Genomic DNA, 439,555 nt, shown 5'->3' with positions numbered 1-439,555 from the left:
TGTCTGTCTTTCTATTTCTCAATCTGTTTATCCAATGATCCCCGTTTGGTCGCCAGGTGGACAAACTGTTGAAGTGTCTGGATGTTCCTTTTTGAGTTATTTTAAACACAGTTTCCTGCAAAAAAAAGAAAATCAGATATTACTTTTTATGAATAAAATAGAGATGTTTATAAAAGTATGGTAATGAAATGAAATCTTACCTTTTATCAACGTATAAAAAATGGCTAAAATTCATATGTTTGGCTGTCTGCCGATATGTCTTACTTTTTTTCTGTCAAAATATATTTATCTGTCTATCTTTCTATTTCTCAATCTGTTTATCCAATGATCCCCGTTTGGTTGCCAGGTGGACAAACTGTTGAAGAGTCTGGATGTTCCTCTTTGTTATTTTAAACACAATTTCCTGCAAAAAAAGAAAATCAGATATTACTTTTTATGAATAAAATAGAGATGTTTATAAAAGTATGGTAATGAAATGAAACCTTACCTTTTTTCAACGTTTAAAAAAAGCTAAAATTCATATGTTTGGCTGACTGCCGATATGTCTTAATTTCTTTCTTTGTCCTTATCTGTCAGATCGAAATATCTATTTCTCTGTTTGGCTGACTGTCAATATGTCTTACTATCTTTCTATGTCCTAATCTGTATTTCCATTTATCTATCTGTCTATCTGTCTATCTATCTATCTATCTATCTCGAAATATATTTATCTGTCTATCTTTCTATTTCTCAATCTGTTTATCCAATGATCCCCGTTTGGTCGCCAGGTGGACAAACTGTTGAAGAGTCTGGATGTTCCTTTTTGAGTTATTTTAAACACATATTCCTGCAAAAAAAAGAAAACCAGATATTACTTTTTATTAACAAAATAGAGATTTTTTATAAAAGTATGGTAATGAAATGATATCTTACCTTTTATCAACGTTTAAAAAAAGCTAAAATTCATATGTTTGGCTGACTGCCGATATGTCTTACTTTCTTTCTTTGTCCTTATCTGTCCATCCAAATATCTGTTTCTCTGTTTGGCTGACTATCAATATGTCTTACTATCTTTCTATGTCCTTACCTTTATTTCCATTTATCTATCTATGTATCTATCTATCTCGAAAATATATTTATCTGTCTAACTTTCTATTTCTCAATCAGTTTATCCAATGAACCCCGTTTGGTCGCCAGGTGGACAAACTGTTGAAGAGTCTGGATGTTCCTTTTTGAATTATTTTAAACACAGTTTCCTGCAAAAAAAAGAAAATCAGATATTACTTTTTATGAACAAAATTGAGATGTTTATAAAAGTATGGTAATGAAATGATATCTTACCTTTTGTCAACGTTTAAAAAACGGCTAAACTTCATATGTTTGGCTGACTGCCGATATGTCTTACTATCTTTCTTTGTCCTTATCTGTCCATCCAAATATCTATTTCTCTGTTTGGCTGACTGTCAATATGTCTTAATATCTTTCTATGTCCTTATCTATATTTCCATTTATCTATCTATCTATCTATCTATCTATCTGTGTATCTATCTGTGTATCTATCTATCTATCTATCTATCTATCTATAAAAGTAATGAAATGAAACCTTACCTTTTATCAACGTTTAAAAAAAAGCTAAAATTCATATGTTTGGCTGACTGCCGATATGTCTTACTTTCTTTCTTTGTCCTTATCTGTCCATCCAAATATCTATTTCTCTGTTTGGCTGACTGTCAATATGTCTTACTATCTTTCTATGTCCTTATCTGTATTTCCATTTATCTATCTATCTATCTATCCATCTATCTCGAAATATATTTATCTGTCTATCTTTCTATTTCTCAATCTGTTTATCCAATGATCCCCGTTTGGTCGCCAAGTGGACAAACTGTTGAAGAGTCTGGATGTTCCTTTTTGAGTTATTTTAAACACAGTTTCCTGCAAAAAAAGAAAATCAGATATTACTTTTTATGAATAAAATAGAGATGTTTATAAAAGTATGGTAATGAAATGAAACCTTACCTTTTATCAATGTTTAAAAAACGGCTAAAATTCATATGTTTGGCTGACTGCCGATATGTCTTACTTTCTTTCTTTTTACCTTATCTGTCAATCCAAATATCTATTTCTCTGTTTTGCTGACTGTCAATATGTCTCGAAATATCTCGAAATATATTTATCTGTCTATCTTTCTATTTCTCAATCTGTTTATCCAACGATCCCTGTTGTAGCCAGGTGGACAAACTGTTGAAGAGTCTGGATGTTCCTCTTTGAGTTATTTTAAACACAGTTTCCTGCAAAAAAAGAAAATCAGATATTACTTTTTATGAACAAAATAGAGATTTTTATAAAAGTATGGTAATGAAATGAAACCTTACCTTTTATCAACGTTTAAAAAAAAGCTAAAATTCATATGTTTGGCTGACTGCCGATATGTCTTACTTTCTTTCTTTGTCCTTATCTGTCCATCCAAATATCTATTTCTCTGTTTTGCTGACTGTCAATATGTCTTACTATTTTTCTATGTCCTAATCTATATTTCCATCTATCTATCTATGTATCTAGCTATCTCGAAATATATTTATCTGTCTGTCTTTCTATTTCTCAATCTGTTTATCCAATGATCCCCGTTTGGTCGCCAGGTGGACAAACTGTTGAAGTGTCTGGATGTTCCTTTTTGAGTTATTTTAAACACAGTTTCCTGCAAAAAAAAGAAAATCAGATATTACTTTTTATGAATAAAATAGAGATGTTTATAAAAGTATGGTAATGAAATGAAACCTTACCTTTTATCAACGTATAAAAAATGGCTAAAATTCATATGTTTGGCTGTCTGCCGATATGTCTTACTTTTTTTCTGTCAAAATATATTTATCTGTCTATCTTTCTATTTCTCAATCTGTTTATCCAATGATCCCCGTTTGGTCGCCAGGTGGACAAACTGTTGAAGAGTCTGGATGTTCCTTTTTGAGTTATTTTAAACACATATTCCTGCAAAAAAAAGAAAACCAGATATTACTTTTTATTAACAAAATAGAGATTTTTATAAAAGTATGGTAATGAAATGATATCTTACCTTTTATCAACGTTTAAAAAAAGCTAAAATTCATATGTTTGGCTGACTGCCGATATGTCTTACTTTCTTTCTTTGTCCTTATCTGTCCATCCAAATATCTGTTTCTCTGTTTGGCTGACTATCAATATGTCTTACTATCTTTCTATGTCCTTACCTTTATTTCCATTTATCTATCTATGTATCTATCTATCTCGAAAATATATTTATCTGTCTAACTTTCTATTTCTCAATCAGTTTATCCAATGAACCCCGTTTGGTCGCCAGGTGGACAAACTGTTGAAGAGTCTGGATGTTCCTTTTTGAATTATTTTAAACACAGTTTCCTGCAAAAAAAAGAAAATCAGATATTACTTTTTATGAACAAAATTGAGATGTTTATAAAAGTATGGTAATGAAATGATATCTTACCTTTTGTCAACGTTTAAAAAACGGCTAAACTTCATATGTTTGGCTGACTGCCGATATGTCTTACTATCTTTCTTTGTCCTTATCTGTCCATCCAAATATCTATTTCTCTGTTTGGCTGACTGTCAATATGTCTTAATATCTTTCTATGTCCTTATCTATATTTCCATTTATCTATCTATCTATCTATCTATCTATCTATCTGTGTATCTATCTGTGTATCTATCTATCTATCTATCTATCTATAAAAGTAATGAAATGAAACCTTACCTTTTATCAACGTTTAAAAAAAAGCTAAAATTCATATGTTTGGCTGACTGCCGATATGTCTTACTTTCTTTCTTTGTCCTTATCTGTCCATCCAAATATCTATTTCTCTGTTTGGCTGACTGTCAATATGTCTTACTATCTTTCTATGTCCTTATCTGTATTTCCATTTATCTATCTATCTATCTATCCATCTATCTCGAAATATATTTATCTGTCTATCTTTCTATTTCTCAATCTGTTTATCCAATGATCCCCGTTTGGTCGCCAGGTGGATAAACTGTTGAAGAGTCTGGATGTTCCTTTTTGAGTTATTTTAAACACAGTTTCCTGCAAAAAAAGAAAATCAGATATTACTTTTTATGAATAAAATAGAGATGTTTATAAAAGTATGGTAATGAAATGAAACCTTACCTTTTATCAACATTTAAAAAACGGCTAAAATTCATATGTTTGGCTGACTGCCGATATGTCTTACTTTCTTTCTTTTTACCTTATCTGTCAATCCAAATATCTATTTCTCTGTTTTGCTGACTGTCAATATGTCTTACTATATTTCTATGTCCTAATCTATATTTCCATCTATCTATCTATCTATCTATCTATCTATCTATCTCAAAATATATTTATCTGTCTATCTTTCTATTTCTCAATCTGTTTATCCAATGATCCCCGTTTGGTCGCCAGGTGGACAAACTGTTGAAGAGTTTGGATGTTCCTTTTTGAGTTATTTTAAACACAGTTTCCTGCAAAAAAAGAAAATCAGATATTACTTTTTATGAATAAAATAGAGATGTTTATAAAAGTATGGTAATGAAATGAAACCTTACCTTTTATCAACATTTAAAAAACGGCTAAAATTCATATGTTTGGCTGACTGCCGATATGTCTTACTTTCTTTCTTTGTCCTTATCTGTCAATCCAAATATCTATTTCTCTGTTTTGCTGACTGTCAATATGTCTTACTGTCTTTCTATGTCCTTATCTATATTTCCATTTATCTATCTATCTATCTATCTATCTATCTATCTGTGTATCTATCTGTGTATCTATCTATCTATCTATAAAAGTAATGAAATGAAACCTTACCTTTTATCAACGTTTAAAAAAAAGCTAAAATTCATATGTTTGGCTGACTGCCGATATGTCTTTCTTTCTTTTTCCTTATCTGTCCATCCAAATATCTATTTCTCTGTTTGGCTGACTGTCAATATGTCTTACTATCTTTCTATGTCCTTATCTGTATTTCCATTTATCTATCTGTCTATCTATCTATCTATCTATCTCGAAATATATTTATCTGTCTATCTTTCTATTTCTCAATCTGTTTATCCAATGATCCCCGTTTGGTCGCCAGGTGGACAAACTGTTGAAGAGTCTGGATGTTCCTTTTTGAGTTATTTTAAACACAGTTTCCTGCAAAAAAAGAAAATCAGATATTACTTTTTATGAATAAAATAGAGATGTTTATAAAAGTATGGTAATGAAATGAAACCTTACCTTTCATCAACGTTTAAAAAATGGCTAAAATTCATATGTTTGGCTGGCTGCCGATATGTCTTACTTTCTTTCTTTGTCCTTATCTGTCCATCCAAATATCTATTTCTCTGTTTTGCTGATTGTCAATATGTCTCGAAATATCTCTAAATATATTTATCTGTCTATCTTTCTATTTCTCAATCTGTTTATCCAACGATCCCTGTTGTAGCCAGGTGGACAAACTGTTGAAGAGTCTGGATGTTCCTCTTTGAGTTATTTTAAACACAGTTTCCTGCAAAAAAAAGAAAATCAGATATTTCTAAAGGTGCATGTATTTGTCACTGTACAGTGTACACTGTACAGCGAAATGTGTCCTCCGCATTTAACCCATCTGGTAGTGAACACACACTCACACACACACACACATGTGTTAGGGGCAGTGAGTACACACACACACACCCAGAGCGGTGGGCAGCCAACTCCAGCGCCCGGGGAGCAGAGAGGGTAAAGGGCCTTGCTCAAGGGCCCAACAGTGGCAGCTTGCCGAACCCACAACCCTGTTATCGATATCCCGGCGCTCTAACCGCTGAGCCACCACTGCCCCTTTTTTTTTTTTATGAATAAAATAGAGATGTTTATAAAAGTATGGTAATGAAATGAAATCTTACCTTTTATCAACGTATAAAAAAAAGCTAAAATTCATATGTTTGGCTGACTGCCGATATGTCTTACTTTCTTTCTTTGTCCTTATCTGTCCATCCAAATATCTATTTCTCTGTTTTGCTGACTGTCAATATGTCTTACTATCTTTCTATGTCCTTATCTATATTTCCATCTATCTATCTATCTATCTATCTACAAATATATTTATCTGTCTATCTTTCTATTTCTCAGTCTGTTTATCCAATGATCCGCGTTTGGTCGCCAAACTGTTGAAGAGTCTGGAAATTCCTTTTTGAGTTATTTTTATCTATTCATCGACAAATCTATCTATCTATCTGTCTGTGTATCTCCCTATCTGTCTATCCACCGACTCCTGTTGTAGCCAGGTGGACAAACTGTAGAATAATCTGCATTGGTTTCTCTTTTTTTTGTTTTAAACACAGTTTCCTGCAAAAACAAGGAAACCAGATTTTACTGTTTATGAATAAAATAGAGATGTTTATAAAAGTATGGTAATGAAATGAAATCTTACCTTTTATCATTGTTTAAAAAACGACTAAAATTCATATGTTTGGCTGACTGCCGATATGTCTTACTTTCTTTCTTTGTCCTTATCCGTCAATCCAAATATCTATTTCTGTTTTGCTGACTGTCAATATGCTGACCTCTTACTTTCTTTCTATGTCCTAACCTGTATTTCCATCTATCTATCTATCTATCTATCTATATATCTGTCTATCTATCTATCTATCTATCTATCTCAAAATATATTTATCTGTCTATCTTTCTATTTCTGAATCTGTTTATCCAACGATCCCTGTTGTAGCCAGGTGGACAAACTTTTGTAGAGTCTGGATGTTCCTTTTTGAGTTATTTTAAACACAATTTCCTGCAAAAAAAGAAAATCAGATATTACTTTTTATAAATAAAATAGAGATGTTTATAAAAGTATGGCAATGAAATGAAAACTTACCTTTTATCAACGTTTAAAAAAAAAGCTAAAATTCATATGTTTGGCTGACAGCCGATATGTCTTAATTTCTTTCTTTGTCCTTATCTGTCAATCCAAATATCTATTTCTCTGTTTGGCTGACTGCCGATATGTCTTACTGTCTTTCTATGTCCTAATCTGTATTTCCATTTATCTATCTATCTATCTGTGTATCTATCTGTGTATCTATCTATCTATCTATCTATCTATAAAAGTAATGAAATGAAACCTTACCTTTTATCAACGTTTAAAAAAAAAGCTAAAATTCATATGTTTGGCTGACTGCCGATATGTCTTTCTTTCTTTGTCCTTATCTGTTCATCCAAATATCTATTTCTCTGTTTTGCTGACTGTCAATATGTCTTACTATTTTTCTATGTCCTAATCTATATTTCCATCTATCTATCTATGTATCTAGCTATCTCGAAATATATTTATCTGTCTATCTTTCTATTTCTCAATCTGTTTATCCAATGATCCCCGTTTGGTCGCGAGATACAGAGATATTCATAATGAAATAATTAATATTGTAATAACATAATAAATCATATATTAATATATATTAATAAAGACATTTATGAAATGATGTGAATCAAATGAGTCTCACCTTTTTTACAGATAGCAGAAAACTCATAGAGGTCATCATTCAGGCTGCCATTTTTTGTTCACCAAAATATTATTTTCTGATGAAACCTATTCTAATATATCTTCTTTTGCCTGAGATAGTGTCCAGCAGGTATATCACAGCATTGTCCCATCACCACTGACCAGGCAGTTTACTGTCTTCACAAAGTTTTGCACTTTTTATACTTTTGTGTCTTTATGAAAGTAGGGTTTCCAAAGACAGCAGACCAATTGTCATCAAGTTTACCACCCATAACCCTCTTAAAATAAAATGTCTCCTGATTGGTTTTAGTTTGTCAGCTGTCAGTCTGACAGCTTATCATCTTTATTTCCATCAGGTTTAGCTTTTGATTGTAAACCTTTTCCCACATATCTGTGTCAATCATGCAAAGCAAACCGCTCACTGAAACAATTGTCTTTAGCATAACATGTGTCAAACACACCCAAAGGTTGTCAGCAGTTTTTAAACTCTTACTGTGCCAAAGCAAATAATTGATTTATTTATTTTGTAATGTTAAGTAATTGTCTTTCTATCCATCTGTTTATCAATTTGCTCACCTATCCACAGTTCAGCTATTTCTCTCTATTTAGCTATCTACGCTATATTGACTATACAGTCTATATATCTACTATATATCTACAAAAGACAAGGGGACACTTGCTTGTTCTTTGTTTTTTTCTATAAATCAAGCGTATTCAAAAATAGTTTATTCTGCTTTAGTTGGAGTATCTGTCTCTACTGTCCAGGGAAGGCTTTCTACAAGGTTTTGGAGCATTGCTGTGAGGGTTTGATAACATTCAGCCACAGGAGCATTAGTGAGGTCATTATGTTCACCACCCCACCTCATCCCCAACTTTTCAGCTCATCCCAAAAGTATTGGATGAAGCACCATCATTCCAGAGAACACAGTTCCACTGCTGCACAGCTCACTGATCAATGCTCAACCCTTCTAGTGCATGCCTGACATTAGGCATGGTGCCAATAGGTTCATGTTTATCTGCTCCAGAGAGTGCTATTCAAGCTGCATATGCATTTGTGCAACCCTGAATGTGATCACTAGAAGGGGTGTCCACAAACATTTGAGCAGTTAGTGTATCTATCTATCTATCTATCTATCTATCTATATTTTGGTCTTTCATTTTCCTCTTGGGTCTTTGTAACTTACATGTGTATTTTTCTACCTATCTAATCATAGATAATGATAAAATTGGCTAGAATGATAGATTGATAGTCAAGATTAGTCTTCCCCACTAGCAAACCCGAATAACTGAAAGGAGCATCTAAAACACATGTCCAATAAAGCACATCTCCACATGTACAGCTTTTACCAAGTTAAAAGGAAAAACCACCAGCAGCCAACTTTAAAATCCCAGTCAGTCCAGCATCCCCAAGGCTAGAGCATGGTGCCACGGCGGGCAGGAATAATTAAAAGACCATTTATCCTACGTTTGAAGCCTCGATGAGTGGAGATAGTTCTGGTTAGAAGTCAGCAGCTTGAGGATCAGAGGAGAATCTGAGAGTTTAATAGAACGATTTGTCATAGAACATTTATACATCATAATGCCACAGTTCTGAAGTTACCACAGCAACTGTTCCTTTGAGCTTGGGCCTGTTAGCTGCTCTTTCTCTGCATGCGAATATGATTTACCCTAGAGCTGGGCGATATGGAAACATTTTCTATCACCATATTTAAATATAAGATAAGATATAAGATATTTTACAATATAAGCTATATAAACAAAATTTATCACGATACGATAAAATATTGGCATATTGTCCAGCTCTAATTTACCCCCAGTCAAACTCTCAAAGACTTTACTGTCTTAAAAAGATGCATCTTAAAGAGCATTTTCCAGGTTTAACTGGGTAGATCTGGACTTGATCATGGATACACACTTGCACCAACACATTCAAATCACTCCTATCATCAACACTGTTCTATCTATCAATCTATCTATCTATCTATCTATTGGTATATCTATCAGTATATCTACCAGTATATCTATCTATCTATCTATCTATCTATGGATGTTTCCCCTTTTATTACTTTTATAAATGGAATTATGGTCAATACAAAATTGTAAAGTAGTAATATATGCTAGAGGAAGTGTGTGAGAGATGACTGTCAGTACTTTTGTTATTCATAGCAAAGCACTATCATCTCTTGTTTTTTCCTGTGAGCGGTGGGCACAGTTGTCTAGTAACTGATTTCACCATGCTGGCATTGCCACATCTTATAATCAAGAGCAAAGTACACAACACAGCAAGGCCAGACAAATAGAGCAAACTGTCCTTTGTGCATAATCTCGCCATTCCCTACTCTCTATCATTCCTACATTATGCAAAAGTGTTACTCACTCGTTCTGTATAATTGAGCTGCAGTCCATGTTTATCGATAGAAGTAAGTGTTAGAGAGAAATCCTTAATTAACCTTGTTTACCATATTTTACTTTAAAGAGAATCCAATCAATCTGGCTATAAAAAAAGAAAAAGAAAAAACTGTCCATGAGTTCATTTATTCATCCCAACCACTATCTGCTTATTGATCTGTATGCTCAGGTGTTATGTCTTTATTAAAAATGATCCTACTTTGTAAAGGGATTTTATTCTGATCTGAGCACTTTATTGGAGAAGAGATCGCTTCTTACTGTTTTACAGAAATGCACACGCAAAAAACACCCACCCACCACACGTGCACACACACAGACCTGCTTGCGCTTCTGCATGTGATTCTCTCTACTGTGTGTGGTCAATGAAGAAGGTGAGATGGACGTTATAATACCCCTCAGCTCAAACGCCCTGTCGCTGTGACATCACCAGGAGGGCTCTATTTATACCTTCTACTACTGCAACACTTCATCTAAACCCATCAAACTGACCCAACAACTCTTACTTACCACAGAATAGCCAGCCTGTGATTTGCCCTGGAAGGTAAGCTCCAGGTTTAATATTTGTGAACATTAGTGACGGTTGCATAAGTAATTCCATGTGTTAAATAAAGTTGAAATATTTATTTATGCTTAATTTATGCTTATTAGGCACTGTAGATGCAAATGCAGTGCTGTAGATGATGTATGTAGATTTTAATTAAGGACTGGATACTCATAAAGTAACACTGTGGATCTTCAGTGCTGTAGGTCTTTATTCCACAGTAAAGTAATGCTGTAGATGTTCATTCAGCACTGAATGTATTAATTCCTTAGGAAAGTAACACTGTAGATGTTCTTTGGCACTGTAGGTCTTCACTCCACAGTAAAGTAACACTGTAGGTGTTCATTTAGCCCTGTAGGTCTTGATTCCACAGTAAAGTAACACTGTAGAAGTTTATTCAGGGCTGATGGTTTTCATTCCACAGTAAAGTGTAGATGTTCATGTACATTAGTGACGATTGCGTTAGTAATTCCATGTGTTAAATAAAGTTCAAAAATATTTATTTATGGTGCTCATTAAGCATTGTAGATGCCAATGCAGTGCTGTAGATGATGTATGTAGATTTAGGACTAGATCCTCATAAAGTTACAATGTAGATCTTGTGTACTGTAGGTCTTCATTCCACAGTAAAGTAATACTGTAGATGTTCTTTGGCACTATAGGTCTTCGCTCCATAGTAAAGTAACACTGTAGGTGTTCATTTAGCACCGCAGGTCTTCATTCCCCAGTAACACTGCAGAAGTTTATTCAGGACTGATAGTCTTCATTCCACAGTAAAGTGTAGATGTTCTTGTAGGTCTTCATTCTATAATAGGGTCAAATCAACTGTAGAGTTCTTGAGTTCTAAACCAGTGTTCAGTTTTGTAATTTTCCTGCTCAAGAACTTGCTTTAGAACTGGAACTGAAAAACCTGGCTGCAAATCTTCAACATTAGACTTCTCTTTCTGTTTTTCACTCTCTCTAATGCTATCTTTTTACCTTTTACTCATCATTCAGAGTATTGTCTTCTAGTTCTCTCACTAAGGACGCTGTAGAAAGCAGGAAAACATGACACTGGCAGTCCTACCATTCTTCGGCCCAATCTTTGTCTCTGAGAGTCTGGTGGCTTTGGTGACGATCTGTACAGTGTACCTGCTCCTCCGACTGACTCGAGCAAGGATGCCTGAGGGTCTTCAGCCACTTCCAGGTCCAAAGTCTCTCCCCTTCATTGGGAACGTGATGGAACTTGGATGGGACCCTCACCTCAGCCTGACCGCCATGAGCAAGCAATTTGGCCCTGTCTTTAAGATCTGCATTGGTTCGCGACCTGTGGTGGTGCTAAGTGGCAGTGAGACGGTGCGGCAGGCACTCATCAAGCAGGGAGACGAGTTCGCTGGACGACCAGATCTACACAGGTAAAACTACACACTGGCAAAGCTGGTATTGGCAGTTACACTGAAGAAACTGATGCACTGCATTCGTCTTGAATTATACCCATATACTTCTAGTCTACATAGTAAAATATGTAGTAACAAACTATTACAGCTGTTATTTATTGTGAATTTTATTGCAGTTTCCGCTTCATCAATGATGGTAAAAGCTTGGCCTTCAGCACAGATCAGAGTAGGGTGTGGCGCGCTCGCCGTAAGCTCGCCCACAATGCCCTGCGCTCTTTCGCTACTCTGGAAGGCCAAAACCCTGAGTATTCCTGCACCCTGGAGGAGCACATCAGCAAAGAAGGTCTGTACCTGGTGGACAGACTGCACAGTGTGACAGAGGCCAATGGCTGCTTCGATGCCTATCGCCACATCGTGGTGTCTGTGGCCAATGTCATCTGCGGCATGTGCTTCGGCCGGCGCTATAGCCACGACCATGAGGAGCTGGTGAGCCTGGTGAACCTGAGCGATGAGTTCAGTCAGGTGGTGGGCAGTGGCAACCTGGCAGATTTCATCCCTTTCCTCCGCTTGTTGCCCAGCAAGACCATGGACAAGTTCTTGGACATCAACAGCCGCTTCAGCATATTCGTGCAGGGAATCGTCAAAGAGCATTATGAAACCTATGATAAGGTAAGTGAATTTCAAGCCCTTAAACTGTAAAGTAATGATGCCCAATTCCCAACAGATTAATCATTTTGTGGAATTTAGACCTTTCATTTAGGCCTTTCCAAGACCACATCATATCACATGGCATGTCAGAAACAAATTATTCACTGTTGCTCCTGCCCTGATTCCAAACCTATTGTTATACATCACATTCACTGAAAGACAACCTTTCAGAGCATCTAAAATGTGGAGATGGATGTGTTGGAACTAGACCCTCCACGGCTGTTCTAAGGACACATATGCAGCCCCACCCCTTATTTTCTTTATTTCCACAAAAGTGTTAAGATTAGCCTAATAACTGAATAATAGGTGTTTATAGTCATGTCTGGGCTACTAAGTATACAGTATGTACTTGATTGACGGTTGTACAGTCTCTTGTCTACTCTATTGAGAATGCCAGTTACATCCAGGATGTTGATACTGTCCGTGTTATGAATCACTTTTTCAGAACAACATTCGGGATATCACAGACTCCCTCATTCATCACTGCGAAGACAGGAGGCTGGACAAGAAATCCAATGTGCAGCTATCTGACGACAAGATTGTGGGGATAGTGAATGACCTCTTTGGGGCTGGTGAGTTAGGAAGCAGCTAATATGATCAATAAGTCATCAATTCATTTAGGCTTATCCTACCTGTATTTCTATTGCAAAGCAAAATTATGTTTCTCAGAAAGGTAAACTAATTGTCATTACTATATTTTATGATAATTTTGAACAATTTCCTTTGTTCAGTTCAATTGTATTGTACATTTGGATCATTTTTATTTCTAGTATAGGTCCATGTTATTGTAATTGTGGACCATGTCTATTGGCAAAATTAGTCATTGTTAATTTGAATAATTTCTAATGGTCCATTCATTATGATTTTTGTATTGTAATTTGGGACAGTTTTTATTGGTTCATTCCTCGTAAAATTATAGGAGTGTAATTTAGACAATTTCTATTGGTCCTTTTATCAAAATTATATCATTTCTGTTGGTGCATTCCTTGTGATATGATATTTTTACAATTTGGTACCATTTCTATTGTTCCATTTGGCAAAACTATTTTGGACCATTTCTACTGGTCCATAGTCCAAAATTAGATGTTGTGGCAGTTTTGCTAATCATTTGTCATAGAATGTTCACACCATGGAAATGACATTCAGGATATTTCCAAATATGGTGTAAAACTAGAAATAATGTTAGTTATTAAACAATATGATAAAGATTGCCTGTTTTTTTGTACACAGCGACTTCTTGCGATAGTGCTTCACTGTCCTGTCTTTCCTCTCATGTTTCTTTGCAGGTATCGACACCGTCAGCACTGCTTTGTCATGGTCTATTATGTATTTGGTGACTTACCCCAAGATTCAGGAGAAACTTCACCAGGAGCTGAGTATGCACAGTTTATCTTCCTCTCTGACTGATAGTACAGAAGAGACCTCTGACTTCTAAGAGCTCAGAGTGATCTGCACATATCCTCCAGTTCTGCAAGTGCATGGATTTTCATGGTGTGAAATAAACTAGTGAACTTAAAAATCTGAAAGATTTAGTGGATTTTTAAAGTGGTTAAATTATTTTATTATTATTTCTTTTTGTAAAAAAAAATGTTTATTTGTTTAAAAATACACATTTATGATTGTAGCTTGTGAGTGCTGCTCTTCTCTCTACAGTGGACACGATTGGAATGGATCGTACACCTCACCTGTCAGACAAAACCAACCTGCCGTACCTTGAGTCCTTCATCACAGAGGTTTTCCGACATTCATCCTTCATCCCTTTCACCATCCCACACTGGTGCGTCACATATTGACATGAAAACCATTAGTCTACAGTTTGGTTGATGCCCTCTGTAGTAGTACTATGCAACATGTTAATAACTATGTAGTTATTAACATGTGCTTTCTTTCACAGCACCACAGCAGACACATCGCTCAATGGATACTTTATTCCGAAAGACACGTGTGTGTTTATTAACCAGTGGCAAATGAACCACGACCCGTAAGTTGCTCATTGCTTCATCAGTTCTTTTAGAGGGGATGGTCCAGCATGCTACTGGCAGACTGAAGGCTGTCATTAGTGGTGTCTGGCAGCCAGTGGATTGCGTTATGAATTACATGGTCGGATAATAGGTGATCACTGTGCTTCAGAATAATGCACTCCAGGCTTCTCTAGGGCTGGCTCTGTGACCAGTTAGTATCCTTGGAGTACCTTTGTCATGCATATTGTGGTATTTTCCTAAACACGCCAGCTCCAGCTGATCCGGCAATCCAACATTTTTTTCAACATAGACTGTATCTGCTGTATGTGTGTCTTCAGACAATAATATCAGTGTATTTAGATGAAATATTCTCTAACTTGCTAATTATTTTGTTAACAGTGGAATGCATGATTTCGGATTGTTCTAAGATCTACATTTCTTCTCAGACTCATATGCTTATACAGCCTTCTTTCTGAAGACCTCAGAGAGCTATCTGGATCTCACCATGATGATATCACTCATTTCAACAGTCAAGAGCAAACCAAACTAAATGTCTGAGATTTCAATAAGACTGGCTATTCCAGAATCCTCTCTTACCATGTTCTGCATCTGATTCTAATTTTAGGCATTTTAAATAATAAATGTGGGGGTGTGGGGATCTTTTTCTTACAAGAAAACTGCATTTTTATTAGTTACATTTTACAAATTATTTTAAAAACGCATTTTTCAGTTTTATTCAGTTATATTCAGTTAAATTCAAAACACTTTTTTGTAATTATACTAATACAGGTTTTTACAGTCCACTGGAACACTGTTAGACTAGGTCTCCAGTGCAGAATAGGTAGGACATTCAATAGTGCAAGGACAATAGACAAAACGCTGGACAGGGAGCTTAGACAATAAGTACAAAGATGATAAATGCAATACATACAAAAATATGCAAATACAAATATGTGCATGTGCCAATGTGTGCATGAAGGCTGGGTGATTAAGGTCCAAACTAAGTTACTACAGTAAATGGAACAAATATGTAGAGTAGTGATGTGCTGTGCATGTAAATGGAGAGTAAAACAGGGAGTTCAGGAGCATATGCTGAGGTAGACCAGTCTGGTTTAGGAAGCAGCATCTTGTAGGCAAACACAGAGTATAAGTAATAAGTATAGCAGCTAGTGCTCAGGTAGAGAGAATAGTACACAGCTTATGTCCAGAGAGGAGTTCGGTTAAAGTGCAAAGTGCATGCAGTCCGTGGGTCAGTGGAGCTCAGTATGGATATGGTGAATAAACTGGAAGGATCAGAGTAATCAGTGTGTGTGTGTGTGTGTGTGTGTGTATGTGTATGTATGTATTCAAGTTGAAGTTGGTGTTGCTGTTGTTTGTGTGAAATATTACCTCCATCAATATTATATTACCTTCATCTCTCAATATTGTTTCAATATGTTTGAAAAAGACAACATTTACATGAGGTGCAATACTTGCCTACATGTGAACATGTACATGTACAAAACATGACTACATGTGACTGTATTATGCAAAATAGAGGATTATATACATATACAAGACCATATATATTCATAGTTTTATTTACAGACAGTATTCTACACCAAACCAGTACATTCTACCGTAGATCTGACTACATGGTGTTTAGACCATGAACACAGTGTTATACTGTGTTTCTGGATCCTTGTCAAGCCAGTATCGGATCATAGTGGTGGCTGTGTTCTGTTCACAGCAACATTAAAGCGCAGTTGGTGGTTGAGGTGGGCTTAACCCAGTAGAGCACTGACGGAGGGACCCCTGTGAAGAAGTTGTAATGAAATGGATGATCCCTATTCTATGGAACTGACAGAGCCCTATGTGTAACCCTAAGCATAAGGTCTTTTATGTCAAGCAAGACTTTTCATATAGTATTTCACAAAAACGTCAACTGGCAAGTTCCCAATGGCTTCTTTGAGTCGACAAGTTTTCTGTTCTTTTCTTAAAAAAAAAAAGATTATTATTAGTAAGCAAATAATTCTCCATGCTAATCAGTCATAAGTTTCAGATGTTATTGATAAAGATTATGTTGTAAAGCACTAGAGTATTCTTTAAAAAGGTCTTTCCTAACACTTTCCCAAGGCAGTACTTCAAAATCAAAGAAGCCACAAATGATAAATCCCAATTGAATGACCCAGTGTGTCTCAAACAATCTGCTCATGCATGTTGTAGTAGCTCAGAGGCCTCCTATAATCCTATAATTCTTATAATCTGATATAATCTGATTGTGATTCTGATAAAGTCAGCGGCCAGTGAGTTTACCCTATACTATCTGATTCCTCTCTGCAGAGAACAGTGGAAGGAGCCCTCCTTGTTCAACCCCGACCGCTTCCTAAGCACAGACAGCGGCGAGCATGACAGGACCAAAGCTGAGAAGGTCATGGTGTTCAGCCTGGGCAAGCGGCGTTGTGTTGGTGAAGCCATCGCCCGCGCCGAAATCTTCCTCTTTCTCGCCATCCTAATCCAGAGGCTAAAGTTCAGCAGCCTGCCAGGCAAGCAGCCAGACATGACCCCCGTGTATGGCCTCTTCATGAAGCACAAGCGCTGCCTGTTGCGCACCTCCCCATGGCCGGGCTTTGAAACATCTAGCTCAGAGAGTCTGTAGTGAGCAAGAGGCTGCTGAGTGTAGGGAAGCTAAGTAGAACTGCTTCTATAAAGGTGACCCTGTGGGTTATATGGTGAGGAGGAGTAAGGAGATCTTCTCTCTAGAGTGCAGTGATTGTCATCACTGGGATAACAGACAGTGTATTAATGCTTTTAAACAGATCCAGATGCAGAATGTAGTAATGAAGCTGCCATGAGGGCTGTAACATGCTACCTGTAAAACTCAGATAATTTTGGTATAGACAGGGTCCGTTTCTTAAACTGATCTAAGGAGATTTGGATGGATTTATCACAAATAATTCAGTCATTAAAGTCATTTAGTGGGATTCTGTATTATAGAGGCTTCATTTTCTTTATAATGGTGGTTATAGAACCAGGGCTAATTATGTATATAATGCAAATATAGCCCTATATTGCTATTCATGACCAGTACACATACACAAGGTTTATATCTAAGATTGGCAAAATACTGGGAAATCTGAAAAAAAAAACGTCTTTTTTAGTGACTCTTTTGCCTTACAATGCCCTACATGTACCTATCGGCCATGAATTGATTTTACAAATACTTATTTTAGGCCCAAACGTTCTCAATCTCACAAATCTCACAAAAAGTGTCTCAGGTCTTTATGAGTCATTAAAAGATTTAGATAACTAGTTTTAATCACCGCCACTATGACTAATTCTGGCTTGATACATTTCTAAATGTCTAAGTCTTTCTTTACATCTTACTGAATGAAGTGTCTAGAAATTTAGAAGTATTCCATTTAGCCTAGGCTTAACTGGTTTAGTGTTGATACTTGGAATTTTAGAGATGTTGGCTAAATGTGATTATCACTATACTTGTGTTTGTAACTCAGCTCTTGCTAAAGCTCTCTATAACATGTATAGGTAGCGGGCTTTATGTAGCTTATTGCATTAATGAATAAATTACTGTGCTTATTGCCTTAGTAGTATAAAAATACCTAGGGCCCTATTTTAGCAATATTTTGGCGAGTCATCAACCATGCCTTGCTTGGCTTCAAATGCACAAAAGGCATGTACTAAATCTCTTAATAAATCATGGGTGTGTTTTGGGCATAACGTGCAATAAACCAATCAGCACGTCACTTGCCATTCCCTTTAAGAGTCAGGTGCGGGCTGACTTTGGCGAATTGCTATTTCAATGGCGCAAAGTGGAGGTGTACACGCGTTAGGCACGCACCTGTGTTGACAATTCACTGCCAAGATAGCAATGAACGTCTGACTGTTGACGTCTGCCTGGGTTGTTTTCAGTCAGTGGTGCACCTGTGTTTTTCGCTGCAAATCCGCCAGATATTGACCTGAACACACCACATTTCGAGACCACAGGGTGGCATGCTAAAGTCTTAGAATTTGGGACTTTGTGTTAACAGGCTTACAAAACCAATAATGTAGTGCTTTCTTGACTTACGGCTCAATTACCTGCTTTTCCACATTTCTACTAGGTCCGACAGAATCAACTCAACTCCTCCAGTAATGGTAAAGCCTTTCAGAAGTTTAAACTGGGTTAGAGCAGGGTGCACCAGACCAGGACTGAGAAGCACTTATGAAAGACCTCAATGTTTAATTGATCTTCATTTAAAAATGGAATAGCTGCTTTATGAGCAAAAGTATTGGGACACCTGCTCTTTCATCGTTTCTTCCAATGTCATGGATATTAATAGAGTGCTTTTTTTTTTTTTGTAGTAACTGTCCAGGGAAGGCTTTCTACTAAATTTTGGTACATTGCACATCTGTGTCTGTAGCTGAATACATTAATTAGCAGGACAAGACAAGACAAGACAAGCAAAACCACCATATATTACCATTTGTAACGGACACAGATGGAATTTGGCCGCTTTTATCCCATTCGTGCAGTGAACACACGCATACACACCTGTGAAGCACACACAGTGGACAATGAGCACACGTGCCCAGAGCGGTGGGCAGCCATTGCTGCGGCGGCCGGGTAGCATAGAGGGCGAATGGCCTTGCTCAAGGGCCCAACAGTGGCAGCTTGCCGAGCCTGGGTATCAAACCACAACCCTGTCAGCAATAGCCCGGAGCTGAGCCACCACTGTCCCCAAGTGGGGTGTCCACAAATATAGTGTAGTGTATAGTGTATGTACTCTCTATGAGCATTGCCATTTTTGATGGATGAGACTTACTGAACAACACCTACAAGTATTTAAGGTTAAGCATTTTGTAACCGATCTTTTGAGGAAAGACACAAACTGACATACTGACATGGCGCTGGTATTGAGCCTGCACCAGAAAATCACACTGGCACCAGTGAAGCTGCATTTTTGTTTTTATTATAAACCAGACCAGGGTAGCACAAGATTCTCTTTAATGATGAGTAGCTTCAAGGTACAACTCAAGTGTTTCAACCGGGCACTCTAGTCTAGTCTTTCCCAAGGTCCAAACCACTGGAATGTTACATTTCGCCTACGTCTGTAGAGTAATAAAGCACATCCTTACCACTCTCACAAAAGCGCTTTTGAAACGGCGTATGAATGATCTGTAGTGTATCACAGTTCTGTGTCTGTTAAACATTCATGTTCAATAAAATGGCCACAAACTAACCTTCCGAATATAAAACAGTGGGTCCCATACCAGTCATGACTATTACCAGTACGCTATTTGGGCATCCTATCCCAACTACAGATCATGACATCTGCTGGCACTCTCACATACACTACAGCATTTTTTTAAGAGAAAAGCCTTATGATTGAAACGCATCTTGGCGATCTAAGACAGGTTAATTAAGGTCACAGTGAGGCAAAACGGAAAAACTTGAAGACATCCTCGTTCAGACCAAACAGTCAAAGTGAAGCAGAATTATCTGCACTTATTGATGACTGCAGGAACACTAGGGAACCGAGGTGAGTGGCTGCCTCTTGTGGCCCTGAGCGTTCTACTCCTTCTTTTTGTCCTTCACTTCCTCATCGTCTGTGTACTCCGTTGGCTCCTCACCAGGCTTCAGGAGTTTGCCGATGTAATCGTATTTGTCTGTGGAGCAAATGAAATGCATTATTTACTCTAATGCTGCTTTAGAGCAAGGATCGTTACATAGTGGAGCTGAATAATAAATATGCAATATCATTTAGGGATGCGTAGAACTGTCGGCATCAGAGAGATGTTCCAGTTTGGACTATATGTGAAACCAATATTTATATTGCTTTATTATACTCTGGAACAGCAGAATATGTAGGTGATGCTGAGCTGCTGCACTTAATTCATTCACCCACGTTTCTAACTCTCCTTGCTAATGCTAATCTAGGTACACTCAGTCCCAATAGCTGCAGTAGGAACAACTGGGATTTGACTCACGAGTGAACTGTGTCTCCCACTCGCTCAGGCTCTCCTGCTGCATGGCATTGAGGTCTGAAAGGTCGTCGTGCGCGTCTTTCAAGGCCTCCTTATCCAGACAAAACGTAGCCAATCCCCTGGAAGCATCCCTGCCTGCAAAGACCCCGTAAGGACCCTCTAAAATAAAATAAAAAAAAAGACAGAACAGGAATTAGAACAGCTTGCTCGACACATTTGTTCTCTCCCCAGGCACTCTTTGGAAAACTGCTCCTGGGGAACTCAGGGTTTGGGTTTAATTAATTCAGCATGATTTTACTTGATTTACTTAACATTAGAAATTCCACCTGTTTCTCAAGATTTCTACCTAACTACATTTACATTTATGGCATTTAGCTGATGCTCTTCTCCAGAGCAACTAACGAAGTTACTCGTATTACAGAAGTGGACTAGTGCAGTGTTAGAAGTCCTGCCCAAGGACTCTTGTTGATGTAGTGCAGCACAGCCACCCAGACCAGGAATCAAACCCTGGCCTGCCACATGGTGTACCTGGCAGCTCACTGGCAGGTAGCGGTGTTATCCGTTGTGCCACACCAACCATTCAAAAGCTTGTGACATAAACAAAGTCCTGTTCTAAAGTGAAAGGCTACATTATAGAGACATTTCATTAGTCCAAAGAAACCTGACATTTGAAATGTTTGAAATACCTCTGAAGAAGTTCTCTCAGAAGGTTATGAATACGAATACATCTCCTGCTACTGGAAGAACCGTTTATACTTCCTATAGCTACCATCACTTTGGGAAGGTTGTGGCCTAAAATGTTTAAAACCCATTCATGAAACAGGGATATGTTCAAGGTGTTGGGCAAAATTAACTTGTTTAACCATCCTCATCATTCCATGTGAAACTCAGAAGATGTGTAGGTTCACTGGAGGCTTTGGATGAGAAATAAAATGGCTATATTTATACTGTATACATTGTGACTCCTGGTTCCTACCACCACCGTATAGAAATCCGAGTCGCTAAGTTTCTCTACAATGAGCCACTTCACACTGCGCCAGCCTGTTTACATCTCAACCCCTGGATTATGCAGAAATTCTGAGAAATATGTGGTATGTCAGGTCTGTGGGAAACGCATGCAGGTAGGAGTTGACATTTCCCCTAATTGCGTACAAAGCGAAATATCTAGGCAGACCCTGACCTTTGGCCTTGCCCTGATCTTATTACTCATTCACTATCTACAAACAGCTGCACACTGCCTCCTCACAATGTGTGTGCAAAAGGCACCGGGGGCATATGGAGAACCTTGCTCGAACAGCTTGCTTGACACATTTCTCAAACAAATCTCAATTCTTGACCTCCTTGAACTCCTAAAACCTTAAATATGTGACTCATCAGGCCTCTAGAGGTTAGCCAGACTTAGGCAGACCCTCCCTAAAGCACTAAAGTAAAAGGGGTTAAAGCTGATGAATATTTCAGGAGGTTCCACAGGACAAGGAAGGAAGGAAATAGAGGGGTGTGGCCGAAGTTACATGGAGAACTGTGTGCTGGACATAGAAGATCTATAGAAGATCTGCACGACCAAGAGGAAAAAGTACCAGTGCAGAAGTGCAGAGGAAACCCCCTAAAGCATGGCCCACCCATTCCCTTCTCTCCATGCTAAAGTTGTCCACCCTAAAAGCCCACACTGCTGAACCATTCACAGGGGGTCGGGCAGGAACCGAGGAACCGTTTTACCTGGGCCGTAGAACTTCTTTCCTCTCGTCACATCAAACACTTTCCCGTTGACAGCCATGAGTATTCTGGGATTTGTGGTTCCATCGTACTGCTTCAGCTCGGCCAGGGTGAAATCCCTCTTCTTCAGTTTGGGCAGCTGCTCCTCGATCTCGCCCACATCCGCGGGCTTATCTCCTCGAAAGATCTTATACAAGAGAAACAGACAGAGGCACAGCAAGCTCAGATTCAGGGGCGAGGTGAAGATCTCTTGAAGGATTCCAGGAGAACTTTGCTCGGCCGCCTCTTCAGCCATTTTCGTGTCTGAGTGACTCTGGATGAGGACAAAAAAAAAAAATAACAACAGAGGAACAGCTTATCGAGGAGCGAGTCGCTGCACCAATCACAGCAGCCGAAAACATGCGAATGTCTCACAGCGTCCAATCAGCTTCTGGAGTTAGCTGGGGGGCGTGTACTTCTTAAGATTTGCCTTTTAACTTAAAAGTGTGAAAGTTTAGATCTTACGTAATTTAGGCAAATGACGTCATTTTGCCCATAAAGATCATTTTAAGTGTAAAGTCTAGCAATTCTACACATTTTAATCTTCATAAATACGGCCGAGAACGACTCGCATTAACTTGAGACATTAGTCCTGCCTATTGAAAGCCTTCAGCAGCAGCAGCAAATTTACCTCACCGTCTTGTAAAAACCGCCAACACACGTTTCCCTGAATTCTCTGAATTGTGCTTCTCTGAACATTATGTGCTCCTGGGTTTGTGGGACTGCCGGGTTCTGACACGCTCCAGGCCAGCAGGTGGCGGCCTCTGGACACCATCAGGCCTCGTTTCTTGGAGTCGAAGAAAAGATCAACTAGGAAAAACAAATCGCATCACAGGCGTCGGGACAAGAAGTCCAGTGACGTGGCTCGAGAGGATCGCCTGGCCGTGGACACGAACAGAGATTAACAGGTTTGAGTTAGTGTTTATCGTCTGTTTCTTTTGACCTCCAGTTCGTCTTAATGTATTTGAGTAGTTCTTGCGCCACTAACGCCTTAACAGGCCTAAAAGTGGAGGGACAGCGTGGCTGTAGTCTCTGGTCTCCTCTGTTTTATTACCCCTACGGCTCTGTCGTATCAGAGATCTGAGATCTTCAGTCAGAAACCTCATAGTGTCTCTAAGCAGCTGTCCCCAGATGTTAGCTAGCTACAGGATTTGCAGATGTTGGCCACAGGGTTGCAGGTCCGCTGACCTGAACGATCAGGAATTGGACTGTGTCTCTAAAGTCAAATACTTCTCATTGAAAATAGCGACCTACGTAAAAACCCCACGTCTCATCTGTAGGTAGAAATATCTTACTCATGACTGTCCTCTACTTGTCCCTGTCCCTCAGGAGTAGGACATATAGACATGTCGTTAAGTCAACTTTCGCCTCCATCAGGTGTTAATCTTTCAATTATTTAATATTCAATAGAAATTGTTGCGCCTTTGGATGACTTACAGTGCTTGAGGAACTGACTTGGAGATTGATACATCACTGTTGTGATGCATGGAATAATTGATATATGATTATTGCCATTAACATATATAATTAATAATAATATATTATTATTATAAATAAATAAGCATATTGAGTATATTGTCAGTGCTTGAAGAACACTTACCAGCTGCAGGTGTCATTACCAACACTGTAATTAGACGAAGTGAAGCAGATGTTTAATGAAAATCACTGTACTCAGTACGAGAGAGGATCTGAATAGTAGAATCTGTCGCTACTGATGTATTTAGTCAGTGATCACATATATCGTGATAAATACAGTGTATTGTGAAATTGTCTTCAAATATTGTGATGTAGTATTTTTACTGTATTGTCCAACCTGAAATTAGGACACGATATAAAGAACAACTGCCAAATTTAAATAAGGTCAAAAAGCGACCAATGATAGAAGTGCAGAAATAATGTACAAGCGATGATATGCTATTCTTAGTGTATATCCCGATGTAATGTATCTCTGCTGTCCAATGAAAAACATGCATCTCCATTTTTGTCCCTTTCTAGTTTTCTGTAGCTGCTCTGTACACTGCAAATAATTCTGTATGAATAGGCCAATAGAAATGCTCTAAATGACTTGGAATAAACCCTTATTTTACATTGACTTTCATTCAAAGTCAAGAACATTTTTGCCTTCTCCTGTAAAGTCACCATTTTAGAGACACCAGTAACATAGATTGACGTAGTACATGCTGTACTGTATGTTCTGTGGAAATATTTAGCATATTGTTGCCCTTGTGCAGAATCTGGCAGTTCTTCACATTTTGTCAAAATGTCAGAATAAATTGATGAAAAGAAATTGACATTGACATCACTTTGACATCCATTTGAAGTTCAGTAGTTTTTTTTTTTATCTTCTTCTGTAAAGCTGCTCTCCTGGAGAGACAAGGTTTTTGCATGTAGTAAATTTACTGAAATTTCCCTAATCCACAACACTGTGCTCTCTCTTTCTCCATAACAGGAGCGTTGGTATGTTTTAAGATGTCAGACAACGAAAGCCCAGCAAATGACACAGAGGGAAACGTAGAGGTTACAGCTCCCAAAGAGCGGTCATCACCCACGCAGGATGATTCCTCTGGTGACTCTCAGAGTGATGGCTTCACAGATATAGCCCCTACCCGCAAGACAAGGAGGAGACCAGAGAACAAATCCCCACCTCCAGAGGAAACTCCAGAGACCCCCGGCCCATCGGAAAATGCAGCACAGGTGAACCTCTTTCTTCTGTTGGAATTTTACCCATAGTAAAGAAAAAAAAAGGTCAAAGCATGTTCTTGCACATGTTGATTTGGCTTTGGAACTGGCCAGTAATTTCACACTACTGACTAGTGGGAGACTCATTTATTGCCAAAGAAAAACATGCTGCTTAAGTCAGAACCTGCCAGTTTGAACAGTTATACCTAGGACTGTCACGATTACTCGGTTCTCAACAAGAGGACACCATTACCACTTAAATAGCTGTGTACCCTTGTTTAGACAAGTTCCTTAGCTTTCTACAGTAAAATATCTTTGTAAAATATTGACAGGCATTTGTTATTGTCATGCAAATTTTCGCTGTCTGGCCTTTTTCTGATTTCTCAGTTAGTTGTCAATATAATTGGTATCTTATTCAATCAGTGATGTATTTGACAGGGGCTCTTTGTATATGTATCTAACACAAAACAATGTGCCTCCACTGAAATGCTGTAATTGTTTTCCGCACAGGCCTCCACACAGACAACTGTATCCCAGGGTTCCTGGGGTTACTGGGGAAGCTGGGGAAAGTCTATACTTTCAACTGCCACAGCCACTGTGGCCACAGTAGGCAAGTCTTCTCAAAGCTCTTGATATTTGCACAGTTACCAGCCATTAGGCACTGCAAGAGGGAGTGAACACTGACTGCACACAAAATAAAAACACACATTGACCTGTGTAGAGACACGATGGATCAGACTATGCCGGTTTAAAAGCAAGACAGGGTTTCAGTTTAGAAAGGGAAGAGGGAGACACTGTACTGTTTGTGTCTAATCGTTTGTTTGCATTCTGACCAAGGACAAGGACTTTCTCAGGTCATCGAGAAGGCAGAGACATCACTAGGAATCCCCAGCCCTGAGGAGCTCTCTGCCCAGGAGGAACAGGAAGAGAAAACCGATGGTATTTTACTCTTTCAGTGCTAGGATTAGATTTACTTTTGATTTACATACATTATATATCCACATGTAATATTATTACTGACAGATATGTAATATGTAATATATTATTGACATATTAAATGACACAAATGTACACACACAGCTTGTCTAGCCCCTGTAGAGCAGTATTGATATAGAATAGGACTCTCTGAAGCAGATAAACATTAAACCAATTGACACCATGCCTAATGCCAGGCTTGGGCTAGAGGGGTATAAAGCCCCCCCAACATTGAGCTATGGAGCAGTGGAACTGTGTTTTCTGGAATGATGATATTCAGTTCAGTACCTTTGGTATGAGGTGGGGTGTTGATCATCCAACATTCTGATCTTACCAACACTCTTGTCGCTGAATGCAATCAAATCCTTACAGCAACGCTCTTCCAAAATTTTGTAGAAAGTCTTTGCTGGTGATAGGAGAGACAGTTACTCCCACAAAAACAATTTCTTTTAATACCCATTATTTCAAAAGAAACAGTGAATGAGCAGATGTCCCAATACTTTTGTCCATATAGTCTTCATTATAGGACTTCTGATGTCTTTCCATTTGTTTTGTTGTCAGCAAATGACCGAAATTGTAAACATAATGTTGATATTTTTTCCCCATACATTTTAAATCATAATAAAATCTCCTTTTCTCCTTACAAACACAAACGGACAGAATTTCCACACTTGTTTCTTTGATCTAGTGAAAAATGAGGGCTATAACATTTTCTGCTGTTGTTATTGTGGGTGAGCTTCAGTAAGAAATGCTACTGTTCTAATTCCTTCGTTTCACTGCAGCTGCTTCCAGCAGTGAAGCAGAAAAGTCAGAAGAAGAGGGGATCACGATTGGTGGCACAATGGGAATGCTGTCCTCCAGCAGTATGGGAATGCTCTCCTCCCTCTCCAGTATGGTTCAGACTACGGTAAGAATATACATTTATAAATTGATAGACATATACAGATCCAGTAGCTTGTGCAACTTTCACTGTCTGGACTCTCTGCCTCACTCCTTTTATCCACATTTTGTTGGCCAGAGTAAAACAGTAATAAGTGGAGGTCTGGATGCTTTGGAGTTTATTGGAAAGAAGACCATGGATGTGATAGCTGAGGGAGACCCTGGCTTCAAGAAAACCAAAGGGCTGATGCACAGAACCTCCACACTCTCACAGGTTGGTGGAATATTAATAGATCTGCTGTTATTCAAGTCCAAGAGACCACTTTAAGGCTACCAATACTGAAACCTTAAGTATCAGATGATACTAATGCAACATTAAAGCTTTAATAATGAGCTATTTTGTTTAACGCACTTCACTAAAGATGACCACCTAAATGTGTCACACTGCTCAGATAAATGCTCTGGCACGCCACAGCTTTATTATTTCTTTTGATATCTGATCAGATTTTTCTGCTGGTGATGCTGAGACTGAAGTTATGTTAAGTGAAAATAATATGTATGATATTATGTATATTTATCTTTATATTTTAAAATGTGTGTTTCCTTCTCTTCTTTCAAGGTTTTAAGGGAGGCAAAGGAACGCGAGGAACAGCAGACGACTGAGAATTTCACTTCTGAGATGGACAAGGTGGCTCACTATGGCATGCTGTTTGATGAGTTCCAGGGACTATCCCATCTGGAGGCTTTAGAGCTCCTGTCCAGAGAAAGTGAAGCAAAGGTAGAGACTCTAACTCTAAATGTTTGTATTTTCTATTTTCTACCACTGAAATGAAATCTCCATCAATGTCCTTGCATTGCAGTTTAAACTATGTGTGAACAAAGTGTGAGCAATGCAGCCAAGTGTTCACAAAGCTTTCATTTTTAAAGATTTGGTGATTACACTGTCCTGTAGGTTATACACCGATCAGCCATAACATTAACATCACTTGCCTAATATTGAGTAGGTCCCCCTTGTGGCGCCACAGCAGATCTGAGCATTCAATGCATGCACTCCATGCATGACCTCTGAAGGTGTCCTGTGCTATCTGGCACTAAGAGGTTAGGAGCTGCAAGTCCTGCAAGTTGTGAGGTGGGGCCTTTATGGACCCTGTCACTGGTTCACCAGTTCACATTTTTGAACCACTTTTGGTAGATACTGATCACTGCATAATTAGGAAACCCCTCACATGATGTTCTGGAGATGCTCTGACCGAGTCGTCAGGCCATCACAGTCTCGGCCTTGTTAAAGTGGCTTAGTTCACTTGCTGCCATATATATCCTACCCCTTAACTGATGTCTCTGTAGGTGAAGATAATCAACGTTTTCCCACTTCACCTGGTATTAATGTTATGGCTAATCAGTGTATACTAAGAGCATGAGTATCAGTCTAACATGATTACCATTAGGAGCATTAACCCGTATTTGTTTTACGGTTGCTGTGTGCAGGTGAAGTCTGTGCTGACCACGCTGTCTGGTGATCAGCTGGTCCAGCTGAGAGAGGAACTGGAGCAGATCAAGGAGTCTTTCTCCCTCATGGAGTTTGATGATGAGGAGGTGGACGATACAAAGGGTAAAAGCTAAAATGGGGACTGTGTCTACAAATGACATGTGGAATGTATACCTACTTAATTTCTCACATTCAGCCAGTGATCAACCAGTAACCACATTGATTGATTGTTAAGAATTCAGTTTTTGTTTATTTTGTTCCTCTATTGTATGAATTTAGGGACAGATATGTTCACATTTATAATTTTGCCCCTTTAGAGGATGATGGTGAAAGCTTTGACAAGGAACTGACCGAAGCGCTTGAAAAGCTTCACATATCATCAACATCTGAGAAACTTTGTAAGGTAACAGTATGACTTTTTGTTGAGGAGGGTATAATCTACTTTGAATGGAAAACCTCACTCATACCGAGTGATTCTGTACTTCAGGCCAGGAAGAGTGCATTCAGCCGCGCCACAGACCTGACACTGCCAACTGAAGCCCAGCAGCATGAAGAGGAGGGCGAAGAGCAGGCAGCAGCAGAGACCAAATGCACGGTTGAGGTACGAGATCTTGTGTTAAACCGTTGTAATTAGCACAGAGTTTTTTGTTTTCTGACAGTTTAATTACTGCTATTTCATTCTTTGCAGTCTGGACTGTTAGATTATGTTTTCTGCATGTTAAGATCATTAGTTTAATAAGCTTGTGAAGGTCTGTGCTGGAAAAATCTTTTGAAGCCAGATTGTTCTTATCTTGTTTGAAAGTTCTTACCTTATCTTCTACTCAGTGGAAAGTGCTTGAGTAACTGAACTTTGTTTCTGTGCTTAAAGCAGCATTTATTTAAAGAGAATTGATGGTTCTGGACAAGCTGATCGGTACAGAACCAACATCTGAAGTGAACGAAGCATGTGGACTGAGGTGGTAGAGTACTATACAAATATTACACAGTCCTCATGAGCGTATATTTTTGTTTCTGAGTTCTGAGTGCCAGTGATAGAGATGCCATTCTCCCTATTACAGGTTAATATTTTTACATACTGTTGCTTTAAGTATTATTTTTGGAAGATCTGTACTTCACCCTTGTAAGAAATTAGAAAAACATTTTTACTCATTACAATTTTTACTCATTTACACATACTTTTGCATTTTCATGCAAATCTCAAAAACGGTGAGATCTTTATCTTTGTGCATTTAAATTAATGTAAAACAAGCTTCTATTAGTGTTAAAGTACCCAGCACACATCTATGATAATTTGCATGTGAGGATTAGTACTGTTGTCAGTCACCTCTCGAACTGACACACCACCAGACATATAATACGTTTCTTTTCTTTGTTGTTACTGCTCCTCTGTATACTCCATCTGGCCCAACAAGATGATGACCTCAAGTAATATTGGACTTTCTTAAAGCAACATTATGTAGCATTTTTATCTCAAAATATCAGCTTCAAAATCATATTGATGCTCCACTGACTTGTAAAATGGAGAACAGCGTCGCTGATGTTGCTGCTCTGGCCTCGGCCTGCTGCTAACTGCACTGTGTACTTTACTTTGGTAAAGCGAACCGAGCAACGCTCAGGAGAACTTGGTAATGCTGCCGAGTCATGTTTGTGTACAATCCTGTAATGGTACTCTACTGCCTCAGTCCACATACTTCTTTCACTTTCAGTGACAGTACTGTATCTCTCAGCTCGTCCAGAGAACACGTCCTGTGGACTTCCAGACTGTGTGTGTGTGTGTGGGGGGGGGGGGGTGCAAGAAAAGCCAATTCTCCATAGTATTGCTTTAAGAAGAGGTCAAACAAACATATTGGCACCTATAAAATCACTAAACTCAAAGCCAAAAGGATTCTGTATAGTACTGACTAGACTGACAGTAAGGGGTTCTTTGATGCTTTTTTAGATTTTAGAACCAAGGTTCTTGAAAGAACCATATACAAATTTGTCTTTGTATTTGAAGAACCATTTGACCAGTTTTATTTATTTCCATCTTTGCTTTTACTAAATACTAAAATGAACTAATCCTTGTTTTCTGCCTTAGGCTGCTCACTCTTCTGCCATCACAAGCCTGGCTGAACTCACAGCCAGATCTATCGAGCAGTTCCACAAGGTGGCAGAGATGCTGCTTCACTCTAACCCTGAGGAGGTCACAGCCTTGGAACAAGCCAAAGTCCTTTCACAGTAAGCCCTTTCCAACCAACAGCTGGAAATAGAACATATTATTTAAAAAATAATAATAAATAAATAAACAAATAAATTAATGTCATATGTTTGTATGCTTCTTTTCAGAATCACCATTGTTCTCTGCAAAGAAATATCACTACTATCCAAAAAGTTCACAGCTTGTTTAACAACCATCGGGGTAAGACAGCTAAAGCTCTTTGATATATGCAGGTTCTTTTGATCTATGCAAATCCTTATTAATATACATCCTGTTACACACTACTATAATGCCACCAATATCCATAAATGTCTACTTGATGATGGTTGTTCCTGACTCTACATAAAGCATAAACAAAGACATAATCTTTCCTTTGCAGTCAAACGAGAAGGGAGAGGTCCTTAATCCACTAATCACTGGAGTATTTCTGGAGGTTTGTTTCATCCATCCATTTATTCATTCATTCATTCTTTTCTTTTTTGCTTCTTCCTGGTCAAGTTCACAGTAGGTCTTGAGCCTACCAAGAATCATTGGGCACAAGGCAGGAACTACTTTATAAAGTTTAATGTTCTAAACTGGCTTACCCATGGTGATTTTAAAGGGATAGTTTAACAAGCATGCTAACATGGCTAAAATGAATGGAAGCTGGTAACCACCAGTCAGTAATAAAAGGTAAAAAGGTGTTGTGTAAAGGTGCACATATTTGTCACTGTACTCAGCATGTCCTCAGCATTTAACCCATCTGTGGTAGTGAACACACACACAGTAGTGAACTAGGGGCAGTGAGAACACATACACACCCAGAGCGGTGGGAGCAGAGAGGGTAAAGGGCCTTGCTCAAAGGCCCAACAGTGGCAGCTTGCCAAGCCCGGGAATCGAACCCACAACCCTGTTATTGATAGCCTGGCGCTCTAACTGCTGAGCCACCACTGCCCTAATCTATTGGCTGTTCCTTTAAATTAACGTTTCAGAACAAGAGTACACACAAACCCATGAAAAACACAGTCTATTAAGTTGTTTAAAAGCATTTATCATGAAATCAAATGTGCCACTGCCTGTAAAAACATCTATAATGTTAGAATAAAGGCAATATTAATGCAATAAAATGTTAGAGAATTAATTGATTTTAAAAGAACTACTTGATATCTTGTTTAAATAAGAATATGTGTATTTAATCAATAATATTTGTATTTATTTGTATGTATTGTATACACAGTACAATGGCAAGTTATAGGAATGTATTTAAATCACCAGTTTGGACATCCCTGTTGTGTTTTTTCTATTAGATCTGATAGATCTAAATCTATTTTTACCTGAAAGCATAACTATGCTATATTTCTTGGTTCTATGTAAGTTATAAACTATGACGTTATATATTTTAGTACATGTTATTTCATAGCTTGAATGTCTTCACTGTTGTGTAAAATGCTCTTTGTATAGAAGTGTCTTTAACATTTGACTGGCTGTTAAGGTATTTGGAGCTGCAGCTAATTCCTTTTTTTTGTTTTTTTTTTCTTGTTCAGGCTTCCAACAGTGCATCATATATCCAGGATGCTTTCCAGCTCTTAATGCCAGTACTAGAGGTGTCTCACATCCAGAGGACAGTTGACTCAGGCCACCACTAACCACGCAGCACTCATAATATTACTGGGTGAAGCAGGAATCTGAACAACAGTAAAGGACAAAAAGGGTGAATTGCTGGAGTGTCAGTTTAGTGACATACATCTAAGTACTTCCCAAGTAAACACAGTAAATTCTTTTTTTGATGTATGGAGTAAGTTAAAAGTTCACAATTGGCTTTTTAATGATAATTCTGTCAATAAAATGTTATTGAGGGTTTTATATCGTTTTGAAACCATGAATTATGTAATGCTGTTCTCTGGAACTGACTTTATAAAAGGGCATAGATATTTTGGCTTATGCAGGAATTGACCACTTATAAGCTTTACATAGCATCACCTATTGGCACTTTGGTAACTTTGTAATTTTGGCATTTTACAGACAAAACTGCACAGTATTATTTTGACATGGACATGACTGTATCTAGGTATTGTAGAGATTTTTGAGGAATATTAAGATCTATACATTTTCAGTTTGTGCTGCCTGAATACTAAATAATTGGTGAACTGGTGTGTACTGTAATGTAAGGTTAGGATGTTGGATACTTCTTCTGTTGAGGTTCTGTCCCGTTTGGCTGTAACATCAAAGTGTGCCATTCTCATGGTAATTAAATACATTGGTAATTTTGACCAACTATTATGAATCTGGTTTGATTGGTGTATTTGAATGTAACAAACTCAAAAAAAGTGAGCAGAACTAGCAGTTCTTTCTTTAAGATTCAAGCAACTGGCTCTAATCTAACGCCACACTTGCTATTTCTCACATTTTAACCCCCGTTTCCTCCAACACTTTCTGGTCCTGGAACGATGGCCTTCTGCAGGAGAAAAGGTAGGAGCAAAAATATGTAGCATTTTAACCTTAAAAAGGTTCATGGACTTGTAAAAGGGAGAATAGCATCTCTGTTGTTGCTAGTCCAGGATCAGCACGCTGCTAACTACACTATGTAACATTGATGAAGCAAGCAGGAAAATGCTTGTAAGAACATATTTGTGCAAAATTCTGTAAAGCTACTCTACCACTTAATTCCATGTGATTCTTTCATGTTCATTAACGGTTCTGTATCTTTAAACTTGTTTAGAAATGTACATCCTTTAGAAGTGGCTCAATGTGAGAATTACACCATTGCACCGTGGTGCCAATTTTGATCCTGTCATTGGTTCACTGGTTGTCTTTCTTTGGAGCACTTTTGGCATATACTAGCCACTGCTTACCTGTAACTCCCCACAATACCTGCCTAATGTTTTGGAGATGTTCTGACTGATTTGTCTTGCCATCACAATTTCTCCTTTGGCAAAGTGGCTTAATGACTGACTGCATACTTTCTAACATGTCCCATTGTAACTAGATAATCAAGGTTTTATACTTTCAGTTTTTAAGGGTAGCTGATCAGCAGTAAGCTGTCAGTACTTTGACAATGTGTTCATGCCTTCTAAAGTGTGTTTCAAACCTGATATGGTTACAGGTACCTTTGCCACAAAGCAATCTTCTAAAGCACTGACCTATGGGCAGAGGCACCTCACATGTAGGTTTTCAAAACTTAAACTGCTTGTGTAAATGATTAGACTGGACAAAGCAGCTGAGGATTCATGTATATAGCATAAAATGTCTGCCTGCTTACAGTTCACATAGTCTGGCCAGAAGATGATTTTTATGTCCAGTGCCATTTAATATTAATAACAATAATAGTGTCTATTGTACAAGTCAGAGTATAACCTTGGACACTTTCTGGGTAGGCCAGTGCTACAGTATCACATTGATGTGTAACTCAATAGCCTTCTTTAATGAGCCCATTGTATCACACAAAACGGAATAATGGACATTTAATTTGCAAGACAATTTAACAAGAACATACAAGTGCAGCCATACATGAATACAAAAAGACACAAAACTAGCTGGCAGAAGCTGAGGCAGAATCTGAAGGAGATGCAGAAATGTTCAGCTGTTCTAACTTTTCTGTTAAAGAAGCCTCTGAGTTTTCTGTGGATTCTGTGAGGGGCTCCAGAAAGCACCCTCCGGCAACCTTCTTGCCAGTCAGGGGGTCGACCACTGCCCCGACTTTAAATACTACCTCGGCCAGTTCGTGCTTAACATGTTTAGATCTCCGCTCTGGTAAAGCCTTCAATAATACAATGTCCCCAACGGTGCACTGCTCCAAGGCATCATGGGCAAAGTAGGTCTTCCTTTTGTTGTAGTACTGAGAGAGAAAGAGAAGGTTTTAGATTTTTTTTTTTAGACTACAAACACAAAATACATTATATATAGACAATATTGTCTAAATATTAATCATTTCTAAGTCATATTCAGCACAACACAAGACATGCTATGTTTATAGTCTGCTAATACAAGAATCCATTTCAGTCATATCTTCATCTAAGGTGCCTTTTCCAATAATGTGGTGGCATAAAGATCGTTTCTTTTTTTAATGTCATGTAAATTTTAAAACTAGTAATTCAGGCGAGTAATTCAGGTAAAACTAGTAATACAGATTATACACTATACAGACTATAAAAGTAATGCATAATTCAATCAGATGAGATGTCAGCTATTTAAAATGTGGTTGGATGTGAAATATCCGGTCGTAGAGAGGGACAGGAACCATCCCTCTTTGGCCAAGATAAGTAGTTTAAATTTATCCATGTTCTTGCTATTCAAAACAATCAGCGATCCTACAAGTGTCTTTCGTTTTTTTTTTATACAATCATTTGAATACTATGAACAACAACTATAAAATACTATGAACAACAACTATAAAAACAACAACAACATAAAAACATAACATAAGAATGTCGCCAGCATCAGACACTGCAACCATTTGTTGTAACCGTCCTACATTAGCTACCTGCTTTAGGGCAAATTGACTACAGAACATTTGGATGCAACTGTAAACGATCTTACACTCTGTTCTTACTGTGCAATGTTAATATGTACCTTAAGCAAATATGGATCCAGGACAAGTCTGGTAACCCGAACCTTTGCTGTCTTCCTCATCTTGGTCCCAATCACTTGGCCAATAACCCATTTCGCATGAACTGACACTTGTTTCAAAGACATGTTTAAGACTCCCAGAATCCTGAAAAATCCACAAATCCATGTTTACGTTTTCACATTCACAACAGATATGGACAGTAACTAGATGTTTTCCTCATGTATGACAGTCCAATATTCATGCATTTATACTTTCCCAAGTATTTTTAAATGATATCTGCACTGAAGTATGCCCTGCTGACAAAACCAGCCTGCCAAGCTCAAACTGGTCAAGCTTTTCTGAACTAGTTGACAAGTTTAGCTCTTAACCAGCACAGGGTATGTTTGTGTTTGAGTATGTTTGGCCAAAACTGCTAAACTAAGTAGTTAACAATATGCTGGCCAGGAGCTAAGCAGGCTAACCAGCTGATTTACCAACACTGGGTATGTTTTAACCACCATGAGCAGATTTTCAACCAACGTGGCAATCAAACACCAGCTTGGACCATCTAAAACCAGCTATTCAGTTGTCGAGCTAGATTTTAGACAGGGGTTCTCAATATTCTACGTTTTAATAAAGACTATTTTAGCCATTCACATTAAAATACGGTGAAACACAGGGCCTTACTAACTGTCTTATCTTCCTACTATATTTTCATGTCTATCGAAGTTGCTTCTGGGAGATTGAGCGCTTTGTCATTTCTCAAAGCAGTCAGTATAATCCCGATATAACTGAGGGATGTTATCTTACAAGCAGTGTGTTTGTGTCTGGGTTGCAGGTGCATGACTGTAAGCATTAGCTAGTGCTAGCTAGCGTAAATAACCTCTCTCTGGCTCGCTCGCTGTTAACCTCTAGGAAAAGCTATTGACTGACAAATTCGAGCATTGAAAACCAAGCTATTTTAAAATAAGGGGTTGTTGCTACGTGTTAATATGCATGTAAAATGTCTGTTGAATCTCACCCGTCCGCGTTAATCTCAGTGATAAGAGCAGGACATTCATGAAAACAACCAGCATGGAGCTCCGCTCTGAATGTCAAGGCAAGCGGCGCATGGCGATGACGCCACCTACGGCGTGCCGCGTAGAGCAAACAGGTCTGAGGTGAGGAAAAATAGAGAGGGCGATTTCAGCTGGGCTTATTTATTTATAGCTAGAAGAATATACAAATATGTTAGAAATGTGTAATAATGTTATGTTAAAATTAATTTTAAAAATATCTAATGAGAAATCTCACAGATACAGATACTGACACAACTGTACACCCATGACTCACAGAAACAGACCTCCATCAACACTCCAGTCCTGAGGTCCGCTTCATCTCTACCTCCCTCTTATTAAAAGGGAGGTAAAAGACTATGTAGATTGAAGCTATAGGGACAAAACTATTGGGACACCGGCACATTATTACACCCCATTCCAAATCCATAGACATTGTTATGGAGTTGGTCTTCCTTCTGCAGCTGTCAGCATTTGCAGACCCTACTTTGGAACTTTGCGGTCTCCCACTTTTTGGTTGAGTTGCTGTGGTTCCTAAACGCATACATTTTTCAGTAATGCCACTTATAGTTTGTCATGGAATATCATGGACTGCCTTGCAATGGTGACCTCCTATTACAGTACCACTGGATGTCAGTGAGCTCTTTAGAACCACCCATTCTTTCACTAATATGTGTAAAGGCAGACTGCATGGCTAGGTGCTTGATTTCATACAACTGTGCCAACGGGACTGAACGAATGAAGGATTAAGAGGTGTGCCCAAATATATTTGTCCGTATAGTGAATGTTCTTATCTGATTATTTCTGTTCAGGGTCATTTAGCACGAGGCAGGAATACCCCCTGGGCATCATGCAGGGTAACAAACACCCACACCCCCATTCACTCACACACTCAAATCTAAGTGAAAATTACCATGGCCACGCCACCTACCATGTGTGCTTTTAGGAGGCGTGAGGAAACCCGAAGAACCCAGAGGAAACCAACACACCAAACTCCTCACAGACAGTGACCAAAGTGGAGATCGAACCCATAACCCCAGGTCCCTGAAGCTGTGCCACACACACTTATCCAGTGGCTTTCTGCGGCTAACTCGTCCTCTGGTTTTCGAGATATCAACACTGTCTCAACTTTTCTGTCTGACTGTTCAGTTCTAGCTTGTATACAGCTTTTGGATTAGACATCAACCATCTAGCAAGGACCTAGCACCCTGATATCACAGCAGCCACCCAGCAAAACAGTTTTACCCTGGTCATCATATAGCAATCACCTGGAAGTGGGAACCTAGTTAAGCTGGGCAACCATACTGAAGGAAACACACTTTTCAATTCTCTACAGTCATTCATTTACTTTTTCAACATTAGAGACACAATCAGGTTTGTACAACAGCATTTCTGGCATCCCTCTGCTTGCCTAATAATATTACTAGTTATTATTATTATTATTATTATTATTATTATAACAGTATTATATTAGCATTATGATTTCATGTCAGCCAGATAATACAGGGCTTTTAAATTAGTATGTTCCTGTTATATTGACCCTATCACAATGCTTACTTTGCAAACTTGTGCTATTAGGACAAGACAATGCAACCATACTCACCATTAGTGATGGATACAGGTGGAATTCTGGCTTCCACCTTTAACCCATCCAAGCAGTGAGCACACGTGCCTGGAGTGGTCTAATATGTATTTTTGGTAGGTTATATGTTATAAGTGACCTTAAACAAAACATGTAACTATGAGCTATCATTTTCTTTCATATTTATGAGTGTCTTTCATATTTATGACACCCTGGGTTTGTACTATACTGTTTAAAGAAAGCACATCTGTATTCACGTGAAGATTGATGTTCACAAAGTAACATAAGGATCAGACGTGCTGACGTGCTGATCTGTCCAGCCTTAGCTGGCAAGCCTAGACCTAAACATTTAAGGTCCTCCGGCTAGTGCTGTAATCAGCATCCGCTCAGTAAAGTTCTTATTGAGCACCAGCGTGTTTTACACTCAAAAATGAAGTAACTAATACATGAGATGTGTTTGATGTATTTTATTCAGCTGGATATGATGTGCACATTTGACTCGAGCACATTCGATGCATTACTGTTTCATTGCACAAAAGCAACTGAAATGATGAAATCCTGTGCGACTGTCCGTCCATCTGTCTGACTGTGTTTTATCCCTACATATAATTTCAGATATATTTGAACTATGAGGTAAGATTACCAGTACATAGAAACTAATCAGGAGATTAGACATTTCTTCATTTCTGGTCTCCTACTCTTGTATTACTGATATTTTACACAGAATGATATATTTATACAGAACGTGACCTGAACTAAGACTTGCTCTAGGGACCCACTGCCCTGCACAGTTTCATCTATTCCCATCCTCTCCATAATCCAGCTCATCAACTGATTATCACATCATCCGTGGAGCTGGATCTGGAAATATTTGAAACTCAGTCGGGCAGTGGGTCCCCTGAGACCTTGATTGAGAATAATGGAGTATGACATCAAGTAATGTGGGACAGTATATTATATAAGTGCAGTATTAATCAGTGATAATCAGTTCTATCATTATCATCAATATCTTCTATACCTAGAGAAATTGCTCAGAGACCATTCATGATAACATGGAATGAAAGAAAAATGTGTTATTGGGTTAGATTATTGCAGTTCGCTATTTTATGGCCTCCCATCTAAAACTCTGCTCCCTCTACAGTATATTCAGAACTCTGCGGCTAGAGTCTGAGTACACACTAGGAAATCTGCCCATATCACCCCGTACTTCATCAGCTACACTGTATCCCAATCACAGAACGCAGTTGTTCTTTGAGGCTTTGCCTTATGCTCTTTTGCACAAGCTAAGGTCTCTCCTGGCTGTTCAGGCTTACCTGGTGGCAAGACCTTTAGTGTTGCTGCAACCACTATGAAACTCCTTACCTTCTATTCGCTCTTCTCCCTCTCTTTCCATCGCTAAAGCCCAGCCAAGAAAAAAACTAGGGAATCTTTTCTATGAAAGCGTTCATTCTCTTTCATTTTTATTTATTTTGTTTTGCGTACCAAATTGTAAAGTGTCATTGGGATTGGAAAAGGCGCTATATAATTGTGAATTATTATTATTATTATTATTATTATTATTATTATTATTGTTGTTGTTGTTAAAAAAGTTTAATACTAAAGAACAAAGACATTGTAAAATGTCATTAATGAAATTTAGAGAAACATTTTTAAGATTTTATGGTATGTAAGAAAAAGAGTGAGGAAAGAAAATATATAGCCTATTGTTTTTGGCTGTTATTGTTACTTTACTTGTATATGAATGATATGAATTATACAGATTACATGAACTAGGTCACCTAACCCATCCACAATCCTGATCCTAACCTGTCCTAGTCAGTACTATGAATTATTATGAATATGAGTTTAAATCGATATTACAGAAGGACATGAACAGTTTCTGAACATGAACTTTCACAGCTGCGCATGTTTACCCTTCAGAGTTTATGTTTAGTGTCTTTTATTACACCCTAACGATTACTAATTGGTAACCACATACAAAGCAATGCAAACTGGCTGAGTCATAAATTATATTATATACAGTGGGGAAAAAGCCAGGAACCACCAGTGTTTTAGAGATTTAATGTAAATAATAGGCCTTATGTTAAAGAATATTACTAACTATCTGTTTGGTGTGAATTGGATCCTTTCTTGAAGCTCTTTATGAATCTTGTCTTAAGTTAAACCATAGGACAAAATTCTATATAAGCAAAGCGCTTTCATCTGAGCGCATTCCAGTTCACTCATAGACTCTTTGGCCTGCAGTTCAAACTGGCATAAGTTCAAGGGAGATTTGGCCTTTGTTAAACAGAGAGATGTGTCTAAAATAAGGTAACAGGTCATACCATGCTCGAATGTGTGTTCAACATGGCAAGAATAAGTAATCCCTGGATGGGAATTGGACAGGTGCCAGTGCAACACAATCTGGTATTAATCAGAAGCACACAGAAAACATGGCCTGTTGCTATGTGATTCCCATTTAAGGCAGTGCAGTGGGGATAGTTAGCAGAGGCTTATAGCTCCATCAGTCTTAAACGGTTGTCATACTGGAATGTATCACACACACTATTTGTCCACTATTTAATATACAACCAATAAGTAGTGGACAAATTACATTATTAAGCATTTGTTGGAACAACGTTAGAACAATATATGCTACAAACTACTGTCTTCTGTTGTCTTTGCGTGATTGATCAATCTGGGCCCATGGCTGTACCGCTTCACACAAGGGATGCACATGTAATACATGCGGTTTTTACTGCAGTGGTCTAAGGTACCACTAAGCATACTATTTATGGAAAAGCTGTGGAAGCTCTGGACAGCTCACAGCCAACAAAGACTTCACCGCATTTGTCTTGCTTGTTAATTCAGTTTAGGCAACTGCTTCAAAAATGCAGCACTCCCATGTGTCTGTAAAATCTGACCAGACTGTGGTTCTTTTAGGGCAAAGCAGGGAGGTTAGCATGCGATAAGATGGCACAGGCAGGATAAGGAAAGCTAGAGGTTAGCTAGCACGAAATAGCCCAGCAGTTTAAGGCACCCGCTGTTGTGAAAAGGTCAGTGACATATAGCCTGGTTTGTTTGAACTGCAGGACTATGGCTTACTAATACTTTCCCCAAAGTAATGAAAACCCAGCTTGAACAGGTAACTGCTGCGTTTGCTGTCTTACCCCTTTTTGTATTATGCTGTAGGCACAGCTTTCCAGTCTTATTGAGTAGCCTTGGTGTTAACAAATTTGCATAGTTGGGGAAAAAACAGTGCCAAGTTTACCAGCTCTGACACTGAGTATTATAAGTTGTGTGTGACTTTAGTTGGAAGCCGGAGCTGCAAACCATAGCATAGTGTTAAACACTGTAATTATTGTTTTGTAATTATTCCCTAGTTTTGATGGATACTGTTGCTGTCCTCTTGGTGTCCTCTCGGCACAGTGCTTGGTTAGCGAGCTGGAGAGATTGTAGCTGGGTTAGCTTTTAGCCTAGCACCCATTCATTTCCCTGGGCCTGGCCTTGTTGAGTCCAGCAGATGTTGGAAAGAAGAGAGTGTTAAAGATACTTGTATTTAGCTTCAGCTTGCTTTCCATGCTTGCCAAATTTAAACACCCCTGTCACAGCTTTGGGCATCAAATCGTGAGTGGTTTAACTGTATGTGAATTCTTGATGCGTAATAATAATGAGTATATAGTAACGATTTTCAAATTGGCCAATTTACAGCTCTTTTTTTTGGTTCCTTTTGAAAAAAGACACAACTGTGATAGATGTTCACAACATGCCACCTCCATGTATAATACATTCATTATTCACCTATGCCAAGGTAAATACAGTTTTCCATTCTAGGGTACCTTTAAAACGAGATCTTCTGGAATCACTTAAACAGTTATGGGAAGGCATTCTTGAAGGCTTTAAATTGATACATTCAACTTAAAGAATGATTGAAGACAAGAACCAAACCAGATCATTTCCACATTGTCACTATCAGAATAAAACCCAGTGTCTGCGTTAAAATTCTATGACATAATGCATAGAAATGGTCTAATACTAATGTAGTTATATATTCCAATGAAAGTTACATGTTTTTAGTATTCACTTGTAAAGTTTCTTTTTGGAGATACAAGGTTCTGACAATGCTGATTAATTCATACAGACATTAAAAAATATCCTCCTTACCCCAGATTTAATTAATCTAGAAATGTTTAGTGTCTCAAATGCGCGTCTTTAATTGCAGTTAACGTGCAAGGCTAATGCTAAAATGTAATGGAGGTTCATTAGCATCATGCAAAGGTGCACATATTTGTCACTGTACTATGTACAGCGAAATGTGTCCTCCGCATTTAACCCATCTGTGAACACACACACTAGTGAACTAGGGGCAGTGAGTACACACACCCAGAGCGGTGGGCAGCCAACTCTAGCGCCCAGGTAGCAGAGAGGGTAAAGGGCCTTGCTCAAGGGCCCAACAGTGGCAGCTTGCCGAGCCCAGGAATCGAACCCACAACCCACTCATGCCTCAAAACCACACCAAACTGTTAAAATGTCTTATATAGACTTGTTAAAAAATTGGATTTCAAGACTGCTGCTATTGCTGTTTTTAGATATGTGACATAGCTAGCATTCTAGCCGCTCAGCTCCAGTGCAAAACTGAAAAAGCAAACATCTCAGACAACAGGCATGTTGTTGGGTAATGGGAATAAATGTGTAAATTTGCATTTTGGCTGATCCACTTTTGAGCCGCTCTGGTATTGCCACCTTCTTTACGTGTTTAAGTGTCCAGATTAAAGTGAAAGGCCAGCTTTACAGCTGTTTCTTGTGCTGAATAGCAAAGACTCTTTTAGACAAGCAAAAAAAGCTTGTTTGATGGATTCTCTTTGACCAGTACAAACCATTAAAAGCATTATAACAAATGATCTGTTTACTCATGTGCTGTGTTTATGTCGGTCCCAACAGGTGACTCTACAAAGTGAGGTCATTGTCTCCTGCTAACAACATGAGGTCAGTGTGGAAACACAGGTCACCAGGCTGAGGAGCATAAATCATTTATTAATTACTTGAATAATATTTTGCTCACTTAGATCACCTCGTGGATCGCAGCCTATAAAAGTTTCCTCCTGTGTCACCTTCGCAGCAACAAGGCCTGCTCTATTTCAGGAGAGTGACACAAGTGTATGTACTGTACATACTGGATCGCATTCAGGTACGTGCTTAACATCTGGAATGAACACCCTGCCAAGTCAGGCCTCCATCATGTGATTCATGTTGAACAGGTCTCTCTTACACGTCTGCCAAGATTGAATATCTGAAGTTTTTATATGCACTGATGGGGAACTGGGTGGTAATGAAATCGAAAGAGGCGCGTGTTTACTGTACGTTAGCTATATTACTGGCTATGGGGAAGTGTGGCATGTTGTGAAGAAATGCAGTTTTATTCTGTTAAAAAAATGAAATAAATATAAAATAAATACAAACACATTAGCAATTGTATGCACTACATTTAGGGTCCTATATTACACCCTGCACAAGGAGTGTCGCAATGCTCATTGCTATCTTACACCCCAACAACAGTCTTTTTGCCTTGCTTGCGAATATATCGACGCCGATGGGGCACTGACTGAAAACAACCTAGGCAGATGTCAATAGTCATATGTTAATTGCTATGTGGCAGTGAATTGATTGTTTGAAAAGCCCTGAAAATGATTATTCCTGGCTTAATTGAGGAGATGAAAGGTGACCTCAAGCCTTTAATGGCCAGTGTGTCCTATTTGCAGAGGGCTCCTACTTTTCTGTGGTTGTCCAGTCCACTTCCCATTATTCTGTTTACACAAGTGCAAACTGCTCGCTCTCAGTGCAGCACTGTCTCTGAGCAATGGTGCTTCTCAGCTTGTAAACAGAGGAAGTGCTGTAACCACTACAGTGTGTGTATTCAGTCTAAATGTTGCAGTGCCAATGTGTACAAACAAATAAGCCATCCAAATGTCTGCATTTGCAACAAAAAAAGAAAACTGTGTCTTAAACTATATCATTCATAACATTTTCCCCTGTGTCCATATGTTTGTAGACACCTGCTTTGCAATGTTTTTTTCTAAAATTGAGGACATATTTTTTTTAAATGCACACTAAATGTTAGAACATAGCTGTGAAGATTTGATTGCATTCGGCCCAGCACTCCGTATTGGGGGTGGGCCTATGACCGTCTAATGAATCTAATGAATAATCTAATCAGCTACTGATGCGCAAATGCACACAGACAGCTTGTCTAGTTTCTGTAGAGAAGTACTGCCAATAGAATAGGACTCTCTTTGACAGACAAATATCAAACTATACGTGCACATTGTCTAATGCCAGGTGTGGGCTAGAGGGGTATAAAGCCCCCCAGCATTGAGCTGTGGAGCAGTGGAACTGTGTTTGGAATGATGGTGCTCCTTCCAGTACTTGGTAGGGGGTGATCATCCAACATCCTGACCTCACTGGCATTCTTGTGAAATTCTCTCAGCAATGACCCAAAATCTAGTAGAAAGCCTTCCCGGGACAGTAGAGACAGTTACTCCAACAAAAGCAGGATCAACTCTTTTAATAATGAAAGAGCAGGTGTCCCAATACTTTTGTCCATAAAGTGTATGTAAACAAGAGTTTATTAATATAATTTTTTTTCAGTAGAGTATAAATTAAACATCTCCTTATTTTTAAAAGGTTTGTAGTGATTTCATCCTTGCTGGATTACCATTTATGATTTCTTGAAGTGCTACAGCAGAATACTCCCTCAGAAGATTACATCATGGGCCTGCCTCTGAAATCATAGCCGTTGGGGATGCTTGGCCCCATTGTTATCATACAGGAATCTGCAGCCCTTGCCAACATTTCCCCTCATAAGTTTTTGTTCAAGCCTTCTGAGCTCAGCCATGCTAAAACTTTGGTCAAGGGCTATGGCAGAGGTGTCAAACTGGGTTCCTTCTGGGTTTAGCATACTGCTTCAATAGAGACACCTGAGTCAACTGAATAGCTAATTAGCAAGGCCTTCAAAATACGTGATGTAGGTGATGTTAAAATAAAATAAGATGATTACACATCAGTGTGAAAAAGCGTGAGCCTTGACTGCTGTAGTGTTATCTAGAGCTACAGCAACAAGTTGTAAAGACAAGGCAAATGCTCTGATTTTTTAAATTCCCAGTATATCCACAGCGGCTCCACCTGGGTGTGTGTTAACTGTCAAATGTCCAGAATGTGCTATGGTGAGAGTGGGACGTAGAGCATGAGGTAGACATGAATTACCTGCTTTACTGTTTTTCACATTGTGAACTAAACTTGAAAACCATGATGATGAAGATAATGAACTGTGAACTCTCTGTGTAATGAGCAGTGGAACGGCCTAAGTGATGGAGCACAATCCAATACCTTGGGGATGAATTTTGAGTATCTGTACTTGACCTCATAGATGCACTTGTGGCTGAATGCAAGAGCATTGTTAAGTACAGACATCCCTCTAAAAAAGGACTTTCTCTGCCCCTCATGTTTACTGTCTTTCATGGATCTTTTGTCATGTGACTTCCTGCACCTACCCACTTCGGCCTTGTTATTGCATGCTCTCAACTGTGGGGGATTCTCAATACAAAGTGCGCCATGAGTACAAACTCCCGAGAACGGTAGGGCACTGTGCGCACATTTTGCAATTTAAACAGCAGAGTGGTGGGTAATGCATTCTAGGATACTTGACTGTGCCACGTCCTGATGATCCTCAATAACACAGGTGACACAAAAGCATATCCAGGCTTTTGGACTGTACTTGACTAGATGTAAACTTTTGAATGGAACAGTACTGCTGGGCTGCAACTGATGACGCTACACAAGTTCAAAATAACACAAGCACAGACAAGAATGCAAGAATCTTGACTGTAGCCCCGCCTTCTCCTCATTCCCCCTAGCTGTTTCTTGTCCATGGTCACTGTTTATAAACCTTGTGTTTGGTGTGCATTGTTTGATGTCTCTTTTTTTTTATCGCCTTTTATCTAGTTGAGCACTTTTGTGTTTCTGTCATGCTTCTTGTGTTGTTGCCATGTGTTTTCGGTTTTCTTTGGATTCCACAGCTGCTATTGAGGACTAATAAAACTCTTGCCTCCTAACTTCAAGCCGGCTCTTAGCTGTTACAGCAGCAAAAACAACAGACTGCATTCAAATATCTTTGGAAATATTGGATGAGCAAATATCTGGCCTCTTTTAGACATGTAGTGTATTATCAAATTATTACAAGTTAGGTTCCTTCTTCCAGACTTCAAGTTGTTATGAGCAAACGGTCTCTCCGATGACTCCCTCTTGATGATGACAGCATTAACAAATGCTACTCAACTCAAAACAATGGGAAGAAAACATTTCTGTACTACATGCAAGAATGTTTTCATCACTATCAACATCCCTTGAAATGGGAACCCCTCCTCCTCCCTGGGGCCTCCTTTCTTCTTTTCCTTAGTTTCAAATGGTGACGTTTTTCATAAATGTAGGTCAATGTTGGCTTAGTGCTAACAGGAAGAACAAAGAGTGAGCATATTTCAGCAGCACCTTATCCTCGTGTATGTCATTGTTCTCCATTGGGAGAAAATGATCAGATTTTAGAGTGGAAAAAGGTTAAAGCTTGGAATCTCTGTTCACTCAATATTTTTTATCAGCTAGACAACAATACTGTAATATGCTAACCCTATGCAATTACACACTTTTCTCAGAATCAACAGTATATGTGGTTTTATTTAAGTTAATTATTTGACTACACCTCAAAAATAAAGATACTTCAAATGGTTCTTTGCATGATACCATGAAAAATCCACTTCTGTTTCCACAAAGAACCATGTCTGGTCTGAAGAATCTTCGCTTGATGGAAAAGTTCTTATCCAATTTATTTTACAAACAGTGGGCCTCATTCACCAAAATATTCTCAAGAATTTTCTTAAAGTTGTTCTTGAGAAAGGTTCTAACTAAAAGCCTATGTCAGATTAATTGTTCACAGCTCTGCTCTTATAATGATTGACCACATTGTCCTCATAAATTAAACAAATCCCAGAAGAATGGTCCGTCAATGAGGCTAATTCTCCTTTATTACCCAAAACCTAATCCTCATCCTGGCCCTAACCTTAACCTCAACCCAAAATCTAATCCTAACCCTCATCCTGGCCCTAACCCCAACATTAAAACCATACAATCCATTGTGTACATTCTGTTCGCAGGACACTGGCCTTCTGTCAGTTCCTCGTTTTAGGAGAATCAATGCTGGTGGAATAGCTTTCTCTAATAAAGCTCCCCAACTCTGGAATAAACGTCCCATTGGTGTTCGGGACTCTGACACACTGTCTGTGTTTAAATCTAGATGAAAAACCTACCTTTTTGCTGAAGGATAATTCCTCAGTGCTCTGTACTGTATGCTTGCTGATGTAGCTTGTATGAATACTAACACGTTTGGACTGTACTGCTTTATATTCACAGGTTCCTGATCAGTACTGCAGTCTCTCTAATCTACTTCCTTTACAGGCCGTACAGCAGTCTATTCAAACTCCTAAACGCATCAAAACGTTCTCCTTTCTTTTCTCCCCCCTATGCTGACCTGCCCCCTGCCCCCTGCTGCTGCTGATACCAGTCCATTTATTGGATATTATCATGCTATATTAACCCCCCCCCCCCCCCCATAACATTTTCCTGCGCCCCTCCTAACCCCTTGAGTTTTCCCTCCTTTCTGTCTCTTTCTCATGTATTGAGATGCCCGGTTCCAACTGTTCCACCTGGTTCTGCCTGACCTGACTCTCCTCTACCCTGTGGCCTTGCATTGATTCATCCTCACCTCATTGCATGACTTTGCTTCTGACTGTTTATCTGCATGGACTTTAGCATTCTTTCTCATGTTATGATCTTGTATGGCTTGTTGCCACATTTATAATTTATTCTTAATTGAGTTTTGTTTTATTGTTGTTTTTATTCCTGTTCTGCTTTTTTTATTGTCCTGTGTTGACCTGAGTAGGATGGGATCCCCTTTTGAGTCTGGGTGTTTTCCTTGCCACTATTTCCACTAGCTTGCTCAAAAGAGGCTCAGACCCGGATCTTTGTAAAGCTGCTCTGTGACAACATTTGTTGCAAAAAGCCTATAGAAATAAAATTGAATTGAATTGAATTTAATTGAATTGAATTGAATGGAATTGACCTCAACCCAAAAACTAATTCTAACCTTCATCCTGGCCCTAATCCTAACCTTAACCTCAACCCAAACCCCTTAATCCCAGCCTAATACGGTTAAGATCCAGTTCCAGACTGGTGTCAGCAGCACACATATAACAGCTGGTGGAGGATGTTGATTAGCACCTGTATTAGGACCTGTTACCTGATCAGTGATGTCTCTACAGATCAGTGATGTCTCTACCTCTACAGATCTGAATTTGTGAAGTGAAGAACAGCTGAATTCAGTGGATGTCTTCAGTAAAAGTCTCTGAATTATCTACTGAATGCTCAGGCACTGCTCCATCACTGATCTGTTGTTGAGATGTTACTGAGGGTCTGATGAGTGTTTATTTCCTTTAAAAAGGACCACTCCAAAAAAGTGTCCATTTAGAAAGAACCTGTTACCAGGTTACCTCTGCATACCACACTTCGTGCAGAAACGTAAGCACTAAGTGTGCTGGGGGGGTTTATTTATACATTCTGTGTTTGCGTGTGTGTGACTGTATATGTTAACCTGATTTTGAGTGGTCCTTTTACAGGGGCTTCTCTGTTTGGCTCTTAGTGTTGCATGCCAAATGTGGCAGACATGATCTGTACTGCAGCCACAAAAAAAAACCCAGCGTGTGAAAGTCTATCACAGCGGCAGCGCTGACAGATCCAGTGTGATGTCACAAGTTAAACAATGTTCGTGTTCAAATGCTGTACATGTTTTCACCAAAGCCCAGTGATGTCAGCCCAATGGCCTGGCCCGGAGTGTAGATAACATAGCTGAGGCTAACCCCTATCTCGAATTATCATGGGAAGGCCACGCAGGGACTGGGCTGAAGTACTGTCACTGGGACGAAGTGCATATTTAAGTGACATGCTGAGTAATCGTTACTGCGACAACATTAACTACAAAGTCAGCTGTACTGGATCAAATTTGATCGCACTGGCTCAAAGGTTCTTGTTACATGCTCTGACGTAGAGCTTGTCTGGATAAGCGTGCTCTATTATACACTATGGATGGAGTGGCTTCAGTGAGAGCTTTGGTAGAGACTGAAATTGCAGGTGACCAGTTAACAGTTAACTCATTTGTGTGGTATGTGAGGCTAATAGACATAAACTACACAACTAACACATGTAAACGAGGACATTGTAATTATTTTTCTATTTGTCTTACCAGATAGTGCTGATATCCTTTGAGTGGTGTGCATTTAGCTAGCCAATGAGATGGTAAAGCCAGTCAGCTAGGGTTAGCTTTCAGCCTAGCATTGATACCCACTTGCTTCCCCAGCTTTTATTTAGTAGCATACTGCTTTTGAGCTTCCCTACTTGGGACTTCGGCAGAAGAACAGCCGCGGTCAGAAGGCTTGGTTTGGATAGCAACCTGTTTTCCAATGACTAGCAAAGTCTGACGATTCTGTGCTGTGGTCGGCGAGTACTGAGACACTGTACTGTACTGTATTTAGTGCACAAAAATCTCCAACCCTCTGCTGACTCCATAACTGCTGTTAGAGCTGCAAAGGGGACCAACTCCATATTAATGCCTATGGATTTTGATTAGGATGTTACAAAAGTTCCTGTAGGTGTAATTTGTAGGTGTCCCAATACTTTTGTCCATATAGTTCTATTACAACACCACATTATTCTTGTGTTTGCGGCTTTCTCTGGTTGGCTGGGCGGGATTTTTACAGCTCTGTTTGAGTTTTGTCTTTTGAATGACAGCACAACAGTGTTTGAGGTTCAGCATTTGTCAGTTCCATGTACTGAGCTGTCATTATTCAACTGTATCAAGTTGAATACAGTTTTCTATTCTAGGGCACTTTTAAACAGCTTATCATGAGAAGTAGAGAATGAAAGACTATTTAAGGAACTGCTGATCAAAAACCTCACTTTGAAAAAATGTTAAAAACAATACAGCCTCATCCATTCGATTTATGACAAAGCAAACTGAAAGAGAACATGTGCATTGCTATCTGACGTTGCTGCATTACTTTCTTGGCTTCTTAGCAAGCCAGGCACTCTAAATTCAACATTTACGTCCTCCCACATACTTTGATAAAGACTGATCGGATTTAACATTGGATTTGACAACATTTAGGACTTTGGCTAATTTTCTCTATTTTTTTCTGATTAAACTCCCCAGACACGGTTTGCTCAGTGATTCCGTCTGAAAGCGTAGATGCTGTAAATATGCAGTATGCTCTTAACTGAGCCATGAGATGTATTTACCACACACGTGCAGCACTATAGGAATATGTATGATTAATCTCACAATACTGTCAGTCAGGCACACAGAAGGAGTTCACAATATACAATCTAAGTCTAATAGCTTTCCAAACCTGCTGTTTTATTGTATTTGGCCTACATTGGCCTACCCTGCCAACAGTCTATTTTCACACTTTCCGCCTGTGCCGTATAAATAGCAGCGCTGCTTGCGAATATATCTACAGCGATGGCCGTGGTGGTCTTGAAATGAGGTGTGTTCAGGTAAATTTCTGGCTTATGGCTATCTTGGCAACAGAAAACACAGGTGCACCACTGACTGAAAACAATCTGGGCAGATGCCAACAGTCAGACGTTCATTGCTATCTTGGCAGTGAATTGCGTGGCCTACGCACGTACACCCTAACTTGTTATGCACACATGCACACAGCAGTGCACAAACCCATAGCGTGTGCCAGCAAACTTTTACATCAACAATAAACATTATTCTAGCGGCGAGGCGCTCCAACCCTTCAGCAAGCCTGCCCAGACTATTGAAATAGCGATCCACCAAAGTCAGACCACACCTTGTAAGTGATAAGCAATGGCACGTGATACGCTGATTGGTTTATTCCATGTTTTGCCATTTTGTCCCATGATTAATTAAGAGACGAAGTACATGCCTTTTGCGTGTTTTAAGCCGTGCAAGGTGTACTTTTGTCGTTATTACGAGAGCAAAGACACACTGACACGACGTAAATTAACATGCATGGTTGACGGCTTGCCTAACGACGGCTAAAATAGGGCACAAGGTCTGTGCTAACATGGCTACAAATGTGTGATGTTTGGACAGTGCAAATTGTGAGACTAGTTAGACAAAAATAAGTCAAAAGTTGTTTGTATGCAAGAAAATGTGTGTGGATCTGTTGGATCAGCTAAGCTAGCATTTACACCACAGTCAGCTCTACTTAAGCTGAGGTTATGCTATGCGAGTTTTACTCCCTGATTTTAGCCACGAGTCCATGCTAGTTGGCTTTTGTCTACAGATTTTTTCGCCAGTCAGAGTCAACCGAGTCCTGATCATGTTTTAGACCTGTCAGAGCATATGAAACAGATTTGATTTTTGAGCATAATCTAATATCATATACCGGTCAGCAACTCAGTCTGAACAGGTCCCGTCAACAGGCAATGAAAATTGAGCACAAAAAGTGCAGCTTTAGGCAGTTTCTTATTTTAAGTTCCACCTGAAGTGATGCTGCAGAGACATTCTGGTGTTAGTACATGTCCAATACTGGGGCACCATTGAAAGTGGAATGCTTTGCTACCCACCTCCAACTCCCTCTCCAGTCTGTACAGACCATGCTGACTCACGTCTTTCCATCTACCATCTACAACCTCACCTCAAGTTGTTCTGGGGTATTCAGTTTGGTCCAGCAACAGGTTGAAGTCATGTAATAGGTGATCCCTAGTCGATTAGTGTGTGATGTACAGCTTTTGTAAAAATCTGCAGAACGTAAAATGAAATGTGACGACTGCTACAACTTTAAAAGTCCTGTAATAGAAGATATCAATACAAAAGATAAAATATATCAATATAAAACAGCCATAGCTAAACAGTGCTGACATAATCTAGATTTGCTGCACCTACAATGAAACGTATATGCGTTTTGTAGTTGTTAGTGAGGAACTGAGATGTAGGCCCCGTAACCCATATACCACACTTCCCTTGGAGCTCTGTTTGAGTTATCTGTAACTACATTGTTGGCTACCCGCCAGCTTAAGCAAGACTTTTTTTAAACGTCAATCATACTGATAAAGCTCAGACACCCAAATGAACTTATGTTTAGTATCAGACTGACCAGACACAAAGCTGCACATTGAGTTCCATATTATCAGTGTATCTCACACAGATTAATGGCAAATCATTACTGTCTGGTAACCACTTGTTTGGTAAAACAAACTAAAAAGCTAAAAATATGCACTTAATACTGCAACAACAATGTTACACAACCCTTTTATTAGTATCGTAATCAAATACCAGATATATCTGACTGGGCAGAACTGGCGTAAACCATGGTCCTTATCTCACTGGCAGAACTTCAAACCACAAATCAGTAGGAAAAGGTCATTAGAGGCTTTGGTTTGAGAGTCTTTTATTTGTGTGTAATGATTTTTGCTCTTTAACAGACATGACTTTCATTAGCGAAACGATGGAATGAGTGATCTAAAATTTCTCAACAAGTATAGCAACAGCAATAAGTACATTTGGAGGAAGTGATACATGATGAAAACCATCAGTCCCAAGTCCCATTCCTAAAGACTGCAATGCCAGCAATACAGTGAAGAATAGAAGTTTCTCATCACTGTTTTAGAAGTCTATGTGGACAGGCATGACTTTAAATACAGTTCTCAAAAATTGTCAACCCTCATTACAAATTAGGTTTATTAGCAAAATAAAGAAACTTTCAGCTGTTTGCAATAAATCAATAAAACAAGAGCAATTTAAAAACAAAACACAACTAATAGAACAAGTTCTTTGTAGAGCAGCCCTTAGATGTTATGACCTACTGCAAACAACATCAGCTTCTGGCAGCATTCCTGAGTATTCCTAGCTCATTTCCCATGGATGGTGGTCTCTAGTACACTAATATTGTTGTGTTTGCGTGCTGCAAACACCTTCTTTAAATCACCCCAAAGATTTTCTATAGGATTTAAGTCAGGTTAGGTTAGGTAGGCTGTGACGACCATTCCAGAATCTTCCTGGGCTTCTTCTGAAACTAAGCCTCGGTGGACTTTGAGGTAAGCTTGGGATCATTGTCCTGTTGTAAGGCCCAGTGACACCTTCAGCTTCCTCAGGCAGGGCATTTTCTCCTAAGATTTCCTGATACTTGTTTAACTCCATCTTGCCCTGCACACCCTGGTGGTTTCCAGTGCCAGAGGAAGCAAGGCAGCCCCAGAGCATCACCGAGCCAGGTGATCACAGAGGCAGGGTTTTTTTATGCATATGCTCCATTCTTCCTCCTCCAGACATAATGTTGATCCATAGGCCCTGTTTTATCACTCTACAAAACCGATTCCCAAAGCGTCAGTGGAGCAATTAAACAAAACGGGTCCTCCACGCCTTTGGAGAAGTTTCATTATCTCAAAATCTTAAGAACATTGAACTTAGAAAATGAACTAAATTTCACTTACATTTAACATGAGTGAAATCATGGGTTTTATGGGTTCTGTACAGTGTATAATAAGTGAATGTTTCACTAAATATACCTTTTAAGCTAAGCTAGTTACATCGGTCTTCAAGTGAACACTACCAGGCACAGCATAGTGTCTAAATCTTTATTAGATATTAGTATATTTAAGTATATTTAAGATAAAATGTATTTCTTAAGAAACTTAAAGGGAGTATGGTTCCAGATCCACCCAGGAGAGGTCATGTCACAGTTAGAGGGATATAAAGGTTTATGTTTCCTTATGTTTTATTTTAATGAATGTTTCAGATTTTATTCGTATCATGTTCAATCTGAAATCTATGCCTTGTACAAACCAATTCTTAAAACGAACAAATTGCAGTAAAACAGACTTGGGAGAATGATGTAGTGATGTGCAAATTATACTGCACACAGATGTTCTTCAAGTTTCCTGTATCCATATGAGTGACCTATTACAAAGAACCTGGACGAGCAATCTGATGTAAAGTATCTCCAGCTGCAAGATTTGAAGTAGTCATTGTTGATAGGAACGTTTTCATCCTTCTTGCCATGACAGTTTTGAAGTGGAGATGGGAGAATGACTTCAGATTACATGATAGGGCTAAATTTAGAGTGTGAAATACTGAATCATGCCTTGGTCAAGATAAAGCCACATGCTAGGGAATTTCTGATTGGAGTCCAGACCGGGTTTGTAATAAGAGGGTATTTGATGTTGATTGGAAATTGTCCTCCGGTTTGAGAGGGCGAGGTAAAGTTAGGGTTAGCTTTCCTGACAGTATACGTTCAAACCTATAGAAGAGATACTAAACTTTCCAGTGTTCTTTCAGAATCTCTGTTGTATAGTATTGTTTAAAGAGGAGGTTACCTTGCTTTGAATGTTGAAGACTACTTTGACTTCATACCAGATTCTTTACACATATCTGGATTAGGACTCTTTTTAAAATGATCTAATGTGGATTAAATTTGTCTGTTGGGTGTGCAAATATGAAAACGTCATAGGAGATAACCAAAACTCTCATTCTGACCAATGGTAAAATAAAATGTAGTGTGAAAACACTATTGTTTTCTTACAAAGACCTCAGTATGAGGTCTCTGAGGACAGAATTTGGGGACTAGTGCCAAACTGAACAAATGAAAAACTTGCTGTTCTTTACTTAACCCCATTGAATCTAGGCTTCTAAGTTATTATTCTTATGGCCTGTTATTTACTAACTATTATACAAGCTTGGCACCTGCTATGTACTGGCAAGTGAAACTAGTATGCAAGTAATTAAATGGGGCCTTTTGTACATTTTGTCACTGCTCTTAACTTTCAATGGAAGTCAATGGAAAACGTTTTTATTCAAAGCCATTTTGGTGACACCTCTGACACACTGTAAGGAACAACTGCCAGATTCAAATTATATCAAAAAGGCAAAAACAGCTAAAATGGAGATTAGGTTTTTGCATGACGGCAATATTATTCAACAACCACAGAACTTGTTAAATAGAACAGTACTTACTGTTTGGTATGTATTTATTATTTACTCTGCATTCATATTTAGTCTGCATTGTCATATTTTAATTATAATTAGTAACAGTATGTCTAGGGCCAGTTTCCCAGATGTAAATTAAGGCTAATCTTGGAGTAAAACATATCTCCAGTATTACCATTGGCACTTCAGTTTAGTCCCAGACTGAACTTATGGCATGTCCAAGAGGCCGGCCCCTAGAGCTAAAGAGTGTATTATGGCAGCGTGCTCAATCCTAGCCTTGGGGATCTACCACCCTGGAGAATTCAGATCCAAAACACCTGGCCCTGAAGGTCTTCATTACCTGGATGGTACATCAACAGGACCAGGATTGGGCATTCCTGGGCTGATACTATTTCGAAACATTGTATTAATTTGGTTTTGTTTGTGAAAGACTTGCGATGATCTTGTTTTTGTTGGCCGCGTCATCTCCTGGCACAGTCTGACCTCACTTCATTCCCCTGATTCCCCTTTCTGTTCCCACCTTGCTCCATTTCTGTTCTCCACGAAGCGTCAACTGAGGCAGACCTGACATCATCCCTTGACATCAGTCATCTTCAAAACACAGAATGCAAAACATTTGCATTTGCAACCTCTGAAGTGCAGGAACTTTTCTCCTATTTAATTACAATGGAAATTTGGCAAGAACAAGCCTCTGACTTTGGCAGATTTTTGGTCTCATTTCCTGGTGCTGGAAATCTTATCCGTATACATGCATCGGCGGTCTGTTTCTGGATCGCCCTGGACTAATTGCTCCTAAATTAGTTTGGCACTGGTTCAGAGAACGTGGCCACTCCAAATCATATTTCAAAACATCTCAGCCTGTTTTAAGAATTCAAACAAGATACAAACCTAATGAATTCAGAAGATGAAGTGAGGCAGAAAACAATTTAGAGACATTTTACCACAGAATGTAAGTGAGGCGATTTTTTAAAACCCCTATTTGTGCCACTGACAATCCAGCTCATTATTGTCTGTCATTTTTGAGGTGTTTAAAGTGAAATTTGCTAGTTCAGACCATGTCTTTAGCATATAAGCAGGATTAAATGTATGAACTAGCAGGATTTAGGAGGCAGTAAGAGAGGAGAGACAACTCAGAGAACTTCTGATTGGAGTTTAGGTGGCTTCTGCTTATGGCAGGGAGCCAATCTGCCCTTTCTGACAAGTGGAGCCAGGAATGATAGCTGACAAGGTTAAAAGGGAGAAGATGGGGTGGTGTATGGGGTCATTCATACTTTGTCATATTTGTTTTATTTACATTCGTCACATGTGAACAAGGTAGAGGTGGAATTTATAGGACGGCTTCAGGTATGTTTCTATAACCCAAAATGTTGTTATTCCATGACACCACTATGTTGGTTTGAAACAAACTGCTGAAGCCTTAATGCTGATTAAGCAAAGATTGCAGTATTTCATTTGAGCTAATACAATAATGAAACAGCCATTAAGATAGCATTGGGACCCCCCCCCCCCCCCCTTGGGGACACTTGAGGGGCATGAAAACATGGTATTGTGGTTAATAATGAAGCATGCGTAGTGTAGTTTAGTCACACAGATCTCCTTTACCAAGATAAATGGCCCACATTTGCTTTTGAGCATTGCAACCACTGCTACCATTTTTGGGTGAAGTATTCTTTCAGACTGTTCAGTGAAGACAGGCCTATTACATCATCTTGTATCCACAGCAAGTTCTGATCTAAACAATAAAGTATATTCACGTCTATGTGGATTCATCGAGATGTGGAACAGAGCACACTTATCAATGTCCAATTTAGACTTCTTAGAGGCATGACTTGTGGGCTATGTCGTGGAGAAATCCTTCTAGAAGAATGGACAGAAACAAGGTCGAAATTGATGTTGTAGTTTTGGTAGTTTTCAATTAACTGTATCCCTAGAGACACCAACTTAGGATTCCATGACAATATTGCATGGAATTCAATCCCTTGCCCTTTGTCTTCCTTCCATCCTTCCTTTAGTGATACCCTTTGAGAGCCTTCTCTACAATGTAAAGCTCTCATGGCAGGCAGGTTTTTTCCCCTTTTCCCACATTTCTTTTCCATCTCAATCCTGTTTTTGCTGGACATTTTGATTAATGAAGCTGTGGTTCTGTACTGCACTTGCTTGAGACTTGTTATTGTTGTGTTATTGTGTTAACCCCCCCAGATAGTCCAAGCTAGTGAGTCATGGGAAGAGGTCCTGTAGCAGGCGACAGCACACAGCATAGCTCATGTGAAGTCAGACTCCTAATGTTGTTTTTAAAACTGTGCCACAGTCACTTTGCAGTATTCTAAAGAATATACTCATTACAGTGAGCCAGCTAAATTGGGCATTTAGTATTCTGACCTTCTTCTTTAAAGGCCTTCTAAAATAAGCCTTTGAAATACCAAGCTGTGAGTAACTGACAACTGGACATTAAATTGCAGTTTGATTCTTTCTATATACCAGTTGTCCTAATCCTAATAAATGTGCACAACAACTTACACAACAACTGTATATGAGGGGGACAGTGTTCTGTAACATTCTGGCTCAAAATCAAAATAAAAAAAATAGTTTTTACTGTCAATTCTAAAATGTTTACCTCATAAAACATTTGTTTGTGTAGACATAATCAAGCAAATCAGTTTTTTTCAGTCTTTGATGACATATTGCCCAGCAACACACTTTTTATTCAGCTTGCTATTATTTCTGAACTGATTATCGTAATTCCATTGTAATAAATGTTATAAAATTATAACATTGCTAAGCATCAAAATAAGGCTTTGACAATACAGGTCATATAAGTTTTCCATCATATTTGTAACACAGTATTACATTGAGATGTAATGAATGAATCCTTTTGTTTTCTTGTATGCTTTTGGTATGTAAAAAATGTTGACAGACATGAGGATGTGTCTGATGTGTTCAATTTCAGTTCTGTGTCTATCTAGTATGTGGCCACATGCTGTAGTTGTGAGTCTAGCGACATTGAGTTTGTCTGACGGGCAGAGCAAGACTGAACCAGGCTACTAAATGTGCCTGAAAACAATAAAAAAAAAAAGTAAAGACCATTATCTCGACTTTGCACTTTCAAATATGAGGCTTTATTCTTAAAATGTGTGTGATTTGAGCCTGAGATTCAAGCCTGAGCTAACTTGTCTAAGTCGAGAAGGCCAGCTATGTGTCCAAACACAGCAAAATCATTTCACCTTTCTGGTACTCTCAACACCAGTAGCTCTCTTTAATAAAAATCATCTACAGGAGCTAGTCAACAGCAGCTGCACTGAGCTGTCTGATAGTCGGTTTATCTGTAGCAAGGGCTAGCTTAGCAAGTGACCTACAGACCCAAAACCATGGAGAAAAACCTAATGGGAGTTAATTGGACTTAAAACTTAATTGGAATTAAACTAAATTCAGCTTTCTGTCCTTTCAACAGCAGTCGAGATCATTAGTTATCAGTTGATAAGTCATTCTCATTTAATCAAGCATCACACTTAACTTTTTCTCTACTGGTGGGTTAACCCTAACACTCAAGATGCCTTTAAGAAACAGGGCCAAACCAGTTTCAAATATCCACTGTTCATAATGAAGAACCTCACACCTCACACCAACAGATAACCACAGTGCAGACAAAGGTGGGCCAGTAGGATCATATGATAATATAAATCTTTAACTGGTTGACTATATGATAAACAGGATTTATTGGCTCTGTGGCCTGAGTGGTCAGTGGTCAGACCACTTGACCATTTCTACCTACCCTTGTGAGACTGCACACATCAGAGGTCTTTATTATTAAAATCCATGATGTTAATGCTGTTTTAACATGATCTTGCTTGGCAGACGTAGCCTACTGTTAATAAAACTACATTGTTTGGCACACACCAAAGATGGGTTTTTCTGACACAGTGTTGATTTATTTAAAAAGAGGTCGACCACACGAGGCAAAAGATTATTCACTTGTGTTACTGATTTCCATGAAATGCTCTATGACACTGGCTCTGCTATGAATATAGGATCTCACTAGAGAGCTGAGAAAATTAGCATTTCTTCCAAAATCTAAAGCCGAACTAAGACCCAACTTTAATATTGTGTTCGAAACTAAACCATACCTCCCCCCCCATGCCTTGTTAACTGGTGAGCGAGCCTGTGGGAGTTGACGCAGGCAGCACACAAGACCTTATATAGGCAGCAGACATTAGGTAAACGCAAGGTAGACGTTAGGTAAACTGAAAATGGGCACTTCTCAGTCGACAGTTTTATTCATAACTGTGATATGCCTTTCTGAGCTGGCAAAGAGAGACCAGAATTGGGCACTCAGAGGCAAATGTAGAGCGTAACTGTGTATGTGTGTGTGTCTGGGTGGGTGGGTGTGGATGAGTGAGGATTTGACAGTGTCCAGTAGTCAGACGTATTGTATTTCTATTAAAATGAAGAACAGATCTAAGGGCCTGCAAATTGAAATAGCACCCAGGGACTCTTTATCTATTTTTTCCTTTGGTTTCTTTGATTACATTGCTGTAATTGTTATCCAAATTAATAATAACCCTTTAATTCAGACTTACATGGCATCAACATACACAAAGTGTGAAATAGAGCCATGCAAGGAATGAAAAGTGTCAAGAAATGTCGTGTTAACTGCATTAGATGCATTAAAATGCATTTACATATCAAAAGTACATGCCAGTGTATCCTTTTTTCTGTAATACACTCCACCGCAGCTTATCAGCCCGAGAGAGAAATGTATATCTCTTCTGTTCTGCTCTTTTCTCATGCTGTTTTTGTTCCATGATTATTTCATCACATAACTATGTTGCTCCATCAAACTGTACATGTAGAAATGCTTTGAGCCATGTTTCAAGCAAGGCTATAAAAGCAGCCTGTTGTGTCCAATTATGGGATTATGGTGTTCTACATTAAGGGCTTACAGTGTTCAGCAAAGTCCAGCTCCATTCCATGCCAACTCCACCTTAGACATTGGCTGAGTTAGTCCAGTCAATGGCCTGTGCACAACTGGCTTAACTTATCAGTTTTCAGACAGGCCAGACATATTTCACTGCTTGTTTTAAAGCGTCTGGTTTGGATATCAGTCTGTGATACTATGGAGAGGAATAGCTTTCTTTATTAATGTGTTTAATAAAGAAATAATTAATGCAGTGTCATTTACGTGTCAGACACAAATACTAAATGTTCACTTTGTGACTGTTAAAAAAAAATGCAGTTACCGGACATTTAAAGACATTGATAAACTCTTGTCTTGGCATAGTTGAATAATGAAAAGCTACATAGCCTGAACACTGTTTTGGCCCCATTCAAAAGCAAAACCCACAACAATAAAACTTAACTGTAAAACAGGCCAATTCCAAAACCCCAAAACTGTTACGTCAGTCTTGACTCCTTTTATACTCCCTCAAGTTTGCATATTTCCAGTCCACTACTGAAAGCTTTTTGAGCTACTTCAAGAGATTGTGGAAGCAAGGTTAAAAAGGCTAAAATCTAATAGCAGCCAACCAAGTGAATTTGAGTTTGATTGAAAGCTTATAGGCTAATAGGAGAGCTAGCCAACAGCCAGCTGGGGAGAGTTTGCTTCATGCGATGGCTGGTCAGGGAGACTGAGCCAGGAAAAAGAGCCAGCAAACCCTGCTACAATCTCTTCAGCTTGCTGACCACACACTGATTCAACTGAACACTGAGACTACCTGCTGGTCGGACTGGTAGGTGGCAGCTGGTCTGACGCAGGTAGAGGGGACCTCAGCGGGTCTTCCAGCAGGTCGGGCTGGGTGACCTTTTACTCTGAGAAGGTAAAGAGACAGAGTTAGTTCTGAATGGATTTATGGAGAGCAGAGAATGTTGAGCAGGATCAGAGTGTGTCTGACGACTTATTAAAAGGAGAGAGCCAGAAGGTCACACAGACACTGGAGCACCCTGAAACGCTAGCGTCCATCTGCTCCTCCGTACACAAAAAACAGGGTGTGTTTTTTTATTCTGAGGAATTCTGGGGGTTTTTAATGGACTTGTGTAACAGCATCTGGGAATGCATGCCTTCTTTGGCACCTTGATGGTCCACATTGTTAAAACAGGACTCAGGCATTTACTAGAATTCACAGTGTTGCTTTTTTACATGTTATCTGATGATTTTACAAAATAACAGTGCAAATAAAGCATGATGGGTTTTTTTTTAGCTGAAGAAAAGTCTGAAAACAGATTATCGCTGTCAAACTAAAAATTGTATTTGTGTCCTGTATTTATTTTAAAATGCAGAAAGCAGGACTTGCTGGTTTATTCCTGTTTACTCCTGTTGTATATTAAGGTTGGAATGTGATTAATATAAAGCATAATTCCCCTCTATGATGTAACATTTAGCAAGGTGTTTATGTGAGACACCCTTAATCAGCCAGCCAGCCAGCCACACACAGTCAGACACTTTTGGGCACAATGGATATAGCCTACAAGGTTTACGTTCAATTTCAGAATACGTCTATCAGTACAGCAATGACCTAATCTTTATTCCTGCCAAAAATCTGAAAACACAACTCGTACTCTTGCACAGACTTCTTGGCAGTCGGCTCGCGGCCCAAACAAGGAGAGTGAGACAATCAAAATTTAAAACTTAACGAAAGGAGGGAAGAATGTGATACGTCTCCAAGAAACCCCCTTAGATTCTGTGCAAAGGCACTGCAGTTGGCTGTAATGCCAGAAGAGTGTGAACCCCATACAAAATTACATATACATGTGCAAATGTTTGTGGACATCCCTTCAAATGAATGCATTCAGCTACTTTAAGGTGCACCCATTGCTGACACAGATGTGCAAAAGCACACACACACACAGCTCATGTGTGTGTTAGTCCCTGTAGAGAAGTATTGCCATTAGAATAGGACTCTCTGGAGCAGATAAACATGAACCTACTGGCACGCTGCCTAATGCCAAGTGTGGGCTAGAGGGGCATAAAACCCCCCTGCATTGAGCTGTGGAGCAGTGGGATGATCCAATATTTTTGGAATGAGCTGGGGAGTTGGGAAGGAGGTGGGATGGTGATCATCAAACATCCTGACATCGTGTATGTCCTTGTCAGTGATTGCAATCAAATCCTTACACCAATGCTCCAAAATCTAGCAAAATGCCTTCCCTGGACAGTAGAGACTCTCTTTTTTTTAATGATGAAACAATGAATGTGCAAGTGTCCCAATAATTTTGTATATAATATTATATACAACTAGAGCCATCCACTGAAAGGGTCTTTTGGCAAGCAACAGTGGTTTTCCTGTGTGTAAAGAACCCTCCTAGGCACCTGTAGTCATATGATACAGAAGCAGTCTTCATTCACAAATTACGTAATTTTACATTTACGTACAAAATTACTTAATTTAACATTTTCCTGTCTTTTGTATTTCTACAGATTCTTGCATAGCAGAGAAGTTGCCACAAGGAAAACCAAATACATGACATATCCAGGATAGCTTCAAATCTGTGTGGTCAGTTCTCAGTAATCTATGAGATTGAGTGTTACATGCTCAGTGTTTTTCCTTCACTGATATGACTTCGGGGATTTATCAGAAAATGACACTTTGGAAACAAGTGGAAGATTGCTGGAACCTTGCCAAACTCCCACTGAGTCGATAAAGAGTTTCTAATAGACACAGACTGACTGGTGTGTCCTGCATGTAGTTCTGCTCCAGGTGGGGAACAAATTGAACCCGAGACATAGCCTTATCTGGACTGTAACGCTGGACTGTAGCGATAGAATGAAGAGAAATGGCATGCTCCTGGAATTCATGAGAATATCTGGCAAGCATAACATTTTCTGTTGGTGGGGTTAGATATTGTCTTTCTCTCTCTCTCTCCTACTCACACACATGCTCACACACACTCACAAGCTGCTTTTGGGGCCTAGGTGGAGTTTGGAAAAAAAACAAACCCAAGTGTATACTCAAATACACACTGTGTTAGGTCTTACTGCTCGTTAGTGGTCCATATCCTTCCTAACCTTCATCCAAGCCACCCCCTCCCCAAAACACACTCGCACATACAGATACACACACACACATACCCCCCCCCCCCGCCCCCCATTCCCATTTCCCTCCTTTTTCAAGACATGGGCTGTGAGCTTTTGGGGGGGATAAAACCCCCTGGCCTGGAGAGCAGAGGGGTATTGCAGAGCAGGATGGCAAGAAGGAAGGCTGTGCTGGCTTTGCATGGATTTGTCCTCCTGCTGGCTGTGTGTAAACCCTCACTTCAAGGAGGTAAGATGTTCTGCTGCTCCATCATAAAACTGTACTGTACCCACCTTCCTGGTGGGATAGAATACATCATCCTCCACTAAGTAGGTCTCAGTAACCCAGCTTTTTGTCTAGAGTTTAGAGTTTTCTTTTACTTTTCTTAATTTTATCTAATATTGCAGGTGGACATTTTTACGACAGGAGGTGTATTCTATTGAATTAATGCTGTACAAATGGTACATAAACATTGGCTTAAATAAAATATGCCATTTTCTATAAAGCTGGAGGAAACTGTACTTAATTAACCCGCTATTGGATAGGAGCAACAACCAATAAGCAATAATAATATTACTAATATCTACAACCAGTCTAGATAAAATAAGGAATATATAATTAATCTGCTGTTATATGGATGTAGTTTGCTTTGGTTTGGCATGTATTGCATATGCAATATTGCATAGATTTTTACTCTTTTCTCTTATCTGATGCTACTTTTCCGCATATTATGGTGTGGTTTTGTGCACTTTGACAGTTTTTCTAAAATTGTATTGAAAAAAAATCTCAATTTATCACCTTGCTTACTTTGTTATACTATATCGTAATATATTGAATTGTTACCCCTGTATTGTCATACATATAATATTGCCAATTCTTGCCAATACACAGACCTAGTATTACATGCTGTATAACTGTTTTTTAGCTATGTTTAAAGGGTCAAAGCAGGACTGTACCATTTAAAATCCTGTACCACCCTTGAAATATATACTTAAGCCATTCATCCCTAAGTCATTACTGGCTAGAATGTTTACACTCACACATTTACATAAAAAAAATGGCTAAAGCTATTACAGGTTACTTGACTGTTCTTACAAGCTTATACTGTAACTGAGGAAACATGTGCTTGTTCTAACTTCTTGGTATATAAAATCTGTTAATCATTATTAAGCTTTTTAAAACCATGTGTGGTTTCAGATTTGCAACATTGCAGGGACTCTGCTTTTTGGCTACTACATGCTTCATGTGCTTCAAGTTGTTCTTTTATGTACATTCACCATCATCCTGTCTTATCAAGCTACTCTATTCATTTGAATGTTCATTGTCCTCTGTTGCAGGGGTTTACATACCAGCTGCAGGAGCAGGAGCTGGAGCTGGAGCTGGACTAGGGACTGGCATTGGGCCTGGAATTGGACTTGGTACTGGAACCGGCCCTGCGGGAGGCATAGGAACAGGACTTGGTCCTGGCGGTACAGGGACCGGAATTCGCCCAGGGACTGGTCTGGGTGCTGGGCCTGGAGGTGGACTAGGAACTGGACCAGGAGTTGGCACTGGTCTTGGCACAGGTTGATAGTTTTAAACGTACCATAGTGGTATTTTCCCATTTGTTCTGAATCTATGAAAATACTAAATGGATGGAAATAAAATAATACATTTAAAATTTGTAATGTTGGCTTACTAAATAATTTAGGCATTTACCCTAGTTACAGTTTTACTTTTATGGTAGCTATGGAGTAAACACATTTTTTACCAATTATGCCTTGTTAACATAATGTTTATTAGTTGTACCAGGCAGTATTCTTGGTTACAACAGGTGACTGTTGTATTTAGACATAAATTATTATTGTATTATTTTTAGGTCTTTTTAGGAAAAAAAAAAAAAGTAAGACAAAATGAACCATTAATGGAGGTTGTCTGCTTTAGGTCCTGGTTCTGTAGGGACACCATTTGGAGTGCCATTTGGAGCTGGAACTGGAGCATTTGGCACTGGTCTTGGTCCAGGAGGAGTTGGGCCAGGCGGTTATGGCACAGGCCTTGGAGCAGGTGGACCATTCACTGGAGGGGTTGGAACTGGGGGACAAGGTGTTGGTTTGGGCACTGGAGGTCTTGGAACAGGTACATGGAGATTCTGATAAGCCGTGAGATATTGATTATTATATTTAGGAAACCACTTGAAAAATCTATATTTAGGATTTAGAGATACGGCAAAATTAAATTAAAAGCCATTTAGATTAATTTTTCCTGTAACCCATCTGATGTTTTAATGTTCACAGGACCTGGTGTAAAACCCCCCAAAACAGGTCTGTAACCAACCGTTTTCAACACGCTGATCATGACAACTATAGGATTAAACTGTAGCTATGAAACAACATGATGAGTTACTGAGAGCAATGCTTTGCCATTATATTACAGGATATGGAGGGCGTTTTGGTTTTGGACCTGGTGGTGTGGGTACTGGCATTGGGCCAGGAGGAGTTGGTCCAGGGGGAGTTGGTCCAGGGGGGGTTGGACCAGGCGGAGTTGGACCCGGAGGAGTTGGACTAGGAGGAGTTGGTCCAGGGGGAGTTGGACCAGGAGGAGTTGGTCCAGGGGGAGTTGGTCTTGGAGGAGTCGGTCCAGGGGGAGTTGGACCAGGAGGAGTTGGTCCAGGGGGAGTCGGACCAGGAGGAGTTGGTCCAGGGGTAGTTGGACCGGGAGGACTTGTTCCAGGTGGATTTGGTGCTGGAGGAATTAGCCCTGGAGGAATTCCCAGAGGCACTGGCATTGGTACAGGCGGTATAGGCCTTGGAACAGGTAAGGCTATCCATAAGGTAGATGAGGGACATAAACCCATTATTAACTAAATAATAATACTGATAGCAATTTTCCACATAATATCTTTCTTTTAGACTATGGCCTTTGAAGGACCTTACACACCACACATGCTATATTTCACTGGGTGGAATAGGTTTTGGTGGAATAATTATTGCTCTTCAAGACTTAACCCTCTTAATAATTTTTTTATCATCAGGAACTGCTGTCAAGCCTCCTAAAACAGGTGAGAATCAAAACGTGTATTTTGCAGATACAGATGCAAATACACTGTTTCTATAAAAAAAAAAAAAAAACATTTTTATGTGTGAGACATAAATGGTTGTCTTTTGGGCTAGGATATGGTGGTCAGACTATTGGCACTGGAGGACTTGGCACTGGTGCGCTAGGAGGTGCTGGACTCCGACCAGGGGGAGTTGGCCCTGGAGGCGCAGGACCTGTTGGCCTTGGTGTTACCAGTCCTGGCACTGGCATTGGCGTAGGGGCAGGAGGTAAGAAAAAATTGCCAGTGTTTGTGCTTATTTATCCCAGTTATGTCACTACTCATGTACCTTTTATTTCGCCAGGAATTCGGAAACCTGGAAAGACAGGTAAGACTATGTTTTTTTTAAATGGCAAAGCCAAAGAATTTCTGAATGTTTATGGCCTTACATCTAAAAGGATTAACAATAAACACTAAATAAGGCTATTTTGTTTAACAGGTTATGGAGGGAGGGGTGTGGGCTTAGGCACTGGATTAGGTGTTGGTGGTGGACTGCCTGGCACTCTTGGAGCAGGAGGAATAGGTCCCGGAGGTTTTGGGCCAGGAGGAGTAGGTCCCGGCGGGATTGGTCCAGGTGGAGTAGGTCCCGGAGGTTTTGGGCCAGGAGGAGTAGGTCCTGGTGGGATTGGTCCAGGAGGAGTAGGTCCCGGTGGGATTGGTCCAGGAGGAGTGGGTCCCGGTGGCATTGGTCCAGGTGGAGTGGGAGGAGTGGGTCCTGGTGGGATTGGTCCAGGTGGAGTGGGTGCTGGTGGTCTTGGTCCTGCAGGAGTAGGGCCTGGTGGTTTTGGAGCTGGTGGGGTTGGCCCTGGTGGACTTGGAAGAGGTAAGAGATGTTGACCTAATATCCTGTGTATCAGAATTTAATTCTAAACTGCATGGAATTAAATTAAAGACTGACTTGATAGAATGACCTTTTAACAAGGTCAAAGCCTGTAGTATATTAATTTCTTAGGCTGATTAACTCTTTGTCTTCAAATGTTCTTGTCCTAATATTAAATAAATAATTGTTACTAAAAGCTTTTGCCAAAAAATACTGAATTTGTATGCAAACAGATAAACCATATCATAGAGACTTCATTTGAGATGTAGGAAATGTAGTCCTTGTACTCTGTAACCCAACCCAACTGAATTAGTTTCTTTACAACATATAGCATTTTATATCTCTATTTTTAGGTATTGGTGGGAAACCTCCAAAAACAGGTCAGTAATTGAACATGTGTGTCATATATTACAGTAGAATTATGAAGAAATATTAATAAACATTAATTAACATCAGTGTATGTCTGGACTGTTTTCTACTGTAGGCAGTGGCTTAGAAGTACTTGGTATCATTAAATACGTACACTACATATACAGTTTTTTGCAGAGGTTTGGGCACTCTTGACAAAATTACATGTTTTCAGCAAATTCTAAAACAAAACAAAATATGTCATATGCTCAAGACCATTTATTCCAAAATACAAACAGAATGCCTTATAATATAGTATTATTTTTTGTACTGGTTGGCGGTTTAGGGCAATATGGAATTGGACCAGGTGGAACAGGTATTGGAGTTAGACCTGGAGGGTTTGGTCCAGGTGGAGTTGGTCCAGGAGGAGTTGGTCCAGGAGGAGTTGGTCCAGGAGGAGTTGGCCCAGGTGGAGTTGGCCCAGGTGGAGTTGGCCCAGGTGGAGTTGGTCCAGGAGGAGTTGCCCCAGGAGGAGTTGGCCTAGGTTTTGGTCCTGGTGGAGTGGGAACAGGTACAGTGGTGAAGGTTACTAAATTCAGATTTCAGAGTATTGACCACTCAACACCTTCAGTTTAATTTAGTACTATTACAACATATTGAAACAAAACTCAAGTGGACAATGGAATTAATGCAAGTACAAATGTAATTCTGTGAAAGTTCTAATACAATTCTAATACATGCAACTCCTGGCTGGGTACAAAAAGTATTTCCAGGCTGTGATATCTGTCCATGGGGGCATTGCTTTATTTTTTATTGTTTAAGTTACATTGTGTTTAGAGGTTGTATTTACTTCTTTTCACATCAGAATCAACAAAATATGTAATCTTGCTGGTCATGTTTCCCAGTGCCTAAACTTTGATAAAGTGCTAGCTTTACCAACTTTAACAACTTGCATTCACCCAGTTTGAATTAGCCCTAAACCCCTTACAACAGAAATGGAAATCAATGTACCAATAAGACTGTGTTATCTAAATAACTGATCAGGTTTGTCTGCAAGTGAATTTGATTTACTGCTTATAGGTGGTTATGGAGGATATGGCAGCATTGGGGGTCCTGGAGGTCTATACCCTGGAGCTGGCTTGAAACCACCAAAAACTGGTATGTGATTAAACGTTTTATTTGTTTTATAAGTTTTACTTGACATTTTAGTGCTTGCAGTTCAATCCATATGTGCATTGAGTAGCACAAAATCTGCCTTAGGACTTGGAGGAACTCTTGGAGGAGGTGGATTTGGACCTGGTGGCACAGGAATCACTCCAGGTGGCACAGGTATCCGTCCTGGTGGCACAGGTGTTGGTCCTGGTGGAGCAGGAGTTGGTCCAGGTGGTGTGGGTGTTGGTCCAGGTGGTGTGGGAGTTGGCCCTGGAGGAGCAGGAGTTGGTCCAGGTGGTGTGGGAGTTGGCCCTGGAGGAGCAGGAGTTGGTCCAGGTGGTGTGGGAGTTGGTCCAGGTGGTGTGGGAGTTGGCCCTGGTGGAGCAGGAGTTGGTCCAGGTGGTGTGGGAGTTGGCCCTGGTGGAGCAGGAGTCGGTCCAGGTGGTGTGGGAGTTGGCCCTGGTGGAGCAGGAGTAGGCCCAGGAGGAGCAGGGGTTGGTCCAGCTGGAGGTACTTTTTACATTATGCACTTTTTTCTTATTAAATATATGTGTTGAATGTCTAACTCTGATTTTCTTGTGCCCGTAGCTCCTTTTCTGCCACAGTCTGGACTACCAGGACGCAAAATAGGCAAGCCTGGGAAAGCACCAGTGCCAGGTGGTTAAACAGTACATATGCTTAATTTGGTATAAAACCACAGTTTATAAGTGCAAAACTATGTGTGATGAAAGTCCTAATAATTGTGATAATTATGGACCCAATTGTCCTCATAAATGTAACAAATCCTAAGTAAGAAAAGTGAATGAGGCCCAATCTTCATACTGTTTTATTCAATAGGTATTGGTGTTCCTGGGTTGTACCAGGGTGGTATTGTCCCTGGACAAAGTGAGTACATTGCTGACATGCATAAAGACATATTACAAATATTCTCACTGAAATGCTAGACATTTACATCCAGGTCTTCTCACAGGTTTTGGTGGTCAGGGAGTTCTGCCAGGTGTCGCTACCGGATCTCAAACAAGTGAGTTTCAACAAAGCAATTAAGAATCAATCTGTTCTTTAGACCTATTATCATCTGAATGTCATTTGTTTCTTCTGTAGCTCAGCTTGGTCAAGGAGCACTTGGAGCCAGTGGTGAATATGTTCATAGATATATACAAACAAAAAAAACAAAAAATCGCCTGTATTAAGTATTAAGTATCTGTATTAAGGCAAAAGGTAATGTATATTTTACAACAGGTGGCCGTGGGAGCTTTGCTGGGCAACAGCTACCAGGGGTGTTTCGTGGATACCCACTCATTTCACCAAAGTCTGGAGGTATTATAATGCACAATACGAGGAAGCAGTTCTACACTTCTTCGCACATATTTAAAATATTATTCTTACCATATGAATTATGATATAGAATAGAATAATAAGTCTGAATTAAAGACACATTGTATTTCCTGCATGTGTTTAAACATGTTTATAATAATTTTATATTTTTGCCTTCTTTTGACTCCTCAACTTATCCCACAAGTATCATCCCACAATCATTCCAGAGAACACAGTTCCACTGCTCCACAGCTTAATGCTGGGGGGATTTATACCTCTCTAGCCACTGAGCCGATAGGTTCTTGTTTATCTGCTCCAGAGAGTCTTATATATTAAAGCAGCTGAATGCATTGATTAGAAGGGTGTCCATAAACATCTGGACATTAAGTGTGCATATGCAGGGCACAGGAATGAAAATAATAAACTTTACCAATTCAGCAGTGCATGCCCTTCCCTGGTACTGTTTGAGAACTTGCCACAGCATTCTGTGAATAGATTTCTGCTCTGTTCCCCCTCAGGCCCTGGCTCAGCTAAGTCTCAGGCTAAAGCTGCTAAATATGGCAAGTGAAAAACTTCATGAATATGAATGAATGAGTTTGTTTTGTATGAAAATTATATTAAACTTTTTTTTCATCAGGGGCTAGAGCAGTACCTGGTATTGGTGGTGCACTTGGTGTAGGAGGCACACCTGGAGTAGGTACTGTGCCTGGAGTAGGTGGAATCCCTGGAGTCGGTGCTGTGCCTGGAGTAGGTGGCATCCCTGGAGTCGGTGCTGTGCCTGGTGCAGGTGGAATCCCTGGAGTGGGTGGCATCCCTGGAGTTGGTGCTGTGCCTGGAGCAGGTGGAATTCCTGGTGTTGGTGCTATACCTGGAGCAGGTGGTGTCCCTGGTGTTGGTGCTGTACCTGGAGCCAGTGGAATTCCTGGAATTAGAGGTATTCTTAGTGCTGGAGTTTTTTTTTTATAAGATGTGTTTGATAACTGGTGATCATCAGTTTTATGAAGCATTTGTTTATGAAATACTATCCAAAAAACAATAATCTAATCAGTATTTTCTGTGCTATATTGTTCTCCATTTGTTATCCCTTCAAGGAAAAGCAGACAAAGCACGGAAGTATGGTAAGGAAAATATTAAATAATTTCTTAATGCTTTCTTTATATGTGGTAGATAAGTAAAATTTTCTATAGAAACTTCAAGACCAAATTAGAACATCCAGTTAAAGCTGGAGTCCAGTGTTCCAGTTGAATGTTTTTCAATAGTTGTTAAGAAGGCAACATCTTAATTTGTATTAAATTTATGCTGATGGCCTTGGCATCATGCTTTCAGCCTCAGGCATTGGAACAGGTGGGTTCCCTGGACTTGGAGCTGGTGGACTTCCTGGGTCTGGACTTGGAGTTGGTGGGTTTGGAGCTGGTGGACTTCCTGGGTCTGGACTTGGAGTTGGTGGGCTTGGAGCTGGTAGACTTCCTGGGTCTGGACTTGGAGCTGTTGGGATTGGAGCTGGTGGCCTTCCTGGGTCTGGACTTGGAATTGGTGGCCTTGGAGCTGGTGGACTTCCTGGGTCTGGACTTGGAGTTGGCGGGCTTGGAGCGGGTGGACTTCCTGGGTCTGGACTTGGAGTTGGCGGGCTTGGAGCTGGTGGACTTCCTGGGTCTGGACTTGGAGTTGGACCCGGAGGTAGCTTGTTCATATTGTTTGTGTGAGATTACAAACAAAAGCTAATACTGTTATGTTTGTACAATGACTAATCTTTCCTCTTTAACTTTGCAGGATATGCTGGAGCCAAAGCTCGGAAATATGGTAAAAACACATTCTTAATGCACCTTAATGCATTTTTAGGTGATGATGTCCTTTTCCAAAAATGACATTTTAGACAAGTAAATGTTATAATTTATAAACTAATTATATCTTTATATCTTTATTACATTTAAATGTAATACTTTAATACAATCAATATATTCATTTTATGATTCATCCATACTGTCGTTCTGTGTTGTAGCTCAGCTTGCAAGTGCTGGTGGAGCTTTAGGTGCTGGCGCATTTCCTGGGGGAGTGCCTCGTGGCGGGCTTGGGACTGGTGATGTAGCAGGCAGAGGATTTGGAGGTGCTGTGTCTCCTGGTGGAGTTGGAGGAATTGGTGGGCTACCTGGTGGAGGTGTTGGAGTACTACCTGGTGGAAGAACTGGAGTACAACCTGGTACTGGAGGTAGTAATAAATCTTTGTATTATCAAATGCAATTCGAGTTATTCCACACTAGATCACAAGTCATGTAATTTCCATTATTTTGTATGTGTTTTTTTTCTACATACTTTAACTTTTGAGTTTTAGTTTACCGGATATGCTGAATTAAGTACACGTCTTGAGTTTACATGGAGTTACCCATTGTATTAATTTTCTTTTTAAATCATCACTGCAGTCTCTTGAATCCGATTCATTTGACTGTTGTAATGTTTACCATCTGCTCGGAACAATAGTTCAGATAACCATATGTTCATTCACAGCAGACGGAGTACACTGGCATCTAGACTGGTTTTAACTGTGGTTGTAAATTATCAAAGAGTATTTACTGAACATTTTACTTTAAAATTCCACAGCATATGGATCTGAAGCAAAGGCCCGTAAATATGGTAAGGCAGCGTTAGATCATTACTCTAATATTTTGCACAAACAAAGGATAAAATAGTTTTCTTCCTTTTTTCATTCTTCTAGGTCTGCCAGGAGGCAGTGGTGTGGTTCCAGGTGTCGGAGGAGTTCCGGGCAGGTTGCCTGGTTCAGGTGTTGTACCGGGTGGCACAGTTGGTGGTGGACTTGGTGGGTTAGGAAGTCTTCCAGGAAGTGGACTGGCACCAGGAGGGGCAGCTGGTAGTGTACCAGGCAGTGTGCCTGGTGGTGGCTTTGGTCCTGGAGGTTTACCTGGAGGTGGCTATGGACCTGGCAGTGGCATTGGGCCTGGAGGTAAATGAGCATGCTTTGAAGCATCCATGAAGAATTAATGTCCAGGTCAATTCATGCTGTTCTGAACTCCATAGAAGGTACAAGTTGCACACTACTAAATAGGCAATACCTAATGAATTGACATCTCTACATAGTGAATTGATGCAGTACACAAAATGGCAAATATCCAAAATTCCTCATCATGATGTGTTTGTTTGTTGCAGGATATGCTGGAGCCAAAGCCCGCAAATATGGTAATGTCACATATGACTTTTGCAGAATTCCAGTAAGAATTCATGTTAAGCCTGGCCGTAAATCATCTCTTTTTTTTACAATGACATGTACAGCAGATATTTACTCCAAACAGGCCTTCCAGGTGGAGCAGGTGGAGCGGGACTGCCTGGAGGCTTCGGTGGTGTCCTGGGAGGTGGATTAGGAGTACCAGCTGGTGGCGTTGGTACAGGAGGAGCCCCAGTAGGTGGAGTTGGAACTGGAGGAGCACCAGCTGTTGGCTATGGACAAGGTGGAGTTCCTGGTGGGGTTGCTCCTGGAGGGGTACCAGCCGGTGGTTATGGACCAGGTGCAGTACCTGGTGGTGGAATTGTCCCTGGAGTGGTACCAGCTGGTGGTTATGGACCAGGTGGAGTAACTGGTGGTGGTGGTGGTGGTGTTCCTGGAGTGATATCACCTGGTGGCTATGGCCCTGGTTCTGGAGGTACCAAGCATTTAAGATCTGCATTGTAAGAACAGGTGGCGTTTCTATTCCTGTATTTTAAGCATATGTTGTTTTTCTCACACCTTAAATGTAGCATATCCCAGTGGATCGAAGGCACTTAAATATGGTAAGAAAACTGGTGTAGTGTGTAGTATTACAGTTGTAGTTTCTGCTGTGAATCATGAAGTTTGATTACTTATGTATTATCAATTTTATGTACAGGCCGTGGTGGAGCTCCATTTTCTGGTCTAGGTGGACCATTTGGAACAGGAGCAAGTTCTGCTGGAGGACTAGGAACGGGGGCAGGACCTGCTGGAGGACTAGGAACGGGGGCAGGACCTGCTGGTGGACTAGGAACTGGGGCAGCATATCCTGGAGGACTAGGAACTGGGGCAGGACCTGTTGGTGGATATGGCCAGGGCATTGGATTTGCTCCTGGGGCTGGATATGGACTTGGCCCAAGTGGCTTACCTTCAGGAACAGGAGGCAGAGGAGGACTTCCAATTGCTGGAGGTAAATATCAGTTTAGGCTTTAGTGTGGTTAAATTATTTGATGTATGTACTCGTTTTACTTCTATCATCAAGCTGTTTATTATAATTGTAATTTTTTTTGCATCTAACAGGGTATGGACCAGGATCGAAAGCTGCTAAATATGGTGAGTCTTACAATATACACAACTAGTTTTCTTTACTTTTACTAGATTACTTTTATTAAGTTTGCCTAAAGCATCAAAAACCCTCTGAACCCAACATTGAATTTGAGTTTTAAGATCTGTTCACTAACTGCTTTGAATCTGTACTGTCCCAAGAAGGCTTTCTTCTAGATTTTGGAGCATTGCTGGTATAAGATTTCATTTAGTAGGGTCAGGACCATCATTCCAGAGAACACAGTTCCACTGCTCCACAGCTCAATGCTGGGGAGCGTTATACCCCTCTAGCCCATGCATGGCATTAGGCAAAGTGCCAAAAGGTACCATGTTTATCTGCTCCAGAGAGTCCTGTTCTATTGGTACTCAGTACTCAGCTAGCTTGTTCTCAACAAAAGTTAGTTTAGAGAGAATCTTCATGCAAACCAATTTCAAAGTTAAGACATGTCTTCAGTATTGTTTGTACTGTGTCACTGTACTTCAGGTGTACCTGGAACAGGGGGACTATTAGGAATAGGACGGGTACCTGGTACTGGAACTGGAGGATTAGCAAGCACTGGCGGTGAGCAGTCCACTGGGTTTCAGTGTTGGTAGCACCATTAACTGTCTAACAAATTAAAACTGTTGGCTAAATTATGTATTGCCCCTAATTGTGACTTTTGTCATAGAAGTGATTATAGACTGATTTTGTCCTTTACACTTTTTTGCAGTTTTGCCTGGAGGCTTTGCAGGTGGACTTGGTGCTGGATCTGCTGGCCTTGGCGGAGTCCCAGGCAGTGTGCCAGGTACAGGTTTTGTAAATTAGGGGGACATGATTCTTACTTTAATAAACACTAAAGAAACTTTATAACTCTGAATTTGTCTGAAAATGTCCTTGTCCTCTTCTTCTTTTTCAAAAACATCTGCAGGTTATGGAATTGGGGCGAAACCACCGAAGTATGGTAGGAACCTTTTTGAAAGGACCTCTTTCTGTTTAAAAGCACTGGATGTGTAACAGGCCTTGGAATGATCGGTTCCTATCAGCTGTTAACTACCAACTATTTGATTCAAACAGGTCAACCAGGAGGCGGGTTTGGAAGTGTGTTGGGTGGGGCAGGGTCTGTGCCAGGTGTCGTTGGAGTTGGAACCACAGGAGTAGGGACTGGAATTGCAACTGGTACAGGTAAAAATTTATCATTTTGGGATATTTCATTATTGATAGTTGATGAATTGGATCAGTCTTAAAGAAATAAATACATTAATGCTTTGTGCTTAATGTTTTTTTGTAGGAATTGCAGGTGGGGCTGGGGGTGTTCCAGCCACTGGAAGCAAGGCAGATAAGTACAGTAAGTTTGGTGTCTCTTCCTATTGATAAAAATGTTTTATGCATTATGTGAAGACCTACCAAGAGTACGTTTTCAACTTGATCCCAGAAGTGCCAGGTGTCACTGGAGGAACATTAGGAGGAACAGTCATTCCAGGCAGCACCCCAGCTACATCCACAGATCAGGGAATTAAAACAGGAGCTGATGGAGGTAATGTGTAATGTGTTTAATGGAGTATCAGTTTAAGTGATATTCAATCTGAATGGTATTTCTTTGGTCTTTATAAACAACAATACAACATTTTAGTCAACATCTAAAAACAGAAGGCACAAAATAAGACACTGGCTATCAACTTTGTAATTCAAAGTCTTTTTCTGCTAAGTTGTGGTGTCGGGTGCAGCTGATGGGACAGTCAATGGCACTGGAGCAAGACCAGGTCAGTAAACAAAGCTTAATACATTTAATAGACATATTTAGTTTTTGGTAAAATGCCATTTAATGCACAAATTCAAATTCAACTTCAAATTATAATAGTAACATCTTGGACTTACTGCATAGACTTTGTGGAGTTTTACTGCATTGATCTTGAATCATTTTTGTCAAATACAGGTGGAACCAAAGCTCCAAAGTTAGGTAAGATCACTTTAATTGCTCTTTTAGCCTCTTCTTATAATAACTATTATACAGATGACTTGATGATTTGTCTAAATTCTACAGGAGAACCAGGCGGACCAATAGAAGGATCTGGAAACTCTATTGGAGGTGGTCCAGGTGAAGGTAGAGTCAATTCATCATGCTTGTCTTAATGTTAAGATACGTATAAGACATTAGGCTGTATATGTTTTTAAACATGTCAAACATGTTTTTATGGAATAATGCATTCCATATTTTTAAATGTAGGAGTTAGCGGAGGACCCATTGAAGGAGATGGGTTTGATGGGGTTGCTGGGACAGGAATACCTATCTTAGCTGGTAGAAGACCAGGTATTGCTTTACATAATGCTGTGTGTATATATTTTATTCACATGAAAAAATCTGTCCTGGCTCTGATCTATAGTAATTTTATAGTAGTAAAGCCCCACTAAAGTCACAAGCTTACAAACTCTTCAAACTCACCCTAATTACAGTTCACAATCACTCTTGGCTCAAACTCTAACACTGTACACAAACCACAAACTCAAAGCCCAGAAAGGGCTTCACATTCACATCTGAATGTGTTTTAGCATCACCCTTTCAGCATGGCACTTTGCAATCAAATATTCTGCTTTCCATTTCTGTGCCATCAGTAGATGAAGCAGTTCTTGAAGGAGCTCAGAGCTGCATTAAGCTTCACCTGTCCTCTTTAATCTCTGAGGCAAAGCTGAGGTGATACTATTGTAAGGATACTCTCTATGAGTGACTTCATTTCTGGAATATGTTCCAGTGTGGATATTAACAGGGAGAGGTTCTAAGTCTTCCAGGCCCAAAGTGTATCTTTGAGATATTCTTTAAAAAAGACTTGTGAATATTAGTTTTCTGAGTAATTATCATGTAATTTGTGTGTGTTTAAAATATTAGAATATAAGAATTAATGTGCAGTTATCTTGTTTAAAATATATTTTAAAATTTAACATTGATAGTTTCCATTTTTTTATATTTTAGATGGAACCGGTTCAGTTCCAGGTTTGTAAATTTACTTTTTATTGACTTCACACAAATTTTGGTAAAAGACCCAAATTTCAAAAAAACCTAACAAACCAACCTGTGCCCCTCTCTCCTTTTGCAGGTGGAACAAGAGTGTTGATACCAGAAGGTAAGATTTTCTTTTCTCTAAAGAGAAATGGAAGTTTTGGTGGACTGTGCAGATATTTTATGGTTTCTAGATCTACACGATCACTAAAAGTGTTTTTTTATATTCGTTCTACAGTTGGTGCTGGAGTAGTTCAACCCAGCGGTAAGTGCTTGTTCTGTTGCATCGCTTGTGTGTGTGGTGTATATACAGTATCTGCTATATATTTAAACAGAGTACAGTATACACTATACATCCAAATGTATGTGATGAACACCCTTTCTAATGATTGTGTTCAGCTATTTTAAGTTGCATTCATTGCTGACACAGATGTGCAAATGCACACACACACACACACACACACACACACACACATACACACACACACAGCTTGTCTAGTTCATTGCCAATAAAATAGAACCCTGGACCAGATAGGACAAATAGGACAGTATGATAGGACTCTACGGATAAACATGAACCCATAGGCACCATGTCTAATGTTAGTTGTGGGCTAGCATTGAGCTGTGGAGCAGTGGAACTGTTCAACTGTGTCATTGCAATTAAATCCTCACAGCCATGCTTCCAAATCTAGTAGAAAGCCTTCCCTGGGCAGTAGACAGTAGTAGCAGTAGTAGTGAACAGTTACTATGACAAAAGTAGGATAAACTTGTTTTAATACCCTTGATTTCGGAAGAAACAATGAACTAGCATGTGTCCCAATACTTTTGTCCATAGTGTAGTTGCTGTATATTTAAACAGACTACAGTATATAAGTAAAATGTATGTTTTTAAAACAAATAATTTAGGATTTGTTGCTTAGTGCTGTGTGATATGGTGACTTATTGTCAGTACTGGTCTTAACACAGTTGCAGGCAGTTGCATTTCACATTGACATGAATCTAGTTGAGTGTTTTTTTTTTTTAATACAATCAACCATTTAAAATGTGCAGCAACTGGACTGACTGACAGCGAGACTTTAAAGGTCAAATAAACAGACTGTAGAAATTGTATTTTGTTGTAATTGTTTTTTATTTTTATTCAATTTAACATTCGTAATATTTGATTAAAGTACAGATCTTCCATAATACACAGTACATAGAGCAGTAATAAAATTACTCAAGTATTTGTACACTCCTACACTCAGGCAAAATGAAACTACAGTATGTCATACATACATGGACTGTGCATACATTATCTATACTGATTATAACCCCCCCCCCCCCCCCCTCTGTGTTTTGGTAGCTGGACCAGGTGTTGGTGAGTATTAAGCATTTACTGATTATACTGATTATTAACAAAGTGTTGCACTCCCTCTGGAGGTCTAAGAAATTAAATGCATGCATTTTCCTCAGCTCAGTTCTGTCTTAGTTAGTCCTCTGTGTTCACTCCTTTTTTGACTTTCTTTCATATGATATTCTCTCTAGCTGATCAATTGTTTTCCTTTCCAATTAAAACATCTGCTTCTGATTATAATGTTTTCATTTTAAACGTCTAGCTCATAAACTAATAAACAAATGGCTAATGTTGTAATAATAGTATGAAATTATTGTATCAGTCCTCAAACCATCATATAATATATAATAATAATAATAATAATAATAATAATAGCGCATTTCTCAAACCTAAGAATGCTTTACATGAGCAACAATGTAATATGGCACATTCTCGAAGTACATTTGGTCTAAGTGGTCCATCCATACATGCAAACATTTATGTAGGATTATCCTGTGAGTTACGATAGAGTAATCTGTCGTACCTGTCTTGCTCAGGTGGAGTTGGTGAAGGTCTACCAGGAGCCAAACCTCTGAAACCTCCAGGTATTTCAAGCACTTTACCCTGAGAAACACACACTGACACACAGTATTCAGAACATGCAATGCATTGCTGTTGTGTGCACTGTTGGTACAGGAGGTGGTGTGATAGCTGGACGTGGGGATACTCCAAGCACTATTGGTGGAGGTCCAAGTGGAACTGGAGTTGGACCAGGTGGTGTTGGTGGAGGGCCTGGTGGTACTGGTATCACACCTGGTGGCATTGGAGGTGGACCAGGTGGAGTTGGAGGCAGCACGGGTGGAGTTGGAGGCGGCCCAGGTGGAGTTGGAGGCGGGCCCGGTGGAATTGGAGGTGGTCCCGGTGGAGTTGGAGGCGGCCCAGGTGGAGTTGGAGGTGGGCCAGGTGGAATTGGAGGCGGTCCCGGTGGAGTTGGCGGTGGCCCAGGTGGAGTTGGAGGCGGGCCCGGTGGAATTGGAGGTGGTCCCGGTGGAATTGGAAGTGGTACAGGCGTAGTTGGAGGCGGGCCAGGTGGAATTGGAGGTGGTCTAGGTGGAGTTGGAGGCGGGCCAGGTGGACTTGGAGGAGGGCCAGGTGGACCTGGAACAGTTAAACCACCAAAAGGTTATTTATCACTTCTCCAAACATTCTTTCCATTGTGAACCGAGTATCTTTTTTTATTGTGGGCTTTTTAATATGCTAAAAATGCTTCTCTTCCTTCAGGTTATGGTAGTCCAGGTGGAGGTGGACTCCTTGGTGTTGGGGGCATTGGCGGCACTGGAGGTCCTAGTGGAGTTGGAGGGCCTGGAGTGACAACAGGAACTGGCTTTTTGCCTAGAAGTAGTAGTCTCCTGCCAGGAGGTGTAGGAACAGGCACAGGAGCACTGAAACCTGCCAAAAGTATGCAAACCATTAATCTGAGTCAGTTTTTCAGATATGAATTAAACCTGACTGTAGACTTCACTGCAAGGGTTCTGACCAATCACAAATCATACTTAGTCAAGTCTTAGACTTAATCTGCATATGTACCTCTGTAAATACATGTGATCACGCTCTGGATGGAGGCACCAGCTAAATGGCATAAATGTAAACACATGGTAAACTGGGCCCAGATGTCAAACCAAACCAAAGTAAACATTCTCAAAGTTTGATAACAAATAGCATGACAATAGTGTTTATTAAAGCACTATAATGTAGCATGTTTCCTTAAAATGTTGTTCCTTTTACCTATAATCACTGTTTCAACATTTCAATTCTGTATCTCTAAAAATTCCAGAAAGGCATGTGGAAAGCATGTCCTTTTTGAGGGGTAGCTTAAAGCATGTAGTCCACTTCCTGACAGTAGGGGGAGCTTAGGAGCAGGAAATTCTTCTCAGGAAGTATTCCCAGGGCATATATTGATATGTTAAGCTTGGTCATATTACATGAACACACTTTTTTGATTAGAACTGTTTGGATTCAGATTTTAAAATTCAGATTTTCTGGTCTGCTTTTAGGCTATGGTGGGATTGGAAGTTTAGGAGCTGGTGGGATTTTGCCAGTGAACGGTAGGTTTTCATGACCTTTTCCTTTAAAGGCCTTCTGAATGAACTGTAATGACCGTTCTTTATGTTTCCATTTATCGGTTTAAGTCAAAACCACTATCTAGCTTTCTCACAATTCCTCCTGGGCTTTCATGCTCTGATATTTTCTAGGTCTGCGTTTCCCAAGTGGAGCTGCCGTGGGCGGCAAACAAGGCAAAGGTATCTCTCTGCTTAATATGTGTTTCATTATTCATTTAAATATGAAAATCAGAAGGTTTTGATATATTTTATACTCTCATCTAACCTAGCTTACGGAGCTCTAGGTGGACCTGGAGGCGTTGGTGCTGGGGTGTTTGGTGGTGGTGCTGGAGGCCCCGGCAGTTATGCAGGTGGACCAGGTGGCTATGGAGCAGGAACTGGAGGTTATGGAACAGGACCAGGTGATTATGGGGCTAAACCTGGTGGACTAGGTGGGCTTAGTAGAACTGGAACAAGCAGGGAGTTTATTACAATAAAGCATCACTTAAGACTGTATGGGACGGTTTCCCAGACAAAAACTCAATGGTTCAGTAGAGAATCTCCATTCCAGGATTACTAGGAACATACCCATCTTCAGTCATGGGTTTTTTGTATACATAATTTGCAATCTCGACCCAAAGTTGACCCACCACCTGATGCCACTGGCATATTGATATGTTAAGCTTGATTGGCTACCCTTGATTGGATGCTAACAACTACAACTAGCAGATAATGCTTTTCTGCCATTAACCAATTTCCTTTTGTAGTTCATCATATTTATAAAACCCTTAAATTTTGATGATATCTATGACTACTAAAAATATGATAACACCCTTTTTAACAGGTGTTGGATATGGTGCTGGAACAGGAAAGCCACCCAAAAGTATGTCTTTAGGTAATTTACTTCACATGTGCTAAGTGTAAAGGAGGCCAAAATAAAATGAAAGTTTCATTTTTTGTGATAACAGGCTACATGGGAGTTGGGGCCGGTGGAACCGGTGGAGTAGGAAGTTTAGGAGGCGGACCTGGAGGCATTGGTGGTGGTCAAGGAGGAATTGGCGGAGGTCAAACAGGAATTGGTGGAGGACCTGGTGGAGTTGGAGGTGGACTGGGTGGTCTAGGCGGAGGTATAGTACTTTATTCATTGAAGTACACTGCTGTTCAAAAGTTTAGAATTAATGTTTCAGTCATTTACAACCAATTTGGCTGCATATAAATGTAGATAATTGGGCTAATATTTTAGAACTGTGTTACTCCATCAGATTTCAAGTAGTCAGCTGGTAAGCAAATAATTTTAGATGTGTCCAAAATGAGAAAGCAGAGTTGTAGTGATTCTAAAATGACTAAAAAAGCACTGAGCATGAAGAATGAAGATATACTGAATATATCTAAACAAATAACTTGTATCAGTTAATAACACAGCATTCGTTTGCACTTGATTATATGGGAAACCCCTCAAAGGTGCATGTAACAATGAATACCAAGTTGTATAATCCAGTGGATCTCAGTAAAGACCACTGTAGGCTGGATATTTTTAGATGCTGGATTATTTTGAATTAGTACAATACATTCTTGTAAATCTGTAGATGTGTAGAACTACGGTTGAGAACCACTAGCTATCGGAAACAGAATAACTTAAAGGTTCTGAAATGTGTTTTGTCCTCAGGTTTGGGATACCCAGGAGGAGTAGGACTCAGAGTAGGAGCTGGAAAACCTGGGAAATCAGGTGCCGCCTGTTTGAATACCCACCCAATTGTGATGATTGTTCTCTTTTGTTTGTGGTCAAAAATATATTTATTCTGAAAGAAATCTGTTGTATGAATTTCAATATTTACAAATTAAAGTATAACTTCACAACTCAAGCCACTTGGGTGTTCCTTAAATCTTTGGTGTATGACACCTCTTTGAAAACGCTTTTAAGTGCTATAGCAGACAGATATTGTAAGGACACACACAGCACACGAATAAGAATGCCAGACATCTAATAACCCATTACATGTTACATGAACCATTCCCATGGCTTTCAAGACTCACAACTTTGCAAACTGGACCTTTTCAAACCAGTTACGGACACATGGAAATTCCTACAAAAACCGTGTGACTGTAGTTTAACAGATGTTTCCTAAAATCCTAAATCTAAAGAATTAAAGACTTTTGTTTATTGTTTATTGATTGATTTGTTTATTTACTGCGTTGCACTTTTGTCTCTGAAGAAAACAATGTCACAATTGTTATAAAAGAATGACTATGAAATAAAATTAATCTACCTATATATATATTTAGTGTGAACATGGATCCAAAAGGAAGTCCATATATTTTACTTAGACCCCGCACAAAGAAATGAGTGCGGAAAACTGGCAAGTGAGAATACATCACAGCTCATAGTTGTAATCATGCCTAAACTATCATAGCTTCTTGGTTTGTTGTCCCTTTTTCTAGGATATGGTGGTTTGGGTGGAGCAGGAGGCTTTGGACCTGGAGCTGGCGGTACAGGTGGGGGTGCAGGTGGAGGTCCTGGAGGTGTAGGCGGAGGGATAGGGGGAATAGGAGGAGGGGCTGGTGGCCCAGCAGGAACTGGTGGAGGTATGCTAATAAAGCTCTGATGGGTGTCACTGTCTTTCAGAACTGTTCTGAAATCTAACCTTATATATGCCCTTCTTGATTGTAGCCCTCAGGTATCCAGGTGGTGCGGGCATTGGAACTGGGAAGCCTGGTAAATCAGGTGCTGCTTGCAATATAATCACCATAATCCTCACCAAGTACTCTGAAGAATATCTCAGACTATGATGATACTAAAATGTTTTTCTTCCCTGCTGTGTTACAGGATATGGCACAGGTGCTTTGGGTGGTCAAGGCTACCAGCCAGGTAGGACATGATATTTTGCTTTATTTACATTGTTCTTCTTTATTCTATTAAAATGAAACATTTGAAAAATTGCTGAAAGGATTTCTCAGCACATATGAAGTAGTTTAAACAGACTGAAACTTCCAGAAGGATAATGTGCCTAATACTCCTGCAGGAGGTGGGCAGCCTGGCTATGGTCCAGGTGGTGGTCCAGGTGGCTATCAGCAGCCATTCCCAGGTAATGACATTTACTCTCACAACCCATGTTTCTAAATATGAGGATTCATCCATAACTTATAAATATTACATTCATAGAAATACCTTCAATACCATTATGTTCTTCTACGTATATTAGGCTATGGTGGAGCTGGCATAGGAGGAGCTGGAAGTGCTCCACTTACACCTCAACAATGTAAGACATTCCTCTGTCTCACAGTGTGGATGCATCTGAGAAATGTGCAAAGATCTTGTGTGAATCTATGTATGGATTTAACCATAGGTGTGTTTCAGCCTGTATAACACTATATAATAGAATAAATACAAATACAGAGGTTTGTTTGGATACATGGATTTGTTTAGTTCCACCAGCAGCTCAGCTTTTCACCTTGGAATGGTGAAATGGATAAACTAGGTATTGGATGGTAACTGCAACGGCCTTCCATGAGGAGAGCTTTGAAAATGGTTAGACAGGTATACACTGATCAACCATAACATTGGTGAAGTGAAAATCATTGATTATCTTTATGTATAGTGGCATCTGTCAAACGGTTGGATATATTAGGCAGCCAATAAACAGTTCTTTAAGCCAGTTCTTGAAGGTGATGTGTTGAAAGCTGGAAAAATGGGCAAGCATGAGAATCAGAGCCACTTTGACAAGAACCAAATAGTGATGGCTGGATGACTCGGTTAGAACAGGTCTTTTGTGGTGTTCCCAGTATGCGGTGGTCAGTATGTACCAAAATTTTAAAGTAATATTTAATAATTATGTAAAACATTTTAAAGGCTTTTTGATTTATATCTTTTCTTGAGTTCTCTAAATGTTATATCATAAGACACTAATGTAATTAGATAATAATAAACTTGGACTATTATGTATGTTCATTTCCCCCCTCTTTTAATTTCATTCAACTATCATTTTTCCATCTATTATGTCCCACAGAGACATTTCTATGAACATGCTTTAGTAAATCAGATCTTTTGTCTTGTCTGTGCTTTTTACAGCAAAAGCAGCCAAATATGCAGCTCTCCAGAGCATTCTAGGAGGATATAGAGGTATTTATGAATGAATGGTTGAAAGAATTTTATTTTTTTATTTTATGATGCACATTTATGTGTCCACTTTCACAAATACAAATCAATAACATTGGGAACTCAGCTATTAGGAAGAGCCTAAAGGACGTTTTCATGTGGTTATTGCAGGAGGTGCTGGGTGCCAAGGCAAATACTGCAGGAGGAGAAGGAAGTGAGAGCCTACAAAGAGAATTGACCTCATAAACCAGTGGTGCTACTGCCTAATCTCGAATGTACTTTTGCTTTTTGGTAGTGGGGGAAAAAGTGTACATGACAGAAAAGTGTTCGGTATTCAAATATTACTTTACAATGTGCACGTCCCCATGCACTCATGGCACAGTGTAAGCTCCCCTTATTATATTTACACCCCAGGCCGCTATTGTTTTATATACAAATGTAGTCATTACTTCAGAACACCACAAGAGGGAGTGACTAACCTCATCATTAATATCCAGTAGTTGAATGCTGGTGTTAGAGTTGCAGCTTCATTATGGAGACGGGTTGCAACTAGTGACATTAACTCAGTTCCATGTGCTCAAGTAAAATTTCAAATAACAAACAACATGTTTACTAAGAAAGTAATCCTTTTTCCACTGTTCCACTTCAGGCATTCACTTGAGTTCCTAATCCTCTTTTCGTGTTTCAGTTCATTTAGTTTGGTCTGTTCTGCTTTTCAGTTTCTCACACCTCCCGTTTCTGAGCTTTAGCAATTAATTTTAGACCAAAAAGAGACCTGTTGATGTATTGAGAAGTTCCACCTCAATTCTAGGATATAATTAGTACTCAAGTATTTTTCTAACCTGCTACTTTCTTACTTCTAGGCTGTTTCTAGTCATTTTCACATTTTCACTGTAGTAAGAACACCCACCACTCTGTAAAAGCCTTGGTAGTTTCAGTAAGCTGTTGATTCAATGGTTTTGTCTCTGCAGATCTTAGTCAGCCTAGAACTTGGTTCAACTTTCATTTCCTTAGCTGCATATTCAATTTAGTCAAGGGATGTGTTGCTGCTACTGAGAGCTGGACTGTGATGTGTTGTTAAGCTAAGTGGCCTAAAATTGGCCACCTTCTCTTGTACTCATCATCTGATTGCATTGGGACTGTTTGTCTTTTCTCTTTTGACACCACCTAAAACTCTTTTTCTTTTATTAAGGGGAGCTTAAATGGGCTGTTCATGATTACATGTTGGTGAATTTTTTTAAATATTGATATACTGTGTACGTTCTGGACATGTGCATTAACACCCCCTCAGAGTTTGTGTTTTCTGCTGTATATGTTGTATTTCCAAATTACTGAGGATTACAGGCTTTCATGATACCTCAGGACCTTAAAGTAGCTCTCCACTAGTTGTCTGAAATAAGCAAAGCCCGTTTCCCATTTTTCCTTCACTAGCTCTCATTAAATTAAACGTATTTTTAAAAGGTATCTGCATTTAAACTTAATATGTGATTCCTCTGTGTGTTTTTGCAGTTTGTGATTTGTGTGTCTGTACAAGTGGAAATCTAAATTCAAATGTGACCGGAATTCTTGGTGTTGACGGGGCAGCCAATGAGCAACGGCCCCTACCAGCAGATCTGCTGTGTTTAACTTTTGATTTTCACTTTGGGCTGTTGTTACTTTAAATATCAGATTCTGATCTTGTGAAAATTATGACTTGCATTTTTTTGGTTCATTAAATAAATTGTAAAAGATTTTTGGTCTCCTGATTAATGTGCTCAAGAATGTCATCATAAGATGTCATCATCAGTCTCATTAGTTATGGGCCTGGTCTTTGATTTGTCTGTCTTACCAGCATACTAATTAAAAAAAGACACAGAGAGATCTTCTAGCAACATCAGCATCTAAATTAGAATTATCTTATGCTCAGATATTTTTTTAGATATTTTTGCATGCCACCGGTTGCAATGAGGAACTGTTAGCTGAATTAAATTTCTAAGCTAACACTCGAACATGTGCTTCTCTAAGAAACTGTCTAAAGATCTGAGAAGCCCATGAGGCAGAGGAGGCTAGAATTGTAAGCTTGAGGTTTCTATGGTGCAGAGTTATTAAGAAATGTCTTTAAGAAGAACTGTGGAGGTCAACATGAGACCTGAAAAACTGCTTAGCTGAGTTCCAATATGCAGCTTTGCTCATACTAATATAATAATCTTCATGGAAAAGTCATACTTACATACATACGCCTTTAAATGTTTCCTAGTCAAACTCAACTTATGAAGTTTGCTACATAACATCTAGACAAGTCAGGTGTAAAATCACAAATGGTGTGTTTGATGAAAAAAAGCAACTGCATTTTTATGAAAAGAACACATTGCAAACTGTGAAGCAACCCAAAGCATCTATCATGCTTTGGAGCTGTGTTGGGATCAGTGGCATTGACAACATTGTGTAGGTAGAGGGAAGAATGGCTTCCACAAAACACCAGCCTGGATGCCAATAACAAACTTGTTAAATCTGTTAAGAAGGTGAAGTTGAAAATAGAAAAGCTTCTACATCAGGATAATGAACCAAAACAAACCTCAAAATCCACAGTGGACTACATAAAGAGACTCAAATTGAAGCCCCCTCCCCCTCTGACCTACAAATAAACCGTGTCAGGCGACCCAGAAATATTTCCCAGAACTACAAAACCTCTGCAAGGAAGAGTGGGAAAAAAACAACTACAAAAACTGAAGGTCTTATGGCTGATTACAACAGCAGCAAACTGAACCTTTAATAAGCGGGTCTAAGATGGGGAGATCGAGAATAGGATAAGCAACAAAAGAGGCCATTTTTATGCTCCAATTCACTAAACTGCAGGCCGTTCAGCATTGTCAGAGCGGGCGGGTGCTTTTTGTCAAAGCCCTCCACACTCAGCCTTCAAGGCTTGCACTGCTGGACGCCTGGCTTGTTTTGCTTCATATCAAATTGTTTGCACGTGTTGGAGTTGAAGGACCACTGATAGTTAAACCTGTTCCAGCTGGAGTGGAATTCCTGAGAAATTCCTCCTCCCTGATACAGCAAGAGGCACCTTCTCAATGATTTAGGTGCATGTCTCTCAGCATTCTCCTGCAGCCACCCAATCCTATAGACTATCAGGTGGGAATGTAACCTTAGCCACCACCCCCACCACCACTCCCCCTCCTCACTATGTAATGCTGACCAAAGCAGTCTGGAGGAGGAGGAGGGGGAGGGGCAGGGGGGCAGGCTAAAGTTAGGGTTAGAGAGAGGGGCTGGTCACTGAGTGCACAGCTCACTTCCTAGGGCAAAACAAGAACATTGCAAAGGCAGAAAAACAAGCACACATGCAGCCTTGTCTTGCATTGCACAACCTTGTGGATAAGCAGATTCTTAGGGATATATTCATTCAGATTTGGACACATTTGGAACTGATTTCCGGACAGCTGGGCTCTCCTCACCTCCCTCTTACTCACTTTCCTGTGTGCTGTAGTGAGCGAGAGAGAGCGCAGACTAACAGAGGTGTGCTAAGTGAGATACTCACATGTCTCAGCAGGATCAGCGTTACAAGAGAAGAACAAACGCAAGGTAAGTCGATACCTAAGTGTTAAAGCGAGCTGTCAGCAAACACTTTCAACTTTGTCTGAAACTCTAAAACTCTCCACTGTAAAGTTGTTGTTGTAATGATTGTAAGACATACACTCTTAAAAATAAATGGTTCTTTGAGGGATATCATAGAAGAATAACTTTTGGTTTCATAAGGACAATAGAAGAGTGTTAGATAGAAGAGTGTAGAGAACCTTCTGATTGGTAAAGGACCCTTAAATCAAGTGAAAGTTCTTGTTGTGTGTTGTTTACTCCAAAAAGGGGAAACAGGCTAGGTTACACTTTCAGTTTTAACTGCGGAAAGTACAGTAATATCTGAGGGTACTTTGAGTGGAGGATGGGCTCAGGGCTTAGGGTTAGGTGTGTAAATACAGAGCTTTACTGTCTTTTAGGGTTGCAATCCTGGTTTCCCATTGTTTTACCCCACATGATCATGATCATTTTCCTGCGTTGTTGCTTACAACACTGTAAACCTTTCATGTGTTTGTACAGTCACACATACACACACACACACTGCTTTGATCCAGTTTTTGCTGTTTTATCCCCACCTCTTTTTCCAGCACTCCTACTGTGTGGTTGCAACATGCCACAGGACTAAGATATCATCACATATTTGCTAGGATGTTAAGCTTGAAAGGGGCGTTTTCCTTTCTGTCTTTTTTTTCGGCTTATCACTTTTTTTCAGCAGGAAATCCTTGAAGAGTGTGTATGTCAGGCCGAAGTGGGAGCTGACACACCACATTTGACCTGTAGTCAAAATAAGTAAAGACTGGCAGCAGAGAAGGGTGTGTGAGTGCATGTGATGCCATGTTTGAGATGAGACGAAAGCAAAGCAACATCTGTTGAAGCCACAGAGCACATTTCCTGTTCAGATGTGCAGAAATTGAGATTCCTATCCTGCTATTGTTGGCAGTTCCTTTTATGATAAACTTCAGCATCATGTACGCAAACGCTGCAAATGTACTTATTAGAGCCATTATATCTGCAGTGATTCACTGGTGAGGTTCTGTTTAAATATGCTGCACCTTTCCATTCATTGACGAGGAGCAGATTCAATACACAGTACTGTGCAAAAAATGTAAGACCTCTGTTAAAATTCGAATAGAAGAGCTCTGTATCTGAGCAGTATTTAGGGATGTCCCGACCAGATTACTGTGCGCCCTCAATTCGTCAATTTGAGTCTTTGTGTACCGAGCAGGTCTTTGTGTTTGTAGAAATAGTACAGTCATGCAGTTTAGATAAGATGTGCTGCTGATTAATACTGTGGGATAAAGTGGGATTTAGTCTCAGCACCCAAAACACCGGAGATTACTACATCCACGCCACGTGGCACTTCACACCAGTCCAGCAGTTCTGGCAAAACATTATCACCCTCCTTTCTCATGCCTTAACCAGCCCTATTCAGTCATCACCATCACTTTGCCTGTTAGGACGACCATCAACAACCAAATGTGACAAAAGATAACAACAGAATACTCTATATAGCGCTAATCATCACCAAAAAAACTGAATAATCATCACCAAAAAAACTGAATAATCATCAACCACCAAATGAACTGAAAGTCAAAACATAGCCTTTTCATCATTCACTGGAAAAAAACTACTAAAGGGCTTTATCTCAATGGAAAAACTGTCAGAATCCATGAAAAACAAAAAGACTTCACCAAACCCACGTTGAAGCCCCATAATAGAACTAATCCAAAAAGACATATCAAAACAGTGTGAGCAATATGCATTAAAAAAATGTTTGTTTGTATTTTGCTCCCTTTTTGTTCCCTTGTTTGTTTCCGCATTTTTATTTTATTTTATATTACATAAAAAATAGTTATTTCTGTAAATAAATCATAAAGTACGGCAGTGGTGGGCAAAAAGAAAAAATTATACTAAAGTAAAATCACTTTATTTTTAGTAACAGTTTCTACAGAGAGACATCCTGGACTGATTAGTTTGGTAGAGACTTAGTAGTCACTTTAAAAAAAAAAACATCCCTGACCATTCAGCTCTCAGCTTCTTTAAAACACTGCCGTCAGATCACTTCATGCATGTATGTATGGACTGATATATACTGTTGTTGGTCGACTACTGGTATGAAATAACTGGTATATAGTGGGCGAGTGTGCGATGATTGTGTTTCTACAGCGTGTCTATTAGCATTAGCGTTAGCCTCCACTTGGTTCTGAATGTGCTCTTCAGTGCTTGTTTAAATACAAAGAAATGCATGCGGTTCTCCCGCTGGTAAAACGGAGCTTTTCAGTGATAGTTTTATAAAGGTTCAAATATTATGGTCTGTTTTCATGTTCCACTGTTATATAGCTCCACACTGCAGACTCTTCGATTGCCTTCTGAGAACATCCTTATTGCTGCCGGCTGGGAGTCCGAATGTCCGTTAATGGTGCCTTAAGGCCGAAAGATGGTGCTCTGGACACCGTGGTTAAAACATGTCTCAGAGCTGGATTTAAATAGCCAATATATTAAAACTCACTGGCAGTAAGTCAGCATTACATTAAAATGTCTCCAAAGCTCTCCTCATGGAAGTCTAGTATTGTTAATATACATCATCCATCATTTTTATCACCAGTTTTAAATGATGTGCCCAAAGCTTTTGCTCAGTACTGTATACAGACCTGTTACCTTGCAGCGAATGTACATATTTTGTCCATTATTAATCAAGTATATTTAAAATTGGACACAACAGCTGTTGGAAACTAAATGAAACTATGAATAAATTCTGAACAAGCCTCTGTGGCTTCCGTTTACTGTGGTACAGACCTAAATGAGTGTTGACATTATATTGAGGACATGACTGTGGCTTAGCCTAACCATGGCTTCTCTGTTGACCACTAAAGGTGCTGCGAGTGCAACTGCATGCTCTCTCACTGGTACTATGAGAGAGATGGACAGTTCTTCTGTACAAAAGACTACTGGGCCCGCTTTGGGAAACAGTGTCGGGGCTGCTCAGAAATCATCACTACCGGCGTCATTATGGTAAGAGGACTGTGTAGCCAAGCTCATGCATCATAGCTGTACATCTTTATAGGTTGCCTTTAATCATGTCCCATTGTATATCCAAATGCCAGCAAATTACAAAGGATTTAACTGGCATTTCGTGGCTGTCACGCAAAAACCTTAAAAAATCTCCAAAATGGAAACTTTACAGGAGAAGGAAAAAGTCCTTAGATTTCAGTGAAAGTCAATGTACAAATAATTTATTCAAAGTCATTTTGGAGCATTTGTATTGGCCCATCAAGGTTTTTGCATGACAGCAGCAACATACATTTTTCTGAATGGTGAAGTTTAGTCTCTTCTTGTTCTGAGTGAGACATTATTCAGGTTTCAACAGCTGGACAACATCCACACTGCCCGCTTCGCCACACTGAAATGTAAACAAAACATTTAAAACCAGTGATCTCCTTTCCTGCAACTGTGTATCCACATATTTCAATAAATTTAAATTATGTTGGAAAAGCCATTTCAGTAGATGAGGTAAAAAAGTTACATCTGATATGTCAATGTAAAATTCAACTATTTAGAGGTTTGATTGTAAACAGTGAACATACAGACAGCAGCTGACCCTCTGACCATCTAACCTTCCTTAAAGCATTTGGTTAGGCTGGGAGCACTTTCCCTGAATGGTCCATTATTGATGCCTCGGTGATGCTCACCTGACATTCAACTAACTTTCATCTGAATATGTATTACATTTGACTGAACTTATGAATGTAAATGACTCTCTATTAAATGTAACCCTGCACGTAACCCTAATCCTAATCTTAACTGTACCCTTGAGTCAACCCTAAATCCTAACTGTAACCCTAACTTTAAACTAAACCTTAAATCTAGTTAAATAGTTGTTAGTTGAATGTCAGGTGAGCATTTACGAGGCATCTATAATGGACAATCCAAGGAAAGTGTTACTCATGTTTTTTTGGGACATTTTCAATAACTTTTAATCCACAATTTCATGATATCAGAAATTAAAACATCAACATGTTTATATTCATCAAAATGAAATGAATGTTTTTGCTTTTCCAAATTTATTATAAATACAAATTGTACATTTTTGTAAGATATTTTAGATTGTCAAACATATAAGACATGCTGGAATGATAAAGAATATTTTAAAATATGATCATATATTCAGTTTGAATTCTTATTACTTACATAATCTTACATAAAATACAATGAATTATCACAGCTACATTTTTATTATTTCACATATCCTCTTCGTTTTCCCCAGTAGTACACATTGTTCAAAACAAGCTGTGCATTAGGCTGCTTGGGCCTTATAAATAAAAGCTGTTTGCCTCATGAAGTCAACATAGACATCTGGAGGCAGGACTTGTAAATGTAAATGTTTCTTGCCACAGGCGAACACAGCAGTGTACGGTGCATTTTAATTATTAATGTTTAATTTGTACACAGTTGCAAAAACACATTTAATCAGTTTTTAAAGCAGTTTTTAGTACATACTGGCAGTTATTACACACACATTTACAGCATATTACGCATGCATTGATAAATGGGAGGCCAAGTCTCAATGCTAAAATGAATAGGTTAAATGAATAAAAACACAGGTTGGTGTTAGTCAAGAATACTAAACCTATGCTTTATATAGACAGAAAGTGTTGCAACCATGCCTTGGTTTTCTGTAAATTCTCAACAAACTGCTAAATACTGATGTTATTTAAATGTATTTTATTCAAAATTGCATGATGTGCATGATGTTTGGTAAAGGAGAGGGTATACTTGTGCACACCAATTCATATGGCTTCTTTAGAAACTATACTATGATAGTGAACTATACTATGATTCAGTGCAGTGTTCTGCTTCTTATAGCACATGAACTATCTTAGTTAGGAGACTTCCTATGAATAGTGTCATGTCGATGAGTGTTACACGAGGATTCAATGAAAGTCTTGAGTAACAAGAGAACAAGTCTGTTTAAAGACTAAAAACTCAAAATCCAAATAATTGCTGATATGTTTGTGCTCTTCACCTTAGAAAATAACATTTTATAGTAACCTTGTTATAATGATGCTACTGGTATTATTTCTGTTGTTATTAGCTTATATTAATTCATAGGATACATTCAATTGTTTTATCATCCCCAAAGAGAAACTCAAGGAGTGTCAGGTTTCACAAGATTACATAAGAATGAATAAGACATCCCATGCTAATTAAGTTACAATTAGTTGGGTGGGAGGCTTAATGTTCCTCTTTTTGTGGTGAAAATGTGTGAGTGTCCTCTTACTGAGTGCAGATTACTCCCCCCCCCACACACACACACACACACACACTCTCCTCCTACTCTCATTCAGTCACTTCCTTCTATTCATTGTGCGGTTTGAGCTCATATCTGAAGAGCTGATATCATCGCCGCCCTTCCCCCTCAAACGTTAGACCCCCACATCCTCTGTTTCTGTCTCTTTACTGATAGAATAATGTTTGCAAAAACAATACGTGCATTAAACTGCTTGTTCTTGTCCTCTTCCTTCCTCTCGACAGGTGGCCGGAGAGCACAAGTATCATTCAGAGTGCTTCATCTGTGAAAACTGCGGCATGTTCATTGGAGACGGGGATTCTTACACCTTAGTGGAGCACTCCAAATTGTACTGGTTAGTTTGAAAGCCACTAAGTCATTAGGGGTGCAGTGTGGCTTTATGTTCAGCACTCATGTACACTACTGTTCAGCACTCATGTACACTACTGTTCAGCACTCATGCACACTACTGTTCAGCACTCATGTACACTACTGTTCAGCACTCATGCACACTACTGTTCAGCACTCATGTACAATGTTTACAGATGCTTAACTCTTAGAAATTACAACACAAAAACGAGCTGAGTTTACATTATTTCTCAGTAATGTCTCATTGTAATAAGCAGCAGATGTGTGTGAGGCATTATGTTGATGAGACATTAACCCCTTAAACAGCCTATGAACCGCAGACAAGCTGAAAGTGTACAGTTTGTACAGAAGTCCCTGTAGTTACTGAGTAATACGCCTTAGTGTGTAATAAGCCTTTCGGCCTTAAGGGGTTAAGCAAATAGCATTGTAGTAACACATTTGGTCAGTCATACAAGAAATACCACCGTGTTTTACCATTAGTGTGACATAGCTATTTCTGAGCATTTGCTTGAGCTTTTTTTTTACCACACTGTCACATAACTGTTTTTTATGTAAATTCCCCATCAAATGCTCATGATTCTAAAAACTTAAAGGCATCAAGCGCTTCCGTATAGTTTGTGCTAATCTCTAAATCTGCATGTGAAACCTTGATGCTTTTTCTTTTCTTGTTTGTTCGTTTTGCTGTCACTTTTGACTGTGGTTGGAAGTTGTTGTTTAATTGTACATCCTCTTGATAGTTTATTCCCCAAATATTTGTTTTCACTGTTCATTTTTTGCGTTATTGTACCAAATAGTACTTCTGCTTTATTTATTAGAATAAGTGTCTTCATATAAGTTCATTAACATGGTGACTTTAAATGGCTTGTACTGAGGTCACATGTTTAAAAGTGGTAAAGCTATTGCAGTACACTGAGAACCGTCAGCCTTTCTATAAGAATAGTGACTGCGCCACATATTTTGGTGTGGTGTAGTATGATCACCACCAAGTTTTGGGAAACTGGTCCAACAGTGTGTGTGAAATCAAAAGAAAAGAGGTGCTTCAACCAACTGATTGTAGAGATGCAACCAAAAAAGAGGTGCAGAATCAATACTATAGAAAAGCTTCTTTATTTAATTAGAAACATGATATTTTGGCCCAAGCGCCAAGACCTTCATCAGATAAACAAAACACTACATAGATTTCAGATTTCTATTGGACCAGATTCCTAAAACTTGGTGGTGATCATACTACACCACACCAAAATGTGTGGCGCAGTCACTATTCATTACTCCATCACTGCCATGACTATATTAAGTTATACTACACCATGATTGTTATATTATGATTATGATCAGAGCAGTTCAACAGTTTAGATGGTTTGGTAATTTTCATCATTAATGTTTAAAGAGTTCTGATCAGAGGAGAATGGGTCGGGTCCCCCTTGTAAGTCTTGGTTCCTCCCAAGGTTTCTTCCTCCAGCTCTGAAGGAGTTTTTCCTTGCCACTGTCGCCGTTGGCTTGCTCACTGGGGGTCTTAGATCCTTCTTATGTTATTTCTTTTTTGTCTTTGTCTTTTACTAATTACTGATCATGCAAAGCTGCTTAGTGATGATAACAGTTGTAAAAAGCGCTATTCAAATAAATTTGACCTGACTTGACTATTCATAAAGAAATGGTGATGGTTCTCAGTGTGCCACAATAGCTTTACCACCTTTATAGAGTGCTGCACCTTTTTGCATAAAGACCAGGATAATATGTTTAAAGGTTCAAATATTAATAAAATCTAAAAACAGACTGTTGTCACTGTCGAGACAAACCTTGCATCTGCATTTTTCTAAAAGAAGGATTTTTTTCTCCATTATTCTGCGAGTTTGTATATTTTGTACATTTTGTTGATAAAAGGGTTTTTACTCAGCGATTAAGATATGTTACGTCAGCTCTACCTTTCTATGTTTATATATATATATATATATATATATATATATATATATATATATATATTCGTACAGATTGTGACTGTCTTTGAACTTATACTGCAGTGGGCACTGTTACTATCAGTGTGCATCAGTGAGACATCCAGGGGCAGAATTTTCTGGACTTCCTCATACAGTGGCGCTGGTGTCGTTCCCTCCTTCGGTGGAAAGCAGGAGAGGTCTCTTCCTGAGGGTGGATCAGTGTTCCATCAATGGAAACAGCCCTGTTGTCAGAGTGTCTCAGTGAGTCTGACTGATTTACCCACCACAAACTCCAATACACTCCTGTAAACTCCACCACAGGCTTGTTTTCAGTTGCTCACCATCTGCCTTTCTACAGATTAGATTCATACAGCACCAGTTCTGAGATGAAGGGCCTGATTCATGTTGGAGACACTGTCCTTGAGATCAATGGAATCCCTGCGCAGAACGTTCCACCTAATGAGGTAAGATGTGATGAAATGACGTACAATTCATCTCAGTGATGATTCAGCGCCAACATGTGATATTCCTCTCTAACAGATTGACCTTTTGATCCATGACATTGAGCACGGGCTGAAGCTCACTGTAGAGCACAACCCTAATGGCCCGATGGAAGAACCGTTTGGACCCTTGAAAGAGGAGGCAGACCAACCAGGAAAATTAGCCGTCTTCCCTCCTCAGAGTCAAAGTCCCCGGCAACGCTCCAGACACATTCTGTAAGAAGTATTCTCTCACTACACCGATACACTCAAACCATAATTTGGACAGTGACCATTAGCGGCTACCGAGTAGCCCTACTGTCTAAACCAGGAGTCTGGCCGGGAGTCCAGAGAAGCATAACTGGCCTCACCCCCCTCGGTTGATTACATGACTCTTAATTAGGCTGTTAGCTGACATAGCATGCAGCAGACATAATTGGCAGTTAGCAACACCCCTCTGAGCACATTACGCTGTCCAATGAGGTGACTGGGCAGTAAGCGTTTATTTGCTCACAAAAACACGGATAGTAATAAATACAGTTACATTAATAAAATAAGTAGTGATTTTGTGGATCAGCTTCTCTCATTTATATATATATATTTAATGAAAATGCTGTCACGCTGTCAGCATTTAAAACCTTCTTGGCATCCTGGTGTAGCCTGTCAGAGTAAAGTGGGAAGGGACGTGGAGAGGATTATACTGTGCATGTACTCATGCTCAAAATGACTGATCTTTTTTATTAGTCAATTATAAATTTTAGGGGTTGTGAAATTAGTGGCTTATTTAGTTTGAGTGACAGGTACTAAAATCTATTTTAAGTTCTACTGGAGTCAAAAGTCTGTGTTGTACAGAACCAGAGCTCTGTAGAATTATTTTATCATCAAACAATTTACAAAAATCGAATTAAATCTTGATCTCAGAATTGAAAACTTAAACACACGACAGGCTGCTTAAATTTGCTGTATTGAAAAATGAAAAATTTAGCTTAAAATATTACCTTATCATCTAATGCCTACCTCTGCTGTTCAGTCCCTTATTAAACTATATCAGGGGTGCTGTTGGTGGAATGAAACAAACCTATGCGATACCTGGTAGCTTTGAGGAGAAATCTGGAACCAAACCTTTGTTTATTTAACTAGCTTTAAAAGATTGTTTTTTAACAGGAAATGTATTAATGTTGTTCATTAAATATTTATTTAATGAAGCTTTCTTTCTCGGTTATGTTTTCCAACAAATGAATCTGGATGAAGTTGAATATGGTTTGGCTATTGTTTGTTGTTTAAGTCCATCAAAACAATCAGTATATTTCTTGATTACTTTCGGCTATTTTAAGTTGCACCCATTGCTGACACAGATGTGCAAATGCACACACACTGCTTGTCTAGTCCCTGTAGAGAGGTATTGTCAATAAAATAGAACTCCTTGCAGCAGATAAAGATGAACCTATTGGCACCATGCATGATGCCAGACGTGGGCCATCATCCTGACATCACTAATGCTCTTGTTGCTGAATGTAGGCAAATCCTCACAACATTGCTCGTCCAAACTCTACTAGAAGCCTTCCCTGGACAGTAGAGACAGTTACTCCAACAAAAGCAGGATAAACTCAATTGATTGTGGAACAAACAAAAGAATCTGTGTCCTGAAACCATTGTCCATATATATACACACTGTAAGCAGTGATAGTCCTACTCAGAATAACTGATTAGCCATAATAGTCTTTATTACAATGTTTAAATTTTTAGTAGGAAAACAATGCACATGTTTATGATGCAGATTAAATGAAGAATTATCCACTGACCTTTAGCATCACATAATCATTGACATCTGTTGCTCTACCACTCTCTAACTCTCTGTATTCTTGCTGTGTCCCCCCTGTAGGCGTAGCTGCAGCATTGATAAAAGCCAGTGTTCACACAGCCACTTGCCACTGCTTTCTCATAGAAGAGACATTAACCGCTCAGAGTCTTTACGTGTCGACCCTGTTGACAAGACACAGCGTATCTTCCGCCCCTCTGACCTCATATATGGGGAGGTTTTGGGCAAGGGTTTCTTTGGACAAGCCATTAAGGTAAAGAGGAACCGGTGATCGTTGCAGTGTAGTCCAGTCCAGCACAGTGTTAAGTTAAAAGCATGTGTTATCTTTGGTTGCCAGGTGACGCATCAGGAAACAGGAGAAGTCATGGTGATGAAGGAACTTCTTCGTTTTGATGAGGAAACTCAGCAGACGTTTCTCAAAGAGGTCCGTGGCCTTTTGATCTCCTGATTGAATCACTAATAAGTCATTTCTCAATAGGGCTGAAACTGCAAATTTGCAACAAGGTGGTAACAAACTGAAAACATGTCAGTACTGCAATTACATTTAATGGCAAGAATGTCTCTGTACAGTTCAGTGCAAAGTGTGAAGCTATTTATCTTGGGAGTAACGCGTACTTGTTAACAACAACACTATTTGACGGGGCTCCGGGTGGTCCAGCTGACTACTCACGCTGATCACGCTGTCACTATGATCTGAATTCTGGTCATGCTGCTAGCCATCAGCAGCCAAGGCCCAGAGAGAGCACAATTGGCCTTCATCTGTCCAGGGTGGCTAGATGATCCTCTCCCTCCACATCGCTTTGTTGCAGTGCTGGCCATCACTGGCGTCTGCAGGCTGGTGCGTCGAAGCCAGATATGCGGTGCTTCACTTTAGGCGCATTGGTTGCCCAGCAATGTTGCATCAGCAGCAGTTCAAAAATCAGTGGCTTGACTGCACATGCGTCAGAGGGGGCATATGCTAGTCTGCCCTCACTGGTGTCAGGGGCATTGTGTGTGATGGGGGGGGAGATTACATGCAGGTTGGGTAATTGGCAGTCCAAATTGGGGAGAAAATGGGAGAAAATCCCAAAAATGAATATTAAGAACACTTATGACAATAAATAAAAAATACACATAGTATTTTTCAATACACATAGTAAATAAAAGGTGTTTTTACTTCTTTGTGTTACGTTTGTGTGTATTCTAATGTTCTAACTTTTACATAATATTGCTAGCTCTGTTTGATTAAATGGACAAATGGGGTTTCATACAATTTCATACAAATTTCATACAAACATTTTATGTAAATGTTATTTTACAATACATTTGAAGTTTTTTGTATAAATGAAGCCTAAAATAATCTTTCTCCAGGTAAAAGTGATGCGCTGCCTGGATCACCCAAATGTCCTCAAGTTCATTGGAATCTTATTCAAAGACAAACGACTGAACCTCATCTCTGAATATGTGCCAGGAGGGACACTGAGGGAAACCATACAGAAAATGGTTTGCATATTTCTACTTCTTCCTCTTTGTCTTATTATTCTTATTATTATAATAAAAAACTACTGTTTATGTAGTTTATGTAACTTATATCCTGAATGGTTTTAAATCTAGCATGTGGAATAAAATCACTATTTCTGTTCCATCATTTTATGCAATAGGACAACAATTACCCCTGGAACCTTAGAGTAAGCTATGCAAGAGACATCTCTGCAGGAATGGTGAGTATTAGGACCTCACACATTATAATTTGTCCCGAGTGTATTGGTTTCTTATTTATAATTGTTTTAAACTCAGTGGATGACAGCTACAGCATTTCAACATTGTTATTCAATTCAACTTTTGAATTATTATACTAGTAATCATACAAATACAGGGTTGTACAGTACAATGAAACACTGTTAGGTGCAGAATAGGTAGGACATGATACAATAGTGCAAGGTCTATAACCAAAACACAAGACATGATGCATAGACAATAAGTACAAAGACAAGAAATGCAATAAATACACAAATATTCAAATATGTATGTGTACCTGTGCAAATGTGTGCATGAAGGCTGGGTTGTTAAGGTCCAAACTAAGTTACTACACTAATAGTAAAATGGAATAAATATCCAATGTATTGTAAATGTCTCCAAAAATCTTACTTTTTAACTTAATTTGAAAATCTGATGTTTCTTTCTTCTATAAAATTATTTTGGAATATGTGAATTTTTTAAATGATAGTAACAATATGCAGCTGCAGCTGTGATCAGACAATAACAGGATCATCTGAATTTTTCTTCTCATCCTCTGTTTTCTTCCTACAGGCCTACCTGCATTCCATGAATGTTATACATCGAGATCTAAACTCACATAATTGCCTTGTCAAACAGGTAAAACCCAACAACGACACTGACTGTATTAAAACTGTAATTTTCCCCGTAGTCCTGTTTCATAGCCTTGCTCAAACTTCACAGAATCAGACTGTGGTGGTAGCTGACTTCGGACTGGCCCGACTTGTGATGGAGGATAAACCCCAGAGACGGAATTCTACCCCTGAACAAATCTCCACCCTGAAAAAGCCACAGCGGAAGAAAAGATACACAGTGGTGGGGAACCCATACTGGATGGCACCAGAGATGATCCGAGGTGAGCTAAAAAAAATCTGCAGATTGGAAATGGGCTGTAATTTATAGCCTTTCAACATGTGTAAAGAATCAACAGCACAACAAATCCTTCATGGTCTGTTTTTTTATCTCAAAGGAATAAGCTATGATGAACGAGTTGACATCTTCTCTTTTGGGATCATTCTCTGTGAGGTAAGTTTTACTTAGATAGCAATAGGGACCACTCAGCATGTTAAAGAAAGATGTATAAAGGCTGCAGACTGACTCTCTTTTCTTTGTCTCAGATTATTGGCAGAGTGTACGCTGATCCAGACTACCTACCTCGCACTATGGAATTTGGCCTAGGTGTGAACGAATTCCTAGAGCGCTACTATCCCACTGAATGCCCACCCTCCTTCTTTCCATTTGCAGCTCTTTGCTGTGACACAGAGACAGAAAAACGGTAGGTTTTGTCATCCGCCCCCCCCCCCCCCCCCCCCCCAAGTAAACAGGCCTGTGCAATGTTGTGAGAAGGTACTTGCTTTCTAGCTAATTTTCTTTTACAGTCTCACATTGAATTAGGTTAGATCATATTTGTGTAAGATCCTGTAATATTGCTCTACTGCCTCGGTTCTGTATCTCTCTGCTTGTGGGAAAACGTGTCCTTAAGTAGTGAATCAAAGTGCAAATGACTCTTCCTGACTGTAGGAGGAGCCCAGGAGCGAAGAAATGCCCATTTTCCATTGTGTTGCTATAAACATGTTTCAGCTTCAGCTTATAGACAGAAATACTCAGAGTCTACTTAAGAATTCTCTGATACAGACCATAATTCACAATTCCTTCAATGATAATTCGTCCAGATCCCGAGTGAGCAAATCATCCCCACTACCACCACCACATTTCAATGTTTGGATGATGTTCCTATTGTGAAATGCAGGGTTAATTTTAAGCCACATAAAATATGACAAGAACGCATGTTTCTTTTGACTAGCCGCATTTCTGCATTGCTACTCTGCAATGAATAACATTTTGCCCAGGCCATTTTTACTGTAAGTTATGAATACTGAGCCTAGCTAAGGCACTGTAACAGCACTGAATACCTTCCCACTAAACTCTCTTTTTACCATTGTCATTTCTTTTATCTCCAGTCCCACATTTGCGAAGTTAGAAGAATGGCTGGAGAACTTGCTGATGCATTTGGACATTGGACTTCCTCTAATGTCAGAACTGGAAAAGGTGCGGCAGGCATTTTGGGAAAACCACAGCCAGTCTCAGCCTGCTAATGGGTTTCCAAGAGAACAAAAACAGACACCACTGTGAAGCCAAAATGAACCGTGAATAACATGCTGTGCTTTCAAGGCTCCTCAGTGTGTGAGGTTGAAGCTGAAAGAAGCTCTAGCAAACAAACTTTGAAGGAACTTTCATGAACAAGATTAGCATTTTAGTACAATCTGGATCCATTTACATTTGTGGCATTTAGCAGACGCTCTTATCCAGAGCGACTTACAAGGTTACTCATATTACAGAGGTGGGTCAGTGTAGTGTTAGGAGTCTTGCCCAAGGACTCTTATTGGTGTAGCGCAGCATAGTCACCCAGACCAGGAATTGAACCCCAGTCTCCCACATGGTGCGGTAGTTCACTGGCAGGTAGTGGTGTTATCTGTTGCGCCACACCAACCACTCTTACTGCTTAGGTTATAGTATCATAGCATTACACGATATACGCTATAGTGTCATTCAGCAACAGTGAAGCAGCTAATAGCTGCAGTGTTGAGGATAGTGCTAACTCAACAATTTCAGTAGATTATCTAATAAACATTGACTGGGTGGTACAAATATTGGAAGCTATGATCATGTCGTAGGTACACCTATTTTCTATCCAGCCATTGTACTAAAGTATGAAATACTGTGAATCTGTGCATGAAACTGACCGAATAAAACTGGATGTAGTTGTTAGTTTTAAGGTCATTTTTGTAGCCTATAGCTATACATAATTTATTTTATTATTTCTACAGAAGTGGTTAAAACTGAGTTTTCATCCACTACACTTAATGCCATGAAAATCATGGAATAATTCATATTTGTTTTTTTTTTGTTTTTTTTCAGAATTACTAAATAAGGCAGTATTAATATGATTTGGAAAACATGAAATTAAAAATAATGAAAATAAATGTCCTCAGTCTGCCATTGCTCTCCTTGTTTGACTGCTCAGCAAGATTATATACTATTTTTACATGTTTATATTGCTTCTGTTGTCAAATCAATAGGCCGGAATGAAAACAATCCGAAATGAATCATGAGTAACGAGGCTATTTTTCAAATGTAAGGAGTAGAAGTAAAAAGTTGGCTGAAAAAAAACAAAATTTCTACTTAAACAAAGTATTTGTACTTCATTACTTGACACCTAAGTGCTAAAAAGCACTTAAAATATACATTTCGATGGGGATCCTTCATTGCTCTAACTTTAATTGTATAAAATCCTGAACTACCCCAACCCCCATTATCTATACACAGGGCTGCCAGCAGGCAAGGCCGGGCATTACCTCAGTAAAAATATTAGCTAATAATGATCAATTATGAGTCAATTAATCACATTCTGATTTCAAATGGGTGGGGCCAGTTTCTTAAAAAAAAAATAAAAAAATAAACCATCACTCTAGGCCTTTTAAAAATCTTGCTGACATTCCTGACTGTGAATACAAGCATCAACCTAACAAGAGCTGCATTCCATCCCACAGGATCTTGAAGCTATAGTCTTTAGTATAACTATAGTATATTCCATGCAATGTCACCATCAAACACAAAACTACACTTGCGCTGTGTAGGCTGTTGTTCGAAGTTCCCTTCCAACCAACCATTTTGAATTACTTAAAACAGGAAACTAAGACGGTGGTAGAGATGCACCTCAGGAATCAGTCTTTTTTTGTTCATGTTTAACAAGCTTTAACATTTTACTGTGTAATATAAAATGGTGAAAAATGGTTTCAGTTCATTGTTGTTAGTTTATACTAACATGCCACATGAACCCTAGAGGGCAACCAGAATTGCAGGAATCCAATAGAGGGTCTAACAGAAATTATCATTCTTATACAATTGTTTTTTTTTCTCTTTTATTTGATCAAGTTTTAATATTTTTGGCCTGAATGGAAGGCCTTGGTCTCTTAGTCGCGATTTAACCTTAAAATGTCTCTGATGTAAATAATCAATTAATTATCGAGCCCATGATGAGCTGGATCACAGGTGCAACAAGTGGGTAAACAGTTTGAGTAAAGAGTTTGATTTGCTAATGGTTATGGTGTAATACAAATAAATAAGCGTTTGATAATGACCTAAATTAGGTTATACCTTATAACTATTTATTAGGAATTAACAAAACATGGTATTTTAGCAGCACTCCTCCTTCTAAATTAGTTAATTTGGGAAAAAAGTAAGATTGATAAATGATCCAAATGAATCTAACACTTAGTGCTAATCTACATTCAAAATGCTTTATTGCGTCAGGTGTGTACAAGCAAAAATATGCTGCAGCTTTTTTCACAAAAAATGTAGAGGAAAACCTCTTTGCTCATCGCCCAGGTATATTTTAAGGAAATTCTGTACCTCTGGATTGAAGAGGTCTATGTGAAAATCTCTGGCTGTTTCAAGCTCCTCCCTGTTGTGGCTGTCTGTGCACAGATCTTTCAGCCCCCAGCTGACAACTCCAACCTATTAAAGATACATAAACACATTATCATTAAACTCCTCTGTGTTTCAAAGCATGAGCTTGCTGCTATTATTAGATAAGCTTTGTGATATATCTATCATGATTAACCACTTAACCTCATATTTTCAAATTTATCTGTTTGATGAACAAGCAGTGGAAGGTTTTTATAAACAGTGTATTAAGCAATTCAATTAGTTCAGTCTACTACTATTATTCATTGCTGATTTACAGACTTACAGTATAGAGGTATGTTGGATGTTTTTGGAAATGCCATGCAGTTTCTTTTATTGTTCAGGAAATCTTATTATATTTCTTATTTCATTGATGTGTGAAAACCTGGATTACTCAAACATAGAAATACGATGATTTGTACTCTGACCTGGATTGCCCGATACGCTTGCTGCACAAATGTGGCACCACCAGAATCACCTGTTGAAATATGCCAAATATTCAATTATGCACATACGCCAATGTGGATAACATCAAAAATCCATTTAGGGACAATGTTTTTGCCACAGCCTCAACAGAATCTTCTCATTTGTGTCAATGACAAATAGGGCTTATTAAACGATATTTTTTGTTCCTTGTTGCTGTCACACAAAAACCTTGTGTCTGCAAAATAGCAACTTTGCAGGAGAAAAAAGTCTGTTGAACTTTCAGTTCAATAGTTTCAGTAATTTTGAGCATTTCTATTGGTCCTCATCATTAAAATGTACAGTGTAAAGAACAAAATATTACATTTACATTTACATTTACGGCATTTAGCAGACGCTCTTCTCCAGAGCGACTTACAAAATATTGAAATACAGGGGTTTTGTATGACAATGACAATTATATGTAAGACTTTATTACTACGTTTATATTGAGATACATTTGCATACAGGATCAATGATCGATTATATAACCCAGGCAATATCAGCCTATACAAACAAACATAAATAAAGTATTGTACTTTTAAGTTCTTCATAGAAACGTATTGCACTTTAAGGTTATTTAGTTTAGTTTAGTTGTCTGTGACCTACCTATAGGTACCTATGTGACAGAATACAAATCCTTTGTTTTCTTAGTGCCACATGACATTTGAGGGAAAAAGTTATGGACAATTATGTTCTAATTTGAAGCATCCAGTGATTTTAAAGGTTCACTTAAATTTAATTTGACTAAATGAGCCATTTACAGACAGCTGTTGTATATTGTTAGACTTTGGGAGGCCCAAATTCTTTTAAAAATGCCTAAAAATGTTAGAAGAATACAGATTGTAGAATAATCTGGCCATGTATTTTTAAATTACTTCATAGTAAAATAAAGACCACTAACACATTCCAAGGCTACTGTACATTTAATTTAATCTGTGTTCAGGAAGTTGATGATCACTGTTGATGATAACTTACCTTTGCATGAAACCTTATCTACTTGATTATAGCCCTCTCCTCCTGTGCACAGGAAATGGTCTGTAATAAGTAGCCTTGCTTTTTCATTAGATAAATTTAAAGCCTTTTTGGCATCTTCAATGCATGCATCCCTCTAAGGAAAGGGAAAAAGCACAGGGTGTACTTTACATACATGTAGAAGAACATCATGGAGTGATTGTTGTGTAATACTAATTAAATCTATCTATGGATCAGTACCACTGAACATTTCTTAAGAAAATACTTCTTTTGAATGGAAAACCAAAGTGCTGAACATCAGAGATTCACATGGTGCTTGATACAAGTTCCAGTCAAAGTCTTGCATCTTTAAATGTGTGTGTCTTGAGTCTTATGTGAGGAAATTGATTATAGACTTGTTACTAGCTGCAGGAATTGCATTTTATAAATGTAACTCCTCACTAAAACTGGTCAGATCCCACACAGCTTCAAATAACAAGCCCTTCATAAATAGAAATAGTCTGAAGGACCAAAGAGCTAAAGGCCAGTGGAACAACTAGAAACCACTGGTTATTCTGTAGTTTGGATGGTGAGTATGCTAATCCAGCTGAGATGAATTGCCAAAGTAAGCATACTTGATATACACACGACATGACATACAACTGGTTGGCCTTATTTTGGCACCATATTCATAGAATTTAGAGCTTCAGTTCTGTCAACAAGAATGAAGTTTGTAGACATCGAAGCATCTCATTTACTTGGCTTGTATCTCACTCACTAACTCACTCACTCACTTAGATTTAGTGGCTGCACAGTCTCCAGGAGGTACACTGTTAGTACTCACATATTTTTCGGTGCTCTGCAAATGACACTGCGCTTAGAATTGCTTCCTATTACAGTAATAGCGCACTAAATTAATTCACTATCGAACATCCATAATGCATCGCAATACGTGGTAAACAGGCAATGTACACTAGAATTTCTAAAGTATACCACAACGCAATGCAGTGGTATCTTACTGACTGATTAAGAAGTTGTTGCGTTTTGTCAGACTTATCCCAGAGCAACAGATGGCCCAAGATACAAGTTTTTCATTAAAATGTAGGTAGATGTCATTTTAATTTCAATAAATAACAGTGCTAATATTAGTGAATAGACAGTGCCTACTTATTAAGTCCATAAGAAACCTATTAGAACTTGTACTAAGAAAATAAAATTGCACATGATTCATTTTTAATTATTTGGAATAGAAATTAATTACAGTAATGAGTGAATAACTTTATATTATTGCAGATTGTTCAAGTAAAGAAAATATGAGGGTGTCGATAAAATAACATAAAAAGCTTTTGCACTGTAGCAGGGACTACAGTTGCCACATGAATAACAGTAAGGCACTACAATAGCTACTGTAATGCACTTTCCCCTACAACTGCATAAGTAAGCAAACCTGAAAGGCAAACGCACTAAAAGTTGAAAGATAAGAAGTTTTTTATTCTCTGGCTATAATTTTGAGTCTTATGTCTTGAGTTAAGTCGTGAGTTGAGTCAGTTAAGCACAAGCCTGAGTAGTCAGCGACTTGAGTCCCTGTCAGTTCTGTTCAGACTTTTAGTGTTTCAGCTTTTCCAATAATTTGATATAACCTGTGTCTCAAGAAACCTTGAAACCTCTACATAGGGGGTGATCACATAGGGGGGAATTTTACCATATAAAGTTACAATGACAAATGTTCAATTAAAAGAAAAAAAATCCAGGACTTTCTTACAAGATCAGTCTCAAAATCTTCAAAAGATTACAGTAAGATAAGTAACGTTACCTTGTGTCCCAGTTTGATCTTGACATTGTTTTGTGAAAATTCATTATCTTCTATCTCAGCTGACAAGAAGAATGCGTTTATGAGCTCATTACTTAGCAACTCCTCCTCTGTAAGAGAATTTAAGCAATACTATGTTTTTTTATTTGCATCTTATTCTGCATTTTATATATATATATATAGTGTGAGTTTATTGAAATGTTGAAATTGAAATGTATACATTATCTGTTTAAACTGGCATATTTATACTACACTACATTACATTACATTACTACATCTGTACATTCTACAGTGCCCAACATTAAATCAACAGAATCAGGGTTAGGAAGAAGTGGACCCAAAATATGAATTAACAAGTTGTAGATTATGTACAGATGTATGTACAGATTGCAGATTATGTACTTATTATGTGGAAGAGCACAGTTCCCAAGAAATTGGTGTCTTAAGACTACATCTGAGTCCTGTATGTCCTCACACAAAGTTTGAAATCTTCTGTCTGTTGACGTAGCCTTTAGATGAACTTTTTTTAACTTACTGTGGTTTTGACATGTCACACCACCGCCATACAATCTTAATGCCTCACTCGTCTCCCTGGTGCAGGGGATGCAAATGGGTCTAAGATGGAAATAGTCATACAGGGAATCATACAGAGAGTTATGAGAACTGTATAAGAAGAATTCTATCATTTTTGTAAACTCAAGGTCTTGGATTTTTTTTCTTTTTCAAGACATGCTTCTTGTAGAGAAACTAGCTGCCTCTGATTTTTTTACAGTGGTGATAAGAACTGAATGTTGTGAAACTTACAATTCAAATCCAGCTATTTTATTTTATCGGAATCTCACTGAGGTCAAGAGACATCCAGCCTAAGCAGTTGGATTCACGTAGACCACTTACCTGACAGTGTTATCAGTTTCTATTGGTGCTTTCAGTTCAATAAGAGCCACATCATATTCATAGTACTCTGATATTCCCTCAGACACTTTTCCTCTGGGTTTGTATTCAGGATGAAGCATGAAATCTTTTGCTGCTAGGTTTACATCTAAAAAAGGAAATTACTAGAGGTTAACTATTTTAGTTTTATTGTATTCATTTTTCAATGAAAAGGACTGTTTGTGTTCTAAATGCATACAGTACTTTTGGGTATCTCAAAATGGATTTTCTCAGGAACATCTTCAAATCTGAAGCAGTGAGCCGCAGTTAGAATAAATGACGGAGTGACTAGTGATCCTAAGCAGTTTGTAACTTTGCCATCTTCACGCTGTGCAAAGCAGAAAAAAAAGGGAAAGTCTTAAGTTAAGTCGCAAGCCTGAATAGTCAGCGACTTGAGTCCGTATCAGTCCTGTTCAGACAGTGTTTCAGCTTTTCCAATAATTTGATCAAGAAACTGTGTCTCAAGAAACCTTGAGACCTCTACATATAAGTGATCATATAGGGGAAATTCTGCCACATAAAGTTACAATGACAAATGTTCAATTAAAAGAAAAAAAAATCCAGGACTGTTAACTTCCTTTCTCTCAAAATCTTCAAAAGATTACAGTAAGATTACAGTAAGATAAGTTAGAATAAATGATGGAGTGACTAGTGATCCTAAGCCGTTTGTAACTTTGCCACCTTCACGCTGTGCAAAGCAGAAAAAAAGAAAAGGGGAAATTGCTTCTATTAGCATTTGTAGTTATTACTAGTCTATTCCTCACTGTTCAAATATGTTTTATTTAATCCATTTAATGTTTTAATGGAAGAACATGGAAGAAATTCCATGTGATCTTAACTGCACACACAAAATAGACTACATCAACAATGAGGGAATGCTCACAGTTACAGAAAACTTTATCAGCCAGGGGTATCCCTCCCGCTCCATTTGTTCCTTTTTATCTCTGTAGAGTCCACACAGATCCACACTAACGCTTTCATCTATGTGTGGAGGAAACACATGCTATGAAACAGGCCCAGACAGCAGTTACAGCAGTAGACATTTCCTCAACAAAACAATGGATCGTTTGGAAATAATGACAGAAAAGCTTCTGGGCCAATCATAGTTGTTGCTCAGCCCCATCATGTGAAGTAAAAATGAAACTGCAGTTAAAACAGTGGAATTATTTGAATTATGGTATAGAATAAATCCTATGCTTGTCATTTGAAAAGCTATGATGTTTCTGGAACAACATAATTAACACAGAGACTAATTTAAAAAGAAGGAAAAAAGTACAAAAGTACTCATCATTTCATTGAAGTATTCTTTCACACTTTCCAGGTCCTTGAGTAAGAAGAAATGCTTTGTGTTTGGTCTTTTTGTCACCCAGTCATTAATATCCTCCTTCTGCACATCATCACCCATTCCAAACACATACAGATCTGCAAAATGACCATATGCAGATTTGTAACCTACATCCATATAAATTGCAATTGCTTAACAATGGCCTGAAAATAAAAGGACTGTAACAATCTATTAATATTAAGGGACATAGAAGGTAGAGATGGGAATTTATATGACATTAGATTGGGAGAGAAAGAGCTTCAGGCATGTTTTTCTTATCCCAAATATTGGGCACTCTTGGCCAAGTGACACATTTTGTGTTTTTCTTATTGGGAATTATTAAATTATCAGAGAGGGCCTGGCTTCCACAAAGCAACACCCACCCGAACTCCAGCCCAAAACTCCCCTTTCTCTTATAGCCTTCACTCACATCATCATAAGCTGATAATTGTTGATAGACCTTCTTTTAGTAGTATAAAGTGATAGCAGGGCAAAGTATGGCTTTAAATGTAGTGCCAAAAGTCTCAGTCTTTGTTTTTAGCAGTATGCTGAAACATAAGCACATCTACTTCAGTAGAAGGATTGCTGGGTACACGCTAAAATCACAGTTCTTTATACTGTCTTTTATAAATTAATTTAAAATAGATGTTCCTTTCTCTAATAATGACAGACTTTATCATCATATAGCCCATTTTTACGCCCTAAACCTTTTTTAACAGAAACACAAGCATTGAAATTTACTATCATGTATGTATTCTTGTATTTTAATTCTACTTTTCTCACCAAGATGTTCTTCCCGGTTCACTTCATCTTCATCGTACACAGCTTGTTTAATTGCATTAACCTTGGATGCAGGGTTCCCTCCCATGTTGGCAATGCCTGCAGACAGAGACATAGATGCTACTGTAACTAAATATTTCTTTTTTGACAGTAGCTTCAAGCCAAAAAATGTGTTGAGTACAAAGACAGGATCAGTACCGTCTGTGAACATGATTATGACATGATGGATTTCTTTGAAGAGTGTTTCATTCATTGCCTTCTCCAAACTTACACTTTCCAAAATTTCAAGGAAGGCGTTTGCAATATTTGTTCCTGATTTTTTCCCTCTATCTGTCAATTCAAAATAACATCACATTAAAAGGAGAGAGTACACAGTTTTCCAAAAGCTGTCACCCCCAGTTGACTACACCCCCAGTAAACCCCCCAGTTTGTTCAAAAGTCCCTGTAGTTACTGAGTAAAACACCTTTCTGTGTTAATGGATGAACCATGTGTGAATTGTTTGAATAAAAATGTTTAATATGGAGTATAAAAGCGAATGTCAAAATGGCCCTTTGCCCCAAGCATTATGGGGCCACTGTATAATAAGTACTGGACAATGTAATGAAAACAAATGACATGAAGGGTTTACATGAATTAGAAACAGAGATATTCGGTTTAGCTTCAATTCCTTGGCTCAAGGGTATAAACGTCGAGATCAAGAGCTCACCGTCATATTTAAAAGCCTCCAGAAGGCTGACAGTTTCATGCAACTTCACTCTGTCTTCTCTTTTGTAATCAGCAATGCTAACTATCCTTGTGACATCTGTGGCGAAAGCGAGGATCTCGTAATTTGGTGAGACCTCATAGTAGCTGATCTGTTGGTAAAGAACTGCACTTTAAAAACTGTACACATGGGTAGCATTTAGACAATAAGGAACAGTTTAGTTTAAGGCACATTATTTGTGCAGCATCATCAGGGACTCCTCCCATCCCAGGCACACCATACAACCAGGGGTAGGAGGGAGGAGATACAGGGGTATCCGTGCCAGAACCAGTCAGTTCAGGACTGTCATCTACATCAATAAACACTACTGCCCATATACTGCCCATACACTACATACACTGGACTATTTATACCTAGCATTCACTGATACACAACATTCTGTACACTACATACTAAATACACTGTACATATCTATTCTGTAAAATAGCAACAGACTGTTAAGACTGCACCCATATGTATATATATTGTATATAGTTTTACTTTATACTTATACACTTGCACATTACAACAAATATCTGTTCTTTGCATATCCCAGCTCAGGAAGCCAGCGTCTGAGCGGATCAGCCATGCTACATTGTCTCTGGGACTGAGATGGTTAAGTTCCTTGTTCAGGAACCCAACAGTGGTAGCTTAGCAAACCTGGGTATTGAACTCCAAACCCTGTGATCATAGTGCAAAATGAGGACTTTTTAAAGACATACCTTGTCTAAGAGCTTTATTATGGTCTCCTTTGCTTTTTCAAAATCATCTTCATCTATGCTTCCAGATGCATCCAGAGCGATGTAGATGTTGAGCTTTTTGTTCTGGTCCAGGCTGATTTTCTTCCCAGGTTGAACTGATGGGTGGGGGTAATGCATTATTGTGGTTTAAAATGGTCTTTTTCTGTTCCTATACAGTAACATGCTGCTATAATGTAAACGTACATTGTCAAGGCCTGCTGTACCTTGATCCTCGTGTGTGGTTAGAATAGTCTTTAGAGTGCCTCCAAAAGTCTGTGCGACTTCTGCTGGGGTGTCGTATGTGAAATCAGCTAAAGCACAACCATAGCACAGTCAGTCTCAGTAACACCAGTCAGAACCCTGCTACTGTTTGTGTGCTGGAGAACATAATGTTGGACATGCCACCATGAGGGACTCACCGTAGCACTCAGGCTCTTGCCCTGACCACTGTCCATCATCCTGACACACACGCACTTTGGAACCCAGCAGTTTCAGCTTGTTATCACAGCGGTAGGTGACCTTGTCATCAATATTGAAGATGTGGCCTGTTCTGCCGGCCCCAGGAGGAGTGCCGGGATCGGGACAGTGATCAGCTGTGGGTTGGATATTATTCATAATCAAATATGCAGTTTGAGATTTGTTATGAGGGAGCCGTCTTATTATTATGGTTCTACATTCCAAATTGCTATGTTTTCAATTTTCTCCTTATTATTTTCATTTTCCTGCCAGATGTTTGCTGCGTAACCCATCCTGCAGATGCAACCACCAGAGATATCAACGACCTAGCAACAATATAATAACCATATAGCGACACTATATCAACCACCTGAGATACCATAGCACCCAATTAGCAACACCATAGCAAGCAGCTGGAAAACCATAGCGGCCACTTGGGAAACTGTTCCAACCACCTAGCCACCTAGCAACACCACAGGAACCACAGGAACAATTCCGCAGCACCCATCTAGCAACAGCATAGCAACCACCGAGGCCAGCAAGAGCATCCGCCTAGCAACACCATAGCACCACCTGCTATTCAGCAGTGAATAGGGAAACTAAGCTGCAAACAGGGCCTTCTTTGATTCCATTGCTATTTGTGATGTCTAAACTTTGCATACATCTACCTGTTCAATCTCACCTATTCAAACTGAAGTGATGGGGAGTGTTTCAACCTGGACTGATCATGGCGAACAGAGGGCAGCTGATCAGAACAGAGATTTCAGTTCTATTAGTCAGAGAGCTTTAATCCAATAATTAAGTTACATCATGATGCAAAAAAAGAAAGAAAGAAAATAATAAAATAAATGACTTGTGCATGGCATGTACAGTAGGCTTCTTCACAATAATGACAAACAAAGAAAGGCTCTTCACTTACAGTCAATACTACAAATCGGCGTGCTGCCACTCCACTTGCCATTGAGCTGACACACACGTGTGGAGGACCCCCGCAACGTGTAATCAGTGTAACATCTGTAGGTGATCATGTCATTCACATGATAAAGGACCTGATAGGGATTCACGACTCCATTGGTCAGAACATTAGGATTAGGACATGTGATCTCTGAAGAAACAGGAGAAAAAACATTGTTGAGTGAAGAGGACACAATACTAAGTTTTAACATCTGTTTAAAAAAGCAGGACGGTCAGTTGAGGCTTACTCTTGCACTGTGGGTGTTTTCTGGTGGGCGCAGGTTTCCAACTGCCTCTGGAACATTTGCGCATTTTTAGAGGATATGGATAATAACCCACTGGACAATGGTACCTCAGGATACTACCATCATTGTAATTATTAGAGAGAGTGAAGGTGCCTCCGGTGATGTTCAGATACTCAGTGATGTTCAGATGCTCAGTGATGTTCAGATACTCAGTGATGTTCAGATGCTTAGTGATGTTCAGATGCTCAGTAATGATTAGATGCTCAGTGATGTTTAGATGTTCAGTGTCCAAACACTGAAGTTCAGATGGAGCACCTAAACCGAAAGAGATGAAGATGAGTCAGTAAAGAGAGTTTGAAACCAACAGACAAAAATTACATTTTAATTTATAGTCAATCTAAAAATCTAAGTTTAGCTTTTTTCTCTGTTGCTGATGTTCCTTGTCATGTTTAATCAGATTCAGATCATATCAGTTTCATAGATTTACAACAAGTCATTGATATTTAGGGTGGTTTCAATTCTGTGGTGTTGTGGTGCTGTTTTAATTCTTGTAGATCACACGTAAGTCACAAGTAAGTCTTGAGATGAAGTGAATGTAATTTAAGCAATCTGATAACTGTTGAAGTATGTAAATGCATATGCTTAGCCTCACAGCTCCAGTGCAACACTAAAGAGAAGAACATTGTCTAGCCTGTTTCCGCTGATTGAAAACACTGTAAAAGTAGTTTAGTCTTCTGTCTGATCATTGCTTTCTGGAACTGCCCATAAGCAAGTACTATTATATTTTCTGGAGCAACAGGCTATTATTGAACTTTTTTTAACAGATTAAAATGATAACAAGTAACAGGTTAGCATTTATCTACATTACAGGTTTTTCACGTTAAAGGGAAGGATTTGGGTCCATTTTCTCTTCTGTATATTACAGTAGTTAATTTAAATGTAAGTTTAGCAATGATTTCTTTCACAGGCAAATATGTTTTTATTTTAACAACGATGCACAGTCTTCTTTAAAAGTTTCTGAATTACAAAACTAAATTTCTTGTTTTTATTACTCTCAATATTTGAGTTTGAGATAATAAAAAAAATAATTAGGAGACAATAGATCAAACTTTTACTCTTAATTTACTAATATTTAGACCTAGATGTGTTAAATAACTTTCCAAATAAGAAAGTGAGAGAAATGCATCCAGTCTAACCAGGAGGACCATTAAGACGATGCAAAACACACCGGCACCAACATTAAAGAATTCATTGGAGAAAAAAGTGAAAAGTTTTAACAAGCCAAGTCAATCACCACAGGTGGCAGCTAATGAAATGTAAGTAAACCTTTAACTTCTATTTTCATTTTTTTTTTATTTAACTATTTATTTTATCTCTGTGAAACTATTTAATATGATAAACCACTCTGACAGATAACCTGTCCGCTCTCATGTGTCATGTCTTCTTCTTCTGTATCTTTGAATGAATGAGTTCTGTATATGTAACCGTTTTTACTGTATCATGATAACAATACTGCCAAATGTGTTTTTGAGCCTCTACCTATACATAGCCCAGATTACTGTCGTTCTCTGTCCTGTTAAATAAAAGGGTCGGAGGTGTGTATCAGAGGTGTGTATCAGAGGCTGATCGTCTGTTATACTTAGTGTAGTCAATCACACATCTGCCTATAGCAAACTAACAGTGTTTAATATTGATTCATTTTGCTAATCAGTTCCACCAGTTCAATAGAGTTAATAGTGATGTACTGTTGGCTGGGGTTGGACTGCATTGACTGGGGTGAACATTTCACCAGTTTTCTGGATAAACTGTGTTTTTACAACTAGTCTCTTAAAACCAATAACTAAAAACGGCTGCACTTAAGCTTAAAAAGTTGCTCATTCCAGAAGGGTGGCATCATTTTATATTTTGCTGGTTTAAAAAATATTTTGATTTGACATAACTGAAATGCCAAAACAGAATAAAAAAAATAAAGGTCTAAGTGAAAAGACAGAAACAGACTATTATTGTTTATAGAATATCAGAGCTGAGCATGCAATATTTCTACCTCCTTAATCATCCATGCAATTAATAAGAAGTTGACAAATTTTGTATTTTAATTGAAATATTAAAACATTAAAATATAATTTGTATGAAGCAGACAATTTCATAGTTTCAGCATAAACTATTGGAGCTCAGTGGTTGTATGTATCTATCATTTAAAAATGGAACTAGAAAATAGAAATAGAATAAATACTTTTTTTCATTAAGTAGTGTGTACTTTTATACTTTTACTTGATACAAAAAAGTAAGCCATACTTCAGCTTTTAAACTAGGATATTTGCTTGTTAATCTAACCAAGAAAAATAACATGATTTTTATCATCTCAGTATGACCCTATTTATTTAGCCCATCCTAACATTAACCATTATATACATAGTGGTATAGTATAGTATAGTATAGTATAGTAGAGTATAGTATAGTTAAGTATAGTTTAGAATATTGCCTAAGGATTATCTTCTCTCAAACACCAAAGAACTTACCATTCACAAGAGAACAGGTACCAATAATCACAGAAATAATTAAATTCCAACAAAGCACTGATTCCATCCTGTCTTTCCCTCTTTCTCTGAATGAGATGTGAAATTTGTAGACTGTAGGCCCAGTGCTAACGGTTACTTTTTAACAGCAAGTCAAACAGAGAAGATCATTGACCAACAGCTCAGTGGCATACCTCACAGTTTGATTACCATGTGTGTTTTTCTCTCTGTCTTGTCAGGGAATAAAAACTAAAGCTCTGCTTGGGAGTGTATCTTAGTAATTATTCCTGGTGTATCTCAGTAATTTTAGTCTCATCTGACACTACAAACTAAGTCATGTTTACACATCAGTTAGGATTCTGGCACCATTGATATAAACTTCCATTTAAAAAAATCCCAAAAATAATAAAAAATAATTTTCCAATGGTGAATCTCATGTAAATTGGCATATTGGTATTGTGTCTGTGGCAAATGTGGAAAACCCCAAGGGTTGAATGAAGCAATGTTCAAATATTTAAGGTTTTCCAAAGGTCTTCTGAGAGGAGCCATGCTCCTTTTCACTGCTCAATATATAACCAATATTCAATTTAATTTCAATATTCACAGTACCTGTGATAGAGGTCTCTCAGTTCAAAATCTATGGAGGGTCCCCACAACCTGCAACAGTGGTCCTATGCAAGAATGGGAGTCACAAAGCTGGAACACCTGCTCATTAACCTCTGTACATTGTGAGTTCCACTTACGGAGTCATGCTGTCTCTAATAGAATAAATCTTACCAGGTAAAATGCTTTACTGAGGCCATTAGTTCAAAATGCTTCCTTACTAAAACTACAATTTGACCATATCAGCCATATCATCGGCTCCCTGTTAAATTCTGTATTGACTACAACATTCTTCTATTAACATACAAAGCCCTACCTGGCCCCGCTCCTGAGTACCTGCAAGATCTTATTACATATTACGAACCATCAAGAATACTTAGATCTCAGGGTGCTGGCTTCTTATTTGTTCCCTAAATTCAGAAAACCTCAGCAGGGGGAAGAGCCTTTTCTTATAAAGCCCCCCAACTCTGGAATAACCTTCCAGATAATGTTCGGGACTCAGACACAGTCTCAATCTTTAAATCTAGGCTGAAAACTTATCTGTTTAGTTTAGCTTTTGAAAATGAATGTTTCCCCTTAGCAAAAGTTTGCAGGTCCAGGGGTTCACAGACACAAGGAATTGTAGTATACTGAGATGCTGGAGCTGTCGTCTCGCTGCTTACACGCGATCACTCAGGTTTGTGGACGGTGGAGCAGATGGACACTAGCGTTTCTACACCATGATTCATATATTATGATTAATATCAGAGCAGTTCAACAGTTTAGATGGTTTGGTAATTTTCATCAATAATGTTTAAATAGTTCTGATCAGAGGAGAATGGGTCGGGTCCCCCTTGTGAGTCTTGGTTCCTCCCAAGGTTTCTTCCTCCGGCTCTGAGGGAGTTTTTCCTTGCCACTGTCGCCGTTGGCTTGCTCACTGGGGGTCTTAGATCTTTCATGTCTTCTTATGTTATTTCTTAGTTAATTTTTTTCTGTCTTTTAGTAATTACGAATTATGTAAAGCTGCTTTGTGACAACAACAGAAAAAGTGTTATACAAATGTAAAAAGTGTAAAAAGTGCTATACAAATAAATGTCACTTAACTTGACTACTGAATAAAAGTTTCTCAGGTTTAAGTCTTAAGACTTTTCTAAGGTTCAGTAGCATTGACCTGAATTAAAGTGCTAAAGAACAAGAGCACTGCAGTATAAAGTGGTCTTAGTCTGAAATTAAAACAGGCAACTGTTTTTTAAATGGTTATTAAATCTTTATTAAAGCTGTTACATTCATTTTGGCAGTTCTCTTAAAGCAGCATTATGCAAGAATTGGTCTCCCCTTACAGTCCACTCTGTCTGTATGATATGATGATTATCTTCTTACACTGCTGGTTAAGGTGAGACCAGGTAATGGTATTCAGTACAACTCCATTTATGATATACTTCAGTTTGCTCCTATTGCTTCAGTTTTTATATGTGTAAAAAAATACTACTAGACTACTAGAATACTACTCAAAGCTTTATAATTTTACTGTGACTGCGTTGATATTTGCTACTCTAGATGTCGTGGAAAAAACGCCAGTGTTTTACACACAGGCTGTTGTCATAGTGTATACATAAAGACAGACAAGACAAAGACAACCATATTCACCATTATAGTGAGCACACATGCTTGGAGTGGTGGGCAGCCATTGCTGCAGTACCCAGAAAGCAGAGAAGATCTTTCTCACGGGCCCAACAGTGGCCCAGGTATCAAACCCACAACCCCTGTCATTAATAGCCCAGTGCTCTAACCGCTGAGGCACCCCTGCCCATTTGGAAGCAGATTTGGTTCATTCATTTACTTTCATGCTGTGAATCTCCCATTTTACCACATTCTAAACGTGCCCTATTGGATCCAGATCCGTTGACTGGGAAGGTCACACAAGAACACTAAACTCATTGTCATGAGATGACTTGCTTTGTGACATGATGCATTATCATGCTGGAAATGGCAAAGGATCAGGACTACATTAAGAAATGTGCATGGACTGTTTTAGAAAGCTGCTCTCAGATCAGCGTGTTACTTCTGTCAGCATGTCCTGAGCATATGTAGAACCAATAGAAGCAGAAGGAGATGCAAAAAAGAGGAACAGCCTCCTCTGCTGACAAAACTTAATCTTTACATCTGCTGATATTGAATGTAAATGGTTTTGTTGGCAGACTGCTGTGTATTTCTTTGGGAAAAGCAAGGGTGTGACTAGTTATGAGCAATTGGGCTAAAACACAGAATAGCCCCTAATCAATTTGGGGAATAAAAACACACGCTTATTTGTTACACCCTTGCAATGACATTCAATAACTTTAGATTATGGTCAGCAAAATGAAAGTACAGAATACTTGTAGTATAATTATCCTGCTCTCTTTATCCCGCTATAAAGTTGGCAGTCTTATTTAAACTTTCCATTCCTAAACCTGAACCCTTGTTTTTTTAAGGGCCAAAATGGCAAAGAGAGAAAACCTAAACCTCCTAAATTCAGCTTGGAAATGAATGACTTTTCCAAGAGGGGTCTCAACATTACAGAAGGTGAAACATCACCTTTGTTCATGCCTCCATAAAGGCTGTTAACCACAAAGGTTCATAGATGGTCTTTTTGAACCCTTTGGGACAAAAGATGTTTAGTCTTCAGTCTTGTATGAGAATGTAGCTGCACTCTTGAGAATAAGACGACCAACAAATTCAGCCTCAGATTAGGCTTGAGGTGGGTTGGCTTGCCTAGTAAGAGCATATTCTTTATTATAGGCAGTAGTGCTCTTGCTTTTTATTACTATCATTAGACAGGCTGTCAGTAACAATATCTATCCCATAGCATTCTGATCCACTGACAGCACACAAGAGACTGTGCTGTCTCCAGTTGTATTCCTGGGAAAGACGCATGAAGCAAGCTGTTTCACACTGAAAGCCACTCAGGCTTTATGTCCTCGGCAGCAGCTTTTCCGTGGTGTGCTCAGCTGAACGAAGTATACCTGAAAGCAGCCAGCTGTATCCGTTTCTCCCTTATCAGAGCTTTTAGCCGATGAATATAAAAGCAGTGCTTCAGTGACAATGTGTAGACATGGTTAATGGTTCTAATGAATACAGGACATCATGCTAATCAGCATTCAAAAAGCTTTAATTGTGGCACACAGTTAAAAAAATGTTTCAAATACAGTGATACGAAAGTGATGCATTAAGAAAAGGTCCAATAACATGTTTACAGAAGAAAACGCCTGAGTTTTTTTTTCTTTACAAAAAATGAAGTGCAACACCTTTTTCTGGATCACCCAGATATTTTTTAAGAAATTCCCGCACTTTTGGATTGAAGAGGTCTATGTGAAAATCTCTGGCTGTTTCAAGCTCATCATAATTCGCGGGACCTGAGCACAGATCCTTCAGTCCCCAGCTGACAACTCCAACCTATTTAAGATACATTAACACATTATTATTAACTTCGTCAGTGTTTGCGGGGCATGACCTTGCTGCTATTATTCGAATACCCTGAAGAATGTTATTTTATTCAAATGTATCTTCAAATCGAGTCAGATTGACCATTCTGTTATAGTCAAAGTCTTACAGTCACTGCTTATGCTTCTTTACGTCAGTACATTTATATACATTATACATTACATATGTAAGTGCTTTAATAGAATTCTTTAATAAAATAGATTGAAAGGTTTTAAACATATAGGTATATTGGAATTTCTATGTATCTAGGAATATAGGCATATTATTGTATATAGGTGTTAAAAACATGTTTAATATTATCAATGGTGATATATTTACAAAAAAACTGAATCATTCCATTTAAAGAAAAAAGGTGATTTGAATTTACCTGGATCGCCCGATATGTTTGTTGCAAAAATGTGGCTCCGCCGGAATCACCTGTTGAAATATGCCAGACATTAATATATATATATATATATATATATATATATATATATATATATATATATATATATATATAAAATTTAATTTATGACATAAAATTTTTAAATATATTTACAGGTACTGCTCTGATTTTGTAAAAAATTAAGTGATTTTGCCGCAGACGGGACAAAGTAATAAATGTAGGAGATTTTAACATTCACTTTAAATATACAATCCATTAACATCAATCTTAGATACTGTCTGCATTACCAAAACAACTAGACCTACACATTACTGTAATCATATCATTTTTCTCCATGGTTTGAAGTGACTCTCTAAGTGACTTGCATTAATTTCCAGTCAACATTTTTGCCTTCTGTTATAAAGTCACCATTATGGAGATGGACATATTTTTTATTGCACAGCAACAATATTAAATTTTTTTAAATCTGTTTAAAGTATTGTAGATTTGTTTCATAATACTATGAAACATATATTTGAAAGGTTTTAAAATATGTTAGCGACACTAATAACATGCATTAATTAGTCTTTGTCCTTTGCCTTCATAAACAGTTTTCATTGTATACAAGAAAGAAAAGAAAAGCACATCATGCCAAACACACTAACACACTCCAAGGCAACTCATCTGTGCATTTCATCTGTGTTCAGGAAGTTGGCCTTGATGTTAATTTACCTTTGCAAGAAACCTCATCCACGTGGTTTAGTCCCTGTCCTCCGGTGCACAGGAAATTGTCTGTAATGATTTTCTTTGCCACGTCGGCAGAAACATTTAAAGCCTTTTTGGCATCTTCAATGCATGCATTCCTCTAAAGAAATAAGAAAAACAGAGTGTGTGTTTTACATATATGCAGTGAATGATAAGTGCTTGTTTGATGATGAAGGACCTGGTTCTCAAGCAACATTTACACTGTCGGAAGAAAGGTACTGTACATTAACAGTTTTTGTTCACAGTTGTAAAAAAAAGTAACATAAATTATCCTAAAGATCGAATTGAGTACATTTAAAGTACGCTACATTCACACTGACTGTTAGATCAATAGACCAATAAAATGATGACAATGCAACTTAATACGGTACAGCTTTGTTTTGTAAGTAAAGTTACTGATGGTGGAGTGTTAAATGTACCACCACAGGGATAGTTAAGTACTTTGTTTGAGTGTTATATGCCATCACATCAGGAAAGTTCTTCTTTATAAACAAGATGACAGGATGGTAAAATATTAAAATATTAAGGGTAATTAAAGCAGAACTAACTACAGGTCTTTACAGACTTAAATTCCTTGGTGTTGTACTTTTAAAAAAATGTATCTCAAATTAGGAATTAATACAGTCCACTAAATCATATTAATAATACATAGTAGGGTGTAACTTTACCTTATCTTTCTGTTTGATCTGGATAGGATTTTTTTTAAAATCACCTTTGTCATTTTTTTTCGATGACATGAAAAATGCATTTTCGTACTCTTTGCTCAGCAGCTTCTCCTCTGTAACAGAACAAAAGCAATATTTAGATGTACAAGTTTGCATTTGTGTCTACTGTGATTATGTAGATATAGAAATTGAGTTAATTAAGTTGAGTAGATGTAGAAAATTTGTTAAACACTGTCTAAGTCTACAAAGACTACATACATAGTGTTTCCACAGCCTACAGTGCACAGAAGTACCCTTGGAACGTTCTCTGAATATAATGTATGTGTTTATTTATTACTGTCTCAGCTAACAAATTTCATTTGTATTCATCAGAAAAGTTAGAAGAACCAGCAGCAGACAGGTATACCATTGTGATATGTTTTTTTCTAGAGCAGTATCTTTGAATGTTTGAAAATGTTGTGTGGGGAGTGTAGGGGTGTGTAGAACCTGAGAGATTTCTGGTTTAAATATGACATGTGCATTTGGACATATTTCTAGATTTTTCAGTATGTTTTATTTAAAGCTAAATGGGTGAAAATGTGCAAGATTTCTAGATTGCCATGATTCGGTCGAATCAATTTATGAATATTGTTCCATCCATGCTAATAGCAAACCCACACTTCTGCAGATTGAAACGGCGTTGCATAAAAGTATGTTTACTACTACTCAAACTGCACTTTACTGCTGCCAAAGCCACTTAATTACCACAGTGGACACAGTTTGCTGGTGTTTTGCATTTCATATGTTGTATTTTGACTTTGTGACCAAAAGTATTGATTGAGAAGATGAAAATGATAGAAGATAGAAAATTATGTACTTTCCATTTGGTACATTTTCATAATATAATAATAATAATAAAAAAGGTAATAAATAAATTTCCCAAGTCTATGTGTGAGCATTATCCTCTCACTAGTCTATGTTTTCAGTTTTCTGTCTATTGATGTTGTCATGAAAGATCATGAGTTTTGAACTCACTGTGGTTCTTGCATGTCACATCATTGCTGGTCAATCTTAGAGCCCCGCTCGTCTCCTTGGTGCAGGGAATGCAAATAGGTCTAGGATGGAAACAATCATACAAAGAATCCAGAGTTACAGTTACAGTTCACAGTTTTGTTTTGTTTTTTTATCAAGTGTTTCATATTAAATGCTTCATTGTAAAGAATCTTATTAGAAATCTCTGATTTCATTACAGTAGTAATGATAAGAACTGGGGGTTACAATGTCTACATATATATCCACAAATATAACTGTTTTATTTCATTTAATTTAATTTTTATGGAATATTTTCATATGAAATGTTGATAATGATGGTATAAATGGTTGATAATGGTATACATGTGGTACATCAGAAAACAGCACTGTTTTTGATTGCTTTGATTGCTATTTTTCCTTGTAATACTTTGCAGGTACCTTTCTGCCTCGCAAAACATATCTTTCTGTCTCATGTACATTTGTCTCTTGAATGCCATTGATTCTCTGAATTATGATGTTGTTAAGGAGTCAATATATGAATATTGATACATTCATGTTAATAGCAAGCTGACGCTCCTGCCTCCCAAATTGGCTTTGTTTCAATTTTAGTTATCTATGTGTGTAGGCATTAAGACAAATTCCCTTCTTTCCCTGGAGTCTTTCTCCAGGCTTAATTTCATGTCATAACATAAGCTCATAACACTGTATAAGATAAGATAAGATAAGATAAGATAAGATAAGATAGTCCTTTATTAGTCCCGCAGTGGGGAAATTCACAGTGTAACAGCAGAAAGGGATAGCAGAAATCCCTATCACCACCTAGGTGAAGTGTTTTAGTTTTTACCATTCTCTGTGTTTTGAACATCATCAGACATTTCCATGCTGCTGAACAGCTATCAAAAAACAGTAGGATTTGCATAGTCCACTCACCTGATACTGGCATCCACATTTACAGGCTCTTTTAGTTCAATGAGAGCCACATCATTGTCGTAGTACTCTGTTATTCCCTCTGACACTTTTCCTCTGGGTTTGTAATCGGGATGAAGCATAAATTCTTTTGCTGCTAGTTCTACATCTAAAATAAGGAAATTATTAGTGATTAATTATTTTTTATAATTGTTTTGATTAAGTTTTATATTATCCTTTTTTAAAATGAAAAGGACGGTGTTTGTGTTCTAATTGTACTTTGGGGTGCATCAAAATAGATTTTATCAGCAGCATCTTCGAACTTGAAGCAGTGAGCCGCAGTAAGAATAAATGAAGGTGTGACCAGAGATCCTAAGCAGTTTGAAGTTTTGCCCTCATCACGCTGTAAAGAGCAAAAAAATGAAATTGTTTACACAGAAATTTATATAAAACTATAACTTTAAAACTCAAATATTTCTTTGTCTTACTCCCAAAAGTGACCTCAACTAAACAGCAAGAAGGCATTTGTGGTAAATAAAATATCTACTAGGGTAGGCGGCATAATGGGAATATCACAAAAATTTGATTTGATTCTCAAAATTTTAAGATGAGTATGTTTTTCATAATTATCAGCTGCATGATGTGCCAAATTCTTCTAATATAGTAAACTGGTCCCTGTGCATTTTAGGAGGGTGTGGGTTTTATGGGAGCTCTGACTGGTTTGGAAGAGTTGTAGCAATGCTTCTAGGCAATATCTTATACTGTTGGAAAGCCTGTAAAGGCTGAGTATGTGGGTTGAGCTATTTGCTGCTATTGACACTTGTTTTGAGCTTTTGGAGTGAGCCCTAGTACCATCTCCAAATTGACGGACAAGTTCCATATAACGGGGGATGTCAGACACAGGCTGCGAATTGGGCATCCCAAAAAGACGAAGATAATTTCCTCACCCTGTCAGCATGTAGGTACCGTAGGCTGTCTTCTACAGATTTGCAGTCAAGGTTTGGAGGCCAGGTAACAACACAGGCACTAGAATGTTATCAACGATGGGTCCAGATTTGTGGAGAACGTGGAGAATGCTGTGCTGATTGCTGAACCGAAAGAGTACATTTTTTTGGTGGAGGCAGTGTGATGGTGTGGGGTGGCATCTCCCTCACTGGAAAACCGAGGCTTGTTATTATTAGTCAATCTCAATGCAGAGAGATATCGAGATGAAATTCTGCAACCAAGGGCAGTCCCATATCTCCACAGTCTGGGACCAAACTCTATCCTCCAAGATGACAATACTCATACCCACAGAGCAGAGTTTCTGGGAAGAATGGGATGCCATCCCACAGCAGTGTGTGACCAGGCTGGTGGCCAGCAAGAGGAGGAGGTGCCAGGCTGTTGCATGGTTCTTCCACACGCTACTGAGGCTCCAGATTGTTAAATAAATACATTGTTACATTGCCAATATGTTTTGTTTCTTCAAACTTCAATGATCCAGTCCACCAAACGAGTCAATGGCAGAATAAGCTGGCATTGGCAGAGAGGCAAATTGTTCATGGCCGCAACCCACCTACTCACAAATGCATGTTCCTTACAAATGTGGCACCATTTAAAAGGGAAATTAACAGGCTTTTCCAACAATGCTTCTTATTGCCAAGAAGCACTGTTACAACAAACAAATCCCCTACCAAACACAAATTCCATTACTTTTTGTGCTAAGTTTAGTTTGGTTAACTGCCCTCTAAAAATTTTAATGCTGAGTTAATTCTTTTGGGTAATTTTTCTTGGGTAAATTCCAGATTGCCAGGTAATTCTAAGTAACCCATCCCCTGGGTTACTTACTATGCCACAATAGTAACCCACCTAATGAATTAATTATGAACAATAATGAACAATTAACAGTTAATTGTGCTGATAAGAGCATAGTTGGTTAAACAGCTTTGCTTCTGGTAGCAGTAGGAAAGCTCAGTAAGTAATCTTTATGCTAGATTGCATGTGTGATGTCTGTGGTGTGCTGTGTAGCAAAACCGTTGGAGCTGGTCTAGCTGGCAAAGATCCAACATCCTAGACTTAATTTTTTTGTTTAATGCAATTTAGTTTAGGTTTTTTATTTTCTTTCTGTCCTACCGAACACCAGTCGATTTCCAATTAACTTCCAGTTAACATTCTTCAGATTTGAGTCATTATTATTGATTATCATGAAAGTTTAACAAATTCCAACCAGCTTCTCTTTCCTAATTCCCAGCATAATTATTAGTTTAAAATAACAATAGCAGGAAAGCATCATCATTGTGTAGCCAATTAGTGAAATGTTATGGCCCGCTCCTAGTTATACCATATACTGAAGTAATATTTAAGGATGATTTGAAAGTATTATCGGATATCAGAAGTATGATCATAATTGTAGACACAAAAAAGACTAGTTCAGCAATTATGGAGAGAATGCTTACAGTCACAGAGAACTTTATCATCCAGGGGTATCCTTGGCGTCCAATTTCATTGTTTTCATCGTTGTAGTTTTTGTAGAGTCCACATAGACCTACACTAGTGCTTTCATCTATGTATAGAGAAAACACATGCTATAAAACAAGCAGTGGCAGATACAATAACAGTCATATGCACAATGCAACAATTAAAATAAAGAATGATGGAAAGTCACGCTTGGAGTTACATGAAGACAACAGGTCTCAAAAGTACAGAAGTACCGATCATTTCATCGAAGGTTTTTTGCACATTCTCCATGTCCTCTAGTAAGAACAAATGCTTTTCGTTATCTCTTTTTGTCACCCACTCATCGACATTCTCCCTCACGTCCTCCGCATCCTCACCCACTCCAAACACATAGATATCTGGAAAATGACCACATTCAGATAAGTAACTTCTGTTTATAATTGGCAGTTGCTTGATCTCTTATTTTATTAAAAGAAAAATGATGTAGGTAAGAGTAAATATCTATTTGCATTTTCTTTGGCAATTATCAGCCTTTATTTTAAAAGACTGAACCTTACACACAAAACACACAAGGACACACAAAACACATCAAAGTACATCTTAAGTTTGTCAGGAAGGATTGTAGTCAGATAAGAATATATATATATTTTTGTTGGCCTAACACAGATATTGATATAACAACTTTATGAACTGATATTTGGGATGTGGATTAATAGTAGCAGTAGACCTAAAACTCAGTAGCATTGCACCATTAAAATTGCTATTAGTTTTAATTCTCTTTTAAGCATAAGCCTTTAGATCAAAATATTCTTATGAAAATGATATATACTGTATATACGGGTATGTCCAAACTTGTAAAAAAAAAACTTTTGATGGCTCTTTGTACACATTTGAAGTGTTTTATTTAATTCCAAAACACATTTAAAGTCACGTAATTTATTTTTATACATATATTATCTTGATTTTCCTTACCAAGAAATTGTTCTCGATTCGATTCATCTCCATCGTACACAACTTGTTTAATTGCTTTAACCTTGGGTGCAGGGTTTCCCCCCATGTTGGCAATACCTGCAGACACAGAAAAATAGATGATTAACTTTGACAGTAACGTTAAGCCAAAGAAATGTGTTGAGTACAAAGACAGGATCAATACCGTCAGTGAACATGATTATGACATGATGGATTTCTTTGAAGAGTGTTTCATTCATTGCCTTCTCCAAACTTATGCTTTCCAAAATTGCATGAAAGGCTTTGGCAATATTTGTTCCTGATTTTTCTCCTTTAGCTGTCAATGACAAAATACCATCACATTAAAACAGGTTGGTTCAGAAAACAGACTGAAAGTTAAGTTTTAAGTAAGGAAGTCAAGAAAATATATGTGTTCATTGCCTGAAAGGTCAACATGCTACAGATCATTGCATTCAATGAATATATTTTTTACTGGATGGTAAAAGTAAAAACACAAACATTCAGTTCAGCAAAATTCAAGCATGTAAAGGCATTTGTGTTGTATTAATATATAAATTTTACATAATATAATTTAGTGTTGTGTTATATAATATATAAAGGGTATATGTCTAATACACTTAGTCTACCAGTCTCTGCGACATCTGCTTGGGTGCCATATTTATAAAAAAACAAGAACAAGAGCTCACCATCATATTCAAAAGCCTCCAGAAGGTTCATGGTTTCGTGCAGCTTATTTTTGTCTTCCCGTTTGTAATCAGTAATTTTAACTATAGTTGTCACATCTGTGGCGAAAATGTGGATCTCGTAATTCGGAGAGACCTCGTAGTAGCTGATCTGTAGGTGAACAAGATAAAGTTGAATTACAGTAAAGATGACATTGATCTGAATTCAAAATCAACTGAAAATGTAACAGAAACTGAATAACAGTGAAAATAACAACCCAAACCCAGAGTTGATGTGAACAACACAATGGAAAAAGAACATCCTGTACACATGAGTAGCTTTTAGTCCAACATACCTTGTCTAAGAGCTTTATCATGACCTCTTTTGCATTGTCAAAATCCTCTTTATCTATGCTGTCAGATGCATCCAGAGCAATGTAGATGTTGAGATTTCCTTTCTGGTCCAGTCTGATCTTCTTCCCATGCTGACCTAATCATACATGCCAATGCCTTCGTTGTTTAATTTTTTCTTACTACAGTAAATTGGTATCACAATACAAATGCACAATGTGACACCCTGCTATACCTTCTTCCTCATGGGTGGTAAGAGTAGTCTTTAGAGTGCCTCCAAAAGCCTGTGCGACTTCTGCTGGGGTGTCGTATGTGAAATCAGCTACAACACAACCATAGCACAGCACCAGTCAGAACCCTGCTACTGTTTGTGTGCTGGAGAACATAATGTTGGACATGCTACCATGAGGGACTCACCGTAGCACTCAGGCTCTTGCCCTGACCACTGTCCATCATCCTGACACACACGCACTTTGGAACCCAGCAGTCTCAGCTTGTTATCACAGCGGTAGGTGACCTTGTCATCAATATTGAAGATGTGGCCTGTTCTGCTGGCCCCAGGAGGAGTGCCGGGATCGGGGCAGTGATCAGCTGTGGGTTGGATATTATGCTTAGAGGCATATATGCAGAGAGAGAGGTTTATGCAGGGGGTGGGGCACCAAATGTTTTTAATGTCCACACAGAGACACTGATATTGATATGATCAAATACTTTAAGGCATAACCATATTTTTTTAAAACATTTTGAATTAATTGAAATCACCTTTTTAACATGTTTTGAAGTTTGGCAGTTTACTTTTTTTACAAATTTTATGATGAGTTGACCAATAGAAATGCTCCATAAATGCCTTAAAATCAGTTTACATTGAACTCCTTTTATGATGAAACGTTTGGTGTGCTTAGGCCACAGTTGCTAGTTCCCCATTAGGTTTAAGCAGCATAATGGAGAATTGGTATTTCTTGCTCCTGGTCTCCCCCTACAGTTAGAAGGTGTAATTCATGCTTTCACCCACCACTAGTCTTAGATAGACTTCTGGTGGCAGATTATCCAAAGACTGGGTATCTCACACTTCCCCATTACGTTTTGCAGTGGTCATTGTTTGCGCTAAACCCAAAACAAAAGATAAAAATGCCTTTAGCTGAGATCATGGGTGGGAAGAGTAAGCCTGGTCTGTACAGACTGCAGTGGGAGTTGGAGGTGAGTAGCACACAAATATTGGCGGCTACCCAACGTACGAGGCAGGTGTTAGATTCTTATACAAATTTTTGTTCCACCTTAAATGATGCTGCAGTATCAAGACATATACTAGCACCAAATTATAGCTGCCACATCATTTAAGGTGGAACATGAAATCAGAATAAGAAACTAATAAGAAGCCAATTTCAGCTTCGTTCACTTTTATTGGCTATTAAGGGGAATTGTTTAGATCCAGTGTGATCAGTGTACACTACTAGCTTACAGAGTCGGGTTGAAAAAATCAAACATGTTTGATATACTGATCTGATCTGAAACACGACCGAGACTGTGATGAAAACTGCATAGTTTGGCTTACAGGCTTCAATGGCTTAAATTTCTACACGCATTTCTGGATGAGCTAAAAGATATAGTACCGGGACTAAAAGTGAAATAGGCATACGGGCTGAGATGGTACAGTAATATTACAAGATCACTAATAACCTGTTTTCATATTATCACTAATATGACTTCAGTTCTCGCGAGCGTTGTTATGTCCACTTTTCCAGAGTTACATAGTCTAGTTAGTGTTTCTAGCCTGGTGCAGGAATGAGAGAGACACTATTCTTCCTATTTCAAGTCAGCAGAACATCAGTATGATTTTAAAGCTGTTATTTTAAGGTACACATGTTGAATACTGCTGCTTTAAATTCTTAGTTCAGTTAGTTCTTAGTTCAGCTTAGTTAAGTTCAAATTTTCATGCAAGTCATCCAGTTGCACCCATTTATGTATATCAGTAGGAAACCAGTTGGCACACACACATTAACACCGCTACCGGTAATGCTATCACCATGGCAACATGGAATCAAATGAATAGGATGAGTCATCAGAATAAGGCCATTTACTTACAGTCAATACTACAAATCGGCGTGCTGCCACTCCACTTGCCATTGAGCTGGCATACACGTGTGGAGGACCCCCGCAATGTGTAATCAGAGTGACACCTGTAGGAGGTTGTGTCATTCACATGATAAAGGACCTTATAGGGATTCACGACTCCATTGGTCAGAACATTAGGATTAGGACATGTGATCTCTGAAGAAACAGGAGAAAAAACATTGTTGAGTGAAGAGGACACAATACTAAGTTTTAACATCTGTTTAAAAAAGCAGGACGGTCAGTTAAGGCTTACTCTTGCACTCTGGCTGTTTTCTGGTGGGCGCAGGTTTCCAACTGCCTCTGGAACATTTGCGCATTTTTTGAGGATATGGATAATAACCCACTGGACAATGGTACCTCAGGATACTACCATCATTGTAATTATTAGAGAGAGTGAAGGTGCCTCCGGTGATGTTCAGGTCATTTTTTGAGCACTGAAGTTCAGATGGAGCACCTACACAGAAGCAGACCAGTGGGATTTGATACATGGTGCAATCAGGATGATACAACAGCAAAGAGAACTTGAAACCGATGAAGGAAACAAAAATTCAATAATTTAAAGTCTATCTGATCAAAAGTTTAGCTTTAGCATGTTTGCCTGGTTTTGTTAAACATGTAACATCATATGATTTCAAGCAAGGTTTGTGTTTTTTTGTAATCTTCTGTCAACCTGTAATTAACTACTAGAAAGAAACTTCTTCTGTTTTTGGATTATGTAATCATGGCCCAAAAAGTAACTAATACTTCACTTCCGCTTTCCACCATTACCTATCATCAAGAGAAAAATCTCTTCTAGGTCAGAGACCCACCTTTACCACATGTTCCACTCGTGTTCCAATGCAAAATCTAACGCTGTATATGAAAATACACTAGTATATGTCTGAATGTTTGTGGACACCCCTTCTATTGAATGTATTCATCTACTTTAAATAACATCTATTGCTGGCATAGATGTGCAAATGCACAGACAGACAGCTTGTCAAGTCCTTATAGAGAAGACAACCAAGCAAACGCCCTTTCACTCTAACGTTGAATGCAATCAAATCATCGCAGAAGTGCTCCAAGATCTAGTAGAAAGCCTTCCCTACACAGTAGAGAAACTTTTTTTAAATGTCCTTGATTTTCGAAAGAAACAATGAATGAACAGCTGTCCCAATACTTTTATCCATATAGTGTATATACTCTGAATTTCCAAAACACACTGAATCTTCAAACAGTTGCATTTGAATGTATCTAAAAGCACATCAGTAATAATTTTACAGGGTTAAAGAACTCTTCTTGAAATCAATGACATACATTCTTAGGGTGCAAACAGTGTAAAGCTTTACATAGCACCTGAAAAGGTTGTTGACCTATCAGAACTCTTTTGGTAATACTTTAACAATTATTTAAAAAAATAATAGAGACCCATTTAACCAACCAAAGAGTTCAAATGGTGCCTTGAGTTCTGGTGCCATCATAGTTCTCTACATATAGAGATAAAGAACTATTGAAGAATCTCCTTTTTTAAAGGGGTGTAGCCTAAGCATTGTATCTACTTATCTGATCTGAAAGACAAGGCCAAAAGAACTTACCATTCACAAGAGGGCTTACGGCAACTGTCAAAAAAATTAATACATTCCAACACAGTACAGACTCCATACTGTCCATTAAGGCTTCCTGCAAATGAGATGTGAAATAAGGAACAAGCAGAGTGGAGGCACATTTATACAGAGGGGGCAGGCCTGGACAGGACTAAGACCTGATGGTCACTTTTTAACAGCAAATCAAACAGAGAGGATCATTGACCAACAGCTCAGTGACATACTGCCAATATGATTGTCACCACTGTTTTTTCTCCCTTGTCTTGTCAAAGAGTGAAAACTAACCTTTGTGAAGAAGGAGAATGTAAGTTTAAGTGTGGGAGTGCACCGCGAATAACAGCGACCTATTTCATCTTGATATTTAAAACATGTAAAACAATTTACTATTAATATTAAGAAGATTAAAACCTTCTCAAATCATTAAATAATGCAAGTTTCTATTATAAATGCTTCTGTATTTGCATCCTTTATAGTGACATTGTAAACTTGCTTGTCCTTATTAGCTTAGCTTATGAAACTTTTTTGGTTACCTTAAGAACCTTATATTTGGTGGTTCTTTTAAGTACCATTTTTGTAATTGAGATGTGTGAGGAAGATAAGACAAGGCCCCTTTTGTATAAGAACCATTTAGACTGAAATATCAAATATGAAGTATATTTATACCATATTAACATATGTTCTCATTAACATGTCATTAACACATCCTGATTGAAATTAGCAGACCTGTTTATTTTAAAAAATGTATATCCTTAACATTACTTTTAGGCAAATGCTATGTCGATGACCTTTGGGTGGTGTTCACACGGGCTTCCTGTTTGAAAATTCCTCACCAAGCTCAGAACCATTCAGCCTTCAGTGGAAAAGAGGCCTTAGAGAGATACCTTAGAAAAAAAACTGTTTTGGTTACCTTAAGAACCTTATATTTGGTGGTTCTTTTAAGTACCATTTTTGTAATTGAGATGTGTGAGGAAGATAAGACAAGGCCCCTTTTGACTAAGAACCATTTACTACTACTGCGTAACTACAATTAAACTTACAAATAGACAGCACCTGAAAAGATGGGTTTTACTCAAGAAGATTGCATTGATCAGCACCCTCTTCAAACTCTTATCAAGAAAAACTGAAAAGTCACTGTATTTCACTTAAGCACCACAGCTGACTCACATTCACTCAGATATCTGCACTTGAGTAACATCAGTGGGAAAGAAGAAATTATTAAAAGTAGCTGAGCGATGTCATAGTGTGTGTGTGTGTGTGTGTGTGTGTGTGTGTGTGTTTAAGGTTATTTGTGAGGAAAGTACTTATTACACAGTTTTAGCCATTTACATCCATCAATTGACTTTGTGTTTAATATCACTGTTGTATTTGTATATATATCTGTAGTATCCATAAATAAACCTAATGTAGAAATCCATTTTTTTTATATTGCGATATGAAACCAGTACATTAAATCCACACAAAGGACCCCTCTGAAATCCTCAGGGTGTGTCCTAATCAAATAAAAAAATAAAATGTAGAGCTCACACTCATTACAGAAATGGTTGATACATCATTACTCAAAACTTAACAACTTAGTGGCAAGTTGTTTCAGACAGTCTGTGTTTCCTGTTTTGGGGGAGTTCTGTTTGAAATGTGGGACACTGAAAAGTCAATGGTTGATGACCTAAATGACATTAAATCATGTAATAAAACCCTCTCAGAGTCAGTAACACTCTAAATGCTAAATGTGAAATCCCATGTTCAGTAATTTTACTGAATTTTACTTTAATTTTCACTTGCTTTTATAAAACATAGGCCTGTAGGTTTGGAAGTCACATATTTAAATAGACTGTAATAGCTTTGATGCAACTCTTTGCTGTCATTAAGACCTTGTATCTCCATTCTGTTATTTTTTGCTTTTTGACATAATTTGTCAAAATTGTTAGTTGTTCTTTTAAGTTAAGATAGCTTGACGAATGGACCAATAGAAATGTTCCAGAATTACTTGAAAAACTATATATGTTTACATTCATTGTCATTTAAAAATTAAGAGGGTATTTTTCCTTCTATTGTAAAGTTGGAGCTAGTTGTTACATAAGAGCAATGCTTTAGTTGAGAGACATAAGGTAGCCAATTTTATATTTTTCATGCAGAAAAAGCTGTGAATTAGTCAAATCTAATTAAATAAAAGTCATGTGTATTGTGCTTTTTACAACTGATGTCACGAAGCAGCTTTACAGAATCAGTAATCAGTAAAAAGACAAGAAATCAACAACATAAGAAGACATGAATCACAAAAGCATAAAACCATTGTGATTTGTCATTTGTAGTTAGAGAGCATACTTATATTTAATATATTTATAACATTTACATTTGTAAATTTAATAATTTACAAATGTATTATTTAATTTGTCCTTCACCCTAAACATCTAAACCTTAACCCCATTCATACCCCTCCACACATTTTTGCCTGACTGAAGCACTTTTAGAATTGTCCCAGATTAGGCAATCCATCCTGTTCCATTTTTAGATTTCCTGAAATGGGACAAAGGAAACTTTCACTGAAATATCAAATATGAAGTATATTTATACCATATTAACATATGTTCTCATTAACATGTCATTAACACATCCTGATTGAAACTAGCAGACCTGTTTATTTTAAGAAATATATACCCTTAACATTACTTTTAGGCAAATGCTATGTCACTGACTTTTGGGTGGTGTTCACACAGGCTTCCTGTTTGAAAATTCCTTACCCTAATCTAAAACTGGACATCTGAGAAGTCACGTGATTTTGGTCTCATGCCATCACAGCTTGTGTTACCCAATAGTTTTATTGATTTTTATTTATTTGAGGAAGATCTTCACCAAATAGAGCTTAGATGTCCCACATCAGGCAGGGTCCTATATTACAGCAGTTCAAACTATTTAAATAAATAAGTTTTCCAAGGCACCTTTAAATCTATTCAGTCAAAACACACCAGATCTGGCTGTTTCTAATAATCCAGCAATACACATCCTATAAGCATCACCTCAAAGCAATAGTCATCTAGGACTTGGACTGTCACCAAACTCATCTCTGTAAATACCCCCCCCCCCCACACACACACACACACAACCAAAAAAAACCCTCTTAATTCGCTCAAAGTACACATGCAGGTCTTGTTTTGTGCAGCGTAGAAGGTATAAACTTCACAGCAAGTTTAACAGTGAAATATATGTAAGAAACTGTTGTTTTTAGGCAGACAAAAAAAAAGAGAAAAGCAAAGAGCTTCAGAAGCTTTCAAATATAGGAAGTTCTTTGCTGCGGATGGGTGTGGGTGTCGTAACCTCAAAACCTTTTAACACTTACAGACAACATCAAAATACACAAGGTGGTTTTGAAATGCGTGGAAATGCCGTGCAGAATTGCAAAACCTTATTCCTTCCTTTTTTGTAATCTGGACATAACCTTCCTTCATTTTTCTGTGCTACTTTCTGTGTAGTACATAGTTACAGGATGCCAAGCTTTGGGCTGTGGATATACGAAAAAGCTTAAAGGGTTAAAACAGGGTCTTACTTGTTGTGCATCAGCTCTAGTCATACTGCAGCAATCAGACACACAGTGATCTCTCAGGGAAAGAACACTGAAGGTCGGACATGAAGGAGCATCTGTTGCATGGATGTTGTTAAAAACAAATATGCTCAAAATGACTTCTTCTTTTTGTTATTCTTGTACTATTCTAAATTGTTATTCTTGTACTTTAGGAGTGAATTTCAAAGAATTCCTATTCATCCACCTGAGTTTTCCATCAATCAACGAGAGTTGCCTAAAAAAAGTCTGGTATGAAAAAAATGTGTGTATATTGCGTAAAATAAAAGGTAGATGCACACACGCACACACACTCACACGTACCCCTCTGCACTTCCCGTAAATCAAATGATTTCACGTCAATTGTTGATAAAGAGTTCTAGGATTTTGTTTTGCAGATTCCAAAGTCCAAAGTCTCTAAAGCAGGTAACATGCGTATATCCCACTATTTACCCACTACGTGGCTGCTGGGGAAAATGACTGTTATACGGCTATTATAATCTTTCCAAAGCCCCAAAATATGCAGTCCAGTGGATTCAGCCCATTGCGTTTAAAAAACACAACCAAAATCTGAACCTGTTAGTAAAAATAAAGCAGAAAAAAAATCTGCTCTTGTATAATAGGGCCGCTCCACTGAGCAAAGATACTGGCCCATAATTTTCTTCTTCTTTTTTCCTTCATTTCATTCACTGCAGTGAAAATACCATGTGAAAATTCATCGATGGTGGTGAATACAGAAATACATTTCTTCTGTATAATTTTTTAGCGATTTGAGTGTTAAAGGTGCCTTAGAATGTCTGTTTTTCTTAGCATCGTTGAATAATGAAAGTTTGGTCATTCAACAGGAAATCACATACCCTGAACTTTAAACACTGCTTTGTCCTCTTTCAAAGGAAAATACATCATAATCAAAACAGGGCTGGAAAACAGCCAATTTCAAAACCCCCAAACTGTTACATAACAGTCTTGACTCATTACCTTTACGCCCCAAAAAACTGCCCTCTACCCATCACACTAGCAAAAACTGTCGTCAAATGTTAAGGTCACATGGTGTTGTTGATACAGGGCAGCAGCACAGACACCACCAGACTCTGCTAGTTATAGCTTGCTAAGTGGTCAGGCGGTGGGTAGTGCACCGACTGCAGCGGGGACGGGGATCCACATGAGCTAAATGCTAACACTAGGTGACTTTACCATATATTCTCTAACCGAACCACCTCAGCCGACTACTAACTACTAACTAAAGCTAAACACAAATTAGAAAGGAGAACGTAAGACTTGAAAAGCCTTTACGTAAACTGTTATGTTCTTGTTTGACCAGCTTGACCAAACTGAGTGATATAAATAAATTTGACCAGTACATTTTGGCCAGCAGATTAGTCAACCAGTATAACCTGAATGCTGAACTGAAAGCATACGCTTTGCTGGTCAAGAGCTAAGCTGGTTAACCAGCTGGCTTAACAGCCTTGAGTATGGTTTACTTGGATGACCAGTCACTCCGCTGAATAAGGATATTGGCCCAAATTCTTCTTCTTCTTTTTTTTTTTTTGTCTTCTTCCATTTCAGTGCAAACATCATGTCACCAGCATTAAGTCACCAGCAGTGGTAAAACTTTGTTCAGTATCACTTATTAGCAATGGTGTGCCATGTTAAAGGATCAGGTCAAGCTGGGTTTTTTTATATAGTTGAATAATGAGAGTTTGGTACATGTAAGTGACAAACTGTGAACCCCACTGTTGTGTTCTCCGTCAAAAAGTAAAGCCAGCATGACCTAAACAGGGCTGAAAACGGGGCGATTCCAACTCCCCAAACCTGTTTCAAAAGAGTCTCGACTTGTTATATTCTCACATACACTTATCACACTGTCCAAAGCTGGGCTCAAAGCTGGGGAAACAGTAAAGTACCATGGCAACTTCGGGAGAACATGCTGTTGTTGATATTGGAGGCCAGCCCATCACCTCCAGACGCTGCTAGCTCTGGGTTGCTACGTACACCAGGCCTCGTGGTCGTGACTTTGTTTTTCTGCACCAGTGTCTGCAGAAGATGAGCTCAAACTCCACATGCAACAATAACGCTAGGTGACCGGCTGAAACTAACCACAGATCATAAGAGAAAGCACTGGCTTATTCTTTTACCGGTAATATTTGAGAAAGCCAAACCCGGGGAAGTGAGGGAGGGCAAGACTACAATGATAGTAATTTGATAGTAAGTGGTTGACCAAATTAGTCAACCAGTATGACCAGCATCCCGACCAGCTTGTCCATGAAACTCAAATGTAAACATACACTATGCTGGTCAGGGCCTAAGCTATTTTTTAACTTTATAAAGCCACTGTTTTGTGGGTTCATATAAGATTCACCCATTCAAAACGTAATCATTTTATTATTAACCAAAACAAAACAAAATATGCAGATTTAACCAGCTGGAATAAAATGTGTACTGAAGTTCTGCAGAAGTTTGATACCATATGGGAAATAATTGGACATATCATAAAGATTTACTGACACATGACTTTCAGTACATTTTTTTAAAAAATCTAAAATAATTTTCCACTGAAATACATTATTCATTCATTGAACCTTTAATATTAGTTTTTTTTATGTGGTAAAAAGGAATTGAACTAGACGTATTCAGCTCAAATGCACAGCCTGTGTATGTACTATTGTTTCATTCAGAGTACGTATGTGAGTTTAATAAAGCTAGTCCAAAGATGTTGTCACCTTGATCATTTTTTACGAATTTCTCTTTTTAGACTGTAATTATGCAGCGGCCTCTTCCATGTTTAACTGTCCTCTAGAAAGTATGTGTACAGTCACTGTGCCGGGACATTATTGTGCACTGAGTGTACTAATAGAACAGTCCCGCTGTTTCTCAATCGGACACTATTCTGTTCATCAGTATGTACTGCCACACAGCTCTGTCATCTGCACTGCCACTTTAAAACTCTATACTGTAATGATACCCCAGGATGCCTTACATCACTACATTATATTAATGTAGTTACTGCACACATAATTCATTCTGTATATTATATTATATTAATGTAATTATTACTGCACTACAATCACTTTTTATGCTTTTATGCCTCTATCATGCTGCTCTCTTGTTTGATTTTGCTGCTGTAAAAACTGACTTTCCCTGTGGGATAAATAAAGTGATCTATCTATCTATCTATCTATCTATCTATCTTGATATGGCAATGCAGTTTACCAGTCAGACCAGCGAATTTGACCAAAATGTTAAAATGCAAAAAAATCACACTGAAATGTATTATTATTATTATTATTATTATTAATATTAATAATAATTAATATAGCGTTGTTATTTTACTTATTATTATTATTAGTAGTAGTAGTAGTAGTAGTAGTATATAGTAAATATAGTGTTATTATTTTGCTTCTTCTTCTTCTGAATTATTTTTTATTGTAAGAAATAGTGCTGGAAGATTGCCCGCTGAGGTCCCCTCTACCTGCGTCTAACCAGCTGCCACCTCCACAACCAGGTCCCCCCCCAACCCACCACCACCCATGGCTCACCCGCCTGCCGCTGCTGCCTGTTTGGTGGCCGTGCTGAAACCTAGATGGACTCGTGCCTGTCTGACACTATTAATATCACCACTATCAACTTTCTGTTGTATCTGCTTTGGTAATTTTTATCATTAATGTTTAAAATAGTCTGGCCAGAGGAGGATGGGTCGGGTCCCCCTTGTGAGTCTTGGTTCCTCCCAAGGTTTCTTCCTCCAGCTCTGAGGGAGGTTTTCCTTGCCACTGTCGCCGTTGGCTTGCTCACTGGGAGTCTTTGGCGCTTCATGTTATTCCTTCTTTCTTCTCTGTCCTTTATTAAGTACTAATTATGTAAAGCTGCTTTGTGACGACTACAGTTGTAAAAAGCTATACAAATAAATCTGACTTGACTTGACTGGACCAAACAGTTTTACTCAGCGCGCCACCTTGTGGTGCAAGTAAACATCACCGCGTTAAGCACGCCCCCCATCACGTGCTGAATTGAGCGCCAGTTTCAATGTGGTGTTCAGTTTCTCAGCCGCGACAGTGAAGCAGTCTGAGCGCCTCAGTTCAGCTTTTCAGAGGTAATTCATTATTCTCTTCTTCTCACTTCTTTATCCTACATGGCGTACAGCCTGTAAACATCCCTGCATACACGCGGAGGTGTTTTACTGTACAGTAAGCTGTGTGAGATTTTGCACTGTTTATAGGACTGCGTGCTGAAAAAAAACACTGCTCCCAAAAACATATTCATTTACAGCTCGCAGTGGAAACCACACAGTAGTTTTGTAATTAGAATAAATAATAAAGAAATGCGTTCGTTTAGTAATTAATTTGAGGTGATCTTGTGTCGCATGTCAGCTTTATTCCACTTTCAAATAGATTTGGCGGCAAAAAACAGGTTCCCCTTCTGCGCGAGTTTCCCGCGATTCTACAAGACTGTACTTACTGTACATTAGGTTAGGACTGGAGTAGCAGTCCGGTCTGCATTTGTTTCGGTTTGTTGATAACATGGAGAGAATGATCCCGGAATAATGCAAGATTGTTTTTGACTAGATTTCAAATGCTGCGGCTAAACTGAATTACATACAGGGGCTTTTGGAAGGGGGTGGGGTGGGGTGTGTGTGGGGGGGGGTCTCCAGTCCTCCGGATGATTAACTCAGCTCTACGACATTCAGAAAATAATTATTTAGTTTTAATTATATAATTATAACTATAACTGTACGCAAATGTTTCCTCAATTTTTTAATAAAAAAAAAAAGGTTCCTCAAAAAGCTTAAGTCATATTTATCGGACGGGTTAGTGCGTAAATGCACTAATTTTTATTTCAAATATATTTTTTCGCCTACAGTGTTCACAATGCTCACAAGCAAATTGTTGTACACCACATGTCTATTTTCCAGTATGATTTTATTTTATGAGTTTATAACCAGTATTTAGATTTACATATTTTGTGTGTGCGAATATATGTATATACATATAGATACAGAGATAGATAGATGAACCTATGGGCACCGTGCGTAATGCCAGGTGTGGGTTAGAGGGCTATACAGCCCTCCAGCGTTGAGCTGTGGGGCAGTGGAACTGTCCGCTCTGGATTGATGGAGCTCCATCCAGTACTTTTGGGATGCGCTGGGGATGAGGTGGGTGGTGATCATCCACATCCCGGCCTTACTAACGCTCCTGTCACTAAACGCAATCCAATCTAAACAACAATGCTTCAAAGCCTAAAAGAACTCCTAATATAAAGCATCCCGGCCTTTTTAATAGCCTTGGTGAAGGAGCAGGTGTCACATGATTAAACACAGGCTGATAAGGAAGGGAAATCCCGGAAATGTGCGCTGTGAGAGGTTAGTGAGCACATGGTCCCCTTCACCGGCGTGACTGTATGTCCACTCAGGGTCTCTAAACCCACACCTGAACCTCCTCTAAAGGTTAGTCAGTGTTTTTATGTGTGTTTTATTCTAAATGCCTCGTTTTCTCTGAAATGGTAGCTAATGTTCACTGAACAATTTAGCGAGCAGGTTTACTGAGTACAGAACTCTCTGAGACATGAACACAGTGTCTCATAAGGAGGTCTGGAGGTTTTTTAACACTGATTAACAAATGTTTCAGTCATTTTTAAACATAACCGATACGTTTTCTAAAAAAGCTCAGTGAGTGAAGGGCTTCATTCATTCATGTCTTCAGAGTGAAACGAGGAAGTGACAAAGGCGCGACACATGTGCTTTCCCCCCATTGGTCAGGATGTGAGTGTAGGAGGGTACTGACGCCTCTGTACAGGATCAGTGGGATAAAGCTAATACAGCATTTGCTCATGAGGATTTGGGAGAAGACTGTAAGGGAGAGGGATGAGGAGAACTCAGGGGACTTTTTGGGCTGGCATTCGGATGGCTACTAATGTGTGGTAGGAAGCCAATCCCCCCTCTCTAAAAAAAAAAAAAAAAAAAAAGTGAAGCCAGGAGTGACAGATGACAGGGTGAAAAGGGAGCAGACGGGTGGTGGAGGGTTGGGCAGACCTTTTGTAGGCATGTGAACAAGGTAGAGATGGAATTTATATGGCGTTAGATTGGAAGCAGAGGGTTCAGACATGTCCCTCCTTGCAAAATCTAGTTATTTCATAACTCCACAATTTTTTATCCCTTTGACACTTATATGATAATATACAATAATACGCCTTAATACACCACTATGTGTGTATCACTATAAATACAGATTTAGGGTTCGAGACAAGGATCTGATCCTAAATCAGCACTGGAAAGCTTGTTAGGCCAAGACCTCAACTCCATTCACCATGTTTTTGAACGTCTGGTATTTTCTACTCTATGGGTTTCCATAAGCCGGAGCTGGAACGGTAGGGTGTCACTAATCCTGCTGTCAGTAGTAGCACCATACAGAGCTTATTCTCTGCTGAAATCACACTGTAAGCAAACCAAATTGAGACATTTTGATGTTCAGTACCAATCCATATTATGTACAGTTGACTTCTCTCCCTATGATATTTTAAAGACAGTAAGAATTTGATGCTGTTTTACTGCTAATGATCAGCCTTTTGCTTCAACCGGTGTTTTTTTGTTTTGTTTTTTTTTGTACTTTGTTTTTAGACAGAAGAGCAAAATGAAATGTGCATCAGATGACCGGTGAGTAGAAAGCGTATTAGTTGTGGTGGTGAAATGTGTTGAACAATATTAGCCTTTAGGTTTTAGTTAGAACCTCTGATCTTCTTCTCTGACAGAGGCCTAGTGGCCGCCATCCTGTTCATTTTGGGAATGGGAACGCTTCTTCCCTGGAATTTCTTCGCAACTGCCTTTGCTGTAAGTGAGATAGGGCACTTCTCACCTCTATACAGGCAATGTTTGCCCAACTCCAAAATAATTGGCTAAAATAATTCTTTTGTTTTTCGCAGTATTTCAATGAACGGCTAAACACAACAACAGTGGCCAATGTCTCAGGGTCTGACCAGACTGACCCATACATGTTCAACAACATGTGTGTGCTGATTTCTCAGCTACCTTTGTTGCTGTTCACCCTCCTGAACTCCTTTCTCTACCAGCAGTAAGTATCAGGACATGTTTCATATTCATTGATTCATTGAGTTTAGAGGACTGAAATAACTCCTTGTGATTCTGATGCTGCACCGATCTGAGGCGTATTTATTTCTCCATAGTATTGCAGAGAAGATAAGGATAGTTGGCAGCATGGTCTTTATATTACTGCTCTTCGTCCTCACGGCCGCTCTGGTGAAGGTGAAAATGGAACAAGACCTTTTCTATAACATCACCATGACAACCATTTGGTTCATCAACAGTACGTCCGCTAATTATATTTAATAATTATATGACCTGACAATTTTTTTTTTCTTTTCTGGTGTTTATGTAGTGTCATGATGATTTCTTGCTTGTTAATAATTAGAGAATAGGATACAAGTACTAGCATTACTTACTTATTGATAATGTTTATACTTGATCCTTGTACTAGCATTGCTTCTAATATACGCATTCGGGTACTTTTTGAAGTTGCACCCACTGCTGACACAGATATGCAATACACACACACAACTTGTCTAGTCCCTGTAGAGAAGTATTGCCAATACAATAGGACTCTCTGGATGAGATAAACATGAACCTATTGTACCATACCTAATGCCGGGTTAGGGCTAGAGGGGTATAACGCACCCCAGCATTGATCTGCTCCATCCAGTACATTTTGACTTTCTTTAACGCACTTATCGCTGAATGCAATCAAATCCTCACAGCATTGCTCCAAAGTCTGGTAGAAAGTCTTCCCTGGACAGTAAAGACAGTTATTTCAATAAAAGCAGGATAAACTCTTTTTAATACCCTTGATTTAGGAATGCCCATTAAGTGTATGTTAATTGTACTAGACAACTAGCATGGCAAAAATGTTAGAACTTGATAATTGTACCAGCATTATTTACTTTTTATTAATTTTGCGATGTGATAATTGTACCAGCATTGCTTAAGTGCTGCTTATTGTATAGCAGGATCATTTTAGCATGTTATTATTGTTAGACCATGATTAATATGCTAGCGTTATCTTTACATTGTTGTATAGTTACTGTATTGGCAATTCTTGTATATATTGTTAATGTCACAATATTATAATTGTATTAGCATCACTTGGATGTTGTGAATGTAATAACATGCCTATCAATCCCTCTCTTGCTAGTGTTTGGGGCAGTGCTGCAGGGCAGTCTGTTTGGTCTGGTTGGGAAGCTCCCTCAGAAGTACAGCTCCTTTTTTATGAGTGGCCAGGCTGTGGCCGGCATCTTCTCTGCTGTGGCCATGTTAATCTCGCAGATATGTAAGTTCCTTCAGATCTCAGATGCAAAACCCAAACATGCCTCACTAAAAGGCTGTATTCAGTTGTGCTGATTGCGCTGTGATGGTTATGTTTCTTCTAAACCTCTGCTTTGGTTTTCTCTAGCTAAAGCAGACAATGAGAATGCTGCTTTGGGCTACTTTGTGACTCCCTGCGTGGCCACACTCCTTACACTGTGCTGTTACTTACTGCTGCCTCATCTGGTAAATACCCCTTTTAATTTTATATTTACTCATACTTATTTCACTTCAGAAATGAAATGATATAGCACATTATTAACATGGAACAACATGGTAATAATTTGGGAATTATATGAGTCCTTCAAAATTAGATGGTAAATGTTTTATATTAGACTTGCACGCTTTGCCAAATTAGCATTTCTTTATGTTTCAGAAATTTGCTCGTCTTTATTTGGAAGATGGTCCCAGTAACAAAGAGGAGACCAAGAAAGAGCTGTTTCTAAATCAAACAGGTAAGTTGAAGATATTAGTGTTACCTTGTGTTACCTCGTGACCCTGGGCACCTTTAAGCATGTGACACACCAATGGAAGATGATTTGTTGAACTATAAACAATTGGCAAACTAACTTTTTTATAATGTCACCTTGTTTGTGTTTGTTGTAGAGAGTGTGACCTTGGTGAAAGTGAAGCTCAGTGAGCCTGCCTATAGTCCAGACTGCTATGGTCTGAGCATGTTAACTGACCCTAAATCTGAAGCCTACAAAACTGCTGATATAGTAGAGAAGCAGAAAGAGCAGTGTGAAGAGAAGTCACCTGTGCTGGCAGTCTTCAGAAAGGTGTTGTAAAATATGTTTTGTAATTATAATATTCAGGATCTGATGTGAAAAGCATAATTGATGGTTAATTCATTATTATTTTATTCATCTATTTTTTTAGGTTTGGGTGATGGCCTTGTGTGTGACATGTGTCTTCATGGTCACGCTGTCGGTTTTCCCAGCGATCACTGTGCTGGTGAAACCAGATACAATGTTCACAGGGACATGGGGTGAGATTTCCTTGCTCTCCACAACACAACACTCTTCTTCAAACATTACATGAGAACTCTGAGAACAAGAAGAGGCCATGGATTAAATGGCTGCTTTCCTCTCTTCCTCTCTCTTTCAGCGGACATTTTTACTGCCCTCTGTTGTTTTCTGGTCTTCAACGTTATGGACTGGATTGGCCGAAGTGTCACCTCAGTTGTTCAGTGGGTAAGGCTTAATGTGGCGTTTTCTATTGTTGTTGTTCTTTTAAAAAGAAAAGGCACTGCTTATATTTTATTGTAATTAATGAACTGCATGACCTTCCACTATTTTGTACCTTTGAAAATGTGAGAAATCTGATAACACTCTGTATTTGTTCTAGCCTGCAAAGGGCAGCAGCCTGTTCCCAATCCTTGTAGTGGCTCGAGTGATCTTCATCCCTGCACTCATGCTGTGCAACATTCCAACTCACACCTACCTGCCAATACTTTTCAAGCATGAATTGGCCTATGTACTTTTCATGTCATTGTTTGCTATGACAAATGGGTACTTCGCCTGTCTCTGCATGTCCTATGCACCGCAGTAAGTACTATTCAAGCTCAGTGAGATGTCTTACAGTAGTATACTGTTCAGAATCCGTCATTTAATACGTTAGTATATAACAGTGAAGGGTAATTGTGGATTAAAGTCACTGCAGTGATTGCTGCACACACTCATACCTTCATTCATTTTTTGCCCTCTAGGTTGGTGAGGTCTAAAGATGCAGAGACGACTGGGGCTCTGATGACCTTCTTCCTGGCTTTGGGGCTGTCCCTTGGAGCTGCGCTCTCCTTTGTGCTGAAAATGCTTATATAGCGTTCACTGGTGGCACTCCTGAATGCTATTACTATCCCAGCATGAGACATTCATGCACTCACTCTATCACTTTAGTACTCTTTCTTGCACTCTTTCGCCTACTCCCATAGATGAGACCACTAATTCATTCTTATATCTGCTGTACACTTTCACTGTCCCACCACGCAGCTCTTTCTTTCGAGATATTCCTTGCAGGCCTGGCACAGCTGGCAGTGTCTATAGGGAAAAAATGAATACCACAGTGTGCCCAGATTATACTACAAATGACAGATGATGCATTACAGATGCAGAATGTTTCAAAATTATATTTATATGCTACATATAACACCAGTTCTATTTGGCTCCATGGACAAAACCTAATAGTAGGATCAGGTCAAGGTCAGCTGAAACGGATAAGATGATCAGCAGTCTGAATGCACTCCTGACTTGCTCTAATTATGAGGGATTTTTACTTGTTTATAAATTATTGAGCACCTTTTTATACTGCATTTATTATAAACCGCCTTTTTTATTATATTTAAATACTTTTATATGAAGAACTTTTTTTCTTTCTTACTGTTTTAAATGCTTTTGATGACAGATTTCTCTTGTTCCTAAGTGTAGCTGAGTAACTTCTAATAGGTTTGTTAATGTAGTACATCTCACATCAGACCATGATGCAATAAAAATATTTTGAATTTTTTATTATACAGCAATTTAGGACAATTCTCTTTGCGCTTGGTTTTGAATTATGTGGTACATACTGTATTTGGATTGAAGGGCACATTCTTATCGAGCTGTAAATATTGCACTCCATGAAGTTGACAACCTCTTTGAGGTATCTCAACTTGGCACCAGATAACATCAGTGCTCTAACTCGGCTTTTACACCAATCAGCCATAACATTAACACCACCTGCCTAATATTGGCCCTTCTTTCCACTTTGCTGCCTATTATATTCCACCTCCTAACAAATGGCATTGTAGATGGAGATAATCCATGATATTCAGTTCAACTGATATATTACTTTGTTATGGCTGATTGGTGCCATTTTAAGTTAACCTGAATTTGTATTTTTATTTATACAGTGTATATGTGGTCCACATAGTACTGATGTTAGTATGATCCCCTATTTTAGAAAACCGAACACCTGTCGACGTCTCACTGTAATTTCTTATTCACGTCACTCAGCGACAAGGCAGCTACTGTGTTTTGCTCTTTTATTAACTGGACAAAGGGAAAACTTTTGAATTGTGGATATATGTTACAAATAAATGTATTTTATTTGACTCAATTTCAGTGTTTGATCATGCCTTTCATCAAAGCCATATGTTATGAAGTACATGGTTGAGTATGTCATCATGTCTTCACACAACCTACAAAAAGTTTCCCACCAACCCAATGAACGCTTTGGTCATAACATTCAAAAGTTGACACATTTAATGTTTTTCTTTTCAATATTGTTATCTAATATTTCATTTGTATTCATTTATGGATGTGTAATTCATGTGTCATGTAAAAATCACATGTAATTTAGCAAATAAATAGAACTGTCATACTTTCATGGATACACGGAGCACAGTGAACAAATGAATAAAGCGACACCAGGTAAGATTCATAAATATTTATTTTATTAATTTTATTTATTTTTCTCCAAAATGGTGGCAGGATGGGGAGCAGGAGGCTTTAACTAACAATACCTAAATTAAATGTGACTGACATTAACTTCCCTAAAACATAATGGCCTTGGCTGCTTTGTCATTATTAGCAATTTGATGTCAATTCAGAACCAGGTACATCAGCTTAATACTGGTCCTCAAGGCACTGCAGTAAAGCCAATCCAATACACCTCATAGTACTGTTGGAGAACAAAGGTGCCACTATAGGGGTGTGGATGTGTGTGTGTGTGTGTGTATGTATGTATGTTTTTGGAGGGTTAATCTACAAGTCACTCTCTCCATACAGGGCGCTGGAGAAGGAGATGTAGTCCAGGGCATCTACAGGAGCATTGGTTCCAACGAATCGGGTCATACGGGTGATGCAGTACTCAGCCTGCTCGGGAGGCAGCTCCCGTCTCAGCTCCTCCACTGTGATGTATGTCTGAGAAACAGGAAAGATGGGTAGACGCAGTCAAACAGCTGCACATTCAACTATATATGTATATGTGTGTATATTTAAAGCAGCATTATGGAGAATTGCTTTTTCTTGCTCCTGGGCTCCTCCTACAGTAGGGAATTGTTATTCACACTTTGTGTCACTCCTAAAAGACACGCTTTACACATGCTAAGGGATACAGATACCAGCATCCTTAAGAGAAAGAAGCCTGTGGACTGCTGTAGTAGTGTAATATAGTATGCTAGTATATAAGAGCATTGTCCTGCTCGCTTCTCCTTACATACATGCTGCAGGTAGCAGCGAGCCAAGCCCGAAGTAGCAATGATATACATGCTGTTCTCCCTGTTACAGGTCAGTGGAGCATCACCATGATTTTGGAGCTGTTACTTTAAGGTAGAAATGCTACATAATGTTACACAATAAATAATAAATCAATGTTTTTTTATACTTTACCTTATAAAGGTATGGCAGATTATCCAATTATCCAATAAAATATGTGTCTGACCTCTAGTTAGTACTACTGTATGCATTTTAAGGTACAGAAGGCTTACCTTATCAGAGGCCAAGATCTTGAAGGATGCCATGACCTGTTCAGCAGTGTCTGTCTCAGCTGTCTCTCTGGTCATGAAGTCAATGAAGGCCTGGAAGGTGACCACTCCTGTGTTGTTGGCGTCCACCAGGGTCATAATGCGTGCAAATTCAACTTCACCCTGAGGAAAACATTTGAACAGAACAGGTTCATAATTCAGTACGAGCACTGCTTGGCAGCATCCGTCCAAGGAAAATACTTCACAATATCTGAAACAATAAACAAGATGATGGCACATGTTCATAACCTGGCTGTGAATTTCTATTGAAATTTCATTTATTAAATAAACTCTACGTTAAGAGCATGGGGATTGTGTGGAATTATGGCATATTAAAGCTGCATGTTTGGTTCCTAGCCCCACACTCACCAGATCGTAGCCCATGGAGATGAGACAAGCACGGAAATCATCTGGGTCCATCATGCCGTTCCTCTTCTGGAAATTCAAGAGAGCAAAGGATTTCTTGTATCAGTCAAATCAAGAATGTGTAGCTGCAGGACACACCGAATACTGAATGAAATACCATGCAATTGCACATCCTCCCTCCTTACCCTGTCGAAGTGATTGAAGGAGGCCCTGAACTCATTAAGCTGCTCTTGGCTGATGCCCTTGGCGTCACGGGTCAGGATCTGGTTCTCCACCTCGTTGATGGTGCGAGCAATGGTGGTGAGAAGCTGCTCCCAGCCGACACGAACATGCTGCACGCCAGGATGGATATGATTGATGTTGTCACCCACAGAAACATAAAGGATTCGAACTTAAATTGCATCAAGATATCGATTTCATTACGTACCTCCATGGTGTAGTTGGTGTGTTTGTTGTCAAAGATAAGACCCTCCTGACTGAGTTGGTGGTCTCCCTCCAGCTTGTCAATGTTGGATTTGTAGTTGATGATGTTCTGTTCATACTGCTTCAGATTGCTCATCTGTTCCTCTAGCGAGCCAGCAATGTCAATGGACACATGGCTGATCTCCTGGATACACATTTGGAAATGGATATGTGAGGCATAGTCTTATAAGGAAGATAAGGAAAAGCAACACTGCACTGTTAGTCTGCGCCTGTTCTCCGGTACCTCCATCTTGGTCTGAATCCAGGGCCCGATGATGTTGGCCTGGGCGGCGAATTGGCGTCTCAGCCTCTCATTGGACTGCTGCCTGGCAACCTCCTCCTGCAGCATCTGGTCACGCAATGGGACGAGCTGTTTCACCTGTTAGTGGGGGGACAGACAGAGAAGAAGGGCACGCTACTTCATATCTAGCTTTAGCGGTGGAAACTAGTGCTTTTATTTTTGCAGAGAACAGAAATCAGACTCACGGCCTCCCACTTGTTGCTAATGTCCTGTGGGCTGATGACAGTGTAAGGGTTTTCGCCCGTCAGTTTGATCCCATAAGTCTGAGCAATCTTGAGGATTTCATTTTGGATGCCCATAGTGGCCATTCGTTCCTTATCAGCCTCAGGCAGCGTGGCCTTGAACTGGTCATGGGCTGTGATCAAACTCTGTGAGAGTGGAGGAGACAAACACACTCTTAATAATGATTCCTTAATGGTTCTTTGCTTGGATGTACAATGCTTGGACAATTAAATTAATGTAGAACCTTTTTGTGAAGGTTCTCTAAATTTTTAATGGGTAAAACTCATTTGCAGTTTTAACCATTGCCAAGTTTGACCTTGTTATTGACAACATAACAGATATCACTTGCTATGTTAATGCTAATAAAATATTGATGTAGTATTTTTTATAAAAACATACATGCATAGTCTATCAAAATACACCATATGTCAAATGTATGTGGACACCTCTTCTAATGAATGCATTCAGCTACTTTAAGCTGCACCCATTGATAAGACAGATGTGCAAATGCACACAGACAGCTTGTCTAGTCCCTGTAGAGAAGTACTGCTATTAGAGCAAGACTCTCTGGACCAGATAAACATAAACATATTAGCACATGCCTAATGCTAGGTGTGGGCTAGAGGGGTACAAAGCCTCCTGCCCAGCATTGAGCTGTGGAGCAGTGGAACTGTGTTCTTCAGAATGATGGCGCTCCATCCAGTACTTTTTAAATGAGTTGGGGAGCTGGGCATGAGGTGTTGTGTTGATCATCCACAATGCTAAGCTCACTAATGTTCTTCCCATATTTTGTCATTATCACTTAGAAATTGGCTAGTGTGTGTACACTGACACCCTGTTTACACCTGGTCACTTCATCCATCTCAAGTATATGGATTATATCTGGATAAGGCCAAGCCACATAAAAGTGACACAGACACACCTCAGGAGGTGGTCTGAGACGCATTTGAGCTTGTAAACATCCGTTTCTCTAAGACACATTTGACAACCAAAATTCCTTGCAAGTACAACCAAACAAATTTGGATATTCCGTCCCACACAGCCATCGGATTTGGGTCAAACTAACTGGAGACACATTTTACCAAGTGTAAACGCATGTGGCGTATCAGGATAGAATCCAGATACTTTTTACATGAAGTAACCAGGTGTAAACAGGGTTTGAGACAGGATGCAAAGTGGAATTTGGGTCTTTTTCCAAACTGGATTCCATGCTGATACTTTGGCACACCTTAATTAGCCGACACAGGTAGTTAGAAAGCTTGAGGTTCTAAGGTTTACAAAACATCAATTAGAAGATATTTTATGGAACCAAAAGTGGATCTGATCATTTTAGAAACAGAATCTTTTTTAGGAACAGAAAAAAGCAAAAACACTGGGCAGAATACAAATGACATAAAAGTAGGGGGTGGTCACTTTAGACAGTCCTCACAAGGAGAAAAAGCTGAGAGACCACTGCTTGGATGCTTCCGTGTTTCTTTTTTATTCCACACCTGAATCTCCTCAATGCTGTGTACAATGAACATGTCCTGAAGGTCCTCCATGGCTCCATCCATCCAGTTGTTGAAGGGTGCTGCCCTCTTGGCAAACTCCAGGAAAAGCTGGTCAATGGTCTCCCAAAGCTTCTCCACACGCTGAGAGAACACAATTTTAAAATGATAGAAATGTTCATGAAATGTGAAGAGGCCTCATGTTACTTCTTTTCCATTATAACTGCACTATGCTAGCTAGGTGCAGTAGCTCTGGTACCTCCAGTGAGTCTCTCCTCTTCTGGGTCAGAGTGCCCAGATTGTCCCACTCATCACAAATAGCCTGGCAGCGGGCATTGATGGTGGCTGCATCATGATAATCCAGCTCACTATGAAAAAAAAAGGTCGACAGTCATAAGAGTCAGCATTGCTGCTAATGCTGTAGGTCTGATTATTTTTCAGATATATCTACAAGGTCACAATCTGTATGAAAAGCAATCTGATGTGACAAAGCAGTAGCTCCTTCTCACTTAAGCTCCTGTGCAATGGCAGCAATCTGCTCCACTCTGTCCTGGTGGGCAGCCAGGTCACTCTCAAAGGCTTCGTGCTTCCTCATCAGGGCACGGATCTCCATCAGAGAGGCTGATTCGTAGTCTTTCAGGGAAAGCAGCTGCTCCTTGCCTGCAAATAGCACAGTAAAACACAGGAAGAGGAGGATGTTTTGAAATGGAGAGGAGGATCAAGTGAAGTGTTACAAACACTACACTGAAACACCACTGAAACTAGATGACAAAAAGGCTTGTAGGTTCATAGAAAATTACTGAATTTTTGCTTTGACACTCTACAGCAGTTTGCTACCGGGTCGGGCTGTTAGGTGTGTTAGGGTAAAGTTAGGATGATTCTATGAGCCTTTAATTGTTAGAGTTGTGGGTCCCAGTGCCCCTGCCCAGGAGTGCAGCACCTAGAAGAGCGACAGAAACTAGACCCTTTCCAGCCCAGATATGCTGGGATGGGGGGTATAACAACCCAAAAACCTCTGGAAACACTCTCTCTCTGATAAGCTCCCCAGACAAACAAATTGTTACCTTGCATGTTTAAGGTGGGAGTAACTTAAGGCTCCTGCAGATGGCGTTGCACGAGAATGATCAGGCTATAAAAAACAGGAGCTGTGCAATGGGATTTATAGATTTAGAAGTAGTGGTACAGTGCAGTGAATGTCTTATTTAATGTGTGGAAAATTGTTTGCAAAGCAGATGTTATTGATTGGCAGAAAAGTAGCTGCTTTTTGGTGAGTCAAAGGCCATAGTGTGAATCCTCAGAACCACAAAATTTGCCCAAACTGCACAATTATTTGATGCAAGAGTGGCTGAACATTGTCGCCTACATCCAGAAACTTGTCCAGTTCATGCTAAACCGAGTGGCAGCTGTTATTTGTGCTTGTGGAGGTATTACACACAATTAGGTATGTTTCACAGGTGGCAGGTGGCCAGTTTTTTGTATTGAGCCTTTAGTGCCAGCTTCAGACACAGACTGGCATCTTGCGTAAAATGTGTCTGTTTATGTGTAATTTTTACAGTGTAATTGCTACTGTAATGCTGCATTTTCCTTTTGGATAAGTACTTCTACTTATGATCTGAATGGTCAGAATTTCTGGAGACAAATCTGAAAAGGTCTCTTTTTACTTTGATTGGCAGCAGGAGGATTCTGAGTTGTAGAAAAGAGCTTTAAAAGAAATGATGAGATCTGACACTTCTCTGAGATCAGTCTGAGAAAGCTAAGGGTTGTTTCTCAGAACTGAATTTCAGACACAGGAGGAAATTGCTTAAGTCTCAGTAAAGATGCTTTATCATGTAGCTAATGATGTCAAACATGACTTAACTGTGTCTGTTCCAGTGCTCTGGTTATAAGCCAAAATACAAAGTACATGGAAAAATATATGCATTTCAGACAGTATCACACAAAGTGTGATGTAAAAATGGCTGTTGTGCGACTTGTGGCAGCCAGCTTTGCATGGATTTTTCTCTGGCATAATAAGCCTGTTGCTGGGAGACTTTCTTTAATAATGGTGGCAGACCCAGCGGCTAGATGGAGGCAAAGAAAGAATATTTATCAACAGAATAACATTATTCTAGCGCACAGGGTCAGATGAGAAATGTGGCTCAGCTGTCCATGGACCTTTTTTTGGCACTCACCAGGCCCTGAGATGCAATGGCCACAATTCTGACACTCACACCCTTCCCTGAGCACACATCATCAACCCTTCTTCCTACCTCACTACCTCACTGGGACCTGTGCTAACATCCTGTGCCTGTGTGCCGTTTAAATGCTGAGAGCAATCATCTAGTACCTGCAGTCCATGACTCGTGCAGGGTACACTTCTGCTTGAACTTCTCGGCCAGATGGTCCAGTCTCTCCAGACGGCGGATCTCTGTCAGCAGCCACTCCTCATAGCCTTTCTCCACCTGCTCCAAACCTTTCCATGCATTGGCAATGTCCTGTAACAGGAGGGGGGATAGTGATGCAGTGTAAGTAAGGCTTTTTATTTAGTGGGCTAGTATGTGTTCTCATTAGGCCAGAAACCTCAAAATTAGCATTAGCTATACCCTGATTGGTCTTAGGCTGTTGTCATATAGCATGTATATACTGTATCTATTGCTAACTCTGTATTGGAAACAGTATTTAAAAAAAAGATGCTGGGGCATTATGGGAAATGTAGTGTCTAGTGGCTCACTCTTATGGCTATGTAGTGTCATAGCCATGTGAACGAAATATTTTCTGTTTATTAAGCATTGTGCTTTCTGTTCTTCATGCTGCTGTCTAGGTGATTTTATAGCATGTGCATGCAGCATGCCACCGTTAATACAGACACCCATTGTCAGGAGGTGTGGCAGGATCATGGAGACATACCGAGACCATCTTGCCCTCAGAGGGCATGAAGGCGGGCCTGTTGCTGAGCCTCAGTTTGGTCTGCAGGGTGTTAAAGTTGATTTCCAGCTGGCACTTCTCCTGGACCTTGGGTGGCTTGTGCACGCGACGGTAATCCCTGAAGTCCTCCAGTTTCTGCTGCATGGCTTGCATGGTCTGCTCTGCCACGCGGTTCTCCAGCCAGGGGATGGTCCTCCTAATCCACTCCAGCAGCTGTGAATGGTTATATGGTTATATATTACATGGTTTGTCATCATTAGCCTGATTAGTATCTTTAGTTAGAAGAAAATATACTTTAGATGGTTTCTACCTGGACATACCACTCTAGGAAGGGTATAGACTGGTATAGACCTGGGGTTCCCAATCTTATCCGCAATGCCGACTGGCGACAGCAGGTTTTGATTCAAATTAAGCAAGATCATACATGAATCCAGTAGCTTAATCAGTTGGTACTGACTGCTTGACTGGAACCAAATCCTGTAGCCACGACATCCCTTTGTGCTTCAGATAGGGAACCTCTGGTACAGGCCTCTACATTATATAGTTGCCCTTTGTGGGACTTTTATTAAGCATGTAGTCAGTGTTAGAGAATGCACTACTTGAATGAATGTACCTCACTGGCCAGTTTCTCATACTCTTCCATCAGCTTCTCATTCTCTTGGTTCACAGCCAGAACTTTGCAGATCCTGTTAGCTGCTGTTTCAGCCTATAGAAGAACACATAAACAGTCAAACAAACTGTGTTGCATTCAGAAAGGTTGTTTCTCTTTGCAGTTCATGTCTACAGAATATTCCATACCTGCTCTGCACCAGCAAAGGCGTGGTAGAAGCAGGACACATAAGTCATGATAGCTTTCTCATCAGGCTTTGGTGTGTTCACGATGTCTGTGAATGAAAAAAGACACAGTGAGTCATGCCATAACCACAGACTGGATGATGTCTAAAATCAGTCCTAAATGCTGGTTCCTTCTCCTGGATCTAAGGGACCCACCTTCTGCGTCAAGCATCTTGGGGATGTCTAGGAATTTCTCAGCCACTTCAAAAGCAGTGTTAAGGTTGCCAACAGGGTCATCCTGTAAAAACAGGTAGTGGCAGATGAATTAGAATCATACAGTATACGGAAGTGGGGATTAGGAGAGGCGGGAAAGGGGGTGGGATTTCTAAAGCTGGCACTGGAAAAGGAGCAACCAACAAAAACAATGTAGTACTGGATTATTAGCATGAGATTTTTACACATTATTCTTAGAAACGGGGAAACTGATATGGGAACTATGGGTCAAGGCAGGTTTCCAATACTTGATCATGTTCATGTAATAACTGCCATTTCCGTTTACATTGCCATTAACAAATAAATGTCATTTTTAATAGAATTATTGGGAATGAATCCACTTTGATTAACATAGAGGACAACTGCAGCCTTTAGTTGTATATGTTTATTATGTTTATTGCGCATGTAGTAACCTATGCTACTATGAGAGTAAAAACAACCTAATATCAACCAATACTGGTTTGAAATATCAAATCAAACTGTCCATCTGTAGCTGATAATTTCAAATAATAAAATATTACATTTATTTAGAGTTTCAGTTGATATATTGCATCTAATGCAGAGTAACTGTTTGAGACAGTTCAGTATTCAGAAAGTAAACAGGTGAGAAGGGTAGCAAACAGACGGAATAATGGGTGAGCATGCAAGCCAAGGATTAAACAAGCGAGAGACATTTGCAAAACATGAGAGCATGAGAGAGAGAAAGAGAGAGAGAGGGGAGCACCTTGCGCAGTTTGGAGTAGTCAATGAGGTCAGGTCTGTGTCTGTGGATGAGGGCACACAGAGCCAGGCCATCCTTCCAACTGAGACACAGATGGTGAGAAGATGTGAAAAGGAGAAAGAGACAGAGACAGAGAGAGAAGGGAAAAGGGTAAGAGGGTGGAGCAAAAAAGGCAGAGACGGTGACAAAAAGATGATAAGGAAAATCATGTATGAAGCCTCTCAGGATAGAGCAGGTGGAGCGAAGCAGATGGGGTGGGACAGTGGCGTAAATAAAAGAACAACCGCCATGAACCAGAGAACACAATAACATCAACGGAGGAGACTTTCTAGGAAAGGACAGCTCACCTGATGTGGAAATTCTGTACATTCACATTCCTATAGGGGGCAGTCTTCCTCTGACACCACAGCAGCAAGCCCTCCTTGGCAGAGGTCTCTGATAGAAGATTGAAAGACATCATTAGCAACCCATTCATTAAGACATTAAGACCATCATGTGCAGAAATTACTTTAGGTGGCTTCAGGTTGAATGCCAGTCTCTTCACCTTCTACGGAGATGTCCTGGATAGCGAAACGCAGGATGATGGTCCAGATCATTCCAAGGGTCATCTTCACGTTACCATCCACAATTTCTGTATGGAGACATGATGGGGTAAGAGAGAGGAACAGAAGAACCAGAACCAGAGTAGACTGCATCAAGAATTACAAAGAACCATGAAGAATGAAATTTAAACTGCGCTCAAACTTTCAATCTTTGTAAGAACTTCATTTAATTACGTGACATTTATTTTCTTATGCATTATTTTCTTATTTTCTTATCAGCTTATGGAGACCCTACCAGCAGTTTCCACAATACACTGCTGTTCAAAACTTTGGAATTACTTTTAATATTTTATGTTCAATAATATTGTATAGAGTGCATAAATAAAAATAATAAATAATAATTTTAAAAATAATAATTTAAATATATATACTTTTAGGAATATAGTCAATATGATCTGTGCTTACAGAACACTGATCAACTGCACATTTCTTTACCAAGCATGTAATTAGTCAAAAACAAAACTGAAAAAAACAGGGAGAGTATTTGGATAGCAGTTTTTTTTATCTGCAACTACTGATGAATTTTGCCTGTATGTCAAAATATAGCAATAAATATTGTGTATCGTGAAAATGTCTTTGAAGTTCGTGATTTTTAGCATATCATGCAGCCCTAACTTTAATAATTCAGAATCTTTTTTTTTTATTTTTTTTCGAATTCTTAGATTCCTGCTATTATTAGACAGAAGGTGAACAGTACTTGTTACTATGTTGTTTAATTTAAAAATATGAATTCCAATTTTAAACAAAAGCAGCACAAAGCTCACCCTCAGCACCAATAGACACCAGCTTGACTCCCTTGCTGCAGATGAAATCCAGAGCCTTGTTCACGTTGGCGATCTTGTGGAAGCGCATTTTGCCTTTGTCGGGCTTGGGGAGTCTCTCACCTGTAGAGAGTGACGTAAGAATGAAATCTTTTGTGAGGGAAGATTAAGGAAGACAGAGAAAGACGGCTGACTTTTGGTACTTTGTCACTATGCTATAGACACAGCCCAATATGTTATTCATTTTAAACTCCTATGGTAATGTTTCATTAGTAAAATGACAGAATTATGTGGACTAAGCAAGTGTATTATATCAGTATTTATATTGAACCCACCTAAGGGTGGTTCCTACCTGAGATCACCTCCAACAGCAGCATGAGTTTGAGTCCATTCCTGAAGTCCTCCTCAATGTTCTCAATCTGCGTCCCAGCCTTACGTAGATGAGAGTTGCACCAGGCGGTGAAGGTCTGACAATGAGGCAAAGGAGATAGTCAAGACCATGGATCTGCATTCAGCACTTGTAATCAAATGACTTGGAAATATCCTTTCACAAGATAATTAATAAATGCAACTGCATTTATTAATTATCACATTTTGTAATCATATGCATTAACCACATTAATTATGATGACGATTAATAAATGTAGCTGCATATCCACATAATCCTGCACATTCCTACTCATCTTTCTCATTTTTATTGTTGTACACCTTTTGAAAACGTTTGTTTGTGGAAATGGTGCTAAAAGAGCTATTACAACATCAGCATTTCTGGCACCCACCCTGACTTCACAGTATTCCAGAATCAGGGTTATTCATAATATCCATATTCTCTAAGAAGGAGGGCTGACCCATAATCAGATACCTCTCTTTCACAGTGACCTTACTGATAAGAACAGGTCCTAGATCAGCTCTTTTACTCTAAGAATGAATACAGACCCAGGTCTGAAGTGCCCATCTAGCAGGAACCACTAAAGCAAACTTTAAAGACTGTTTTAACCCCTTAAAATCCAAGGCTTATTATTCAGCCTCAACCATTCATAACTACTATGCAAGTTGTGTAGTTATAAGAGTCACTGTACGAGAGTCACTGTAGTGAGGGTCAACATACCGGCCCCTTAGGTCATTCATAGGAAAATGAGTGCAGACCTAAAGCCTGACGCTTCATCAATATGCTGAACACCTATGTGGAGCCGGGGAAGAAGATCTAGAAGAGAGGTGACTAAAGAATGCCCAGGCCCAACGTAATTTGATGTAAGGTTGGAAGAGGAGACCTTCCTGCAGCAGGTGTGCACCCTTCAAATCACCCCCTCCTGCCACACATGACCAAATTTAGCTCATTCACTGAGGGTGGGGGTAGCTGGAGGAGAGGGTTAGAGAGGGCTATATCTGGGAGCCAAAGAGACACCAGCAGACAGCTGAGAGCACAGTATTCTTGGAATTCACACTGGCAGCACTGAAGCACGGCAAAATGCCTCCAATTCCAGAGAGCTAGGCCCTTTAAAAGGAGGCAGCAAATGATAATTATAAAGGCCCCTGTAAATTTAATATACATAGGTAATGGAATCATGTGGATCTCATTGAACAGAAATGAGAAGTCAGTAAAGGAGATAATATACAATTTTCCCAGTCCATTTAACATTACCAGTATTTGTATTAGCTCAGTGAATTTGATAATGATTGCTTCATCAAGATATACATAATCATGTTCTAATAATTTGCAGAAACCCTGTCATTTACCAACCTTATTTTTTTGCAAGTACAATCCCACCTTTGGCATCTGAACATTCAGCTTCAAACAAGGCACAACAATCTGCTTTAACTCTATTGATTAATCAAATCCGTCCACTGATTAGTCTTCCCACAACATACAGCGCATCCCAAAAATGCAAGAATTTTCCGGTCCACATCAACTGATCCCCAGAACTGCAGCAGGGCTTAGGCTAAAGGAACTCTTTTGGTCTGGGCAGACCATTACAGGCAGCCAGATCTTACCTGCAAAACATAATCAAATTCTTGTCTCTTTGACACTTAAAAAGAGATTAGATCTAAGATTAGATGCATATTTACACCTTGTCTCTCACTTGCATATTACACACACCCTGCCAGTCACACAGCCTCAAGGTTAATTAACATTTTGGGGTGTAAGAAAATATCAAAGTATCACAATATTATACTTTGCAATATTGTATCATATGTATCATACATACAAAATACCTTATTAATATTATATTATAATACCTTATGAATACCTTATTAACATTCTTATTAATAATAATTTAGACCAAAAAAAAAACAAAAAATAGCACTAGAATATATAATGACAAGATTCATATTCATGACCTTCGGTTGGCAGATTCTTTAATGTCTTTAAGAAACATTAAGTCTTTCATTAACTGAACCACCTTTCAGTGACAAGCCCTAAATGGTTCTTTTCCTCTGAAATGGTTCTTTCTTTTCTACATTACTGTGATCCATTTAATTCAGTGCTTCTGCACATGGCCATGATCCTACGCTACAAATATTCTTAGGCTACCTTACCTGTAGAAACACATAACATTATTTAAACATCATTGCACAAGCTTCTGTGAACAGACACCAAGCAAGCTGGAGATTTCCTTCAAAACAACTTGAGAATTTTTAAGCCTTAAGGCTTACTGTGGGACCAGCGAACACTCCCTTACTAGCCCATCAATCAACTATGCATTAATCAGCTACAGGGCTAAGCAGTAACTAACTACATTTACTGATTTGCATGTACTTGAAGTATGTGCCAAATCCCAGAAATAGAGGTACAGTTAATCTGCCCTTGCAATATAGAGCCGTTCCTCATCACTGATTCTGCACCAGATACACATTTAGTTTCATACAAAGATAAATATTCTCATTATTAATATGTTGATTAAGTAATGGATGCCAGTACTGCAATAAACTAAAATCTAAATCTGCCCCATGGGAGGGGGGGGGGGGCAGTGAGGAGACAAAGGAAAGGGAAGGAAGAATAAAGGAGAGAAGAGAAGAGCATAGAAGAGCAGAAAAAAGAAGAGAAGAGCAGAAAAGAGAGAAAAAAGAGAAACGAAGGGAAGAGGCAAGAAGAGGCAAGAAGAGGCAAGAAGAGAAGAGGCAAGAAGAGAAGAGAAGAGGCAAGAAGAGAAGAGGCAAGAAGAGGCAAGAAGAGGCGAGAAGAGGCGAGAAGAGAAGAGAAGAGAAGAGTAGAGTAGAGAAAAGGTGAGAGGGTGGAGAGCCGGTGTGGGAGTAAGGCTGTTGGCTGGGGCTGTCTCGGGCCTGGTAGTGGATTAGCACTTATGGCAGGCATGCTGTAGAGGGGCAGGAATGGGTCAGTTGGCTACAGCCCCAAGTGCTCTTCATACTGCTTACACAGAGAGCTACGAAGTCCAGCACACACTGGGAACCACTTCAGAGGAGAAATACAGTAAAATACAGAGATACTGTATGTGTGTGTTTTTGTTAGCAGGTGGAACTTTTAATACAGAACCCTACTAACTGTGTCTTACTAGGATCCCTGCACCAACTAATGTGGACAAACACATACCTCTTTGGAACGCTGCCACTGTCCTTATTACCACTTTGAGATATTATAATTTGATATAGCTTGCATGTAAGAAAAATATATAAATGTGCCATGTGTGCATCTGGAGTTCTTCAGGAGTATAATGAAAGACAAGTGATATCTGACCACCTTCCCCTTGAAAATAGATTGTTTGATCACTCAGAGCATTTGTTTGGCCAGCTGTGTGGCATTACACCAGAGGTTAATGAATGGAGGCTTTGGCAAAAGATCTGGCATCTGCATACAGAGTATATTGCTGTCCTTTCAACAGGAAGGAATATTTGGCAGCCAGGCAGGCCTTCACTACAACGGAATACACTGATTCAAACTAATTCACTTGTCTATACTGATAGGATATGTACCAGTTGCAACTGACCAGCTCACCTGGCTCAACTCCACTGGACACGCATTTGACTTACCAAAGGCAAGACTGAAAGTGAAAAGCCACCAAAATAAGCAGGAATATGAATGGCCCCTAAACGTTTCTTCAAGTAAAAGCAGTGGTTATACACCATATGGACAAACGTAGTGGGATACCTGCATGAGCTTTTATAATATCCCATTCTAAATCCATAGGCATTTATATGGAGTTGGTCCCCCAATTACAGCTAGAACAGCTTGCACTCTTCTGGGAAGGCCTTTTTTTTACAATGTTTGAGTGTGTCTGAGGGAATTGTGGCCTATTTATCCAGAAGAGCATTTGCGAGGTCAGACACTGATGTTGGAGGAGAGGGCCTGGCTCGCAATCGCCAATCTAGTTCATCCCAAAGGTGTTTGATGGGCCAAGGTCAGGGCTCTGTGCGGGCCAGTCAAGTTCTTCCACACCAAACTATCCCAACTATGCCTTCGTGGACTTTAGAGGACTTTAGAGCCTTAAGTTTTTCTTTCACTGGAACTAAGAGGCCTATGCCAACCCCTGGTTTGGACTAAATACACAGCATCATCCCTCCTTCACCAAATTGTACCGTTGGTATAAAACGGTCAGGCAGGTAACGTTCACCTGGCATTCCCCAAACCCAGACTCGTTTACAGGACTGGCAGAAATTTGTCACTCCACAGAACACGCTTCCACTGCTCCAGAGTCCAGTGACGGTGTGCTTTACACCACTCCATCTGACACTTCACTTGCATGCAGCTGCCCAGCCATGGAAACCCATGCCATGAGGCTCCCAGTGCACGTTCTTTGTGCTGATGTTAATGCCAGATGAGGGTTGGAAAGCAGTTATTGAGTCAGCAGGTGCTCTTTCAGGTGTTTAAACATATGCAAAGACAGACTACATGACTATGTGCCTGATTTCATACCTGTTGCAATGGGACTTAATGAAACACCTGAATTTAGGTGTGTCCAAATACATTTGTCCATATAGCAGGGATGGGCAATTTCTGCACAGTGTTGTTTTCCTGCTCAAGCACACCTGATTAAACTCACCTGTTACCTGCCAGGGTTTAGCAGGTCTGTTAGAGTAGGGAAAGCAAACTGTGCTGGTCCCTCTGGCATCCCCCATTGCCCACCCCAGCTATATAGTGTACATACAACCATAAACACTTCATTGGTGTGTGGAGTCCACTGGACTATGTAATGAACCTTGTAAATGAACATGTAAGTATTTGATAACTGCATTTAAAACTTTAAAAAAAAATCTATATTTCAGGAATTGCATTGTTTCAAAATGATACACAAGAGGTTGTGAGATACTGGCACAGATGTGCTGGAGTCATAGGCATGAGGGTTTTTGCTAGGTTAGAAAAATAAGGCATAAAGATTTGCATAGAAACTCTCAGCCAATCAGGCAATATAAGGTCTGAACCAACTGTGCTAAAATCAGATTACAAACAACATACTGTAAATCTCTATTTACATTTTTTAGTTCAAGATACAGTGATTTGATCTCTACTTTTGAAATATGCTAAATTATGTGCATACAGTTTATTATAACCTTATTTTCCATGTTCTACTTATTACTTGCACAAAAGGTGGAAGTTGCACGGGACTAACATATCACAATAAATTAATATACATATATTTTCTGGAACACAGTGGTTTTATATTTTTGAAACACTGATTCCAAACTTTGGTTTGGTAGTTTTTGCAGTCTGTAAATTTTATTCAAAGCTGAAAGATTGTACACTTGAAACATACATTTCCAGGTTTCATCTTCTCAGAAATAAATCCTACTTATACCATAGTTAATAATCAATGAATAAGCTTTCTGTGATCATAGTTAGTGTAAGCTAAAACAGGCTATACACATAGTTATAACCTGGTTATAGTACAAAATGTAGAGTATGCAAATATCCTAAAGTCAAATTTGTTAACACAATGACTCTTGAACTTTATTCATAAAATCATGACAGGCCTAAGTACTGCGTAACTCCATTCGTATTTAAATATAAATTTTAATATAAGCTAATTTTTTTCAATCAGTTTTACCATCTGACTGAAAATGAAGCTACCTGACCTGTCATACTGCACGTAAGTACTTCAACAACCCCTAACAAATTAGATCAGATGTAAACTAACCCAAGCCAGAGAGTGCACCCTGAATCAGCAAGCCTTTTTAAAGAGCAGACGTTGACTCTCAGCTTATCTGACTACAGAACTGAACAGCGGTTGGGCATCTTCATAACCCTGTGACTGATTTGCTTATCTTGTTTGAAGTACAAATGAGTAACACCCGCCCATTCTGACTGGTGTAAATCGGTTCCTGGATGGGTGTAGTGGAGCAGAAATGGTGAAACAAGCAATGAGCATATAGAGCACCTTCTACTGCTTTATTCCAAAGCTGAAGAGCCCAGTTACACGTCATTCATATGGCCCATAGCCCAAATTTTAAAAGGGTAATCTTCTTCATCAGCTGTTAAAATGCCATTTATCTTAGTTTCACAATGTGCAAATAATAAACTGCACACAACTGCTCACAAAAATGCATTAAGATTTTTTTTCTACCGGCTCTTGCTTCTACACAACCAAGCTGCAGAAGAGAAAGTGAGGCTACATGATATACAGTATGGAAAAGGCAAGCTGGTCAGGGGATATTATGTAACATGTAAATCTGCACAAGTAGGCTCCAGCAGTAAGCACCCTGCCATATGTGCAAACAAGTGGCCTCTGTGGAATCAGTGCAGGTCATGTTAAATCAAACTGAAAAGCGGTATTTCTTCTCACGTCTGGAATTATTGCATATTGGTGCTGTCACAAAAAAAATTAATTTTTGTAGTTTTTTACTTTTTGACATAATTAGAATTTGGCTGTTGTTCTTTATTGTGTTAAGATTTCATGATGAATGGACTTATAGAAATGCTCCAAAATGACAAAATGAAATATTTTTCCACTGACTTCCATTAAATGTTAAGAAGATATTTTTCTTCTCCTGTAAAGTTTGCATATGAGAATACAACATCCATATGAAAATATTTAGTGCACTCTAACAAAGAGAGTTCTATACTATACTTAAAAGGGGTTCTTGTAACAAGAAGGGAACTCTTTCAGCTGCTATACAGAACCAATAAAGGGTCTATAAATAACTATTTACAAGAGTGTTTTCCTTAAATATGAAAAACAATTTAACTAGACAAGAAACTATATATACATTATATATTTTTTTTTTCTTACTTCATTTATTTTGTTTTTCAGTTTAGTTCCAGTTAGTTTTAAAAATGCATTTAATAGTTGTTAAATGTTTTCTGTGTTTAGTTTTTTCAAGGTGGTGTTGTTTTAGGTGGTGTATTTCAACAACTTCTACAGTTTTTAGTATTATGCTAAGTATCTTGTCAGAAAGTTCACTTATACAGAACCAAAATTTGCACTATTTATTTTAACTGTGTTCAGTGGTCGTAAAATAATAACATATACAGTATCTATGATTATGCATAAGTGGAAACATATGCATAAATGTTTCCACTTATCTACCATTTGGCCTCCACCCCATTTCAGGGATCCGCATCATCTCCACCACTGTTGGACAATTAATCAGATAAGAATCAGGTGTGTTTGAGAAATCAGAGGAAATCAGCTAATCATGCTGGTCTTCAGCCATTCTGGAGTTTGTGCAGCCATGCCCTAACCTCTTCCCCCCACCCTTACATCTGGCAGTTTATAGTGGCTCCCTTACAAGGACACCTCTTCTGGAATAGCAACTGCCATCTGATCTTGCTCATGGCCATCCCAAACCACCCACAGGAGCCCCCCGGCCTCACACTCATACCGAATAACCTCACCTGGCCTTAAAACTCCACTGTAAATAGAAGAAAAAAGGGTTATCATTCATCCGTTTGCTGTTTGGCCTATAATGTGCTCATTATTATTTATTAATAAATCACTGAATCTGAGTAAACTATGCCATGTCTACATTTGCCATTTTCTATAAGCATGTATTTACCTGCCAATAAAACAAATCGGCACCCGACTATTAATCGAGTATTCATTATTTATATACAGATCAAAGTCTAAACTTCAAAGGGAGTATAACTGCTAATATAGCATCCTTATAGAGCTGGAAATAAAACCTAGATGTTATATTTGACATTTGCAATTTGGCTATTAGCGAGTCTACAATTTACATTTGTTAGTCCTCATCAGCTGATTAGCTGAGCAATATTAGCTGATGCTAAATGTAACAGGATGCATTTCCCCACTCATTTAATCATCCTCAGGTGCATTGAAGTGGCTGCAAACACTGCACAAGCAATTAAGAGACTTTCCAGTACAGGACAACAAAACCAACTCTAACTAAAAGCCTGTCACACACACACACACACACACACACACACACACACACACACTGGCCACACTCCCTCCTTTAACCTTCGTAAAAGATAGTTATTGCATGCTTTATGAACCCACAAGCAGCTCAGCCTGACAGTAGTGGGCACTTTGTCAAATGATGAAATACTGTAGGCAGCCTCGTAGTGAGGTTATAAATGGCACAAGACCAATGCAGCAAATAACGGAGATATGCTAGAGCTCCAGACTCTTTCCTGATGTCACACACTGAGCCACAGGAGCTTACAGGGCCATTAAATATAAGCTCATGAGGAAACCGAGCACGAGAAAAGTATGATACCATCAACCCACACTGCTTTCTTCTTCTTTTGTTAGGCAGAATCTATCAGCTCATGTTTGTAGTGCTACATCAAGCCAATTCCAGCTTTCAGGCAATTTGCCATTTTGGTATTTCCACAAATGTACAATCGCCTCAAGTAAGAAGCATATATGAGAAATCCAAAAGCAACTGGCTTTACATCTTTTAAGGGTGGTGTTCTTAATCCACACGGATGGCGCTTGTCTTTAACTGTACATTTTTGTAGAGTGCTAGATACACCCAATAAATGCAATGGCATTGAAGAACCATGTTTGTAAGAGAGATGTGCGAGTGACCAAACCTTTATCATCAAATGAAGCTTCTTCCGACCTTTACAAGGTTCATTACGCTCCACACATCTCTATTACAAACGTGGTTCTACACAGAACCAAAAGTGGTTCTTCTACGGCATGGCTCAAAGAACCATTTATAGCACCTTTATTTTTAACAGGGAATAACACATGGACCGACATAAGCTTCTAAAGACCATGGCAACCCAGCTTGGAGATGTTCATAATGTTCTACTTGTCTGAGAACGTGCACCGCCAAGTGGGCTAGGTTAAACTTAAGCTTCCGAAAGTGAAAGCATGTAACTTCTGTGACTGTGTCATGCAACAGTGTTGCGCCAGGGTCGATCACTCGCTCAATGACAGTTTATAGATTATGATGAATAAGCTGCTGGGGCAAAGATTAATGAGTGAAGGGAGCAGGATGATGAGGCTGGGAAAGCAGCTTCTGTATTTTTAGTAAAAGGAAGCTATTTGAAGCGCTCTCTAGGTTACTGCTTTACTGCTTCCTTTACACCCCTCCTCCCCCACCCCCTCCCTTCACAAGGCCATCACCTGTTGCAGTCACTTTGGGCTAGTTAGGGCTCGCTGCCATGCACTGCAGGTGTGCTTTCCACAGGACACATAGCAGCTGCAGGAGGGCATGGTGAGCAAATCTGTTCCTCTGTGGAATTTAAATTTGAGACAGCAGAAGCTGCAGGGCTCCTTCTCCGTTCAGTTCTGAGAACCTAGCAGAAACCAGTGCAATTCGAAAAGCACACGGTTGCCTGTTGTGAAAGAACCTGTGTATAGGGCCTGTGCGTTTACTCCAAAGGGAATCTGTGTGAAATGTACTTACCCCAAACCAGATAAGAGCAATGAACAGTTATTAGTATCAGGTCAACTACCAAACATCCTCAGATCTGTGCCATGACACAGGAGGATTTCTTTCCCGGTCAAAGCTTAGACTAGAAGGCTTTAAAAAAAGCTTTACAGCACCAATGACATAAGTTAGGCAATCCTTATATGAGAAATAGGCTCAGGAGAACACAAAACCTGGACAAAATTGTTATATCAGGGACTTTATAATGCAGACAATCCATTCATGGGGATATAGGCTCAAAAGGCCAGTCTTGTTTGTAGTCAAAGCCCAGACTAAGAGGCTTGACATGGTTATTAACCACTGACAACTTAGAGAATACAGTTATGGGTGGAAAATGCTCAAATGCCAGTGATATTACAACTTAGACAGTCTAGATCTGGCCGGTTTAGGACTCGAAGGCTCTCCAAAGATCACAGCCATTATAATGAAAGTGTAAGCAGTGGTCTGTCATCAGGGGAAACCTCTTTAGGCTAGGCTTAAAAGCTTGGTCTGAAAACTGTGCTACAATTCAGGGCAACTCTAATAGGCCTACTCTACCTTACGCTGTTGCTTCTCCCAGGCAGGGTCCAGAAGCAGGTCCCGATCCCAGTTCTCCTCCTGGATCATGTACTCCTCCGTTGAAGTCATCATGTAGGAGCTCTGATACTGCGCTTGCATTTCGACCGCGGTCATTTTGCCGTCTCCTCTGGCTTGAAGAGTATTATCCCTTCAGTGTTTTAAAAAGAAGCCCTGTTCTGCTCCACTTAGTTAAGCATGCAAGGTGCCGTTGACCACACCGCGTGTGCCGTGCCGCTTGTCGGAAAGACAGATGCCCCCAGGTCCAGCCCCCTGCCTCTACTGTAGCTGCTCCCACCGCCCCGCTGAAGTGGCAGCCGCTGCTCTTCGCCCCTCACCGCGGGCTTTTACGGCGTGGCGCCCAAATAAGAAGGAGCGCGCGGCGCGTTAAAGACTTAAAAGGGAAAAGGGGCGGGGCTTGAACTAATTAATGCGCGTCACGAGCCGAAGCGTAAACTCCGAGCATCAGTAGATCTCACGCTGCTGGTGTTTTCAGCGGTGTGCTGAGCGGACCGAAAAACGCCCAAGAGGTAAAAGTCCCGACAAAATAAGCCGAGTAGCTACTGAAGTGTGTTAGGAAGGAAGGACGGACGGACGGACATAAATGAACCCCTTCCTCTCGCGCATGTTTTGAGCGGACCTGTTCCTGCCGCTCTGCCTCGGCACGGGCTCAGCCTGCCTGTCCGCTTCCCTGCTGCCCCTTCAGCGCTGTCCTGCTCCGGATCACCGTGAAGTTCACAGCCTTTGTATGTAACCTCTATCTCCCTATCTAACTCATGTTACTATACCGAGGCCTACACATCTTTTGCATTGCAACGATGCAAAAGGATCGTACAAATTAAAGATAGGGAACAGATCCTTTACAGAGACACACTCCACAAAAAGGCTGCTGTCCGTGTTTCTTTTACATATTAGAGTGGAAGTGTGGCATGTGCACAAGCTACAGCACATCTCACATACACCCTTCAGCAAATAAGTACAAAGGGATGCTTTAAAATGAGCAGAAAAATCAAACCATATTTGCTGCCTTTCTATTTATTTAATATTTCTGGTGCTAAAATAAGTGTGACATCAGGAGCAGACCTGAAGATGGGTGCCAAAATAGAACTATACGAAAAAACACATGAAATCTATATTTTGTAGCACCAAACTAAACACAATCCACCCCACCGATAGCGGTTTATTAATAGAGACACCCAAAAAGAAAACACTGCACAACGTACCAGGGCTGAAATCTGAAAATTGTTTATTTTACAAGATCGGGGTAGGCCTACAACGACAATGGCCTAAAAGCTGAGAAAGAAAGAAAGAACAAAAAAAAACAAAAAACAAAACAAGGATGTCACATTTTTGCTGAGATGGCATCAAAGCAGTTAACAAAGCCTGATGTAAGCGATCCCTGAAAGATTAATTCCTGATCTAAAGTAATAAAGACATTCTACACAGATTCATAGTTCAAACCAAACCCAGAGATGAAGCACTTGGACTCAATGATCAGCAGACAAGAAAGAGGAAGTTCGTTGCGTCCGAAAACATTTAAAAAAAAAAAAGAATAACGAAAAATCCTTAGGTAGAGGGTTTGAGTTGAAATTTCTTTGACGCCCTGTAAACTGTTAACAGATTGGATTTTGTGATCCGAGAGGGTAGGGGTAGGACAGTTCAGCGATTAGGCGCAGAACCATCGCATCCGATCAACTACCGTCGTTAATTACTGCTACAATCCCCTGAAAGTCAGTCAGTTACGGCTAAAGTGAAGCACTGCTTTCTGTAGAGAATGTAAGTGAGCTACTTTTCTCTGGAGAAAGAGCAATGTTATCTAGAAGGTCTTAAAAGTTAGGAGTGATGGGGAGGGGTGGGGGCAGATGTTGTGTTGGGGTCTGAAGAAAGGAGCAGGTTTGAGTGGGCGCACTGGGTTACTCACCTACCAGGCGACAGCCCTACCTCTTGCCTTTCGGATAGCACTGCACCCTTTACAGCTGTGCGGTCTTCTTTACCGTTCAAACGCATAGCCGGGGCACCTCAGTTTTGAGTGCACGTCTCGTCTCGTCTTACTGGAAATGCTTCAAAAAGACCAAATGCCACAGAACAAGCCAAGGCAAGGTTCCCACCAATTTCACAAGACCATGTTTTGTGATTTTATATAAAACTAAAAAAAAAAGGTCAAATATTTGTCTCTGTCTTTATTTGTGTCCTTGACTAGGAACAAATAGCCATGAGCCATTGGGCCCCCATTCTTATGAACCATATAATAAAGCAAAGTAGGACAACAATTACACTAGCAGACAACCAAACCAAGATCACGTGGGGTACTTGTGTGCCTGAACTGAAGGACTTGGTTCCTCTGCTTGTGCAAGCCATCGCTTCAGGTTAAGCCTGAGTAGTGGAACTGCTACAGCTACAACTGTGTTGGCTTAATGTTTATCAGCCTCAGAAGCTGAGCTGAGGATCTTCAACAGTTGTAGTAGGATGACTGAGGGGGAAGTGTATGATCAAGGTGCAGGCGTGATGGGGGGCAGAGGGCGTTACCTTAGTGGGGAGTGCGTCCATGCCACTGTGGGACTCTAATTCTCTTCCCCCCGTCAAGCGCAACCTGGCGTCCTGAGGCCCGGGAGCCATTTTAGCTGTAGTTAGCGAAAAGGGAAAATGTGGCTGGAAGAGCAGTAAGAGTAACAAGAGTCATGCACTATTTGTAAGAACACATTAAAAAGACATGTGTGGAGCCCTGGTGCACTGTGAGGAGCTACACCCCGCCACACTCCCATCTCCACAAAATGTCCTTAAGAACGTTTACCACAACATTAACAGCATATCTGCCTAGTTAGATTTGAGGCCTGGATACACATTTAGGAGACATCACTGGTTTGCTATTAGGGGTCTAGCAAAAAACAGGTAAAATATGAAGTCACTTTACACAATATATGTGGTCATGATTGGCCAGATCTAAAGCATTTTCACTGTACATTCATCTTCAGGTCTGATGCTTTTCATTCAATGACATGCTAAATTCCAAGCCCCCTTACAACTCCCTGGCCATGTGAGCTGCTGCCTGACCAGCAGTGTAATTTGCTTTGAAATTACCACCACTTTCACTTTCCAAAGTGAAAAAAAAGGTTTAGTGTATCCAGGCCTTTAAGAGACACTGCAACTGTATCATGTGTGCATGTGTTTGTGCATGTACCCCACCATCTCTCAGTGTTGGAATGAAAGACTGAAGACTGCCTGAGGTGCACTCTGAAGGGAAAAGGACAGAACAGTTCTTTAAAGAAAATAAAAGATCTCGCTCTCTGTCATACCTTCATTACAATCATTTACTAGTGTATGTTAGGATAATGCAGGAATTCTACACAACCTCCATAACATCTGTGGCACAAAGTCACATATTTTCATCAATAATCTCTTGTTTCTTTGAGGACAACCAGCTGGCTTAAGAATTACATGGTATACATATCAGATGTTATAGAAAACCCATGTAGACTCCTTACACTAGTTTTTAAAACGACACTGGCAGATTTTTAATTGTGAATGAGGGCAGCGTCACTTTTGAACACACCAGATCGTCTAATTTTAGATCAAATTGTGTTTCATTCAAATTTCCTAAAACCTCTGCCAAATGGGAGCATCACACCGAACAAAAATACATCAGATATTCATACTTTGCTATCGTTTATTCTCAAATTCAAATCACCTGGAGGCCTAATGCAATAGACCTTGCCAACTTCAGAATCATATCAACTAAAGCCAAATCACTTTGTACACTAAAATGAACCCATTATGTAAATGTGAAAAGTCAAAAAGAGTAGAGGGAAAACAAGAGTTGATTGCATGGGGCCTGCACTCAAATGGGGGGGGGGTACTTTGCTGTCTGGAACAGGGAGAGAAAATGGTCATTTGAGAAACATCCCTCCACTATCTGTCTGTACACCCACAGTATGTTGTCCATTAGAGAGAAGAATACAGTCTAGGAATGGCAATCGATTCTTCTAAAATCCTGCAAAGCATGCACAGTTGCTCTCTGCAGGCAACCAACTGTTTGCCAATCCATAACAAATGGCATCTCCAAACTCAAGAGTCAATAAAGATATGAAAAAAAAAAAAAAACAGAAAAACACGAGTATGAAGTATGAGTATGCCTATCTATTAAAAAGTGAAAAGTCTGTTGATGTTATTGACGAATGTCAGATAAACTAACATTCACTAGCCATCCATTTTGTGGCATTGCCTCACAACCAATGGGTGACTAAAATGTGAGCTCAGGTTCATGTTCAGAGCAGAAGTCATCTGCCCTGGCAAGGCTGTGCCTAAAGGGCTGAAAAAGACATGGGCTCCTTAAAGCACAACTGTGTTATTTTGCTGATACTGATGGAAGCATGTCTCTGCCCAAGGCCAAATCCCACCCGTTTAGAACTGAAGAAAATAGGTGTGATGTGTGTTGAGTGAGTGTGGTTCTGTCGCAGGGCAAACTGTTTTCCATCAACATTCTTGCATATCTGCGCACACACATTCATACAGGTCCTCTTAAATTCCAAATTTAATTCCACTACGCATTATACATTATACACGTCAACAACAGCAAACAGAACTTGATATCGGCAAGTCAAATTCACCTAGCTGTTGTCTCAAACCTAAATGAATGAAAGAAAATAACAGAGCCCCTAGTCCTTAACAGAAAACATGAACATTTAACTAATGAGTTTTTATACTTTTACAAATTTGTGGACATTTTGTTTACAAAAAACAACGGCACAAGGCACACTCATCTGACTGGGGCGAATGCCAGACGAAGAAAGACAGACAAAAGTGCTTGATCTGTAAGAAAATGGAGTTTAAACTTACATGAGCCTGATGTTCCACCTGCCAATTAATGCAACACCATAAGGTTAAACCAAGAAAGGTGTTAAAACTACCAACTTTGAACATCTTTGAAACTTTTGAGTTGCCTTTAACTAAATGTGAGGGGAAAAATAAACTGAAACTGAGCAACAAGAATAAATTCTGATGCGCATCAATGCGATAAATATCTATTGTATCCCTTACCTTAAAATTTCTCAGCACTGTTATTATGCAGGACCAACACGAACACACGCATTCAACACATCCCATCACACAATCAACAAAAACATTCATACACGTGTGTGTGTGTGTGTGTGTGTGTGTGTGTGAGGTGGTGGGGGCTATCGGTAAGGGGGCTCTGGCGTGTGGAGGTGGGAGTAGTTAGGATGGCGGAGGAGGGGCTCCTTGTGTGTTGGTGGCGGCTCATACGGTCTTGGAGATTCTGTGGTTCCAGGGGCAGCCAAGTGGTGGGCATCCATCGGTCCTGAAGGTGGCATGGGCATAACAGGCATCGGGGGTGGCGGAGGCGGTGGTGGAGGTGGATAGTAGTAGTTGTACTGTTGATACTGCTGGTACTGCTGGTATTGTTGGTACTGCTGGTACTGCTGGTAGTACTCTGCGTAGCATCTAGCACAAAAACAAACACAACACATGATGTTTGAGTCAATATCAGATTCGATTTGTTTAAACTGAAAACATTTTTAGATCGGGCTGAAAATCTTATTAAAAACGGCAGAGCTCTCATGATCCTCATCATTATAAGCATGTGGGACTAAATATCTAGCTATAACAAGCTATTTTAAAGAACAAAGGTATAACATTTAACCAAATGGTGAGTACACCATAAAAGGCTTTATGCAGAGATTTACCTTTCTGTTAAAATATGGAAATCTGTCCCAAGATGTTCTGTAGCATATCCCAGGCTCATACTCTGCACCATGACACCAAACAGAATTGTACGCTCACCTTGAGATGGGGTCTCCATCTTTAGCCGGTAATTCAGGTCCTCCAGGAGGGGTGGGGAGCAGGGCTCTGCGTTTGGGTCTTGCCTGGGACATGGGCTGAGGAACTGGATCAGGCAATAGAGGGGCTGAACGTCTTATTGGGCTACGATCCCGGTCTGATTTGGTAATAGCCTGCTGCTCAGCCAGCACCTGCTGTCCCTGCTCAATAAAACGTGCCCGAGCGGCTTCGAATACAGCCTGGGGATCAGCCTCTGCTCCTCCCATGGTTCCGTAGGCTGGGCTGGAATAGAGAGAGGAGTTCGCACCATAGGCGGGGTTTACTGCGGCAGTACCTGATGGTGCCTCTCCTGCAGCAGGGTCTTCAGCCTGGTTGGTTGATGGGCCAATAACCTGGTCAGCAACAGCGCCATATACTTGACTCGCAAGGGCACCGTAGACCGCAGCGCTTACTGGTTTGCCATCTGACCCGCTGCCTTCAGTCAGGCCCTTTAGGGCTGCGTATGTCGGGTCAGAGCTTGTGGTGTTGAAGAAAGAGTTGTGCACACTCTGTTGTACTTGGATAGGAAGTCCAGCAGCAGCAGCAGCCGCAGCAGCCAAGACTGCCGCCTGACTCTGATGGTGCTCCATGGGCGGCCTGGTGGGGCACTCTCCTGCAAAATGGCCCTGCATCCCACAGCGTGCACACGGGACCTTGGAAACAGCCGAAGGCTTAGTCTGCTGAACCTTTGAGAGTTCCACAGATAGTGGGCGGCCTTTAAACGAAGACCCATGGAGGGCCTCGATGGCTTTCTCTGCATCCTCTTTGCGCTCCATGTGTACAAAAGCGTAGCCTGCTGAGGAAGAGAGCTTGGCTGCAAGAGAGAAAAAAAGAAGAAAGAAAACAAATCGAAACATTAGAACAAAGCGCGATGTACAAATGCAGTCTTAGTCATAGTGACTGTGTGTGTGTGTAACATCAAACAATGACCATTTCTGCTAATCAGAAACAGGACACACAATCTGGGTATAGTTCTCTGACAGACAGCTCGCTGTGAAACGATGCAAATCTCAAATCTCCCCACGATTTGATTCTTTTGGCAGGATTCAGATTTTTAACTACAGTTGCTAAAACTGATGAACATAAAAAAAAGAACCCTACACAGTTGAATCACCACCTTCAGATCAATGCATCACGGTGCCTTTTTTAACACTACTACATGAGAAGCAAAACATTTGAAACAAGAGCAGCGTACTTTTTACTTTGTCACACTCCAAGACGTTGCCGAAACGAGAGAACAGCTCATGCAGGTCGTCAGCAGTGCACAAGGCACTCAGGTTCCCCACAAACACTTTGATAGAGTTGAGGGGTCTCCCTCGGGACTCTTCAACTACGAGGTTGCGACCATGAAACTCTCGACCATTCAGATCACGGATGGCACGATCAGCAGCCCCTTCTCCCTGCAGATGGACAAAGGCAAACTGCCTCAGTACAGTAATGGTCTCCACCTCTCCGTAAGGGGCAAATAGCGCTATTAGGTCATCTTGTGTTGTTTCCAACGCCAGATTCCCAACAAAGAGCTTCACCGCGTTGCTGTTGTCCATCGCACCCGACAAAAACCTAGAAATAGGGAACATGGCTCATTTCTACTTCGTTGCACGATACAACTTAGAGCTAATAGAACAGGTTATCATAAGAGGAAAAAGGCCTGGCATTTCCGCTGAGTTTGCCTAAGGCAGCGGCTGTAAAGAGGGACTGCAGTTGGAGATATACAACCTATACAGAAGGGTCAGATGATTATTAAACGCTTCGGGACTGACTGGCAGTGCAGCAGTGACCACAGGACTACCACAATATTCCTCATACACTCTTCACTGAGGGGGAAATCGTTCAGCTGCGAGTTACAAAAGAAGGAAATGAGACAATGGGGAAACGTTAACGTTACTGTAAAAATAAACGGGAAATGGGTGACTATACAAGGCGATAGTTCGAATAAAAGACCAAATATCCAAACATCTACAGTGGTTTGACACCAGTTTCATCTAGCACTAACGTTAGCTAGCAGTTTGGCGTGTCCGCGGGGAGCCACGAAGCTTCGAGCCAACCACCTAGCCAGTTAGCTAGCTAGCTAAGCTAGCATTATGCTAAATTGTGAAACAGCGCCGCAACACTAGCATTTAAAGTATCGGAGACTGCTGAATTTCTTAGCTACCTGAACACCAGTGCACGCCGTTAAACTCTGGATTGAGATAGGAGTGAATTATGTACAGCGCCAGACCGTCAATTCGAGCTAAACGTGCTATAGCTAGCTAGCTAACAGCAACACTGCACAACAGGGCGGCAGTGCTAACAGACTGTAGCGCTTCAAACACACACGGACAAGCTTTAACCGGAGATCCACTCACTCAGACCGACTCTCAAGCTCTGAACAATGATTACAGAACACCCCGAGGCCAGAATATGACCGGGAATCAGTGCACAAAGCCACATTTGATCAAAAACAAGACAGAAGGACGCTAGTTTTCAGCCTCCATCTTACCTAACGCGGGACAAAATTCTTCATGGCCGATTTCCGGTAGACGGATGTTGCTCCACGCTCGTGTCCGTGTTGGTCCGAGAAAAACTATGAACAAACGTCCGACCTGTGACTCGAAACACACACACACCTGAGACGGGAGAGAGCGCTGATTTCTCTACAGAGTTTAATCTAACAGATCTTAATAGAACAACATTAAATGTGGCGCCCGTCCTAATGCCAGGCAGAGGGGTAGCTACAAGGCTCCCCGGCACTGAGCTGTGGAGCAGTGGAACTGTGTTCTCTGGTATGATGGACGGTGATCCATCCAAGACTTCTGAGATTGCTGGGGATGAGGTGGCTGGTGATCATCCAACACCCTGTCCTTACTACATAATCAAAAATAAAATAAAATAAAAACAAGCAGGTTAGACTGTGTTTAATAGCCAGTGGGGTGGTGATCATCTAACATGCTGACCTCACTAACGCTCTTCTTGATGAATGTAATTAGCTAAATCCTCCAAAATGCTCCAAAATCTAGGAGGATGTCATCCAGATACTCCAACAAAAGCAGGATAATCTCTCTTTTTAAGTACCTTTGTTTTCAGAAGAAACAATGAATGAGCAGGTGTCCCAGTACTTTTGTACACGTGTATGCATGTATATATAGAGAAATGGTCAGGTGTGAAGACCTGAACGACTTTGACAATGGCCAAATTGTTGTGGCCAGAAGACTGAATGCGTGGAGCATCATCGGGGGTTCAGCTTCCAAACCTTCTGGGTTTATACACCAGTCTGAGGAAGTCAAGGAGGATTATTAAGAACTATACCCACCCAAGCCACTGCCACTGCCTGCTGGTCAGCTGTGGTTGGTAACTGTCAACAGTGGTCTCATTAGAGTCTTGGGAACTTTGAATAGAGAGAGTAGAAGATGGAGTTATATGTAGTTTGGGCACTCCAAGGGATCTGAGCTCTTAGATTTTTTTTTTTACCAAGATCTCAGACCTTAATTAGCTGATAGCTTTATAATTTGTTTACCATTAGGGGCGCGGAATAGGGGGAAAAAGTAAGGACGACTTAATGGGTCTGTGACTGACAGGGGCCCTAAACGATGTATTAATTAAATACCTTAGCAGAATTGTTAAGGTTGTGGGGCCCAGTGTAGTATCTTTTCATTGGGGCCCCTGTTTACAATCATCATTGGGAAAGGCCAGGTGATGAACATTTCAAAGCTTTATAAGTACTCCTCAAACCGTGTCCCCAAAACTAGCTGCCATGGGTTACAATATGATGGAAAACATGCATAAATATGTCCTTCATGGAAGATCATTAGAAGAAAACCTTATATGTGTCATCACTACAACCATTTCAAATGACTCATCTGAAGGAGTCTGATGCATGTTGGAAACAAGTTTGATATATTTGGAGAATTTAATGAAAATAAAACCTCTCTAACTGTTGGCACAGGGTGGCTTGTGTTGCAGCCAGTGACATTGGTAGAGGAAAGACTGGATTCAGTGAAATGGTAGATTCTGGAAGCAACATCTGTGGAGCGATAAAACAAAGCTGTAATTTTGCTTTTCGGCCAATGGTTTAGCTGTATGACTAGAGGAGGATAAATGACGCATACGCTGAAAAGAACACCCTGTGTACGGTGAAGCATGGTGGTGGCTTGGTGATGTGATGTGATTCACTCACATATCAGGAAATCCTAGAAGAAAACGTCATGCCTTCTGTAAGTAAGCTGAAGCTTGGGTGTCACTGGACCTTCCAACAGGACAATGATCCCAAGCATACCTTAAAGTCCACCAAGGCTTGACTTCAGAAGAAGTCCTGGAAGATTCTGGAGTGGTTGTCATAGTTGCCTGACTTGAACCCCTGTCTTGAAGTAGTATAGTCTAATATAGTATAGTATAATATACAATATTTTAGTGTAGTGTAATATAGTACAGTATGGTTGAGCAGAGCATAGTATAGAATAGTAGGTAGTAGTGTAGTATAGTAGCCAATATTATAGTATAGTTTGATATAGTATGGTAAACTACAGTAGCCAGTAACATAGTATAATAGCCTATAACATAGTATAGTCTCTAAATACTATATAGTATAGTATAGTACTATATAGTATAGTCCAATATAGCACAGTAGCATTGTATAATAGCCATCATTATAGTATAGCCTTATATAGAACTGCAAAGTATAGTATAGTATAGACTAGTATAGTATAGCAGTAGAGTATAGCTCAGTATTCTAGCATTCTAGCAAGTATTCTAGCCAACTATAGAGAATAGTATAGTACAGTACAGTATAGTACAATGGCCAGTAGCATAGTATAATAGCATATACCATAGTATAGCCTAATAAATATTGTGCAGTACAGTAGCCAGTAATATTGTAGAATAGTCGACATTGTAGTTTAGTCTTAAATAGAATAACAAAGTGTAGTATAGTTTAGCATAGTATAGTATAGGTCAGTAGCCAGTAGTAAAGTACTGTATTATGGCCAATATTATAGAATAGTATAGTACAGTACAGTATAGTACAATGGCCAGTAGCATAGTATAGTAGCCTATACCATAGTATAGCCTAATAAAGTATAGTGCAATACAGTAGCCGGTAATATTGTAGAATAGCCGACATTGTAGTATGGTATGGTTTAGTATAGCATAGATCAGTAGCCAGTAGTAAAGTATTATAGCCAAAAGTATAGAATAGTATAGTACAGTACAGTATAGTATAGTAGCCAGATGGTGTAGTATAGTAGCCTGTAATGCAGTATAGTAAAGTCTGAGAGAGTCTAGTCTAGTAATAGTATGGTGATGGTGATGTGGTGTAGTAGAGCACAGTATCGCAGTTTGGGACCGTGGACTCGTGTGTAGGTTTGAGGCGCATGCGCAGATGCTTTAATAAGACAAACTTGGCCTGTCATTCAGAAACACGCGGGTGGAAAAGGCGCAGAGGAAGACGGCGTGTGAATAATGTCTGAATCACCGTTTCACATACACTCCGGGAGAGGGCTGGACTGCATCTTCTCAGACACGTGGAAGAGGAAATAACTTGCAGAGTTCCCCCATGAACAAAAACACTGCCGTTTAGGGGTTTTTTTTTTGTCTGATCATTCAGCTGTCCAAGACCTTTCATGGACCTGACAGCTCTGTGTGACGGAGAGGTGTGAAGACAGCTGGGATTTAGAGAGATCGCCGAACGGAGTGGAAAGGTAAGCAGCCTCTCCTCTACAAAGCAGGACAGAGCTACTTCTGGGTCTCTGGAGAGCTGGAACAGGTAGGACGGCCTCTGGTAGCTGCCTGTCTGCACGGAGCTGCTTTTCTCTTGGCGTATCTTGTGGCATGCTGGTCAAACATTAGCTCAGGGAAGGAGAACGAGAGAAGGACAGCTGAGATCGAGGAAGTTTGCGCCCCTGTGGGAAAGGTGGTGGAGAGAAAACGAAGTATGACTTTGCTGTTATCTTCTGCAGTTCTTCACAGGACACAGCCTGCTGACCACAGTCCCAGGCTAGGACTTACCAGGTCCTGTTTCTCCATTAAAGTTCTGGACTGAACTGAGAGCTTTCTTTGCTGCGACCACTATCTTAACTTAAAGCAGCATCATGAGAGACAGTAAGATATTGTTGTATAACAGTATATTAATGCTATAGTATTCATAATACTATAGTAATCATTGTATTGGGATTGTATATCCAAGTAAATGGGCCTGAGAAACTGAACATGGTCAGTTAGGACCTGTAGCTGTACTGGCATTTTTAGCCCCAGAAAGAAAGAAGAGATTTCTTTACCTATATAGAAACACTGTAGAAATTCTGGTAGTTATACTTACACTACTACTAATAGTACATCTGCTAATAATATGATTATTAATAACCAGGACACCAACTACAGCAATAATTATGACTATCACCACCACCACCATCATCATCAGGATCATCACCAGCCTTTTAAAATAACGTATTCCTTTATTTCATGACTAGCTGCATGAACAAAACCTTATATATATATATATATATATATATATATATATATATATATATATATATATATATATATCCATTTAGTCCATTTCATTAATTAATATTTGACATTTGTTTACATAATTTGAAATCCTCTGCTGTTGTTTACATTGTGTCAAAAGGGTTTAATAGAAATGTTCCAAAATGAAATCTTGTTATAGTGAGTTGCATTAAAAAACGTTGTGTAAAGTTACTATTTTGGAGATACAAGGTTTTGTTCAGACAGCGATGATGTGCATTTCAGGTGAGAGACTGCTCATGTTACCTCATGAACCATTGAAATTAGGTTGCAAGAGCTGGCCCAAGTAGGATTGGATCAGCATAGATCTTTTAATGCTACATTCGGTGGGATGTTTCTTCATGAACTGCTTTAATAGTCAGCTTGTCAGGACCTGAGGTTTACCTGAGGTTTCAACCATGGAAGCCCTTAATTGTCCCTTGCAACATTTATTCGCCCTTACGTGTTTTGTGGTGCTTATATAACTAAATTGCATCATGGCATTCTTGGTGTAGTTCTGCCTGTGATAGACCTACCGATATTAACCCAACGCAATCAGAACCAAGTACCAGAGCTTGAATGTGCCAGAGCTCATAGGAGTTAACATCACTGGATTTTTCCTACTTCCATAGTGTTCCGTGCAAAGTAGCACTTACAGCCTCATGGCTGTTGTGCAAAAATAATACACCTCCACAGCACATACTTAAAGGCTTCCACCTCACCAAGCCTGGACTTGCTAAGTTCATGTACACCACGCCTTATAAGCAGAGCTGCGGTCTGCCCCTCCAGCCTAAACACCAACTCTGTAATTTACGTCACATAATTTCTTTTTCCTGTCTAACTTCCAAAGACACCATAGATCATGTTCCTTGAAACATCTCCATCTCATTTATGGGTTTTATATGCAGACGTAGAGGTAGAACATTTCTGTGCTGTGAATGTGTAATAACACACTAATCCATGCAAGCGCAGATAAGGCTTAAAAAAACAATAAAAAGCCCCTCGTTTCAAACGTCCCATGAGCCCTCAAAACTACTCATCTTTTCTACATGGATTTTGAAGTGTGTTCGAGAGTTTCAGACCTTTCGTGAAATCCTAAAAAAAGCATAGGGGTGTGTGTGTGTGTGTGTGTGGAGGTGGGAAATGCCCAGTAGGACGTGTGGGACGCTGTTGCTATAGCACCCATCTGCCGAAAACAAAGAGAATTCTTCACCAGCCCACTCAGAGTCAACCTATGCCAGGGGTTCCCAAACTTTTTCACGCTAAAAGCGTCCCACCAATCAGTTCCCCTCTCTGAACCCCCACCCACAGAACACAGAGGCTGTCGTTTTGCTTCCATGCTTCGTGGAATGCATAAAACTCGAGTCAGCCTCGATTCCAAAAAAGTAAAGAAAAGAAAGAACATTTTTAGGAAAACAAAAAGGGGGGGCTCATAAAGGACCTCTCCTATCTCATACTTTTCTTTAGCTCTGAATCTCAGTTAGGTCAACGGTACATTTTGAGTTGAGCTCAAACTGCAGTATCAGTTCGCACAGGTGGTCAGATACTCGTACCACTCTCGAGCTGTAAAACAAGGTTCAACAAAAGGTACATTTCCCTCAGAGGAGAGTGTGTTTTTATATGGTGTAGTTTCACAGCTCTGGAGTGGTACAACTGTCTAACTGCCTGTCTGTCAAGATTGAGGAGGTCATAAATTCAAATCTTAGCAAGGCCTCAGTGCTCATTGGTGAAGAGTCTCCCAGTCTGGAGACTGTATCATGCGATACGAGGGAGTTCTAATCTGCAGATGGGAATCAGCAGTAAACAAAAAGAAGGGCACCTACTGAAGACCCTATGACATTTCAGCAGTTTCAGCTGAAGCACGTCGACTCAAGTAGGCTCGACTGTTCGACTGCACAATATTGGCTTCTGGAACTTGTAAGTCCCTAATCAATATTACTCATCCGATACTGAAATGACAGCTGACTGTCCTATATGACTCTGTAGTGCCCTGTGCCCTGTGCTTTAATGCTAAACTTTTGACTAGGCTATTTTTCCTTTCCTAGCTGTCCTGTTTTTGTCCCCCCAGATAATACCGTATGTAGTGAGTACTGCTACTTGAGAATGTCTTCTTGTTGGTCAGACACTAGAGGGCGTCCCAGAGGGAGACCAAATTTAACTTTTTCAGTACACCTCCAAACTTTCTTTATTTTACTGTCCTAAATCAAAGGAAAACTTGATTGACACATTTGAAACAAAAAAAAAAAATCATAAAAGTATATTCTAATAATTATATTCTTTAGCCCTTTTGCCAATTTGTCCTATTCAGTTAATTAATTAAGTGTCTGTTTTTAATCTTTCTTGTGCTAAAATGAGAACATTATGTACTGACTATATATATAGTATATAGTCTATAGTCACTGGGCAACAATCTGCCCAGTAAGAGTTCTTGGGCAGGGGAATGCCACAATAAGAGGGCAGTAATATTCCCAGTGAATGATTCAGTGCAGAAATCTATATAATATAATATAATCATTAAAAGAATGTAATTAAATCAAAGGCCCACTGTCACTGATATGATGATCTGCTAATAGCCTGCTTAATGTAAATGAATAAGTGGTGAGTGAGTGAGTTACATGGTACCCAATCATCTAGCCAAGCACATGAGATGCTCCACATTTCACAATTAATTCAATTACATTAAAAAATGATCAGTTTTTATTATCACAATAAGGTCTAAATTATGGTTTGTTGTGTCCGCCTAGAACTTTAACACATTCCTAGTGACCCAGTGAATTTGACCATATACTGATTATAACACAATGCTGTTCCTACCCAGAGCAAAACTCTGAACAACTCAGGCGTGATATAATAATAGAAGCAGCTTATATAAAAATATATCTGACAGTGACTTTTGGCTGGAGTGGGCCTGATTCACATCCCACATGCATAACTCAGTCACACAGGGAGTCGACACAAAGCTTCAGTTTCAGATAACTCTGAGCTTCACTTCAAACTCCTGTTGATAATATGAAATATGTAGTGCAATGATATATAAATGCATATGTAATGGAAATTGAAATATGTAATGCAAGCTGTAGTTCTAGCACCTCACAGTGGTCCAAATAAAAGAAGCTGCAGAAGCAGATGAAAGAGAAGACCATTAAGCAGCTAGTCTGACTTTCACTACTGAAATGTCCGGTCCTCTGATTCTATAAATAATGTAAAACGTGTGTGGTGTTTGTTGAATAGACAGGTTTGGCCCAGAGATGTGCGTCACAAAATGAAGTTATAGAATTAGTCAGGTCATGATGCACAGTCCTCACATGATCAGAAGGAGGAACGAGACCCTGAGGGAGTTTCCCACAAGAAGCTAGAACTGAGGTCAAGAGGAGCAACAAGGCACATGCTTGTGTAGAAAATAACCATTCCAGAAAACCGGTGGCATAATGTCCGGGAAAAAGAGGAAGCGAGAATGTAATGTAATTGTAAAGTGGATGCAGTGTATTTCGTGTAAGGGAAGTTCATGGCGATGGTCTGGGTGGGTTTCTTGTTTCTTGTAAACAGTGACAGCATTTATGATAAGCATTGATTCAGGCAACTGAAACAAAAACTGTAAATCAGCCACCCTTTCTGACCCATTTTCCGGTGGATCTGTATCTATAGAGCTGTGCAGCACATACACTAGCAAAGCTGCTGGTTTAGTTGGTTTAGATTGAGAATGTTTTTATTATATATTTTTTCAAGTGATGGCACTGTGGCTCCGCAGGTAGTGTTTGTGTTGCACAGATCCAAGAGCATAGGTTTGTGGGTTAGGTACTCCCTAATTCAAGGATTTTGGGGTTTCCTCGAGCTACTCTGGCTGCCTCCCATCTTCAAAAAGTACAAAGTGGGTGAATTGGTTTGCTAAATTGCCCCTATATATATATATATATGGACAGCCTTGTGTCCAACCATGACCAGTGTGGAAATGTTTTTCACACAGCCAATTCCAGTGTAATTATGTGATTACATGTTAATAACATTGTTATTCTGACACTTGATATTAAGTACAGACTCAGTCTCCCTTTCAGACTCCAACTCCCAGAATCCATCAGTCAGTCACACGACTCCACCAATCTTTAAAATTTGCCCTCTTGTTTTGACTGCTAGTACTTTTGCACTCCGGATTTTGACCCTGGCCTGTCTGCTCACCTTGATTTAGCCTCTACTGTGTTTTGCTCCTGCCTGACCTGTTCATAGAGAGCCCTTACCTAAATAAACCTACCAACTGGTTTTACATCCACAAACGGCTTCTTTCACCCAGTGTTACACTTGACGTTAAGAAACAATGACTTTAGCAAAGATATGACTTGAGCACAGAGAACATCATAGGATCCCTCAGGATCTTCTTCAGCCACAGACATTCATTCGGAATGTCCTGGTACTGATTTGATGTCCAAGTCACCCTACGTGTGCGCAATACTCCTCTAAGTTTGCTCTCCTCCTCAGATGTGTTTTTGTGTCTCAGATGCAGGAAGACCCCGTGTACGACTATCCGGACCCCCAGTCGCTGGGGGAGAGGAGGGCATGTCCTCAGAGAGGCTCTCTGAAAAGCATCAGTGTGCTTGACCGCCTGCTGCTCACGTACCCCGTGTGGCTACAGCTGTCCATCAACTCAGCCACGGCCCTTCACATCCTGCAGCGAGAACCGCCAGGGGTGAGGAAAAGCTACTCGCTAATTCCGAATGTCCGCTCTCACTTTTATATATATAACTGACTGACCAACAGTGACCTCCAGACAGGCTAAGACAACTCTGCGGGTCTGGTGCTTCAACAAGAGGCAGTAACAAGCTTCATAAGCTTGAGGGCAGAACAGGCTTGTTACATAATGTGGAGAGAGACTCACAAAAACAAGAAATTGGGGACAATTAGATTGATCGCAACACATGACCACACTGAGAAGAACAGTGATATTTATAATGATATTTATGTGATATGGAAAGGGTGACATATCCTTAATGTAATTTTGACTAGTTCTGTGTTAACATTGATTTACATGGATTAAACACTGTAATTTCAGATATCTATGCTGTAATTCTTATTATTATTCAAAAATAGAATAATAACAATGATTATTGTTATAGTTATTAGTATTATAACCTGAACTGGAAATCTTAATTTAAAATGACAACTACAAATATCCTGAATGTATGTTACAAAAAGTCAAAGTTTCCTAAATGAGTATTTGCACTAGTCAGGATTCATTTACAGATATGTGGGCCTGGACGTTTTACTAGTCAGAATTATAGTGGAGGTATCTGGAATTGCAGTTTGTACTAGTAACTTCTTTAAGTTTTTACTAGTTGACTTCTGTCCTGGCACTGAAGTGGTGGAAGAATTTCCCCTGGGTGTCCGAACGACATCCACCCATCTCTTCCAAGAGTGTAGTGTCAAGTATTGCGGTCTCAATACTGACTTTTGTATTTAGTAGTGTCTAAGCTTAGAGGTTTCTTTTGAATCCTAGCTGATACAAACTAGCTAAAGATATTTTCTGGGTAAACTGGGCAGCACTTCTGTAAGTCGCTCTGGATAAGAGAGTCTGCTAAATGCCTTTAATGTAAATGTGTAAATATACTATGTGGACAAACGTACTGGGTATTAAACATGCATTAAAAAGAGTTTATCCTGCTTGTTTAGATTTTATTTATTGAAGTTAGGATGTTGGATGATCACCAGCCACCTCATCCCCAACTCAGCCCAAACGTACTGGATGCACTATCCATCATTCCAGAGAACACTTTTCCACTGCTCCACAGCTCAATGCTGAGGGACATTTAACTGGACTTTGTTTTGGTACAACAATGTAATTATAGACAAATGAGACTAAGATTCCATGTCATTCAATGGTAACAATGGTCGGAATTATATATAACAAGATGTCGTCCTGTCAGTAAGACTCATAGTAACATTATAGGGATCTTGAATTTGAGTTTTTACCAGTAAGAATTGAGTTACGACTTGTATCGCTGGTGGCATTTTAAGCTAAAACAGCGTACCATAAATAATAAATGTCTCCACAACATGGATTGTAACGTCTGCTCTTCATTTTTATTTTTGTAGACCTTCCTGGTGCGAAAGTCCAGCACATCCCAGAAGAAAATGCTGTGTGTCAGGCTAGCAGATGATAGCGTGCCGTCTTTTGTTAAGCAGTTTGTTATCCGAGAAAAGGACTCAAGTGAGTAATATTGGAGAACCAACAGACACAATAAGATGCTCATAATAAGTGCTTATATTCCCCTCCTTGTGGAAGTAAGAATTAATTATGGAAATGAATGGATTTCCAAATGGTTCTGCTTTGAGCAAATACATTTCATTCAGTTCAACATTCTCCTGTGTTCTCCCACTTATCCCCAGCCTTCTCTTTGGAGAGCTCAGCTATCAGTTTTCCGGATCTCTGCCGACTCATTGCCTTCTACTGCGTGAGCCGGTACGTCTTAGCTCATTGCTGACAGATATTCCTTTCTCAATTGTTAAAGTGATTCATGAGGTAAAATTTCTTACTTACTGTTATACTTTAGGGATGTTCTTCCCTTCACTCTGGAATTACCAGAGGCCATTGCCAAGGCTTCGTCTCACAAAACGCTTGAGTCCATCTCTCATATGGGTGTCGGTGAGTACGAGTTTTTACAGTATGCATACATGTGGTGTTTAATACGAGAAGCATAAGGTTATGATGAGGAATTTTTAATTAAATGCTGGTTGGAAATTAGTTTAGTACCAAAACTTTACTGTGCAAAAGTCAAAGAGTCTCCTTAGGTCTATTTAATTTCTGATTAAATCAGCCATTAGGTATTTATTCACTCTCCAGCATTAAAAAAGAAGCTAGAAACACATGAACGGAAAACACAGGGTTCTTGAGACCCTTTAAATAGACCCAGTCACTCTAAATAATTGTATGTCTGATTTGTGGTTTTCATCCAACATTTCTTATCTGGAAAAAAGTTGATATCTTGTGAACGAAATATGCTGTGTTTATTAGCAAAACACACATATTACCGAGCTGAACAGTTTTTAGGAAGAACTTACATATGTAATGATCTTTTTGACCAAAAAACAAAAGGCTCTGATTTTTGCACAGTAGTGTAGACCATCCAGTCTTGGTCAATCTTATCTCACATCAAGGCTTATAATAACTTGTGTCTGCAAAATAAATGTTTTGATCTAATCAAAATGACTCCTCTATCCATCTTCTAAAGAATTCTGGAGTTCGCAGTTGAACTTCCGTGGTCCTCGTAATGGTCCTCCACCAGTACCAGATGCCCCTCCAAACCCAGATCTGACCCCACACCCTATTCCAAAAGACTGTGCCTCGTCAGCTAGCACAAGCACAAGCTCGACCCTCTTTCAGGAGTTCTGTCAGATTCACACACGAAGTCCCTCTGAGCTGGATTTAGGGGCAGGGCAGGGGGCTTTGTGCTTCATCAACCCACTCTTTCTGCAAGAGCACCCTGTCCGTGGCGCCATGCACAAGCGGTATCACTTCAAACGCAGCTTTAAGGTCCGTGTCTCCACTGAAAACTCCAGCTCGCTCTCACCCCCCGTCTCCCCACCACCACCTCCACCACTTCTTGCAAAAGCCAAGAGTAAAGGAAAGTCTGTGCAGCAGACTGAAGTGGTTCACACCAGCGAGGAAGCTCAAGAGAAGACAGAAGCTGCCGAGGCGGATTCAGACTATCTGCAGCCTTGTCCTGCTCTGCCAAAGAAGAATTCTGGCAAGGTCATCTCCACTCTCTCTCCTACTGCAGAGGAAGATGACTACCAGTTGCCCAAAGCCCTTGTGCAGGTATAACGTTGTCTGTACCGGACCCATCACACCCACACTTCCATCCTTTCCGTTTTTAAACCAACAAGTTAAAGCTGGGTGCGCCCAACACAATCTGGTAGCATTCGTCGTTGTTGGGGGAGATACTACTCCTCCCTACATAAAGAAGGACTGCCAACCTGGTGCCAAGCATGAGAAAAACCATGATTGTGAAACAGCTAGAACAGTGTGAAAACTGTCACAACAGCGAAACTGCTAGATGTTTGGAAAACAGAGGGAACTTTAATCTGTAGGGTCGCTGTGGCAACTCAGTAGGAGTGACTGCATTTGGGCATGGCAAAGACCATAGTGTAAAAGAAGGAGCTGAATCTGCAGGTGCATGGAAGCATACAGTCATACGGGTCTACTAGCAGTGGCAAAAATCCCAGTCTACAAAACATTTTTGTCAGAATTCTGGCTGTGAGACCAAATTGACGGACATGGACTGCTGACAGGGTTCAAAATTGCTTTGCTTTCAGGTAAGAATTGCTTCTAAAAGTAAAAGCAGACTTAAAGAAGACTCCACAGACACAAGACTTTCTTGTAGACTGGGATTTTAGCCACTGCTAGTAGACCCGTATGACCATACGCTTCGATACACCTGCAAATTCATTTACTTCCTTCATATTATGGTCTTTGGCACGCCCAAAAGCAATCACTCCTTTTTATGAAATACCCCCGAGAGACTATGTCATGCATACTAATTCAAAATGCTACAAAAATGTGATACTCACCAATAAAATTGTTCATTTACATATTTATGTGCAGGGTTGTAGGAAATTGGAGAGAGAGAGTGAGGATGAAGATGAGGAGGTAGGACTGGTATTGGAACGAAGGCCTGCTCCATCTCTCAGTGAGCTGGACAGCAGCAGCTCCCTCAGCAGCCTAGATGAGACAGACGAGACGAGTCCTGAGCGTCCTCCCCTCACACGGGGCACCAGTAACCCTATCATCCCCTCCCCTCATCTTCCCCGGCATTCAGTTTCGGCGCTGCGCAAAATGAGCGCTGCATTCTTGTCCTTTTTTGTCCCGGGGAAGCGGGTTGCGAGGCTGGTGGAGGACCTTTCTCGTGACAGGCGTATGGCTTTTGGAACCCTTGTTCAGGACTTCTTGAGGGACCAGAGGGAGGCGCTGAAGCCACAGTCCCTGACGTCTGCTGTGGAGCTGCTGCAGGGCTTGCGTCTCTTTATCAGCCAGGCTAAAGTTTTCCTACTGGAGTGTGGAGAACTTGAGCCCCCGATTGAGACGCTGGTGCCAGAAGATGAGAAAGGTATAAAAGAAGGACTTTAGTTGACACTAGCCTGTCAGCCTGAATTTGCTTTGTATTTGAATTGTGCCTGTGTGTGAATTTGCAGATCAGACACTGGAAAAGGCCTTATTCCGCTGTGTACTAAAGCCTCTGAAAGCACAGATTTGTGCAGCACTCCACACCTTGCATGAACGTGACGGCAGCCTCAAGAGCATGTCTGAGAGTATGCGGAGAGCCAGAGAGAACTTGCCCCATGACCTCTTTGGGGTGCAAGTGCCAGTTCCAGACACCCAGGGCATCGAGAAGATAAAGCGGAAGCTGTCGCTCATGAAATGTGCTTATTCACCCATTGACAAAGTACACCTGCTCCTGCAGATCTGCAAGCTCATCTATAAAGCCATGAAGAGTAATACTGGTAAGTGTTCTCTAGAACCTCTTTGACCTTTTAAAAAGACAGAAGTTAGTCACATGCATCAGCCACACATACTAATCCTGACAGGTAAGGAATACACCACTCCTTTGAGAACGTTCCTGTCCACTGTAGTGCATTCTTCCTCAAACTAGATGCACAACTAGAGTTGAGGTGCCTGTTTCAGTATTTAGCGGCTGTTCCAGATAGAGAATCGAGAGTGTCAGGTTATTTCGCTGGTCAGTCAGAGTATCCTGGTCTTCTATCAAGTGTGTTGAACTGGTTACTCACATATTTAGATTTGTGCATCCAACAGATGGCATCCTGGAAAGTGGGGGGTTTAGTGTTGGATTCTGCTTTGACATAAAGAACATAGTAAGTAGACGAGTGGACAATTACTGTCTCTGGTGAGAAGGTGGTGTAATCCTTACCTGACAAGATTGGTAGCATCATTAAAGCATCGATATGTAGCATTTTTATCTAAAAATAACAACTGCAGAATCATGCTGATGCTCCACTGACTTGTAAAAGGGACAATGGTGTCTATATCGTTGCTATGCTGGGCTCAGCACCCTGCTTACTGTACTGTGTAACTTTGGAGAAGCACAATACTGCATAACCTCAAGTCAAATTTGTGTAAAATCTTGTGACATTACTCTACTGCCCCATTCTGTATGCTTTTCATTGTCTCTCAGCTTGTCTAGAAAGACATGTGTAAAGCATGTCCTCCCTAAAGGGGGTGGCTCAAAGCTCAAGTTCCACTTCCCGACTGTAGAAGGAGCAACAAATACAAATTCTCAGTAGTGCTGCTTTAAGACAATGAGATGCATTATTAGAGTATAAGAGAATATATACATTTTATTCTTAGAGTTCTGCATGCGGCTGATCTTTTTCCATGTCCAAGAAGCTCAAATATCTGAAAAACTGCAAAATATGTAATACTGTTCTTCACGTAACAGCACAGGAATTTGGAGCAGATGACTTCCTGCCAGCTCTTTCGTATGTGATAGTGCAGTGCAACATGCCTGAGCTTTTACTGGAAGTGGAGTACATGATGGAGCTGTTGGAAACACCTTGGCTCACAGGAGAAGGTACAGATCAACATTTTAGCTTACATTCCTGAGGATAATCCATTCCAAAAATGATCAGTTTTCCAATCATGTGATATTTCCGTGCTCAGTTACATCCTTTGCATCAATTCTGTCTTCAGCTCACCACTAATCTCACCCTTCTGTTTAGGTGGATACTATCTGACGAGCGTTTATGCCAGCCTCAGCCATATCCAGAGTGAGCCAGTGGCTGTGCCCTCCAGTGGACTTACCCAGGAGGTCAGGGAATCGCTGAAGGAGTGGAGCCGGCGCCGTAATAGCGAGGCCAAGAGCCAGAAAGACATCAACTTGCAACAGGTCAGTGAGGTTTACTACATACAGGATTTCTACCAGGTCAGGTTTTGTACTGCATTTTAGAATAACCACATATCCATAATAACAAGAACTATCATTCTGAACTCCAGAGGTTTGTAAAGGTGCTCTTTCAAGATGAAAACTGTAGCTTGGTGAAGACCCTGCAGTGGAAAGCAGGTGTCAGCGGAGAAGCTTTGGCACAACTTTGCGCCGCCAAGTTTGGAGTGGACCAGCCGGAAGACTACGGCCTGTACTGGAGAAGCGATGGTGAACTGATGCCGCTGCCTTCCGAAGCTCAGTTTCAGGACTTGGGTGCCAGCAGCGCTCCCCTCGTTTATCAGCAATCCAGTCAGGATATGAAGTCCCACAAGTTGACAAGAGGGGGCGCTTTGGACCTCTCTGCAGAAGCCTCATAATGTGGCTGTAGTGCAGATGAACACCTGACAATCTTCAGCAGAGTATGAATACTATGAAAAACTTCTTACGTGTCTGGTTTGGTGTACCTTCACTCAGTCTCCTTTTAAAATGTATTACTTTGCAGTTGGATCAATGGAAGCCTGTTGATAACTTCACAGCCTCCATCTTTTATTGTATAATACTTACAATTAGTGCTGATCAGAGTAATATTGGCACATTCATCATCTTATTTGTGTGCTCTTGAGTGAGGACTGACTGTAGATGCTGCTAGTAACGTCATTTTGCTGTAATCAAACTATGGCCTGTAAGAACGTAAGTGTATGATGGGGGTAATGCGATCTTTTCAGTTACTCTGTATGGTGATTTAGCACAGCAATTCCCAGCCCTGTTCCTCATGTAGCCCAACATGGCGCATTTTAATCAGAAGGCGTGTTTATGCTTGATTTGACCCGGTTTAAAACTACAGCTCCTTTACAAACTTCAACGGTTAGAGTTAGAGTAAGAGAACACTAAGAAGTCCAGAGACCCATGGAACCACAACTGCGTAACTCTTATAATATAACTGTACAGTATGATCTAAATTGTGTTATTGTGGTGCAAGTGATGCCTTTCAGATGCCTTCAAAGGGTCTGTAAACCTTGAAGACCAATGTTGTTGCTGAAATTATTCATGTTACATTTTTCTATTTATTTGAACTATTTACATTATAGAGGGCACACCCATTTTAGTGGATTTATGGCAATAAAGTCTGATGACAATAACAGTCTTGCTGTTTTAATACTTTGGAACGGTTATGTTCATTCTGAAATGAACAGTAAAATGAATACTGGAGCTTCAGATGGAAAAATAGGTCATATGGAGACACTTTGGAAAATGACTGACTTTTATTTGGTAGGAAAGGCTCCTGTTTTCTGCAATCACACACAGTACACTTTGACACTACATGCCTTCAGGAAAATCAAAGTCCCGTAAATCAACAACAATGCTAGAAACCATCTTGAGGAGCCTCGCACTAAACTGGTAATTTCCCCCCTAATTTCACGAATAATCAGCTAATGACATGTGATGCAGCAACTATTACTACTACTACTAGTGGATTATGCAGAAAGTGTTAGTTTTAAAATAACTCAGGAAGGTGTGATGGGTTTGGATTACATAAGTGCTTCTCCCACTCCACCCTCACAGTGCACATTCTGTTTCATCCACGCTTTAACACATCTCCATCTGTGTGGGAAGCGTAGGCTGTGGTCTCATCTCAGATACAGAGGAGTGATCGCATACTCAGAATTAATAACTGACATAGATTTGTTCTCGGACACTAGTGAACAGATTGCTGAGGAACAAAAGTCGTGAACAGCGAGTTGTGTTGTGAGCGAACGAGTAAAGCCTTAAGCATTGTGCATGTGTGTCTGAATTTAAGTGTGCCTCCAAGTGACCCTCTCATTTTCTTGGAAAATTTCCTACCATCTCTTCCAGGGCAGCCCGTGCTCCCTCTCGCAATCAGATTTTTAGCATTACGGCGAGGCAGCTTGTACCTGCCGGCTCAATGTGGTCTCACACTAATCTGAGAGGCTGGCCCTCAGGGTGCAGTGTCTCGCCTCAGCACCAGCAGGTAGCGTCCTTGGAGGCCAGTTCCAGCAGTTGAGCCTCCACTTCTTCAGCATCGTCAGTGAAGCGCTCAGTGAACGACTGAATCAGCCCTGCAGCACTGGCCTCATACTCTTCCAGTTCCACTGCCTCACCTGAAGCACAGCGAAGAGTGCGCATGAACAACAATGATATGTATTAAAAGTAAAATTGGAAAATTCTCTGATAAACATGATTTAGAGTACAGAGTACAAAAAAATAAAACAGTGAATGGTATGTACTGGTACTGGTATGTACTGGTACTGGTATCAGGAGCTGAGAAAACCCACCTTTGACCCGAGTGTTGGCCTGAACGAACATCTTGCGGGCTTCCTTGCGGAGCAGCACAGTCTCTCTGAGACGCAAGAAGTCATGTGAACCGTCAGAGGTCACTGCAGAGTACCCCTGATACAAGGCCCGGCCTCCTTCCACATCAGCTGTTGACTTGTGCACCTGGATACACAGTTGCAGTCAGAGTTTACAGCACAGATAATAGCTACTTCTAGGTTCTGTGCTTCAAATTCTCAACCCATAGCCCAAGACAGAAGTAATGCATAAAAAAATAAAATTGCACAATAAATAAAATACAATGCATCATGGATTATAGACATTTTTTTAAATTATAATATCTAATTCAACTGTGTCAGTTTAAACACTAAAGCTTGCAAACAACCAGCACCAATTCACAACCTACTCCAGCATGTTAACGTCAGTCACCACACCCCTCCTGCCTTCCAGATATAGTGTCTTTAGTAGATTAGGCAAACCCTACTGTAATCATTTTTCTTCAGTTACATTTTGGTCAACACATAGAACCATACATATGTATCGTTACGCCACTACAGAATATTCCTAAATTTAAACATGTTATCGTAAAGAAAGTTTACAGGAACTGTGAGGTAGGGGCAGGTCAAAATAGAGTTAAAACAAAGGATCGCAACTGGACTGGGATTAAAATAGCAGATACCGAATCCATTAAAACATGCTTAGGTCGGCCCTGATCCCAAAGAACTGGAGCAGACATCCTTATTTTTTAGGTTAAATGAATGATCAGCTTTTAAATGTGGTCTAACAATTAGGATTCTGTAGAAGCCTGTAAAAGATGTTTTAAAATATATATTATTTTCAGGAGATGGAGACAAACAGATTTTGAAAACCATGAAAGAATGCTAAAAAGTACAAATCAATAAAGAACAAATGTGAGATCCTGTTGTATGACTATACCTGCAGTCTGCAGAGGAACTTCTGAATGGCATTCTTGCCCACCGTGAGGATTTTGCTGCGGTCAAGTGTGATGAGAGCGTCAGGCCGGCCATCCGCGCCTGTGGTCTCGCTCAGGGTCACCAGCCCTTCTCCTGCTTCCAGCAGCACACGTAGAATCACGAAACGAGCTTGCATGTGAGCCTACACCAAATACACACAAAGTGAGACCCAGGGAGTAGGGGGCTCCAAACTATAAAGAAAATCATCCAAAACTAGGAGCAGATCAGGAAAATCCGCTCATCAGAAGTTAGCTGTGAAACAAACCTGTCTCCAGCTCTTGCTCTCTGGCGTGTAAAACTCCAAACCCAGCAAGCCAGCACGGACCATGTTCAACCAGTTGACATACACCACCTCCTCTGCTTCCTCACCTTCATGGCCAAAGATGCTGTGGCCAAGCACACAAACATCTCAACATCTCACACATTACAGTGAAGAGTAGGAAGATTAATGTGTGAATGTGGGTGTGGGTTAGAGTCATGGGCTTGCTCACCTAAGCACCTGCTTGTTGAGACAGAGGTAAAGCCCCACACACTCTGCCCGGCACTCCTCATATGAGGACGCAATAGTGGAGAACTTGCTGTCCCACGTCTCACTGCCTTTATACCAGCTGGAGATCTGACAGAAGATCGTTGGACGTTCGTAAAACGGCGGTTCCATGGACGACTACTCTCAAAAAGAAATGATAGCTAGACTCACCAACTCTCCTGTCTCTGGATTGCGGACCTCAGCCTTATCAAAGTTGAAGTTTCCCTTTTCATCCTATAGATATGACACACACACACACACACAAAATGAAGTGATTTAGCCGTGAACCATATACTGATCTAGACCATACATTAGACCATAGTCTTACCTGGACAAAGAGCTTTCCACTGCCATGGCCTAGAAGCTCATGAAGCCCCACTTGGACCTCAAAAGAAGGGCCCTTCCATTTAATATAGAGATCCTGCAAGCAAAGAAGAACAAGTGAAACTAAATCTGGGTATTTCTTGCTCCTGAGCTCCCCCTACAGTCAGAAAGTGTAACTTATGCTTTGAGCCACCACTAAAGGACGCACATTTCTGGACAAGCTAAGAGGTACAGACTGGTTACAACAGTTCTTATGAACACCGACCAGCCTGCGTATTCAAAGTTGCACAGCACGGTTAGTAGTGTGCAGAGTCTCGAGTGACAAAGACGCTATTTTCCCTGTTACAGGTCAGTGGAGCATCATAACGATTTTAAACGGTTATTTTAAGGTACAAATGCTACCAAGTATTGCTTTAAGTGTCCACTTCTTCCTAGTCAACCCACGTGGACACAAGGAGAACACATGTAACAAACCATCAAGTCCATTTAGTTGATTTAATTTTTGCCATAAAAGCACCGCCGTTTACCTTGTCTTTTTCTTCAAGGAAAGTCAGCTTTTCTTTCTGGGTGGCATATGCAACAGCCAGTACATTCCCAAGTGACACATTCTTAAAGCCCTCAGTTTGTCGAATGTCATCATCTTCCAAAAAAAAAAAAAAAAAAAAAAAAAAGTTGTCAATATGGAAAGAATATGGCAACAGTCAAATGAAGCTAAAGCAACAGCTAAAGGCAGAACTCACAGTTTGGAATGTTGATTCCTGCAGGGATACCACTGCCAGCAAAGGTGAGCACGTCCAATGATGTGAAGTCAGGTTTGAGGAAGCGGTCCTTCTCGAAAGCTGATGGCCAGGGCAGCTCTGGCAGCAAGATCTCTGCTGAGCTCACCAGCTGTGCAAATCTAGCACTCATGGCCTTATTCACCACAGCAACAAACCCTAAAGAAAAAGGTGTAAGAAGACGGATTTTTAAAAATAATAATAACAGTAAAAACAATAATGTAATACTAGCGCATCACAAACACTGAGAATATCATGATAAAGGTCATTTTGTTCCTATTTTTAATATAATATAAAAAATTTAACTCATTTTATATTCCTACATGTAAGGTCCAACCTCTGACAGAGGATGTTCATTTATACACTCAACACTTGTTTGGGGCTGCTGAATATGTGAATTACTGCCTCAGTGCGGCATGGCTTGGAGGCAATCAGTTTGTGGCACTGCTGAGATGTTACTGAAGTCCAGGTTGCTTTGACAGGGTCACGTACGTCACATCAAATGAATATAAATGGCTAGTTTTATAATTGTAACTCCATCTCAATTGAGGACAAGGCTAAGAGGATTTTCCCCACTATTACACAGCAATGGGTGGCAACCTTCTGAATGTTGACAGGTCCACTGGTCACTGACTGTTTTATTTCTACCCTGACTCTGCATACAAACCACCTGACATGCATTTTCACATGTGCTGAGCAGGCGAGACACCCACTGATACAGAGGGTAGATCTGTTCTTTAAAAACTTACCTTCAAACTCTCCTCTTGAACCAAATGGGTCCCTGTAGCTCTCGATAAAGCCAATGTAACTACAAAGCAGAAACATGTGATTGGTATTGGTAAAAACAGCCAATAGAGTAAGACTCCATAACATAGTAAACATATTGGAGCAGATAAACAGATAAACCTATTGGCACAATTTTGAATGCCAGGCGTGGGCTAGAGGGCCATAAAGCCCCCTATTATTGAGCTGTGTAGCAGTGGAACTGTGTTCTCTGGAATGACCGTTGTCCAATACTTTTGGGATAAGGTGTGGGGGGGTGGGGTTTAATACCCTTGATTTCAGAAGAAACAACAAATGAGCAGGTGTCCTAATACATTTGTCCATTTAGTGTATGTGAGGAACCGTAGTCTTTAAGTACCTCTCCACAATAGGTCCCTTGTCTTTGATCCAGAAACGGGAGCCTTCTTTATGAGCGTCCACAGAACCGTAGGTGAAACTGCGGATGTACTCCTCCAACATGCGTGTCTGGTTCTCATTTGCAGCACAAGCCTGTGAAATTAGACAAAAACAAGAAGTTACATCATAGAAAAGACCACTAGTATCCTGCACAGATCCAGCGATTCCAGTGAGAAGATCGACTTTCATTATTCATGCACACACACCTTAGCTTTCTCCAGGTTCTGGCTCACTTTCTCCATGAGAAGTGCATAGTCTCCTCTCTGAACAGTAAATGATGCATCCTCAAAGTCAAATGTGCCACAGCGAGTCTCCGTCTCCCCTTCAACAGCACAGTCTGCAAAAGCCGGGAGAGAAAGCCTGAGCAAGGAACTCTGAGGTAATCGCTAAAACAAGTAGATGTTTCTGATATACATGGGATGAACATGAGATGAGTGGATCTTGAAACATTCAGCCTATCCATTTCCTCACCCTTCTTCACTGCAGAGGCGAGGCGCACCTCATAGCAGCGCTTCCCATCAGACTCCTTTTTAAACAGGCGGGTGTTGTAGGCACTCAGGTTCTAGGAAGGTATTACAAATATCAGGGTATTACTTTAGAAACATGAGCAGGACACTTGCTATATGAGGACTCCTAATGTAATCCAATCTCCACTTCATTCTGGAAGGAGATTGGAGGACATTCGATATTACACCAACAGAATGTTATCAGAAGAAAGACCTGAACGTAACATTTAACAATAGTTTAACCACACCTGCTAAAGTAGTATATTTATTAAAAAATATTTAACAACGTTCCAATACAAGAATTATGGGGTGATTTTAGATCTAAACATTAAAAATGTTATTTCTACACAGCAAATTATAATAGCATACGTTACTACCACATTTTAGGCTTACTTATTTATCAGCAAACCGATTTACTCAAGTTATGAGAATAAGAAAATAAATGCAACAAAATCTGTAGTCTTGCAAGTACTTAATAACAATTTACCTAAAAAAAACACAACCACCGTTTCAGGTAAATTTCATAAGTTCATATTTTATAGGGTTATTATTAAATTAATAAAAATTCTAACATTTAAGCACAGTAGCTCAGCTTCACCTAAATGTCAGTTTCTCCAGATCACAATAAATGAATTCAAGATTAGGGCGACACAATATTGATTAAAAAAAAAACCTGCAATAATATTTTTACAAGATTTCTCCAGAGGTTAAATATCTAACATGTTGTGATACTAATAATGCACGTATTAAAGACTGGAGTAAAATGAATGACATTGAGCATATATAATCTGCCTCTGGAAGGAAAAGAACAGTGAGAACAGTGTCAATTTTCCTCTTGTATCAGCTGTAGTATAATTGTGTATGATTTAATTTGCCTTACGTGACATTGTACATCCAGCAACATGACTATTGTCCATGTGTACATTGTGTGAAATGATGTGACGATGCTGAAACAATATATTGTGCAACCCTATTCAAGATCGCTTTGAAATACCAGCCACATCTAAGCATCTATCCAATGGCAATCATTTTTGTAAGCGTTTATTTGCCAATATGATCCCAACACCACTGCACCCAACAAATGTTTGATAATGGGTTTGGTCCCTGTAAACCTAAACTAAACAAAGAAAAGCAAAAATAAAGAATTACAATGGGGAGTACCTTGGAGTCTAGAAACTTCTGAGCCATCTCAGCATCTTCTAAACAGCAATTCCCTGAGAAGTATGTGGTGATTCCCTTAAGAGACAGAAAATAAAACCCACACAAACAAATATTTAGTGCAGAAAAGTTGTAAAAACAAGCGACAAGGCTGAAATGACTCAAGACTGTTTGAAGTAGTCTTACCTTTTCCCCAAGACCAAGCTGTTTCTGCTTGTTCTCCAAGGAATAAAGGAGGTGAGAGCAGCTGTTCCACAGCGCCTCGATCTCGCCAGAGCTTTCCTTATAGGCCTGGCTCTCCCAAACCAGCGCCTTGAACTTTTCCTGCACATATTATTAAGTCCAGTCAGTTCTGATTTTCACTGGCAGATATAAAACACGTAAAATACAAAAAATGCAATTACTGAAGCTGCTTTTGATGCTTCAGAGCATTTACCTTTGGTAGATTGGGGATGAACTTGGTGTCACCAAATGACTTGTAGTTTCCCATGTTTGCATAAAGCCCTGCAGCATATACAAGAAATGCCTGTGGAGGGGAGAAAACAAATGTTGCCAGTTCCACTTACACAGTATGAGTGAGAGTAAGTAAAGAGCATTTCTAACCTGGTATTCCTCTGAGGTCAGTCCCGCTGCAGTTGCCACAGCCTCCAGCTGTGCAGGGGGCTGCTTCCGGAACACTCTCTGCAGGAGCACATAGATGTTGGGAGACTCCGGGGAGGTCTGCAGCAGCACCACGAGACCGCCATACCAAGATGCCCGAGAGAGGTAATGTGCATACAACTGCTCCTTGGGTGACAGCAGTCGGAAGGCTTCTCCACAATCCAGAGCGGAGATCCCAACATCATTGGGGAGGTAGTACTGAGAATCCACCATGCTGGTTCACAAGCAGTGTTCCTCTTCTCACTGTAAGGGTTCTGTAAGAAAGAGCATAATACAAATGACTTAATATTGAGAAATCTTTTATTTATTTTTTTTATTAAGTGGTCTTTTTAATAAAGGAGTTGCAGCACAGGTGGAAGGCCAGAAAAGAATCACCAAATGTCTACATAAAATCTGTTGAAGAAAAGCCACTGAGATTTGTAAATACAGTCGTCTGTGCATCCAGAATAAATCTCAGTTTGGCAATTTTTTTTGTTTTACGTTTAGCTGTCAAGGAAATGGAGCAAACTGATACTGATGAGTAATAAAGGTAATAAATAGTGGATTACTACCTGAAATATCACTAAATAATGAAGCTCGGAGATTTCATATAACTAGGTCAAATTAGCACGTTTATCCTCTTGCACTGGTACTGAAGGACCACCAGATTTCTACAGCCATATGGACAATCAGTTGACAGGGAAATTTATATTTAGAGAATAAACCGTTTTCCCAATTTTATTTCTTAATTTAATACATTTAATTTAATAAATCCTTCCCTTAGTCCAGAGAGGATATTTTAGTTCAACTGAAGAAACAATTTATTAAACTGAGGGACCGGATTATTCATCAAATGAACGGATTTTTGAGTCAAGGGGCCGTTTTAAATGTCTAAATATTATTTTTCTACCTTAATACTTTACAGGCTCCGTAAGTTGCAGATATGGGCTTCTAGTATTACTTTCACTTCTGCTGGAAAGACTGAGCAGCTCAAGCTAACAAAGCTAACCTAGCTTAGGTTTGCTAACTTGATAGCTTGTGCTGCCCGGGTTCTCCAGCCTAGTGAATTACGCAGTCACACGAGGCCCTGTCTGATTATATTTCATCCATTCATTCAAACCCTCTCGTTGCGAAAACTGCTGCACAATTTAAATCCACTTTCTACCTGAATCCTGTGTCCAACGCTGTCAAAATGCAAGCTCACTGTCCACACCGACTTCCGCTATCCATTCAACGCAAAGCCCGCCCCACAGCCAATCATGCGCGAGAAATGAAGACTGACTGCGGCTGCAGCCAATCAGAGCGCGGTGTCGAGGAGCGGGCTCATGCTGGAGAACAAGAAGGAGCTCTTCTAGCCAGTCTCATCCACAGAGACCGTCCTGAAGTTTGTACAGCAAATTAAGCTCCTTTCTGACTGTGAATCGCTCAATAGCAGCAACACATGAACCTAAGGACAGCATGATCAATGCTAACAGTCGTCTGGAGGGGTGTAAGGCAGTACATCACAGGCATGTGGAGCAGAGGAACTGGGTTCTCTGGGGTGATGGAGCTGTAATAAGTGTAATATGAGTTGGAATGGGTTTGTGATCCAGAACTAATCATTCAGCATCAGTTCTTGACCTCAGTAATGCACTTGTAGCTGATTAAAACCCTCACAGCAGTAAGCAAATACTGTAAAGCTTTCCTGGGCTAGTGGTGGTTGTAACTGCAGTAAAAGAGGAGCACGAAGGTAATTTATCACTGATTCAGTAGAATTCATCACCCCAGAATCAGTCGATCTGGTTGGAGGACTGGGAAAAGATCTGGATGCGTTGGTTGAGAGATTTGTTAAGGGGGTGTATTTAACTAAAGAAGCACACATTACATTCCAAATAAGTGTTGGTCTATCTGCTGTGTATTGGATCAGTGATAAATCATGTTAAGTCTGATGTAAACTTTGACATAGATCAATATACCAGATATACCGATAAATAGAGAGATAGATAGATAGATAGACAGACAGACATACCAGATAGATAGATAGATAGACAGACAGACATACCAGATAGATAGATAGATAGACAGACAGACATACCAGATAAATAGATAGATAGACAGACAGACATACCAGATAGATAGATAGATAGATAGATAGATAGACAGACAGACATACCAGATAGATATATAGATAGATAGACAGACAGACATACCAGATAGATAGATAGATAGATAGATAGATAGATAGATAGACAGACAGACATACCCGATAAATAGAGAGATAGATAGATAGATAGACAGACAGACATACCAGACAGATAGACAGACATACCAGATAGATAGATAGATGGATAGACAGACAGACATACCAGATAGATAGATAGATAGATAGATAGATAGATAGATAGATAGATAGATAGATAGACAGACATACCCGATAAATAGATAGATAGATAGATAGACAGACATACCCGATAAATAGACAGATAGATAGATAGATAGATAGATAGATAGACAGACAGACATACCCGATAGATAGATAGATAGATAGATAGATAGATAGATAGATAGATAGATAGATAGACATACTAGATAGATAGACAATCAGATATATGGACAGACTGGATGGATAGACAGACATATAAATAGACAGATAGATATACATTAATGGTACAAACACAGAGCTTTATTTTCAGCGCAACCAAGAATTATGAACTTTTTCAGCTGACTGGGCCATAAATTACTTGCACATAGACTTTGTAAACTTGTGTCCTTTGGTTGGGATGGGGGACATCTGCATTCTACTCTCTCAGCATACTGAAAAGCACACAGGCATAAATAGGTTTTCAGAAACAACACGTTGGTGCGGCCCATAGCTACTTAGCCCACCGGTTTGCTCTGACTGGCTCTCTGTTCTGCACATTGCTCTTGGTCAGAGGGTAAGGAAGTGAAACAAGCAAATGAATATTAAAAATAATCAATTCATTTTCAATTGATTGTGCATTGGTCTGTTATTTCCTGCACTTGTACTTCTGCACATTTTTGGTGTTATAGGGTACTATTATCTGTATGATAATACCAGAACATTATACACAGATCAAGTGTAATGAGGGCCAAGGGCATTGGTGTCTTCTTTATGTTTCTTTATTTATATTATTCACAGGAGTTGAGGGTTGCTCTTTTATTTAAGTTGATTAATCTCTACATATGTTTTGAGGCTTTAACCTATGCCTATGGGCCACCAGCGGGTCGAAAGTGCTATTGCAACCACGTGCGCAGGCTTAAAGTAATAGAACAAAATAAATTAAAAATTTGTTTAAATGAAAAAAATTTGGATGCAAATCCCTTTACAGTCAGACTGTCTAAAGTCTGGAACCAATGGACATGACCAAATGTTGAGTTTTCTCCATTTAGATGCTTTGCCAGGCCTTTTATTGAAACGCTTGCTCAATTAGGTTAAGAGTCAGCATTTCTTTGCCTTAAAAAGCTCATGGGTTGTTCTTAAAGTATGCATTAACCAGCTATACTATAAAGTGCCATCCTATCAATCTGAGAATCGCAGAATGTGCAGAAGGTCTAGCTCTATACACATCAGACTTCACCCTACTCCTTCTAAAAGCAGTCACATCTTCAGGAAACACCAGTGACTCTGTTCCATTGGCTGCCAAAAATGCCCATGCCATAAGAGCCAGGAACCCCTGGAACATTGGTGGTTCCATGGAGTTAAAATCAGCTCCAGACCTTTTATCTCCCTAACCTATCATGAAATTTTCTGATGTAACAGGACACACCTGGCCATAAACGTGCTTATCAGTTTACTGTCCAATTTTTGAGCCTGTGAAAATAGAAGGATTATGCAAAAAAATGCAATTAATTTCTACGTTGAGCCACTGTTGAGCCACTGTCCAAATACTAAAGACCCGGTCTGTTTGTGTCTGTCCTCAAAAGCTTCAAAATGTTTAACTGCCACCCATTTTGCAGATGATGACCAACTGTCACCATACAGAGCTTTCAAAGTGGGCGTTAAGAGTCTACAAAAAAGATGGGTGTGAACAGACAACACCACCAGTTTGAGGCATGTGATTGGTCAGAGATCTGTACGCCTATAGAGATCTGTACGTCTTCAAGCATACGGTTCGCCAGTTTATCAACATGCCTGGCAGTTGTTGCTTGGAGTCTGCTTGGAAGTCACAATGATTACACAGCAACTAGAAACGGTTCTGAAGGATCCTTTAGACCACAAACTCCAGCTGAAGCAGGAAGGCAAACAAAAGGTCAATGAGCAGAGAAAGGCCAGGTAAGATACTTGCATAAAAAAACATGAACATCAGCCTGTGTTTCTTGTAATGATGTCATTAGCCTGTTCATATAAGGTGCACTTCTAAAAGGTGGTGCTACAAATGGTTCTTTGAGTAATTCCATAGAAGAACCACTTTTGGTTCCATGTAGAACCATGTTTTTCATGAAGATGTGTGAGTGTGAAGAACCTTTAACAGACCCAAATACCTTCTCTTTAGGTAAAGTTTTTTTTTAAAGGTCACATCTCCTGTACAAAAATGGTTCATTGTGGAACCAACAGTGGTTCTTCAATGGCATTGCTCAAAGAACCTTTATTAGGACCTTTATAGTGCCTCAAATGTAGAATAGAAAATATTGCACTAACAATTTTGAAAGCAATTAAATAAAAACTCCCACTAGTTTTGTTATAGTTAGCGTATCTATGAGTATCATGAAAATGTCTATAAATAGCATGATCATATATTTTGTGCCGCATCACCCACCCCTAGTTTGTAGGTGGTCTTTGGTGCAACTCTTTCGTAGGTCGTTGGACTGCTTATCTAAACATTTGGACATTTTTTTAAACAAATGTAAAAGTTTACAAAAGTTCATTTTTTTTAAATGACAAAAGCCTGTCAAGAACCTGGTTAGTTCAGCTAGACCTTCTTTAAGGGGTCCACTGTATCAGACACAGCAGACTGACCAGCATGAGAGTGATAAGATAAAGTGACGCAGTCATGACGTCTCGGCTTCCACAAGCAAACAGCGGTCTGTCTATCACAGGGAAAATGACGTTAGTAGTAGTTTTTCCTCTCCTCACAACATGCTGAAGAGGATTCACAAACACAAACCATATCATTTCTGTCAAAACAACAACAGCAAATATCCAAAATGGTAAATTTACAAATAAAGGTTAAAAAAGAAAAATTTCATTTGGAGGTATTTTTATTGGTCTGTTCATCATGAAATTAGCACAGAATATAAAGTGTAGCTACTGTGTTTAAATGATTAATGATTTAGAAGAATAAGATGACGCATGTTTTGTTTGTTGCTGTATTGTCGTTGTTTAAAAGCTGTTTAATTATTTATATAATTATATAACATTGGTAGCAATACACACAAAATACCAGTATTTCTAATTTATAATAGAATTGATGGTTTTTGAGATTTTTTAAATATAAAAAAATGTGCATTTACAAAAAAGCACATCTACACTGTCCCACACAACACACATAGGTATTTAAATAGACGTTAGTTAGAGGTGGATAAATTAGACCTAGACTAGCCTTTTGTACACTGTACAATTCCTGTATTTACAGTTGTGACCAGACATTTACATACACTGGATTCGCACATGAATGTCGTAGCAATGTTGGGTTTTCAGTGATGAACCTTCTTTGAACCTTTCTTTTTTTGAGGCAGAATGAGTTACAATTCAATCTTTGGTAAGAATAATGATTTAAAAATATATTTATTTATTTATTTTTATTAATTAATCAAACTTTTTGAGAGGTTTTCTCTAAAATACACAACAGGGACATCATTAGACCCCAGTTTAGTTGCTGTGTCTGACTAAAATCACGGCGGTAAAAAGTCTTTTTATTCTTATTTTATCCTGATCAGAACTACCGGACACGCCACGCAAATTCACCACATGTACTACATTTCCCATAATGCCCCAGCGTCTTTCCAAAAGCTTGCGCGGCTAACGCTTTTAGGGAAAGGCTGTTTAGATGGACACTCGTGAATAGAAGAAAGTCGGAACAGACAAGTTAATGGGAGCTTGTAGCTGTATGTTTTGGTTAACGGCAATTATAAGCGTATAACTTACCAAAATACATATTAGACCACTAAAGAAAAGGCGTGCTAATTAAAGTAGCAATGGCATCAGTTACGTTAGCATAGGCGTTATTTATGCTAGCTGGTAACAGAGACGTTGCTAACACAAGCTGGCAAAAGTTCAAGCTATAGTTTAAATATAGTTCTATGCGTGTGATATTGACAGTAATAATTATAATAACAATAATAATATTAAGCAGTTGTGTCCCTCTAAATTCTCTGTGTGCCCCAGTACAACAAGTAGTCAAGAAATGCCCCTGATACACATACAGCATAGGACATGTGGATGTGTGACCACTCCTCTTAGCAGGTTACACATTGTACAATAGGGTCGAGGTCAGGACTATGGGATGTCCATTCCCAAAGCTTAATGTTAGTCTGCTTTATCCATTCCACAATCCTAATATTGAAGATGAGCTGCATTCAGAGGTTTGGATCAGTTGTGTCAAGGTTTCAACCATCGAGCTGATGTTTTCAGGTTATGCTGATGAATTCTGATGTAGTCCTCTTCCGTCTGTAATCCATCCACTTTGTTCAGCATACCAGTTCCACAACAGCACAACAGCCCCGCAGCATGTTACTATCAACACCATGTCTAATCTGACCCTAAAGCCTGAGATCAGAATCACTAACAGGGCGTTAGGAGGCCTTGGCCTGGGCAAGTTCTGGAAAATAGACATACATGAACCTAAATTAGAATGGAAAGACATGTTGGGACTTTCAGCACCACTGAGTCAATCATCTAAGTCAGTGTCTGTGTATTTTTAACCCTGTGTTGATTTCGGAAAGTGCACAAGAATTAAAATGACTGCAGTAAATGCTCTTTTCTTGTTTTATGCTCATTCTGCCACAGAAAAGGAAGTCATTGAAAGTCCAGTAATGCCATGACATGCATGTCTATTATGAGTGTATGAGTATACACTTTAGACCACAGCTGTTTATTTCTGTAATTTAAGAAGGTACTTGCTTAAGTGTCAAAAGGAATGAGTGATTGTAGATTTAGCAGGGATTGTTATTTAAATTGTTTTAATTTCTATTAAACATAGAAATTATAGTTTTTTATAGTTGTTATTTTTAAATATTTCAGTAGAAATCATCCCTTGTAGCTGTCTGGGATTTTGGGCCCATGAAAAAAAAACTGCACTGGGCCCCACAACTCTACCAATTCTGCCAAAATACTCAGTTAATACATTTCAGGATCCCTGTCAGTCACAAGCCCCTAGAATCACCCCTCCCTTTATACATATATTATAGTTTAGTGAAAAGTGAGTAATTTTCTACTAATTTTCTACCTCCTTATTTAACGGTTAATGGCCCATACTGCAGAAATGAGTCAAAAGTAGCATATTTTACTTTAAAATGTAGCAAAGTTAAAGTAAAACTCTGAAAAAATTACATTTTAATTAAGAAACCTTTGAAGAACCCTCGAGTGTATATGGTAGATGATAAAATGTAGCTGGAAGTTGTATATGGAAGTATAACTGTGTGTAAGTGTGGTTGTGTGTGTGTGTGTTTTGATGTAGAGTGTGCACGGAGTGGAGGAAGGCTCGGTCCCGTGTGGCGGCTCGAAGCAGGCGGGAGAAGGAGAGCCAGCTCTTCAGAGAGATAGCCACCCTGCTGCCACTGGCCCCAAACATGGAGGCTCAGCTGGATAAAGCCTCTGTCATCAGACTTACCATTGCGTACCTGCGCCTCAGAGCTATCCTCGACAATCCTGACCCCTGCACAACACCAGTCATCACACAGCCAGCTTCTGCAGGTCCAGGTGAGTGTGTCGAAGATGCTGCTCAGCAAGGTAAACAGCATCTCAGAGAAAAGCCTTAATGTAATAGGTGCTGTTGTTGTAGGGGAACCTGCTGAGGTGAACAAGAAGGGGTTTCTAAATGATGCACTTGGAGGATTCCTACTCATAGTGTCCTTGAATGGCAAGATCATCTTCACAACCAAAGATGTCACCTTTCACACAGGAATCAACCAGGTAAAGACCGTGCACTGAAATATCACTGTGTGCTGTCAGTTGTAATTGTGTACGTTCTCACTGGACATAATCTAAACCCCAAATGCTGGGCGGATCTACTCATGTTAGGTTTTGCAACATGCTCTTTATTTCAGATGGAGCTGATTGGTCGGAGTTTGTTTGATTTCATGCATCCCTGTGATCAAAAGGAGTTAAAAGAGATTCTTACAAAACTGATAGGTAGGTGTCCTAATACATCTTTTTCTGATCCAATGTATTAATTAATCATTTTTAATGAGTAAAAAAAAACAGTACAAACTTAAAGAACATCCACAGCCTTAAAGCAGCATTATGTGGGAATTGGCATCTCCTGCTCCTGGGCTCCCCCTACAGTCGGTAGGTGGAATTTACGCTTTTAGTCACCCCTCAAAAAATAACACTTATCTCTCACTTATCTCTCAGGACAAGATGAGAGATACAGAACTGCCACTGAATATGAAAGGACAGTCTTATTACAGTCATATTACAGGATTCTACATGAATATGGCTCAGATTACGCAGTATTATGCAGTTCTTGCAAGCGTTGGCCTGCTTGCTTCACCATGCTTGCATCCTACAGTTAGCAGCGCGTCAAGCCCAGAATTGCAATGATATTCTTCCTATTTCAGGTCAGTGGAGCATCACAGTGATTACGACAACATAACAGATATAGTCCTTGTAGCATTTGTGTAAAACAAGTAACTTTAGACCCTGTAATGAACTGGGAGCCAGTGGAGGGAAGCTAAAACCAGAATGGTATTATCTTGTTTCTTGGGGCCTGTAAGGAATCTTGTGGCTGAATTTTGCAGTGAAGTGTGAACAAGTGAGAGAGGTGTTACTAATGACTGAGAACCACTGAATTGGATAAAATGCATAGAATTTAGTGAAAGACATTGAATTGATAATCAGTCTTGGGTAATTCACATGAAATATTCAATCTGCATTTGACTGGCAGACCATAATGTCAAAAATGAATGAGTCTGATGTAACCAGTACATATGTGAAGTTAGAAGCGACCTCTGGACACCTAACACATCCGTCTTTCCTGATTAAGGAATCAGTGTAAATTTGTTCTCCTTAAATGTTTTTAGGGTGCCAAGGGCAGCAGAAGTGTGAGGTTTTCCTGCGAATCAAGGGTGCAAGCAACAACAAGCTAACTCCCTGGAAGGTAACACTCTTCATCTGTCTACACTCTTAATGATAAGGATGCTACAAAGGGTTCTTTGAGCGATTCCATTGAAAAACCATGTTTGGATAAATAAAGAAGAGTGTGAAGGACCTTTAAATTGGTACATTGACTTCTTTGAAAACTTAGAACCTAAAAAGGTACATTACAGTATCTCAGAAATGGTTCTTCTGGAACCAAACATGGTTCTTTTGTGGCATCAGTCAGAGGGCCCTTTGTACCGCCTTTATGAATTCTACATATAAAGAAGAACAATACAGGAGAAACTGGATCCCCCCCTACCTTCTGTCCTTCTTCTCGCACCTGAGCTGCCTTTCTGTCCACAGGTGATTCACTGCACTGGAGTTAAGAAGTCATCCTACACTCCAGGCTGCAGCTGCCTGCTTCTGCTGTGCAGGTCACTGCCTGTACAGGACATCATCGAGATTGGGGCTTATCTGAATTTCAAAACCTTCCTGAGCGTCCACGGCCCGGATATGAAGTTCACCTACTGTCACTCTGGGTACTGTAACTCATAGCTACCAGATTTTGAGAGTCACAAAAAAAATCTTTTACTTTCTCCATTCACTGCTTGAAGTTGCAGTTCTCTTATGGTGCTCTCTGTGGTTCCTCTTGTTCAGGGTCCTGGAAATGACTGGCTTTAGCGACACCGAGCTGTACGGCCAGTCCGTGTACCAGTACTATCACCCGTCTGATTGCCAGCATATCCTCAAAGCACACCTCTCCTGTGAGTGAACAGTCACCTAACATTTCTTTAAAGCCAACTGTTTACCTTTGGTATGCAAAGTTTGCTTCTTTAATTTTATTTAAGGCTAATGAAGTAAAAAATAAATGGAAGCGTATTTTTGCCTCTGTGAAAGCATTCCACACATTACATTGTACTGAATTGTTAAAGAGTTCATATCCTGGAAATGAACTTTTCCTCTCTTTTGTTTTTAAAATATAAAATATTCAACATTTTTTTAAATATAAAATATTCAACATTTTGTAGAGATTTCCTAACATACTGTTCGCTTCCCAGTTCAGACAGTCCACATATGGAAAATATTGTTCCTGTCCAAAGAATAACATGTATCTCCAAAACTGCAAACTACAGAAGGAGAAAAAAAACTTTCTTAACTTTCATTGCAAGTCCAAGTCAATTTGGAGCATTTCTATTGGTCCATTCATCTTTAGTATAGATAAGTGTCAAAGTTGGAGCATACTCAAATATCCAAGATACTTACTCAGAACTGCCCGGGTTTTGAGCCTGATTTGGATGGACACTGTTATCTGTCGATGCAATGTAAAACGACACAGGAGGAACTCAGGAGTCAGTCATATTAAAAATGAGTGGATAACGATGCAAGTTCAGCAACAACAGAAAACCTGCAGTGAAGTATGTTGCAATGCAACCCTTCAACCTTTCCTGTTAGGAACGGGTTAGTACCCAGGCCGCTTTGCCATCAGCGAGTGAAGTCTGAGAGAGCACAATTGGCAGTTCTCTCTCCCATCATCACTCCAGATGAATAGATGTTGGCCTGCACAGGCATCTGTTAGCTAAGGCTGTTTAAATACATCTGTAAATAAGGAGAGACAAATGTAAATGGTCCTATAAAAATTCACTAGTAAATGATCAAGTGTTTTGTTACGCAAACAAAACACATTGAACATTGTATGTAGATTTAGGAAATTCAAATAAAATGAACAATTGTTGAATATGGGCTCTTTAAACAATCTCACATTCATGTGCAAAAGTAGGTTACATAGTTTAAAAACTAGGGGAGTGACAATTCCCTAAATTCAGAATTTGATTTGCTGCAGTGATGTGTCAATTCAATGTACACTATTAGGACAAAATTATTGGGACACCTGCTCATTCCATTTCTTCTGAAAGCAATGGTATTAAAAAAGTGTGTATTTGTCTCTACTGTGCAGGGAAGACTTTCTGGATTTTGCATCATTGCTGTGCGGATTTGACTGCCTTTTAACGACAAGAGCATTAGAATGAGTGTGGTCTAAATGTTGTGTGATCACCACCCCACCTCATCCCCAACCTCTCAACTCATCCCAAAAGTACTAGCACCAGCAATCATTCCAGAGAACGCAGTTCCACTTCCATCTGCAGAAACAGGGTGTCATACAGTGTCAGAAACTGCATAAACATGACAATTTAGGATAAAAGTGTGTGACTTATGCAGTATGCAGTTTGCACAGTGCTAATTAGTGGCTGTACGCTTCCATTATGTGTTAGCTACATTAGCCTTGCAGCATCAGTGGAAAACTAAAGAAGCAAACCAAATATGTCCAAGTTAGCTAAGTGCATTTGATTTAAGGGGAAACCTGGGCAAATGTGATTTTTGGCCAAAGTCGAAGCTTTCTGTTGCACAGTTGTTAATGCTGTTCAACCGTCTGTCTGGGACAGTGTTCGCGAAGGGCCAGGTGTACACTGGGAAATATCGACTGCTGCAGAAACATGGCGGCTACGTTTGGGTAGAGACAGAGGCCACAGTGGTGTACAACATTCGCACGGGCAAGCCAGAAAGTGTTGTGTGTATCAACTACATTCTGAGGTTAGAGTGCAGAACTGTGACTATACACTATGTTGCCAGTTTATTAGGTACATTCTTTGGCCATTTTCTCAGAATGGACACTTACCATATTCCACTTTCTAGTGACTGTAGGACATCTCTAGCAGACCAGATATTATATAGACAGTGGATATTCTGAGTGCAGCTGTTATACCAGTATGCTAGTCGCATGGTCGTATATGTGGTGCTGGTATTAGTGTATGAGGTGCCACTACTGTGTTGAGAACGATCCACTGTTCAAATAATATCTGGTCAGCGGTGATCCTGTGGTGGTCCCTTTCCATTGATGAAGGGGGCTTTGTATACCATAATGGTGAACCTTGTAGGTGTACAAAGCTGCATAGGACAGCAAGAAATACACGAAGCCTGATAAACTGGCAACTCAGTGTATTTTATCCACTATGGAAAGGATGTAGGCTATCCCAGGCGATTGCTCTAATAGCATCTGTGCTGTCTGTGTTTTACTTCAGTGGGGTAGAGATGGCAGATGTGGTGTTTTCTTTGGAACAGACAGAGCGGCTGCTGAAACCATGTGACTCCCTCCAGTCTAAAGTCCAACCCATTCATACCCCATTCACTACAGCCACTCAGGCAACATCTACAGCCTCTGACGAGCACACACAACCCATGCTGCTGCACTGTGAGAGAGGTAAGCACTCAGACATGATTATCCTCCATCAACCAGATTCATGGTTTAAAGAACTTGTTGCTGATTTAAAGAACTATGTACTGCTGTGGTTTTTCCAGATGGAGCAGCCAATGGCCAGTCGCCAATCAAGCAAAAGTCAGCAGCGTGTAACTCTCTCACGTGTGTAAGTATATACAGGATTATTGTGTGTGTGTATATATGGGTAAATTGGGTCATGTAGATGGGTGTAGATTGATAGATACAGTGACATGCAAAAGTTGGGTATCCCTGGTCATTGTTTTTTAGTTCAATCCATTTTTCTCCTTGCCCCTAAAATGTTACCTTCTTGTTTCCAAAATGCACCAGGCTTGTTCCCTTGAAAACATCTGACGCATAATTTTGTGGCAAGGACCAAGAAAAGCTTTTCTGCTGATGAATTTTCCAAGAAGGTCATATTTGTGCAGCTGTCGCTGCACAGTAGAACAGTGCACATCTACCCCACTGCATTACCAAAAAAAAAAGATTGATTTATTTATTTATAATATTTTTTTTATAAATCTTCTTATATTATTTTCTGCCAATTGACCCCATCCGTTGGTCCCCTTAGCATGAGCAATGCTCCCGACACTAGGAGTGTAAGGACTTAACCCATGGCTCCTAAGATACAGCCACCGCCTTTTTTCAAACTGCCTCCAATGTGGCATCGCCAGGCAGCCGACACGCCCTGGAGGAAAGCACCGGGTCCCCAGCTGTACCACACCATCTAAGAGACACATGTGCTGGTCAACATTGCTTTTAAATATGCTGAGGGGAAATAGCGCCATCTACCTACTCAGAGAGAGCATGGCCAATTGTGCTCTATTGGGCTCTGGCAGCCGATGGCAAATTGTAGTGGCTCGGGATTTGGCAGTGCAATGGACCGCTGAGCCACTTTGAGCCCCCAGTAAAAATAATATCTGACAGTGCTTACATTGCTGACCCCTATACCTGCTGCAGACTTAGTTTTATCTGAGAATGTATGTGTAATGTGTGTGTATGCATGGGAAAATTCAGGCGTGAGTGGACACGTGTAAGTCTGACAGTTTCAGCTACTGTGTAACCGAACACTAACTCTTGCATGAAAACTCCTTGCTTTGATTCTGAAGAAGGATTCACTGCTAAAATGCTGTATAAAAATGTTCCCTTCCTTTAGGACATATGTCAGCTGGATTTGGATAGCCTGGCGCCATATATCCCAATGGACGAAGAGGATTTCCTGTTAACTCCTACATTAGATGGAGTTGTACGAAAGTCAGACTTAAACAGACACCCCACTAGGCCGTGCACAACACTGGACCTGGATCAGCACCCTCCTTTAGGACCAGTTCTTCCAGCAAGAAGAGGCATTTCACCTGCCTTGCAACACACTGACAGTTATTTTTCCCTAACAAATAGGTATGTCTTTGGTTAGAAACAGCTTGGGCTGGATATCCGAGTCTTCTGTTCCTTCACTGCTTTTTGACATTTTACTCTTGCTTCAGGGTTAGCAAAGGTGCTCAGGCTGTGTTCATTTCATCACGACAAGGGCAGGACACCATGCACACAGTGAACAGAAAACAAGTAGTATGTGCATATTTTGCTTCCTGGACCTTCTCAGAGAGCGGTTATAAGGTGGATCTGTGGCTAATTGTGTGTTTCATGGCACTAGGTGGAGCGCAGCAGTCAAATCCCCTCATTTTACAACAAGGCGAACCACTGGACAGGCATGGCGAGGGTCTCGCGACATCTCACCAAAGCTTTTGGCAAAAACTCTGGTAAGACCTCTAGAATGTGACTACAATACTCAGTACATACACTACTGTTCAGAAGTTTGGAATCCATGTTTTCAAAAACAGTTTTTGGAGTGACATCGTTTGTCATTTTGCTTCCGTACACAGCATCGTTTGATTTGATGATGCAACCAATGAGGGATTGAATACTTTTAGCTTAATTTTTAGGGGTTAAACAAAAAATATTGCATTAACTGTTTAGGAATAACAGCTTTTTTAGGATATTCCCTCCATTTTTACAGGCTCAAATGTAACTGGACAAACTGACATGATTATAAATGAAAAGAGTATTTTTACAAGATCATTTTAAAGGATGCAAATCCTCTGCATTCAATGATTGCCTGAAGTCTTAGAACCCATGGGCATCACCAAATACTGAGTTTCCTCCTTTAAGATGCTTTCCGCTGCTGCTTGTTTGCGGATCTTTCTGCCTTCGGTCAGTGAAAAGCTGCTCAGTTGGGTTTAAGTCTGGCGAATCTCATTTGAATTCATCCTGAAACTCTTGTTAGTCACATCACCAATAAACACCAGTGACCCAGATCCTCACATGCTCATGTCATAAGTGTCTCCACCATGTTTGACAGACCCTTCCTTTCCTTCTCCATGCTCAAGTTCATCTGTCCAAGGAATCTTGTTCCAGAACTGGGCAGGTTTTCCTGGAACATATCTGCTGTATGAACCATGGTTTGATTCTGCTCCTTAGTGCATCTAACAGAGCAGCCTCAGATACACACCTCTGACACTCCAGGTTGAACCGGACAGTAATCTTGGCTAGAGCTAAAAAATATTAAATTACAGAAATACTCAAGGCAAGTACAGATACCTATGCTTGGTTACTTGTCACTTCTGTGCAGAGCATATCTGTACATAATTGAATGACATCCCAATAGCAGACTCCAATATTAAAATCTACACTAAAAAAAAGGTTATCATATATAGAATATCTGTTATTAAACCCAGTGATTTTAAATATTTAAATGTACCAGTTTCCCTGAAATTCACATTGTGATTTTCATCTTCCTAACAGATGGTCTGCAGTCCTACAGCCCTCCAGGATCAGTGCCTTGGGACCCAACATTCCCCAATCCGTCCTGGTATCCTCTGGCACCTTTCTCTCAACATATCGCCCAAACCAGGGTCGGCAAAATGGAAAAAACACTCCCTGCAGCAACTGACCTGCCCGTTCTGAGCAGGTGGGAGTGCGAAATAAATGCTCCTCTAGCGCCCACTTCTCAGTTGCTCCAGGGGAACGAACTTACCACCGTTCTGGACCAGGTCACCCCAGGGGCGGTGTGGTACTGATGACCGTACTGCAGCGCCAGCTCCATGTTCTTAAGCATTCTTTGTGTGCGTGTGTTTTCACTTTGTACAGGTGACTTAATTAACAATACACTGCTACAGATTCTTGTCCCTTGACTACATACACCTTTGGGTAAAGAAGCAGTAGCACTTTGTGTTGACACATGATATTAAGTGTTATTGCTAGGCATAATAGTGATGATATATGGGACTCATATCACATTGTCCTTATATTTTGTTGGCAATAATCAGCGTTAATAGTAATATTTATGTTCAGTTGCACAAGACGTTTTTATTTATGGGCATATCTGAAAGACAATCCATTCTTTCTTTTACTCATTCATATAAAAGCTGGGAAGGCTTACTGAAGACATAGTCCATGTGATTTGTTAATGAATAGTTTTAATTAAGAGGGGGGGAGGGAAGACAAAAAAAAAAAATTAAAAAAAACAACAACAAATGAACCTCTCAGGCAAAAGATTCAAATATAAGCCTATGTCCTTATATACACTTGTGTGTGGCTGATTGATTGTATTCAGTGACAGACGAAGTTCTGAAGGAGCATTTGTCTTCTGAGAGCTGTACACTAGTATAGTTTCAAAACAGATGGATCTATTTGGTGATGGTGTTCCTGTGAAAAAAAGAACAATCCCACTGTAATTTGCAACAAAAAATATGACGGACAATTAAAAACACTATGGACAAATGTATTGGGACACCTGCTCATTCATTGTTTCTTCCAAATTCATAAAAGGTTTGTTCTGCTGTTGAAGCAACTCTAGTCTCTACTGTCTGGGGAAAGCTTTCTACTATGTTTTGGAGCACTGCTGTGAGAATTTGATTTCACTAAGTGACAAGCATTAGTGAGCTCATTAGATGGAGCACCATCATCCCAGATAACACGGTTTCACAGCATCATGTTTGGGCATGCCAATAGGTTCATGTTTACCTGCTCCAGAGAGTCCTATTGTATTGGCAAGACTTCTCTACAGAGACTAGACAAGCTGTGCATGTGCACATTTTCACATCTGTGTCAGCAACAGGGGCAACTTTAAGTAGTTGAAGGCATTCATTAGAAGGGGTGTCCACAAACATTTGGACAGAGTATCCTAAATTAGCTGCTTAATTTAACACTTTAACATACTACTTTAAATGGGGGCTTAAAATAAGTCTCAGTATCACTGTAAAGTATGTGTGTACCTCCAACGTGCAGAATATGTTGAGGCAAATGTGAAACTGAAATAAACGACTTACGCGTTCATACTCTTTCCACTACCGCTGAGCACAATGTAGGGAGTTTTCTGCGACTTCTGCTTCTCCTGCAGCAAAGCCACGGTGCCTAAGGGAGTGTCACTGCTGCTCATCTTCTTCAGCAGCTGTAGGGAGAGACACAGGCTTTGGTCAGCCTACAACTGAACACAGCTAAACACGTACAGTACATGCGAGGGCTGGGGGACATGGAGACTATAGTGAGTGATAAGCATATTACTGTACTTTCTGAATTATTTTGCTACTTTCTGCTGTTTTCAGTCACAATGACCACTTTGGGAGAATATGGACACAAAGCTCCCAATCAACCAGCTACAATTTTTTCAGCGAGCCAACCACACAGTCAACTGGACATAGACAGGACAGACACGCTCTCTGGTAAATATTTTCAATAATTCCAAACAAAATGTTTGCTATTTTTTTGGTCTGGTTTGCAGTGAGCCGCATAACTCTGAACTGTAACAAAAACAAATGCAGATAATGTTTCCACCATAGAAGAAAGAACAATGAGATATTACATGGTTGTAAAACCCCAATCAAGAATACATTGATTTACAGTATAAATAGTAAAGAACTTAAATACTAAAAATAAAATAAATTAAAAAGCTACATATCCATCAATACCACAAACCAAAACTAAGAACTTGTGAAACATTCCTTGGTGTAAATAAAAGTATTATTGACTAGCTCTGATCAGAAACAAATACATGGGGTGTGCATGTGCTGCAAAACAAGTCGAGCAAGGTCACAATGCAAGTATGTAATGTCCATTTCTGATGTGTTCGGATATGGCAAATATATCACCAGTATATTTTATACTGCTAATAATAATAATAAACCCAAAGATGCACACAACGATTACTCTATAAAGAACCATTTATGTTAAAGTTGCATGCAAGTCAGACAAAAAGAATATACCGCTTCTTCCTCCAGTTTTTTCATCCTTTTCTCAGTCTTCATCTTTCCAGAGCCTTTGCCATGGAAACGGTGGGACAGCTGTCTGAAAGCCTGGGGGGGGTAGAGAACAATAAATACATAAGAGTGAAGAGTTGTTCATATGTTTTGTTACCCGTTATGTTTTGTGAAGTCCTGGAGATGTTTAATCGCCTTTAATCATATTTGAGTTGTCATGCTACCAAAACGTTAACTTTTGCAGCGGTAGCATCACAGTGCTGGATACCTAATGGTTGATTAAGCAGCAGTTGCTGGTTTCTAGACTCTTTAGGTGGTAATATAGACAACAGGCCTTATTCATCAGTATTCCCCTAAGAATTGTTCTAAATTTGATCTTGACAAAAGTCTCAACAAAAAGCCTACATCACATTTCACATTTTTAAACTGCAGAATTGTTCACTACTGTCAGATCCCACAGTTCTAGTAATCTGAACAATAAATCTTAAATGGGCCTTAAGACCTTTTGAACGACTGGGGAATAAGGCCCCTGACTGGAAGTGATTGTGACCAGCAAATTCAGTCAGATACTACTTTGATCAATCCCCAGAGGTAAAACTTCCCTTCACTAGAAGTCTTTGCAGAACTCTGAAAGTCACTGACATTAATATTCTGTTAAGTGAGAAGCAACATAAACCTCTTTAGGAGTGAGTTTGCGTCCAGACTCATCCACATATTCAATTTTCACGTCTGGCTTGTAGCCATCTTTCTCTTTGAAGTCCTGGGTGAAACCCCTGTACTCCTCTCTTCTGCTGTACTTGTCATCAATGGCCCTGAGGGAAGGATACACAGAGCAAATTAGATGCACATCAAATGAAAGGAAAAAAAAGTTAGAATTTCTTTCAATCAATTTTTATCCACATTATCTAGTTAACTCTAGATGAGATCCAGTGGGTTGTGATTGGGAAAGATGCAGGCTCCCTCCCTCCCCGTTTTAAAACAGGATCATGTATCCATTAACGGCAGTCATTCACAGCCCGTAGCAGTGACAACTATTCTCAGAAGCTAACATTTTAGAGCAGTGTGGAACTGTTTTACACTGGAACAAGATATTGTAATACCTGAGAGCGAGAGCGAGCGAGAGCGAGCGAGAGCGAGCGATGTACTGCCACCACGTGTTTTTTATAAAGGCCAGGTCTGCATGCTCGGTACATTTGGTCAAGTATGAAAGCTGTGAGCCTGGGAGTGGTAGGTATTTGCTCCCAGTGCCACATGTGGGGTTTCTGCAGCAATTATTTTTTTTCTTTTACATAACTGCTTCGACTTGCATGGCAAAAACTTTATCCTGTGAGAATGGCTCCTTGTGTGCAGGTGTTCTGGCAGTGTGAAATGCCAGCTGAGTGTTTGAATTAAAGGACAAAATGAAAACCAATTAACGGATGAACCTTGGCTCTAGGTTGCACTCAGAAAAGATGTTCCAAATTGAGTACCTTGCCTTGCAATTTACTTCCAAATGTTGCATGTAAATAATGCTCAGAGATTATCACCGTCTACTCACATCTTATCTTCAATACAGTAGTTATCATTAGGCAGAGCTCCCTTCGGAGCACGGACTCGTGCCACCTTCTGAACCTGAGTGTCCAATAAACCTGTAGAAGAGCAAGAGTTAGAGTGAGAGTCAGAGTGTTCCAACATGAAACATATGTTCCAACAGTAAAATAAGTAAGCCTATTTTAAATGTTACCTTTGTTTTTGCAGAGCAGTAAGGCAGCCGCGAGGCCAGAGTTAACAATGGGCTCTTCGTCCAGAATAGTGGTTGAAGCTGTGGCGAACTACAGCAGCACCAGAAGCACAAAAGAAAGAAAAACTGTAAGGCTAAGACACTAAAGCTAACTGACATTAAAGTAACATTTTTAAATAAAACTTTCCCCATAGCCAGCAAGTGCTAAGGACTCACGTCAGGCTGCTTCTGCTCCTCGTCCAGGTTCACCGTGCTCCACCCCACATTATCATCCATCTCTGAATCGGAGCCTCCAGCTCCCTCACGTTCATCCTCCTGCTCAAAGTCCTGCAAGACCATCCCAAAACAAGAGTCATTTAAAAAGCAGCACAGAATTGCAAGGACTTTTTGATTGTTAGTGCAGAACAATTTAATGACTACTCCTTTGGTGCATCATGAATGGGTCATCCAGCTTTGTGAAGGAGGGTATATTTACCATGATGTCCTCTTGGTCCTCTCGGTTGCCTGACAGGCCATAGGTGGGGATGTCTCCCAGTGTGCGGCAGAACTCTGAAGTGGCATTGAAGACTATGTTGTTCTTCCTGTCAGGGTCTTCTTCTTCATCTTTTGTCTTTTCCATATCATGTAGATGCTGAACCACCTGGGGATTAATGAGAAAAGGGGAGGAGTGAGGGATCATGCAGAAGACCTCTACGGTGTAATGGGGCTGCAAATGTTCAAAAAGGGAACGTCTACTTATCCACCATATTGGTATAAAGAAGTCACATTACATCCTGACCTTTTCTCCTGAATCTTTCAGCATCTGTTTCTGTTTAAGCTTCCTCTGTTTCTCCAGCTGTTTCTGGAGCTCCTGCTCTGCCTCGTCCTCCTCAATGCCTGCAAACTCCGGAGCCACAAAGTCATCTGAAAGAGACAGCAGGAAACCAATGAAGGCTATACATACAGAAGTATCCAATGTATCCATTACAGATAAAGGGATATAAAACCCTGCAGCACTGGGCTGTGGAGCAGTAGAAACCGCGCTCTACAGTGCTGGAGCTCCACCAAAAACCTCTAGGATAAGTTTGAGTAGCAAAACAAACTCCCCATCATCACCCTTGATTTCAAAAGCAACTCTGAAGGAAGAGCTGTAAACAAACAAATACTTGATTGCTGAAATGGACCAGGACAATCTCTTCAAAATTATGGTTATTTCAAGATTATTGCTTTGCATGTATAGGAGGAGACGTGTCAAATCCGTACCCTTCAAGTGTCGGAAGCATTGCTAATGCTAGGGGAAATGCGAAGGGGCGCGTTTACTGTGGCAGTACCACATTGGGAGGCAAACTGACAAAACAACCCCATAACAATCCACCATGTCAATCTAACCTTCATCACTGATCTCCATGTCAGCCATTCGGATGTCATCCGACTGCTGCAGCACATCGACTACTTTACTGCTGCTGCCGCTGCCGTCATCATCTTCATCATCATCCTTAGGCAAGTCTTCCTCCTCTCCATCTTTCTCCACTTGCCTTTTCCCTCTCCCTCGTGACCTGAACAACAGTGTTTGGGCATTGGTAAGTACAAAGTGTAACACAGACTGTAAAGGACTCAAAAAACATCCATGTCTATATTAAATTAACTAAACTAAAAAGTTTAACCTGGAGCCAAAATCTGTGCTGCGAGAGTCATCTGCGAGGAGCTCATCAGGCCTGAGAACCTTCTCCTTCTTCCTGATCTTCTTCACCCGACGTTTGGTCTTCTTGAAGCCCACCTGAACAGGGTCAAGTATGTTACATTATGTATTATATTAAATAAATAAAAAATAAAAAAAATAAAAAAAATAATAAAAAAAAAACACAAGACAGGCTGACTTACCATCTCTTGTGGGGTGTAGTACTCAGAAGCCAGAGTGAGAGCAGGCATCTCCAGAGTTTGCGCCTGGCTGTGTAGGGACTCCCTGATGGCCTGTAGCTCACGCTCTCGCTCCCCGCCAACAAAGCCTCCGGCACTCAGTCGGAAACTTTTCTTCTTCTCTCCCTCAATCTCCTCATCATACTTTGATAGAACGGACTTCGGCTTGAACTGAAGAGTGGAGAATGCACGGGTGAAGAAGGGTATAAAACCCAGAGTATCACACGCTTGCATTCAAGATAACACTAAGCTCTGGTGCCAACAAATACAGATTTAACAGACGAGCCAGTAAGTGTTGCTCACCGTGACCATGTCATCCACAGTCTCCTCCTCGTCATAGGGTTTGTAATCTGGCTTCTTTTTTTTAAGCTCCACATTCTTCTCAGCTTTCTCTTTGTCCACAAGACCCACATTCACCAGCACATCCTCATTTTCATCCAGAACACCTGAAACAAAAACATACAGTTAGCAAGTCAAAGGTGCAGGTGAATTGGACACATTTCTGAAAAGGCCAATGACCACAAACCTTTGTCTTGTAGGGTCAGAATTATGGTCTCCCCCTCGTTAAAGGACTCCATCTTGTGCTGTACTGAGAGACCTTTAAGGTCTTTTGAACTGTAGGAGTCCTGAAAAACAAAATCCTGTGAGTAGAAGCGGAATTTGACAAAAGGCAGAGTGCCTTTCTGTTCGGAAAGAAAAAAAACAACTTTTGTAATAAATCCACAAACCTTCTTGCTCTGTGCAAACTCCTGCTCAACCAGGTTGCTCACACCAAACTCTTCATCCATCTCTTCCAGGAGCTTAGCCTATGAAAATATATTAAAAGCCAGTCACACGGAGCTCTCGTCAAAGAACCTACATTAAGCCTTTTTGCTAAGGATTGCATAGACTAGCAGTAGCACTAGCAGTTCCTGTGAGGATGAGTGGGTGATCCTCTTTTTCATTAGAATAGTAGCATTTGATTTTTCTAGTGGGTTTTAATGCTGAAGTTTTAAAAAAAAAAAAAAAAAAGGTGCAGGTGGTCCAGCTTTTTATTTATTTATATTTAATATTAACAATCATGCCAAACAGCACCAGCACATATAATGTTAGGAGTCTTGCCTAATTAGGCCCCTATTACTCACCCCCCTCATTTACATGGGCCTGCTAGGTGTGCAAGGCTGTCCTGTTACCCGCTTTCTTCACAATCAACATAGAAGGCACAAATGCAAGAGTTCTGCCTGTACTGTAGAAGCCCTTCTATTGATTACCCTCTTTTCCGCCAGCTCCTTTTCCTTAGCTTGTTTGCGACTCTTTTCCACCCATGCAGCAGTGTCATCCAACCACGGCTCATCCTCTCCGAGTGTCTTCACCTTGCTTAAAGAGGGAGACGACAATAAAGGACAATTTAAGTAGTGCCCCGCAAGGATTCTAGAGACATAATCTTTGTAGAAGTACACTCCTACGACGTAAAAGCCAACAAGTCTGTTCAGGTGAAAATGCAAATCACAAGAGGTTCGTACCCAAGTTTCTGATTTAGCAGACGTTTCTGTTTGAGAGCAGCCAGTTTCTCCCTAATCTCGGTCTGCTGTTTGATCTGTGCAGGGTTGATGGTCTCAGCTACTAGGGGCTCCTCCTTTGTGCCGAGTTCTGAAATTAGAAGCCTTTTCACGTGAGGAAGATGCACAGTGAGCAATGCGATAATTTGGTAATGTCAGTCTCATTGGATGCTTATGTCTCACCTTTCTTGTTCTCGTTCAGCTCAAGAGGCTTTAGACCCAGTTTGGCCCTCAATTTACTGAAAAAGGGAAGACGGGGATGAGATACTTTACAAGATCAACAAAGCTTTAGTATAGTCAGCAAAGCACAAATACTTCAATAACATACTTGGTCTCTTCAATGCTGAGTGAAGCATCGCCACTTGCGGACTTTGGCGCGAGATCTGCAAATAAAGCCAAAAAAAAAAAAGCTTCAAAAGAGGAATTATGCATTATATTGTATTCCTTGCGAGTGTCTGTCCTAAGCACACTAAAGCAAATAACTAGCAAACCTGATGTGTGCCGAACCGTGAATACAAAACACTCCAAAACACTCCAAGAGCCCCAATATAAAAGTATTTGGACATCTATTCAGTCTGTTTTCCCCCCGCTGTCTCTCCTGTCCAGGGAAAGCTTTCTGATAGATTTTGGAGAAGCAGTGGTCTGAGGATTTGACTAGACTCAGCTCCAAGACCTTCAGTTAGGTCAGGATGTTGGATGACCACCACCCTACCTCATCCCCCAAAGTATTAGATGGGGCAGCATCCATCATTCCAGAGAACACGGTTCCACAGCTCAATACTGAGAGGGGGGGTTGCAACTTAAAAGGAGCTGAAGGCATTCATTAGAAGGGGTGTCCACAAATATTTGGACATAGCGGATAAATACTAACAGACAGGATTCGCACATTTACCTAGTACTGCTCACTGACAGCAAACGAGACACGGCCCCAATACACAGAGGGGCGCATCAGGGACACTGTTAGCTGCCTTTTTCGACAGTTTACTACACATACCACCGACATACCCCCATGACAACCCCACTGATGGCGATAATAAACGGGACGAAGTAGCTCACCTTCATTCTCTTCGAAAGCTGAGTCAACTTTCTCCTTCTTCACTCGCGGCTCTCCGCTGCTCTTCTCTCCCTTGCTGCGGCTCTCCTTCTCCCCTCGGCTGCTCCTCTCTCGGGAACGGGACCTTTTTCTCTTCTCTTTCTCCTTTTCCTTCTCCTTCTCTCGGTTTCCATCCCTCTCCTTGTCCCTCTCCCTGTCCTTGTGTCGGTGTTTTTTGTGCTCGCGGTGTCGGTCCTCCGCGTCCCGCTCCTTGTCCTTCTCTTTGTGTTTCTTAGACGAGCCCATATCGGAGAGAGTGTCCGGATAAGAGCCGAGCTAATTAACCTAGCTAGCTAAACTCTAGCCCAACTCTGCCTTGAGAGCAGAGACTAAAGCCCAGACTAATCCCCAAGTAAGCAAGAAAGCCTATAAGCTAAACGAACACCCTGCTAGCTAACCTTAGCTAACTACTCAAAAAGAGCTCGTGTGGTTAGCTAGCTAGCTACACTGCTAACAACATAGTTAGCTAGCTAGCTAATCGCAACAGGCCTACCGCCAGCTACACAGACCAGCAACGAAGAAAGACCTACACGTATTAAATCATTAGACACGAGCTTATAAAACTCGCTGAAAAGCTGTTGGCTAAGTCAGCGAGTCCAGAATAAACATCGTCCACCAGTCTGTCGTTCTCCAAGCGTTGCGACGAAGCCACCCTGACCTCTTCCAGGTCAACTCTGCAGACCACTGCCACCTACAGGCGAGGAGGCTCTCCTAGGCTGTACCGGCTCCTTTCCCCCCCGTATTTATCGGAAGATTTGTGGACGCTGGCTGATAGATGTGGGATATACTTAAAGATCAGATGGCTTCTGCATACGTTTTGACATAATCCCAACTGGATGAACTAATTTAATAGGTGAGATGTAAGACAGTGTGACTGAAAGTGGTTTGGTGGGGCACGGTTTAGTCATTGTGGACTCATTACAGTGGTAGTGAAGGGAACAGGGGTGATAGTGTCTACAAGAAGTGTCTGCACATTTACTATCCAAAACCATTACCAGTGTACCAGTGTTTTAATCAGTACTGTAATTGCAATTAAAATGTGAATATGTTTAATATAATGAGCTCCAGTGGGGATCACAAAGCGGGATATCTCACCCCGTCCAATAGAAAAAGAGCCGAGTAACATTTCCATTGGACAGTAGGGCAGTGGTGGCTCATCGGCTAGGGCACCCAAGTAGGGTGCCACTGTTGGCCTTGAGCAAGGCCCTTAATCCTCCCTGCTCCCAGGGCACCTCAGCAATGGCTGCCCACCGCTTCGGGCACACGTGCTCACTGTCACTGTGTGTGTGTGTTTGATCGCTAGTGTGTGTGTGTTCACTGCACAGGTGGGTTAAAGATGTAGGCCAATTCCGTCTGTAAAAAGTATATGTCAAAAGATTTCATTGTAAATAAGTGATTTTGAGCATTTCTATTGGTCCATTTATGCAGAATTATTTACACAGTTCACAGAGCAGCTACAGCTCATTGGACAGCAGCGATATAAAGTATTTTCAATAAAAGTTCAAACATAAATAACAATACAACAAGAAACAATACAACGGTTACTTGGACTTTTGGAGTTTAGTACATGTAGTCATTGACATTTAGTCACTTACATTGATGGCAGCATCTGTGCTACTTCATAAATGGTCCCATCTCTAATGTTTGAGACTTATCTATTAAAAAGAGTCAAATACAGTCTAACAGCACTCCTAAAAATCACCTCTAATAACCACAGGTTTTATTTGTGTTGAATTAAACCCAACTCAAACAGCTGTTTTCTGGTGAACAAACAATGGACTTAAGGTACGGAACACTGTGTGTTAAGAGACCTAACAATGTATTAGATTACAATTGTTACATTTTAATCAATAAATTAATACTACAATTTAATCTAAATCTAATCTAATCTAAATTTATACTACACCTAAAATCTCAGTTTAATCCCTTAATACCCCAAGGCGTATTACACAGTAAGGTGTATTATTCAGTAACTACAGGGACTTCTGTACAAACTGGTGGAGCTATTCTTTGGTAATACAACTTTGTAATAACACTTTCGGCCCACCGGCTGTCCATATGCTTTCTAAGGGTTTAAGTAACTTACTCCAGAAACATTTGTCCACACAGAGAAAACAGAGAAAACCTAAAATAATTAACAAGCAGTTTAATTAGGCTTATTCAACTCAAATAAGTGTTTTGAATGAATCAGTGAATCAGTAATTGAGTTCAATAACATTGCCCAAACCTCATTCTATATGTCATTCTTCCATTGAAACAACACAATGACTCAGTTCGACTCAATCACATGTACTTGCTGAGAAACATCAATAAGAATGAATGAATCAAACCCAACAGCGTTGCCGCTGAATTTTTTGAGGGGGAATCTGACACACTCGGGACTCAGACACACTCTCAGTGTTTAAATCTAGATTAAAAACACACATTTTCACACAAACCTTTAGTTAATCATGTAGCCTGATTAAATACTAACACTGTTCTTGTTGTTCTGTCATTTGTTCTGCTATCTGGTGTTGACCAAAGGAGGATAGGTTCCCCTTTTGAGTCTTGGTTCCTCTCAAGGTTGCTTTCTCTCGATCTGCGGGAGTTTTTCCTTGCTACTGTCGCCACTGGCTCTGACAGTTTAAAAGAGGCTCAGACCCGGAGCTCTGTAAAGCAGTATTTAAATACAATTGAATTGAATTGTATTTTCAAGCCAATCACATTCCAGTTGCATATGACAACAGCTTAAACTGCATTATGTGGATTTGAACTCAAAGATCATATTTGAATATGCAAACTAGTCAGATAAGTTCACCAAAATCAAAACACTTGAGTAATACATAAGATATATAAATATGTTTCCACCCTGTAATCCATTTTTGTTAAACATGAAACTGGACATATATAAGTGTGGGATTACAGTATGATAGGTGCTAAATGGACTCTGAAGCTTTACTGCAGTATTAATAACTGATGGTTTTTGAACCGATACTTACGTTTTTGGAAAGGTACTTTTACATGAGTTATTATAGGCCAGTTGCCCACACAAAAAGTCTGGACTAAATTTCAGTGTCAGTGGTGACACTGTATTTTGGCTGCTCTAGGGTTTGGACACTGTTTGTGGAATCACATTTACCAGCTCTGACAAACTGGTCTCATTCTTATGGAGAACAATCTGAAACGTAGCCTATGGACCTGAAAATGTCCTCAGGGGATCCTCAGAAGCTGAAGTAGGGCATTATGTGAGTCACTAACTAGCATTACTGTCTCACCAGTTGTGATTAATCAAATAGACTGGTAAACAAACTGGTACAGAAATATAACTCCTTTATTGCAAGATGCTCAGTAGAAGTCTCAGACAATCCACAAAAACAGGCAAGATCACACACATCAGATTCAATGTTACCACTTAGCATAATAAAAAATATGATTTAATAACCAATTGTTATTAGTCTGGTGTGGACAAATCATGAAGATTGGCCTCTATAGTCCTAAAATCTTTTAAACGTGTTTATCTTTTAATCAAGGGAACTTGACTGGAGTGCATGTGACCACGTTACTCCTTCACGTTTCTGGATTTGGAAAAACAAATCTGTCTGGAACACCATTTGTGGAATATGGGAAGAAATTTGTAGATACATAATATTAGAACAAAACTAGGTTTAGTAAAATTAACCTACTACAAATATGTAAAGCTTTGGCCATACAATAATATGGTACAGGATGAATTAAACACATAACAGTAAGATCCAGTTTACACCTGGTCACTAGTATCTAGACTGTATCCTGATAAGATTTTAGCCACATGCATTTACACTGGGATGGAATATGCACTCGTGCAGCAATTTTTACTATTGTTTGGGTTGTACTGGGAGGAGTTTTGGTAGTCAAATACGTCTTGGAGAGACGGATGTTTTCACACTGCTGTAACATGTGGCTCAAATGCATCTCAGACCACCTCCTAAAGTGTTTGAGTGGTTTAAATGTGTCTTGGGTGTGTTTGCACGTGCATTTTATATGGTTTGGCCTCATCCAGATATAATCCTGATACTCACAGAGGTGAGTGACCAGGTGTAAACGGGGTCTAAGGCAGAAGTGGTTCAGGTGGTTAGAGCTCCACAGCACATATTATATGGCATGATACAGCAGTTCTGTAGTGTTCCTGGTCTTGGATGCTTTGGGTGTTTACCAAGTCCCAAATAAATAAATAAATATTTATGCTATGACTCCATTCACGCTAACTCTGTGTGCACAAACAAAGACTACAAAGCAATAAAATAAATAATGCAAATAAGATTTAAGCTTATTAAACATTGTTTAAAACCGAAATGTCAAAATGCCCATGTATTCTATTATTGACATTGACTAAATCGATTTGTAACTGTCACGAAAAAAACCTCGCATCTCCAAAATGCCAATTTTACAGAAGAAGGAAAAAATCCACGTATAAGATTCCAATATTTCAAGTTATGTTGGAGCATTTCTATTGGTCCATTCATGACACTGTGTTCACACAAAGTAAAAGAGCATTTAGATTATGTCAAAATTAGAGATGCAAGGTTTCTGCATGGCCGTGACATTCACATCGAATTCCATTTGTTTCACAATAAACATATTGTGCAAAAGTAACACAGTGAAACCAGCCTATTCAGGTACAGGAACAAGCACAGCTTATTCTATCATGACAGGCAACTTATGCTTAACGACTTTAGTATTATCAATCACCAAACAGCCAATAGAGTGTCAGCAGAGTGAATGAATTATTATGCAAATACACGCGCTTCACTGACAGGAAAATACCTGATGGCAAACATTCAAATCTGTGTTGTTTTTAAAAAGGCAGCGCCCCAGTCATTATACAAAACAGATACTACAGAGTCAAAATGGCAGTCTCCTTTCATTGGGCCTGCATTAACACTCAGACAGTGAAGCCTTTAAATCCCTCCAAAGTGTCAGCATCTCTTTGGGGCTGCGCTTATGCACCAGAAGAACTCTGCGGTAGGCACACGGCTTCCCCCTCTCGGCCTCTGGTAGGTCAAACGTCAAAAACCCTGGGTGATGAGTAGGGGATATCCCCAGTCTGTTGAGGCACATGCCCAAGTACACATCATCGATGGGGAACAGACTGACCCACTGAGAGACCACTCGCAACCGCGTGGCCAGAGCACCAGAGTAAACCACGCCTCCTCCGCCCGCGTACGTTGGGTACATTCCTTTGTAGAAACTCTCGGGTATGTAGTATTTCGTGTTGGCTTGGCGACTGGGCCAAGCATTGGTAATCACATCCCCCACAAGGAAATGCTCTCCTCCTTTGGTGTCATTGATGACCCCTTGGTGTTCATTCAGGTAGTCCAGGAGAGCGCCTGTCCTGACAAAAACATCGTCATCCCCTTTGAAGATGAAGTGGACGTGCGGGCAATGCATGGACAGCCAGTCCCAGAAGAGCACGTCCTTTAGGGTGAGGTTGAAGAAGGTGTCTCTGAAGTCCCACTGCAGGACGTCTTTGTAATGGCTGCTCTCCAGCTGTAGGAGTGCCCCCAGGTCTGGGTATGGGCCTGTTGTTGTGTCTTGTCGTCCAAGCAAGAAGACAGTACGTACCTGCCACCATTTTCCCCCTACCTCCTCCTTTATCAGGCCGCTCCTCCCCCATGTCTCCCTAATGGCCTGCCTGTTCTCAAAGCTCCCCACCTGGGACTTGATTGCCATTAGTAGCACTGGAGCCTCTGCGTCAGCGTCTCGCCTGGCGCACAGGTCAGGCTGGTCCATCAGGAGTGTGTAGCGCCTGCAGTGCATGGACAAGACAAAGTCCTGCATCTGTTCAGGCATAGTGTTGAAGTCAGGCAGCTGAGATGCCCAGAGGGGGTCAGGTCTACACGGGGGAGGTCCATCGGCCTCATTCATGTAATTAGGGTCAGTGCTTGGAGCGCTAATCTCTGTGCTGTTACCTCTCAATATGGGATTGTGTTGTCTGTCCTGAAGATGCTGAAGGCGGTTCCACAGAGCGCCATCCATCAAGCGCAGGTTCCAGAAGGTGGTGAGTGGATGGGGTGCTAAAGCTCCAGAGTTGGACGAAGCACCAGGGGCTACGAAATGAAGAGGTAGCTGAGGTTCTGGAGCATAGGACATGGCGACGAATATGGACACCATGACGTACACCAAGAGATGACTCATCATCACAAATGGGAGGACACACAGGCACAGGGCCCTTCCGCTGCACCTGCATCGTGCCATGGACTGGAAAAAGAGAAGAAGCAATATGAGAACAAGCCTATGTGTTACATATTACAAGAAGTAGAGATGGAAAATTCAGGTCCAGAATGTAAGAATCTGTCCCAGGATTTTGTTCTAACTGCCAGGGGAGGATTTTTACTATCTGGGCCTGAATTTTCCATTTCTTCCAAGGAGGTACATGATATTTGGCTCAGCGGTTAGAGCGCCGGGTTATCGATAACAGGGTTGTGGGTTCGATTCCCGGGCTTGGCAAGCTGCCACTGTTGGGCCCTTGAGCCCTACCCTTGAGAGGGTAAAGGGCCCTTGAGCAAGGCCCTTTACCCTCTCTGCTCCCCGGGCGCTGGAGTTGGCTGCCCACTGCTCTGGGTGTGTGTGTGTACTCACTGCCCCTAGCTCCCTAGTGTGTGTGTGAGTGTGTGTTCACTACCACAGATGGGTTAAATGCGGAGGACCCATTTCGCTGTACAGTGCACACTGTACAGTGACAAATACGTGCACCTTTACCTTTGGGTTGAAATGGTTACATACAGTACTATACAAAAGTTATAGGCTGGTCTAATGGCTCGCAAGTTTGAATCCTGAGCCATGCCGCTTTGCCATTAGCAGCCAGAATCTGAGAGAGCACAATAGGCCATACTCTCTCCGGATGATGAGAATGAGTGGATTAACTGCCAATTATTTTTTTTTAGGGTAACAATTTATTCCTAAACTTTCATCATACAATGTCAGATGCATAAGGGAACACACTTAAACTGCATTTAATAGCTTTCAGTGATGTAGCTTTTTTGTAGGTCATTTAGTTCCTATTACCACCCCATCAAGCAATTCTGACAGTACATTTTTGTTTTTTTTTGTGGACTGGAGCACTTCACCCCAAACCACTCAACATGACTTTGTTTACATCTTAACCATTTCATTATTCTGGAATTTTGGGAAAACAACAGAATTCCCACTTTAAGTGAAATCAGGAGCTGGTGGATTTGCCCAAATCTTTGTCGTGGCTCTGGAGGAGAAGTTGGGAAGCAAACCTTTGTTGTTAAACCCGCTCAAGAGCAGTTCAATGAATCATTTTCACTTCATGTAAGCGATCTTTCTGAATTTGAAGACTCTTCACACTCACTTTTCTTTATTACAAACATGGTTTATGTTTATGGAATTCAAGAGGTTCTTCTATGTCATTCCTCAAAGCACCCTTTGTAGCCCCTTCATTTGTAAGTGTGTATAGGGTGTTTTGTTGGGGGAAAAAACATGTTTATTTTAGAAATGTCCTCATGTTCCTAGAACGTTTGGGCAATAATATACACGGCCAAACTCCAACCGCAGCCCTCTGTTTTCAAGATCTGGAGATAATGAGGAACCTGTTTAAGCAAAGCTGTCGTTGTTAAGTCTTGAAAGTACCACTCTGCCTCTTGCAGACTTAGGAGCATTAAGGGAATGTCCCTAGGGGATTCAGTCTCCATGGCTTGCTCCCAGGGGGCTCATTATCTGTACCTGACTTCATCACACAGCCCAAGATATTTACATCAGGTACCTCAAGAGCACATTTACCCAGTGGATGAAAACACCTTGTTTACACCCTGTTTACACGTTTTCGCCTAAAAGGCAGACTAATGTACGTGATGAGAAACTGACGTTCAACTGGACCACGGTTTGGGTTGCTCATGACATCATTTTGAACCCCACACTCTTTCACAGATTATCCAAACAGATGTTAGCTAGCTACATCACAGTGACCCCAAAAGTCAAGGAGCAGCATATACATGGCAACTATACAGACTGACCACAAAGTTCCCTCTCTCTAAATCACCTTACCTCCTAATTAGCAGATCCAATCTTCGTGGTCTGTTCAGGGAGAGCCCAGCTGTCACTTCATCAGGAGCATGAAGTGTCTTGCAGATGCGCTGACACCGTTCTTCCAGAAAGCCTCACGTGTGAGGGTCTGTTCATGCTGAACTCCTACGTTTTCATGAGAGCAGAGCTGAGACCTTCTCAGACCTTCTCTGTGCGTGGCTCAACCGTTGCAACGGCACGTAACCGACGCCCAGACCGTGTGCAGGTGCACGACTGCGATTGGTGAGTTGATGGGTGAGTAGCATCCACAGCTCTGCCCTGCTCTGCTCTGCTCTGCTCTGCTCTGCCCTGCCCTGCTCTGCCCTGCCCTGCTCTGCTCTGCTCTGCTCTCCCCCTCTCAGCTCCAATGCAGCTTCATGGGCGTGTTGAAGGTGTCGTGACTCACGTGACCCTCGTAGATAAGATACATTCAGGTACTGTGGCTTCCATTAGGTAGGACAGGACTGTGTGAAGAGGTCATGCTGGACAGTGTTGTTTGATAATAGGATGGGGACAATGGGAATAGCAGAATAGCAGATTCAGGGATCCAGGGACTGTCTGTAATATCTGATGGCACTAAATCTAATTAAAACAAGTCAGTATGATCTCTGTATAATGCCACGGGCAGCTGTATATAATATAATATATAATATGATGACAATATTCTTATAACAGTATAATGTCACATAATTGATCACAATATCAATTACATATTAACATATTACCCACACCTACAGTTGTTTGATTGATAATACTGAAATGGGAGTTCATCTGTGTGGATCTGGGGGCAATATTTAATGCAATTTAACTTTATTGTCCTTATATTAATACTAAGAGTTATACAGTAGAATTAAACACTGTTAGGTTAAATCTCAGGTGCAGTAATAGATAAAGGACATGGGACAATAGTGCAAGGACAATAGGCAAAATACAAGACAATAAATACAATAGACAAGAATTACAACACAATAAATGTGCAAATAAGTGCATGAAGGCAGGAGTGTGAGTGTTACCCCGTGACAGGCATGTGCGCTCACTGTCTGCTGTGTGTGTTCACTGCACGGATGGGTTAAAGGCGGAGGCCAAATACTGTATGGTTGCCTATGTCTTTGTCTAATGAATATGTACTCTAGTGATTACAGTTGGGTGCTTGTGTGTATTAATAGAAACATGAGAGTTTAACATGTTCAGGTATAGTATGCTGAGGTAGAACTGGTCTGGGGTTTGCAAACAGCATCGCATATGGTAGCAAAGTCTACGGCACAAGTAATAGGTGTAGCAGCTTAGTAATAGGTGTAGCAGGCACTGTAAAGAGAATTGAAAATAAATGGGGGATATACCTAATCTATCATGTTCTACTAAATGGTACAATATGATCGGTGCATATATATGAACTTTAATAACGCTCTTTTAATGATTATATGTCTGATTCTGTAATACCATTGAATAACATAAAGTTGGATGGGCAAGATCCCCAGATCTCCTACAAATGTAACCCTGCACCTAAACTTAACCTTGAATCAACCTTAAATCCTAACCTAAACCTTAAATCTAACCCTAAAAGGGTAAGTTTAAGTGCAGGGTTACATTCAATAGACAATCTTTTACATTAAACATAGAGTTCAGCTGCATTTAATAGGCATTCAGTTAAATGTTGGTTGAATGTCAGGCAATGGTGTCAAGTGCACATACTTAAGTAGAAATTTTGGTTATCTATACTAATTATTTTTCGGCCCACTTTCTACTTCTACTACTTACATTTTCACGCAATTATCTGTAATTTCTACTCCTTACATTTTTAAAATAGCCTCGTTACTCCTATTTTCATTCCGGCTTGTGGCCGTATTCTAGTTAGCAAAAGCTCAAACTTTTGCTAAAAAAGAAATAGTCAAATGTTATAAAAAGCATCCCCTGTAACTGAACCAGGACATCTGAATCTGCCCTACATTTCAAAAATGCAGTGCGGTGGCGAAGCACTGTGTGAATGTATGAAAAAAACCCCAAAAAACACAATGATGATGTGATGATGTGGTGTGGAGAGACCATTCTCACAGAGCATCGCTGAGGATCTGATAAAGCACAGGTGACTGTGTTTCACCTCAATTAAGCAATGTTCATCAGGTTAATCAAGGCTCATTGCTCACAAACATAGAGTTGTAGGACTAACTGTTATCCTCATAGCGGCGATTGCGATTGGATTTGGGACTGGGATTGAAATCTGACTAAAGGGTCTTTGGCGTATAAATAGTAAGTGTATGACTTTGGTTGGTTTGGTTGCTCAGAGGGGGTTTTACAGCCTATGTTATGGCCTTAATGTGAACATGCTAATTTTCCTTTTATAGTGGGCTGGCGGCTCACACAGATGCCACAAAGTATCACATAGCATCGCCCTCTACAGCTGACCACATCATAGCTATCTTTTTAGTGCTTTTTAGCAACCATTATTCCCATTTTTAGCAGAGTCTGGAAGTGATATGCATACACAGAGGCTGTATGTGCAGTTAATCTTTATCAGTCAGGCCCAGGTGTCTTTTATCAGCCAGAGAAAGCTATTTGTCAGTCAGCTGCTGCAACTAGCACACTTTTAGCCCATCTTGACATTGGACTGTGTGTAAACGGAGAGATAATCATCACACGGGGTACAGTTGGATGCAGGACTAGCGGTGTTACATCTATATGAATTATGGTTAACACTGGTTAAGGTCTGGGACTGATAAAGTCATGGGAGCTTGTTGCAGAGAATTATTGGACAGCGACTACATTCCACTATTCTATCATGCCTGCCCCTGTTCTGTCTTGCCTGCCTCTGTTTTCTGTACCCTCTGTTTGTGTCTTGTCTGTCCTAGCCCCTCCTGTTCATTAGTGTTCCCACCTCTGCCTTCTCTGTAGCCACACCCCCTTGTTAGTCCCAGGTGTTCCTCGTTGTCCCTGTGTATAAGTACCCCTTAGTTTCGTCCTTCCTTTGTCAGGTCTTGTGCATGTGAACTTGCATATGGGTCCATGGTGGTTTTATGGTTTGTTTGGTTCCTGTATTCTTTGATTTGGTAGTCTTAGTGTTTGTTATTTTTGCAAAACCTGTCTGCTTTGTTTCTGTTTGTTTCTTTTTGCTAAGCTTAGTAGTTATGTTTGTTTAATCTATTTGTTCTGTTTGTTTAGTTTGTTAGTTTTAGTATTTGAATTATTTCCCTTTGTAGTCTGCTTTTCTATTTGTTCTGTTTTAGTCTTCCTTTCATTAAAAACCTTATAATTAAAAGTATGGCCACTATACACCGTAACATTCTTACAGCAGACAGTCATTTTGAGCAGAATTCTAAATGTTTATAGGTTTCATTTATTTAGCAAGAGGCTAAAATGCTAGCACCAATCATGCATGAAAGTTTGATGCCCGCTCTGGCCAAAAGGCACTGTGATACTGAATTCTAAAGAATTTGTAGAGTATGTGTGTAGCATGATTAGATGATCATTTTCTCAGACAAAAATATTAGAGTTGTTCTCTCTTAGAGGTGGAAAAATTGCAGCCGTAGCTTCTAGATGTTGTTAAATTTAATCTTTACTAATGGTCCTCTAATGGCTGGAAGTATTCAGCTATTAGCAACAATGTATTAAACTGTAGAAGGGTGTTAGCGTGGGGTATATTTTATGTAATATATAAATACGGGTCTGGTACTTTACAGAAAAGCTGCTGCTATGCAGACATGAAGTGAGCTATAATCAAAGGTAACTAGGTAAGCAGGAAAAGTATTATCTCGTTAGCAGCAGCACCATTGAAACAAAGGGGCTCAGAAAAGGTTGAATAAAACATCAGTGGTTAGATGCTCAGTAGATTTATTTAGTGACATCATCTGTTTAGCTTCCTGCAATGCAAGCAGTGGACATATCATTGGATGGTTTATTAATTTGCAGGACATCAGGGTTTATCTGTGCTGATAAAGGCCCACCCAGTGGCATTTTCCATTATAGCCTGACAAAATAACCACTAACTCTGTTAGGCATGCAGTACAGGAACAAACAGTGACAGTACTCAAACACTGAATGCTCATGGCAGGCACTGAGTTAGCAAAATGCCTTTCTTTCCTGCAGTGACCAGGGCAACACACTGCTCCCTGTTCAGACCTCGTAATTCGCCTCGTGGCTGATGACATGAATAGCAGCTTGCAAAAAAAAAAAAAAAGAACGACAAGGCTATAACTGCTATTTGCATAGCTAAGGAAATCAATCTGTCGTAACACAAAAGGCCCTGGTTTAAATCCCTTTTGCCCTGGGTTGGTTTCCTTGCCAGGATTAAGATTAGTCCTGGACTACACAACATTCAGCAGACTTCTCTATTATGCATATTGTGAAACACCAATTTGCTAAGCATTACAATGTAGTAGGCAGGTATTTCATATTAAACTAAATAAAATGTAGGCCAAAGGTGTATAAACCCCCTCTTAATCCAATAGAATTAAACAGGATGGTTTTGTAACTGTACCTTTAAGATTGAGACAGCCAAGCTCATAACTATTTGGACGGTGGCATGAATTTGCCATTTTAAAGGATATTTATAAATATAGGGAGTATTTGCAGTCACTGTCTGTTTGATGTCTAGAACCTAAGGACATCACCAAATGCTAATTCCCCTCTCATTCCCTTTAGATGCTTTACAGGCTTTTACAGCTTTTTTGCTCATTTGCTGCTTGTTTGAGGGTCTTTGCACCTCTAGTTTTGTCTTCAATGTGAGTGAAATGCTGCTTAGTTAGGTTGAGGTCAGGTGACTGACTTGGCTATGGAAAAATAATTGAATAATATATTTCTTTGACTTGAGAATCTCACTGTACCATTTGAGTCTTGCAGCATTTAATTGAATGTGAGCAGAATGTATAGCTGTATACACATCAGAAATCCTCCTGCTACATCTATCAACAGTCCTAACATCAACCTGTTCGGTTAGAGCACTGGGTTATTGATAACAGGGTTGTGGGTTCGATTCCCGGGCTTGGCAAGCTGCCACTGTTGGGCCCTTGAGCAAGGCCCTTTACCCTCTCTGCTCCCCGGGCGCTGGAGTTGGCTGCCCACCGCTCTGGGTGTGTGTGTGTACTCACTGCCCCTAGCTCACTAGTGTGTGTGTGAGTGTGTGTTCACTACCACAGATGGGTTAAATGCGGAGGACCCATTTCGCTGTACAGTGCACACTGTACAGTGACAAATACGTGCACCTTTACCTTTACCTGACTCAGTTCCTGGTAGCTATACATGCCCAAGCCATAATAGTGCCATCATCATGTCTGACAGATCCATCTTTTATTGTTCTCCATACTCAGGCTAATTTCTTGTGGTATAGTAGTCTAATCTGACCTTTCTGTTCTTAAGTGTCACCAGTGGTTTGCACTTTATTTACATTGATGATCTTATGATTGTTGACTTTGAAAATAATGTGCTGACCACTTTGAGAATGTTCTTGACTTGAACAGGTGTTGTGAAAGGGTTTTTCACCAAGGAAACAGTTCTAGCATGGTCCTTCAGGCCTTTCAGTGTTTAGAGCTTGCTTGGCAGTGCATTATATTTTTTAAGACTTGACCACATCTTGATTGCTTCCTTTCAAATTCACTGAGGTGGTATAGGGTATAGAGCAGTGTTTCTCGACCATGGTTCTGGAGGCACCCTGCCCTGCACATTTAAGTGCTCTTCTTGTTCTCAACACACCTAATTCAACTAATCAGCTCATTAACAAGCCCTCCCAGAGTTGCAGGGGGTGTTAAAGCAGGTCCACTATTTTAGCAGTCCACTAAAATGTGCAAGGCAGGGTGCCTCCAGTACCAGGGTTGAGAAACACTGCACTGATGTCACATCCCGCTGGAATACGCCTCCTTTAGTCAGACACAGTGGCAACATATTTTACAGCATGGCTGATTAGAGTTCATTAGAGGAAATGGCCAAACCCGGAATGCAACAAGCGATTATCTGCTCAAGTTAGCAGTTGGATATGATAACAATCCTTCCAAATGAACAAAGAACCAATGGTCCATGCACATTGATATCCAGGGGCTCAACAAAACACACATTTAGAAGTAAAAGCTTCATATCTGAAAGCACAAAGAAAAGAACATGGTCTAAAGAGAGTTTTCAACTGTTTTCAGGAACATTTAGTAGACTGGTTCATCCAGGCTTCCTTGCTCAGGCTTTTCATTGAGCCTGCAACTAAACTGCGTGTTTTTTTTTCCGGCTGTTTTCAGAGCATGACATCACCAATCAGTGAACTCCGCATTTGCATCGGCTTTTCTTTTCTTTAGCTTTCAGTCTGTGAAAGGATAGCTCTAAATGCTTGCTGAATCTGCTTGTACTGTCAATCGCAAGACAGCCTTCCTATTTTTGATGTTACACACTGCTAACACTGCCACTCAGTCAGTCTTATTGCCGCTCAATGGGCGGAGCCACAGTGACTCCCATCAACTGTGACTTCACGTGCATACCCTCAAAAGACAAAATTACACAAATTATGTCACAGTTCGAATATTTAAGGCTGCAACACGTCTTATAACTTCAGTCTGAATGGGCGGGGCTAAACTGCTGTAGATTTATGCAGGTGCATTGGTTTGGCTTAGTTTTCCTATATAACTACATGGACTGGTGTTTGCATCCTACAGTACACTCTTACTCTTACAAGCTTTAGGCCTGAATCTACATAGTACAAGTTATTATTCTGGGAAAGTCACAGCTCCAAAATGCTGGGCACAAGCCATACACACTCACCCTCTATATCTCTACACACACACTCACTCCCTCACACGCATCCTAAAAGCCCTTGCCCCAGTTTTTTCATCCCTCTCAGGCACACCACCATTCTAGCATTGTTCTATCAGTCTAACTTTAACGTTGAAGTGGCCTGTGCTTCAGCGTCCAGAACAGGCAGTGCCTCCCACACACACACCCTCCCTCCCTACCACCCCTGTCCCAGCCTCTTCCTTTGCAACTGATATGATTGGACTGTCATCAGCAGAGCCAGGACTTTGGACTGACGAAGGCCCTAAGAGAACGGGACCTGGGTTTGATTGTGTTACTGTCTGTGCCCTGTGTAAAGCCATAGCTCAGCATCCTATTGATTTAACCCCCTGAGGGCACTAAATCACGGCACACAGCAATCACACAGCACAACGGCTAACACTTATGTAACTACAGCAGGTTGAAGTGGGCAGGGTAAAATGCTGAATTGTCAATGGCAATCTAACAAAGCTCATTGACTATACCACGAGAGGCCAATAATTTCCAAACTGATGCCCCTGCTTCGGAATCGTGCCAGTAGTTGGTAGTGGTCTTTTTTGACTGTACCCTGTACTACACTTTTAAAGAAAAAGGGGGATCTTCAAGAGATCTTCAGAAAAGACAATGAATCCATATAGAACGCTAACAACTCAAAGGACCACTTTCATGCTGGAGGGGTTCTGCACATTGGTGGAAAACCACCTCGTAGCTGGTTCTTCATAGAACCCTTTATAGAATGGATTAGTACCGAAGTGTAGAATGCAATCGTACCGATGCCTGGTCCGCGAACCTCTGTAGCAAAGAAACCCAGACACTGTGTATTGGTGATTTGATGTAAAAAATGTATTTCAACAAATCGTTTTAGTTTTCCAGAAGTCTCCAAGTACATCAATGGTGGACAGTTCTCCGGTAATACAGCCAACCGTTGTCCTTCTGCTCTTTCTTAAAGAGGTAAATCAATCTCCTAGTCAGCACTGGTAATAATCAGTGTCTAATACTGATCATCATTGTTGCTGTAGAGCAATATATCACAGTCGCTCAATCACAGTAGGTTTTTAGGAAAAAAGAAAGCAACAAAAGCCCTCCTATCGATTCACAATGATAAAGACAATGAAGCCCTTAAAAATAAAAGTGCCAAAAAGAGTTTTCTGGAACGCTTCGGGTTTCCTAAGGAATCTTTCAGTAGATGGTGCTTGAGATTAGAGATTTGCATGGGAAGAACCTTTTTAGTCCTTCACATACTAGTCAATTCTATACCAATTATAGGTTCTTCCTAGAACCTTGGGTCTAAGTCGAGAACCCTTTAGGAACCTTTACTTTTAAGAGCACAAAGAAGACAAAATGAACACATGTAAGAAAAGACTGATACGTCCAGCTGCGCTCTATACAGTGAAGCGTGGACATCAAAAATCTCAGTTCGGTGGAGATTGGGGTACAACATGCATACCAGTTCCTCCTGCCTTTCGTAAGGGGCGGTAACCTAATACTTCTATACACGTCTATCAAAAGAGTCACTGATAAAATCGTAATGATCAGACAAAAACATTGTCAACATATGAAAATATAGCATCATCTCATGAGAATCGTTGTTCAGCAGTTCAGCGGAGAAAAAACCTGCACAGAAAGTATAAAGATACAGCAACGGAGTACAACATCGTCGTCGGGTCTAACTCGGTGTCACCCAGGGAGGCAGGGGAGTAAAGGCAAGACACTGATAATGGGACAGCACTCATCACACGTTACCCTCCAGGGCACTTCTTTTATCCTCCGCAGACTGACGCCGCGATCACCAGCTCACGAAAGTCACCCCTCGGTTTGGCACAATAACTTAGATCAGAATTTTAAAAAAGAAGGAACTGGAAAAAAAACAGGCATAACATACATGAATAAATATAAAGTCACTGGAATAGACGTAGATTTACATGTCTGAGCAAATTATACACCAAAATTTACATTTAGATGTTCAATATCCTGTGCAAAAAGACACATAGCTCAAGAGATCTCGCAACATATCACATAAAAGAAACTAAAAGACACTCTCCAACTCTTCTCATTCTTAAGAGATTAACACACACTTCCCAAATGGATTCAGTGCGCCTCTGAAAAACAATCGGCTTCACGTGTAGTTCACAGAGAGTGGTAATGTCAAAAGTCACTTAGTCCCTTGACTAATTTTCCTCGTAGCAAATCTCGTCCTTTTCACGTCTGGGATGGAAGGTATGATTGAATGAACAGAGAGGTAATCATTTCCTAATGACTGGAAGAGCAAACCTATGGGAAAAGAAGGCATCGTTGACTGTGGCATTGACAGATGCAGGCTTCCATCGAGGTTAAGAGTTTTGTCAATGATTCATACGCAAGGCCTGAGGTTGGGATTTCTAATAGAAATGGTAAGAAAGGTTCACGCTAGATGTTGACCTTCCTTCCCCACTTTGTACATCTCACTCTCATATATACATACACACACACACACACACATACACACAATGCACATTGCACAAACAAATCCAAACAACGTCAAGATCTCCGAGAAGTCACAACGTAAATTTCCTCTCCATCGTTAGGTGCTACACTGACTTTGGAAGACCGTTACTATACCTAAAGGCATTCATGGAATTTCATTTTCACTCCTTAAACATGTGTTGTATGTGTCCATCCAAGTAAGCAGGAGCAACTGGCAGTTTCAGATAAATAAAAAAAAAGGTAAAGACAAAAAAGCAAAGTGGAGCAAAGTAGGGATCCACAATTTAACAGCTCGTCGTAATAAATGCTAGATGTAAATATGTAAAGAAATAATGGCAATATAGTCAGTAGTCTTTAAACCATTACCACAAGTACAAATATTCAAGTTTAAGTACTTTAGTTGTTAATATTCGAACTGATCAGCAGCATCCATCTCTGGACAGACTGCAGAGATTGGTCTGGTCTCTCAGAGCAAAGTTAACCCACTGCTGTGTCCAAGAGGCCTTGTGCATATGAACAATTCAGTAATTTGGTAATGAGCAAAACTGTGACCTCAATTCAGTTGGCTTTCAAAGTCAAATACAGTCAGAAAGGTCAAGAGTGCTGATATTTCTAAAAAAACAAACAAAAAACAGTAAGCCTTTTCACACCAAAACTGTATCACTCTGCTAATGCATTGGCACCAACTGAACAGGCTGAGCTGAACCACTCAACTCCTTGTAGGCAAGTCCGTGCAGTAATTTCCAGTCACACAAATAAAGGCTCCCATTTCTATGAATGACGACAGGTCGAAATATTCGAAACATTAAAAGTAGTTTGTAGCGTTTTGCACAAAAAAGTGATTTTTTAGCCTGTTCTGGCATATCAAGAGGGGCTTTCCCCACTAGCACATCAACCCTCCTCTGCTAATGGCAGAACCAGCAAGCTGATTGGCTCTTGTTGTTGAAGGACGGGACTTAATCTGTAAACAGATGTCATGTTGAGCGTTAGGAGAACTCCCATTCATATTTCAACAAGTCACCAGTCTTTTCAATTATAACGTCTCTGGCTGAACTTGTTACTTCGACAGTTCTATGGCTCCATCCATACCACAAAAGGTGGACTGCATACAGGGCTCAACAGTTTCCTTAATGAACCTCCACTTAGTCTGACCTGGTGTTTTGGAATTGTTACTGAAGCATATTGAAGCATTGAAGCATATTGCTGCTGTCATACATCTTCATTTTTAGTTTTCTCCACAGTTTGAACCCTGTAGTTGTTCTGTACACTGTGTGACTTATTCTAGATGAACAGACCAATAGAAATGCTCTAAATTACTTACTTAAAAACAAAGTACATTGACTTTCACTCAAAGTTAAGACCATTTTTGCTTTCTCCTGTAAAATCACCATTTTGGAAATACATGTTTTTCATTGGACAGCAACGATATTCTGTATAAAATTCTGAGCATCTTTGATTATTTATTTATTTTTTTTTATTTTGTATAAACTGTTGCATAAAAGCAATAAAACATTCGAGGTCTAGGTTATTCGCGATGACCCCCTCTATGTCGGCTATGTCGACCCTTACCTTAAACCTAACTTCTTAATTTTCTCAAATCTCACCCTGGCCCATATTCTAACCCCAAACCTTAATCCAAATTTTATTCCTTGTTCTAAACCTAACCCCTAAGACCTAATGCTGTTGACAGTCAACTGGCCCATCCACTGATTGATCCATTGATAAAGTGGGACCATGTTTTCTCTTAGAACTGCACGTCCAAGTCAAGAGCCATTTCTTTTTAAGAGTGCATCACAACACATAATCGTCTTATTATTTTTTTCCCCCTAATTCAATAAACGCCTCCACATCCTGACCCAGCTCATTTGCACCGAAATGCAAAGCGGCGACGCAGTTCTGCAGGGAGGCGATTAGTAGAGACATGGAAGTGGTGGGTGAAAGCCCACTGCCTCAACGAGCTAGATAAGGGCTCTGAGAGAGCAGACAAACCTCCTGCAAGTCAAGACTGATGAAGGGAGACTTCAAGGACTAAGGCTAAGAACTTCACAATATGCAGGAAGAAGAAAGCTTATCACAGTGAACTGAACAAAGCCTGGTCTTTTGTCACAGATTACACTCCCATTTTAAAAAGAAAAGAACAGTTAGAATGGTGCATAGTATATATAAAAGAAAAAGAGCCGGGGCGCTCTCCGGAATCTGTGAACTAAGAGGAGAGAATGTAAACTATGGACCGACGGGTAGGAACAGTGAGGAAGAAGCAAAAGGGTGGAAGTTTTCCACAGTCGATCGTTAAACGGAGATGATTTGCCTTCTGTCCTGAGAGCTTAATACGTCTGGTTTATTCAAAAGGCCGCCATGAAAATGAGTGGAAATAAGCAAATTAGTATACGTGGTAGATTGCTATGGGGTTAGGCTAATGTACGTACTTGCTAAACTAAAGAAGTCACAAGCATATGCAGTAAGCCTCCTCATTTTGCCTCTGATAGGAATGGACTGGTACAATTACAGTTGCATTGATTCAATTCCACTGCAACCTCAGTCAGCCATAGCTTTCAGCTCATTTTCACTTAAGTGTGACTAAAAAAAAAAACCAAACAAACCCAGAAACACACTCTCAAAATCTCAAAAAGGTATTACGACAAAAGAAATGGAACCGAGCAAACCCGTTCAATGCAGGGCTGTGGGCAGAGAGATTTAGAGTGATACGAAAGGTGGTGACTTCACCAAAAGCACATGTACAAGCTAGTGAATTAACATTGCAGTGAAGTTCACATCATCCTCCTCCATGATCCAAGGAGATGATTTCCTTCATGTGTTGCTCATCTCAGTGTATCGGTTGATTACAAATGAAAAAAAAACAATAAAAAACGTAATCAAATCAAAAAATCTAATGCAAATATAATCTGTACTTGCGCTGCCATGCCAGCAGAGCTCTGTAAATGCTTCCATAGGTTCAGTAAGAAAGAAAAACTGCTGTTCTTCAGGCCACCGTGACCTTCTGAATTTTTTTGCTCTTCAAACTGTGCCGTCTTTGGAGACTGAAATTCATCTGAAATGTCCAGACATGAAACAGCATCCCAACGCCAACACTCGAATTCGGGATGTCTTTGACTGGGCTGCCCTTCGTCACCATCGTTGTTCACTCCTATTGCACGTCTCCCACACAAGGGATTGCAGATAAAGAAAATGTGAAAGTGAGTCAAGTAGAACAAAAGTAGCAGTAAATTAAAATCAGAATAAATAAAAAGACAAAATAAAGGTTCATGGCTATGTTGAGCTTTCTCAACTCTGTCGGCAGCCAGCTTTGTGTCTTGACTGTAAAACAGACAGTTGGGATAAAAAAATAAAGTGCATTTGAACTCTCTACTGAATAATCTGTCTAGAAAAGTTCTGTGCACAGTGGAGAAGGTGTGAGAAATTTGCTACAGTTTGTTGGGTCTCAATATGCCCCCCACCCGCCCCACCCTGTCAACCCATCTTCCCCACATCCCACCCCTCCCTTCAGGTATCTTTTTCTGTGCTTGACGGCCAGTTTGAATGCCCCCCCCCCCCCGCATTGCATTTAAGCCCCACCCTCACAGCTTTCACACAAAGTATGTGTCAACGAGGGCTGCTAGATAATATCAATAATAATAATTGTTATAATATTTAAATACAATAATTTGAGCAGTAATGCATTAGTATGTAGGATTGTAAGCGTTATAAAACTTGGCACATAATTATGAACTCCTTATGTATCACTGTTGAGGTTGGTTATACAAACACATTTTTCCTACTTCTGTTAAAGCGCTATAATTATCTCATAGAAATATTTTTTTCCCATTTCTTCCTTTGAACAGTTTCCTCTCTCCCCGGTCGTCTCTACTTGCACCCTTCCTGGAATACTTTTTTTTTTTTTATCTGATCTATTTTTAAACACCTCATCACAGAAGACAACCCACATAAACATGTAGATGTAAATCTATTTTTGAGGAGCCCCCTGCTATTTCTTCCTCCACCTCCTCGGCCTCTTCTCCGCTTCCGCTCTCCTGCTATTTTCGCTCTCTACTCTCAGACTTGCGTCTCCAGGCCGCTCAGTTTGGGGATGAGGATTCGAGGGGTAACCCCAGAGTTGAGATCTCTCTCGAACTCCAGCAGCTGCCCCATGAAGTTGAGGTTTGGAGACACCACTGGCCGTCGGCCCCGCACATACTTATAGGCATCCGTCATGGTCATAAGGGTGTGCTTCATCAAGTAAGCGATGACAATGGTTGCCGAGCGGGACACGCCTGCTTGGCAGTGCACCAGCACACCCCGCCCACTCTGATGAGCCTCCTCTGCAGAAAAAAAAAAACAAAGTGAAGACGAGACAAGACAAATACGCCACACATCAACAGTCAAGCTCCTCAAGCTGACTCCCTTCTATTTCCATTGCTATTTTTGAAATCCATTTCTTGTTTTATTTATAGCTCTTCTAATATGATTGCTCTTTCAAGGACAGGAACAGGAACAGAGGAAATGCATTTGCACTCATCAGCCTGTCAAGAAAAACGAAAAGCCTTTGTGTGCTTTTCTTACATCCGACAAGAGGCGGAATGAAGAGTGCTGAAAAGATGCTAAAAGCCAAAAAATAGAGCATGCCCATCCCGCATTACCCAGCACTATGTCCGCATATTTTGAGCAAGGAATGACAGTAAAGCTCACCTATGAACTCAAAGACCTCCTCAAAATACTGCCGGAGGTTCTGCTTGCTGTTGTCGGTGGCGGGGAGCCTCTTGTAGCGCACCAGACCCGTGTCCACGTGGTAAAGGGGCAGGTGGGTGGTCACGTTGACCACGTAGCCAATGTTCAGTCGCAGCAGCAGGTCCAGGTCCTGCGCGTCCCTCTCGTTTCCCAGGAACAGGAACGGCAGGATGGGGCTGACCACGGCATTCTCCACATCTGGGGTCATCACACTCTCGTCCGACAGGGAAGCGGGGAGGGAGGAGGAGAGTGGGAGGGAGAGGTGCACTGTCATAGAAAAACAGAGACCTTTTCATTATCTTGTCCACTGGGTGCAATAAATGTACCTGTTGTACAAGTGAGCTAGTAATTAGGGAAGAAAGTGCTGGGGGAGGGCTGGTGTTGAGGAGAGAGCGTCGTGCCAAAACAGCTGTGTTATACATATTATTACTTTCATCCATGGAGCAGGGGACCGGATTTGCACATCATATTAAAACTGCATTCATTCTGAACATGGCTCTGAGCGCTCTTTTAATGCTTACATAATTGCAACAACATGCAGACATCAAAATGCATTACACCATGGGGAAGGCGGTGCAGAGTAACATGAATTTTTATTTATTTATTTATTTATTTCTCAACCATTTTTGTCATAAATTTGTTTTTAGAAGACTTTATGAGGAAGGTAGTGTATACAATATGTCAGGGAAATTACAAAATGTCAGGCAGACTTCATTGATGCAAATGAGAGAAATGCTTAATCGCCTGCCAGGAGGGGCTTGGTGTCAGTGACCCCATTTCTGCAAGAAAAATCTAATTATTTCACATGTTTTAATCCTTCCTTCTCTTCTCCTGTTTGCCTTCACATTATCATTCTGCTCCTTACCCTGCTCTGGTATTGCTCTAAACCACAGCTATAATTAACAGCCATTATCCTGCGGTTCTTTAACAAAAAAGCAACACATTACAATAACGCAGAACAGTTAGGCTGGGACAATGAAGCCGTACATTAGACAAAGCCATTCAGGCGAGGGAACTTTACAAATTAGAGCACAAATCAGGGTTAAAGCAGAAAGATACATTAAGAGAGTGAAACGGTGCAGCACAGATTGAGCAGTGTTATGTGTATGCATTGTACCAAGATGCCTATGGAGATAAGAGTTGGTCATAGACTTGGCTAATTGCAGATTTGACTCTGAGACTGCTGCTGAAATTACATGGCATAGGGCAGGCCTGGCTCTAGCACATTATTGATAGCTTTAGCTCAATGTTCCAACTACTGCAGTCTTGAAGACATTGCTCACACAAGTCAGGAAAGCCTAGTGTTTATGAGCTTCAGTTTGGTTACAGAACTCAAATAGTGTATCAAGAGGACACTGGGATTGTTAAAGTCAAAAGGAAAGGCATGAATGATTAGCAATGGACCTGAAAATAACCGTTTGTCCATCAAGTATCTTCAAGGAACTGGAAGATTGACTATATTTGTTATGGGTTGTTTTCCAGGAATAGCTAAAAGCATGCCTACCTCTTCCATTCTCCTCCTCGTCTTGCTCCCTGTTGAGTGAGTTGAGGACCAAATGAAGTGACTGAGCCGAAGGCAAGGAGTGCCCACCCTCGCGCTCTCTTCCTCTGGGTTTGGACTTGATGAGGGTGCCAGGGGCAGAAGGTGGAGGAGAAAAGGAGAGGGGAGACTCAGGAGTGGGAGAACGAGGGGAAGGGGAGCGTGGAAGCATATCATCATCTAGCCCATCACCATCCCCCATGCCAGCATCTCCTCCCTTGTTCCAGAGCCTCTTCAGGGAGTCTCGGCCTTGGTCTCTGCTGCTTCCTGACCCCATGAAGTCCAAAACAGCCATCTTGCCTTGCTGGAGCCTCCGTCGTCCTGCGTGGTCAGTCAGCTGGGATCGAGTGAACTCGAGCAGGTTCCGACAGTCCAAAATAACTGGACTGGTTCCATTGCTTCCATTCTGGTCATGGCCCATGCACGCCCTTCCCGTTCCCATCCCCACACCTGTACTGTGGTGGTTGGGTTGGGTTTTAGAGCGAGTCATCTTCTTTGCAAGCTCCTCAGGCCAAATTGTGCGCACGCTGTAATCATCGTCATCGGGTTGGTACCCTCCCATGGTATGTGCCCCAATGCTGTGGCCCACGTTGGGAGGTTTGGCTCTGTGAGGGTTAAAAGTTACGACTATGGGATCACTGCTGCAGTAGCTGCAGGTGGAGCTACCAGTCTGACTTGCTTTGGGGTTGCAGCCACTGACACAACTCTGCAGTGCACGCAGGGGAGCAGAAGAAGAGAGCGGGGCACAGGGTAAGCAGCCACCAACCAGTTTCTTACGGAATGCGGCAGGACTCTCAAAACCTCTTCCTTCCCCCGAACAGGATGCACAGCCCAAGGGTCTTAGAAGCCCTGTGCGGCAGTCTGACACAGTGCTGTTGGATGAGGAGGTGTTGGTGGTAGAGGCGGTGGACAGACATCCTCCTAAGGTCTTCAGTCCCATGGTGCTGTCACCTCTCTTGTTTGGAGTTGCTCCTTGGGCTTGAGAAAATGAAGAGGATGGGCTTCCAGTGCCACCTTGACAGCCAGCAGAGTGGCCTCTCGCTCCTCTACAGCGCACCAGCCTCCAACAGCCACAGTTGAATGGGCGGGAAAAGTCAATTGTGCAGGTGTGGTCTGGGCTAGGAAAGCCTCCACGGGAGGAGATGGGAGAGAGAGGCAAACTGTGAAGGATCTGGGGGCGTTGCTCCCTGGCACGGGAGGGACGAGTCTGACTGATGTGTTGGAAAGAAGATGGGGCCCGGAAGGGAGCAGAGGGTTGGGCAGCTGGGTAGTGGGTGTTTAGGATGGAGACATGGGGTGATGGGGCAGAGCTGTGGTGACGGGGCAGACTGTGGGGGTTGGGAGGCTGTTGGACAGGTCCCAGTTTGGAGTTCTCTTTGTTACCCGCGGTAGGCACGTCCCTGTAGTTGGCAATCGCAGACTGAGACTTCGATGGCAGGTCTTCTTCTCTTGTCCGCCTAGGTTTTGATTGCTGTCTTTGGGCTGGAACAAATTCCAAGACCCCACCTGGTGATACAGCTAGGTGGTTCTGATAGTGGCTACTGGGCTGGGTCTTGTTCTGACTCTGGTGCCTCTCAGGTGGTTCGGAAGACTTCCCTCTGGGTTTTCTGTCACCTTGCCCTGGTTCCACGTGCAGAGAGACTCTTTTACTTCTGCTCTCTCTGACGCTCCCACCTCGGGTCAAGCTGCTACTGCGCCCTTTGTCTGGATGTGTCCCTCCTTTGTCCACAGATACTTTAATGTCAATGGTATGTGTGTGCTTGTGAGGTCTGGGACCCAGAGTCACAGTCCCATTGCTGTGACAGTGACTAGGGATTCGGGTGCTGTCCTCTGTGGTGGCACCTCGCTCGCCCTTTGCTCTCTGCACACGGGATAAATGCCTGTGCCTGCATTCCAGGGACAGAGAGTTTGAGGGTGGATAGGGACGGGGTGGAGGAGGTTGGGGCTGTGGTGAGTGGGGTGGGGGTTCGTTGCGGGTGGAAAGGCGTTGCGAGGAAGACTGGGAGGTGGTCGGTGGGGAGGCCACACGCAAAGCCAAGCTTTTAGGCCGCTGAATAACCACTATGCGCTCGTCAAGAGGGAGAGGAGGCATCTGGGGCTAAGCAGAGCTGTGTGTTTAGGAATCAGAAAGAAAAGAATACACTGAATTAGTCAAACAGTTCCTGAAGTTATTTCAGTAATTTTTGAAGTATACATAGTTGGCACACGTATTTAGACTGTTTAGTATTAGTCACAGCAAGCACAATCACACAAACAATTGTGATGAGTAATGCACAGAAGCTAATCATAGTTTCTGTCTGTCATACACAACCTTCCTGTTAAGAGAACACCGAAAACAACAGAGAACAATACACAGGATAAAATCACAGACTTCTCAGTAAAAAGACAGTCCCCATAACACAGTTAAGTAAAGTAAACAGCCCTTGTGCACTAATGTTATGCCTAACAAAAACAGAAGTCTCCTGGCGTCAAATTGTAGAAGCACAAAGTCAGAGAAAATAAGCAATATGGCAATATGTGGGTTATGCAAGGACAAAACGGGAGCTTTTACATAAGTAGGATTTTGCACTGAATTTATAATGACCAGCGCGTCATAATAAAAATACAAATCCACTATTCTATGTGTGCAAAGATGAATTTATAGAATTCAACAGCTAATTTTTTACAAAAGTGACAGTTAGTAACATTAGCAATGAGCATTATGGAATGTCAAAGGAAAGTCTGTAGATAAAGGAGAGAGAGAGAGAGAGAAAGAGAGAGAGACTGAGAGAGAGGGAAAGGGAGGGAGGAAGCGAGGAGGGAAAGGGAGGACTGGACGAACAAATACAAGATGTGACATGGCTGAATCAGCCATAGACCTCATGGGAGGGACACGCATGCAAAACTGCACTTCAGACACACACAGACACTCCACTCCAGGACACGCCATCACACACCATGCCTTTAATCCCACATGCATACATCCACGCACAGAGCCTGGTGACGGTCTCCTCATCCTCTTTCTTTTTTCAGCCTTGCCTTTTGTAGCCTGTGGTGAAGGGGGTGGTGGTTACATATGACCCAGATTTGTCATGGTGCAAGTCAACATCACTTTGATCACTTTTGCTCACACGCCAAACACCTCATCAGCACTGTCCCACGAAAAAAAATAATAATAAAAAAATACATCAGTAATGAGTTTTCTGTACAGCACACTGAAGCCAGAACAGCGCACTCTTGCAGTGGCCTCTGCATCGGCTGCTTGCTTGCTTGCTTTACTTACCGTCTGAGCACAACTGCCACAAACACTTATCAAATTTCACACACTACATAAAGAGTAACGCTGTTGTTGGTGTTGTAGGTAGTCAGACGTGAAATAAACAGCAATCTTAGATGGAAATGTGTGTTTTACATGGCCTTTACTGGTGATTACATATGTCAAAGCCATCTACACCAGCAACTCTGGAGGGCACAGGTTGGTGATTTCACTGCTCAGGCATACCTAGTTCATGTTAGAGGTGGACAGTGTGATGATAAATATCGTCACATATGAGCATATCAAAATATTGAAGTACTTGAAATACTGGAATACTTGACCCATTCTGAATCAAAGTGTTTAATAGCAGTTGTTAAAATATGCTACTACTAATGCACTGTGAATGTCTGTAAGTTGTATTTTTTCCATATCTCCTACTCTTCTGTTAACTCCCAAGATTATTGGGTGTGTTTGAGCAGGAAAACCATCTCTTAACACTGCTTGACTCTGATTCTGCTGGACCAGAAATGAGGAGACCTGGACCTGGACCTCTTAGATATAAACGTTGCTTGGATGTACAGCTTTAGGAAAACTATTCGTTTTGTGTAGAACGTCTCCATCATGTGGAGGATCTTTGTATTTTAAGCAGGTCCTGCACACCTGGATATTTCATTTACCAAAATAGTTATTTTAAGAACCATGCTTTGAAAGGTGTGGTTCTTCTTTTGGACAAACCTCTTTCTGCACTTTTATTTTACACAGTATCCAACATCATTAGCTATTAATGAAGGTAGAAAGGAAGAGAGAACGTTATATTCCAGCTGCAATAACAACTGCCCATCAAAACTACCCTAGATTACCCAGCCTGGGTTACCTAGCCTGGGTTACCTTCTAAAATCTAATCTAAGCCTTTCATTTCATTTTTACTCATAAAAGATTTTTTTTGCAGAACCAAAGGTGGTTCTTCTACAGCGGACCCCTGTTTGGAACCTTTATTTTACAGAGTAGGCTACACTATGAGCTACTACTGAAAACAGAACACAAGGAGGAACATCGTATTCCAGCTGCAATATCAACTGCCCACATTAAAACTCGCCTAAAACCTAAAAGGTTCCGTAGCAGAACCCTTCCTGTCACATTTATTTCACAGAGTAGCCTACATTATTTGCAGAATCAGATGGTTATTGAAATTAGTAACTAGTTTTTCACTTTTTTTGTTACACAGAAGGTTCTTCAGGGAACCAAACGTGGTTCCTCTATAGTAGAACCCTTCCTGGCACTTTTACTTAACAGAGTAGACACACTGTTAGCTACTGATGAAGAGAGAAAGAAAGACAGGCCATGATATTCCAGCTACCTGACCTACTGTCCGTCAAAGCTAACCTAGGTGACCTCACCAAAGCAAAGCATGTCCTTGAGTTTTCACTCATAAAACGTTCTTCGTGGAACCAAAACTGGTTCTTCTGTAGCAGAACCCTTTTCGGCACCTTAAATTTGCAAAATGTGTGCAGTGGGCTACACCATCAGCTGTTGTTGCCCAAAAAAAGGCTGAGAAAGGAAGAACATCATCTACATGCAGCTGCAGTGGCCTTCAGAATTTCCCCCATAGCCCATAGGTCTCTCCCTGCACTCCTCCACGCTACACACTTCACACCGTGTCCACATGCTCCACAAATCAGTGACCACACACAGCCTGCGTCAGATGCAGGCCTGCTCCACAACATCCACCCCACTCCATCCATTCACACAGGAGCTCTCGGTCACAGCAGTGCTCCTTTTTTTAAGCATCATCTCCTGCGTTTAATATGCAGCTAATTTCCGCACAGCCGAGCCCTGTGTGCCGATAATAAATAAGGTGGAAGGAGGAGTAGGGAAGGATTTCGCGCATCGTCACCCATCATTACGCTCACACTGCTCCAGCGTCTCCGTCACTTTCCTTCTATCAGTGGAGAAGAGAGAGAGACAGAGAGAGGGAGAGAGACAGAGAGAGACACAGAGAGACACAGAGAGAGAGAGAGACACAGAGCTCCCTGCTCTCAGCTCGCAGGCCTTTGTTCACGGAGCTCTGAGCTCTACCAGCTCTGCCCTTCAGAAAAGCACCACTGCAGTCAGAGTCGTGCTGAGGCATCATAAGCTGCTAATAACGCGATAATGAACGGGCTGCTAGTGAACGGGAATGCTGTGTATTGACAAAACGACTGGTTAGGCCATGCTGTCACGCAATCTCGTGGGTGTTGTGTGGCTCGTCTAGCCAATAGACTAGCCTACCTGTGGGAGAAAATAACACACACACACACACACACACACACACACGTATGCATATACATATAGGCATGTTGGTTGTAGCTGTGTGACTGTGATGGGGGTGTGATGGGCTAGCAGTCCTTTCAGGAATAAAGGTGGCTAGCTCTATGTGCTGCCACGCAGGCCTGAGAGAAATCGCACCTGTTTATTTATCGGTTAAACGTTAAAGTAACGTTAAAGGCAGCCATAATAACCGCGATCACCCAGAATAGGCTTGAGAATAAAGGGGGGATACTCACGTTACACTCGGTGGGTCCGCTGTATCGTCATTCCCTCTAACCGCTGTCACCCGTGTGCTTCTCCAGCGCCTGTTCCGCTCGGCTGCATGATTACATGGCTAGCTGCGTTTGCTTATGTCCTGCATGTTGATTATTATTATTATTATTATTATTATTATTATCAATAATAATAATAATAATAATAATAATATATTAGTATCGGTTTTCTTAATTAGGGCTCCCTCGCAAAACGTCTCCTCCCGGCCGTTTAATGCACGCGCGCTGTTTCCTCCCCGGCATCAAGCTTCTTTTTTTTTTGTCACCGGTCGCCTGTATGTATGTGTGTGAGTGTGTGTGTGTGTGTGTGTGTGTGTGTATGTGTTTGTATGTGTGAGAGGGAGAGACAGAGAGCAGCACAGTGTGACCGTAGACGCGCGTGAACGTGCGCCTTGGTGTGTGTGGCGCGTGCGCGTGCGCGCGGACGCGAGAAGGAGGAGGATGCCGGGGAGGAAGGTGGGGTTTGGAAATGCATGACATCATCCCAGTCCAATGGTAACCAAAACAAACGGCCGAATGTGTGGCCTACATGTGTTGGAGGCTCAGCAGCGGTCCAGGCTGTAAAGGTGTAATTATCGAGAGGCTGAGAGCTCCCAGATAAACACAGCCTGGTAAACCTCGCCGAGACACAGGATGGATCCCAGCAGCGGAAATCACCTGAACTCTGGAGCTCGGCTGAGATCATCTGTTCCATCTGTTACATAACTAACCATCATGTATAGTTAAGTTGGGCTGTGTCACGTTTTACCTTCTCAGGACGACCAAATGGGGTTGTGCTCATATAAAGCACATTTTAACCCTCTAAAGCTGCTACATCAGTGTGATCATTTAATAATGGACTATCTTAAATAATTATTAGCCATTAGTAATCATTTTTGGTCTCATAAAGAACTATCACGGTTCTTAATAGAGCAGAAAAGGGTTCTTTCATGGCATCACTCATCGCTTTTTGATGCACCCTTATTATTAAGAGTATAAATGTAATCTCTTCATAAATGCACATGATTGACAGATTCATAGACAGAAACACCACATAGTAAGAATCTGGCAACTATTTGCCCACCGCACCTCCCTTCTTCGCAGGACTTTGTAGACATTATCATTTATGTACAGAAATAACTGAATTTATGTGATTTTATGTCCAATGACTGTAGGAAATATTAATTGGTTGATTTGCATATATATATATATATATATATATATATATATATACTTGTGAGACAAGCCAGAAATAGAACAAAAAGTGGTTGTTCAGTGGTTGAAACTGGAGCAAAGACACAACAGAGATATTAAAAGCACTGCAAACATCAGTCCCATGAGGGAGAAACTGTCAGAGGGACCCAGCATATATATATTGGAATTGTTGAAGGGGCTCTATGAGGGGGCTCCAACATGGCTTTGGTAAAGGCTTTTTGTTTTTCCATTAGTAGATTTTTAACCAGTGACTGATGGACTGATTTTTTTTTTTACTTTTTTTTTCCTCTGATATCACTCATATCATAGGTTATTCATTTTGCATGTGTACCTCCAGTATGTAACATGATTTTTACATGTTGACCTTAAAAAATGTCATCATATGTGGTGGTACGAATTACATATGATCACATGCCACCGCAGGACATTATCACATGTGATCACATATACATTGCTTAGCAACTGGTACTGAACCCCCTTCAAAGACAAATCTGCATTACAGAAGCCACTTATGCAGATTGTTCCAGACAGTATTTTATTACCACCGAGCAACCACTCCGCTACTTCATAGCAACCCCCGGGAATACCACAGCAAACACCAAGCAACATTTAAGCAACCACCTGGGATACCATAGAAACCATCTTGTACCATCAAAGCACCACTTAGCAACACCATAGAAAGCAGCTAGCAACGCCATATAAACCACATGGAATACCATAGCAACATACAACTTGGCAACTGCCTGCCTCACTTGGTATTCAACCCCTTCAGACCTTTTACAGCCATAACAAGTTTCAAGGTAAGTTTCTACTGGTTTTTCTCACTGTGTGGAAATGATTTCCGCCCATTCTTCTTGGAAAATTTGCTCAAGGTAGGCCACCAGTTCTTGATTGGATTAAGATCTGGACTTTGACTTGACCACTGAAGAACATTCACCCTTTGTTGTTCAACCCTTCTTGTGTTTCTGTGGGCTAGTGCTTGGGTTCATTGTCCTGCTGAAAGATATAGTCTCTCTCAAGCTTTGTTTTGCTGATCAGAGTGGATTTTGGTTGTCTTACAGAATCTCCCTGCATCCCTATACTTCACTGTTGGGATTGGGTGTGCTAGGTTTGCACCATGCCATTTTTCACCATTACATTTGGTCAAAAGCTCAGTTTCCTACATTTCAGCTGGGTCCGTCTGACAGTTTCTCCCTCATGGGACTGATGTTTGCAGTGCTTTTAATATCTCTGTTGTGTCTTTGCTCCAGTCTCAACCACTGAACAACCACTTTTTGTTCTATTTGTGGCTTGTCTCACAAGTCCCCCTGCTCAGATGCTCAGTTTTGAAGAACAGTCTTGTATAGGCAGTGCTCAGGTAATATCACGCAGCTTCCATTCCTTCACTCTCTGCTCTTCATTTCCATATTATTTACATTAGATTCACAACTTTAAAAAAAATTATTAATTACTAATTCACAGGTAGAGGTAAGTTGACAAAAGCGTCCAGGCTTTTTTTCTGTCCTGGCACCAAAGTGGTGGAACAAGCTTCCTCTGGGTGTCCGAATGGCCGAGTCGCTCGCTGTCTTCAAACGCAGACTGAAGACCCACCTCTTCCGAGAGGACTTGGACGATTAGAGTACTATGGTCACCTTATTGTATTGTGTTTAGTAATGTCTAAGCTTAGAGGTATCTTCTGAATTATTAGTCTATTCTAACTAGCTAAGGTTTTTCTTGGGTAAATAGCAAAGCACTTTGTAAGTCGCTCTGGATAAGAGCGTCTGCTAAATGCCATAAATGTAATGTAAATGTAAAAATATCTCACTATAGGATTAGGATCAGATATTTAAGTAGGATCAGATATTTAAGTAGGATCAGATATTTAAATAATAAACACTAATCGGCTTATATATTGCTACCTAAAGTCAGGTATGGTCATTTTAAAATACGTATGTATGGATTTCAAATTCAAACTAATATGATTTTGCCTCCGATGAAACTGATAATTGTCTTAGTTTAAAGTGATAATTCACTTTGAACTAAGAACTACTCAAAAATAATTTACCTCCATGTGTGATCATATGTCCCTATTATTTAATTCCTCACTGTTTTTTAAATGAAGGAGTTTTAACAGAGTATGTAAACACTGTTATAGTTTTAAGGTACAGTTCACTCCCCGGTCTATGCAGCCCATTAATTGAACCTAAAGCTTTTTTGAGTTCACTGTTTTTGTAATGTCATGAAAACCAACTGATTCATTTACATCATTTACACATATTCAGTCTACAGTCGTTTAGCTCCACCCTCTCAAATTGAAGTGTTAATAAATACAAGAAAACTGTAGAAAATGGGCTCTCTAAACAACAACAACAACAAAAATACATACATCAGGATTGTCAATCATTTTCTCTATTGTTTACCAATAGATGGCAGCAAAGTGTATTACGTTCCCAAATCACAACCAGTCAACAGTAAGTGATATAAAGGAACTATGATGATTGTTATATCTGGGCTATTCACTCTATATGTATGGATTAATTATGGGTTTCAATCTGTAGCTAACTGCTTCCTCCAATATTTAATTCTTCTGAAAACAATATAACAAAATGGTGTGCTAACATTTTGTGTGTGTTGTTCCACCTAATCTATGCATGTGTGAATTATTCATTAGCCATTTAATGTCCGGGAAAACATAGAAATAATTAATAATTCATTCTTTGGGCCTTATCCTTATCCTTCGTTCAAGTTTTTTTGTTTTTGTTCTGTACATTTCTCCACAGACAAACTCAGCTTTAAGCTCAATTCTAACTTCATCAGTCCTCAGGACTTGTTTCCTAAATGCTCCTGATGTTGAATTTTGTGGTGATGATGCAGAACAGATTTTCTTCATCCATTAAAGGCAAATGTGTGCAGATGTTGCTGCACACAGAACGTCGCACCACCCTTTCCGAGTCTTCCTGAAAACCTTTGCCTTTCCAGCAACCCTACCAGCAGTTCTTTATGAAGGTATTTTGGGTGTTCCAGACCTCAGCTGGACCTCCATCATTGCTGTTAACTTCCTGTTCATTTCTTAATTACATTACAAACTGTGAAAACAGCTGAGTGAACACTTTGCTATCATTTTATCACCTTCTCCTGCCTCGTGAGCATCGTTTTTTAATTTCTCATAGTGTGCTAGAGGGCAGCTGCTGTTGGGACATGGTTTGAGGGGTCATTTATAAAAGTTTTACATTTCATAACAATTGTTGTGATCAAATCAGGCTTTGGGCTCTGAAGCTTTGGTAAAAGTTATCTTGAGGTGCCCGAACCTTTGTATGGTGCTTCTTTTCAGCTTTAATTTTATGCTTTTTGGAATCCAATTTCTATCCATCTAAATTTACAGTCAGAGAAGTGTTGACCGGGGTGCCCAAACTTATGCTCAACTATAAAACTGTTGAGCGAGCTTGCTACGCCTGCTTTCAGGTTAAAAGTCTCTGTAGGGTTTTATAAACAAGCGAAAATCAGAAAACTCTGTATAGTGAGAAGGTGCAGTTGAGTACAGATGTGTACTAAAACTAATTATCTCAGATGAAACCTGGGCAGTTAATAAAGATAACACATCAGGAACCGTGAGCTGAGAATCTGATTTTTTAACCGTATTTTGAATTGAAGATAAATCCGTGAGGGGGCTTTTATTTTAAAGGCTGAACGTGAGTTTTCGAGAGGAAGCCGTGGCTGGACTGATTCACGGTCCTCTCTTGAACGCAAACAACAGCGCTATCCGTCCGGTCGCTGCAGTCAGATTAGTGGCTGCCCAGCACGACAGTCGCTTCTTTACACACACATATACAATACTATTTGGTATTTATTTCGGTTTACAAATTCGGCGGTTCTAGTGCCGCGGATATCCCGCACCGCTCCTGACATTATAGCCAAACCACCAGCGAGCTTTTGGGAGTCAGCCGGTCAGCTAACGACGCTGGTTAGCAGGTGGTTAGTATGGTCTTCAGGCAGCGCAGTCGGGGGTACTGTGCCAAAGGAGGCATCAGTATGACGGTTTTGCTCGGTGATTACTAAGTTGGTGGCTCGTAGCTGCTGCTTTCCGGACTGTCAGGAAACAGTCTCGATTAAAACAAGTACTGGTGCATATAAATGATGCTGAGATTAACGATACGGATGATGATCGTTTGTCGGGAAATCGAGGGTGTGAGCTTTGCTTAGTTGAGACGGATGATCCTGTTCTAGCTCGCCCGTCGCAAGCCCAACTAATTCAGCTCTAAACTTTTTCACAGACGTTTGAAGAACTAACTACTGGATCGGTGGAGGAGGACTGCCAGATGTCTATGCTGATGAGCTGCCGTTTTCATTAGCTCTCAATGGGCTTGATTTAAGCAGGGACCTATTGGATATACTTACCTGGCCTAACTTGGAATCCCCGGACTCGATTTATAGCATCTGGAGTGGCTGAGAAAAATCTGATTATTATATTAACCACACTTTTTCATTAGCGAGTTGTTATTTAGCTAGCTAATCACACCGTTATTTTGCCATTTGCCTAATTTGATCTCCGGTGCTTCTTGAGAAACGGGCGCAAGCTATCTTGCTAGCTACGGTGAATTGTAGATACAGAACTTAGCTAGAGGTGCACTCAGTCAGAAAGCAGCCTGGCGTTCCTGTACACTTTATTAACGTGTCAAACGACCCTCCGCCGATATTTAACACAGCAAGCCAACTAGCGAACTATGACTTGACTAGCCGGATTCACCAGCCCCGCTGTGCCCGTGTGCTAGTTACTGTAGAGCGCAGCCGCTGCCTCCGCCGCTGCCTCCGCCGCCGCCGCCGCCGCTGCTGCTAGAAGTTAGCCGATCTTGTGGTGGACTTCGGACAGTTCTCACAGGGAACTGTGTCACCGATGTCATATTTGATTGAATTTTGAGAGCCGTGAACTCAACCCCAGTCTAAAAGCTCAAAATGACGACGCGGACTCCAGTGAATGAACACTCAAGTAGCCAGGTGAGTTTTTTAATGGTCATTTTCTGATTATTTTTGGGCGACCGCAGAAGTTGCTACACTTCCTTAACTGCCTGTTAGCTGAACGGCTAACCGACGCAAGTAGCCAGCTAGCGCGTTAGCGGCGAACTAGCGCTGAACTAACGTTAGCCAACAAGTTGTTTTCTGCTCGGTGCTCAGTGCAGTTCTCCACAGTGGGCTTTATCCTCTGCTTAAACGAGTAATTGAGAACCCATCCACTGTTTAAGAGACGTGTCGACGTTTTGACCAGTGAGCCGAGTTTGCTGTATGGTTGTGTAAATGTGAAGGTAGCTAGCTAACGTTATTTCTATATGTCTAGCTAGCAAGCTAGGTGTTTACAAGTTAAGCTAGTGCTAGCTAGTGCTACGTTAGCCGGTTCTTCTGGCTGCTTGTGATTTCTCTCGCCTCTGTTGTGATTTAGTTAGCTAATGTTTTCCACCTAGTAGCTAGTACAGTTTCCCCGAGATATTGATTTAAACAAACTGGACAATCATCTGCTCTTTCAGTGAAGTCCCTACAGCTCTCATGAAGTGTCTATTTCCCGTTGAAGTAACGAAGCTAAAAAGTCATGGAGGTTTTCCACCCTTGTCGTTTCACTGCAAAACTATAGTCAAACATGTTGAATCTTACAGGATATTAGTTTTGTTCGTGTTGGATTATCTTGCCTGAATCTGTGTTTGTATTATAAACAGAATTGTTTGAAAGGTAACTTTATTTCACCTTTACTTTTATTTATTATAAACATTATACTTCATTTGAAGTAACAGGGGCCACTGAAGCAAAAACGCAGTGTTGACATTTCCAGTACAGTAAAGTTTGCATGGCAACTTTGCAAACAACCAAAAATCTCATTTCTGCCTAATCCTAGATGTGTGATCTGTTGTGAATTATGGTTTTCAACAGAGACTCACCAAGAAATGTAGCTAATGCTACTAGAATTTGCATTATTGAAGAATTTATCAATGTTTAAAACTTTGTTGTTATTGCTATGGGAAGACATGATTTCCATGTCTTGAAATTAAATTATCTTGAAAAATTACTGACTGTGTCAAATGCGATTATTGGAAAGAAAAACGTCCAAAAATAGATTACTCACCAGCAGGAAGAGGTTGAAAAGTGACATAATTATAGTTCAGCTTAAAGCATCACCATGAGCCTGATACAGTCATAAAAGTACAACCTACAGACTCTACATGTGTAGACACCGTTCAGCTCTCTGTAACCAATGGTGCAGAATACTGTAGTGTTAAAAATGTTCATTATTAACGTGCATTGATATTTCAGTGTTTTTGAGAACCAAGGGACCAAGTTGGATTTGTTCACAGTGGTGTGCTGATGCTGCTGGTGCTTTTCAACCAAAATAGGCAAAATAGCTCCCAAAGAAAACGTGTACTGTGTCACTATTTTACTCTGATGGAAAGCTATACATGTAAAACTCGGGAGATGTGCAAGTTTATGGGTTCTTGTAGATAGCAAAACTACTTTATAAGAGTTGTAGACATTAATTTACTTTCATACATGCATGTCTAAAGTGATCTGACTCACTGGGACTCAGTTAACACTACAATATTCATGCCCTGCGATCTGTTGTCGTCCCAATGCTAATGACCAGTTCCCTTTTTGGTGCCACATGGGATAAATCACAGTGAACAGCTTAACTGTCTGGTGTTTGTGAAATTGAGCTTTACCCAAAGTACAGATAAAAAGGATGTGTGGAGATTTTGTGCTACTGTTGCTGAAATGTTCCAGGGACAGGGCATGTAGTGTTTCCCCTGCTCGTTTTGGAAAAACCTTTGGGCTCAGAAAGGGAAATTCCCTTGTGTCTGATTAGTGAGGCTCACATTGGGCAGCTACCAGTGTCTGTGTTGAGTTGCATACATTCGTTGCCAAATAGGTGCTAGTACTTGTTCGGTGTCATGATTCATGAAAACGAACTGATACTTTCAGAAAACCTGAATGGCCCATGGCTTTTTTTTTTTTTTTTTTTTTTTTTTTTTTTTTGTAATTATTGAATGAAAAAAAGATATTTTTTTTGTGCTTGCCAGCTATCACTGTTGGTAGCTCTGGATGGATCTTTTAATCGAACACTAGATGTTTGATGCTGAGGTATTTGTGTGATTTCTTGTCCACTGTTTTGCTTTCCAGCAATGTTTAATGCCGTCCACTCTTTAGATTAAGTTTGGAGCTGTTTTAGTTCTTCTGCAAGGAATCGTTCAGCACTGGAAGATGCAAATCACAAGCATGAAATGTAAGAGTTGAGGTCCTACCTACCATTAAATATGACTACTGCTAGCTTGATATTGACAAACCTCATGATTGCATTGTTAAAGCAGTTAAAAGGGATGTTTATATGATGAATAACAGAATTGATGAAATATGAAACATGCTCCTACATGGCTGCCATAATTTAAGTTAATGTCTCTATTAGGCCCTCAAAGTATAGAGAAGGATGAGGCAATAGCAGAAAGTTGTCTAAGTACAACCTTATGTCACTCTGGTTCGAAGAGATACCGATAACTTTTCTTAGCTTCCAATAGTTTCAGTACCCCCTCCAAAAGAGGAGATGTAAAGAGGATATTGGTTTCTGTCTTGCATATACAATGTTTTCATTCAGTCCTTTATTGATTGTCTTGAGTGTTAAAGAGCCAGGATCAGCAGTGTGGATGCTGCTTCTGTTGCTAAAATGTATGCACATCATTCCAGTCATGTATTTCTGAAACAGTCTATTGTTCAGTTATACTGCTAAAGGAGAAACTGCTTGTTACTAGAGCTGTGGTGGTAACAATCCTCTCATTTGAATAGTCTTGTGGAAAATAGCTGTGGTTAACAGTGTTCCTCTCCTGATTTTTTTTTTTTTACAAAGAAATAAGGCTACTACTACTACTACTACTACAAAAAATGGCTTAAACACCGAACTAGCCTAATTGTCACATATATGGAAACATTTCGTGATGGCGCTGCTGTGATTGGTAAAATGAGAGGAAATAGTCAGTGGCATAGCAGTGGATATATAAAAGACCAAAAAAATAGAAATAATTTTGGAGTTATTCCAGGGTAATATTTGAAGCAAGTAACAACTTGTAAATAATCAAAAAAAGATGTTTGTATGCCACTTTGTTGCATGAGGGTCTGTTTTTGTTGTAGCTCTATTTTAAGTTCTAGAGATAAAAAAATACATTGGCTATACATCAACTTTGGGTAATTTTCAGCCAAATTATGCGATTGGCTGGTATCTCATGTCTTATTTAGCCTGCCCTGAGAGACGATTAGGTCATATTTTCAAGTTAAGAATTACAGCAGCTCTGCGAGAGGCTCCTCATTCACGGTATATTGCAGTTCCCTTGATCATAGTTCATGTTTCATGAATTCTTATTTAGCAGAATCAGAAATATTGCAGTTGTTACAGTTGAAATGTCCCTCCTGGGATCAATAAAGTATTTCTGTTTTTGATAAATAACAGAATTTATGAAACATGGCTGCCATGATTGAAGTTAATGCCTCTATCAGGCTCTGTTATTCCAGGTTAATATTCTGATAAATGCGGATGTGAAGTACATTTCATTTCGAGACAATACAGAGAACCATACAGAAGCCCTACATGATTAGGCATAACCATGTTTTATCTGGAAAGCCCTGCTCTTGAACGGTGTCAGTGATTGGCCGATCGGTATCGGCCCTGAAAGGCAATTCAAATTTAATAATAAATCTGTATAATAAATCATGATGTTGTGGTTTAAGATGAAATGTTAAGCCTGGCTAGTACAACTATTCAGTGTTTGTGATAGGAATCAAATGTTTAAAGAGTTTAATGCATCTAAATGCTACAACATGGAGCATTTTATTACAGTGAATGGTTAAGAATGTTGTCTGGTGTCTGAGATGTTGTTTTACAACAGTTTGGAGTTGGTCAGAAGTAGTTAAATGGTAACTTGAACTTTTAGTTTAATTTAAAAAAATAGTACTTTTGCCATGATCAGTATTAAAAATATAAAACGATGAAGGCTTATAGGTCTCTGGATACCTAATGTTTGACTGTTTGTTCAATCACAAGCAAGCGTTATTTAGAGAATTATAGACACATGTTGGTGTATAAACAAGCATAGTTGTGTATCTAAAACCAGTCTCGGTGTCCACTTCTTCATTCTTTTTTTTCCACTTTCTTTTCATTATACCAGTAAAACCAGCCAATGATGAAAGAGAGATCTGTTGCACAATATCTTCCATCATTGTCATACTGACCCACCTCCATCTGTGGCTTCATTACTGGTAACGCTGAAGATCACTGCTCTTACAGCACTAAAATATTGTTTTATAAGCAAGTTACAGCAAGCGAAGATCATACACTTGTCTTCCTGTTGTGGAAACAGACAACATTTTCAACAGAGCATCACCTCGTCCAAAATCAAACACACACCTCTTGTTCTTTTAACAGTTGAATTTGATCAGCCCTGCAACTGATGGTAAAGCCTTACTTTAGCATGCTACCCCAGCCCTCATGGCAGGCAGGTTCTAGGCTGAGGTGTATGGTCATTAATGTTAGTTATTCATGAATGCACAGTTTCACATCAACCATTCTGAAGGAAATTTGGGAAAAAATACTGGAATTTGTTTACACCTGACCAGAGTCTCTGACTGTCCATAGAAGTTAGGCTTGTGAGACTAGTTTGGTAGTTCTTGATGTCCTCATCCCTGCTCAGCCTCTTCTGTCCTGACTAACATTTCCAGTTAAGCTGGGTGTGGATTAAGAGCTGTCACTGAAGTCTGTGTTTATTGTGAATGTTTATAGGAGTTCTATAGAGACTGGTTTGTTTAAGACCTGTCCTCCCTGATGTCTGTTGCAATGTTTTTTTTTGTTTTTTTTTTTTACATGGGCAGTCTGTAGCGCGAGACAGGCCTGTGCCACCACACACATTTTTATCTAGCTATGGATAACAAATTATCTTAAATCAGAATTGTCTTACTGTTGTAAATTAGGGGTGGGCAATATGCCATTAATGCAGAGTGCAAAAATAACAGACTAACCAAACTGTGAATTTAGTATTTGCAATTAACAGGTACAAATTAGGCTTTCTTTGTAAGGAAACATGCGTTTGGACATGGTTATAGAGCAGTGGTTCCCAACCCGGATCCTGGAGGATCCCCTGCCCTGTGCGTTTTAGTGTTTAACCTGCTCACAACACACCTGTTCCAGGGCAGGAGGTCATCGAGGGCCAGGCTTGGGAACATTGGGAACACACACGTTGGGGACACTGTCACTTTTTACAGTATGCTCAAAAAGGTTAAAAAAAAAAATCTTGTTGTGGATAAAACTTCTAAACCTGAAGGAAGCAATTAAGCCAACCTGCATAAGGCCTGAACCTTGCATGGGGTCCCTGCTTCTTAGGAACAGGGACACAGTGGTGTTTCACTGATGAGGAGGAGGGGAAGGAGCCAAGAGGAGGGTTCAGCTGGTCTCTATTTGTGTTCTGGCTGCCACTGCCCAGCTCTGGAAATAGCCGTGGTGTGATATTAATACCCTGATAAACGACAAGCTGGCTCACACATCTCTTTTATTTACCCCTTCTGCTTGTGCTAGTGCACCCCTGTGCTCGCTTTCTACCATTTCAGTTCCTGCCCCTTTCCAGTAGCTTGAAGCATACGGCCAATTTGAATGAAATGAACAGGAAATATTCTTAAAGGTGCTGTGTTGAAAGTGGTGTTGTCCATTTTACAGTTTGGACCTGTTAGCGGTGTCTTGGAGACTGCACTGCTGGTCAGAAATCAGCTCAATGGTTCCTTAAAAGAAGCAGGGGTCCCTAGCACCACTGTGCCAAAGTTGTGCCTTAGCAGAGGTGTGTGTGTGTGTGTGTGTGTGTGTGTGTGTGTGTGTGTGTGTGTGTGTGTGTGTGTGTGTGTGTGTGTGACAAGTCATATGTCATTGAGACCTGCTCGTACTGCTGTGGTCTATTTGGAAAAGCAGAATGTGAGACAAGAGGCGGCAGTGAGGCTGAAGTGTGTGGTGGGTGCGGGGAGGGCGAGGAACTGTTTTGAGCAACAGATCTCTATGGCAACAGGAAAGTTCTAAGAGCGCCGCTTCTAAGCGAAGGTGAAATTCAGCTCTTCTGATTGCAGCAGTGCTGCCATAACCATTCAGTCTATAAAATGCATGGTCCTCAGAACTGCCCCTCCTCTTGTGCATACATGAAATTGATCAAACATTGAGCTTTGATATATTGGCTTGTCAGCTGAGCAGTGAATCCCATACTGCTAAATATACAGGACGCTATACAGTGCTGTGAAAGTGTTTGTGCTTGTCTGAAGTCTTGGATTTGTGCAAGCTCTGAATGATATTTCATCTTAATCTAAAACCTAATAATGCATAAAAAGGGGCCCGGAGGGAAAAAAAACCCCAATGTGAGCTGTTTCATGTATTTATTAGGGAAAGAAATTGATACCCAGTCCCCTGTATAAAGTGATTGCACCCTTTCCTTTTAATTGCAGGTTATACCCCCCAAACATGGTCTGTAGTTTCTGTAGTAATTAGTATCTCTCAATGCTGATTGTAGAATTGCTTCGGCTCAGTGACCTGTTCAGTCCCTTGACAATGAACTGTGCATTTCAGATCCTGCCATAAGATTCTGTAGGGTTTCGTTTGGGACTTTAACTGGGCCACTTAAAATAAATAAATAAATAAATACTTTACATCATCTTTTCTGCTTTGGAGAATTGTCTTGTTGCATGATCCAGCTGAGCTTCAGCACAGACACAGGTGACCTGACATAATTCATACATTTATGAATTCACAGAATTCCTAATTCCCTCAATGATGGCAAGGAGTCAAGGTCCTGATGCAGCAAAACTGCACCACAACCACTAAGATTCATAATTCCTATTTTAAAAGCAGGGTTAGGCTTATACCAGACCCATGCCAGCCAGTTTAGATTCATCTGTCCAAAACCCCTTGTTTCAGAGCCAATCTAACGTAGGAGGGTCTTGAGACCAGCAATTCAGATGGGAGTCTAGTCTGTGAATCTGCTATACATTTGCACATTTCTGTTTAGAGTGTGAATAGATTGATGCTGTCTTGAACCATGTAGAAGCGTGGGCTATGTCTCAATATGATACGCTAACACAACTCAAGATGTACAACATATATCTATTGTTTAATTTTTAATTGTATTATTTTTTGAACCTTAAAACTACAGTAATATTAAATGTCTAAAGGTTTGGAAAACAATAACGACCTTACTACCAATAGTGAATGCATCAGTATAGTAGAGGAGCTTTTTCAGAGCTGTATTACAGGTCGGGTTCACTCTGGAGAGCTCTTCAAAGCAGCCAGAGCAGCAGATCAGTCAGACAAGGGTCAATATGGGGGCGCATATGCATGCGTGAGAGCCAATGGCTGTAAACTCTGTGGTGAACAATGAGCGTTCACTAACGTGAGCCGCAAATCACACGCAGCATTGTAAACCCGTCCATTCAGTGTTGACTGCTAAATGGGCTCTAGAAACATAAAATGCTGAGTGCCAATCACAGCAGGCTAAACTCAAAACACACTAACTGTGAACTAAACCACATCTGTGCAAATAACAAGTAAGGATAATGCACACCTGAATGACTATTATTAATATCAATAAAGGTTATTTAGTTTGTTTACAAACACAACAGCAGACGATAAACTAGGGTTGGATGGTGGCCACTTTTTCATACCAAATCACTACAGTATACAGTATTACAAGGGTCGGGGGTTGCAAGTTGCACATTTAGACTTGAAGCAAATAAAAATGTATATTCTGAATGCCTATAAAATTGGGATAAAATCTCAAGGTATGATGGGTTTGCAGAAAATGATTATTCCATTGTTCATTAATTACTTGAAATAGAGTAAGACCAATTTCCTTAGGGTGAATTTTTAATACTTTTTTAATTCAGTAGGTTATTAATACAGTTAAAGCTTTAAAGATCGCAAGTGCTTCCAAACTCTTATGTGGTAGTAGATGTTTTGGACCAATGTGACCATTCCTGTGCAGTAAATTTAACATGAGAGAGTGGGTGGATCTTGCATGTGGTTAGCCCAATGATGTGAGCGAAAAAAAGGAAGCACAAGTGTTGAAGCAAACTGGTTTTTCCAAGGAGACAGGTAGAGCTAGTTCATCTGTGGCTCATTAAAACCTTGCTACAGTATGAGTGGGGCGGTTCTTATGTCCTGCAGTAAGTTATTTATACTGTTCTGACGGAATCTAAGGTGTAGCTTAATCAGTAAGCGTTTTCACGGTTGTTGTCGATGGGAATCTGAGTGTGCGTGAGATATCTCTGAATAGCCCGAGAGAGAATTCCACCAGGTTAATCTTTGGCAGAAGTTGCTTGGCTCTGTTTTCTGAATGGGTGTGGCTCAGATAGAACTACTGTACACTGATTTGAGCAGATGTAGAACCATGGCAGACCCATCTCAATATTTCTGTTTCACTCAGAAAGCTGCTGGGTTTGTCATCAGGATTTGAGGGAACATGCTGGTGTGTACAGTATGGGGGGGTTGATCTAATCGGTCTCGTTCATTATTCCATTTGTTGTGAAATTAATATGTCATTCTACACAATCTCAAAAACCATGCATGACTGTAATTGGTTCTCTGTCTCTCAGTTCTTGATCAGTTGCTAGATATTTCTGTAAGCTGTTAACGATAGGTTAACCTAATGAACTATGCACTCTTTTAAAAAAAAAAAAATAATAAAAAATAAAAAAAAAAGCTTGTAGCTTTTGGTTCCCTGCGTATTCTGCTTATTTTACTTTCTTACCATATAGCCCTTAAGAAGTGCAAAGATGGGGCTTGTGGCTTCTTTTTTGGCACTGTACTATATGATAAAACTGTTATCTCCAGCTGAATGCATGAATCGTTAGTATAATTATCAGTCATTTGATTCAATTCACAACACTGCTTTCATGATTTGATATCAAAATTTTGAACAAAAAGAAGGAAAAATGATTATTAATTAACTAATGTAGCCCACATGTTTGAGTGGGCTGTTGACAGGTGCTGTTTGTTGATTGCAAATGTTTGCATTCAGACAATGCAGTTGCATGGTTTGGCAGAATTAATAAAATGCACATTCTCAGTGACACATCACATGTCCACCATGCAAAGACATATGCCACAGACCGCATTTATTGGGTATCGTAGGTTGGTCGTTAATGTATAAATAAGCAAGTATGTCTCTTTGTTTGTGTTGTGTAAGTGTTTACATGCGGTTGTGCAAGTCTATTTGGCACCACTATGGCGCACAGGAACCACATGGCATAGGTTGAAGAACCAAAATGTTGAGAGGAGTGTTGCTGTCCTCTTTGCACAATATGTGGTTAGCTAGCTCAAGAAATAGCTGTCTTAGCTATTAGCTTGGCACTTACTTGCTTCCCCGTTTTTTTTCCCCCCAAGTTTTCTTTTGATTGAAAAGTGTGTGGGGTTCACAGCAGGGCTGCACAATACATCGTTTCAGCTACGCTGTCGCAATGTGCACATGTGCAATTGTCACATCGCAGGACAAGCAGTGATTTGATAGAAAAGCTAAATGCACATTTTCTGTAACGGATCTTCCAGATTTTATCTGCCTAATATTGTTTTTTACTCTTTTTTTACTCTATTTTGGATATAGAGTGTGCTTTTGTAATATCATGTTGGGTCGCTGACATCTGCCAAGAATTCCTGTGTGTGTGTGTATATAATATTAATGTATAATTGCAATGTCAGTTTTTTTTTTTTTTGTTGTTTTTTTTTTTTTTTTTTTGATTGAGAGAAACAGTTTTACTAGAGCACCTTTTAAGAATTTGAATGGTCACATTCTCATTTCTAGCACAATCAAATCACTCTTCCTTGTGATTCCTCAAAAGAATCCATGGACCACAGCCCATCCTGTTAATTGCTTAATAATCTTAATTACCTGTTGAAAGTCTTTCATGTTTTGCCTTAATTTAAACCCGTCATTTAAATTAATTCTTTCTGTTCTATTTGCATTTAATCTTGGTGTTGTAATATGATTTTATTTGAGTACATTTGTAAAGTATTGTATTTTATTCTGTAGTTGTTCTGTGTTTCAGAGAAATAGATGATCACTTTGTGGCTGTGCATAAAATGCAATTTTTAAATCAATCATAAAAGAATCTCAGAGCCTTTTTTTATTTTATATATATATTTTTTAAAATATGTTTGAGTGACAATTAATGATATGGGGTCCATGTGTGATACACGCGCTAATGTAGCATTTAATAGGGCTCTGTACTCTCCTTAGGCTGTCAGGCTGGTGAAAACCTTTTAGGATGGCTCAGTCTCTTTCATACGATCACTCCCACACAGTTCCATTGTCTATTTGCAGCTGTCTTGGCATGTCAGATCTTGTCTGAAGTCGACTTCTTGCAGGGCGCTCACTCTTTCTCTCGCTCACAGCCACTCCTCCAGACAAACCCAGACACGTTGATTCTGGACTCGCCGAACACAGTTTTTGCACCATGTTGCCTGTATTCCCACCCCCACCCCAATTATTACTGTACTTCCGCAAATTACGCCAACTTCCTGTTGTGCTGTGTGCTTGGGGAAGCTGTTCCTCTCTGCTAGGACCCCCAGAGAGGCCAGGCCAGCATATGTGTCCTATTTTAGGCTGAGCTCCCTTGGCCTCTGTAACCATCCTCTGGGTCATCCATTCATGCTATCAACACGTGGGCGTCAGTTAAAAATGCTACAAAGACCTTTTGCAGCTTAGAACATGTCCGTCCTCAACTTTATCATGAGCGTCTGTGTTTAAGCTCTAGGGCTGTGTGTCTGTTGTGTTAGTACTCCAGTGGTCTGCTGATTGTTTTGACAGTGGAATAAATAGTCTGTTTATTAAAGAAACAATTGACAACCTTTTTTTTTTAATTAATGAATGAATGAATGAATTAATTAATTAAATTTTTTTTTTAGATTGCGAAACTGTCACAAAAATGCAAGGGATACACCAGTACTATTTTTTCCCCCCATTCCAATACCATATTTTCAAGTATCTGCCTATACTTAGTACCAACTTTGACTTAAATACTCAATAAATGGCTAAAAAAAGGGATGCACTGATCCGATACTATGATCGGATATCAGGCCCCGATACTAATAAAATTAGCTGGACTGAAAATTAGCTTATCAGATAATTCGTCTGATCCATCGGACTGATCTATTGACAGAACCCGATTCTCGCACTGACTGTATTCTATGCTTCATAACCTAGGATTAGAATAACTTGCATACATCTTACACGTATCATATCAAACAGCAAGACTTCCCCTATCTAACCAGCATGGTACCCTTGACCTGTCATTAACTATCAGTAAGTAATCTAGCTTGTCTTCCATATAAGGAGAACAGAGATAGGAGGAGCTGCTAGCTTCTCTTTAGTCACACAGACTTCGACTTTCAGAATAAAGGTCCTGAGCCCAGACAACACTGTACAGAGGTCCAGCACAGTTATTAATTTTAGTGACCAATAAACAGAAATTGGGTAAATTTGTTAGTTTAAGTTAGGAAAGTAATGATTACGTCAGTCTTTATGCCTTAAGTAACTTATTCCCAGATGGTCAGGTATATGGTTTATTCATGAATGGTATCAGGTATCGTCAGAATGCCGTAGCACATGCAAGTAGGGAAGCTTACTCTTGCTAAGATTGACCAACAGCTCTTTAATCTGTGTTTAAAATGTAAAGAAAATGCCAGTTTAGAAACCAGAAGGGTTTATGCAGCAATTTCGCATTAAAGTACATGGCTCTGTGTAAAAAGGTACTAAATTTCAGTGTGTGGCCTTTAAACAAGCTGCTGAAACTCAACAAAACAAAAAGTCTAATGTAAAAGTTCCATTAAATGTCTGTGGTAACTTTATTATTGGCTTTTACTAGTTGTGTAAACATTGTTTATTTCTTTTTAACCCACCTAGAACATTTAAATTAGAGCGCCAGTAAGCTTCGTGGTATCGGTGCTTTCTTGCCCATACCGATACTATGTGTAAGTGCCTTAAAAATACATTTAGGTTTAGTCTCAGTCGGGCTACGTTTCTTCCTCTAAGAGAAACCAAACAGTGAGCCGTTTTTATATCTCAAGAATGTTTATTATAAATTGATATAAATTGAGTTTGTAAGTAGTTGACCGCCTAGAAATGGTTCTTCTGTACTTTTTAAATAAGCCTTTATGAAGAATGTATTGTTGACTTGGTCTTTCTTTCAGGCTTCTGTTCTCTATTCAGTGGTTTCCTTTAAGTGGCTGATGTCCGTTTGCTCAGTGTTCTGTAATTATATGTTGTCCAGGTGGAGGCAGGTTTAGTGTGAGCCAGACGAGAGCAGTATGTCCAGCATGTGATGTTAAGCTTCATCTCGCTTTAGCTGAGTGCTGATGACAAGAGATTTATGAGGGTGTGAAAGAAGCTTCCTGTCCCTCTGGGTAATTCGGCCTGCTTTTTCTCCTTCCTCTTATGTTGTTAAGGAACGGTCATTTGCGAGGTGTGGAGATTATGCTCTGTTGTAGTTCCTAATGTTCGTGTTTCTAAGCTGTTCTGTTCGCATTGGTGCTGAGCAAACTGATTAGGCCTGTCACGATAATTACGTTATCGACCTATCGTACAATATATGGACATGACCTCAGTCATTTTTGCTGACCTCGGTGTTGCCCATTGTGTTTTACTTGTGTGTTTGCTTACGTAAGAATGAACATCAATGTTTTAGCCAGTCACACTGTTCTGTGCTCTCTCCTCCCTGTCGGAGGTGGAAGACTAGTCTGTGATCAAGCAGCAACATTTAGAGTGTAGGAAAAGAGTGCAGTGACCAGTGCATCAAAACCTGTTAAATCGTTTGACTTAAGAACCATGATAAATTAAACTCTGCATGTATAATTAGTGTAAATAGCATTACTGCTGCCCACCGTTCAATAAACCAGACTGTTGAAGATAAATGTCACTTATGTGTATAGTAGAGTTGTTTGGCTATGTATAGGTCATTCTGCCTTTTTCTAGCCAAAATATGCAATAGTCTGATATCTCTCCAATTAACCGGATCCCGAGGAACTATCTAATCATTTGTTAAGGATTACAGCAGCTCTGTGCAAGGTAATTCACAAGGAAATCTCACACAGCTGCAGAAACCAGTTAAAGCCAGTGTTGTACTTCATGTTGAGCTGAAATGGACTGTATTTGCCAAATATTTATGCAATGGGTAAAACTAATGTGCAGACTCTTAACACCACTAACTGGATACCCCTCTCGAGAGTCCATCACTTAGCTCAGCACAGTGAGGGTCCGAACATGGACCAATCGAGCTGAAAACACTGATCGGCCTAAATCTACCTTTGCGTATTGTTCAATTGAAAAATCGCCTGCATTAGAAAGTTAAACATTAGCAGCACTAGCTGACAAAAATCTGAGTACACAAAGCTTCACTGCTGTATGATTATTTATTTATTTATTTATTTATTTATTTTTGTTGTGGTATATTTGAGGCTTCCCCTTCAGATGAGTGAATACACCAATGCTACATAATTTACTGTTGCTGCTCTGTTGCTGTTGCTGCGCTGCTTTTTTTTCCCTAGTAGATAATATGCCGCAGTATTGGTTTGTTGAGGTACAGTTGAAATGTCTTTCTGATGTTTTGACGGTTGACAGCCGAATTTATGCCTTTGTAATGACTATAATTGTCAACATGCTCATATTTTAAACAATACCAAAACTATTATTGCTGTTGTGACACTAGACAAACCTGATATCTCCAAAGCAGCAACTTTACAGGGGAAAGAAATCCTTGTCAAAAAAACTTGTCAGTGTAAAATGATTACATGATAATTACATTGTCATTTTGGAGCATTTCTATTGGGCTCTTACTCACAAAACTTCAAATGTAATGTAAAGAACAACCACATTTGAAATTGTCCAAAACAATTAAAACATTTTTTATTTTATTTTGCCTGACCGTGACGATATACTTGCAGTTAAATGCAAAAGCATTGTAAATTCTGCTAAAATGTAGGAAATCTGAACATCGTCAAGGCTGCTACAAATATGGACGAGATTTCGTGTGCGCGTTGTCTAGATCAGTGTGGTTCTAAGCGAGGGATTATGAGCCAGCAGAGCAGGCTGTGGTGAAGGTCAGAGCTGTGTGAGAATGAAGACTGCATTGCTGTCTCGCTGCGGGTCCTCGCTACAGTTTAGTAGGCTGCGAGTTACACACCACCCTGCAGTACTGCCAGCAAATACTCCCCGTGTGTCTGTTACACGCAGGGAGACGTGAGGCTTTAGTGTGTTATGATCAGTTTCCCTCTATAGATTGCTGAAGAGAAAGGGAAGTGATGAGCCACTTCTGTGTTTGCGTGAGTAGCAATGTCCGAGGCTTTGTGCGTTTAGAGCTGTCTTTTCAAACGGGCTGCTGATTTTTCTGTGCCTTAAGGAAACAGGGGCTCGCTTTGTACGATTCCAAGACTATCCTGTTAACCCCTTTTTGCGTTATTGCTGAAATGGTGTTTTAACCTGTGAAGAAAAGCCTTTCAGCAACTGGTTTCCTGTGTGTTCTGTGTGCATGCACGCCTGTTCGAGGTGGTCCACGGCATTGTGCAATAACTGATATTGTTAGGCCTAAGTGTAATGCTCTGAGAAGTGTCTTGCTGTGAACCTTGTAAGGGCAAAAGAAAAAAAAACTTCCCTTTGCAGTTTGCTTGCTGCAAGCAGATAATTACAGCAATTTAAACCCATCACTAGACAAACAGAACAGGCAGACCAGCACGCAGACAGACTTGTGTAACAGAACCTAATGGTGGTTCATCTCTTCAGTGCAAGCATGGTATGTTTGAATCCAGTCCTTTTATGATGGTTTTTAAAACCCTGTTGTATTAGAAAATGCCTGCGGAGCGTATGGTTCCCCCACTGCAGTCAATCACTGAATTGCCTCTCTCTAACTTGCATTTCACCTTTTGTCTGCTACAAAGCAGATGGGTCTGATGTTTTAAATAACAGTGCTTAAAAGATATTAATAAATAGATGAAATGATGAATAAATAAAGAAATAAGACTGCATGATTCATTCAAACTACAATCTGCACATACCATCCCTGGAACAGTATAATCTGGACTGTTAACTCCCAACAGGTTGCAAAGTACACTCTATGGGGAGAATATTGGGAGGATCTCCCATTCATTGTTTCTTCTGAAATCAGGTTTACCCTGCTTTCGTTCCTGTACTGCCCAGGGAAGGCTTTCTACTAGATTTTGGAGCGTTTCTGTAAGGACTTGATTGCATTCAGAACTTCATTCAATTGGTGAAGTCAGGATGGCTGTTTATGTATGCTTAGAAAAAGAATTAACAATGGTAAATGGTAACACTTTTAATCAGACAGACTGTATTAGTATGCAGACACATGCATCTGTTGGGCTGTCCATGACTGGAAAAGGAACGGTGAGCAGCAAAATGATAACTGACATGGATAATCTGTCCCCTTTTTAACAGCTCCGCTGACAAATAAATTAAGTGCTTATTGCTGCAGAGTGTAAGTTCAAGTAAGTTCACGATTAGTGGTGTAACAATGATTCCATTCTTGATACCTGGTTTACGATTCAATACTTGCACAATATTTGGAAAAAAAAGACAGAATTCAAAGTAAAAAACATTTAAAAGACTTTCCAGACTTTTCCAGTTTCCAGAGTTTGTATAATCTACTGTTGAGTCTATGTAAAATTACCACAGTACACATTGTGACGATTTTACATTGCGATATCACGGTTTCAACTACACCTCTGTGAAACTAACTCAAGTACCTCCCCAACAAGGGCCGTACTAGGACTGTCAGTTTGAATAAAATTACCTGAATTCTGACTCCTTTCTCATTACTTACTAAAAATTAATATTTGTATTTTAAATACATTAAGTAAACAACTTTTCAGACAGCATTAAACCCACCCAGGGACCCTGGGTGATTCTTTCTGCTTCATAGGAGCTCCTCTGTGATTTTATTTCTGTCCAAATAGGCCATGACTGGTTTTCTCCCTCATCTGAAAATTACAGGCAGTATTACCTATTGTTTTTTGTTGAATGCAGTGGTGGTCTACTCCAGATTCAAATAACTTTACCTGTTTTTTTTGTGTTTTTTTCAGGCAAATGTTACCTAATGTTCAAGGGGAGGGGGGGGAGCATTTTTTTTTTCGTATTTTAGTCTCAGACGGCATTAATCTGAATCCTCTGGTACCTTTTGAGCACTTTCTAAATCATAGAACCCAAACTTTCTAATACGGAAACCTTTCCCGAATTGTGATGCGGAAATGATATCAAATTGTTATTGGAAATTTGATTGAAACTGAGTACGATTTCATTGCAAATGCTGTCCTTTAGCTACATTCAGATTACATTTGTTTATCTAGGGAATGTCTGTAATAAACATTGTACATGTCTCCTCAGTGAGGAAACTCTCATCCAGGCGACAAACAATCGCGACAGGACCAGTGAGTTTCTAGTACCTGGATGTTTCCACCATATGGTCTCATAACCATATTAACAATGTGGGGTCCAAATGATTGAAGAATCACTAGAGCAATTGGAAGCAATTACATTTTTGTTTTGCAGTACAGAAAATGGTTAAGATCACTGGTCGTTTAAGATCTGACATACATGTACTCTGAGACTGAATACAAATTGTAGGAGCGGTCAGAAACCTTTTTAGTATCTTTAATTTTTTATTTAGGGGGTGTCCACACACTTTTGACCCGCTATTCAGACAGGAATAGAGGATATACTCCTCTGACGCTTGACACCGGACATGGTGATTTTAGGCTTATACAGCAGGGTTGGGGAGCTGGAGTCCAGCACAGGTTGCTGATTTCCCTGCTCCAACACATCTACTACACCTGGCAATTAAAGGGTGAATTGATTCAGGTGTGCTTGAGCAGGAAAAGGAATAACTGTGCCAGAGTCCATCCCTCCAAGACTGGGAGGGGTTTCCCCGCCCCTGTTTTACAGGGTGTCCGTGATGAATGCAACCTAAAATAGTTGAATTCACTCATTATAACCTATTTCACAAATGTTTGGACATATACTTTGTTTTCAGATATTTTAAAAGGTTAAACTTTAACATTTTGGGGTTGAGGGATTTAGTTTCAGCAGTAATGATGGTACAGTGATTCAGACTGCAGTACTTACATCAGTCGTAATGGAGCGAGTTAGCAGTTGCAGTTTCTTCTGTTAACTCTGCATTAATCACAACAATAGCATGTCTGTCCACGTTTATGTGCTCACCTCACTGGTTAACAGTCTGTCCTCACACTGTGGTCATAGCGAGCAGGGGTGAGAGCGCAGAGAGCAGAGGACCACAATTGACATACTGTTTCGGAATGAGCACAGAATGAGCTGACACGTAAACAGATATCCTCCGTTTCCACTCAAGCTTATTCTGTCCATTCTCCTGTTCTTTGGTCTTTTTGCCCTCACTTTGTGTAAGAAAACATTTTATGTGTTTGTCCCCTTCAGTATGAACTTGCTTATTCCAATTTTCTCCTCTTGTCCTGACTTTTCCTTTTTTCTTCTCAATTGTCCATTTCTCTGCCCTTCATCTGCCATCCCTGCCTCTGCCATCCTTTCTGCTTGCTAATGTAGTCAGACTTAGCCTGGCGACAGCGCTATCCAGTAGGTATTACATAAGACTTTGTGGGGATTTTATTAACCAGTAAACTACCAGTCATTTTTCTCTCAGGGTTTTTTTTTTGCCTTGTGAAAAATGTATTTAGACAGTCATAAGCAAGAAGGAAAAAAGATTAAGCTTTAGGATTAAAGATTTAAACCAGTCTTCTGTTTTTGTTTTTGCAGACTCACACCGACTCCAAGTCCGGGGGGCGCTCCAACATGAGCCATAGCCGCAACCCACAGGCCACCACATCAGACGACCAGCCACACATCGGTAATTACCGGCTTCTGAAGACCATCGGAAAGGGCAACTTTGCCAAGGTCAAGTTGGCTCGACATGTCCTCACAGGGAAAGAGGTGAGGATCAATATGTCTGGCTTGCATTTCTCCAAGTAGTACCTGCTGATATTTCACTGTGTCTGAACAACAAGACTATTTTGAGGTCAAAAGGGCCAGTATGGCTACAGGTTTTCATTCCAGCCTAGTAGAAGCACATTTATGACCAGATGTTTAAAGACTGGCTAATTGATTTAAACAAGTGGAATCTGTTGGACTATCTGCTGGACAAACTGGCCCTTTGTGGAAAAGATTGGACATCCATGACTTAGGAACAACATAATGTTTGTGGAAAAAAAAAAAATCAGTAGGTTTTTGGTAGTTTGCTGGTTGCTGTAGCCTAGTGGGTAACAATGTTGCCCTCCCTGTGGCAGGCTGTGGTTTGGTTTTCAGACTGAGAGAGCTCACCATGCAACACTAATTAGAGTGCTTTGGCAAGATCCTTAGCCTACGTGTGTAACATGATTCAGATGTAAGTTGCTCTGAATAAGAGCATCAGACCGATGCCCCACCTGTAAATGAACACTATTGCAATCCCATAGCATCCTTCTTAATGCTTGGAGGCAGATGAAGTAAATTAACAAAAGAAATATAAAAAAAAGGTTGCCCCAGTAGTATTCACTGTCCTCTAAATTCATCGGAAAGGCAGAAAACTAAGCCATACTCTGTAGCCCTGCTCACAGTTCGGTGGGATTACAGTGCATCATGACGGTTTCTCCACTTACCAGAACACACTTAACATTCAGTTCCTCCCCACTCAACTTGTTTTGGATCCCTTGGGCCTGGTAATGTGTGACCGCGTGCCTACATTGTGTCTGACACTCTAACAGACCACGTGTTTCAATAAACTGGTTTTAGAGGAACAGAGCGCATAATTGTGTATGTGCACTGAATGAGGCTTACTCTGTAATTTCCAGCTGGCATGGTGAATTGTTTCCTGAAGACCTTAGATTGTGATCTATAGGAGGATCAGTCAGAGCTGACGTCAAACTGCAGTTTTAGGGTTTCACTTCAGATGATATATTTTCATTGGTTCTTTCATTTATCTACACTTTGTTTCATATGATCCTTATTCAGTAGAGCAAGAGAAGCATTCTTTCCCCCCTTCATATGCTGAAAAGCATTAGGGGAAATAAAATGTGGACCAGTGTTGCTGGTAGTGGACTTTTGGATCTAATTATTCTGTCTACTTAATTCACTTCATGGCAAATGAAATGCACCCACTGAGAAGACTAACTTTAAACTCTGTTATTCAGGTGGCTGTGAAAATTATAGACAAGACTCAGCTCAACTCCTCCAGTCTCCAAAAGGTGAGGTAGTGTTTTATGTTTGATGCTTTTTTTGACACTCAATTTCAGAAGAGAATGAACTTCTTACAGCACTCCAGTTGCTTTGGTGGTAAACGTCTCCACATTCTCATATGAGAACCTCCCAGCTGCCTCGTCCTGGAAACGCTTTTATTCTGCAGAGAGGCAGCTAATTACAGGAAATTCGACTCGAATGCTTCCTGTGGTGAGGGGTTGGGTTAGAACTTGGGATGGGTGAATTCCTTGCCCTGTACATTCAAACATAAATATGTGATATGATGTATCTGCTGCACATCAAGCACAGTCCCTTCTATATCTTGTTTGCAGCTATTTCGGGAAGTTAGGATCATGAAGCTGTTGAATCACCCAAATATTGGTAAGGTTTACTTGCACGATAAAATGGACATCATGCTCATTTAGAATAGTTTTATTGTATTTTCCATTAATGTTGTTATTCTGAGTGTCTGCTTTGTCCAGTGTTCGAATCAGAATAAAACATTCATAAAATAAAGATTTTTTTTTTTTTTTTTTTTTTCTCATTTTTTTATTTTTCTCATGTCTGTCTTCTTTTCCATATAGTGAAACTATTTGAGGTGATCGAGACTGAGAAGACTCTTTACCTGGTTATGGAGTATGCCAGTGGAGGTCAGAGCTCTCCCTCATCTGTCCTTCTAAATCACCTCATCTCATGGTGAAATACTCTACACACAACAATGCATACCTCAGCAGAGATAAACGGTTTTAAGTGTCTAGCCCAGGTTTAGTGGACCTCCTGACCACATACTCAGATGGTGGCTTTTGTTGCAGTGCTCTACAGTAAGCAAGCTTTTTTTAGCTCTCGGTCTCTCTTTACTTAAGGCCAATTTATGCTTCTGCATCAAATGTAAGTTGTAGCCTACATGTAGACTACTGATGCACACCTTATCAGAAATGCAGAACGCAACAACTGTGATTGGTCTGTTTGGTTGTGTCTTTATTCCACCTTCAGCACCACATTTTAAGTTCAGTTAGGTGAACATAGGTCATGATTGTGCAAACACTGAGATAAATGGTTTCACATGACGAACCAAAGGATCAAACAACCTGCATTTCCTCGTCTGTGTGTCTCAGCGGTCGGACAAGCACAGAAAAAACCCCCGCCTTTCTTCTGTCTCCGTCCAGCGGCCATACAGACGCTCCACCGTCTTCTCTAAGGAATTTTAGTACATTTTAAACAGTTATTTTGTTTCAACTACCACGTAATAACCTCAGTTTCTGATGTCTTTGTTAGTAATATGCCAAGTCAGGCAACACGTTGGCATTAAGAACCTCCCACTCCTGCCAGACTAGTGTTTTGACTGTAGAGTGATGCAGACGTATCCTTGCACATCTATAAGTGTAGGCTATTTGCGTAGGCTACACCATAGACTCTGTGTTAAACCATTGTCCACATCTAACTCTTCCTCTTTTGGCTTGTTTCTGCTTCTTTAGGAGAGGTGTTTGATTACCTGGTTGCCCATGGCAGAATGAAAGAGAAAGAAGCAAGAGCCAAATTCAGACAGGTGAGACTGTGTATGGTTGGAGGTTTGAGCAGACTCCTAGATTGTAAAATTTGATACCTGTGTGATTCTCTTGAAAAACCATCAAATGTTAACAATTTGTTTCTATAAACAGATTGTTTCAGCAGTGCAGTACTGTCACCAGAAGTGCATCGTTCATAGAGACCTTAAGGTAAGTGCTTTCTTTTCCTTTTTCAGTTTCAGAACGGCTGGTTGTTTTATCTCGAGCCTTATTCAAGCAAAGCAAGGTGGTTGAGATGTTTAGTGGTTTCTTTGCGTGCCTAGGCCGAAAACCTGCTCCTGGATGCGGACATGAACATTAAGATTGCTGACTTTGGCTTCAGTAATGAGTTCACTCTGGGAAACAAGCTGGACACGTTTTGCGGCAGCCCTCCGTATGCAGCACCAGAACTCTTCCAGGGAAAGAAGTATGATGGCCCAGAAGTGGATGTCTGGAGTTTGGGAGTAATCCTTTACACACTGGTCAGTGGGTCACTGCCCTTTGATGGGCAGAACCTAAAGGTGAGCTCAAGTCTTTAATGGAGATCTGATGAACAGCTAGGAAGTTCTAACTGGGCTTGTGACTTGTTTTATTTCTAAAGAGCCTTTTCACTTGGTTTTGCAGGAGCTGCGTGAACGTGTTCTTAGAGGCAAGTACAGAATCCCTTTCTACATGTCCACAGACTGTGAGAACTTACTGAAGAAATTCCTTATTCTCAACCCAACCAAAAGAGGTAGTCTTGAGGTTAGTACTGGTACCTACATGATGGTCTCAATCCTGGCAGTGAGTGAGTGAGTGAGTGAGTGAGTGAGTGAGTGAGTGAGTGAGTGAGTGAGTGGGTGAGTGGGTGAGTGAGTGGGTGAGTGGGTGGGTGGGCCAGCCGCCGACCATAACCTGTAACCTAGTCCTTGTTATCTTTGCTCCTCTCTCTGCTTATGTCTAGCAGCAGATCATGAAGGACCGGTGGATGAACGTGGGCTATGAAGAGGAAGAGCTTAAGCCTTACGTTGAGCCCCAGCCCGACTACAAGGACCCCAAGAGGACAGGTCAGCACCCCAGCAGTGCAGGGGGTTGGAAGAGAGGTGGGGCAGACGTCTGGTGCCTGTGGCCTGGGGGACTATGGGGAGGGGGGAGAGAAAGAGATGGGTGGTGGTTTAGTGACTTGGTGCTGGGATTAATCCTTCCAGGTGCAGATCATTGTCTGTGAGTTGAACTAACTGGCTGATGTTTATGTTGGTGTGTTGTCTTCTCTGTCTGTGTATCATTGTCTTAAGTGTTTGGTCGCCTCAATTTTGCATTTTTTTTATTTATTTAAATGTGCAACACTTTTAATTTATATTTCTGCTTGTCTAACCATTCATTTATTTTGACTTAATCAGGTCTATAGATGCTTGCTTTTGATTGTAACCAACCTGTTCCTACTCTTTCTAGACATTATGCTGCAGATGGGATACTCTCAAGAGAAGATACAGGACTCCCTTGTCAACCAGAAATATGATGAAGTCATGGCAACATACCTATTACTGGACTATAGGAATTCGGAGGTATAAAAGAGGTTCTCTTGTATTTTGGATAACACATGACCGTTGTTGCAGAAAATGCAGGTCGCAGATATTCGGCAGGAAAGTGACATGTAAACCTCGGTTTTCTTTATTTCTCTTATTTTTACATTTTTTCTTTTTCTCTCAGCTGGACGAACTCACAACAAAACCCCGCCCAAGCATTGACCTCACAAACAATGCCCAGTCACCTTCTCATAAGGTACAACGCAGTACCTCCAATCAGAAGTCCCGCAGATCTACAGAGCAAAGTAAGACAAATTTAGCTTGCCCCAGCAACGCTGTCATTTGCTTTTGAATTCTTTGGCTGTCCTGTCGTGCTTATTTTTGTACCTCTTTGTGCGTCTTTGCTGCTTTTATTGCTGTAGGTTCGTCTGCCCCTTCCAAGCGCTCTCAGGGGGATAGTAAGCATGCAGCTGAAGACTACGGGAGAAAAAGCTCAGGCAGCTCCGCTAAAGTTCCCCCAAGCCCTCTGGCTACAGGCGACCGCAAGAAAACCCCGACCCCCTCCACTGTGAGTTCACATTTTCTGCAGGACAACTGTCCACTGCGTAGCAATGTGCTTACCATGACTACAGTCTCGTAATCATAACCCCTGCAGAGCTGGGGTTAGGCAGAGACTTTTTGTACTGGAATGTTAATTAATACCTCTGAAGTATGTGGAATGGCAATGGAATATACTTCCATATATCTGTTTAAAAACAAAAACAAAAAAACAGCTCAATTGTGTAGAGATCAACTGATTATTGTCTGGGCTGAAGATCAGAGCTGATATTTACGTTTTTTCCAATAACTGGAATTGCCTTTGAAAAAGCCAGCTTCATCTGAAACAGCACATTTATTTGGGAATTATTTGTCAAAAATGTAAAATACAAATAAAATTTGTTTTAAAAGTCCTTTGTAAAATTAGCAGAATTTCTGTATTTTGTTTATTTCCCATAGATAAACAATCAGAAATAATTTACATTAAGAACAATAATCTGCTTGTTCATATTACAAATTACATAAAAAAAAAACCACACACTTGGATTAAATGGTCAGTTAATTACAGTTACTCATCTCATATAAACGTTACAGCTCATCTGAGTAGCCTGTCCACCACTATGTGCTGTGCACTATAAAAACAGACATGTAGGGCAGCAGTGGCTCAGTGGTTAGAGCTCTGGGTTATTGATCACAGGGTTGTTTGATACCTGGGTCTGCTAAGCTGCAACTGTTGGGCCCTTGAACAAGGCTCCATACTCTCTCTCTACTAAAAGCACACTAATATATTCAAATTATTATACGTTTGTAAAGAACAGGTATTTGGGTACTCCTTTGGAAATGCATTTGGAAAATTCATTGCCTATAAAATTCTATCTGCGGCATCTTTACTGAACATGCATATCTCATAGAGAAAGACTGCTGTAGGTTAAATTTATTGTGATCTTAGGTCACATTGACAATGTTGTATCGATCTATTGTTACACTCCTTAATAGTAACAATAATTTCTTTTTTCTGTGCTGAACAGAACAGCATCCTCTCTACTGGTACAAGTCGTGGAAGGAGCTCCCCTGTTGCTGAGAGATCTACTCTGGGTGTACAGAACGGCAAAGACAGGTAAGCAAACATGCAATGCACATACACACATTCAAATGAGAAAGAATGGCACATGCACTGATTTACGGTGTCGCGTGAGTGCATCTGGTGCAGAGCTTCTATGGAAAATTTAACTCATTTTCTGAAGGGGTTTCATTGCATGTGCAACATATATTTGAGACTCTGTGTGTATGTGTGGACTGCAGTGTTTGCAGTGAAGTGACAAGCTGCTCTTGACCCAGTCTGGCTGCCATCGTGCCAGCATGGGAAACATAATCCCGTTATGTACACACACTCGCACGCATTTGGCCTTCTGCTTTAGCGCAGCATGAGGCTAAAATCCGGACTGCAGGATTTGCAGCACCTTTGGGTGTTAGTAGTATTAAAATGCTAAAGACCAAGTGTCATCTCTGTGCCTGTTATGCACTGCTGGAGGTAATACATGGTCCACTGTACTGTTGTTGATGGCGTTTTGGTACTGGAAAAGAAATAAAATACCTTTTTTGTTGGAACATCTCAGGCAACACCTAATGGGTTAATATTATTTAATCTCAGGCATACAGATGAAAATATTTAGTGATTGCTTAGTTGCCTCATCTTGAGAGTCAGTAGTTCACATGAGTCTTGCATGAGAACCTGATAAGAGTTTAGCCACCAGTTGCCGTAACCTCTCACTTCCTTTAAAGTGGCTAAGTGTTGAGGCAAGTGGCAAGTGCTTTAAACATTGACACACATTCAGGAATTACACAGATTAACCCTGATATACACAACTTCGTTGCCTAATCTGGGTTTACAGATTCTGGCACCTCCTGCAACTAGGCCAGAGATAGAGAGAGGAAAGAGCCACGATGTCAGCTTGGCTCTGTAGGTGTTCTCGAGATCTGTAGTGCTGGCAGAATGCTGAATGGTAGACGTCACGTCACACAAAACAGCAAAGAAGTCTAGTAGCATAGTGCTGACTACACTCGTCACGTCCCACATGCAGTTGCACACATGTAAGAGAGATCATTGCATCTGCTTTTCAGTTCTGTTTGGTCTAATACTCACCCTACAGATGTTTGCTCCAAGGTGGCACATTTGTAAGGAAAATTTGAAAGTAGTGCCCTGAAAGCTTTGAAAGTAGTGCCCTGAACAAGACCGCTCTTTTGTTTCACTGTCCGCACTCTGGGCACTCGTCCATGCACCCACAACACGTACATGTTCACTAATTTCCATTAATATACAAATTCTGCATATTCAAATTGTTTGTTTGTTTTTAAAAACAGCTTTTAGGCTTCTTGTTGCTTTTGTTGCTTATGTAAATCATGCTGTTCCAGATTGTACCAGAGATTTCATTATCATCCATTTCACCTGATTAACCTATTTAATGAATAACCAAACTTAAAATATAAGCTTGTTAAGCTCATGATTTGATTTGATAATGCTTTGCATTTCCTAGTATAATTGCTATGCTAAGATAATGGAAGTTTGTCCTCATTTTGATGCTTAATTTATATACACTGATGAGCCAAAACATTAAGTCCACTTGTAAATGAAGTGAATGTTAATTTTCCCGTAACTGCAGTGTATGTTGTGCTTTTGCGCAAATTGTAGTCTGAACAGTTGGTCCTCATAGCATGCTGGATGTCGGAGAAATGGTCAGGCGTGAAGATCTGAAGGACAAATAACAAGGTCCAAAATGTTGTTAGGGGTTGGAGCATCTCCAAAACGGCAAAGCTTATGGGGTTTTCCTTGTTTAATTGTCTGCTTGGTCTGAGGAGGGACAAAACAAAAACGGGCAACAGGATGTTAGGCAGCCAAGTCTCATCGGTGTGTGAGGCCAATCCCAGCTAGGTGGAATAGTCAGAAAGGAATTTTTTATGATTACGGTAGGAACACAGTACATCACACCCTGTTGTGTAGCTGTAGACCACAGAGTGCCCATGCTACTACCTGTCTGCAAGAAGGTTGAATGGTCGGATGAGAATCTGAGGATTAACATCTTTGTTCCAGATACCACCGGACACTTTCATAGGTTTGGTAGGGTTAACATAGCAGTTTTGGTAGCACTCAGATGACTGTCAGCATATTTGGTTTTAATGTTTTGGCTCCTCAATGTATGCATTTATTCCCAACCATACTGGCAATCTGTGAAGACCAGCCTGCATTATTAGTGCTGTTTTGTGCAATAAATGTTGGTGTTATTATAGTTTTTGTTCCTGCACCCCATCCATCCCTCCCCTCGACCAGCGACCATTTCTCATCAGAGCCCTCTCTAACCTGTGCACTTCACACCCTACTCCCACCCCCTCTACCTGAGGGGGTTTCAGGAGAGGGTTGTTGTGGATGTTTCTCCCCTAGCTTGAGCACCCCGGGCTCCCGCACTTCTACCGCCTCGGCAGCAGCTGTCCTAACTTCCTCATCCACCTCCCGCCCCCGCCACCACAAGTCCCTGTCCACCTCGGCCCACCCCAACCCCCCAGACCTCCATGCACATCGGCCCAGGCAAGTGGCAGCTCAGCCCACCCTTTGGGCCAGGGGCAAGATGCTGATCTGGTGAAGGAGCTGATCTTTCTCAGCCGGTGTTTATGCCCCCCCTCATTGTCCAGTGTTTCGATTTAGTGTATGGTTGAAATGCTGCCTGAGTAGCTCTGAATAGGCCAATGCTGTCTAGACTGGAGCTTCGGTCCCTGGTGTGCCACTGATCCCATCAGTGCCTCAGAGACCCCCTTCCATGCATTTTCCACTTCCCATCATTTTTTTTTCTCCATGCAAACTAACTGACCTGACCTGACCTGATTGGATATCCATCCTAACCCACACCAACCCAATTTGATGTTTTAGAGCTTTTACACTAATCCCAAACTATTATTTCCCTACCTAGATTCGATGAACTAGGGATGTCCCGATTTGATCCGTGAATTGCAGCCAATCCATGCATATTTTAAGGGATCAGGTAGCAGATATATTTAGCTTGGTCCAATTCTGATCCTATTGGTTTTATTTTTTGCCTCCTATTTACGTCATAGACGTGCTAAAAACAGATCTTCTCTACAGCTTGTGGCAGTGAGGCACGTTTTCAGAAGTTAACATGAGTTGCCTCAAGTGTGGATTTGTTTAAAATGAGTGTGAAATTATGTTTTAAATGATAGAAAATATGCTAGTATTGAATACGTTATCCCACTCCTAAAAAAGAACGCTTCACTGTACTTACCTGTATTCCAGGCAGAGACAGTGGTAGTAGGCCATACTACATGAGGTAGTATGGTGTCTTTGCCCAGTCAGGTAGTCAAATGGTGGTGTTGCTCACTATGCTTTACCAGCTCTAAAGAAATAGTTTGGCAAAGAATCATATTACCTTCATATATGTAGTTGTTTGCCCAGACATGTTTGATATTTGAATCTGCTTCTTTATTGTAAAACAGGAGATGGTAGGCTAACGTTGCTAACAAACACTGGGCTGTTCCTTATATCAGTTCAGGAAATGCATGTAAAATCCAAAAATCTACATAATCAAGTCGAGAAAACTATGAACTATGTATTAAACTGCTTGGACAGACCTTATTTACAAATATTTAAGCTGAATTGGAGCTACATCCACAGAACATCCCGCTTTAGAGTACAGTTCATCTTTTAAACTGGACCACAGAATACAAAATTACATGTACTGTGCTGAGGTAGAAGTGGTTAAGTAACTCCAGTAACTCAAAAAGTGCAGTATCCGGAACAAGCAAAAAAAACAAAAAAACAACCTGCCATATTTTATCAGTGATTTTTAAATGTTTTTGAAACAGTAATCTGACCCTTAGTTTCCAGTGTTTTGGTCTCTCTCCGTTCATAGAGATGGCAGCCTGGTCTTGTGTGACTTGAAAGAACTCCCTGGCGCCATTGCAAAGATGGCCACAGTGTGAACAGACTTGCCTATAAAGGATGTTGGATGTTGTTCATTGTTCAGCAGTGTGGACTAGTTTATTAATAGTTTTATAGAATAAATGTCACAGTGTTTTAAAGTACACTTGTATGACTGTGCAAAACAGATGTCAAAGAATTCTGGGTGGTTCTAAAAAGGTTTTTGAGCATGTGTTTACCGTGAAAACGGTTTTGTTAAACAACGTTATCCTGGCTTCATCCACTGTGACTGAAAGATTTTTGACAGTTTTAGATATAAAGCATGTCTTGGCTGATCAGCTGGGCTATCTGGGATGTGATGAATCATGTTCATTGGATTTTCCACAGAAGCATTCCTGTAGTTTACATGAAGCTTATGGCTGTACCTTCTCCAAAAGTGCTAATTGGATCGGGCTGTCTATGGGCCAGAGCTCAATATCAAAAGTCTCTGATACTGAAAAAGAAAATTTTTAAAAAGTTAGACTGGGGCATTCCTACTCATAACAGTAAGGGAAAAGGGAGTAATGGTCTTAAATCAGTGTAAAAGCACATATTCCATTCCACTAATCCCTAACATTGCTCATAATGTGTTGTGCATGTGTGGTGTGAAGGCTGGTATATCCTCAAACAGCACCACTCTAGGGCATGATTTAGCTCCCATTTCACACACTCCTCATCGCCTGCCTCAGCTTCAGATATGAGACTGCAGCCTGCTGTGTGTTGGATGAGGCTGCCTCATTACACTTTTCTCCTGGTGTAAGTCAATCTTGCCACAGTTTCTTTCCCACGAGAAACCTGCCTCAGTACAGAAATGCCAAATATACGGTTAACCCCATCCATACTCACTTATTTTAAGCTACCCAAACCTGTCTTGCTGCAGCGCGCACCACAGTTAACTCAAGTTTCCAAGGCCATTGTGTTTATGTGCTAACAGCCAGGTTATGTCACAGCTGTGCATGCTAACCAACAGGTTTTCTCTAATCATTGTTCTAAGGTGGCTTGAGTGTTTCATTTGTGTGCATTTTTCTTTCTTCTTTTTTGCGTTGACTTAAATGCATGCCTATGTAAAAAAAAAAAAAACTCTTTGCAAGTGATGAAGGTGATGTGATGAACTCTTACGAGAATAAACTAGTGAAGATTGTGAGGGGTTTAAACATGGTGAGTGGAGTTTATGCCCATGGCTGATCACATGGCATTAAATCGCTGGCCTGGCATACAAAGCTATGTTTCCGAAACCCTGTCTCCCGGGATTACACTTCAATTCCAGTGGATTTGAGAGTATGCCCCAGATTGCATGCATGAATTCATTGTCAGAATTAACATTAAATTAAAATCCAAATAAGGCTGGTTTGTATGTAAATCATGGCTGCTCTTTAAGACACTGGAGATCAAGAAGTTCTAGATTGTAAGTTAGATTTAAAAGAACAGTATTTAGAGAATTCATTTTTTGAAAAATTTAGCTATTTTGTTTGAGATGAGAAACTTCATCCTCCCTACACTGTGAAAATGACTGCTTCCGAACACATCCAAAGCACTTCTCCAGAGATAGCACTGTTTCTGCACTTTTCCTCAATAGGTATCTGAAATTGGGTTTTGACCTTTATGGTAAAAATATATGCAGTAATAATTCTCTTTAAAATGAGAATTCGCCAAAGCATTGGCAAATCAGTCGTAAATTATATATACATACATATATAATTATGTATGGAAAGTGTAAGTAGGCGATTTTACACCATGATGCACAAAGAAATATATTCACTGTAAACACTCACTGAGCACTTTATAAGGAATACTTTAACTGTGCCTCCTTTCGCTTTTCAAACAGCCTGTCTTCTGCAAGATGTTGGAAATTTTTCTTAGTGGTCTGTTTAATTTTTTTAGAATTGCTTGTCCATGTTCACATGTTGAGTCATGCGGGTTATTTTTTACTTTAATTTTGTGAATCTCCCATTATGACACATGCCCAAGATTTTTTTTATTGGATCCAGATCTGGTGACTGGGAATGCCAATTGAATTTATGTTCATGAAAGCACTTAGGTTTATGACATGGCTCATGCGTTGTTATACTGGAAGTAGGCATTAGGAGAAGAGTCAACTTCCTTAAGTATATATATAGTGCCCACAAAGGTTGACATGGCAAACATAGTCCAACAATATAAATAGTTTGCGGCAGCCAAGTGATGATGGATTGGTAGTAATGAGCCCAAAGTGTGCCAAGAAAACATTCTGCGCTGTATTACACTTGTACAGGTGTGCCTAAAAAGTGCTTGGTGAGTGTATATTTTATTCTGACATCTGTTCATTTGGGATGGGTGAAAAAGAACCAGTGTTGTCATTTTTAAGAAATGTTATCATCTATCACCTATCTGGGAACAAATGAGACTTCAGTATTTTTTTATATATATATATATATATATATATATATATATATATATATATATATATATATATATATATATATATATACAGTGGGGAGAACAAGTATTTGATACACTGCTGATTTTTCAGGTTTTCCCACTTGCAAAGCATGTAGAAGACTGTAATTTTTATCATAGGTACTCTTCAACTGTGAGTGATGGAATCTAAAACAAAAATCCAGAAAAATACATTGTATGATTTTTAAATAATTAATTTCCATTTTATTGTGGGAAATAAGTATTTGATACACCAGAAAAAGAAACTTAATATTTGGTACAGAAACCTTTGTTTGCAATTACAGAGATGAGACGTTTCCTGTAGTTCTTGACAAGGTTTGCACACACTGCAGCAGGGATTTTGGCCCACTCCTCCATACAGATCTCCTCCAGAGCCTTCAGGTTTCGTGGCTGTCGCTGGGCCACACGGACTTTAAGCTCCCTCCAAAGATTTTCTATTGGATTCAGGTCTGGAGACTGGCTAGGCCACTCCAGGACCTTAAGATGTTTCCTACGGAGCCACTCTTTAGTTGCCCTGGCTGTGTGTTTTGGGTCGTTATCATGCTGGAAGACCCAGCCACGACCCATCTTCAGTGCTCTTACTGAGGGAAGGAGGTTGTTGGCCAAAATCTCACGATACATGGCCCCATCCATCCTTCCCACAATACGGTGCAGTCGTCCTGTCCCCTTTGCAGAAAAGCATCCCCAAAGAATGATGTTTCCACCGCCATGCTTCACGGTTGGGATGGTGTTCTTGGGGTTGTACTCATCATTCTTCTTCCTCCAAACATGATGAGTGGAGTTTAAACCAAAAAGTTCTATTTTTGTCCCATCAGACCACATGACCTTCTCCCATTCCTCCTCTGGATCATTCAGATGGTCATTTGCAAACTTCAGACGGGCTTTGACATGCGTTGGCTTGAGGAAGGGCACCTTGCGTGCACTGCAGGATTTTAATCCTTGACGGCGTAGAGTATTACTGATTGTTTTCTTTGAGACTGTGGTCCCAGCTCTATTCAGGTCATTGACCAGGTCCTGCCGTGTAATTCTGGGCTCATTCCTCACCTTCCTCAAGATCATTGATGCTCCACGAGGTGAGATCTTGCATGGCGCCCCAGACCGAGGGAGATTATCCGTTATTTTGCATTTCTTCCATTTTCTAATAATTGCACCAACAGTTGTTGCCTTCTCACCAAGCTGCTTGCCTATTGTCCTGTAGCCCATCCCAGCCTTGTGCAGGTCTACAATTTTATCCCTGATGTCCTTACAAAGCTCTCTGGTCTTGGGCATTGTGGAGATGCTGGAGTCTGACTGATTGAGTGTGTGGACAGGTGTCTTTTATACAGGTAACGAGTTCAAACAGGTGCAGTTAATACAGGTAATGAGTGGAGAACAGGAGGGCTTCTTAAAGAAGAAGTAACATGTCTGTGAGAGCCAAAATTCTTACTGGTTGATAGATGATCAAATACTTATTTCCCACAATAAAATGGAAATTAATTATTTAAAAATCATACAATGTATTTTTCTGGATTTTTGTTTTAGATTCCATCACTCACAGTTGAAGAGTACCTATGATAAAAATTACAGTCTTCTACATGCTTTGCAAGTGGGAAAACCTGAAAAATCAGCAGTGTATCAAATACTTGTTCTCCCCACTGTATATATATTTTGTGTGTGTGTGTGTGTGTGTGTATATATATATTAAATGAAACATGAAGGTGTTTAATGTTCTAGAAATACTGTATGATATAGTCGTATTGCTGAGTTTAACTTGCTTGTAGTAATTACAACATTTTTATAAAGACACAGAACTATTGTTTATGCCTCAAACAGTTCAGAGGGATAACTGAACAGAGACCAGAATAAAATCTATTGGTGTTGTACAGTCTGAAATCTAGACGTGTCTGTGGTGCACAGTAACTGATTTCTTTGACACCTGCTTTCGTTTACTTAAATTTGGAAAAGCTGAATAAGCTTATATCGCTACCCAGCACTTTGATTATGTAATAATGCTTTAATTGATCATATGCTTTTGCCCAAGTGAAAGTGCTAAACAGGCCAAAAAGTGTTTAATTAGTTTTTGCTTGCTGCAGCAAGAGTGCTTACTACTTACATGTGAATTTACATTTTTTTTTGCTGTGGAGAACAGAGATTTAACAATTTTATTCAGGATGTACCACTTATAGTCTAATGAAGACACTCATTCTGGTTCAGTTATCCCTCTTCATTTATCAAGGCAGTGTAACTTAATCTTTAATCAAAGACAAATTAAGAATAATTACTTTGTATGAGTCACCCATCAACGCCTTCTAATATGTATATTTTTATGTCTACTAAACATTTGTTTAAAAACCCCAACAAAAAAAAACAGCACCGGCCCACAACGAGTTCCAGTGGTATCTCCCTCAACGCACAACATAAGCAGCTCCACGGCAGCCGACCGCACCAACTTCCCCAGAGGGGTGACGAGCAGAAGCACTTTCCACGCAGGCCAGCAAAGAGCCACACGAGACCAGCATGCCTCGGCCTACAATGGACCCCCAGCATCCCCCTCCCTCTCCCACGGGAACAGCCAGGTTCGCCGCCCCGGTACAGGCATCTTCAGTAAATTCACCTCCAAATTTGTACGCAGGTGAGTCTAAAACCACAGGACTGAAGCAGAGTCTCTGACTGCTTTGCTTTAGCTATGAAGTTCTAATGAAATCAGTTAATAGGTGATGGTTAGTTTTAGATTGGGGGGGGGTTATTGTACTTGAAGGAGCATTCCAGATAACTGTCATTAAAGACACTGGAGCTAATTTAGCCCGTAATCTTCTGATGTGATGTTGTAAATGTTCAGTGCTGGAATGAAATTGTATATTCTGAATTATCTACAGCTCTTTTATGGTTCCCTTCAGCCTGACCCTACAGGAGGTCTTATTCCACCTTACCCTCAAAGTCACACAAGCAGTAAATCACCACTAGCTCAATTTGTCCAGCTATAAAGGGGTTGCTGGCTAAATTGCTCCAGGATAGTTTCACAGTAAATAATTAATCACGTTCGAACAGTGAGGTCTGTGTGCAGTGCTCTTTTGAAATAGTTTTGTTACAGTATGTATTATTTCACATTAAGTGTAACATGAGAGAATGTATGTTCAAAGCGCACCCATTTGGCCTTTTGACTTTGCAGTACTCCCCTTTTTCAGGACGAGCTGGTTTGGAGCGGCACAGATATCTGTGGCTAAGATCAGGTCCCTCATAATGAAGGGCCGTTGGAGCAGGGATGGGTTTCAATGTGAGAAACACTGTAATGGACCTAACCATGAACATGGACCCCCAATCCCCCCCCTCTCCCCCTAAAGATTAATCTCATTAATCCTGTAATAAAGAAAGGCATCTACGGTTTATTCCGTATTCTTAATTGGCTCTACATAACTTCAGATATCATAACTCCATCCTCCAATATAACTCCATTATGCTGTTCTGTGCCCTCCAGCTAACACTTAAGTGCTCTCCACACTGCTCAGGTCATGCTGTCCCTCTGTAACTTGTTTTCCTGACAGGCCACCTGGGAGTATTTAATCTCTATACTTTTTTACAAATTTGCTCTGTTTTTTTCCCACACATTTGAGAACATACTTTTCCCCCCTTTTTTCTTCCCCACCTTTTTTCTTGTAGAAATCTCTCATTCAGATTCCCCAGAAGGTAGGCAATAACACTGCCCTTGGGTCATCCCAAAGACATTATTTTTTTTGTGCTCTATCCTCCTTCCTTCTGTGATCTTTTGTGTCTTGGTCAGATGGGATTTTTTTGCAGATATTACACTGTACACCGTTCTTTCCATGGTTTTGCTTTTTACTAATGCGCTGCTTTCATTGCCCAGCTCGCTTCGTCACCAGCCCACGTCTCCGCCATTTCCTCCTGCTCCTTCCTCAGTGAATAACTCCAATCCCTTTCCACTCACATCTCATCCCCCTTTTCCTTTTGTCTCGGCCTGTGGTCTCTGGTCAGTGTTTGTTTGACCCTGTGAAAGGTTTCCTTGTGCCGCAGTCTGTGCTGTGTTCATGCAACTCTTACTACTACAATGCAGTTAAGAAGCTGTTCTATGATTAACTTCTCAAGGTTGTAAATGCCTCGGATTCAAATACACTACAAAATCTGATGAACTTGCACTATACGTCCGTAGGTTTGTAGGCACTTGCTCATCAAAGCAGGGGTGTTAATAATAGGGTCTGTCAGTCCTTTTGCTGCAGTAAAAGCCTCTACTCTACTGGAAAAGCTTTACAAAGCATTGAGATGTTTGAAGGTTGCTCTGAGGATTTGATTATGTTCAGGCACAAGCGTATAATGCCAGGTTCACACTACACAGGTTTAGCTGCGATTTTCGTTTCGCTGACTGTTTTTTTTGGAGATCGCTGGCAAAAGCCTCAGGTTGGGGGGATAATTGATTGGTGCTAGGTCACTTGGTATGTGTGAACTGCTGAAAGGCACGATCCGAGAGCTTGCCAAGATATCTAGCGGGTTTAATAATCAGCGACTCGAAATCCTAATACTTGTATCGCTGGACATCGCATCTGTTCTTGTGTGTTTTCTTATCAAAACGTTTTTGGAGAGCAGACGGACTTGTTGCGAGTTGTTCCTCGTGGTGAAAGTTCCCGCGTCGCTGATCAGTCGTGTAGCGTGCAAACCGCAACCACTAAAGGATAGTGCTCAATACTGAAATTGCTCCACACCCTAATGCTGTATAGTCCTGTAACTGATTCTTAACCTTGTACATGGTGAAACTTATAGGCCCTCCTAATGGAGCGTCCTACTTGATGAACATGATGATAGTGGGACTAGAGCTGTAATGGTGCACCAAAGTCATGGTTCGATTCATACCATGCTTGATTTGAAAGCTCTGGTGTGACATTTGCACTCACCCAAATCAAATGCCAGTTAGCTTGAACCAGGCCCATCATGGCATGTTGATAACTTGCTAATGACTTTCAGCTTAAGGTTCTGAGTGGAAGTTGCGCTTGCGAAATCTGGTTCCCCTTAATGTTGAGGCATATTTGCAGTATGACTGCATGTACTGAACTTTTAATGATGATGCGGTACAAATACATGAATTGTTAAAGTCCTAAGCATCACTTATTAGACGGGATTTCATTACACTTTTGGACATGTAGTGTATTTATAATGTATAATCCATTTTGTGTTACGTTTGTGAGAAATCCTACTGGCATGCTTTGTGTCGAAGGAGCAAGTGCAGTCGTTGAGTCAATCTTAAAAGGCCTTAAAATAGTCACGTCTATTTATGTTAAATTTTTTTTATTTATTTATTTTGGTATAATTCCATCTGTAAGTCCATCTGAAATGAACAGGGGGTGACTGGGTAGGTGTACACTCCTAAATTCCAAAGCTTTTGTGAATGGTCTATTACTTACAGTCTAATGGCTGCAACTAAACCACCTGTGGGGCGCTGGTCTGCTGCTTTTGTCTGTGTGCTGGGTTTTTCTTTGAGGGGGCTGTGGCCCTGGGTACTTGCCCTCCACCTCTGAGGTTATTGTACACACTGATCACGTTGGTTCCCTATGTAGCTAAAAAATAGGAAGTATAAACAAGTCCAAGGTTTTTACATTTTGTGTGTGCGTGAGAGAGTTTGTCAGCGTGTGTGCTAAGCCCTGAGGTTTGGATGGTTTGGAGGCAGTTCTACGTGAAGTTTGGTGGAGGGACTAAAAGACAACTGCTTTCTGTCTTCTGCTTCCTCCGTTCTGTGCAGTTGCATCTTAAGAACATGGAAGCGGTTTGCCACTCTTAATCTTTCGTATGCAGATGTTTGTCCTTTAATTCTCTTCATTTTAAAAGCTGTTCATGTCTGTTTTTTAATGCTGTTAAGGCAAATGTCAAGGGTATGGCTACAGTAAAATCAGCTTCAATACATGAGCTTCAAGTTGTTCAGTTCAGCTTGATAGCCGACAGCTAATGTAAGAACATGTTGAATGCTTAAAAATGCAAAATCTTTAAAGAAGGTAGACAACCATACCAAAAGAGCATGCTCTCAGCTCAGAGGCTTGTAGCCACACGTATGTAAATATCCTGTAATTAGCTAGTGCAAAGAACATTGAACATAAATAAGAGACTAAACTTGTGCCGATTTTCTTTGAGGAGTCCGTATGAGGGAGAGGGTCGAGATGAGGCCAGCAGGTGAGGACATCAATTAAGTAATAATCAGTGATCTACATAAAAAGAAATCATACCTTTTACTCAATCAGTACTTTGGATCTAAGGCTACGCTCACACAGCAGGTAAAAATGGCCCATATCCGTGACAGGTGTGTTATCTGTGTGAAAGTGTGAACAATAGAAAACAAACTGAATCTTTAATTCCTACTTGAGCCACTTTCATATGTGATGCTGAAATTTGATGCATATCAGATATTTACCAAAGCGACACAGTCTGAACAGCCAGATCGGAATTCACGCTTGACTTTTACGTCAGTCCAATACGACATTCTTCATAAAATGCACGACTGCAGCGAGGAAGGTTTTCAGTGGCGGGATAGCGAGGCAACAGACTGCAGACATAGATATTTGGGATGATGTCTCTGTCCAAATTAAAAGGCACGTCATCTCACAGCATCAAAAAAAATAGAAAGCTTAATAAGCAAAGTTGAAACAATCCAAGGACACAAACCAAAGAAGTGGCCTAGGGTGCATAATGTGCCTGGAGCATGGCTCTTTTGCGCATGAGCGTCAGTTTGGGAGTTTTAACTGTTCAGATGGGTGTCAGATAGAATTCACGTTTTGAAAGATATTGTGAACAGCCTAAAAAAACAAACAAAAAACACCTTGCATTTGGGCCATTTTACCTGCTGTGTTAACGTAGCCTAATTATTTAATTTGCTCCCTAAAAGTGGATGTTCTTTTAATTTTTTAACAGTTTTAATAAAAAGAAAATCAAGTCCTGACCAGTTTTAACTCTAATTTTGCTTGATTTGCTCTGAATTACCACTAATTACCACCACTACATCCGTAGTACTACATCCATAATGATGAATGTTAAGCTGTTTGTCAAGTTCCCATAAATGTACAACAGGGTTGGTCTGTTCAGGTAAGGGAATGCCGCAGTGCAGCACAGTTTGGTAATTTCCCTGCTTAAATGCACCAGCTTAACCCGGTATTACCAGGAGATTTGAATCCGGTGTATTTTCAGCAGGAAAGTCACAAAACTGTGTGCAAGAATGGACCCCCCCCCCCCCCACTAAACATGTTTAGGGATTTTTTTTGTGTAGGTTTTGTACAGATTGTTAAAGGATGTTAGGGCTGAGATTGACTGCATTGTAGTTCTGCATCATAACGCCCCCTCCCCTCCTACCCAGTGTTTGTTTTTTGAAGATTAGCCATGTTTCCATATAGGAAGATTAAAGTGTACCTTTTTGTTGCGTGGGAAAGAGGTTAATGTGTTTTGATTTAGTCTGTGCTTGCCCAGTTCAGCCCCATACCTCCCTACATGCCACAGCTTTGCTCAGTCGAATCGTCAGTGGATGAGTCAAGCCGGTCTCAGATTGTCTGTAATCATGAACACGCTATGCTTCCTTTTTTTGACGTTGTCTTTTTCCATGTCTCCTCTTCGTGGCCACCACCTAAGACCCATGTTGAGCACTGCGGACAAGATGGAGAAAGGTACCCAGGGTTCGGCGGGTGACGATAACAAGGACTCTGTGTCTTCCTCCTCCCCCGTGTCCAGCACCCCTTCGTCCACCCAGTCCGCGAAGGACACCAAGCCACGCTCGCTGCGCTTCACCTGGAGCATGAAGACCACCTCCTCCATGGAGCCCAACGAGATGATGAAGGAGATCCGCAAAGTTCTGGACTCCAACAGTTGCGAGTATGAGCTCCGCGAGCGCTTCATGCTCCTCTGCATGTCAGGAAAACCTTCTCGCGATGACTTCGTCCAGTGGGAGATGGAGGTGTGCAAGCTGCCCCGCCTCTCCCTCAACGGGGTGCGCTTCAAACGGATCTCGGGCACCTCCATTGCCTTCAAGAACATCGCCTCCAAGATTGCCAACGAGCTGAAACTGTGAGCTTGTTTTACCCGATCTGCGGAAGAGGATACGATCGAACTGTGAGTGATGAGGAGCTCCGGCCCAGATGTGGTAGGGTTTGAGGAGACGGAACGAACTTTGCATGGGACAGCGGACAACAGTGATGATAACAGAGACCGAGCAGTGGCAAGTTTAGAGACTGTAAATGATACTGGAGGGTTGGGACAGTTTGGTGGGGGAGGTTTGTGTGTATAGACATTTTGAGGGCCTTCTTTTTGTTGTTTTTTTGTTTTTTTTTGTTTTGTTTTGTTTTTTTTGTTTCTCGGTTTGGGTTTTCTGTCCCCACATCATCCCTCACCTACTTTGTTGTCTTTTGATTTGTGGCAATTTTTTTGTTTCCTGTTTTGTGTTTTCTTCTTGATCTTCAGTCGACATTTGTTCAAAGAGTATATCGACGGAGAAAGAAAGTTGATGTAACTACGGAAAACTGTTTGCTGGTGGTTCTTGTATTACAAACTCAAACCAGCTACTGTCTCGACACGCTGTAAATCCCCATATCCTGCTCCCTAACCCCAAATACCGACTATGGTAAAGCTCCACATTACTTGATTTTCTTACTTCCAATTCCAGGTCACCTGTTGAACAGAAAGAGAGAGCGAGCGAGCGAGCGAGCAAGAGATTGCTGGTTTGACACTCTGAATGTACAACACAGTTAGTGATGGGTATTTGAGGCTGAAGTGCAAGGCACATTCAGTCGAGCCAAAGCTGAACAGGAATATTCACTCATCGTGCTCTGATTGGTTCTAATTCTCTATCCCACAGTAACATCAACAATGTGTCTTATCCAATCTGTAATGGAAGTGCGGACTTGAACCCTCAGTGCTCTAGAGGTGAATCACCTCTATGCACTCTAAGCCCAGACAATTAGTTTTTTTGTTTTTTTTTCCTGCTGCAGGGGTCATATATCAGAAGCTAATTAAGGGCCAATTAAGTAATTATTGGTGAATTGTAGTGTAATTAAGAGTTGCTGGTTGGTTTCAATGTGCTGCACTGGAATGAGTCTGTATTTTGTTGCCTTTCTCTGGAGAAGATAATTAATATTATTATAAGAATAAACAAAGTTGAATGGTTTGCTGTTGCCGTCGTCGTCTTTGGTGGATAAGGCAGATTCTCTCTACTTTCAACCAGTGGTTTTATTGAATGTGAGTGCAAAGCAGCAATCATGTTCGTTTGAGTGGGGAAATCAGCTACACAAACTGCAGGAAAATGGCACTCCAGGATCAGAGTTCCCCACCCTGGCCTTAAAGGCTTCCTGATGTTTAAGATCTGGTGACCGTGCAGTTGTTTGTTGAAATGTGCTTAATTCAGGATACTGCCTTTTAGAGCACACATGCAAGCCATTAAAAAAAAAAGGGTTTAGATCAGTTTAACCTCTTCAACTCCACTGAACTGCCGGCACTTCCGGACCACATCCTGGTGCCTATAACTTGGGAATAATACTTGGCCGGTATGTATATGGAGTGAGTATACCTAGACCTATTAAAAGGGCCATTTATGTGTAAATCTGAATTAGGAAGTTAGACCCCCAGTTCACCCAGTACCAACATGGCAATGATGCTGTGACTAATGATGCAAAAAAAGAAATAAAATGATAATAAATTATGTACGCCAAATGGACATAAGTATAGGGACACCTGAAAGGGAAGGCTTTTTACTAGATTTTGGAGAACTGCTGCGAGGTGTTGTTTGCATTCTGTGACGAGAGCATTAGTGTGGTCAGGATGTTGAATGGTCACCACCCTACCTTATCCATAACTCATCCCAAAAGTGCTGGATAGAGCATCATCACCATTCCAGAGAATACAGTTCCACTGCTCCACAGCTCAGTGCTGGGGGCCTTTACACCCGTCTAGCTCAAGCCTGGCATTAGCCATGGTCTCTATAGGGACTAGACAAGCTGTTTTTTTTGTTTTTTTTTTTTTTTTTTTTTTTTTTTTGTTAAGTAACTGAATGCATTCATTTCAAGGGGTGTCCACAAACATTTAGACATACAGTATCAGTCTCTTCTGTCTTCAGTTTAGCTCCGCCCATTTATGTTAAAGTATTAATGGATGTTTTAGCCTTGGCTGCTTTTTGAATGAAAGTCATGTACTTAGTAACTGTTGGTTTTGTAAAACCAGCCTGTTTGATTCTAAGAGATGAGAAGTTGGGAAATGTCAAGGCCATGTCAAGATGTCACAAGTTACAGGACCACCTACAGAACATATTTAGCCCCTCAGGCAACTGTGTTAGACAAGAGTTTAGGCTGTGTGTAGGGGGATGCTGAACCATGAAGTTCTGTGAAGATGAGGGAAATGGATATCTGCTTTACTCAGCACTAAACAGCATCTCCCCAAGCAATAGTGGGGAAACTGAGGGCCCTGCTTTAGTACACTTACTAAAGCTGGCAGTTAACTGAGGGGTTAAATCACGTGTCTCATCATTACATTTACGGCATTTAGCAGACGCTCTTATCCAGAGCGACTTACAAAAGTGCTTTGCTATTTACCCAAGAAAAACCTTAGCTAGTTAGAATATACTAATAGTTTACAATTACAATCATTAAACTGTGCAAGAAGGAGTATGTAAGATCTGATGACTGGGAACCTCAAGAGCAATTTTGATCCTGTGTTCATGAAATTGGCTTGAGACTTTGTGGCCATTATCCTCTTCATTGTGGAATTAACAGCTTTGGGCGGACGTCCCGCTAGTCTGTTTATTAGGGCTCCAGGTGCTCTTTTACCTTGGATACAAGTGTTTTCCAAAGGGCAGCCCTGCCATAAATGCCAGGTTTGTCTAGTTGTCTTCAGGGGTGGTTTAAGTATCCTTAAAAAAAATAAACACTGTTACTATTGTAAGACTGCAGTGGAGCTTAATAATACATCAGTGCAAGGACCTACCAGCGAAGGAACTTTTTTTTTTTTTTGAAGTTTAGGTATTTAAAAATGCTTTCTTTTTTTTTTTTTTTATTCTTTTTGTCCAAAACAAAATGCTAACGCACTGAAGTGAGATTTCTGGGTGGAAAAGGAGATTCCATTTTCCACAGATATACTGTATGTGACAACAGTCCAAAGTCATCAGCTACTTGAACTATATAGTCTTGAATATAATGCTATGCACCAATCCTAAATGTGCTAAAATAAGGTACACAACCTAACTAAACTATAACCAGGGCCCAGTTTCCCAGTGTGGAGCTTCCTGCCTCATTTAAGAATGAAGAGAAAGAGAAAAGGCCTCATTCACTACACTCGTCATTGATAGGTAGCATATGCTAGGGCATATTTATATTATATATAAATATATTATCAAAAGTATAACACTTACTTTGGTTCGGAAGAAAACGAAATATGACGACGACACTTTTGGGGGAGACGTAAATTACTGTAAATATGAGGAAAAGGTTACCATGTGTTTCCGCCCGGTTTCGAACCGGGGACCTTTCGCGTGTGAGGCGAACGTGATAACCACTACACTACGGAAACTTCGGTGGGAGAGGGTTGTCCGGTTTCCCCTTTATACTCTTTCAACGTCGTTGTTCATATGAATAATCGTCTATTTAGTTTAGCGTATGATGTGAACATGTCTAAAAACTTTTCTTTAATGAGTTGCTCTTCTGTGAGAAGTGAAAAAGGTCGACACGGGCATACAAATCGCATAGATAGACAGATAACAGTAGCTAAGTTAACGTCGGCTGACCGAACATAGTTAGGATAGCTAGATAGCTAACTAAGGCTAACGCTACATTAATCAACGTATTCAGAGAGACTATCGGTATTATTTTTAGCGCTGTGTAGCTGCCTAGCCATAGCTACGTTATTGAAGTAGCTAGCTAGTGGTTCTGGCAGGGTTAACGTTGCCGTCTACTAGCATGTGAGAAGAAACGTAGTGCTAGCTGTCAAAATAATTTCCCATTTTTTGCACGTGCTTTTTCCTTCTCCGTCTCCAATCATCCAGTTATATTCGATGTCTGGTTTAATATAATCGCAGAAACGGTGGTAAAATCGGGGTTGAGGGACATATTGGGGACAACTCAGAGCCCACTCGTTAGATGGCGCCATTTCAGTGAGGGCAGACCTCCTACCCAGAGTTCTGCTGCTGTCCTCAGTGTCTCGGTTAGAGCCAGCTAGCCAAACAAAACGGGCTAGCAGCGAAACTAGCAGTCCGCGAGTCCGAGCTGTCGTGGAAGTCTCCGAGACTTGCTTCACGGTAAGTATTTTTATTGTGAGTATCGAATAGAGAATATTCGGATAGTTTTATCGTGGCTAGGATTTATTTTTGTATATATTTATAGCCGCATACGCAGTAATAATAGTAGCTAACTGTAGCTACACTGCTAACGCTAGCCATGCACAGTCAGCAGTGCTAGCGCTAGCTGGCTAACGTTAGCAGTCTGTTAGGCAGAGAGAGTTTCTGACTTTTGTAGCCAACTGTGTTATAAAGCAGTTTATCGATGTGTTTTTCGTGTTGTCTAACTACATATAATGTGGTTCACATTAGTGAGACTAGCTGTGTGTTTTTAGTGTCGGCTACTTTAGCTAGCTAGCTCGGCAGCTGATGGCACAGTAGCTAGCCCTGAACATGGCGGACGTGCTGCCAGGGCGCTTCACTCCCCCCTCTTTTGTTTGGTTGTAGTTACTTTATGTAACGTGAACCTTTTTAAAGACTGAACTGGGGAAGTGTGCACCCAGTAAACACGACAAACTGAAGCCTGGCCACAAATCTCCTAAATTAGCAGCAGGGTTTAGGGTCGGTGTGCAGCGAGTTGATCATTTCAGCTGTTTTTAAATCCACTGTTGAAGCGTTTCCGTGCTGCGCCCGCCATCTGCACTGGCCCTGTAGCCTCACACTTTCAGAGGAAGGTGGGATGTACTTTTTAATCAGTTTTACTCTACAGAGGTTGTGTGATTGCCAGTACTTGTTTGCTGGGTGTGAGAAAGCCAGAGAATTTGGCCGGGTAAACTAGGCTAGGCTACTAGTGGGAGTGCCTCGTCCTGTCTGCAGCAGTCCGTCTGCCCAGCAGCGATGTTTCGCTTTCGCTTTGAACGACGGCGATGCAGGAAAGAGGGGGGAAACCTGTTCAACTTTATCAAAATGAGTTACGAGGTTTCCGGCTACTTAAACTGGTCCCGGTGATCAGGGACTCTACAAAAGAGCTCGTTATCATCAGAGAGAGAGAGAGAGAGACAGGACAGGACAGGACAGCATCCCAGTGTCTTTCATGAGTCTCCCCAGGGGTCGTAGACTACTGATCAACTGCGTGGTTCAGTACAAAAAGACCATGAATAATCCCGTTTAACTCGATTTAGTAACCGGCAGTGTGTCTAAATGTTGAATAAATGTCCTGTGTGTATTGTACAAAATGTCCCAATAGGTTTGTAGATCTGATTAGTAGTAGAAACGTTGTTTATCTGAAACTTTTCTACTAGGAACAGTAGCGCTTAAAGCGACCTGTGACGCTTCTGTCTAAAATGGCTTGCCAAAGATAAATCATGTACTGTGAAGATTACAAGTTAAGAAGACGGGACAACAGAGAGGGTGGAGGGCCTTGCACAAGGGCACAGAGGTGGCCAGTTGCAGAGTCCGGGCATTGAACCCACAACCCTGTTATCAATAGCTCAGTGCCCCTTACTTATTACTATTATGCAGTAGTGCCCACTTCAATCACACTTCAATCAGACTGTGACATGCCCTTTCCTAATTCCATTTTTTTTTTTTTGCACAGTGTATCACATGCCTTGACGCATACCACGTAACATGTTATTCACGCGACTGGGCGTCACGGTTGCCCATGATCGAGTGTTTTTAGGCACTTCTTGTGAATTGCTTTCTTGTCTATCCTTTCCTTTTCTATTTTTTCCTAAAGTTTTGCAGAGTAATGTAGAAGTACAGCCCATTTAATATAGTGGGCTGCTTATTTAACTCGTAATTGGTTGCATTTTAGCTTTAACACTCACTTTAGTCCAAAGAAGAGCAATTAGGAATCAACTTTTCTTGGTCAAGAAGTTTCTTAAAAAAAAATGTTTTTGCTTCTAGGCAGTGTCTCTGGTTACCTAGGAACGCAGGATCCATCCGAAAACGCCTCATTCGAAAAGTCAACAATGGTGAAGATATTTGTTGGCAATGTAGCTTCAGCAACCACAGAAGCAGAGCTTCGTGCGTTGTTTGAGCAGCATGGCACGGTGTCAGACTGTGACATCCTGAAGAACTATGGCTTTGTGCACATGGACGAGGAGGATGCGGCCCAGAAGGCCGTCGCCGCTTTGCACAAATTCGTGCTCAACGGCTCCCGCATCACAGTGGAGTACGCCACCACCAAAGTGCGCAACGCCACCAAGATCTACGTTGGCAACGTGCCTGAGGGTGTCACAGCCGCCAAAATCAAGGAGCTCTTCCAGCCATTTGGCAAGGTGGTGGAATGTGATATTGTGAAGAATTTTGCGTTTGTTCATATGCAGAGGGAAAATGAGGCCTTGGAGGCCATCAGGGAACTTAATCATTCTAAAGTGGAGGGTCAAAAGATCTTTGTGTCCCTGTCTCGCAGTAACCAAGCCAAAAATGGCCGTGGGGAAGACTATCTCCCCCCTCCTCCCCATCACTATCCACCACACCCACACCACCACCCTCACTACCTTCCCCCACGCCCTCCGCCCGGCGACTACTATGCGCCCCGAGGCCGACTTCCACCTCCTCCTCTCCCTCCACCGCCTCCCCGCGCCTACTACGAACGCGAGGCGTACGAGAGGAGCGTTCGGCCCGACCCATATGCCGCCGCCTCCTCGCGTTATTATGAACGGGATCCCTACGACCGACGTCTTCCGCCTCCGCAGCGACCGCTCTCTCCTCCTCTCGCCTCGCGCTACTACCGCGAGCGCAGCCCTTTGGGCAGCCGTCGCTCTCTCCTGCCGCCGCCGCCGCCACCACCTTCCTCTGCAGGCTACGCCCGCAACTACGCCCGCAGTGGCGCAGGCGCCGCTCCTCCTCCCCCCTCCTCCGCCGCCTCGTCCTCCCATTATCAGCGCTATTCACTCGGCTCAGGCTTTGATAAAGATGATTACTTGGAGGACAAGTACAGCAACGGCTTTGGCCGTGGCTACTAAAGCGTACTTTGGCCAGAAAGTGTGCGAGTCCCGTTTTGTATCGCAGGAGGGAAGTAATTGAAGTGGGACGTATCTGCAGGGAGTTATATTCTATGAAGGTTGTAGCTAATTCTGACAACGGGTAGATACTGTATTCATTGGTTTAACTTTAGATTCAATCCAGCTTATTCAAGATCATGAAATACTGATTTGCATTTAGACAGATTTTTTATAGTGGTATAGTAAGGTAGTTGTATACCATATCAGATTTTGATTATTTTTTCATGTTTAAATCTGAGGCTTTGTTTTTCTGTCAGGTCGTCTTTTTAAATAAGTGATGTGTCTTGCATGCGTGTTAGTTTAGATACTAAAGGGAGTGTGAGGGACTGCCTTATCCTTAGTGTTAAGGGAGGAAAAGCTAATGCGTTGTCATGGATGCCTCCTCTAATTATTGATTTATTATTGGATAGATGTGTTTTTGGGTTTTAATTGAACTGAAACGTAACCATCCTCTGCATTGTTCATTTAGATTTTTTTTTTGATTGTTAGTATTTAGATTTTTTTTTTATTATTAATATTTGTCTTGAAGCATGGCATATAACTTGCATGGTAAAGAAAGATAAGGCGTTAATTTGATATCAGAAATCTTACCCTGGCTCCAAAGATGCTGTCACTGTCCTGCGTAGCTACGGTTAAGTTTGTTTTTAATTATTTATTTTGCATTTTTGGAATTTTGTGCTTTGATACTTTCGTATGGATGGGTTTGAGGATTTGATGGAGTGGTTTGAATGGAGCTATTTGGAATGAGTTGGACCAGTGTAAAAAGGAGGGGGAAGAGGGAGGATGTGGGTAAATATGCGGTAGTGGGCGGAGCTGGGCGCACACCGACTGATCAGCAAATCACATCTTACCGACCGAGCATGACGTCCACTGGCCGCCCAACGCTTGGAAACGACGTCATCTCCTAGGATAAAGCACCATGAACTAAAGGAAACTCGGAAAACAAGCGACCACCCGCTGACCGTCTAAATAAACCAAAAAACTCAGGCTGATTCTTAGATTGCTACTCTGTACTACTAGATAAAAAACTGTGTTTTGACGACTAAGCGTTACCGCAGACTTTGAAAATTGTAGCCTCTCTTGACTCTCAAGACATTTTAGCATAACCATACAATGGACGTGTGATTGAAACCCCTATATATTGTAGCCTGTCCTACTTGTACTATTGTTTCCCCACGTTCTTATTGTTCAAACAAAGTTCTTCTCAATATGTACCTCTTAAAAAACTACGTCTCGACTGTTGAATGCGAACCGAGATCTTGATAAATTGTTCCCCACACACACTATCTTTAACGGTTGTTCGGACGTGAGTCGTTTTCTGTGCTTGTTTTGAATACTTCACAAAATAAATTTAGTTATGTGCTAGCAGTCGCTGTCTCCATCCAGCCGCTTAAATAAAACATCGACTGATCTGACTCATTCCGTAACGTTTTATTGCACTGCCTTTTTTTTTTTCCTGAGTTTCTCTCACACACACACCTACCTGCTGCCTTTGCCCCACAATCGTTACTGTAAATGACCTCTTGACTTGAGACTTCTCTTGTAAAGAAAATCAAATGGCGGGCTTGTAATATGAAATGTTCCTTATATGCTGATACCCCAGTACGTAGAGGGTGCTTGAAGGTTAAAAGCCTGGCCAGATGTAACCACAGCAAGTTCCCATCACTGGACCTCTTATAAGCCCTCGAAGACTTATTATAACTGTCCTGCCCTACGCCCTGGCCAAGGTAAATACAATGTATGCTCGTGCTGTTGTATATAGCTTGTACTGTAGCTGACAGTGTTGCCACACTCAACATGCAGGTGAGTTAAATGCACAGGTAAGTAAAATTGAAAATGATATATATATATCAGTCTTGTTGACAAATTTGTTGTCTTTGTGGAACATTTATACCAATCTCCTTTGAGTTTTTTTTCTTTTTCTTCCTTTTGTTTTTGTCCCAACCCATCCAAGTCGTCACACTGTCAGAGGCAACAACGATGGAAATATGGCAGATGCCTGAAGTTTGTGTATTATCCTTGTTTCAATCCCTCTAGTATAGGGCTGTCAAACAAGGCCCGCAGGTTGGAACCGGACCAATAAAGGTCCTAATCCAGCACTGTTAACCCTGGAGGTTATCATTGACACTGTTCGGAGCTGAGAAATGATGTTTAAGTTAGTGGTCCAGCTTTCAAGTCAGTCACTCAGCAGCTGTTCCCCCTTGTGCCACCAAAAAAAAAAAAAGCTCTGACCTGTTGAGACATTGACCCCAGGAGATCTTTGTAAGTGTTCTTTAGTATACGTAACCAAGACCTGATATACTTGGGTTATACTTAGACCTGTGTTGCAAGGTGGTCCGTTGTCAGTTGCGTCAATGAAGCTTGGGTGCCCACAAACCTGTTCCCTGTTGTTCTTGACTCTTGGTAGGTCTTGACCGCTGCGTGCTGGGATCACTCCATAATACATGCCTTTTTGGAGGTCTTGCAAAGTTTCCCCCATCCATTTTTCCTGCTTGCAACAGATCAACAAATCTCTTAACCATTGGTTGGTTTAATGCTCTGGGTGATCAGTGAATGGACATCCAATGAACTGCTGTAACATCGCTGACAAGTGAAGCAGAAAACACTGATTCTCTTCATCTGTAAGAGGGTGGATATATTGGGCAGTAAGTGAAGTGTAATCTGAGCCTCTTTGACTAGGCCTAAATTGTGATGGCTAGACGACTGGGTCAGAACATCTCCAAACATCAGGCAGGTCTTGTTGGATTTTTTTCTGGTATGCAGTAGTTGGTACCTATGTGTAGGCACATTGATGCGATTCGTGGAGGCCCAACCTCACAATTTACAGGACATGAAGGTTTTGCTGCTAATGTCTTGGTGCCAGATGTCACAGGATGCATTCAGAGGTCTTAGTTCATTCCTTGAATGCTCAGATCTGTTGTGCCAGCACAAGAGGGACCTACTCAATATTAGGCAGGTGGTATTAATGTTATGACTGATAAGTGTGAAGCTTTTCATTTGTAATTGAAATGGTTCATCTTAATATTACATTTGTAATTAAGCTTGTGTAATACATTTTTGACATCTGCTGTTGCTTTTTGGTTTTGCAGTACCTGTACATTTCCCTTGAGAAAGAGACCCAGTTGCCTGGTAGCTACAGTTCAGACACCTTGCCAGGATCAGTTTCTACATACCTACAGACAATGAATGCAACAGCAGGAGCACATTCTCTACAAGATGGTAGTAACACAGTGAGTTGGCATTTAATAGATTGAGCTACTTTAACTATCCTCAGTTACTGCTTAATCAGGTGCACCTACCAAAGTGGGTGCAGTTTTGTAGGTTTACAGTTGCTGACTGTAGTCCATCTTTTGTGTAGTGTTGGTGGGCATTTATTTCCATGTCATGGCTTGGTTGAGAAGTACCCACCAACAGTGGTTTCAGTAAAGTACTGTACAAATGCTAATCTAAACTAATAAACAACTAAAGCAATACTTTCCAGTACAATAAATACACTTTGGCCCTTTTAAACAAGAGGGTCCACCCTCTTGTACATTTACTGGCCACTTTATTATAAAAGCCTAGTTGGTGCTTGTTGATACTACTCGTAGTTATGCGGTTTTGTCAGTGGCCAGTTTCTGAACACAGCACAACTGTGTGCTGGGTAAGTCAGTAGTGACGCTGCTGTGTTTAAACTCCCAGCAGAGCTCCTGTAGCTGATGACCACAATAATACATTTAATAAAAGTGAAAGAAAATCCTAAAGGCGTTGCTTTACTAACTAATGCCTAATTAATGAGTTTCAGTGCTGTAGAAATAGTCTTTTTGCTATAGCCATGACTTGACAGCTTTTCTGGTATTGTACGCTTCTATTTAAAAAAAGGTCTGGGTGCTGCAGCGAGGTGCAGTGTCTGCTCAGTCATGGGGAGCTTGCCGGTTCAATCCCCAGTGATGCCACAGCCATCAGTGGGCTGGAGTGCCTAATAGGCCTTGCTCTCTTTATTCAGCCAGGTGCTAGCCAGAGCGCAGACGTGGTTGGTGATGTCAAAGTTTAATTCAGCCGTCCAGTGACATGTCCGTAGCAGTTTGAAAAACTGGCTTGATGTGACTGAGGAAGCACATGGTCACATTCAGCCTCCCAGTGCTGGTAGCATTGTGTGTTGGTGGAGTCCTAACCAGTGGGTGGGAACTGGAAGTTTCTAAATGGGAAATTAAGGAGATCGTGTTCTATTGTTTTTGCTTATCACAGGCTAATGTTGAGTCCTATCTAGTGTTTAGTTTTTAAAAAGTAATATTGATCTTATATAGATCAATAAAGATTCCTCACCCAACGTGATGAACATATTAGTTGAGAAGAATTTAAACCTTAGCTACAATTAAAGCTAGATGTATTTAGTTAAATTGACCATACTGGCTAATCATGCTATAATTATTATATAATACACTATTCAACACAACACTCTTTGTTTGGCGAATTCTTCTATTTAACAGATTATTTAAAGGATTACCCACCTTGTTTAATCAGAGAGAAATTGTATTAGGACTGGTCTAATCAGATTGAGGCATATACATGGAGCTATGCTATTACGAGTCATTAGTCATATTATTAAAAGATCATTAGGCTGCGTGTAAATGTACCTAGTGTGTGTCTTCTTCCGGACTTTGGCAAAGGGTCTACCCTTCCCAATAACTTGCCTACTTACCCACAGTTGTTTGAACTGATGATCTTAAATCTGCAGTTGTTTAGAAATGGCTCCACGAGACATTCCTGACTCAATCTATGATGATCCTTCGCTGGTCTGCACTGAGCTCCTTGGACTTTCCCTTTGTACGGTGTGGTGGTAAATCTTGTGATAAGTTTACAGTACATGTAGTGACTGTTACATTTTTGCCAGATTGTCTCTCTTACATTGCCAATGTATTTACTGTATTTCAGCTTAAAGAAAGGTACTGTATGTTAAAATGGTGCTTTTATCATTGCACTCAGCTTGTGGGTTTAGAGGGAAAAACATGTAAACTTCTGTTCACTACCTCAGTATGAATGTTTCCATGCTTATTATGCCAACTGTCTATTGTATATAGTGTGCGTGTTTGTGTGGAACATAAATAAAAACTCCATTACCATGTGTGTTGGATGTCTTTTGTTCTGGACTTTTTTTATTTGATCTTTTTTATAAAAGCATGAAGCACTGCTCGGTAGTACAATGTTTATAAACTTCTGGTATTCAGAAACCATAATAGAAATATAACCATGGAAGACAAGCAGCTAGACTCTCTTTCTGTCCTGGCACTAAAGTGATGGAACAAACTTCTCCTGGGTGTCTGAACAGCAGATTTGCTCGCTGTCTTCAAACGCAGACTTAAGACCCACCTCTTCCAAAAGTGCTTTGGCAAAGTGTAGTACCACGTATAGTGACTTTTGATCTTTTGGATCCTAGTCTTTATAAACTAACTAAGGGTATTTTCTGAGTAAACGGTGAAGCACTTATGTAAGTCGCTCTGGAGAAGAGAAGAGGGTCTTCTAAATGCCTTCAATGTAAATTTAATCAGAACACACATACATGAAGGGTGGTAATATCAGAACTCAAAAGGGACTTGCAATGCTGTACTCCTTGAATGCATTGAGTTGTGTTATGTTTATGCCTACTTTAAATTTTTTTTTAGAAGCTTAGGTACCTGAAGGCTAATATATAGCTTTTAGACTAGTATATGAACAAGGGTTTGTGCACAATTATTATTTTATTTTTATTTATAATTTTCTTTCTTTATTTTTTTTTTTTTTGGGGGGGGGTAAACATGGGAAAAACAGCATTAATAATTTACACAACTGCCTTTATGCTAAAAGTAGCATATTAGACCACGGGTGAGCCCAAAGCTGGATAGTAGTATGCTCTGTGGAAGCCTGGGAGATCATTTTCCAAGGCTGATTTCACCTAAATCAATGCACATTTATAAAAATAAAAACAACCTCTGGTATTTCTTTTTTATTTTATTTCTTTTTTTATTTTTAAGGAAACGTACTTTAGGGATATCCTTACACCCACAATAAAATATTATGCTGTAGCCTATATTAAAATGTAAAAGCTGACAGACCTTTCCTCTCGTTTTCTGTGGGCTAATTTTGTACCGTTTGGTGCCGCATAGCTCACAGCTCTGCACATGGGCTCGCTCGCTCCCCGCAGAGGGGGTTCATGAGACCGTTTGCTAATAAAGAATTTTTTTTTTATTATTAATAATAAATTAATTATAATTATAATAATAATTATAAAATTATAAATTAATTTATGTCGAGGGAGGGTGAGGAGAAAACAGGACGGTATAAAACCCAGTGTATGAGAGCTGCTCTCAAATAAATTACCCAAATGCTTTTGGTTCCACAGCACGCCGGTACCCAAAATATACAGCCCTCTTATTCTGACTACATCTCATCCACCATAGAGCTAGTGAAGGAGAGAGACGCCCATCACTCCAGTCCACTCCTAAAGTCCTTATATCCAGCGCTTCTAAAACCGCTGAAGTTCACAGGGGAAGGTCGACGTGCCCCTCCTTCAGCGCAGAGACCCGCTGCGGGTCAGTGACAGGAACCAGTGGCGCCACGTGTCTTCAGGCAGAAGCGGGAAATTCAACAGAATGGCTTCTCATGTAGGTTCTGGGTGTTAGTAAGTGTAGTGTAATGCCACATCTTACACGACCTCTGTGTTCAGCGTAAGGCAATCCGCATATAATGTCTAGTGTGAGTAGTTCGCAGCATTTGAGCCACTTGGCTAGCTAGCACCTGTGAAGCTATGCTAGCCAGCTAACGCAGTAGCTGATGTTGTCTCTGTGTATCTGTAAAGGGAGAGAACCCACGTGGCCTAATTTCAAGCGTGGGATGGAGGCATATGCAGCACCGGGGTTGTGCTGTTGACAGAAATATTAACGTTATAGTTGTAGTTACAGCTGAGGATGAGCTTTCAGATTCGGGTTTTCAGAACCACACATTTCATGTCCCCTCAGGGGTCTGAGGTCTTGACCCCTGTTGCTTGGGTGGGAAAAGCCCAGGTTGTAATGGTGGGCTCTCAAATACAGTCACAAGTGCAGCAGTTTAGCTGTTGGCCGACCAGAATCTTCTAAAAGACAGAATTCACCATTAGTGTTGGACATAGATTGATGTGCCTGGAGCGGTGGGGAGCCATAGCTGTGACGCTCGGGGAGCAGAGAGAGTGAATGGCCTTGCTCAAGCCTACCAGGCCTGGGTATTGAACCCACAACCCTGTCATCAGTAGTCTGGAGCTTTAACTGCTGAGCCACCACTGTCCTGCCATTGTATCTGTTGGGCTGATTCAAAAGACAGCTTGTTGTGTTAATTTGGCCCAAACGTTAGGATAAGTCCCCTAATCATTCATCGTAATTCATTCATTGTCTTCTCCATGTGCCTTGGCCAGGGTCGCGGTGGGTCCGGAGCCTACATGGAATCATTGAGGAATACTCCCGGCTATGAACTGGGCGCCAGTTCATAGCCGAGTTCTGTCTAAGCAGTGGTTGAAAATGCCATAAATAAACGAAAAGTGACATGAAATGTGTGATGGAAAAAAGTGAGTTTGAAAGCCTAGGTGTGTGTGTATATTTTAGGCCTTAACTGTGAATTATATTAGATTATTAATGCAGATTATTTAGGATTTCAGTTGGAGCAGTGGACCGGCATTTTCTGGAGTAATTGAGCTTAATGAAACTTTTTCATTAACAGACTCCTTAATCCTGTCATTGTTTTCAGAACGGACGTTGGACTAGTAGGCGTCTAGACATTGTTGCACATATGCAGGCATGTTAATGAACAAGGCCTTTCATGTTTTTCAGGTGCACAGCCCTGTCAACTCCGCTGCTCTCAACTCTGGAACAGAGATTCCACTCTTGGGTTTGGGCACATACAAGCTGCAGGGCCATGACCCTCTGTACCGGTCTCTCAGCAGTGCCCTTGATGCAGGGTACCGCACCTTCGACACTGCTGCGGTGTATGGCAATGAAGGTCATCTCGGGCAAGTCGTCAGGGAACTGTTGCCCAAGCATGGACTCTCGCGTTCAGATGTGTTCCTCATCAGCAAGCTTGCACCAACAGACCAGGGTCCCAGGGCCAGAGAGGGCTGCTTGAAGAGTCTGGAACAGTTGGGTTGCAAATACATAGACCTGTACTTGGTGCACTGGCCTGGGACTGCGGGTTTAGAGCCAAGGGATCCCCTAAATGCGGAGCATCGAGCACAAAGTTGGACTGTGCTGGAGGAATTCTATGCGTGTGGACAGTTTAAGGCCATAGGAGTCTCCAACTTCTCTGCAGTACACCTCCAGGAGCTGCTCAGAGGTTGCACTGTGCCTCCAGCAGTCCTGCAGATGGAGTGTCACCCTAGGCTTGTTCAAAGAGAACTGAGGGATGTGTGCAAACAGGCAGGCATTCACTTCCAGGCCTATTCCTCTCTTGGAAAGGGTGCTCTCCTGGACGAGCCAGTGGTGAAGGAGGTGGCTGAGGTCTGTGGACGAACGCCAGCCCAGGTGCTGCTGAGGTGGGCAGTTCAGCAGGGTATCTCTGTCCTGCCCCGCTCCTCACAGCCTCAAAGGGTGCAGGAGAACGCCAGAGTATTTGACTTTGAGCTGAGCGGAAAAGAAATGGACAGGTTGGATTCCCTAAACAATGAAACCAGGTTTTGCAAAAGAAATTCGGCAGATATTTTTTAGTATGGATAGAGATACCATCTTTTTACTGAATATGTTTAAGATACTGTTCCAATTCTAGGGTAGTCGTAATAAAATGTAGCTAATTAATGGAGATATGAGAACTGTAGGCAAATTCTTTTTTTATGTACAGCACATCGGTCAGTGTAAGTGTGAATGACTTGCTGAGTACTGATACCAACTCTTGGACTTAAATACTGGATAGATGACTATGAATCCTCATATTTATAGTGTTCCACTTACTTTTTTTAATATCTTATCCCAAATACGATATAATAAGCTTGAAAGAACAACATTTACTGGTTAAGGAACTGCACATTGGAAGATTTCAGTGCTATGAAAAATGATTAATTGGTGTAAAGTTCACATTTCAGAGCAGCAAAAAAAACAGCATTTCAGAAATAAAGTGTTTCTGCAGCAATATCACATTCAGGTACACGTCTCTGTGTAAAAAGCTACTAAACTTCAGTGTGTGGTCTTTAAACAAGCTGCTGAGACTCAACTTTAGGTTTCAGAACTAATAAAACCTGTAATAAAGTCCTGTAAATATGAAAGTTCTATTAAAGGTATATTTAATGGGGATAACTGTTAATGACTGGCCTTTACTGGTTGTTTAAACAAAGTATGTAGACAAACGTTTTCTATGAGAAAAAAAAAAAAAAAAGTAGGGCGCCAGTAAGCTTCATGGTATCGGTGCTCTCCATTGCTGATGCTGATACTGTGATAAGTACCAGTATCAGTGCAACACTAGTTCTTCACACTCGGATGTCTCTACTACAGAGAAGTGGTTCTTTAGTGGAGTCATTTAAAGAACCATTGGAAGCGCCTTTATTGTTATGGCCATTTTCACATATATAGTAGTTTACTCCGGTCCCAATCAGTTGGAGCGTTTTCCCCTTGGTTTAGTTAGTTTGTGTGAGGACGTTCTCCTTGCTCATTATTGGTCAGACCTGTCTGGGACAGGAGAAAGTAAGTCGATACAGGAAGCAGGTCTTGTGTTCTGGACTAGTGCTGCACATTTCTGTGCAGTTTCACATGAAGCAACGGCAGAGGCGGCATTTGGAAAACTTGCGAATACACCTGAGAGTTGGGTAGGATTGAGGCCAGATCGCGTTCGCTTGCTACTGATGAACCGCTCCAGAGTTAGCTTGGTACCAGACCAAGATCACCTCCTCTCAAGAGTCTCGGTGCAGTTCTGGTTGGCATCTGAGTATGAATACTGTAGTCACTCCTGCTCAAATGAATCGCACCAAGGGTGAAAACGAACCAGCATCAGATTTAAACCGGATTAAAAAGAGTAGATGTGAAAACGCCCTAGTCGTGTGGTGCTTTGTCTGATACCTTCCGCAGAGGCAGACAATTCATAAAACCTCAATAGCCAAAAATCCATTTATTTTTGACAACAAATAATAAATGAGCATTCAACAAAGTATTGTACAAACATTTCATCTGATGCACAATATGTGTAAAGAAGTATAAATGTATAGAAAGAGCTTATGAATAAAAACATACTCATATAAACACCTTTCAAGTAAGGTATTAGCAAAATGCCCGATAGCTGTAAGACTACGGCACACAGCGTTTGTCCATCTGCAGAGATCTGCTTAACTGCAGATTTGGCAGGAACTGTATCTCCTTTTGCATACAAGGCAATTTACCAGACTGCTAAAAGCCAGTGCTCCAGGTATAAAAGGCTATGGGCGACATACGGTTCTGCTATCAGGCAATATATACATGACGGGAGGGAGGTGGAATACAAAACTAAGAGCATAAACTATCATCAACATGACCTTCTCACACAGGGCTCCTGTTGATGTTTTAATAAAATGTGGTCAGCATGAGTGATTGACGTCAACGATTTAAATAAATAAGTAAATATTCAAATAAATAAAAAATGAAAGAACAACCCTGAGACGGACCTCAGTGAATGAGAACAATACCCGCATCATTGTTAACCACCGCTACTCATTACTTCATTCACAGGTTGCTTCATCTGGTTTGGGACTTATTCAAATATATTTACATTTCGCCGCCAAATTCCTCAAACGTTCAGAAATACACAAAGGGTTTAAGGTCAACATCTATATGTTCATTTATAAAGGACATCATAGAACAATATATCACATTTCTTACCAAATAAGTCATTTAAAGGGTACAGATCAATAAATCAGCCTTAAATCTGAATTTTAATTTAGAATTATTGGAGATTGTCCAGTGTCGTCCAAGACTGAATGACAGATTGTCGCTTAAGATTGTCAAATTGAAGTAACACTAAACGTTATTGATTATTGCAGTGGTCAAAAGTGGTGTAGCACCTTCTTCTTGTGTTCACATTTACAAGCTGTGTCTGTTGTAAGGGATAGTTTGGTTGAGCACTTCGATGAAAAGGCCATACTGGTGACAAACATGACCAGCCTCCATCTTGCTGATTGTTACTTCGTTCTTCTCTGTCTCGCTGGTGTGGTGGATCAGTTTCACTCTCTTCCCTCCTCTTCTTTGGAACCCCAGAGGAAAGAGAACCATCCGCGGTTGGTCTGCTTCCCAGGGCCAGTCGTTCTTCTTAAGTCCTGGAAACATCAAGAGATAAAATATATATATATATATATATTTAAAAAAAAAACAAGACACCAGCAGCTATTTGAGTATTAATGGTGCCTCATACTGGAATGTTAGGCACGGATGATTTTCCCAATTGCTAGCCTCACCATCCTAAAACTCACCCCTTTGTCCAGCCAGGTGTCAAACTCATCGCTCATCCTCCTTAGCTGACGCCCGTATTTCTTGGCTTTCCAAAGTGCGGCGGGAGCTGACTGGGATCGGCCTCGGAATGGAGCTCCGTCACCCACTCCACCGTCCTCTGCCGAAGCCCCTTCCTGGGACTCGCTGTCCTCCCAGCGGCTGATGGTGTACACCTGGGACTCGGAGTAGAGCCGCACTCGACCTCCCACCTCCAACAGCTCGTCTGGGAGAGCAACAGTGATTGCAGTACATGGTTCAGAGTCATTCCCGTCATGCTCTTCACTACTAAACCTACGTGTTGTTTCTCTCTCCTTAGTATTTCTTCAATGTCTCTTATTGAAATTCCTGGCTGAGGAATGCTGTGAGAGTGTGGCAGATTTGTACCTGATGATGTGTCGCTGGGGATGCCGGGCCCACTGTCCAGCCGTGGGGAGTCAACGCTCTTGACTGCCTCTGACCACCTTGATTCATCTTGCTCCTCTATGGGAGTGATGTCATCTTCTTCACTGCGTGGTGACTTCTCCATTGTGAAAGCTGGTGAGGAGGAAATATTAGAAGTGTGTCATTCAGGTCAGTGCACACAGCGCTCGATGCCATATCAGTTCACTGAATTAAAGGTAATTAGGATTGGGAGAAAGGTACCTGTGCTACCAGATGGATTCCAGCACAATGGTCTCAAAAGCGTACCCCCTCCTCCTTCAGTCGATGTTCTGGTGTTAAGCACTTTCTTAAACCCCCCCTCTTCGCAATGAAAACGAGCTCTCCTCAGTTTCAGCAAATACTGATTGCTCATGGCAGGCGACACACCCAAACAACAAAAGCCAACATGGCTAATTGACAAGTTTCAAATATAACGACGTTACCCTGCCTTGCAACGCTGCCATCGGCGATTCAAAATAAAGAACAAAGTGGAGCACTTTCCGCGACATTTAGTCGAAGTGATTGTCTTCGCTTTGAATAAAAGCCCGCCGCTGCCTCACTTTCCCATCGACCGCGGCTCTCGCAACAGCGTGGATGATCTCATATCAGCCCCGATATTATTATTGTTGTTGGCCGTCGTCGTTTACAGCAGCGGCTTCTCCTCTCGTCCAATCAGGGGCCGGCGTGCCGAACGCACCAGCCAATCAAAACCCGCTGCTAGGGTGTTTGGCGCGGCTCTCTGGTGGTACGTCACTGTTGCGATAGGGTTTCTCAAGCTCGCGCCGTCTCGTGACTTGTTTACTTGCTGCGTGAAGCGGAGGAGCGCGCGCGCTCTAAACACAGGCGTTGGGTCGAACGCTTAATGGAACGTTCTGGGAAGGCTCTTGAACTGCAGTCGCGCGCTGTAAAACACGAGAGACCTTTAATAGCCCCGTGTTCACAAAGACTGAAGGTGTCCATGTCTTATTTACATCCAGTATATATCTATCTGTGTATCTGTTTATTAGAATTGTATATTCTAATAACTATAAATACACCCCAGCTTATTTTGATAGAGGTAGCCTGTCCAGGAATTTGGGCTGAAATGCTATTGTAGCGTTTCCTCGGTTTGTCCAGTAGGTGGCGACAAATGACTGTGTTTAATAAGCAGGCTGACCCTGAAGCCTGCTGGAGAAACTCAGTAAGAGAAAGTAATCATTCACTTGATTAGGCTAGGTTAACTCACTAGGTTAAATACACCGATCAGCCATAATATTAAAACCACTGACAGGTAAAGTGAATAATATTGACTACCTGGTTACAATGGCATCTGTCAAGGGGTGGGATATATTAGGCAGCAAGTGAACAGTCAGTTCTTGAAGGTGATGTGTGAAAAGCAGGGAAATGGGCAAGCCCAAGGACCTGTGTAATGGCTAGACAACTGTGTAGAACACTCCCCAAACAGCAGGTCCTATAGGGGTTTCTTAGTAACCCTTCTTTAAAAAAAAGCCAGAGCAGACTCTATCTACTGAGGAGATTGAGGTGCTTTGGAGTGCAGGGAGCACTCCTGAGGACTTTCTTCGACACAGTGGTGGCATCTGCCATCTTTTATGGAGTGGTCTGCTGGGGCAGTAGCATCTTGACAGCAGACAAGAAGAGACTGAATAAACTCATAAAGAGGGCCGGCTCTGTCCTGGGGTGCTTCTTTGTAGGTGGTGGGAGACAGGAGACAGCCAAGCTGGCATCAATGCTGGAGAACAGCTCCCACCCCATGCATGAGACTCTGGCAGCACTGGGCAGCTCTTTTAGTGACAAGCTGCTTCACCCCAAGTGTGTGAAGGAGCGGTATCGCAGGTCCTTCCTTCCTGCTCAGACTCCACAACCAGCACTGCTCCCAGCAAACCACATACACACACACTTAAACTACTAAAACTATTGTTTATATTGTGTATATAGTGGTAATTTATCTACGTTTTTACATCTGAGTGTCTTGCTATCCTTTTTCTGCTGTGACACTGAGAATTTCCCTGCTGTGGGACTAATAAAGGATTATCTTACTCTTACTCTTAGTATGCAGTGGATAATAAGCAAATGTGGCTTGCACTTCAGTGTCTTTAGAGGGCAGATATCATAGAAATGGCCCTAAATTAAAAGTGAAATCATTGAAGTAATAACAGATTTTCAAATGAGGCACAATACAGAGCATCCAATCACAGCAGAGATCATTTACATATGTAACTTCACAGTCTTATTCAGTAACAAAACAGCCTAATTCTAAAAAAGAAAATGGCCACTACACTAAAATCATAAAAGTGGATCTCAGGCCTTTAGGCCCTTTTTAAAGTGCCCATTGTTTGTATGCACTGTATATATACACTATATAGAGTATAAGTATTGGGACACCTGCTCTTTCATTGTTCCTTTCAAGATCAAGGCACTTCAAAAAGAGTTTATCCTTTTGTTAGAGCAACTGTCTCAACTGTCCAGGGAAGGCTTTTACTAGATTTTGGAGTATTGCTGTGAGGATTTTATAGCATTCAGCAACAAGAGCGCTAGTGATGTCATCCCCAACTCCCTAACTCATCCCAAAAGTATTGGTTGGAGCACCAACCATCTTTTTAGAGAACACAGTTCCACTGCTCCACAGCTCAATGCTTTATACCCCTCTAGACCAGACATAGCATTAGGCATGGTGCCAATAGGATCATGTTCATCTGCTCCAGAGAGTCCTATTCTCAAGACTAGACAAGCATGTCGGGGGGGGGGGGGGGGTTGCGTGCATTTGCACATCTGTCAGTCAGCACAGGTGCAACTTAAAGTTGCTGAATGAGAAGTTTATTAGAAGGGGTGTCCACAAACACACACACACTATTTTGATGGTACATTATATAACATAATATTATATTAGCATGTAATATCATGTAAAATGTTGCTTATGAATGTCAAGAGGCTGCACAGAGCATATTTGAATCGAGCTCAGACAGGTCTTAAAAGTAAAAGCACAGAATCTACATTCTGAAGATTCAACAATTCTTGGCTAGTCCGTAAAATGCAATGCTTAGGAAAGCCTTTAGGGGGCCAGGAGGAAACCCTAAAGATACCCCCGGGATTCCTGCATTCTTGAACTTCTTGAAACACCTCCAGGCTTTTGGGTCCTATTACTGCAATACGCTGCACTCTTCTGTAATCTTCCCTGGCAAGAATACTGGCATTACGCCCATGTGTATTCTCACAAGAATATATATGTAGCGTGGTAGAGCATTCTCTCATGCAGAATGCTTTTTAAGCTCTTCTCTTCTTTAGAGAAACACTCTTTAATTCAAAACAGTGCTTCAACAGGGTGCTCGTGTGGAAAATGGGCTGACCCTCAGTTAAAATTAAAAGCATAAACTTTCTTTTAGCACTGAAAATGTAGTGTTTATCGTCATGGTCCTGTGTTCACACTGGGTCTTACTTTTCCTTGTATGTATTACTCTTATGACACTCTTCAGTAAGGTATATATCTGCATAAGCTTGTTGAAAATTCCATGGATTGGAAAAGCATGCGTATTAATATGCAGTTGCCCTCCTTCCCTTTGCCTCTAGGAGTCGAGGAGAGGAGAGGAGAAGAGGAGGAGACTCAATTTGTAAGATCAGGATGAAAAGACCTTCATTCCAGTTCATTCCAAAGGTGTATAGTAGAGTTGAGGTCAGGGCTGTTTGCAAACCACTGATGATGAGTAGCTGATCTCCTCCTTGGACCACGCTTTGGTAGCCACCTTGCTTGACTTTCACCAAATCCAGAGTTCCCTACCAAATGGCTTGTTGCAAGAGAACACGTTTCCACTGTTCCAGTGGCAGTGAAATGCCTTAGACCAACCACACTTGGAGTTGCACACAATGATGTTAGGTGCAGCTAGGTGGCCATGCAAATCCATGTCATCAAGTTCCTAAAGCACAGTTCTCAGATTCAGACGAGTTTATTCATTTCAAGAAGGGCAAGGCACTTTGAGGCTGAGGTTGTAGCTCCTAGATGCTTCCATTTCCTAACAATGGCATTTCACTCATAATATGCATTTGCCCAAAGCAGAAACTGAGTAGTGGTAGAGATGGCACACTATGATTGTGTCATGTTTTAAAATCAATGAGCTCTTCAGTAGGACCCATTCTTCAGGCACTGTTTTTATAGCTTACAGGTCGGTTAGCAAGCATTTGGCTGGAACTCTTGAGCTCAGTAATTAGAAGGGGTATCAACACACTTTTGGCCATGTACTGTATCTACAATACATTACAGCAATCTGCAAATGCACCTGAAATCTACAGTTCTTTAATGTTTTTTGGGGTTTTTGTTTTAGCTCAAGCCTTTCTCTGTCTTTTCTCCCCAGAATAGTCATTTTTCCCCCAGTGCAGATCCCGATTAGTCCTAGCTCTCTTCTTTTGCACAGTGGGCACCAACCTAAAAGAATATCTTTCTCACTGTGTGGGGACAACAGATGTAAAAAATATTTTGATCGCTGACGCAGCAGTGGTTTAGAAGTTCCGTTTGAGTGTTAACATATTTTTGGGTACCCATTACCAGCAGTGTGTAATTTAACAGCAATTTGTCTCCTATAATGTAACAGTTCTTTGGCTTTCTACAGTGCAGTCATTAGGTAATTGCATTTCACTTACTGAAGACAGTACAGTACAGTAGGAAAGAAAAAAAAGGCCCAGGCCTGATAGAGTATCAGCAGCTAATGTATCCTGGGACATCTGGTGAAGTCAACACAAGCGAAGGATCTGTCATCAAGTAAGCCTGACTTTTCTTTGAAATTGTCCAATTAAATACGTAGTGTCCCCCGAATTCAGGAAATACACTGTCATATCAGAATATTATGACCACCCCTGGTTTGAAATGAACTCAGCTTCTCTGACTATATAGGAGCACCTCGCAGTTCCATAATTCCAGACTGTAGTCCATCTGTTCCTCTGCATACTTTGTTCTTTAATGGCCAGGACCTCACATGACAACCACAGAGCAGGTACACAGAGCATACTGCTAAAGTGACTATGGCGTAGTCAGAGCCTTCCTCTAATGTGGACAAATAGGTACTCACATGACCGAGCACTTCATTAACACAGACTCTATCTACAGTTCTCTTTACACTTATTGATCATTCCATCAGCTTCACTTACCATATATCAGCATGTTATAGTTATAGACTTATGCTATACTTCCAGACTGTAGTCCATCTCTTTCTCTGCATACTTTATTACCCCCCTTTCACCCTGTTTTTCAGTGGTCAGGACCCAACAGGACCACCACGGAGCAGGTAGTATTTGGGTGGTGGGTTGTTCTCAGCACTGTAGTGACATTGACTTCATTTTGGCATGTTAGTGTATGTTGTGCTGGTGGTATGAGTAGATCAGACACAGCAGTGCTGCTGAAGTATTTGAACACTGTGTCCCCTCACTGTCCACTCTATTAGACACACCATACCTAGTTCCACCTTGTAGATGTAAAGTCAGAGACAGAAGCTCATCTGTTCCTGCACAGTTTGTATTGGTCATCCTCTAGTCTTTCATCAGTGGTCACAGCATGCTGCCCACAGGACACTGTTGACTAGATATTTCTGGTTGGTGGACTGTTCTCAGTCCAGGAGTGACACTGAGGTGTTTAGCAACTCTAGCAGCACTGCTGTGTCTGATCCACTCGTACCACCAGCACAACCCATACTAACACACCACCACCACATCAGTGTCACTGCAGTGCTGAGAACGGCCCACCACCCAAATAATACCTACTTTATGGGAAGTGGAGCTGATATAATGAACAATGAGTGTAGAAACAAGGAGACCCAGTGCTGCCACTATGGCCCAGGAATCTTTAAGTTTAAATCCCGAGCCATGTTGCTTTGCCATCAGCGGCCTGTCGGAGAGAGCACAATTGGCCTTTCTCTCTCCAGGTGAGTAGATGGTGTTCTCTCTCTCTCCCCCATCACTCATAAGCAATGATGGCTGACACAGACTACTGTTAACTGATATTGTGAAGCAGGGGAGCTTGCACTTTGGAAAGAGGCGGTGTCTGGCTTTGCATGTATCATAGGAGACATGTCTTAAGTTCCTACCCTCTTCTATTGGGAGCGTTGCTAGTCCCAGGGGGAGCTACAAAAGAGTGGGTTAATTGGCTGTACCAAATTTGGATAAAAAAGGGAAAAATCTGACAAAATTTAAGGAGAAAAAAGTAGCAAATAAATACAAAGTAACATTTTTATTATGTCTTATTCTTTAGAGAATTTTCCCTAATTTTTTCAGTGACTGTCCTCCGACTTCCTGAGTGTCAGAGTAATGTGTTAATTAAGTTCAGTGAACCGTGAACCTGTCTGTGTGGAGCGAGAGATATTATTGATTGGCGTGATTCTTTTTATTGGGAACACATGGTCTTTATAATCTTCATATCCTTAGCTGATTCACAAGCACTGCTCAGGCCTTGGAGATTGTTTGGAGGATGGTGTTTATATTTTTCAGGGGACTGAGATGTTCTGCTGAAGGCTGTTATCAGGATGCTTTTGCTGTGCTGGGCAGAACTGAAAGAAGTGAGCTCGACTGCCAAGGCATGAACTATGGCACAACCAGCCAGCTGAGTGACGTGCTCGTAACTTCTCGGTATGCACGCCTGTTCTATGCATCATCAAAACGCAAACAGGCCAGAAGACACATTTCCATTCATTTCTTCTTAGTCCTTTTTTTTTAAGACAATTACAGATTCTGGCGTATGGAGACTGACTGTTCCTGGAGAAGGATGCAGTGAGATTAGATAAGAATGTTGTTGTTATGCTCATTTTTGAACTGTTGGAGCCACCAGAGTGGAGTCTTTCATGGTCATCATTAGTTATTAGTATTAAACTCTGACATGCTTTAAAGGCCAATCATAGAAGTCTGGATCTCTTTGCCTTTAATATACATGACCCTGTCATGACACTGAATGGGACTTTTGCTTTTTTCTCTCACTTTTTCTCCCACTATCACTCCCTTTCTCTCTTTTCGTTGTAAATGTGTATAGAAATGCACTGTATGCTATGATACGTACTCATGATATCTTCTTTTGTTGTGTCTGAAAGGTAAAAGAATCTATTATGACTAAGAGTTTTCCAAAGTTTTATCTCAATTTTGTTGTGGTAAATTTTCCAACAGTGTCAGCATCGAACTACAGCTTTTTGCTGAGGATCCAGAAATCATGAGGCATTCCATAACAAGCTATAAAATTCAGCAGTGATCCATCTGTTCAGACACACATAGTTTGTGTAGATTTATATACTCAATCCAGTCCTAAATGATTGCTCTATGACTACTTTCCAACCTCGCTTTATCCCTTGCATTTTTCTTTTGCACCTGTAAGAAGGATATATGCTAAAGATCACTATTCTGATTGGCGATCATGTATTCTGCCGAATGGAGCAGCCCATTGAGCAGGGGTAAAATTTTACACCACCCTCATCTGAGTAGCTGCACCCTTTACCTGAGTGTTATAAGGCAAAGTTTAATGTGGTGCTGGATACCTAAAAACAGAAAAGACGGTACAGCAGAGGGGACATCTGTGTGTATGTGGCGTGGACACGGAGAGAGCGAGAGAGTCTGTGTGTACCTATGTGGTGCAGGAGTGAGAGGGATGTGAACTCAAGGTGAAGTAAACATTAGTTAGAACAGTGGTTTCTTATCATTTACAGGAACAGGCCTTTCTGAGCAGAGCTGTTTAGACAGCGTGAAATGGGTGCTGGATACTTGTCACGCCACTGACATTTCATTGAGACCGCAGGGAACTGTGTTCCCTTGTGGAAAAGGGCATAATTTGTCTCAGGTATGGGGTTTGGCTGATGCTCTGCGACTTCCATTTGAATCATGTTACACATGTAGGTGAATGTAGTGCTGGGAGTTTTTCCCCCAAGGACTCTTATTGGTGTAGCTTGGTGTGCTAATTAAAACTGTGTGGAACTGAACCCCAGTCTGCCACGGGGAAGGCAGTGTTTTTACCCACCAACCTTTTTAGATCTACATTGTTATATATGGTACCAGGGTGGGAATAATCTTAAACATTACTTTATTATTATTATAGCATTATTTTTTAATATTATGTATTCAAATGTTTTAAAACAGATGCATTGCATTGCGGAACAAAACGCTCTTGGTTGTCCTTATTTGGACCTGAAATTAATGAAGACAAATGATTCAATAGTCCAAAAAAAGTGGCCATAGTTTTTTGTGGACTTGGGTTTGACTAAAATACTCGGACAGTACGAATACTGTCACATAACACTACCTCAAAACCCTGTGTGTCATCACAGAGGTTATATTTGTGTCTGTTTACAGTTTCTAAACTGCTCAAATGTGCCAAGCTAACATCCCTGGAAATGGGGCTTTTCCCTCCCTGCCCAATCCCTGATCAATCCTGCTGTGTTTCACTTCCAGTCTGTAAACGAGACTGTCCCCCCACCCCCACCCCCTTCCTCCTCTGCAGTCCCTCTGCTGAATAAATAAACTGTCGTTTTCTTTTTCCTTGGCTCTGGTACCTTCCCAACACTTACAGACTGAAGGAAAAGGGGGAAACTAGAGCTCCCATTTACATGCCTTTCTTGTTTCTCCAGGCGAATAATTAGCGATGCCTGACTCGTAAACGAATCGTCCTTTTGAACCGACTCTTCTTCAATCACACATTCTAACCGATTCACAGGTCCAGTTGAATCAATTGAATCAGTTGAATTCGTAGCATCTTAAATGCGAAGCTTGTCTCCGTGTCAGATCTGCTGGATCTCTGCTGAAGTTGTAAAGATTTTATCCGCATACAAAAAAACAAAAATCACGTAGTAAGCAACCTTTCTGAGTTTGAGCTTGCGCTTCCTCTTTTGGTCATTTGGTTCTGTGTTTTATTCAACAGTAGAAGTAGTGCAAGACAACAGACCCATGACTAGACGCCCATTGCATCAGGACCCACTGAATCGAGTCTCGCTGTCGTGTATGTCTTGTATGCAGAGACGAGAGGGCTGAGTCGGCTGTCCTAGTGACTCCATGAACCGTTGAATCAGACGCTCGGTTCGTGGACAAAAGAATCGTTTGGCTAAAGTGAATCATTACTACGAACGCTGCGCCTCATCGGCGGTTGCTCTCTCAGTCAGTCAGCTCTCATTCAGCCGCCGCTCCTCACCATGCTCCCCGGCAGAGCCTTCGTCTTCCCGCTGGTGTCCACCTCCGTGTGGAGAGCTCGTTTTTCGCCCGCGGTTCTCTGTTTAAAAAACAAGCCTTCGCAAAGGAGCCGTGTTTAGGTTTTTTGTCTTCTTTGGAGTCGACTCCAGTTGGCGTTTCCAAATACCTCAGTGGTCACTTCTTCTTTTCTAGACTTAATGAGGAGGTAGTGGGTTGAAGGAGGGCTAGGTCTCTCTGTACTGGCGTTTGCTGAAAGAGTTTTTTTGGGGGGTTTGTTTGTCTGGACTGCAAGGAAGGCTATTTTACCGTCATATCTTTGACATGTCGAGTTTTTTTGACAGTCTAGCTCTTCCGGCTTAGTTGAGTTTGGTAGATAAGGCTTCGTTCTTGGTGTGTTTCTGAAGAACTGTTAAAAGCAGATAACCGACGTTCAGAAGATCCTGCAGATCAGACATGCTGTGGTGAGCCGCGCTGAGGAGCCACTAGAAATTCCCTCACGGCACATCTACACAGCAGCTACCCAGGAGAGAGCATCTTCTCACAGTGAGTACAACCGAATAGCAAAAGAGTGGAGAGCCTCAAGAAGGTCTTTTTTTTTTTTAAATAGAGTGAACCCAATGAGCTCCTCTGTGTGGAGAAGACATTGCTGCATGCTTCTCATAGTAAACCCTGGAGACTGCGCAGTAGAATAGTGCACATCCCTTCATTTACACCTGTTATTTCATCTTTGCAGGAGAAAAGTTCCATCCCAGCCCAGTCCAGTCCAGAATTACCGAGATGAATCTCTGCTGACTAAAACAACACCCAACTTGGTTCTCTCTCCCTCTCTCTCTCTCTCTCTCTCTCTCTCTCTCTCTCTCTGTCGCTCTCTCTTCCTTCAGGTGGCTCACAAGCAGGTATGCCCATCCTCACACCATCAGCCAAAACAACCCAGGCTTAGAAAGCACATGACTGACTGCTAATGCACAACACAATGAATCCTAAACTGGTGGAATTTCTGCGAAAGGAGCTGGCGAGTCTTTGATGTATGTTTAATAATGAGCCTTCAGCTACTGCAATATGTATGTTTCCCACTCTCTGAGCTTGTGCCACTTTCAGACTGGCTCCAAGCTCCTACAAGGCACGGTTCTCATGGAAACGCTCTCGTACTCCCACTATAGAAACAGCCCACCTGTTTCGTATAAACATATTCGGAAGACAGTTGTGATATGCCAGCGTTCTGGTCTCTGCAGGGAAATCCTCTCCCTCTGGAAAACACGGATTGGTTAGACTCACACATCTCCTTCTCAAAAAGGGGTTCTTTTGAAGAACCGTCTACTGAATGACTCTTTAGGGAGCCAGAAGTGCTTCTTCAGTGGCACTGCTGTAAAGAGTCCTTTCCGGCACCTTTGGTGTTAAGACTTGTAGGCATGCTTTTAGGTGACAGTACATTCAAGGAGCATAGCAGTTCAGCGGCATGCAGAGACAGAACATGAAAAATATCATTAATCATAAACAGCTGAGGGAAAACAGCAGGTTGTCGTGTTGAATGAGTAACCGAGCTTTCCTCTTTAGATGAGGTAAAGAGCCAACACTACTACTCAGAGGTGAGTTTCCCAAAAACTCGGTCCTAGCAAGTAACGAACAAAGTAATGAAGGTCGTGAGAACAGAACGACGGGCTTTGAAAACCGCAACTGAACAAATAAACTGAAAAAACTGTTGTTATTTTGTATGATATAGAATTTTATATTTCTTTCAGAAAGACAGATGATATTTATTTTTTTATTATTATTACATTATTATTAAGTTTTTCACCAATAGAACAAGTGGCTCCGTCCTCCAGAATTAGCGGCCTCTGGCTTTTAGTTTCTGAACTGCAGGAAAACAGACACTTCCATGAGGACTTTGTGAATAATGGAGATGTTGGTTAGTTGTTCATTTGCCTGCAAGTAGTTCAAGTAGTGCTTTAGTTGTGGAGGGTAAGACTCAATACTCTGTGTTCATGTGATCTGTAACCTTGTCACATGCAATGCAATGCTCCTGACACTGGGAGGGTGAAGGCCGACACATGCCGTCTCTGAGACGTGCATAGCCAGCCGTCGCCTCTTTTTCCGAACTGCCATTGATGTAGTGTCATCAGGCAACCAGTGCACGTGGAGGAAAGCAGCACGTACCCGGCTCTGATTCATCGACCAGCATGTTGTTTAGTTAATTATTCCTTAGGAACTAGTTAAGAAGTACTAGCCTTTGGGAAACTCAATCCAGTAAAGTGTTGGAGGCTGATGAGAGCGTCTTCCAGGTATTTTTTTCTCAGGTGATGATGTGCCAACTTATTTATCAGAGAAATACATTTATTCATTAATACATTGCTTATAGTTTCTTATAGTAGTATTAAACTTTATTATAGTATTATAGTTGTAATAGTTTCTGCCACAATTTGCTCCAACAAGTCTTTTGCAATATGCCCATCATGTCAAGGCACTCGTGTTAAGTCTTCCCATGATTAAATGTTAACGAATTCCCGAACCAAGTACTCAAGAAAATCTTAAGTACTGATCCAGTATTTTTTCTTTACAAACCACAAACCATTTACAGCAACATCATGATGCAACATTAAGTGCCTGTGTCATTGCTACTTTAGGCTTGGTGTGCTGCGAACCTCACTATGTAACTTTGGTCATATTTGTGTAAAATCCTGTAATATTACTCTACCACAACCGTTCACATGCTTCGGTCACTTTTAATGCTGGTTCTATATCTCTTAGTTTGTAAAATGCTGGGAAGCTCAAAGCATGATTTGTATTTGCTGTAGTGGTGTAAAAGTGATTTACACTTCCTGACTGTAGGGGGAGCCCAGGAGTGGAAAATACCAATTCTCACGCACTGCTGTTTTAAATGAATTTCTAATCGAATCACAGCAGTTAAAGATGAACATCTAAAAGAATACTATTGTGTTCAGACCACTGGACTACCTTACAGGAAGAGCCACAGCTAGAACACACCACACAGTGTGATTCATGTGCTATTTCAGGTTGGTTGTGGCATCGCATTTGTTCATTAGTTCTTCGGATATCTGACCCTGCATTTTCTGCTGATATCGACCCAATATCAAAACCAGTATGCTGTGTATGTGGACAGTTGTGAATGCTATGGCTGTTGTTCAGTCACTAACACTGCACAGTAACGGGGTGTAGATAAAGGAGATAAAAGTTAGGTAGATTAGTTAGATTAGATCAAATATTTGTTGAGATTTCCTGGTATCCCTGGTGTCTCCTCTGAAAGCTGAAGTTGTTTGCGATTTACTTCATGATAAGAGCGATGGAGAGAAACGGGCTGTTGGCTCAAGCTGTGATCTGCCATTGAGGGCTCTTTTCAGCTTTGCTCTTTGTGTTGAGGATGACAAAGGGTGATTTAACAGGATTAGTGCCGTGTCCGAGTGAGCAGGAATCATCATACTCTCACCAGCTACGAACTGAGTTTCTCTAATGTAGCTCTGGAGAAAGAGAATAGTTCAGATAGCCTCTTTGAGCAAGTGGGAGTAATCTACATTGAAGCCTTGGTATTCTCTAAGAACGGCTATCTGGTGTTGAAAAAGGGTTCTTGGGGCAATGACAGAAGAGCTATTTTTGGTAGCATCGTTTACGTAGCATTTGGACCTATTTCGCCTAAAAATAACACCTTCAAAATCATTAAATGGTACCCTGATGTGCAATAAGGAGAATGGCGACGACTGCACTATGTACCTTTGGAGGAGCTCAAGTCAAATGTGTGTAAAATACTCATGCCTTATCAAGCATTTTTATGAGTTCTGAACGTTTTGGCTTGCATGAACAGATGCATGTGTACAGCTGTCAATAAGGGGGCGCTCAAGGCACAATTTGTATTTACAGCAGTGGTGTTTCTTGGCGTAAATGACTTTCATATTGGAATCATATTTGACAGAAAATTTCTGAAAGCAGCATAATGTGAGCATTGGTATTTCTTTCTCCTGGCTCCCCTACAGTTGAGAAGTGGAATTTGTGCTTAAAGCCACCCATTAACACATGCATTTCTGGACAAGCTGAGAGATACAGAACCGGCATCTGAAAGTAAAAGAAATACGTGAACTCTGACATGGTAGAGTAATACTACTGGATTTTACACAAATATGACTTGGGTAAAGCAACGTTACACATTTCTTTTAAGAGTTGTCCCTCCCGTTTCTCCAGAGTAACATGGTGCAGTTAGTAGCATGCCGAACACAGTGTGACAATGACAGAGACACTGTTCTCCCTGTTATGGGAGATTTTAAGTCAGTGTATATTGTAAGGTATAAATGCTACATACTGGTGCTTAATATTAAAGTAATATAGGTGTTAATGTCAAGTTTGGGAGTCTCTTCAGTAAAAATCTAGATATGTTGGCTGTGCAATTTACATTTGCGTTATGAATTATGAATGCAATATCTGGAGCTTGCAGCAGATTGCAAAAAGTGCTGGTACCTCTACCTGAACCTTCCACTCTTTTTAAACCATGTTTTAATGAAAGGCAGCTGCCTTAGCATCACTATTTTTTGTTGAGTTCAGCGTGATGCAACACGTCAGAAATAGAAACCACTTGTGGCTTGTGCAGACAGGTTTATTGATTATAATTGGAGTGTTTTTTGATGTTAAAATAAGATGTTAGAATTGGCAGACACTTCACACTGATATTAGAATGACTGATTAAACTCCAGAAGATAAAAATGTTTAGGGCCAGTGGTCCCCAACCCTGATCCTGAAGGTCCAGCACACTTTTGTGATTCACCCACTTTACTTCAATAAGGACTTAATCATGAGTTCATTAGTTGTGCCAGGTTGTGCTGGGATTAAGGATGTGCTGAATAGTGGACCTCCAGGACCAGGGTTGAAGACCACTGGTTTAGGCGACACTGCACTGAATATCTGCATTTAAGTCTGCAGAATTCTGCAGAAATATACATTTATTTAGTCACAATTTCTACATTTTCTAAATGTCTGTGTATCACTATCGGTGTGGGCATTGGTAGATAGCTAGATGGACAATATCGGATATCAGCTTCACACAGTTCCCTAGTTTAAAGAACTCACTCTCCAAAGGTCCTAGAACTGTACATCCAAGGCAAGAACCAAACAGGAGCCTAAACTGTAAACTGTTCATTAAAAATCAAAAGTGAGTTTTTGAGAATCGATAATATTGCAATACTTCAAAATATCAATATTTCTAGTATGAATCCTTAACATTATGTGGAAGCTTTTCACACTCATCCACCACATTTACGTCAATGGTTCTATTAAGCAGCATCCATTAAAAGGTTTGTTAGGAAATCAGCTGTGGTTCTTCTATGGAAATGCGCCAAAGCCCTTTTTGGCACCTTTTAAGAGTGCAGTCAGTGTTGCTGCTGAGGATTTTGTGGTCCCCTGTTGTTGGGGCTCTTGGTTTCACTTGGCTTTATGTTTTCCCTAATGCCGAGAACCATTACTCACCGCTTAAACTAATCTTAATGTTTCTGGCGGACTGAGAATAATCCCACTCTTGCTAAAGGCAGAATCGCAGAAGTGGTTCGTTTCCACTTTGCTCCGTTCATTATGTGGCGTGTCGGAAGCTTCCTTCCACAAGATGCAAATTCTCTCAGAGCGGGCCAACATTCGTTAGTCTATTGTGCTGAATGTGTCCTAACCGTGAATCAGTTCCAGCGAGCTTTAAAGCCTGAGAATGTATTTCATCGAGCCCCGGGTTCAGCTGAGGGCACCAGCTTTAAGTTCAGGAATTATTTGTGTCCGACTAAATGTTTTTTTTGGGGGGGTTTTGTTTCGTCTTCTTTGCTCTGCTTTCATGCAGGGCTGAGGCGTTGGTGTGGTTTTCTGTTTATGTCAGAAGCAGAGGTCCTGCTTTGCCCGTATGCCTGCTTTTCTGGTGCTGTGCGTGTGGGTGTATGCATGCTCTCTCTTTGGTATCACTCTGCTCTGATGCAGTGTCTGTGTGCGTATCGGAGGCCTAATGGCACATGGCTGGCTGCTTCTCTATCAGCGCTGTCAGCATTATTAGCACAGAGGCAAGGCCCCAACACCCAAACCATCGTATTTCACCCCTGCAAGCCGCCCAAAGACCTGTCTGTCCCGTTTAGACAACCAGCTCTGTAAAATCTAGTCGAGTGAACCAGTGGCACCAATTAAATTGTCCTTTGCTCCATCAGTCTGGGCTAAAATAAGGCTGTTATTTAAGCACTGCTGTGGAAAATGCCTTATTTATAAAACATGAACCTAACAGAAAAAAGTTAAATATCATTTTAAAAAAGGCATTTATTTTTCACTTCTCCACTGATACCATCATGTCTTTATGTCCGAACACCTCTGTAGTTAGATTGCATTTTTGCATAGTAAAATATTTACAAAAACTAAATTGACTGGAAATCAGTACCATGACCTGTCCAGAGCCATTCTAAAGTAACATAGCAAAAAACTATTTTGTTCTTCAGTAATCTGCCTGCTTTTACCTTGTGTCTAAATTTCATGATGAATAAACCGATAGATGAAGAAAATATTGGTTTATTAAAATATTCACAATATTATGTTTGGTGATACTGTGTCGATTCTCACAGTTTTAATATGTATTGAATAGTTTACATGTAAAGATTGGTGGCTGGATTGTGACACGTATCATATTACCAGGTGCTTGCCAATACACAGGCCTAATAGGAATGTTTGGGATGTCCCGATCTGATCTGTGTCTCTTGTTCATTGGGATCAGGGCAGATCCAGGGGATCGGGATCGGGCCCGATCCAACCATATTTTAATGGATCGGGTATTGGCTGTTTTAATTCCAGTTCAGTTCCAAGTCTTTGTTTTAACCACGGTGTTCAGAGCACCATCTGGTGTCCACAGTAAGGATGTTCCCAGAAGGTAAATTAAAAAGTTGAGAGTCTGCAGTGTGGAACTATTTTACAGTGGAACATGAAAACAGACCTTAATATCTAAAACGTCATAAAACTATCACTGAAACGCTCTGTTTTAACAGCACTGAAGAACACATTCAGAACCGTGTGGAGGCTAACGCTAATGCTAATATACACACATGCTATAGAAACCCAAATCACAGCACATTCACCCACTATAAACTAGTTATTTCACATCAGTAGTCAACAAACAGCAGCGGATATCAGTCCAGAGTGTGTAACACCACACATAGCCTAGCATAGGAAGTGAGTTGACTGCAGTGTTTTAAAGGAGCTGGGTGATGATTGGTCAGGGAGGAGAGTCAGGCTGGATAATAATATATCAGACACACAGTCATTTTAAGATTCTACTAAACTTAATCAATCAGTCCTGAATGTCTCATTATCAAAACTGGGATTTTACTGAACAAATGAATCAGCAGCTCATCTTATCTAAACTGTGTGGCTGTATTATTTATACAAACACAAAGATCAGATTGGATCAGTTTCATCTGATACTCATCATTCAGAAACTCAGAAAGTTACCTGATTGGGACACTCCTATTAATGTTCCAAAATAAAATATTTAAAAAGAAATCTGGGGGTTTGTATTTCTCCTGTAAATTCACCACTGATCCAAGTGTGAGAGTGATGATAATATACTATTCTACACCTCAGACTGAGTATTTTATACGTTGTGTGGCATAATAGGGCATAATATAAAATGGTCAATCAACAGTGCACTGGATTAGCTGTCTTGTTCTAAAGGTATGCATAGTGTTCAAGGAATTCTTCATCTCAGGTTTTAATATCTGCACACACAGTTTCGCTGGTAGCACTGGTGACGCACAGAGTGATGCTGCAGGGGGGTTGTAATCTCTCAACAGAGCTAGTGAACGTTCCTTTGGGTTCCAGCTAATTATTTGCACTTTGTAGAAGCTTTATGAATCTCTCTCACACGCTCCCTCGTTCTGCCTTCTCTCTTTCCCTCTTCTCTTTCTCTCCCCCTCATTCTTTTTATAGCTGAGGGTTAGAATGCAGACCTTGTTCCTCTTATATCTACTTTTGTGTGTGTGTGTGCGTGCATAATTATCCTTTTCCTTGCTGTGTTTGTACATGCACTAATGAATACTAAAGCTGGCTAATTACAAAGTTGCATTAATAAAATATTGTTTTGCTTATTGTTGTGAGAGTCTGCAGAACCAAACCATTGCTGGCTTCCCCTCTTATTGCATGTCATCTGTCAATGTCAGACTCAGCATGGCCCCTTGCATGAGGTACTGGGTTGGTGCTCCTGAAAATGAAGTTACCAGGAAGGTTCGATATCATGCAAGAAACCCTGAAGAAAACCTTTCTGTGGATAGTTCTTTAAAGGTACATGTGTAAATGAGGTGTGAGATGGCACCACTTCTTTTAAAAGCTTTAAGAACCTTGACATAAAGTAAAGGTTCTATAGCAGTCTAGGGTTTTGTCTAGAACTGTACATCCGAGCCAGGAACCTTTTTTTATCAAGAGTGAAAGATAATGTTGTTTGTTCACAAGGAATCTGCACACTGAATGCATAACCGGCGGGCCAGCCGCTATCCATGGTGCTGAATCTTCATGCTGTATGGAGTGTGCAAGCTACACACAATCCCAGTTCATGCTAATGCTCTTCAGCTGTGTTTCTCAAACAGTTTATTAAAGATAAAATTAGTGCTGGGCAGTACTGATAAAATACACTGTCATGATATTTTAAGTTTAAAATAAGTCACACCAGATTATATGTTAGTCAGAGTTGTTAAATGAAAGAGGTTTAGTAGCGTAAGGATGCCCTCCAGATCTCCAAATATATTTCTGAGAAGAATAGACAGTTGTGCCACATGTCAAAGCCCCAAAAAGCGCCAAAAGTGCAGCTCCTAGGGCTGGGGTTGCCCAGTATACCATTGTTAGGTATACCATGGAATGAAAAGTGATGGTTATCATACCGTGTACATTTGCTTAATACTGAATTTATTGAAAAATGAATGTAACTAAGAAACTCACCACTTCAATCAATTAAATAATGGAGAAAATAATCATCAGATTAAACCATTATAAAAAAATAAGAATTAGCTGGAACAAGAGCTGAACATCACATGTAGCTTTCTTATATATATATATATATATATATATATATATATATATATATAATTTATTTTATTTATTTTCAAAATGAAGACAATTTACAAATAATTCCACAGTACAGCTTTTGTACAACCCCAAAGAAACTGGTATGTAATACTGTTAAAGGTCAATGTTTAATCATAGTAATAATAATAATAATAATAATAATAATACAAAGAAGAAGAACAAGTGGGAAAAATGTGAAATAAATGTGTGATATCTTGAAAATCTCATACTGTTGCAACCCTCCCTGGGACTTGGATATGTGGCACAATAATCCACTTGCATAAGGAAAGAGAAAGTCAAGGGAAGGGAAGTTCAAAAAGAGTTCAGATTAGTTTCCAAACCAAAACATAACAAAAACATTTAAAAGATACAGAGAAGATAAGATAACCGTAAAGAATCTGATAGACCTGCCAGATAAACCGCATTTGTTTTCATCTTTGAGAGAAAATTGAAAATCAAGCTCCACTCTTGCTTCACATCTGGGAAAAAAAAAACGCACATCCACAGTTTTTTTCTGTTTGTCTTCTGCTGTGTGAAGACACCTCTAGACCTTAATGACCGTTTTTGAGATTTGACTTTAGATTGAAAAAACAAAGGGTGCTCTCTGCCTTTTACCTGCAGCACTGCAGTTAACTACATGCTTGTTGTGTATCAGTAGCACTACAACTGTAATTCAGCGTGTTCCGGTTCTGTGCTCTGCTGCAGGTTTGTATTACAGGCAGTGTTTGTGTGTACTGTGATGTTAGTTCAGTAGCTGTCTGCAGGCTGTGGTTCGGGTAGATGCATGGTCAGTCTGAGTATTGATGTGGTAGCTCTTGGAGGAGTCCAGGCGAGCAGTGCGCTGACTGCAGATCAGTATTTTGTAGTCCACAGAGCTGACTGGGCAGTGGGAATACAGCGCTGTTGGTCCATTGATTTCTCCGCCTCACCTTAATAAGTGCAAATGGAGTCGGAAGTGCTAATGCTCCAACATTGCACAGAGCATAGGTAAAGAAAAGACGCTGTCTTTCACTGCTGTCTCTTTTCTCTCTCTCTCTCTCTCTCTCTCTCTCTCTCTCTCTCTCTCTCTCTCTCTCTCTCTCTGTCTTTCTTCACCTCTTTGTCTCTCCCTCCCTCTGTCTCAGTCTGTGGAGGCATGCTTGAGGTTAACAGATGCAATATGTGTGTCCTGCTCTTCTCCTCTTTCTCTCCTCTCTTACTCTCCTTGAATGTAAATTAGGAAGGGCTACATGTACTCAAGGAGGTCTAGAACATTTGTGTGTGTGTGTGTGTGTGTGTGTGTGTTGCACAGTGCTATGGGCAGCTCTTCTAGTGTTTTAACACATGGCTGGGCAGTCTCTGTAGGTCTGCTCAATTTAATGGCACAACTTGTTAACATCCTTCTAGCCTGAAAACTCTTTACCACCTATTATCTCATAAACCCATACATTTACAACCATTTTGAAGTAAATAACACATTTTTCTTTCTTTACAGCAAAAAATGAACCATCATATAGCTCTGAAATATGTGTGTAAAGTCCACCCCTAAACACTTTATCACACTGGAAAACACTAAAATTCTGCATTTATTGAGATGTTAAGTTGTTCTGTAATATTATTATATATTGACATTAAGTTTAATTCAATTAAATGAATGTTGTCACAAAGCAGCTTTACAGAGATCCGGGTCCAAGCCTTTTTTGAGCAAGCCAGGGTCAACAGTGGCAAGGAAAACTTAAAGGAACCAAGACTCAAAAGGGGAATCCATCCTACTCTGGGCGACCCTGGATAGCAGAGCAAATAACAAAACAAGAATTGAAAATAGTGAGAAAGAGCCGTGGCACCACTACTACTAACGAAAGGGTTGAAGGAAAGATACAAATTTGGTTTTGTTGTTTTGAAGGGGACAACCTAAGGTATGCAGTGGTATGAAGTGTTTGTCTGTGAGGCATGTCTGTGAGTGGTGGTGGCCATTGTGCATGAGTGATGTATATTGCGAGGATGTGTAATTATGCCCACATTGGTTAAACATGGCTTTAAGAAAAGTATGAATATGCATACTGTAATTTTACAAAATGGCAAAATCAGTGAAAAGAGATTCTAAGCTTTAACATGGTACCTTGACTGCCTATATTGGAGCTGTAATGCTTCAGATATACTGATAGATATTTATAGTGATGGGTTTGTGGCCTGTCGGCAGGCTAGGGCTTTTTAAGAGGTTAACAATGGGGCTAATGGGGAAAAAACAAGTTATAGGTTGTGTTTTTATTCACTGGTTTCCAGCACAGATGAAAGCTCACAGAAATAGATAGTGTTGCTGTCCTCTGTCCTCAAGCTGAGGAGATTGTGGGTTAGCTTTTAGCCTTGTCACCACTTGCTTCCCAAGTTTTACCAGTAAAAAGAAAATAAGCCAGTGCTTTCTCTTCTCCAGTTTGGTTAAGCATAGGCAGTCCAGTTGGTTAGCTTTAGCTTTTAGCTTGGTGTGGATCCCTGTTTGACAGCTCGTATTCACATAACAGTCTGGCAGAGTCTGAGGTGGTGATGTGGCGATCTACAGTATCAACAACATCATATTCTCCTGTCATAGCTGTGTTTTACCATTTCACCAGCTTTGACTAGGACTCTCTCTAGTGGACTGGGTGTATGTAAACCTGGGGTGTAAATGTAATAAGTCAAGACTGTTATGGAACAGTTTTAGGGTTTTTGGACTGTCTCAGATGTAAACCTCTTCAGTAGAATTTGCATTGGCCTATTCGTGCAATATATTTTAGAAAAAAAGAATGTTGTCAAAAATCCTGTTCATACTAATGAGAAATTCACACACCTTTCTTTTGTCAAAATATTAGGGCCGCTCCGGCCCTGAAAGAAAGAATTTACTTATCTTTCCGCAACACCAAACATGGTAGACTGCTTAAAACAAGTAAGTTGCATAGGCAGCCATCGGCGGCCATTCTAAAATGATCTGACCAGATTGAATATAGCCTACAGATAATGCAGTCAGCAAGTCTATTTACAAGGCTGATTTAAAGTGAAATAAAAAAAAAATAGGCTACAAGAGCTGGATTTAAACAGTAATGCATGTGTGCCGCCTGTCTCATTACTCTGACAAATCCATAATGCAGCCCAACAATATATGCTGGCATTCCAAATAGGCCGCAATTCAAACCTTGCATCATATGCAGCTGTCTTTTATTGGTCTTTAAATGCTCAAATTATGTTCCCATGACTCTGTTGCATTTGTCTTAATGGAGTCTGGAAGAGTCTTTACTTTCAAATCTGTGTGTGATGATGTCCAGGTGTATTTTCTTACAATACAGCAGTGACAAATTCCTGCTCCGTCCAGCTTGATAATGTAGCATTTTGGACTGGAAACTCACCAGAACGCTGTGAATTCATTCTTTTGAATCAGGTTTCTGGTAAGGCTTTTGTACCGTCACAACAGTTTCTACATCAGAACACATTTGTGGGCGGAGCATGGATCAGTCAATTCCAGCATGTTTTGGTTTTACCCTCAGATACGGAGACACATATTAACCCCTTAACACAGAAAGGCTTACACACAATGGTGTATTATTCAGTAACTACAGTAACTTCTGTACAAACGGGTGGGGCTGTTCTTTGGTAATAGAAGTTTGTAATAACACTTTCGGCAGCAGGCCCAAAGCTGTTTAAGGTGTTGTATGTATATTGTCCCATACAACCAGTCTGAACAGACTACACTGATGATTATGCATATCATTACCTCAACAGAGAGCCAACAGATTTGGAAACACTAAGCTGTGGGGCGTCTGAAATCTCTGACAATCACTTTGCCTCTTACTCAGCTGAGCATGGCTGTGCTCACACTGGCTGCAGTAACTTGCAATTATGCAATTAAGCGATTTTAGAATTGAGAAGTGTCATGGATTCAGACGGTATTGGGAATTTCTGCTTGGGTGCTACTTTGCATGCAGAAGGAGGTATCTGTGTGTCGGGGTAGGGGGTGGGGTGTCTATTAATGAGGGTCATTATTATACATTTTTTAGGAGCAAAATCTGCTGACTTTGTTGGACGACCAGAGAATAACAGCATTGGGCATGAAGACCTTTGGCTCCTCCAGAACATCCCATTCTATTGGCAGTGCTTTTCTATGGAGATTGTGTGTGTACAGGTGAACACCTGTGTCAGCAGTATGTACTTTCTAACCTAGCTTTTAGCCTAGCACCCACCAGCTTCACTGGCAGAGGTTCCTCCAGTTTACCCTTCTCCAAACAATGCTTCATCTGGTTAGGTACCATTTAGCTTTTTGCCTTTTTAGCTATTTTCCATATTCTCCATTGTATTTAGCCACAAATGGCTTTTGCTAGTGGGCTGAGTATATGGAAATTTGGAGGGGAGTCAGGACTGTTGGGTAACAGAAGTCACGGTTCGGTTCACACCATGGTTCGGACCTGTCACTGTCAGGATTGATTGCACTGGTGTATTACTGGGTAATAAGCAGTCACTGCAGACAGAGGGGATCTGAGACCTGAGTCTGGTAGCAGAGAGCAAAGGTTGGCTTTCACACAGGCACATGCTTCTAGCATTGATATTGGTGAAAGGGTCACATGATGAGGCTTTAAGACAAAAAGCCGTGGTCATACACACATATACACACATGCATGCACACACAGCTGAACAGAAAATACCAGAGTGAATGCCTGTGGCAAATGTCACCATGCTGCAAGAGGTGTTATTTTTGGCTGGCAAATGCCATATGCGGCCCATTGAGGCTGAGCAGCAGGAGACCTTTCCCAAAGTGCACAGCGAGCCCTGCCTCTAGGTGACCAAACGGCAGAGGTGGTTTGATTCTAACGAGAACAAAACTACTCGCTGGCCAAAAAAAATAAAAAAAAGGCTCTGTGGCGGCTGCTATTGAGTTAGTTCAATTTAGATCAGTTCAGCTGTGAAAGGCCTGGCTGATGAGGACATTGACTGCGCTGCTGATGTGATGAGGGTGATTATGAAGTGGAAGGACATGGCAGAAATGTGCCTATTGAGGAAACCCACTTTACATTCATGGTTCTTCTGTGTTTGTGGGCCGACGTTTCGAACAGAGGCAGATGTGTCATTAAAGCCTGCCTGAGCCGTGCGTTTACTGCACAGTTCACAAAGCCCTGTTCTCTCATCTCGCAGCACCACCCCGGCGGTAATGTGCCATGCTCATTAAACAGCTTTTATGATTGATTTTGCAAGTGCAGAATATTTTTTACAGATATTGTGAATGGAGGAGCAGGACTGCAGGTTGCCTCCCAGTCCAGGGCAGGGCCAGAAGAAGACGTGAAGGAGACTTGTAATAATGAGGCAAGATTCATTCAATAGGACTCTCTTTGAACTGTACAACTGTACTCTCTGAAATAATGGTGGTGATCCATCTGATATTTTTGTGATGAGTTGGGGAGTTGAGATGAGGTGAGGTAGTGACCATCCATCAACCTGACCTCACTAACGCTCTTGTCAATGAATCTGGTAGTAAGCCTTCCCTGGACAGTAGAGACAGTTACAGACTCTTCTTAATTTTAGACCCACCTCTATTGAAAGTACTAGTAGAGTGGTCTCCTTATTGATTTGTGTTTAGTAGGGTCTAAACTTAGAAGTATCTTATTTAACTATAATTTTTAGCCTATTCAAACTAGCTGAGGTTATTCTTGGGTAAATTGCAAAGCACTTTTGTAAGTCACTCTGGATAAGAGCGTCTGCTAAATGCCTTAAATGTAAATGTTAATAACCTTGATTTCAAAAGAAACAATGAATAGGCAGGTGTCCCAATACGTTTGTCCACATATATCTATTCCTAAACATCTGAATATTGTGATATGTAAAGTAAGTGACAGTAAATCAGTAAATTCAGTAAGCTCCACCGTGCAATGGATTGATACTGTAGGGTCCACCATTCAGCTCTACAGCTGCAGATGTGAGGAAAGGCCTGGCTTTTTGCATGTGCGGCAGCGCTTATTATACATTTAAAGCACGGAGTCTCCCTCTGCAGGTTTCAGACCCATCTACTCCTCTTTCTTTGTCAGAGAGGCAGCCAGCAGAATGATGAATGCTTTGTGGAGAACGACGGATGTTTTGGCTCGCCACTCAGTCCGCCATTTAAATAAAACGCTCGGGCCGGCACAAAAGATCTATTGCGGCTCGAGCCGCCTACCGTTCAGGCGGTTCGCTGCTGTTGGCGATTATTTAAGACATGTGGAATGCTAATGCTAATACGTAGCATGGTCTATGAATATTAATGCAGTAGACACGGCCAGGCGAGGAGGGCATTGAGAGGTGGGGGCATGACATAGTGCTGAATATGCAGAGATACGGGGGTGGAAAACCCTTCATGTTTGTGAGGCACTCAGGAGAGACGCTGCTGACCCATGTAAATGGCAGCTCCTACACGTGTGGTGCCTAGCAATGGGGCGAGGTGTCAGACGACAAGCTGGCTTGTGTCAGGACAGATAGAGTATACTGCTGCTGCTAAACTGCTGCTGAGATGTGTTTACAATGAAGCATTTCTGCAGGGATTGCACTGGATCATACCAACTCATTAAGAGTGGAGCAATAGCTCATGTGACAAAATGAACCAATCACACAACCCCTCACGCTGTAATGGGAGCATATAGCCTCCATACCTGCAGGGGACCCCACTAGAGTTTGCTTGAAGCAAACCCCAGACCACAGATTTCCAGAGGACTAGAGATCGGTGCTCTGGACCACCCACCGGCTTAAAACAGCTTTCACACTTGACCAAATGTACCAAACTCCCAGAGCGAGTGGACCGAGGTCAAGAGCTTTGCTGTCACCATGCATCTTGTTGCTAATTTTACTATTTATTTCTTTGGCTAATGAGCCTGAATGAGCCGTTTAGTCGCTGACATGCTGACCGTGTTGTACTAGAGGGCTTGTTTTGAGTTGTAAAAATCAAACTGCTTGAAAATATCAGAGGGCCTCTGTACTCTCAGGAGCTCGATCGGAGAGCTGAAGATTGATTTGTCTTTTCTTTCACACTACCAGATGAAGATACTCTTTTAATTGAGCTTCTGACCGGGAAAATCTCTTTAGAGCAGTAAAAAATTGCCGGAAGGGGCAAATCGGGCATTGAATCTGCCTAAAATGCCACAGTGTAGACCTGACATATTGTGAGTGTTAAACCCAATGTATAAATTGTGGTTGATATTTAAATTCTTTGTAGAAATCGGTTTGGGCTGGCATTCAGTATTACATGAACTTTTTTAATGTGCCAGTAGGCCAGTTGATGGGGCTCAAACTTTTGTCAAAACTACTGTTTTGCAATCTGTCATTAACAGGGCCAACACTTAGGCCTTGTTCACACTCAGCATTAACATGTGTCCAGGGTGATTCGATCATAAATGGCCAGCACAAAGTACAGATGGGATTCGGGTACAATGCGTCTTGAATGTTAAATCAGAAATCAGAAAAACAGTGACAACCCAAAACTCGAGTAGTCATGCAAGAGACAAACCTACGCCTGTGGTTGAATTTGCAGAATGTCTGAAAACTGGGTGTGCTTATGGGTCTAAAGTGAATTGATTAGGGCTTGTGTATTTTACTGACCATAATTAATTCAGAATGATTATTATGTGCTCTGTATACTCAGCTTTTATGTTAAAGTGTTTGAGCGCTCATGTGGAATGCCTCCAGTCAAACCTTAGCCTCCTTCATCTCTTTCCTCTTTCTCGTCTATGGCTTCAAAGCCCAGAGCCTCGCTGTGCTATACTCTCACCCTCCCCTACATTCACTCTCTCTCCCCCTCACTCTAAATCCTCCTTTTCAATTCTCTCTCCTTCTCATCCTTCTGTGCATAGTGTAGATAAAGAGCTACAATTCTGGATCAGCTGGAGAATATGAGACAGTAAAGATTACACTGGAACTCTGCGTGTTGCAGTGGGAGCCATTCCTCGGATATGCTCGGATTTCTCAGTATACACAGGAGTGTGGTGAGACCAGCCATTACGTGAAACAAAGGCAGACCTTGTAAATCAGACAAGGTGGTGGCAGTGACCTCGTAAGAGTGGATTATCTACCCCTCTTAGAAATGGAAATGTCGAAGTCACATTTCTAAATTTGGCACAATGCTGAACTGTACAGACACACATATACTCAGTTCCTATTGCCTTAACAAAAGCCCATTTCACACGAGTACTTTAACCTGACTTGGTTTTTAATTCAACAGGAAGGGGTTAAGTGTGAAAACAAGCCAGTAAAGCTGACCTGGCAATTTACCTGCACAGCTGTTTATGCACTCAAACCCCGGGACATCACCAGGTCACTTTTACTGAAAACCCGTCTGTAAAAACAACCCCGTTACATAATCCTTTTACTTTGCATTTACATTTATGTCGCTTTGAGTAGAAGCATCCACAAATGCAGGCAGGGTAGTTTTTTACTGCCTCTCTCAGTATCAGGTAGAATATATACTCCTGTGATGTTTTTACTCACAAAACTAAACTAAAAACACTTAAGCCATCCCAGTAATTTCCCAGGGGCTGTACTAGGCCTCTTGAAATTACACTGAAGCACCATCTATACTAAACTGCAGCCTGCTCTTGGACAGCAGCCTCTCTGTCCATGGAGATGTAAAACTTACATGACTGAAGACAGTGAGACTGGTGTTCCAGCAGCTTCCAGTTCATGGTAGGCCCGTGCCTTGGTGGTTCTGGGGTTGTTCCTGACCCTCCGACCCAATTTCCTCTTAGGAGAGGGTGCAATTAGGGTGCAACCCAGTTGTTTACAAATGGTTCCAAGAGACATTGCTGACTTGTGTAGATCTATGATCATCCTTATTAAATCTGCAGAGAGCTCATTGGACTCCCATTGTGTTGGTCAATCCAGTGAGCGCTGTCAAACAAGCCATTTTTCATGTGGGCAAAGAGTAGTTACTAACTGTAGTCAATCATAATCACTAACAGGACATTAAGAGGCTTTAGTCTTGGCAAGTTAAAATACATTGTTGGAACTTTCAGCACCACTGAATTAATAATCTAGTAATCTAAGGGGGTGTATGCATATTTTTGGTCCTGTACATATAATTATGACCCTTGATTTCAGAAACGCCTCCAAAATTAATACATATTGCTTTATAAAAATGTATGCTGACCCTATTATCTGACCCTTTGACAAGCACAAGGTCACAATGAAAATTTGGCTTTAACTTTTTTCTTGAGTAGCGAGGGCTGTGTTGTCATCAGCCAGTAATACTACAGTTTTTACTGAAGGTAAATAGAGGTGCACCTACTGTTTTAGTTGGTAGATTTTTACTGCTTCTGTATAGAAGTATGTAAAAAAAATATATATTCCTGTGATGTTTTTACTCACAAAACTAAACTAAAAATATACTTAAGACCTCCCAGTAATTTCCCAGGTGCTGTACTAGGCCTCTTGCAAGAAAACTATACTGGACAGCAGCCTATTCTCGTACAGCTGCCTCTCAGGCTTTAGCCTCTCAGGATCTTTTTTTCTGGGAGGGTGATGGCAGACACATGCCCCCTACAACTCATGCAGAACCAGCCACCGCCTCTTTTTGAACTGCCACTATTGCAACATCACCATGCTACCAGTGCACTCGGAGGAAAGCACCAGGTACACAGCTCTGATGCTTTGGCTAGAAGACACCTGAGCCCACCAAGATCACACTGAAGTGATGCGGGGAGAGAAAGAGAGCAGTCTACCCATCTGGAGAGAGCAAAGTCAATCATGCTCCCTCAGGCTCCGGCTGCTGATATCAAGCATCATGACCCGGAGTTTTGAACCGGCAATCCTCAGATCATAGTGGCAGCACCTTAGAGACCCCTAAATTCTATAAAAAAAAAAACATTATCTGTCAAAGGAATGAAGATGCTTGGCTTGCTAATGTTAAAAATATCAGAAGAAAGTATTAAATCCTGACTCCAGTATCCCGAAGCAAACTGAATCGTGAGCTTAGTGTATCGTTCCACTCCTACACATTATATAATATCACACCATTTTTAAGAACAGTCAGTTCTATTGATGTTGCGTGATTCAGTTTGTTGGCCTCCACACTCTGGATGGCACTCCTAAGAGATGCTGTTGCTTTATCAAATAACCTGTTCGCTTATTCTGTTGTTTTTCACTTGGAGCCTCTGTTTCATTTCACTGTTGCCAGCTCAGTTTGACACGTGGGACAACAGCGCTTTCTTCCCATTAGCCGCTCCCAGCTCAGCAAATGAACACCGTCCTAATGATGAAATATGACACTGGCCACATTAAAACGCTGTTTCCAAGGCCTGGCTTCATTCCACCACAATTACAGAGAGATACTGATGAGGGGCTGAGGGGCCGTTGCCGAGTCTCTGCGGGCAGATGAAAAAGTACCTGTGACAAAGACGGGGTAAAGGAATGAAAATGATGCTTTATTTTTGGTCCTAACAGGAAGATGCAACCAGTAATGATGAAGAACAGGCATCCATTCTGCTGCTAAATGGTTGGCTGACCTGCTGCTTGTCTCAGATCATTTACTAATTGGCAAGGTGCTGCTCTCTCATGCTGGGCAGTGTGTGTTTGCGGTGAATACGTGTGTGTGTTCCCTTCCAGCACTTGGAACTGTAACCTCTCCACAGGCCTGTGCAGGATCTAATGGATTATCATTGTTATGTCTGTTCAGGCGCAGGTGTTATGGACTGAGTTCTGTTTAGTATTTCAGCAAAGAGAACGGGTCAGGGAAGGCCACTGGCGTCTTTTTTGTTTTTTTTTAGAAGTTTTAAAGTTTGGAATCACAGTCTTCAGTAATGTAAAGCCAGTTTGTATGCCAATGCAAGTTTATGTAACTGGTAATGTCATTCACAGGTTTCAATTAATAAGTAGGCAGATAATTTAATTTAATTAATTTAATTATTTTATTTATTTTATGTAAATGTGTCCAGAATGATGAATGCCTATTTTCTTCCAATATTTTGAATGTTGTACTTGTTTTTAAAGCCCCAGGAAATCCAACTCCATGTCAATCTTTCTAATTAGGTTAATTGTTCGCTTGTGGGCATACAGTGTACAAGTGTATAAGCATGCTGTATCAGAAACATTCTATTTAGAAATGTCCTGATCAGGTTATTTTGCCCCCCGATCCGATCTGATCAGAGTCTCCTAATGCTCAGTATGAGCTGAAAAATCTTTGTATTTGTATAAATAATACAGCCACGCAGTTTAGATAAGATGTGCTGCTAATTAATACTGAATTTAATACTAAATTCACCTTCCTTCTGGTTCTGGTTTAAAAACAAAGAAAGGCGTGCGGTTCTCCCGCTGGTAAAACAGAGCGTTTCAGTGTTTCAGGTTTATAAAGGTTCAGATATTGTGGTCTGTTGTCATGCTCCACTGTAAAACAGTTCCACACTGCAGACTCTAAACTCTTTATTTTACATTCAGGAACTGCACACGGGAGTGCTGTTCAAAGCCCATGGTATGCAAGACTTAGAAGCCCCGTAGTGTTTGTCTGTGTGCCTTAGTAAAAAGCTAAACCAAAAGCTTAACCAACCAGCCACGATGTGTAAGACAGTATTGCTTGTTCAGGTGACACAGAGTATTTTGTTTACACAATATCAGTGTGAAATCTGTTGGCCTGACATGTTTTCGCTTGTTCATGCAAAGTCATTCAGATCCAGAATACTAAATGAAATGCGTTTGCCATTTTTGCAGTGTAAGCAAAGCCTAATTATCATGCAAATGATAAATCTTCCAACATAACCAAAAGCAAGTAAGCGAACTAACCTGAATCTGCATCTCTGCCGTCTATCTGTTTGTTCACATCTTTTTTAAATCAGTGCATCATATTTGTAGTTGGTGTGTGTGTTCTCTGGCTGCTAATCGGAACTGCTGCAGGATTTAACAGGGATGTCAACTGCGGTTATTAGAATATTAGGACCATGTCCAAGTATCCATGTATTTTAGTGGTTTTCAAGCTGTGTTTTAATCATATTTCTATCCTGCTTTTTTATTCAACATTGGCTAGGTGTTTAATATTACACTCAGTTTTAGGATCATACAGCCGGTTCGATATTTAACACTTATATTTAACACTAAGTAGTTTTACATAGTAAAATTGTCTCGGCACATTACATGTGATTGGGAAGAGTACTAATGAGTGGGCTTGGTAATTGACTACCCAAATTTGGAAGGAATATAAGGTAAAAACTAACTAACTAACTTAATCTCAATTGCCAGATATTGTTGCTACATCGGAGGGGTCAGAATGTCAGGAAAAGTGTCACTGTGGACATACTTACCAAGTCTGAATTGTGCAGTGCAGTGGTAGTAAGTACCAGATGTCTATGGAATTAGATGCCTCTAAAAACGACCTCACAGAAAGCTATGCCTGATATGCATACATGTTCTTTCTGATTTACCACCGCTTTACCTGGTTTCTATCACCACCTCTCTGAAGAAACAGAGTCATTACCTCTGCACTGAACCATTTCACTCCAAAACACGCAGAACTACTTTGTTTACTTGTCAACAATTAAATTATGCAGAATCATATCTCAAATCTCAAGGCAGATAATGACTATTGATGAGTATTTAATTGTTCTTCCCTGGCAGGCAAAAGCATCTCACTACTACTTCAACTACAGCTACTACAGTACAACTCGCTGTGAGAGCTAAGAGCTAAGATATCCGACAACAGAGGTCTGAAGATGTCCTCAATTGTACACGGCACCATATAGATTATTTATACCGAAGCACCCACATTCTACCAGCACAGCTCAACAAATGCGGTTCTTGAACATGCACATCTCATAAAACCAATCCGGATGGGATTAGTGTTACATGGATAGATGGGGTAATGTAATTATTACCAGAGTTTCTCTGTGATTTTAGTCCCATCCTAATGCACCATGTCAACCACTTCTGCGGTCTGCAAGCTCCTGTGTCAGTAAAAATCCTTGCACCTTTTACCTACTGGAATGACCTCAGCATATATTAATCCTATGCTAATTGGCATGTATGTGAATATTTCATCATATGCTGTTGAAAAGCAATTTTGTGGTTTTTCTCAAGCATGGAGGTGCTTGAGGAGGCCTCTCGTTCCATTGTGCATGGCAGAGATGCCTCGAGTCATTTAAGTTTGAAGCGAACCTCAGTCATATCCAGAAGATGCGCCAAAGGACTCCTCAGAGGAGCTACTCCCTTCTCAGTCATTTAAGCCATTTCTTATCTGGTGCAAATCTGTCATCAATTTTATAGACCTTTAATGTCCTCCACCTCACCATGCAAAACTGATCCCGTCTGAATAGGGCTATAGTTACTCACAATTGGGTATTAATGTGAGCTATCAATTCACCCAGCATGTAAAAAAGTTATATTATGGTGATGTGTGGAGGTACTAGTGTATTGTCATTTAGATGAAGAAATGAATGAGGGGTTTTTACGACAGTGGCAAATGAGTTGACCGTAACCCTGGGCAGTTTCTGTGATAACTCTTCACCTAACCATTAATGGGTGAAGGCCTATGGCATTATGTAAGCTATTAAAAATATATATAATGACATTGTGTTCATGTGATTGAGACATGATCTGCACTGTTATAATAAACTACAGGATCTAAATGGTGTTAACTCAGACCCTATGTTTAGGTTTACATTTTACATACATTATTTTATTAGTGCCACAAATGTGTTGATTGACATTTCATATTTTCTGTGTTCAGTCCTAATCCTGTTGCCCTAGCACACATTGGAAAAAGAAAACAGATAAAGGGTGCTGAGTCTCTGAGTTACATTGTTAGCAGTGCTCTCTCTGTGTGAAGTTGGAAGCGATGTAGACTGCCTGATTGTTCAGCTGGCCTTGGTGACTAAGCCAAAATAAAATGAAATGCCATTCAATTTCTGTTTAACCCTGCGTTCGGTGCAGCACTGTTAAACATAGGCTGTGTTTATGTCTATGGGGAGCGGGTGGGCGAGGCATAGCTCAATTAGGATAGACTGGCGTGGAATAAGAGGAAGGAGGGACGGAGGCGGCATAAATATCGACTGCATCGCTTTTTCGCTCGAAAGCGTCCTCACGCAACCCTTAAACAGGGACACGTACACACATCTTGCTGTCTGTTCTGAGATGCTTCGAGCCATCGTAAACCAGAAGCTGTTACAGTGCAGTGATGAGTGTCTTAGTAAAAAAACGGGTGACCTTTGCTTTATTGCATGTATCGTATCTGCAAGATGAGAAAATGGAGAGGCGAAAGGCTGGAGAGGAGTACAGGGAGAGGAATAGGGGGATTGGTGGGGAGGGCTGAATGAACTGAGGACAGAAAAAGTGAAATAGTTCACACAGGCAATGAATAAGAATGGCTTCTGTGAAAGGCTTTTAAAGAACGTCCTGGAGAACTGGTTTGATTTTTGCTGCTCACATGCTGGATTCAGTGGTGAATTCAGTTCTACTAACATTCTGTAATGTTTCAGTGCAAAAAATGATAACAGTTGATGACCAATGATTTTAATGTTTAGGCAGAGTCCCGAGTCTGTACTCACAAATCTCAAGACGAGTCCCGAGTCTGTACTGACAAATCTCAAGACGAGTTCCGAGTCTTTACTGACAAATCTGAAGACGAGTCCTGAGTCAGTACAGAAAAAGTCTTAAATCGAGTGCTTACTCAGAACAGACAAGTCTTAAGTTGGGTCTCGAGTCAGTACAGATACGTCTCAAGTTGAGCCCTAAGTAAGTACAGACATATCCAAAAGCAGTCCTGAGTCACTACAGACACGTCTCAAGTTGAGCCCTAAGTAAGTACAGACATATCCAAAAGCAGTCCTGAGTCACTACAGACAAGTCTCAAGTCGAGTCCAGCGTCTACACAGACAAGTCTCAAGACAAGTTTTGAGTCAGTACAAGCAAATTTCAGCTTGATTTCTGATTCAGTACAGGCAAGTCCCAAGAGTCCCAAGAGTCCCAAGTCAGTACATGCAAGTCAGTACAGACAAGTCTCAAGTCGAGTCCCGAGTCAGTACAGGCAAAACTCAAGTCTGCGGTTTAGGTCAGGTATTAGTACAAATAATACATATAACTGCAAGAATGAGATTCACAGGTCTAGGAATCTAAATTTAGAGCATGAGGTGATGTGAAATGTACCTGTCTGTGTGGTTTGGGGAGGGGTAGAGCTGACATTTCTCACTTTATGTTTCTACCCTGCTCACTCAATTCACTTCATGGCTACAATTCACTTGCAAATTACTGTCCAGAGAGACTGCTTTGGATTAGACTGTCTCGCTATCACTCTTTCCCATGCTTTTACTCTCCTTCTTTACTCTCTTATTCTTTATTCTTTAATCCTTCCACCCCCGTACATCTCTTCCACCTCTTATGCTTCCTGTTTCCCACCCTCTTCTTCTCAGATATGTATATATATATATATATATATATATATATATATTTGTGTGTGTGTGTACCTATTTAAGGATAAACAATGAATAAGCGGGTGTCTATATAGCGTGGGTTATATATACTGACTATATGTATCTCGTATGTATTATTTACTACCTATTACATCCCCTATATGTATTGAAGATATCAGCCACAAACTTCCCCTGCCTTATATTGTGTAGGTCCACCTCGTGCCACCAAGTCCGCTGAAGGTATTCTGTGCAATCTGGAACACTAAGCCTAACCAAGTCCTGCAAGTTGTGGGTACTGACCACTGCATACCTGGAACACCCCACAAGACCTGCCTGATGTTTTGGAGATGTTCTGACCCACTCGTCTAGCCATGACAATATGGCCTTTGTCAGATCAGCTCAGATTCTTCACTTCCTGCCTAATATATTCACCCCTGGACGGGTGCCATTGTAACCAGATCATCAGAGTTATTTATTTTGCATGGCAGTGGTTTCAATGTTATGCCTGATCTGTGTATATTTGTAACTATTACACAACTGGATGTAACCCTGCTTAGAAATTTTACATTTAACATTCATTTTTTGTTAAACGAGACACACACCTCTCTCTTTCTCTCTGCCTCTCTCTCTCCTCACACTGCAGAGATAAAAAACATATATTCATAATTCAGAGTCTTTAAAAGCAGACCGTGAGATTAAGGATTGAACAGTGTTGTTAAGCTGCAGGGATGAGATTGGAGGTGGATATTTTAGAGTCATACTTGCTGCTTCGGGAGGGGAGAGGTGAGGGGAATTATGTCCAGAGAAGTTGTGCTCTGCTCTGTATGTGCTGGACTTAGTACCAATTATTGTACCTCTGTGCCTCAGGCATCTTTACATAGCTTGCATGTGTATAAAGGGGGAGCTAAACGTGTGTGGTGAGGGATCTAAGAGAGGCTGAGAGGACCCTTTAACTCTGTATTTTGTGTCTGAGTATAAAGGGTTTGAAGAAAACTGTTCTCTTGGGAGTTAATGCGCTGTGTATGTGTATGAGAGAGAGAGAGAGGGAGAGAATATGAGAGAATCCCTACAGGGTTCCCATTCTCGTTCTGATGCTTGATGGGTGATAATGGTGCATATTAAAGTGTGGACTAATATTACACTACTGGCTTATTGCATGTTTGTGTGTGTGTAGGCATTCGTTTGGATCCCACAAAGTCCAGCAAGCTCCCAAAACCTGGCAAATTTGCATACATTCATTTTAAGTGCTTTTTCAAATCACATTATGGGGCTAAGCTCGGTCTTAGGATTCATTTTTGTTATCCAAAAATAGCCATTTGCATTCATGTCACAACACATAAATAGCAAAAGACTGTGTTATTGTCTGTCAGACACTCATCTGGGGTCCGTTGCTCAGCAGCTCTTACACGGGAAGACGTTGTTGGCAGCGAAAACAAAATGAAGACAATACCCAGAGTTTTATATTGTTTCGCTGCAGTAATGAAAGTGTCAGAGGCAGGGCAGGAAGCAGTTGCTGTGTCTGTGAGTAGTGCTGTGTGTGTGTGTGTGTGTGTGAGTGTGTGCATGCATTCTTTAGTGTTCTTGCAGGTATGTATGTGTGTGTGGTGGACTCCTGTGAATATAGTTTTCAGTGGCTCGCCTCCAGAATCACTAATTGAGGTATGTCTGAACAGAGCAGTTACAGGAGATCATGACCAGAGAGCTGAGTAGCACCAATTCTAGGATGCACACACACTCTCTCTCTCTCACACACACACACACACACACACATACACACGCTAATAGACTACATGTCTGGCCAGTTACATTTGGCCAGAGTGCAGAGACAACATTTGCACTGATGCATGGTCAGGTAATGAGATGATTTGTGCTGAGTGCAGACGTCTGCAAGCAGCAGTTAATCTGATGTACACTACAGTCATCAGTGATGTACACTGTATGTTTATAACGAAACAAATTGACTACATTTGACTACATGTCGGTGAAGGATTTTCCAATAGAATATGTAAGAGTAAGGAAGAGCGTGGAGGGTTGTACATTAGTTGTCTCAACCTCTGCATCTCTGGTTAACTGGTTAACTGTTCTATAGAGACCTTGTGGTATAATTAGGGGAAGATAATGGTAATAAGGCATATCACTAGGTCTGGGCTGTAGCAAAGTCCCAATAGGCAATTCTGTTCACTTGGCGGCCAGCTATGCAATGCCCCCGGGCAGTTATTTCCAGTCACTAAAGACCAGGCTCCCATCTCTATGATTGAGGAGATATAAGCCACTGGAATCTGAAGGTGAGATTACGTTTACAGATTTGAAAACACTGATAAAATCTGATAAAATAAACCTTAAAACCTTAAAGTTTGTAGCTTTCAGCCATCTTGAGAGTTACAAGAACTCCTATTCATATTTCAAAAAGTGGTCTCCTCATTTATAACCTCACTGGCTGTGTCCACATTTTTCGTACCGCAAAGACTACTGTGATATACAACATTACGGGGGTGTAGCATAAATTGTGCAAGTTGCGCAGATGCTTCTACATTTACTTACGCTCTCAGCCTGCATTATTTCGTAACAGAAAAAGGATCTAGTAACTTCATAGTTTGCTCACAGGGTGACAAGCTTAGCGAACACTGTACGCGATCTAAAATCAATCATTCAATAAATGTTAAAGCATCAGTCTGACAACAACTGCAAATGTTAAACTGCTGGGAATAGGGAGAGAGAGGCTAGTGGTTAGTATTGGCTTAGCAGAATAACTGTGTGCTTACTGATGGCTAACTGCTGAGCTACCGACACAATGGTTAACCACAAAAACTTGTGTCTGAGAGAGTGAAGTTCTGTTGGAGTGACTGTCTCTGCTGTCCAGAGAAGAAGGTTTTCTATTTTGGAGCATCGCTGTGAGAATTTGATTGCATTCAACTACAACAGCATTAGTGAAGTCAGGATGTTGGACTCATCCCAAAATTGGATGGAGCACCAACCATCCTTCCAGAGAACACAGTTCCATTGCTCCACAGCTCCATGGTTCCAGTAGGCATGTTTATCTGCTCCAGAGAGTCCTATTCTATGGCAATACTTCTGTACAGGGACTAGACAAGCTGTTTGTGTGCTTGTGTTTCTGTGTCAGCAATTGGTGCAACTTAAAGTAGTTGAATGCATTAATTAGGAGGGTTGTCCACAAACATTTGGACATGTAGTGTATCAGCAGTGAAAGCTGGGGGGGGGGGGGGGGGGTAGTTCTTAGTAATCAAATGTAGTCTGTGAGAATAGTCTGAATAAAATGTGTCGTATTGACACAAGTGCTGTCTTTGATTTGGATTCTTACGGCAGTAATCGTGTTGATGTAACATGATTTATTCATGTGGTAATGATTTACACATTTGTGTCGACTAAATTCAGTGCAGAACTTTGTTTAGTGTGGTGTGTGTGCACTGCATATATATGAGTATTTCTGTTCAGATCCTTATGGCAGAACAGTTTATTCATCAGCATATCAGCCCAATCACACTATTTTCTCATTACCTGACCTAAATCTCATCATTACCATCAGCCTTCGCCGTGATTGCGTCTGCTAAATCTCTGTCATGGTCACAGGTCTTTAAATATGATCCCGACTAATGCTACTAATCCATAATTCCTCAAGTCTTAAAGCCAGAGTAAGAATTGCAAAGCTAAAGCAGATCCTAAATAGACCTAGATCCATTGCTAATTAGACTCTGTCTCCAACCAGCAAACCAGCGGTTCCTTTCCATGCAGATCTAAACAGGGTTTCCAGCGTGGTGTTTTATGTTAAGTTGCCGTGTATGTTTATCCTCCAGGCCATAAGCAGTAGCTCTTGCTGGGTTCCCTGTGGCTCATCCCCAGGCTGGCTCACATGGCCTCGGGCCTGAGAGCGCTCTTTGTCACTGGCTCTGCAGCTGGGCCCACTGCTGCGGCCAGTCTGCTGCAGCTCCGCCAATTAAAGCAATAGGCTGCTTGATGGAAACTCTCATATGGTTTGGGTTAAACTAAGGGCTGCTGTGGGCAGCCTCCAGAAGTTACTGCTGTGAGCACTCTGTGTCTGTAGGCCAGTGGTCCCCAAGTACACGCACAGAGGCAATTTGGTGCTTGTAGCATCTGGTATTTATCATGTTTGTTTTAATTAAATTACAGATACCCAGTTTATGGTTTTAATGAAAATTAATTGGAGTTGTCCTATTAACACTTTCTAGAGCATGGAGACCCTAGCATTAGTCAGAAAACAGTTAACTTCAGGCAGGATTATTAGCAGAATGTACAGCATTTCAGCTGTTTACAATAAACCAATGAAACAAGTACAATTTAAATAGCTCAACACATCTAATACAGCTAACACTTTCTTCAAATTCTACACAATATGTCACTTCCAATGACTACTGCAGTCTCAGAATTATTTAACCTCAGAATTAATGAATGCCACATTTTTCGTACCACAAGGATTACTGTGATATACAGCATTACATTTACATACGCTCTCAGCCTGCATTATTTCGTAACAGAAAAAGGATCTAGTAACTTCATAGTTTGCTCACAGGGTGACAAGCTTAGCGAACACTGTACGCGATCTAAAATCAATCATTCAATAAATGTTAATGCGTCAGTCTGACAACAACTGCAAATGTTAAACTGCTGGGAATAGGGAGAGAGAGGCTAGTGGTTAGTATTGGCTTAGCAGAATAACCGTGTGCTCACTGATGGCTAACTGCTGAGCTACTGACACAATGGTTAACCACAAAAACTTGTGTCTGAGAGAGTGAAGTTCTGTTGGAGTGACTGTCTCTGCTGTCCAGAGAAGAAGGTTATCTATTTTGGAGCATCGCTGTGAGAATTTGATTGCATTCAACTACAAGAGCATTAGTGAAGTCAGGATGTTGGACTCATCCCAAAATTGGATGGAGCACCAACCATCCTTCAGAGAACACAGTTCCATTGCTCCACAATATGTCACTTCCAATGACTACTGCAGTCTCAGAATTATTTAACCCCTTCATAACAAGTGTTTTTAGTACTTAGTAGAGCACCCTTTTGCTGTTATGACCTGCTGCAAACACAATGCATAGCCAGACACCAGCTTCTGGCATTCCTGAGGACACCTAGCTCATTTCGCAGTAGCCTCCAGTTCACTAACATTCATGGGTTTGTGTGCTGCAACCGCCTTCTTTAAATCCCGTCAAAGATTTCCATGGCATTCAATTCAGCCAAGTGTGACGGCCACTCCAGAATCTTTCAGGACGTCTTCTGAAACCAAGCCTTGGTGGACTTTGAGGTATGCTTGAGATCATTGTCCTGTTGGAAGGTCCAATAATGCTTAAGCTTCAGCTTCCTTACAGAAGTCATTACGTCATGCAAACCAGCCCCAGAGCATCACAGGAATCTGGTGGTGGCCAGTGATAGCCTCCCATTTTTTTGTCAGTCAACAAAACCCTGGCCAGTCCAGGTATTTGATGTGTTTTATCTCCAGCACACCTCATGCAAGTAATGAAGCCCTTGATTGTCCACCTGATTTGCAAATATGTGCTCTTATGAGGCATCCTATTCAGGGGGGGTTAAATCATTTTGACAATGCCATGGTCATTAAAAGTGGCACATTGTATTGAATTTAGAGAAAGAGATCAAATGATCATTTAAAAATATGCTGTGTCATAATATAAAAAGCCAAAATGTCATTTTGGGATACTTCACAAATCTTGGTGCTAATCTAGCACCTGGTGCTAATTTTCTTAATTGTCTGACAAACCCTCCTCATCTGGCAGCACTCGGCTCCGAGGTGACAGAATCCCTGTGACAGCAGGTTGTTCAGATAAAGGAAGATTAAAGGAAGAAAATACCCAAATGTTGCTGGTAGCTGGTTTACAATAATCTAAGCTGGTCTTTGATAGTCAAGGTGGTTAAAAAGCTGGTTATCCAGACAAACAAATACCCTATGCTGGAAAGCTACATGCTCAACCAGCTCTTGACCAACACAGTGTATCCTTCAGCTGAGTTAGGATCATTTCACTAGGATCATTTCAAGCCCCTCAAAAATGTGGTTGTCCACTTAAGACCACATAATGCATAAGAAAACAGGATGATATGAAGGAAATCAGTTCAATTCAGTGCAGAACGGAGCACACAGTGCTAGATCATCTGAGATAATTCCACTGCAGAAAGAACAAAAGGCTAGGCTAACCATATGTGGGCAGAGGAGGACTGGTCCAGAGTTCTTTAGTGACGAGAACAGGTTTAATTTAGTTGGGTCAGATGGAAAACATTATGCTCGACACTGAGCTGGGGAATCCAAACTGATACCTGACTGAACCCTGATTGAACCCAAAGTGTATAAAAAGGTCAGTTAACTTTGAATGTTTTCTGCAGCTAGAGTTGGGCCTCTCAAGCAGCTACACAGCAAGGGTGAATGCTAATGTTTATCAGAACCTCCTTTGGCAACACGTAGTTCCTTCCCTGTGAAAGTCTCTCAGTTAGCCAGCAATTTTGTGCAAGACAATGAATGCCCCTTGTCACAAGGCAAAATGAAACATTGAAATAATGATCTGAACCTGATCAAGAATCTCTTGAACATCATTAGTGGCAAAGTTATGTCTAGGAGACCTACTGCAGTTACTGAACTGAGACTGGTAGAAGAGGGGAGCAAGATCAAACCGGAGCTGTGTGAGAAATTGGGGATGTCCTGCAGGCGCAAATGTACTGAAGTCATTCAGAATAATGGCCTTTACTATTCTGTAACCATTAAAAATTCTTTTGTAAGTGCCTTTTCTGCTACACTGGTTGCAGTTATCTAATTTTAGTTGCTGTATTTTTCCCCATATAAAGGTTTTTGTCTAATTGCCTTGCTTATTTTGAACATCATGCTAGTAGAGCAGTGGTATATCCACAGCTGCTGTTGGAGGAAAAGTCGAGTGTTTATGAATCATGTGAATCATCTTTGTTTTTGATGACTACTGTATAACAATTTCTGTCATAATTCTACAGATGTTACACTTTAGGCCATGGGGTCACTAATAGGCAGACCACAGTGCGGATCCAGACCCAGTCGCTGTCCCATTTGGACCTGGTCCTATAGCCTATAAACTATTGAGGACTATTTATTTTTGATTATTTATGAGTGGTTAACTTTTCCAGCCAGAGTGAGATCTGTGCATTATAATAAGCGCTGCGACTTGGAGTAGAACTGTGGTCAGAGAAGAAAGCAAGTCAGAGGAAAGTGAATCAAAAGACTCGGACATGTCTGTTCTTCCTACAGGCAGTTCTGTTCTAAACCAGTATGTCTCATATGTTCTAAGACCATGGAGATTTTTAAATGCAGTAATTATAATTACTGTTTAATTACTAAATAGTAATCTAAACGATCAAATTACTAATACTATATCATTTCTAATTATATAATTATATGATTTACAATGAACATTTTTTCAAAAGCATTGTTTAACTTTTAAATTTGACTTAAAATGAGAAAAGAACATTTATTAAGTGTTTTATTAATAATAATTCATCTAGTTCAGTGTGAAACCTGACAGTAAACATTGTTGAAATATGCTGAATTGTTATTGTACTGTAATTTATTTAGAAATGTAATGTGAATATAACTGCTAGGCTACTTCAGTATACAGGATATGGCACTGGATCGTAATGCAAGAGAAAATGTTACTTTTACCTAACTGAATTTTACCTCTGCTGTATTTTTTTTTTAATTAAAAAAAACACAAAACAGGAGTCTGGCAATCATCCCCCTTGTCACCTCTCTTTTGTTGTTATTATTATTATTATTATTATTATTATTATTATTTGTCTGGTCAAGAACATCATCTTGCATCTGCCCTGAGATTGGTCCTTGATTGTTGGCTATTGAAGGCTGTTAGTCATGGTAAAAGTCCCTTGCCCAGCGGACGAGAACAAGATTGAGGTCATGTATATTGTGAAAATGTCTTTGAAGGCCACTGTTATGGTGCAGTCAGACTATCCTGACTCAATGCTGACTGGTGTGCTGTGTAGGACTTTATTGGGAAAGCTGTCTCTGTCGGTGGAGATTAATAAAGGCTCACCCGGATGGTGGGCGAGATGTGCCCTGGCCATTGACGGGCACGTTGGCATGACGCTGTCGCCAGGGATGCTGGAAACAGCCCTGGCTCTGCTATAAATAGAGTTAACATCATGTACGGCAGTAGTGGGAGAGCGGTGCGCACGCTGGCTAAGGGGCACCATGCCCGAGGACGGAAGGAAGGAGACGAGAAACAAACAGTAATTCTATCAAAGTCATGGTATTGAGACGAGGAGTCATCGGAGCATTCAGAGGGAGGCTGATGAGGTTGTCACATAGACGACCATCACACACATTCATAACACAGGCTTGTGAACAATGTTCAGCGTACTGAGAGTGGAGCAGGACAATGAAAGTTCAACAGTGTGAACCCGTGGCTATTCAATCACTAATCTTAAGACATGTCATTCTGTAACTACTGTGACACTGATGTGGAGGTTCTGTATACTAAAAAAATAGATACTTTAATGGCGCTAAATTATATTTGCTGTGGCATGGTTGAATACTAAGTGACATATTGGGAACCTCACACGCTCATTCCTCTGTCCTCATTCAAAAGCAAAGATGTAAGTAAAGTAAGATGACGCTGACATATTTGCATACACCCAGCCCACTAGCAAAAGCTTTGAGGGTAAACAAAACGGCTACTTCTAGATAATATGGAAGCAAGGCTAATAACGCTAAAAGTTACCACAGGTTGACCACAGCAACCGCCAGTGTAGCTATCTGGTGCACGGATGCCTCTAGAGCAGCTGAAAAAGCTACAAGCTAATGCTTGGTTGGCGTTTAAATTCTTAAACACTGTATTAGTCGTGAGAAGGTCAGAATCCTGGCTAAAGCGGGGGTTTGGATCACTGAGCAACCGCCCAGAACTTTCACGGTGGACAATCATGGAGCTCAAGGGCCTATACTGATGCCTGTGTGTAAGTGTGTGGGTGTGTGTCAAAAAGGCAAATACACTGGTGACCCCAGCTTGACTCTGGCTCGTATGTAAACATGTAACTGTGCTGGGATTCTTAAAGGAAGTACATGACTCAACTGACCGTGCATTGCAGCGTGTCAGACAGACTGGAAGAAAGACAGAAAAACTGAACAAGGATGAAGAATACAGGAACAAATAGCTCAGAGTTACTTTAATGAATATTACATGCACTGGGTGCCAAAGATTGCATTTGTTTAGTATTTTGACTGACGTATAAATAATAAGTACACTATATAGACTTTAAGTATTGGGACACCTACACATTACACCTACAGGCGCTTTTATGACATCCTTTTCTAAAGCCTTTTTAAAAAGTACTGGATGGAGCACCATCATTCCAGAGAACACTGCACTGCTCCACAGCTCAATGCTGGGGGACATTATATGCCTGGCATTAGGAATATAATAATACGTATCATGTTTAGAATTCATTTCCATTGTTGTCAGTTTAATGCTTTCTAAACCTCTGCTTAGATTGAGTCCAAATTGTGCCATGAAGCATCCATAGATCCAAATGACTGTAACTGGTTGCATGTCTGTGCTCCATGGTGCTGGACTGTAAGGTTTGTTTTTTCCTTTATGGGCTGATACATTGACACTGACTATTCAGCTGCGTAGCGTGCTCAAAAACATCTCACACGCCCAAGGATGCTGTCTTTAGCCTTCCAGACTGGAGGCAGTGTCATACTTTACAGAGAGAGGCTGGGGGATAGCAAAGGACTAAACTGGGTGAAAAGTAAGACTGTTACTCTTGTTAAGTCCTGGGGGAACGTGAAGAAGGCAATAGCCCAAGATGGGGTGTAATCTAAAATTGATGAGAGTTTTATGTAATATTGATATCTTTTACATCGTGACAAGTTATGTAATACTCCACAGACACACACACATACAGAGTTGCAGCGCCAGGCAGTAATCAGTTTTATGTAATCAGATTATAGAAATAAATAATGTATCACCCAGCACTCATTTTAGAAATGTGCCATTTTGCACATCTCAAAAATGTGTTACTTTTACATCTTCGATACGATTAGATGTTGGATTTCTTCAGAATGTATTAAGGTAGTTATCACATAGCTTTAGATGTTTACACATACTGAGCCCATTAGAATTGATAGTAATAATTCTGCTTGACTTTTCTTTTAATAATTTATTTCTAATTTTACCCAATTTGCAAGGCCAATAACCCAATCCCCGTTCATGTGAACTCCCCTATGACTAGCAATGCCCTAACACTAGCACATGTCTCCTCCGTTACATGTGATGCCAGCCACCACTGCCTTTCGAACTGCCGCTGATTCAGCATCGCTACATAGCTACCATGCTCAGAGGAATGCAAGCATTCCGAGTTGAGATACATAAGCATACAGACACCTGTGCTGACCAACAGGAGTGATGTGGGAAGAAAGTAACACCCGCCCACCCCTGAGAGAGCAACACCAATTTTGCTTTCTCTGGCTACTGATGCCAAGCAGCATGAGCCGGGATTCGAACCAGCGATCCTCAGATCATAGTGGCAGCCCCATTTTACCCCATTTTCTACCCAATTTGGAAAGCCAGTTACCCAATCTCCATGTCTCTCTCATGTAAACTCACCCTATCACTAGCAATGCCCCCAACACTATGAGGGTGAAGACTAGCACGTCTCCTCTGACGCATGTGAAGCCAGCCACCACCACTTTTCGAACTGCTGCTGATGCAGCATCGCTTGGAAGCCAGTGTGCTAAGTGGAAATCGTGGCTCCCCAGCTGACATACAACAGCTAACAGACGCCAGTGCTGACCAACAGGAGTGATTCTGCTCTCTCTGACTCCGGCTACTGATGGGAAGCGGCATGACCCGGGATTCGAACCAGCGATCCTCGGTGCATAGTGGCAGGATCTTAGTCCACTGACTACCCGTAATTCTGCTTGACTTAGCCGTCCCTTTTTATGTGCTCCACTAACCGGTTCATTTATGATCTGTAGTAATGGGAGGAAAAAGGGCAGCTCCATGAATCTCAAAAGGAATTTAGCTTGAAAGCTGGAAATAATCCAAAAATAATTAGATAAGATTACACTTTCTGAGTAATCAAGAACGTTCCATTATGTTAACGAGGGATAATTTAGTCCCATTTTCATAATAGTCTGCCCAGCACCGACACTATGCGTGTATAGCTTGTTAAATGCCATGCGATGCTTCTCCATGTGTGTACAGTCTGTCAGCCTTAATCATGTCCTCTGTACAACTGCCCACTGCCGACCTGCCCACTCACACATACACATGACACCCTGGTTTATGTGTCTGTAAGCTGTTCTGTACTATTACAGTGACTCTTCCTGTAACCACAACGACGTTCGTCACCCAGGATGAACCTCAGGATCTGGAGCTTCAGGCAGTCTGATTACTGAGGCAGGGATGAAGAGCTTAATTTGAATGTACTATATGTATGAGTTCACCTCGTACAAGAAGGTACAAATTTAATTTGTGCCTCTGGCAAGGGGAAGAATTGGAGGAGAATAACAGATGTTCCACATACCCTGCAATCTACAACAACATCAGCACAGCCTTAAACCCTTAAAAATCGTCTGTAACTACTACTAAATGTTTTGTTGGTGCTATCAAACTATTAAGTTCTGTATGAACTAAAGTGTGGGCCCTCATACAGGGGTCTTCAGTCCAGTTCTGCCTTCTCTGCTCTAATAAAGAAAGACTCATCAGGTGTATTTGAACAGAAAACTGTACTGGATCCTGGAATTGAATGGATTGGTTTCAAGGGTTAAACTTAAAGTTTGCCATTTTCTGTCCTTCTATATTTCAGAGATCAACATAGTGGGCCTGATTGCTTCGTTTTTTAAGAGATCTCCAACTTCAATAAAGCAACACCATGCTCCATCTCCGTTTCAAATGTTCCCCTCATGCCTTGGCCCCCTGCCTGTCCTCAGTCCTCCTCTTCCTTCTGGGTCTTTCCCAGCCCTCGCAGGCCAGCTCCGATATGTACCCGAGTAGTCCAGGGAACTGCTCTGGCAAGTACAGCTGCTCTGAAGGCGTGGTGCTCCCCGTGTGGAATCCTCAAAATCCTTCAGTAGGCGACAAGGTGGCTCGTGCCATCGTTTACTTTGTTGCTTTAATCTACATGTTCCTAGGGATGTCCATCATCGCTGACCGCTTCATGTCTTCCATTGAGGTCATTACCTCGCAAGAGAAGGAGATCACTATCAAGAAACCCAATGGAGAGACCACCACGGCCACAGTGCGCATCTGGAATGAGACGGTTTCCAACCTGACTCTCATGGCCTTGGGTTCTTCGGCGCCAGAGATCTTGCTCTCCGTGATCGAGGTTTGTGGGCACAATTTTGAAGCTGGGAACCTTGGTCCCAGCACAATTGTGGGCAGCGCCGCCTTCAACATGTTCATCATCATCGCTCTCTGCGTCTATGTGGTACCGGATGGCGAGGTGCGAAAGATCAAACACTTGAGAGTCTTTTTCGTGACTGCAGCCTGGAGTATCTTTGCCTACATCTGGCTCTACCTGATCTTGTCTGTTTTTTCCCCTGGCATCGTGGAGGTCTGGGAAGCTGTGCTGACCTTCCTCTTCTTTCCTATCTGCGTCCTCCAGGCCTGGATCGCAGACCGCCGCCTGCTGTTCTACAAGTATGTTCACAAGCGCTACCGGGCCGACAAGAACCGCGGCATCATCATTGAGACGGAGGGCGACGGCATGTTCACAAAGATGGACATGGAGATGGATGGGCAGGGGGCCAACTCTCACCACAAGGAGGTTCTGGATGGCATGTTGGCAGGTGTGGAGGAAGGAGGGGGCGGGGGAGGGGGAGAAGAAGAGGAGGCGCGGCGGGAGATGGCTCGTACCCTCAAGGAGTTGAAGCAGCGGCACCCGGAGAAGGACATGGAGCAGCTGATTGAGATGGCCAACTACCAGGTTTTGGTTCAGCAACAGAAGAGCAGGGCCTTCTACCGCATCCAGGCCACGCGCATGATGATCGGTGCAGGGAACATCCTGAAGAAGCACGCGGCGGACCAGGCCAGGAAGGTGGTGAGCTGCCATGAAGCCAACGCACAGGAAGAAGACCCTCACACCATCTACCTGGAGTTCGAGCCCTCACACTACCAGTGCTTCGAAAACTGTGGCTCCCTCAAACTGGCTGTGACCAGACATGGTGGAGACAGCGGCTGCACAGTGAAGGTAAGCCTCTGCTCGATGTTTGCCACTTTAAGGGTATTAAGATAATAGTAGCCCTGAAAGGCTCAGAGGCATCCGGGTAGTAAGAATGAGCTCTTAAAGCTATTAGTGGATCACTCCATTTTAATGGAAAATTATGGAGATGAATTATATTATGCAGCACTACTTATTTAGCATTGTTTGTAATTCTCTTAAGCAAATTATCTTTCAAGCATTTAACACACATTATAAAAAGTCATAAAAATAAGGTGAAAAGATATGATAGTGGGTGAACAGTTTGTTTACAATCACATTGTTCTCCATACTGACTGATACTGCTACAGGCGTGTTAGGGCAGATTTTACTTCTTTAAACCTGTAAAATGTTCTTCACACATCTTCTGAATTTTATTAACAGGGAATAAATTAACCCATCGAAATCTAGGTCTCTTACTTTACATTATTTAGTATCGTTTGATTTAGCATATCTTGTGGAGTCCCACAGGGTTCAGTTTGGGGGCCTATGAAACTGATGTTAATTTTGGCAGCAATGTAGAGAGTGAGGAAGTGTGGGCTTAAATACAGGGACCAAGGGGTTCAAGATGGAATGGCAGCAACATAACTAATTGCCTTAAGAGGTTCAGTATTTTAAGTCCCAATAAATCGAACCTCTGTGTATACATTTTTACTTGTTATGGAACAGAGATGATCAAAATAAGTGACTGCAAAATGTTATTTTCACTATATGCATAGTACATTAATTGTTATAGCCAATAGTCAATTATTATAAATCATATTTACAGCCCTGAACGCAGAAAGACCCATTCTTTGGTAATAGAAGTTTGTAATAATACTTTTGGTCTGCCGGTGGGCCCTAGGCTGCTTAAGGGGTTAATGTTTCTGGCCGGTTGGCCAGATAAGCATCAGTTACTGAAGACAGACACAGAGAATTTTTAATCTCATTAAGAAGTAATACTAACCAAAGTTCACAGAGTTGTTCTCTTGACTTATTGCAGAACCCAGTTTTGAGGTTTCTTAATGCTGTTGACCTGCATCCACAGTACCTGAGCCTCATAAAATATCTCATTCTGTGTCCTCCACCAGGTGGACTACCGCACTGAGGATGGCACGGCTAACGCCGGCTCAGATTACGAGTTTGCGGAGGGCACGCTGGTGTTCAAACCAGGCGAGACCATCAAGGAGCTGACAGTTGGCGTGATTGATGACGACATCTTTGAAGAAGACGAGCACTTCTACGTTCACCTCAGCAACCCGCGGGTGGTCCACCGGGCCGAGGTCTCCGTCCTTGACCCCAATGCTGTTGCCCCTAGCAACAGCCTTTTGGGCTCCGTCCCTGTCCAGCCCAAAGCCGCACTGGGCTCCTCCCACACCGCCACGGTGACCATCTACGACGATGACCATGCGGGTATCTTCACGTTTGAGAGCGCGTCCACTCGCGTGAGCGAGAGCGTGGGCATCATGCAGGTGAAGGTGCACAGGACGTCCGGAGCGAGGGGCAAGGTGGCAGTACCTTACCACACCACAGAGGGCACGGCCAAGGCTGGAGAGGACTATGAGGAGGTGGCTGGCAAACTGGAATTCCTCAATGACGAAACCATGTAAGTTTCTAAAGCTTTCTTCTTTTTCTTTTAGTAGAAGGAAGGAACAGTCTGTGCGTTACCACAGGTTGGCCTGCTGACTGGACCTGGGATTGTTAGGAGGGTAAAATTCTTTGATGCACTGATATATGTTGATCCAAAGGCCGCCAGTCAGCTGCATGGATTTTGGGAGTATTTTACTGCATTATTGTTTGGCTGACCTGCATATCTAACCTTAGTTGTGCAGCTATGTTAGCTACTGCAGAACCCCGGCTTCCCCAGGAGGAGGGAGGAGACTGGAGGCAGGGTTAGAGATGATAGTGTTTTATTCTCAGTCACACAAAAACAAAAACAAAACAAAGCCATGACCTTTTAGTCTTTCTGGCTTCCTCTCACAAGCTTTTCACAGACTTTTCTGTCCACTGTTCCTTTGATCAGCTGTCGTCTCTGTCTTTCTCCAGTCTCTGCTTCCACTTATATAGAGTCTTATCTGACTCCTGCTGATCATCACAAACACAAAACCAGTGAAGGGCAGAAGTGAGAGAGAGGGATAGCATTGTGCATTCCACAAACCTCTGTAGGCACTACAGAATCGGAAAGAGAGGGAGGGCGGGCTGTTTGGGTGAAGATGGACGGGGTTTAGGGCTCCGCTTAGCTAGGACCTCAGGGCTACAGAGGTAAGGCTAATGTATGTCTGTGGTGGGAGGATTCTGGCACTTGGGACATTATAGACTTTCTGCTACACGCACCTCTTGCCCCAGCAGTGCTCTTCTTAGACCACCACAGTGCCCTAGAGGAGGTCTGCAGGTCAGCTGGCAAGCCCACATCTTTCCTACATAGTCTTATATTGTGACATTTTACACCACTGCTGTTAACGCAAATCACGCTTTGAGCTCCTGCTTATGCACAGCTGTAAACATGCACTTGTTGACAAGCTGAGAGATACAAAGTTTATGAAGCATGTGGACTGACACAGTAGAGATTTGTAGAGAATTCATGGAGCTCCCCCAAAGTTAGAGCAGTTTGCAGCATGCTGGGCACAGAGGAAAAAAAAGAGGCTTCATAATGTTGATTTTAAGAGAACAGTCATTGTTTTTACATTCTGTTGACCTATTAATTATTTTATTGATTTTTCATTTGCATCTTTTCTTAAAGATGTGTAATTGAAAGAGTTAAAAGACACTCTTAATGCTTACTAATGCACACACACCTGAAAAAAAAACATGATTGAAGGTAATAGAGTTTTGTCTCACTTGAAATCTGTGTCTGGGGAAAGATTTTTAGACTTTTCTTTGCAGCTCCATCTGAGCGTTATCTCAGTAATCCATCCTTTGACCTTTTCTGGTCCCCGAGATGGAAAATGATAAGGAATGGGGATTTCTGTGAAAGATACATAAGGATGATGGCAGATTCAGTTCCATGGGGCTTGGGCTGAAAAAGAGAGAGATTTAAACAGAGTGAGTAAGGGATAAGGACTGGATGAGAGCCGAGAGAGTGAAGGAGAGATAAAACTACTGAGTCTTTTCTCATAGCCGGGAATCAGTGTACAGGCAAACCTGTGCATTAAGCTGAGCAGTCGCTGCAGGAGACTTCTCTAGAACGTGAGGCTGGAAGTGAAAGGTTTTGGTTCTCAGATCGAAAGCAATGATTCTAAGTAAAATGCTTCAGGAGACCTTCAAAGACCTGCCTGCACATCCAGATTTCTATTACGCATCTGGGAATGTTCAGGGTTAAACATCCATGTAAATTCTCAAAAAAGTAGTATGGCAGTGTATATGTCTTAATTATTCGTAAGCAATCAGAGCCTGTACTGTAAACTGTAAACTTCTTCAACTTTAAATGATAAAGTAATTGATTATACTCTTAAAAATTATGTTAATAAAGTTTTCTTTCCATCCGTAAGTGTAAAGGCGTCAGGCGTCAGGCAGGCAGGACGATGGGACAAGCGGGGTATATGCTCCCTTAGTCTTGGCTCCAGCACGTGTTTATATGTGGGCTGGTAACTGTGTTACAGATATCAAAACTTCAGTAAACCCTGAAGTCACAGACCCCAGATCTGTGAAATCACAACCGCACTTTACTTCTGTGTGTGTTGCCATGGTAATGGAAACAGATTTGAAAGAGGGCTGTCAGTCATGCACGTTCATTAAAATGTAAAGACCACACCCAGACTGCTCTCAGAGAGGTCTGATGAGAGCAGTTTGGAGATTTTGAGGAGTGTTTGTCATTTGTTCTGTTGAAACTTTGCTGAACTCTTTAATTAACACAATTTAGTGTTATTCAAATAATTTTACTTAAATGTGTTCCCAGGGGCTTTAAAGCTACGAGCCTTTCATTTTTAGACTAAGCTCAATTATTTTGAGCATACCTAATAAATTCATTTAGTCTAGTTGTTATTCATTATTAATAACTGCCCACTTTCAGAGGTCAAAAGCAGCAATTTCCACCCTTAATACAGGACAAAAGGGCACTGCTTTCTTTCCGCCAGCTAACTACATGACATGGCCAAGTTGTTCCTGCACAGCATTATTGTACTACAGTGCTCGGAAACTTTACCTTGTTTGGCAACTCGCTCTTGCAGCCTACAACACTGAGGCCAGGCAGTCAACCCTTACATAGAATAACTGACCACCTAGGAGAAGTTAGCCTGGGGGGAACAACTATATACTGGTGGTGAGTGAGGGTGGAGGACACGCCCATTATGCAAATATATGATGCCAGGAGACGATAGGAAAGATAGGAAAATTGCAAGGGCCAATCAATGATTTGCCAATGGTAACAGACTAAGCCCAGCTTAATTATATACACAGGTAAGTTAGTCTTCCAAAGAAAGGTGTGTAGCTTTTACTTAAGAACTTTCTAGTTGGGATTACTAAAAAAGATACATGCACGTTATTACATCATTTTTAAAGTAGATCTAGTGTACTAGATGGCTCAGTGGCTCAGATATTTTTGTTGGTACAACTCAAAATGTGACATTACACAGATATTTACAAAATATGAAATATTTTACATTTATATACATAGATGTATACTATACATGTACTATACGTACATTATACACACTATACACACTCTATATTTACTTTTATTTTCACTGTTTAAATATACATGTGAAATATAATCTGAGATGTTCACATTACTATTTACTTAAGACATATAATGAATAGTGAATATAGTGTATTGTGAGTGGGAAGAAGTAATAATAGGTGCAGTGTGTCTGAGCACAATAGTTCCAGTAGTAAGTGCAGGGTGCAGAGTGTGTTTGTATGGAAAGGAGGTGTGATGATACAGGTGAGATAGCTTGTGGACTGTGGACCGGTACACTGCGCTATTGTCTGTTCCGCAGCCTAATTGCTTGGGGGAAAAAACTGTTTCTGAACCGACTGGTTCTGGTCTTCAAGCTTCTGTACCTCTTGCTACTGGGCAGCTGTGAGAACAGGCAGTGGCTTGGGTCCTTAATAATCCTCCTTGTCTTCCTTAGACAGTGGCTGCGCTAATGCAAAATTAGGCATTCAAAAAGCATGCGTATAATTAAAAAATACATTACATACAGCGGAAATAAATTTAACAAACATAGTTTTTTAATGTTGAATGGACTTTTTATATTCCCTTTTATTTACTTACACCCTGAATCATTTTTAGATTGCAAGTTACCTTAGTTTAGTCAAACTCACGTATTCTCAGTTACATTTTTGTAGGATGTTTACTGGTTATTTATCTGTAGGTTATGACTCATGATGTCACTAGACTTTTTCTATTTTTTTTGCATGGTTTCACAGCTCTAGAGTAGCTCAACCTAAGTCTAAGTGCCTACTTGTCAAGCAACAGGTGGTCATAAGTTCAAATCCCATCCGCACCCCAGCCTTCCGAGGTCAGGAGTCTGAGAATAGGAAGACTGGCAGGTGGTGTCATTTTGGAAGAATGGATATGCTAATTTGTGAGAGGCACACGGTTTGTGTCCACAAAAAAACGGAGGAGGGATGGATGGATGTTGCAGAGAAGGATGGACAGATGAATGAGAAAATGGATGGTTCTGCAGTGGTGGTGGAGCAGCAAAATGAAGAAGAGCGAGGGATGAAGTGCAGGTCCAGAGCGTGGGCTGAGCAGAATTAAACAGTGCTGTGATGATAAAGCGAGAGGGATGATTCGGAGAGAGGAGAGAAGAGGTGAGAGGCAGGTGTGCGGGCGGAGGAAAGGTAGAGCAAGTGGGTGAAAAAGGGAGGAGAGAAATGAGAGACAGAGCGAGCGAGAGAGAGAGAGAGAGAGAGAGAGAGAGAATATAGTGATTTGTATGAGCAGTTAGCCCTCCTCAATGTTTGCAGCGTTGGTTGACTGGAGAGGGTGAGAGGAAAACGTGGCTGCGTGGGAGTGTGTGTGTGTGTTTGTGCATGTGTGTGTTTGTGGAGGTCACACATGTACCATGATGGAAACACTTCACACACTGGCTTTGTGTGGTGGTCTCAACAGTGTGGGCCTGTGCGCATGTGTTTTTTGTGTTTCTGTATGTGTGTGTGTGTGTGTGAATGAGTGGATGTTGTTGAGTGTGTTATGGGGGCATGGGGGTACAGTGTGTGTGTGGGTGGATTGAGTGGATAAGCTTGCAAGTGTGTGTGAGTGTAAAGATGGTCCTACTCGCATATGTACATCTGCACTATATGTCCAAATCTTTGTGGACAGCCCTTCTTATGAATGCATTCAGCTATTTTAAGTTGCACACATAGCTGACACTGATGTGCAAATGCACACACATTGCTAATAGAATAGGACTCTCTGTAGCAGATAAATATGAACCTATTGGCACCATGACAACCCCCCCCCCCCCAGCTTTGAGCTGTGGAGCAATGGAACTGTGTTCTCTGCAATAATGGTACTACATCCAGTACTTTTTGGATGAGCTAGGGAATTGAGGATGAGGCAGTGTTGACTAGCCAACATCCCGACAGTCACTGAATTTAATCAGATTCTCACAGCAATGTTCCGAAGAATAGTAGAAAGCCTTCCTTCCTTGGACATTAGAGACAAGTACTCCAACAAAAGAAGAATAAACCTTTTTAATACCTTTCATTTCAGAGGTAACGGTGAACGGGGTAAGGTGAATATTTTTGTCCATGTAGTGTAAGTAAATAATTCAAAATAGTTAACATCTTGCTAACATCAGCTATAATAGTTAACATCTGCCTAATAGAAGTAGTTAACATCTAGGTAGGAACACCTATATCAGTAAATATTTAGCTAACACTAGCTAGAGAAGTTAATATATAGGTGAAATCAGATAGAGCAGTTAATGCCTAGGTAACATCAGCTAGAGCAGTTGATATCTAGGTAACATCAGCTAGAGCGGTTTGGCTGGCACAGTATGATAACCTCCTCAGAAAATATCATGGTTTTACAGTATCACAGTATACAGTATTTTACAATTCTATTCTGTGTTGTTGTTCTTCTTTTTATGGCCATTATTATTAATACTACTATAAGAAGGAGGTGAATAACTTACTGTCAATGGATATAAATAAATGTTTAAATCCAGCTCCAGTAGCTTCAGTCCAGTAAATCAGCCATACCATTAGCACCACTGACAGATGTAGTAAAAAACAGATTGTCTTCATTTACATCTTCAGTGTACACCTTCAGTGGCATCTATTAAAGAGTGGGACCCACATATTAGACAGCAATCGAACAGTCAGTTCTTGAAGTTAATGTGTTAAAAGCAGGAAAAATGTGTAAGAATCTGAGACATTTTGACAAGGGCCAGACTGTGATGTCTAGAAAACTGGGTCAGAGCATCTCCAAAGCATCAGGCAGGTCTTGTGGGGGTTTTTTTCTGGTATGCAGTGGTCAGTACCTACCAAAAGGGGTAGAAGAAAAGACAACCGGTGAACCAGTGACCCGGTCATCGACATCTAAGGTTTCCCTGACGTATATAGGAGCATATTGCTTGCGGCACAATGCAAAAAGTGGCACATTTACTGTGTCTGGTTGGCTTAAGAGTGTTAAGCGTGCTTGTAGCACGGATTTATCAATATTCATAGTTTGACTTGTTAACGACATCATCATTTAGAAGATCCAGAGGTGGGGTTTTTTGTTCATTTTTTTAAAATGTGCTTTAAAATGGATGGAAAAGGAAAGAAAAGTGCACTTAGGTGCATGAGGTGTGTTGATATACACTGTGACATACACAAGTGTCATTTCCTTTAGGAACTTTTTGAGGTTCTTCAATCTGAAACTGTGGAGCAACCTCTTAAGGTGCTTTGAAGAACCTTCAAGAAAATGTATTTAAAAGAGAAAGGTTCTTTGAAGGTTCCTCAAGATGTTCCTCCACAGCTTTAAACCGAAGAACCCCTAGGACCGCTTGCTGACATTGCCACTCAGGGGTTTAGTGGGCAACACAAAGTGAGAGAGCGACTTCAGCCTGCCTTCCCCGCCTGCCATCTCTACACTGTTGAAGCTCCAGCCATGAACAGCTGACAAGAGTGCTGTCACAACTGCTCCAAAGGAAGCTAATGAAGTGCCACGCACAGTAAGGGAAACTCTGGTTTGGTTCTGTGCATTATGAACGTCACTCCATCTTTGGTGTAGTGTAGTGGGTATCGGCATTGTAACATTGTCCTCTCTGCAGCAGACGGAGAAGACAGAGTCTTTGGGCAGCTTAAGACAAATTCTGTTCATGTAAATGTAAATCTTTGGGAATTAGCACAACACAGTAGCTCATGGTATCACTGATTAGTTCCCATGTGGGGAGTTTGTGACCAGAATATCTGCTCTTTATTTAGAAAAGGGTTCTGTGTTTTTTAATGTACCATTTCATGTGACTCTGCCTGGTGAAGGATTCAAGTCTTTCCCTCAGAGACTTAAGATGTAGACCACATAGTTACTAGTTTTTAGATGTGAAGGGCCCAGGGCGATCATGGCCTGTGACTAACACCACGGCAGCAATGCTGGGTATAGTATGCTGCCACAGTATGTCTAAATGTAAATCTCCGGGAATTAGCGTTAACAGTAGCTCATGGAATCACTGATGAGTTCCCATGTAGTTTTGCCAATTGTTTGGAAATTTGAAAACAGAAAACAGAATCTGGTCACAAGACATTTCAGATGTAGGACATAACTGTTTAAAGCAGAATGCAGAATGCAGTGAAAATCTCTCGAAATTAATTTCTGTCAGAGAAATCCAGCTTCGATCCAGAGATTATACCGACCACGGAATGGCACACGACTTCAGAGGTTTCGTTGGTAGATGCTGTATGTTAACGTAGCTTATTGATACATAAAAGAAGCTTAGTTTCCATCTACAGTCTTGAAGAACAGGGGTGTGAATGGAACATTTGGAAATGTTGTGTGATGATATGAGCCCTTTAATTTTATTGTTTAGGGATACATCCAGGTTGGAGCGCAACAACTACAATGCTAAGCCTTGCCATTACAATACTCCTTCCCGTAGCACTGCGTTTCAAATTGCTTTCCAGAACATGTTCCCCAAAAGATTCCTCACTTTAATTTGCATCTGCTCCCAACATCCGAATGAAAGCCAAAAGAGAAATTAAAAATGAGCTTGCCCGTAGAAGCGTGGACTCCTCCTTAATAGTAAGAGTTGTAAACATGCTTAGGTGAAATCCTTTAGCTTCCAAACGACGCACCAAGCTAATTACTCTCCAGCTGTGTTCCGTTGCGATCTGCACAGCACCAGAGAAAATCCAACTGCCTCCGTAGGCTGCCATCTCTAGGGAAGAGTCAGGTTTGAGCTTCACAGCATCTTTAAATGGCAACAGAATGACACAGATCGTGGAGGTGCGTATAAAAGAATAAATGTCCCCTAATGATCCATAGCCTTCAGCACTGGAACACCGCCGCACACGTCATTAAGCTGTAGAGCTTAGTTGGACTGTAAACCTGTGCTGCGTAGGGATATCCTGATCCGATCTGGAGGACTGGGATTGGTGCCAATTCTGGCATATTTGAATGGAATGAAAATTGGCTATTTTTAAGCCAGTTCAGCACTGTCATAGAGGTGCTATAAACAGGTCCTCTCTATAACGTGTAGCAGTGCGGTAGATCTAGTTCCTCTTGTTCCAGCTTTGGAACCATTAGAAGGGAAAGATCTACACCTGTAATATATATTACTATAACTGCCATTCTCACCATCCCACCAAGAACAGTCCGATACTATAAAATGTGTATTTGTCTGCTTGAATCCAAAGCTCACACCCTCTCAAAATGTCAGATTTTTTTGGAAAATAAATTCCTAAATGATAAAAATTAGTTGCCTGTTTAAATCCTACAAATCAAACAAAAAGTTACATGGAAAGCAAGAGGTGACTGCAACACAGATCTGCTAAAATCAGAATACTAAATTGGCTGATTGCTTGTTTGGAGTAGAAATTAGCCAGTGTTGATCTTGGCTAATTGCAGTTGTGCACTCCCGCTATAAAATGATTCACAAATGTAATCCTCAAACAGGAAGAACCAGGCAAGCCTAGTTTTGCTGGGCCAGCATAGAACTGTCAGTGGCATCTCAACAGTGACAGAGCAACAGAGTTCGGGACTAGAAGCTCAGACTCAGGCTTTGCTTTCAAAGCCTTAAGATGTAGACCACATATTTATGCTGCGGTAGCGATGCTGGGCAAGGCTGGCATGCTAATTCCACATGCTGTCACTACAGACTTTGACACAAGAATGCTGTAGTATGTCTTTACCTGAGATGAGAAAATGTCTTTTCTAGGCCAACAAGAGGCAGTTCTTGCGCATGTGCTTTTTAACAGAGTCCACTAATCCCTCACTCATTCAGTCAGAAAGCAGTGGTTTTACTGCAGCATTTTAAAGTTTCTTCAGTCAAACAAGCTGGATCATAAATTAATATTACACCTATTAAACTGAAACATATTGGTCCAGAGTGTCAGATTGTGCACATACTAAAATATAATTGGATAAACAACTAGGCCTCAGTGCTAGATATACAGTATGTGCTGCAAACATACAAACCTCTTGTGTACAGTATGATACCTACCAGGAATCATTCTGCACAAGGCAGGAATACCTCCTGGACAGAGCGGCAGTCCATTGCAGGGTGCTACACAGCATAATTCACTCACACACTCATACCTAGGGGCAATTTAGCTTATCACGTTCATTTTTTGGGAGGCAAAGACACAGGGAGAACACACCAAACTCCTTAAAGGCAGTGACAGAGCGAGGATTGAACCCATTATCTTAGGCTTCTGGAGCTGTGTGCAGCTCCTTATTAAATGTCACATGTACATAATTCAAATATAATTATGAATTGAATCAAATTCAGATTTTAATACTTATCCGCTTTTGTCCTTCATGTGTATCGTGTTCTAGTATCATGCTTTTTCTATCCCCATTTAGACTTTCTGAGGGTTTTCTCCGTCTCTTTCTCTCTGTTTAGAAAGCCTTCGCGCTTTACCTGTCCCAGCTGTTGGCATTATGCATGGTCCTGGGGCGGCGGCATTTGCGTGATTGCACTCCAACATTGGCCCAGCACATGCTGTTTATCCTAGGCAGCCTCCATTCATTTTGTATGAGACTATATCAAAAGCAACAGTGGCACACATGAGCTAGTCCACATGAATACTATATTGTAACTTTTTCTCTTTTCTCGCTCTCTCTGCGGCCCACACAAACACACACGCATACATTGTATTGTGGTATTATGCCATCTGTAGTCAATAAATATATTCATGTACAGCTGGCTGTGTACATTTCTGTGATTGTTTGTGTAGACAAATAGATGTAAATAGATATGGATATATACATTATTAAAGATATACATTTATGTAATAAAACACTGTAACTGGGGGTCGGATCCAGTTACATTACAATGGTGCTTGATCTTGACCATACTTCATCTAGATGTGAACGTGTACGTGCACCTGACATAACCGCGTCTGCACCAAAATAGGGCGTCCTGTATCTCATAGAAAGACATTCTTATTCAGCCACAGGCTGAGTATACTTCATATTTAACATTTAATGCACCTTTGTGGCGTAGAAGCCATCATGTATGATGTATACACTACACAGGGAACACTGAGACATTTGAGATTTAGCCATAGTGTATTTATTACATTATGAAATGTTTATTTCACATAAAAATTCCACAGACCAAACAAGAAGCACCAGTTCAGAGTGTGTATTAATATTAGCATATCAAACATGAAGTTGTTTCTCTGCAGCTTTTTAAAGTAACCGGTTGCCAAATCACAAGGTCAGTCACACTGGATTATAATTAGTGTTAAACACACTGAAAAATAATCATTATTTATAAGGAGACCTGAAGTAAAAAACAAATTTAGAGTGTGAGTTTATTCACATATTACTAATCAAGTTGTATAAATTAGCAGACTAGCACATCTTCTCTGCTAGCACATCTTCTCTGAATTGAACGAATGTATTATGTACAAAAATCCATACATTCATACATTAAACCACTTTTGATTCCAATGACCATATTTGTAATAGATACCCTTTATGTCCAAATGTTTGTAGACAATCCTTCTAATGAATGCATACAGCTACTTTAAAGTGCACCCATTGCTGACACAGATGTGCAAATGCATGTGCACAGCATATCTAGTCCCTGTAAAGAAGTATTGCCAATAGAATAGGACTCTCTGGAGCAGATAACATATTTAATGTTATCTTGTTTAATGGAAACACAGGAGCATAGTCTGTTCCAGAAAGTTGGTGCTGCAACTGCAAAAGCTCAGTCACCTCTGAGCTTCAGCTGAGAGGTGAAATAGCCAAAAGCAACTGATCTAAGGACCCCCGGAGACCTGGAAAGAAGTTTTAGTAACTCTAAGGATATAGGAGGGTGCAGCTCCATTATGGGTGTGAAGAAAAGAAATGAAAGAGCCTTGAAATGGACCCTGTAATGAACTGGGAGCCAGAGGAGGGAGGTTAAAAGTGGGACAATATGCTCTCCTTTCTTAGGGCCTGTGGGTGTCTTGCAGCTGTATTTTGCTGTAAAGGTGCACATATTTGTCACTGTACAGTGTACACTGTACAGCGAAATGTGTCCTCTGCATTTAACCCATCTGGTAGTGAACACACACTCACACACACACAGGTTAGGGGCAGTGAGTACACACACACCCAGAGCGGTGGGCAGCCAACTCCAGGGTAAAGGGCCTTGCTCAAGGGCCCAACAGTAACGGCTTGCCGAGCCCGGGAATCGAACCCACAACCCTGTTATCAATATCCTGGCGCGCTAACCGCTGAGCCACCACTGCCCCTAACTGTACATGAGCCAATGAAGACACCACTGTATAGTTGGTTACAGTGATCCAAGTGAGATGAATTGAGGCATGTAGAACCTTTATCAAAATCATGAGGAGAAAAAAAAAATTATATCATTTTGACAATTAACTTCATATATTACTACCACTACTACTGTATGATATATTTGATATACTGTAAAATCTGTTTTACGGTCTGTGTTTCTTACATACCGTAATACTGTTATGCAACAAAATATGCAGAATGATATTTAGCGTTGCTTCATTTAGATGCATCACAAACAGCTCAAGAACTTAGCACTGTGTTGTTGATATGATATGATGATGTTGATGATATTTAGCACTGGGCCGTTTTCACGTCTGTCTGATTTGAAGTAAACCCACTTGCTTCTGCCGGAAAACTCATGATTAGTCCTATAGGATCTAGGAAGAGGTCGTCAACCAGCCGAAGTCTGTAAGACACCTCAGCGACAATCACGCAGTAACAAAGTTTTCACTGGCTCTCTCCATCTCTCCATCTACAGGGTGGGTCATTTATATGGATACGCCTAAATAAAACAGGAATGGTTGGTGATATTAACTTCCTGTTTGTGGCACATTAGTATATGGGAGGGGGAAAACTTTTCAAGATGGGTGGTGACCATGCCGGCCATTTTAAAGTCGGCCATTTTGGATCCAACTTTAGTTTTTTAAATGGGAAGAGGGTCATCACATCAAACTTACTAATTTCACAAGAAAAACAATGGTGTGCTTGGTTTTAACGTAACTTTATTCTTTCATGAGTTATTTACAAATTTCTGACACCATAAAATGTGTTCAAAATGCTGCCCATTGTGTTGGATTGTCAATGCAACCCTCTTCTCCCACTCTTCACACACTGATAGCAACACAGCAGAAGAAATGCTAGCACAGGCTTCGAGTATCCGTAGTTTCAGGTGCTCGTATCTTCACAGCATAGGCAATTGCCTTCAGATGACCCCAAGAATAAAAGTCTAAGGTTAGATCGGGAGACCTTGGGGGCCATTCAACTGGCCCACGATGACCAATCCACTTTCCAGGAAACTGTTCATCTAGGAATGCTCAGACCTGAAACCCATAATGTGGTGGTGCACCATCTTGCTGGAAAAACTCAGGGAACGTGCCAGCTTCAATACATAAAGAGGGAAACACATCATCATGTAGCAATTTCAAATATCCAGTGGCCTTGAGGTTTCCATTGATGAAGAATGGCCCCACTATCTGAAGGCAGAGAGATTTTTTTTTTTTTTTTTTTTTTTTTTTTTTTACTTTGCTCTGTAAAAATATTTAATATACACTTCTAATATAGACACTGATACATATGTGGATCAGTAATCCACTGTTAACCTATAAAGACAGGCCTACTCTTTTTAATGGGACTCAAGTTTAAAAAGAAGGCAATTTAGCAGTGAATTTTAAGTTTCAGTTTTACTGGCAAAAAAAATATATGTATATAAATATAAATATATGAATAAACTAAAATACTGTGATATACTGTGAAACCGCAGAAGCATCCATGAAAAGCCAAGCGTCTCTCAGGAAAAAGCCCATTGATCTCCACACGTTCCAGTTAAACGACTGTCAAAAACTCATAACACAATAAAAGAAGACCAGTTTTGTTTAATCCACACATCATACCTTAATGTCAATAGAATTTGGCTGCTTACCTCTGATATATAAGTTCAGAGCTCAGAAATGGCAACAGTGGATCCATAGTTATTTGCTTGAAAAGCATTCTGATATGAGCATAACACATGTCCCAGCGTCACTGGCCTCTGGTGGCATCCGAAACAGTGAGAGTTTGCTCCTGAGATCAATTAGTGTGCTTGTCTGAACAACCTTAAAATGCCTTAAAAACTATAATTTCATGCTATTTTGCCAGTTTTTCTAAGACATTTCACTGCCTGGGCCCTTTTCTCTTACTATCTTGGTGGATGCCAAGGGTGGGAGGTGTATATTTTGAAATATGTGCCTTGAAATATAAATGAAGGGAATAATAGGAGAGGTTTGTGGGCACACAAGAGTAAGTATGCTTGTGGGATACTGAAACATCTGTCCATTCCTATGCCATAGCTTAACCCCTTTAACCCTTTGTGTAGGCCCAGACTTCACTTATTCACTCTCATTATTGTACAGCTCAGCAAATGTGTGCAATAAATCAGTAACTTGTGAGCAATTGCTACAAAAAGAATGCTCATTTTAACTGGATTTACAAGAACTTGAGACCTAGAACAGTCAGAAAAACAGCACGGTGGCCCCACAAGTAGTGTAAACCCAAAAAGCTTTACCACTTTCTCTCCTTTCAGCTAGCTAACTGCACACCACAGGATCCATCTAACCATCTGGTAAGACTGAACTCTTAAGTCTTATAATAGGAATAATTATGGTAATAATTACAATTACAAAGCTATGTATGCTATGCAATGTTGTGACGCTGTGCTATGTGGCTTCTGTGAGCTGTCAGAGTGTCGTAAACCAGCCAATCAGAGCAGAGCTTGTCATCTGGGCTTTTTTGCACCCCAAACAAAGTAACATACTTACTATTTATAAATCAAAGAACAACTTACAATAATAAATAAATGCTTTCTTTGGCGCCTTTAACTGATAAGTGAGGAAGGTTTTATCTTCTGTGAACATTCCCTGTTGAAGATACAAGGTTTTTGTATAGTCTTTTCCATTGGCCAGTTTCCTCCCACCTTAACGAGTAATGACACATCCACAATTCACATTACTGCCACAATTAGCATCAGTTTCACAAACCCTAAAACAGAACCCTGTGGGACTCTCTGCCATTAATGTCATTCACAGTGGAGCGTAAGCAGGTCATTGGCGATTCAGCATATGTTGAAAAAAGATGCCCTGGGATAAAAGCTGTTTGGTGAGAATCAATAATATATAGCATTATGGCCTCTGAATAGCATGCAAGCACATTGGTAAGAAGTTTATAATTACAGCACAGAAGGCTTGTAGGAGGGTCTTTATCTTTTATGAACATGCTTTGTTCATTACCTTTATAAGAGATATTAATTTAGACAGGGACTTCTGTAGGAAACTCTTGAACCTGGAGATGCAACAGAGAAATGTAACATGTATTTCGGGTGGGTTACAAATACAGTAAATGGCAGGTATTTTAGTGCAGCAGGCCAACGTCACTATTCTGCTGTCATGGATAATCTGATCCGTTCTAATTTTCACAGATAAAATAAAGAAAATAATAATAACGCTTATTGTTGATGATGTAATTTTCAGCAAGTAACTTAACATTGCTCAATTACATTAGCAGGCTATGTAATTTGTAGTGTTTAGTTGTATGTGGCTTCTAGTTTGGGGGAAGATTTAAAACAAAGGACTAGTGCCTCTGGACAGAGAGAACATAGGGTATAACCTTACAAAAGGGTTCCTCAAGGGTTCTTTGGCAAAAGCTATTGGTTTATAGAGCCACAAATAATACGTTTGTGTCTTGTTCAAATACAAGAGAAACATATCACAGACTCTTATATGGTTCTTTAAATTAATCTTTTAAACGTGCCCCATATAGCACCAAATAGGATTTCCCTATTTCAGAGTCAAAAGACCCTTTTGTTTAGAATGTAATAGTCTGTTCTCCAGCAGAAAATAATCTAGCAGTTCTAAAAGTAGCTCTGACTGGTTACTATAAAACTTTAGGACCATATACATAAATTGATTATTTCTTAATTGTTTTATAGTTTTTTTTATGTTTTATTGATTATTATTTTCATTTTTGTTGGATTATTTGGTCTGAACTTGTCTAAGGGAAAGGTACACATAGGTATTACTGAGATAAATGTAAGAAATATTGTGTGGGATTGTCCACACAAGTCACATCCTGACGCGTACATGGGCTGTGACTGATGATGTTTCACAAGTCCACAGGAACACAAGTACAGACAAGAACACAGATTGAGAATCGGCCTTGGACTTCCTGCTTTAACACACCCCCTGCAACTCTGAAAGGCTTGTTAATGAGCTGATTAGTTGATTTAGGTGCGTTGGGAGCTGGCAAAGCACTAAAATGTGCAGAGCAGGGTGCCTGCAGGACGAGGGCTGAGAAACACTGGGCTGGACTTTCTGAGAAACTGACTCCAAATGTTTACTGGATTTATCACAGAAAAATATTTCAATAAGTACAGCTTAATTAACAGCTCATTTATTTTTTTATTTATTGTATTTATTGTGATATTGAGAAAGGATTTTTAAACTTTTCATATCTGGAATAAAAGGTTTTGTCACAGCCGTTTAAATTTGGCAGGATCACTGACTCCTTAGTGTGTCTACTGGAAAGTAACAGCAGAGATGCCTAGATAATTTACTGCAATTGCCTTTTACACTACAGCATATAAATGTAGTGGAGCCTGGTTTGCAGTGAGTCATATTAGATATTATATTTTACACCAAGTGAAATGACCCATAGACCCATAGTTAAGCCATAGACACACTGGTCAGTATTAAATTTACTGCAACCAGTAAGTTGATGATGAAGATTATCAGAAATCAGAGGTGTGTAACTGTAGCTACTGCTCTTTAATTTCTTAGAAGTGCATTCCAGAAAACATCTTCACATGCTGCTGGTCATGAGTGCCCCTCTCTTTCACTTCCTCCACCCCTGGGGGGTCCATGTCAGTGATTTCTGCTGACCAGACAGCTGAACCACCTCTGCCAAACAGCACAACAGAAGCTTAACTCACATATTCCCCTGGCAGCTGAATTCAAGAGAGCTGACACCAGACAGCAGGAGCCTGGGGAATTCTGTGCTTGTGTGTGTGTGGGTATGTGTGTGTGTGTGTTTGTGTGTGTGGCTGCATGTAGAAGAAGCCAGCAGGTAGTTAATGAGCAATAGTGAGGTATTTGTGGGTTCTGTGGGTTTGAATTCAAGCATATTTCCAACGTTGCAGAGGTGTATGGCACAGTAAACACACTGGGCTCCCAGCTAACGTTTGCACCAAGCACTCGGATTTGCAGATTATCCTCCCTTGACACCACCTAGTAGGGCTGCAACATATATCATTTGTTATAATTTTGAAAATATAATTTGTAATGTTGATATTACAGGAACCTCAAACAAATACAGGAAGTTAATGTGTGCCATGATCATTCATTCTGTCTGACGCCCGTTTCTGTGAGAGCTTTTATTAAATAAAACCTTTCACAGGATTTAGTAAATGTGCTTAAACAAGTCGGGTCCCCAGCTCTACCGCATCAGCTTACAGATGCCTGTGCCGGCCAACATCAACAAAAGTGATGAGGGGAGAGAGCACGGCCAATTGTGGTCTCTCGGACTCTGGCCAATGATGGTAAAGCAGAATTGCTCCGGGTTTCAAACTTTCGACCCCCGGGCCATCCTTAATGTAGCCCAGTATCGGACTCATCTGGATCGGATTAGGACATCCCTAACAGCAACATATTCCAGCCGAGTAGCTCAGATTTTAAACTGGAAATCCAACGCTATGTCGCAAATCCAAACTCCAACCCAATGGGATAAATGGGATTTTTGCCATTTTTTGTACAGCCTGTCAAACCTGGCAGCAGTTGCTACGAAGTTGGGGATAGATTAATTGCAGTATGTATCATTATAATTGCAACTTCAGATTTTGCCTGTGTTGTGCTGAATGTGTGTATCTCCATGTGTGTGGGAGCGTGAGCTATATGTGTACTTTTGTTCTCTCTGTATGCGTGTGCGTCTGGGGGTGTGTGTGACTGTAGCGTTCTTGATCGCTGTTTCTTGTCCTCCAGTATTGTCCTATAGAGATTCCAGGCTGGAGACAATGAGATGAAAGGGAAGGGAAGTGGGGTAAGGGGCCGCTTATGTAAGCATGGATGTGAGTGCAGGCATAAGCCATTGCTGGCAGGAGCTCAGAAGAGGCGCGGTGTGAGTAAGGCCCAGAGTGGATCGATATGAGCGGCATTCCGCACAGTTCCGCACTTTTTTCCGTGGCTTTCTGCGCATTCGCCCGGGCGTGACGGATCGATTGCGACCCCAGCATTCTCACACACCGCATTCGGCGAGGCCGGAGGTTTCGGACTGCGTGGGTCTGCGCTCAGCGAGCTAATTTAGACCTGCATACTAAAACATGAAGGAGCTTCTCAGCGAGCTCTGTTACAGCACTGCCACTGCAGAAAGACGAGATGATCCTCATTAGGCAGGTTTTGCTATCGGCTACATTCAACCCAGTCAAATTTCTGTCCTTCCTTAAAGGAACAGTTTGGCGCAAAATCAAACAACCTTTGTTTATCGCTGGCTCCAGATGCAGTCAACCAGCCAAGACATGGCTGATGTCTGACTTGGGCATCTTTAGTTCCCAAAAAGAGATGCTAGGCTAACGCTGCTAACAGACACGAGATTTAGACTGTCAACAATCTCATCTTTGTTAATACATGCCCAAAATCGTAGTTGTTTTGCTTCAAAAATAAATCAAAATGCTCTATAAACAAGTAAAAAGAAATAGTAATAGTAATAATAGAAGTAGTAAAATGTGGATGGATAGACCTGCTTTAGAACATTTTAAGCTAAAATTAGGACTGCATTAAAATCCTCATCAATGTTGAATCAGGTGATTTTAATTTCGTTTTAGATTTACTGTAATGTGTATTAGTTTCAGTTTCATTTTAGTTTCAAATGTCTAAAAAATTTCAAATGTCAAAAATATTGATCTAATTTTATGCAAATGCATGCATTTTTAAGGTTTTACTATTTTAGAGTTTCCTAGACAACAGGTTACAAATTACTGTACATTTAGTAATATGTTAACGTCCAAGATTATGGAATTTGGCCCCTTTTTGTCTTTAAATTCATTTCAAATTGATTTAGCTTTTAAATGTTGAAAAGTTCACTGATATGACATTTGTTAATTAAACAGATGCAGTGCAGTGTGTGCATACAATATGGTTTCACTCAGGGTGTGCTTTGCAAGGATTTACTTACATATGTTCATATGTAGATCCTTAGTTTCTAAGTTGCCCCTTACTTTTGCTATATTAATGATTTTTGTTGCTTTTTGTGATTTTTATTGCACATTCTTGAGCTTGGTAAAGTTAGTTTGATACAAAATATTCAGCGGATATTATGACAAACATCAGCAGGCTTGTTACTGTTTTACATTTTTAAACAGTGGCCATACTTTACAGATGACCCCGTCTTTGGTGCCTGCTGCAGCAATTCCGGATATTTAAATTAATGTTATTAATGTTTAACTAAGTAAAATGGAAAGATCGGGAATTGAGGCAAAATATAAGGTTTTAGTGGACCCGTATGGAGCCCTGCTAGTAACTTCCCACATAAATAAAATTAACTCAAGGCTTAGTAAGGCATGGGAACGAGATAATTAAGTTGTGACCACGACTTAGTAAGGCATGGGAACAAGATAATTAATTTGTGACCACGACTAAGTAAGGCATGGGAACGAGATGATTAAGTTGTGACCACGACTTAGTAAGGCATGGGAACGAGATGATTAAGTTGTGACCACGACTTAGTAAGGCATGGGAATTAGATAATTAAATTGTGACCATGACTTAGTAAGGCATGGGAATGAGATAATTAAATTGTGACCACGACTTAGTAAGGCATGGGAATGAGATAATTAAATTGTGACCACAACTTAGTAAGGCATGGGAACGAGATCCTAAGTCATGGCCATGACTTAATTTTATGAATGTCACCAGCAGGGCTCCGTATGGGAATCTGTTCTAAACCACATTTGTCTTTGCAAAGCAAATGAATGCATTTTAAGTGAGTTGAGCGAGTGTAAAGTGTGTGTTTACAGCAATGAGATTGGTGACGGTCTAAGTCCAGTGTTTGTTAGCAACTTCAGCTTTACATCTCTTATTCTAAACTAAAGAAGCACACGTCAGATACCAAACATGTCTTGTATGATTGATTGCATCTGGGGTAACTGATCAACCATGATAGATTGATTCCTCTAAGGGTGATTTGTCCCACTCATGCTCCACATGTAGAGGTTACATAATGCTCAGTGTCCGAGGGAGGCACATTTTCCATAGTTAACTTTTGTTTGAAATATCTGGTGTATAGAACTATTTTAAGTGAAATTGAAAACACCCAAAAGCCACTTGTTTCACCTGCAGCTAAGCTATCTGCCTTTTATCAAAACAGTTTAACTACCTACACATAACATTTATGTGGTCATGAGTGGCCATTACACACTTAGTGATAAGAGTCGCAGCACGTTCAAAACTGGCAAGAAGAGCACTTCACACATTAGAGCAACTTGAACTTCAAGCGTAATGTTTTCAATAAAGCATAATATGATTATTTTAATAAAGCAGTTCCCAACAATAACATATCCGTCCAGAGTTCTCTACGTAAAGAGACACAGCTGAAGCTTTTAGAATGGCCCTCACAGCCCAACCAACCTAAACATAATAGACAGTTTGTGGATAGGCCTTAAAAATACTGTGCAGCACGATGACCCCAGAATATCTCAGAATAAGAGGCCTCTGCAAAGAAGTGTGAGTGGGGGAGTATTCTAACAGCAAAAACAAAACAACAGAATGTGTCATTTGCCCAATGGTGCCCAAACCTTTGCATTCAGTGGTATTCTCCTGTGGCATTTTCATCTACCCTAAATCTAAACTGGAAAAAAGTTATTGTTTCACTTTAGCGACTGTAATCTAGACCCACTGTTTAAAAGGGAATGGGCTCTTGTGCTTTGTCAGCTGAATAATGGGTCCTACAACTAAAAATAAGCTTAAGGTTCAAGCAGAGTTTTTATTTTGTTTGTTTTTTCAGAGCTCCCCCTAGCTCTAGCAGTGCTGGCTAGCAATGCTTTACATGTCTCTTACTGCTTCTACATGTGTGAAAGGGACTAGAGTAAAATGACCAGAAAGGTGGACGCAGTTGTTGACACTGAGGTGACTAGGCTCTTTTCTGAAGTCACCAATAAATTCTTGGGGGATTTTGGGGGTTGGTTTGTTAGAAGACATCATGGCAGACACTGACTGAGGTTCTCTTTGAGATTTTTCTTTCTGAGCCAAACTGAACTGTGCATTAATGAAGCAGCATCTTTAGAAACGGAATTATCCTCGTATTATTGAAACACAAACAGTCCATATATTGAAACTAAGCTGCATTGTAGGGTGTACTCCTACTAGGCGATCTGTACCATGTATGAGCATACCCCCCCCAAAGCCCAGGTCATTGACTAGTGTGACCGCTCTGTACCATGGGCTCTGTAAAATCTTCTTGAACGTGCGGCACAATTAGGAGAACATCACTGTGCTGCATAATTAATCATCTATACGGCATTTTCAGATAAGCATCAAAGTAAGTCAAATTTGTGAAATTGAAATGCACGTGCATGCGTTTTTTTTGGGCAGGTGGCACAAATCAGGTAGTGCTGCTTTTCTTCATCCCAAAAAGCCGCATGGTGATAGTAAGCGTGCTCAGGTCCAGAACGCTAAATGCAATGTGAGAGCAAGCCAACGGAGGAGGGAGGTGTTTGGGGCATGGTTCAAGGCAACTGGGCCTCATGCAAGTATGCCCCTTTAGCCGAACCACAGATTAGCTCCGTCCATTCAGATTGCAGTACTCAGGAGTATTTCAAGACAGCCAGTCAGAACAGAGCTCATTTATCTTGTATCAGGCGCAGGTGCAGTAAAGTAATTTTAAAGAAAAAAAAATATATTATTATCAATTTTGAAAAAAAGCTGCACATAACATAACAAATGCAAGAGAAATGTAGGATCTGACCTTTTTTCAGTTCTACAGAATAAAATTCAAAAATCAACATTAAACTTCGACCTTATTATCGAAAAGAATATGTGTATCACTACAGCCCTTTTTTCTACACCTCATCTCCTCAGCAGCAGCCTCTGTCTAAGTTAGCTTAGGCTGATCTGGGTACAGCGAAGCGGGGCGCCTTACTCTCAGAGCAGAGCCATGAAGCTGAACTGACAGAGGAGCTATATTTGGGTAGGAAACATTAGACTAGGCATGCAAATGCGAGCTGGAGCTGGGATCATGTTTTTTGGCAGAGCCTGATCTAGGGAGTATGCTGAAGATTTGCTCGTCCGATTTCTCATTTGCAAACACGGCCGCGGATAAAGGATAATACAGCGGTGCGAAACACACACATCCATACTCATGCGGCCACTGACAAGTGCTATTGCCAGGGGAAGCGATGTGTCAAACACGGACCCTCTTCTGTCAGCCCAGATGAAGACAAAACACCTCTTTTCCCTTAAGAAGGGAATTAGAGAATGAATGGGGAAAATCTTTCCTGCGGATAGTGACAGCGCTGATTAGCATTTTGCTGGCGGTTGTACTGTTGAAAAGAAGCCACCGCTCCCACACACACTTTCTGAGCCTTGCTCCTCCCCAGACACGCAGACACACAAGCAGCAGAACATGAAGGCCCTGCCAAGGCGGCTATGCTTAAGCTTTCCCAACTAATGCTGCTGCCATAAACAGCAGCCTCACTTTTGCTCAAGTTGGAAACACTATCTGATTTGCTAATTTGCCTTCAGATTAAAGGAGGTCTCTCAAAGCGATATTTGGTTTAATCCTTTAATACCCCGTTCCTCCTTTCTTTTTCTGATTTTGACTTCCCTGGTTGTGGTCAATCACTCACTTGCTCAATTTAAAGAGTTTGGATAACGTCTGGAAACGCCAGTAACCTTAACCTGAACCCTACTAACACCAACCTGAATCCCACTAACCCTAGCATAAACCCTACTAACATAAACCCTAACCTTAAACTTACCCTAACTTTAATTACACTTACCCTATCCTTAACCCTACTAACCCTACTAGTCTAATTTCCACCCTTCATCTTAAATTAAACTTAACCTGAACCACACTAAGCCTAAACTGAATCCTACTGACCTAAACCCTGCTAATCCTATCCTGACTCTAACCTACCCTACTACCCTAAACCCTGCTAACCCTATCCTGACACTAACCAACCCTACTACCCTAAACCCCAACCTAAACCCCAAACTAAACATAACCTTAAGCACACTATCCCTAACTCAAACCCTGCTAACCCTATCCTGACATTAACCAACCCTACTACCCTAAACCCCAACCTAAACCCCAAACTAAACATAACCTTAAGCACACTATCCCTAACTCAAACCCTGCTAACCCTATCCTGACACTAACCAACCCTACAACCTTAATCCCAAAACTAAACATAACCTTAAGCACACTATCTCTAACCTAAACTTTGCTAACCCTATCCCGACCTTAACCTAAACCCTGCTAACCCTACCCTGACCCTAAACCTAAGCCTAAACCCTACTAATCTAAATCCCCACCAGTAGCCACACTTACCCTAACCTAAACCCCACTAACCCTTACCCTGCAAACCCGACCCTGACCCCACCCTTAACTCTACTAACCCAAACTTACACTCCAGTAACCGTAATCTAAACATAAGCCGAACCTTAACCCTAACCTAAACCCAACCTTAAGATTAGTAGGTTAAACTTTTAGGTTAAACTGTTTAGGTTAATATTAAGGTCAGGTTTAGATTTAATTTTAGTTAAGGGTTAAGATTGCATCTTTAATGCCCTGTTCCTCATTTCCTTTACCAAATTCCACTTCTCTGGGTGCTTAATCTTGCCCAAATGACCTCCAAAAGAGTGTGACCAATCACTCTCTCGCTCACTTTAAAGAGTTTGGATAACGAATGGAATTGTGAGGATGAATGGAGATACCTCAGGCAAAACAAAGTATGTAGAATACAGACCAGCATTGATCTTTTCTTCTCCACTGTGCCAAGATATTGGAATATAAATGAGTTTAGCTGCACAGATTAAATATGCGGACGAATGTACGAGTCAACAGCATCCACAAAATCCAAATATCTCTGTCCAATCACATGGGATCCTTCTGAACATTTTTCTCCATCTTTTCTACTGTATTTCAAAACATTCCTTTTCCTCTCTATCTATCTCTCTCTCTCTGAGGCCTGGCCTACAGAGGCATTGTTTTCCATCAATCCCTCCGTCTCTTCATGGACCTGCAGGGGTTTATGGCCCCGGGTCCGGAGCTGCAGAGCTGTTTAATTTCACACAGCCTGCACAAATAGAAAACAGGAGAAGAAAGAAATCAATCAAAATGAAAAAGCGGGAGAGGAATGTGAATGAAGGCGGAGAACGGATGGCAAAACTAGTCCTTTGCCATGTTCTATTTTTGGAGAGGAATAAAAAAGGGCTAAAGTAATTCACATGCATGGACCTTGCTTTACAGTGTTGAATGGTCAGGAGCAAGTACAAGTGTGTGGGTGTGTGGATTCTTGTACTGCGATTCCTGTACTGCATCCTCACAATGAAGGCCCTCAGTTGGAAACAGACAGCTTTCAAAACAAATTCAATATTTTTTAAACTAAACAGGCAGGATAGTGGATACTGAGGGTAAGGCTAGATTTAGGTGGGCCAAGATTTGGGTTTAGGTTAGGGGAAGGTTTAGCTTAAGGTTAGGGCTAAGATAAGATAAGATAACCCTTTATTAGTCGCACAGTGGGGAAATTCACTGTGTCACAGCAGCAAAGGGACAGCAAGGCATTCAGTTGCAAAAAGTAGAGAAATTACCAGTATATAAGCAACATAATAATAGAAGTCAAAAAATATTATTAACAGATAATTGCATATTGATCTTTAATTGCATATGGGGGAGCAGGAAATGGAAAAAAAATTACATTGTATTGTTATATTGAGGGAACTCTATTTCCTGAACGTGTGTGGAGTATAAGTGTGTGTGTGTGTGTGTGTGTGTGTGTGTGTGTGTGTATGTGTGTGTGTGTGTGTGTGTCTCTGTGTGTGTGTCTGTGGTCTGCTGGGAGCAGTGCTGGTTGTAGAGTCTGTGGTAAGGTTTAGGTTAGAGTTAGTAGAGTTAACACTATTACCCCCAATCCTAACATAAACCTCACTCTACTAACACTAACATAAACCTAGCCCTAACCCTTCTAAGCCTCTCTTAAACCTAACCATAATTCTACTAACCCTAACCTAAATCATACTAAACTTAACCTTAAACCTACTAACCCTAACATAAACTCCACCAACCCTAACCTAAACCCCTACCCATAACCTTTAACTAAACCTAATCCTAACCCCACTAACCCAAATTTAAACCCCACTAACCCTAACCTTACACTAAACCTAACCTTAACCCTACAATCCCAACCTAAACCCCACTAACTCTAACTCCACTTGCCCTGAACCTTGAACTTAACTTAACCTTAACTCTACTAACCCCAACATAAATTTCACTAACCCTAACCTACACCCTACTAACCTATACCCAACCTTAAACTAAACTTAACCTTAACCACATTTACCCTAACCTTAATCCTACTAACCACAATCTAAACCCCACTAACCCCAACCTAAACCCTACTAAACCTAATCTGAACATAAACCTAACCTAAATCACCTTATCATAACCTAACTCAATTCTGACCCTCCCCTAACTTTACTAACCAAAACATAAACCCCACTAACCCTAATCTAAACATAATCCTAACCTAAACCAAACCTTAGTTTTAGGATTTAGGTTTAGGTCTAATCTTAGGTTTAAGATTAGAATTAGTATGGTAATGGTTTGGATTAAGTTTATGGTGAAGCATTACTCAGCTACACTAATTCAATATGTAATTGTGGTCCTCACTACATATAGTAAAACATATATGTGTGTTTATGTCTATGTCACCCCAGGAGGTCTGTTTTTTAACCTACACTGGTCTACATTCGACCTGAGTCGAGAGAGAGAAAGAGAGAGACTGAGTGTGTTTTTCCCTAATAAATCTGGGAATATTTGTCTGAATCAAAAGTTTGCCAACTATTCACATCCAGATCAAATATTTGTCAGGCTCAAGTCAAATTTCACATTTCTCACCCACCTGTAAGACATTCTGGTGTGCACTTACTTACACTTTAATTCTTCATCTTAATTTTTTATTCCTCTCTAATTTTATTACCTTTAATAGTTCTGACTGAAGTGAATAGTTCTGGCTGAAGTCACTGATGTTGTTGGCACCAAGGTCCTCAAGACCAGCATAAAAATAAATGATTTGTTAAATGGAAATGAAAAGTAATTTGTATTTTGAATGCACTGATACAGAAGCAGTGGGTCGATGCAGATATCCAGGATATATTTTTTATGCATATATAAAATGATGCTGATACATTGAGGGCTTCACAGAATGCATTTATTAATCTCCTTAATATCTCTGTAGTTTCTCATTAACTGCAATGAGATCCGATGGAAAGACTGATGGAAAGTGTCTCCTGAGATAAAGACCTCTATAATCTCATTTGAGCCCCCTAAATCTCACACTCAGATTTGCCAAAAGAGCTTGAGGTTGTTGCTCTGAGTTACTGTTTTACTTGGGCCACTGTATTCACGTTAATAGCTGAACAGCTCATAAATATGAAATTAATTCATGTTTTATTTGAATAAACCAGGAATGCTTGATCAAATAATTAATTATCTCTCACTGGAAGCCCAGATAACCAAACTGAAGCTCTTTTATTTTGGACACATTATAAGAAGAACCAGCTTACTGGAAAAAGAAAACCCAGTTATATAACAGTTGATACAAATAGTGGACAGGATTAACACTATTCTTCTTTTCCACTGAATTTGTTTGAATTTTCCTCCCAAAGTTTTGATAGCCAATTACCCCACCCACTTTTTAGAACTTTTCCCCTATCACATGTAATGCTCCCAATACAGGGAGGGTGGGGACTGGCACATGCCTCCTCCGACACACATGCAACCAGCTGCTGACAATGCAACGTCACGTTCCAACCAACAGACTCTGAGGAAAGAACTGGGTACCCAGCTCTGATGCATCCACTAGCAGATGCCCATGCTGGCCAGCATCACACTGCAGTGATGTGTGGCGAGGGAGACAGCCATCTACTCAACTGGAGAGAGCAAGGCCAATTGTGCTCTAACAGGCTCCGGCCGCTGATGGCAGGCAGCATTGCCCGGGACCCAGCAATCCTCGGGTCATGGAGAAACACTATTCATATGACTTTTGTGTTTTTTTTCTATGCAATATTATTTCTGGTAAAGGTTAAATAATAAAAGGTAAAACTGATTGGACATTGGTATGAACTGAACGTGTTAAATTAAGGGTTGGAGAGCTTTGGTCTGTAACTTTTGAATGATTTTGTTAGTTTTAAACAACACATAAACTTACACACTGTGTAATGCTGTTTCTCATAAGCAGCTTAAGTAAATTTATCTCATTAGTAACTATCTGTGAATGAAACGTAAGTGAGATCACAAAGACGTCTCCTGAGACATCAAAGATTGCTTTGTGCAATAAAAATTTTCCTCTAGGTAAGGTTCACATTAGATTCCAGGGAGGCTCCTGCAACCTTGACCTGAAAAAAAAAAAAGTTAAAGTTAAGGGAAACTCTTACTTTGGGGGCAATGATCAAACCTCGTTGGTCTTTTCATGAGAGTTAAAGAGCTAGTGCACCTGTTTGGCATCACATCAGTCACGTTTTTGCATCGCACTAGGGTTTGCGATGACACAGAGCATCTGTAAATCTGCTCCTCGGTGTTGTGTGGGTTGGGTCAGACCCAGGCAGCGTGGTCTTTGACTATATTTAGGATTTTGTACACAGTCTAAGGCCTGGTTAAAGCTTTCCTTTCCAGTCCATCACTCTTAGAGTACAGATTCAGAGACTTTTAACTCCCATCTCATCTGCACTCATCCTACCATCCCTGCCAGATATGCCCTAGCCCTCAAAAAAAAAAACACACACCCCTCCAAAGAGCTGTCTGCTGTTTACTATCAAACGTGTGGTTCGAGATCGGCTTGGTTTGATGCTCCTGCTGCCGGTGCTGAGTGTGTTTGTGAGAACAAAGGGCTTTGATTGGTGGGAATGGCTCTTGTGACTGGAGTGATTGTGTTATAGAAAGAGAGGCATCATGCAGTGACCCCAGGAGACCTTCCAGCTGGAAAGGACACTGATGCCATCACGCTTGCCTGCCAGTGCCGCGCTCTCTGTTTGTTTTCTCGGTTTTAAATCCATCTGCCATCTCTTTCTTTTCTTTTTTTTTACCCCACACCTCCCTCCCTCCCTTCCTGGGTTACTTGCTCCTTCCTGTGCTTTAAATTATGAATTGAGATGCATCGTCCTACGAGGGCTCTCCAGCATGGCATTACCGCGATATGCTTGCCGCTGCTTTGAAGGCGACACCTAAACAATGCTGCCTGGATTTACAGCTCTATTTTTGGGCCTCCGTGTGCACAACGCTAGTGTCGCAGGTTTCTCTCTTCCTTCATCTCCTCCCTCCTCTCCCTCTGTTTTCACATCATGGCATGGTCTACCTCGATTAGCCTATTTTTGTCACTTTCTTTTTTTTTGTTGCTGTATTACAGGCTGGACTCATGCCAGGACTGTGGATGCTCTCCAAAAGCAGGATTATCAGACAGACTTGAGTTAATGGCGCTGAATTAAACAGTGTGCGTGTTTGGTTGGGGATAATGCAGGACGGGTGTTACAGCTCTTGGTGTTTGATTGTATGCTTTAGGGTAGCTGAGGGGGGGTGTGGAACAGAACACTTTGCTCAGGGATAAGCAGGTGTTTGGGTAGCGGTACATGCTGTGCTGTGTGACCGATGGTACAGTCCCTGCTCGTTTCTGCACAAGACACGGCCCCATTCCCTTTTTGCCTGTGTTTGAGGTAGCGCATGTGCTTTACTGAGTTCATGTGGGTGTGTGTGGGAGTGTGTGGATGCGTGGGTGTTGGCAGGGGATGCAGTCAGAATCGGAATGAGCCTAGTCTTTCTTCTGACATGAGATCGGCACTGTGGTTGGTTTGGATTTATACTGATCTGAAGGTTTCCCCCTGAAAGTTTGTTTTTGCAGTATAATAAAAGGATGAAACAGACAGAAACTACACAGGGATATGAGTGAAGGACTATAAATGAGGGCTGTCATACATGTATTTTTACATGTTCTTCTATAACTAAAGATATGTAGAAATGCAGTCTCTGTATACAGTTATTTAACAACATAGCTCGGTGGACATCTTCAATGACCAGGGCAGATTTACTGTATACACAGTGCAGGCAGTAAGTCTATTTACAAGGCTAAATTAAAGCAGCATTAAGCGAGAATGGGCATTTCTTGCTCCTGGGCTCCTCCTACAGTTGGGAAGTAGAATTCAAGCTTTAAACCAAATCCAAAGGTCACTTTTCTGGACAAGCTGAGAGATACAGAACCGGAATCTGAAGGGAAAGAAGCATGTGGACTGACCTGGTCAAGTAATACTACAGAATTTTTTTTAAATATGAGGGGTTACAAGTTACATAGTGCAGTTAGCAGCGTCCTGAGCCTAGAATAGCAACGATAGAGACTATCTCGTCGAGTTATTCTCGTTGTCACAGATCAGTGGAACATAGCAATGATTTAGAGGCGGTTATTTTAAGGTTAAAATGCTACGTATTGTTGCTTTAAAGAAGGGTCTGTCTCACTATTCCTACAAATCCATGTGGCAGCCTGACATTATTTGTGGGCGTTGCATATCATTGATGTCACGCATTGTGTCATCATGAATGTATCATGAATGTAGTTAAATCTCATCTCTTGAGAAACAACAGTCTCTGACTTTTTGTACAGTAGTCCGCTAAATAAGTGCCTAGTCTGTGCAGTTGTTCAGTCAAGCCTGAGTAACTGATCAGCCTACGAGTTTTATATTAGTGTACAGAGTGTGAGCTTCAGGCGAAGAACAGGTCAACAAACCCAGAAATAACTTTTCTTGATAGAAATCCAGCAGCAGATTTTGCTGTAGAACGATTTGACTGCATTGTGTGCGTAGATGTGTGTGTGTGTGTGTGTCTTGAACAGCTGTTTGCCCCACAGTTAGACTATGTGTGTGTGAAGCTCCTGGACTTCCCTGCTGTCCTGCTGCTGGTGTCTCTCACCACAGATAAGCAGCTTTGCTCCAGCCACTGCCTCTGAGGAACACTGCTTTTTTCCATCTTCCAGACCCTGGCATTTACTGTGCGTGGGGTCACACACACATTAATTATTTTTCCAGTTGGAGACTCTGAACATCACACAAATTATCACAATTATACTAAAGCTTCATATCTATGTCTCTCTCTCTATCTCTCTCTCTCTCTCTCTCTCTCTCTCTCTCTCTCCTCTTTTAGCCTCTCTCTCCACTGGTCTCCCTCTTTGATTGTCCTGATTTATCCCATTATTTTACATTCCTCTCCCTTCTTTCTCTCCTCTCTATCTTCTCTCTCTCTTCTCTCTCTCTTCTCTCTCTCTTCTCTCTCTCTCTGTTCTCTCTCTCTGTTCTCTCTCTCTCTGTGAGTGGAGGGAATCATGACGTTAAACTGAGCTTGAAAAGAATTTTTGCTTTTTGCCAGTCAAACCCATGCCTGTGTATGCCCATGAGCGTGTGTGTCCATGCTTGTGTGTGTGCAGACAGAAATAGACATCCATCTACCCACCCACAGATCATTAGAGAGAGCGCGAGAGAGAGAAAGAGAGAGAGATTCTATGTGTGTGTGTGTTCAGGGGTGGGTGGTCAGGGTGTAACACTCTCTTTGCTTACGCACTCAGGCCTGTAGAACGGCGAGGCTGTATTTGCCACGCTTCCTCTCTTTGTGGGTGCGGCTGACTGCCTGGCCAGACTGTGACAGACCTGTACACCACATGCCACCACATATAGACACACACACACACACTCACACTCAAAAAAGAAACCTGGCAGGAGCCAACTAGAGGTGTGCCATTTTATTATTGCTTCTGAAACGTTCAGTGGTGAACAGTGACTTTTAGAGCTAGGCCTTCAGTTGAGGCCATAAATGTCAAAACTCAGAGTGGTCCAGTGGACTAAGGCCCTGCCATTATGATGCAAAGATCGCTGGCTCAAATCCAGGATCCACATTGACCACATGCTGCTTGCCATCAGCAGCCAATGTCTGAAAGAGCACAATTGTCCCTGCTCTGTCCGGGGTGGGTTGATGGCACTTCCTCCCCACATCACTCCTGTTGTGATGTTGTTCAGCACAGGCATCTGTTAGCTGTTTCATCGTAGCTGTGCTGTCCTAGCGGTGCTGCATCAAGTGCTAGTCTTTACCATCCTAGTGTTGGGGAGCATTGTTAGTGAAAGGGGGAGTTTGCATGAACAGGGATTAGGTAATTGGCCTTCCACATTGAGTATAAAATGGGGTAAATTAGAAATAAATTAATAAACAACTGGCTGAGTCATGGTTAGGCAACAGCTCATATTTACAGTCAGTGATTTATTCATCTTGCAGAGTTGGGTATGGGTTAAATACCAACGTCCCACAGGTTGTGGGTTTGATGCCTGCCGTCAGCTAAGCTGCCAGTGTTGGGCCCTCAAACAAGACCCTTAACCTTCTGTGCTCCAGAGAGTTGATGTAGCATGGCTGACCCTGCACTCTGCGCCCAGCTTTCCAAGCTGGCATGTGCAAAGAGCAGAATTCTATTGTACTGTACAATTCTAATGACAATAAAAGGTACTTACATACGTACTGTTGAATGCAAATGAAATACAATTGCAGACATTTTTTTTTGCAATTAATATTATTCTTTTTAATCAGACATTAATTATTAATTATTACATTAAAATGTCATCCTAAAATGGCTACAGTTTTTGTGGTCATGTTCCTGACCAAACACACCTGCTAATCAGTTTGATTTTGACAATTTAATAGTGAAAAAAATAAATAGGGTAGTTGAGTTGAGCTTGACGGACCCTGTGTAAGATGAAAAAGCGAGAAATAAACGATATGAATAATGTCACATTCTCTGTGTGATGTCATTTAAAGCAATAGTACATTATCTGAAGACTAAACAACTTAGTGTGATGCGATGGTAAGTCAGCTCTTTTTTTTTTTTTTACATAAAATGTTTTTTTAAAATATGTAAATCTTATATAAACAGGGACACAAACAAATTTACAAACTATATAGTGTTTATTCAGCGATATGTTGGTCAACACGAACATGAGAAAATGATCATGTACTCATAAAGAATTCAAATGCTATTTTTTCATATTGTGTTAACAAGAACACTTGAATTAATAGCTTTGCCATCAGAAGTTGGAGCCTGAGAGAGCACGCCTTTCTCTCTCCTGGTGGGTACAGGGCTTACTCTCTCTCCCCACGTCACTTCAGTGTGATACTGGCCAGCACGGTCGCCTGCTAGCAGATGCATCAGAGCTTTTTCCAGCAATTTGAAAAGAGACGGTGGCTGGTTGTGCATGTGTCGGAGGAAGCATTATCAGTCCATAGCCTCAAAGTTTCTGGAACATTACATGTATTAGGGGGAAAAATTCTAACGAGTGCGTAAATAAGGAGTGATAAAATTTGGGTTAAAAATAATAAAAAAATAATAATATTAATAATACCTATTTGTAAATTTTTTTGTCAATTCCGTTTCAGTTTGATCAGAAATATAAAAAAACAAACTGGAGAAAAGGCTTGTATATCTGCAAGGTCATGTTTTATTAATTCTGGGTACATTTACTCCTCATAAAGACCTACACACATGCAGCATACATATACAATACCCCAGACTCCCTCCTAATACACCGTTACACCTATACACCTGTTTAGCTCATGCAAGCGGCTTTTTAATGGTGCTGCGTGCTAAAGCATGAAAAACAGATCAGATCAGTCGTCACACACAGCTTCCTACATCTCTGTGCATTCTCCCCTGCGAGTGGCTCTGCACGCCACGTGCTCCGCTGCAACCCACAGCAGCTCGTAATGAGAGAACAGGGACACAGCGCTTCACTGACTTTTACCACAAAACATCTCCACACACTCCATATATTTAGAGCCACTCTGAAGTGATCATGAGCTTCCTGTAGGTGTTAGAAACCATGAGCTTTCACATGCGAAGGTTTTAGTAGGACACCATTCAAAATGTCAGCTGTTATTTACATGATAGTTATGTTCTGCTGTTTTGAGCATGTGTTTGTTTGAGCCAATGCATTTTTCAAGTTTGCATTTCTATCAAGTGTGCCCTCTCAGACTGACCGTTTAAAGAATTAATAGCTCTGAATATCTGCTACTGATTTGAAGCCTGTGTTTCACCTGTGAAGACTGTGTTTGTTGTTAAAAAAAATAAACCAACATGAAGTAGAGCTGGGCAATATGACAATATTTTATCGTATTGTGATCAATTTTGTTATCGTGATAACTATGCTTTTCTAAGCATATGGAGGATACTGTTAGTGCTTAATAAACACTGATCAGCTGCAGGTTTCATTACAAACAGTGTAATTACACTGGTTTAATTAGATGAAGAGCAGCAAATGTTGAATAAAAATCACTGTATTCAGTACAGGAGAGTTTCTGAATAGTAGTTTATAAGAATCCGTCACAACTGATGTTTTTAGTCTGTGATTACATGTATCATGATAAATATTGTGAAAATGTCTTTAAATATAGTGATATAGTATTTTTTTTTACCATATCGTCCAGCCCTAACATGAAAACTAGAAAGTGGTAGAAACCGTGATAACAAAACACTACTTGAAGAAGAACTACAAGAAAAGGCTGAGGCTAGTTAGTAGGTCTGTTTGAGCAGGGAAGTCAACAAACCCCCATGGCCAACCCGGGCCAAAGTAGAAGATAGAAAAAAAATGTTCCAAAACGTACTAGCCCATCTATGAAATGTGGTGGAGGTAGTGTCATAGCTTACACTTGTGGCTGCTTCCACCACTCGAAGAAGACTTCTAGACCAAAAACATAAAAACATAAAGCCTGTACCACAAGATACAAATCACTAAGAAAGAATCAGCAGAAAGAATCAGGCCAGATAGAAATCCGCAGAGACATACAGTGATGGGCCACAAACCTGTCAATGTGACCAAAATGAGTGAACATTTGGATATGCCAAATTATGAAGATAAGAAAAAAAAATGCTTATGTTACATACAAGCTCATCTGTTAAGCATGGTGGAGGTACTGTCATGGCTAAGGCTTGTGCAGCTGCTTCTGGAACAGGCTCGCTAATCTTTAAGGATGATGTAACTCATGCTGGTAGCTGCGGAATCTAGCATCTAATGAGGATCACTGCCAGCATAAAGGACTTGCAAGGGATATCCAACTAAATATAAGGTTTCATTTACATTCATTTGGCCATCAGTTACTATGCTTTTGCTCATATGAAAATTTAAGACATTGCTACCAAAAGCCTCCATGTTCTGTATTGTTTAACACACCCAGATGTAAAAGTCAAGAAATTCTGACCTGTCATCCCCTAGTAGTCTTTTATAATTACACCAAACACATACGAGCTTCAGTACTTTCAGAGGACAATTTAGGAAAGCCTGAATAGCAAAGTAAGAGCTTAGAGAGGAAATGCAAAGGTATGAATCAGAGTCATAAGGTGTCACCAGTTTATTACAACATGCAAAAAATGGCTAAAATAAAAAAACAATCTCACCAGCTTCAAAATCTGACCTTGTCTGCACAGTTGAAAAGCTTTTTATCTGTGCTTTTTTGTCTTTTACAACTCAGATTGTTACTAATAGAGGGGGTTTATGTTTATGTTTGTTTATGTTGCCATGTTTTTAAGCCACTGCCCATTATTATGCAATCTAACACTCCCTCGCAGTCCTGAGTGGGCTTCAGGTGATTTTTAGCATTTAATTAATTTATTTATTCATTGAAACATTGTTATTATGTGGAATATCTATTGTATGTATTTAAAACCAGTAGACAGGGCCGTAGACAGAGTCAGTCACCTGTCCAATTGAGCATGGCTGCAGTAAAGGCCTTGCATAGCATCTCAATGGAGGAAACTCAGCACGTGGTAATGCCAATGGGTTCCAGACATCAAACATTCATTGACTGCAAAGAATTTGATCCAAGTTTAAAAAATAATCCCACATGTATAATAATTTTACTTTTATCAGTTACCTTTGAGCCTGTGAAAAAGTGGTGGTTAACGCAGTACTTTTGATGTATTCAGTAAACTGAATTAAAGCTGAAAGTATTTGGAGAATGCAGCTGCCTCTCTGAGGTGGTGTGCAGAGGCATTCTCCAAATACTTATGGTTCTGTCTGTATATGAAAGGCATTAATAGCTATGGCTGTTTATGTAGGACAAATATGAAGGCATTAATAGCCTTGGGTGTGTTTATATAACGTTTGAATTAAAACCGTCTTGTGCTGGGAAGCTCCAGTCAGACCATTCAGACCACCCAGATTACTCGTCTGAGCCTCGCAGGGCTTGCGCAGGGCCTTTTTAAAATGCGCTTTATAGAATATTTCATACTGCAGATTCAGAAAACTGAGACATCTGCATGTGTTATTAGCATACAGTCCTACTGTGTTTGGGGTGGTGGGAGACTATATTACTCTCTTTTTATTTTACCATGAGATAAGTGATCACTCTCCGATACTGAATTATGAGGCCTTATCATCCACCATGCAGTATCATCCACCTCATTTTCAGAGGTTCTCCAAGCTTCATGAGGAAAAAGGAAAAAACGTTGCCTTCTGTCTTTTTTTTTTTTCTTTTAGATCCCTCACGCTGCAGAGAATCAGTGAGAAGCAGGAGGTACTGAGCAGACAGGCAGTTGATAGTTGGCTAGATGGAGCTCCAACAATGCTATTAGTGCTTGGTACCTTCACTGTTAAGTCTTTGCTCCTTCATGTTCCTTCTGTGTCTCACTGTCTCTCTCTTTCTTTCTCATTTCCCATCCGGCTGGCGCTCGCCCACGTGGTTTAAGTTAAAACAATTAGGGAATACAGAGGTGTGTGCCTCCAGTGCTGGGAAAGAGAGTGGTGCTGAAATTAATTACATTCTTCATCTTATCATACCTCACATCTCTCTCGTAGGCCTTCTGTAATTACGCGTCTTCCCTGTAACCGAGCTGATCCCCAAAGCCCCACGCACCTCTCTCTCTCTCTCTCTCTCTCTGTCTCTCTCTGTCTCTCCCTCTCTCGCTCAGTTTTCTCTCTTCTCCCTTCATGCCATCACTCTTTCTTAATAAGCATGTGCTATTGTTACGCCACAGATCTGGCTTGCACCGGCAAAACTTTTTTTTCCAGATGAAAAGCAATTCCTCATCCTGCAGCAGCCTCCGCTATGTCTTTGAAAGGGACACTTTTAAAAACTGGCAAAAACACTCTCTATGGGTGCTGTCCATCTCTCCTGAAGCTTTACACCTCCACATGTTTTCTCATCATGTTTATACAAAGGTGTAGCAAAATATATAGAAATGTTTCCAGTATTCCATTTTATTTACAGTAACTTACCGTAAATGCCGGAGACCTATTTGCATGCGCAAACATGCAACCCTTCCTCCCCCCAACTCCCCACTCCCGTGACCAAAGGCCTCTGTGCGGTTGAACTTTTTAGGACCCGCTGTGTTTGTCCCGCGCTTAATGGAGCATGACGGTTTGCAGCCTTGGAACGGCAAACAGCTAGTGACAGATTCAGGTGGCGTGAGGTAAACCGGTGACAAAGCAGTGATCAGGGTTGGGGGGGGGAGGTGCCGAAAGATGTCAGGTCGCCAAGATTTGGCTGACACAGATGAGGCTCCAGCACACCCCCCCTCCCCCCAACCTTTGTGGGAATGTGCAGTGTTAACATCCTGCCTTTGCTTGCGTTGCTTGCATCTTCGGATATGAAATATGAAATGTGCAGAGGACGAAAGAAGAAATGTCTTCTAAGGCTTTTTCTTGTAGTTCGGGTTCTTACAACAGAAAGTTGATGTGGGTAAATAGCCACGACGGATTGGGCAGTCATTATGGCTGGTGATGATAATCAAAAGGATTGACTATAGGATCCAATTAAACATTCTGACCCATGCTGTATTCTGGTCTAACCCAGGCTTGTGTGTAATCTGCCTTCTTTTCTAGAGGTCTTCAAATCTGCACCCTGAATCCAGTTTCCGTCAATAAGTCGTGAGAGGCAGGGTGTCATCACAATGGCAAATAGTGTGAAGCATAGATGTCATTTCCAGGAGGCCTCTCAGCATGATGTTGCAGGTTCGATTCCCTGTGATACCACAGTCACCCATGCCTGGGAGTCCCAGAGCGCATAAATTTGACCTCTGTCTCACTGGGTGGGTGAGATGGTCCTCCATCTCCCACTATTATTTAGCGGGATGCTTTCCAGCTGTCTTTTAGCTAAGGGAACAGAACTGGCAGTTAGCTCTCTTTTCTAAAAACATTGGCTGGCCTTATGTGATTCATAGGAAACACATGCTAGCCTTTACCCTCCCAGCTCTGGTAGCATAGTGTGATTGGAGGAGCTCTACACAGAGTTTAGATCTACATTGTTTATGTTATTATTTATATAGTTTATTTTTTCTCTCCCTCTAGTTCAAATTTATCTCACCACAACATGACCACGAGTGTTCTCTGGCACATATATATATATATATATATATATATATATATATATATATATATGCATAACCCTCTAAAATGGTTCTGTGTAGCACAAACATCCTTCCACTGTAGTTGACGAAACGTTATTCTGAACCTTTTTGCTCAGAGTGTTCATAGACAGTATGTAAATTCCGTCTGTGGCGTAACCTTGTTGTTTAGGGATGTCCCGATCCGATCCAGTGGTTTGGGATCGGAGCTGATGCAGGCATATTTTAAAAGATCCGGTATTGGCTATTTTTATTATTGGTATTATCTGGTATTGGCTATTAATGGACATTATTCCTAGTTGGCAGCAGAAAGGACATTCTCATATGGTAAATAGTTAGATATCTGAAGCGCTATAAAATGATTGCTGAAGCGTTCTGTTATACCAGCTGGAGAACCACGCTTCTTTCTTTGTTTTTAAACAAGCACTGAAAAGTGCATTCAGAACCAGGAGGAGGCTAACGCTAATGCTAATACATGCCATACATAATCATAGCACGTTCACCCACTTTAGGCCAAGATGTTACTCCTACATTTGAAAGTATGCTGATTGTATTTATTCAGTTACATCATTCATCATGAAATGTTTACACAATGTAAAGAGCTGGAGCTGGAGTTTGATTATGTCAGATTATGTCAAAAACAGCTACTATTTTTGATTACTTCATTATTATTATATGTGGTTGTGACAGCTAACACTATTACTTGATACACTATATGGACAAAAGAATTGGGACAACTGCTCATTTGTTGTTGTTTTTTTCTGAAATCAAGGGTAGTTTATCCTGCTTTTGTTGGCATAACGGCCTCTACTGTCCGGTTAGTGAGGTCAGGATGTTGGGTGATCACCACCTTCCACCTCCTTCCCAACTCCCCAACCCAAAAGTATTGGACGTAGCACCATCATTCCAGAGAACACAGTTCCACTGCTCCACAGCTCAATGCCGGAGGGCTTTCAACCCTTCTGGCCCATGCCTGGCATTAGGCATGGTGCCTATAGGTTCATGTTTATCTGCTCAGAGTGCTATTCTATTGGCAGTACTTCTCCACAGGGACTAGAAAAGCTGTATGTGTGCATTTTCACACCTGTGTCAGCAGCAACATTAGAAAGGGTGTCTACGCACATTTGGACATGCTCCTATAATGATAGATCCCTTTGTCCTCTTTAAATGTCCTTGTACACAATGCCACAAAAACCTAGACCCTGTTGCGGACTTTAGCAAAGGAATCAAGTGTGAAAACAGACTGTAACATGATTCACTTTCCTGTACTGTTTTCCTCCACTACTAGAAAAGCCTCCCCAGAGAGCTGTGTGAGTGGTGTGTAGATCTACCTGCGTTTTGTTTCCTTGCCCTCTGGCCAAGGCAACGCCACGGGTGCCCCAAAGCTGCTAATGTTAAGCCCTGCCAGTCTTAAGTGCTCTACGGTAGTGCAAGGCTGCCTCACAACTGCAACTTCTTCATTTCTTCTCTCAGAAAAGCCTCTTTCACCTTTAATGCATCTCCAGTGGCTGCATGTAGCACGAATAGCTACGCTAGTCACTTCTGCTCATTAAAACATGATGCTTAGTAGCCACACCGAAACCAAACAAAGCAGGAGCGCGACCGTGGCTTCAGGAAAGATTAGAGCCTAACGGGCCAGATGGAATCAATACTTGATGAATGAACAAAGATGCTCTAATCAGACCTACAAAGCAGCAGAGGAGAAAAAGCGAGCTGCTATCTAAAAGAAAAAAGAAGGACAAGCAAGAGACAGAAAGGGAAGAAACAGAGGCCATCTTGGCTTTCGTTTACTTTCATCTCAATTCCTATGGGACCGGAGCAGCTTTTCATCATCAGCAGTGAGAACGAAGAGGGAAGAAGAAAGAGGCAGGCTGATCCATAGCACATAGCAGCTTGCTACAGCAGTAGCTATCCAGAGCTGGGGCTGATCCAGCACTATTTTGCAGCGCCACTTCACGCAATCTGCCTCGTGACACCAAAGCCCTGAGAGGAAGCCGAGCCTGATGGCGGGCTTCTGTTTGAACCAGTCAAGAATGTATTAAACGAGTGGCTTCGCTAGGTCTGAGACCAGTTGAATCATTTCCTCTGCTTAATCATTCCTCTGTAATCTCTCATTAGCGCCTGGCACTCGATCTGAGCAGTTTGACAGCTCAGTTGAGTAATGACTTAGTTATGATATATATACCGCTAGACGATGCTTGCTTTGTAGATTTTGTATATTTATTCACTTATTAGGAGTAGCAACACTCCTCCAAACCGAATTCCTCATATCTATTTCAAGCCTTCTTCGTGCATCAAAACACTCATTATACACTGAAAATGAAGCTTTCTAAATGGTTCTTGGCATGGATCAACCAGTTCTAGGTCATTAAAAGGCCAAGATTGGTGAGATGTCTTTACACTCAAGGATATAAATGCATATAAATACACTCAGAAATCTGTTCATAATCACATTTCTGCAATCATCTGATTGTTCGAGTGGTCATTTAAACAGCATACTCTGATTTCTAAGATGAAAAGAACCCCTCCTCAGCTGTTAAGCACAGGGATGAATGGATCATGCTTTGGCTTGTGTTGCAGCCAGTGGTATAGGGAGCATTTGCTGGTAGAGAAAATAATGGATTCAGGGAAATACCAGCAAATTCTAGAAGCAAACATCAGATGACGGTAAAAAAATGATGAAAAAAAAATCATTAATATATATATTAAATGTATTGCTTTGTTGTTTTCCTTTCTGCATGCTAAAAGTGGTTCATCTTGCATCGCTAATGGAGAACCCTTTCTGCCACCTATATGTTTAAGAATATGAGCTGGTCTTAAATCAGCATTTCTCATTTTGTAAGCACTCTGTATTTGTGCTTCCCCTTTCCCCTGCTCCAGCACCTTAATGGATTTACTGTGTAGGGCCACTGCCAGACTTTCCCCATTAGCGTCCCTGTTAGCATCTCAGACATGCAGACCGGAGACGTCTTTCACAGCACGCACATGAAGAGCTGCTCTGTAGAGACAGAGGGAAGATGGAACGGAAGGGAACATAATGGCTTGAAATGAAGCAGTCAGTGAAAGTAATTTTCCTTTATTTAATTCTAATATGATACTGTAGTGTTTTTAAATATTTTGAAAGGTTTCTCACATTAAAAGGTTCTGACCTACAGAATGAAACTTTTTTTCAATCAAAAACTATTTATAATTTAGAGTATATTGACTATTTATAAATGGTAAAGAAGCAAAAACTGCATAATGATGAAAAACTATGCAGTGTGTTACAGTGTTTTGATTCACATTTAAAAACTAAACTATTTTAAGCAATTCTACCTGCTTCTTCTCCCCGTCCTTCTCCCAGTCCTACTTCTTTTTCACCATCTTTCTCTTTGTCCTGATCCGTCTCTTCCTCCTTCTCCCTGTCCAGCTCCTTCTCACCGCTTCTCTCTGTCCTATTCCTTCTCCCTCTTAGATTCCTTCTCGCTCCTTCTTTCTGTCCAACTCCTTTTCCCTGATCTACTCCTTCTTGTCTTTGTCTCCATGTTTAAGCAAACATTAGCAAATATTTACTGCAATGTTAAAAGCTTCTGATAAAATATGATATTTCAAATACACTGCCTGGCCAAAAAAAGTCACCACCTGGATTTAACTAATAGCCCCCACTGGTATAATTACTGCATTGGTGATTCTGTTTTGGCTGGATACAAGTTATTTAACCCTAACTGATGCAGTGAGTAGCTTCTCATTTGTTAAACAACCATGTTCGAAAGACACATCCTGTGGCCTGTAGAAAAGATGCTAATCTGTTTCAGAAGGGTTGTTGTTTGTTGGCATGCATCAAGCAGAGAAAACATCTAAGGAGATTGCTGAAACTACTAAAATCAGGTTACGAACTGTACAGTGCATCATTAAAAAGTGGAAGGACTGTGGGGAAACATCATCTTCAAGGAAGGAATGTGGTCTGAAAAAATCTTAAATGATCGTATTTGGTGAAATCAAATGATAGAAAAACAGCAGTAGAACTCAGGAATGTGTTTAATAGTGAAAGTAAGAGCATTTCCACATGCCCAATGTGAAGGGAACTCAAGGGATTGGGACTAAACAGCTGTTTAGCCTTAAGAAAAACTCTCGTCAGAGAGGCTTACCAGCAAAACGGCTTCAATTTGCTAGGGAGCATAAAAATTGGACTCTGGAGCAATGGGAGAAGGTCATGTGGTCTGATGAGTCCAGATTTACCCTCTACCCCGTTACCCTGTTCCATCAGGCCTAGTGTCTAACGTACAAGCCTGTGGGGGCACTGCTTTGATCTGGGGTTGCTGCAGTTGGTCAGGTCTAGGTTCAGCAACTTTATGTGCCCAAAGCATGAGGTCAGCTGGCTACCTGAATACTGAACGACCAGGTTATTCCATCAATGGATGTTTTCAGGATCTTCCCTGATGGCATGGGCTTGTTCCAAGATGACAAAGCCAGGATTCATCAGGGATTCAATTGTGAAAGAGTGGTTCAGGGAGTGGTTCAGCTTTTCACACATGGATTGACCACCAACAGTCCAGACCTGAACCCCATTGAGAATCTTCGGGATGTGCTGGAGAAGACTTTGCACAGTGGTCCAACTCTCCCATCATTAATACAAGTTCTGGACAGAAATCAATGTTGTGACATTGCAGAAGCTTGTGGAAACTTGGCCACAAAGCTAAAGGCAGTTAGAGTGTGTGACCTGTTTTTGGCCAGGCAGTGCATGTTTTCTGTGTGGACTGTAGCCGACTGTCTGTTGTGTGATTGTGCATTCTGTGTCTGCCCTCATTAGTGATCAGTAGTAGCAACATAAAGCTCAATCACCGATAATAAAGTCCTTTTAACTTGTGAATCTGTAAATCTTTGAGTCAGACATTCAATTCATTAAAATGAACAGTTCAAAAGAAGTGGCTCAGCGAGCTGAAAAAAGCCCATCACTACTATCTACCTGTCTGTCTGCCTGTTTTGCAATCCTTTGTCTTTTGCAGTACCTATCACTCTCCTTTTCCTTTAATCAGTTTGTATTTTCTGCCTCTCTCTGTTTTTTATTCCCTACAGCCATTCCACATCTGCCTCTGCTTCCATCTCCATCTATATGTGTCACTCCAGAATTTCCCACACTTGCAGTTTCTCCCCTTCCCCCTCTCCCTCCCCAGTCTCATGAATTTGTTATAAAGAACAGAGAACTGTGTGTGTTGGAGGAGGGAGTGAGAGAGAGATTGCTCTAAAGCTGATAGATTCACACCTTTGATATCATGTATTTCCTTGTGTCTGGTTCTCTCTGTTGTTCCATAAATTTCATGTGATTTATGTCTTTAAGTGGAGTATCCTGATCTCTCTATCCTCTCACTCTTTTTCTCTGTGTCCCCCCTTGTCTCTTTTTCTCGCTCACTTATTTTATTTCTGTTGTCCCTCCCTCTGTTTCCCTCTCTCTCTCTCTCTCTCTCTCTCCTTCTCTCTCTCTCTCTCTCTCTCTCTCCTTCTCTCTCTCTCTTTGTCCCTTTTTCACTTTCTCACTCTCCCTCACTCACTCTCTGTCTGTCTATCTCTTTCTCTCCCTCTCCCTCTCTCTCTCTTTGTCCTTTTTTTCTTTCTCTCTCCCTCACTTACTCTCTGTCTCTCTTTCTCTATCTCTCTCTCTCTCTCTATCTCTCGCCTAAGGCCTTGACTTTTATCAGTGTGTGCTGGTTTGCTACCTGTTGCCATGCCAACACTATAATTTGTGTGTGTACGCTGTGTGCAGTAGAATGGAGTGAACCCCCGCACACCCTCTCTCTCCCTCTCTCTCTCTCTCTCTCTCTCTCTCTCTCTCTCTCTCTCTCTCTCCCCCCCTCTCTCTCTCTTGTGGGCCTGTATCTTCTCTCACCTGTGCCAAAGTACAGTGTGCTCTTAATGACTCAGGGCTTTTAATATTCACCCTCCTCCTATCATCATCATCATCATCATCAGCAGCAGCAGCAGCAGCATAGCCCACTCAGTCTATATATAAACACAGCCCTCTCTGCATAGCCCTGCCACGTTCCAGCACTGCTGTCTTTTCCTTCTTTCCTCTCTGTTTCTTTTGCTTCTTATTCATGACTTAATGCCCTGTGTGTGTGTGTGTGTGTCTGTGTGTCTGTGTTTATGTGAGTGTTAGCTCCCCTGGGTAGGTGAATGGATTTGCGAGAGTGTAAGTGTGTGTGTGTGTTTGTGTTCACACCTCATTAAGATCCTATTTTTTATTTAGTGCATGCCTACACACATACACACACACACACACACACACACAGAAAAAGGTTTTTTAGGGGTTAGCTAGTATTTGCCTCAGTGATTAATGGTGCCAGTTATTACCTGAGGCCGCAGCGTGAGGTTGAGGCACGCGTGTAATGAGATGGTACAAATTCGCCTGCCTCTTTCCAGGCCTAATCGTTTCCTCCATCCACTCATCATCTCCATCTGCCTTTGTGTGTGTGAGGGGGGCTCCATGTGTGTTTGGGTATGACATGGAAACCATCCATGAGTTTGGCCCCCATCCCTTTTTTCAGTTGGCCCATCCATGCTCCGACCCACAAAAGCGTCCATAGTAACTGTTGGCCAGGTTATAAAGAACAGTGGCAGATGTTGTCAGATCACATAAATGATTGTTTTGCTGCAAAACCTGATTATGTTTCAGACTTTCTGCTTAAGAAATCTGAATTTCTAATTCCTTCAGCAAGTCCAGATCGCGAGGCAGGATCACATCCCCACATTCCCCCTCTACCACCACCATGTTTAAATATTAGAATGATGGTTCTACTGTAAAATGCAGTATTTGCTTTACACTGAGGCCTGGTTTATTCAGATTATTTGTATAGCACTTTTACAATTACAGCTTTACAGTAATCCAGTAAAAGGACAAGAGATCAACTAAACATAAAACACAACCATAAAGACCCCCCGTGACCAAGCATCACTCCCTCATCACAAACCTTTCAGAAGACTCATCCTCCACTGGTCAACTACTTATTAAGTACATATAGTCACAATATAATGTAATCAATATAATCATTGTAGTGATGATAAGAATAATGAAAGTAATGAAGCAGGAGAGCCCGGCGGTCAGTCTGGTGGATGGGTATCTGGTCTGGACAAGTCATTAACTCGGAAAAGGTAAGGAGATTGATTCTGAAGAGGTGATTCTGAGTGGGTTTCTGGAGTACAGAAAATGTGAACAGTATCTAAGTGAGTCTGACAACTCCAGCTGATCTGACTATAACAACCTCACTAAAAGGAGAGAGCCAGAAGGTAACACAGACATGGGAGCACCCTGAAATGCTGGCATACCTCTGCTCCACTGTCCACAAACCTGAGTGATTGTGTGCAGTGGGACAACATCACTTGCAGCTCAGTTTACCACAATTCCTGGTATCCAAAAAACCCTGGATCTTCAAACTTTTCTTAGACATGAAGACCCATCTTATCTGGAAGGTTATTCTGGAGCTGAGGGGTTTTGTAAGAAAAGGCTCTTCCCCCTGCTAAGGCTTTCTGCAGTCTGGGAACTACTGAGTTGTTCACGCCACGTTGTGTCTTTTGCATAACTTCCCAGATGCCCCTGCAGACATTTTGGCAGGTCGGACAATACCAGGAAGATTCACTACCATTCCTGATCTTCTCCATCAATAGATAATGGCTGTCACTGTGATGTGGTGATGGTCTAGAACCTTAGAAATGCTTCATAGGGACATTTGAACTAATAAGTGCTTTTACCTGCTGTTCTGGGGTACAGTTTGTTGTTGCTGCATTACATTTACAACAAGGCTCTGAGCTTAGCTAATGTGAAGTTGGGCTCTTATTTAAACTTTTCATTCCACATTAAATAATTAATCAGTGACGTTCTGAAATGTACACAGGGTAACTGCTGTACTATTTAAGGTGGAATGGAGAGTTAGAACTAGAAGCCAACTTTAGCCTTTTTTGGCTGCTAACTGGTAACATCACCGCACTTATCAGTTCATATAAAGATTGTTTTTGTTTTATTCTCTGAATTAAGGTCACAAATGAACACTGTTTAGGATAGTTAAAAAAAAAAGAAGTTACTCAGTGTGGCTGCCGAGAATCGTGTCTGTCAAAATGTTACTATGTTACTCTAAGAGATACTCTGCCCTAAATCAGAAATTCTAAGTCAGAAATTCTTTCTCTTTCATATTTCCTGTAAAAACAAATTGTTCTGGTGCTTGAAATGGGATTACCAGAGTCTCAGCTTCACAAAAGCAGTGAAATAAGTGAATTAAATCGTATATAAACAACGAGAGGCAGAAGACCATTGGTCAGTTTCACTCAAAATCATAGACAGATGCACAAATCCACCAGTTACAGACAAGAGGTTGACGACGGACACGCAAATCTAGCTGTTAGACACAGCAAAAAGCAGAAGAGACAAGCATCTCGAACCCCTTATCACAGCCTCGTAACTCTGGATGTGAGTCATGTACAATCTGGCAATAGATGCAATGGAAAGGATGCGCTCTACAGATTCAGGAAATGTTGAAATGAACCATATTTCCACGCTGAATTATCACAAAGATATTAATAGAAACATCAAGGAACATCGGATTTGACACACTGGCGTGTACGTACACTCCAGGGGATGAAATAAATGGGTTAATATAGTTTAATAGTGTTTGATAAGGTTCTCTTTGTTTAATATTGCATTGAGTTTGAAGATCTAAATGCATTTACTGAGACAAATATTTAACAATAAAGAAAATCAAGAAGGAGCAAACACAGCAGTGAACAAACATTCACAAAGGCGTTTAACAAAGTCGTCCATAACAGTTTCTCATCATGCGGAGTGGGATTTTTGCCAGTATTCCTTAAAGCTTGTCTAACTTAGCAGCAGTTGTTGCTGGGCGGAGCATAGCAGGGCTGTGTTTAGTTACATCACGTCAAAGCAGGCTTATAATGAGTCATGGAGTCGAATGGTGCTGCTGTTCAACACCGCGTAGACACAAATTAATTGGGTCACCGGAATGTAGTCAAAAGAACTAGCGAGTGAGGGGTGAGGAGAAAAGAGCGCGCGAGAGAGATAAGAGGGTGTTTGTCTGGGGAGGTGAGGGAGTGTAATCTTGTGTGAGAAATGGAGTGGACTAATAAAGGAAGAACACGTTAGGGTGGATTTAATTACACACACATTGGGCTGGTGAGTGATGGTGGGGGAAGGGTCGAGTGGTGTGAAGAAGGAGAAAGGACAAAGAACAGATTAGGACTAATGTTTTAATAAAGGATTACAGTACGGAAGTCAAGCAAGAGACTGGAGTGGAAGGAAGGAGTGTTAGGAGGACAAAAGCAACATAACGTGTGTGTGTGTACTTGGAACAGGAGTGTTTGCGCATGCCTAAACTAAAATGAGCAGATTTCCCCAAACTGCCTGTGCCCTGCCTCTCTTCATTATTCATAGGCTTTAATTATCAATGTTCCGCACACCCGCAGCCCACTGTGGCCCTCCTTCCTCTCCTCTTCCTTGCCTTTCTCTTTGTGTTACAGACAGTGCAGCCTTTCCACTTGTTGTTTTTCTCTCCTCCACTCGTTTCTGCTCTTTTCCAACCTTTAGCTCAGGTACCTATGCTGTTGACTGTGTGTGTGAGTGTGTTCGCCATCCACACATGCAGTCGTGTCACAGATTTAAGTCTGTGACCACACAACAATGTGATTTGATTTCACTATGCTTCTTTAGGCTGGCTTTACACTGTTGAAACTGCATATATATATGATATGAATGATGGATGGTGCTCCATCCAGGACATTTGGATGAGTTGGAGAGTTGGGGAGTTAGGGATGAGGTGTATGTTGATCATTCAACATCCTGACCTTACCAATGCTTTTTTTGCTGAATGCAGTCAAATCCTCACAGCAACACTCCACAATCTAGTAGAATGTTTTCCCTGGACAGTTTAGACAGTTGCTCCAACAAAAGCAGGATGACCTCTTTTTTCTATACCTTTTTTTCCTGATTTTAGAAGAAATAATGAATAAGCAGGTGTCCCAATACTTTTGTCTACATAGTGTACACAATAGCATATAGTGGGACGATTCATCTCAAATATACACTTAAATAAAGGCTTCTTCAAGTGATACCATAGAAGAACCACCTTTGGTTCCAGGAAGAACTACTCTGTTTCTTAGAAATGGTGAAGAACCTGTAATAATATTATAATAATATTGTTACCATATATATATATAGAATATAATATATACTATTATGATAATAATAGATAATACTAATAATGATAATAATAATAATAATAATAACTGCAAGTTTGTTATAAAGTCAGAGGATCTCAGAGGGGTGTCCAATACATTTGAATGAGTAAATTTGAATTTGATTAATAATGTCAGTGCCTTGCGAAAACCTTGCATCTACATTTTCATCACAGAATATGAGAATTTTGTAGATGCAAGGTTTTTGTGTGAAATTACATAAAATGTACAAATTCAGTGCATCCCTTTTAGGAATGTCATGATACTTCCAGTGCCAAAAAATATCAGTATATCAGAATTTTTTAACATCATAATAAAATTACCTGAAATGTTTATTTTGGCCCAAAAAACGAGTCATATTAAATCAAATCCAATCCAAATCAAAATTATACTTGAAGTGATGCCATCAGATGCAAAGGGCAGAACCGCTAAAATTATGTTGCATGTTGGGACACGGCCCTACATGTGGGGTTCTAGTTGATTCGTATTTTAATTTTCTGTTTTCATTGATCACATTTCTATGTAAATGAAATCTTAATAAGTACATGAAATGTGAAGTGACAAAAGAGTAGTTTCTGAGCCAAAAATAACATTTAGTAGGACATTGCAATTCAAAGAAATATATTCATCACTTTCAGGGACAGGGCTGGACATAATTGAGATCTGTGAAAGGATAAAAGAAAAAGGCATGAGCTGCAGAAGGGCAGAGGAATGTTTTTAGGGGTTTGGCTGGTTATTCAGTTTAATAAAAAAAAGGTGACTTTAAAGATGAGAAGTGTTATTACAAGAAGTCAATGCATGTAGAGTTTATTGTGTGTTCTAGATAGCAGAACAAAGTAGCAGCCCACTGAACAAGGCAATAGAGCGCCAGATTTGCACAGTAAATAGGGAGCATTTAGACTTAAAGGAGCATGAAAAGATCAAGAAACACAACTTCCACTGGTTAAGGCAGTAAACAAAAACAACACTGGAGCTTTTTTTTTAGCCTTTAGTGAGATGTTAAGGAGAAACGTTGAAGTAATGGGGCATTAAAGAGATACGTGGAGTAATGGGATGTGAATAAGATGTGGAGTAATTGGGTTTAGAGAAGATAGGGTGGAGTAATGGGATGCTAAGCAGACAGGGTGGAGTAAGTGGATGCTGAGGAGATGGGGTGGAGTTTTAAGGTGTTAAGAAAATAAAGGTGAAGTAGTGGGATATTGAGGAGATGAGGTGGAGTTTTAAGGTGTTAAGAAAATAAAGGTGAAGTAATGGGACATTGAGGAGATGGGGTGGAGTTTTAAGGTGTTAAGGAAATGAGAGTGGAGTAATGTAACGTTAAGAAGATGGGGTGAAGTAATGGGACACTGAGGAGATGGGGTGAAGTAATGGGACGCTGAGGAGATTGGGGTCTCCTCAACATTACTCCACCCAGTCTGATGAGAAATGGGGTGGAGTTTTTGGGGGCGTTGAGGAAATTGGGGTGGAGTAATTGGGGCTGAAGAAAAATGCATCTGTGTGTACATGTGTGTGCACACCCATCCACACTCGCAATTCTGTGGTGCATTATGAGTTCACATGAAAGCACAATTGCCAATATACTCTAGTGCCCCTTTCCAAACCTGTCGCATTGTGCAGGGAATAAAAATAGCATCTACTGTCCTTCCCTGCTCGTTCTGCTCTCTCTCACTCCAGACCACTGTAATAATTCATGAGCATTGTTCAAACAAGCAGGTTTGAGCATGCATGGTCTCCTGCATCATAGTTGAATGTTCTGCATGAGGGCTTTGTCTTTCTGTTCCTTTCCACACATTTCTCTGCTTCTCTCTCTCTCCCGTTTGCTACAGTAAACAGCCCACTGGGCTAAATTGCATTGAGACGGTGCTTATTAGCCATCACTGATGATCAGCTACAGCCAGGGGCTTGTATGAAGCTCCACAGGAGACTACAGCAACTCAGAGAGTAGACGTGTTATACTCCCAGCCTTGTTATGCTGAAAAACTAAACACAACCAGTGGAGCAGTGAGAAATGAGTGAAACAGGCTGTTCTACACATGCAGGTGGTGCTGTAGAGCCTGCTGTGTCTCCTCACTACGAACATTCTCCAGCTTTTATGTGAAGAGGGTACCCTAAAGAAGATAACTTTCACTTTACTGCCATCTGTATCCATTACAGACAAACAGACAAATGGATGCCAGCAGAGAGGCAGAGAGATGAGCTAACTCACTAGCTTTTGTCTTTGCTGACTGGCTTAGCTTTAACTCGCCAGTTTCTCTGACTGAACAGAGGCAGTGGGGCTCAGGTAGTTCAGCTGTTATAGCTGTGTGGGTGGAACACACTTCATCAGACCAGTTCAGATGTTATTGCCCTCATGACTAAGATAACACAGAAAATCTAATTGTACTTAGTGACATAATAACACACATAACATAAAAACTACAGAAACTTGGGGACACATTTTAAGCCAAAGTAACTAAAAAATGAATAGTTGAGATACACACACATTTGATTTGTGTAAGATCAACTTCTAGGCCTATTTGAGTTAAGGTGAACTTATTCAATTGTGTTAGATTGATTGAGTGACCTTGTAATACCCACACATTTCTCTTTGGCTCCTGGCACCATCTGTTTGCATACAAGGCATGTCTTCCCCCCTCACTTACCATCAGTATGTAGTGAAGAAATTGTTAAGATGTCAGTTATTAGAAGTCAGTTAATATATGTCATATTAACTGGCAATAACCCAACAAACACGCTCACATTGGTGGAACGTGGGCATGGGCTCTGAGTGGGTTTGCAAATTGTTTGTTACTGGGTCCCGGTTGGGCTTCCCAGCTCTGATGCCATGGCTACGAGACCCCTGTACCGGCCAGGATAACACTGAAGTGATCGGTGAGAGGCCAGTTTTGCTTTCTCGCTCTCCAGCTGCTGATGGCAAGCAGCATGACCCGGCATTTGACCATGGTTAAATGAACACAGTGACACACACAACATCATTATTTAAATATGGACGTTTTTTTTCCCTTCTCTTGTAAAGCTGCTTTTCTGGAGATTTCACTCTTGCCGAACCCTGGTTGGTTTTCACTCTTGGTGCGGTTCATTTTGGCAGATGTGAATATAGTAATCAAGCTCCGATGCAGGCCATAACAACTGCACCGAGACCCATGAGAAGAGGTGGTCTCAGTCTGGTCCCAATTAAACTAAACGGCTCCCATAGCCAGGTGATAACCTGGTATACTGCCCAGATAATTACTACAGCTATGAACAAATGCCATTTCTGCTAGTCCAGAACACAGGATCTTCTTCCTGCAATGATGTTCTAGCTCCCGCCCCAGACAGGTCTGACCAGTAAGCAGAGAGAATGTTCTCACATGGTTTGTTGTGATGCATTTTTATGTGCTTGAAAGGGAAAACGCTCTAAGTTTACAACCTCATTAACTGATTGAGACCAGAGGAAACAAACTATATGTGTGGAAAGGCCATAAAAAATCTCCTTAACTACATTATATTGATAATTTCAACTTAATTAAGAAATGAAAAGAAGATATACATGCTGTAAATGTCATCATTACTATCTTATTCTAATTAGACCTTATTCTAACCTGTGCGTTTTCTCTGAATTTTTATCCAAGTGTAGAATTTGTTGTAAATGACCTGGAATGGGAGTTGAACTGTGAGTGTCAGCTCTTGTCTTTCTTAGAAAAGGAAACTTGTCCAAAACATTTACATTTACATTAAACTCATTTAGCAGACGCTCTTATCCAGAGCGACTTACAAAAGTGCTTTGCTATTTACCCAAGAAAGAAACCTTAGCTAGTTAGAATAGACTAATAATTCAAAGATACCTCTAAGCTTAGATACTACTAAACACAGCGAGCGACTCTGCCGTTTGGACACCCAGGGGAAGTTCGTTCCACCACTTTGGTGCCTGGACAGAAAAAAGCCTGGATGCTTGTCTTCTGTGGATTTTGAGGGATGGCGGGTCGAGCCGAGCCGTACTTGAAGCTGAAAGGTCTCTTGGTGTAGATCGGCTTTTGACCATCGCCATCAAGTATGGAGGGGCTGGTCCGTTCTTTGCTTTGTAGGCCAGCGTCAAGGTTTTGAATCTGGACAAAAGACAAGAGTCAGGCAGGCTGTACAGCTCATGTTGTGCTGCTGCTTTAGTGTAACTGGTAACTAATGTACTGTTAGGCAGAGTAATCAGGGCTGTCTGCTTAGTTTACTTATATTATATGGTTAGCTAACACTGTTGGTCTATATTAACAAGTCTTCTTAAATATGAAAAATGTCTCCTTCAGGTGATTTTCCAGTGATTTACCACTGGTTTACCAGTTTTAGATGGTATACAGCCTATATAAGAAATAATTTTGTGGAATTTCAGACAGTTTAATTGTAGATGTGGCTTTCCAAGTTCATTATCACTGGCATTATTATGATATATTTTTAACACAGAACTTCAGTTTTTGTGCTGTTTATGAATAAGTAAGAGGAGCAAATATGCATAATAGGCTGCATAGTTTCTGATGTATGATATACAGAATTGTGCATTGGCAGTGTAATTGGAAAGTCTCTCAGTTTTTGTTGCCGTGACTGAGGTTAAAGTGCAGAATGTCAGCTTTAATTTGAGTCTATTCAGATCTGTATTGGCCATTTAGTGGAATCACAGATTCTTTTTATATATTCCCTCCAATGCCAGGGACTATAATTAACCAGACTAATGAACATAATCATGAATAAATTAGTCATGTTTCATACTTGTCAAAGCAACAAGGAACATAAAAGAGAGCCAGGATAGGAAATGTTGTGGCACTGCCCAATTACTTATGGGCCAACATCATCTAATATATTATCTCCAGCTAAGAGAAAAGCTTTAGTAATACTGGATGATGATGATCTGATTAAAACTAATATGTACATATGTATGTGTTTCTAATGAGGAATAATATAACTACAGCAATTGTTCATGTAATATGATGATTTGTGCATCCGTGCACAAGGTCAAGGTGGTTAAAAGCTGGTCATCCAGATCACAACATTACCCTATGCTGGTCAGGTAGCTGGTTAACCAGCTCTTAACCAGCTTAGTATATGTTGCATTTGACCCTGATAATGCTGATCAACCAGCGTATCCATGCTGGTCGACCAGCCTGGTCTTGCTGGTCATTCCAGTCATCCAGAGTGGTCTTGCTGATCATGCTGGTTGACCAGCTTGGTCTTGCTGGTCATGCTGCTCAACCACCTTGCTTATGCTGGCCGTGCTGTTCAACCAGTGTGGTCTTGCTGGTCATACTGGTTGTTTGCCTTGGTCAGGTACGCATGTATATAAGCTAAACCCTCAAACTCCAACAAAATACCCTATGCTGATCAAGAGCTAAGCTGGTCAACCATTTTAACCAGCCTAAGCAGCTTAAGCTGGTCAGGCTTTTTCTCCGCAGGGATGTTGAATAACGTAAATAGAATCAGCTTGATCTGATCACAGAGGATGAAGAAGATCAGCTAGGATAGCATTCACTACCTCCCAGCCAATTGAACAACGGCCGGAGTATTTCTAATCATCCCAGCAAATAGCACACCATGGTATTTCACATTTCATCACCATGCACCGTTCCACACAGTGATATTCACATTTGTTAAGGTTTATTATGCCTTAATAGAAAAATGTGCACATTGGAAAATGTACAGCGGAAGGTCTTTGATCCTCTTGCAGTTCATTTTAAAGTCAATGGGGTGTAATCCTGCACTTTCCTGGCTCATTTAAGGTAGTTTCTCTCTTCCTCTGTTCTGTCATTCATGGCTGTCCTCTGTCTCTGTCCCTCACAGGAAGATCTTGGAGGTGAAAATCATTGATGACGAGGAGTATGAGAAGAACAAGACTTTCACCATCCATCTTGGGGAGCCTGTGCTGCTGGAGATTGGACAGAAGCATGGTCAGGAAAAGTTATTTTTGGAGCTGATCCTGGATTGGCTTCCTGTATTTAAAAAAAAATACCTTTAACAATTACAAAAAACAACAAAACTGATTATAGATCAGCAGAAATAGAAAGCAAATGCTTTACTCTCTCCTTGTCAGCACAAGCTGGTACCCCTATTAAAGCCTGTATTACTAGAATGTATTTCCGCCTCTAATGTTAGGAACAAGTGTGGGAAGTAAAAGGGAATAGTGCTGTGTTATCAGCCCATCAAATAGAATTTATTGTATCGTGGTGTGTACTGGGCAAATCCCAAAACCAGTTAACTACAAATAGCTTTACACCCACAAGACAAATGATTCTATTCATGCCCATAACGTAATTTAATTTCTGTTGTATATAGTTTTATCGACTTCAAGCAAGCAGAGAACACACACAGACCAATGGAAACATTAAATGTATTATCAATCAGAAGATTTAAGTTAAATAATACAAAATGCTATGAAAAGGTGTTTGTCCCCTGTCTGAATTCCATCACACTACCACCACCATGCTTTACAGTTGTAATTTGGCTCTTATTTTGGAAAGTTGTGTTAGGATCTGTCATGTCAGGCAAAAGGCTACACTTTAGATTTATCTGTCTCAGGAGGATCATTTAGAGATCATATGAGATATTCACCAACAACCTTTGTGTCAGTTTGCGTTTATACTACTTCAGTCCACTGTAAAATCATATTAAATGGCACTGTATATGCAAACGTTTTAACTGTTTGCAATAAACCAATCAAACAAGAGCAATTTAAATAGCTCAACACAACAAATAGAACAAGTGCTTTCTCCACATTCACACAAAATGGCACTTTTAATGACAACTGCAGTCTCCAAATTATTCAACCCCATCATGACAAGCATCTTAGTACTTAGTAGAGCACTTTGTATTGTTATGACCTGCTGCAAATGTGATGCGTAGCCAGACACCAGCCTCTGGCGGCTTTCCTGAGGCTTCTGGCGGCTTTCCTCATTTCCAACATTTTTGGGTTTGTGTGCTGCAACCGCCTTCTTCTAAATATTTTTTATGCAGGTTCAAGTTAAGGGACTATGAAGGCCCCTTCAGGATCTTCCAGTACTTGCCTTGATGGACTTTGAGGGATGCTTGGGGTCATTGTCCTGTTGGAAGGTCCAATGATGCCCAAGTTTCAGCTTCCTCACAGAAGGCATGAGTCACTGAGGTTTTCTCCAAGAATTTCCTGATTCTTGGGTTGAATCCATCTTGCTCTCCACACACTGCAGGGTTCCAGTGCCAGAGGAAGCAAATCCGCCACAGAGCCACCCCCATCCTTCACTGTAGGCAGGGTATTCTTTTCAGCATATGCTTCATTCCTGCTCCTCCTGACATACCACTGAGGCGAAAAGTTCCAGTTTTGCTTCATCGCTCCACAGATCAGAATATCAAAACCTTTCGGGCCTATGGATCAACGGTAGGTCCTGTAAGATTCTGAAGTGGCCATCACAGCCTGACGTGACCCCCATAGAAAATATTTGGTGGGATATGAAGAAGGCAGTTTCAGCACACAAACCCATAATTATTATTGAACTGGAGGACATTGTCCATGAGGAATGGAAGATTCCTCAGGAATGCTGCCAGAAGCTGATGTCTGGCTATGCATCACGTTTGCAGCAAAAGGGTGCTGTACTAAGTACTAAAGACGCTTGTCATGAAAGGGTTGGATAATTCAGAGACTGTCGTCATTAAAACTAGTATCTTGTGTTGAATTTGGAGAGCACTTGTTCTATTAATGGTGTTGAAATTTTTCAATGGCTCTTGTTTGATTGGTTTATTGCAAACAGCTGCAAGTTTGTAAAACTTGTAACAGGGGGGTTGATCATTTCTTTTACAACTGTATGTTAATATAGTTTTTATTGTATCCTATTATGATATAATTATTGACAGAATACTGGAAAGTACTGAGATATATGTTTGAGTATATGCCCCCCCACCCCTTATGGTAAACAGATATGTGAAGTGGAGAGAGCGCCATAAATGCAAGTCAGGAAACAGGGTAAACGGAAAGCATTCAGACCTCAAATATTTTACATTATGCACAACATTGTTCATAAGTAAATCACATACACTTGAATAGTTGAACATTTTTGAGTGCATGAATAGCTGGAGGACGAGTCCCATCAGGACAGACAGTAATTGGTCTCAGCGTACGCGGCCATGTTGGAGCAGTGTCTTCGGGCCATTCTGCACATTAATTATACACTTACTGCTCTAATTTAATGTTCTTCGCCATGCTATTCAATTTGCCAAAGCTATTGTAGGATCCTATTAACTATGTTCTCTGCCTTAAATCTAAGTTTCTTTTTCCTGGATTCTCCTCTCACTCTCTCTCTCTCTCTCTTTCTCTCTCTCTTTCTTTTTGCATGCAAGGAGCAGATGCAGAGAAAATGTTTTTTGTTGATGTGCCTATATTTATATCTAGGCTATTGCAGATTAATTGATATGATGATTTATTGTTGTGGAAAAATCAAACAATCAAATACTCGGACACACAGAACCTTTAAGTAACATTTATTGAGAGCAACAAGCATTTAGATAATGACGGCTCTGCTCGCAGGCAGAGAACACTGGGTTATATATGATACGTTGGGATGCATCTTCCCCCTATATGGTTATAAGATGGTTATAAGTAATACTATTGGCGTGTTAGACAAAACTCTGCGTGGATCAGACTAAATCTAGAATTGGAAAGCCGCCGAGGCTGCACGTCTGCCATCAGGCCTATTTGTGTATTCTGCTGTGGACCTTGACAGCCGATGTGGTTTCAGCTCACTTCCTGTTGCTGGCTGGCCCACACTTGCGCACACAGCATACATCATCTTTCACCTCGTACACATACCTACACTTTAAGTTACCTTACAGGATCATCTTTTAAGAAGCAAATATGCCAGGGCCGGACATTATTAAGCAATGTAAGCTAAGTGAATATTTGCCTTCACATTTATGAAGTTGGTCATTTAGGCTGTAATATATTCAGCAGATTCTTACAAGTGGCACAAATCTGCTTATTAGTATTAATCCACAGAATAGCATGTCTTGTCTAAATTGTATGGTTGTATTACACAATCATAAGCTTGCCAGACATAAAATAAGTCACCTTGCGTGTTTAAGGTGGTAGTAACTTCAGGCTCCTGCTCCTGATGGCGTTGCACAAGGATGATGGGGCTATAAATACCTGCAGGGTATGCGACAGGATTCGTAGATTGAGAAGAGGTGGTACAGTGCAGTGAATGTGTCGTTCTTCACCAGCAGTGGCAGAAATCCCAGTCTACAGGAAATTCTCGCCAAAATTGTGTCCGAAAGACCAGACTGACGTACAGGGACGTTTCACGGCTTGTGAATGAAAATCGCTTTGCTTTTAGGCGAGAATTGTTTCTAGAGGTCAACACAGGTTTCTAGAGGTCCACACTCTGCATGGATCTGCATTTTCATTCACTAATCGTGAAACCCACCATTGTCCCTGTCGGTCAGTTTGGACTAGGATTTCTGCCACTGCTGGTAGACCTGTGTGACCGCATGCTTCCACACAACTGCAGATTCAGCTATTTCCTTCCACAAATCCAACGAGACTGCACTGTACCACCTTTTCTCAGTCCATGAATCTTGTTACACACCCCACAGGTATATATAGCCCAATCATCCTTGTGCAATGCAGGAGCTTGAAGTTACTACCACATTAACATGCAAGGTGACTCATCTTTGTATGAGGAGCTTATGATTGCTATGAAAACAGGAATATCTGATTGGTATCAGCCGATACTTAATATTAAGGTATTCAGATCTGACTGGGAGGCAAGAAACTTGATTGGGACATCCCAAGTTCTAGCTAAATTTAATCTGGACTGAATATAGACACTTATATTCTATCACATTCCAACACTAGGGATGTGCATTGGCAAGATGCTGGTGATACAATATGTATTACCCTACAGGGGTTATGGTTCAATATATTGCAATATATTGTGAGACTGTAAACAAGACAATAGGGAAACTGTCATAGTGTACAAAACACATCATCATTGCATAAAATGTGAGTAAAAGAACAGTTTTTTCAGTGCTTTCAGAACGGTGGGATCTGAAGACAGGGTTCAATACTGCTATCTAATGGCCGGGTTTAAAAACAGCACAAAATGAACCAATATCTCCCACCAATCTTTAATATAAACTATTAATTAAAAATCACAGTATGGTAATACAAAATATCACACGTCTTTAATATATTAATCATTTCTTACACCCCTAACCAACACTGGGTATCAGGATCAGTTGGGTACACATGACAATAAACTTCTAGGACATACCTAAAAGTAAGCTTTTCTTTCCCCACAGGAGATTCCAATGATAACAAGCCAGCAGTAGGGATTGAAGAAGAAGAGGTGGCTAAGATGGGCTGCCCGAGTCTGGGAGAGCACACCAAGCTGGAGGTGGTGATCGAGGAGTCGTACGAGTTCAAGGTACATCCTGAAAGTTGGACTAGATGTTTTGAATATCTGCAGGACAATGCAATATTTCTGACCCTGGAATTCACCCACTCATTCACTCACACACACACACACACACACACACACTTACACAATGCTAGTCCTCAGAGGTCACTGTTTTATTACTGTGTCTGGATTCCCTCCCACTCGTCCCCATGGTGACAGACTCCATACAGTGGGTCGGCCAGGTGGAGCAGCGCAGGGGATTTAGGAAAGATGTGAGACAGGCCCATCATGGCTCCCCATGGCTTCATCTACAAGATTACACAGCCCATGCCCTCTCAGAGGAAACAGACCTGAAGCAACAGACAGGATGACACAGGACAGAACGAAATCCAGAGGGGGGGGGGTGTTTTTTTCCAGCTGTGGCGCTTCCTCACTGTCCTCAAATCAGTTTAGCTGAGACCTCTCCCTGCACGGGCTGTCTGGAGGGCTAGATTAGTCATTTATGCAGCTCAATGTCACATTGGAGATGAGGTGAGCTGCTTCATATTTTACTGTGTGTGTGTGTTTGTACTTGTGCATTCAGAACACAGTGGATAAGCTGATAAAGAAGACTAACCTTGCATTGGTGGTGGGCAGCAGTAGCTGGAGAGAGCAGTTTGTCAGTGCTGTCACCGTCAGCGCAGGTCAGTGTCTCACTCACACACATCTCATTTCTTATCCATCAGTGTGTAATTGCTCCTCACTTCATTTATATTTATATGAAATACCTGCTTCATTATCTGATTCATGTCTAATGGCCTATCCACACTATCACCAGCCTTCCCTTTTCCCCTATGGGATGCCTTACAAAAGCTCTACCTAAATCCTACATGTCGTATCATTTATGTCACCCTGTAACCAAGGTCGGAAAGCACACAGGCACTTTGGCATTGACTTTGGCATTGATTAAAAACAAATAATATTTAGTTAATATTTTAAACAAATATTTTGTTTTTTTTTTTTAGTTTTTTTAGTTAACTATTTTAAAAACAAACAACTTAGGGAAATTATGGAAGTTGAGGAGTTGTGTAGTCTCAATTCCAGACTCAGCACTGAAAAGAGCGGCTCTTCAAGCTTCACCTTGGACACAACACAGTTGGCAGTAACAGAGTTGACATTTTCCACCATTTTGTGCCTTAACGCCATGTGCTAACCTCAAATTGGATTTCACAAATTGTGTCTAAAAATTATGGATTATCAACACATCGTTTATTAAAAATTGATTGAGAGTCACAGTAGATATCACAGTAAATTATTTGACCAATACTTTATATACTGTTTAAGTATCCTCAACATTTTATACACAATATATATATATATATATATATATATATATATATATATTTATTTATTTATTACTGCAGTGACATTTTACAGAACATAGGCCTTCTATGCAATAGAGTAAAAACAAAGAAAACAGAAATTTAGATTATTTAATGTCAAATTCAAGCTGAATGTATGAATTAGGAAGCATGGACAATCAGTACTTTGTGGAATGGGAGTCATTTAGTTACTATTGAGTATACAATATTAATAGTATTAATTAATAATCTACCCCAATTCTACAACGACCCTGCATGTGCATCAAGAAAGTGTAACCTGTTCTGCACCCCCACGCCAAAAATAACCAATATCAAGTTAGGATTAATATCAGTAAAGACAAATGTATTGCATATATCATGTAACATATGGAATGATGGACATGCTGATGGGTATTGTGTTTAATTGTCAATGTTTAAAGTGTAAAAATGTATAAGTTCCTGATTCTCAGTTATAGTTAGTATTTTGGCTGAAGAGCAGCACAGTACTGACGTCCTAATCATAAGTCATCATGGCGGTGCTTAACTCTGTTGACCACGGCAGTATTTTTACACATAATCTCAGTAACAGCCAATCAAAATTGTTATGTTAATGAGCTCATGCCTATTAACAACCAGTGAAAAGAAAATCTAGGTATCTAAATCTAAATCTAAATAGATTCCAAAAAAAGAAGCAGATATACTCTTAAAATATAGCAACCACTAAAAAATGGGACAAAAGAGCTAAATCTTTTGTGTAAACAAACAATAATATGCTGTAAAATGCAACAGAATTTGTTTGTTTTTTTTTAAAGCAGAAATCAGGGGTCAGTGCTTGACACACACCAAAAGTATGCTGAAAGTGAGTTGGTGATTTTTTTTATCCTGAAAGAGCAGCAGAATTACCCCTCATTCTGTATCCGTAAAGAGTTTTTCTTTTTTTGACGAAAGCTTGTTTGTCATTTTCAGTGCTGAATTAGCTGTAAGTTTAAAATCACCAATGTATTAAAATAATCAAATCTTTCACTTTAAGCGTGAAGAAGCGTGAAGTTTGCTTACTGTGAGCGTCCGTTTTTATCTGACCTCAAATAACTGAAGTTGCAAAAATGCTTTTAGGTGGAATCCAAGCTCCCAGTTGTCTTAAATGCAGCATTGGCTCTAAATAATGTAGTCAATCAGTCTAGCTGATGCTTGTGCTGAATTTATAAGGGTAATGCAGCTAACATTGGCAGGAATAGAAATGGAAGCTTCTATACAATAGTGCAGGAATAGTGCAGGCTAGGGCTGGGTGGAACAGCAGAAGTATCCCTTGTCCTGTATCTGTTTTTAAATTTGATTGGCTGGGGCTGAGCCATGTTCAAAGCTGTTGTAAAATGTTAGATACTGAAGTCTGTATTAATGTGCTCTGAAATCCTTCTTAAGCGAGTAAGGTTCCTCTCAGCTGCAGTTGCGATGTGAGTGGTCATGTTTGCTGTGAAGCTTAATCTGAACCGATTGACAAAAGTGCTTTAAAGTATGAGTCTGTTCGCACCTTGTATAAGCATGCATTAGTAGTGATTGGATTTTGCTTAGATTTACTGCATTAAAAAACCACACTCAGGACGCATTGTGATCAGATTACAGTCGGTCACAGAGATCAGAGATGCATCTTGGCCATATTTGTATTTACATTTACATTAAAGTCTTATCCAGAGTGACCAACGGCTAGAATCCTAAAGATACCAGTGACTAAACACAAAAGTCAGTATGGAGACCACAATGCTCGACACTCCACTTTGCCCAAGTACTCTTATATGGTCTATTTCTGATAGAGCCATTACGGGAATGTGTGAGCCACATTTGTTGTTCCGCTGCTATGTGGGAATTCCCACTGTTCCTCAAAACCCTTCACGATCACTCAGAGCCGCACCACCTTGGAAATAAAGCAGAAATTATGTATCTTTACTTGGAAAAGTAAGATTAGATTTCACACTGGAGACACATTTTAGTGAAAAATGTAAAGAGAAGCCAGATATGCATGTCTAAACCAGGTGTAAACAATCTCTATATGGCTTAATCAGCTATGTGTGTGTACATGCATCAAGACTTTTCTAATGTGTTTTTAAACATTAGAAAAAATATAGGTTCTCTTCTGAGTTGTACCAGAGCTCACACTCAATAAAACAGGGCATTAACCCTAGTTTATGAGTAAAGTATGGTATTACTGCACTCTGCACAGTAAATCAGCCGGCACCAAAGAACTGATTAATGAGGAGCATGAGGTTGAGGCTGTGCTGCTGTAAAAATATAACGTATAAGCAGACCACCACCATAAGCATTGCGTAACCTCCACGGCTGAATCCTCCAGGTGATGACGATGAGGAGGAGAGCGGAGAGGAGCGGTTGCCCTCTTGCTTCGATTACATCATGCACTTCCTGACCGTCTTCTGGAAGGTTCTGTTCGCCTTCGTGCCCCCCACGGAGTACTGGAATGGCTGGGCCTGTTTCTTCGTGTCCATTTCGCTCATCGGAGTGCTGACTGCCGTCACTGGAGACTTAGCCTCCCACTTTGGCTGCACCATCGGCCTGAAGGACTCTGTTACGGCCGTGGTGTTCGTGGCCCTCGGCACCTCTGTACCTGGTGAGTGTCCACTGAGATTCAGACACATATCGGGCAGGGTTTGTGTGTTCGCAAGCGTTTTGTCCTCTTTAGCTGCATTCAAGACTGAGTGAGAACTGGGAGGTCTCCAATCTCCAAATGGGAAAAATCTCCACAACATGCTTCTAATTACCTACAAATTTCCACTCTTGAAGTTTTGACCAAACTTTGAAGCTTTTTTTTTTGTCATTTTGGTGCTGCATTAGCAGTAAGTTACCATTTCCCACTGCCACGCTTAAAATCAGCCAAGTATTAAATTCACATCTGATAAGCAGTGACCCGAGAAGTCCCTCTGTCTCCAATGTTAACTACAGGGTGAGGGGATTATGCAGTGCATGCAGTCACGCTCAAAATTACTGGATATTTTATAAATCATGTGCATCTTTGTCATATAGTAAAAGTAGAGGTGCTTCAAATGGTTCTTTGAGCAATGCCATAGAAGAACCATTAAGTGTTTGTAATAGAGATTAGTGAGCATGAAGAACCTTTAAAATGTCTGTAGAATCTTCTCTTGATGTAAAGGTTCTTTACCAGTTCCAATGTAAAGGTTTACTCAGACATGGTTCCTTAAGGAACCAAAAGTGGTTCTCCTATGGGGTTACTCCACTAGACAATTTAAACAAGCTTGTCCTACAGAACAAGAAATCTCTATAAGTAAAGTCTATGCAGTTTAATTTTTGATGTTTTTGGCATGTAGTTTCCACTGTGCTAACTGCCATATACCATTGTTTGGCCACCTCTGGTTAAATTATGTGGTGGTTGTCTGTATGAATATGCACCAGTCAGACATTACATTAAAACCACTGACAGGTGAAATGACACCTGATATACTGTCTGGCTAAAGATATACATGGCTGGGATATACATATTAGGCAGCATATGCACAGTCAGTTTTTGAAGGTGATGTGTTGAAAGCAGGAAAATAGGCATACGCATAAGGCTCTGAGATACTTTGACAAAAGACAAATAGTGATGGCTGGATGACTGGGTCAGAGGATTTCCAAAATCAGGCAGGTCTTGTGGGGTGTTCCAAGTATGCAGTGGTCTGTGCCTACCTAAACTTGTCCCAGGAAGGACAATCAGTAAACCAGGGACGGGGTCATGGGTGCCCAGGGCTCACAGATGAGCGTGTGGAGCAAAAGCTTTTCTGGTCCGATCCTACAGAAGAGATCCTGTAGTACAAACTGCTGAAATGTTCATGCTAAATAAGTCTTGTGAAGGCCATGACTTGATGAGTTTGAACTATTTTGGTGGCATGAGGGCAGGGCCTACACAATGTTAGGCAGGTGGTTTTAATGTTATGGCTGATTAGCATTAATTAACCTACATCTTGGTTGATTGACAGCATTTGGGGTAACAATTTTTAACCCTCTCTCTCTCTCTCTCTCTCTCTCTCTCTCTCTCTCTCTTCACTCCTCCCCAGACACCTTTGCTAGCAAGGTTGCGGCCATCCAGGACCAGTACGCAGACGCTTCCATCGGCAATGTGACTGGTAGCAACGCGGTCAACGTCTTCCTGGGCATCGGCGTGGCGTGGACCATCGCCGCTGTGTACTGGAACAGTAAGGGTCAGCAGTTCTCAGTGCCACCTGGCTCGCTGGCCTTCTCTGTTACTCTCTTCACCATCCTGGCCCTCCTGTCTGTTCTCACGCTGCTCTATCGCCGCCGGCCCTCCATCTCCGCCGGAGAGCTCGGGGGCCCGCGGACCGCCAAGCTGCTGACCGTCCTGCTCTTCCTCTCCCTCTGGCTCATCTACATCTTGCTGGCCTCACTGGAGGCCTACTGCCATGTGCCTGGCTTCTGAGAGCAAGAGAGAAACAGACACAGAGAGAGAGAGAGCAAGTGAGAGAAAGCGAGAGAGCTTTCCTTCCTGTGTAACCACCTGATTATTCTCCCTCTCTCTGCTGTTGTGACATAACTGTATCTATAAGGTGTCCAAATTGAGTGTTTACATTTGTTATTGCGGATAATTAAGTGTTGTTGGGACGGGAGCGGTTCCTTCTCGCTAATGCTGACGGGAAAGATCTCTAGCTTGGCGCTAGTGTAGAGGGGAGCGTAGAAATTTGCTGTATTTGGAGGGGACTCGCGCTGAAACTGGAGGGAACCCATGCACAGACACTGTTCACTACATGGTTTACTCTTGGGTGTGCCAGCACCTTCAAATTCAGAAACGACCACATGGACAAAAAAAAAATCCATTCCAAAAGGTGTATCCTTTGCATCAGGACCATACCGTTTGTTTGTTTTTTTACCCCAGGCAGTTTCACACTCCTCTTCTGAGTATTTGCATCATTCTACATCTATTGCTCTGTGTCAGTGCACTCATTCCTAAAGCAGCACTGTGGATCATCCACAGGTTCCTCAAGCTTTGAGATCAGAAGATCACTGACCATCCATCTTCTTCTCCCGAATACCTCCCATAAGACCATATTTACACGCTCAGAGGGCACTGCCTGTCCCAAACGCTTCCTCCTATTCTGCCAGTTTCCTTCCCGTTTCTACTCTCTTCCACTGTTAAGTGCTCGTCTTGTGCAGCGTGTTTTTTTCTGGGCGAAAAATACGTTCTAATTTTTGTTTATTTATTTATTTATTTCTGACATTTTTAGTAAGAAACAAAATGATGGAATGTGAAAAACTAACTTACGCTGTTCTTTGGGCAGTTTTGCCGCAAAAAAAGAGAGCACAACTTGCATGGCACAAGAGTTAGAGTTGTCCAATCGAGACCAAAAGTAACAAGGTAAAGGGTGGAAATCCTAAAGGCGTTGGTGTACATTCATTAACTGATTGGTGATATTTATTATTCTGACTTATATATTATGTGTTCAGGAATATTGTGGGCTGTATGTGTGAATGGGAATGTATTGGACAGGGAATGTGGGACTAAGGATATAGTGTGTCAGTGTGGGGTGGGCCATTCTATCAAATTATTGTTCAAAGTCTTGTAAGTAGGACTATGCTCATGTGAATAGAAGGAAGGTGAATGGTAGCCGAGAACAGGGACTGGTGTGTTTAACACTGCCACAGATACACTTAGAGGCTGTTTACACCTTAAATCAGCATGCATTTTCAGAGATCAGATCACAAGTGTCCAATCTCGTCAACCACCGATCAGAGCCAGAGACGGTGCTTGACCACATTCAGCACAAGTGTACACAAGTTATGTAAGCACAGCACTTTTCTACAGATGAAGTTGGATGTCTGGCACTGTGAAAGAATGACGGGCAGAAAACGCAATCAGGCACAGTTCTTCTTCACCAGTCTTCACTTCTTCTCTCTTCAATAAAGACCTCTGGATAGCAGTGGCCCTGACTGCTGCAGAAGTCACAGCATCTCCAAGTAAATGCGTTCACCTCTGCCAAACCTGACGATTCACTACTTGTTTTAAATGGTTTCTTCCAAAATTTGACGCTGTACAGTAAAATGGTAAAACTGAAATGACGTCCGTATCCGTTTTTTATACGGAAAGTAAATCTGGATGTCATCTGGTCAAACGAAAAGTATTAGCAGAGTCAGTCAGTTTTACTGTCATTTCTTCTCATTGCCGACATGTTAAGAGAAGAACGAAAGGCAGTTCTGCCAGAAGACTCCGGAGGCAAGCGTTCAAGAAGTGAACTGCAATCTTCACCTAAATTGCAAGTTTGATTGAGAGCAGTATTTAAAGACTAATGTCTGTGGCGTAGGCCCCGTCATCAGCCCAGGTCTGGGACCAAACGAAATGTCAGCATGTGACAGCAGTAAAGTAGGCGTGTGAGTAGAGGTCTTTTAAAGACAGGTGAAAGCAGGTCGAGGTAAAGGCGACATAGCGTTAGAGTCACCTTTGCTGAGACTGTCATTTCTGTAAACATAATCTGGCCAATATGTATCCAGATACAATCCAGACTATAACGCATGTAAATGCAAAGTGTAAACAAGCTCATACACACACACAAAGTTTTAGTGTCCTTTTCCTCCTAGTTCCATGAGCTTTCAAGGAAATCGTCAGTATCAGTAATGCTCTACTATGGTGTAATCAGTGTTGATGCACTTAATGGCGGTACTGCACCGTTTGTTTCTTATTTTATTATTTCTACTTTGACTTGTTGAAATGCCTTTAAATTGCATTTGATTGTGTTGCAATTACGGTTAACTTTTTTACTGCAGAATTAGACTGGACCGTTTTTTTCTTTATCTTTTAAACATGGGGCCCTAATCTACACCCCATTAATCCAGCCCTGTTCATCATTAACCAAGCACCGACTCCTCCAGACAGCATCAGCGCTGTTCATTCCGGCCTATGTAAATGCTTAGTGCATTTCGGATGATGAATCAGTTACTTCCATCTGTTCCTTAACTAATGAGACTTGGTCCAGTTCCAGTCACCCAGAAGTTTATCTGGCTGTTAGATCAGGTTCAGTCCCCTCTCTCTCACTCTCTCCATATTACTGTATCCCTGTGGCAGATAAAGCCCCAGTGAAGAGTTTTCAGATATAATAAAATCATGTACAGGGTGTTTATTCTGTCCCATTTTCCACCAGTACCTATCAGCCATCTGCTGCGGCTGGCCTCGGACATATGCTTTAGGTAGTGCTCGGGATGCTCCAGGCAGAAAGTTCTACTGACGCTTAGTGGTCCCATTAGGCTAGCGCTTGCAAACTTTTTAGAGCACCCTTAGCTAAACTCATTGAGAACTCATGAAAAACCTTGATGTTGCTTCGAGGTAGGGTTTTATAGTTCCTCCTTCTGCTACCTGCTTGTCTCAGGGACCCACAAACAGAGAGGGAGAGAGAGAGTCTTGGATTAAAAGTGCTTGTTCATTTTCGAGTCTGGAAGGGGCTTGTATTATTCGCCCAAGTTCTACACTCTTGTGTTTTGCCCAAGTTTTAGACTCCTGAACTTCCTTCTCATGCACTCGAGAATTAAAGTTGAAGTTTATGTAAGTGCTAAATGCCATCATAGCAAGTCCTCAAGGCTGCATGTCTGCAAGTGTATATAAAGTCCCAGATTCCCAGGTTGACATTTGTTCAAATTCACAATATCACACTGCAGTCAATATCCTGGCTTCTGTGGATAAGTCTTTCTGTGTTTAGCATTATTTTAGATGTTTTAAAGTAAAAATACAAGTTTACGTCCAGAGACATTGTCTTATTCTTTTGACAAGATACTTTAATGCGTTTCAAGCTTTACACTGTATGGACACAAGTATTAGGACACATGCTCATTCCTCTTTCCTTCCTGAATCAAGGGTATTAAAAAAAATTCTCTAACTGTCTCTACTAGAGAGCACTTTGGAGCAATGTCTTGAGGATTTGATGGCATTCAGCGACAAGAGTGTCAGAATATTGGATGACCACCACCCCACTTCATGGCCAGCTCCCCAATCCATTCCAGAAGTATCAGATGGTGCACTATCATTATTTCAGAGAACACAGTTTCACTGCTCCCCAGCTCAATACTTGGGGGGCTTTATACCCCTCTAGCCCACGTCTGACATTAGGCATTGTGCCAATAGATTTGTGTATCTGCTCCAGATTCCTATTCTCTACCAGGACTAGACAAGCTGTGTGCATTTGCACATCTGTGTCAACAATGGGTGCACCTAAAAATAGCTGAGTGCATTCATTAGAAGGGGTGTCCACAAACATTTGGATATATAGTGTAAAATAAGCAAAATCCTGAAATAAATATTCCATATTCGTATAACATTTTTAAACATTCGATACCTGGAGGAGCTGAAGTTTGCATCCCTCGAAAGCTCTCTGGAAGACTGTAAAAAGTCTTTATGAACAGAGAAATCAGATATGCAGCCCTCTGGCCTCTGGAAGTCTGAGAAAGGCCAGAAATTTTGACTGTTAGGCTGGGTGTTAATGAAAACCACTAGCGCTTCTGTTTCCTGAAACCTTTGCGTGACCTAAAAAGGGCTGGAAAACTTCCAGACACGTTTATGAACCCCAACTTTACCATGACTCAAGCCAGACCGACGTTTTACATGAAACCAGGCAACAAAAAAAGAGAGTGAAAAGAAAGAAAGTGCGCAGAGGGAGTATTTTTAGTGCTTCTTGTTGCTAGGCGACATCTCAAAGAGTCATTGTCTTTCTGTCACTGTGTTGTCTGGTGTCAGTGTGCTGGGGTGGGCGTGTTGCGGGCGTAGGGGGGGCAACAGACTTCTAATCTCTTTTTGAGGTCACTGCAGTCTACCCGCCCACACCTTCCCCACACCCCAACTTGTTGCACAGAGGGTTCACAAATCTAAAGCACCAGTGCAATCCCGAGCAGCCCTGATGGATTCCTTTGAGTTTGAAGTGTGGCGCAGTGTGCGGGGGAATGCAGGTAGCTGGACTGCGGCACAGCGGGTCCCACATGTGCCACAATAAGCGTGCTGACGTGGCTTTGCATGGCTCTTTGGTGCTCATTTAGACAAAAATAGCAAAAACAGATCCTAGATCAGCACTCTTTGGTGTTTAGGGAATGAGGAAGCGAGGGATTTCAGAGCAGCTCGGAGCATGATTCTTTCAGCACAGCCGTTTCTTCTCGCTTATCCCTCCAGAGCAAATGATAGGCTTCAGTTACTAATGGAGTTGGGAAATCAGAATGTGTGACTTGAATATGCCTTGTCCTTCAGGGGTAAAGAGGGGTTTCTTTCATTTAAGCGCGGATAATAGCACTTAGACTAAAGGATTCTGAGGATATGCGGTCACTGGTCATTAGAGGTGTATGGTTGGGTACATAGCTGACACACGCCATGTCTTTATGCCAAGTTATTAAAGGAATACAGTGATTTTCAACCTAATCTCTATCTGTCGCACCTGTTGCATAAAGTCGATTACCATAGACTGTATTGTCCCTGTACTCAGAAAAGAACAGAAAGAACTGACTCGTGGGTGGGAAAGGGACATTGTTGGATATTGTGGGGATGGAAAAGGGACATTTTTGAGTAATGCTGGGATGGGAAGGAACATTGCTCGGTAATACAAGAATGGGGAAGGGACACTGTTGGACAATTTAGGGACAGGGAAAAGACATTGTTGGGCTTGGGAAATGGGAAATGGGCATTGTTGGGTAATGCTGTGATGGGGGAAGGAACAGTGTTGGGTTATGCAGGGATGTTGAAGGGACATTGTTGGGTGATGCAGGGATGTTGAAGGAACAGTGTTGGGTTATGCAGGGATGTTGAAGGGACATTGTTGGGTGATGCAGGGATGTTGAAGGAACAGTGTTGGGTTATGCAGGGATGTTGAAGGGACATTGTTGGGTGATGCAGGGATGGAGTGAGGATGGTGTTAAGTGATGCGGAGATGGGGAAAGGACATTGCTGGGTAATTCAGGGATGGGGACAAATGGTGTGGGGTAATGCAGAGATTGAAAGGTGTTGAACTTTTTAGGGATGGGAAGGAAATGGTGAAGGGTTGTGTTGGGTAATTTGGGGATGGAAAAGGGATGGTGTAGAGTAATGCAGGAATGGATGGTGCACAGAGTTGGGTAGTTGTGGGATGGTTAAGGGATAGAGGCATGTCAGAGAGAGTTAGGACGGGAACAGATGTTCCTCTCCGTACAGCTCCATTCTATACATGCAGCAGAGGTTAGGTTGAAAAACTAAAGTAAAACCAAGTATTGCTTTAAACTCCTGTATGCTGGATCAAGCCGGAGCGCTTCAGCTGTTACGACAGACAGAGCACAAATTCTCTCCCAAAAAAAAAGAACTAAAAACAGCTCAGTTTTTATAGCCGTCTTTCTCGTTTCAGATGCCACAGCTGTTGGCTAAAAGCCATGTTTTGTAATGCCATAGATTATTACCATTATCAGACGATCAAGCACAAGGCAGTGTAGTACAGTACGGTGTTGCCAGAGCACGACCCCTGCCCTCATGCCCACGTACATGATTTCTCTCTCACTCGCGCGCACACACACACACACAAACACACATACAGATCCTCTGAGTATATGAGAGATGGGTGTCGTCTTTTACTTGCATGCTTGTTTCATTGCCGTGCGTCAGTTTGCTAACGTGTGCCGTGCGTATCTCAAGTCTGTCCGTCACACACGTGCTGTTGTGATCCTTCGAAACTTAAAGCATGTCTTTTCTACGTGTGTTCGTCTTTTTAAGCTTGAATCTTTTTTTTTCCTTTGATCGCGACACTGAAACATTTACAAAAGTGACAATGAAATATTTACAGAAGTGACAATTTGTGCTTGCGTTTTGTATGTATCACCATTTGATAAATTACTGCTTTAAAAGACATTGTTTTCTAAATGCCAAGTGTTCTTAATTTAAGTATATGATATTACTGTCTTGAATTCTGTACTGTACTGAGGACAAATTTATATTTTGGGTAAACAAATCACAATGAAGTGCTACAGGCAGTATGTGACTATTATCATCACAAAAAAAAAACTAACTTATGTTGAATTAACACTATAAGTTTGTATGTGTGCGTGTAAGAAAGGGTATGAATTTCTGTCGACTCACTGAAGTTGTCCTGTACAGGTGAACTGTTTGCCAAAAGGGGAATGGAGAATGTCTCTATTTGTAGTGCATAATAATTGGTTTCTTATTTTATTTATTTAAGACTAAATTCAATTAAATGGAATTGTATATTATACAGTTACAGTGAGTCCTCCATTGTCTTTCATTGTAGTCAAGGGTCTACCTGGATACAGCAGCATGTAAAGGTTTGGTCAAACTTTCTGTAACTGTCGATAGTTAAGTAAGTAGATGATACCTGCACAAGTCCTGCCACCACAAAATTCAGGGGCAGCGGCGGGCTGATGAAGGTAACGTCTAACTTTTCTGCCTTGATAAGAAAAGGTATGTTTGGAGGACAAAAGGGTGTAGAAATTCATGAGAAGAAAATCTTTCAAACTGTTAAGCGCAGGATGGATGGATCATTCCATCAAAAATGAATATTTTTTTGGAATGATTTTTGTATCAATAGGAATGGAATTTGAGACGTGTGATTTATTGATTTATTGAAGGGGATCATATGTATGGGTTGGGTAATTGGTGGTCCACATTGGGGAGAAAATAAGTGGAAAATTGGATAAATAATAAAAATAAGAAATCTACATTATTTTTGAACAATAACACTGTAGTGTTTCCAAGACTTGAATCTGAATTTGATTTATTGAATTTGTGCAGCAAGATATTTTTTCGTTAACACTATTTTCTCATGTTTAAAGGTTTGATGTTGAATCTGATCTGTCTGACTTGGCTTGAATAATTTGCATGTGATTTATCATTCTAAATGAATTAATAAAATATTTTTTTTATTTAAGTTAGTTTTATAAAATGCACAAATTCAGTGAATCAAATTCAGATTCAAGTCTCAGAAACACTCAACATCCGGGTACGTAGGAAAAGCAAACGAACACTGAGTCACTCGTCGCCGTTTCAGCCAATCAGCGGTCACCAAAAAACGCGCGCTTGAAGAGATTCCAAACGAGAAGAAGCTCCTCTCAGCTCCTCTCTGCTCCTCTCAGCTCTCAGGTAAGAAGCAGTTCAGTACTTTGTCGCAGTTTAAGTGCATATGTATTATTTTGATATTTATGCGCTCTGTATTTTAACTGTTCGTGCCTCAGACACAGTTAGTTTGTGAGCTGGCTGGTAAAGCCAACTGTCTAGCGTTGACTCCTAATGGCGCCGAATTGAAGCGCAGGTCAGTTGAGCTGTGAGCAGTTAAACGTTTAACTGACGAGAAGGTGTGAGAAGGTGATGTTTCTGTGAAGATACGGGTTAACGTCCTGTCTTTGCTTCCTCTTTACCTTAGTACACACATTTATTAGCCAGTACAGGTCACCCTGCCCTGCCCTGCCCTGCTCCTGCTCACTGTGCTAACGTTTGAAAAAAACCCGGATGAAGGCTTCCTTGCTCCACGTTTACGAAGCTCAGTTTTGCATGTTTGTTGTTATTGCATCTCAGGTTTACCTTAGGTGGTGAAAACACAGTAAACTGTAAGTATATATCATAGCTAACTCATTGAGGTTACTTTTAGTGAAAGACTAGCTATAATTATTCTTAGCGTGAAGTCACTGTGGTATGAGATTATTATAAATCACATCATTTATTTGTATAGCGCTTTTTACAGCTGTTGTCACAAAGCAGCTTTACACAATCAGTAATTAGTAAAAAGTCAAGAAATCAGCAGCACAAGAGGACATGTAACATCTAAGACCCTCAGTGAGCAAGTCAACAGCAAGTGGCAAGGAAAAACTCCCTCAGAGCTGGAAGAAGAAACCTTTGAAGGAACCAAGACTCACAAGGAGGACCCATCCTCCATTGATCAGAGCTATTTATACATTATTGACAAGTTAACCACCCAAACTGTTGTACTGCTCAGATGTGCAACATATTCTTAATCATAATATAATAATCATGGTGTAGTATAATTTAATATAGTCATGGCAATGATGGTCAGAGTATGAGAGTAATGATGGCTAATAGTGGTAATATCAATAGTGGCAGATGGTTAAGAGTCCATTTAGGTTACAGCATGGTGATTAGGCAGGTAACAGTGGTAGGAGGGTGTGCAGCTGGTCTGACGCAGTTAAAGGGTTGTCTTCGAGCAGGTTGGGCTGGATGAGTGGGTGAACGTTTACTCAGAGAAGGTAAAGAGACAGAGTTAGTTCTGACACAATTATAACACAACTGTGTGTGTGCGTGCATATATTTATGTAAACAAATGTTACACAATAGTTTACATAGTTTTTTAGGCTACTTTCATCCAAGAATACACCACCAGGTTGCAGAGCAGACTTCAGCAGCCCTAACTGTAATTCCTCTGAACTGGATTACTTAGTTCCCCCAAGAGTGGACTTTACATAATGCAGTCCAGGATGCTGACGTCTTCCCTGCCGATGCCTGTGAAGCTTTGAGGCAACCACACAGTCCGTTACAGACTGAAAAGAGGACTCCACAATCCTCTGCTGTGGTGAAAATGATTGGTCTCTCTGAACGTTTACAGTTTCAAGTTCCAGGAGAACTTCTTGAGCTTTTTGTACCAGCTACAGCTGGAGGTCTTCATGGATGGGGTGAGGAAATTTGGCTGGCCCTACAAGTGAGTAAAATGCTCTTATGTTCCACTCACTGGCCACATAAAGCTCTACCTACCTTTTAGCTTCACTATATAGGTGTGTAGTTACAGACTTTAGTTCATCTAGTAGAAAAGCAGGCGTAAGCAGTGGCAGTTCTTTGTAAGGATTTTTTTTGTTTTGTTTTACTACATGATCTTCAGGACATATACGTCAGGAAAATACTTTAGCCACCACAATAGTATGTATATTATATAAGCCGATGTTTTTCACCCTTTCATAGAATTAAACTTCTGGCAAGATGTGTGGACTGCAGTCACATTTTTATGATGTACTTTATAGTCTGGAAGAAGATTTTTGTTGTTGGGAATACATTTCTTCAAAAGCTCAAGGAGGTCTAACACTTGATCAGTTATAGCACCTGGGCATGTTTCAGACTCCAGTAAGGAAACCGGAGCCATAGAAGGTATTATTGTGTAGTGCTACTACTGCTTACCTACTCCATTCACAGTTGATGCATAACTCCCCTTTGTGTTTCCTTTATCCATCCTGCTCCCCACCCTTCAATCAGGCGATTATCGGGCAGTGTGTGGACAAGCCTAATCAAGGTGGTGGCGTTCCAGAACGGGACTGAATTCTAACAGCAGAGGACATGGAAGCCCTACAGCTTTCCTTTTACCCACTTTCACAACATGCACCCATTTAGCCTACTATTGTTCCTTTACTGGCATTTCATTGCAGAAATATGGTATAAATTTATTCCCATGACAAATGACCAGGCAGTGAGAAATACATTGTAAAAGAAAATATGTATTTGTTTATACTTTGAAGAGAACAAATAACTACTGATATGTTAGGACACCCCTGTTCTGCTGTTCAATCCACTGTTACACATAAGACATTAGCTGATTGACATGGACCAATGTTGGACAATGTTTGCAGTACAGATGTGGCCAATCACAAGATAAATGTAGGATTGAATGATTTGCTGTCCTTAACAATCAAACAGTTTGAAGAAAAAAAAAACAAAATGTACACACAAACATTGTATTGCTATTACTGCTGACTAGAATTTAGTACAAAACTTTTTTTTTAACTGTACATCTACTATGCAAGACAACAATTAGTCTTTTAAAAAAAAAAAAAAAAAGCTAACATGCAAACCTGAAAAAAGGAAGTAGGAAATGGGCAAAAAAAAAAAAAGAACTTCACACATGGCCTTTAGGTCCAAAGCTTTTTTTTGTGTGTGTTGCACATCGTGCATGTAGATGGCACTCTTTCCACATTGCTTGCTGTCAACTATGCATGATTGCAGAAACAATGAGTCAAAACATGCAAAAAAAAAAGACATCCTGGAGCTCCAAAGTACTTTTGTGTTCTGAGACTAAAACCAGACAGCTAGCAAACAAACAAAAATCCAGAAGTTGCTAAGGGTTTATCTTTCATAAGATACGGTTTAATTGTTAACCAGCATGTTGAATGTCATGAACGGCCTGCTCTTCAGCAGGAAACCCACTATAACAGATTTGTAAACTACAATTATATTAAACAACCCCGAGAATATCCACTAGTGTTGCTAGGTTACCTTCAGTAGTCATTTTCTCACCTCGGTTACTGATAAAAGAATTACATCTGTTGCCTATCAGGAAAAAATATTACATAAGAAAGGTTTAATCTTTCATGATTATTTAACAAAATGGATGGTAAAATAGCCCATATCTGGTTCTATATACCTCATCTGTGGACTCCATCCTTTGAGTCAGTCAGTCTAGAGACAATCCTGTAAAGCATCACAGTTTCAGATTAGTTTCATTCTGCCTGACTAAAACAGACTGTTTTAAACTAACCTAGTCTTTAAAAAACAAAACAAAACCAAAAAAAACACAAATTGTTGTAATGTGCTGTATGTAATAATGTCTATTTTAAGGCTGAAACATGACTGGGAAGTATCTGAATAGGGTCAATTTGTTTACAAGAATTGTATGTTGTCTTCGGCAGGCAAGCAATAGATTGCACATCTGGAGGCAGGGGTTGTTGTATCCAATTGCTACTGGAACAATATACATGACATGCTTCCCACAGCCACTTGCATTCTTTAGAACAAGTCAGAGGGCAGCACATTTAAGAGCTGAGAACCCTATTCACCTATTAACAAAACAAATGGTATTTTGATAAGATGACATCAAGTATCACAATACAGCCAAATAAAGTAGCATGTTTAAAATGTTTAGTACCTGCTGTCACACTGTCCAATTCTGAGTACAGTATGACAACTGTCACTGTCTGTCCCAAGTCAACATTTTTACCACCAGTAAACCTATACATGTACAAGTGATGTAATATTGGTAAGTGGTATATTTGAAATAAGATTTATTTGGATATTATTGTGCCCTATAACACAATGCATGAACCTTTAAAACACAAATTGGTGTAAAAAATGTTTTTTACAATAACAGAAATTTCCCCACTGCGGGACTAATAAAGGACGATCTTATCTTAATGAAGCATGTTGAAAGTGCTCAGGATCCCAGAGAGTAAGACAGGACAATTAAACTCCAGAGTTCCACTAGCCATACTGTATTACACTATTAAGATTTGACACGTTGAGCATGGATGTTTAGAATAATTCTGATTTTGAGTTCAATGATTAAGTTGACGGCTCATCTTTTTTTTTTTTTTTTACACAGTGTATATGGCAATTTCATGCAATCCCTCTCTGTAAGATACAACCTTTGAATAATTATTAAACATATTCCCTAATTAACTGCAAAACATTCAGTAGTTTCTAGGAAAGACCATTAACCTCAATTTTTATTATTGACTGCTGCTAATTGCCTGTGCCTTAAAATCTCAAACCTTACTCAAGTCCTCTAGTATCACTGCAGACCTTCCCCCAACCCAACCCAACCCCGCTTCTAATTGAAAAACCCCATTTCTTTTAGGTGTGCACTTCTGAGCGTCTGGCCAACAGACAGAATGTAATCCGGATTTCTTTGGCTAGACTGACTGGCCCTTTAAGGCACCAGCGTTTTCCTTTTGCTGGGGGAAAAAAAAAAACAAAACAAACACCACACCTGGAAATGATCTGTAAAAGACAAAGAGACAAAAACACAGACACTAATTCTCAAACACCAAAATAAACTGCTAAACTGTTCTTTACATAAAAGACTATAACCTCCTCATTTACATCTCACCCTCTTTCATGACCTGTATCCTGCCAGTTAAGTTTGATAAAATTAACGCACAGGCAGCTGATTTTACAATACTGTCCAATTCTATTAACATTTACATTTATGGCATTTAGCTGACGTTCTTATCCAGAGCGACTTACATGGTTACTGTTTATTGGCGTGGGCCAATGCAGTGTTAGGAGTCTTGCCCAAGGACTCTTAATGGTGTAGCGCAGCATAGTCACCCAGACTGGGAATCGAACCCTGGTCCTCCAACCTGGTGTAATACCAC

At 40.7% G+C, this 439,555-nt stretch overlaps 21 protein-coding genes, 2 long non-coding RNA genes and 1 other non-coding gene across 39 annotated transcripts; 12 read left to right on the top strand and 12 right to left on the bottom strand.

Moving 5' to 3' along the window:
• The first annotated feature begins 11,460 nt into the window (after positions 1-11,460).
• Positions 11,461-17,096, top strand: LOC140539791 (cytochrome P450 1A1-like). The gene is made up of 7 exons (XM_072662556.1): positions 11,461-11,807; positions 11,966-12,458; positions 12,943-13,069; positions 13,784-13,873; positions 14,151-14,274; positions 14,392-14,478; positions 16,781-17,096. The coding sequence occupies exons 1-7, from the start codon at positions 11,461-11,463 to the stop codon at positions 17,094-17,096; spliced, it is 1,584 nt and encodes a 527-aa protein (XP_072518657.1).
• A 2,289-nt stretch (positions 17,097-19,385) lies between these two features.
• pgrmc1 (progesterone receptor membrane component 1) lies at positions 19,386-22,888 on the bottom strand. Its single transcript, XM_072661700.1, has 4 exons — positions 22,811-22,888; positions 22,139-22,448; positions 20,426-20,581; positions 19,386-20,104 (listed from the first exon to the last, which is right to left on the bottom strand). The coding sequence occupies exons 1-4, from the start codon at positions 22,871-22,873 to the stop codon at positions 20,010-20,012; spliced, it is 624 nt and encodes a 207-aa protein (XP_072517801.1). The 5' UTR covers positions 22,874-22,888; the 3' UTR covers positions 19,386-20,009.
• Positions 22,889-22,976: 88 nt separating this feature from the next.
• fam114a2 (family with sequence similarity 114 member A2) lies at positions 22,977-32,646 on the top strand. Its single transcript, XM_072661576.1, has 14 exons — positions 22,977-23,082; positions 24,624-24,868; positions 25,364-25,463; positions 25,691-25,792; positions 26,611-26,735; positions 26,847-26,981; positions 27,327-27,485; positions 28,193-28,316; positions 28,511-28,596; positions 28,681-28,794; positions 30,271-30,410; positions 30,519-30,591; positions 30,770-30,823; positions 31,914-32,646. The coding sequence occupies exons 2-14, from the start codon at positions 24,644-24,646 to the stop codon at positions 32,013-32,015; spliced, it is 1,539 nt and encodes a 512-aa protein (XP_072517677.1). The 5' UTR covers positions 22,977-23,082; positions 24,624-24,643; the 3' UTR covers positions 32,016-32,646.
• A 1,021-nt stretch (positions 32,647-33,667) lies between these two features.
• Positions 33,668-36,027, bottom strand: mrps17 (mitochondrial ribosomal protein S17). Its single transcript, XM_072662185.1, has 3 exons — positions 35,937-36,027; positions 34,939-35,080; positions 33,668-34,204 (listed from the first exon to the last, which is right to left on the bottom strand). The coding sequence occupies exons 2-3, from the start codon at positions 35,059-35,061 to the stop codon at positions 33,899-33,901; spliced, it is 429 nt and encodes a 142-aa protein (XP_072518286.1). The 5' UTR covers positions 35,062-35,080; positions 35,937-36,027; the 3' UTR covers positions 33,668-33,898.
• A 43,234-nt stretch (positions 36,028-79,261) lies between these two features.
• Positions 79,262-80,280, top strand: LOC140538828 (uncharacterized). The gene is made up of 4 exons (XR_011977799.1): positions 79,262-79,330; positions 79,927-79,977; positions 80,125-80,172; positions 80,262-80,280. It is a non-coding gene; the product is annotated as an uncharacterized lncRNA (long non-coding RNA).
• Positions 80,281-87,318: 7,038 nt separating this feature from the next.
• limk1b (LIM domain kinase 1b) lies at positions 87,319-102,367 on the top strand. 2 transcript variants are annotated; one of them, XM_072661608.1, is made up of 15 exons: positions 87,320-87,625; positions 90,490-90,628; positions 93,149-93,258; positions 95,291-95,467; positions 95,565-95,670; positions 95,747-95,922; positions 97,568-97,757; positions 97,842-97,928; positions 98,855-98,986; positions 99,145-99,204; positions 99,794-99,859; positions 99,944-100,115; positions 100,230-100,285; positions 100,378-100,535; positions 101,221-102,365. In XM_072661608.1, exons 1-15 carry the CDS (start codon positions 87,582-87,584, stop codon positions 101,390-101,392), a joined length of 1,845 nt encoding a protein of 614 aa, XP_072517709.1. In that variant the 5' UTR covers positions 87,320-87,581; the 3' UTR covers positions 101,393-102,365. The 2 variants fall into 2 exon arrangements, with proteins under 2 accessions (XP_072517708.1, XP_072517709.1); XM_072661607.1 differs by having other exon boundaries at positions 87,319-87,625; positions 99,794-100,115; positions 101,221-102,367.
• Positions 102,368-103,606: 1,239 nt separating this feature from the next.
• On the bottom strand, positions 103,607-115,710 carry LOC140539059 (complement factor B-like). The gene is made up of 19 exons (XM_072661669.1): positions 115,644-115,710; positions 113,407-113,439; positions 113,128-113,295; positions 112,845-113,030; positions 111,889-112,062; positions 111,694-111,780; positions 111,452-111,585; positions 110,694-110,841; positions 110,185-110,316; positions 109,990-110,085; positions 109,167-109,304; positions 108,766-108,863; positions 108,087-108,210; positions 107,847-107,991; positions 107,488-107,567; positions 106,956-107,062; positions 105,167-105,299; positions 104,155-104,204; positions 103,607-103,777 (listed from the first exon to the last, which is right to left on the bottom strand). Exons 1-19 carry the CDS (start codon positions 115,708-115,710, stop codon positions 103,607-103,609), a joined length of 2,271 nt encoding a protein of 756 aa, XP_072517770.1.
• A 3,651-nt stretch (positions 115,711-119,361) lies between these two features.
• Positions 119,362-131,600, bottom strand: LOC140538836 (complement factor B-like). 2 transcript variants are annotated; one of them, XM_072661339.1, is made up of 18 exons: positions 131,518-131,600; positions 130,197-130,397; positions 129,914-130,099; positions 128,249-128,422; positions 128,067-128,153; positions 127,837-127,970; positions 127,505-127,652; positions 127,003-127,134; positions 126,822-126,917; positions 126,104-126,247; positions 125,849-125,955; positions 123,693-123,816; positions 123,438-123,582; positions 122,511-122,590; positions 121,500-121,609; positions 120,799-120,931; positions 120,070-120,119; positions 119,362-119,654 (listed from the first exon to the last, which is right to left on the bottom strand). In XM_072661339.1, the coding sequence occupies exons 1-18, from the start codon at positions 131,591-131,593 to the stop codon at positions 119,484-119,486; spliced, it is 2,298 nt and encodes a 765-aa protein (XP_072517440.1). In that variant the 5' UTR covers positions 131,594-131,600; the 3' UTR covers positions 119,362-119,483. The 2 variants fall into 2 exon arrangements, with proteins under 2 accessions (XP_072517440.1, XP_072517441.1); XM_072661340.1 differs by lacking the exon at positions 131,518-131,600 and having other exon boundaries at positions 128,249-128,441; positions 130,197-130,285.
• Positions 131,601-139,133: 7,533 nt separating this feature from the next.
• Positions 139,134-146,492, top strand: slc29a2 (solute carrier family 29 member 2). 2 transcript variants are annotated; one of them, XM_072661972.1, is made up of 13 exons: positions 139,134-139,166; positions 141,687-141,722; positions 141,818-141,896; positions 141,989-142,137; positions 142,250-142,389; positions 143,272-143,406; positions 143,530-143,627; positions 143,818-143,896; positions 144,048-144,220; positions 144,321-144,429; positions 144,549-144,634; positions 144,789-144,988; positions 145,150-146,492. In XM_072661972.1, exons 2-13 carry the CDS (start codon positions 141,700-141,702, stop codon positions 145,259-145,261), a joined length of 1,383 nt encoding a protein of 460 aa, XP_072518073.1. In that variant the 5' UTR covers positions 139,134-139,166; positions 141,687-141,699; the 3' UTR covers positions 145,262-146,492. The 2 variants fall into 2 exon arrangements, with proteins under 2 accessions (XP_072518073.1, XP_072518074.1); XM_072661973.1 differs by lacking the exon at positions 139,134-139,166 and adding an exon at positions 140,430-140,516.
• A 424-nt stretch (positions 146,493-146,916) lies between these two features.
• Positions 146,917-167,285, bottom strand: actn3a (actinin alpha 3a). Its single transcript, XM_072662778.1, has 21 exons — positions 167,151-167,285; positions 157,168-157,282; positions 156,819-156,938; positions 155,997-156,083; positions 155,800-155,887; positions 155,456-155,534; positions 154,675-154,756; positions 154,483-154,568; positions 154,298-154,390; positions 153,667-153,897; positions 153,107-153,254; positions 151,290-151,440; positions 151,040-151,148; positions 150,784-150,924; positions 149,257-149,439; positions 149,015-149,149; positions 148,736-148,915; positions 148,494-148,640; positions 148,312-148,377; positions 147,907-148,065; positions 146,917-147,340 (listed from the first exon to the last, which is right to left on the bottom strand). The coding sequence occupies exons 1-21, from the start codon at positions 167,283-167,285 to the stop codon at positions 147,182-147,184; spliced, it is 2,694 nt and encodes an 897-aa protein (XP_072518879.1). The 3' UTR covers positions 146,917-147,181.
• A 1,112-nt stretch (positions 167,286-168,397) lies between these two features.
• rbm14a (RNA binding motif protein 14a) lies at positions 168,398-174,703 on the bottom strand. Of its 2 annotated transcripts, XM_072662327.1 has the most exons (4): positions 174,196-174,703; positions 172,965-173,814; positions 172,428-172,625; positions 168,398-170,399 (listed from the first exon to the last, which is right to left on the bottom strand). In XM_072662327.1, exons 1-4 carry the CDS (start codon positions 174,575-174,577, stop codon positions 170,255-170,257), a joined length of 1,575 nt encoding a protein of 524 aa, XP_072518428.1. In that variant the 5' UTR covers positions 174,578-174,703; the 3' UTR covers positions 168,398-170,254. The 2 variants fall into 2 exon arrangements, with proteins under 2 accessions (XP_072518428.1, XP_072518427.1); XM_072662326.1 differs by lacking the exon at positions 168,398-170,399 and having other exon boundaries at positions 170,819-172,625; positions 174,196-174,699.
• Positions 174,704-178,382: 3,679 nt separating this feature from the next.
• On the top strand, positions 178,383-191,543 carry rin1a (Ras and Rab interactor 1a). The gene is made up of 11 exons (XM_072661619.1): positions 178,383-178,672; positions 183,967-184,155; positions 185,559-185,673; positions 185,853-185,925; positions 186,017-186,108; positions 186,695-187,281; positions 188,068-188,569; positions 188,655-188,963; positions 189,917-190,048; positions 190,197-190,363; positions 190,471-191,543. The coding sequence occupies exons 2-11, from the start codon at positions 183,967-183,969 to the stop codon at positions 190,774-190,776; spliced, it is 2,472 nt and encodes an 823-aa protein (XP_072517720.1). The 5' UTR covers positions 178,383-178,672; the 3' UTR covers positions 190,777-191,543.
• Positions 191,544-191,642: 99 nt separating this feature from the next.
• On the bottom strand, positions 191,643-200,022 carry dpp3 (dipeptidyl-peptidase 3). The gene is made up of 18 exons (XM_072661606.1): positions 199,939-200,022; positions 198,738-199,048; positions 198,571-198,660; positions 198,321-198,458; positions 198,138-198,212; positions 196,942-197,032; positions 196,677-196,807; positions 196,433-196,563; positions 196,041-196,099; positions 195,256-195,450; positions 195,043-195,155; positions 194,520-194,612; positions 194,363-194,425; positions 194,157-194,281; positions 193,931-194,051; positions 193,628-193,807; positions 192,694-192,856; positions 191,643-192,519 (listed from the first exon to the last, which is right to left on the bottom strand). The coding sequence occupies exons 2-18, from the start codon at positions 199,005-199,007 to the stop codon at positions 192,377-192,379; spliced, it is 2,181 nt and encodes a 726-aa protein (XP_072517707.1). The 5' UTR covers positions 199,008-199,048; positions 199,939-200,022; the 3' UTR covers positions 191,643-192,376.
• Positions 200,023-202,871: 2,849 nt separating this feature from the next.
• Positions 202,872-215,614, top strand: hif1al2 (hypoxia inducible factor 1 subunit alpha, like 2). Of its 2 annotated transcripts, XM_072661643.1 has the most exons (14): positions 202,872-203,046; positions 206,390-206,631; positions 206,714-206,844; positions 206,979-207,063; positions 207,954-208,030; positions 208,375-208,550; positions 208,669-208,775; positions 210,453-210,600; positions 211,089-211,267; positions 211,366-211,430; positions 212,439-212,680; positions 212,767-212,848; positions 212,934-213,039; positions 214,082-215,614. In XM_072661643.1, the coding sequence occupies exons 1-14, from the start codon at positions 202,943-202,945 to the stop codon at positions 214,354-214,356; spliced, it is 2,019 nt and encodes a 672-aa protein (XP_072517744.1). In that variant the 5' UTR covers positions 202,872-202,942; the 3' UTR covers positions 214,357-215,614. The 2 variants fall into 2 exon arrangements, with proteins under 2 accessions (XP_072517744.1, XP_072517745.1); XM_072661644.1 differs by lacking the exons at positions 212,439-212,680; positions 212,767-212,848.
• Positions 214,739-223,440, bottom strand: sart1 (spliceosome associated factor 1, recruiter of U4/U6.U5 tri-snRNP). The gene is made up of 20 exons (XM_072661642.1): positions 222,745-223,440; positions 222,017-222,071; positions 221,872-221,927; positions 221,653-221,779; positions 221,401-221,506; positions 220,879-220,956; positions 220,677-220,776; positions 220,454-220,596; positions 220,115-220,321; positions 219,898-220,010; positions 219,623-219,789; positions 219,033-219,157; positions 218,730-218,894; positions 218,471-218,581; positions 218,258-218,345; positions 218,072-218,162; positions 217,211-217,346; positions 216,541-216,630; positions 215,608-215,729; positions 214,739-214,984 (listed from the first exon to the last, which is right to left on the bottom strand). Exons 1-20 carry the CDS (start codon positions 223,025-223,027, stop codon positions 214,966-214,968), a joined length of 2,382 nt encoding a protein of 793 aa, XP_072517743.1. The 5' UTR covers positions 223,028-223,440; the 3' UTR covers positions 214,739-214,965.
• A 4,234-nt stretch (positions 223,441-227,674) lies between these two features.
• On the bottom strand, positions 227,675-228,994 carry LOC140539470 (N-acetyllactosaminide beta-1,3-N-acetylglucosaminyltransferase 2). The gene has a single exon (XM_072662191.1). It carries the CDS (start codon positions 228,992-228,994, stop codon positions 227,675-227,677), a length of 1,320 nt encoding a protein of 439 aa, XP_072518292.1.
• Positions 228,995-243,627: 14,633 nt separating this feature from the next.
• Positions 243,628-252,485, bottom strand: LOC140539009 (uncharacterized). The gene is made up of 4 exons (XM_072661597.1): positions 252,066-252,485; positions 246,252-248,395; positions 244,709-245,014; positions 243,628-244,341 (listed from the first exon to the last, which is right to left on the bottom strand). Exons 2-4 carry the CDS (start codon positions 248,377-248,379, stop codon positions 244,076-244,078), a joined length of 2,700 nt encoding a protein of 899 aa, XP_072517698.1. The 5' UTR covers positions 248,380-248,395; positions 252,066-252,485; the 3' UTR covers positions 243,628-244,075.
• Positions 252,486-256,992: 4,507 nt separating this feature from the next.
• On the top strand, positions 256,993-297,658 carry mark2a (MAP/microtubule affinity-regulating kinase 2a). Of its 8 annotated transcripts, none has more exons than XM_072661600.1 (19): positions 256,993-258,266; positions 276,101-276,274; positions 277,510-277,563; positions 277,888-277,936; positions 278,140-278,205; positions 279,031-279,101; positions 279,214-279,270; positions 279,384-279,620; positions 279,724-279,843; positions 280,043-280,181; positions 280,531-280,643; positions 280,789-280,909; positions 281,027-281,172; positions 282,170-282,258; positions 284,578-284,721; positions 290,891-291,151; positions 292,177-292,203; positions 294,652-294,687; positions 296,131-297,658. In XM_072661600.1, the coding sequence occupies exons 1-19, from the start codon at positions 258,225-258,227 to the stop codon at positions 296,564-296,566; spliced, it is 2,382 nt and encodes a 793-aa protein (XP_072517701.1). In that variant the 5' UTR covers positions 256,993-258,224; the 3' UTR covers positions 296,567-297,658. The 8 variants fall into 8 exon arrangements, with proteins under 8 accessions (XP_072517701.1, XP_072517699.1, XP_072517704.1 ...); XM_072661598.1 differs by having other exon boundaries at positions 294,649-294,687; XM_072661602.1 differs by having other exon boundaries at positions 256,994-258,266; positions 280,046-280,145; positions 294,649-294,687.
• A 2,317-nt stretch (positions 297,659-299,975) lies between these two features.
• On the bottom strand, positions 299,976-300,048 carry trnav-cac (transfer RNA valine (anticodon CAC)). The gene has a single exon. It is a non-coding gene; the product is annotated as a tRNA-Val (tRNA).
• A 635-nt stretch (positions 300,049-300,683) lies between these two features.
• Positions 300,684-308,806, top strand: LOC140539447 (uncharacterized). 3 transcript variants are annotated; one of them, XR_011977830.1, is made up of 3 exons: positions 300,684-300,772; positions 302,600-306,347; positions 306,792-308,806. XR_011977830.1 is itself a non-coding variant. In XM_072662159.1 (2 exons), the coding sequence occupies exon 2, from the start codon at positions 302,665-302,667 to the stop codon at positions 303,661-303,663; it is 999 nt and encodes a 332-aa protein (XP_072518260.1). In that variant the 5' UTR covers positions 300,684-300,772; positions 302,600-302,664; the 3' UTR covers positions 303,664-308,806. The 3 variants fall into 3 exon arrangements, 1 of the variants encoding a protein (XP_072518260.1); XR_011977829.1 differs by having other exon boundaries at positions 302,600-306,932; positions 307,688-308,806; XM_072662159.1 differs by having other exon boundaries at positions 302,600-308,806.
• Positions 308,807-310,242: 1,436 nt separating this feature from the next.
• LOC140539448 (glyoxal reductase) lies at positions 310,243-312,758 on the top strand. The gene is made up of 2 exons (XM_072662160.1): positions 310,243-310,322; positions 311,517-312,758. The coding sequence occupies exons 1-2, from the start codon at positions 310,311-310,313 to the stop codon at positions 312,384-312,386; spliced, it is 882 nt and encodes a 293-aa protein (XP_072518261.1). The 5' UTR covers positions 310,243-310,310; the 3' UTR covers positions 312,387-312,758.
• A 1,692-nt stretch (positions 312,759-314,450) lies between these two features.
• On the bottom strand, positions 314,451-316,194 carry bada (BCL2 associated agonist of cell death a). The gene is made up of 4 exons (XM_072662064.1): positions 315,765-316,194; positions 315,507-315,656; positions 315,104-315,345; positions 314,451-314,950 (listed from the first exon to the last, which is right to left on the bottom strand). Exons 1-4 carry the CDS (start codon positions 315,913-315,915, stop codon positions 314,858-314,860), a joined length of 636 nt encoding a protein of 211 aa, XP_072518165.1. The 5' UTR covers positions 315,916-316,194; the 3' UTR covers positions 314,451-314,857.
• An 8,427-nt stretch (positions 316,195-324,621) lies between these two features.
• slc8a4a (solute carrier family 8 member 4a) lies at positions 324,622-433,319 on the top strand. Its single transcript, XM_072661596.1, has 9 exons — positions 324,622-325,220; positions 325,411-325,573; positions 360,908-362,290; positions 363,370-363,884; positions 416,539-416,645; positions 421,021-421,145; positions 421,702-421,801; positions 424,803-425,075; positions 426,517-433,319. Exons 3-9 carry the CDS (start codon positions 360,974-360,976, stop codon positions 426,894-426,896), a joined length of 2,817 nt encoding a protein of 938 aa, XP_072517697.1. The 5' UTR covers positions 324,622-325,220; positions 325,411-325,573; positions 360,908-360,973; the 3' UTR covers positions 426,897-433,319.
• A 1,187-nt stretch (positions 433,320-434,506) lies between these two features.
• On the top strand, positions 434,507-437,268 carry LOC140539338 (uncharacterized). Of its 2 annotated transcripts, none has more exons than XR_011977825.1 (3): positions 434,507-434,552; positions 436,027-436,119; positions 436,665-437,268. It is a non-coding gene; the product is annotated as an uncharacterized lncRNA (long non-coding RNA). The 2 variants fall into 2 exon arrangements; XR_011977824.1 differs by having other exon boundaries at positions 436,377-437,268.
• The last annotated feature ends 2,287 nt before the right edge of the window (positions 437,269-439,555 follow it).

Source organism: Salminus brasiliensis, chromosome 18, assembly GCF_030463535.1.
Source record: "Salminus brasiliensis chromosome 18, fSalBra1.hap2, whole genome shotgun sequence".
NCBI lineage: Eukaryota > Metazoa > Chordata > Actinopteri > Characiformes > Bryconidae > Salminus > Salminus brasiliensis.
The sequence above is the reverse complement of the archived record's forward strand: the minus strand, read 5'-3'. Positions and strand labels throughout refer to the sequence as shown.

What these genes read in the sequence shown, in the direction of transcription:
- slc8a4a (XM_072661596.1), top strand. Translation starts at nt 360,974, where the DNA reads ATGCTCCATCTCCGTTTCAAATGTTCCCCTCATGCCTTGGCCCCCTGC. An exon ending in AGGAGTCGTACGAGTTCAAG is followed by an intron (nt 421,146 to 421,701) that starts GTACATCCTGAA and finishes TTGTGCATTCAG; the next exon opens with AACACAGTGGATAAGCTGAT. An exon ending in CCTCGGCACCTCTGTACCTG is followed by an intron (nt 425,076 to 426,516) that starts GTGAGTGTCCAC and finishes ACTCCTCCCCAG; the next exon opens with ACACCTTTGCTAGCAAGGTT.
- limk1b (XM_072661607.1), top strand. Translation starts at nt 87,582, where the DNA reads ATGTCTCAGCAGGATCAGCGTTACAAGAGAAGAACAAACGCAAG. An exon ending in CAACGCTCCAGACACATTCT is followed by an intron (nt 95,923 to 97,567) that starts GTAAGAAGTATT and finishes TCCCCCCTGTAG; the next exon opens with GCGTAGCTGCAGCATTGATA. An exon ending in TCTTTGGACAAGCCATTAAG is followed by an intron (nt 97,758 to 97,841) that starts GTAAAGAGGAAC and finishes TTTGGTTGCCAG; the next exon opens with GTGACGCATCAGGAAACAGG.
- LOC140538836 (XM_072661339.1), bottom strand. Translation starts at nt 131,593, where the DNA reads ATGGACAGTATGGAGTCTGTACTGTGTTGGAATGTATTAATTTTTTTG. An exon ending in TGATAAAGTTCTCTGTGACT is followed by an intron (nt 123,817 to 125,848) that starts GTAAGCATTCTC and finishes TGCTCTTTACAG; the next exon opens with CGTGATGAGGGCAAAACTTC. An exon ending in AAACATATCGGGCGATCCAG is followed by an intron (nt 119,655 to 120,069) that starts GTAAATTCAAAT and finishes TATCTTAAATAG; the next exon opens with GTTGGAGTTGTCAGCTGGGG.
- LOC140539791 (XM_072662556.1), top strand. Translation starts at nt 11,461, where the DNA reads ATGACACTGGCAGTCCTACCATTCTTCGGCCCAATCTTTGTCTCTGAG. An exon ending in GAAACTTCACCAGGAGCTGA is followed by an intron (nt 13,874 to 14,150) that starts GTATGCACAGTT and finishes TTCTCTCTACAG; the next exon opens with TGGACACGATTGGAATGGAT. An exon ending in CCTTTCACCATCCCACACTG is followed by an intron (nt 14,275 to 14,391) that starts GTGCGTCACATA and finishes TTTCTTTCACAG; the next exon opens with CACCACAGCAGACACATCGC.
- sart1 (XM_072661642.1), bottom strand. Translation starts at nt 223,027, where the DNA reads ATGGGCTCGTCTAAGAAACACAAAGAGAAGGACAAGGAGCGGGACGCG. An exon ending in TCTGACCCTACAAGACAAAG is followed by an intron (nt 220,597 to 220,676) that starts GTTTGTGGTCAT and finishes TTTTTGTTTCAG; the next exon opens with GTGTTCTGGATGAAAATGAG. An exon ending in AGGAGCAGAAGCAGCCTGAC is followed by an intron (nt 218,346 to 218,470) that starts GTGAGTCCTTAG and finishes GTGCTGCTGTAG; the next exon opens with TTCGCCACAGCTTCAACCAC.
- actn3a (XM_072662778.1), bottom strand. Translation starts at nt 167,285, where the DNA reads ATGACCGCGGTCGAAATGCAAGCGCAGTATCAGAGCTCCTACATGATG. An exon ending in GCTGTTGGAGGTGATCTCAG is followed by an intron (nt 156,939 to 157,167) that starts GTAGGAACCACC and finishes CACTCTCTACAG; the next exon opens with GTGAGAGACTCCCCAAGCCC. An exon ending in GCCATTGCACAGGAGCTTAA is followed by an intron (nt 151,149 to 151,289) that starts GTGAGAAGGAGC and finishes TTTTTTTCATAG; the next exon opens with TGAGCTGGATTATCATGATG.
- LOC140539059 (XM_072661669.1), bottom strand. Translation starts at nt 115,710, where the DNA reads ATGGAATCAGTGCTTTGTTGGAATTTAATTATTTCTGTGATTATTGGT. An exon ending in TAATAAAGCTCTTAGACAAG is followed by an intron (nt 110,842 to 111,451) that starts GTATGTCTTTAA and finishes CTTTACCAACAG; the next exon opens with ATCAGCTACTATGAGGTCTC. An exon ending in ATACTTCAATGAAATGATGA is followed by an intron (nt 108,864 to 109,166) that starts GTACTTTTGTAC and finishes CTCCACACATAG; the next exon opens with ATGAAAGCGTTAGTGTGGAT.
- slc29a2 (XM_072661972.1), top strand. Translation starts at nt 141,700, where the DNA reads ATGAAATGTGCATCAGATGACCG. An exon ending in AATGTTCACAGGGACATGGG is followed by an intron (nt 144,430 to 144,548) that starts GTGAGATTTCCT and finishes TCTCTCTTTCAG; the next exon opens with CGGACATTTTTACTGCCCTC. An exon ending in TGCATGTCCTATGCACCGCA is followed by an intron (nt 144,989 to 145,149) that starts GTAAGTACTATT and finishes TTTGCCCTCTAG; the next exon opens with GTTGGTGAGGTCTAAAGATG.
- dpp3 (XM_072661606.1), bottom strand. Translation starts at nt 199,007, where the DNA reads ATGGTGGATTCTCAGTACTACCTCCCCAATGATGTTGGGATCTCCGCT. An exon ending in TCATCCCCAATCTACCAAAG is followed by an intron (nt 198,459 to 198,570) that starts GTAAATGCTCTG and finishes TAATATGTGCAG; the next exon opens with GAAAAGTTCAAGGCGCTGGT. An exon ending in AGTTCCTCTGCAGACTGCAG is followed by an intron (nt 192,857 to 193,627) that starts GTATAGTCATAC and finishes CTGTGTATCCAG; the next exon opens with GTGCACAAGTCAACAGCTGA.
- hif1al2 (XM_072661643.1), top strand. Translation starts at nt 202,943, where the DNA reads ATGATTACACAGCAACTAGAAACGGTTCTGAAGGATCCTTTAGACCAC. An exon ending in TGTATCAACTACATTCTGAG is followed by an intron (nt 210,601 to 211,088) that starts GTTAGAGTGCAG and finishes GTTTTACTTCAG; the next exon opens with TGGGGTAGAGATGGCAGATG. An exon ending in CGTGTAACTCTCTCACGTGT is followed by an intron (nt 211,431 to 212,438) that starts GTAAGTATATAC and finishes CCCTTCCTTTAG; the next exon opens with GACATATGTCAGCTGGATTT.
- LOC140539470 (XM_072662191.1), bottom strand. Translation starts at nt 228,994, where the DNA reads ATGGCACGATGCAGGTGCAGCGGAAGGGCCCTGTGCCTGTGTGTCCTC.
- fam114a2 (XM_072661576.1), top strand. Translation starts at nt 24,644, where the DNA reads ATGTCAGACAACGAAAGCCCAGCAAATGACACAGAGGGAAACGTAGAG. An exon ending in CCAGTATGGTTCAGACTACG is followed by an intron (nt 26,736 to 26,846) that starts GTAAGAATATAC and finishes TTTGTTGGCCAG; the next exon opens with AGTAAAACAGTAATAAGTGG. An exon ending in CATCTGAGAAACTTTGTAAG is followed by an intron (nt 28,597 to 28,680) that starts GTAACAGTATGA and finishes TCTGTACTTCAG; the next exon opens with GCCAGGAAGAGTGCATTCAG.
- LOC140539447 (XM_072662159.1), top strand. Translation starts at nt 302,665, where the DNA reads ATGGTGAAGATATTTGTTGGCAATGTAGCTTCAGCAACCACAGAAGCA.
- rin1a (XM_072661619.1), top strand. Translation starts at nt 183,967, where the DNA reads ATGCAGGAAGACCCCGTGTACGACTATCCGGACCCCCAGTCGCTGGGG. An exon ending in TATCCGAGAAAAGGACTCAA is followed by an intron (nt 185,674 to 185,852) that starts GTGAGTAATATT and finishes ACTTATCCCCAG; the next exon opens with CCTTCTCTTTGGAGAGCTCA. An exon ending in GGTGCCAGAAGATGAGAAAG is followed by an intron (nt 188,570 to 188,654) that starts GTATAAAAGAAG and finishes GTGAATTTGCAG; the next exon opens with ATCAGACACTGGAAAAGGCC.
- mark2a (XM_072661598.1), top strand. Translation starts at nt 258,225, where the DNA reads ATGACGACGCGGACTCCAGTGAATGAACACTCAAGTAGCCAG. An exon ending in ATGAACACTCAAGTAGCCAG is followed by an intron (nt 258,267 to 276,100) that starts GTGAGTTTTTTA and finishes TTGTTTTTGCAG; the next exon opens with ACTCACACCGACTCCAAGTC. An exon ending in ATGTCCTCACAGGGAAAGAG is followed by an intron (nt 276,275 to 277,509) that starts GTGAGGATCAAT and finishes TCTGTTATTCAG; the next exon opens with GTGGCTGTGAAAATTATAGA.
- bada (XM_072662064.1), bottom strand. Translation starts at nt 315,915, where the DNA reads ATGAGCAATCAGTATTTGCTGAAACTGAGGAGAGCTCGTTTTCATTGC. An exon ending in GAATCCATCTGGTAGCACAG is followed by an intron (nt 315,657 to 315,764) that starts GTACCTTTCTCC and finishes CCTCCTCACCAG; the next exon opens with CTTTCACAATGGAGAAGTCA. An exon ending in ACACCTGGCTGGACAAAGGG is followed by an intron (nt 314,951 to 315,103) that starts GTGAGTTTTAGG and finishes TGATGTTTCCAG; the next exon opens with GACTTAAGAAGAACGACTGG.
- mrps17 (XM_072662185.1), bottom strand. Translation starts at nt 35,061, where the DNA reads ATGTCTTTGAAACAAGTGTCAGTTCATGCGAAATGGGTTATTGGCCAA. An exon ending in TGGATCCATATTTGCTTAAG is followed by an intron (nt 34,205 to 34,938) that starts GTACATATTAAC and finishes TTTCTCTCTCAG; the next exon opens with TACTACAACAAAAGGAAGAC.
- LOC140539009 (XM_072661597.1), bottom strand. Translation starts at nt 248,379, where the DNA reads ATGCCTCCTCTCCCTCTTGACGAGCGCATAGTGGTTATTCAGCGGCCT. An exon ending in CGAGGAGGAGAATGGAAGAG is followed by an intron (nt 245,015 to 246,251) that starts GTAGGCATGCTT and finishes TTTCTATGACAG; the next exon opens with TGCACCTCTCCCTCCCACTC. An exon ending in GGAGGTCTTTGAGTTCATAG is followed by an intron (nt 244,342 to 244,708) that starts GTGAGCTTTACT and finishes TTTTTTCTGCAG; the next exon opens with AGGAGGCTCATCAGAGTGGG.
- rbm14a (XM_072662327.1), bottom strand. Translation starts at nt 174,577, where the DNA reads ATGTTCCCTATTTCTAGGTTTTTGTCGGGTGCGATGGACAACAGCAAC. An exon ending in GGAGTGTGACAAAGTAAAAA is followed by an intron (nt 173,815 to 174,195) that starts GTACGCTGCTCT and finishes TCTCTCTTGCAG; the next exon opens with CCAAGCTCTCTTCCTCAGCA. An exon ending in ACCACAGAATCTCCAAGACC is followed by an intron (nt 170,400 to 172,427) that starts GTATGAGCCGCC and finishes TTTTCCCTTCAG; the next exon opens with AGTGCACCTCAGGCAGTCTT.
- pgrmc1 (XM_072661700.1), bottom strand. Translation starts at nt 22,873, where the DNA reads ATGTTCAGAGAAGCACAATTCAGAGAATTCAGGGAAACGTGTGTTGGC. An exon ending in TTGGCGGTTTTTACAAGACG is followed by an intron (nt 22,449 to 22,810) that starts GTGAGGTAAATT and finishes GTCCTCATCCAG; the next exon opens with AGTCACTCAGACACGAAAAT. An exon ending in GTGGGAGACACAGTTCACTC is followed by an intron (nt 20,105 to 20,425) that starts GTGAGTCAAATC and finishes TTTGCTCCACAG; the next exon opens with ACAAATACGATTACATCGGC.